The 575,238-nt window shown below is 44.7% G+C and overlaps 1 protein-coding gene across 1 annotated transcript; it reads right to left on the bottom strand.

Annotated features, from left to right (window-relative positions):
* Nucleotides 1-111,293: 111,293 nt before the first annotated feature.
* KLHL2 (kelch like family member 2) lies at nucleotides 111,294-570,660 on the bottom strand. The gene is made up of 15 exons (XM_086962394.1): nucleotides 570,077-570,660; nucleotides 520,113-520,238; nucleotides 456,401-456,507; nucleotides 424,909-425,030; nucleotides 372,693-372,855; nucleotides 277,090-277,199; nucleotides 236,246-236,362; nucleotides 235,449-235,598; nucleotides 216,620-216,737; nucleotides 193,175-193,372; nucleotides 192,518-192,619; nucleotides 164,983-165,111; nucleotides 163,430-163,570; nucleotides 151,432-151,575; nucleotides 111,294-112,336 (listed from the first exon to the last, which is right to left on the bottom strand). Exons 1-15 carry the CDS (start codon nucleotides 570,103-570,105, stop codon nucleotides 112,308-112,310), a joined length of 1,785 nt encoding a protein of 594 aa, XP_086818520.1. The 5' UTR covers nucleotides 570,106-570,660; the 3' UTR covers nucleotides 111,294-112,307.
* Nucleotides 570,661-575,238: the final 4,578 nt, after the last annotated feature.

Below are 575,238 nucleotides of genomic sequence, written 5' to 3'. Positions count from 1 at the left end.
TGTTGTAATTTGATTTTTAGGTCTGTTGCCTGGGCTTTGTACTTGCGTATATCTGTACAATTCCTCCGTAGGCGGAGGAATTGGCCATACAGGAGATTCTCCCGGAGATGTCGCGGATGGAAACTATTGAATCTCAAGAGGCAGTTTCTGGCAGTGGGCTTGAAATGAGTGGTGGTTTTCAATGTTCCGCCTTCGGCATAGATATTTAAATCCAGGAACACCAAGAACTCTTTAGAGACCGAACTGGTGAATTTCAAGAAGGCGTTTTGGGTATTGAGCCATGTCATAAATTCAGTCACAGATTGTAAGTCACCCTGCCAGATGACAAAAATGTCATCTATATACCTCTTCCAGGTTAGGATGTTACTTCTGAAAGGATTGTCTGCGTGTAGGATTTTATTTGTTTCGAGGTGATGGACATACAGGCCCGCCAGGCTGGGAGCAAATGTGCTGCCCATACTGGTCCCATGGCTTTCGAGGTACAGTGTTGTGCTGTACTCAAAAAATTCTTAGTGAGTGCTATAGAGATGCATTCAAGAACAACACCCCTGGGTGTTTGGTATTTCCAGGTGTTGGTGAATAGTACTTCCTCGATAATTGAAAGTGTTTCATCGTGGGGCAAACTCGTATACAGGCTCTCCACATCGAGGCTTAGCAATAACTGAGTCTGGGTCAAAAGGTAGATCGTTCAGTAACTGAAGAACCGCTTTGGTGTCTTTTAGATAAGTGTCCGTAGCTTGTACTAGAGGACGCAGAAAGGCATCTGCAAATCTAGACAAGGGTTCCAGAATGGAACCAATGCCAGAGACGATAGGTCTTCTTGGAGGCTTGTCCAGGTTCTTATGTATCTTTGGGATACTGTAAAAATAGGGGATTCTGGGTGTCTTTTGGATTAGGAAGTCCGCCTCTTTTTTCGACAGCCAGTCGTGGGCTAGTGCCTTTTCCACCATTCCTCCTATGGTGGTGCGTACTGACTCCGTGGGATCCTCTTGTAGGACTGTATAGTTTCTCCTGTCTGACAAAAGTCTTAGACATTCTTGATCATAGGCGGTCGTGGTTTGTACCACTATCGCACCGCCCTTATTTGCAGGTTTGATAGTGATATCTTTGTTTGCTGCCAGTTGTTTGATTGCTTCTAGTTCCATACTACTGGTATTATGGAAAACATTGGTATTTGATGAGTTTAACGTGCTCAGTTCACTCATCACTGCCTTCTCGAAAGCTAGTACTTCTACTGGTAACACTGCATCCGGTGGGGTGAAAGTGGATTTGGGTTTCAGCCCTGTGTCAGTGGTTGCCAAGGGGGTTTCCATATTCGGAAAGAAGGTCTGGGGTTTAATTTTTTGAACAAACTCCTGCATTTCTGCATGTAGTTTAAATGTGCCCAGTTTGTTAGTGGGGACAAATCCCAAACCTTAGTTGAGGACTGACTTCTGGAGGTCTGAGAGTGTCCATGGTGTTATATTGACCACTAGCCCCCCCTCTTGCCCTCGCCCTCCGCCTGGGACGACTCCTGGTGGCGCCCCGCCCTGGGCACCGCACCCAAACCGACGAACCACGCACGCAACCTGGGCTTCATCCTGGACTCCTCCCTCTCCATGACCAGGCAAGTCAACGCCGTCTCCTCGTCGTGCTTCAACATCCTGCGCATGCTTCGGAAGATCTTCTGGTGGATCCCCACGGAGACCAGGAAGACCCTCACCCAGGCCCTCGTCACCAGCCGACTAGACTACGGCAACGCCCTCTACGCCGGAACCACCGCCAAGCTCCAGAAGAGACTCCAGCGGATCCAGAACGCCTCAGCCAGACTCATCCTCGACATCCCACGAAACAGCCACATCTCCGGACACCTGAGAGACCTGCACTGGCTCCCCGTCAACAAAAGAATCACCTTCCGGCTCCTCACCCACGCACACAAAGCCCTACACGACCAAGGCCCGAGCTACCTCAACAACCGAATCAACTTCTACGCTCCCAAACGCCACCTCCGATCAGCCAGCCATGCCCTCGCCGCCGTTCCACGCATCCGTAGAGCGACAACAGGAGGAAGGTCCTTCTCCTACCTGGCCGCCAAGACCTGGAACTCCCTCCCGGCCGACCTGCGCCTGACCCAAGACCACCTCTCCTTCAGGAAGAAGCTCAAGACCTGGCTGTTCGAGCAGTAACGGCATCCCCCCCCCCAAGCGCCTTGAGACCCTACGGGTAGGTAGTGCGCTCTATAAATGTCTTTGATTGATTGATTGATGGTTGATTTTAGAAGGCACCTGTCATGCTCCTGGTGCTTACTCTGGGGTCTTCTTGCTCTGCTTCTTGCCACATTATGGTGTTCTTCCTCTTGTTCCTGCCCCGTCGTGGTCCAGGGCGTGACCCTAAAAAGGGTTGGGGACCGTAGAACCCACCCTCAAATTCTGGGGCTCATTGTGGGTAGTTATGTCCAGCTGGTGGTGGACCATATTGATATTGTGCGAATGGCGGACGGCCTTGGTATGGTTGGTATTGGGGAGGTGCTTGGTAGCCCCTCCATCCTCTTTGTCTGCGGTACTGTTGTCTCTGTTGCCTTTGGCCTCCTCTGGGGTATCAGTATTTTTGGTATCCGCTTGAGTTGGACCCTGTTGAGCTACAATCAGACCCATCGCTATCTGAGTCACTAGTGTTATCCTTAGAAAGGTAGCCATCTTTAATATAGGGGTAGGCTCTTTCTGGTGTGAAGCGATCCTTCTCTTTTTTTAGTTTATTAAATTTACTTTGTTTGAGAGTGAGGTCAAAGTCTGACATCTGTTGGTTTACTTCTTCAAAACGTTTTTTGAGGGCATTAGGTGATATGTACGATTTCAGCTGCACCTCTATTTTCTCAATGTCCACTTTCAGTTCTTGAGCGATCCTAGTGGTGGTTTTTATTATCAGGACGAGCCAGTCCCTCGTGCAATGCCACAATATGAGTGACCTATCCTTCTTAAACTGCATGTCGTTTTGGAAAATGAAAGGCTCATTTTTAACGATGAGTCTGTGAGGTGCTATTTTACTCCTTAGGTATTCTGTCATCAGCAACCCATGGAGTGCTGCCTTTATTTGCGTTCTCCTGAGATTTGTTAATTCATCCCAGACTGCCACACTAGGACCTGGGTCGGTAATAATTAAGACCTCGAAAGGATTCACTGCTGCCAGGAACCTGTCAATCTCCTCCTCTCCACAAGCGTGTTGGCACAGACGACCCACAGGGATCTCCACAGGCGCAAAGACACCGCGCTGCTCATACACTACCTAACATGAGCTGGGACCGGCAACTTTAACGAACATGTGGACCGGATTAATTATATATGGGCACCACTTTCCCGTCCGGTTTTTAGGACAATTAGTGCTTAAGTAGCCCGACACCCGGATATAAAAGGCGCAAATTCCAGTCTAGCCCTCATTCACAGCGGAGCCGTGTTGGGGCAGCAAGGCATAGATTTTTCCCTCGCAATCGTGAGTGCTATAGCGGGTAACAAGAAGCAGAAACTCCAACTCTGTAAGTAAGCAATCTGAGTTGTCTCTTAATTTACAGGATGCCGATTGGCACGATAATCCCCCAACGTTAGAAGGCTCATGAGGCACACCATATTGTGACAACAAGTATGCATTTAAAACACTTTTATTATCCTCCTCACAGTACCAGGTCACCAGAGCCACATAGGTTAAAGCAAAAAGAGCGTGTGTTTTATGTTTTGTGTTTTATATGTCTTGTCCTTGTCCCCTTTTTTACAGGGCGCACCTTCACTATTAGGATGACAATATTTGTCTAGTAGCTGCTGCCCACACACTTTTTTCCTAGGTCACTGAACCTGGAGTAATACAAATAGCGAATGGCTATAAGAATGAAATATTATTGTTTCTTTCCTTGTGATTTTTCCTAGGTTCGCTAATCGTAGAAACCTTCTTGATAATTGTTTTAGGTACATTGTTGTAATGGTTAATTCCCCTCTTCTTTCTTCATATCAATGCTCTCTCTGTTCAGCCTGCATGGCAGGAGAATGATGTATGATGTCATGGAATGTTGGTGTGTGGACTGGTGGAGAGCGTCAGTTGGAGGATGAGAGGCTGAGCAGAGGGAGAAGACTGCTCCTGGTGGGGCTGTACAACTATACTTCTATCTTCTTTACCATCCTACCTTCATCTTCAACAACTATAACTGAAACTAATAAAGGAACTACTTGGAACTACCACCTGGTCTACACTTTGGATTATTTATTTACAACATTTTGGCGACGAGGGTGGGATGGTGTGCGTGCCTTTAAGTTGCTTATATTTCATTGTGCATTCATTGCTGTCATGTTATTTCTTTTAATTTCATGTTATTGCATTACATTGCATTCTAGGTTATCGCATGATTTAATTGCACATTTGCATTTTCATTATTATTACATTGCATTTCATTGTTTTGCATTATTGCACTATGTTTCATTTTATATCATCGCATTACTGCATTCCATTATTGCAATCACTTTGTATTCCTTCTGTTTCTTTACTTCTTATTCTTCTATTGCCTTTTGTTTTGAAGAGAGAGGATATGTTGTAATGGTTAATTCCCCTTTTCTTTCTTCACATCAATGCTCTCTCTGTTCAGCCTGCATGGCAGGAAAATGATGTATGATGTCATGGAATGTTGGTGTGTGGACTGGTGGAGAGCGTCAGTTGGAGGATGAGAGGCTGAGCAGAGGGAGAAGACTGCTCCTGGTGGGGCTGTACAACTATACTTCTATCTTATTTACCATCCTACCTTCATCTTCTACAACTATAACTGAAACTAATAAAGGAACTACTTGGAACTACCGCCTGGTCTACACTTTGGATTATTTATTTACAACATACATATTAGCCTTTATTTAGATTTGAACTTTTCTGTAAAGTACAGACTTTGTGTAGGAAAACGTGAGTAAGGTGGGGATTTGTGCACCCCCTCCTGAAGAAGGGGTTCCACTCTGAAGCATGTTGACGCACACAAGAGGTGATGTACATTGCATTACATAGGAACCTCTAAATACACCCTTTTAACAGTATCAGCCCGGGGGCCCATTAAACACTTTTTGGAGTCCACCCCACGAGCCAGGTACTTTTTAACCATCACTAAAATCACTTCAAACCCCACCACTCACTCACTATCACAAATAACCTCACACACACCTCACATAGTCATTGCAAAAAGTGCTCCAGCGTAGACGTAGGTAGCAGCACGCCGCATCCCGTAGAGGGGTGCGAGGACCCCAATGATGAAGCAGGTCACCAAGGGTCCTTTTGGTGTGTGAGGGGTATTTAAAGAACACTACGTGCTCCCCACCATTGTAGGGACCACCCACACCCACTTGTGGATTCCATCTGTTTATAAAATTCTGGCTAGGAAGAACAAATCCACCCCGTCTCTCTCTTTATGTTATTTTCGGTGACGTCAGACAGCCACTGGGGTGTGTGCGCAGTGCATGTTCTCCTTGTGCCTTCCTGGGCCGTGCTTCTCGGTCCTATCACCTTCACTGGACCTTGCTTGTCCACTTGCTGCTTCTCTTCACTGTGGTATCTGTGCTTCTTGGGGAGTGTTTGCTGGGACTATCGGTCCCTCTCTCTCTTGCAGCGAACAGTGTATAGCTGGCCTGGAGCATGTCGTGCTTGCTTTGCTATTCAGTGGGGCTCAAGGTGTCCGGGTGGTGTCTCTCACCTTTGCTGGAGTTTTCCGCAGACCCTTTGGAGAGATATGATAGTCTCCTCTGCTTAGGGAGAACATTCAGTTGCAGTCTAGGCTACTGTCGAGTAGGTGTGGGACTGCTGCTTGCTGTTAGTTTCCTCTTAACATGTCAGTCTTTTTCTGTACAGTATTTTTGAAGGGCCACTAGGTGGCAGTGTAGCGCTTTTCACAGGCACCAGCAGTCTTTTCCTTAATTGTGGGCCTTTAACTTTGCTGCCGGTGCTGGACTTCGGTGCAGCTGGAAACTGAGGTGCAGAGCCTCTCTCAATGCGCCAGGGCTCAGGGCAGTGCTCTCCCTCGTAACACGACGACTCCTGCTGGTGCTCTTTTCACTCTCTCCTCGAGCAGACTTGCAGCTGCCCACGGTCACCAGGTGGTGCTGCAGGTGCTTTATGCCTGCCATGACAGTGATATGCGACGGCAGGACGGCCGTGCTTCAGAGCGCTTCCCGCCACACCATGCCATGGCGCCTTGTTGCTTGTGGACAGCGCATGGGAGAGTGCAGAGGTGAGTGCCGGTTTGTTCGCGGGGTCCTTTACTGACAAGCACTGTTCAGCGTCAGCTTGCCTGGCTGCGTTGGACATGAGCCTCACGCTGGCGCAGCCGGGTCTCTGTGTGCGGGCGGGGCACTGGCGGCCTCCAGCTGCTCTCGATGCAGGGAGAGAGAGTGTGCAACCATGCAGGCTTTAGGACCCGGATCCCCCAGCATAGCCCCGCCTCCCCCTAAGCTGACATGCAACCCCACATTTAAATCACCATGAGAGATTTGAGTGGGTTAAAAACTGCCATGTTTAATCACAACATTTCATAAACATGACAAAAGCAAATAACATGCATAATTAATATCCGCAACACACTTTTAATATTGACCTTCATGATTGTGAGATTATTATCATCACCTCAGCACCAAGGGGCCCTCTGGCTCGCATTTCGCAAACTGAGCCTCCCACGCAAAGTGCCGCGCACCTGCGCCCTAGAATAGTGGGCCCCAACCTCTGATTCTTGTCCGCCATTTCCAGGGCCCACCCCCGACCACCGGCTGCCCAGGGACCCAGGAGGCTCGTAATCTGTCGCCCTAGCCTCCCCAGCTGGTGGTCACTTTTTCCCAGTGGAGAGCTTACCGCCTCCCTCCTCAGTGCTGGCCTAGGGAGTACGCAAGGCGGACTTCCGTCCATTGTGTTAGTCAATGTCACTGTTCGCAGGTCTCTTTACCGCAACACGCCCCCTCTAACCACTAAGCAAAGGGACGGGTGGGTGGGAGTTAAAACAGGACTCTAGGAGGGGGGTGAGATCGCACGGCGCAAGTTCAGCCAGCTGGAGTGGCAGAGGAAAAAGAGACCGAGGCCACGGGAACTTGACCTTAAATAGGCCAAAGGTCTCCGCCCTCTGCCACTCCGGAAATGCGTCATCCTCGACCCGGAAGTAATTGGCAGCCGGTTGCCCATTGGGAAAGCCGGCCCCCGCTGACCACGTGACTGGGGGAGGGGCCGGGGGCCGGGTCCTAAGGGCGCGCTTCTTCTAGACTCGCGCTGGGCATAGGACTGGATCCCCCAGCATAGTCCCGCCTCCCCCTAAGCTGACATGCAACCCCACATTTAAATCACCAAGAGAGATTTGAGTGGGTTAAAAACGGCCATGTTTAATCACAACATTTCATAAACATGACAAAAGCAAATAACATGCATAATTAATATCCACAACACACTTTTAAAATTGACCTTGATGATTGTAAGATTATTATCATCCCCCTAGCACCAAGGGGCCCTCTAGCTCCCATCTCGCAAACTGAGCCTCCCACGCAAGGTGCCGCGCACCTGCGCCCTAGAGTGGTGGGCCCCAACCTCTGATCCTTGTCCGCCATTTCCAGGGCCCACCCCCGACCACCAGGCTGCCCAGGGGCCCAGGAGGCTCGTAATCTGTCGCCCTAGCCTCCCCAGCTGGTGGTCACTTTTTCCCAGCGGAGAGCTTACCGTCTCCACCCTCAGTGCTGGCCTAGGGAGTACGCAAGGCGGACTCCCGTCCATTGTGTTAGTCAATGTCACTGTTCGCAGGTCTCTTTACCGCCACAAGGGTGGCCAAGGCCCTGAGGTCTGACACCCTCCCCAACTGCGTTCTGCACAAAAGACTAAAGTCCCTTGATCCAAGTATCTGTGCCCAAGTCCGACAAATGCACTCCGTCGTGGTGATACATAGCGTCTTCTGAAATCATCCTGTGCGGGATATGACACAAGCGGCCCTTCACTGAGCACAACTTTGCCAATTCCCCATTGAGCCGCCTTACTGACACATTCAAGGACCTCGCCCGAACTCCAGGGCCCCATGTCCTGCGCGGTATCATGCCCGACCAAGCAATCCTGGCCAACGGAAAGACTCGCCCTAACCACGCAAATTCTGTAAGCAAAGCTTTTTTGACTGCCAGGCGTCCCTGGTTAACCATGTCTTTGCCTCCCAAGTGAATGATAATCCAATCTGGAGACTTGTGCCCCTCCTGTTCCTTTATCTCCTCCACGAGCCGCCTCAGGTGCCGAATTCGCATGCCCCCGACGCCTCGCCAAAGGAATTCTGTCCCGCTCAAGCCTGCCGGCTTCACCACTCGCCGTTGCTGTAAACACACAGTAGCGCGACGCACGAACGAGTGCCCCAATACCCACACCACCTTCGCGGTAATACTAATTAAGAGGATAGAAATGGAAAAGTCAAGCAGAATCCACAACGGGTTATCAACAGTCCATCATAACAATTCTGGCCTCACATATCTCTTGTAACAGTCTGAAGACCAGCGCCCAACTCTTTTAACCACGCTTTGGAGGACTGCTCCCGCCGCTAAAGTGGCCACACCAATTCTAAAAGAATGGGAAGAGTACCCTGACCCCCCTAACCCCAGCCCCGCTAGTGCCATCCCAAAGACTGCTTTAAACTGGTATTGTGACAGACAGTCCCCAGACTCGTGGATGAACAAGGCCTGCCCCCCCCAAGCTGGGCACAGGGCCAAGTACGCTCGCATTCGGGTTACTGGGCAGGCCGCCACCCCGGGCACAGGCCGTAGGCAAATGGTGGCCCCTTTTCCCCCATGATCAGTCTTGGATCTTCTCAAAATTACTTCCAGGCCTCCCGGGGATAAGATTGTGTCCCTGAATTGTAGGCCACCCTCATGGTCAGATCTGGATTCCCCTACCACTTCACCCAGTCGGAAGGCCCCATAGAAGGCTAGTGTAAACGCCGCCCCCAACAAGGCTCCCTCAAAAGGGGAACTACACACCGTGGGCAAGAACTCCACAATGTTAATCAGGGTAGAAATGTCTAAAGGCCTCCGGTGGTCCCGCCTAGGTCCCTCCAATTTGGCCCTCCCCGCCAGTGCCTTCCTGACTACAAAGGAGGATCCCGGGTCCCGGTCCCCTGCCAGTTTTGCGAAGAAGCCTATCGCTGACAAGTGCGCCCTTGCATAGGAAACTGCCCTGCCCTGATCCCTTAATGTCTGCAAGAAACCATATATCGCCTCAGGTGAAAACAACTGAGCTATCCCAGCCTCCTCTACGAAGGACCTGTAGGAATTAAAAATGCTGTTGGTACGATCTCTTGGTGCGATAGCTCAGAGAGGCACCTACCAGCCCTGCTAGCACGGGGCTCCAATTATCCACAGTGATGTAGGGAACACTGTCCTCCGCTCCTCTGCCTGCGGGTGGAACCTCCGGGAATCCTGCAACTTGGAACGAGACAAAGCATCAGCAGCGGTATTATCAACCCCTGGGATATGCGCCACCTTGAATGTTAAGTTCAGTGTCAAGCATGCCAGCACCAGATGCTTCAACAACCTCAATACATGCCTGCAAGTAGCCCCTGCCTGTTAATTGCCTGTTAATTGCCTCCACCACCGCCATGATGTCAGACCAAAAGACCATAGCCCTGTCCCTGAAACGGTCTGCCCAAACTGTGACTGCCACTACAATAGGAAAGAGTTCCAGGAAAGCTATGTTCTTAGTCAAGCTGGACTCATGCCACTCTGCTGGCCATTCTGCCCCACACCAGGAGGGCCCCAAAATTGCGCCAAAACCTATGCTGGCCGCCGAGTAAGTAAACAGGCCGAGCTCAGTGCTGGACACTGGGGGCGCTGGCCACACCACCCTTCCATTGAAATCACTCAGGAAGCTGCGCCACACCCTGAGGTCGTCCTTCACTTCCGCCCTCAGGCGCACACGGTGGTGCTTGTGGGTCAGGCCCACCATTGCCCTGGCTATAGACCTTGAAAATGGGCGCCCCATCGGAATGATTCTAAGGGCAAAGTTGAGCTGACCCACTAATACCTGTAACTGGTGCAGGGTATCCTTAGACCCTGCAAGGGTAGCGTCAATCGCTTGGGAGAACGCCTGCACCTTGTCCAGTGGCAACCTACATTCCCCCGCTACTGTGTCAATTTCAATACCCAGGAAAGACATGCATGTGTCTGGGCCCACTGTCTTGCTTGGTGCCAAGGGCATCCCAAATTCTTGAAACATTGCCACCAGATTGCTGAGGGCCCGGGCGCAAGCCTCTGAAGCAGCAGGCCCAATCACCATGAAATCATCTAAATAGCTCACCACCTTTTTATAACCAGTCCTGTGTGAAAAGACCCACTGCAGCATGGAACTGAAGGTCCCAAAATATTTGCAAGATACTGTGCACCCCATAGGCATACACCTGTCATAGTAGAACTGGTGATGCAGCTGAAAGCCCAAAAGGTGGTAATCATCAAGATGCACCGGTAATAAGTGAAAGGCTGACTCAATATCCGTTGTGGCTAGCATTGCTCCCCGCCCAAGGTCCCTCACCTTTTGTACTGCGGCATCAAAAGAAGAGTAAGTCACAGAACATAATGCCGGATCGATGGAATCGTTAACTGATGACCCCTTTGGGGCTGAGAGGTTATGTATCATTCTGAACTGCCCGGGTTCTTTCTTAGGTACCACACCCAGAGGGGAACATACATAGCCCACCATCGGGGGGACCGGGAAAGGGCCGGCAACCTGGCCCAAAGCCCGCTCTTTCTCTACTTTATTTGCCACTACTGTGGGATGCATTCTAGCTGAAAGGAGATTGTTGCACTGATCAATCGGGGGTACGCCCATGGCGGGAATGCGAAAACCAACAGAAAAACCTTCAAATAGTACCTTGGCAGCTGCTTTGTCTGGATACTGGTTGAGCCAATAAATCAGTCTCCCAATGTCTACTGGCGTGGGCAGCTTATGGTTGTGCTGGCTTGATGTCTCTGCCTCCTGCCCCCCCCCACGCTCCTTGGATTTCTTATTACATTTGAAGTCAGGATGGGAGGAGTGGCCACAGAATGAGCATGCGTGCCTAAATCTGCACTGCCCCGCGGGCCAAGTGCACACCTTTTTATTAAATGCCCAGCATGATCCCTTCTTCTTCCCTGGGCCTCCTTGGGAGGTCCGAAAGGGCTGCTTTGACTGATGCTCCTTACCATTAACGTTCTCCAACCATGCATTTATTTCCACCTGGTCCCACCCAATGTTAGGGTTCTCTTCCTTCGCCCACCGGAATTCCCTATCATAGTCTAACCATGCTGTCCCCCCATGTGTTGCATGCGCCTTCACAATCTTATTCGTGTAAAACACCAATGATATTGCCAACTCCGGTTTCTTCTCCAACAACACCGTTGTAAACACATGAAAACCTAACAGCCAATTAGTCAAAGATTCTTCCACTCTCGGCTTCCTGTCCCTGAAGGAGCCCTCTTTCCCTTCCCTCTCCTTGTATTCAACGTCCCTCCACTTGGGTCTGACGAGCGCAAATATGTCCACATAAGCCCCCTTCCAAATTTTTTCCCTCACCTCTTAGGTAACATGCGTGGCTAACATTCCTGGCTGGGACAAAACATTCCAGTGCACCCCCCTGGCATTACTCCCATCTCCAAGCCCTTGGTTGCTGCTTCGCATGCCTTACCTCCTATAGGTATTGTTACTACCGCTGGCGCGGGGAGATTCGCTCCTGATGCCACGCTGGGATTCGCACTCTGCGTTTCTACTAAGAGAGCCAACTGTTTCTGGATCTCATTTAGGGCACCCTGGTCTGCCGCCTGCGTGGGGACCCAAGGGGCCGCCGCTAAGGTACTGCTTTTATTGTTCCCCGCCGGGGACGCCAGCTGCCCCACCAGGGAGGCTACTGACGCCAACAGGCCAGTCCTAGGGTCCTGCGCACCCCCTGCTAAAACCCCCGGCTGCGGCGGGGGGCGGGGGTCAAGTATCGCCGTAGCCCCATTTGCAGGTGCCAACACCCTCAAAGCTTCCCTGATCTCTGCCAGTGCTGATCCCACTGGATCCGCTGGCGCGGGCGCCTCTTTTGCTGGACCTGCACCCAGATTAGAATCTACGCCTTGTGCGCCTGCCCCTGGTAACGCCGGTGTGGGTGGGGGGGCTGCTACCTCCTCAACTGGAGGGTGAACGGGACCTACTGATCTCGCATCCTCATTTCCTGAATCCCGACTGGCTCTGCTTCTCCTATGCTTTCCCCCCCCCTTTCCCTTTCCGTTGTACCCTGGGCTTCTTCACTAATGGGGGGAAGGCAGCCCTGGGTGGCACCCCCTCTCTGCGAGGACGCTCTCCTATGCCCCCCTGCGCCTGTTCCTCCTGCGAGGATTCACTCTCATCGCTGCTCTCTTCATGGTCTTTGCTCAATTTTGCCTGTACCAATTTCAGTAACTGGGAAATATCAGGGTCCTTCTCCTTCCTTTTATGGCTTACCTTTTTTGGAGCCATTGCTTATTTATGCCCCTGTCTAGCGTGTAAGGCGCTCCCTATTTACCGTTCGCCTAGCCACAGCAGCTGGTTCACCCCCTCTGTAGCGCTAGTAATCGCTCGCTTTTGATGACTCAACACAGCTTCCTGAATACCACCTGCCGCGTGTCAGTTTCTGTTATTTTCCGGTCACCTAGCAACTGAGGTAAATCAATCACAGCTAGTAATCGCGCACTCAACACGGCTCCTGAATACAGCCTGCCGCGTGTTCTTTGCCGTTATTGCCTCGCGCCTATCTGCTGCACTCAAAAGGCTGCTAGTGACTGCATGCTCCTAATTTCCCGGCACCCGGTACCCGCGAAGCACCGCCCACGTCGCACTTGAAAGAGCGTGCACCCACGGAGCCCCGCCGGCAGCTGCAGACCACCGGAAAAGACCCGCAACTCCTGCAGACCCACAGACCCCCCCGCAATCTACGGCTGCAAGCAGGCCCCCCCAGGCACCCGACTCCTCACCTGGCTAGATGGGCATTTCCTCGTCCCAGCCGCGCTCGTCTTTGCCGTCTCCTCTCTCGGCTGTGGAGCCTCGCCGCCGTGCTCCGGGTCCCCGACCTCCGCTTCCGCTCTCCCTCGACAATCCAACGGGAGTTAAGGAGCTCTCCCTTTACAATCCAGCGGGAGTTAAAACAGGACTCTAGGATGGAGGGGTGAGATCGCACGGCGCAAGTTCAGCCGGCTGGAGTGGCAGAGGGAAAAGAGACAGAGGCCACGGTAACTTAACCCTAAATAGGCCAAAGGTCTCCGCCCTCTGCCACTCCGTAAATGCATCATCCTTGACCCGGAAGTAATTGGCAGCCGGTTGCCCATTGGACAAGCCGGCCGCCGCTGACCACGTGACTGGGGGCGGGGCCGGGGGCCGGGTCCTAAGGGCGCGCTTATTCTAGACTCGCGCTGGGCAAAGTCCAGGCACTACCACCCCCTTGCAAAATTCTACAGACGGCTGGCCTCCACTCCTTCGCTGTAGCTTGCGCCTTCACCCCAGGACTGTGTGGGGCTTTTGCCTAATAGCGCCCGAACTGGGTGTGGATCCCCTGACTCCTGGCCTTGTTGCACACCGGCCGCTCTGATCGGCCGTGGGCTGCGTGCACTCTTCCTCACGAGGTGGTGGATGGGCACCGCTTGTCTTCCTCGCGGGGCCAGGGAGTGGTTAGCAACTCCACTCTCCATCCTCCCGCTTTCCGATCGTTTTCTGGCACTGATGCGGGGTGGCTCCTGCGGGTCTCTGGCATTCGGGACACCACTCCTCTTCACGCCATGAACCCCACGACACCTTTGCTTCTACGGGACTTGGAGGGCTTTGGAGCCGTTACCAGGTTCTAACTATAGGCATTGCTTCCTTCCTGGAGCGGCTGGCAGCGAGCGGGGAGTTCATTCGCGCCAGTGCAGGTACAAGGGACAGGACCTTCGCTCCACGCGGCCGCGCCGTGTCCGCTTCTTGGGGCGACCAACCATCCCACGGGGCAGGGTCACTCCTGATTCCCCTCACCTGTGCACTTGGTCAGTCAGACAGCGGGCGATGCCGGTGTGGGAATTTGCCTCTGTTAGCGCTGATCGCCTCACAGGCGGGCACCTTGGGCCTAGTGCGGGCACCTTGCCTTGACCTAACTTGGCTGGGCTGGTCAGAATGTCGGGCTGCAACCGCATCAGCTGCAGTCGAGCACAGGTGTAAACTGGAGGGTGCATGCCTCGGCGAGCCACATCCCCGGTGCATCGATCGCTGCAGCAGCAGGTCCACCAGGAGCATACTACACTTCTCCCACCAGGACCTGGTGAGCGGTCGCCACCCCACACGTGGGATAAGACCCACTCGTCGCCATTGTAAAGTTGCTGGACTCTAGGCCCAAATACTTGAAAATAACACACACTGACACAGTAGTGGGGTGCTGGTCACTGGCCTGGAACACGTGCACTCCGGCCCCTTTTATTAACAGGGTCACCAGACTGATGATGCCTGTGGTGGGTGGGTGTGAAGTGTGTCACATCACGGGCAGACCACTAGAATGTATCCAGCCAGATACTACACCCCCCACAAAAACATGATAGATCTTCCATGGGTGGACTTGAGTAGATTTTACAATCAAGAAGGAGGGTCCCCTGTGGTATATGACAGGGAGGGGGATCTAAACGTAGGAAAAAATATTAGAGACCCTGTCTTGACCGTGGCTGGTTTAGGTGCACTAAACCATGTCTCCTAAGTAGGGTTTACAGTTGGAAATTGGAGTGGTTCTTTGTTAACAAAGCACCGAAACGCCGCGTCGACTTTTTTCACTCTTGACTGTACATGATTGTTTCACTCTTGACTACACATAGATGCATTGTATGACCACTGTTGGTGTTTTTTTAAATTATTGTTTTTAATATGTTTTAGATTGTAACCCGTTCGGGAGGTGAATAAATGTTATACTTGATTTTTTGATAAATATTGTTTGCTTAGTGTTATTAATCCTAAGTGATTTGATGTTCTTTGTCTACTTTGCCCTGTTTGTGCTATTCATTTGCCTTTGGTATTCATTTGTCATAAGGTTAAAAAGAACCACTCCAATTTCCAACTGTAAACCCTACTTAGGAGACATGGTTTAGTGCACCTAAACCAGCCACGGTCAAGACAGGGTCTCTAATATTTTTTCCTGGACTTAAGCAGAACCTTATTAGAAGCAGAGAGATACCTCTAGGAACTCACTAACTTTGCAAGGTAACGGGCCACCTCGAAGGCCCTAACGACCCCTGCGACAATCACCGTGGCCGAGCATGATTCTTAGGCTCAGTGCAGCTCTGCACAGAAGTGAACTGGGCTGGTGGTGTGTTATCTGGGGTGCTGAGGAACCACTCCAACGGCCATCGCACTCTGTGGGGTTTACTCAGCCGCCGGTGGGACATCCAGTGCGGTCCTGGATCTACATTTTTTGATAATTTACTGTGGCACATGTGGTGCAAGCAGCGCTGCCATTGCCACTACAGCCTGTACCTTTATTCTCATGAACTGCAACCGCAGGTAGCAGCAGCAGGACATCCTAATAAAGTGTATTGGTATCGCTGCTGGTGTCAGGTGCGAGCTGCAGGCATGTGCTCCTCTGCCGCTCGCCCAGGTTTGCAAGGCGGGGGTTGTGAAATTGTAGGCACGTGTGATTGCGCCACTTTGCTGTCTCTTGCGATGCTCAAGACAGACGCTGCCGGGGAGAGGAAGGTTGTCAGGTCTATGTGTGTCGTCTGTAGGTGGCCTGCGGAGCCAGTAGCAATGTTGGCAAGCACGAACGCAGCTACCAGAGGTACCAGGTGCAAAGCAGCATTTGCCAGGCTCGTTTTGCCTCGTCGCCAGCAATGAAGTGATGGCGCGCAGGAACACTAGCTCAATTTACTATACTCACTTGGACCCATATACATTCACACTTTGAACTAGCAGTCCTGCTTACTACCATTACCAATCAGTACTTTGAGTCCTTTTAGGACTTATACCTGTAAACCATGACTTACCAATCCTTGTCACTTATGCTATAAGTCCTAGGGATCGAAAAGGGTGTTAGCATAATGAGTAGTTAGTCTAATAATTTACCTTTTTCTAAAATAACCACAGACTCGGGAAACGTTTAAACACTTTATCTATGCAAGGTTTTCTGAGTCAAGGGCCACAATACAGTGAGCATATTTTTTTACAAGCAAGAAAATGATTAATAAGACATGAAGTTTGCAAGAAATCACTGTAACACCTTTAGACATTGGTACCTGGGAAAGGAGAGAAATGGAAATAGCACAATGACATACCACATGGAATATATTTACCTAGAATGGTGCAAGGTCCAATCCTGGTCACGGGCTGGGGCAAAGAGAGGGGCTCCTGACTAATCAGGTGTCCACGGGACAGGACAGGTGCAGATCAGGATAGGTGACCTCAGCTCAGTGCAACACCAGCGTCGCACCCCTCCTCTCTCTTTAACCAATTCAATACCCCGATTGGGTAATCGATAACTGTCCTTCAGCAAATCTCGAATTTTCTGACAGAGTGCTCCGCCAGCACCTCTCATCTCGATCTCCTATAGAATGTTTTGGGTCAGTGACAGGTCAGCTACTCGGACAAGTCGGACAATTTCTCTAACTAAACCTAGCTTAGTTATATCATTTCCAGGGCAATATACCACCCCTAAATGTTGCAAATCTTTGTGTTCCCCTTCAGTGATTGATCAGAAAGACGAGGAGAGGTCATCATACCATACTGAGATGAGATCATTTCAATTCAATATAGTTGATCAAAGTTTACACCCACAATTTGTTTTTCCATGTCTTTATTCCACCCACCAATATTATTTCAATTTTAATATACAAAATGAATACAGTTGAAATTCTTCTTCCTTTCCCAGGTTAGGGTTGAAGTTTTCCCAGGCAAGTTGGCGGAAAGACAGTCACTGGCATCAGTTCAATGCCACTGTTTGAGGTTTCTCAGAGTTTGTACACATGCGCAGTTTGGGTTTCAATATGGCTGTTCATGTCACCCTCGGGCCCAAATACGAGCTATTAACAAAGCCAAAGAAAGACACACTAGAATACAAAAATAAATGAATGCACTGTATACCACTTATCTCTATTCTAACCCCATTGCTTTATTTATACTATAGCATTAATAGTTAAGCAGAACGAACAAAGTTCAGTACAAGCAGCAGCATGTGCATTAGTATGAATAAGCATGAAGCGGCCATTTTGGCACTAGTGCGCAGAAGCAAGAAGTTCCCACCAAAAGTAAAAGACGTCACACCACGTAGATGTGGCAGACGCATACGCAGAATAGTTCCTGCGTTTTCGGCGGCCATTTTTAAGAAACTCAGGTTATTTTTAGTAGAAGCACATAGGTAAGCTTCCCCTAGATACTAAATATGTCATGTAATGCAAATATTAATAGACAAAACATGTTGATTAAATGATTATAGGTTATTTCGAGAGTTCTGATTCCAAGCAAGTTTCTGTACATTTGGAACCTTGCTCCATCAATCCCTTCATTGATGATATTTTATATCATCACTAATTACGGAACCAGATGCCAACTTTAGCACTCTCCCAGTTCAATTTCTTCAAATACTTTGGGAGTTCTTTTTTTAATTTTTATTCTGGAAAACTTTCATTCTTTTATAAATATCCCTTTCAACTCTTCCATTTGAATTTTGTCAATCTTTCTTTTCATCCTTTTCTCATTTACTGTATATCGCTTTCTATTTCTACAACATTTGCACAAAATCATTATCACTAATATTATTAGTGACATCCCCACTATTGGCATCAGTACATTTCCCACAATACTTCCACCTACATTAGAAATCCAATTACCAACAGAGGAGAGACCATCAGTTAGTCTCTTCCATGCACTATCAACCTCCAGTGGTTTCAGTTCATCTTCCAAATGAGTAATGTTTCTTACATACCTTCCAATTTCAACACTTTTATCAGGTATGTAAGTGCAACAATGTTGCGCCTTCAGCATTCTACAGACTCCGCCCTCTTTGCCAATAATATATCAAGAGCAAGTCGATTTTGTAAGACCATTGATCTGATCGCAACCAATTCAGTATTGATCAATAAGAATCCTCCAGCAGTGTCAGTCGATAAGCGATCCACCACTATAGACAATTTACAAATTCTTTGAGTGTTCAGAATTACTCCCACTGAAGGTATCAACGCACTAAATATATCACCTACAATTTCTGAAAAACTAGCTCTTTTATATCGTTTTAGTTCATTTTCGTGTTCATTGCTTCCAGTGATTCTTTTTACATGGTATACTTTTGAGAATACTATTCCGAAATAGCAACTCCCATACCAATGATCAGGCAGATTAAAATAAGCTTTGTTCCCACAGATATAATAGACTCCAGGAAAGACTGGATCAGTTCCCCCTTTTAGTCCCCAACCCCCAATTATGAGGAAATTATGTTCACATTCACTGGAACCGATGACCACATTGTTATACTCAGCTTTCAACCTATGGAGACAGATTTTCCTCTTCTTTTAAAAAACCAGAGACATAGCAGCATGAGTCTTGCTAGTTTCCATACATTCTTCCCGTTCAGCCCATTTGGATATCTGGGGTTTCCATTCAGTGGCCTTTCTATGGAAATCTTGTCTCCTTCTCTACACTAAATTCAGAAATATCTTCTCTTCTTCATGTAATTTACATGTTAAATTGTCTTTGTGTGCATCAGCAATATCTATTGTTTTCATTGTTAGAAAATATTCACCCATGAACTGTGCATCTCTACTATTAAGGACAGGATTAATTTTTCTACATATAGGAATTTCAGAATAAATGACATCTAAGTTAGAATAAAAATACTGTAACCTTCCGGTTCTATAAAACAAACTAGTTAATATACTACAGGAAATACCATATGTCAGGGGTAAATGGCGGTAAGTAACTCCTTCAACTACTGATGTCGGTAATTTCATACAGACATAGCAATCACTAACTTCCATTGTCTCTACATAATGTACTAATAGGTTAGCAAATACATTCAAATCTGTTTCATTTTTGTTTCTACTGTGATGTAATTCTATCTCATCTGGTGCTTTTAAGTCTATCTTGCTTGTGGTGCGCTACCTTTCGGTGTATACTAGTTTCATTCCATTAGCAGCCATCAAATAAGGTATTGCTATTGCCAGTCCTAGCCATACTATAAGCACTATCAATACACTACATATGCATATCATACAGCATGTCTTTATACAATTACCTTTCGAGTTTCCAGTCTTGCATCAGCCATTTTTGGCTAAAGAGACTTATCCCCTCTTTGTAAACTTTACACAGAATAGAACCATGAATTTTCTCAAGTTGGTCTCATTTCTTCGAAAGACTGATCAACAATCAATTCTTCATCGCTTTCATCACTGATTTCCAGATTCTCAAAATCTTCAAGGATGGTGTAAGTCCATTCAGGACCTTTGAATTTATTGTTCAGTCTTTTCAACCATGGACTTCATCTTTGAGTGCTTGTTGACGGTTCAGTTGGACTTGGCACTTTGTCTCCTTGTTCAGGTTCTTCATTTATTGTGACTAGGCAATATTTCCGTCTTTTAACAAACCCAGGCCATTTATCGCCTTTTGTGAGTCTTTTAGCTGGCACTGTGCTTCCAGTTTCTTCAGATGTCCTTTTTTTTCTCTTTGAGTTGTGGCACAATTTGTTTTTCGTCAACTTCAGGTATCCTCTCTATCTGACCTTGTCCAGGGTTTATTATCATTGACATTTCTGCCTGGATGGATTCTTCTACGCTAATCTGACCTGGTTCAAGATATTGCTTTTCTGGGCCTGGAATTTTTTCTTTGTCATGAACTCGTTTGACTAATCCTGTCTGGTCCTGCAAGGGTCTTGCAGTTTCTGATTGTCTTCTGCCTGTGCGTTTTTTCAAGTACCTAACCGTCCCTCCTCAGACACAGGAGTTCTGGGGGGTGTTTTGTTTTGTCTGAGTATACTGCTCTTTCCTTATCTGGTCCTCCTCAAGATTACCATTAGATTTGATTTCTGTAATCTGAGTATGTTCTTCTATTCCTGTCTCATCCTCACTATCAGTCTGACTATCTAAATATGTCTGGCTTCTGGTTCTTCTTCTTATTTCAGGTATGTCGGCCACTGAAATCCATTCATCCTGACTGGTGCTCGGTTGTTCTTCGTCAACTACTTCAGGATCAACTTCTTGAGACCCTTCAGCTGCGCAACCTTCAACCCCAACTTCATCAGGTTCTGTCACCCTTTTGGTGTGACTGGCGTGGATCCAGTTTGGAATTCCCTGGCACTTTACAGCTGTGGTGGTAAACAGTTTTACTTGATGTGGCTTTCCCCACCTTGGTACTAAGCAAGATTCGCTGGTGTGATTTTTTATCACTACCCAATCTCCAGGCTTCAAATCATGCGGTTGAGTTGAATGTCTGGCTTCAGTGTCTTCCCCAACCTGGTAAGAGATAGAACGCACTTGGTCAGCCAACTTGTTGCAGTACTCCAACACTAAATCATCAGATATAGTTAACAGCTGGTGTCCTTGCACACATGAATATTTCATGGGGACTCAAGCCTGTTTTCTTGTTGGGAATGCTTTTGAGTCCCATCAGGACCAGAGGTAAAGCATCAGGCCATTCCAATTGGGTAGATTCACACTTCTTTACAATCTTGCTTTGATTGTGCCATTCAACTGTTCTACCACTCCAGAAGCCTCTGGGCGGTATGCACAGTGCGGCTTTTGCTCAATTTTGAATGCTTCACAAATTAGTCCAATTATCTCATTATTAAAATGTTTTCCTCGGTCTGATTTAATCGTCACTGAAAACCCGAACCGAGGGATGAGCTCTCTTAAAAAGAGCTTGGCCACAGTTAAGCTGTCATTCCTCCGGGTGGGGTATACTTCTACCCATTTGGAAAATAAACGAACAATGACCAAAACATATTTTAATCCTCGACAAGTAGGTAATTGAATGAAGTCAATTTGTAGTCTGAAAAATGGGTCTTCTGCCTTCCCAATTTTCCCGGGACAAACCACCGTTTTCCTACCAGGGTTTATTCGCTGACAGATCAAGCATCTCTGGCAAAGACTCTCTGCTATGTTCCTAAACCTTACATTAAACCAATCCTGTCTGAACAAACGGATCATTTCATCTCTGCCTATGTGTGAGACCCTGTGGTACATTCTGGCCATTGGTGGAAGCATACAATCAGGTAACACTGGTCTCCCATCTAAGTAAACTATCACACCATCTTCAGGTCTCATCTGACACCCTATTTTCTGCCAGTCTTCCTTTTCTTTTGGGTCTGCTTCGTTTTGTAAATCTTTCACTTCCTCCCATGTATTCACTCCTCTCAACAGCATAAGTTGGCAGCTGATTCCACATGCTTCGATTTTCTTGTTTACTGCCATTTTATATCTGGCACAATGTTGGGCCACTTGGACAGCATATCAATTACCAGCTGTCACTTTGTCATTTCCAGATTGGTGAGCAGCACACTTGACCACATCCAATTCTTTAGGCAATTGAATTGCTTCAAGTAATTTTTTTACAAATTTTCCATTTTTTTAAGGGGTTCTTGAAGAAGTTGTGAATTCTATGTCAGTCCACGGAGGCTCTGATTATGCTTCTCTATTCTTTACTGACATTAACAGCAGCCAATAAAAACTTTAAACTGGCATGACCCCGGAAGGACAACCCCCTCCCTTAGTCTGCACCAATCACTGTCCAGTCCATCACATAAGAGTCCATGTGAATCTTAAGACCTCCTCTTTCTTTGCTGCTGCAGCAGCGAGTTAAGTGAATTTCCCTTCTTACACTTAGATGTGTTTATGGGGATTATTCGTGGTGTATGGTGGTGTGGCGCGTGAACGCTTTATTGATTGTGTCTCCTGACATGTTGGCATTGGAATTTTAGCCCTGTGTGTGTGGAGTTTTGGCAGACGCTGTGGCGAATTTCGGCGGGGCGCGTTAGAACGAAATAGGGGGCGGTGGAGTAGGAGGAGGCAGACGCGAGTCTCTCGCCCACAGAGAGCAGTCAAGTTCGGACCCCATAAGTGGCGCGCATGCGAGGAGACCCGGGTTCCAACTGTGGTTACCGGCTCCTCGCGGGTAGCGCGTTGTGAGACTGCACCCATCTCTGGCCTCAAATTGAACGCACACCGGAGCGTGTCCGGATTAGAGCCTTGCTCTAGGGAAGTTTTGCTGTGCAAATAAGGGGTCTCCTTCCACATGAGATATTTCAGCCTCTATAGTGTGTTGGCAACTGGGGTTGCAGCGTGTGTGAGTCAGAGGCACCCCTGGGCTGCTCCCCCCCTTGTGAATCTCCTCCTCACCTCCCTGCCTTATAGCTATGGCCTACTACGCCGAAGAGGGCGACCAGTGGGTCGAGTTTAACGAGTATGAAGAGTATGAGCCAGAAGAAGATCAGTTGGAAGAGAATCTGGTTGAGGCCCTGAATACCCACGTCCAGGGGTCCACATTAATAAAGCCCTGATTAAGGCGTTAAAGCCTTTTACTAAACCCCTTCAGAACTATGGCAAGAGGAAGTTTAAATCTACCCACAAGGGTGATACCTCTACTCAGGCCTCAGCCCAAAAGCTAGCGCAGATGGCCAGGAATGTGATGAAGGATCATGGCTCTATGGCTAGTCGCACATCTGAGGAATCTTCCACGTCCCCACCTGGCACCTCGGACTCAGAGGTTGAATCGGTGGCTCCCAAGAAGAAACATAAGAAAGTGAAACACACAGAGTATAAGGCAGATGATAGTCAGGTACCCAGGAATCTATTGTTGGATCCCAATAGTATAGTGCACCCTAGATCTACAGAGTGGGTACCTTGCCCGGAGATTGCGCATTATGTTGCTAACAACTTGCGACAGGATTTTGAAAGCAGGTTGAGAGCCACGTTGCGATCAGAATGTCTCAGACCCTCCTTGACTGGGAAGGTGGCGGATACGCCGGAGTTGGACCCTACTATGGTGGCATTTATGAGAAAGTTTGCAAAGGATCCGAAAAAAGGACTAGACAGAGTATGGCGGGGTGTCAGGAGAAAATGTTGGATGTCTCTGGACCCCTTACGAAAATCCTAGAGGCCACGGTCAAGGCAAAAGAGCAGAATGTGTCGATGGATACATCAGATGTCATGGAATGGGCACAGCGTGCCATGTGTTTCTTGGGAAATGCCAATGTGGCCCTGTCCACGGAGCGGAGATGCTCTTTTCTCATGAGAATTGATTCCCAATTAGCGGAGATGGCCACCACGGAGCCAGGTTCCCTGGCTAATGGCATGCTATTTGGAGACAAATTTGTAAAGCAAATGGGCAAGTACGTGGCCACCTTCTCCGCTTTAGATAAAGCACAGGCTGTAGGAAGGTGGCTACCTGACTATGGTTACCGCAGATTTTTTGCCTTGTGTTTAGCTGGTTTTCGACTTAGTTGGCCTGGTTCCCTGCTAATCAGGGCCCCAGGCTATCTGCTCGCTCTGTAAAATGGATTCCATGTACCCTAGGTGCATAACTAGATTGGCTTGGGTCACCTTATCAGCCCCTGTACAGAGCACTATAGGTGCCCAGGGCATAGGTGCCTCCAAGGCCTACCAGGGGCTGCAGCATATCTTTTGCCACCCCTGGCTGGCTATCTAAAATTAACACAACTGGCTGATCACTCAGCTGGGGCAATGTGGTGTAATCACCCCTTGCTTAGATATAGTATGCCTATATCTAAACCTAACTGGACACATATATACCTATCAGTCACTCCTATGGCAGGCCTTAACAATCTTGGAGGCAGAGTGCGTGGTTTAATGTGAGATGGAGCTCTGGCATGAGCTGAGCCTGTCTGCAGCTGTCGGGAACAACTCCCTAAGCTGTTCCTGGATAATGCCATACCATATACTATTAAGTGCCTTATAATCCTCGCGGTTATATAGCAACTTTGGTTTGGCTTTATCAAAACATGTTGTGTAAGGTGTCATACGATTTGGAATACTATCCCCTCGACAGTTCTGTCGACGGGGATAGCATTCCACCCCTCTAGAGGGAGAAGACATGTTACTTTACTGAAACGCGGTTGATTTTTAAAAGAGCCTCAGATCCACAAAATGGATGCTTCTGCCACAGACACGAGTCTGACCTCCTGCTGCTGACCGAAACTCAGCAGAGGAGGCCTGGACAAAGGCTTTCCTGTCGCAGGGCGGTGTTACACCACCCCAGACAGGAGATAGTGGATTGTAGCAGGGAGGTTTGAAAGAAACCAGACACTGCCTGGGGAGCACAAGGCTGCCCCTTGCATAATCCGGCCAAACCGGTTCTGGGGCACACCAGCTCCAGTCCCAGCGAGGCCTGGATCAAAGGGAAAGGGGTGTATCCACCCCCTTCCTGGGTCCCACCCATATGAGGGGACCTTGCAGGTAATCCAGCTCCCTAGATTAGTATAAGAATGGGAGCAGTGCCAACGCACACAGATTATCCAGATGAAACATTTGAAATGAAACTCTGGACCCTTTGACATCCTACTCAATGTAGAAGACTGAAGAATCTCCCTTGTGGTCAAGGAGTGACCACCCTGTGCAAACAGGCACCATCCAGCACCTCGACGTCTGCTTTGTTGCAGTTCCCGCTGGAACTCAAGCGACAGAGATCGACGAGATTAAGCTTGCCTGCCTTCTTACAGCCCGATCCACTGTCCCTGCAGAGTTGAGACCCGTGGAGGTGACCGGAAGCGTGGGGCACGCCATCTTGAAAAGACCACGAGACGCTGACCGTGCAGCCCACGAGTGACCCTCGAAGCTGTACACCGGGGTTTGAGAAGCCCCAACCCTGAGCCACTCTTGCATCGAAGCTCACCCCTCTACACTCGACGAGTGCTGCGATGGGCCCTTCTGCTTTCTTTGGCTCAACGCGTTGGCCCGGTCACTTGCCAGCTGGCTTGTGGCCCCTGTGCCGACGAAAACCTAAAACCGACTTGCGATTCTGGTTGCTCCAGACTTGCACCAGCTCCTCTGAAAAGGAGCATCCGCTCTGACCCTCCTGGTCCGAGTGAGAAGCAATCTTCCAGTCCTGCGTGGATTGCTCTTGCCAAGTGTTGTTTGCTCCGATCTTGAAGCCGACAGCGCCGACGGTGAGAGCCTTTGTGGGACAGCTCGTGACCCGCTCCTGGACGTCGCAGATGCCCCAAAACTCACGTGGCAGCGGAGAGAAGCTCCTCGACAACCACCTGATTGCGCCCGACATTGCCTGGTTCTGTCCTGGTTCCACCCTGGTCACTGCTGAGTGACCCAGACTCTGTCCCCTCTGCTTTCAGGTACTTTACGACTCTGATCCACCCTTGGGTCACACCAGACACTTCTCCTTCACATCGCCTGCAGCATCTTCAGCTTCAAGCACCAAGAACCTGCATGACGAAACCCGACGCCACTTTGACCCTATGCACCCGTTTCCTGTGGGTGAGGTAACATTGCAACGCCGGTGTTCCCACACTAGAACACACCTCTAGGGCCTGTGTCTAAAGTTTTGTCCCTCTAGGTTCAGCGGAAGTATCCTAAAACTCTAACTGTGTAACTTTTACGCACCATTGACTTAACATTGGTGCATGCGTGTGCTTTAAGCGCTGCATCCCGAATCCCGCTGGCTTTTCCCGACTTCAGCATTGCTTGTCCCGACTGCTCCTAGCGATTTCCTAGGCCCTAGGCCTAACCACTGTTCGATTGGTATCTCTTATACCACTTTCTTAATATATGGTTTGAGTGGCCACCGCCCTCATCCATAATTGTGCAACTTTATATGTTATACTGTGCTTTTGATTTAACGCTTGTGCCCCTTTGCTCATAAAGAGTACTGGGGATTATTTTTAGTAATAAACACATATATACTTGTGTGGTGTCCTTTCATTTGATATTACAGGATTGTGATTGGTAAAACAGCTCGCTTAACACGACCTCTTGAGTTAAGCCTTTAAGGCTGCTTAGTCCATGCTACCCCTAGGATAGCTTGTCTAATAAGGTTGACACACAACCAGACACCATAAGGGATTGTTTGGACTGATACAAGGTGGTTCCAGAATTGGAAACATCATATATCAGGCCAACTTCTCACACAGGCAAATATAAAAAAGGTGTTCCACGCAGGTGTTTTTAACAGGTCGGGGGTCCGGCCGAGGTCAGGGGTCCGGCCGAGGTTTTAGTAAGACCTCGCGTAGAGCGGAGCAACGAGGCAGAGGTGCTCAACGGTCCAATTTCTACCCCTCCCGCAATTGGGGAGGTCGAGGCAGAGGGCAGAGAGGAGCCTATTGAGGACAACAGAATAATTCAGGAGACAACTCCTATTCAGGTACGAGTTCTATGTGCAACAGAACACATTGTGGGAGGCAGACTGGCTCTCTTTCTTCACAGGTGGCGAGAGCATACGACCGATCCCTGGGTCTTGCAGACAGTAGAGGGTTATCACATAGAGTTCTATGCCTCTCCCGCGCAGTGACAGGCGCCCAATCCCCTTCAATTTTCCCTACCAGAACAGAGTTTCATCGACGCAGAGATGCTTTCATTGCTCCAAAAGGGAGCAATGGTAGAGTCGGTTCCACACGCTCAAGGCTTTATAAGCACTGTCTTCTTGGTCCCCAAAAAGGACCAGGGCTTTCGGCTAGTTTTTGAATCTCAGGGAATTCAACGCCTGGGTCGTGTATCGGCACTTCAAAATGGAGGGCATACACTTACTGCGCGACATCCTGTTAGAACAGGATTGGATGGTGCGCTTGGACTTAAATGACGCTTATTTAGCGGTGCCCATTTTCCCTCCGCATCGGCGGTTTCTACAATTTCAATGGCGCAACCGGTGGTTTGAGTTTTCCGCCATGCCCTTTGGCCTGTCATCCGCTCCTTGGTGTTTCACCAAGATGATGAAACCAGTGGTCCAGAGGTTAAGGGATCGAGGGGTAAGACTGATTATTTACCTCGACGATATCCTGATCATTGGTCAGTCGCCGGAGACTGTATCGCTCCACCTTTCATGGACGATTCAACTCCTTCAGGAATTGGGCTTTATGTTGAATTTGAAGAAATCAATTTTGATACCTTCTCAGGTAATGGAGTTCCTGGGTTTCCAGGTCGACTCGGTGGCAACACAACTGCTCTTACCTCTCAAGAAGAGGGTAGCGATCAGGAAGGAATTGAGGAGAGCGCTTACCTCTCCGACAATCTCCTTGAGGACTTTAGCGCGTCTGATAGGTTTGTTAGCCTCCTCGATTCAGGCGATTTTTCCGGGTCCTTTACACTACCGGGCCCTTCAACGATTGAAGATAGTTCATCTACGCAAGGGCTTAACTTATGCTCAGCAGGTTTCCCTTTCACCTGAGGCTTGTACGAAGATGAACTGGTGGTTAGTTCATATGGATGCTTGGAATGGCAAAGCCATCTTTGCAGCCACCCCGGAGGTAGTGATAGAATCGGATGCCAGCCGGTGGGGCTGGGGAGCCCGATGCGGATCGGTGGAGACGGGGGGCCGTTGGTCTCGCGAGGAACTGAATCTCCACATCAACTGCTTGGATCTTCTGACAGGTTCCTTCGCGGTTCACACTTTATCCCCGCATAAGGTGACTTGCTGCATTCTCCTGCGCATGGACAATGTGTCCACGGTACGATATATAAATCGCCTCGGAAGCACCAGGTCCCGTCTCCTGGCGGAGATACCCAAGGACTTTTGGCATTATTGCCTGGACCATCACATATCGGTGATGGCGGAGTACATACCGGGGTCTGTCAACGTGACAGCGAATTGGAATTCTCGGTATTTGAGGGATGCCAGCGATTGGATGTTGCATCCCAGGATTTTCAGGGCATTGGACCACAAATGGGGTCCGTGTGTGATAGATCTGTTTGCCTCCCGGCTCAACAGACAGTTGCCCCAGTTTTACAGTAGTCGTCCGGATCCCTTAGCGATCAGCTCGGACGCCTTTCTTCAGTCATGGACGACGGGCATTCTATATGCGTTTCCGCCATTTGTCATGATCCCGAGGGTTCTGGCTCAAGTTCGGCGGCAGAAGGCGGAGATTGTTTTGATCTCCCCATGTTGGAAAGCGCAGGCGTGGTTTCCGGTCGCGATGAGTCTCACATGTGCGCCTCCGGTGCGAATCTTATAGTTCCCAGACATTCTCACAGACCCATTGGGCCTTCAACATCCGTTAGTCTTGCAGGATCGCTTGACTCTCATGGGATGGAGACTTTCCAGCGTTGCTGGCAAGTGCCGGGAGTTTCACAAGACACTGTCTTTTTCTTGTCACAAGCGTGGGCACCTTCCACTCACAAGCGTTATGAGTCAGCTTGGCGACGATGGGTTGGTTGGTGTAGCGAACGACAGGGAGATTTGATGGGATCCGATATACATATGATAGTGAATTTCTTGTTGGAGCTTGCTCGATCAGGTATGGCATATAGGTCGGTAAATAACTTTAGGTCAGCAATTTCGGCGGGACATTCACATGTGGATGGCAAACCTGTGGGGGAGCATCCACTGGTGTGCAAGGTGGTCAGGGGGATTTGGTTAATCAACCCCCCTCAGCCCAAGTATACAGAACTTTGGGACGTTTCGGTGGTCCTATGTTTTCTATCGGCGTGGCCGACTAATGAGGGCCTGTCACGAAAACAGCTTTCAGCAAAACTTACGATTTTACTCTGTTTGATTTCATGCAGGCGAGTGTCGGATATTCGGGCACTGGATTTGGCAGGTAGAGTATTTACTCCTACGGGAGTTTCTTTCACGATTTCCAAACAGACTAAAACATATTCAAAATGTATTTCTTATCCTGCATTTCCTCACCACAGTAAACTATGTGTGGTAAAATGTTTAAAAGTATATGAGGATTGTACTAGGGAATTTAGAAATGATGTGTTAGGTCAACTATTGATATCATTGCAGAGACCATTCCGCCCAGTCACTACTGCGACCCTGGTCAGGTGGGTTTCCTGGTTATTGAGTCTAGCAGGTGTTGATGCCTCCAAATTTGGGGCTCACTCGGTAAGGGGGTTATGGCCTCTAAATCTTTTGGTGCCGGTTCTCGGCTTCAGGACATCATGACTGCGGCAGATTGGTCGTCTGACTCCACATTTAAAACGTTTCATCATAAACCTATTGTGGATGTGGCCTCGGTGGTGGTGGAGAAACTTTAAACTAGCATAATCAGAGTCTCCGTGGACTGACATAGAATGAAAAATTGTCTAGCAGTCGCGACAAAGAATTTTCAATTCTATTAAGGACACAGAGGTGAGGATTATCCCACCCACGCTAGCAGAGAAATATGCTTGCAGTATTGTATGAATATATGATGTATTATACCCACCCGAAAGTTTATCAAGAAATTGATGTATTTCCTGGTTTCGGATGGCCATTACGGTTTATATTCTCGTTTCAGGTGACCGGCACAAGCAGACTGAGAAGAACAGCCTACGGTCTGGGGCAGTGTGAATTTCGTGGGAAGGAGTGGACTCGCTTCAGAAGTGGATGCAATAGTTGCCACGTTGGCTTCCAGTCATGGTTTGGACTGTTGTTGAGAATCGCAAAGAAAGAGAAGGTCTTAAGGTTCTCATGGACTCTTATGTGATGGACTGGACAGTGATTGGTGCAGACTAAGGGAGGGGGTTGTCCTTCCGGGATCCTGCCAGTTTAAAGTTTTTATTGTCTGCTGTTAATGTCAGTAAAGAGTAGAGAAGCATAATCCTAGCCTCCGTGTCCTTAATAGAATTGAACATTCTTTGTTGCGACTGCTAGACAATTTTTCACTCCCTTTACATCCATAACTGGCCAAAGTCATGCACAACCCCGTAACCATACTGTCTGTCAATGTGTACATGGTTGCTCTTCATTTTCTCCCAGTTTTGCAGGCTTTTATTAAAGCAATCAATTCAGCTACTTGTGCAGACGTGACTCCTGGTAAATAGGATGCTTCGACTATACCAGATAATGTACACACAGCATAAGCAGCTCCTTCCTCAGGGCGCATACACGAGCCATCTACAAATAGCTCATGTTCTGCGTTTTTTAAAGGTTCTTCCTGTATGTCTGCGCAAGGTTTAGTACTGAATTCAGTGAGGTCGATATAATCATGTTTGACTTCCTCCATTACTTCTTCGAAGTGTGAATTTGGTAACAGGGTTGCTGGATTTAAAACAGTACACCTGATTATTGTCACATTTTCTGAACCAACAAAAATCCTTTCATATTTAGTCATCCAACTAGGTGTTAAATACTGAGTCCGTGTTCTGGTTAACAGAATCACGACTGAATGTGGGACATACTCTGTTACAGGGTGTACCTATCTCGAGAGAAGATTTCCCTCGACCTCTGTGCACTATAGCAAGTGTGGTTCCTACTGGAACACCACTGATAATTTTAAACCCAAAAACTTCTTAAGTTTATGCTCATACTTTTGGTTGATCTCACCATAAAAACTTTTTTTTGAAACACATAAAATTAAATTAAATTAGACCACTACACAACATTCTTATAAGTTGCTAAAACCGTTCAAATTTACAGTTTGCAAACTTCAATGAATTTAATCATAAATCATGATACAGTTGCTTAATAACATTTTCATCAGTTCACAAAAAAATTCCAAAATGATGCCCGATGCATTTCGAGCCTGATGGCTCTTCCTCAGGGGCCTGTAGATTGAACAATATATTACAAAGTTTTAATGAATGTCCCATGACAATGGATTAACTTTGTTCAAGACTCATGAAAGTTGCAGCTACCGCTTTCAGACAACCTGGCAGTGCTGATGCCACTGGGACCAATGTGGCAGAAAAATATGCCACAGGATGTCATATTAACCCATGGGTCTGGGTTAGAAATCAGAGAGCACAATTGTTTCTTGTGTCACAGAATAGTGCAAACTCTTTGAATAGTCAGGCATGCCTAATGCTGCAGCTTCACACAGACTGTTACGTAGTTTTAAGAAAGCAGTCATGCTTTCATTGTCCCATTCGACTGGATCTTTTGCTCGTTTCTTTGTCAGCTGAATCAATGGTTTAGATAGCACTGCAAATCCCACAATCCACTGCCTGTAGTAACTTACAACTCAGAGGAACATTCTGATTTCTTTCTGCGTTTGGTGTAGTTTCATGTTTTGAATTATTTTGATTCTTTCAGATGTCACTCTTCTGACCTCTTTTTCTATCTGGTGTCCCAGATACTTGACTGAGGTTGTTCAGTATTGCAATTTTTCTGTGGACACCTTATGTCCACCCTTTGCTGAATTGGTTCAATAATGCAATGGAATCAATCATGCAGTCATTTCTGATTCTCAATGCTAATAATAGATCATCGATACACTGCACTAGAACAGATTGTCCAGGCAGCACCAGTGATTCAAGGCATTTTTTCAAAATCTGATTAAAGATGGATGGGCTTTCCGTGTACCCTTGTGGAACACGATTCCATACGTAAACATGCTCGTGAAATTTGAACGGAAATAAAAACTTGCTATCTGGATGCAATGGATTGGAAAATAAGGCATGGCATGAATCAATTACAGTGAACCATCCTGCCCTCCATGGTATTTGATACAGAATCACGACTGGATTTGGTACTACTAGGTAACAGGGGACGACAATTTTATTAATTTTACGGAGGTATTGGACCACCCTGTACTTTCCGTTTGGTTTCTTTATGCCAATTATAGGTGAATTGCAAGGGCTGCTCATTATTTCTTCTAGAATGCCTTGTTCAACCAAACACTATATTTCCTTTGCAACACCTGCTTTTATTTCAGGACTCATTTTTTACTGTAGAATATTTGGGTAAACTGCTCCTCCTTTTACTGTCAGTTGTATGGGATCAACATCTGCCATCAACCCTACTTCTTTTCCAGAAATATCCCACACATCAGGATTCACAAAGGATTTGAATTCTCCAGGTAAATCTTCTAGGCACATCTTTTTAACTTTTGTTTCTTGTCGGGCTAGCATAATTTTATACACTCCATCTTTATCTGGAGTCTAAATTTCACCACCATTTGGTGTGCAAAACATTGTGCAGTTCATCTTACACAGTAGATCCCTTCCTAGCAAGTTTACAGGACTAGAGTCGCACACTACACACTTGTGCATCTCTCTAAAACTACTGATACAGACTTCCATTGGTTCTGTGACAGGGGTCCTAATTTGTTTATTAGAAACGCCCTCTACTTGGATCGCTTCTCCCGAGAGGGGTAGGTTTGGGATGTCTGCTGTTCTCACAGTAGAACGGGTAGCACCAGTGTCCAACAAAAAGGTAACATCATTTCCCTCAATGTAAGGACGTGACTGATCTACCGGTAAGGATGCGCCAAGTACGCATTCCACATCCCCCCTCTCAGGCACCGTCAATAATCTTCTGATTCGAAAAATGTGTCCTGCAAATGAAACTGTAGTGTTACCATATTTTTCTTACCACTTCCCTCCGGAAATCCGGTGTCCACACTGTATTTGGCTTGACTCACAAAATCTGGCATAGGGACTTGAGGTAACTGCTTCTGTATTACCTGTTGCGGTTGTCTCATTGACACCTCATTCTGCGTCTGTGGTTTTAAATGTTGATTTTGAACAATTTTATTCTGTATTAACTTACATTCATTTTTCCAATGCCCCAATTTTCTGCAACCCATGACAGGGAAACTTTTTCTTTGCCTCTTCTTTACTCATCTTTCCTCTTGGTTTACCTCCACTTCCTTCGCCTTGGCCTTCCACTTTTTTCTGATTATTTGTTTTCTGACTTAACTGAAGTTCCTGTTGTTCTGCCATTTTTACTTGAGCCCACATTACTTTTTCTTCTAATCTCTTTCGCTTGTTATCAATTTCATCCGTACAGTATTTTGCATACTTGAGAATCTTGTCGACAGGTTTCACTTGCCAACATAATTTATGTTCTTTACTCATTTGGGAGATTTCTGGTTTTAGTCCGGACACAAAACGATATATAAAATGTGTCATGTCCTTATTATCAATGTTTTCTTAACAACTGTACTGTTTAAATACCTGCAATAGGCGTTCGTATTATGCATGTACAGATTCATCTTTATTTTGAGTGGTTCTGTCTATTTGAGTCCAGTCTCTTTCTTTTGGGGGAATCTTTCCCTTTAAATAGGTTATTACCTGATTATACTTTTTCATTACCTCTTCTGATGGGACTCCTGTCTTTGGATCTCTAGGGTAGTCATCATTTGGCCAATCTACTGTAATTTTACACTCGGTCCACAAATCAGCTGGAACAACAATATCAAATAAGCCATCTAAATATTTTAACAGTACCTTCAACACTTTTACAAACCTTTCAACTTGCTGGTACCATTCTACAGTTTTTTCTCTAAGGTTTGGGAAGTCATTAGTGAATGATAAAGATAAAATATCTTGTTGGGACCATGGGACATGTACATAGTCTCCTCCTGGCACTTCTCTCATTGGACACAACCTTTCGACTTTCACAGTTTCTTTTAGTAAATTCTCTGATGTCGTTTTATTTGCCTGTGCCCTTTCCTGTGCCTTTTCCTTTTTTGTTGTCCATCTAGCTTTCCATTTGTCTAGATCTCCCCATTTTTGCAACAACAACAACAATTCCTTTATTTGCAATTTACGTCCTGACACATTCATGTTTTCTGAATCTTTGTCAGAAAATTCAACTCTATACGGTTTCTGTAATACCTTTGGTTTGCCAATGTCAATTCCCATTCGGAAGCAAAATTCATTAAGTTTTCATGGTATAGTTTTGTATTTCGAGTAATACTTCTGCATATAAACAATAATTCATCTTCATTGAATTTAGCCTTTCCAATCCCACATTTCCTGCTACCATTTCTTCTAATTCTACCCTTAATTTAAAAATGTCCAATACCTTTGGCTGTGATTTTGGCTTTTCTATATCTCAGGTACATCTTTCTAATTCGTCAGTGCTTACTACGGTTGCACTTCTCGTTCCTGAATATGTCTCGATCTGTACTTCTTTTGAGCATCGGGGGAGTATTTTTCCTGATTGAGTCACTCACTGGTTCTCGTATAGGTAAATCCATTAAGGAAATTACTGACTCGCACTCACTTGCTTGGTTATCAACTATTAGAATTTCTTTCCTAGACTGTACTATGGTTGTAGTTAAAACAGGAGTTTTAGGACTAGTTAGCTTATCTCCATATAGAGGAATTACGAGATCTATAGTTACTGGTATTATCAGAGCTTCAAGACTTGTATTTAATTGAGTGATTTTCTGAATTAACTCACTACACTGTCTGTTTAATGCTTCTTTCTCTCTTTCCTGTAATACTTTTCCAATGAGGTTTCATTTATAATCTGCGGAACCAAAGGTGGTTGTAAAAATGGAGCACTATGAATAGCTCTATTAGTTTCTTCTTGATAATGGGGCGGATTTTTCATTAACAAATTATCGAAATAATCATCATCCGAATCACCACCACTAGTCATTAAACGTTTTCTTTTGTCAGTACATATACTTCCAGTCGGTTGTTCTGTGGTAGAAACAGGATATAATCCTTCCACTAGCATAGACTGCCACCATTGTTTCATCTGTTTATCTTGAGTATCTTTTGGAAATCTGGGGTAAAATCTGCTAAAACGTCTGTCACCTTGAGCTCTATCGCGCTCAAAAGCCTCTGTCTCTCACTCTTCTAAAGCTTGCGTTAATCTTGGTCTGGGATCTAATTCATTTATGCGAGTTCGCAGATTGTGCAATATTCTTCCATTAAAAGTATCATATTCAGGAAATGCTACTATGCCATTGTCTTTGGTATATTCTATCCAATTTTCTAACCCCACACAAGTGTGATAGCCTCTTTCTACCACCATGTATGATGCGGGCGTTTTCGGTGGTGGAATAGTAATTCCTTCTCTTGTTTTCACTGGTTTATCTTTTTTTAAAGTAATTCTTGATTTTCTGCATAAATAAAAAATTTTGTTTTTCTCTGTACATGTTATATGGTCTTCCTCAAAACCTAAATATTTTCTATCTGGACGATTTCTTACAATTGCTGGATCTAAATGCCACATATACTGCTATTTAATTTTCTACGAATTTCTATTATTTTGCAGAAATATTTTTCAAGTGCCAACGCGTCTCTTATTTTTCAATGACCAATGAGGTTTTGACTTACAAGTAGCGTCAACCAATGATTGCGCTGCTTTTCTGTGACGTGAATCTCACTCGCTACACTTACCCCTCCTTTACAACTTTTTTACGGTTACACACCCGCTGTTTTACCAATCCCAGCGCGGCTCTATGTGACGTCAGTGCAGCACCTGTGACTGACTCCCTCCTTTTCAAGGTAATACAACAATTCAATTCCTTTTCAATTTAAATGCACATGATATTATCAACAACATAGAAACATTCACTACTGTGCCTGATTGTCTAAATTCATAGAAAATATCAATTCTTTCCCAATGAGTAAACCCAGGTCCGTCTACTCTTCATGTACTGCGAGTAAAACAATCTTCTGCTTACTCTTCACTTAAGCAAAAAGAACCTGTTACTCCTTCAGTATTACCCTTTCTAGATGATATAAGACCAAAGTTTCACCAGCGAACTTCTTTGCTACCAGTCACTCTCACTTTTACACCAGAAAAATAATCCCTAACTAGTGCTTCAAGTTTTACCTAACTTTCCGCACCTATTCCATCAAGGCAAGTAACCTCACAGCAGTATGGCTTCCATAACTTTCAGTATCCCGGGATATTCCAAACAACATTTAACAATACAAGCGGTGGGGGAGGAGCCTAGCCTGCAGCCGCGATGGCCGCCTAGACCCTCGGCTCCGCCGACCTTCGCGTTTTACCTCACTATCCTGTCCTCCATCCTGCATTTCAACCCAGCGAGTGAACGGGGGAAACGATCCTGAACACAATGGTGTGTTCCCCATCTCATTCCGACCGGTAGTGGCGGCGAGGCGTCCTTTCTTCTTTCCCGGCTCTTCGTGGGGAAGACGCAGAGTCTTTGTCTGTGGGGACGGCCGGACGCGGCAGAAGAGGCGGGCTCGATCGACCGGCGGGAGACAGTCACGCTGTGCCTCTCGCTGCAGCGCCCCATCCCGCTCAGCGACTTTGGGTGCTTGGATACATTGTGCCCGGGGAGAATACACTGTATCCCTCCCGGCTTGGAAGTGGCCCGGACAGTTTCTTTGTTGCTCCTGTTTTGTGACGGTCGCCATTTTCTGCATCGCATATTGGGTGCCCGGCATTGGAGTCCTCAGATCGCGATTGGGGGTCCGAATGCTCGCTGGAATCGATTCGGCTGGTGCTGCAATGCGATCAGTTGCCCCTACGTCTCCGGCCCAGCGGTGCTTCCCAGTTCATCGGAGTGGTTCGTGGTCGGTGGGGGAACATGGCGACCTACGTCCAGAACTGCTAAACGTCCGTGAGCCCTGGGCGACGGACACTGCAGTATCCTCTTTTCCTGAGACACCGCTGGGAATCCGCGATGTCCTGGGCGCTTTGGATGCTATAAGAACTGCTTTTCGCGACAATGCCCGAGATCTGGGAAGCAGGCTCGATGTTATTTCTCCTGGTGGCCGTGAATGCCCCCAAGTGCTGCACACTACGCCACACTCTACTTCAGACCACAGTAAACTGCCTACCCAGGTACATATGGAGGCGTTGGCTGATCGCGCTCATGCTTCAGCTGAAGTGATGACCGCAGTGGATCGTAAGATGTCTGGTGTTCATGGTTCCACGCAATGGTTGGTGCATCGTCATTGGACGCCATGTTTGCCGTCTTCTTTGTGTTCTGGTGGCGTGACTCGTCAACCCTTCCAGGAGCTGGTGTTCTTGCTCTGGCCTGCTGCTTCCGATGGATTGTTGCTTTGTTTTGATCCTCTTTGTGCCATTCTCGGACATGCAGCAATGGTTTTCGTGGACTTTGGTGGACGACCCCTCATTCTGTGTTGGCCTTCCCGGGCGCCCCTATCATCCGTGGCGTCGGCTGGACTATTGGACTCCATTGACCAACTTGATCGCAGGGGGCAAGGTTAAGGTCGTTTCCTGGATTGCTGCTGCTTGTATTGCTGGGACTAAGTGGGATAAGCGGGACATTGCTTGAATTGACTGTTGGTGTCATATCGGTGGCGGAGTCCGGGGTGGGCGGCCGAGATTATATTCTTGATGGTCTTCCTCCTCCACTGTTTTCAATGTCTTCTTTTTCCTTTCCTTTTTCTCTTCTCTGAGTCTATATTTCGGGACTCGGTTTTTGGGCGACAGGCACACTGCTAGGGGGGGGTAGGCCGTAGCCTCTGCATGCGTGCTGGGTGGTGGGTTTGGGGGTGGGTCTTTTGTTTCGTCTTGGTTCTATGGGCCTTATTTTTCTCCTTTCTTTCTTGACTCTTCTTACTCTTTCCTTTCTCCTTTGGGTCAGTTTGGTGGTTAGGTGTAGCGCTGCTTATTGTGTCTGCTGTTTGCCTCTCCACTAACGTTAGTCAAGATGTTCCACGATCATGGGGCGGGTACTGTCCAGGGTGTATTGTACTGTTTGTTATTATCTTCAAGCTCTTATGATGATCCTCTAATTAATGCTTAGTTTGTTGCTAATCCGCTGGGATCATTGCCCGCCATGTGTTCTCAATGAAGTGACTGCGTCTGATCCTTCTTACCTATAACTTTTAAAAATTAACCTCATTTATCCTGTACTCAGTGGTCCTCCCTTTTTCCAGTATGTGATGTTTCGGATAATTGCTGCTCCTCGTCTCAGGGACTGCTGAGCTGTTTTGATTTTGCCTATTGTGCTATCACTTGATTTCGCGGCCGGCCTGAATGGTTGTGGGCCCGTACCTGTACGCTTTTGTTGCACAATAAAGGTTTCCAAAAATTAAAAAAAAAATACAATACAAGTGGTTTTGGTTAGTACATAAAATCAATAAACAATCAATAATCAATACGCAACTAACTACCTATCTTTAACTAAACCCTAACCATCATACTGCTACCAGAAAAGTATACTGATGGCGCGCGGGACCACTAGCTCAATTTACCATACTCACCTGGGCCCATATACATTCACACTTTGAACTAGCAGTCTTGCTTTCTACTATTGCCAATCAGTACTTTGAGTCCTTTTAGGACTTATACCTGTAAACCATGACTTACCAATCCTTGTCACTTATGAAATTAGTAAATGAGTCCTAACGAAGGAAAAGGGTGTTAGCATAATGAGTAGTTGGTCTAATGATTTAACTTTTTCTAAGATAACCACAGATTCGGGAGTAGTTTAAACACTTTATCTATGCAAGGGCCACAATACAGTGATCATAATATTTTACAAGCAAGAAAATGAGTAATAAGACATAAAGTTTGTTAGAAATCACGTAACACCTTTAGACATTGGTACCTGGGAAGGGTGAGAAAGGAAAATAGCACAATGACATACCACATGGAATATATTTACCTAGAATGGTGCAAGAACCAATCCTGGTCACGAGCTGGGGCAAAGACAGGGACTCCTGACTAATCAGGGGCCCACGGGACAGGACAGGTGCAGATCAGGACAGGTGACCTCAGCTCAGTGCAACGCCAGCGTCGCACCACTCTCTCTAGCCAATTCAAATACCCCAATTGGGTAATCAATAACTCTCCCTCAGCAAACCTCGAATTTTCTGACAGAGTGCTCTGCAAGCACCTCTGCTCTCGATCTCCTAAAGCATGTGACAGAAAAGAGAAGCAGGGTTAGTTGTTCTACCCTCTATTGTCACTGTTGTGGTAGGAAGACACCTGTAAAAGCACTTTAGCTCACCCACACACATAATTTTAATATAGGTCTGAGAGTTTAACAAAAGGGAGCATAAATGTTGACATGAGATACACAACCTTACCAAAAGTAGGGAACTCATAACTAGGAGATTGTACTACTAGTGAACAGTTGCACTCTTGAATATTTACACTGGTCATTGTGGAATAAAGACTAGATAGGTGGGTTTCATCATCATTATGAGTACCTAAATGTGTTGTGTCTTACTAGACATAGCCGAGTTGTCTTTCATGTATTAGTTTATTAACTTCTTAGTTGCAGGATGGTGAATAAGTGCATCAGTATATATGTCTGGCAATCCGTATACTCCGGCCACTTCAGTTTATACGCCAGCCCCACCAGGAGCAGCCTGCCTGCTGCTCAGCCCATTTCCAACTGTCACCGACACATCCACACAGACAGCCAAGCATTCCATGCATCATAATCACACCAACATTCCAATACCAACTCTCACTCTGGCTGAGCAGCAGGGAAACACAATACAATCAGGATATAACATTATCCTCCTCCTTTTAAAGGAAAAAAAAAAGTGTGATAAAACATGAGAGTAACTATAAACAAGAATATACATAAGCGGAGAAAAAGTTCAAGACTCAGAAAAAGCAAACATTAAATACAACTTCGCAGGAGTCTGAACACTAATGAATCAGAAAGGAAAGGTAAAAATATTGGCAAGCAATAAAAAAAAACATCCTCCCCCACAAAACATTTCAGAAAAACGTAAGTACAAAGGGTAGACCCACCCTTAGACAAACACCCATAAACACAACTATCGGGTAAAAACCAAAAGTGTAAGGGACAAGACCCAAAAGACCAACCCTGTGTAAGGGTGTGAAAATAATGTACAGGTATAGCACAAGGTGACTTAAACACAAAATGTACAAGAAGGGAAGCGCGAGGTGGCTTACACACCCACGAAGAGCATGTGAGGTGCAAGGCGGCTTACACACAAGACAAACCGAAAGAGTACTGCATGGCGACTTGCATACTTAACACGCAAGAGTTGAAGAGCAAGGCGACTTATACACTGACAAGACGAGGCGTGTAGCGCATGACGACTTACACAAAAAACACGCAAGAGGTGAAGCGCAAAGCGACATATACACAATCGCCAAACACAAAAAGAAACGTAGCTTAAGAACCACAGAGAAGTGGGGAACCACCCACCAAGACAAGAGCCACCCTTGCGTAAGGGAACCGGACTGTGATATCACAAAACCATAAGCAAAAGATGAACATTTGTCCACGCTCAACTCATAAGAAATTTAAAAATTCTTTGCCCATAAGCATGTACATTTTAAACCTGTAAATCCTCACCAGTGAGCGACTTCTCACCCAAGTAGGTCAACACCAGGAACACACTGGTACAGTGCCCCCCCCCCCCAGGTGAAACATGTTAAACAAATGTAAACACATGTGATGCATTGGCATCACATAATACCCATGCCAGTGGTGACTAAGACCACTAAACTCCCCAGGTGTACAACATTTCACGGCACATTAGTGATGTAATCTCTTCAGAACTCGACTAATGCCTGAAATGCGTGAAACAAACAGAATAAGACAGATTGTTGCAAGAAAACGGCAGTGTCATTAGACATAGAACTTTAACATAGAACTGTTACCTGAAAGCGTGTTCTGTGGGAGAAAGACAACCCAGAACATCTAGGTGAGCCACAAGGATCATCTACATTAACAATGTGAGTAACCTGCGTGTAGACGCAATCCAAAAGCAAGAAAGGAATTTGGCACACCATATTTAGAATGTACCTTTTGTGTGCACCTCACAATTTTAAGCTGCACTTAGCTCAAGACGTATCTTTGCCCCCAAAACATCTGTCCTTTGCTTTTGAGCTGGACATAAGTGACTTTGACACAGAAGATCCCTTTGTAGGTCCATGCGGCTTGAAACGTGATGTGCTCTGCACCACATGGCCAATGCGGGACAAACCTAGCCCCACTGCTTGCATGGTGTCACCAATCACAAGATGGCGGCATGCTGTGATGACTGCGCCGGGTGGCTTGTGGTCGCAGCGTGCTACAAAGCATTGCACAACAGCTGACTGTGCCGCGTACAAGAAAAGACAGCATTGTGGTGCAATGGAGACATATGCATGATTCCACAGGGAATGTAAGAATGCACGTGCACTTCTAGACTCGTACCAACGTTTAAAATGTCCATGCCGCGGTTGAACGGCTAATGTTGCCCCACTTCAACATGCCGCTGGAACCAAAACCAATTTGATAAAACAAAGCACAGTGTAATTTTTGAATGCGGAGATACGCCCCTGTAGGCAGTACAAAAATGTCAGACGTCACATTTCCTTTGCCGATAAAGAAATAAACAGATGTGCCATAAAAGTGCTGCAAGCTTGATCCCCAGCGTGAGGAGTAATGTTCCATACAAGTTGGTGGCAAAAAGGATCATCCTCTGATGCCACGCTGTCCAAACAATGTGAAGTCAGACTGGCTTCAATTTCAAAACGAGCAAAAATCATCACAGTTGGAACACTCCACAGATCTAGTGCTTGCCCTTTCCATGCATCTCAAAAGCACTAAATGAGCACAACTACACCGCATTGAGGTTCTGTAATTCTCGAGACTGACTCCATTTTATATTGTGCCACCATTTTGTGTTGCCCTCACGTAGGCCTGTGAAGGTAGCCTGGCGAATAAAGTGGCCTGGCCTTCTTAGTCCATGTATACATTAACTAAGGTTTCTTTTTGACTCTGAAATGAACTGTAAGAAACTGACCTCTTCACCTGAAACTGACCTCACAAAGCCAATTTCCCTGATCAATCTTTGTCTGAGATTGCCAATCAATGTTCAGGACATCGTTAACTTTTAGTTTCCTTGCACATGCCTTATCTTGTTCATCATCTGTTACTGTTTCTTTTTATGTTTCTTCATTACATGGGTTATGCTTTCAATTATAGGTTTGTCCGGCTTTTGGAGGTTGAATTTGGGACATTCTTAATGATTAACTTTTGGGTTGGGATACTGTACATGTAATCATGCCATGCCCTGCAGTGCCATCTAAATCAGTTTAACCTTTGTGAACTATGTAATTATAATGTTTTGCCCATATCCTGCTAAAACCCCAAAGGCTACTCACCTGCTGACCCGCCAGATTTTCCATTTGTTTTGGAATGTAATAAAAAGTTAACTGATACAACTCCCTTACATGCCTGGGCAGGATAAAGAGTATATAAAATGTGTAGTGAGACCATTCGGGCAGACTGCCTCATTCAGTTGCTGAGGCTTCTGTGTGACGTAGTCTCACTCATTTGAGTTTAACAAAGATGTTATTTTATATTCCAGCTTCTGTGTCAACTTCTTTGTATTAGTGGAACCCCTGAGAAGTGGATTTTTGATTTCACCAGCACCTGTGTGGCACCTGTGAAATCCTCTCACTGAAACAGTCTAAGCAAACTCAAAGCAATGAAAAAAGAAACAACCGTGCAGCCACTGATTTCTTTCATATCAGTTGCATCCAAGTGGCAGACGCATTAGGTTATAGAATTACTGAATATCCGACCGAACATCCACTAGCATAAAAGTCCTTATGTGAAGGTCAATGGAGCATGTCCAGGCAGGGGCTGTCAGTTGGCAAGGACACTGGTGGAGCTGGCTTACCTGTAGCTCAATTCTTGACGCTAGAATCTGTATTCCTTGAAGTTTCTTTTGGTTTTAGTTCATCATGTCTATACCATGTTCATGTTCTTGTAATCTTGTATCTTAAAGCATGCTTTAAGGTCGTCGCCAAAATATGTTGTGTCTTACTAGACGTAGCCGAGTTGTCTTTCATGTGTTCATTTATTAACTTCTTAGTTGCAGGATGGTAAATAAGTACATCAGTATCTATGTCTGGCAATCCTTATACTCCAGCCACCAGTTCATAAGCCAGCCCCACCAAGGAGCAGCCCGCCTGCTGCTCAGCCCATCTCCAACTGTCACCCAACATCCACGCAGGCACCCAAGCATTCCATGCATCACAGTCATACCAACATTCCAATACCAACTCTCAGTCCGGCTCAGCAGCAGGGAAACAGCTAGGCTGGAAAACATATACCAATACAATCAGGATATAACAAAATGTATAATTCATTATACAATTCAAATAGAGGTAATTTTATTAGAGGTTTGGTTCTTTATTCTGTGCCTGGTGTGTTTCTTGTATGTTTAAGTGTGTTTACAGGGAGTGTACAAATGTCTTTTAACTCCTCTCACTGCTCTTAGTGGTTTTGCTACTTGTTATGCTCCTTTCCTGTATGAGTGAGAGAAGGTTGTATGAAGGAACAACGCAGGGAAATACTGTGCATGCCTTTACATTGTTTTTTCTACCACGCATTTTTATTGAATGCATATGCTTTTACAACGCATGCTTTTACCACGCAATTTGTATATACGAGTGTCGACAGTTACACAAACTGGGGGAGACACGGCCATCTGACCGGCTCCCGCGCTAAGTGCTCTGAAATCCTGTGGTTTGACGAGGGGCCCTCCATAAGAGTCATCAAAGCAGCTTAACGAGGTATTTAGAATAATGAGTATATGTATCAAACTGGCGGCTTGGACAGGGAGGACTGCAGGTATTTACCAGCACAGGATGATACGGACTGTGGACTTTTGGGAAGTGTTTCCATGTAGCGGCATTATATTTGTATGTGTCATGCAGACGATAATAAAAAGATTCTGTGCTCCCCAAAAGTTACTATTGGACTTCATAATCCCTGTATGAGCTGGGTGTGAAAGGACATCTGTCCAAGATATAACAGTCCTCTTTCTCCCTTTACAGGCTGCATCCAATGAAATAACTTTACCTGTTTTAAAGACTGCCACAATAGTGCTGTTGTATTCATATGCAAGCTGGAAGAAGTGGAAGTGGCCCGTGAGTGCAGAGTGTTTCCTTTTGGAATTGCGCGTGATTTTAATGCATGATGAGAATAAAAGAGTGAACCCTCATAACTTATGTAAGCAGAGTTAACTTTTAGTTTTATGTGTGAAACCAGCACTTACATTTTGAAATGGACTAGATGACTTTGTAACATTTTTAAACCTACCTGATAAGTGGTTATGCATCATGTGTAACACCTTCAGCAAGTTTAGACATTTGTACCCAACATCACGTTGCCTTCTGAGACTTTGATTCCATACGAAAAAGTGTCAAGGCAAAAGTACAAGATTCACAATGCAATATGTTGAATGCAGCTATATCTTAGTCCACTTGACACATTTGTAAAGTGTAAAAAAAAAAAATATGCCAGACTTTCAGCTTTTGTCTTGTGAGTTAAAAAGCTCGGGGAGTGAGAGGATAGGCATAGCCTTTTAAATAATAATAATAATAATAATAAAGGGGCTTATAAAGCGCTTGGTGACGCCATCCCGGCGTGTCCCTGCGCTAATAAATACAAATAGGCACAGTTCACTGCTAATGGGCAAGCATTAACACTCCTTTGGGATAAAACGGGCAGATAAAAAATTGTTTCCCAGAACAATGCAAGCAACAGAGACACTATGAAATGAAAAATAATGTGCTGCACTTCTGCAAGTGCTGCCTCGCGAGGTCCGACTGATGCGTGACCAGTGCTTTAAATGGGCCGGTACTCACCGGTACTGAGTACCGGCACTTCTTCATTTTCTCCCCTTGAGTACCAGCACTTTTTTCTAGAAGAAAGAGAGTACCGGTACTCATGGGGATCTGACTTTAACCGAGGCAGCGCGCTCCCTTTATCCCTCAACTTATACTAAGGCAGCATCTTTCAAGCACTGCACGGAATCAATCAATGGAGCTCGTCACCAGGACCCAGCGTGAGCTGCTTTGTAAATCAGAGCAGGGGTGTGTCTGCTGAGTCATTTGCTTATCCAAAGATCTTTCACAGTGGGCGCTAAGTGGGGGCTGTAAAATCTAATGGGTGGTGGTGGGAGACACTATTTAGGACATAACAAAAGAATGTATGGGAAGGCTTTTACAGTCGCCACGCATCTGAATTGCTTTATTGCACACTTCCACTTCCACACTCGCTGATTCCTATTTCGTCGACCTTGGACAGACCTTAAGACCAATCAAAAATGTGGAGATTGGCACCTGGTTCTCCAGTACAGACGTTGTCAGCTCTGGCCCTAACTCCGGTTTACAAATGTTCCAGGAGAGACGTGTTTATTTATTTTATGTGTTTTTAAATAGCGCAGACTTTACCCGAAGGCGTCAGAGCGCTTCACAATAGGAACAGTAATGATACATGAGGAGAAAATTACAAGTGAACAAATTACAAAAGCAAACGTTAAGTTACATGAGGCAAAAGTGACAATTGTGAGCAAACAAAATACAAGAGGTAGCAAACGATACATTACAGGAGGAAAAAGTGATATGTGTACAGGTTACAAAAGCATACAAAGTACAAGTAGAGGTATAGTACTGCAATAAATGGCAGACACTCCAGCACAAGAACAAACGTTACATGAGGCAATGGTGGCACTTGTACAAGTATCTAAAGCAAACAAAATGTAAGAGGTAGCAAACAGTATGTTACAAGAGAAAAGTGACGTGTGCATGTTACAAAAGAGTATCAGTACTGGACAGATGGCTCGGTGGGCCGTAGGCCACCGGTTCGATTTAAGGCAGGCTGAAGCATCATGTAATCCTTAGGCGGTTGATAAAATGCATGCAGATTTCGTGCATACAACCTTGGCACGGTCAAAAAGCTAATCCCGCCCCTTGTTCCCCCTTATCCCCTCCCTAAACTCCGCCCACTGCTCATTTTGGTGAGTACCTGCACTTATTTTTTCCATTTAAAGCACTGTGCGTGATCCTATACTAAAATGCATTCTCACACATTTTTGGCTCCTCTGAGAATTGCTCAAGGTTCTTTGATTTCAGCATGCCTCATTTGTTTTACTCATTCTGCACTGCCACAAGCAGAGAGCTGTAAGCAGAGCAGAAGTGAAACCTGCTCTGGAGCTGTCCTTGTTACAATGAATGGCTAGCTAAAAGGAATGTGCCTGGCACGTCTTGAATCAACATCACTGTGTCTTGAGAGAGGCACACAGATTGAGGAACAGGTTCTAAGAGCAACTTTTGAAGGTGCGTGGTGCTATGCTCCTGGGATTGGTGTCCAGTCCAGTACCCTGTGCTACAAGGCCCGGCAATGTTGAGACTAATCGTGCTCTGCTCAGACCCTCTGTCCGAGACTGTGGGACTGATAGAGCAGTGACGTATCAACAACCCAGTGGGTGCACCCAGACTTCAGCTGGGACTGTTAGCCAGATCGACTTTTCAACACTTAAACCAGGTAAGTCATGTGAGCAATGCTGTCTCTTTACCTTTCACGTTTTACTTTGTCTTGCATTCCCTAAGTTTATATGCTTTTGCTGGATGTGTATCTATAGTTTATATCCATGCAACTTGTCACTCTTGTACAGGGCATGAACTGTGAACTGAGTCTCCCATATGTGTCTGGTAAGTTCAGTGTTTGAGTGGGTTTGCATAAAGGTGTTCGATTGACAGCTCTGGAGTAGAGAATTATGGAAGGGAGAGCATCTCACAGTGCCTGCTGGTGGTTAATAAATGTGTTCAGACCACATGCCCCACTAAACACTCATCTATTCATTGTCCTTTCTGTAGAGGACACAAAAAATGGTAAACCCTTCCCTTATGGTAATCCATGTCAGTGAATCAGTCCCTATTTACACTTTACTTTTTATTTAATTTAAGTACTTTAAGATGCTTCTCCCAGATTGTGTGTTTCTATATTTTTTTATGCACTGTGTGATTTTTGTATAGTGCATACTGTGAATGGAGTCGTTTCTAGATGTCTAGGTAAGTTAAGGTATGTGTGACAAGGCTCGACTGAGAGAGCTAAGGTTGAGACTGAAGTCTATTAACGTTTCTCAGACAGGCAGTCAATGGGTCAAAGTTGTTTCGACCAAACGCTCATGCAATCTATAGCCTCTCTGCAAAGCACAGTCACATATGTGACAATTGTAATTACTATTGTATGTGAAGGAATGTAAATGTGGTACACAACTGTTGAAATACTTACAGCACCAAACTAAGAAAAATAACATTTTTTGTACTGCAATAAATTGGGTTACTGGTTGAGTGGGGTAAAACCCCTCTTAAGCAGCAACCACAGGAAAACCCTAAATTAACCTGTGCTCACCCCTAGGGTAGCTTGGCACAGATCAGTCAGGCTTAACTCAGAGGCAGTGTGTAAATTATTTGTACAAAGCTTCAAACAGTAACACAGTGACAATACACCACAAAAGGGGGCCAGTCCACAATAGAATTCGAAAAATAGACAATTTTTTAAATAAATGAAACAAGACCAAAATGACAAAAAACGAATAAGTACAACTGGAGATACGGGATTGAAAGTTTTTAGAGAAAATAGCACCAAAAAGCACAAAGTGCCAATTGTGGTTATATGGTCGCTCCGGACCTGGACAAACTCACAAGCTCAGGCCAACTGTGACGGAACGCAGGCCAGCTATAGGGACCCAGTTAGGACTGCTGAACAAAGTACCATCAATGCTGCTTTAAGGAGCATTGTGTCGATCTGCGTCAGAGATGCGTCGCAGAGCCAAAGAGATGCTTTGGTTCCAAGATGCGGTGAGGCTCTGATGCAAGAGCCTGCGTCATCGAGAATATAGGATAGGGCACACAGTCAGGGAGATGCATTGGTTCTGAAGAGTTGCGGAGTTCGGCATTGTTGTCGAGGCTGCCTTCAACGAGAGATGTGAGGGCCTGCAGCAATGATTCATTGCGCAGTTGGGTCGGTGCAGCAGTTCCGGAGAGCTGCGATGCAAAGCAGGTCTTTGCAATGGGTCCAATCCAAGCAGGAGTGGCAATGCATCGTTTCTGCTCTGGTTTGCGCCACACAGCAGAGGAGATGCTTCAGTTCTGCTGGATCCACAGAGACTATTCAGAAAAGAGGGTGGTGATGAACAGAGTGTCTGAATTAAGCAGACCACTCTTACCCAGTCCAAAGATCAGGGCTTGATCCATCACCGTTATTTATCTCACTGCACCATCCCAGCTCAGAACCTGGCTATATGCAAATCAGTCTGTCCCTGGCCCAGTGCATCATGGGAACAGGGCAGACTAAACTACCAAGCCAATTCTTCACCAGAAAGGAGACAAGCTACCGGGGACCGGTTTCTGGCATTTCAGCCGTCTTCGGCCCGGCTTCCTTGAATACTGATGGCGCAGTGAGAAAGGGACTCATGTCTGAGTATATCCTGCCACACCTATAGTGGCCAAAAACGATTCAGAAAAGGGGGTGGTGATGAACAGAGTGTCTGAATTAAGCAGACCACTCTTACCCAGTCCAAAGATCAGGGCTTGATCCATCACCGTTATTTATCTCACTGCACCATCCCAGCTCAGAACCTGGCAATATGCAAATCAGTCTGTCCCTGGCCCAGTGCATCATTGGAACAGGGCAGACTAAACTACCAAGCCAATTCTTCACCAGAAAGGAGACAAGCTACCGGGGACCGGTTTCTGGCATTTCAGCCGTCTTCGGCCCGGCTTGCTTGAATCCTGATGGTGCAGTGAGAAAGGGACTCATGTCTGAGTATACCCTGTCACACCTATAGTGGCCAAAAACGATTCAGAAAAGGGGGTGGTGATGAACAGAGTGTCTGAATTAAGCAGACAACTCTTACCCAGTCCAAAGATCAGGGCTTGATCCATCACCGTTATTTATCTCACTGCACCATCCCAGCTCAGAACCTGGCCATATGCAAATCAGTCTGTCCCTGGCCCAGTGCATCATGGGAACAGGGCAGACTAAACTACCAAGCCAATTCTTCACCAGAAAGGAGACAAGCTACCGCGGACCGGTTTCTGGCATTTCAGCCGTCTTCGGCCCGGCTTGCTTGAATCCTGATGGTGCAGTGAGAAAGGGACTCATGTCTGAGTATACCCTGCCACGCCTATAGTGGCCAAAAACGATTCAGAAAAGGGGGTGCTGATGAACAGAGTGTCTGAATTAAGCAGACCACTCTTACCCAGTCCAAAGATCAGGGCTTGATCCATCACCGTTATTTATCTCACTGCACCATCCCAGCTCAGAACCTGGCTATATGCAAATCAGTCTGTCCCTGGCCCAGTGCATCATGGGGACAGGGCAGACTAAACTACCAAGCCAATTCTTCACCAGAAAGGAGACAAGCTACCGGGGACCGATTTCTGGCATTTCAGCCGTCTTCGGCCCGGCTTGCTTGAATCCTGATGGTGCAGTGAGAAAGGGACTCATGTCTGAGTATACCCTGCCACACCTATAGTGGCCAAAAACGATTCAGAAAAGGGGGTGGTGATGAACAGAGTGTCTGAATTAAGCAGACCACTCTTACCCAGTCCAAAGATCAGGGCTTGATCCATCACCGTTATTTATCTCACTGCACCATCCCAGCTCAGAACCTGGCTGTATGCAAATCAGTCTGTCCCTGGCCCAGTGCATCATGGGAACAGGGCAGACTAAACTACCAAGCCAATTCTTCACCAGAAAGGAGACAAGCTACCGGGGACCGGTTTCTGGCCTTTCAGCCATCTTCGGCCCGGCTTGCTTGAATCCTGATGGTGCAGTGAGAAAGGGACTCATGTCTGAGTATACCCTGCCACACCTATAGTGGCCAAAAACGATTCAGAAAAGGGGGTGGTGATGAACAGAGTGTCTGAATTAAGCAGACCACTCTTACCCAGTCCAAAGATCAGGGCTTGATCCATCACCGTTATTTATCTCACTGCACCATCCCAGCTCAGAACCTGGCTATATGCAAATCAGTCTGTCCCTGGCCCAGTGCATCATGGGAACAGGGCAGACTAAACTACCAAGCCAATTCTTCACCAGAAACTGGTCCCCGGAAGCTTGTTTCCTTCCAAGTATAAGAATTGGCTTGGTAGTTTGGTAGTTTGGTCTGCCCTGTTCCCATGATGCACTGGGCCAGGGACAGAATATTTTTGCATGTAGCCAGGTTCTGAGCTAGGATGGTGCAGTGAGCTAAAAAATGGTGATGGATTAAGCCCTGATCTGTTGACTGGGTATGAGTGTTCTGTTTAATTCAGATACTCTGTCCATCACCACCCCCTTTTCTGAATCGTTTTGTCCACCATAAGCGTGGAAGGGTATACTCAGATGTGAGTCCCTTGCTCATTGCACCATCAGGATTTAAGCAAGCCGGGCCGAAGACGGCTGAAATGCCAGAAACTCGTCCCCGGAAGCTTGTTTCCTTCCCAGTATAAGAATTGGCTTGGTAGTTTGGTCTGCCCTGTTCCCATGATGCACTGGGCCAGGGACAGACTAATTTGCATGTAGCCAGGTTCTGAGCTGGGATGGTGCAGTGAGCTAAAAAACGGTGATGGATCAAGCCCTGATCTGTTGACTGGGTATGAGTGTTCTGTTTAATTCAGATACTCTGTCCATCACCACCCCCTTTTCTGAATCGTTTTGTCCACCATAAGCGTGGAAGGGTATACTCAGATGTGAGTCCCTTGCTCATTGCACCATCAGGATTTAAGCAAGCCGGGCCGAAGACGGCTGAAATGCCAGAAACTGGTCCCCGGAAGCTTGTTTCCTTCCCAGTATAAGAATTGGCTTGGTAGTTTGGTCTGCCCTGTTCCCATGATGCACTGGGCCAGGGACAGACTAATTTGCATGTAGCCAGGTTCTGAGCTGGGATGGTGCAGTGAGCTAAAAAACAGTGATGGATCAAGCCCTGATCTGTTGACTGGGTATGACTGTTCTGTTTAATTCAGATACTCTGTCCATCACCACCCCCTTTTCTGAATCGTTTTGTCCACCATAAGCGTGGAAGGGTATACTCAGATGTGAGTCCCTTGCTCATTGCACCATCAGGATTTAAGCAAGCCGGGCCGAAGACGGCTGAAATGCCAGAAACTGGTCCCCGGAAGCTTGTTTCCTTCCCAGTATAAGAATTGGCTTGGTAGTTTGGTCTGCCCTGTTCCCATAATGCACTGGGCCAGGGACAGACTAATTTGCATGTAGCCAGGTTCTGAGCTGGGATGGTGCAGTGAGCTAAAAAACGGTGATGGATCAAGCCCTGATCTGTTGACTGGGTATGAGTGTTCTGTTTAATTCAGATACTCTGTCCATCACCACCCCCTTTTCTGAATCGTTTTGTCCACCATAAGCGTGGAAGGGTATACTCAGATGTGAGTCCCTTGCTCATTGCACCATCAGGATTTAAGCAAGCCGGGCCGAAGACGGCTGAAATGCCAGAAACTGGTCCCCGGAAGCTTGTTTCCTTCCCAGTATAAGAATTGGCTTGGTAGTTTGGTCTGCCCTGTTCCCATGATGCACTGGGCCAGGGACAGACTAATTTGCATGTAGCCAGATTCTGAGCTGGGATGGTGCAGTGAGCTAAAAAACGGTGATGGATCAAGCCCTGATCTGTTGACTGGGTATGAGTGTTCTGTTTAATTCAGATACTCTGTCCATCACCACCCCCTTTTCTGAATCGTTTTGTCCACCATAAGCGTGGAAGGGTATACTCAGATGTGAGTCCCTTGCTCAGTGCACCATCAGGATTTAAGCAAGCCGGGCCGAAGACGGCTGAAATGCCAGAAACTGGTCCCCGGAAGCTTGTTTCCTTCCCAGTATAAGAATTGGCTTGGTAGTTTGGTCTGCCCTGTTCCCATGATGCACTGGGCCAGGGACAGACTAATTTGCATGTAGCCAGGTTCTGAGCTGGGATGGTGCAGTGAGCTAAAAAACGGTGATGGATCAAGCCCTGATCTGTTGACTGGGTATGAGTGTTCTGTTTAATTCAGATACTCTGTCCATCACCACCCCCTTTTCTGAATCGTTTTGTCCACCATAAGCGTGGAAGGGTATACTCAGATGTGAGTCCCTTGCTCATTGCACCATCAGGATTTAAGCAAGCCGGGCCGAAGACGGCTGAAATGCCAGAAACTGGTCCCCGGAAGCTTGTTTCCTTCCCAGTATAAGAATTGGCTTGGTAGTTTGGTCTGCCCTGTTCCCATGATGCACTGGGCCAGGGACAGACTAATTTGCATGTAGCCAGGTTCTGAGCTGGGATGGTGCAGTGAGCTAAAAAACGGTGATGGATCAAGCCCTGATCTGTTGACTGGGTATGAGTGTTCTGTTTAATTCAGATACTCTGTCCATCACCACCCCCTTTTCTGAATCGTTTTGTCCACCATAAGCGTGGAAGGGTATACTCAGATGTGAGTCCCTGGCTCATTGAACCATCAGGATTTAAGCAAGCCGGGCCGAAGACGGCTGAAATGCCAGAAACTGGTCCCCGGAAGCTTGTTTCCTTCCCAGTATAAGAATTGGCTTGGTAGTTTGGTCTGCCCTGTTCCCATGATGCACTGGGCCAGGGACAGACTAATTTGCATGTAGCCAGGTTCTGAGCTGGGATGGTGCAGTGAGCTAAAAAACGGTGATGGATCAAGCCCTGATCTGTTGACTGGGTATGAGTGTTCTGTTTAATGCAGATACTCTGTCCATCACCACCCCCTTTTTCTGAATCGTTTTGTCCACCATAAGCGTGGAAAGGTATACTCAGATGTGAGTCCCTTGCTCATTGCACCATCAGGATTTAAGCAAGCCGGGCCGAAGACGGCTGAAATGCCAGAAACTTGTCCCCGGAAGCTTGTTTCCTTCCCAGTATAAGAATTGGCTTGGTAGTTTGGTCTGCCCTGTTCCCATGATGCACTGGGCCAGGGACAGACTAATTTGCATGTAGCCAGGTTCTGAGCTGGGATGGGGCAGTGAGCTAAAAAACGGTGATGGATCAAGCCCTGATCTGTTGACTGGGTATGAGTGTTCTGTTTAATTCAGATACTCTGTCCATCACCACCCCCTTTTCTGAATCGGATCCACAGAGACTGGCAGAGCACCTTAAACCCACTTCCAAGGGTACAGGAATGTGTTGATACCACTTTGCAGGATAGACTCACTGATGGCAGAGTCCAGGTGCAGAGGCAAGGTTATTGGAAGGCGGTTATGTCCCTGAGGCTTCAGATCAGGAGGCCAGCCAACTAGCCCTTAGAGTAACACTGGTTTCTGGGTTAAAGAGATACAGGTCCAGTCCTCCTCACCCAGGGATCAGGTTATCACAACAGGGCAGCTGTTTCTCTAGAGCAGCAGTCCAGCTGAGTGGCAGTCCTTTTGGTAGCATAGCAGTCCTTCTTCCTTGCAGAGTATCCACAGGTCCAGACTATAACTGATGTGGCTGTGTCTGAGGTCCAGTATATATACCCACTTTTGTCTTTGAATTGGGGGAGAAGCTTCTAGAGGGTTTTCTTTGAAGTCCCTAGCCATCCTGCCATCCCCACCCTGGCTCCAGCCTAACAACAGGGGGGCATGCAGCCCTTTGTGTGGAGGCAGAACACAGCCTATTCAGGTGTAAGTGGGGCTGTACCCAGCTCCCCCCATCCTGCGAGTGATGGCCCATCCAGACACACCTAAGCTCCCTATTGTCAGTGACTGTCTAAGAGGAATACAAAAATCCAAACTTTCAGTTACACCCAGTCATTTGACCAGAGACAGGCTGCAGGCACTAAATGTCAATGGCTAAGTCAAGAAAATGCCAACTTTCTAAAGGTGTCATCTTCAGGATTGCATTTTAAAATCTGACTACACCATAAGTTAGGATTTTAAAGTGTGATTCCAGAGACACCAACCATGAACGTGTTGTCTCTTCCCATTTGGAAATTACACTTACAAATTTTAAGACGGCAACTCCAATGTATCCTATGGGAGAGCTAGGCCTTGCAGTAGTGAAAAACGAATGTAAGAGTTTTTCACTACCAGAACATGAAAACGTTTAAAGCACATTTCCTACATTTTAAATACATTGCACCGTGCCCTCTGGGCTGTCCAGGGTCTACCATAGAGGTGGCTTATATGTATTAAAAAGGAAGGTTTGGGCCTGGCAAGAGGCTTATTTTGACAGGTCGAAATGGCAGTTTAAACTGCACACACAGACTCTGTTTAACTGACAGTTGAGCTTTGTGTATTACTCCTAGACAGTCACATACAATAGGGAGCTTAGGTGTGCCTGGATCTGCCATCACAGGCAGGATGGGAGGAATGAGCCAGGCACAGCCCCACTTACACCTGAATAGGCTGTGTCCTGCCTCCATACAGAGGGCTGCATACCACCAGTAGTTAGTCTGGAGCCAGGACATGGAAGGCAGGATGCCGGGGAACTTCCAAGGGAAAAATCTAGAAGCTTCTCCCCCACTTCAAAGGCACAACTGCATATAAATACTGGACCTCAGACAACACCACCTCAGTACACTTCTAGTCCTGTGGATACTCTGCCAGGAAGAAGGACTGCTGTGCTGCTGAAGGACTGCCACGCTGCAGGATTGCAATCTGCTGGACGCCTCCTTTGGTGTACTGATATCATAAGCCATTGTGAAGAGGTCTGAGAATACATAGTAGATGATTCAGCGAGGGTGACCTTTGACGAAAGTGTGACTATAAGGCTCCCTCTCCACTCCTCTGTAAAGTTGACATCCCATAATTAGGGAATTTATGTTAAAATGGGAGAATCCTGACTAAAAAAAAACAGAAAAATTAGTGATCTGGTATAGATGGATGTAAAAACACGAAGTAGAGTGTGCTGCAAATGTCAGGTGCACAGAGTGTAATACGCGTTACTTCAGCGGATACGCTGAGGTTGTTCCCGACGTTAATGAAGAGCGCACAGGCACTGCCGGAGGCGTGCTGTGACCTTCAAATGGCACCGAGAGTCATCCGTGTCTCTTCCAGCGGGTGCGCTGTAGTGGTGCACTGCCTGTGTGTGCGAGGAGTTTCCCTCTGTATACCTGACATTCGCAGCAGGCCCTACTTCATGTTTTTACGTCCATCGATACTGCTGTCTGATACCACAGTTTACTCGCTGTAGAATCTTGCCTACAGATCCATACGGCCTACGAGAAGTTTGCAGCCATTTTTCATGTTACTTTCTGACTGGTGTACCGTAGTTTTGGATATAACTGTACCGGTTATAATCATTGGACTCTTTTACTTATAAACAGAATGACAGAAGCCGGGTTGGAATTTTCACTGGTAGCTCGTGCATATGAAGATTACACTTCCACCTACAGGTCACGTATAGGATTTCAGATTTCGGTCACTCTCACCTTGAAACACCATCACCAGCTGAGTTGGAATTATCACCAGCAGAGCATTCATACTAAGACTAATATCGCTACTCAACAGCCCTGAGGAAGTCGCGGGATTACTCCCATTGGCAACGAAACACATGTTGGCTGGTTTTCGCTTGTTCATTTGAATAATAAACAAGAATCAATACACTGGAGATGAACATTGACAATTTTTGGGGATTACAAATGTCACTTGATTAACACCTTGTTTACATGTGCCCGGGACTTAAATTTTCTTCAACCACAAAGTGTTGGCAGCCATCTTGGTACTCCGCTTCACCAAGTCCAAAGAAAGAAAAAGTGAAAATAAAGAAAGGGGTAGGGTAGTAATACCCTGACCCCCAAGCCATGGTCCTAGGGTCCCCCTAGGACCCAGCCATGGCATAAAAGCCTTAAAAAAAATGTGCAGCAAAATCGCAATAAACGTGTATTTGTGGCAAAAAACAATTTAAAAAAAGTGTGGACTCTGGCGCTTGCTCTTAAATAGCCCCGGGTGGGCCAGGTCCTCCATACCCTTGATACCCCAACCCCCCGGGGCTTTTTATATTTGGCTTATGGAGCCTCACGGACCACTCTGTACCCTGTTGACCACCACTTCCCCGGGGCAGGCCCTAAAAGAATAAAGGAGGGGGCTACAAGGCATCCTCCTGGAGTCATATGTGGGCCTCAGCAAGCGAGGGCAGAAAATGCTCTCGCTTGCTAAACGCATAGCAGGTCTGGTTCCCTGCCCATTGTCAAGCAAGAAAAGAAACACACAAATTGCTTTGAGATCCAGGGAGCTGCATGTTAGCAGCTCCCTGGGTCTCAAAGCAATGCTGGTTCCCACAGGAGGTGGGGAGACGGCAGGGACTGCAGGGGCCTTCAAGCTCCTCCAAGAGTACACAGTGCTGAAAATGTGGGTGCTCAGGGTGGGACCAGGGCACCCACACTACAGCCCGGGCCCAGTGGGATGGGATCCCCGGGGCCAATATTGGACCGGGAGGGGAGCCACACAGCCCCCCTCCCTTGTTTAAAAAAACATTTCATAAAGGGGGGGCCTGGGGTATGGAGTCCTGGGGCCAAAAATAGCCCGGGAGGGAGGCCGGGCAGCCCTTCTCCATGTTTAAAAAAAAAAAGGGGGCAGGCCCTGGGGGATGGGGTCTCAGTGGCTGAAAATGGCCTGGGAGGAAGGTCGCTCAGCCCCCCCCCTTTCAATCATATTTAAAAAAAAGTCTGGTCTCATGGGATGGGGTCCCTGTGGGCAAAATCGGCCTGGGATGGGGGCCGTGCAGCTCCCCTCCCTTTTCTTTATAAAAAAATTAAAAAAGGTGGCGGGCCCCAGGGGATGAGGCCCGGGGCCCAAAATGCTCTTGGAAAGGGGGGCCACCTTCCTATAAAATAGAGAAAAAAAAGCTGGCAACTTGCTGGAGGCCCCGCTCCCTTTCTCCACCATACTGCAAACGTGCCTTCTGGCGAGCTGCTAGTTGGGGGAATCATGTCCCCTTTGCTGTTAAGGGTCCTTTGGGGCCAATAAGACCTCAAGTTACCTCCAGTAAGCCCCGTAGAGCGGGATTGCTGAGAGGTGGTCGGCAGCCATGCCCCCTTTCTTGGTGTACTGCTGGTGGACTTCTTCTCCAAGCAGCAGTGTGCCAGGAGGCGCATTTGCAGAGAGGTAGAGAAAGGGAGCGCGGCCTCTGACAACCTTTCAGCAATCCAGATGTGTGAGTCTTACTGGAGGTAAAAGGAGGGCTAGTTGGTCCCCAATGACCCTCAAGAGCCAAGGAGACTTCCTCCCCCAACTAGTATGGTGCCAGGAGGGGCATTCGCAAGGTGGCGGAGAAAGGGGGCGGGCCACCAAAAACACTCAGCAAACCCACTATGTGGGACTTGTTAGAGGTAACAGGAGGGGTCGTTGGCCCCCAAGGGGACTTCATCCCCCCTACTAGTAGTGTAGGCATTTATATAGCGCACTGCTACCCGTAGGCGTCCTGGCGCTTCGACCGCCGCGAAACCCTTCCTGGCTTCCCTGAGAGATGGTCCCTTAATGGGTATCTCCTACGAGGCGCATTTGCACAGTGGTGGAGGACATCCTTGGGGGTAAACTACTCCTCCTGTTATCTCCACTAAGTACCACACAGCAAGATTGCTAAGAGGTCTTCGGAGGTCATACCCCCTTTCTCCACACCACTCTGCAAACGCACCTCCTGGGGTCCTACGGGTTGGGGGATGTCATCTACTTTACTCCTGAGGGACCTTGGGGGCCAAGAAGCCCTCCTGGTACCTCTTATAAGTCCTACACAGCTGGACTCCTGAGAACAGGTCAGATGCTCAGCCCCTTTTCTCTACCACTCTGCAAACATGACTACTGGTTAACAAACCATAGAAATTCACTGAAAAAACATAGGTTACAGGGACGTTATAGTTAGGAATTAGCATTTAAAAAAACTTTGGAAATTCACAGACAAAAAGGTTAAAGGAACGTTTTAGTTGGTAAATGAAATTTAAAAAACCTTGGAAATTCACTGAATAAAACTAAGGTTACAGAGATGTTATAGTTAGGCTCAGGTTTTACTCATACAAAACCAGAGAAATTCAGAAGATATAGTTAGCTGAGCTAATTATAACTTATCCCCCCGCAATGCAGTGCTTATGACCACACATATTACTTCACTCATGACATGGTCAGTGACATCACTGATGACATCTCAAATGACAATCTGGACAATTATATCTGCAGATACAGGGGACTGCCATGGGCACATGATTTGCCCCCAGTTACGCTAATCTTTTTGAAGGCTGTTGGGAGAAGCATGTGGCCTGGGTAGGACCCAATGAGCAGTGGGTGGACAAGGTGTCCCTTTGGGCCAGATACATTGACAATCTTTGTATTATCTGGTGGGGTACACAGCGAGAAGCGGAAAGTTACATTTCCACCCTCAATGACAGTAAGTTAAATTTGAGAATTACCAGCCATGTTAGTAAGACAGAGGTACAGTTTCTTGGTCTGTTTGTATTTATTAATAACAACAAACTATGTACAAAGTTATATTGCAAACCCATAGCCAGCAATGCTGTATTACGAGTCAACATCCCTGCCAATAAATCAACAGCATTCGGTCTGGCGAACTGTTGTGGGTCAAACGCAATTGCTCCTACCCAACGATTATGGCAAGGCAGTGAAGGAGGCACTCAGCTGATTCAGGAAAACGAGGTATTCTAAGAATGTAGTGAGGGAAGCACCTAATAGGGTGCAGGAAAAAGACAGGCAGGATCTCCTTATTCCAGAGCAAAAGCAGAGTGGAGATGAAACTGTTGCTAAATTAGGCTGATATTACATTTTCCCACAGAGTCTAATCAAATTCGCTGGCTTATTCAAAAGCATAGGAGCATCTTGCAGACCGATGCCACATTAGGAGATATACTGCCGAACAGACCCAATATCACCCATAGGAAAAAAGGGGGTCCCTGAAAGATTTACTGGTCCATAGTCACTTTGTAGGCCAATGAGGAAGCAAGAAGTGACAGGATTTTATCACTCTGCTAGATGCAAAGCATGCAGGAGTAGTGTGAAAGTAAAAGATTACGAGATTGCAGGTAAAAGAGATCGAAAAAATATCAATAAACTTCTCAACTGCAACTTGAATTTTGTGATATATTGCCTTATATGCCCTTGTGATAAGAAATACATTGGCAGTACGGTCCATCAGCCTAAGTAACAGGTATTAGAGCATATCCAGGTTATCATGATCCAGGATGCCACATATCTGGTAGCCAGACATTTTGCTGAGATGCATCAAAGCAGGAGGGACAAGTTGTGTTTCTCCTGTATTGATCAGATGGCACAAAGATAGAGGGGTTGATTGAGTCAGACTCCTGAGGCAGTCAGAATCCACATATATTGTGGAACTGAGGACCAGGGTGCCATGTGCATTAATAGTGAAGAGGAACTGTTAATCTACATAGGATCAATACAGAATGGGTGAGTAACACTTCCATTTGTAGTTTGAATAGCAAACATTAGACAGCATAAACATAGGCGTATGTCTTTATAGTTTGAGGAATGATTATGGCAGGGTTTATCTAGGGCTGCCATGTTAAAGATGTACCATTTCCTTCATCCAGATATCCATGACGCTTACTGCACAGGCAATGGCCTATTTCTCAGGTACTAATGGGAGGAAACAGATATATCCAGGGCACCACTTTGTTCTAAGTTAGGCCCTGGTATATTTTGATGTCTGCCTTTTGATGGTCGTATATTGACATGTTGACTTGAAAGGACTTTTTACATTATTATCATTTGACAATTGCCTGCAGATGTATGCAGGAGAAAGTAAGCCCACCCAGAGCATCATTTTATTTATGTAAATGGGTGTCCTCTAATCAGCGCCAAAATGGGCTCTTTTTTGGATCATGTGATTATAAACCGTCACATCAGAGGGTGGTTGTGAGCCCATACAGGTAGTGTTTGAAACCCTTGTTGAAATTTTGTGATCACGTTCTCCAACCCCTAGTAAGGACCACCCCCTCGTTTGTAAAAGATACTACTGATGTCCTACGGCTACTTGAGGGGGTCCAGCATCCATAGGAAATCAATTTATTGCTGACCCTGAATGTTGAGGCCCTCTACACCAATATCCCTCAAAGAGCGACTTTAGAGGTGGTAGAGGATGCACTCAGCCATTAGAACTGGACTTACCCGACTCCGGTAGCATTCATACTGGAGTGTGACACCCTGGCACTTACAGAAAATTTCTTTGAATATAACAAACAACTATACCATTAAACACAGGGCACCTCGATGGGCAGTACGTTTGCACCGAGCCTGGCATGCATGTGCATGGCAGCATTGAGGAGAGGGAGATTCATCATCACAAGAATCCATATCTGGTGAACGTGCTTGTATGGAAAAGGTTCATTGACGACATTTTGGTCCTATGGAAAGGGGACCGCAGAACATGCAACACATTTTGTGTTTGGATCAATACTCTAAACCCCTTTCTGAAATTCACTAGCATCATCTCCGAAACTAGTGTACCTTTCCTTTACCTGTTGGTAAAACTGGGGGATGGCTGCATCACCACCACATTCTATTGTAAACCAATTGACAAAAACAGTTTGCTTTTATTTAGCAGTCACCATCCCAGAGCCCTGAAACAGAACCTACCTTTCGGTCAATTCCTTCGGATAAGAAGGAACTGTAGTTCATTGACTGACTACCTGAAGGAATCCGACACATTGGCTAAAGACCTGCGACTGAGGGATTGCACATTGTGTCACTCTATCGCAAAAGAGCCAGAAACAACAACCAGGAAAGTTTGCTAGAGAGCACACAAAAAGATCCTGACGCCACAATTACTTGTGTGACCACCTTCATTCCTGACTCAAACTGATTGAGGAGTATTATCAAGAAACACTGGGGTATTTTGAACACTGGAACACTTGACCTCCCTGTACCGAGATTCGCGTTTAAACGCACAAGCAATCTGAAAGACATGCTCATACATACACAACCAAGTCCCCAGAAAACCAATGTACAAAAGGGACTATGGAATTTACCTCCCGTTGTGGAACACTACCCATGTGGAACTGGTTCGGATGGATGCACAGCGGTGTTTTTGATCAAACTTAAACTTAAGTTGAAAAATGCTTTTTTGGGTGTTTTGTGGTGCTCCGCAAGGAGGCGTCGAGGGCCCACCGACGTCGGACTAAATACTTGAAAATGCGAGACTAGAGAGTCTCTAGTCTCATCCCTTCGCAGGCACACACTTGCTTGTCATTCCTTAGGTCAAGAAAACGACTTTCATTCAATGTTCTTTGTAGTTCATTAATTTATTTCATGATTCGTTGTATTAGAATTTAGCAGAATTAGTCAAATTTCTTCAAAATAATTTTCGACAATTTAATTCAGGCATTGTCTTTTTAAATGTGTCCAATGCATTTCGGGCATTAGTGATATGCCCTTCATCAGGGAATTGACACTGCTGTCCAGTGTTCTGTTTAGGTTTTTTTTTTTTTTTTTTCGGACCTAAACAGAACACTGGACAGCAGTGTCAATTCCCTGATGAAGGGCATATCACTAATGCCCGAAATGCATTGGACACATTTAAAAAGACAATGCCTGAATTAAATTGTCGAAAATGATTTTGAAGAAATTTGACTAATTCTGCTAAATTCTAATACAACGAATCATGAAATAAATTAATGAACTACAAAGAACATTGAATGAAAGTCGTTTTCTTGACCAAAGGAATGACAAGCAAGTGTGTGCCTGCGAAGGGATGAGACTAGAGACTCTCTAGTCTCGCATTTTCAAGTACACTACCCATGTGGGTCATGTTCGGTCTGCCCACTTACCAAGAATACAAAAGAAATAACATTCCCGAATGGGGTTAAATGGGTCCTAAGGAAACACACCAATTGTAACAATAACAACTGTATCTATGCATTGACCTGTCCGTGCGGACTCCTTTATGTAGGGATGACAAGACCGGTGAAAACCCGGATTACAGAACACAGGAGCAACTTCAGGTATCATAAAACCAACACCAAGATGACGACCCATTTTGAACATCACAAACACTCACCTGACTCTTTCCGCTGGGTGGTACTGGAAGCTCACCCCGGTATGAACAAAAATACCCTGTTCCGCATAGAATAGAGGTGGGTACTGAGGTTGTCCTTGGATAAAGAGGGATTAAAGGAAGAATTCCCATGGAGTTTGTTGACATAATACATCAGTGCTGTACCGTCTCTAATTCAAACTCCCTTATTATATTTTTTTATCTTGATTAGACTAGCACTGTTATGTCTCCACCTTCCATCCCTGACCCTTACTTGAGTGTCTCCTTGCTCAAGCCTGAGCATCATCAATAGGAGCTACACCATAAACCTTCAGTAGCACTCCCAATGATTCCAGGAACACTTAACTGAGAGGGGCCTACCTGATGTGACCATGTATGAACAGCGGTGCACACCCCCTCTGAGTGTCACCTCAAAGACCTTGAGTAATTTGGTGATCTATTTATCCTGCAGCGACCTCACCGGCATCTCGGTGATTAAGCATAATTCCTGAATCCCTACATCCGCACATTAGAAAAGGGACTTCGTCATTATTAGGAGGATAAGATGTGATTTTGTCATATACAGATGATAAATCAGTTTTTGATAGACAATGCATATCTCATGAGCGCGAGTCTATGTTGTTCTTTCTTTAAATAAATTAATTTGCAACACCATGTCTTGACCTTTTAAACTGGCCCGCAATGGGTTGAGTGAGGAGATCTATATTGACACACACAACGGGTATTCCAACATGGTGCCCGGAAGTGGTTAGTTGATGCTCTAGCCTTTGCCCCGACTTCGGTACCGGAAATCCCGCCTCCACCGCTGTCCGACCGGATGTTGTGTTCGATTTTAGATTCCGAATGAATTTCCCGATTCTGCCCTTATATAGGTACATTTCACATTGTCCTTATATAGGCATAACAGTCCAGTCCTTATTTAGACATAGTCCATGCTACCCAAATACAGGCATGGCTACTTCCATCCATTCATCTACGTCACAACAATTTCTTGGAAAACCAGACTCTTAAGCAGTAGGGACTTCCCCTAGCCTGGATATTGATCTCTCCAAGAAACTCATTATTATGCATGAACAACTATTCCTTAGGGGTTCATCCTTGACGTTCATATGCTCGACTTTACGTCAAAGCTGGCATTCCTAAACCCCTTCAAGGTATAAATATACCTTCACTTGCTATAGCAAAGCACAGTGTGGTTCGGTGCAGTTCGACTACCTGCTTGCATGACGCAGCTCACTACAGCAAGTGCAAAAGGAAGCCAACTCTCCAGCTGACCCACTGACCAGAAGCTGTCATGCTCTGCCGAGAATCCAGCTCCAGTGTTTCTGACTCCCCTTGCGGGGTGTTGGGAAATCGGGTCCGTGAAAGAGATACCAACCTTTCTCATTCTAAGGTATGGAGCTGATTAGAACCTAGAGAAACCTTTGGCAATCCTTGGCAAAACTAAACCTATGCTAAAAGACAGCACCTACTTCTTCCCTGGTACTAGACCTAGGTTAGGTACACTGGGGTAGGCGTAATTTAGAAGCACCAGTTGAGTATTTTAGCCTGTGTTATTTATGTATGTATTTTTACATGTCATAGCAACAAACAATGCTATTACAGTATTATTTTTTATTACTGTTTACGCTGTACGCATTATACTTTGCTTTCTCTCTACCAATTGTAGCAGTTCACCTCTCTTGCATGAGAAAGAATACTGTTCAATAAATCTCTTTTATTGATACGGCCGTCTCTCTATTTCTATGCAACTCTGTAGAACCGAAGCATGCACGATTGACTGAGTGAACTAGTTATCTATTGTTTCCACAACTCTGAAGACATGTTTAGATTCTTGGGGAAACAAAGTTGTCATGTTTATGCGGTTGTCAGAAACGAATCCCTTCTTGTTTATTCGAGAACGTTTCTAGTGACCTCTGAGCTAGCTGGCACTCACAATTAAGTTTAGTATACTCGATAGAGACATACTGACCTCAGTCCTATGTCAAATCTTTAGTGTATATTATTCCAACGCGCAGAGCCTATTGGGAATATAGGAACTACACTACATGGCGACCAATGGTTTTATAAGGCACTAATTTAACGCTAGATACTAAAGTAACTCAGTGGTGCTTTTCTCAGAGACCTCTTTTTCCCGTAATACTCCAATAGACGTCTGGAGTGGGTAAAAGGATCAAATCTGCCATAGCTTAGTAGGACCAAAATCCTATGTATTAGTTTTAGGTATGTTCAACGTTGAAGGATACAGTGTTCCAAAATGTTGTGCACCTTATCTTTGTTTCCTTGAAACTTGCTCTCTAATTTTCATTAAACAATGTCGAATAACGGCAACAACACCAAAACCAGTGGACCTGCGGCTGATCCAGCCGATGCAGCTTTTAACTTCACAGGTTTCCAAGAAACCAACAAGGATGCTATATGCATAAAACATATAAAACATGGCCTAACATCAATAGGTGGTAGGGCAGTTTTTGTGATAGAGGCACATGAATATCACCAGACAGAGGTATTCTATTCATGAATAGTCTTCCCTGAACCAAATCCGGTAACACATGTGTTTCACTTCTACAAAGAAGGTTATCCACCAGAGGAATACATTCCTTTCAAGGATATTGAAATTCCACTCACATACCAGGAGCATGAGCTCTGGTTTAAAGGCGCCCTAAAACATTTAAATAACATTACCAGGATCGGTCCACTAGGTAGACCAGGAGCAACATGGTCGGCCTTAGCCGGTTACACACCTGACCCTGACATAGAAGCAATGTCGGATGATGAATTACTTAGTAATATACAAAGATTAGTAGAAGTATACAGTTAAACCACAACTATCTGAAAGTCCTGAAAAGGTATTTACTAAAAACACTCCTACCTCTTCTAAAAAGAAGTGGGAAAATAGCAAACAAACTTCCAAAGAGAAGCGTTCTCAATCCCGAGGTAGATCTACTCAAAAGGAGCCCTCTGAAAGGAGGTATAACCTCAGGAATATGGATAATTTGAGAAAACCTGATAGATATCAAGAGACTGATACACATTCCTCTCGTGCCTTTCAGACTTCGTCACAGAAATCCGAAAGAAGAGGACGGTCAGAAAACAAAGAAGAAAGAGTAAAGTCCAAAGAAGATCAACACATTTAGAACAACAAGAAACCTCGATTCAGCAGGTCTATAAATCAGACATGCCGAGGATCTTGAGAACACAACTCAAGAATGGAGAATGAGCTCAGACATTGTTGGACAGCGCAGCAGTAGTCACAATAGCTCGCCAGAACCTGAAGGGTCTTCTGAAGACAGCGGACTTGAATGAAGACATTGAAGTTGAAACTGCAGATACCAGGGTTAGTTTTCACGTAGGTTATATGAAATAACACTCCGGATGGAGGGAGACATACCAAGGAAAATAAAAGCACTCTTTTGGGAGCGACTTTCTAAGGGTTATAACATTCTTCTAGCTGAAAATAGACTGTCCACCACAATTTTTCAGGGAGTGCCCACATGGCGAATACATCATTATGCCAGCCTTCTCTAATCATATTCCAATTCATTTAATATATACTTATGCCAGGAAATGGGCAGTAGCCCAAGCTCCTGCATTATACAAAAATCATGTAGGATGGGATGAGGACTCGCCTCACCATAAAATCCAGTTAAAAAAATCAACCAACTGCACATAGGCAGTATCCAGCTAAGCAAGAAGCTAAAACACAGGTCAGGTAGATCTTATATCAACTTGAATGCTAAGGGGTGATTGAAACATGCACCTCGTCAATGAACAATCCTTTGTTTCCTGCCTCCAAACCAGACAATACATTTCATCTAGTATTGGATTACAGACATCTAAACTCTTGTTGCAAAACATTTGCCGTGCAAAATGCACACAGTACAGCATTAATGAATAACATTGTGCATAAAAAATATAAAACTACATTAGATATTTCTAACGGTTTCTTTTGTCAAAACATTGCACCAGAAAGTAGGTATTTGACAGGTTTCTCAATTATGGGGACACAGCGTCACTTCTGTCGTCTCCCACAGGGTTTCAAGAATTGTCTGGGGTTCTTCTCAGCAAGGGTAACAGAGTTACTACAAACTTATGACGATGAAGCATTGTCATATGTCGATGACCTCTATCTGACAGACGAGGACTTGGATAGGCACTTGAATAGGGTGAATAGCATTATATTTGGATTCGCCTCTGAGGGTTATAAATTTAATTTGAAAAAATCTGGAATAGCCCATCTCAACGTCCTATTTCTAGGATATGAACTTTCGAGTGAAGGCAAAAGACTGGCAGCGAACTTTCTAGAAAAGTGTGCGCTGCTCCAACCACCAAAAATGTGGAAAAACTTACAGTCGATTCTAGGTTTCCTGAATTTCGGAAGAACTTACATTCTAAACTACGCAAAAAAAGTTAAACCTCTCTACAAATTAATAAAACCTGATTTTAAAACAGTAAATTGGACACAAAAACACACAGAAATTTTGCGTTCATTGCAAACAGACATGTTAGTAACTAAACATTTACAAACGCGCGTAAACCTACGTAACTTAGTGATCCGGATCATTCCAAGTCAATGCGGAATTACCTACTTAACTTTTACCGAAGGTGAAAAGTACCAATCGCATACAAATCACACTTGTACACACAAGCAGAAATGAAATTTACTTCCACAGAAAAAATTCTGACAGCTGTTCAAACTGCTGTAGCAAAAGAAAGAGCCCTCGCACAGGGTAAGAGCATTATGGTCATTACACCTGTACCTGCCTTAGAGGCAGAGACGAAAGCAAGCATTCCAATTGCTAAAGCATTACATCCACAATGGAAACAATGGGTCAATTCTCTTGCTGCAACTGATGTTGAATACGTTTTTGATCCTTATTTGAAAACACAAGCATTTTTACAATATGAACAAGAATGTCCTCTGCCTACTGAAATCCTGCCTCTAGAACAGTATGAATGTATAATTTATACTGACAGATCAGCTCAACCCACTACCGGGGATAAAACAAGCCTATAGTGCGGCATGTGCAATCGTTAAAGGTCGTTGGCACGATTGCAAATTTAGACCAATGGTCACTAAAACTCAATCCTTAGGAGATTGTACAGCTCAGCGAGCTGAGCTACAAGCCTTCAAGATGGCACTTGAGAGTACGGATCGCGAATTCCCCACACTCATAGTGTGCGATTCGTATTATTGTGTTCAATCTTACAATGAATGCTTGCAAAACTGGATTCAAAACAGTTACAAAGATGCAAAAGGTGGCACAATCAAGCATAAACTGCTTTGGGAACAAGTAGTTCAGTTACGACAAGGACTACAAAAGACTCACGTGATGCATAAGCTGAGTCATCAACGTGATGGCATTCACATTGCAGGGAATTCATTGGCTGATGAAGGCACGAAGGCAGCTGTGCAAACGGCTTCCGTAGCTCCAATCGCTCGTTCAAAAACGAAAATAGACAGCGAAATAATGCTAGCTGTCAATGCAACATGCAAAGGCAGCGGTGCAGCGTTACCTCAAAACTTTCCACTCAAATATTCATATATAATTGATGCAAACAGCGTTCCTTTTGCTTGAATCCCTGGAGTGGGGGATAGAGTAATTCCAAACAGGAAACATAGGGTAGCTTTAATTTACGAAGCACATTTGGGATAGGGTCTGCTACATCAGGGGATCTCTAAAACGATATTAGAAATAAAGGAGATGTACTGATGGCCAGGAATGAATGCACACATTCACACATTTCTAATTAACTGCATAGACTGCAATAGAGATTGCAGCACAGAACGCCGCCAGATACCTGACGATAGCATAGTCAACCCCGTACAGACACCATTGTTAGACAGCATTAGACTTTCTACATCCAGACGTCCTTGTGGACAAATGCGGTCCCACAACTATTAAGACAAGGTTCATTTGGATGTGGCCTCAGCGCTCGGATGACGCTCGAACTGTTATAAAAGATTTGCGAGTCTTTATCGGCATAAACGCAGTCGCCACGCTACATTCGGACCAGGGTCCTGCGTTTAGCTCTCGAGCTTACAAGGAGGCCATGGCCAAATTGGGCGTTGCATTGCAGTACTCTTGTCCATTCCATCCTGAGGGAAATTCGGTTGTGGAGAGAAAAAAACGGGACATAAAGCAATCTATAACAGCAAGGGTATTAGGTTCGGGTAATGGGTGGGTCAAACATCTAATAAGTGTCCAACGTAGTCTTAACAACTTGCCAAGAAGTTCTCTAGGGGATATCACTCCATATGAGGTCCTTTTTGAGACTAGGATGCTGGTTGCGGACCTTGATTGTCAGATATCAGTGGTGGACCAAAAGGATTTTGCTATCAAAGATGGTTTGGCTGTTTTTACAGGAAAAAACAGAAATAAGAACAAAACAAAGAAATGTGTTCCTGAAGCCAACCACCGCTGAAGAAAAACCGACCGTCCCAGCAAGGCCTGTCTGGATCCCGAAGCTTGGGGATCTAGTCAGTGAAAAGATTGCGGACAAGAAGGAATTTGGGCCTTCTAATAAACAAACAGTACCTGCCCTAGCAATCCACGGATCAAGAACAGTATTACTGCCGCCCCTTGCTGGTAAAAAGGAGAACAGGTTTGTGTCCATCGACCTGGTCAAACCACATCATGTGGCCGATAATAAGCCAAGTGGACTCCGCCAATGTAGCAGACGCCCATCTCTAGCTATTCTCTAAGAGGTTCAAACTGAGAGGCTCATCACCTTTGAAGAATCTGCAGTACAAAATGAAGGACTAAACAACAAAGCTATAGAATTTGTACCTCTTGAAACCCAAATAACAGTTCCTCTAACTACACAAATGTAACAAGAGATTCCAGCGATTTCAACGAAGCCTGATGCAATCACAACAATTGACAAAACTGCCTCTGGTTATTTCATTAACTTTGATACATTTTCTGAGGATCCCAGTGAGCCTGAAACGACGCCAGTAAAAAGAACTTTGAAAGAACAAACGGACCTCTTTCATCACATGGAAAAGACTTATCTGGTTTCACCATGGATTGAACTTTGGATTGTGTTGGGTTTATTTTTTCTTCTACTTTGGTTGACACTGGTAATAACTCCGGGAATGCTGATAAATGGAAGATATGTCAAATTGGACACAGCAAGTAAAAACATCAACTTACTCCTCAAGCCACACAATCATCGTGAACAAAGAGACCTGTCATCAGTGAACATCACAGCCGTTTCTGTACCTGATGGTATAGCTTGCGACAGAACACAATATGACATTTTTGGCTCGTCAGAGCTGTTGAAGATTCCTCACCAGTTCAAGATTTCATTAAGTGACTTTGTTTCATCTAGTACCTTCTCTGATGATTGGGACTTCGAGACTGTTAATAATATGATGTCAGACCTAGAAATGTCTGCAGTATTCACTAATCATGAATATCTAGAAGGTTCATCAGACTATGAACAAATGCATTGTTATAATCATTATGGTCATCACTGTTTGCACAAATCTGCAAATCCTATAAATGTATTAATGAATGGGAACATTGTCCTACGCCACCAAAGGGTAGCTCAAAAAAATTTCTATGAAATTCCCGTACTTTCCAAGGTTCAATGTATCCAATGCTGAATCATTTTACTTTAAAAATGTAAACAAAACAGGAATGAAAAGAATGTTGACCAATACAAAAGAGATTTATTCTGCAGCCTTTTATGCCCAACTGTCTAAACTAGGTTTCGACTTTTGGAAAGACAACATTGAGACGAAAATTGTCCGGGCACAAGAGATTGGCAGGTGCAGGGGATAGAAGCTATGTTTAGAGCAGGTATCATCCCTGAGCAAATTATGTTTTTGAATGACACTGTCCAACAGATGTCTTGTCTTGGGTTAGCCAAGATTAAGGACCTGAACAATGCGTCCATACCTACACCTACACCTAATAGCAGTAAGACTTCATAGGGGGAGGTCGACGAACATACTATTTTGCATCACAACAGAACTGATCCAGATTGGAATAAATGGTTAATCTGGCCCACAGACACAAACAACTGTCAAGATAGATTCCTGAACAAAACACAGGGTTTCACAATCAATAGGCCAGACCCAAGATATACTCAAAGACAGCATCCAGGAATAGTAACAACATACAGTGTAGGGAAGCTCTGCCTTGATATTGTAGTGTAGTTCCTAGTTTCCCACTAGGCCCTGCGCATTGGAATAACATAAACAGTAGTATCGACGTGGAACTGGCTATATTCCAGGCCTCCACTGACTATGCTAAACTTAATTGGGTTGTGTTACCAACTAGCTCAGAGGTCACTGGAAACTTTCTTCTCTGCATAGGAAGTGATCAGCTTCCTTGGCACAGACAAGAAGGGATTCAGCTTTCCAACAACCGTGCAACATGACAACTTTGCTCCTCAGATCAAGAGTCGATCTCTAGGGTCGTGTGAAACAATAGACATAGATTTCACTCAGTCAGTCTAGTGCAGTTTACTTTCACAGTATGTAGAGAATAGAGAGACGGGCGTTTGTCAATAAAGGGTTAACATTTATTGAACAGTCTTTCTTCTCATACAAGAGAAATGTATTGCCACAATTGCAATAACTGTTATTATAAAAAGTACGTACAGTAAGATAAGAATAGCGAAATAGAACTGTAAAAGCATTGATATGGTTTCTTAGCCATACAATGGTTTAAAAGTAATAAAACATATATACAGTCATATATACATTAGGCTAACATACTCAACTGGTGCTTCTAACTAAGCCTACCCCAGTGTGCCTGACCTAGGCCTAACACGTGAGAAGGGGGAGTAAGTAAGTAGCTTAAGTTAAGTTGGTTTTGCCAAGGTTTGTTTCAAGAATTCTCGTCTAAGGGTTTAGTCAACACCATACCTCTGAATAGAATGATGGAGGATTGGTATCTCCTTCAGGGGTCTCTCTCGATATCCCAGTCACCCGCGAGGGTAAACTGGAAGCGCCGGGACTGGATTTCTCTGCACGAGAAAGGCAGCGGCTTCTCTCAGCGCGTCTGGAGGAAGGAGGGGTGACAGCGTCCGCGGGCAGCTGGGCTGGATGTCTTCGCAGAGGACGGCTGCACGGCTCCTCAAGCGTACTGCACCATAGTTCGCGCTGTAGCGGCGATAATGGTAATCAGTAGCTTCACCACCACAGGATAGCAGGCTGCAGCGACAGGCAACGCTCAACAGCAGTTAGCTTCGCTCTCACAGCTCACAGCTTCGTATTGCTTAAGGCAACGTTGGTAATATTTATACCTGACAGGTGCCGGGTTTGACGCAAGTTTGCTGGACATAAGACGTCAATTAAAGATGTCACTAGGAAGTGGCAGCTATCAGTTGCTCATTAGAGTTCTATTACTAATCAAAACATAGCAAGCGGGGATTTCCAGGTTTGCTAAGTTTTTATCTTGTTGAAGAACTCGGAGTGTTATCTAGGAATATCAGATAGTGACTGCTGCTCTGTCATTGCACTAATTGGTCGCAAAGGAAGTAGCAGAGAGTCATGCTGGAATGTGGCTCTGTGGCTCTGCTCGTGTGAGGCCAGAGATGACTTTACAGAAAATCGCACTTGAACGGTTATGCCAATATAGGGAATAAATGGATTTATAGCCGAATAGGGGCATAAGGTCACAGTATCGATCAGGAACCTAGATAAGCACATGACACCCACTCCACGAATTCATGTCCATCAAAATTACTAAAACTAAGCAATTAGATGTATGTGTAACATTGTGTAACATAGCCCACCCCAAAATACATAAATGCATTCGAAATAGGCGTACTTGTAATACATGGAATTTAGGTACTGTACGTTTTTTAAAGCATAGTAATCATTCAAAAGGTATTGCATATGAAGTCAATGAACGATTATGCAAAAGAATTACACATGAAGTATCCCTGACAGAAGAAATGCGAGATAAATCATCACATAAAAATGCATTGTAATAATATGTGTGCTAGAGGCTGGTGTAATGTTATTATGTCTCTAGATGTGTTTAGAAATAGAAGTGTGAAGCTTCTGTTCTCTAAGAATAGTTTTTACGTTAAGCAAAGAATTGTTCGTGCCAAAAAGAGAGGGTCAATATTTTAAAAAATTGTCCAATTCAAAGAAAAATCAGTTTACCAAAGCTCCTGGCAGCTTTATGTTGATCAAAACTGAAGGCCGAATTCAGAGTTCATGGGAACGCCGTGTGTCGGAAAGCTTTTCAAAAGTTATTGTTTCTCTGTGGGTGAGAACATCGTATCAGACAGGCTCGCAAAGAATTGGTCTACAAAATCAGGTGATAGTTCAACCAAATTAGATAGCGCTGAAACTTGGCAGGTGTGAGAATGATTGCTGTCATCGAATGCAGGATCAGCAATGCTCACAGAACGTTGTACCTGGATGATGTTGCTTTTGTCATTCGCTCCACTGTTACCACTTGGCTGTAGTACAGGAGTCTCCACGAATGCCGTCATCAGGATTGGTAGCCGCTGGGGACAACACAATGCGTGAGCCGTTATTGGACTTAGCAAAGTATCGACGTCCATTGGTACTGCTGATGGAAGTGAAAGACAGATGTCCAACACGCATTCCTCGCCGCAAAGCATACACCGTAGCACAGGTAAAATGCAATTTTGCCATATCGGTCTGAATGAAAGGAACCAGGTCATGTTTAGATCTCTCAGCCTGGCCAATCCGAGGACGTTAGTTATCCTGTCCCTGTAGCGCATTGCTAGGATTGTTTCTTCCATTCCCATGGGAGCTATGTCTGAGCCGAGGCTTGCCATAACGTAGCAGAAGGGTCAAAAATAGAATCCCTGCGATGAGTCCAAAAAATAGTGGAATACCACCAAAGATGGAGTGCACAAAATTAGGAAAGATTCCCAAAATTGCCTGGAAGGGTGTTAGCAGTCCCGTAAAGACTGTCTTGAATATGCCTGGGATGCTTGTAGCACTAGACATGTTAAGGAGTTGGTCGAGTATTTGTACGAAATGCACGGGGCAATTTGTTGATAAAAGGTCATGGACCTCAGTAGTCGTCCTTGCGACTAGAAGATCATACGTCTCTTTAGATGACGTTATAGGCACTGTTGTCTGTAAAAGCACAGATTTCATTTTGCTTAATGTATCAATTCGTATAGAATAGAGATTCAGACGAGGCCAGATGGGAGTCACTAAGTCTGGAGGCCCGCTCGGGAACAATGCTTGCATACAACATTTGACCATGGACGTTACTTCTACTAGATAACTTAGTCCGGGCGCGAGGCCACAGCACCTGTGATCCGTTCTTAGAATGTAACTCCCGTTTGCGAGTTGCATAAAGAAGGGCTCTATCTGAGTTGCAGGTGTGACTAGCTGGTGGCATGAAAGGTTTTTTGAATTACCATCGCATGCTCCGTGTAAATTAATACCCTGACACAAAAGTATACCGCTTAGTGAGTGTTTACAGTTGTCACCACTAAGAAATACATTTTTGTCGCTGTCACTATAGCAAGAATGAGTGTATGGTAATTTCCATTCGGATTTAACATATCCCTTACCCAATTGTTCATACTGGCCAGCAGGTATGTATTCAAGGCATTTATGAAATCGGAAAGTTGTTATCGGAATTGTGATAATTCCGTGTATTATCCATTCAATGACAGGGCTCTCTGACATTGTCAATGGTAATCTCTCGAGTTTCTCGATGCTCAAAATTGTATAGTCTGCTCCTTTCTGTGCCAAACTGATCTGTTTATCAGTAAGGTTAAAAATGGAAAATAATGACGTTGTGTTTATCAGACGCCAAGGCACATAGCCTGAACGAAGATTTTGCAGCGTCCAGCCTAATTCTATAATAGAGCGTAATTGAGACTGGCCATGTTGTAACATTAGCAAATCTCTGTCTATCACATCAAAGGCAGAGGATACAATATTGTCCAAAGAATATATTCTGGAAGACAGAGTCATTAACCCATTGTCTACCACAGAAAGTGATTTTTCCAAATTAATACGATCAATTTCTCGTATCTTTTCAGCTGTTTCAATTTGCTTTACTTTCCAAGCCTCGTTGTAAGCTGCATAGATGCTGGTCGCTATGGAACGCTTTTGACGCTGTTTGCGTGGTCCAAGAATGAAATCGCGCAAATCAGCACCATCTTTTAACAAAGACAAGTGTTGCTTAATTTCAGCCAGTGTGGATGAAGTTAGCCATTCTAGGCAGAGTTTACCTACACTGTATGTGGTTATAATTCCTGGATGTTGTCTCTGGGAATATCTAGGGTCTAATCTGGTCATTTTTAAACCCTGTGTTTTATTCAGGAATCTATCTTGACAGCTATTTGTGTCTGTAGGCCAGATTAACCATTTTTTCCAATCAGGATTTGTTCTGTTGAAATGTAAAATGTGTGACACGTCTAACTCATTATCTGCAGTTGTATTCTCAGCTATTGGCTTTGGTATAGACGGTGTTTTCAGGTCTTTGTTCTTGGCTAGGCCAAGACAAGATGTTTGGTGTACAGTGTCATTTAAAAATAACATTTGTTCTGGTATCATGCAGGTTCTAAACAGTGCTTCTATGCCTTGCACCTGCCAATCTTTTGTACCCCAAATTGATTTTGTTTCAATATTATTTTTCCAATAATCAAAACCAAATGTCATCATTTTGTCATAAAATGCTTCTGAATATATCAATTTAGAATTTGTCAGCATTGTTTTCATGCCTGTTTTATCTAACAGTTTATAATAAAACGTTTCTGCATCACTGGTGTTAAACCCTGAAAAATATTTGAATTTCTCAAAAAATGCTTTAGAACTGCTTTTAGGTGGTGTAGAACAATGTTCCCATTGATTATACATAAAAACATTTCTAGGCTGTGCAGATTTATGCAAGTAATGATCCCCATAGTGGGTATAACAGAATAACTGCTCATAACTAGATGAACCTTGTAAATAATCATGATCTGTGAATCTAGCTGACATTACTAAATCAGACATCATGTCATTAATACTGTTAAAGTCCCAATCATCAGAGAATGTACTTGGTGTAACAAAGTCACTTAAGGAAACCTTTAGTTGATGAGGATACTTCAGGATTTCGACCGGACCATAGATCTCATAGTCTGTTTTCTCCCATACTACCCCACCAGGTATTGGAATTGCTGTGACATTTACTGTTGACAGTTCTCTTTTCTTCACGTGGGATGATCTGTGTGGTTTCAGGACTAGGTTGATGTTCTGACTTGCTGTGTCCATTGTAATATATTTTCCTTCAATGAATTTTCCCAAACACAGTACCATGATGAGCCAAAGCAGGAGGAAAAATACACCTAGACCGAACCAGAACTCTAGCCAAGGGGAAATAAGGTAGATTTCCTTCAGTTGATGAAAGAGTTCCGTTGCTTTTTCTTTAAAAGACTTTTTTGTTTCTGGCATCACTTCGGGGTTGTTAAAATCTTCAGAGAAGTTGTCGAAGTTGATGAAATAACCAGAGGCAGTTCTGTCAATTGATGGGATTGTTCTTTCAATCTGTCTCTCGGTAGCACTTTCTGATGCCACATTATTGTAGACTGGTGCTGTTTCTTGACGAACTGTTTCAATCTGTGTTTCAAGAGGCACGAGTTCCATGGCATTATTGCATAGTCCTTCATTGTGCACTGGAGGCTGATCGAATGTGATTAGTCTTTCAGTTTGAACCTCTTGGATTGTTGCAAGTTTGGGTATTCTGTTGTTTCTTGGGAGTCCACTGGGCCTACTGTTGATTATAGGCCACATGCTTGTGGTTTTACCAGATCGATAGACACGACTCTGTTCTCCTTTTTACCAGCAAGGGGCGGTAGCACAACTGATCTTGTTCCGGTGACTGCCAAGACAGGTACTGCTTTTCTGTAAGAAGGCCCAAATTCCTTCTTAACCGCGATCTTTTCTCTGACTAGATCCTCAATCTTTGGAATCCAGACAGGCCTTGCTGGGGCTGTTGCGGGTGGTGCCTCGTCAGTGGTACTTGGCTGTTGCTTTAACTTTATGTTGCTTAATTATTTTCTTGTTTCATTCAGTTCCTGTAAAACAGCCAAACGGTCTTTTACTTCAAACTGCTTTGTTTCTTCTTGTACCACTGACATCTGACTATCGAGGTCCTGAACGCGCATTCTTATTCCGAACAATAGTTCGTATGGGCTGAAACCTTTCAGAGAATTTCTTGGCATGTTGTTAAGACTAGTCTGGACACTTATTAAATGTTTGACCCACCCAGCGCCTGAACCTAATACCTTCGCTGTTATAGATTGCTTTATGTCCCGGCTTTTTCTTTCTACCACACTTGTGCGACAGACAAGAATACCGCAACCCAATTCCCACGCTGGCCATGGCCTCCTTATAAGCTTGAGAGCTGAAAGCAGGACCCTGGTCAGAATGGAACGTGGTAATTGCGTATGTGCCGATATGGACTCGCAAATCTTTTATAACCGTTCTAGCGTCAGCCGAGCGCTGGAGGCCTCATTTTTTTAAGTGTTTTTCGTCTAAACTGTGTACACTGGGACGCGCTTCTCTTCTTTGATTGCGCAGATAGACCGCCTTATGCTGTCTAGAAGGGATCCTGAAACTACCCTGGCCTGTTCATTTCTGCGATCTCTGTTGCAGTTTTCACAATTTTGAGCAAAACATTGAATATCTATACTCATTCCTGGCCACCAGTACTCTGATTGCAATTCTTTCAGAGAGGCTTTGATTGTTTGGTGTCTCAGACCCAACCCCATGTGCGCTTCCAGTAATAGGAAGCCCCTCCTGCTCCTGTTTGGAATTACTCTGTCCCCCACTCCAGGGATTCGAGCAAAAGGAACGGAGTTTGCATCGACTATGTATGCATAATTGAGTGGATAGTTTACGGGTAGTGCTGCACAGTCGCCTTTTACGGTCGTTCTTACTGCCAGCATGGTTTCCCCGTCTATATACTTATCTGTACGCTTTTCTGTGGCTACGGAAGCCGCGTTAGTTGCTTCCGCTTTGGCTGTATTAGCCAATGAATTCCCTGCAACGTGAACGCCATCACGCTGAAGACTCTGTGCGTGAATCACGTGAGTCTTTTGTAGTTCTTTGTGTAAAAGAGCTACCTCGTTCCAGAGCTTTTTATGCTTTATTGTGGCACCTGTGTCATCTTTGTAGTCGTTTTCGATCCAACTCTGCAGTTTGTTGTTGTAAGAATTGACGCAAAAATGAGAATCGCACACTATAAGTGTGGGGAATTCGCGTTCTGCATTTTCTAGCGCCATCTTTAAAGATCTGATTTCAGTTCTTTGAACCGAACAGTTTCTTACAGATTCAGTTTTTGTTACTTTCGGTCTGAATTTACCGCACAGCCAACGACCTTTAATGATCGCACATGCTGCATTGTAGGATTTACTCTCTACATTAAAATGCTGTACAAAGCTATCTGTATAGATTATACAGGCGTATTGTGGGAGAGGCAGGATTTCGATTGGCAGAGGATATTCTTCTTCATATTCTAAATCATTCAGTTCTTCGTATTGCGGGGCGAAATAGTATTTCACGTCTTCCGCTCCTAGAGAATCTATGCACTGTATCCATTTTGGATCCAGTGACACTGTAGGCAGGTTTACTGGGCTGAATAGCGCCTCGAAGGCGGATTCCGCTGTAAGGATATTAATCCGTTTGCCGTGTGCTAGTTCTCGTTCATTTGCTAATGCGATTTGCACTGCGTTCACAGTTCTTTCTGTGCGACTGAATGTTTTTTCTGCTTGTGTGTACAAGTGAGATTTAATTGAAATTGGTACCTTTTCTCCCTCATTAGAGGTCAGGTACGTGAATCCGCATCTTCCTGGGATGATTCGGATTACAAGATCGATCGTGTTGTCACGTGTATCTAATTTTGTTTTTGCTAACATGTCTGTTTGCAGTGATCTCAAAATTTCTGTGTGTTTTTGAGTCCAATTGATTTGTTTTAAATCAGGTTTTATTAGTTCGTAGAGAGGTTTAACCCTCTCTGCGTAATTTAGTATGTAAGTTCTTCCGAAATTCAGAAAACCTAGTATTGATTGTAAATTCTTCAGCGTTTTTGGAGCTTGGAGTACAGCGCACTTCTCTAAGAAGTTGTCCGCTAGGCTCTTCCCTTCACTTGATAATTCGTACCCTAAAAACAGTACTGTCAGATGGGCAATTCGAGACTTTTTAAAGTTGAATTTGTAACCCTCTGCTGCGAACCCAAGTATAATGGTGTTCACTCTTTTCAAGTGAGTATCCAAGTCGTCGTCTGTGAGATAAATATCATCTACGTAAGACAATGCTTCATCATCATAGATTTGTAGTAACTCTGTTACCCTAGCTGAGAATAGTCCTGGGCTGTTCTTGAACCCCTGTGGGAGTCGACAGAATTTTTTCTGTGACCCAAATGCGGAGAAAGCGGTCAAGTATCTGCTTTCTGGTGCAATGTTTTGACAAAAGAAACCATTAGAAATGTCTAATGTCGTTTTATATTTTTTCCTAACTATATTATTCATTAGGGCTGCACTATGCGAGTTTTGTACTGCAAAAGTTTTGCAACATGTATTAAGGTGTCTGTAGTCCAAAACTAGACGATATGAATTGTCTGGCTTGGAGACAGGAGACAAAGGATTGTTCATTTGAGAGGTGCATGTTTCAATCACCCCCTGGTACTCAAGTTGATCTAAGATCTCCCTGACCTGTTTTTTAGCTTCTTGCTTTATGGGATACTGCCGTTGGGCAGTTGGTTCACTTTTTAGTTGGATTTTGTGAGGCGGTGAATCCTCATCCCATCCTACATGATTTTTATATAATCCAGGTGCCTGGGCCACTGCCCATTTCCTTGCATATGTGTATTTTTTATGAATCGGTATGTGATTCGAGAAGGCAGGCATAATCACTTCTTCGCCACGAGGGCACTCCCTGACAAACTCTGGGGGCCAATCTTTTTCAGCTAACAGAATATCATAGCCTTTTGAGAGCTTATCCCAAAATAGACCCTTAATTTTCCTAGTCTTATCGCCCTCTATACGCAATGTTATTTCGTATATTTTATGGGGCTCGCTAAGTCTGGCGTCGGCAGTTTCAACCTGAATGTATTCATTCGTGTCCACTGTCTCCAGATGACTCATCAAGTTCTTGCGCGCTATACTGATTTCTGCTGCACTGTCCAACATTGTCAATGCCCACTCCCCGTTTTTCAACTGTGTCCTCAGTATTCTCGGCATGGTTGATTACTCTAATACTGGCTACCTTCTTTTTCTGAAATTGAGATTTCTTATTTTGAGCAGGTTCCTTGTCTTTGGACTTGGTGTGCTCTCCTGGGTCTGACCGTCCTCTTCTTTCCGAATTCTGTGGAAAAGATCGAGAGGGACGTGTATCAATACTTTGATATCTATCAGGTTTTTTTATATTATCCCTATTTCTAAGGTTATATCTTTTCTCAGAGGGCTCCCGTTGGGGAGACTGGCGTTCTCGAGTCGGAATTCTTTCCCTCCGTCGAGGAGACCTTCCTCTGGACTGGAAAACTTTTTCCTTGGGACTGGATTGTTTATTTCCATCCCAGCTCTTTTTAGGAGTGTTTGAATTATTTTTAATAAATAATTTTTCTGGATTTTCGAGCAGTTGGGGCTTAACTGGTTTTCCACCCAAGCTGTCTCTACCTAATTCTTCATAGCACTTTTCTATGATTTTTGCAAGCTCAACAGGATCTTTTATATCTGTTTCCCTCAACTTCTGGCGAATCGCCACAGATGCTGCTTCTCCCTTTACATTGGCTAATAATATAGCCGTGACCTGCTTGAAGTCTTTCAGTAATTTCATACCTAGATTTAAAGCTGGTTCTGGACCGAATTCATTTTGAATCTGTTTTAGCACGTCTGGTATTACCGCCATAGACGGAACACCGTGTGTTTTTGTGTAAATGGAAGCAAAGACTGTACCCCAAGTGTCGCAGTCCTCCACGTGTGGTGCGATTCCCATAGGAAGGCAGATGGTCAAGATTCTGTGTTTCTCAATAGGGGTAGTATCAGGAAATACTGCCTCTATTTGAGTGATTTTCTGGGCTAACCAGAAAGGAATTTGTTCCCGTTTTACGGGTGTTTTACCAAGACATGACTGTATGTTCTGTGGTGTAATTTTATTTGTGTTCCCCTGGTGAGGGGTCAGCTGGTGTGAATTAACAGCTGGCTGGACTGTTGCAGTCCGTATTACATATTGGACTAATTGCCTATGTATTTTTATTAATGTGTTTAGCTGTGCTAACAGCTCTTCTCTAGACATTTTTGCAATGTCAGGATGTGGTGTGTAGCTGGCTAGAACCGGCCACGTGGCTCCTGGTCTACCTAGTGGACCGAGCCTAGTTATGTGATCATTGTGTTTTAGGGCGCCATTAAACCAGAGCAGGTGCTCTTGAAATTTAAGTGGAATTTCAACCTCCTCGAAAGGGGCGTACTCTTCCGGAGGTTCCTCTATTTTGTAATAGTGAAACTCTTGTGTTATAGCGTTTACCGCTGGAAAGTTTATCCATGAATAGAATACCTCTGTCTGCCGATACTCGTGAGCCTCTATCACGAAAATTACTGTACCACCTTGAGGTGGCAGTCCGTTTTCTATAAGTTTTAAAGTTATAGATCTTCTTAAATGTGCCGGGATGATTATTGCATCCGGGTCTGTGTATTCGGGACCTTGCTGAGTCGCATCTACTGCGGCCCCAGTGGTGCCGTTGTTTTCTACTGACATTGTATAAATGCAGTTTTTGCAGAGTAGGTCTCCAGGGAGACAAAGATTAGATGCACAATATTTTGGAACACTGTATCCTTCAACGTTGAATAAACCAGAGCTTTACATAGGAATCTCTTCCTACTAAGGTCGGGCGGATTTTAACCTTTCACCCACTCCAGACGTCTATTGGAGTATTTACGGGAGAAAGGGGTGTGAAATATGCACGACTGAGTTACTCTACAAGTCTTACGTTAGTTTATCGCCTTACCAAACGTTAGGGCGCCATGTAGTGTAGTTCCTAGTTTCCCACTAGGCCCTGCGCATTGGAATAACATAAACAGTAGTATCGACGTGGAACTGGCTATATTCCAGGCCTCCACTGACTATGCTAAACTTAATTGGGTTGTGTTACCAACTAGCTCAGAGGTCACTGGAAACTTTCTTCTCTGCATAGGAAGTGATCAGCTTCCTTGGCACAGACAAGAAGGGATTCAGCTTTCCAACAACCGTGCAACATGACAACTTTGCTCCTCAGATCAAGAGTCGATCTCTAGGGTCGTGTGAAACAATAGACATAGATTTCACTCAGTCAGTCTAGTGCAGTTTACTTTCACAGTATGTAGAGAATAGAGAGACGGGCGTTTGTCAATAAAGGGTTAACATTTATTGAACAGTCTTTCTTCTCATACAAGAGAAATGTATTGCCACAATTGCAATAACTGTTATTATAAAAAGTACGTACAGTAAGATAAGAATAGCGAAATAGAACTGTAAAAGCATTGATATGGTTTCTTAGCCATACAATGGTTTAAAAGTAATAAAACATATATACAGTCATATATACATTAGGCTAACATACTCAACTGGTGCTTCTAACTAAGCCTACCCCAGTGTGCCTGACCTAGGCCTAACACGTGAGAAGGGGGAGTAAGTAAGTAGCTTAAGTTAAGTTGGTTTTGCCAAGGTTTGTTTCAAGAATTCTCGTCTAAGGGTTTAGTCAACACCATACCTCTGAATAGAATGATGGAGGATTGGTATCTCCTTCAGGGGTCTCTCTCGATATCCCAGTCACCCGCGAGGGTAAACTGGAAGCGCCGGGACTGGATTTCTCTGCACGAGAAAGGCAGCGGCTTCTCTCAGCGCGTCTGGAGGAAGGAGGGGTGACAGCGTCCGCGGGCAGCTGGGCTGGATGTCTTCGCAGAGGACGGCTGCACGGCTCCTCAAGCGTACTGCACCATAGTTCGCGCTGTAGCGGCGATAATGGTAATCAGTAGCTTCACCACCACAGGATAGCAGGCTGCAGCGACAGGCAACGCTCAACAGCAGTTAGCTTCGCTCTCACAGCTCACAGCTTCGTATTGCTTAAGGCAACGTTGGTAATATTTATACCTGACAGGTGCCGGGTTTGACGCAAGTTTGCTGGACATAAGACGTCAATTAAAGATGTCACTAGGAAGTGGCAGCTATCAGTTGCTCATTAGAGTTCTATTACTAATCAAAACATAGCAAGCGGGGATTTCCAGGTTTGCTAAGTTTTTATCTTGTTGAAGAACTCGGAGTGTTATCTAGGAATATCAGATAGTGACTGCTGCTCTGTCATTGCACTAATTGGTCGCAAAGGAAGTAGCAGAGAGTCATGCTGGAATGTGGCTCTGTGGCTCTGCTCGTGTGAGGCCAGAGATGACTTTACAGAAAATCGCACTTGAACGGTTATGCCAATATAGGGAATAAATGGATTTATAGCCGAATAGGGGCATAAGGTCACAGTATCGATCAGGAACCTAGATAAGCACATGACAATATGATCCATAGATCTACACTTAAGGATGTAAAGCAACACTTATCTTTACTTAAAGATGGCACTGATCTTAGAGAATTCATGCTAAGACTAAGAAAACTGTGTCATAAACGTTTTACGGATGCCGATATCTATGCTGCTTATAACGAAGCATGGAAGATTACGAAAGCAGAGACTGCAGAAAAAATACGATAAATTGATTGTATTAATTTAGAGAAAACTCTCTCTGTGGTTGACAATGGGTTAATGACTCTGTCGTCCAGGATATATTCATTGACAGCATAGTGTCTTCTGCCATAGACATCATGGAACAGGACTTGGTCATGCTGCAACATGGCCAGTCTCAACTACGTTCTATCATGCTATTAGGCTGGACGTTGCTAAACCTTTGTTCAGGCTATGTGCCTTGGCGTTTAATCAATACCACGTCACTGTTTTCAGAATTCAATCTCCCTGATAAACAGATCAAATTGGCACAAAGGGGAACAGACTATACGGTGCTGAGCATTGAAAAACTGGAAAGATTGCCATTTACGGTAGCAGAAAACCCAGCTACTGAATGGATAATACATGGAACAATCACTCTGCCTGTTACAATTTTCCATTTTCAATATTGCCTAAAACATTTACCAGCAGGCACATATGAAAGGTTGGGTAAAGAATACATCAAGACATCCTGGGAATTACCGTACACACATAGATGTTGGAGTGAGGGACGTGAAGTATTTCTTAGTGGAAAAACTGTGAAAACGCACTAAGCGGTTCTCTCCTTTGTCAGAGTATAAACTTACACGGGCCTGCGATGGTTCCTCTAACAATTTATCCTGCCACCTGCAAGGTTCACCAGCTGCAGTGATTGATCCAATTTTTGGACAGCTCTCGAATGGGAGTTACCTCATGTTGAATGATCACGGATGCTCTGGCATGTTGCCAGGCATACCATATCTAGTAACTGTGTCAACCAGGGTCACTTGCTGTATGCAAGTATTGTTTCCTAAAACTAAGACAGACAGGGAGTCGCCTTTATGGCCTTCACTGAACATCTCTTCTATACGAATTGGTACTCTAAGCAGAATGAAAGCCATTCCTTTGCAAAAAACGGTGCCACTGATCTCGGCCAAACAGACCAATGATCTGCGAGTTGCAAGGACTTCTGCCGAGATACATGCCCTATTCACTACAAACTGTCCTATACATTTTTCAAAAATGTTAAGTCATATCTTAAACATGTCTGATTCGAGCGGTATTGTACATTTATTTAAGAACGTATTTTCCGGACTGTTAGCACCTTTTCAAGCAGTCCTAGGAATATTTCCAAACTTCGTGCACTCTGTGTTTGCTGGACTACCCCTCCTTTTGGGACTCGTTGCATGGATACTATTTTTGCTCCTACTGCTACGATATGGCAAGCCAAATCACCAGCGCAACTCAAAGCACCATAGAGAGAGCTCTATTGGAGATGAAGTGCCGTGAGCGCATTGTACAACTTTTGGGATTAACTCGTCTACGAGAATTAAACACCACATGGTTTCTGTCATTCAGACCAATCTGGCAAGATTGCATCTTACCTGTTCTACGCTGCCTGCTATGCGGCGAAGAATGCATGCTAGACATCTGTCTAACACTCCCATCAGTCATGCCAACGGATGTTGATACTTTGCTGGACCCGGTAATGGCCCATGCGCAGTGTTGTCCCCAGTGGCTACCAATTCTGATGACGGCATTCATTGAGATCTCACAGACGTAAAATGCTGATTCTGAGGTACTAGAGGAAACTTCAGGCACACAGGTACCATCCAATTTGAACATTGCTAATGTGACCAATGCTGAAGGCGATGCTTCACATGTATGTGCGGTTAATCTTTTAAATGAGGTAATCCAACTATCACCTACAATGATAGATGATTTTTTCACAGACATAGAAGATTTCATGTTTTCTCCAAGCGCTAACACTGACTTTTGAATTTCGCACACAGTGTTCTGAGAGACTTTGAATTTGACCTTCATTTTTTGAAAACAAAGACCTTTTTCCTATGATAATTTTTTTTTTCTAAATTTGTATTTTTCCTTTTTTTGGCACTAAGTAATCTGCTTACAGTAGAACTATTCATAGAGAACAAGAATTCTTTGAATACTTCCAAGAGACAATATTTGGTCTTGTCCACATACAAACAGTTTTATGTAATTTGACATGAAATGGTTTCGGCCTTTTTTCTTCTGTATTTACGAGCCATTTCATAAATGTTTAATTTCATGATTCATTAATTTAGCATACAAATGTAATTATATGCTTAGAATGAAACAGTGCTTTAATGCGTACAGCATCAATGCATCTTTTATGTGTACAACCAGTTCAAATGCATTTTTATGTATTTCGGGGGGGGGGGGGTTTACACTTAGGGGCCGATTATGATCGCGGACGGACTTGCGTCCGTCCGCGATCACTGAGGAGGAGGGGACATCCGCATGGGCTGCGGAGTCCCCTCCTGTGTGATTAGGATGTGACCGCCACCCTGGCGGTCACATCCTCTATTTTTAACATTGCGGCGGGTGCGGCTTCAAGCTGCACCTGCGGCAATGTTAAAAATGCAGTCATTGCATTTGCATGCAGAAAGAGGCAGGCACCTCGCGGTGCCTGCCGCTTTCTGCATACAAATCAGGGGGGTACCACAGGTACCCCCCATGTGCACCCCCCACCTCTCCTTCACCTAGGGGGCCCGCAACGGGCCCCCGCAGTGAAGTTACACATGCTTTTCCACGGCGGAAAAGCCGCTGCGGAAAAGCATGTTTTACATCCCATCCTAATCTGCCTGACGGTGTCTGAGAGACACCGTCACCAGATTATAGCTTTTCCGCCGCGGTTGTAAGCCAACCGCAGTGGAAAAGCTGCGGACGGAAACCAGGACCCACCAGCCATCCTAATGTGGCGGTGGGTCTTTGGTCAGTCCGCTGCGGTTTTTCCGCATCCTCTGGGCCGGCGGTGGCTTCCGCCAGCCCCGAGGATGCGGAAAAACCGCAATCCTAATGAGCCCCTTAATGTGTAGCTATGTTTTAGATATATATAACATGTTTATCATTTAGTAACGTCGTACATAAGAAAGTGGACTGGGTGCTGTGTTTGATTTTAGATTCCAAATGAATTTCCCACTTCATGCCCTTACATAGGGACATTTCACCTTGCCCTTATAAAGGCATAAAAGGCCAGTCCTTATTTAGGTATAGTCCATGCTACCCAAATACATGCATGGTTCCATCCGTTCATCTACGTCATAACGATTTCTTGGAAAACCGGACTCTTAAACAGAAGGGACTTCCCCTAGCCTGGATATTGATTTCTCCAAGAAACTCATTATTATACATGAACAACTATTCCTTAGGGGTTCATCCATGATGTTCATATGCCCGACTTTTTCGTCAAAGATGGCATTCCTAAACACCTTCAAGGTATAAATATACCTTCACTTGCTATAGCAAAGCACAGTGTGGTTCAGTGCAGTTCGACTACCTACTTGCACTGCGCAGCTCCCTACAGCCAGTGCCGAAGGAAGTCAACTTTCCAGCTGACGCACTGACCAGAAGCTGACATCCTCTGCCGAGAATCCAGCTCCAGTGTTTTTGACTCCCCTTGCGGGGTGTTGGGAAATCGAGTCTGTGAAAGAGATACCAACCTCTATCATTCTAAGGTATGGAGCTGATTAGAACCTAGAAAAACCTTTGGCAATTATTGGCAAAACTAAACCTATGCTAAAAGACAGCACCTACTTCTTCCCTGGTACTAGACCTAGGTTAGGTACATTGGGGTAGGCATATTTTAGAAGCACCAGTTTAGTATTTTAGCCTGTGTTATTTATGTATGTATTTTTACATGTCATAGCAACAAACAATGATATTACAGTATTATTTTATATTACTGTTTACGCTGTACGCATTATAGTTTGCATTCTGTCTAACGATTGTAGCAGTTCACCTCTCTTGCATGAGAAAGAAGATTGTTCAATAAACCCCTTTTATTGAAACGCCTGTCTCTCTATTTCTATGCAACTCTGTAGAAACGAAGCATGCACGACTGACTGAGTGAATTAGTTATCTATTGTTTCCACGACTCTGAAGATATGTTTCGATTCTTGGGGAAACATAGTTGTCATGTTTGTGTGGTTGTCAGAAACTAATCCCTTCTTGTTTATTCGAGAAAGTTTCTAGTGACCTCTGAGCTAGCTGGTACTCACAATTAAGTTTAGTATACTCGATAGAGACATACTGACCTCAGTCCTATGTCAAATCTATACTGTATATTATTCCAATGCACAGAGCCTATTGGAAATATAGGAACTATACTACAAGGAGGTATATCCTTCGAATGCGGAAGAGAAGTGACACCGCCTGGGTACGTCAGAGTGAGGGGTAGGTCGGCCGTACATAAGAAAGTGGACTGGGTGCTGTGTTTGATTTTAGATTCCAAATGAATTTCCCACTTCATGCCCTTACATAGGGACATTTCACCTTGCCCTTATAAAGGCATAAAAGGCCAGTCCTTATTTAGGTATAGTCCATGCTACCCAAATACATGCATGGTTCCATCCGTTCATCTACGTCATAACGATTTCTTGGAAAACCGGACTCTTAAACAGAAGGGACTTCCCCTAGCCTGGATATTGATTTCTCCAAGAAACTCATTATTATACATGAACAACTATTCCTTAGGGGTTCATCCATGATGTTCATATGCCCGACTTTTTCGTCAAAGATGGCATTCCTAAACACCTTCAAGGTATAAATATACCTTCACTTGCTATAGCAAAGCACAGTGTGGTTCAGTGCAGTTCGACTACCTACTTGCACTGCGCAGCTCCCTACAGCCAGTGCCGAAGGAAGTCAACTTTCCAGCTGACGCACTGACCAGAAGCTGACATCCTCTGCCGAGAATCCAGCTCCAGTGTTTTTGACTCCCCTTGCGGGGTGTTGGGAAATCGAGTCTGTGAAAGAGATACCAACCTCTATCATTCTAAGGTATGGAGCTGATTAGAACCTAGAAAAACCTTTGGCAATTATTGGCAAAACTAAACCTATGCTAAAAGACAGCACCTACTTCTTCCCTGGTACTAGACCTAGGTTAGGTACATTGGGGTAGGCATATTTTAGAAGCACCAGTTGAGTATTTTAGCCTGTGTTATTTATGTATGTATTTTTACATGTCATAGCAACAAACAATGATATTACAGTATTATTTTATATTACTGTTTACGCTGTACGCATTATAGTTTGCATTCTGTCTAACGATTGTAGCAGTTCACCTCTCTTGCATGAGAAAGAAGATTGTTCAATAAACCCCTTTTATTGAAACGCCTGTCTCTCTATTTCTATGCAACTCTGTAGAAACGAAGCATGCACGACTGACTGAGTGAATTAGTTATCTATTGTTTCCACGACTCTGAAGATATGTTTCGATTCTTGGGGAAACATAGTTGTCATGTTTGTGTGGTTGTCAGAAACTAATCCCTTCTTGTTTATTCGAGAAAGTTTCTAGTGACCTCTGAGCTAGCTGGTACTCACAATTAAGTTTAGTATACTCGATAGAGACATACTGACCTCAGTCCTATGTCAAATCTATACTGTATATTATTCCAATGCACAGAGCCTATTGGAAATATAGGAACTATACTACAAGGAGGTATATCCTTCGAATGCGGAAGAGAAGTGACACCGCCTGGGTACGTCAGAGTGAGGGGTAGGTCGGCCGTAATCTGACGGATTGCAAAACATGAGTATCAAGGGGATGGGCTTTTACTTTGGAGTACCGGACCCTTGCTTTATGACTCTGAGGACAAACATGGAATTGGACGCTATGTTTTCAGTGATTACCTGGCCATACTAGCCTAATGTGTTCCGCCCCTACCAACGATTCAGCGTGGGTCCCGCCTGTGAGACGACCCCAGAGGGAGTTCCACAGCTACTAAAAGTATAGGAGGGAGAGGTGACACAACACGGCTCTGCCCCCTGACTGACGGGCTCACTTTTTAAACCGCGCTAACTTCTAGTGTGTCATTTCCTAAACTTTGGTGTATGGTAGCGATACCGGGGTGTACCGGCGGTGCGCAACAGCGTTCCACTCTAGATCACTTGTGGATACTGAGTGGTTGCTGGGATCACGCTGCATGGCAGACCCCCGTTTTACCACCGGCTACCTACGTTATTGGAATGCGATGTCATCAGAGTAAATCTTATCGGTGATGCATGGTGACCGACGCCTCGCGGGTCCCATGTTGGAAACTGTTACCTCGCTTTCTTAATTGACCTGCACAGAACTACTGCCAAGAGTTTAGCTTAAACATGCATACTGATGTTACATTCCTCCCCTTTTTAATCACTACAACCATTAGGACACTGAACCTTGCAGTGTCTACACCTGCCGGTACACGTTGATACATAGAGCAGACCTAGTCTGGGTGAGTGATGTAGCGTGCTTTGTAATTTTGTCTGCTACTTCTGATTTTAACTTTTCCTAAATCGCCTAATGCATGATCACATACACCCTCATGTGAAGCATGCTTATTTAACACGTTTGCTTTGCAGTGTCACACCGGCATGGTCATCTTATGGACTTATGCATTACGGTTGAACTGCAGACCACAGAAGATGATGCACTAACCATTATGATTCTTCTCTCCTACAGGCATTGTTGTTGATCAACAGGTACCACTTTTTAGGGTGCTGTATGGGTGGTCATTAGAATTGTTGCACTAACAGACCATCACCAAAAAGTGTAGATAGATCAATAATAGGTCCTGAAGAATTGCCGTCGAACTGACACTAGGCAAGAAACATCTTGGCCTGATTTTTAGCGCTCAACCCTGCTACCTTAGAGCAGGCCTGCGCGCCTTTTTGGTTTTAATCAGGATATTAACCACAGTCATTAAAGTAATTTTGGGTGGACCACTAATTCCTGTTTTATATTTCACACATCCTACATTCACACATCTACACTCATGAGGGCCCTTACACGCACCACGCCCAACAGCTAAGAAAAAAGATCTCCGCCAAGAAGGCCCCATTATGGGCGCCGATCGGGTATTGCAGCGCCGACACGATAAGGAGCAGACCCCGTTATAAAGCAAGACACTTAGCTCGCTGGCTGCGTGAGGGTCTTTTTCTGAAAGGAGAAAAGATTTTCTACGACCTTCATTAGCACTCTTGAGCTTTCTTTACACACATTAACCTGTAGGACCCATTAGGAACAACCAGTGGCGTAACGAACCTTGAGGGGGCCCCCCTGCAGGGTACGTGAAGGGGCCCCCTCCAGACTCAATCTAGAGCTCCCCAGCAGAAGTGCGGTGCTGGTGGGGCCCCCTGGATGGTGAGGGCCCCCCCACCCCCCGCACCACTGGGCTGCAGGGGCCTGTGTTACGCCCCTGGGAACAGCATACCTCTTCTTGTTTTAGTGATTGGAAAAGTCCAGAATTTTGGTTGTATGCAAATGCAAATAAATTTATTTGAATTAATATGATAATAACTGGAGTTTGAAGAACATTAGTACATAATATATGCAGTTGATATATATTCTATGGCTATGGATTGTTAACTTTTCACTTTATAAAAAGGCCGCCTTTGTTTGAGTTAGGCGAACATGCATTTTAGTCTTATATAGTTAGAAATTAGCGTTTTAAAAACCTTGCAAATTCACTTAAAAAACCAAAGGTTTCAGGCCTTATATAGTTAGGAATCCGCATTTAAAAAACCTTGCAAATTCACTTAAAAAACCATAGGTTTCAAGCCTTATATAGTTAGGAATTAGCACTTAAAAAAACATTGAAATTGCTCCTATATAGTTAGTTGTACTAACTATATTTCGCGCACTCGCAATCCACTGCTGATGATGTCACATATTACATCATTCATGACATGGTCAGTGACATCACTGATGACATCACTGATGACATCTCAAATGACATCACTGATGACATCACTGATGAGTCAATACTATTTTGCAAAGGAAAAGTAATAAGGGTTAGCTTATTGCTTGTCATTTACTCTGGTGCTATCAGAATATCTCTCAGTCAGAGGGAGGTGCATACACAATTTAAGTTATCAGGCATGTGGGGATAAGCTAGGCACTCTGGACAAAGGAGGGGGTGGGCGCCAGGGAGCCTTCAGGAGTGGGGTCCCGTGTGTCTGATTCCGGGTGCTTCAAGGAGTCCACTAACATCTCCCAACCTGTGCTACGTCAATGGACCGAATGCCCCTACTAGCTTCTCCAAGTAGCACTTCTTCATATCCCACCCATTTCTCTAGCTCTTTCTGCCACCTGGCCATTCTGGGCCCTCTAGCGGCTTTCCAATTTCTAGTTATCTCGCGCTGTGCAGGTATAAAGGCTAAGTCCTGGAATCTACTTGTGACCTTCGTTTTGGCTGTGTGAGGGAACCCGTCAGTATGCAGTGTCCCATAGTACAGGGTGTAGTGTAGTATATTCCCAATAGGCTCTCTGCATTGGAAAAATTATAAACTATAGTTTAGACATAGGACTGAGGTCGACTAGGTCTCTATCGAATATATTAAACTTAATTGTGAGTGCAAGCTAGCTCAGAGGTCACTAGATACTTTCTCAAATTCACAAGAAGGGATTTGTTTTTGACAACCGCATAAACATGAAAACTTTGTTTCCCAAGAATAAGAAATCAATCTCTAGAGTCGCGGAAACAATAGCTAGCTGTTTTACTCAGTCAATCGTGCATGCTTCGTTTCACCAGAGGTGCTGAGAAAATAGAGAGACCGGCGTTTTCAATAAAAAGTATTTATTAAACAGTCTTCTTTCTCAAGCATAAGAAATTTACTGCTACAATCGTAATACTGGTTATGAAGTACAAGGTATATAATATGATAAGTATTATAAAGTAGTACTGTAAAAGCATGATATGGTTTCTAAGCCATAAAATATATAAAATACATACAGTGATAAAATAATGACTAAAAGTACTCAACTGGTGCTTTCTAAAATACCCCTACCCCGGTGTACCTAACCGAAGTCTAGTACAAGGGAAAAAGTAAGTGAGGTGTAGCTTAAGTTTTGTATTCTTTGCCAAGAATCTATTCCAAGAATTCTCTAAGGGTCTAATCAGCTCCGTACCTTGGTTTAGAATGAAGGAGGTCTTGTATCTCTCTCTCAGGACTCGATTTCCCAGCAACCCGCAAGTGTAGCCTGGAAACACTAGAGCTGGATTTCTTGGCAAGAGAAAAGACAGCGTCTCTCAGTGTGTCAGCTGGAGGGTCGGCTTTCTTCGGGACTTGCTGCTGCAGGGCGCGTTCGGCAAGTAGATAGTCGAACGGCTCCAAACCACGGTGTGTTTGTCTGGGCAAATGTAGGCATATTTATACCTTGAAGGTGCCAATTTTGACGTATGATTGGAAGTAATAACGTCATCAAAGACTCAGTTCTTTGAAAACTCCATGATTTCCTAGATAAATTAGTATTCAGGCAAGGGGAAGTCCCTAGCTGCTGAAGGCGATTTTTTCCAAGAAATCATTGTGGATTCTCGGAACTTATTGGAAGTAGCCATGCCGTATTTGGGCTGCATAGGCTCAGTCTAAATAAGGGTATGATTTCTATGCCTATATAAGGATCGGGTGATTTATAACTATATATGGGCATGAATCGTGAAAATTACACTAGGGTCCTAGATTCGTACATAACACCCACTCCACGGTATGAAGTTCAATAAAACTAAATGTATAAGTACTGAACATATATAACGCTAGTGTTTACAATCCTACCAAAATACAAATTGCATTTGAAAAGCAGTTGTTCACATGAAATGAGTATAAATTGCATGAAAAGCAGGTCTTAATAGATATAAAGCATATTATGAGAGCAAACATTCTAACCTTTATCAAATATGAAATTACATTCATGAAATGTCTCTTAAGGTACAGACAAAATGTCGAGACCATCCCATAGCATGATATACAAACTTGTTCCATTTTTAGGACAAGGCCAAATATTGTCATTCAGGAAGTTTTTCAAAAGAAATCTTGTTCTCTAAGAATAGTTCTACTTTAAGCAGATTACTCTTTGCCAAAGTTCTATTTTGGAAAAAGTTCAAATTGTTAGACGGTTTGTTTAGAAAAAACGAAGGCCGAATTTCAGAGTTCTGGGAACGCTGTGTGCATGAATCAAAAGTTATTCTCGGTGTCAGGAGAAAACATCACATCGTCTAGGCTGGCAAAGAAACCGTCTACCATAGTAGGTGAAAGTGGAACCACTTCAGTTAGCAGTTCAAATGTGCATAGATTAGGATCATCGCCGTCAGCGTTTGATGCATTAGCAATGTCCGCAGTAGGTGGTACCTGTGTGCCTGTAGCGTCACATATCTCACCCTCAGTTAGACTTGCCGGTGAGACCTCAATGAACGCCGTCATCAGAATTGGCAGCCGTTGGGGGCAACACGATGCATGAGTCATTACCGAACCTAGCAAGGCGTCAACATCCGATGGCAGGACTGATGGAAGTGTAAGACAAATGTCCAACATGCATTTCTCTCCGCAAAGCAGGCATCGTAGAACAGGTAAGATGCAATCTTGCCAGATTGGTCTGAATGAAAGGAACCAAGTGGTGTTCAGATCTCTTAAACGAGTCAAGCCAAGAATCTGTGTAATGCGTTCACGATACCTCATGGCAAGGAGAGCTTGTTCCATGGTAGTCTCGGTATTGCTGGTGACTGGACTTGCCATATCGGAGCAGAAGGAATAAAAATAGAATTCCTGCTACGAGTCCCAAAATGAGAGGCAGGCCGCCGAACACAGAGTGCATGAAATTTGGAAAAATGCAGAGGACTGCCTCAAATGGTGTTAACAGTCCCGAAAAAATCATTTTAAATACATGTGCCACTGATTTCAGACATGTGTATGATTTGACCTAACATTTCCGCGAAATGTACTGGGCAATTTGTTGATAATAATGCATGTATCTCTGCAGAAGTCCTTGCAACCTGCAGATCATACGTTTCTCTGGACGAGGTCAGTGGCACAGTTTTTTGCAAAAGAATGGCTTTCATTCTGCTTAAAGTATCAATTTGTATAGACGAGATATTCAGTGAAGGCCATAACGCCTCTCCTTGTCTGTCTTTCTCTTTGGATACAATACTTGCATACAACAAGTGACCCTGGATGACACACTAACTAGATATGCTTTTCCTGGCAACATGCCACAACAGCTGTGGTCATTGAGCATAACGTAGCTGCCATTGGATAGCTGCCTGAAAATTGGTTCTATCACTGTGGAGGGTGTACCGTGCAGGTGGCAAGAGAGGTTATTTGCAGAACCTTCGCCGGCTCCATGTAAATGAATACCCTGGCACAAGAGTGTACCACTTAGTGAGTTCTTACAATTTTTTCCACTAAGGAATACCTATTTTCCCCCATTCCAACATTTGTGTGTGTCAGGTAAAGTCCAGGTTGACTTAATGTATCCTTTACCCAACCTTTCATACAGGCCTGCTGTTATATGCTATAGACAATACTAACATTGGAAAATCGTCACTGGTATCGTGTTGGTGCCATGTATTACCCATTCAACGACAGGCTTCCCAGAAACTGTCAATGGCAATCTTTCCAGTGTTTCAATGCTCAGCACCGTATAGTCTGCTCCTCTTTGTGCCAAAGAGATTTGTCTATCTGTAATGTTAAATACAGCAAACAATGACGTTGTGTTCATTAGACGCTATGGCACCTAGCCTGAACGAAAATTTTGTAACGTCCAGCCTAGCTGCATTATAGAACGTAATTGAGATTGGCCATGTTGTAACATTAGCATGTCCTGCTCTATTATGTCAATTGCAGAGGATACAATGCTGTCCAAGGAATATATTCTGGAGGACAGAGTTGTTACACTACAGAGAGATTCCAACATTTGTGTGTGTAAGGTAAAGTCCAGGTTGACTTAATGTATCCTTTACCCAACCTTTCATACAGGCCTGCTGTTATATGCTATAGACAATACTAACATTGGAAAATCGTCACTGGTATCGTGATGGTGCCATGTATTACCCATTCAACGACAGGCTTCCCAGAAACTGTCAATGGCAATCTTTCCAGTGTTTTAATGCTCAGCACCGTATAGTCTGCTCCTCTTTGTGCCAAAGAGATTTGTCTATCTGTAATGTTAAATACAGCAAACAATGACGTTGTGTTCATTAGACGCTATGGCACCTAGCCTGAACGAAAATTTTGTAACGTCCAGCCTAGCTGCATTATAGAACGTAATTGAGATTGGCCATGTTGTAACATTAGCATGTCCTGCTCTATTATGTCAATTGCAGAGGATACAATGCTGTCCAAGGAATATATTCTGGAGGACAGAGTTGTTACACTACAGAGAGAGCTTTCTCTAAATTAATACGATCAATTTCTAGTATTCTTTCTGCAGTTTCCATTTGCGTTATTTTCCAAGCTTTGTTGTACGCAGCGTATATACCGGCATATATGAAACGTTTTTGACGTTGTTTGCGAGGCCCCATTAAGAAATCTGACAAATCATTTCCTTCTTTAAGTAAAGATAAGTGTTGTTTTATTTCTGGAAGTTTAGATTTCTGTAGCCACTCAAGGCATAGCTTTCCTACACTGTAAGTAGTTACTATCCCTGGATGTTGTCTCTGGGAGTATCTTGGATCTGGCTTATTCACTGTGAACCCTTGTGTTTTGTTCAGGAATCTATCTCGATAGTTATTCGTGTCTGTGGGCCAGATTAACTATTTTTTCCAATCAGGATTAGTTCTGTTTTGTTTTAAAATATAGGGTACATCTATCTCCTCTTCTGTAGTATCATTACTTTCAGATGTGGGTTTAGGTATAGACGGTATATTTAAATCTTTTATCTAAGCCAGGCCAAGACAAGAGGTTTGTTGAACAGTGTCATTTAAAAACATTATTTGTTCTGGTATCATGCAGGCTCTGAACAGGGCTTTTAAACCTTGAACCTGCCAGTCTTTTGAGCCCCAGACAGTTTTTGTCTCAATGTTGTATTTCCAAAAGTTAAAACCTAATGTAGACAGCTGAGCATAAAAGTTTGCAGAATAAATTTGTTTTGTATTGGTCAACATTGTTTTCATTCCTGTTTTATTCATATTTCTATAATAAAACGTTTCTGTATTTGTAACATTAAACCCTGAGAAGTACGGAAACTTTTCATAAAATGTTTTTGAGCTACCCTTTGGTGGCGTTGGACAATGTTCCCATTATTTATAAGTAAAAACATTCCTATGGCTTGCAGATTTATGCAAATAATGGTGACCATAATGATTAAAACAATACATTTGTTCATAATCTGATGAACCTTCTAAGTATTCATGTTCTGTGAATTTAGCTGACATTTCTAAGTCTGTCATCATGTTGTTAACAGTTTCAAAGTCCCAATCATCACTAAGAGTGCTGGGTGATACAAAGTCACTCAAAGAAACCTGGAACTGTTGTGGAATCTTCAGCAATTCCACCGGGCCATATCTGTCATAATCCGTTCTATCCTATGCTATACCACCAGGTATAGGAATGGCTGTGATGTTTACTGATGACAGGTCTCTTCTTTCACAATGAGATAATTTGTGAGGCTTCAGGAGCAAGTTGATTTTCTTACTTGCTGTGTCCATTGTACTGTATTTTCCATCTATTATTTTTCCAAGTTGAAAGTTTTATTTGCTGCCGTATTTTCAGGTTCACTGGGATCCTCAGAAAAGTTATCAAAGTTGATGAAATAGCCAGAGGCAGTTCTGTCAATTGTTGCAATTGCATCAGGATTGTTATTAATCTTTGGAGCTGTTTCTTCCGTTGTCATATTTGTGTAGTCAGATGCTACATTGTTGTAGACAGGTGTTTCTTGACAAACTGTTATTTGGGTATCCAGAGGCACAAGTTCCATGGCTTTGTTGCATAGTCCTTCTTTTCTTACTGCAGGTTTATCAAAGGTGATAAGTCTTTCAGTTTAAACTCTTGGATTGGAGCAAGATTTGGTCGTCTGCTACATCTTGGGAGTCCACTGGGCCTACTACTTATTATCGGCCACATGATGTGGTTTGACCAGGTCGATGGGCACAACTCTGTTCTCCCTTTTACCAGTAAGGGGCGTTAGTACTACTGATCTTGTTCTGTGGATAGCTAAGACTGGTAATGCTTTTCTGTAAGAAGGCCCAAATTCCTTCTTCACCGCAATCTTTTCCCTGACTAGATCCCCAATCTTTGGAATCCAGACAGGTCTTGCTGGGACAGGTGGTTTCTCTTCAGTGGTTGTTGCCTTCTGTATCGTGTTACTCAGACTTCTTCTTGTTTCATTTAAGTCCTGTAAAACAGCCAAACGATCTTTGACATCAAAGGGTTTTTGTTCTACCACTGAAGTTTGACAATCGAGGTCTTCGATTATCATTCTAGTACCAAACAGTAATTCATATGGAGTGATTCCCCCCAGAGAATTTCATGGCAGATTGCTAGGTCTACGTTGGACACTTATTAGATGTTTGACCCACCCATCACCCGAACCTAATACCTTAGCTGTTATGGATTGCTTTATGTCACGTTTTTTTCTTTCCACTACCGCATTACCCTCAGGATGGAAGGGACTAGCATACCGCAATGCAACGCCCAAGCTAGCCATGGCCTCTTGGTAAGCCCGAGAGCTAAATACAGGACCCTGGTCAGAATGTAGCGTGCCGATTGCGAATGTGCAGATAAAGACTCGCAAATCCTTTATAACAGTTCTGGCGTCAGCCGAGCACTGGGGCCAGATCCAAATAAATCTTGTCCTAGTATTTGTGGGACCGCGTACGTCTATGGTGACGTCTGTGTGTAGAAAGCCTGATGCTGTCTAACAATGGTGTCTGGACTGGGCTAGCTATACTGTAGTCAGGTACCTGGTGGTTTTCGAAGCTATGATGTTTGTAACAGGTGTCACAGTTAATTCTGAATTTGTAAACTTCGACGCTCATTCCCGGCCACCAGTACATCTCTTCTAATTATATTAGAGATTCTAAGATTCCTCGATGTCTCAGACCCTCTCCCATATGTGCTTTGTGAACCAAAGCACCTCTCTTGTTCCTATTTGGAATTACTCTGTCCCCCACTCCAGGGATTCGAGCAAAAGGAACGGTGTTTGCATCAATTATGTATGTATTACCGGATGGATAGTTCACAGGTAATGCTGCATAGCTACCTTCCATTGAGGCTTTGACTGCTAGCATTGTTTCATCATCTATTACTCTTTTCGAGCGAGCAATTGTAGTTACGGAAGCCTTTTGCACAGCTGCCTTCGCGGCCTCGTCAGCCAATGAATTCCCTGCAACATGAACGCCATCACGCTGATGACTCAGTGTGTGAATCACATGAGTCTTTTGTAGTTCTTTCTGTAAAAGAACTATTTGTTCCCAAAGCATTTTGTGCTTTATTGTGCCACCTTTCGTGTTCTTCAAACCGTTTCGAAGCCAGTTCTGCAAGTTTCTCGTTGTATGATTCAACTCAGAAATACGAATCGCACACTATTAGTGTGGGGAATTCGCGATTGGTATTTTCAAGCGCCATCTTGAAAGCCTGTAGTTCAGCTCGCTGAGCTGTACAGTCTCCGAGTGATTGAGTTTTAGTGACCATCGGTCTAAATTTACCTTCGTGCCAACCACCTTTAACAATCGCGCACGCAGCACTATAGGCTTGTTTACCCTCAATTGCGGGCTGTGCTGATCCGTCTGTATAGATTATATATCCGTAATGTTCTAAAGGCAGAATTTTGGTCGGCAGGGGACATTCGTGTTCATATTGTAGGAATTCTTGTGTCTTCAAGTAGGGGTCAAAGACCTATTTAACGTCTGTTGCAGCAAGAGAGTTAACCCATTGAATCCATCTCGGATGTAAAGCTTTAGCATTGGGAATGCTTGGTTTCGTCACTGCCTCTAAGACAGGTACAGGTGTAACGATCGTTATGCGTTTTCCCTGTGCGAGAGCTCTCTCTTTTGCTACTGCAGTTTGAACCGCTGTCAGAATTTTTTCAGTTGAAGTGAATTTTATTTCAGCTTGTGTGCACAAGTGTGATTTGTATGCTATTGGTACCTTTTCACCTTCATTAAAAGTCAGGTACATGAATCCCCATCTCCCTGGGATGATTCGGATCACAAGATTGCGCATATTGTCACGTGTTTCTAACTGTCTTTTTGCTAACATGTCTGTTTGTACTGAACGCAGAATTTCTGTATGGTTTTGAGTCCAATTTGTTGGTTTGAAATCAGGTTTGATTAGTTCGTAGAGAGGTTTAACCCTTTCTGCGTAATTCAGAACATAAGTTCTTCCGAAATTCAGGAAACCTAGAATTGATTGTAAGTTTTCAGCGTTTTGGAGATTGGAGCAGACCACATTTCTCTAGAAAGTTAGCTGCCAGGCTTTTGCCTTCACTTGAAAGTTTGTATCCTAAGAATAGGACGTTGAGGCAGGCAATTCGTGTTTTCTTAAAATTGAATTTGTACCCTTCAGACGCGAACCCAAGTATAATGGTGTTCACTCTTTTCAAGTGCACGTCCAAATCATCATCTGAAAGATAGATGTCATCGACATAAGATAATGCCTCATCATCATACATTTGTAGTAACTCTGTTACACTAGCTGAAAATAACCCTGGACTATTCTTGAATCCTTGGGGGAGACGGCGAAATTGTCTCTGTGTCCCCAATATTGAGAAAGCAGTCAAATGCCTGCTTTCAGGTGCAATGTTTTGACAGAAAAAACCCATTTGAAATATCTAATGTGGTTATATATTTTTTCCACACAATGTTATTCATCAATGCTGCACTGTGTGCATTTTGTACTGCAAATGTTTTGCAACAGGAGTTTAAATGTCTGTAATCCAAAACTAGGTGATATGAATTGTCTGGTTTGGAGACAGGAAACAAAGGATTGTTTATTGACGAGGTGCATGTTTCAATCACCCCTTGGTATTCAAGTTGATTTAAAATCTCCCTGACTTGTTTTTTAGCTTCTTGCCTAACTGGTAGCTGCCTTTGTGCAGTAGGCTGATTTTGTAACTGGATTTTATGGTGAGGAGAGTCCTCATCCCATCCATGATTTTTATATAATGCTGGAGCTTGAGCTACTGCCCATTTCCCGGCATATGTGTATTTTTTATGAATTGGAATGTGATTTGAGAAGGCTGGCATAATTATCTCTTCTCCATGTGGGCACTCCCTGACAAATTCAGGTGGCCAGTCTGGTTCAGCTAGAAGAATGTCATAACCCTGACAGCTTCTCCCAAAAGAGTGCTTTTATTTTTCTAGGTATGTCTCCTCCATCCGGAGCGTTATCTCATATAACCCTGGTGTCGGCAGTTTCAACTTGAATGGATTCATTCAAGTCCATTGTCTCCAGATGATCCTTCAGGATCTTGCGAGCTATGGTCACTTCTGCTGCGCTGTCTAGCATTGTCTGGGCCCACTCCCCGTTCTTGAGTTGCGTCCTCAAGATCCTCGGCATGTCTAATTTTAACGCTTGCTACCTCCTTCTTGGTGAATTGAGTTTTCGTATTTTTGGAACGTGCTGTTCGTCTTTGGACTTCACGCGTTCTTCTGTTTGTTCTGATCTTCATCTCCTCTCGGATTTCTGCGAGGAAGTCTGAAAGGTACGAGAGGAACGTGTATCAGTATCTTGATATCGGTCAGGTTTTCTCAGATTATCCCTATTTCTAAGGTTATATCTTTTTTCAGAGGGTTCCTGTTGTGGAGACCTACCTCCCCTTTGGGGAGATCTTCCTCTGGACTGAGAACGTTTCTCTTTAGGAAGTGTCTGTTTAGTATTTTCCCACTTCTTTTTAGGAGTGGTAAGATTATTTTAAATAAAAACTTTTTCAGGATTTTCTGTTAGTTGGGGTTTTAATGGTTTCCCACCCAAACTATCCCTACCTAGTTCTTCATATGATTTTTCAATAATTCTTGCAAGCTCATATGGTTGGTTTGTTACATCTGTTTCTTTTAATTTTTGGCGGATTGCCACGGATGCTGCTTCACCTATAATGTTGGCTAATAGTATAGCCGAGACCTGTTTGAAATCTTTTAGTAATTTTATACCAAGATTTAAGGCAGGTTCTGGACCGTATTAATTTTGAATCTGTCTCAGAACGTCTGGTATTACCGCCATGGACGGTACACCATGTGTTTTTGTGTAGATAGAAGCAAACACTGTACCCCAAGTGTCACAGTCCTCCAAATGTGGTGCTATCCCCATTGGTAAACAGATTGTCAGAATTCTGTGTTTCTCATGAGGTGTACTATCAGGGAATACTGCCTCTATTTGAGTAATTTTCTGAGCTAACCAGAAAGGAATTTGTTTCCTTTTTGCGGGCAATTTACCAATGACTGATTGTATAGTCTGTGGTGTGATTTTGTTTGTATTCCCCTGGTGAGGGGTGTGCTGTGGAATCCTTATAGTGGGTTGGACTGTTAAGGTCCGCATGACATATTGAACCAATTGTCTATGTATTTTAATTAAATGTTTTAGCTGTACTAACAGTTCTGGACCTGTCATGTTTTCAATGTCAGGATGTGGTGTATAGCTGGCTAGCACCGGGCTTGTCGCTCCTGGTCTACCTAGTGGACTGAGCCTGGTTATGTGATTTTCATGTTGTAGGGTGCCTTTAAACCAGAGCTGATGCTCTTAGTAAGTTAACAGAATTTCAACGTCCTCGTAAGGAACGTATTCCGTTGGAGGTTCCTCTACTTTGTAGTAGTGGAACTCGTGTGTCCCTCCATCTGCTGGAGGAAAGTGAATCCATGAATAGGATACTTCTGTCTGCCGATATTCATGTGCCTCTATAACAAATATTACTTTACCACCTCTCGATGATACTCCATTATTTATTAGTTTGTAAGTTATAGTTTTTCTTACATTTGCCAGGATTATTATCGCATCCGGTTCATTCTGTAGGACGTTTCTGTCATCTAAAACTGCTTGAGCTGCAGCTGTAGCTAATTCTTCATCTGTAATCATTATTTTACTGACTGAAGAGTTTGCAGAACAAGTTTCAAGGAAACAAAGATTAGGTGCACAATATTTTGGAACACTGTATCCTTCAACGTTGAACAAACCAAAAACTAATACATAGGATTTTTGTCCTACTTAGTTTTGGCGGATATTATCCTTTTACCCACTCCAGACGTCTATTGGAGAATTTACGGGTAAAAAAGGGGTCTGTGTGAAAAGCACGACTGAGTTACTCTAGTATCTAGCGTTAAATTATCGCCTTACCAAATGTTGGGTGCCATGTAGTGTAGTTCATATATTCCCAATAGGCTCTGTGCATTGGAATAATATATACTATAGTTTAGACATAGGACTGAGGTCGACTAGGTCTCTATCGAATATATTAAACTTAATTGTGAGTGCCAGCTATCTCAGAGGTCACTAGAAACTTTCTCGAATTCACAAGAAGGGATTAGTTTCTGACAACCGCACAAACATGACAACTTTGTTTCCCAAGAATAAGAAATCAATCTCTAGAGTCGCGGAAACAATAGATAGCTATTTTACTCAGTCAATCGTGCATGCTTCGTTTCACCAGAGGTGCTGAGAAAATAGAGAGACGGGCATTTTCAATAAAAAGTATTTATTGAACAGTCTTCTTTCTCAAGCATAAGAAATGTACTACTACAATCGTAATACTGGTTATGAAGTACAAGTATATTATACGATAAGGATTATAAAGTAGTACTGTAAAAGCATGATATGGTTTCTAAGCCATAAAATACATAAAATACATACAGTGATAAAATAATGACTAAAAGTACTCAACTGGTGCTTTCTAAAATACGCCTACCCCTGTGTACCAAACCTAAGTCTAGTACAAGGGAAGAAGTAAGTGAGGTGTAGCTTAAGTTTGTATTCTTTGCCAAGAATCTATTCCAAGAATTCTCTAAGAGTCTAATCAGCTCCGTACCTTGGTTTAGAATGAAGAAGGTCTTGTATCTCTCTCTCAAGACTCGATTTCCCAGCAACCAGAAAGGGTAGCCTGGAAACACTGGAGCTGGATTTCTCGGCAAGAGAAAAGACAGCGTCTCTCAGTGCGTCAGCTGGAGGGTCGGCTTTCTTTGGCACTTGCTGCTGCAGGGCGCGTCGGGCAAGTAGATAGTCAAACTGCTCCAAACCATTGTGTGTTTGTCTGGGCAAATGTAGGCATATTTATACCTTGAAGGTGCCGAGCTTGACGTAGGATTGGACATAATAACATCATCAAAGGCTCCGTTCTTTGAAAACTCCATGATTTCCTAGATAAATTAGTATTCAGGCAAGGGGAAGTCCCCAGCTGCTGAAGGCGGTTTTTCAAAGTAATCGTTCTGGATTCTCGAACTTATTGGAAGTAGCCATGCTGTATTTGGGCTGCATAGGCTCAGTCTAAATAAGGGTAGGATTTCTATGCCTATATAAGGATCGGGTGATTTATACCTATATATGGGCATGAATCGGGAAAGTTACACTATGGTCCTAGATTCGTACATAACAAGGGGACCTAACTGGAAATAGTGTTTGCTACCACTGTTGTGACCTCCTGCCAGAAATGTACTAAAGGACTTTACCAGTTCATGTGCTTTAACTCCGCACCTATGACCCCACATCTTGGGCAGGCCCCTCCCTCCGTCTGAAAGTACTGGGTGATATGTCCTGGGATCAGGTATGCTCTTTGAAGGGAAACAGCTTGAATTGTGCATTTCTGGATACTTTTGATACTCTCACCAAGATATTGCCCAAGTCTTTTCTGGTATGGTGATTCCCAGGTCGGTCTCCCAACTGGCCTTCAGCATCTCCAGAGGTTGTATTGTGGCACCGCGTATCACTCTATAGAGTTAGGTGACCGCCTCAACTGTGTCCGCCACCCTTATCATTTAGTGACAAGTGGTGTGGAGGTGTGGTTTCGACATACTTGTTTTCTAATGTGCACGGAACACCGCTGTCACTGCTCTATGTAGGAGAAAATGCCCCTGGGGAGATCAAATTCTTCTCTGATTCTTCAGATGGGAGGAGCGTTCCCTAACGAAACATGTCCCCTACTTTTTCCACACCCGCTTCCACCCACTCAGTCAGGCCATCCCAATTTCCACTGTGTGGTAAGCAGGTCAACATCTTCAGAGGCATGGCTGGAGAGTAGGGGATCCATGTGTGTGTTTTTTGCAAGCAATGGGTCCAGCAGCTCTGTGTCACCCTAAATTCTGGCATTTCCCATTCCGAGGGCCACAGAGTTCTCAGTAATGCTCCCATCAACATGGGGAGGTTTGGGACAAACAACCCTACTGCTTGGGTTGGGGTTTGTAGACTTGTTAGCCACTGAGTGTACCACTGGAGTTGGGCTGCCAAATAAGGGGATTAACACTCTGGTACTGCCAGCTCTCCAACATCTGATGGGCGTTGTAGCTTAGTTAGTGTATCCCGTCTGTGTCCTGAGACCCAGAGGAACCACGTGACCAAAGATTCAAGCTCCTTTAAGATTGCTCTTGGATTCTAGATCGGCAATACTGTGAAGAAATAAAGTAGCCTGTGAAGGGCCACCATTTTAAATAGGGCCACTCTGCCTGCCATCGAGAGTGGGAGCATTTGCTGAAACTCGGTGCAGGCTCGTCAGGCTCTGATAGTTAGAATATGGTAGGCAGTCAGGTTCCCAGCGAAGGTCTCCAAGTCTGTCTTGCCCGGGAGTTTCAGCCTCTAGGGAAATAGTTGTGATTTCTGTCACTTCACTCTAAAGCCAATCCAAACTCCAAACTCTCATAACAAAGTCCAGGCTCCCATCAGGTCCATCTCTATGTCCCTGAAAAATAATATGAGGTCATCAGCATATAGGGCTATTTGGAGTTGGTGGTTGTCAAATTAGATGCACCTGTATCTGCATCATTCTCGTGCCAGGCAGGCCAGTGGCTCCATTGCCAAGGCAAACAACAGAGGAGACAGTGGGCACCCCTGTCGAGTTCTTCAGCCTACTTTGTAACTCTCTGATCCTTTCCGCCCTGTTCAAACTCTGGCTGTGGATTCTGTGTACAGCATTTTAGTCCATGCTAAAAAGCCCTGACCCAGTTTCATTTTCCTCATTACCCCTTAAAAGGAACCTCCATTCTAGGCCATTGAAGGCTTTTTTTTAAATCAACCGAAAAGGCTGCTCTCCACCATGGAAATAGGCCTCAGAATCTAATATTAAGAGGAGCCGTCTGATGTTCAGCGCTGTGTTTCTGCCAGGTCTGAGCCCTGCCTAGTCTGGGTGCACTAATTTTGGGCATGAGCTATTGCAATCTGGAGGTCAGGATTTTACTTAGAATTTTATAGTTAAGTTTAGCATTGACAGTGGTCTGTAAGACTTACAATCTTGCTCTGGCTTCCCAACTTCAGCAGTAGGATCAATAGTGCCTCTTGTGTGGTGTCTGGCAAGCAGGCCGGTGTCTCGCATCACATGATAAAGTGTGTGGTTTTTACGTGTGTCAAGCTTTTTAAGATGTTCCTAGTTTTAGACTGCTCTGCCAAAAAAACTCTTCTAAAGACTACATTGCAGCACCCATATACAAACGGTTGCCTACGTGCCTAAGTAATGAGGAAAAGTGCAGCCTGACAGGCTTACATTATAAAAGATATATAAAAGGCCTCCTACCCCTTTAAGATTCCAGTAGTGACCATTACCTATGATGCCTTGTGCTGTCAATTGCCCCCAGAGGGTCAATTCTCTTTGAAACGAAAAGGGGAGACTACGAATGTACTTCAGACATTTGTTTTCTGGAAGACCAAGGAAAGAAGCTGGAAAGGAGGGAAGGTCATTTATGTCCTCAGTAAAGATTCCTACAAAGCAGAACCACAACTATGTAAGTAACCATATCTTCTGGGTTGTAGAATCTTCAGACAGAGTTGTGCCTATTGGGCGTAATGAATAACAACTATATTCAATATGAGAAAAACAAGAAAAACATGTATATATTATCAACCAAAGCCCAAGAGTTTTTTCAAAAGCAGCTTCACCATCACTAAAGTCAACTTTCGTTTCGAATTCAAGGCAATCGTGCCTCATAAAAGTGTAGACTGATTTCCAAGTAGCCACTTTACATATGTCAGAAATGGGAATGCTTCTCAGCCAGGCTGTGATGGCTGCTTAACATCTAGTAGATCAGTCTCTGGTACTCCCTTGTGGAGACATTTTAGCCAAAGGGTCAAATAAGGATATGCAGGCTACAATCCAACGAGAAATAGAAAGTTTAGAGTTGAAAATAACTTCAGAAATGTGGGCATAGTTTTTTAAAAACGTTTGTTAGATTTGCATTATGACTTTCATCATGGTAGAATCAAAGAGCTCTTCTAACATACCAAGAATTTCAAGAATGCTCTTCTGGAAGGGATGGATTGGCAAAGAAAGCTGTACGAGTGATGGCCTGGTTAACATGAAATTTTGATAGAAAAGGAAGGACCTATTTGCAATAAACACTATTAGACAGCCATCCATGACAGATGTTGCAATTAAACCTAAAATAAGTTTAATGGGTAGATCCATTAACAATGAAGATCAGAAAAATGTGGTTGACCACGGTTAGGCACTTTAGTTTCCAAATAGGTTTGTCGGTACTATGTTTGTGCACAAAACACCCAGAGCTTGCCACTCGAAGGCTCCACTGTTGCAACAGATACCAAATCTTGAAAATACGGGTGGTGCACCAAAAGTAGAAGTCCAGAGAGTAGCAATATTATGAAAAATTCTTTATTGATTCAATCTTTAAAAGGCCTCAGCCAACGCGTTTCGTTCCTTGCGGAACTTCGTCAGGGCTTAGTAATCTCTTGATAGTCCCAAGAAGCAGTCAAATGCTAAAGAGTAAAAAGCATCCACAATACGGCTAGTTCACCTTCTGTGGTGTAATATAGAATTTCTAGTCATAAAGGCAGAGAAGATCGGCGACCAGTTGTCTTCAGAGTCACAACACTTGTGAACCACAAGGATAGTTGTGGATCTATAGTTTTAAGGGACGACCCTCTGTCATATAAGGGTAAATCTATCGACCTAAATAGCAGTCGTTCAGCTTAAATAAACAAGTAGACGGGAGAAAGGGCAAATATAACCCCAGTTTTCATAGATGTGATCCTCCACCTGTCTACATACGCTCCACCTGGTCACGCTACACGAGTATCCAAAAGTCAGCCAATGAGCCCGCTGACTTTTGGATACTCGTGTAGCGTGACCAGGCCTTTTAAAGATTGAATCAATAAAGAATGTTTCATAATATTGCTACTCTCTGGACTCTACTTTTGGTGCACCACCGGTAGATCCATTAACTAATGGTAAGACCAAATTGAGCTCCCTAGGGGAAGGTAGTATCCTAACAGGAGGAAAGACTTTCTTTGGGCCCTCTAATAAGTCTTTAATGACAGCAATTTTGAAGAAAGATGAACGATATTGAGCCTTTTCGGCATTATGGACTTTAATGGAAGATAACTGCACCTTTGACTGAAACAGATGAAATAGTTATGGGAGAAAGATATTTTCATGGCAGATAGCAGGACTGTAGTCTCTCTGTTGGTATCATAATCAAAGATTCTTCTATTTGAATAAATATCAAGTCCTACTTAAAGGATGCTTGGCCTCCTTTAGAATGTCCATGATCTTTGGGTATTAAGGTATTGCAGCATGTTTATTACATTGTCCATTTGTTTTTTGTGAGAGATGGTGGAAAACCCTTGAGAGATGGATGGACTGCCTGAAGTTCTAGGTAATTGATGTGTTAAAAGTGCTTCTTTTCTGACCAATGGCCTTGCAGGGACAGTGCTCGCAGATGATCTAACCATCCTGAATGAGTTTCATCTAAAGATTCCTGATGGAAAGGGACTCTTTGCTGTCTTGCACCATCAAGAGAGTGATTGCTATTCTGACATCGACATGTGGAGTTTGTTTTGCTAGTTGCTATTTTTCTAAAACCACTGATCTTCAAGTCATTGCTGAAGATGTCTTGCATGTAGTCTTTAATTCATAACAATGTAAATGCAGGATGCAACAGACCCTAGTACGGAGGTGATTTGACATGCTCTTGAATGGGAAGTCCTCTGTAGAGGATGACATCTCATAAACATTGATGACAATCTCTCCTCTGATGGAAGCACTTTTCCTTTCACTGTCTAGTGTTGCTACCAGATAAGACAGAGCCTGAATGGGAAATGTGATTGATTGTGGAACTTTACTTGTGGACCGAAAATGAGCCAAAAAAAAGTCTGTCTGAATGTCCTGTTCCACTTTCTGTGAGCTGTGCACCCTTATCAGTCATTCGTCTTGGTAAGGGTAAATTAAGATTCCTTGACATTGAAAGGGGTTGGTACTACTGTAATATATTTCAAAGAAGTTCAAGGGGCAGGATTCAGACCAAAGAAGGCACCACTTACAGGTTGTGTGTTGTTCCTACTAGAAACTTTCTTTTTTGACGTAGATTTAGAGCACACATTAAATTTTATTTTCTGAGGTGAGACAAAAGTCATGAAGGGTTAACTCTTGTTTCCTTTGCATAGATCCAATGTTGGTCTGAACTAGATCTTCTGAACTTTTTGTCTTAACCAGAAAATATCTTTAATAGATCCCTTTTCTCCTGTGTTGTGCAGGGATTCATTTGATTAAAAGCTTTTTTGAGCAGTATGGAAGTTTCACTTTTAAGGGGTTCCCATTCGAACCTAGAGGTTGGCGTTGGAGGATTAGGCGATGATATTGCATTGAAGCGTAGAGAGTAACCATGCTTTACGAGAGTTAGCACCCACTTGCTTTTTGTGATTTTTTTACCCACTCTGCCAGGTGCGGTTTCAAAGAGGAGGTTATTCAGGCTAAACTGGCAGATATTGCAGGGCAGGCTCCCCAAAGTATTGGATGGCACAGGTTTAGCAGTCTTGCTTTTATTGCCTTTCCATTAATAGGTATATCTCTGGTCCTATTGCTGCGTATTTTCATGCTGCTGGTAGGACCAGTGATAGGACAGCACCCTCCAAGTACCCTCCAAGTACTTGAAGAATTTTCTCTTTGAGGACTACCACCATGACTCTCTCTGCCTCAGTCTTCGTTCTGACTGTCTCTTTTTCAGTATGCGATCTAAACAAAGGAAACCCCGAATATGGAGGGTTCAGAATTTTTGGTTGTGCACGCGGATTCGGCATAGAGAGGCGCACCTTGAAGATCACTGCAAAGTGACTCCATGGCAATATCCACAAAATGCCAATGTGGCTGAATCTATTGCCACAATGATCATTTGGTTGGAAACCAATGATCCTTCGTACACCATTTCCTCAAATATGTCAATACTATGTCCGAGCATGTCTTCAGAAAAAGGCTTCAAACCATCCGAAATTTCTTCACCCTGGTCTCTAAGAAGGGCAGTGGCCCTGAAAGACTTTAAAGCTGTAGCTACTGTTCCACACATTCTTCGCACATCATCTTGATCTCCGAGTGTAGAGGTGTGGAAGTTTCAGGAGCGGTAATGGAGGTCACACTAGTGAGTCCTTATTGGTAGTGCAGTTGGAATTTTATGGCGTTGAACACTTACTAGAGTGATGGTGGTGATGGTGTCTTCTAGTCATGCTGGGTTTTGATAGAAGTTCACCATATAAGGAGCCTGTGTTTTTAATCCACAAGCTCGTGTAATGTTTCACAATTAGAAATTGTTTGTGTTTGTAATGTCAAATTATTGAAATTTTGTTCTTTTCATGATATGGTATTTAATGTACATATTCGTTTTTAAAAAATATGAGTATAACTGTAAAATGAATCACGAGCTTGTGGATTAAAAACACAGGCTTGTTATATGTTGAATTGTGTATTTAACTTATTATGCCACTAGAAATCTTTTGTGTAAAAAAAAGTACTTTGGTCCTTTCTAGTGTGCTTTTTGGACCCAAACCTTCCATAGGTTTACGGTTTTTGATAGAAAGCATGTTGGGTCGATGCTTTCAATTGCAATGCAGTATCAGTTTTTCAGATTTCTCGCATTTTCCTGTCCCTCTGTTCCTGGATATCTCTCTGTCAGGGTTCTTTGGAGTTGTCTGCATTGTCCCAGTGGAAGTAGGCCATTATCTTGGAGAACTTGTCAGGTATTTCCTTCTCCTTTGACCCTCCGATCTTCCAGCTTGCCTCAGAGTCTAATTCCTTTTTTATACTTTAGGGTCCTTTTCACATTTTCTTATACAACTCACAATCTTTTATTGAATGAGGGGAAGGCAGACCCACTAAACACCCATGGAGTGGGTCTAAGGCAGCTTTCTGTCTTCCATCTGAGGAGCAGTTAATACATTGGGAAGGCTCTCTGACAGGGAAAAAAACATCAATTTTCTTTAAAAAAAAGATTAGCTTTCCCGCTCTTGCCAGATATAAAAGATGGTCATAGAAAGCAATAAAAGTAGAGTTCTGGAAGAAAATGCTCAGAAAAACACAGCTTTGAAAGCACCCATTGTGTTCCAGGATCCCACCAAAAGAGCCAGAAAAAGGAACTGATTCTGAGAGGCAACTGCCAAGACAAGGTATCCTGGGTATTGGAAGTTCTTATAATGTAACTATTTTCTACATCTTATAATGTAAGTCAATCAGGCTGCACTTTTTCTCAGTACTTAAAGATGTAGTGAACAGTTTGTGCATAGGGGCTGTAATGCAGCCTTGAGAAGAAATGTGTTTATTATTACAGACTTTATAACATTTGGAAAACCTTGCCTGTGATATGTTTGGAGGGTGTTCCTCAGGATATGGACATGTTGGACTCCTCACTATTGCTCAGAAATATAGACAATATATATGTTCCGTGAAAAAAAACCAAAGGTTAACGTTACATTATAGTTAGTTGAAAATGTCAGTGACAACGTTCTAAACATACAAAACCACTGAAATTCACCAGTTATAGTGGCCCCTGCCCCAGGCCAAAAGATATTTAAGGGGCAGTGGATGCCTTGCCCCCATTCCCTGAGCCACAAGAAGCCCCAGGGACCCCATCCTCCAGGGCCTTAAGGGGAGGGGGCTCACAGCCCTCTCCCATAGCCAATAGTGGCCCCAGAGTTCCCCTCCCGATGGGCTCAAACATATTTAAGGGGAGGGGTCATGTGACCCCCCTCCCCGAGCCTTACTGGGCCCCGGGTACCTCATCCCCCCATAGGGCCGAATTGCATTGAAAAGGGGAGTGGGGCCATGTGGCCCATCTCGCTAAGCCTTAGTATGCCCCCTGGACCCTATGCTATGGGGCCAAACTTAACTTGAAGGGGAGGGGGGAATGCGGCCCGCTCCCTGAGTCTATAGTGGCACCAGGGGCCCCACTCCCTGGGGCCTGTGGAGCTTGTGGGTGGGTGCCTCAGTGCCCACCCCCGCCACCCACCAATGTTGAGGCCGGCTGGATAGCCCCAGGGACCAGTAGCTCTAGCCGGCTCCACACATGCACCCATCCTAAGTTTTGCAGGAGCCAGCATTGCTTCAGCCAGGCTGGAGTAGCTGCTTTTATCCATTTTTCCAAGCACGAAAGGCATGTCTGCCCTTACCCGGTGGGAGCAGACATTTGTTTCCCTGCCCTCACTATTGCGGGCAGGGAATCTACTGTGTCCCAAGGGTGGGCTCCCTGGCATACAGTAATTGAGCCGGTACCAGGGGATGGGGACCCTGGGCCCTTTACAGGGTCGAGGACGGGGACTATTCGTCCCCATCCCCCTGAAGTTAAGTTCAACCCCAATCCCTTTTTTAATAATGTTGGCCACGGGGGATGGGTTACCCAGGACCAGTCGAGGGTCAGAGATGTGGGCTACATGCCCCCTCCACTTAAGTTAGATTTGGCCTACAGGGACTATGTTTCTGGGCCTGTTAAGGCTCGGGAGGGGGGCCTGCGCCCCCTACCCTTTTTAATGAGATTCGTCCCTCGGGGATGAATTCTCTGGGGCCTATTGAGGCTCGTAGAGGGGGGTGCTATGCGTCCCCCTACCCCTCCTTTACAGGAAAGCCCAGGGTGATGGGGTCCCCGGCCCCTACTAAGGCTTAGGGATGGGGGCCACGTACCCCCTCCCCTTTTAAAGATGTTGACTTCGGGGAATGGGGTCTACGGGGCCCGCAAAGGGCCTGGGAGTGGGGGCAAATTATTCTGGTGTTTATAATTATTAATGAAGATCCCATGATGAAGAACAGGACCTTTTTACAGCTGAGACTAATTTCCAGAATGTATTATATTTCAAATGTAAAGCATCATAACATACTGGAAGATTGAAAAGCAAATGTTAGGTACGTTCTGTCCCACAAACACTTATTTGGAACAGATCTTCCTTGCATTGAAACCGCCTCAAGATGGAAGAAACACTATACAAATAAACAAACAGGCTTCATTCTGTGTTAGATAAGACAACAGGATCAGATAAGATCAAATGTTTTATTTAGAGAAAACAGCTAACAAATGAGAGCCATCTCCAAAAGGAGGCTTTTCTTTGCCCAGAAAGTCCACAAAAACGATTTTCGCTTGCAGAAATATGGGAAAATACAGAAGATATTTTCATTTTTGTTAAAAGAGCATCTAAACGTTCACATACTGAAATACTTCATAAAACCATGCATGTTGGATGGAAAATGTCCATGCCGAAGAGTAATGCAATGCACAACATGTTCAAGATAAAAATTAAGAAAAATTATAAAATTACTCGTGCAATGACAACTAATAATTTACATAGGAAAACATTTTGGCATCAGGTCTTCAAATGTCTCTTGCCTTTTCTCTCCTTCAGAAATGTCATGTTTGTACCATTAAGCAATTTTCAAATATCAAAATATACAACTCTAGCACTGGCATAATTCAAAGTACTCTGCTGTTTATAAATAGTATAATAAAATTCCAATTAACTTTTACATATACAATATATACACAAACATTGGATCACATTCATATAACGAAAGATGCAGTTCTTCCTATAAAAATTCCCATCAGTTGTAGTCAACTGAGGCAAAATTGAACAGTTAACCAAGAGACTAACAGTTCACAGCAGCACGTTCTCCCTGAAAAAGAACAAAGTTACTTCACGTTGGCACGCCATTTTTTTCTGTCACAAAACGTTCGGAGTTCACCTAGTTTTGGCATTAAATTGGTCCTTTTGAAAGCAAACTTTCTTTCATTCAGAACATTGCAAATAAAAAAGTCCCCAAGTCACATTCAACATTCGGAGGCCACTTCTGCGTCCAAGCAGAACAACCCTAAACATTGCTTCTGTCGAGAATAATCTTCAGTCTGCCGTCCTCCATCGCAGATGCGGATGTCATTTCCGCCCTGCCTCAAAGTGCAGTCACAAGCAGAGAAGTAGAAGCTCAGCTACCTCGTAAATATACTTGTTGAAGCCTGCCGCTGGCGTTTTCAGAAATCGGACTCCTTACCCGGTCTCATAAGGGTTTATCAATAACTGTAACACCTATTACAAGGAAAAAAGGAAACAAGAGTTAAATATCATGGTTATCTTCAGTGAACTACAGTGCATGGCATGTATTGTGGTTCAAGAAAATGAAGTTCCTGAAAAGTCTTACAGAATATAACACCATACGTTTAGGCGGAGTCTTTCTCACAAGGGAAAGAAAGCAAATATCTTCATCCAATCCTGTTTATCCTGCACAGTAAATAAGAAAATGGGTGGGATTCTTTCTAAAGAGAGAGCCATTATAAGTCCTTGACTTGTCGTAATCAGGCAGGGACATTAGTGTAAGACCTTAGGAAGCAGTCCTATCTGACAAACCACTTTCAGGCGCTGAAGGGAGGCCAGTGAGGCAAATGTACAACAGGGATCTGAGGGATGCCTTTGGGGTTCTGGAGTTGAGGGTGGGTGTTAAATTGTGAATCCAGAATACAAGGGGAAGGAGGAGCACTCAACTACTAGTCATTGTAATCTATAAATCCAATTTATCTAAAGGATGCATCACCACTCATTGTGTTGGCTACACAATCTGTGAATACTAAGCGAGAATGTAGACTAAGGCCTACATGCAGTGAGCACTGTTCCTGGAGAATAAAATTCTCAATAAATGAGCTGTACTCTTTAAATCAGACTAAGTAACAAACAAACAAAAGTGTGTGTTTTCAAATTCTTTTTTTGTGATAGAACAACCTATTTGTTTTGTATCACAATTCGGTGGTGTTCTTAAACACGATCATTAATTTTATGATTAACAAATCAATGCAAGTATCACTATACATTCAACTTCATAACATGATACTGTAAACATTGGTTTTTGATCCTGTATGTAGTTCATAACATACTATACATCACATTTTATCTCATATGTATACAACACATCAAACTTTGGAGAAGCGCCGCTCAATGCATTTCGGGAACCAACGTTCCCTTCTTCAGGGGAAAAGAACCTAAAAGACAGATAAATAAAAATAACCATCTGTAGTTTATGCGTAGTTTTACCTCATAGATAAACACAAGGGGTGTAATCCTATGTGGCAAACTCAATCAACTTCCATGTTACAACCCCTAGGGGGAATCAGTCTTAAAAATAACATATCTCCCACATGAGAATTACTGTTATCGTGTGCCACAATGTAACTCAAATATACATTATTACATGTGCCGATTCATCATCACCTGGGGTACACTGATAAAAATTCTAACATTGTTGAGATAAAAATTCTAACATTGTTATATGTTCAATCAGGTATATTAACCATTAATGTTCACAGTGTGCATCCCTATGGTACAACTACATACTCACTATGCCACATGGCATGCTTAAAACTATTGTGTTAATCGTCTTTGCTATGTTCATTAAATGTTGAACTATGTCACAATGAGCATAGAGATAGTCTTGCATACTGGCACTAACCTGCAGCGTAATAATGTCTCAATGGCCGGATGATATTCCGCACGATGAAGTGTACTTAGCAGTTCTGCAGCAATTCAACCTATTGAATATTAATGTATATAACTACACCAGACCGATTGCAATAGATGCTTAGAATATAAATAGCGGGTAAGTATCTCAACCTACCTACTAACGTGCAAACAACCCGAAATTCGTCTCTCTATGTCTTAGTCGATGTTCGAAGTCTCTGTTTATTTCTACAATAAACACATATGGCAAAAATAAGAATGTTTTGTTTATGGCGCCTTTGTCAGGCATTCTAATTATTCTACTGCGCGTACCTTGTGGGTTTCTTGTTTCCAACATAAACTTCTCTTATTTTCAAGTGGGTCGATTATCACGCTGATATTGTCTAGAATAAACAAAAAGGACTAATAAATTATACTGTCCTTTCATGTCATTAGTTGCTGTGCTGACGTTAATTTCACCGAAACCTTTAGGATAATTAATGTGGCAGGCTTACCTAATTCCCTTCTGTTTTCTTGTTCTACGTGTCTTCCGTGGCTCTCCCAAAGGAACCGCGGCAAGTTACCATACAACTTTTAAAGAGTTCCTACCTTCATTGTCATCACATGTTAATACCGGGATAGATGGGACTTGTAGTCATACGCAACTACCTCTCACTGAAAACACGTCAAAGTTTTAGAATTCCCTGTAACCTTTATCTAAGAGTGTTAATCTCTGCAAAAGAACTGCGTAGCCGCCTACACCCGCAGCGAAAACGCCGTGGTGGTACTTAATTAATGTGTCCCTTGACTGTTTAACCTCATTGACAGACCCCACATCTATCAGACCTGGAATAACCTTGTATACGGATTATTCATGCTCGGGGACAGATTTGATCATTATACTCATTGCTACGAGCTTTTGATGGACGCTATGACTTTCCGCATTACAATGTTTCAGGTGTGCTTGGTATCTCAAACCTCTCATATCTAGTCCTCTGCTATATAATCGTTGTCGGTGATGTATTCAATGAATAATCACTCGGTGGTACATAATAGTAATAGAATGCCATATAATCACTAGCTTCCTTATATCATCACAGCTACTTAATTATAACTAAAAATATTAAACTGGTTCAATATAGATCAGTTTTTACAGTTAATGGTTTGGCCTAGGCTACAGTATAACACACTGTTGGAAACCTGCAGCATTAATAACTAGTGCCACTATTGTGTAACACAAATATCTTGTATAACCATGAACCGAACAATGATGTACCTATAGTTATGCTGACACTCTCTACTTATAATCATAATATACATGACATATAAACATGCACATAATGCTTCGATAAACTCCATTAGTCTCACAAATAAAGTCTGAAGCTGGTATCGTCTATCCTATATTTACATTCATGATAACCACATGTAAATACATACATTAACATACAATGTACAGGCGCTATATCATATGATATATGACAATAATAAATGCTGATAATCAAAAATTCAACAGCTACCTATGGTTGTATGTTCATGGTCTGTAAGAGTAGTAGTGCATGCCATTTCTTACTCATAAAAAGCAACTAAAATCTACTCTTTCATTCAGACCTCGTGGTATCAATGTACACAAATAATCAATCCAGAATACCTTCCTTTGGAGTAGTTTGGCACTATTATCCTGTCCCTCTTTTCCCGCTGCAGGTTAGTGCCAGTATGCAAGACTATCTCTATGCTCATTGTGACATAGTTCAACATTTAATGAACATAGCAAAGACGATTAACATGATAGTTTTAAGTATGCCATGTGGCATAGTGAGTATGTAGATGTACCATAGGGATGCACACTGTGAACATTAATGGTTAATATACCCAATTGAACACATAACAATGTTAGACTTTTTATCTCAACAATGTTAGAATTTCTATCAGTGTACCCCAGGTGATGATGAATCGGCACATGTAATAATGTATATTTGAGTTACATTGTGGCACATGATAACAGTAATTCTCATGTGGGAGATATGTTATTTTTAAGACTGATTCACCCTAGGGGTTGTAACATGGAAGTTGATTGAGTATGCCACATAGGATTACACTCCTTGTGTTTATCTACGAGGTAAAACTACGCATAAACTACAGATGGTTATTTTTATTTATCTGTCTTTTTGGTTCTTTTCCCCTGAAGAAGGGAACGTTGGTTCCCGAAATGCATTGGGGGGCGCTTCTCCAAAGTTTGATGTGTTGTATACATATGAGATAAAATGTGATGTATAGTATGTTATGAACAACATACAGGATCAAAAACCAATGTTTACAGTATTATGTTATGAAGTTGAATGTATAGTGATACTTGTATTGATTTGTTAATCATAAAATTAATGATCGTGTTTAAGAACACCACCGAATTGTGATACAAAAGAAATAGGTTGTGCTATCACAAAAAAAGAATTTGAAAACACACACTTTTGTTTGTTTGTTACTTAGTCTGATTTAAAGAGTACAGCTCATTTATTGAGAATTTTATTCTCCAGGAACAGTGCTCACTGCATGTAGGCCTTAGTCTACATTCTCGCTTGTTAAATTGTGAAAACATATAGCTGACCAAGCAGTGGAGTAGCAAGGTCAGGTGATACACCTTGCATCTTCGGCGGAGCGGGTTGCTCTGAGCAGCGCTGACATTGCCTTCTCACTACCAGCCATACCGGGTGTTCTACCTTCCTGCTGCTCCTGCTGTCCTCTCCCCCCGCTGCCTCCTGTGACCAGGTGCGGCCGCCGAGTGGGGGTAACAAAAACTACTTTTCCCAGGAGCCTCCACCATGCCACGACCAGAACCCGGAGGCGCTTAAAAACACCTTGCATCTTCGGCGGAGCAGTTGCTCCGAACAGCGCTGACATTCCCTTCTCACTACCAGCCATACCGGGTGTCCTACCTTCATGCTGCTCCTTCGGTCCTCGCCCCCCGCTGCCGCTGCCTGCTGTGACCAGGCACGGCCGCCGAGTGGGGGTAACAAAAACTACTTTTCCAAGGAGCCTCCACCACGCCCACGACCAGAACGCGCCCGGAGGTGCTTAAAAACACATTGCATCTCCCGCATTGCGGGACAAGCCGGGCTAAGCCCGGGCGAAGGACGGGCCGTCTGTGGCCGTCCGGGGCCAGAGGAGGCCGGGCTGGGCCATTACTCTTGGTCTGCATCATTAGGGTCTGTTGACTTTATGGTACCTAACTTGTAATATTGTCCATGCTATGTCTTTGCCCCCGTAGTACGATTCTAGCTGAAGAGTTATATAGCCCAAGGAGTTTGTTGTTCTTGTTATTGTGTCATCTTTAACGAACAGTGTGGTTAATTTGGGGTTGATTAGGGAAATGTTTTTGACCGGATAAATATCTGGGTGCTCTTGAGTTTGTATTTGAGGATTGTTACTCGTGCATATCACCTTTTCTTTGCTAGAAAGGCTATAAAGGCAACTATTAAGCACTCAAAAAGTTAACTGGGCTGTCTTCATAGCATAATCTGATGGCCAGCCAATTAACTAAGGACTGTCCAACTCCAGGATCCCAGGTAACTAAGATTAATAATCAGAAATACCTGAATGGAAGTTTGGATGGGTTCCTTCTACATGCAGAGTCGCTCATTAGTCATGAGATTGCTCTAGTCCCCGCCGATGGTAACAAGGCAGAGTGGGGCTCGTAGGGGGTTACAGGAAAAAACTAAAACTAAAGCTAAACCTTTAATGCAAAGGAAAAGGATATATAAAAACAAGGGTGCATTGGGGACAAATTCAAATCCAGTAATTGCACAGGCGGTGCAAACAGATAATATAAGCCCTAAAATAGATCGTTCAGTACCCAAACCAAGGCAGTCTATTTTTCTCCTAACATTGGAGCTGATGATGCGGCAGAATCATTGGAATCTGTAGTTGCTGATATTTTTAAATCTACCCTCCATTCTATACAAGAGCAAGTAAATGACCTCATGGTTTCTCGAGCAAAGGATCTAGATGATAAAATAAAAGGTCTAAATCAGGGGCTATTGAAAATGGAAGTTATGATTAAAAAGGGAAATGATATTTTTTAGGAATGTACCAAGGCCCAAATGGAAAACATTATGTGTGAAGCGAGAAATAAAGACGTGGTCACTAGGCCGAACAATATACCTCACCCAGCTTTAGCCGCTCCCATTGAAGTGGCAGTTCCAAGCGCAAGCCTTCAATCATTAGTTGTGACTGACTTGAGGCCTAATAAAATGGGCCAAGTTGTTGAAAGGTTGGATAAAGCACCAGGGAATCTGGTGCATCCTAGTAACAGCAAATTGCCAATACCCAATATAAAGATAAGTGAAGCTAACATTGCCCCCAATTGTGGTAACTTGAGATTACCTCCTGCAGCGTGTCCCTATGTTTTAGTTCTATCAGGAGTACCAGCGCTCAGGAGTTACCAAAATGAAACTTGGTATACACTTAGGAACAAGGTTGTGGACTGGCTGAAAAGATTTAAAAGTTTTAGCCCCTTGAAAACGAATGAGATTATTATGGTCCGTAGGGTGGGTTGGGTTGGTGATCAAAGGAAAGACATCGAGGGGGACTGTATTGTCATTAATTTTAAATGCCCGAATACTGTACGTCACCTTTTGAGAGTTTGCAATGAAACCCAGAAGGCCCAATACTAATATTCATGCCCTCCCCTTGGGCTACTTCTATCGCTCATCTACCCAGGTTGTAGGTTTAAGGGCGGACTTACCTTTGCCCCTCCATATTTCTAACAGATACTGGGACCTTCCATCTTTGGAGATGGTTGACTAACTAACTGAACCTATGCCCCTGGCTTCTGATATAGAGGAAATCGGGGCAAGAAGTAGGGGAAATGAGGACAGCGATTATCAACCCAAAATAGCCACTCACGAGTTGACTAAGGAGGTACCAGGTGTGGGTATTGAGGCGAGATTGGCTATTGCTCCTTTTTTGGGTGCTGTAAGAGAAACAATAGGTCCTACTTCTGTTTTGAAGAAGGGCATCCAAGAACAAACTCTGGAGGGGTTAGGTCTGGGAAAGCTGGATACTCAAGTTGGATGAGAAAGGATTTTTAGTCTGGAGGATGTACGAGAACAACCTCCAGGACCAATTACTATCCCAAGAGCAGGCACCCAAGGGGTTTCGCTGGCAGGAGCACATGCAGAAAGAATGGGGTATTGTCCATTAAAACTAACAGTGATATCATGGAATATTGCGGGGCTGCTGAAAAATCTTTGTGACCCGGATTGGTCTAATTTTATAGACTCTGGTGATATTTGTTTCCTACAATAAACATGGGCCCTAGAAATACCACATAGAGTCGGATATAGGACTTTTAATATAGAAGCTGTACCATCAGTTAGAGGCAGGCCATCTGGATGACTAACAGTATGGGTAAAAGTATCCTTGGAAATTAGCATTACGCCATTAAATATTGACTCAGTTGATATACTCGGGTTGAAAGTTAAGATGAAAGATGGGAGGTGTCTCCTTTTATTTAACCGCATCGCTGCTGCGGCGATTTTTGCGCTGTGCGGCAATTATAAAATTACCGCGATACATGACGAGCTCAGCTCGTCATCAGCACACGCCACCCGTGGGTGATGACGAGCTGAGCTCGTCATCAGCATCGAAGGGGTTATTGTATATAACCGACCCGGTAGTTCATCGAAAGAGTCCCGGATCCTGGAAAAATTGGAAAATTTCATAGCCAAATAGAATGAATTACCAAGTATGATAATAGGTGGGGATTTGAACTGCAATTTTGAGCCAATCTCGGGGTTTGGTGATATTTTTGGAGATGAGGACAGGGCTAATAACATTCCAAGCCTATCTCATAGTGAAACAGTGCGTTGTACTGCCCTAGCAGTTAAAATAATGAGGTTGATAACCACGTATGCGCTGAGGTCCTAAAACGGACGTCTCCCATCTGATTCTCGCAAGGCTGCAACTTTTGTTAAAAACAACTCCAAAAGTCAAATTGACTATATTTTAGTATCCTTTGATGTCTGGCCTTACCTGATAGATCTTGAGATCAAGCCTCGATTCGAAAGTGATCATCGTCCACTATAATTATTAATAGATCATCAACTATTTTTTAGTGATCGTCTGGAGAAGGAATATTATCCTTTAGACATTAGCAATAATGATCCACCACTAGTAAGTAACAACAGACATTCACTTAAATGGGCCCTTTTACTAGATAATGGAGAAGCGTTAGCAGGTATTTATTTGCTGTTTGCTGACACATTTGGCAGTGTCTTAAATCATCCGGTAGGGGATAATGATTTCATTGATCTGCGCAATGGGTTTTTTACATCATTATTACCCTATGTGTCTAAATGTCTAAAAAAAGTGCCAAAAGAAAATTAGTTCAGTAGGCACTCAACCTTGGTACAACAAAGATTGTCGCTCAGGCAAGGCTTTACTTATATATTGCCACCATCATCATCCGCTGTTCACCGATAGCCTTCTACAATATCCTTTTATGGTTCAGGCTTTTAATAAAGTCTAGTTCTCTTTTTATTTACTATCATTGCTTTCCATATGCAGGGTGCTGTCCTGACGAGACCACTGTCCTTTTTCTATCTCCACAGACCTGTCTGTGCAGGACCACGCCTCTGGAGCCTCTACTGCATGACACTCATCTCCAGGAAAAGTCAAACCTTCGAGGCACCAGATGGATCTGCTCTTTTGAGGTTAGTTATTAGTACATTGTGTGCCAATGTCGAATGCAACGCAGGCAATACTGAATGCTCGCTGCCACCTTCCAGTTACTCGCATACGTGCTTATTCAGCTGCTCATATCTGCGCACTCTGCTCTGCGCACACCTCGCACCTCTTGCAGGCACCGTGATCCAGGACCGGTTTTAGGGGGGTGCTGACCTGGGGAGTGGGGTGCTGAACTCAGGGTGGCGCTGTGCTTAGCAATAACATGATTTAAAAACACCTGCTGCAGAGTTACTTGTGTGTCCAGTTTTCAGGCAGAAATAAAAATGGCTGGATAACTCTTGTTGTGATAATGCTCCTGATACAGAGAGAGATCAGAGTTTTGTCTAGTGGCAGGTTTTGCTTGCCATAAAGTAGCGCAGAGGGTTAATATGTCTGCTGCAAAGAACTCATACCATGCAGATCACAGAAATGTAGTTTATGTGGATAGCTGACTGGATTACTGCTTTTACTACGAAGATCCCCTTGTTACCGCAGTTCATAAGATAGAACCCTAACAGTGACTGTTATGAACTGTAATCAAATAGCTGCATGCAAACTGCATAAAATGTGGTTAGAACGTTTTTTCCCCAAGTCTTTCATTATTTATTTCTAATGTTGCTGAATAGGGTTTGTTTGGGTAGATACACATTCTTATTAGTAAAGTCAGCATTTACCAGTGCTTTATAACTAATTACATGTATGTGAGAGAGTGTATGTGGAGAGAAGAGGGACACTTTTGCCTGGTGGTCATGAGGGGATCTGAGGAGGAGGTCATGGGGGCAGTGGCGGCTCCTCCACTAAGGCAGAGGAGTGTTGCCCCACTGCTTTTAAGCAGTGTAAATAAAGGAAAAATAAAATGATAATTACTCAATGTTAATATAATTTTATTATTTCCTGCTGCGGCAGTGCAGCAGCTCGGCAGACGGGGCTGCTCCGTTTTTTAGAGCAGAGGAGGAGTAGTGGGCGCCCTGTAAAGTGTGCATGAATGTTTGGCTGGCCGTCTACATTTACACATTTTCTGTATGCAAAGCCATGCATTCATGAAATGATTGGTACTTTGACAACTTTTCAATGCAGGAAAACCTAGGGGTCTTGAATATGAGGAGCAAAAACAACCTCTGTTGAAAGGTAATGATAACTGTTAAGTTTATCGAAGTACCAAGGTAAACTACCTACTGATTTAAGCATTCAAACAATGCACACAGGACCCAAATGGTGATTGTGGGTGAAACCAATAAACAAATATTGGATTCCCATCAAAGTCTTGTTGTGATCAATACTATCATCTGGTCATCCTTCGGGGATGGTGTGTCTCTAGATCATTGAGACGTTTCTACCAAACCCACAGTCGGAGTTGGGTTCCGACCCACAATCACTCCAGGACTATGTAGTCATTGATAATGATGGGAATAAGTGCAGTGCAAAACCAATAAGAGAGTGTTGGAGAGGTGATTTAAAATAGGATAGAGGACAAAAGGAAGAAAACTTTAATGAAGATTGGCCTCTTCCTAATTAAAACCAGGAACAGTGCATGAAAAAACAGTTTTAAACAAATAACTGTATAGGGGCCCCTATATAGACTTTGATGGGAATCCAATATTTGTTTATTGGTTTCACCCCCAATCACCATTTGGGTCCTGTGTGCATTGTTTGAATGCTTAAATCAGTAGGTAGTTTACCTTGGTACTTCGATAAACTTAACAGTTATCATTACCTTTCAACAGAGGTTGTTTTTGCTCCTCATATTCAAGACCCCTCGGTTTTCTTGTAGTGAACAGTAGTATTGGGGATTGTAACCTAGGCTGGTCTCTAAACTTCCCTTAGACCCTCCTCAAAGTATTGGTTTTCAACTTTTCAATGCAAACATGCAGTGGCATCAACTCCAACACAAATAATTTTCATGGCCGCCAATTCATTATTGTTTCTACACTGGTAATATCATATTTGAAAATGTACGGCCCAAATCACAAACTTCATTGTAAAAGATGGAAGTCTACTCGTTCTGCGGTTTCACCTACGTTTTGAGTGGATTCTAGATTTTGTTGATTCACAAAACTTCCTAGGACTACTCATGGGAATCAACTTAAGATATAGATTTCCATTAGCACTCCTGCCTCCGTACACTTCACTTCTGCAGATTGTTCACCATGCAGACTATCACCAAGTCTAAGATTAGGATTTGTTCATTTGCACATCCAACCTTTCTTCCTACGAAAATATTTTTCCTGGTGGGGATACTCTTTGTTATCTATGTCCATGAGTTTTGGCATACTTCCTCACTTACCCCACCTTTTTTAGATTAGATTTCTGTGTGTGTTGATGCAAACTCTATGTGAATACCAACACATTTATGACTTCAAGAGTGTCATATGCTTTTTGCATAACACGGACATTCCTGTTTTTTGGACTGCAGAAAATTCCTCACACCAGAGTATGTTCCCTAGCTGGGAGTTCCATAAAGATGTGTTAAATCTTAAAATATTTGTCTGAAGCACAGCAAACGAGTTATTAATACAAAAGTAATGCAAAATGTATTAGCTTTTGATCATATGAATAGTCTCCTTTATTGTAAAGTATCAGACCACCAGTTACATAGTATCGGATTGAATTTCAGCTTTTTTCCAGTCAAGTCTCCGATCATTTCCCCAATAAGGGTCGATTAGGATCGCGGACGGACTTGCGTCCGTCCGCGACCCCAGAGCAGGAGGGAACCTCCGCATGGCATGCAGAGTTCCCTCCTGTGCAATTAGGATGTGACCGCCACCCTGGCGGTCACATCCTCTATTTTTAACATTGCAGCGGGTGCAGCTTCAAGCTGCACCCGCGGCAATGTTAAAAATGCACGCATTGCATTTGCATGCAGAAAGAGGCAGGCACCGCGCGGTGCCTGCCTCTTTCTGCATGCAAATGCAGGGGGGTACCATAGGCACCCCCCATGTGCACCCCCCACCCCCCCTTCACCTAGGTGGCCCGCAACGGGCCCCCGCAGTGAAGATCCGTATGCTTTTCCACGGCGGAAAACCCGCCGCGGAAAAGCACTTTTTAAAGCCCATCCTGATATGGGGGACGGTGTCTGAGAGACACCGTCACCATATCAGAGCTTTTCCGCCGCGGTTGTAAGCCGACCGCGGCGGAAAAGCTGCGGACGGAAATCAGGACCCACCAGCCATCCTAATGTGGCGGTGGGTCCTTGGTCAGTCCGCTGCGGTTTTTCCGCATCCTCTGGGCCGGCGGTGGCTTCCGCCGGCCCCGAGGATGCGGAAAAACCGCAATCATAATCGGCCCCATAGTCCCATTTTGCATTGGAACTTACAACATTTTCAGCGAGAATGGATTCTGCACAGGGTTTTGGGGTAGCAGTTAAGTGGTGCTCAGGCAGGTAACCTTAACAGGAACTTACTAAAAAGTGGAGAACAAAAGCTTGTGGTGCCGCCAGGACAGGGGACGACCCGAAACCCCTGAATGAGCGAGGAGCTAAAAGCCCATCTCCCAGCAAATATGAGCAAAACCTGGGCACAAGTATTACATTCAACAGTTGATACAATATTGCAAATATGATACAGTAGACACCGGTGGTTTTCTTATTGGTTGTTTATGTGAAGATGTTCATGAGAAAAACAACGCCAGCCGACATGTGTTTCGTCAACAGGTCAATGTCTGTGACTCTTCAGGGCTTAAGAAGCGTAGAGGCGGTATTGAAAATCCGGTGATACTTCCAACCCGGAGTGCGGGTATCAAGACAGCCGTGGAATGACCGTCGGGCTTAAAAATAGTCAAACGGGCGGGTATGTCCGTGACAAATGCGGAGCCTGAGAGAGCAGGAACCAGCCGATGCTTGTCTCGCCGAAGGAGTAAATCAGAGAAATCTCCAATGCTCTGGAGATCTAATGGGACCAACCTGCTTCAAGTATCTGGCCTTTCGTCCCACAGCAGTGGCCACATTATAAGTGGTGGCCCACTCAGCAAGGATCTTTTTCCTCAAACAGTGCGCTGCGAAGCACAGTTTTTGGAATAGTACTCCATTCGGAGAAGATTGGACAGTTTGTTCCTTGAGAATCGATAATAGTAGCAAATCCATACAACCGTGTAAGTAGAGTGGACAGATGTAATGTTCCTTCTCATCAGCCTCAATTGGTATATTGGGCAAAGAGTGCGATTATCAGTAATAGATAACCTGATTACTAAGAAATTGTTGTCGCTAATGCCATTCCTCTCCCTGCGGTCACCAGGGAATTAGCCAACAGCAGCTTCAGGCAGTGTAAAGGTAACCTTTTAGAAGTTACATTTCCCATTTATAGAAATAGAAATCTGACTTTACCATTAGATTGGATTTGTATTAAATATAAAAATAAGTCTTTGAATGGAGTCTATAACTGGTACAGGTCAAATAATATAGATTAAACTGTATAATATATCATTTGACTTTTCCTGTGTACCAATTACATCCTGACAAGTGGCAATGTCGTTTTTGGCCAAGTCACTGGGGAAACCTATGATTTATAATGTCATGCACATTTCCACTCTTTAATATTATGCTTCTTACCTTGTGGACTGCAAGGTGTCATTGAAAATCTGGTTATTTTACCTGTCAAATGTGTAATTTGGACATGTGTAGGCAGCAGAGATAACGCTGACGTTATCAGGTTTTAAATCAATTTCAACAAGTTTTACGGGCCTTGCACATACACTAGGTAGCAGCGTCCCAGTATTAGAGTTCAAGATTATCACCAGATGAGTCCCAAAAAATATTACAAACTGGGAGTGACCATCCAAAAAGGTGTCACTGCCAACCCATATAAACAATGCCTTCTGCATGGCAGGCATAGGATTTGGTGAGTATCAAATTATAGATGCTAAATATCATCAACAGTAAGCGTCTGTTCAGTTCATAATATTCAAATATATTTTCATCTGTTAACAATAGAAGAACATTTTTTAACCAGAGATAGTGATTTGAAATTTGAATTCTGATTATACAACGTTTAGCTATGAAAATATTTTGTATAATTGTGGAATATTCAATTGAGGGCATATATACTACCTAAAAATATATACTATCCAAAATCAAAACCATCATCTCGCACCCCTCCAGGTTATCCCAACCTAAGACTAGGTCTATATACAAATCAAACCTCACCCCAGCTCTTCTCTCTCACACGCCCTCTAACACAGTTTCCTCTAATTCACTCCTGAAATGTGCACTACTAAACTGCTATTCTGCGGTGAAGCATGCGACTGATATAGCTGCTCTTATCCTCGACAAGGACCTTGAAATCCTCATGCTCACAGAAACCTGGTTAAATTACCACTCTTTGGATATCTTGGTCCCTTCCAGGTATGGCATCATTAGGTTAGACTGCCCAAGGCGCACTGGGGATGCCTAGCCTGTATTTACAGAGTTACACTCTCTGTGAAACAATCTTCCACTTCTTCTCTGTGTATGAGTATCTTAAGATTGACATATTTACCACCAGCAATTCCAAATGCTCCATTCACACATTCTATCACCACCTTGTGGGTAATCGCTCATTCACTGTACAGATCATGGAGGTTATCGCCTCCAACAGTGACGATCCCACCAACCAGATCTTCCTTGGTGACTTCAACATCCATTGGAACAATATCAATGACCCGATCGTGATTTGCCTTCCTCCAGGACCTCAACCTCATCCAAGCCTTCAATGATCCGGCCCATGAGAAAGGAGCCACCCTTAATCTTAGCTAATGAGATCACCTTACTTGTTGACTTTATTCTCCCTTGCGATTGGACCGACCATCATTGCGTCACCTTCTCCCTAAATATAAAAGCAATCACCTCCATGGGCCAACCTAAAAAAGCCAAACAATGGACCCATAACATCCATACCATTAACCCACTCTCTATGTCTACTACAAATTGTGAAACCTCCGCTTCCACCTCCCACCAGGACAGAAGCCCAAGAACTCACTGATCACTACTTCAATTCTATGTCAATCATTATTTAGGTCTACCGAAAAATCTGACCAATAGATTGCAGGTTGTTCTGAACGATGCTGCACGACTCATCTTCAGACTCCCAAGAAGATCCCAGGCTTCTCCTCTGCTACAGAGCCTCCATTGGCTTCCTATCAGGCAAAGGGCAGAGTTTAAAAGCCTTTGCACGGCCCATAAGGCAATTTATGGGCAAGCATCTGGCTACATCAAAGATCGATTGGAGATCTATAAACCTGAACGAAGACTGAGGTAATCTGACGCTCAGTTGCTAGTTTGCCCACGGTTTAAACTGGCAACGAAGGGCGGGAGATCTTTCTCAGTTTTAGTTCCTCAAATCTGGAATAGACTACCCGAGGCCCTTCACAAAGAAGGTAGCCTCCTACACTTCAGGAAATCATTAAAAACACTTCTATTCAGGGAGGCTCTGGGTTCACATTAATCTGCACACGCTACTGATTCCTTGATCTGTTAAAGAGTTGTTTTGTCCTTCGGTCATGAGCGCCTTGAGACCTGGCGCTATAGAAACCGAAGCTAACAATAACAATAACAATACCATTGCCCCTGAACAACAAAAAAGAATACCGCCCAAACGATCCAACACCTGGTTCATCAATGATCTTAACAAAAAAATGGCATCTCCTTAGGCTTGCTAAAAGACTAGAGCATGGAGACGTACCCCCTCCTTGGCCAACCTCATGCTCCTGCATCAAAGACGCCATGTCTACAATAGGCACATTAAAAACTCCAAAGCAATGTTCCTTCTAAATCAACTCAACACAGCTACTAATAGACCTAAAAACTGTTCGAAATCATCAGAAATCAATCCACCAGCAAAAGCAATCCTGCTTCCTCAAACAACAAAGCACCCCCTAATTGTGAAACTTTTGCCTCCTTTTTAACTGAGAAAACGTCATTAATCACCAACAACATCCGCACTCAGTCTTCTACAGCCCCAACCCCTCCGACTCACCTCCCGCCATGGACCCGAAGCTCACTTGTATAACCACCTCTTCTCACACGAAATGATGCCTCCTGGTCTGGCTTCATAACCCTTGATGAGATTGGCACTTTGATAACCACTTTATTGATCCGCTCCCCTCTGAAGTCCTAAATGAGTCCATTCACCTCCTACTCCCTCTGTGGACTAAGATAATCAATGCCTCTCTCTCCCTGGGCTTCCTTCCTGGCTGCCTCAAAATTGGTCAGGTTACCCCTATTCTAAAAAACCCAAATTCCGACCAGTCCAATTCCAACAACTAACACCCCATCTCCAACACCCCTACTCTGCGCCTAGGGCATCCTTGACAATATGGACCATAGTCGTTTCAATGCTGTGGCCCGATCTGAAGCCAGATAGGCATTGGTCGAGGAGTTGGAATTGTTCAATGTGATTGAGGAGCTGGAATGAATGTTGCCTCTTGATCATATTGGATCTGTCAGTAGCCTTTGACACCATCAACCATGCTACCCTGCTCAATATTCTAGAACAGAGGATGGGCCTCTCTAGTACTGTGCTAAGCTGGTTCTCCTCCTTTCTACACAACAGGTCACAATACTTCCCAATTGATTACACCCTTTCCGAGCAGGCCCCACTATCTCTCGGCGTCATCCAGGGCTCTAACTTCTCCCTGCCCCTGTTCAACCTCTACACAAAGTACCTAACCAATAGCCTCAAATGCTCCTGCATCTCCTACCATATCTCTACATGAGAATAATCTCAGTTGAGGACATCCACACCCTCATTAACACCCTAATGTTAACACAAAAATGGCTACGTTGGAATCACCTCAAACTCAATGCCCTTAAAACTGAATTCTTACTGATCGCTCCACCCACCTCCACCTCTAACGTCAAAGAATGGAGGCCTGTTCCTTCAGCCTTTGATTTCACCCCACACATCATCGACTCTGGCAAATCCCTAGGTATCACTCTAGACAAAGACCTCTCCATGCATGAACACATGAGTGCCATCACCAGAGGAGCCAACCATTAGCTGCAGATCCTTAGAAAACTAAAACTTTTTTCCCCGCAGCTGACCTTATAACAGCTACTCAGGCACTTGTGCTTCCGAAACTAGACTATGGTAGTGCTACCCTTGAGGGCTTCCCGAAAACCTCACTTGTCCTCTTAAGGCCACTCTCAATTGAACACGGGCTCTAAAAAAAGTGATCACATCACCCCTCACTTACGTGGACTGACTTGGCTGCCACTTGAGGCCAGGATGCATCTTAAAATTGACTGCATGACCCATAAAGCGTTGCACTACAACACTCGTTCCGACCTGTTGCAGAAACTGACTCTTTCGGGTGGGAACAGATCCTCCAGAAGATTGAGTTCCTTACTGCTCAGAACACAAAAATTCAAGAAAAAGAAAACCTACTACTGTTTTTTCTCGGGGAATGGCCGCTATTATCTGGAACTTTCTCCCCACTGAGACCGGATGTGACCCATCCTCATCCCTCTTCAAGAAAGAAGTAAAAAAATTCATATGCAAAAATGTCCTCTCTTGGCCACCCCCTGCTCCCTGTCTGACCCCGCCCCCATTCAATTTGCTGCCTTCCGTCACTCCGTAACTTGCCTGAGTCTTGGACCTATGTTTCACTTCATTCCCCTCCCTCGTTACGCTACACATCGCTACCTCAGGGAGAACTGTGCCACTAGTCCTCCCACCTGGCATCCTCCCTCATAAATACCTTAGTACTTTTATGTTCACAAGTAATCATACTCTTTTTTGTTTTACTGTCTATCTGTAAGGCGGTTTACTCTTCTATGCAACTCCCGTACCGCTGCTGTTGTGCTTATATATCTCACTATTCCTGTTGTACTATACATTTGAATTTTTCACTCTCTGTGTTACTGATTTCGTTCCGACTTTATAAAGTGCCAAATTGCCTTGACATTACTGCTAAATTACCTTGTGCCTTCACTACCTTGGGCAAATGTATGCATCTACTCTCCCTTCCCTGTCTACTCCCTTTCATATCTACCTCAGGACTTTCGGAGCTCATGTATCCTACTGTCTTTAGGACTTTGCTTTTACACAATTGTTGCTGTGTATTTTTATTGGGGCTTTATGTAACCCCGGTAAGTGCTGCTATGTCGTTCCATATCCCGTTGTATACCGTTTGCATTTTTGCCATTACTATATATATTTTTATATGTACCCTTTATGTACTTCATGTTATTATTGGTGTGCATACTTATACATAACTATATATCTCTATGCACCGGTTATGTACCTCATGTAATTATTGGTTGTGCTTACTCTGTAAAACGCTCTGATACCTTTGGGGCAAGTTTGCGCTATATAAAACTCACAAATTAAAAGAATAAATAAGGATCACAAACAATTTAAACATTTCCAACAAAGTCCATCTAAAATACTACAATGTCCTCTGACAGACTTTCATAAAATACATCTTAATATATTGGGAAAGTGCATCACCTCAACCAGTGAAACAAGGTTTTTACAGAGTTTTCCCCTTCTCAAAGCAATACACCATACTGCACATATGGCCGTCTTCACTATAACGAGGCAATCTAACACTAGACAGCTAGACCTCATACACAAATGGAAACCACACTTTCAGCCATATTGGCATAACATCGTGATGCCTGAACTATTCTCTAACAGGCACATGCATCAAGCGATTTTGGAATCGCAAACGGTGCGAATCGCAAAATTCGGCCGTTTGCGATTCCTAAATCACTATTTGGGATGCATTATCCTAAAAGTGAAGAAATCGCTATTTTTGCGATCTTTTAAAGTGCGATTGCTTTTAAGGAATCGCAATTTTGCGATTCCTTAAAAGCAATGAATGAAACAGAAAAAAATTGCGATTTCGCAATTAGAGAGAAAAAATTACCATGAGGTTGGACCTCATGGTAATTTTGCGAAATGTTAGAAATATGCAATTTTGTGCATTTTTTTAACTTTCATGTTGTGCACACACATGCCCTTAGGGCATGTGTGTACACAACATATGTGCTTTGTTTGATTTCAGGGGTGCAACAGGGTGTCCTTTGGACACCCCTGCACCCTTGAAATCGCAATCTCAATTTGCGATTAGCTAATTGCGAATCGCAAATTGAGATTGTCTTCCCATTCATTCCTATGGGCCTCTAGGCCCATAGGAATGAATGGGAAGGGATTCCTTAATTGCGATTCGCAAAATGCTAATCGCAATTAAGGAATTTTAAGAAATCGCAATTTATTTAGCGATTTCTTAATGCATAGGCATTTGCAATTCCTTAATTGCGATTCCTTAAAAATCGCAATTAAGGAATCGCAAATGCCGAGATTGATGCATGTGCCTGTAAAAAACTAAAAACTGTTGAAAATTCGCAGTTTCAATCCCATCCCTGCTGAACCCATACCTCTATACCAGCACAATGCCAACGCACAGTGAATGTATGCTGAAACTTAATTTTGTCACTTGAGTGCCTATACTGCATGGATTATAGTAGCATGCAAATTAAAATGTCTTAGCATAATCACATTGTGTGTTCCTTTTGCATTTCCTACATTTATTACTTGAGCCAATGATAATGAAACAAGCAAAGGATGCTCTCATATTTCAAGCGTACTTTCAAGTATAATGCTCAACCACCTAGTCTGAAGTTCTGGAACCGGGAGTCGTGACACCACCAATCTGGAGAGGCTCCTGTTGCACAGAAACTGCCTGCCCAAGACTGGGTCCATGAAATATGTTCAAGTTATTAGGAATTGTGCACCAACAGGGAAGAATCCTTATGATCCACTGTGTCCACAACATGGGCAATGGCTTAGCTGGACTGATGGATTCTTCAGACCAGATTCACTCTTTGTTGTAATTCTCTCTGCATAGAAGAGTCACATTATATGTCTAGATGCCTTCACCCCTTTGAATTTGGCTTGCAACAGAGTAGATCTCTTAACTTCTCTTAGTAAATCGAAATATATCCCGCATTTTTGTATCCTGTAAAATTGAGCCCATGTATATATGGGCTCAATTGTGCAGGACACAAACTAATGTAGTTTGTATACAAACTAACTCTAGTCCAAATTATGTGGTTTTATATATGCAAAGTTCTTATGAAAGGTACTTTGACACCTCGAAAAAAAAGAAAGCACTTCATGCAGTACTACTAAGCCAGTAGTGCTAAAAGAGAAACTAATAAATAGCTTAAGCATTTTTAGTAGAAAGGTCCACAATTTTGTGCCACACATCAATCCTATTTGTTGGAATATAATGAGCAATTTAATGTATTCACACTCAGTTATAAGGGTATTAACAATTATAGCTTCACTGGTACTATTTGTGCAATTAGAGGATAACCTCTTTGTACTTGGACTTAAAGTTTTCAGTGTCTCCATTTGACACCAGAAATTGTTTAGGCGAGAGGTCGGGGGATCACTGTTAGGACAGTTCATGCTTCCAGGTAATGGTAGGCGGGTCATATAAAGTGACTTCGGGGGCTTCAAATTTCCTTTGTGGAGATTTATAAGGTTTGGTCATCCCACAAACAAGACCCACCGACACCCTTGTTTAACCCTTTTCCCTTTGTTAGGACTGCGACTGATAAAAGGTAAAAGGATGCACAATCATGTCACTTATGGTGTATAGTCTTTGTGTATAGAAAACTTGACTGTCCTTAGCCCAAAGTGGTGAAGACAGCATAGTTAATTACATTGACTAGTTCAGTTATGCCTATGGTGGTAAAGGAATTCAGTTAGGTGCCTTTGCTTTAAAGACCTTAGAGCAAGACAGTACCATTTTCACAGAAGATTGAAAGTGGACAGGTTCTTACTCAGAGCCACAAACTATGGGTTAGTTATTTCTCTGCAGTCCAAAGTGAGGCAGTACATAAAATCGCTGTACCCCAGTGGCTGTCATGAGGCCTGTTACACCCCAGCCATTCTTGGAATGAGGGCATAACAGCTGCCTACCCTTTGGTAAGCTTTCGACTGGACATGTTTATCGGAATGAAGCTTTGATGGATCGCATGATTAAGGCTGCAGTTCCTTACTGCTGGCATGTGAGTTGTCCTCTTGAAAGCAGGAACAGTGAGACCAATAGGGTCACTTTGTTCTATTGCCCCTCAATTTCCGTCGAGCCCCTTCATTATTGAAATTCTGCATCCTACTTTCATCTGCATAGCCTTTTGGATGGGATGAATGGGGGAACCAACTTTAAAGAAGGGCCAAATGATATTGCTAGTTCATCTGGGGACACACACTAAGGGGCCGATTATGATTGCGTTTTTTCTGCATCCTCGGGGCCGGCGGAAGCCACCGCCGGCCCAGAGCATGCAGAAAAACCGCAGCGGACTGACCAAGGACCCACCGCCACATTAGGATGGCTGGTGGGTCCTGGTTTCCATCCGCAGCTTTTCCGCCGCGGTCGGCTTACAACCGCGGCGGAAAAGCTCTGATATGGTGACGGTGTCTCTCAGACACCGTCCCCCATATCAGGATGGGCTTTAAAAAGTGCTTTTCCGCGGTGGGTTTTCCGCCGTGGAAAAGCATACGGATCTTCACTGCGGGGGCCCGTTGCGGGCCCCCTAGGTGAAGGGGGGGTGGGGGGTGCACATGGGGGGTACCTATGGTACCCCCCTGCATTTGCATGCAGAAAGAGGCAGGCACCGCGCGGTGCCTGCCTCTTTCTGCATGCAAATGCAATGCGTGCATTTTTAAAATTGCCGCGGGTGCAGCTTGAAGCTGCACCCGCTGCAATGTTAAAAATAGAAGATGTGACCGCCAGGGTGGCGGTCACATCCTAATTGCACAGGAGGGAACTCCGCATGCCATGCGGAGGTTCCCTCCTGCTCTGGGGTCGCGGACGGACGCAAGTCCGTCCGCGATCCTAATCGACCCCTTAGAGTTCTCTTCCAAGAGTGATCTCTTGTGCTCTTAAGCTTATCTCAACACACAACACATAAGACTAAAGTATTTGATAGTAGCTATGTCTTTATCAGTGATTCTGGGATGCTAACTCAACACTTTCTTAGACTCTGAGCCTTATTTAGTGCCTAAGCTTCTTTTGGGATGCTATGGCAAGATCTTCATGCCTTACCGGAGGAACTGTTGGCTGATCAACACATTTGCTCTCATCGTCTTGGGGGGCCTTGTTACCACAAGTGTGTTTTGATAGTTTCTTTTGAGTAATTGGTACCATATATGTTACATTTCACATTTCCTTTTCTTCTGATGCCCTGCAGAGGACTTGCAGTGATGGTTGGGGGTAGCAGGCTGCTCCTCTCTTCCATAACATTTCTGGTTGGCCTTTCCATAGAGGACACCTGATCTTTCTTCACTGCCTCCTGTTTAGGAACCCTTTAAGCTGAACCCAGGAGAATTTGTTGCCTCTGATATGCCTGTGGGGACAGTAGCACTGGAAAGGTGTTGAGGGTGGGCTATATGTAGTAATTTTGCTACCTGGGCTGTTCTCATGATCATTGCTGGTATTTCCTATGACCTAGGGCCTGGGCTCAGACTCAAGGGTGATCTGTTAAGTGCATAACTTCATCCACCAATTGATTTGACCATGGAATTTAAATTAGAAATTGTGAACATCTGTGAGCAAGATTATTTTAATGAGAACACCGATGTGTACTATAAAAGTGAAATACAGAAGGCATTTGGACAAGTGCAGTGGGCCGGACATTTAAGGTTACATTTACAATTCTCTGAAACTCCCACTATCAAGGAATCAATGTGCCACAACAAATTAAGTTTTTTTTTTTTTTAAACCTTTATTATGTAAAGAAAAAGGCAGTTACAGACCCACAACCACGGAGGCTGGTCAGTCAAACACAATAACATCAACATCAAAATACACAGCTCATCAGCCGACAACCCGGGGGTACGGCAGCGATGTTTCATGATTATGTACAAGCAGGTGGTATGGCAAGGATCCATGAAAGGTTTCACATTTTATCTTTTATTTAAATAAAACCACAAACAAAAACTCAAAAAAGAAAAATCGAGGCACGGCTATGTATAAACTGGCTGTCCCTTATGGCAGTGGGAGGCGCGTGAAAAACGTAGTTCAATAGGAATGAGGAGAAATATCGGGGAGGGTATGTGGGGGGGGGGGAAACTCGGTAGCAAACCAATACAGTGTGATCAACAAGAACCGAGTATAAGGAACGCACGATCAAGGGAGAAGAAGCGGATCCGGAAGGTCGGTGAATGGGGGGGTACAAATCTCACCATGGTATGCGTTCCATTGACCCCATATCTTACCCCATTTCTTGGGTCTGCCGCGGGAGACATACACAACTTTCTCTCTGAACATGGACCAGTCCATATTTTCTGTCCACCGCAGGAGCGTCGGTGGCCTTGGGGAACCCCATAACTAGGCTATGTCCCGTTTAGCAACCATATTACCCAATGTAACCCATTGAGTCTGAGCAACAGTGCAGTCATTCGGCTCCCAGACATTCAACAGACAACGCCTGGCCTCAGGCAACAACACTACCCCCGTCACTTCACCCATAACCGCAAGCACTCGGCGCCAAAACGCCGCCACCTCCGGACATTCCCAGAGGATATGCAAAAAGGTAGCCAGCATACCACAACCGCGCCTACACAATCCATCCACAGAAAAACCCATATGTATCAGTCGTGGGCCCGTGACATACACCCGATGCAGTATTTTAAGTTGCACCAGCCTAAGACGTGCCGGGATCGCAACCTCCTTAGGGGAGGATATCGCCGCCTGCCAGTCTTCATCGTCCAGTTCTAATCCGTCACTGGTCCAAACAGTCCGCAATTGCAGAAGGAGATCCGAGCGGTCATTGATAAGTTTCTTGTAAATGAGAGATATAGTGCTATTGGGGTCGTATCCATCAAGCACCCTATCCTCAAGAGGGGGGGCCTCCGGGATAGAAGCGTCAGCCGGGAAAACCGAGTGAATCGCATGACGGACCTGGAGGTACCGGAAATATTCCTTGTCGCTCAATTTATATTCTCGCTGAAGTGCCTCGAAGGTCTTGACTGCACCCTTGGCCCAGAGGTCACCCACCCTACTGATACCAATGAGATCCCATCTGTCGAAACCCCTCGACGTCCACAGGCCACCTAGCGCTTCCGCAGCATATAATGGGGTAGATTTCGTCAACCTATCCGTCCAGCCCGTGGCGGCGGTCCCGCTTCCCCAAACTCGCACAGCCACTGCCCTAGGGCCCGTGAGGTGCTTCCGGTCAGCTCTGGAATAGAGCGCCCGATTATAATCCCCCCCAGGGAGTTGCCATCTATCCATCTCAAACGCGGGGTTAGGGACAGGGCCATACATAGCGTGGTTCACAGCACTCAACTGGGAGGCCCAATAGTAGCACCTGATGTCGGGCAACGCGATACCTCCATCGTACCAAGGCAAAGTCAATTTTGCCAGTGCGATGCATGGTCGCCCACCCCATACCAACCGCCTCTGCAAGCCCTCGATCTCTCGGAAGTAGCTGGCAGGTACCAAATCAAGTGTGTTTTGAATGGCATATAAAAAGCGGGGGAGAGACATCATTTTGAACAGGGCCGCCCTTCCCAAAGGGGATAGTGGCAGGCCGCACCACGCTGTAACATCCGAACGGAGCCGGGAAAGCGGAGGCAGCAAATTCCGCTCATAGCGGGCTTTGGGATCCAGTAAAATGTAGATCCCCAAGTATTTGAAACCATCTCTAGAAACCGGTATCGGACAATGGCGGGGAAGAAGGAGCTCATCGTCCGTGAGTGGATAAATACAGGATTTGGCCCAATTAATAACCAGACCGGAATTCCTCCCAAAGGAGCGTAGTACGTCAAACAGGACGCCCAACGACTTACGAGGAGAGGTAAGGTACAACAATATATCATCGGCATAAAGTGATATACGGTCCTCGAAATCAGGCGACCAGCGGATGCCCTTAAGCGATGGTTCCCACTGCAACCATGCAGCCAGGGGCTCAAGGGCAAGCGCGAAGAGGAGCGGCGACAAGGGGCATCCCTGTCTCGTTCCCCGCCCAAGGGTAAAGGGCTCCTAAGCCCTACCATTAACCACCACCTGTGCCAGTGGTTGCTCATACAAGAGTCTTACCCACCCAATGAATTTGGGTCCGAATCCAAACTTAGCGAGAACAGCCCACAAATACGGCCACTCAACCGTTTCGAAGGCCATCGAGGCATCAAGGGAAACCAAAATGGCCGGTTCTCGAAGAGACCCCGCCCTCGCCAAGACGCCATGGAGGCGACGTAGATTGAGCGCGGTGTTTCGGTGGGGTATAAATCCAGATTGGTCCGGATGGATCAAGTCCACTATCACCGTAACCAACCGATTCGCCAGAAGTTTAGCGAGAATTTTGGGCTCAACATTCAAAAGCGAAATCGGCCGATATGATGAGCAACGATCACGGGGCTTGCCATCTTTATGAATGACGACAATGGACGCCAGTCTCTGATCCCGAGGAAGAGAGCCGAGATCTCGCGATGATAAAAACATCTTACGGAGATACGGTGCCATTTTGTCTGGGCAGAGTTTATACAATTCCACCGGAATACCGTTGGAGCCCGAAGCCTTCCCGGACCTAAGTGAACGGATGGTGAGTGCTATTTCATCGGTGGAAAAATCCGCCTCCATAAGCTCCTTGTCAGGGTCCGACAGGCCAGGCAGGGTGATATCTCGAAGCAAAAGATGCGAATCCTCTTCCGGCCTATCAGAGACCGGCGCATAAACCGCCTGAAAGTGACGGGCAAATGTTTGGACTATGTCAATCGGGTCCACGACTCGAATACCATCCACGCGCTCAACAACAGGCACCACTCGGTTCAATCTATCCCTTTTGTCCAGCCATGCAATCAACTTTCCCACTTTATCACCCCACATCATACAAGCGCCCCTGTTGCTCACGGTGCATCGCCTTAGCGGCATCAGTGACCAGCGTCTTATAGTCAAATTGTTTCAGGGCCAGGGATTGCAACACCTCCGGAGTGCCCCAGTCCCAACCTGTCCCTCCAAGTCAGTGATCTCATTTTCCAGTTCCACCACCGCGGCATTTCTACGCCTCCTTTCGCTGGCAATGAGAGACAAGGCCTGACCACGAATCACCGGTTTGTAGGCCTCCCACAGTGTAACCGGGGAGGAAACCGATCCCTCATTCTCAGCGAAATAGTAATCCATACTTTTCACTATCTCTGACCTGATTTTAGGATTACGAAGGTGCCAGGGGTTAATCGGGGCGACCCGGCCCTCGGCACCCAGTTGCACATCAATTGCAAGCCAAAGCGGAGAGTGATCAGAGATCCCCCTGGCCAAATGCCGAACCTCCCGCACCGAGACCATCTGTGCTGCTGGCATAAGAATATAATCTAATCTCGAGAGGCTCCTGTGTGCATCTGAGTAAAAAGTGTATTGGAGCTGACCAGGGTGTAGCTGCCTCCAACAGTCAGCCAATCCCAGCATGTCCAGTAGCCTCCCGAGCCAGAGCTGTGCCGCAGGCAAAGTCCTGGGGGGACTACGATCTTCATCCCCACTAACCACAGAATTAAAATCGCCGCCCACCACCAACATATCGCCAGGGAGCCCCAGGATCACCTCACCCAGATCAGCAAACGTTGTAGACTGCAGGCCAGGGGGAACATACACAGACAAGAAAGAGACTGTTTTCCCTTCCCACCGCTCCGTAATAGCCGCATAGCGGCCCCTGTCGTTCAACACTACATCATCGATCTCCAAGGGGAGGGAAGTACGTACCATGACCCCCACCCCTCTCGAGCCAGAAGTGAACCCCGAGTGTGCTACCATTCGGTAGCCGCGTCTGTTCAGTGCACGGCATGCATTGCCCACCAAGTGTGTCTCCTGAAGCAAAATCACATCTGGAGTACAACGTTTCAAATATTGCAATACAATACCCCGCTTTATTCTATCTCCAAGACCGTTAACGTTCCAACTCAGCACCCTAAGCTCCCCCCCCCCCCCCCCCCATCCCGGCATTGAGCACCCAGCCCCCCTCGCCTGGGAAGACGCACACAGAATTGACAACAGGAAATGTAGCAGCCTCGAACAAAACAAAAAGAAAAAGACCCCCCCACCACCCCCAAGGAACCCTGAAAAACACCCCCCCCCACCCTGCACCCCTGCATTAGACCAGAAAGCCACCCCAACTTGCAGTGTGCCTGTCGCCCCATGAAACTAACCTACAAGAAGAGAGAGACAGCTCCCAGAGGAGGAAGAGGAAGACCGATTCCCCCCACCCCCGGGTACCCATAGTAGTAGCAAGTCTATTAAAAAGCCACTGCTAAAAGTCCAAAGTAACCAGTTCGCCGCTGCAGACTCACTACTCCTGTTCGGCCGGGCCACCCTCGGCACCTTCCGAGTTCTCGCCGCCCATACAATGCGACGGCAAAGTGTCCAACCAGTCACTGGCCACATCGGGCGATCGAAGAAAAACGCCCGCTCCTCATACTCGATCCTCAGCCGGGCAGGAAAGAGCATGGCATATTTCAGACCAATATGCCTAAGACGTCTCTTCACTCCGGTGAAACACATGCGCTGTTTCTGCACCGCCTGGGTGAAGTCTGGGTAAAAACTGACCGAGGCATTGTCAAATTTGGTAGGGCCCGTGATTCTTGAAGCTTGCAGAATAGCATCCCGGTCCCGGAAATTAAAAATCCTGGCGATGATGGGTCTCGGTGCGGCTCCCAGCTTCGGCTTCCCGCCGGGAACTCTATGTGCTCGTTCCACAGTGAAAAAGTTACTGAGGCCTTTAGGCGCAAGATGTTTTAGGACCAGATCCTCCACCAGAAGGTCTGTGGAGACGTCCGGTGAGGTCTCCGGAACCCCCACGATGCGAACGTTGTTGCGCCTGGCCCGGCTCCCGAAATCCTCCAGCCGGCGGGCAAACTGGTCGTTGGAAGTACGGAGAGTGCGAATCTCAGCCTGAAGGTCCGAGACATCAGTGATCAAGCTCGCAGTTTTAATATCCAGAGACTTGACCCGTTCATTCGTCTTACCCAGGTCAGCGGCAATAAGATTTACCTCGATCGCCACCGTATCGATCTTGGCAGCAAAAGTCCCGTATTGATGGCCCATGTCCGTCCGAACACTAGTAATGGCGCCCATGATGTCCGTTAGTGTCGGCTCCTCCGACGATGGAGTACCATCCACGGTCCCTTCAAGAGCCTTGCTCGCTCCACCCGGGGACCCTTTCGGGCGAGTGTAGCGCTCTATAGTCTGGGTTTGGATGAAACCCCCACGATGCGTGCCCTTGGTGTTCCGCTTCTCGGCATCCGCCTTGCCCGCCATAGTGGGCTTTGATCTCCCACGGAGTCGTTGTGATCTGGTCAAAATGATAACGCTCTCGATGGACCTCAAGGGCAGGAGGGCTAAGAACCAGAGCAGAGTCAGGATCCGTAGCTGGAACGAGGGGACGAATAGGGTAGCTGTAGAGCGTCGTCAACAATGACCCAAATCGAAACCGAAAGTGCCCCAGGGGCTGTGGGCGTGCCCAACTGGCCGCTGTTGTTGACTTGCCACCTGGGTACTTCGGAGACTCAAGGACGGGGACGGTCTACGATGTAGGCCACAAACTTCAGGATGTAGCAAGTCCGGTTTGCGGCGTCCGATTTAAGTTCCGAAAAAGTCCTCAGATTCAGCAGGGCATAGTCAACAAGTACCCGGTGATCAAATCAGGATTTGTGGCAGGATAGATGCGGGAGGCGAAGAGGGTCTCAGGAGCCCTGTGCTCACGCGTCCATCTTGGATCCGCGCGAAGCTCCTCCCCCAACAACAAATTAAGTTTTAATAAAACTTACATGGCGGGGGAATAAGTCAGTACTCTAATGATGAAAAAGTACTGACATCTGCTAACTTTCCGTTTTACCACTCTCCCGCCTAACAGGGTTAGCAACATCCAAAATCTCAATCCAGCAATTTTCTAGCATTATCTCAGCGTTGTGCAACACAACAAATCATGCATCTATCTCACTGTGGCTAGCAAGTTTTAATAAAATGTCAAGTCTTCTATCACACACCAGGAGTAAACAGCCGACGAGCTGACCTGCACACGATTTCACACTATTGTGTACTAATAAGAAACATCTTCCGATAAATATGACATAGAATTAAAATATTGCTTTTCGTTTGCTTCATTAAACAACAAAGGGAAACTAGCTACATTAATATCTACAGATGATGCAACAGCATTCCGAGGCAATTAAAGACTGAAAATAAGAGCAAAAGACTGACATTATAATCATTTAAAAAAAATCCAGAAAATAGAGTATCTTCCCAATTAAAATAATAAATTGAAGCTAAGAACTTCCAGGTCATGAACCATGTGAGCAGTCCTTGCTCATTGGCAAACAGAGAGGCACTCCTTAGGGCGTTGCTACGTAAAGGAGAAGTGTGGCTCAGGGGTTAGAGGCGGCAGACCCGGAAGCTGAGATCAGCCCTGGACCAGGGTTCAATTCCCCGCCTCGGCAGGTCTTGGGCTCAAAAATTCCTCGGACTCGATAATTCTCGCTTCGGTGCCTTCTCGACTCACGGGTTCACACTCTGCGACTCTGGGCAATAGCTTGCTTAATCTCCACAACGGCCCCTCGTGGCGGGATGCCTGGCTTTCACCTTGTGCATACCCTGCCGGGGTTATCTCACAGGGGAATACCAGGACGGGTTCCCTAAGCAAGCGCCGGGAAACCCTTTGTGGGTAGCTGTGCGCTATATAAGCTCAAATACATTTACATTTACAACGTGGTTAGACATGGGAAACAGAAACCAGTGCCTAGTGCACTTATAATCTAAATTAAAATAGAACATAACCTAGAAATTCACAAATGTCTGTAAAGAGAATACAAAATTGAATAGATCAAATAAAAGCAATAATTGTGTCAAATCAGCTAGAATAGTTCTTAATTATTTAGTGATATGTATCTGTAAAACGGATTTTAAAGTTCAAATTGTTGTTGCAGTATATTTTTTTTTACATGAACTATTGTATTAATTGATGCTGCTTTTTATGTCTCGCATGAGCCAGCACGCATGTGCTGCTCTGCAAGGTTTTTAGTAAGAGCTTTAAACTCAAGACCACATGCTCATGCGTGTGCTTTTTTTTAAAATCACAGCTATTGGCCTTTGCGTGTGTCTTTCTAAGAAAGACAGCACACAAATGGCCGAAGGCGGGTGCATGTCCCGCCTTCTCTCTTCCCTGGCCTAGGGAGCTCGGGAGCTGGCAGCAGCGTGGCCAGGTGCCAGCTGCATACATCGCATTGCTTGCAGTGCGCACGCTCTGCGCTTGTTTTCTTTTAGTAACAGAAACACGTTTAGTTTCACACACAGCGCGTCATCTTTGTGTAGTATTGTAAAGAATTAACATAATCTCTCTTGCTACTTAAAAGACTTTGAAGCATGAACTAAGATATGTGGCTCTTCAGTATCAATTGCAGGTCTCTTCGCGGGGTGGCCAGACTTGTAATCCCATGTCCGGTGCTTGCGGTGGCTGCGATTCCAGTGCTTGGGGTGACTCAGCTCCAGAGGGTACCAGTTGGACAGGGGCTCGTGGCAGCAGCCCTCCTTCTCGGGTGAGTGTGGGTGCTGTGTGTCTGATCCGAGCCCGAGAAGTGAGGGGAAAACCACCCAGCATTTTTTGGCTGCGAGCTCTGACAGCCCTTGTGGATATATCAATCTGCTGTCGGTGCCGGTGGTGGAGGGGTGCTGGCACGGAGGAGAGGAGGTCTCAGCCTCGCACACCCCCTTTTCTCCACGTTAATGAAAAAAATAAGGAGCCCGGGGTCCAGCACCAAGTGAGTCACTGAGATTAGCGCCCTCCCTTGCTCCCGCCTCCTCCTAGCTGCTGCTTTTAGTAGATGCACTCTGAGGAGGTGTACCCCACAGAATGAGAAATTCCCTGGGTACCTCATACTCCGCGCTTCAGCACCCTGTAACCAGCACTTGTGTGGGGGTGGTGTGCAGTGCACCAGTGGTGTGTAAACGTCATATGAAACGTGGCTGCGAGTGATGGGCGCACGTGAAGATAGTACGCCCAACATCGCAAGTTTGGGAACTCAAGGGGCACCTGAAATCCAGTCTTTGATGGAGGTTTGCGAACGTAACGGTTTTCACAACATAGCAACACAGCCAGCTCTAGAGTTTTGTTTTTCCTCATTGCCGCCTGGTTACAGAAAACTACTTGCATCACCCTGTTTGGGAAAATGAGGAACTGGGGATATATTGTGACAGAGTTTTTTTCAATTCACTTTCATTGTTTTCAGTGGCACGTCTTTTACTGTAAACCAACCGATTATACCTACACTTCAATGGTTACTCACTCAAACACGCACACAAACTCCACCGCAGCTGAGTGCTGTTTGTGTGGAGGGGCGAGGCTCCGCCCCCCAACACCATTCATTTCCGGTTGGGGGTTGCATTAAACCGGAGGGGTGCTCGGGCGCACAGCGACTTGTGGCAGCACGCTGACAGGCATAGTTTTCCGTGTTCTAGACTCGGAGCTACTGCAGAGGGGCTCCTGCTATTTTTAACTTTATTTTTACACTCAAACCTGTAATCTTTGTAGACATTGTTTTAATTTCACTACTGTTTAGTGTACTTTGTGAACTTTGGGTGCTTACCTTACTCCCGCACTTTGTACCGGGCCGGTCCCCGTTCCACCGCAGCTGAGTGCTGTTTGTGTGGAGGGACGAGGCTCCGCCCCCAACATCATTCATTTCCGGTTGGGGGTTGTCTTAAGTCAGCATGTGTGTCCGGCCGCGCAGCGGCCGCGCGCAGCAGTGCGCCGCTGCCGCGCCGAAGGCGTGCCAAAGGCAAGCCCATCTGCGCCCGTCCATGACCGGACCGCGCCAAGCGCCAGCCATGCTGCCCGGGTGTCCAGCCAAATAAATGTAACTCAATGATCCAGACAAAGGCTGATGGCTTTGAGGGCTAAACCTTGCTCTACAACTCACAAATGCAACATGCTTCTTGATCAGGCTTTAACCCCGTGTCTGGAGTGCAATTGGGGGCCTGAGAAGATCTGTAAGACCAGAGCCCCTAGCGAGTTAACAACTAGTACTCAAGCGCAGAGAGATTCTTGGGACAGGTCAGCCATTAGGGCAGGACAAATAAACTGCAGATCCCTGTCCAAACACGCGGAAGACCTTTGGTTACTCCTGGCTGAGGGGGAGTTTGAGATCCTTTTTCTCACAGAAATATGGTTGAAAGATGAAGCTCTCACAGTCGTGGCACTCGCTATTCCTGCGGGTTTTAAAATTTGTTGTGCTAATAGACAAGGAGTAAAAAGAGGTGGCGGAGTAGCGATTATCTTACAAGACACCTGGGAGATTGCATGCTCTGCACTAACCAATATGGGTAGGGTGGAAGGTCTTAATTTCTGCATTAAAACGCACCCTACTATCTCCTTCGCAGGCCTATATATATACAGTCCTCCCAATTGCTTAACCCCTATCCACGAAGATCTTTGTAATTACATCGCACAGAAATCTCTTTTATTCTCCTATTTCTTGGTACTGGGGGATTTTAATCTTCATGCTGATGACCCCTCTTGTACTCTAGCCAGGCAAGTAGTGTCCCTCCTCGAGGGGGCCAACCTCTCCCTATCTGCGAATCTTCCTACACACATAGCAGGGCATAGTTTGGACCTTGTTTTCTCTAATATACCGTCGCTAAAAAGCAAAACTCTGAGACAGCTGTTGTGGTCCGATCACTTCCTTGTTCCTTTCTTTTTTCATTTGGCTAAATCCCATCCCCCTGATAGCTCTTGTTATTTCGTGAAAAGAAATTGGGAAAAACTGACTGCTGAATTCTTGCACCCTGCGCTGCTGGCCAGCCAACCTGCTCTCTCTGGGGACCCTAACATCGACTGTCGCCCCTGCAAAAATAATGAAATCTCTCAGGAAATCGCCCTCCGCTCCTTGGTTTTCAGAGATGCTGAGAAGCATGAAGAGCAGATGTAAGCAACTGGAGAGACACTGGAGAGTGAACTACGATTGCGCTGCTAAAGTTGCATACAAAAAATCTCTAAATGAGTTACATAAGTCCATGAAGAAAGCCAGGAAAGATTATATAGCTAACTGTATTGAGGAGGCCGATAAACCTGATAAAGTTATTTTTAAAGTTGTCAACTCCCTCCTTAAACCCCGTGAGTTGGTGACCGATGTTCAACCCTCAGCGGCTCTATGTGAGGAATTATCAGTTTTTTTATAATAAAATCCGGAAGATTTACAACTCATTTTCGGCCGAAGTTGAAACGGCTAAACCTGACCTATTGACAAGAAAAAATCTTGGCCCTCTTCTCTCTAATTTTACCCAGATAACGCTGAAGGAAGCCTTGGTGGCAATTCAGAACTGTGAGTCAGGATCCCCGGAGGACCCTTGCCCCCCAAAATTGTGGAAGGAGCTAGCTAACGCATCTTCGGAGGTTATGTCAGAAATTTGGAATACCTCCTTGTCCGTAGGCATCTTTCCGGACTTATGAAAGCATGCAACGCTTTTACCCCTTAAGAAGAAATCCAATATTGACTCAGGTGAGCTCAACAACTACAGACCAATTTCTCTTCTGGCTGCTCCTGCAAAAATGCTGGAAAAAATAGTGCAGAAACAGCTGGCCAGTTTTATTGAGAGACACAATATCCTGCATGATACACAATCAGGGTTCCGTGTGGGATTCAGCACGGAAACCGCGCTAATAGAAGTGGTGGACTCAGTCAGGATGGAGTTGGATTCAGGAAAAGGGGGTGGTGATGGACAGAGTATCTGAATTAAGCAGAACACTCGTACCCAGTCAAGAGATCAGGGCTTGATCCATTTGCATGTAGCCAGGTTCTGAGCTGGGATGGTGCAGTGAGCTAAAAAACGGTGATGGATCAAGCCCTGATCTGTTGACTGGGTAGTAGTATTCTGCTTAATTCAGATACTCTGTCCATCACCACCCCCTTTTCTGAATCGTTTTGTCCACCATATGCGTGGAAGGGTATACTCAGATGTGAGTCCCTTGCTCACTGCACCATCAGGATTCAAGCAAGCCGGGCCGAAGACGGCTGTAATGCCAGAAACCGGTCCCCGGAAGCTTGTTTCCTTTCCAGTTAAAGAATTGGCTTGGTAGTTTGGTCTGCCCTGTTCCCATGATGCACTGGGCCAGGGACAGACTAATTTGCATGTAGCCAGGTTCTGAGCTGGGATGGTGCAGTGAGCTAAAAAACGGTGATGGATCAAGCCCTGATCTGTTGACTGGGTAGTAGTATTCTGCTTAATTCAGATACTCTGTCCATCACCACCCCCTTTTCTGAATCGGAGTTGGATTCAGGGGCATCAGCTATGCTGGTGCTCCTGGTTCTCTCTGCAGCATTTGATACGGTGGACCACTCCATATTGATGCAGCGCCTTCAGGACCTGGGGATTGAGAACACAGCCCTGTGGTGGCTTAAATCTTTCCTCTCTGGACGTACACAGAGGGTGGCGCTTCAACCCTATCAGTCCAAACGCAAGCCCCTATGGTGCGGGGTCCCTCAAGGGTCAGCCTTGAGCCCATTTTGCTTTAACATTTATTTGGCGCCTTTATTTTCTGTGATTGCCAACTGGGGAGTGAAGGCGATCTCGTACGCTGACGATAATCAGCTGGTATTTCCTTTTAAAGATGTATCTAGTGCCTCTTTCTTGAATTTCAAGAGCTGCCTAAAACACATAGCAGAATGGATGAATAACAACAAACTCAAGTTAAATGCCGAAAAAACAGAGGTGCTGTTCTTCGGCATCAACCAACCCCCCTTCGCAGATCTTTGGTGGCCAGAGGAAATGGGATGCCCCCCCGTCCCCACAGACTGCGCAAAAAACCTAGGTGTAAAGTGGCAGTCGGATCTATCTCTCTCGAGCCAAATTCAACAGGTGACAGGTACTTGCTTTGCTAGTTTGAAAAACCTGCGTAAAATCTTGCACCTTTTTCCAGAAAACTGTTGTCGCTCTATACTTCATGCCAAAGTAACTTCCCGCCTAGACTATGCGAAAGCCCTTTATCTAGGACTTCCTGCGTACCAGATAAAGAAACTGCAGCTGGTCCAAAACGCGGCCGCTAGATTGCTTAAACATGTTCCATTCAAGCAACATATTTCTCCGCACCTCAAAGAGTTGCATTGGTTGCCGGTCACCAACAGAATAAAATTCAAAGCCCTCACCTTAGCTTTCCGGGCATTCTTTGGAACCTGCCCCAACTATCTGAAGCAGAGGCTTGGGGCACCTGCTATGCATCCCCCGACACCTGCTATGCATCCCCCGAGTTAGGAAAGCTCGACTGGGTGGCAGATCCATTACGGTTAGGGCTGCCATGCTTTGGAATTCTCTGCCCAATGCCATACGACAAATCACCTCTGAAACTATTTTCAGGAAGCCAATTACAACTTGCCTGTTTAATCTGGACTAACCGGCTGTACTCTCGGCGGCTAGTTAGTTTTCCTGCAGGCCACCTGTCGCTGCAACGCCGGGACAACTCCTAGGAGGAAGCTGTTCGCGCTTTATAAATCACAGTATTATTATTAGTATTATACATACCCTCACACACGAACCAACCTACACCAGACACGCACATTTAGCCACTCACCCAATGACGTAGTGACTGTCACTAAGACACAGTAGATCCGCACGGAGACACACAGTGACACATGCACAGACACTGCCTTACCTACTAGGTCAGGGGTCTCCAAACCGGTCCTGGAGGGCCGGATCCATGCCAGATTTTTTGGATATCCCCATTGAGATACATGTAGTAAGTTTAAAAATCTGGCATGGATCCGGCCCTCCAGGACCGGTTTAGAGACCCCTGTACTAGGTAGTCACTCAAATCACCCCCTCCCCAGCAGAAACAAGAACGATTCACACCCTGAAGCGGCACTGCTGTCGTGCCTTACTGCTCTTTGTCAAGGCATTACAAGATGAGCCCGAGAAGCTGATCCGGTGCATTCCATCTGAAGGCGATTACAGTGCCTGTTACAGCCTGCTTCCTCCGAATAAGAGCATCTTGCATTAGACAGCTCTGGATCTGGGATGAAGAGGAAGGAAGGTGGAGCAAAATATAACCAGCCCAGCTAGTGATACTGGTATCCGGTGTCCTTGCTACATCGGGTGCAAGGGAAGACCGTTCACTGACAGAGCGCGGTGGAGCTCAGTCCCTCATCCCACCTCCCCTGCTGCTGATACTGCGATGCCTGAATGATGCACGGAAAACTAGGCTTTCGGTGTAATGGTTTCTGAGAAACTGCAGCTTTCATGGTGAGTGGGCATCGTACAGTGTGAATAGAATGTTATCACCGCTTACGTTTTGGCTCTGAAACATATGCCATTACATTTCTTCTACTTCAAGAACACACCGGTAGCTGCATGGCATATTCTCTTAAGCTGAGAAAGGAATAGAATCATACTTCAAATGGAGAAAGTATTGCAAGAACCTACTGACATTACTGTCTTAAGAAATAGGATAAGGGAACGCTCCGCTTTCCCTTTGAAATCTTGCTTCCACTCTAGTGGGGGTTTTCATATTGTATTTCAAGCCGGCGTAAATGGCATTGTGGGTTCATAAAAACATGAAAGCATGTCTGGGACATTTAAAAATACTATCTGGGACAATATGTGAGTGGTATATAAAAGACCTACCTCCAGTAAATCGGACTAATAAAGCACACTACAGACCAATGAGGCTTGTGGTCTAAAATCCGTCAGAAAATCAAAGCTACCTGATTCGCTCTTTAAGATTCAATCAAACCCATATTTAGTACAGTCGTAAACGGGGTAGTTGCCGTGGAAGGCAGAATAGTAAAATGCTTACGTTTTAGGTGCTGAACTCGGGTTTAGTTTAGCCAACTAGGGAAAAACACACGGCAATCGCTCTAAAATCCCCATTGTGGGAGTTCAGTTCATTTGCAGATGTTTGTTAAGTACGAGGGGGAAAAAGCTGAGGCATGAGTCATGATGCAGTTGATACACTTTGCCACACCCATCGTGATGGAATGTGACTTTCTAATCCTCTTTTATTCTACCTTTGCTGCGTTGTTACAGTTTGGCTCAAAAATCTGTGTTATTGGTTATTGAAAGTTAATTTCCTCCGATTGCCCTCTAGACCGCTGGCTGGAGTCTGTTCATTAAACAGCACATCTCTCACAATTCACTACCTTTCTAATTGTCATCAAAAACTTCAGGCCTGCGTGCCATGACTTTCTCTATAGTGGTAAATGCCACTGTCTAAAGCTAACCAGCGATTTTAGTTAGAACTTGTGATTGCTTAATTTAGCAGAAACTTTTCAGATGTGCAAAACATGGGCTTAAGTGTAACCATTCACCCTCTAAATCAAATTTACCCTACCGAATGTGAGGTTACGAACTAATTTTTTTTAGTATAGTTTAATTTCACAAAATTAAAAATACAAGGCTTGATTGGGTCACCGGAATGTCTGCGCTGTGGGGCTGCAGTGGGCACGCTGCTGCATACGGTATGGTCGTGCCCTAGACTAATTGGTTTCTGGAGGGGTGTATGGAGCTGCCTGTCTGAAGTACTGGGATGGGACCTTCCCCGCACTCATCGCCTAGGACTGCTCCACATCCTTGAGGGAGTTGGTGGGAACATATATAAACGTCATTTGTTGTTGTTGGGGCTAGTGGTTGCCAAAAGGGATCTGGTCCGAGCATGGAAAGATGAGAGGGCCCCCCCCTGAGTGCGTGGAGGGCCGGACTGGACTTTTGTATGGGTCTAGAACGACCAGTATTTGAAGCACGAGGATGCCCCTGTAAGCACTTCAAGATATGGAAGAGGTGGGCAGATTATAGGGGGTTGACACTAGATCCCCCAGCAGAACCTGAGGAAGATCTCTAGGCGTACGATATCCAGCGGGCCTGTGAACTGCGTCATGCCTGCCATACCACGACCGAGCACTGAAGCTCTCTATACACACGTGCACAGGGTTAGGGAGGGATAACGGAGGTTGGCAGGGGGGTTGGGTAATGGGAGTTGGTGGGGGTAGGGGCAGGGGTGGGAGTTCCTTTCATTTTTGTTCTCTACTATTCTTGATTGGACACTGGTCCTGTGATGTAAACTGTACCAAGATGCTTGGTGGCGTTCTCCTGACTGTGGGGAGCCACGTCTATTATTCTGCCTAATTCATTTAATAAAATTTGTTGAGAAAATACAAGGCTGTTTGTGGACCGATTCAAAACCGACATATAGGCAGCTTTTTATCATCCCAACTTCCCTTGATAAAGCAGTGTTCATAGTCCTCTTGTACATCGGCTTCTTACTAACTAGTTTCTTGGTTAATCGTATTCTGAGAAACCTCAGTGAAAAAAGTTATAAAAATAGGGACATGATGATTAAATCGTGTAATACTCATATCTCGTGTCCTGCTTCTCAGGTGACCGTTCTGTCTTGCAATGTAAGGCAAGCTCTGAGGTGTGAAGCTCATGCAATATGAATTGCAGTTTTGTCACTAGAAGCTCATGACTTCGCTATTCTTTTGTCGCCCGCTGAGCCTTCATATTTCATACCTCTTTCAGTGGTCTGCTGAGCTTTCTTATTTGACTTATTCATGAAATGGTTTTACCGGATGTATGACATTACAACGCATGCTTTTACCACGCATGCCTTTACAGCGCGGTTTTTACAACGAAAACCTTTACAACGCATAGCGCTTTGGGGGTGCTGGATAGTGAATAGTTTAATTTACTATTCCAATTCCAGTCCCCGTGGACACTAGGGAAGGTGTTGGATAGTAAATTAAACTTATACCCTATCCTAGAGCGCCCCCCAGCGCAATGCGTTGTAATGGTTTGCGTTGTAAAAGTTGCGTCGTAAAGGCACTGCGTGGTAAAAGTTGCGTTGTAAAGGATGTTTCCCGGTTTTACCTGGTTGTCTCTAGCGGCACAGCACCCAGGATAATGTGTAGCATGGCTAAACACTAATAAGGTCCTAAAGGCAAGACATTTTGGCAATGCCAATGCTTGTTAATGCATGCTGCTTTAGAAAACGTAAGAATTATTAGCTTTTTCACACCCATTCGTCCAAAATTATTCAGAAATAGAAAGCTCATAACTTGTCAATTCATATTTCCTTTCAATGTTTTTACAAGAAACGTAATATACAGTTAGACTCCATTTTTCATGTGGGGGCAAAAGGCACTCAGACCCTCGGCAGGTCCTCTTTATTTACTATTATCATGGAGAAGATTTCCTTTAATGTGACTAATTTCGATACAAAGGTTAATGACTTTAAATTATTGCCCCAGCATGACTGCCCTATAACAATAGGCTCTTCATTGCCTTGAATTTGGGTGCTAAAACTGATGTAAACCTGCGGCATAAATTGCCGCCACCTCTGATGAAAGGCTTGCTGTAGACCACAGACAATGATGCAGAGGGCTAGCCACAGGAGGGGATCCACTATCCTCGGCTTAGCCCTCAATAAAAGGAGTGATACATATCCATCAGTGTTCCTTGAGGCAGGCAAAACGCTTCTAGCTGGATGTTACCTTTTCCTGAATTTTTTAATTTAGCTTTTATCAGTGGGAACGCCACCCACAAAAGAGAAAAATGGTCAGTAAAATAACCGACCACTACTGTACCATAAATCAAGTATATTACCACGTGTCTGGCCACCTCTAAAAGCTGTAACATATCATTTTGATCCAGCAACCAATCACAACAGGTTCTTAGTTACTTCTTCTTTATGAAAAGAATTGTCTCTACACATGCCACAGACATTGAGCTCAATTTAGGCAGGGCATCACCTGATACAATTTCTTGCCTTTATATATAAACCCCCAGCACCCGAAAAGGGTAATTTGGAATATTGAAAAAGCAGAGGATAACGATGACACCAAACTGTACAGCAACCAAAACTTTTTAAATCCCATTTCTTTGTTTAAAAAATATTTCCTGAACCCAAGATTCAATAAATGATTCTCAAACTTTAATACAGGCATAATGTGCAAAAAAAGGCTGCTTACAATTCCAAGCTTTTGAAGTAAAGAAGAATACTCTACTCCTGTAAGAAATATGAAGAGCCTTACCTGCATAGCTCCTTCCTGTACTCATACAAGATGGCAGCAGTGTCCATTTATCAGTTGCTGGGTTATAATATTCCGCTGAGGCCAAATTACAGGATCCGTCATCACCTCCGACCACATACAAAACGCCGTTGACAGCACACACACCTACACAGGACGAAACAGCAGTCCTATGAATTGTAACATTAGCTTATTTTGCTAATGAGCTGCTGAATTGTTATTCATGTAACAGCTTTTTGGCAGTTTGATCAAAAATCAATCTACGTCATTATCATAGTCTCTTAATTATGTAAATAATGCTTGGTGCTAAAATTCAACACACATCTTTATGAAAACCTACAAAGTTATGACTTTGAGACTATTTATCACAATAATTAAGGCACACCTGTCCCTTCCTTTAGAACACGTATTTTCCCAACACTAATCATAAATCACATACGAGTTTTAAAAGTCATCCATAGCAGTGCATTTTCACTGCAAATTTCGGTTTGTCAAATACCTCAAATCTGTGACTAAAGAAGTGTCGTATAGGATTGTAAAGTATTCTCAATTTCAACAAGAAAGCTTTTGAAAAAAGAGATGATAACTGCTATCCATTTTCAGACACATGTACTTTAAAAAAATAACCTTACCACAGTCAAAAAGTGTGCACAGATTGGGGGCGTGGCCAACAACATGGCCGGGTAGCCGCGTTCTTAGCGAGCTCCGCTGGCCCCGACTTTAATCCTGTGAGAATCCTGTTCCTCCCCGCCGCAAGACCCATGTACCTGTGCATGAAGAGGTCGAGCGGGCAGAGGGGTGCCCGATCTGCAGTTTAGTGGTGCCTCAGCAGTGGAATCCGGAGCTTTTGCCAGTGCGACAGCCGACGTGCAGCTTCCAAGATGGTGGCCGGAACAGAGCGTGCCGGGCCCCGGGGGAAGCACAGTCGCAGACTAGTCTTTCCCCGGGGTCATCCGCGCATGATAGGGCAGGCAGGGGAAGGGGAGGAGCTAGGGGGTGGGTATAAGGCACAGGGGAGAAAGGGAACTTCCTCTTCCGGCGCCTGGCACCATCGGGAGGGTTAGCAAAAGGGAGTCGAGGTATTTGGAGTAGGCGAGGGTTTGTTGTGAATGGTGGCCGTCGTGAGCTGTCTGCCGGCAGCTGAGGATTTGTATTTTGCTCAATTACGGCCGTTTTGAGCATGTCTGGCGTGTCGTCGTCGGAGGTGCGGGCGGCGCTTCTGCTGCTGGCCCGCGCGGGCAGGGAGGACCTTTTGCAACCGGGGGTTTTAGGGCAGGCGTGGGTGGGGGCTGCGAGGGCCACGCGCGCGGCCTCGGCCGGGGTTAAGGCGGCGGTCCTGGCATGCCAGAACGCCGATCCAGTCACACGCGGGCAGGCGACAGAGCGGAGGGGGGGCGGAGTGCCCAGAGACTCGGCGAGGGGCGGGAAGCGCAAGAGCCTGCCCCCGCGAGTGTTCCCTCCGCTCGAGTTCCTGCCCGGGGCCTCTGGAGCAGTGTCGAGGGGCGTGGAGCCTTGGGAGCTGGTGGGGAGGAATTGGCAACTGGGGAGGGGGAGCATGTGGAGGACCTGACCACTGGGCAGGACAAGAGAGAGGGAGCAGCGATAGGGGACCTGGAGCAATGGGACGATGCCCCAATTGATTTGTCCACCAGCTCCAGGGCGCCCACTCCTGCCCCGGTGGGGCGGGAGTCGGCCCGAGGGATCTGCAGGTCAGGGGGAGTTAGCTGTTCCTGGGCCCCTGGGTGCTGGGGGGGTGGGTCCCAGGGCCGGTGCAAGGGGGTTTCTTTCTCCCTGGGGCTGATTTTATGGGCTACTGCCCGCCCCGCCTCCACAGATCTGGGGTTCCATGTCATGGGAGGACAGGGCTAGGGAGCAGCGGATCCTGGAGCAGATTCGTGAGGTCAGGTGGGCGGAGCAGACCATGGCCAGAGTGGGGGCAGTGTGGGGGTCTGAGTTAGAAGGGCCGCCTACCCCGACCTCGGAGGAGGAGCGGGAGGCAGAGTTAGAGGAGGCGCAGAGGCGCGTGAGGGCCAGGAAGGTGGTGGATGAGTCCCCTAGGAGAGTGATGGCAGGTGTAGGGACGGCCAAGACGGATTTGAGGCCCGATGGTGCTGGGGCCCGCTCAGGCTGGAGCGACCTGAGGGGCGGGAGGGGAACCAAGCCGGCGGCGTCGGCAGAACCCGGGGGTGCCTGGCGGGGCGCAAGACGGCCCGAAACGCAGGACTGAAGCAGCAGGGCAGTCTGTGGCGGCTGTCCCTCCTCCGCGGGCTCGGGCTCTGGCGGCGCGTGTTGAGTCTGGAACTCGTGCGTCTGTGAGTGTGCAGAAGGGTGTGAAGAGGGCAATGAAAGCGGTGAGTGCGCATGTGGATGTGGAACCGGTGCTTGAATTGGATTATGGTGACGAGAGTGAGGAGCTGGAAGAAGGGGAGTTGCGGGATGACGTAGATGGCTCAAGGGGCGCAGCGGACAACGGCGCACTTGGTGTCTTGCAGGCCCCGACGGCGACGAAGAGCAAGGCCAAGGCGGTGGCGGTCCAGGTAGCGGCGCCCAGAGGAGCGGATCACGGAAGTCGCAGGTGAGGGATCCTGGTGGGCAGCCTGGGATGACGGTCCCCGAGGGGGGAGAAAGAGGACGTGCAGGTCGGTGGGTGTGGGGGATGGTTCAGTTCGGGAGCTGGAGAAGCCATCGGGCAGTCCACCTGTGGAAGGTGAGAAGGTGGACGGTAAGTCGGTGACTACGGGGGTACAGACAGACAAAGGGGTCGGTAAGGACGAGAAAGGGTTAAAGCTGCCGAAGAAACTCCCCTCTATGGGTTTGGCGATGCCCTTGGGTTCGCATCTTTCGGAAAAGGTCAGGGCGCGGATTTGGAGGCACGAACTCGTGGATGTGTTCAAGTTGCTGCATAGGGAGGTACAGGCCAAGGAGGGCTCGAAAGAGGAAGAGTGGGAGCTGACTAGGCGACCCAGGGTGCCAGTGACAATGGAGAACTTGACTTCTGCATTTTTGATTTATGCCAGTATTTACTGTGAGAGGTATCTGGATCGGATCGGGCGATTGCATTGGGTTAGTGCGGATCCAGAGAAGAGTTGGGGGGAGGTAGACCAGGAACTCTGGGTACAGCGGATGGCGTCCACGCACTCCACTGCATACACACACACAGCCAGCGGTTTGCCGGTAGTGTATCGGTCCTTTCCGCCGCGTCCCGCCCAAGGTGGGGCGGGGGGAGGTGCGGTGCCCAACACCCTCATCTCTGGTCAGCCGAACAAGCCAGGGGGATATTCGACGAGGGCTTGCTGGAGCTACAACAGGGGGTACTGCTCCAGATATCTCTAAGTTTAAGCACGAATGCTCAAAATGCGGCGGGAAACATGCCCTCAACCAGTGCCTCACGCTTGTCACTCCCTCAGAGCAATGGAGGAACGCCAAAGGACGGGGCCACCCTGGACAGAAGGGCGCCTACACCGGTTAGGGTGGAGGCGTTGGCCCCATGGCTCTCGTGCTACCCGGACCAGGAAGCGGCATCGCAGCTTTTAAGGGGTTTCACGGAGGGCTTTAGGGTAGGCTATCAAGGCCCCAGGGTGCGTCGGTAGGCGGACAATTTGAGATCAGCTAAGGAGTTGCCTGGCGTGGTGTCTGCCAAGTTGAGGAAAGAGGTTGAGGAAGGAAGGGTAGCCGGCCCGTTTACTGATTGGCCTTTGGAAGATCTGATCATTTCTCCATTGGGGGTGGTGCCGAAGAAGGAGGAAGGAGAGTTTCGGATGAACCACCATCTCTCGTGGCCGGAGGGCCAGTCAGTGAACGATTTTATTGCAGAGGAGGATTCAAGGGTGGTCTACGCTTCTGTGGACGATGCGATCCGTTTGGTGAGGTTGTGCGGGTCGTGGGCTGAATTGGCGAAATGCGACATCAAGTCAGCCTTCCGTCTGCTGCCCATACATCCGGCGGATTTCTCACTCTTAGGAATGCAGTTTGGGGGGGGCCGTCTACGTGGACAAGGTTTTGCCAATGGGGTGCGCCATCTCTTGTACATTGTTTGAGCTCTTTAGCACTTTTCTGCAATGGGCCATGGTGAGAATCAGTGGGCGCCGTGAGGTCACCCACTATTTAGATGATTTCCTCTTCCAGGGTAGGGCGAATTCTGGAGATTGCGGCAGGGCCCTGTCGCGGTTCCAGGAGATGGCCTCCCATTTTGCTGTACCTCTGGCGTCGGAGAAAACGGCTGGTCCCAGCTGTTGCCTGATGTTTCTGGGGATTGAGCTGGACTTGGTACAGTGGCTGGCGCGCCTTCCTGGGGCTAAGGTGGCGGAAATTCTGTCATGTTTGAGGTGAGCGATTGAAGAAAAGCGAATCCCTTTGAGAGCGGTGCAGAAACTCTTCGGCTTCTTGAACTTTGCGTGTAGGGTGGTGAGAGCAGGGCGGACGTTCTGTAGGCGGGTCGGCATGATCATGTCGGGGGCGGTACTCCCACACCACAAAGTCAGGATTTCCATGGGGGTGCGGGCGGATTTGAGGACCTGGATAGCATTTCTGACTGATTTCAACGGTGTGTCCCTGGATTTTGATGAGGAGAGGGCGGTCTGGCAATGCCAAATTTTCTCTGATGCAGCCGGGTCAGCGGGGTTTGGTATTTTCTGTGACGGGAGGTGGTGCGCTGAGAGCTGGCCTGCTCACTGGCTCAAACAAGGGAGGAGCATTGCTTTCTTGGAATTCTTCCCTTTATTGGTGGTGCTAGAGGTATGGGGGACTGAATTTCGGAACAGGTCAGTGCTCTTCCACGTTGACAACATGATGGTGTTGGACCTGGTGAATCGACAGAGAGCTAGGGACCTGAGAGTGCTGCGACTGTTGCGGAGATTCATGTTGGCTTGTCTGCGGCTGAATGTGGTGTTTCGGGCGAAGCATGTCCTTGGGGCGAATAATGACATTGCGGATGCTTTGTCTCGTTCGCAGAGGCAGCGGTTCCGGCACCTGGCACCGGGAGCGGATATATGCAAGACCGAGCTGCCGGATGGCATCTGGGCCTTGGGGGAGTGAGGATGATTGGCCTTGTTGAGCGTTCAGTAGCAGAGACCACGAGGAGGACGTATCGACTGGCATGGTCAGAATTTGGTGCATTCATGGGTTGGAGTCAGGAATCTTGTATGGGTGACAGGTCTGTGGTGGAACACGGAGTGAAGAGTTTTGTGCTGTGTTGCATTGATAAGGGATTGACTGTGGCTACGATTTCCGGTAAATTGGCAGGGATCTCCTTTTACTGTGCTTTGTTTCTGGGATTTGATCCGACCAAGGATGTGATTGTGAGCAGGATGCTCCGGGGTTGGGGTAGGGAATGTAGGAATGGGGGGGGTAGACTGCGGGAGGCAGTTACGTTCGAACTGTTGGTCGGGCTGGTTGGGGTGTTGCCGGAATTTTGCTACGACCTTTTTGAGGCAGGACTTTTTCGTTTGTGTATGGTGTGGATGTTTTTTGGTGCGTTTCGGGTGTCTGAATTGCTGGGTACCAGGAAGATGGCTGGCAGGTTGTTTGAGGAGATTCGGGTGGATGGGGGGCGCCTGGGGATTTGGTTGCAGTGCTCAAAGACTGATCAATTGGGTAGGGGTAAATGGTTGTGGTTGAATGAGACGGATGATGGGGCAGTCTGCCAGGTGGCTGAGTGGCGGACCTTCCTGGGGATGGCGCGGGTGTCGGAAGGTGAGATTTTCTGTCATGCATCGGATGCGCAAATGATGGCTGGCCAGTTGTTGACGGTGTTGCGCAAGGCTGTGGGTCGATTGGGTTTGGATGCGTTTGGCTTCGGGACTCACTCCTTTCGTATTGAGGCCGCGACAGTTGCGGCCCGTTTGAGGTGGTCCTGGGACAGGATTAGGCGGATTGGACGGTGGAAGTCACGTTGTTGTGAGCGTTATGTGAGAAAGTGAGACGGTCCTAGGTAGTCAGTTGGTTGGGACGTGGGGTTTGTGTTTCTGTGCTAACATATTTCTCTTCGTAAGTTGCGTGGGTGGACCGGGGACTAAGACGGTGACCTGGATTGTGGGGCACTCCTTCGTGCACTGGGCGTCTAAATATGCGGAACAACAGGTGTACGGCCGTAACCTGGGACTGAAAGGACATTTACATGAGGTACAATGGTGGGGAAAAGGGGGCATGCGATGGGGGGCACTACTGCCCTGGCTCGCGAAAATGATCCCGCAAAAAGGATGCCCGGATTTGTTGATTATCCATCTGGGAGAAAATGACTTGGTACAGCAGTCCGGTTTGGCGCTTTTACAGCTGATGCAGAGGGATCTGGAGGTATTGAAGTCTAGGCTTGCAGGGACCTGCTTTGCCTGGACGGAGCTGGTCCCCAGGAGAGTATGGAGGGGGGCAATTAAGCATGGGGCAATTGAGAAAGCATGAAGGAAACTCAACAGGGCAATGAGACTTTTTTGCGTGGACAAGGACATCAAAGTGATCTCGCACAGAGGAATTTGACTGGAGGAGCCTTTCGTTTTTAGGGATGACGGAGTGCACCTGTCACGTTTGGGAAACGCATATTACATGATGGAAATGAGAGGTGGTGAGCAAGTTGTGGAATGAGGCGATATGGTGTTGCAGGGAGTGAGTGCGGACGGTGTGCCAGGCGTGTGGGACAGCAGAACCGGGGGTGTGGGGGTGAGGCAGGGAACCGCCCTACAGGGGGTTCCCTGGTTGGCGGTACTTTGAAGGGACAGGGGGGTCAAGAGCGGGCACACCCATCCCTTGGGGGGGAGTTCGAATGGCGGAGAGAGGCATGACTGGAAGGACACAAGGATCGGGCAGGATGACAGGTGATTGGTGGATATGAATGAGGTACGGTATGGGGCATGTAGTGGTTTGTGATGAGGTGGAATGGGTGAAGCGTATGAGAAGTGAAGTGTGAGTTGGGGGTTTGATGTTATTTATCTGTTGATATTTATTGTTATGTAAGATTACGCAGCCTGGTCTAATAAAATGGCCTTTTACGCTTACACGCTGCGTGGTCTGTTTATTGCGCGAAGGGCAGCTCTGAGCCACCGAGATGGAGCTTTCGCCCGGCGGGCTGCAGTGGGTCCCAGAAGGCTGACGATTGTGGGATCAGAGGGAGGCAACTCCTGAGCTTCGTCATGCCTGCCGCCCCCCGACGGAGACGGTGCTTTTGAAGGCCGAGGCTGTGGGGATCCGAGGTGCTCATGGAGGCAGAGACCGGGGAGCGAAGCGCGCCCCAAGAGGACAGTGCAGTGCGGCCTGGTGATACAGAGGGCTGCCGAAATAACCGGCGAGTGCGGACCCGGGTGTCTGCGAAGCATCGCCTGCATCCCGGTGTGCCGGCACGAGACCCTGAGGGCATCAGCGATGAGTGATGCAATCTCGGTCTGCGCATACCACCTGGGGCACCGGGAACTAGAAACTTTACATGTCCCTTGGCCCTGTCTACGTAGAGGCATGCTCAGAGGACTGGGGCACCCTCATTGAACTTTGGCGAGGTGGTGAAGACGTGCTGCAGAGGACAGACAATTATGGTGCATAATAGAGCCCCCTGCCCTCCCAGACTGCCCATGCTGTCTCCTGACATCGGCGGATGGGAGCCCCTGCAGATGAACTTCCAGCTTTTTGGGGTCCTTTGCCTGCAGCTCGACTTCACTGTAGAGGCCCGTGTTCCCCCATTGCCCATTGGAACTAGCCCAAGGTCACAGCATCTAGTGAGCTGAACTGAGAGCTCCCTGGATCGCAGATCGGAGAGGTGTCCCTGGGCAGCCTTTCGGCACATGGGGTCCTGGGTGAGTGTTGGCTTGCTCTCTTGACCTCAGGGTTGAACCGTATGAGACAGGGAGACATCAGTGGTCCAGCTCGCTAGGGATTCCTCACTTGCGAGGTCCTGCATTCTTCCTTCCTCTCTGGGTTGCCTGTTGTGCTGGAAGTAGGAGGGTGACCTGACCGGTGCCTACTGCAACATCGTGGTCCTGACATTTGTACGCGGCTGATTGGAGACCCCATTTCTTTCCTGTTGTCCACGTTTTTTAGTGATCACACCTACAGGGTGCAGGCGCTGGAGTGCACATGGTTCGGACACGATGACGAAGGATAAAGACCCCAAGACGCCCAGACAGGGCAAGATGGACCGGTACACAAAGGTTCTTCCCATGCCCGCTGGGGTGGAAGGGGGTCCTGCTCCCCATCCGGACACAGAAGAGATCCTACACGCGACCCGCGCCTCTCAGGAGAGTCTAGATGGCAAATTGGCAGAGGTACAGGCGAAGGTCTCTTTCCTCCGACAAGACTTGCTCAAAGTCTCCGAGAGAGTAACCCGATATTAGGGCCTAATATTGGGCAGCACATCATATTATAGTCAATGAATGGGGTCCAAATCTAGACAGTACCTGTTGCAGATATGGCCAGTGGATCTATCAAAGGCCTTCTTGGCATCCACCACCAGGAGCAGGGCGGGCTGCCAGGTGCATTGGATCTTATCCAAGAGCTACAAGAGGTGGCGCATTTGCCATGTCCCATCGCTACACTGTGCTCCGGTATGAAGCCAGATTGGTCTGGGTCCACCAGATATTGCATATAAGGGACCAGACGAGCAGCAAGGATGCTAGTAAATATTTTCAGATCATCGTTCAGTAGGGATATGAGGTGGTATGAAGCACAATTTAACGGGTCCTTCCCCGGCTTAGGTATCAAAACCAACTCCGCCATAGACATGGTAGGAGCTAAAGACTCTTTGGCGCTACATGAATTAAAAAGACTGGTAAGCAGTGGAGTGAGACTGGAGGCAAAGGCTTTGTAGAAATCAGCCGAAAAGCATAATCCCCTGGTGGATTCCCTGAGGTGAGCTCCTGTATAGCTCTCAAGACTTCGTCCTGGGTTGATATTCACATCTAGCCTAGTTGCTTCTGAAGCCGGGAGAGAGGCCACTGTTGAGTTGCTCACATATGCCCCAGCTGCCACTGGGTCAAACGAGTCTGCTGAGTAGAGGGTGGTGTGAAATTTCTCAAATTCAGCAGCAATGGCACTATCTGTTCGAAGGATATCCCCTTGAGAGCCTTTGATCTCTGTAATGTAGAGCACATTTATCTGGGAGCCTAGCTGATGTGCCAAAAGCGTCCCTGCTTTATTCCCTCCTTCATAGTAGCGTTGTTTAGTGCATAAGAGGGCATACTCAGCCCTGGCCATAATCCAGGGCCTTCAGTTGCTTTCACCCACTGGTGAGTAGGCGCCTGGTTAAGACCGAGCCTGTGCGATGATGCACCTCTTCCAATCCCTTAATTTGTGATTCCAAGTGATCCCTTTTATCTCTCTTATCCTTACTCAGTCTGGCTGCTGTGGCTAAGAACTGCCCCTTATAACTGCCTTCAGTGTGTTTCAGAGCAAGGAAGAGGGGATAGAAATGTCATCATTAATCATTAAGAAGATTGTATGGCCTCCGAATCTCTTTAATGTTTGTGTCATATATGAACAGTTTGCGGTTTAGCCTCCATGTTTTCTGACGTGTGGGTTCCCCAGATAGCTGTAACACAAGGGAAATCGAGAGTGGTCTTAGAGAGCCGCCACCCCTGTTATGACCTCCCGTGTGGGGAAGTCAAGAAGCGGTCTATGCTTTCATAGGTTTGATGAGTCGCTGAGAAGAAAGTGTATTCCTAAGCGGTGGGATAGCATCGCTCCAGGCGTCTACTAAACCGATTTCTGTTAGCCTTTGCTTCATAGAGTCCGAAAGCGACCTGGAGTGTCACACCAGTTGTATAGATCAATCTAGTTGGGGGTCAGGCACTCTGTTGAGATCGCCTCCCACTATAAGGTCTTCATCCGGATATTCGAGATTCGAGAATGGTAGTCAGCACTTCCCCAAGGAATGTTTCCTGCTGTTCATTTGGACTGCATATGGAGGCGATATTATAGATGCAACCCCCCACTGGCATCCATAGCACTATCATTCTACCTGGTGTTTCTGCATGTGTACTTAGCACCGTCCCCGGAAAGTGTGTTGCTAAGACAATGGCCACTCCTGCCCTCTTCCCAGCCATAGAGAAGAAGTATTGTCGGTCGAACCACTTCGGAGGTGTTTCCAGTCAGATCCAGTTCCAGTCAGTTCGCATGAGGTAAGTCTCCTGCAGTAGGCAGATGTCGCAGTGGGTATCTCTAAGCAGAGCAAGAAGCGCAAGTCTTTTGGTAATTGAGTTCAGGCCCCGGATATTAAAACTCAGTATCACTCAGTTATGCTTTTGATGTCAGAAGATGGGGCATTGCTTTCAAAGTTCATTTGTTTTTTGAAAATTTCGAACATTTTTTTTTGGTTGATTAATTGCTGTATTAAGTTGTTTTCAAAAGAATGCTGTTTTGGAGTTTCGAATGTGCCTGTTGGAGGAGCTTTGTCTTTTTCGTAGAAGTTTAAGGTTAAACAGAGATGGAGTGGAGTTCCATGCTTGTAGGTACTAATAGCCGATATGGTGAATGTGTTGATGTTGCGTGTGTCTCTTACCCATTGTTTGGCTTTCATAGGTTGGCCCTTAGAGATAATTGCTTTTTTGGAGATGACAAAGGGGATGCAGTGGTGGTCGGTCCAGTCACAGGGTAGGCTAGATTTGAATAGTGATTTCTTTTGCAATGATTAGATCTAAGGAGACCCCTTTGTTACAGGTGGGTCTGTTGCTGGCTTGGATAAGTTGAGGTCCTAGAGGGAGGATTTAAAACTGTTCACAAGAGGGTCATTGGTGTTGTTCCATTTTATGTTAAAGTCACCAAGAAAAATCTGGTTGTTATGCTCTACATTATTGGAGGAGATGATTTTCATGATCTGTTCGATGAATGTGTGATTGTCGCTGGGTGGGTGCTAGATCGCGTGGAGAGAGCACATAGAGTTGTCATTGGTGGTAAGGTTGATCTTAAGGTATTTGTAGGAGGGAAGAGATAGAGAGTGTGTTTGTTTCATAGTTAACGAAGACCTGTGTATACAGGCTAGGTCACCTCAGGAGCGACTTGATCGGTCTAGTCTGATGATGTCATGACTGGGAGGAAGTTGTATTTCCAGAATTGTGGATGCAGACTCGTTCAACCAGATTTCAGTAAGTATAAGGATATCAAGGTCAAGGTTAAGTATAAGATCAGCTATGTCTGCCACATGTTTCACCACTGAGCAACAGTTGATTACCCTGAATTTAAGAGAGGTTTGGTGGTGATAGTAGAGGTATGTAAGATGGATAACTACTTGAAGTTCTTGTTATTGATGAACCTGGAATTGAGGTGGGATTCCCAGAGAGGTTAGGGAATAATGGTCGGAATTTTTCCAGCAGGTATCTCTTGGTCAGTTGAAACAAGAATGTAAGAGGTAAGGAGGGCGAGGATATCATTATTCTATAATTGTCTAACTAGCCTATTGGGTCAGTGGACAAGCTAGGTAGTGTAGTCTCTCTATTGGCAGGTCTAGGGGCAGTGTGGCTTTTGGAAAGTGGAATGTTGAGATTATGGAGGTGAGTTGTATGTAGGGACTAGTTATGCTCCAGGTTGGAGGCACTAGTTAAAGGATATTGGTCCTAAACATTTGTAATTCAGATTTTATGCTATAAAGGGTAAAGTGTGTATGGCGATTCCTGATTGGTTGCTGGTAGGTGGTCGCACTGCGATATGGAGATCTGGGCGAGTCCCAAAAGATAGGAGGGCAGCCGTAAGAATGATCCACAGGCAACGTCAATAAAAACATTAAAAAAAAAAAAAAAAAAAGAATAAATCTGAGTTGTTGCTTTCAACAACCATGAATGACACATGTCAGATGATGTTGCCTCGTGAGTAATGCTGCTCTGCTCTTATACCTGTAGTAATGCTATGCTCTCATAAAGCACTCTGCTATTCCTTGAGGTGTAGTTGGGGTTTTATTTAAATAAATAAACCCCAAGTCAGCATTGTGCCATCACAAAAGCACATCTAGTGTCATTTTTAGAATTTTCCAACATTTGCAACTTGAACATTTAAGGAACTGTAAAGAGCTTCCACAGTAAGAACTGTTACACACCTGCATTTCTTCGGCACATGTTCATATCCGCAGCCTGTTTCCATTCCCCCGCCACAGGGTCGTATACTTCAACACTTTTTCTAACCAATGGACCATCATGACCTCCTACTGCATACAGTAAACCATTGAGCGCTCCGACGCCTACAAGAAATACATAAATTAGAGTGTGTGTGGAGTGGTTAAGATGTCAATCTTTCCAAAAAGTCTGAGCAGTGACAAACAGACTTCCAGTTAGTTTTCGAAATCTGTTTATTCATAACGTCCCTGAATTTTTATGGTATCAAAAAAAATGTTTCTCCTGAATGTAGCATGGGTGGCAGAATATAATACAGTTTTACTATACTTTAAAACACCCTTACAGAGCAAGCAATAAGAGCTAGTCTGTTAAATGCTTCAGTATTTGGTTTTATATTTTTAGCATTGCATCATGCATTTCAAGGTGCCTCACATCACCATGACCTTGCCACTACTATTTCCATATATAATTTCTCCATAGCCCTACGTCTGTGGCATCCCCAACCCTAGTCTATCTAGTCTCCCTCGGAGGCTGCCAGATAATATCCCTTTGGCTATATCGCACTCCAAGTCACTAAGCATATTTCGGCAGCCACAATTTTTTGGCTGGTCAAATCATCCAAGAAGAGCATTCTCAAGTGGGAACCCCATGCCTTCTGGATATTTTCACACAAATCAGAGGTAATGGGGAAGATGAAGTGCGAGAAAAGATGGGCTGGAATAGTGTGGCTGAAGACAATTACAGGAAGAATTATAAGCTCAGACGTCCCTCAAGCAATGTCAATATAAAAAATGTAGCTTCTTCTTCAGCAATCGATCATGGGAGTATATGATATGTGCTTAAATGATGTCCAACTCAAATACAATTAGGGTTTCAGAGAAGAAAACAAGAAGACTGCAGGTATCTTTGCTGCAATGGACTGGATACTCTTGCTTTGGATTCAAGACTCTTGCATAGTCCAAATGCACTTACGGGCTCCCCAATTTTTATGGAGAAATAGGCCCTTTATAGACTTGAGACAATTTATTCTCTTACTGTAACCTCAACAAAGAAAATTGCAAGACTGGGGTTCACCTGTGGGTATGCACAATAGTATACCATTCGGAAAGGAATTACATGAGCACCTGGTGCGGGCAGATCTCCTCAGAGACACTGGGCATGCACTGTCCTCCTGTCCGTGATCCAAGGTGGTCAGATGTCCATAATGTAGTTGTCCCCTTTATAATAGCCTTGGTGATCTCGCTGGTGTCAACTCGTATATATCAATGAGGGGCAAATTGAAATTCTGTAGATGATTCTGCTCAGACTTTTTGAAAACTATACAACAGCAGATTATTCATTGTGTAGCGTTAATACATGCATGCAATTTCAAAACATTCTTCTTAAATACAATACATTCTGTCATTTAAGAAGCTGTGCATATGAAATCACAGATGGCCAATGGTTCCTTAGGCTATAACCACAAACTGAGGTAACACATTCTATAATAATTCATATTTGTAGATGATGAAATGGTTTTTACATGTGCTTTAATCACCTGCTCCGCTGCGTCTCGTACTCATTTCCACAATGTAAGTCCATTCATTTGCACTTGGGTTGTAACATTCAACTGTGCTAAGACACTGACGTGAGGCTCCATCATAACCACCCACAGCATACAGCATTCCTGTGTGTAAGAAGAAAGACATGTCAGTGGGCTATGGGTCTGCATAAAATTCAGCATAGCATTTCTTGTCGATTTAAGACCCATCATTAATATCCTTAAATATGTAAAGATAGTTGAGTGTATCCTTGTATGACATTGATCTATGAATAATTATTTGGCATTAGAAATATTGATAATATAAGAGATAAAGTACCCCCTACCATACTTTATAAGGATATTACAAGAAACTGAGGAGTTCCATAACCATATGGAGGAACAAGGCCAAGTTCCTTTAAAAGGTTATTGAATTTCAAGGTGACTTGCAATATCCTTATAATGTATGCAAGGAGGTACTTTTTCCCATAAAATACATGGTCAAACCATCACCTTTGCCAAAAAACACTTAAAACCTTAGTGCATAGCTCTTTCATATGAAAGAATGAGTATGCTTAAAAACATGAAGAATAAAAATTAAACCTCTAGTGCAAAATTAAACACATAAAAAACCTGTTGGATATTTGTGGAAAAGAGATATTAGAAAGTCAGCTTTTTATAAAAAAAAAAGCTGAAGTAACTCAGAATGAGAAAAAACATGCAGTAAGATTCTAGCTTTTCTCTATCTAAAGAGTGCAAAAAAAACATATTCTCTCTGCTTGTCATTGTAAGCTATTATAATAGAGCAGAAGAAAGAAAAGTAACATTCCGTTTTCGTTGCTTTAAACAGCTGCTTCAATTATGCTTTGTGACCTGACCTGCCTTCCACTTGGGCTGCTGGCTCTGGTAGCAGGCATTGTGAAACCAGAACTCAACTGTAATAAGTTATTATAGTTATTATAGTTGAGTGCTGACGTTTTGTTTTTGTAATCGCCGCTGATTATAAAGAAATCAGAGACTGCAGATTATACAGGGTTTCCAGAATCCCATGTATTATATGAGTATTCTCACTGGAGTCATCTTGTGTGGATTATTCACTTGCACATGTTTTGACCTGGATGACCTGTAAAGAAACTGGCAATGTAAACCCATTGGAGCAAATGTTTTAAAAGAGAAAAAGCACAGACACTAGCGACTGGAAAGAAAAATGATTCCTTGCTCGATGTAATACTATCGAAGAAAAAATCAGTAAAAAGCAGTAGATTAGAGTAAAATCTTATTTTCACAGATAAGACCACATTGCGCACACTTTTGGGAATAAAGTGACACTCCATTACCGTAAGGAATTCTCCCATTAGATGCTGAGAAAGCTTTTGATAAAATTCACTGGCAATTCCTATTCCATACATTATTATCATTTAATTTTGGTGATACATTTATACGCATTATCTCTGCTTTATATTCTGCTCCTGCTACTTGTTTATTTATCAATGGCCAAATTTCAAACCAATTCTCCCTTTTTAGAGGTACAAGACAAGGTTGCCCCCTCTCCAGCTTTTATTTCTTATAGGTATTGAACCTTTACTTACCTCTATAAGAAACTGTGATAATATTAAAGGCATCAGTATTAAGGATGTCATTATAAAAATCTTAGCTTATGCTGATGATGTACTTTTATTTATTAATGACCCTTTATCCTCATTCCCTTCCCTATTAGAGATTATTTCGAAGTATTCCACGGTGTCTGGATATAAATTGAATACTAATAAAACTGAATTTTTTCCTTTAAATAATTATTGTACTCCTGATATGTTACCTATGAATGAAATTATTTGGCAAAAGGATAAATTGAAGTATCTTGGTATTCTGTCCTCTTCTTCCATAAAATCAACAATATCATTGAACTGTGACGTTATCCTAAAATATATTAAAGATAAAACATCCACATGGTCTTCACTTCACCTTTCATGGTGGGGGAGAATGGATTCTATTAAAATGACTATTGCTCCTAAAATCTTCTACACCCTTGCCATGATCACTACACAATTTTCATGACAATTTTACAAAGACGTTGACAAACTTCTTTCCAAATTTCTTTGACATAACAAATCACCTTGTATTAGCTATATAAAATTAAAAATGCCCAAACGTAATGCAGGTTTTGGTTTACCTGACTTTTTTCTTTACCATAAAGCTTTTATTTTAAAACAAAGTTCAATATGGTTTAACCATTCTTTTTTAATTAATTCACCTAAGTGGCTTCTTATCGAGAAATCAATGGTTAAACCATTTCCATTGCCCACTTTGTTTACCATGTCTAATAAATCACCAATGTTTCATAAATCTGTTATTCTTAAATCTACTAAATTGATTTTTAATGATTTAGATTCAATTTTTCAATCCCTCATGTTTAATACAGAAGACATGTCACTATGGCATAGCACAGTCATTAAATTAAATAGAAATACAAGTTTCTGGTATTCTTGGATTAATGCTGGTATTTTTTATCTTAAACATATATATTATAACAATGCTTTCATATCATTAGAGGATCTCCAAACACAATTTAGTCTGCCTCAGTCTAACCTTACCAAAGATAAATATTTGTGTAATTCAATTTTAGATTATTTTCCTCATGTTATTCCTTCTAATGTGAAAGCTGATTTATCAATTTATATTCAAACTGTTTCCACATCATCTCATGGAGCTTCTATTTTGTATAAAAATGTATCTAATTCTCTAGGTTCCAACATTAATATGATTTCAGTATTTTGAAAAACCTGTTTTTGGAAACCTGTTGATATATATTTATCTTTAATTATAAATCTATATCTAATTATTTGTTTTTTGCAATTATAATTAATAATTATCCATGTTATAGTAGCTCTATTTTATAGTTAATGCAATAGTTTTGAAAGCTGTTTTCCTTCCCTTCCCCTTTTTATTTTCCTATTAATATTTGCACTGTTGTTACCTAATGTAATTCAGTGGATGTTTTTGTATCTCTACATTGTAGTTAGGTACTTTCGCTCAATAAGATTTTTTCTGTATTGTCTTTGTTTATTGCTTAAAATGAAAACTCAATAAAATCTTTGAACACAAAAAATGACACTCCAAAACTGAAACAGGAATGCAGGAAATTAAAGACAATTAAATGTGCAGAGTTTTAGGAACTTTCCTGCCCAGAGCATGAATGGTAGGCCACGAAGGTCCATTGAGTAATTTGATAGCAAGGTAGGCAGGGATAGAATCTCAGATCTAAGTGCATGCACTTTCCCCTTTTTGTCCCACTGCAAGCACATGACCAGTTATAGGCTTCATCATCTATCACCGTCAATCATCCATCACCATCATCTATCACTTCGCTTGTTTAGATTTATGTATAAGTAGCTGTTGTTCTATTGCTTATGATCTGCATGTTCATTGAGTCCCTGCAAGATCTCGTGTGTTACTGACTCTTTCGCTGACCATTGTCCACCCTCGGGTTATGTTATACTTAAATGCCAATAAACATAAGTAAAAAAAAAAAATCTATTGCTTTGTTTGTAGTACGTTCTTACTTTACTAAAGCTACACACAACACAGGAGATAAGGGTCTGGCCCACTCACCCTTGCTGAGGTAGGAGACCGCGCACACTATTCGCAGGACTCGGCCACGAGATTCATCAACATTACTTTCATAAGAACATCAGCGCAAAATTACAGAAATGGCCATGCAACAAACTGTAAAAATAAAATAAAAGTCTCATCATTCAATACTGAGTGATGTTATATAATATTTATTTTTGCAAATAACATCTGTTTAACTTGGTCTCCTTAGGGGGAATTACCCGAAAACCTTTTGCTTTTTCCTCCTAGTGTTTGCAGACTCTCTCTACATAGCCTAAGGATACTGGGTACCTTCTCCCTGTACGGCAGAAGGAAGTTGCGTGTGCCTCACCTCTCCCAAATTGTGCTGGGGGTGTGTATACAATAGGGTTTAGGGACCATACCTCTGTGTGCCCTGTAAACAGGTATAACACATACCAGTGGTGGGTACGGCACTAGCTAGTAGTGGGATGTAGCACTGCGTATGCCACCCATTGGATAGCTGTCAACCCTATATTGGGTCTGCCATGACAGGTCTGTGAGGAGCAATTGTGCCCCAGCTTAGGCTGGCATTGTTTCCACCCCAGCAACCCAGGGTGGGTCATCCGATACCATGAGGGCACCCGCACTAGGGAAGCCCTAATGGGCACAGGAAGGGGAGTAGGCTGAAGGCCGGGCAGGCACACATGGGCAGTGAGGAACCCCTAAAATGGGACTTTCCCAGCTTTAGAATACTGCTCTACCCAAGGGTACCCCTGGAGTGATGCTGATTCTCTGGAGTGGCCTCAAGGCCCTGCGCATGTCCTCACTGTCAAAGTGGATGCACTTTCCTACGCATTCCTATGCAGATTAGGTAGAGGCGCTGACATGCTGTTCTGGAACATGGACTGGTCTGCCAACGCAGACCAAGGTGTGCGCACCGGCCCTGATGCTGTTTCCGATGTGCTTTCCGCCTGCCGTGGCAAGATGGAGGATGCCCCATAGCACCATAGCACCTACGTCCTTGTTGATAGGTGCCCAGCCTGCCAACGCAGGTTGATGAGCAAATACTTGCATCCCCAGTGTTCTATTATCCGGGTCAGGCCGGCCGGTACAAGCCTGAGTCCACTTGCTAGCATCTTGGTGCAAGTGGTAAGGTGCCCAGTCCGCTATTGCTGACCGGGAGGGCACAATCACATCCGTAAGGGGGTCAACCCATGTCCAGCTGGACTGGGCTAAGTGGTGTGTGCGCACTTGCAGCAAAGGTGTTAGGGCCTTGGTAAGCCATGTACCCGGCCCGTCCTTGCAGTGGGAAAGTGCAAGTGTTGCCTGTGATTGCATGTGCCATCTGCCAACGCAGGCTTCTGTATGTGCACAGACACACATATTTGTTAAACCTATGTCCCATCTGCTGTGCAGACTCAGGCGGGCACACATGCACCACTGGTGTTGGGAACTGTGTGCCCATGAGGAAGTGGTTGACATTACTTCGGACTGCCATAGGGAATTGCAATGGAGAAGTCTTGTGATGTTTCATATTAATGGATTCGCAGTGTCAAACCCTTTCCATTGATAAAGAGGGGTTTGGGATAAGAAATGCCACTAATAGCATATGGATATTTCTATGCTCCAAGAGTCTTGGGAGCAATGGTGTCTGGCTTCAGTGGACACCATGGGTCGGGGGAGCACATCTGTGCATTCCCCAATCAATAGCCATAAACCATGGGCATTCCAAGGGAACGGCAAACCTCTGCCCTTTGAGGGCCGAATGGGAAAGATTGAAGATAGAGTTTGGCACACTTAGTCTCTAGGGGCTGGATCACGGCCCCACTAAAGATTAAGATCTGCATTCTAAGGTCTTATGGCAGACAGGCCTACAATGTAGGGTAGACATATGTGGTTCGAAAGGAAAACCCCCTAAACCATCTCATTTGAAAGACACATAACAGTATAACTATATGTGTCATCCTTCAACAAAGACTGAAATACGCTTCTGGGGATGTGGGACTGGAGAACCAGGACTGTGGGGTGCACATTGTCAGACGACTCTATTGTGCACATGGAGGATGACTGTCTGAATAGAGGCTGCCCTGGGCCGAGGACTTGCTGAAGTGTGGTGCCCTGTAGTGTGCTCTCTAGCAGCCCGATTGCAGGCCTCCTGTTCTCTCGAAGATTACAAGAAAATCCAAGATCTACTGCGAGGGACTATCACCATCTACCTGTGACTAGTGGTCCCCTCTCAAGTGCCCACCTCGACTACTGAATCCCAACAGGTAGCACGGTGCGAGCGTGGAACTAAGACTTGAGTCTGGTGACCAAATTTTCAACTGCAGAGCCAACAAAATCGGGCTTGCATCCAAGACGGATGGTTCCCATACTGCGATGACCCCGAAACCCATAAGCGTCTAGTAAGGGTGAACAGATGCACCGGCTGCAGGACCCTGCGTGACCCATTTTGTCGATTGTGCCGCATTTCTCTCTAGTGTCATGCCAACTGCTGGCTCATTGCAGTCAGTGTCCGATTCACAGGGTGCAACCCTTGGAAGTAGGTGTGTACCCAGAGTAGCGCCTCATTCAACCTTGTGTGGCTCTGCTGAACTTGTGCCTGTGTGTGTGTGTGACTGGACTGGTCTGTTGCAACCTGTATATCGGGCTCCGGACGTTGTGCCTCATTTCCAGGGAAGTACAGAATTGCACCTCTTCCCTGTGTAACTGGAATTCCCTGGAGCAACTCAATGTGCACCGGTCATTATGACTCATTTCCAGGGAGGTGCCGAATGTGCAACTCATCGTGTTTGAAATCTGAAGTGCCTCGTGCAACCCATCCGTATGTGCAACAGACACTGTGCCCGGATAGCCTGGGTTCGACCCGGATCATCGCGCACCAATTGGGGCATCTCTTCCTTTCAAAAGGTACCCTTGCTTTACTACCCGTCTGTTGTTCCCTTGCGGACCCTCATCACAACAGACTAACTGCCCTCTCCACACCTGGCTACTCCCGAAGATATCTTGGTTCCAGGTAGCAGCCAGCGAGTTTCACAGGGTTGAAGAAACACTTCCAAAACAGTTCAGAAGCGTGTCAAGAGAATGCGTGACTTCTTTGTGTTTTGAGACCTGTGGGTGAACTTCCCAATTGACTGCTAACCTCTCCCTTGTTTACGTCTACCTCCTAATTTAACTGCTACATATTCCAACCTGCTTTCCGGGTACCCAGACTAAGTGTGACTTTGGCCGTGTGCGGCCTAGTGTCCGGGCGGTGGGGTTATTATTTTCCATCCAGGGGTATAGAAAATCAAGGTGAAGTGAGGCTGGGGTCACAGAGTATGCAGAGGGTGAATCATTGACCTGCTGGGTACCAGTGGCACTGCATTAGGGTGCTGAGTGCATATGTGTGTTTAAGAGCGTGCCGTATGGGATGGCTGATAACTGTCGCAACTGCGGAGTGAGTGTGTATGAGTGGGAGTGATCATGTATGGACTGCCTGTGATTCACAACACTGGCCGGTGGTGTTGCATTATACGATGATTGTTGCCAAAAGCACAATACCCTTTGAAATTGTGGTTTACCGCGTGGTTCCAGCCTGCAGTGCTACTAAAAAGTGTTCTTTTTTCATGTATGTGCATAATTCTGATATTGCGCTCAGCGTAAGAGTGCTCTCTCTCAATTGAGGGGAGTTTAAATTAGGAATTGTCCACAGTGTGCATAATATTGATATTATAACAATACGAGTGGTCCTAGTACAGCTAGTAATATTTCCGAATGTGTTTTAAGCCCAAAAGTATATGATGGTCATGTTATAATGACTGTGGTAAATATCAAAATTTTTACATAATACTGTGTGAAGTCTCTTTTGGGATGCTCAGTGTATTTATCGCAAGTGGCTACTGTGCCTTTGCTTTACACATTGCCTCTGTAGTGAGCCTAACTGCTTAGTGCCACGCTACCCTAGTGGGAGCACTGGTTATACAGCAAGTGTAATCACTTGCCCTTGACGGGAGCGGTAGTTCTGCCTGGCTGGGGGGATCCCTTCAGTCAACCAGACACTGCCGGTTACAACAACAACTCACTTTAATGTTCTGTGCAAGGTTTCAAAACATTCAACACTAAGGGGCAATATATGACTCTTCAATATTATACATCAATTTTGGGAAAACCAATTCAATTTTAAGACCAACAGCTGTTGCATGTACCACTGATATAAATGTTATCTGCCATCAGAAGGTACAGAAACATACATAATTTAGCTTAAATGCATGCCAGGTCAGCAGGCCTTCTTATGTAGTTTTTACGTAGTTTGGTGACTATCTCAGCAGAGAAACAACTAAAGGTGGTGGGGAAAAAGGTGGAAATATTTTCTCATGCTAGCTTTAAAGACTGAAGTGATCAGTGGCTGTTCATCAAATTTTTCATAAAAGTATAACCTCGAGTAAAACACTAAGTTAATTAATGTTCATTTTACATTGTGGCTGTAACTAGGTTAAGCGTAATTCATTACAGTAGAACCACATGAGGAATAGGTTATAAGAGACAGGCACAAATCCATATGACCCATGTCTATCCTTGACTTTCAGTTGACCACCATTGAAAGTCTTACTGCTACAGAAACAACAGCCTCCACTTTATATGCTGTGGAATATGGTGCAAGGCTGCAGGATCGACAGTTTGCCGGCTGCATTCCTGCAACAGCTAGAAAGACTCAACCATCTCATTGTTGCAGAAACTGCTCTAAGCAATAAAGAAGCAGGAGAGTAGATGTTACTGTCCCCAGTGTCCATCTCAGGTAGCCCTGTGTTTTCCTACTTGTTTAATGTTGTATCATGTAAAATTGAAGTATTGGGAAATTTACTGATGTGGAGCTGCTGTAACATTCACCTTTCAATGGCTGTACATGGACACATACCTTCCATTGGCCCCTACTTCACTAGGTAACTAGCCGTACAAATGTTTTTTCTCTACTTGACGAGATCATAAGAGTTACTTATGACCTGTGAGAGGCCGTTATCTGCTGTCAGCATGTGGTAGGTGTTCTCTTCGCCAAATGGCAAGTGCATTAGAGTCACCACACTGCACTAAACAATGGACACAACATAGGCCAAGTTGTCACCGAGTACCCTGTGTGGCAAAAATATACAGTCTTCAGTAAGTTTTGAAGTTCTCTTTAGGGAACTTAGGCAGTCTTCCCCTCCATGTATGCCTTAGTTTCAAAGGTAGATTTGTTCACTAAGTTCAGGGACTGTGGGCCTTGCATGGCAGTCTTGGACAATCCCAACTTGCATCCACAAACTGGAAGAGGCTGGATTTAACACGGTGAGTGTGCTGAACGTACATGAAGGACATGTTTTCTTTAGCTTGAGGTAGCTAGCACTCAAAGGCAGTAGTACAGGTTCACTTGGCAAGCTACAGAAATGGATCAAACCAAGGTCAATGGGAGACCTCGGGAGAGGACTCCCACTGACCTCCAATTGATCGGTTCCTGTCGTCAGCATTAGGCCCTGCCACACAAGTGGTGCAGCGTTTTTACCGGCAAAAGTGGGGTAACACTGGGTGGTAAGAATTTTGGGGATTCCTGTGGATTTCAGAAGTTTCACCAAATGTAAGGAAAATGTTTGATTTCAGGCAAAGATTGAGGCTTGTAGAGCATTGTGGGTAAGAAAATCTCATGAGCTCCATGTGAGGCACATCACCCTGAAATCCCCTGGTTGTCTGGAGTTTAAAAATGTCTGTGGTTCATAGGTTTGCATGGCTGGCGCCACAGCGTAGCATCAAATACTGCAGCTACTGCTATTGTTCATCTTTCAAAGTATTGCTTTAGGGCCCTTTATTTTGTGGTCTCTTGGCCTACTCACATCGTTCTTATCAGGAGATGTGTGGAGACTCAGAGTGGTAGGAAATTTATGGTTCCCCACATATTCCATAAATTTCCTTCTTCAAAATGTGACGAAAATGTGTTTTTTACCCAAGTTTAACGTTTTCAAGGGCCTCTAGTTAATGTAATGTAATGTAAATTGGTATTTGTAAAGCGCTAACTGCCACTCCGTAAGGAGTATCCTAGCGCTGGTTGGTTGGAGGTGAGAGGGGGCCCTAGAAGTGCTAAATGAGTGAAAAGGTAAATTCGTCTTGGGTACCATATATCCAAGTCTTCAGAGCCTTTCTGAATTGAGTTTCTATTTTTAGAAGTCTTAGATGGGTTGCTAGTACGTTCCAGGCTTTGGTCCCCAGGGCGGCCACTGTTTTTCCTCCTTTTGTTTTACATCTAACAATGGGTGGTTTAAGGAGGTTGGCTGATGAGTTGTTAGAGTCCTGGTTGTGATGTAGGGGGAGAACCGTGCCGAAAGGTACTTAGGTCCTAATTTAAGCATGGCTCTATAGGTGATTAGAAGGATTTTAAAGAGTATTCTCTTATGCAGCGGTAGCCAGTGAAGGACTTTTAATGCAGCCGATGCTGAAGATCTTCATGGGAGTTTTAAAACTAGATGCGTACGGCGTTTTGGACAACTTGTAGCTTTTTAGTGTTGATTTGTTGGCTCCTGCCAAAAGGCTGTTGCAGTAGTCCAGGCGCGAGAGAATCAAGGCTACTGCCACTGATTTCCTTGCAGAGAGTGGAATTAGATCAAATAATTTTTTTAGCAATTTCATGAGACTAAAGCAGGTCCCCACCACAGCCATAGCGTGTGGAAGAAAGTAAAGCGCAGTATTGGTTACCTTGACCACATTGGGGAAGTGTGGTTCCCTCTGGCCACCATTTACCAGGCTGGAATGATACATCTTTCCCAATGGAAAGGATTTCAGTTTTATCAGTGTTACATCTGAGGTGGTTATCCTTCATCCACTTGATGACTTCAGATAGGCAGCATTTGTAATTAAGTTCAGCGTCTATAGAATTGTTATCCAGAGATAGGATCATCTGGGTATCTCTGCATAGGACGTAACTTCAATCCCGAAGGATCCTATTAAGGAGATGAGCGGGGTCATCTAAATGTTGAACAACATGGGTTCAATGATGAGCCTTGTGGGACTCCTGTTGTTATGTTTCGTTCTGCCGAGAGGAAAGTACCAAGGGTCACTGCTTGTCTGCGGTTGGTAAGAAATGATTGTATCCATCCCCAGAGCAGTACATGAGATGCCGCCGCGTTCAAGTCTCTTCAGAAGAATACTATGCGAGATGGTATTGAACGCGGCATAAAGGTCGTGTAAAATCAGGACTGCTTTCCTGCCTATAGTTTTTAGTGCGTCGGTAATTTCCAGGAGGGCCGATTCTGTGGAGACCTGTGGACGAAAGCCAGATTATTGAGGGTGAAGAATATTAGCGGCTTCAATGAACTTGGTTAGCTTTGTGAACGAACTTCTCTGTGATTTTGCCTAACAGGGGGAGTAGTGTAATGGGATGGATAGCAATATGGATGCTAAAAGTTGATGGGTGCTCCACAATTAATACACGGGATAGTAGACTCAAAACACAAAATCAACGGTTGGTGCTTCTAGTGGGAGGGCGCGCGTCCTACACCCTAAACTTCTGAAAGATTCAGAAACCAAATGTATCAATACCCTCTGAGCACACTAATACTAATAACAATGTAAGTCTCAACTGTATTATAATTCCACAATTTGTAAATGACTGGCAAGTCACACTGTGTCCAATGAATTCAAGTCCATTCATAAGTCGTAGTAGTCACTCGTATCTTCAAAATGTATTCCAATCCAATGTAACTGTACATTCTGTACAACAGTCCAGTGTATAGATGGTACATCAGCCAACACGTGTTTCGTCGTGTATTTATACAACACTTAGACTTCCTCAGGGCTGTAACCAAAACATAAACAATGCCCATATTTTAAAATAAGAACTCTATATGTCTGAGAAATGAAGGAAGATTATAGCGACCTCTACCAAGAAAATAATATGTCATGCATAACTTGTAGTAGGGTAGGTACTCTTCGTGAGAAAGACAGAGATTAGATAACCCTTTAGATATTTACAAAAGAGGTTTACGTTCCAAACATCGTGGATACCTTATAACCCAGGTGCTATCAACAATTTGTTAGTAAACTTATATTTACCTCGAACTAAATCCAGTATCATGGAATATAAGATATCCTTGTCTTTTTCTAGATTAACCACTATATAACAGAATGAACGTAAATCAAAATCACCAAAAACATCTTATATGTTACTGACATCACATTAACTCAGTAACCCCAGAGATACTTTATCAGAAGCCTAACACCCCTACTTAGGATGCCCTCAGTATCAAACGAACATTAGAGCCTATCCCTGAAGAACATTATGTGACTATCATTGAATATATTATTTCATATGATTGGTAAACTAGTAGATCCCCTCGTATCTGCAAGGCCATATTGAAACGCACTCTACTGGTTGATATTCATGACTTTATATATAGAGTGACACTCACCAATATAAACAAAGCACGAGTCAAAAATCTTCACTCTGAATCCAATCTCTCCTAAACAGTATCTATAAAGACAAGACAGCTTGTGAACCCTATTCTTACTCGTTACTAGTTCACTATTTAAACATAAATTATAAAAAATCGACTCACTTAGAGTAATAGATCACACGAAGTTCGTCTCCAACTGTGTGATAGACGGTGATTCTCTAATGTTGCTAAAAACGCAGAGTAGGCATTAGCAACACATAACAGGAGCTACACAATACTTAAACGTACATTACATTGCTTACCACCATATCTGGTTACACTTGTATTCGGAGGACATATGCTGTAAAGTGAAAAATTATCTGTATTATAATTTCTCAACATCCCCTTTATGGTAAAATCGCAAGTCTGCCTGTCAAACTAGTAGTTCAAGATCTTACCGAGTATATGTAACACTCCGATATTATACTCATTCAATTTATCACTTCACAATCTAGAATATTATTCCTGAGTACTATTATGGTGAAACTGGAGGGCTATATTATCCGAAAGTCTCTGTAACAATTGGAAACCAATAATCACTATAATGGTTCTCAAAAAACTCGATCCGTAAATACAAAGTAATCTCAACTATTCTTACCGAATCTCAGTATCATTAAATCCTGACGTTTCTCCACCAAAGCGTCTCCCTCCTGAAAAAGAGGAGACTAATATTTGTGTACACCCTCAATATAAGCTTTAAAGACACGAACCAGAATTAAACTTACACTTACGCATACCTTTGAGTCGGCAGCGAGTATCCACGCTGCTCTGTGGCGTTCTGTGTGGGCGCCATATTGGGAAACCTATTTATCGTAAACGATAATCAGCGTCATCTTGTAGTGGTAAAAACTACGGTATTGAGTTATAGTATCCTATTATCTCTAAAGTCACAAGCATTAACTAGATTTCTATTTTGGTCAAAACATCGTACTGTCTCATTAGTCATACTTGTGACAACATATTATACATAGCGGATCCGATCGCTCGAAAAGTATGACTAACCGTGTACACTTAATATACACCAATTGTACCGTCCTAAGTCGAAGTAAGGTCGAAGACAACATAACCCCTCATCTATCATCATTATCTACACTATGAGAGTAGCGCGCGAACCAAAGGTCTAACAGTTCACTAAGGGATACTACAATATGTTATGCCTACTGGGTATTAGTAAAAGTCTAGGTAAAGGGTGAAGAAAAAAGAAGAGTGTCCGTGTGTGCCATATAGCCTCGGTACACATACAGTACTAACAAACATATTGCAAATGATAAATAATAAAAGCTACTACAATCGGTTCTAATATGACATTTACCCTTTGTATTGCCACATTATTTTCAAATGTTCGACAATCAAACAGTCATAAGAGATAGCATTCAATTTCCATTGGTAACACATGGAAGAAGTGTACATATTATGATAAAAAATAAAAAATTGTTAATCAATAGATCAACCAATATTTCATACAAATATTCAGAATAATCCACTCAAATCATACTACAGTTCAATGAAACCATATCGTTTGAATAATGAAACAAAACATAACACTAATACATATTAGTCATACAATCGTTGTCTAATCGTGCCCTCACTCTTGTCCCAGATAATATTGATATTCATTATCTATATTGAGACCCCTCTCCACAGCTTTCAATTTCATGATCCAGATCACTTCTCTCCGTCTCAGTCTCAATTGTCTGTAACCCCCTCTGGGGTCTTGTGTAACATGGTCAATCCCATGATAGCTAAATTGATGCTGGTGCTGGTTGTCATGGTTTTGCACACTATGGGCAGCAATTGTATATCTAGTATCTCCAATCTTCCAAGCTCAGAAGTGCTCCATCATCCTGTCTCTCAACCTCCTTATTGTGCTGCCCACGTATATTTGTCCACAGTACATGAGATCACATAAACCACATCAGTGGTTTCACAGTTGATAAATGAGTCTATTCAAATGTATCGGAACCATTATAACTGAAGCTTTGGACTTTTCTCCTTGCCCATCTACATGAGTTACATCGTCCACATTTGTGGAAACCTCTTGTAGAGGATGTCAACCAAATTTTCTTTTTTTGGGGTGGGTAACTTGGGCTTAAGTCATTGGCTAGAGTTCTACCTTTTCTAAAAGTGATTGAGGGTCTCTCACTAATAAAGGGCATCAAATCCTTATCTGCTCTAAGTAAGTGCCAGTGTTTATTAATAATGGAGTATAACCGTTTAGACTCAGTATTAAATTGTGTGATGAGCCTAACTTTCTCTGTGCTTCTTACATCATTATTCTTCTGTACCAAGGTATGTGCCCTCTGTAGATTCAATGCTCTCTTTTTAGCCTTATTAATCACACTCCACTCATAACCTCTAGATGCAAATCTGCGTGACATATCCATTTGAACAGTAAGGAGCAGCCCCGTCAGGGATTTTCATATACACTATGAATAGAGATCAAGAAGCGCAGGATTTATTTAACAACCTACAGACAAGTGGTAAAACAGGCAAGTCCACAAATGCCAAAACCGAGCAAGAATGTAGGACTTAAGGAGAAATTCAAGAGGTTAGAGTACTTGAAAAAACAAGAACTAAATAAGTGGTGGGATGCAGCAACCTTAAAACAATATCTGACCCTTAATAGAATACCTAGAGGTCTTAGATCTCAGAATATGTCCACATATGAGGATTTGGAATCAGACCTATTAGATAAGTGGGAAAAAGAATTAACAGCATCCTCAAGAAACCTTATGAACATATTATTGAAAATGCTGAACGTAAAATAAAAAACTATTAGATGAGATTCAGAAAATTGAGGATGAAATAAAGGACCTTAATATGCCTGAGGCTACGGTCAAGAATTATACTATTCTTGATGATTACTTAAATGACCTACAGGCAGACATTAAGCGTAGGAAGGCCAGGAAATTACAACGTGATGAAAAGGACTATAAAACAGGTCGCATTTTCACGTTCGCCAAGCGCTTTGACTATTTAGTTCAGCAATCCCGGGGTTCTAAGCAGAAGTCTACTACCACACCCAGTAACAGTGCTAGTGAAACTGAATTATCCTCTATTGTGAGTAGTGAAAATGAAGAGGTAGATGGTGTACCATTGGCCGGGGGAAACATACAGGAAAACACTAACAATTTTTTAGATGAAGTGAAACGTCTCAGAATAGGGAATCGAGACAATACATACAAAGGCAGAGGCGTGGCCATGTCAAGACAAGGAGAGGATCCAGGGGCAAGGGGTCAACAGGTAACAAGAAGGGGAATGAGACTCAGATCGTGGAAAGAATAGATGATACTCATAGCATGTTAAATTGTGAATTAGAAATCATTAATATGTCACATGTTGAATTAACAGAAGATATGTTTACTTTGTTAAAGAAAGGTCTTGGATTTTGTCCTAATGTTGTACTGGATTGGTATATGACCAAGATTGACATCTACAAATTTGTTAGACTTCTGAAAATTAAGAAGCACTTTGTACATGCACCCATTAAAGGCAAAGGATGTGAACCATTACGGACTATTAGTGACTTGAGCATTGAGGGGGCTAATGCTACTAAGCTTTTGCTATCATTAACGGAGACTGAACAAGATCCTATTACTATGGCGAAATTATTAGATGACCTAGAAATCAACAGGTATTTGAGTGAAAGCAGTGGCTTGAAACTCAAATCAAAGTGGACACCACAACTTGGAACATAGAATACTATTGATGCATTTCACAGGATGGTAGAATTGGATATCAACAGTATTAGTGATAATAAGTCTAAGAGATGCCACTACAGGAAACCAGATAACTTAACTTTAGCCGAAAGAACAGCTCTTAGAACACTTAGAGAACATGATAGTATTACCATCCGGATGGCAGACAAGGGTGGTAATATTGTCATCATGGATACTGAGAAATATAAAGCTGAGATTCTGTCACAACTTGCTGATACTAGGTATTATGAATTGTTGAGAGGTAATCCACTTGAAATTTAAAAAAACAGCATCAATATTAGACTCAAAGAGTGGTATGATCTTACATTATTGGACATTGATGAGTATAACTACATGACTGTACTGGCACAGAGGGCACCCTGTTTATATACTTTGCCCAAAGTACATAAGAATAGAAATAATCCACCTGGAAGACCGATAATTTCAGGGATAGGTGGACCCACAGAGAGGATCTCACAGTATATTGATATATTTTTGAGGACTTATGTTCAGTCTTTACCCTCATACATACAAGATACCAAGCATGTACTTAATATTATGTCTGATGTCAACTGGGAGGAAGGAATGTAGTTGGTGACTTTAGATGTAGTCTCATTGTATTCTAATATTGACCACTCCCTAGGGATAAAAGCAATAGAGACCTTCCTTAACAAGAGATCAGTAGAACTTTTTGAACACACTAAAATGTTGTTAGATATGACCGAGATTGTGTTAAAGAACAATGTTTTCATTTTTGATCAGAGATGGTACAAGCAGTGCTTCGGGACTGCGATGGGCTCTAGATTCGCTCCGTCTTTTGCCAACCTTTTCATGGGGTGGTTCGAGGCGGAGTGGATCTGGGGCCGTCGTGGACAGAGATGGATTGACAACATACAATACTGGGGCAGATTTATTGATGATTGTCTCATGATCTGGACTGGTACCCTGGATGATTTACTTAGCTTCTTTGAGTACCTAAACAGCAATGATGTGAACCTACTATTCACTACTCAATATGACACCAGGAGAATAGTATTCTTGGATGTAGAGTTATTTGTGAAGGACAATAGGCTGTGTTCTAAAATGTACAGAAAAGAAACGAGTTGTAATGCAGTCCTTTACGGAACAAGTTGCCACCCTAATTGCCAGAAGAATTCAATTCCCTATTCAGAAATGGTAAGAGCTAGAAGAAATTGCTCTGAGGATGAGGATTTTCAATTTAATATACTGGATATGTCACGCAGATTTGCATCTAGAGGTTATGAGTGGAGTGTGATTAATAAGGCTAAAAAGAGAGCATTGAATCTACAGAGGGCACATACCTTGGTACAGAAGAATAATGCTGTAAGAAGCACAGAGAAAGTTAGGCTCATCACACAATTTAATACTGAGTCTAAACGGTTATACTCCATTATTAATAAACACTGGCACTTACTTAGAGCAGATAAGGATTTGATGCCCTTTATTAGTGAGAGACCCTCAATCACTTTTAGAAAAGGTAGAACACTAGCCAATGACTTAAGCCCAAGTTACCCACCCCAAAAAAAGAAAATTTGGTTGACATCCTCTACCAGAGGTTTCCACAAATGTGGACGATGTAACTCATGTAGATGGGCAAGGAGAAAAGTCCCAACGCTTCAGTTATAATGGTTCCGATACATTTGAAATAGACTCATTTATCAACTGTGAAACCACTGATGTGGTTTATGTGATCTCATGTACGTGTGGACAAATATACGTGGGCAGCACAATAAGGAGGTTGAGAGACAGGATGATGGAGCACTTTCGAGCTTGGAAGATTGGAGATACTAGATATCCAATTGCTGCCCATAGTGTGCAAAACCATGACAACCAGCACCAGCATCAATTTAGCTATCATGGGATTGACCATGTTACACAAGACCCCAGAGGGGGTAACAGACAATTGAGACTGAGACGGAGAGAAGTGATCTGGATCATGAAATTGAAAGCTGTGGAGAGGGGTCTCAATATAGATAATGAATATCAATATTATCTGGGACAAGAGTGAGGGCACGATTAGACAACGATTGTATGACTAATATGTATTAGTGTTATGTTTTGTTTCATTATTCAAACGATATGGCTTCATTGAACTGTAGTATGATTTGAGTGGATTATTCTGAATATTTGTATGAAATATTGGTTGATCTATTGATTAACAATTTTTTATTTTTTATCATAATATGTACACTTCTTCCATGTGTTACCAATGGAAATTGAATGCTATCTCTTATGACTGTTTGATTGTCGAACATTTGAAAATAATGTGGCAATACAAAGGGTAAATTTCATATTAGAACTGATTGTAGTAGCTTTTATTATTTATCATTTGCAATATGTTTGTTAGTACTGTATGTATACCGAGGCTATATGGCACACACGGACACTCTTCTTTTTTCTTCACTCTTTACCTAGACTTTTACTAATGCCTAGTAGGCATAACATATTGTAGTATCCCTTAGTAAATTGTTGGACCTTTGGTTAGTGTGCTACTCTCATAGTGTAGATAATGATGATAGATGAGGGGTTATGTTGTCTTCGACCTTACTTCGACTTAGGACGGTACAATTGGTGTATATTAAGTGTACACGGTTAGTCATACTTTTCGAGCGATCGGATCCGCTATGTATAATATGTTGTCACAAGTATGAGTAAAGAGACAGTACAATATTTTGACCAAAATAGAAATCTAGTTAATGCTTGTGACTTTAGAGATAATAGGATACTATAACTTGATACCGTAGTTTTTACCACTACAAGATGGCGCCGATTATCGTTTACGATAAATAGGCGTTCCAATATGGCGCCCACACAGAACGCCACAGAGCAGCGTGGATACTCGCAGCCGACTCGAAGGTATGCGTAAGTGTAAGTTTAATTCTGGTTCGTGTCTTTGAAGCTTATATTGAGGGTGTACACAAATATTAGTCTCCTCTTTTTCAGGAGGGAGACGCTTTGGTGGAGAAACGTCAGGATTTAATGATACTGAGATTGGGTAAGAATAGTTGAGATTACTTTGTATTCTCAATACATCGAGTTTTTTGAGAACCATTATAGTGATTATTGGTTTCCAATTGTTACAGAGACTTTCGGATAATATAGCCCTCCAGTTTCACCATAATAGTACTCAGGAATAATATTCTACATTGTGAAGCGATAAACTGAATGAGGATAATATCGAAGTGTTACATATACTTGTTAAGATCTTGAACTACTAGTTTGACAGGCAGACTTGCGATTTTACCGTTAAGGGGATGTTGAGAAATTATAATACAGATAATTTTTCACTTTACAGCATATGTCCTCCGAATACAAGTGTAACCAGATATGGTGGTAAGCAATTTAATGTACGTTTAAGTATTGTGTAGCTCCTGTTATGTGTTGCTAATGCCTACTCTGCGTTTTTAGCAACATTAGAGAATCACCGTCTATCACACAGTTGGAGACGCACTTCGTGTGATCTGTTACTCTAAGTGAGTCGGTTTTTTATAATTTATGTTTAAATAGTGAACTAGTAACGAGTAAGAATAGGGTTCACAAGCTGTCTTGTCTTTATAGATACTGTTTAGGAGAGATTGGATTCAGAGTGAAGATTTCTGACTCGTGCTTTGTTTATATTGGTGAGTGTCACTCTATATATAAAGTCATGAATATCAACCAGTAGAGTGCGTTTCAATATGGCCTTGCAGATACGAGGGGATCTACAAGTTTACCAATCATATGAATTAATATATTCAATGATAGTCACATAATGTTCTTCAGGGGTATGCTCTAATGTTCGCTTGATACTGAGGGCATCCTAAGTAGGGGTGTTAGGCTTCTGATAAAGTATCTCTGAGGTTACTGAGTTCATGTGATGTCAGTAACATATAAGATGTGTTTGGTGATTTTGATTCATGTTCATTCTGTTATATAGTAGTTAACCTGGAAAAAGACAAGGATATCTTATATTCCAGGATACTGGATTTAGTTCGAGGTAAATATAAGTTTATTAACAAATTGTTGATAGCACCTGGGTTACAAGGTATCCACGATGTTTGGAACGTAAACCTCTTTTGTAAATATCTAAAGGGTTATCTAATCTCTGTCTTTCTCACGAAGAGTACCTACCCTACTACTAGTTATGCATGACATATTATTTTCTTGTTGGAGGTCGCTATAATCTTCCTTCATTTCTCAGACATATAGAGTTCTTATTTTAAAATATGGGCGTTGTTTATGTCTTGGTTACAGCCCTGAGGAAGTATAAGTGTTGTATAAATACACGACGAAAAACGTGTTGGCTGATGTACCATCTATACACTGGACTGTTGTACAGAATGTACAGTTACATTGGATTGGAATAAATTTTGAAGATACGAGTGACTACTAGGACTTATGAATGGACTTGAATTCATTGGACACAGTGTGACTTGCCAGTCATTTACAATTTGTGGAATTATAATACAGTTGAGACTTACATTGTTATTAATATTAGTGTGCTCAGAGGGTATTGATACTGTTGTAAATAAGGCCAGGTAGTCCATATGCTTTCTTGATGCTCCTTTATTCAGGTAAGTTGGTAGGTAAGATATATATAATGGGAAACCCCACCAGGAGTGGCCTCCTGCCACTCAGCCCACAATCAACTCCCAGACATCCACACAGAACATTCTAGCAGGCTCTTGCATCACACATTCTAAGCTGGGCAGCAGGGACAAGTATAACACATCTCCCTTCTTTGATTTGATGAATGAGAGAGATGAATAGAAATTGCGGATGTTCTGTGTGGATGTCTGGCAGTTGATTGTGGGCTGAGTGGCAGGAGGCCACTTCTGGTGGGGTTTCATCCTTTATATATCTTACCTAACATCTTACCTAAATAAAGGAGCATCAAGAAAGTACCTGGACTACCTGGCTTTATTTACAACAGATACAAATGAAATGGGATGGAGGTTCGAAAGCACAGAGCAGTCAAATGACCTAATGAGACCCATGCAACTCATGCCCCTCTGGACTCCCCTAGTTGTCTAGTTTTCAAAACGGTGCAGGTTTTATAGGTTTCCTAAGGTGCCGGCTGAGCTAGGGCCCAAAATCCACAGCTACCCACATTTCAAAACAAGCACTGGTGTAGCCAATTGGTCTCGCCTTTGGGACTTACAAGTGTATAGCCATGCAGCACATTATCGTGGGTGGGTCCATTTTAGCTTAATTCCTGAATATGTTTAAGGTTATATCAAGCCTAACTTGGAACGTGTGGAAGCTTGTGGCACTGCGAGCAGTCTCGGATATCTTGCAGTGGCGTATGAGCAGCCAAGGGAAGCTTGCGGAAGTGATGAATGTGTTGAAGCTCGCAGCTTTGGGAACAGTGTTTGGTAGCTTGCAGAGGTGTAGGGGCAGCCAAGGGAAGCTTCCAGGAGTGATGAACATGTGGAAGCTTGTGGCACTGGGAGCAGTGTCAGGTAGCTTGAAGTGGTGTACGAGTAGCTAAGGGAAGCTTGCAGGCAGAGAAATAAATTGCTTTAACCAGTGCTTTAAATGTTAATAAGATGTATCTTTCTATTCACTTATGTTTTGATGTGCAAATAGATATTGTCTTCTCAACGTTTTCTTTAGTAAAGCACTAACATCCCAGGGGTTAATATCTGTGCTACAAAAGAAGAGGGGCACAAGATGTCTGCAATAGTCCAAGTGGGAAGGCCTGATAGAGGGCAGTGCTGATATATATAATAATAAGAAAACACCACACACGTCTGTCACTCGTACACCTCTTTCCCGTACTGTCTGAGCTAAGCTGTCACTTCCCCAGCAGCCGACAAATGAAGTATAAAACCAGTGGCCCCATTTGCTAGACAATGAAAAGTTTTTTAAAAACCTGAGCTTAACTCTGAAAAGTTTGAGCCAGAAATTAAAACTATCTCCCATGTGGATGACTGGAGCCCAAGAGAAGCGGCATGACGTAAATTGCTGCCACTTCCTTATATTCTAGAACACAGCTTCGAAAAAGTACAGTCTGCATTACTGGAGCTGGGCTTTCAGGAAAATAGATCCAGTAGCCTTAGCGGAATTAACAAACTGAGCAGAGGCCATTTGTAAACTGTTGTCTCGAGTTCTGCTGGAAACCTCTTGTTCTTTAAGGTGATTACTAAAATAAATGGTTTAATTCCTGACAGGATAGGGGACATCCATCTGCAGTGAAAATCAAACAGTGGCAAAGCCAAAATGTTTGGCTTTAATGTGATAACATATGGTGGCATTAGTTCATGTCTGTATTTGCATGTGTGAGCTTTTTAAAGCCATGCCTATTGGCTTTACTGAAGCTTTTTACATAACAACATTGATGAGTAGGAACTATGGGTAAAAGACAGATGGAGAAAACAATTGGAAAAGTCATACAAGGGAAAACAACAAGAAATAACCATCCAAGCACTGTCGGTAGGAAAGGCACAGATGTTGAAAACATAAACGATAAAACAAACAAGGGAAAACATGTACTGTATCCTGAATAAAACATGAAAAAAACGAAACTAAAATGGTTTCTGTGTACACTGCATATACGAGATGACTTAAAGTCTGATGGCTAGTGTACCCTTGAGATGTAAAATGTTACCCCATGCAACCACAGTAGACGGAAGGATGGATCAAGCAACCAATAGCATGAGGTGAGAGAGTCCTGCTGTTCCTGTTGGAGCCAAAGCCCTTTAATGCGTTTTTAAACAACAACTCTCCCAGACAGATGTGCTGTCCAGCTAAACCTAATTAGAGTAAGACGAATTTTATTAGCTCTGAGTTCTAGAACCCTAAGTTTAATGTAAGTAAATTGGCATTGTGGGTGTTTCCCATCAATACATGATTGCCAATAACATGGAATAGATAACACACAAATATCGATTCGTCTATGTAACCACTATGTTACTAAAATAGCCCCAAAGATTTTAAATATAGAAGTTCATCAATTTTGAAAAGAGGCCACTAGGTGACGCTCAATGCTCATAAATAAACAACATCGTGACGCCTTGCATTTTTCTTTCTACAAAGCCATTTGCATTTTGCACAAATATTTTTTAATTGATAAGTGAATCATAAAGAAAGTTTTGCATGAGGATGTTTCCCTTACTCCTGAAGAAACTTCACAAACCAGCAGATTTTCAACATTCGTACGTAGTGCATGTGAAGGTAGTTGGTGTAGTTCAGAACAAGCGACTACGTGCACACGTGGCTGAACAGTTGGATACATTTGAAAATAACTACACAGATTGATCATTTTCTTTGATGAAGATAACAGAAGATTAGCATTCTCCACTTCCTGATGCAGCACTTTATATTGACTATAAACCGAACAAGCATGCTACGCCCCAACAAAGAAATGCGATCCAGGGAATAGCTTAGAAAGACAAGACAAAGACACGCAAGCAGTGTGCACGTCACTGCTCATTCCCACAGCAATACTCTATGGGAGTTAACTTGTAAGAAAAGGTGGGGCATGCACCAACCATTAGCCATTTGCAGGCTACAATTTTTGAATGACAGAGATAAAAGCCTATTCAAAGCGGTGGGAGGAGTCAGATCCCATAAAGTGCCTTCAACAGATCACCCGACAGCTCAAGCACTGTCTAGGCTCAACCTAAAAAGGGTCAGTTTTCAGTGCAAAAATATGATGTGTCTATGGTGCATTTGGGACCCATTCCTGTCGCGGACCATAGGTCTTGCCACACAAGTGAGGTACCATTTTTATTAGGACACTTTCTGGTAGGAAATTTGAGGCTCCACATAGATGCCAGACGTTTTCCTCACAGAAATGTGTGCCAAATGTGTTTTTTTAGTCAAAGTTCGAGGTTTGCAAGGGATTCTGAGTAGGAAAACCTGGTGAGAGCCACAGAAGTCACCCTACCAGGGATTCCCTCAGATGTCTAGATTTTGAAAATGCACAGGTTTGCTTGGTTTCCCTATGCGTCGCATGAATTTTGGCCAAAAATCCACAGCTACCAACAGTGCAAAAAAGGGTTATTTTTTCAGTTGAATAATGTGATGTGTCCATGCTGTGTTTTGGGCTGTTTCCTGTAGCGGGCACTAGAGCTACCCACATAAGTAGGGTTTATCGTGATACTTGAGGTAATGCTAGAGGGTAGGAGGTTTTTGGCTCCCCACAGAGTTTAGAACTTTCCATCATAGAAATGTGAGGAAAATGTGTGTTTTTAGTCAAAGTTTGAGGTTTGCAAGGGTTTCTGGGTAGGAAAACCAGGTAAGAGGCATGCAAGTCACCCCACCTGGGATTTTCCTAGCTGTCTAGTTTTCACAAATGTACAGGTTTGCTAGGTTTCCCTAAGTGCCAGCTAAGCTAGGGCCTAAAATCTACAGCTACCCAAATTGAGTAAAAAATAGTTTTCTGTGATGTGCCTATGTTGAGTTTTGGGCCATTTCCTCTCATAGGCACTAGGCTTACTCACACAAGTGAGGTATAATATTTAGAGGGAGACTTGTTGCAATGCTAGCTGAAATGAAGTTTGGGATTCCCTGCAAATTTCAGAACTGTCCATCACAGACATGTGAGGAAAATTTATTTTTTAATCAAAGTTGGAGGGTTTGGGTAAATAAAACCTGGTGACAGTCATGCAAGCCTTCCCACCCTGGATTTCCCTAGGTGTCTCCTTTAAAAAATGTACAGGTTTGCGAGGTTTCCATAGGTGCTGCCGGAGGTAGGTGTAAAGTCTACAGCTAACCACATTGCAAAGAAGGGTCATTTTTCAGTGGAAAATGTAATGTGTCCATTTTGAATTTTGTACCGTTTACTGTTGCAAGCCTTAGGCCTACCCACACAAGTGAGGTACCATTTTTATTGCAAGACTAAAGGGAATACTAGGTGGAAGGAAATATTTGGGTCCCCACAGAGTCCAGAACTTTTCATAACAGAAATGTGAAGAAAATGTGTTTTTAGTCAAAGATCACAGTTTTAAGGGACTCTGGCTAAATAACCTGGTGAGGGCCATGCAAGTCACCCCACACTGGATTCCCCTTGGGGCCTAGTGTTTAAAAATGTACAGGTATGCTAGGTTCCCCAATGTTCCGGCTGAGGTAGGGCGAAATATCCACAGCTACCATCATTGTAAAAACGGGTTCACTTTTCCGAGGAAAAAGGTGGTGTCTATGATGTGTTTTGGCCCATTTCCTCTAACGAGCAGGCTTCCCTAAGTGCAGCCTGAGCTAGGGCCCAAAATACACAGCTACCCACATTAGAAAAATAGGGTCAGTTTTCAGTGGAAAAAATGTAATGCATTAATGTTGCATTCCCTGTAACGGACATTAGGCCTATTCACACAAATGAAGTACCATTTGTATCGGGAAACTTGGAGGACTGCTAGGTGGAAGAAGGTTTGTGGCTCACAACAAATTCCAGAACTGTCCATCAAAGAAATATGAGGGAAATGTGTTTTTTAAGTCAAAGTTTGAGGTTTGCAAGGGATTCTGGGTATTACATTGGACGAGAGCCATGGAAGTCACCCCACCCTGTATTTCATCTAGGTGTTTTGTTTTAACAAATGTGCAGGTTTGCTAGGTTTCCTTAGGCGCAGCCTAAGCTAAGGTCCAAAATACACAGCTACCCACATTGGAAGAAATGGTCAATTTTCAGTGGAAAAATGTAAATGTGATGAGTTAATTTAGCATTTCCTGTCATGGGTGCAAGGCCTACTCACACAAGTGAGGTTCCATTTATATGGATAGACATGTCAGAACATAAACTAGTAAAAAACTTGTTTTACCAATCGGATGTAACTCCATTTGTGCCTTCCAAATGTAAGCCACTGAGTAAGAAAGTGGACTTTTTGAAAAATTACTTCTGAATCACATGCTACTATGGGTGCCCACAAATTCAGAGACATACAAATAGCACTGCTCCTAAACTTCATCTTTAGTGTCATTTCAAAAATACATAGGTTTCCATGAGATCCATTTTTGACTCCACATATTTCACCATATGAATTGGTCTATAATTGGTGCACAATGAAAACCATTGATTGGTAAAGCTCAGTTGCTGTCTCGGGCACCCTGGGTTCTTGGAGAAAATACAAACCATATATATCCGCGCAACCAGAAGGTTATAGTGGACCTAATAGTATATTGGTTTTGTAAATTGGACATTGTGACAAAAAGTTACAGATGAAAACGTCAGAAATGGCAGTTTTTTTCAAACTCATTTTCAATATTTCTTTATTTTAACAGTTAGTTTCTTTTGAAAACCTTGAGGAATCTACACATATGACTCTTTGCTGAATTCAGAATTCTTCCTACGTTTTAGAAATCTATAGGTTTCCTGGATGGCCCATGCATTTGGTAGGTTGACAGCACAAAAATAGGAACAATGTGCTACTTCTTTAAAAAAGACCATAAGTTTGATAAAAAAAAATGTTTTGCATTTACCTCTGCATATTCCTGAAAGCTGGGAAGATAGTGACTTTGGCACAGAAAACCTTTTGTTGATTCCATTTTTAGGAGGAAAAAAAACAGACACTTTTTTGCATATTACTTTTTTCCTATTTCACCCAAAAAACTAAAAATGCATTTTACCTGCTTCGTTGGTCTCCTCCAGGGGTTTCCAGAAACCTTGTGTCCCTTAAGAATCCCCTGGATGTTGGGAAAAAAACGCAAATTTGGTATGGATACCTTATTTGGACAAAAGGTAATTGGGGCCTAAGTGTGAACTAACCCAAAAAGCCAACAAAGGGCTCAGCACTGGGTGGAAAAGCACCAGCAGTTAAGGAGTTAGTCAGGTGTACTAATTTCAATAGCAGTTGCAAGCCTTCTGAGACCCTAAGTATGTTGGTTTGTAACCACTAACCAGGTATTTCAGATATTCTAAACCCATTTTGGGAGTTGTCAAAGTTTTAACAACTGCTAAATGGGGATAAAGTTTACATCAATTCGGTATTTGGAAGGGGTATGTTTTGGGTGTCTGTTCCAAATACCAAATCGATACCCTATGTATCAATGGCATGCAACTATAATACTATTGATAAGTTACCAAAGGCTTGAGGCCCTTCTACTGATCTGGTACCAGAGATATATTATTGTCCTCAGAAAGCAACAGCTTTTATCATCTGCTCCTGTTAGGTCCTCCTGGTGGGGCTTTGCTAGTCATGGATGTTCGTGTGCCCCAAGTCCACTAGCAGTTTAAATGCTCTTGTGTGAATTGTTATTGACCCGACTCACACCCTATTGGCTTCTCAGAGCCATCAGGTTGTCATTTTATCAGCTCTGACATTCATAGAGACCAGCTAGTCAGACTTACTCTGTCCCATCCACGGCGACTTCTCACAAGTGAAACGCACATTTGCATGTCAATTGGACTGCATGGAATCCATGCATTGGAATGGCATGTGATAGCTACTCAGAGGTGGACAGGGACCCAAACCTAGTAGCCTTTCAAAGGAGAGTCCAAAAGCGCCTCATTGGGAGCTAAACATAACTTGTCTAACCCTGTGTCTCAAGATGCTTGCAAATTACACAGGGAAACTAAGTTAACGCTGCGGCCATGCAGCCTTTTTAGGATCCAGAATGTATGAAATTGACAATGTTTCCTTTGGGCTGGCCAATGCTGAGTCGTCAACAGGAAGCGGGCTGTAAGGAGAATGCCTCCATCCGATGTGTAAAATTACATCACACCTGAAATTTCACCCTTTCAATCAAAGGGATGATGCAAAGCAGAAGTTTTTTTTTACAATACAAGCTACATGTGGTTTTGTTGAAAGCCTCATTAGTAGCTTGAAAAGCGTTCTGTTGGTAACGAAAGATTGCAATTTAATTATTTTACTAACCTAAATAATTAAGTTATGGATAATAATTAGTCATACTTACCGCCAACGACACCGACTCCAACACTGCTTCTCCTGGTGTTCATTGGAGCGACATGAAACCATTCATTGGCCTTGGCATTGTAGACTTCAACAGTTGCCAAACCTGAAATAAAATATGTTAAGTGTCGGTTCTTTATACCAGTACAATAAAGCCTTGCCTTTTTTATTTTCTTACGATTACATATTTATTCCTATTAGGCATTCTGTAGAGCTCCAAGGTCAATTTTTCTAGAACTCATGGGACAAGAAGCTTGGCTTAGCCTTTGCCTGTGAATGCTTGAGACCCCAAAAATCAGTCAGTCTGGTATATATAATAATTACACGTCTGTAAGCTACTTCCCTGCTAAATAATTTAGGAACAAAAATACCAACATCATTTGCGTACTGTACTGTTCTTAATTAGGGGAACAACAAAGCATTATTGGGAGAGGTGGATCATGGAAATGCCAGAAATTCTACTACTTCAAGGGGGTGGAGCAATTTTTTGGAAACATTTCCTCAATCAATTTTCATTAATGTTTGTTGGAATGTCCATCTTAAATCGGACAAATTACAAAATCGAAAATTAATCTACATAACACAAACCCTACTGGCTCTGTTATCAGTACTTGCCTGTAGTACGTAAATATGCAAACAGCAACAGAATGTACACAATTACCTGAACTTCCATCAAAACCCCCCACGGCATAGAGGAGTCCATTCATCACCGCCGCGCCCAGGGTGCTCCTTCTGTCTTGCATGTTAGCAACGTTTGTCCACTGGTCCTTCACCGGGTCATAGGCATCTACTGTGCGAACTCTCAATGAGCCATTAAAGCCGCCCACTGCATACACTGCGCCATGGAGGTACACCACACCTGCAAGATGAGTGACATCATTTGCATCTCTCTGAACATGATGTTACCCAGTATCCTCTGCATCCCCTTATTAACATTGAGACAATTACATTTAGACTTTTCGCATGTTACCTATACCTCGTTTAGTCAGTTAATAATTACCAACACATTAAGTCGCCCCAAGGAAATTTCTGTAAGCCTACAGAAACTCTAAATTGGAAAGAAATGGTTTGCATGAGCTACACTTGGCCGCCAGAACTTGACACTTAGTCTTCCCCGGCTGTGATTTTTGTATTCCTAATCTCAGGATTCATGAAGTAAGCACCAAGTTCAGAATGCTCCAAGTTTAGTTTCCTTAGTTTCCACTCTTTACCCTTCCCATAGTCTGCTGGCAGCACACAAGAGACAGCAAAGAGGCAAAGGGTTCAGAGGATCAACACCGTGATGTCATCAGGGAATGTCAAAGAATGTGGGATGTCAGTTCTACTGGCATGTTTATTTTTTATTTATTTTATTTTAGAGGTTTTATATAGCGCTGGCTGGACCCGGGGGTATCAGAGCGCTTTACATTTTAGAGACAAGAAAGGTCAATAAGATAGGGGACATACATAGCATCAATGTATATAAACAACATATAAGTCTCAGCCTGAACAGATTTCAAAATGATAAATATGGGAAATAAGCACATTAAAATGTGAAAGATGTGAATAAATCAAAAATATCAACAACAAAAAATTGCAGAGCCAGGATAGGGAGGTTAATGGTCCGTTAGGTTGGTAAGGAAGGGAAGCAGGAGGGGCAGAAGTGGGGGGGGGGGTTGGAGGGGATGCGGGTTGAGGGTGGACAAGGGAGGGGGGAGCAAGGAGGAGTGAAGGTGGTAAACAGGGAGGGGGAAGTGACGAGGAGGAAGGGCGAGTGGGGCTAAAAAAGGGAGGGCGAATACATCTAGGGTCGGACAGATGTAACCAGTGGAAGAGAACAGATATGGATTAGGGTCCCCAGTATTTATTGAGGAGATGTAGTTAGAGTTCTTTTTTGAAACTAGAGTAGGAAGGGTTGCAGCGAAGGTCAGTTGGAAGGGCATTCCAAATGCAAGGAGCGTTGCCGGTAAAAGGATCGAGACTGGGTGGTTTTCTTTTTTAGAAGGGGGGGATAAGAAGGAAGGTGTTAGTACCTCTCAAAGAACGGGAGCAACCGGCTTTAGTGAGTTTGCTAGCGAGGTACGTCGGCGTATTCTGATGGAGAATTTTGTGTGTAATGCAGGCTGTTTTGTAAGTGGATCTACCTTCAATGGTTGATGAATGTTGATGAATAAACGTCTGTGGGTGCAAGTGGAGTGCGGGGAGGCAAAGGGATGATGGCCAACATGCACCAAGAGTTAGATGTTGTCTAGCAGGTGGCAGGATAAATCCTCTCACATATGGGTTATCATGGGGACAACAGGCATACCTAGAATGAATCAATGGTTGAGAGAGTAGTAATAGCTGGAAGCCGATGAGAAAGATTTACTGTGATTGCAAAAGGTCTAGGGGTGCTAACTCTCTAACTTTTATCCAATGTCTATGTTCTAGCAATGTTTTATAACAGCTTTTTGTAGCATCTTTCTCTTCTTTCAGTCCTTCACAATCAAATCACAGGCTCCAAAGGCTAATCTGTATTCAGCAGCTACATGTGCTGCACACTGGACTGCCTACTACGGCTCTCTGCCTCTGAGAAAGCAACCGGGCATGAGGAGGAATAAAAGCTGTAGCATTTTTAATAGATTCATTGAATGAGGCACGAGGTTATAATCAGTCATGCAAGAAAAGCTTATTTTGCTATGTTTTGTACACATGCACATCGTTAACAAGTGACAGCAGCTACAACTTCTCAGGAACATTGTAATTGGTGATGTCATTCCAGATAGACATGTGACTGAACACTATCTGTAATTCCACTCTAACGTTTCTGTGACCCTGATGAGGTTAGAACTAAATGCAATGACCATTTCCTTTGCATATGTACTTTACCAGTGGCCAGGCGTCTCAAACACATGGTGTCATGTCGTCATGCCTGACCCCTATCCAGGGACAGGGCAGGCGAGTAGGAAGGGGAGGGACAGGAAACGGGAACCGGAACAAGAGTTAGTCTGTTAGCCAGTTGAATGCTGGCAGGCATTAAAGCAAGGTGCATTCATGAAAGCTCCAACTCCCGTGTCTCATTACTAGGGGCAGATGCGACAATGGCGACGAGGGTGGGATCCACACACTCCTACAGATATAGACACGCAGCCCAGCCGTTTACACCCGGCCCGACCAGCGAGTCTGCAGTCCATCCCACAGGCAGCGCAAGGAGAGCGCGAAACGAAGACCGGCGTTGGGAACTGCCAAGAGCGAGCACCTCAGAGGATACAGCGCCGCTTGCCCAAGAACAGCTGCAAACAAAACAGGTGATGGACCGAATGTGGATCAATGTCACACATTCACCCCAGTCCGAAGATCTGGGCCCAAATCCATCGTTTTTTTGCACTCCACACCACCCTGGGTTAGACAATGGCGATATGCAAATCAGCTCTGACCCTGTGCCCCATGGGAACAGTCCAGTCCGAACTACAAAAGCCATGTCCTTCCCAGAACGGAATCAAGCATCCGAGGACCGGACCGGTTTCGAGGTAACACCTCTCATCAGCCCGGCTAGCTTGACTCCAGTGGTCCAGATCTTCGGACTGGGGTGAGTGTGTGACATTGATCCACATTCGGTCCATCACCTGTTTTGTTTGCATATTCCGCCCTAAGTGCGCTGGGGATGCCCAGACGTGGGTCCCAGGCACTCCACACCACTGGAGTCAAGCTAGCCGGGCTGATGAGAGGTGTTACCTCGAAACCGGTCCGGTCCTCGGATGCGTGATTCCATTCTGGGAAGGACATGGCTTTTGTAGTTCGGACTGGACTGTTCCCATGGGGCACAGGGTCAGAGCTGATTTGCATATCGCCATTGTCTAACCCAGGGTGGTGTGGAGTGCAAAAAAACGATGGATTTGGGCCCAGATCTTCGGACTGGGGTGAGTGTGTGACATTGATCCACATTCGGTCCATCACCTGTTTTGTTTGCATGCCCAAGAACAGCGGCGCAGGCAAGAAGCTCGTGCCCCGCCGTGAAGATAATCACGAGGGAGCCCCAGACACCGAGCAGCGCCGCAGCGGACGTGAGAGACACGTCAGCCTGCGAAGACGCGAAGGAGCCGACAAAGCAGGGGTGAGTCCCGCTCCCATAACGGAGAGAGAGAGCGTGATTGTGGCAGCCGGTCAGAGTGAGAGCAAGCAAGCAAGAGTCTGGAGCAGCCAAGGCCCGAAAATACAGCGTCCCACACGGCGGCCATCTTGAGGTCAGGCGCTGGCCATTGGATAACCCACGACCTGAACACGGCGGCCATCTTGAAGTCAGGCGCCCTCCACTATAACTCACAAACTGCAACACTAAAAAGAGCGGGAAGCTCCTATTTGGCCAAATCAAGTCACTGAGGCCCACAAATGTCCGATACTGAACCCAACAGCACTTCTGGAGGAACCATTACAGCAGGCCCAGCAACACAAGCCAACGCAGCCATGATGCCTCACGCGCCCATGGGGGCACCCTTCTTGCGACAGCCAGAGCCGCTGGCGCTGACGCCAGGCAACAGCATGGGGCCTGCGTGGAAGAGCTGGAGCGAAGACTTCGAGGACTACATGGCTGGGTCCCTGGTACAAGAACCCAAACAGAAACTCGTAGCTTTAAGAAACCTAATAGGCAAAGAGATAGCACAGATCATCAAGGAACTGCCAAATGCATCGACTGCTACATATGAGGAGATAAAAGATACCCTCGACAGACGATTCCTCCACAAGGGCAACGTGGACTACGAACGGTACACGTTTAATCTAGCCTCCCAAGAAAAGGAAGAGTGCATGAGTGACTTCATCATGCGTATCAAAAGGATGGCACGTCACTGCGAATTCGACAACTTCAAGACAGAGGACGCGCTGCGACTCCGCATTATTGATGGATGCCAATCCGAATCCTTACGCCGGCGACTCCTGAAGAAACAATACACTCTTGAAGAAATCGAGGAACTCACAAGAATCAACGACCAGGCAGAGGAACATGCAAAACGGATGGAGACCCACAAGTCCGACCGGAAAGAACACGCCCTCCGGATGCAGGCACACAAAGTCACCAGACACGCAACAAACTCCCACAGATCGAGTAAGCCAACCCACACCTCCCGAAGAACACCCTCCAGACGAGAATCGCGACACAACCGATCCAGCAAATCAGCACCCGCATGCTACAGGTGTGGACAGGACTACCCACACTCAGGACAATGTCCAGCGATTGGTCAGCGATGTCACCGCTGTGGAAGGGACAATCACTTCGAGATAGCGTGTCAGGCCAAACAGTCAACGCGCAGGTCATCAATCTCTCGGCATGGCGCACGACACCATGCACGTGCTATAAAGGGGAGAGAAGGACGCTCATCCAGCTCATCGAAATCCAGCACTCGATCAACAAGCCCATATCAATCACGAGGCCGATCTACGAGTGCCCACCGCTCCCGACATCAAATTGTCAGGTTTCTGCATCACCGCGCCTACCTAACAGTTAGGTACTACAACTCCCATGAACCTTTGCTGGGGGAAGTATATGGTTGGTGGTGACAGGAAGGAAGTTGCACGTAATTCTGAGTCCGTTTTTGTTTTTGCTTTGTGTTGTGGAAGACCGGGCTGTTAGCGTCGTGCTGCTGCTGCTCGCTGTTGGGAACTTTCCAAGACTGCACGCCCGCTGTTTATGAGGTACTGTACAAAAGAGAAAGCCGCTGGGAGTATCATACTCGCGCGCTCTCTCGCTTTATATTTTGAGTCTTTGTTCGGAGGAAACGCATCGGCTGATGCGTGCCGATATTGGGACCAGCTGAGCTGGGTTTCGGTTTACACGGAACTACGCGGCGGCTGCTGCTAGTTGCCGTTTAGGTCTTCGTTAGATCTAGAAACATTCAACTGCAGAGAACGGGGATAAAGAAATACCCCCGTGTGTTCTTTCTGTAGCTGCAACGACCGGAGTAGTGTGGTGGTCACATCTACCTATTACCGGCGAAAGGAATTGATTAATACATAATTAGGTAGCGGAACGTAGTGGTGGTCGCAACCACACGTTACCGTTACTTCAGTAGCAAGTATAAGTATATGTGTACACCAACGTTGTTTCTTCTCGGTTTTGAGCAGATGAATTACTATTAGTAACTGTGAAAGGAACAGTACCTGATCGAGTGCCAACAGAGCTATTATTCTACAAACTCTTTTAAGGTTTTTTGAGCTAATGATAAGTGAAATTACTTAAAGAATATTTAAGAGGAACTTGTCATTCGTTAGGGGTCAAATTACAACGTCCAACTCCACATTATATGGTGTGTATCCTAAAAGGGTTTTCTTTCTGAGTTTATAAGACTGTTGGGTGTTCTTGTGATAACCTGTGTGTATCTTTGCAGGAAATTGGACTGGTATTCTTTTATGCAAGTTGGAGGAATGTGTACAGCCTCTTAAGGTATTCAGTCTTCTAGCGAGAATAATTGAGAGAGCAGTAGTTTTGATTGTTGTTATAAATCTTATGCTCTGTCATTTCAGATCCCTTGTCCCTGCTGACCCCTACCCGTCCCCGGTCTCTTTTCATTATTTATCCCTCACCTGATGGTTCGAACCCCCTGTGTACTATTTCAGGGCGTTGGTAACATCAGGAGGTGGACCCCTTCATTCATCAATCGGATCCTGTGGAGCGGGCCCTGACACAAATAGTGGACTCCTATCGATCACGCAGACCCACCTCCAGCGAATCATCATCACTCACGCCTGTGTCACAAGACAGTGACGAATACATCTGCATGGTGTCGGACCCTGACCGTTTGAAACAATACCCTAAACTAGACATCAAGATTGGAGACCACCCGGCAAAGTTTGTCCTTGACTCAGGAGCGTCACTGAACTATATCTGCGCACTTGAATACTACAACATGAAACAGCGACCCAAACTAGAGCCAGCAGCGGTTCGCATATTTACATGGATGTCACGAAAGCCTTTACCATGCCTGGGTTGTTTTCACACAACACTTGCATTTAAAGACAGAAAAATCCCGGCCTACATCCACGTGGTAGAAGGACCAGATGTGGCTGATTGTCTGCTCAGCCTACCGACAGCAGAAAGACTAAAACTAGTGGAACTCCTCTATATGACTGAAGATGCCCTTGACATCGTGGCAAAATTTCCGAACCTCTTCAAGGGCCTGGGGAAACTGAATCACTTCAAGGTGAAACTGCACATTGACGAACGTGTGACACCCATCGCTCAACACCACAGGAAGGTGCCCTTCCACTTACAGCAAGCCGTCGACGATGAGCTCCAGGATCTTTTACAAACGGATATCATTGAGCGCACGTCAGGACCCACACCGTGGGTATCACCGGTCGTGGTAGTCCCCAAAAAAGGGCAAGATAACAAGGTCAGGCTGTGCGTGGACATGCGCACACCCAACACTGCCATCGAGCGAGAACGCCACCCGGGCCCCCACATAAGTGATATGATCACGAGACTCAATGGTGCCACAGTGTTCTCCAAACTCGACCTTAACAAAGGTTACCACCAGTTGGAGCTTCATGACAAGTCGAGATATATCACGAAATTCACCACGCACCAAGGCCTCTTCCGCTACAAGCGCTTGAACTTCGGCATTTCATCAGCTGCCGAAATTTTCCAGGAGGCCATCCGGCGAGTTATACAAGGAATTCCCAACGCATTCACTTACAGTGACGATTTACTATTCTTCGGAAAAGACCAGACGGAACACGACAACGCTCTCGACAGAGTATGTCACGCTCTGCTGAATGCCAACCTGACGCTTAATGCCAACAAATGTGAATTTCACAAGGACACCCTGAAATTCTATGGATACATTTTCTCCAGGGAGGGAATGAAGCCTGACCCGGAAAAGGTAGCCGCACTTGCCGACACCCCGACACCCCGCGATGTGAGTGATCTCCGCTCGTTCCTTGGAATGGCGAGCTACTGCGCGCGCTACATCCGCGACTACGCTACTATCAGCTACCCGCTACGAGAACTCACATGTCAGGGCCAGCCCTTTGAATGGTCCAACGCATGCGAACAGGCATTCGCTGAAATCAAACAGGCTGTTGGCTCGGCCATCAATCTCGCCTACTTCGACACGAAAAAAAGAACAGAAATCACGGTTGACGCCAGCCCGGTGGGCTTGGGCGCTATCCTGGCTCAGTACCGCGAGGACTCTGACCAGCGCCACATCATTGCGTATGCGAGCCGCAGCCTCACGGACACTGAAAATGCGTACTCCCAGCCGGAGAAGGAAAGCCTGGCTGTGGTGTGGGCATGCGAGCATTTCCACCTGTTCGTATATGGCAAGCATTTTACAATTGTCACAGACCACCAGGCACTCATCACCATCTTCGTCAATCCCAACGCCAAGATGCCGCCGCGCATTGAGCGGTGGGGATTGCGTCTCCAGGACTACATATATACCATCGTCCACAAGCCAGGGAAAGCTGAAAATCCAGATGACTATATGTCTCGACATCCTCTGATCGTCACTAATGTCGCTCACTCCCTGGCCGATGACTACATCCACTTTGTCATCGATGCGGCCTGCCCTCCTACAGTCCCACTGGAAGCCATTCAAGAGGCATCGGCAGATGACCCGCTCGTGCAAGCTGTCATGACCCGCATCCGCACAAATTCCTGGCGCCACGTGAAAGACACGCCTCAGGACTCGGAACAACACCTCCACGAACTCATAGCCTTCCAACACGTACAAGATGAACTCTCCATCAGTGACAACGGACTACTTCTGAGAGGGGGGAGGATTGTAATCCCGCACAAGCTACGCCAAGGGGTCATCAACCTGGCCCATGAAGGCCATAGAGGCATAAACGCTACAAAGAAGACCTTAAGAGAACGCGTCTGGTTCCCCACGCTAGATCAGATGGTGGAGTCAACCTTAAAAGACTGCATGACGTGGCAGCTGGTAAGTCGTGAGGAACCACCCGCCCCGCTTCAAATGTCAGAACTACCAGACGGGGTGTGGCAGAAGGTCGCAGTCGACTTCTTTGGACCACTGAAATCAGGACAATATATCATAGTCGTCATGGACGAGTATTCACGGTTCCCATTTGCACACATGGTGCCATCTACCAGAGCAACGGCGGTCATTCCAATACTGGACGAGATCTTCGCAGCCTGGGGCATCCCCCTACGAGTCAAATCTGATAATGGACCCCCATTCAACGGCCGCAAATTCACATACTTTGCGGAACACCTCAACTTTAAACACCAGAAAATCACACCACTATGGCCACAGGCCAACGGCATGGTGGAACGCTTTATGGGGACACTAAAAAAGGCGATTCAGCAAGCTGAGTCAACACACCGAGACATTCAGCAAACCTTGAATGAAGTACTGAGAGCGTACCGTACCACCCCGCATAACACCACAAATCAGTGCCCGGCCACTGTAATGCTAGGGAGAGCGCCCCGCACTCGACTACCCATGATGAGCAACACACCTCAACCACGGACCATAAACGTTGATCATAGCACCCTAGTCGAGATTGATCACGAGAAGAAACTCAAGATGAAAACATACGCTGACCGGCGCAGGCGCGCCAAGGACGTTGACATTCAGCAAGGAGACTGGGTGATAGTCCGGGGCGACCGACGAGCAAAGGCGGACAGCCGATATCTTGACCACCCTCTCCAAGTTAGCAAACGGAAAGGAACCATGATCACGGCAAAGGCTGACCACAAGCAGATAACAAGAAATATATCACACTTCAAGAAATGCAATCCCCGCAATCACCGTGGAGCCTCCTCGAGTCAAACTTCAAGTGACTCAGCAAGCCACAGCGACATTGGTGACCAAGATCATCACAGCCCTCTGAGACTCAACAATGACGCGAGCCATCACGTCCAAACACCAGAACAAGAGAGCCGTCCGAAGCGCCAGATAAGAAAGCCCAGGCGACTCGTTGAAGAGATGTGAGAGACGGTGAGACTTTTGTACAAAAGGGGGAGATGTCATGTCGTCATGCCTGACCCCTATCCAGGGACAGGGCAGGCGAGTAGGAAAGGGAGGGACAGGAAACGGGAACCGGAACAAGAGTTAGTCTGTTAGCCAGTTGAATGCTGGCAGGCATTAAAGCAAGGTGCATTCATGAAAGCTCCGACTCCCGTGTCTCATTACTAGGGGCAGATGCGACACATGGGTTAGGCATGTTTTGTTTTTTTTAACTTAAAAAATAGTGCGTATTTGAAAAATAAAGAACACTGAACATCACGGTAAACCTCCCTAAAAGTTCTGCATTGGTGTCTTGTTAAGTGACTTGCTTATTCTAAATCATGCTTCATACATACCGAACATTGTAGGAATAACTGATGTTAACAATATAGTCAATCACATCACAACCTCACTCTGCGGGTATGCTGATATCTCTGGATGCGACGAGCATTTATAGCTAAGAGTGTGAAACTGATATTAGGAGGGAGATGCTTACAACCATTCAGCCCCTGACTTCCTTGCCTCCCATTCTGCCTCTCATAAATGATATGGGGTGGACAGAACCCACGGAATTTGACTCCGCAGAGTTACAATAAAACTCCAAGAATCTGTGGAGTTCCGCAAACAGGCGGAAATAGGCAGGTTGTGCTGTTTGCGCTGTGATTTAGCACTGTTAGCGTGTTCCACCCTGAAACATTTGCACGAATGGCACCACGGGGTGCCCCAGAGGGCACAGCTACTCGAGTAAATTTTGCGGCTGCTTGAGTAGATTTTCTACTCGAGCTGCAGCCTTCTGACTGTGAGCGGTCGTGACCGCCGGTGTTAGAAAAATCTCACCAGATGTCCTCATAGCGACCGAATTCGCATTAGGAGATGCCAAATCTCACTCACGCTCGCCAACTTACTGTTCTGTAGCCACACATGGGAAAATATTCCACCATGTGGCGATGGATGAAATTTGCCCGGAACTCCTCGTTACAAGAGTAATGCAAAGTCGACAATATTCTATCAATTCTGCAGCAGGAACTAAATATAAGTGTAGCTAAAAGAGTGTCCTGACTTGGCCGCGAATTACAGACTCAAATACTCAAATACTTATACTTTTAACACGCCTTGGATATTTGTTAGTATGATGACACATTGGTGACGTTCCATATCTTGTGATGATCTTCCTCTTGTCCTTTCCATGTTCTATCTTCTGAAGGAAATGGTATCCATCAGGCTACAAAGCTCATACAGGTTCAGGCACCTGATGATAGCAAAGATATGTCCCTGGTCTTACAGAATTCTCAAGCTTATGACACCAGAGCTAGAAGATTTCAAAGCTCCTACAGGCCAGGGCATATAATAGCAACACTGCACTTGACTTGCCAACACCTTATAGGTACAGCTTCAGTCAACAAACCTACACTACCATATGGTGTACAAAGATCTCATATGGTAAGGTATCAGTCAAAAAAATACCTAGAAGTTAATAATGAATGAACAGGGCCCGTCTTTAAACAGCATTTCTATCTTTTTACTTATGAGTATCTTACAAGATCAAACAGGAGGATAGAAATGAGAATACCTGACACATTTTGAAATCCTGTTGCATTATTACAGAAGGCAATCAAGGCTTACCACCAGGAGAGCTAGGAAGTGAGGATCTTCCGAGAAGTAGATTTTGAAATACCAAGCCAATCACTACATTTTATTCCAGTTTGTGTTAACCTGAACCCAGTGGCAAAAGTGAAGGGGGACCTCCCACCTTACCTATGTCTAAGTCCAGCCCAACCTAACAGCACAGCTGTCACTCTGAAACACTGATCTTGCAGATCTATGCATAATATAGCAGGACTACCTCTCAGGTTACAAAGATATAATAGGTTAAAACATTTGGCAGAACAGATATAATTCTCAGGTTCAAGTCTCTGACATAGAGCTATTACTCAAATTACCGAGATATTATACGCTTATGCATTGGACTTCAGAATTTCCAGGCTTCCGCTATCACATAATAACATAAAACAATCTTACAGACTAAGGTCTAAGATGAAAAAACTATCTTTGAGGTTACTAAACAGTTTCAGGCCAAGACATTGGACAGGGAAATTCTCTATTACGTTTATGGCATTTATAAAGTATCAACTGTCACTCTGAAAGCCATATCCTGGTGCCACAAAAACCAAAAGAGTATATAAACAATAAGAGAACTAGGAAGATGGCTATCAAGCATCAATGAAAATATTTACGGATTTAACCAATGTTTTAGGGATTTTCTAAGCCCGAGGAGATAGATATCTTTCCTAAAATACACTAGTGATTTGTTCCATCTTTGTGCTGCAGCGATGGACAATGCTCAACTTACAAAAGAAGAAAGGTGAAGCCTAGCGACCGTTAGTAAAGTTTGATCTCTAGATCACAAAGAGCAAGAAGGGTGGTAGTATTTTTCATAACGGAGTCACTTGTGGAATAAACTCCTTTGTGCACAAGACGTAAGGTAGGAACAAAATGCTCCTTGGCTGGCAGGCAGTAGGGAGAATCCATGGTGCGTAAAATATGGTTTCTGGCTCTTGGGCCTAACTCTAACCTCGCAGCATAGTTTTGAACTGACTGAAGCATATAAATTAGTCAGACAACTCAAGATAAACGGCATTACACTGACCTAGCCAAGCCAATATGAATGTGTTTAAGAAAACACATGTAGGACGGTATTCCGCATGCATTTAGCACGCATGCCTTCTGAACGCCGTCATTAGTACGAACACGTCTTTAGCACGCATTTGTTCACGGCACAAGTCATTATAATGACTTGCCTTAGGGGGGCGCTGGATTTTGAAATAGTTTTCTTTACTATTCCAACTCCAGTCTGTGCAACAGTAGGGAAGGTGGTAGACTTTAATTCCAACACTACTCTACCAATGCGCTCCCCTAAAGCAAGTCATGGTCAAAACGTTTTCGTTCTATTGCTGATGCTGTGAAAGCACAGCGTGATTCCGGCTCCGTCCTAAAACACTTTTCCCAAGATAAACACCTTGTGTGAAAAGAGAACAGATGCAGAATTCTCTTTAATGTTCGAAAAAGAAAGCAACATTTGGAGACCACGGATTTAACCTGCTTGCAAAGAGTGCAAGCCAAACCAAATTTCACCACTAGATTTTTCACACAGGATAGGTTTTGGGCTCAATGAGGTAGCCTAAAATGGAAGATCCAGAATAGTATGTCAAGCCAGAAGCAGTGGTTTCGATCAATGGTGAAAACTCAGCTACTATTAAAATATCTAGAGGAACAAGGCAGCGGTGTCCGTGCTCCCCTTTGCTTTTTGCTATATTTATCGACCCGTTTATCCACAGGTTAGAGACGAATATATCTATCATTCCAATAAAGACCCTTAATGGTGAAACTAAGTGCCTTGCATACGCCGATGACATCGCTATAGTCACTGCTGATCCAAATAATTCCTTAGATGCAATGGAACAAGAGGCAAAAAAATTTGGAGAAATCTCCGGATATAAACTGAACCGGAATAAAACTCAAATCATAATCAATAGTAAATGTAATTATGCGGATGAAAGAGTGACGGAGAATGCGATATATCTCGGCGTTAATCTTACTGCTAACTTAAATAATCTTGTAAAACTCAACATGGGCCCCCTAATGAAACTAACGGAAAAAAGCCTAAAAAAACTCCATAATCTGCACTTAACAATTATCGGAAGATGTAATTTAATTAAAATGTTATTTTTTCCAAAATTCTTATATTTTTTTCGTACAATCTGCTTAAACTTTGAACCACTGTTATTTAAGGAAATTGACGGTATTTTTGCCCGCTTTATATGGGGATATGGAAGAACTCGTAGAGCTAATAGATTTATCACCTTGCCGACAGACAGAGGAGGTCTCGCACTCCCTAATCTTAAAGTTTATTGGTGGGCGACAGTCCTTAAATATAGTAGACTGCTGTTAACTTCACATCAGGATAATACCCCAGAGCGGTTAGTTCCAACTCCTCAGGAACTTATTCTAGGTGAGCAAGCAAGCGCACATTTGTGGCGACTGACTTACGATTGTCACTTCAAGAAAGTGCGCTTCAAAACTCTTAAAGGCATTTATGCCGCCTGGAATTATGTTCAGAAACATCTGGGGCTAGGTAGGTTCTCGTATTACACGACCCTTATCAGTAATAGAAACCTCCCAGAGATTTTTTTTGGATTCTTGTATGACCAGGTGGATCAGTTCAGGTATATACCAAATTGGCTCCTTGTACGAGCCAAATGGCTTTACTTCATTTGAATCTTTAAAACGTAAATTTGGCCTCCTACATCGGGACTTTTTTAAATACTTACAGGTTAGGGATTTCATTATGAAGAAGGGGGGTGGTCGGGTTGGATTCAAGAAAATTGAGTTAATCGAAACTGTTATTCAGTGTAATAGAGTGAAAATTGGAGAAATATATAGCAATTTAATTATTGATCTTCCCGATGACCTGGATAAACATACTCAGAACTGGCAGATCAAACTTGGAACTTCAGTTAGCTCCATACAGAAAGCACTTCAATTTTCTCAGTCACTTTTAATGTCCTCTAAATTGCAAGCTCAATTCTATAAAACTTTTTTCCACTTATATCACACCCCCTATAGGCTTGCAAAATGGAGCACTGGCAAAGGGACTTCATGCCCCAGATGCGCGATGCCAGAAGCGGATCTAATACACATGTTTGCTACATGTGGGGCACTCCGTACCATTAGATGCGAGATTTCTAATTTTCTTTCGGAAATATTTGCGACTAAAATGGAGATAACTACGTCAGAAATAATATTGGGGGTAGACAGTGACATCCGAGCGGACAATAGAAAGGGACTTCTGTTCGTCTCTATGGCCGTGCTTAGAATCTGTCTGGCTTCGGCTTGGCTGGACACTGTTCCTCCATCTTTTCAACAATGGCGGGCACGATTATTATCGACATATAGTCTGGAAAAAGCAATATACAGCAGGAAGGGTATGAAAAAGAAAAAGAAGGGACTAGATATCTGGTTCCCACTCGCACATTGGATTGAATGTGTAGAACTGTAACGACTTTAATTATTTTATTGAAAACTTCAGTAGTTTTGTGTTTATGTAATTGGTCTATTTCTATATGTCTAGTATATGTAGTGGATGATGCTTTAGTTATTAGCTTTGTGGAAAATTGCCTGTATTGGGGTGGGTGGGGGGAGGAGGGGTGATATAAAATGTTAAGAAAATGTTCTGCAATAAAGATTTTTTAAAAAAAAGGAAGATCCAGAATAGGGTAGCTCTTAAAGAGCAAAGAATACCCATCTTACTGACATTCAGCTTTAATGCTGGTTATACATCCAATGTTCAACATGCGATAGGCAAGAGAAAGCTTTTTTTGCAATGCCACTCACATTTTTTGAAATCTTTAAAATAATTTGGGTGTAGTTGCGTACAAAAAAAGATGTTAACCCTTGTGACAGAATTGGCTCCACCAGTGCAGCCATCAATGTCTGAATAGTAGTGAGGACAATATCGATCGCTGTGGGACCCCCACAGCTAATTGTGCAAACTGTTGAAGAGTGAGCACCTTTGTTATTTTAAATTACGGGTCGGGTAAAAAAGTACAAAACCAATCCCAAGCATGGCCCTTGATACCAAAGGCGTCAGGTGATCTAAAAAAACGGATGATTCATACCCTGAAGGTTGCTGACAGGTTTAACAGTATCATTGCTTCAGGAATGTTCCCATTCACACACCCCTGTAAATCATGGATACAAAGACCTCAACCAATTCAGTTCTGCTCCCAGAACGGAACCTTTTTTGAAGGTAGTACAGTACGTTTTTTTCCATAACAAAGGCCGGCTGATAAAAACTGCTGTTTCCAACAGCTTTGACAGATAAGGCAGTTGTAAAATCCACAATAGTTTGACAAATTGTTGGGGTCTAATGATGGTTTCTTTACCAACAGAAGCAGCTTTGGAACTTTTAGGAAATACTTTGAAAGAAGCCCTGGGGATGGGCCTAGCACAGATGACATCAAACTGTAACAGCTCTTTGAACATTCAAGCAGGTATGGGATCTTTAGATGAATGAGAGGGTTTGTTATCCTCACAAGTTTAAGAAAGTTTGCATCAGAAAATGGAGGTAGATTGTTGCAGATGACCACAAGTGTTCATTTTTTAATCAGAAAAATGAGGAGTCTAATAAGAGATGCTATATACATTGTACAAGATCAGGTGTCTGAATACAAACCTTAACGTCTGGTTATATAGATCTCACAGTTCCAATTTGCACTTCAAAGTCACCCCTGGGGTTACAGAGAACTTGCATGCCCATATCTAAAAAAAGGGGTGCTTATTTTTTCAACAATCTCTGCAATAGTCGATGGTCTTCTCCAGCTTGAATTGCTGCTGTCTCTCATGAACCTTGTAGACATCCTCAACACCCTCACAAGCACTGCCTATGAACATGATGTCTGACCCTCATCATTCATCAAAGCCTTCTCTGGGGAAGCTTGCCTACCCCTCCTCATCATCGGCATCACCTCCCTCACTCAACCACCTTACCACAAGCTCATAAGGCAGGCCAAATTGTTCTATTCCTGAAAAAACCAACCATAGATCCTGATCGCCTCATCATTCACCAGTCCATCATCCACCTCCTCTTCATCAGGAAAATTATTGAAAAAGCAGTCTACATGCAACTTTAAAATCAGATTAGCGCCAACCATCTCTTGTATGACTACCAATCTGGTTTGAGAACATGCTCCAGCACAGAAACCTACATCACAAATAATGGCAAAATGCCCTCCTGACCACAAGCAAAGTTGACTGCTGCCTCTTGACATTGCTACAGCTCTTAGATGCCTTCAGCATAATCCCACCGCCATGCAGATGCAGAAGTCTTGAACTGGATTCACTGGCAACATCCTTCACTGATTCTTCTTCAACGTACCCAACCACCACCAGTTCATTCACATGGGCACCTCCAGGTCCCAGGAGATCACTATCACATACGGAATCCCCCAGGGCTCCATCTTATCCTTTTATCTTCCACCTTTACATAGAGCTCTTGGGGCTCTAATCACCAAACTTATCAAAATTCGCCAACATGCTGATAAAACACAACTCTACTTGAAAGTCTCCTCCACCCCAAGCAACCAGCATCTCGCACACTTGCTGCACCTCATTGAGACCTGAATGTCAAGCACCTTTGTGAAGTGCAACCACCTGCCCCTACATCCTCAAGAGAACCTTTCTGCTATTCGCCAAGAAGAACAATCAACTACTAATCCACCAACATTAACTTGGATGGATTTGAAGCCCACGTTAAACTTAATTCCTTTCCAAGCAGATTCACCCTAACCACCAAACTCAGGCTCAAGTAAAACACTTCTCATAAAAACCAAGGGAACATGGTACCAGCTCTATCTATTAAAGAAAGTGAAACAATTCCTCTCAGAAAGTAGCTTCAGAACTGCTGTTCAAAGCCTCATACTGTTGCTTCTGGATGGTTGTAAAGCTTTACTCCATGACCTCCAAATCCACACTAGGTCAAATAATTCATCCTCATGCAGCAACATGTCTTATCAAGGGCCTCGAGAAATATGACCACATCACCCCGACTCTGATGGAACGCCACTGGCTCCCTTTGCCGGACCATACAATCTTCAAAACCAACTACATAATCAATAAAAGCCATCACTCATGATGTGCAGAGAATACATCTGTGAGCTGTGCATGACAATGGTACAACTTGGTATCCCAACTAGTAGATCTGAACATCACAATGATAACCATCAAGGTGCTGAATATGTAATAACTGTAAACTATAAAAATGATTACTTGAAAATCCAATATGTGTTTAAAAAAAGCTATACGAGAAAGTACAAAAAATGCAACATACCATTTTGCACCCAAGGTCTGTAGCAACATCCCTGGTCTATCATTACCTCCTCCAACCCTACTCCAATTTATGAAAGAGCTTAAGACACACCACTTCGAAGTACACTACAGTACGGCAAAGTAACAGTCCACCTTTACTCTGTGTACCCAGATTCCCCCACAAACACGAATTTACTCCATCTTTGCTTTGACCGCAAACAGTGCTCTGCTGCCTTTGGCTAGGTTTGTGCAATGCTCATACTGCATATATACATGCTCACCTACAAATGCGTCCATGGTTTTAGTATTGGGACCATGGGAATCAATTTCTATGCAGTCTCAGCAGTCCTGAAAAAAAGCCCACTGACTATCGACACATTTGGGAGGCATTTAAAATGGCATAAGATTCAACTTTACAGTGGTGTTCTTGGTAAATTCATCATTAAAAAAAATTAACTCAGTCAGAAGTGTGAAATATGGGTCTGGTGACCTGTCATGACTAGCAATGAGGCAGGGCTTCCTCTACAGGTCTCAGACCCGTAGTAGTGTCAAACTTTTTGACATTTTAAAAGACATTTATTGGCTGATAGTTCAGGTAGCTTTCCACCACATTGGAAAATGCAATATCTATTATTACCAGAGGGCGGAGCAGTTGCTACTCTGGAAAACAGCTGGATTTTAGCACCATGTCTGGCGCTGCTGAATAGTAGATTGCATGACCATCTGCTTCTCCGCAAATTGATGAGTACATCATCCGTAGAGTGCCGGTTGTGGAGGCTGAGAAGGCCATCCAAGACACCATAGTGTGAGAGCTCTGCAGCCATATCCCGGGAGAGATTAAAAGCCCAAATAGTGATGTAAAAAATGTGCAGCACAAAACTCAGTAGAGGGCAAAGATGATTATTTGCCTTCAGTACATCACCATGTGCAAGAACCTCGAGGCCAAGAGTGAGAAGGAGTTTATAAGAGGTATACAAAAATAGCGCCAGTAGAATAGCAAACACAGGGACACAAAAAACTGCCCTTGTCGAGGTGGAGAGGACCTTCTACCGCATGCAGAGCAAAATCAGCGTTTGGTGTGGTGAATAAAATCCAGGATTGGGAAGGAGAAAATCAAAGCACACTACTAAAATTTCCACCAATGAAGTTTTAAAATAACTGTTTTACAACCAGTGTTATAACATATTTCTGAAAAACAGCAAAGATTTAAAGAATACAAAAATAAATTAGTTTTTTTTGGAAACCATCAAATCAATCAATAAAGCTGCACCTTTGAGACTAAGATACATGTTTTAATGGAAATCCTACAGCCTAGACAAGTAAAATCTGAGCTCATGCTTCCATATAATGATGCCCTCACAGATACTCTGCAGTTACCTGGTCGAAACCATGTTCTTGACCTCGGTGAACAAGCAGGTGCCGGAAGTCAGAGTGGCACCTGGTGACCTGAATTGTCTCATCAAACACTTCACAACAGACTGCTTTATTGTAAAGGCCTCAACCAGAAAGTGAACCCTAACTCAATTCCAACCAATCCCCCAGACAGATGACGCCTTTTCATACATATGCTTTCCTCTGCCAGCTTGGCATTGCGTTACAATATTTCAGTTTGCCAGTTGGCCCAATACACACGTCTTTGGCATATGATCAGCACGATCTTGTCAGCCGTCCCAGAGGATCTTAGTACCCCTCTCTAGCTTAGACAATACATAAAAGGCAGGACATGGTCAAGTATCATACCTATGCCAATCTGCACAGTTTGCATTGGGAGGATAGTTGGTACTAGTACTGTCCTTTATAAACATGCCTGGATAAGGTCGAGTAGTTTTTCTGGCACTGTACAGGCTCCACTAATGGACAAGCACCTTGATTGTTCTTGCTTCTTTGAGAAAAATGTGCAATCCGCTTTGGAGCGCTCTAAAGACAGTACAACTACAGCACATTCCTCTGGGTTATTGACTCCTACTAAACAGTGTCTGCACCACCTCAGGAAAATTCCAAGGAGCTGGCATATATAGGCAGAGACAGCCTTTGCAGCAAGTGATGCAGCAAAAATCCCACTCCTTTTGGGGCCGTGGACATGGAAATGATACACAACATGCAGGCCAGCAGGGGCATCAGTCTTCTAACTCCTCTTTCTCTGCTATAACCGCCACCAATCCACTTTTTGTTGGCCCTTACTGGTACATGTCCACCTGGTGGGAAGTTAGATCCTGTATTTCTTCCCAGCTAGTGATGCATCATGTCGGACAGATGGGTCATACAAATTATACTAGCAGGTCACGTCCTACCTTTTCTGTCTCCCCACACAATATTACTACCAGTCCAGAACGAATATCAGCAGAACATCTGTCCATCCTGCTACAGAGGGTATGCCAGTTGGTCGCCAAGGATGCCATGAAGAGGATACCAGATTCAGAAAAAGGGGGTTGTTACTCTTATATTTTCTCCTTCCGAAAAAAGATAGGGGTCTCAGGCCTATCTTGGACGTCTGCACCCTGTACCTCTTCTTTGCGGGTTGACAAATTCAAAATGCTCACATTGGCTCAGATCCAATCTGCTGAGGTCCCTGGAGACGGGATTATGTCCTAGGGCTTTCAGGATGCATATCTTCATATAGCCATCATCAGTGCCACAGACATTATCTGTGTTGAAGGTAGCCTAGGAGCATTTCCAGTTTGTTGTGCTCCCCTTTAGCCTTATCAGCCCCCCTCGTGTGTACATGAAAGTGATGGCGATAGTTGCCGCCCATCAGCAGAGGCCGGACGTTCTTGTACTCCAGTACCTTGGTGACTGGCTGCTGAAGGCAGGCTCGACCGCAGTCAGTCGTGGACCACCTCTGAACTATGGCAGTACTTTCTACAGTGTTTAACTTCACCATGAACAAGCTGAAGCCCCTCCTGAATCCCTCACAGAGGCTTCTTTTCATTGGGGAGAGCCTGGATTCGGTGGAGTTCAGGGTCCTTCCCCTACAGCAATGATCTAGGTCATTTGGGCTATGATGTCAATGGTTCAGCCTCAGTATCCAGGTGAGAGTGGCTGGCTCTGAGGTTTCTTCGACTCCCATCTCTGTGCATCCTCCTTGCAAAACACACCAGGTGGCACATGCAAGCCCTGCAGTGGCACCTGAAATTCCAGTGGGCTCAGCATCAGGGTTGCCTGTCTGACACCATTCAGAGTAGACTGCTCAAGATCTGCAGAACTGTCTGACCAATCACACTTTACCCTGTGGCAGACCACTCGTCCTTCCCTACCGAGCTGACAGTGGTGACAGACGCATTACTGCTTGGTTGGGGGTCACCTAGGGAAGGTGGGAATGAGAGGACTGTGGTCTTCAGTAGAGGGCCTGTTCTACAACAACCTACTGGAGCCACAAGCCATTCAGGGCCACTTCCATTGACTGGTGGTGTTTTTACAGACATCACCGCTGCCATGTGATACAGAAACAAACAATGCAGAGTGGGGTCCTGGAATCTCTGCCAGTTAGGGCCTCCACCTCTGGTGGTGTCTAGAGCACCTGGGCATCTTTCAGGTCACCAGTCACCTAGCAGAGTCCTTGAATGTCAGTTCAGAAGAATTGAGCACACATCATATGGCAGATCACAAATGGTGTCTATATCTCAATGTGGCACAGGGCATTTTCAACCAGTGAGGGAACTCAGGCAGGATCCCTTTTCACCATTGAGAATGCGCAGAGTCAAGGAATTCACAATTTGGAGTTTCAGCAAGAACACGCATGAGAATCATTTCGGCTCGAATGGAACAACGGACTTCTATAAGGCTCCCTGCCGCTATCTCTCCTGCCTCAAGTTCTGAGAAAGATTAAGAACAACTGGGCCCAAGTAATCCTGGTGGCTCTGGTATGGGCCATGAGAGTGTAGTACTCAGGGCTGTTGAGTAAAACCATCTGACCGGGAGTCTGTGCCAGCAGCAGGGCACAGACTCCCGGTCGAATTTGCTCAACTAGAACCTTCATGCGTGGAGATTGAGAGGTGGAAATTAACACTTTCGATCTGCCCCCAGTGTGGTAGAAGCCCTACTTGCATCCAGGCGCCGCTCCTAGAAATTCTTCTAGAGGGGAGCTGGGATGTTTTTAACTTGGTGCGGCGTCCGTGACACTGACCCCATACAGGCGAAGCTGACAAATGTCTTTTTATTTGTTTTGTCTTTAGCGCAAAAGGTTATTCTTAGCCCTTTCAGACCTTTTACATCTGGTGAAGTTTATTAAAGATTTCACACGTGTTCCCTCCCAAACTCTTTGTGATACCACAGTGAGAACTTAATTTGGGCATAACATTCCTCATGTGTACACTTTTCGAACCTATGCAAAGTCGCTTGCTGTGACTCCTGAAGTTGAAGATTATTTTCCTCATTACAGCTATGTTAGCTCATTGCATGATTGAACTGCAGGCACTGTCAGTGCAACCACCCTACCCTACGTTTTACCAGACGAGTTGATGCTGAGGACTTGGGAGTCCTATTTACTAAAAGTTGTGACTCCTTTAATCTTTTGGCAATTGATCACTCTACTGCTGCTTCCTATTCCCATTCACACTTCAAAAAAGGAGGGAGGGTTCAGTCAGTTGGATCCAAAAGGGCTTGCTTTTAAATTGATCGAAAGAAGGACCATAGAGGGGACAATCAACTATTTGTGTGATTCTCTGGAGCAAAGAAAGACAAAGCTGCGCAAAAAGGACCTTGTTATGGTAGATGGTCCTCTGCATTATGACCTGCTAAGCACAGGCCTAGAAGCAGCCCATGAAAGGCCTGAGAGCCCAGTCTACCAGAGCCAAGGATGCTAACATTGTGTTGATGTATCAGTGCATACATTCATGAACACTACAGCTTTGACAGCCAGGTCCCGGACGGCCCACGCGGTTCTGCAAGACTTTTTTGTCTGCGCCTTCACCACAGACCCTCCAGCAGGTACTGCTTTGGTTTCTATTCTAAGGTGAGAATTCCGATGTTAGAAGTATCATTCAGATCGGGTGAATACTCTATCCAATCACAGATTCCTCACTGCCCTCCCCGTGCCCATTCTGTGGAGTGGTCCCAAACTAGTGTTCAGAACACTGTTACCCACAATTGTTCATGCTGAAAAGTAACAGAAAAGAAACTGATGACAGTAAGTTGGGGTGGCGTCTAAATGGACCTCATCTCTGTTACTTCTGCAGTAGAGTGGAGCCAGCATGGAGCCAAACAATATCACTTAGAAGTGCACAGGAGCAATACTACAAAACAAATCTCCACATTCTACTATCTGCCATTAGTTGTGAACTAGTTAATCTTGGTCAAATTCTCCCATGCTCTAATACGTAAATGAGTTTTGTGCGCATGTAGAATTTGGAAGTGATGCATAACCGCCCCAAGCTTCCAGAAAAGAACGAGAACATTAGGAAATCAAATAAAAACAAATCAAATTACTGCTGTTTACTATAAAGAGTTGTCATTTGCTGTTCATCTCATAGGGAAACGTCCTTTCGGACGAAGCCAGAATCACGCTGTGCCAACACAGTGTCGGCAGTAGAACAAACGCGGCATTAGCACGCATTCGTTCAGCACGCAAATTGTAGCGACTTGCTTTTAGGGGCGCATTGGTGGAATGGTGTTGGATTAAAAGTCCAACACCTTTCCTACTGTTGCGCAGACTGGAGTTGGAATAGTAAATTAAACTATTCCAACATCCAGCACCCCCTAAGGCAAGTCATTAAAACAACTTGCGCGGTGAACACATGCGTCCTAAAGACGCATTCGTACAAAAGACAGCGTTCAGAACGCATGCGTTCTAAACACATGCAGAATACCGTCATACATTCCATTTCATCACATCATTCGAAGCTGGTGAGAGTAAATCAGTGAACACATCCCACAGCTGCCCTCCTTTGTGAGCATTTCAATTCAAGGGAGGCAGATTGGCATTAGGATGGCTTTTGGCACCATTCAGAGCAGAGATGAAATGCTTGTCTTTGACCACGTACAGCGATCCACTACCTTTTGACTAGGTTCGAGCTACAGAAATACCATATATATATCTATACATACATTAAAGGGTGAACAGGATGACCAAATGGTTGCCATATACCGTTCAAGTAAGTACCTTCACACCAAGACCACAGACCAAATTTCAAAATAGTTGTAGGAAGGTCTTTAGGAATGGGGAAACGGACTGCAAACATATTAGCAGTAGGCTCTTTAAAAACATACATTATTTTTCATATCCTATTTCAGAAAAATTCGAAAAATGTTAATGAGTGTCAGCAGTGACACAACAGAAAAAATTATGTACTTTTACATGAGGTCTGGAGCACATTTCTACATACCTGCTCGGCATCTCCTCGTAGGTAACTCTGCCACCTGATACCAGCTCTCTTCTTTGAAATCGTAGCACTCAACACTGCGGATGGCCTTTGGTGCTTGGCCTCCAACAACAACCATTAACTTCAAACAAAGGAAAGCAAAGTTAACTTTTCAGCGTCATGTCTAAAGGAACAGGTAGTCGTTTTTATTTGCATATACCATTTTATTTACCAAATAGTTTGGTACACCAGAGGGACAATCGCACAGCAGTTGCAGATCGCAAGCGACTGTGTGAACTGAATAGTCTTATATATACAGCATGTGTCATCAATTTTTTTTTTTTTTGTAGGCAACATTAGCTGTGCTTTTCTGAATTTGGCTGAAATACATATTTCCAGCGCCAGGAATACTGGATCTCCTAAGCCCCGCTGATATGACTCCGCCACCCTCCACGCACTCAATCCCGGAAGACACACCGATTGCCAAAGGTCCACACCGAACACCACCCATGGCCATTTCTCCTGCAAACACTGCCGAAGATCCTTTACCATCGACAACGCCCCCTCGACCGGCGAAGCCCCACCGGATGCACACACCACGGGAGCCCGGACATGCATCCTCCTCAACGTGCACTCCCTACTCAAACACGCTGTAGAGATCTGGGACCTGATCAACACCCTTGCGCCCGACACCACCTTCTTCACGGAAACCTGGACCAACGCCACCTCTGACCCCAACATCGCCACCGCCCTCACCGATGGTTACAAGATTCAGAGGAAGGACTGCCCCCACCGCCCAGTAGGAGAACTCGCCATCGCACACAAGACCTCCCTCCGACTCTCCACCTCCAGCACGAGCGACCCCCACTCCAACACAGAACACCTCCACTTCCAGATCCAGACCAGCCCCTGGACCCTCACCTGCAGACCCCGGGACCTCGCACCCAGGCCACAACTACCATTGCCGAGCTTGTCGCACCCTACGCCATCACCTCCACGGACTACATCCTACTTGGGGACCTGAACTTCCACTTTGACACACGCAGCGACCCCGAATACACCACCTCCTTGACAACCTCGGACTGAAGCCGCTTCTCAACACTCCCATGCACAGAGCAGGACACACCCTTGACCACATCTTTGCAGGAGGGACAAACATCTGCTTCAGCCTCACCACCAAGCCCCTCTGGATGGACCACCACTGCGTACACTTCACCTTCAACACCACCACCGCACCTAAGCCAGTCCCGCGCCCGCTCCGAAGGAACTGAAGCAAGATCACAGAGGATCACCTCAATACCACCCTTCTCCTAGACCCCCCCGTGCCAAGACCAACGTCAACTCCGCAGCCAAAGAACTTAACCCCTGGATCTCCTGCTGCGCACACAAGCTCGCACCCCTCCGCTAACCCACCAAGCAACGCCCCCTAAAGGCTGCCTGGTTCACCACAGAACTACAAGAAGCCAGACGCTCATGTAGATGCCTCGAGAAAACCTGGCAAAACCGGAAAACCACGGAAGCCCTGAACAACCACAGGAGTGCCCTGAAGGAATACCACCAGCGTATAAGAGACACCAATGGACCTTCATCAGGAACATTATCCACACCATCGCAACCAATGCCAAAGAAGTGTTCAACGTCATACAGCATTTCGCCAAACCCCCAGTGAAGCCACAGACGTCACACCATCCCAGGAACTCTGCAACAAGCTCAGCTCCTACTTCCATCTGAAGATAAAGGCCCTCTACGACAACTTCAGCGAACACACGCCGGACACCACCCCTCTCCCCACCGCTGTTAACAAGCCAACAGTCATGATCTGGAATCCCGCCAGCGTCTAACACATCACGAAACCTTGAAAAACACCCACTCTGGAGCCCCCACAGACCACTGACTACCGCACATCTACCAAAGGGCCGCCGGGGCCATCGCACCCGAACTAGGACGGACCATCAATGCTTCCTTCAAGTCCGATTGGAAAGACGATTGGAAGCAGGCAGAGGTTAAACCCCTCCTGAAGAAACCCACAGCCGACCCGACGGACCTGAAAAACTACCAGACCATCTCTCTCCTCCCCTTCGCGGCCAAAGTCACAGAGAGACTCGTAAACACACAGCTGACAGCCTTCATCAAAGAGAACTCCATCCTAGACCCCTTGCAGTCTGGATTTCGCAGCAACCACAGCACTGAGACCGCCCTCTTTGCCGCCACTGATGACATTCACATGCTATTCGACCAGGGACACACTGTGGCCCTCATCCTGCTAGACCTCTCCGCAGCCTTTGACACCATCTCACATCGCACTCTCACAGCCAGACTTCACAACGCGGGAATACAAGGAACCGTCCTTAACTGGATCCAATCCTTTATCTCCAGCAGAACCCACAGGATCAGACTCCCCCCTTCCTCTCCGAACCCACGGAGATCAACTACAGAGTAACTCAAGCATCATCGCTCAGCCCCACGCTCATCCTTTCCCTCACGAAAAACCCAGAAGACACCACACTCTGCTTCCAGGAAGGAATGAAGAACGTCGCAGCCTGGATGAAAGATAGCTGCCTGAAGCTCAACTCGGAGAAGACTGGGATCCTCATCCTCGGACCCTCCACCTCCGGCTGGGACAACATATGGTGGCCCTCCGCCCTCGGAAGCCCACCCACCCCTACAGACTACGCACAAAACCTCAGCATCATCCTCAACTCTACGCACAAAACCTCAGCATCATCCTCAACTCCTCCGTCACCATGACCCGCAAGATCAACTCTGTCACCTCCACCAGTTTCAACTGCCGCAAGACCTTCAAATGAATACCCCCCGAATGCAGGAGGACCGTCACCCATGCACTCATAACCAGCAGGACTACGGCAACACCCTCAACGCCGGAATAAACAGAACTCTTCTACACAAGCTCTAAACAATCCAGAACGCAGCAGCCAGACTTGTCCTCGAGACTCCACGGCACGAACACATGACCCAACACCTACGAGACCTCCACTGGCTCCCCGTCGAGAGGAGAGTCACCATCAAACTCCTCACCCACACCTACAAATCCCTCCACAAAATCGGACCCAAATACCTCAACGAGAGAGTCTCCTTCCACGTACAAAAGAGGAACCTCCGCTCCGCCGACCTCGTCCTGGTAGAAACCCCACAAATCTGCAGAAACAGGGCAGGCGGAATAGCCTTCTCCTACATCGCAGGCAAGACCTGAAACGAGCTCCCGGTGAACATCAGACGCTCCCCTACCCTGCACACGTTTAGGAAGAACCTCAAGACCTGGCTCTTCACCTGAACCGGAGCTGCACCCTCCCCCCTCAGCCCCTTGAGACCCTCACGGGTGAGTAGCACACTGTATAAACCCCTGATTGATTGATTGATTGAAGCTTACTACACCTGAAAAACGACTTTAATCTTTCATTGACAAATGTATGAAACCCAGGAAAAATTATGACTTCACTTGACAGAGGATTTCATGTGCAAGTAATGAATTCTGAATGAGGAGAGGAAACAAGGTAAGTCTGTCACAGTGTTTTTGAAGTGAGTGATCTCTGAGCTCCAGAGTCAAACTAACTATGCAGCTTCGTATTTAATTATAATCTGCACTCAGTTGGTAGTTCATACATTTCAAAGTGCTCCTTTACATATGGCTTGTGATCCCTCAGGCCGTTGCACTATGCTTTATTTATATCCAAGAGTTTGCTTTCTTGGTGCGGCGCACACTGGATCTAAAAGGAAGATTAACTCTGTTCCGTAACATTTTCTTTGTGAGTTTTTATTACTACAAAATGTATTGTATATATGAATGATTAACAATTAGTTTTTCCCTATGCGTTCTTTCATTTCTTTGCTATCATCTGTGTTTTGTAAATTAAAAGACTGATCATTGCTTACATACCGCGCTGTATGCATCACATATGGCATTCTTTGTTCTCTGTCATTAATGTGCTGAACTCTTGAGCACATGTGCGTTTTCGTTTTAAGTGTGAAACCAGTTGGGTATTTACAAACCTTCTGTTTATTGTAGTCCTAAATACAGGTTTCAATATTCAGTTGTATGTTTTTTATATAATTGAATGAGATGAATGACAGCTCTCTTACATTCCGTATGGATTTTACTATATATTTCAAAAAGCTCAAGCACTTCGAAGAATGTTCGTGGCATGTGTAGCTGTATTCTGCATACTTCATTCTGCATACTTCTACCATCTAGTGTTTGGCTATGATGTGTGCAACTTTTATTTCTTTGAAGTCTTTCAAGCAATAATTTGTAGTGACTCCGCCTATGACTGGTAATACGCAGGGGCTTCGACTCCATTGTTAGATTAATTTTTTTCCACAATCAGGTTTGGACGTGTTACCAATCGAGCTCCAATTCAATATCTCACGCAGCATTGGAACTAAAACGTTCAATGTTCAGGTTCTCCTGAGTGCAGAGTTGTGGAATTCCTAAAGTCCGAGGACCAGGACATATTGTTTAGGGTCAAGGACAACAAGTTTTCATGTTTATTTTGTCCTTGGGACAAGTAGGCCCAACCACCTGCAGCATCAACCCTTTAGCTGCAGGATTACAGTACCACGTTATGGACCAGGGAGGGCATTGTCTGCAGCTAAGTTAAGATTTGTGCCCATATGTTAATGCTGCTCAAACTTGTATTTATGATTAATACAAAGCCTTTATTATTAGAGTGAGTGCTGTAAGGAAATGTAAATTCAGACAGCACTACTGACAGCGGTTCCAGTATAAAAATGTCTACACCAATTTGCAAAGTTTAACAATATGAGGCTACGTATAATGCTTCCAGGATGCTTTCTGATTAGATGCAAAAAATATGCAAACGCTTGAAAGTAAGACTGATGATTCTTTGCTTTAAATAAAAATGTTCATTAAAAAATGCAACTGATTTCTGTTTGGCTTTGCTTTTAGTATTATGTTTGCCAGCGCTTACATGGGTGCCTTATGCCTAGTAATGTGAAATCAATAAGGACTAGCCTATTTGTGAATTTGCATAGACTCAAGACTGTAAGACAGGGTACAAACCCTTTTGTTTGTTCATGAAGCCCTTACCCACCAACCTGGTTGGTGGCATGCTTCATCGGGCCCACCCAGTGACACTGAGTGTGTCCTGGGTGTGATTCAACGCCTAAATACAGCGGAGCAGGTATGTTTCTGAGTGTGCAGTGTAGTGATGTGAAGGTGAAAGTTTAAAAGCTATACAGGGATCCAAGTACTTGAGGGTAAATTATATTTTAATAACTGGGTCGCTGTTAGCATTAAAAAAAGGCTGATGGATGTTATAGGAGTGTTAATTAGGGTCTCCTACATCCAGGTGTGGTCTACATGTTTCAGCCAGGCCTTTATGATTAAAACTGGCTTTCCTCAGGACCAAAGCGTGTAGGTGCAGATAGCTTAATTTTAAGTGATTGTGTAATTTTGAAAATGTGTAGCACTCGCTAAGGTGCTTTACATGTGTGAGGGGGATTCCCTCTTAGAGCATTAGTTGGCTTGTTGCCAAATTAGCTCCATGGAGTAGTCCGGCAGAGGAGTGGACCGAAAATTTCGGTCAGTGTCTGTGTAGAACCTCTAGTTGTCTCTGCGGCCTCCGTATGCCTAGTAATGTCATGCCTTAAGTTTGTTACCCTGTAAGCTCATTCTGATGGGTTTTTTTTATGCACCCCAACAAGAAAACAGGAAGGGGTTTCCCGTTTTACCAGGTACAGTGCGCTAGGAACACTAGAAACTACAATTCCCAGATCTTGGAGTGCGGTGGCCATGTTGGGAGGGGCTTGCGTATAAATGAGCCCCGCTCTTGCCACGCTCCCACTACTTCTCCATCTGACAGCAGATGCAGTCACAGTCATGTTCTGGCTCGTGCACTCTCTTGGGCGTGTCCTGGCCCAGGAGATGCTTTGCATCCGAGAAATCCCAGCGTTCTGATCAGTACAATAATATTGGAACAGGCGCCTTGAGGAGAATCGATTTACAATCCAGTCAGGGTTTGAGATTGGCCCAATCTCGGGGGTAAGAGCGCTTTGCCCTAAGTTCTAACACTTAGGAGTGTAATTATTGGACACTTGGAACTGTACTTACGTAACGAAGCAGGTTCCACCTGTTCATATTTAGAAATTTGTGCATCCATATTTAGAAACTCGTGCATTGAACAGTGCGGAGTTGTAGGGAATATCTTGAGACTGTTATCAGCCAGCAGGACTGAGCATACCCTGCAGCTTAACAACCTGAATTCCTGTCTTGCAGAACGTCCACGGTCCGCTCAAGGCATCTAAAGACCTATTATGTATAGGGTGCCCTTCCCCTATTTGCACCCTGGCGCACTTTAAAAATGGTGCGCTGGGTGCAAACAGAGAAAGTGCGCCCTATTACATGGAATGCACTGCCCCCAGGGCACCCGCAAACTCGTGCTGCCCTGAGGGCAGTGCTTTCAAGTGAAATACGGAGCGGCTTTGAAGCAGCCACACTGTGTTTCACTGTGCAGGTGGCAACCCGCCTGAACTTTTAAAGGGGATTGGAGATCCCCTTGCAAGGCAGGTGCAGTGAACGACTGCACCCACCTGCAAGGGGATATTTGGGGGGTCTATAGGTTCCCCTTTCCCCTCTCCAGAGGGCTTCTATCAGGGGGCACACTGACAGTCCGCCTCCTGAAAGCTTCTTTGCCTCTGCACCCACGTCTGTAATACGGTGCGGGTGCAGAGGCAAAGGGATTCCCTCATTTGCATGGGGCACAAGCATCTGCTGCCCCTTCTGTATTACCAAAGTGCCCCGGGGTGCACAAAGAGTGGGCAAACACCTGTTGCTCCCCCTGGGCACTTAGTGTAATACGGTCCCTGGTAGGTAAACAATAAGACTACATATTATGATTGTGCTTTCTGTTTATCAAATATGCATTGCTCATCATAGTTGTATTATTATATTTGTAGATATCATATCACCTTCACAAATCATCTAGGGGGCTGTGAGACGGGGCGCAGGTACCTATTTTAAGGATACAAAGGTATAGATGATGTAGAGGGAGGTCAAGAGAAGCAGTCACGTTTTACTGCTTTTCCCTTTCAGGTCTCCCTCCCCGTAGTTCCTTCCCCAACACGGTTCCCTCGCCTGCCCACTCCAATTATCTGTGCCATCACGGCATTCAGACCTGGTGGTGCCTGGAGGTGGAACATTCTGGCAATGAGCAAACTCCAAGGAATGACGGTTTGACACCTATACTGGTCAAAATAACAACAGTGGTGATTCAACCTCTATAAACACAAGGAGATGATGGACGGAGTGCTGAAACGTTTCAAACACTCACTTTGCCACTGGTTTCAAGCTAGCCTGACTGATGAAGGGTGTTACCCAGAAACCGGTCCGAGGATGCTTGTTTCCGGTTCTGGGAAGACCTGGCTTGGCAGTTCAGGCTGTACTGTTCCCATAAGGCAGAGGGTCAAGACTGATTTGCATATGGCTGAGTCTGAACTGAGGTGGCGAAGTGAGCTAAAGAATGATGATGGATTCAACCCAGATCTGCGACTTGGGGTGAGTGTCTGAAACGTTTCAGCACTCCGTCCATCATCTCCTTGTGTTTGCTTTGATTCAACGTCTATACACATAACTGTGGAGAGACACTGCCTAACCAGTGCATTTGCGTATTATCTCTTAGTAGATGTCCCACATTGGATACTAAATCACTTAGTACTGCAACATCTCCCTTCTATGTCGATGGTTTACTCATGTTTAATGTTGCATTTCTCTCAGGTACTCAGGCCTGCATCTATGGTGGAAAATCATCCAATGTGGCGTTCACCCCAGCCAAGAGAGTTTCTCACCCGTTTGATAATTCTGGGCTACATCCCGCCCCATAGTCGCACGTAGTGCACTCTTCTCTGCATGCATCCATTTTCACAGATCTCTCAGCCAGGATGTGCAAGAGGGAGATAAGTGACCCTTCCAGCCCATCGCATGTTCCTCCTGGCAAGTCTCCTAGGCAAGAGAAGCGTGTTACACTCTTAAACCTTTAATGTCTCTTCATCAGACCTAGCAGATACACTAGTAGATCAGGGGACACAGCCTTCTCTCCTATCTCCCCAATCATTCCTATCACCTGTGACCAATGGGCTGTATTTGTGCACACGACCACACGATGTGACAAAAGTGCACTTGTGTGTGCTGACATTTAGGGCAAAGAGTGGAGGATGTTCCGGGAAACATTATTGTAAATTCTTTTTTATCACAGGTCTGCTTATCTGAGTAAACTTAGACCACTGATTTCTCATAATAAACTTGGAATATCCTAGGATACTAGACATTCCCTTTTGCCGAGCCCAGAGACGCTGTGGGAGATTGCCGTCCCTTTTGACTTGAATCCAGCAGCTCGCCGCTCCCGCTGTGCGGGAGCCGCTTCGCTTCGTGGGTGGACCCACCAACCTAACAACGCTGACCGCCCCTGCCTGATTGCCGTGACTGCCGAGAGGGAGGAACATCTGAGGAGGCTGCAGGGGTAGCGCGGCAGGGACTCACTATCCCAGGAGTCCCTGCTTGACCACGTGACATCCGGTCAGCGCCCCCCTGAGTGCCCCGCCCACCAACGGCAGACCGGTAAATGGAAGCTGAAGCACTTGCCTTGTGTGTCCCTTTTGCCGAGCCCAGAGACGCTGTGGGAGATTGCCGTCCCTTTTGACTTGAATCCAGCAGCTCGCCGCTCCCGCTGCGCGGGAGCCGCTTCGCTTCGTGGGTGGACCCACCAACCTAACAACGCTGACCGCCCCTGCCTGATTGCCGTGACTGCCGAGAGGGAGGAACATCTGAGGAGGCTGCAGGGGTAGCGCGGCAGGGACTCACTATCCCAGGAGTCCCTGCTTGACCACGTGACATCCGGTCAGCGCCCCCCTGAGTGCCCCGCCCACCACCGGCAGACCGGTAAAAGGAAGCTGAAGCACTTGCCTTGTGTGTCCCTTTTGCCGAGCCCAGAGACACTGTGGGAGATTGCCGTCCCTTTTGACTTGAATCCAGCAGCTCGCCGCTCCCGCTGCGCGGGAGCCGCTTCTCTTCGTGGGTGGACCCACCAACCTAACAACGCTGACCGCCCCTGCCTGATTGCCGTGACTGCCGAGAGGGAGGAACATCTGAGGAGGCTGCAGGGGTAGCGCGGCAGGGACTCACTATCCCAGGAGTCCCTGCTTGACCACGTGACATCCGGTCAGCGCCCCCCTGAGTGCCCCGCCCACCACCGGCAGACCGGTAAAAGGAAGCTGAAGCACTTGCCTTGTGTGTCCCTTTTGCCGAGCCCAGAGACGCTGTGGGAGATTGCCGTCCCTTTTGACTTGAATCCAGCAGCTCGCCGCTCCACCAGGGTGCCAACCATATGTGGTAGTGCTCACCGGCGTCCCCCCTCTAAAACCTAATAGAAGGGAATCGTATGACGAACTAAAAACAAGACCTTATACTGGTTGAGAGAAAACAGACCTTTACCATATACTGTTAACTGCCAGGTCATCCAAGTGCGAAGAGTCAGTTGGTTGGGTACTAGGCCAAAAGACATTGAAGGGGATTGTATCCTAGTGAATTTCAAAGACCCCTCAATTGCACAGCTTGTATACAGCCAACAACCAAGAAGAGGTAATTTAAGAATCGGAACTTGCGATCTAAGTTATTTCTATCCAATGCAATGGATTCAAGACAACAGAGTACCACCAAAGCTGGGGTTCACGAATGACAATAGATTCTCATTCTTTGATCCCCAACTCCCGCTGGCTTAATAAATCCACATAATATGGACATGGACAAAAACTGGTCATGGTGGGGCCATTGACAAATAAAAGACTATGGACCAAGTGGAACCCTTCCCCCTATATCTAGAGTGCATTCACTGGAATCATATGCAACATTGAACGCATGGACCTGTGTAACGCCCTTGGCAACTAAGACAGCAGAATTGATACGGGCTGAGAAATCACCAAATAACATCTTGGTTGATTACCAAGGGAGGGACCCAGCTGTTCTTTGTACTATTCAGGACCAAGATATGTTGTTAACGTTAAATAACGACGCTCTAGATTTGGCAAGTGGGAATGAGCCATCGGAGGTCTCCAATGAAGGGGTAAACCCAAATCTATGCATTAATGATCCTGGCAACCCAGTACAATGCAACCTAAAACGAGATATAAAAATCCTGTCATGGAACATTGCGGGGTTGTCAAGGAATCTCCGAGACAGGAATTGGAGTTCTTTCTTAGAGGAGCATGATATCATCCTTCTTCAAGAAACTTGGGCAATCAATATGGTACATAGGCTTGGTTACAAGGTGTTTCATTGTGGGGCAATTGCATCAGTAAGAGGTCGACCCTCAGGTGGTCTATTAATCTGGATAAGGATATCCCTGAAAGTTGTGGTTTCACCCTTGTATTTTGCTTCTAATGATTTGCTTGGGGTTATGATAACCACGAAAGACATGGGAGATGTTTACTTGATAAATATTTATAATAGACCAAATCCTCGAAATAAGGAATCAATGGTTGTAGAGCAGCTTAGTTCATATCTGTGTAATTTAGAGCCTGATTCCAAAATAATCATAGGTGGGGACTTCAACTGTCAATTCGAGCCCGTATGTGGGCTGGAAAATTTGTTAGAAAATGAAGACAGGGCTAATGATATCCCTCCCTTAGACAGCGTAAAATCTGTAAAAAGTACAGTGGCAGCCATGCAGATTTACGAATTAACTGTATCTAATAATCTAAGGGCATGTAATGGGCGATTAGCTTCTGACAAGCCAGCAAATTTTACATACTGTAAGGGGTCGTCCAAATCATTGATCGATTTTATGCTGATTACAATCAACCTATGGTATTTGTTGTCAGACTTCAAGGTTGTGACCAGACCAGAGAGCGATCATTTTCCCTTGCAATTGGGGATGTCATCGGAACTATATTCTATATCAAGTGATGAGCCCGAATCTAGCAGGGAGGTGGCCGATGTTGCCGTCTCTAACAATAGGAAAGCAATAAAGTGGCCATATATCCTAGGAAAAGAAGATACGCTTCTGGGTATTTATAACACCTTCTCAGATATCATCCCCTTATATGATTACGCGAGGTTGGGATCTCATGACGTCCTCAAAATGCATTATCACTTAGTAGAGTCACTAATCCCCCTTCTGAGTAAAACTTGTAGCAAAAAAAAAAAAGATAATGTAAGACGGCAGCTGGAATTAGAGACACCTTGGTTTAATAAACAGTGTCGCTTAGCCAAAAATAATTTAATCATTGCTGTGAAAACCAAGGACCAGTTGAGGGTTAGAGAGTGTAGACATGAATATAAAAGACTCCTGAATAATGCAAAAAGGGAATGGGATGATTCAATCTGGGAGGACCTTCTAAATGCTGTCAGGAAACATGATCAATGTACCTTTTGGAGCCTGATAGCTAAAAATAACAAAACAGGTAGCTCCAATAGGGATTTTTTCCTAGATAAAAAAACTTGGTTTGACCATTTTGTAAAATTATATGATTCGGCCGAGGTGATCCCAGAGTGTAACTATTTTGGATTGACCCCCCAGTGTACTAATCCACTTAAATTTAGCATGGAGGAAACTTTGTGTGCTATAAAGGCAATCAAGGCGGACAAGGCACCAGGCCCGGACAAATTACCCGGGGACTTATTTACTCACAATATTGACGTATGGTGCCCTTACATAAACTTTTTGTGTAATTCTATCTTGTTGGGAACCCCGATCCCCGAATCATGGAAGGGGGCAGAAATAGTAACTATTTACAAAAAAGGGGATCGCTATAACCCAGGTAATTACAGACCAATTAGTTTAATCGATATTTTACAAAAAAATTTTGCCAGACATATTTTAAATCGACTTTTAACTTGGATAGAGGAATCCAAAATCCTCTCAAAATATCAAGCAGGATTTAGAGTTAAGACAAGCACTGTGGACCAGGTGTATAGGTTTATGTGTATCTGCTGGAAATACATTCAACTAAAGAAGTGCAGCATATACGTAGCGTTTGTAGATTTACGCTCAGCGTTTGATCTTGTCCCTCGTTCCCTACTATGGGATACTTTAATGAAGATGGGCGTCCCTGAAGAATTATTAGTTAACCTTATAAAGCTTCATACTGATAATTTTACTAAAGTAAGGTGGGGAAGAAATGGCGAACTTACTCAAGCCATACCAGTGAAACGAGGTGTAAGACAAGGGTGCGTGTTGGCCCCGACCCTTTTCTCACTTTTTGTAAATGATATCCCCCCATATTTGGCTCAATGTAATCATGATTCCCCTAAATTGGGAAATGAGGCCTTCACAGCATTGTTATTTGCGGATGACACCATCTTAATATCACAAACACCGAAAGGCTTGCAAAATCTAATAAATCAATTTCATAGTTATTGCGAGTTAAAGGGGTTAGAGATCAACTCATCTAAAACCAAGTATATGGCCATTAACCCCCCTAAAACTTTTAAAAAGAATCTGGCTCTAAATAATACCAAGTTGGAGTATGTGGAATTTTTTGATTATTTGGGCATCAGACTTGACAGTAAAATGTCTTGGATACACCAAATAGAAAAAAGTAGGCTAACACTCAAGCATAACTCTCTCCCCATTTTAAAAACTCATGGAGGGAGTACTTCAAAAGCTATAACTCCCGCGATTGAAGTGTTTAAATCCAAAGCGCAATCTGCAGCCTTGTATGGGGCCGAGATTTGAGGGCCTCATTCAAATCAAAAATTTTCCATTGAGGAGAATGCGTTCTTTAGACGCCTACTAAAACTATCAGTAAGAACGCCTCTAGTGCCTGTCTACATAGACATTAATTTAAAACGCACAGACCAATTGTGTTGGTTGAGGCCATTGATCTATTGGGTAAGAATATGGTCTACCCCTGAACTCGTTGACTATCGAGCAGGCCTGCTGGAAATCAGGGAACTGGACACTTTTAATTCAATTAAGTGGTTGAAGCATATATCTACTTGGTTTACAAAAATAGGCCTATCAAACTTCTGGAACACCCCGACTATGTCAATTACCTCGTTAGTTACCTGCAAAGAACTAGTAAAATCTGCTTATTGGAACTATGTGAATATTAATGTATACGAACGTGCTACTGGTTCCTTAACTCACAAGTTTCTGCAATTTAAGGATACCCCTCTATTTGAACAATTTATGGATGACGTCGAACCACCCTTGGCTAAAACCGTATATCTACACTACAGATATGGGGTTTTACAGATAAACGCAAATACTTGTCGATGGGGAAATTCCAAAAGAACCGACCCCCTTTGTAAATTGTGTGACTTAAACCAAAAAGAAGACGAGGCTCATATCCTTTTTTTTTGCCCGTTGTATAAACTACAGCGCATGAAATGGATCAGACCCCTTTGCAATAATTTGGGCACACGCTCGTATAAAGAAGCAGAAAGGATACTTAGATCTTCAACCACTAGACTGATAACATTCGGAGTGAGCAGGTACCTTCTTAGCGTCTGCTTGATTAGAAAGAAAATAGGAATGAAAACCTAGAATTTTAGTGTTTTTTTAAACCTGGCATTTTTAATTCTTGATTATTTATAACTGTATTAACTTGTTTTTAACAATTGGTCTTGTATTATATGGAAGAAAGGTTGATCGTATTTGAACAAGTAATGTACCGCCCCAAAAACTGTAATTGATTTGTGATGATGTTCAGGGTCCTGCACATATTGCACTTTTTTTGCACCTATTTGTATTGTGAATGTTTTGTTCAGATTTTAATATATGACTATGTATGTATTTTTATTTGATGGCTTAATGACAAATTGTCGAATAAAAAGCTTTACTACTACTACTACTAGACATTCATTATCATTATCTGTAAGCTCTTTCCCAAGACACCTTTCCCGACAAACCGTTAGTGGAGCCAGCTCAGCATAAAAGGCAGGTGCTACGGATACATGAAGAGTGGTCACCGCATGACAACACAATCCATTTCTGTACTAAGGGTCTTGGATCAATTCGGTTCTATTTCCTACATCACCTACGTGTGCCTGGTAGCCCTAAGTAGAGAAGCGTGAGCCATAAACTGTCCTGCAGATATATCCATTTCTATCTGTATCTCCTCAAATCCTGCCAGCAAATCATAATGATATAAGCATCTCACCGACCGAATCCCAGCCTCTCCTCAAAGTCTGCAATGATAAATAGGCCACACTGTAGTGACACTTGCACCATAATAGGATTTCGTGTGTTTGTGTGGTGCCCCTTCACCCAATTTTCTAACATATATCTGCAAACAAAAGGAGGCTTTGTGGACTGCTCCAGTATAGCCCCTTTTACCTACTGCATGTCTCAAGAGCAGCAATTTCTGTGGCCTTGAACACGCTGGCGTCCGCCATCCTCCTCATGAGCTTTATCAATTGGGCAGCACAATAGTGTTGCTTCCATACTGACAACCCCCATACCTCTGTCCTCAAAGAGTCTAGGCATACCTCATTTTTCTACTAGCCCAGATCATGTCAGTAAGAAAACCATTGGCCTCCCAAAAGAAGGTACCCCTCAAAATCACTGGGAAGGACACAAAGAGGGATAAGAGACGTGGTAGGATAATCATTTTGGGTATCACCATCTGCCTCATGAGTGAGAGAGGCAGCCTAGTCCAAAGGGGGTTGGTAACTCTAATACTGGAGATTGCCCTCCCAAAGTTCCAGCAGCCAGGATATCCTCAAAATGATGCACCTGTATAACTAAGAATCTAAAGCAATCCGGCTTCCAGGTCAAGGGTAAGTTACAAACAGTGGGGCCGATGAGCCACGAGCCAGGAAGATCAGAAACATACAGTGCTTCGACCAGTTTACCCTCAGGTCAGGACACAATCTTAACGTATCAAGCATCTCCTTAATAGCTGATGGGTTCTACTAGGGTCCCCTTCAAAAACAATAGGGTGTTGTCAGCAAACCAAGATATTATGTGCATACCTGGTGTCATTAAAATGCATAGGTCCCCCACTCGCTGCCGCAGAGCACCCACCAGGGTTTCCGCCACTAGTCGAAATAGCAAGGGGGAGAGTAGACCCCCTGCCGGGTACCCTATTTGAAAAGATCTGGCCTATACTGACTCTGGCCATGGGGTTTCCATACAGCAGCAATAACCACTTAATGATAGCTGTTCCCAGACCCATCCTACGGAGCACAGCAAACAAGAAAGGCCATTCCACAGTATCAAAGGGTACTTGTAAAAGGGGAAATTCGTGGGGCACCCTATCTAATATCATGAGATGTCTCTGATTTCATTGAGAGTTCTGGTCTGGGATAAATCCATTTTGCTATTCCTTTTGCTAGGATTTGTATTCCGAATTTAGCAATGAGATTGGTCTATAGGATTTAACGACCGAAGGGTCTCTTCGTTCTTCAGGGAGCACTACTATTGTTGCCATGCAAGTAGATTCCGGTAAGGCATACGTGTCTAAGGAATATTCCTACAAACTCAGTAGCCTAGGGACCTGCTGCTCCTTCTAAATACTATAAAATTCAGGAGGTTAACCTTCCACACTTTGTGTCCTCCCCCTAACTGTTCAATTATTGTTATTTTCTCTTCCAGTGATAGAGGGGCGAACAGGCTCATCCTGTATCTCCCAACAGCATTGACAGCAGGATGCCCCCAAGGTACGGCTCTAGGCCCACTGGTTTACTGTCCTTTCGGATGGAGTATAACTTTCTTTAATAGGTCTCAAAAGCATTGTTTATTGTTTATTACCAAGTGCATGTACAGTAGGGTTTCATAGGGGGATCGGATTGCACATATTGGTTTGCGTTCTTCTTCAGTGTGGAGTAACCAGAAAGCAAGTGAACCGCCCTATTTCCCTCCTCTTGCTGGCTAGCCATGTATTCCCTTTACCTTAATGTTCTGAGCCCATCCAAAAGTACCTGGTGTTCACCATCCTTCTTGCTGCATGCTATATAGGCTATAGTCCAGTAACCCCGTTCTCTCCAATTCCCGAATGCTGCTCTCGAAATCTGACATCTACCTAGTCACCACCAACTTCACCATCTTCACTCCATAAGTGTATTTGAGACATTACCATTTGCAGCCAAGGAGGTTATGGTCAGATCATGTTTAGCTCTAGTATTCTACATCTGTGGGGTCACCTCCGTCCTAAATGTAATAAAGAACACATCCAACTGCTGTCAGGCATGCCAGAGTAGTACAAGTACTCTTGTGTACCTGGTGCAGTTCCCCACCTTTCTCTGCAACCTAACAGTGTGGATACAGTTCTCTGGTTAATTTGCAAATCACTAGTTGATTTTGCTAGGAACACAAATAATCCTTTCTGAAGTATGTCCATTAACTGCTTCTATATTGCTCTTTTAGAGATGTCAAAGACTATGGGCTTGATTATAAGTTTGACGGTCTGTGAACCACCAAACTCTTGGTGGCGCAACAGTGGTTCACCGGCGATCTGACTCCCGTATTATAACATTGGTGAGTGGACCACCATTGGACCGCTTCAACTGCTGGGGATCTGCGATCCCTTGGCGGTGGTGCAGTGGTCTGGGGCAGCAACACTGTGTCAGTGCCGCTGCAGCACCACCAAGCATATTATGACTTTTCAGACCTCCACACTTTTCATGGCAGTGAGCCTGTCATGAAAAGTGTGGCGGACAGGAAACAGGTGCCCCTGGTGCCCCTGTGCATGGGGGCATGGGGGTGCATGCAGCAGGGCTCATGTCGTGCCACCCTGTGTGCATGCACCCCTGTTCCTGTACGGCATGGACTGCACAGTCCTTGTCACGCAGGAACGGGCTTTGGTGCTCTTTTGGCGCTGCAGGTCTAAGGCTCACATATGGCCCTTAGAACTGCACTACTGCAGGACCGCCAAAGCACCGTCTACCGGATGAGAAGGGAACTCGTGATTGGGTGGGCGGTGGTCAACCTTGGGGGATGCAGCGTGGCAGCCCGCTCCCACAACGCCAAAGTCGTAATTAGGCCCTATGTTTTCTTGGTGTGTCTGCTCATTCGCTGTGCAGTGTTGCCCCCAAATCAGTCAATGACAGCCCTTGGAGGAGAGGAGGCGACTGTAGTTACTCGTTTTACCAGGCTGTAGGAGGATCTTTGCCCCTCTCTTAAAATGAGGCCGCTCGCTGCCTACAGTTAAAGGTGGACCAGCGGCTTCAACCAGTCAGACAGGTTCATGTCTGCACCGGCGAACCGCACAATTGCTTTGATATGGCGCACTGTGCCCAGCGCCCACACTTAATGCAGGGCCGCGCGACAGGACACTTCATCGGTATTGTGGCTCCAGGTGGGTAGATGTTCATTTCACTTGCAACGCAACCGGACATGCCTAAGACATCATTATACTATGGCTCATCGTAAAATTGTCCTGACAGCAACATGGCGTATGAGTGCCTCAGATGACGTTTAATGCTGTTAGGGCCTTGCTCAATAGCTAAATATTTCACCTTTAGAAAAGAACATAAGCAATCCATTTTCGTACACTCAGGATGTTAGTGACTCGTATGAAAGGAGAACATGGATGTCAATTAAATGACAGGCATGGATCTTTGAAGAATCAATAAATATGACTGGAGCAATCATCTGCTGTGCTTCTGTATCTGCCAGCATTGCTGTGCCTGACGCATAAATATCACACTAGCACTGGAGTCTGTTCTGCTGGAAGATGAGTCACTCCGACCAGTGCCAGAGGTCCGAGTGGATCATCAGCAGTGCTGGTCATTGAGATGCTCGAATCCTCCTGGGTCTGTCTCTCTCACGCCCACTCGTGTCACAGCCGTGTGTCCCTGTGAATCACTCGCTGCTCACAACTCCCGAGGTGGACTCTGCGAAGATCAAACTATTGCCTGGCACTTCTCAAAGTTAAACAATGAATACAGGGAAACCTCACTCAAACCTTCTCTTCTTCGATCAAAATTAGACCCAGATGCGAATCTCATGAAACTCAAATTTGCCAGGCTTGCTTGGTGACAGCAAGCTTCATAATGTACACATAGACAGTGCTTGAAATGGAAAAATAAAAGTGCAGATACTCTGTACCAGAGTTCCCGCTTGTTTCTGAGGAGTGTCAGTGCTCTCAAATTTAAAGTATTACATTTTCTTGAGAAATGCTGATACTCTCCCTCTCAAAATAAGAAAGTGCCGGTACTCAGTACCAGACAGTACCACCTCATTTAAAGCACTGTACATAGATAAATATTATTTTCAGAAAGTTGGTTGCACCACTGGTGAAAAAATAGCGTGTTTTTTCTAGTAGGAAACTTGCTTCGTCTAAGGTTTAGAAAAAACTCAGATACAATGGAAAAATGCAAGGTCTGAGGCATAGCCTTCTGTGTAAATATTTTATCAATAGGTGTAATGTGGAAGTCTGAATTGAAATGTGGAATTCTGAAATTAAAACACAACATTCTAACTCAAAGAATGATTTTTTCCCTCTGCTAATAGGGTGAGTATATGGATTATTTTGTAGCCTTTTACAACATTGTGTAAAAAGGCAAAGGCTTTATGGGCCTGGTGGGGCAACGTTTAGGCACCAGATAAGGAGTTTTATATGTGAATGAAGGCAGTTTTCTTCCGTATTGTATTATGATTTTTTTTTTAAATCACTAAAAAGTATTTCCAAAAATAAAAGCCTGCCGCTAGTAACTGTGTGTTCCTAGGTATAGCCAACAGTCCTAAACCTGACTTCAGTCTCGGGTTACGATTTCAATGAGGGTTTGCCAATGACACCCATTTATTGTGCAGCTGTTGCCAGAGTACACTCGTGCGGCCGAGAGAGGTGTTAGCGTTCAGATCTCTTCTGATGTTCAGTGGAGATGCATAGAAACGTGATACCCGGAGGAACACAAACATGGAGGTGCATGACGTACCTTGGGGTGGCTGACAGGAGTCCTCTGCCTCGTCCGCGCGCTCTTCATTAATGTGCGCTGGTCATTTGGAAGCAAGTGGTATTTCATGGCCTCGATGAGGTAATCTTTGCAGGCACTGCTGTTTTTGACAAGGGTTTCTTCCTCCACCCGCTGCATAACGAGGGCATTAATAGAAGTTTTAACATTCTTCAGACTTTTCTTAAGGAGCAGGACAGCGGTGGCATACCATCAACCATACCTGGAGGGCTGACACACATCATGGTCTCCGAGCAATGCTTGTTTACTCAACACACACACAATGGGAACCATCTGCGCTCATCCATCCCGGACTCATCTGACTGAGACTAACTCTGCGATCCTTCTCTCCACCCACGATATTGCAACACGCAAGACAAGAAAATGCATCAGGTCGCCTCAATCAAAGCAACAAATTACCACAGGAGTCGAGAAGGGTGAGCACTTTTAACACTGAAGATAACAGAAGCATCAATCCGCCGACACAGAGAACAGCAAACGACAATAGAGAACCAACCAAGCAAATGACATGTATTCTTTCCAACAGCCAGGCAAACCCTTTATGAACATAGACAACAAACCTTTGCAGCGACTGTCCCAAGTGCCTCACACTTATTTTCAGAGCTGTGTTGTCCAGAACACTTTATTACAGTCTCAACCCCTATTAACATGGTATTGGTTTGAAATGAGATGCGATGAAGAAGGCAGCGTCTCTCTAATATCCTATAGATTAAAGGATGGGTATTGTGTGAGCTGACACAGTTCTCCAGCGTTCTTCTTACCTGCACTAAGTATTCTCGGGTGAGTAAAGGCAGGCGAACGTGTTCCATTAGCTGAGCCATGTGTTCCTGCCGAACATCTTTGTTATGGTTGACCCAAGCGATCACTGCTTCAAATACCTTAAAAAACAACAGACGTTGACGTTACTGGGGGAACAGCAGTAGCACTGACATTCAGCAGCTAAAAGACACGTGAAAGCAAAGGGACAGTCAGTGGGTTTAGGGTAGACACAAATGTTGGTAGAGCAGATGAACTTAGCACCCCTTATCTACTGTCAAATTCTGAGATTTGACCTAACTTGAACAATGGCAAAGTGATCACTTTAGGCTCTATAAAACATAACTAGATACTTCACCAGTAAAAATTGTATTTACCTGGGAACGTAACTCTCTTGTATTGTTGTTTTATTAAGGCTCTAGTGCTTTGAATATTCACCCACGTGAGGCCTTAAATCCTCAAGTAAAATAAATGCACAATTGCATGTGATTGTTTTACTCCTACCAAAGAACGATTTTTTCTACAGTTCATAGAAACTGTTTCACCAACACTACCTGGCCTCTACAGGCATACTGACTCAACCCAGAGCAATCATTTTAGTCATAATATGAATATCTGGCACCTTACTACATCAACTCCATGGCGAGGTGCAAAGGGTGTATAAGCATCTTTAAAAGACAATAAAGCTTCATAAATATTTGTTCAATAGCATGTGTGGCTGTAGATACACATGTTCTGCATAATTCCGCCACTGGGTTCAGATGTGTGCATGTTGTTTTTTTTCGAAGAAGTATTTTTCGAGTCACAAGACAAAGTGACTCCTCCTCTTGGTGATAGTGCACATGGGCATCGATTTAATTATTAAATTGTTTTCGCCGTCAGGTTCAGAGGCACTCTGGTTCAAGACCTTTTCCGATTCCTCTTGGTTCGCTATTTATTTCCACCTACGTCGGTATTGTTTCAGTCGCGTTTTCCATCCTTGCATCTGGAAAATCAGAGAACTTTCGCACGTCGACTCGACATGCTCCTATGGTGGCCCTTGGGCCTCACCCGTTCAGGCCTACCCTTTGTTTCAGGCAGCTTCAACCGAGAATGCGTTGCTAATGGAATTAACTCCATTACGATTTGACCAGGCTGCCATGCAACATACCCGAGAACCGACCTCCATCAGGTATGCAACCTATGTCTGTCTCCTGATCATCGTGAGGCGGACTGTGAAGTGTATCAATCTTTTCAATCGAAAAAGACATTGCAGGACCGTCGGGAGCGTCGCAGAGAAATGCAGCACAAAGAGATTGAAGAGACACCAGACATCTTCGGCCAAGATGTCGAAAAGGAACAAGAAGAGCCTCACGAGGCCTCTGCAGCAGAGGAGGATGCCTTTTCCATCCATGACTCTGAGTCAGGTTCTGCTTCCGATCCAACCTCGACTCTAGACTCCAAATACAAGATCTTTCTTTGGGCCAGCCAACAGTGGGTACACCTGCCCCTCTTCCCCCTTCCAAAAATGATTCCGTTTCGACTGACTCTTCGACTACTGGGCCACCACTGCCACCAGACCATGGTAAGCACCAATCATCTGCTTTGGACTTCCAGCCCTTGTGCTCGGCACTGAAATCCAAGGCGAAACAGATGGCGCCCTCACTGAGTGGATCAAACTCGGCACTGAGTCGACCATTAGATTCTTTGGCTCTGAGCAAGCAGCCACCACTGCCTTCAGCTCTGCCCTCTTTGGATCTGAAAAAAAAGCTTGCTTTAGCACCAAAAACCTCGGCTTCTACATCAAACTTGCCTCTAGAACCCATCCTCCAGGTCATGCTGGAAAGGGTCGATCCAAAGCAGAAAAAGCTGCATATACAGCCTCGAACCGGCCGTATTTTAACCCAGCCTCTGAACTCAGAGTCTAAATCATCTAAGCACCAGCTTTCCTTTGCGAAGCCCATAGAAGGTCCAGAACCTGATAAAAAGCAGAAGAACATTGCAACAAGTACCTTGCATCCTCCTTTTCCTACTTCTCCACCACCTCCACTCTCTTCTTCACAACCACCATCACCACATGATTCACATCGTGAGCCAGAAGGCTTCACACCACAGGGGACTCAACAGTCTCTTAGTCAGGATCAGGGGGGTAGGAGAAAATCCATATTCACAGCCCACAGACCCCTGGGATAATTATAAGGTTGATCCCTGTGGGAAACTGACCCAGATCTCTACCAGGCCAGACCTTCATCCCCACCTGATGCTTCGTCTTTCCAAGACCTCATCACTAGGACAACAGCCTAATACCAGGTTCCTCTACACAAAGACCCTATTGAGGATGATTTCCTCTTCGAAATCTTGTTTATTACACATAGAGCATGTCAATATCTGCCTATGCTTAAAGGTATTCTTAGACATTCAGATGACATTTTCAAAGACCCAGTGCACGCATGTATAATCCCATCTAGGGTTGAAAAAAAGTATACACCTCTCCCTCAGTCTATTTACATTAGGGTCAGCTCTTTATATACTCATTAGTTGTCTCTAAGCCCCGTAAAAGAGCTAATTCTCAATCTTCAGCAGATGGTTTGCCACCTGCTAAGGAATCCAAACTTATTGATGCTTCAGGGAAGCGGGTAGCAGCTCAATCCTCCAATCAATGGAGGATTGCTAACACTCAAGCCCGTTCAGCAAGATAAGACAGGGCACATTGGATTAAAAAGGGGTCATGAAATTGTACATAAGGAAAAGTTAGTTTCTAAAAATTTCATTAAATGTGCTTTAGACTCAGCCACCAGAGGCGCCAGATGGGTCAACACAAGTGGTTTATTGTGTAGACATGCTTGGCAACATATCGCTGGTTTCAAGCCAGAAGTGCAACAAAAATGATTAAAGGTACCTTTTGATAAATAACACCCATTTGGTCCCCAAGTGGACCAAGCATTGGAAAATATGAAAAAAGGACACAAAAGTAGCTAAATCGATTGGGGTGTTACAAACCCCTGCTTCGCGTGGCTCCTTTCAGCGTCCCTTCTACAAACAGGGTGCCAAAGCAACATCACCTGATGCCTCTGCCTTCTCCTGCAGACAACAACAAACATCTCTCTCCAGGGGATACTACAGGGGTAATTACAGAGGTAAAAATTCAAAAGGTTGAGGTAGGGGTGCCTCACAATCCTCTGCCCCCTCCACCTCCAGACAGTGACTCTCTGCTCATCCCCGATCACTTAACACCTGTCGGGGGACGACTGCAACATTTCTTCCCCGTCTGGAAAACCATAAACTCAGATCAATGGGTGTTGGACATTATCCAACATGGTTATTGTCTGGAGCTCATAAATACACCTCCAAACATTCCATTTCACAGAGACAATCTTTCCACAGAACATCAAAATCTGCTCAAACAGGAAGTGGAGGCTCTTTTCCTCAAAGAAGCCAAATAGCAAGTACCTCTTCAACATCAAGATACAGGAGTTTACTCCCTGCACTTTCTAATTCCCCCAAAAGACAGCTCACTACAGCCTATATCAGGTCTCAGGCCCTTAAATCACTACATACTATCAGAACCCTTCCACATTGTTACTCTTCAAGATGTAATTCCACTGTTTCAGGTAGGCAACTTTATGTCAGCACTAGAGGATGCTTACTTACACATTCAAATCCATTCAGCTCATTGCAAATACTTCCGATTTGTTATAGCTGTAAAGCATCATCAGTTCAAAGTACTTCTATTCGGTGTCACTACTGCATCAAGGGTGTTCCCCAAATGTCTAGCAGATGTAGCAGAACACCTGAGCAGACAAAACATTCAAGTCTTCCCATACCTAGACAACTGGCTCATCAAAACCAGTACTCCTCTCCTGTATCAACAACATACTCAAAATACTCTCCATCTGTTACATCAACTAAGATTTACAGTAAACCTACAGAAATCACACCTTCAACCCTTACAGATTCAATCATATCTAGGTGCCTTCCTGAACACACAGTTGGGGTTAGCATATCCAAATTTGGCCAGAATCCAAAACATAAAGACGCTGCTACAGCAGTTTCAACCCAATCAACACATAACAGCCAAAACAGTTATGATACTCTTTGGCATGATCGCATATTGCATAACCATAGTACCAAATGCTCGACTACATATGCGACGCTGCAAGAATGCCTGCTGCGCCAATGGTCTCAATCACAGGGTCAGTGAAAAAATCTAGTGTTGGTGGACAGCCACACTCTTCGCTCACTGCAGTGGTGGAACACACAAAATTTGTCAAAAGGACGGCCATTCCTCAACCCTGTACCCCAGATAATTCTCACAGCGGATGTATCCCTTACAGGATGGGGTGCTCCCTTTCAAGATGTCACAGTTCAGGGTCTCTGGGATTCCAGTAACCTCAACTACCTCAAGCTTCTAGCTGTTCACCTAGCACTGAAAGCCTTTTTAACTCATCTGACAGGAAAGGTTGTCTTGGTCAGGAACGGACAACATGGCAACAATGTACTATTTACAAAAGCAAAGGGGGGGGGACTCTCTCTACACTTATCACACCTATCTCCAACGATTTGGCGTTGGGCAATACCTCAAAACATCCATCTGCTGGCAGGACACCTCCCAGGGATAGGCAACCACTTTTCCGAACTTTGCAGGATGCAGCAATAAGCTCAGGAGTAGGAACTCCATCTACAATTCTTTCTCCCATACTTTTGCAAGCGAGGCTTTCCACAAATAGACCTATTCACAACTGCAGACAACACAAAATGTCCAGACTTCGCCTCCAGGTTCCACACCCACTATCCAAAGACAATACTCTATGGATGAACTGGTCAGGGATATCTGCCTTCGCTTTTACGCCTCTCCCTCTTTTTCTGTTTGTGGTACAGGAGCTCAGGCAAATGTCTCTCACCCTCATTCTAATAGCTCCTACTTCTTCTCGCCAACCATGCATGGTTAACTACACTACTCAAACTCTCAGTAGATCCCCATCAGAAGCTTCCCCTCAACCCGGAACTTCTCACTCAGAATCATGTAAAAATCAGGCACCCAAATCCAAAAGAACTAAACCATGCGATTGGGCTCCTGAGGTCATAGAAGTTAGATACCTTAATCTTCCCCATGAATGTATGACCTTTATTAAAGAAGCACATAGACCTACTACTAGAGCATATTAGACAGCAAAGTGGAAGAGATTTTTTTCTAGTGTTACAATAAACAAGTTAATCCATTTGATGCAACTGTGGTACCTTCTTCATTGGCAAACCTCGGTCCTTGCTTACACTTCCACACGTCTACATCTATCTGCAGTTGCTGCCATTCTACAAAACAGATTGCATTTGTCCTTGTTCATGGAAGGCCTTAAAAGAGTGACTCCACCTAGAGTTCCACCTGCAACAACATGGAATCTCAATAGAGTGCATACCAGACTTATGGGCCCACCATTTGAACCACTACACAACTGTTCCCTGCAAATATTGCTTTGGAAGGTTGCTTTTTTAGTAGCCATTACATACTTAGATATTTAGACGTGTTAGTGAGCTCCAGGCACTAAACTTGGAAGAACCTTTCTTCTAACTATACAGAGATAAGGTAGTCCTTAGAACCAACCCAAAAGTTCTTCCAAAAGTGGTTTCAGGTTTCCACCTCAATCAGTTAATTTTCATATTTTCTTTCCACAATCACATTCAGTAGTGGAAAGCGCTCTTCATACCCTAGATGTCAAAAGAGTTCTAATGTACTATATTGACAGAACTAAAGAGATTCGTAAAGCAAAACAACTCTTTGCTGCTTTTGCACCCCCTCACATTGGAAAGCCCATTTCTAAACCAAGCGGTACAAAAGGGGGTGGTGATGGGTGGAGCATCTGAACCAATCAAACACTCACACCCAGTCAACCGATCTGAGTTAATCCATCACCGTTCTTTAGCCCACTCTGCCACCTCAGTTCAGACATGGCCATATGCAAATCAGTCTGACCCTGTGCCTCATGGGAACAGTCCAGCCCGAACTGCCAAGCCATGCCTTCCCTGGACCGGAAACATGCTTCCTAGGACCGTTTTCTGGCATTACAGCCGTCTTCAGCCAGTCTTGCTTGAATCCAGTGGCAAAGTGAGCAAGGGACTCACATCTGAGCATACCCTGCCAACTTATGGCGAACAAAGCGGTACAAAAGGGGGTGGTGATGGACGAAGCATTTGAACCAATCAAACACTCACACCCAGTCAACCGATATGAGTTAATCCATCACCGTTCTTTAGCCCACTCTGCCACCCCAGTTCAGACATGGCCATATGCAAATCAGTCTGACCCTGTGCCTCATGGGAACAGTCCAGCCCGAACTGCCAAGCCATGCCTTCCATGGACCGGAAACAAGCTGGGGCTAATGCCTTGACTAACTGGAATTTCCTCAAAAGGGAATATTTGACAAAGGGTTGTGAACACTAAGTATCTTAACCTTCTCTCATTCTCTGTTGAGAATTCTCTGCTAGGTGCACATTTGTTAAATTTCTTTTACAAGGTATGTTATTTGTTTGTAGTATTGAAAGCTGAATACTTTTATTCACTATACTATACACAGACGTATGCAGGCGGAGTTATATTGTAATTTGCAAACATCCTAGCAGTAGTGTGAATACGTACTCCATAGACTCCACAACCTTTTGTTTGCTATGAATAAGTCCAACATAACCATTGTGCCCTATACTGTAGACTGCCGATGTTCCTAACTGGCATCACATGGTACACTGCACCACCATCTAGGCAACAGATTTAAATTGAGCATCAACACGAACATCTATTCAAGAATCACATATTTCTTTTGCGTCTCGTAGGACCAAGACACGGGGTACTGTGCACCCAGATAGAAAGTATGACTGAAGGTCATCAAGGCTGATAAAATACCAAGTGAAAGCTCCATTCGTAATACTGTGAGAGGTTTCTGCCTTTCGAAGGCTGTTCAAGCAAACTTGCTGACAGTCTAGCTGAGTATCCTCCTCTGCCTTCTGATGAACATGTGAAGACAGGCAGATCTCAAGGACAGGTACCCCTTGCACAACCGCAGTGGTAAGAGCCTCCACCCTGGTAGAGTGGGCTCTCGGACCTTCTAGGGGCTGCTTCTCAGCCAGTTAGTAGCAGATCTTAATTCAGGCAGTTGTCCAGTTATACTCTTCTGTACAATCTTTACTTTCTCTGCTCCAGAAAAGTTTATGTGGACCTCAGGAGTCCAACCAATGGAGTCTCTCCTCCTCATTCGAGGGGTGAGGGAAAGCAAAGCACACTAGTAGACTGATGCATTACCCAACATGGAAGGGAATCATGTCTTTAGGCAATAAGGTTGCCCTAGTCCTCAACATAAATTTGTCTGGGGAAAAAAGTTGTTTAGTGCAGTTGCACTGAGAGTGCCTGTAGTTCATTCATGTTATCAAGCTTACATAATAGCAATAAAAAAGTCAGTCTTCAAGGTAAGGAGATGCAGTGAGTAGCCGCGCGTCGACTCAAAGTGCGTACACATGAGGAATGTTAAGAACACGTTAAGGTAACAGATGGTTTGGAAGGAAATATGTATGCTATACCGAAACATATATGTTACACCTTTAATAAATCAAAATCAAGTGTAATCAATGAGCCATTGATGACATCCCTGAGGCACTCTATGTGGTGTATTCTTCCAAGCAATTCACAAAGAAAATAATTACTGCTTTACATTATATATTTTTTAATTGTATTCCAAAGTTGATATTAGTTTCATATCCATTTGTGGAAAGATTTCAAGAACATTCAAGATTCAAAAATGCAGATTGGTAAATTCCGCTCCAATGCATTTCGGGCCACCGCCCTTCATCGGGGAGCATTTTGTTTGAAAGTTCACGAAGTTCCGGACGCCGAAGGCGGCATTGTTTAACCGGATGGTTTCCACAGCGTTTGGAAATAGGCCGCCCTTCATCGGTGAGCATTTTGTTTGAAAGTTCACGAAGTTCCGGACGCCGAAGGCGGCTTTGTTTAACCGGATGGTTTCCACGGCGTTTGGAAATTTGGTATTTCCAAACGCCGTGGAAACCATCCGGTTAAACAAAGCCGCCTTCGGCGTCCGGAACTTCGTGAACTTTCAAACAAAATGCTCCCCGATGAAGGGCGGTGGCCCGAAATGCATTGGGGCGGAATTTAACAATCTGCATTTTTGAATCTTGAATGTTCTTGAAATCTTTCCACAAATGGATATGAAACTAATATCAACTTTGGAATACAATTAAAAAATATATACTGAAAAGCAGTAATTATTTTCTTTGTGAATTGCTTGGAAGAATACACCACATAGAGTGCCTCAGGGATGTCATCAATGGCTCATTGATTACACTTGATTTGGATTGTTAATTACTTGCTCGAGAGTGATGGGCGACACCTAAGAGCACCTAACATTTTTTTACTTTTTTCTTGAAGCATTATCAACAGCTGTGCACGGCTCTATATACTTTTATACACCTTTAATAAATCTCATAACAACAGGTGATTTGAAAGGATGGTTGGTGTGGTAAATGTAAAAAGGCTAAAAGGGCCAAGAAATACCTTTAATAGTGCCCAATGCAAGGCATTACTGAGCTAAAGACAGAACAAACAAAAAAGGCCATCCGAAAGCTTTTCTTGTAAAGGGTCTGTATTCCAGGGAGCGCAATACATCACAAATTTGTCCCAGTGTCCGACATAAATGTTTTTCTTGGAATTGTGCCTGGCGACAAGGCTGACATCCATCACCTCAGTTGACAAATACATGCAATCAGTCTAGTGAGTTTCCATGCATTGGGGATTCAAGTAGAGGCAGGAAGTCATCCCATAGAGGCAACCTGACCGGAGGACAGATGCTCATGCTCAGTAGTTCAAGGTACCACACTCTTCTGGACAGGGCCCCAGGATGACATGGGCACAATTGCTCTTGATCTTTTTCAGAACTTGGGGCAGGAGAGGAAGAGGCTTGAAGGAGTACAGGAGACAGTTGTTCCATTCCAGCTACAATGCACCTCATAAGGCGCATTCCTACAGAAGCTCTAATGTGCAAAATTGTAGAGACTGCATGTTCTCAACAGTGGTGAAGAGACCTTGGGAGACTTCTACCCACTGGTGCACGACACCACAGGATGCAAACGTCACTTGTGACCCACCAGACAACACATGTTAAGTTAATACCCTATGGAGTGCATAGACCCCCTCAGGTGATTGGTGACCAGAAAGATGCTGTGGAACTCTCACCACATCCAGTGTTTGTGAGAAAGTGGTTCTGACCCTCTCAGCCGCCCAGCTTTTTTGCATTTTGAACACCTTATTGTTGAGCTTTTACTGTGGGAGAGCATCATAAGCTGGGACTCACCCACAGTGAACTCATGATAAAACAGACTGCATGTGGATTGAATTGATGTCCCCCTTGTGAGAGAAGGTTGCTGCGCTGCAGCCGGGGTAAGGGGCACCAAACTGGTTACATGGAGACAAGTGTGCACACACGTGTACAACCGTGTAAGGGCTGCTTTGGGGAGATTCCTGTCGCGCATAGCCCAGGAGCAGGTACAGATAAAATGGTGTGGCAGGAATTATGCAGAGTTGGGTGGTGACATGGAATAGGCTTTATAATGAGGGGAGTCACATGTTAGGGAAAGTCAGTGTGCTTTACTGTTTTCCCTGTAGGAACACTCCAGTACTCTCCTATGAAGATGGGAACCACATGGGTAAGTTTCACTTCCCTAGGGCCTACATAGAGGGGATGTGTCACTGCAGGATAGGGCAGATGAGCCTATCTGCCAGCCACTTCCAAATTCTTTTAAAAGGTCTTGCACAAGAAGAGGAGCTCTCTCTGGGGTGTGGTCTGCTGAGGAAGACTAAAGTTGGAGCTTGGTGCCATGGGCAGTTGGAAAGAGGAACCCCCTGACTGTTCCAGGACCTTGGACGGCACCTGTGAGGGAGTGCCAGACCAGTGAGGATAAGCCTGGGCCTCTGCGCAAGGAGAGGAGAGCCAAGTGAAAGGCTGGCGCAGGCAGGCAGTGAAGATAGCTCCCTGTTGAGTTCACCCTCTTGGAAGCTAGGAGGGTGAAGGAAAGTGCTCCAGATGGCTAGGGCTGGCCATCAAGAGCAAGAAGAGGCCGAAATGGTGAAAATTGGCCACCTGGGGGCTGAGATACGCCCCCCAGAAGGTAGTCGACCTTTGTCCTCCAATGGGACTGATGAAGTGCATGGGGCTCCGCCGCCAGTCTTAGATGTGCCCCCAGTTGTCCAGGTCCCGGGGGCTGCCCCCAGAAGAAGAAAAAGTCAGGTAGCGTGTCTCGCTCCCCGTGAAACTGTACCCAAGGGGGTGTCAGGAGCCGACCCTGGCCCCCAAAGACACTGGAGGGAGGGGTGCGCCGTCACACCCACTACGAAGAGATTTCTGGGCCCTGGGACCTCCAACTCCACACCCTGCCAAATTCGAAGAGGGGATCACAGTCACGCTCCCCGTGAAGATCTTGAGGGCCTGGGATTCCCAACTCCAGGCCCCGGTATCTGCGGCAAGAAGCAGGAGGAGTGCCGTCGCACTATCCCCCCTGGAGGGAGAAGCCAAGCCGGAGAGCGCCATCGCGCTCCCCCTAAAGAAAACCCCCGCAGAACAGGCAGAAGTTGGAGAGCGCCATTGTGCTCCCGTGAAGATGTCCCTAGGGCCCGGGACCCCAACTCCGGGCCCGGTGTGTGGAAGGAAGAGGGGGGAGTGCCGCCGTACTTCAACCGCCGGTGAAGGAACAGCCTCCGTGTCTGACCGCAGGAGCGTGCAAACCAAAAAGGGCATGCCGGCTCCCGATGCAGCACACAAGGGTGTGGGCAAGATGAGGAGCGGGCAGGTGTGGCCGGGGGTGGGCTCCCTGAGCTGCCAGGAAGACCTCACCTGAGAGGAACGGGATCCGGGTGGGACCGGGCCCCCACCTAAGAACAGTTGCGGCGTGAGGCTGCCCACGATTGCAGTGCGGCTCTCCCCGCTCTCTTCACGGGCAGGAGCAAATTTCCCCATAATGCCTTGCAGGAAAAGCAGATTGTCCTCTATGTGTGGTGACCCCAGGAGGGCGGGGTCACCACTAAGTGGATGTAAAGGTGCAGTGGGAGATGCAGGAGCATGTAGACTCCTCCAGCACGAAGTTTGGAAGTCCCACACTAAGTCCCAGGGGACTCAACGGAAATAGCCTCTCAAGGTCTCAGCCATGCTCCAACAGCAACCTGAGGCTGAAACTTTTGTTCTTCAGCTGGGGGTGTGTTTGGGACTGCATCAAGGCGTGAAGGGCTGAACTGGGGATGTCTGGAGATGAGCATCTTCTGGAGGTGAAGAGGTGCAATTGCACCAGAGGTGCAGTTACCTGATGTTGTTTCTTTTGAGGGACTGGAAGTCACATGTGTAATGTGAAATCATAAGCAAAGTGGGGTTACGTTGCTGGACATTCCTGCTAGGGTGTCTGGCTGTACATGCTTAATCCTGTGATTATAATGGTGATGCCTTTTAGGGGCTTTAATTGCCATGCTTTATAAATGTTATCAGATATGAAAAATACTGTCCATCTAAGTGATGGTTAAACATGTATTCTTGCTCTGCATTAGGTGAAGAACAACCCAGACTGTTAGCCACTAAGATGTAGAGGTGTATACTGTATGGTCAGTATGAGATGCTCAGTCAGAAGTCACCATGGCAGGTGTGCCCATTTTAAATGATTGTTGAGATAATGGGGTGGGTCGCCAATGGGATGTGCCAGTGGGCAAAGCCCTCACTCCAAGTTATTGTCAACCTACTGCATTAGGGGGCAAGATGATGTGCATACATGGGAGTGGTGGTACTAGACCCCACCCCGCCTGCGGGAGGGATGGGAATGTTATGCAATGTCACACAGTAATTCCAACAGCTTATGTACAATTGTAAATTGATGCATATTATTGAGTAGTGTGTGTGTGTAATAAGTATACTCTTTCTTTTTATAAAGAAAGTGTAGACTGGACAATCAATTATTGAGTGTTATTTCTGCTTACTTGTAAATGGTGATTACTAGCCCACACCACCTCCCTTGAGTAATCCTTAGACTGTTCTGCAACGCTACCCTCTGAGAGTCAAGCGCAACGATGGAGTGTTTGGTTCCCAGTGAAGGACAAATGTAGTCGTGTTATTTCTGCAGGCCTCACAGATACTGCCTGGTTTTCCAACAGTGGTGCAAAGCCTCCTGGCACTGGACTCAAGTCCTCACCCTACCCTGCCTGTTGCAGTACCACATGGCAAAGGTGTTGTCTGTGAGAAACTGCACCAGTCTCCCCTTGATAGATTGCAGTGAGACCGTCCGGTCCAGACAAATGGCCCACACCTCCAGTAAACTGAAGTGGAGCTAGCCATGTACTGGAGATTAGAGCCCTCTGATCTCCATCTCCCCTCAGTGACCTCCCGCTCCCAACCCAGAAGTGATGTGTCCATCACCACTATTGGCTCTGGATAGGAAGGGCCTACCGCAGGACGACCTGCGGTTAGTTGGTCAGCTACCACTGCAGTTCTTGAGATGCTTCTGAGAGATCTTGATGGTGTCAGAAAGGTGGCCTTGATGCTGAGGCCACAGGAACTTCAAGTTAAACTGTTGAGCTTGCATGTGCTACCTAGAGTGGTTGACAAGGAGGGCGCACAAGGCTAATAGGCAAAGAGGCCTCAGAGCCAATTTCACATGGATCCAGGATGGAGCCTTAAACATAAAAATCATTGCTCAAATATTTTGGCCTTGTCACTATGGAGAGAAAGCCCAGAATTCCACCATATCCAGGATTGCCCTAATGAACATAAACCTGAGATAAGGAATCAGATGAGACTTTGGCTTGTTACAGGTGAAACCCAACAATGTTATTGGTTCCGCGTTTGTCCACAGCCAGTCGCTGATGTATGGGACTGCAGCAATTTTCAACCTCCAATGATGGGCCGCAACCACTGCCATTACTTTTGTTAATACCAAAGGGGCACAGGATAGGCCGAAGTGAACTACAAGCAAATTGACAATGCTCCAGCCCACATTGAACCACAAGTAATGCCAATGGGACTGTGGGACAGCTATATGAACATATGGGTCCTGCAATTCCAAGGACACCATTCATTCACCCAGGTCCAGAGCAGATAGGATCTGGGCCAATGTGAGCATTTTGAATCTGTCCTTCTGTAGGAAGGAGACGAGGGTACAGCGGTTCAAGATAGGCCTGGGGCCCCCAATCTTTTTTAAGATGAGTAGATAGCAAGAGTAGCAATTTCCGTCTTTCTCTGCATTTAGTGCCCGCTCTATGGTACCTATGGAGAGCAACAGATGTACTTTCTGTAGCAGTACAGACAGACACTCTTCTGAAATCCATTTTTATGCAGGAGGGATACTGCACGGAGAAGAAAGAAAAGGTATGGCATAACCTTTTTGAATCATTTGACAAGAGCTATCTGTTAGATGTGATGGATTGTTAACTTAGAAGGATGTGCCAGATCCTGCCTCCCACTTGTAGGGCATTTAGCACTGAGTGAAAACTAAAGCAGATTATTGGTGGCTGCAGCAGGGGATGAGGAGTTGGAAGGCCGATAACCCTGCTGGCCTACACATTGACTGCCCTACTCACCATATGCAGGCCTGAAAGGGATCTGCTTTTATATATGTAGTTGGGAACGATGCCTCTGTCTATAAGCCAGCCCTCTGGAATAGTCCCTAAATTTCTAGAACTTGTGGTGGAATTGATTGGTAGGGGCTTACAGCCCCAAGGAACATACAGCAGCTCTACTGTCTTTAAAGCATTCCAAAGCAGAGTATGCTTTCTTACCAAAGTTGCAGTATCCATCGGCGAAGACTGCATATTGCCTGAGAACACAGTGGACGTCATTCAAGCATGTTGATGAAGGACCACACTGGGACCAACCGCACTGCCAAGGCAATCTAAGGAATCCAAACCTGCATGGATTGCATATTTCTCCACTTCTTGCACATCATTTATCATCTGGGCCAAAGAGGCCCTACTTCTTTATAGTCCTGAAAGCGTCTTTTAATGTGCTTGAAATGGTACCCCTTATTGCCTCATAAGGAGAAGATGGAGATTGTCTCTTATTGAGTCACTTTGTTCCAACAGTCCCACGTACACCATCCGTATTCCTTTTCATACAAATGGATGGGTTGGAGCTACACAACCTTGGGCTTTCCCTTTATTTAACTTTCCTTGTAACAACTCTGAGAATTGTCCTAGTTTTAAGCAATCTATGCGGAAAGTTCTTGAGTTTTGATTGGCATGTGACTTTGTGTGAATGCAGCAACAAGTCAAACAACAATAACCACTGACCTCCCATTTCTTTGTTGTTTCAGGTGACAATTTGATGGGTGCTTTTTTTAGTCAACAAAGGGAGAGACAGGGTTCAAGGGCACTCTCAATCCCCAATTAGTAGATATATCAACAAAGGAAGAGTGTCCGACAGTGTGGCGTAAAAATAGAGATAGCACGTAGAAATATACAGCCAGCTGTGGTTGTTCAAAAAGCTGGCCTAGCTTTCAAGAAAAAAAATCATGGTTTTTTCAAGAAACCCTCACTCACCCTAGTGGTGACATGCTTCATCATCGGGTCCACTGGGGAGATCGAGTACCTCCCCAGTGTGCTACGACGCCAGGAGACTGCGGAGCAGGTTTTGTGAGAGTGAAGAGTGAAAAAAGGGTGTGATTAAAAATGTCAGAGGTTGTCCCAAAAAATCATTTATTTGCTGGTCAACTTGACATATTAAAATTAAGAACTATGTGCAGGGAAACTATCCAAACGAAATATAGGTGTTTCCCTGTTAGGGGAAGGTCAACATGTTTCTGCCCTTTAAGTGTTTGAATTTACAGGGCTTTCGTCAGGACCAGTAAGCGAGTGTTGCCTCAACAGGTATAGGCGCGCTAAGGCCTACCCTGCCGTAGGCAGTGAAAGTTAAAAAGTTGTTCTATGTGTAAAAATTGGTGCGTGAGATACAAACCAAAAGGCTAGGGGATTTTCCTCTATTGCGAGGAGCCCAGAAGTCTGCAGGTGGGTGGAAGACAGACAAACAAACAATACACACAACATAGAAAGAATAGACAGTCATTACTGATCTAGCATTGTTGCCATGCAACTCATAGTGCGGCGTGGTACGTGCTAACAAACCTATCAAAGGCCGTGGCCGTGATGGAATGCATTCTGGAATAGAGGTTGTGCCCAGGAACCACTGTGATGGGCCTCAACTAGAACCAGTATAAAATGCTCTGGCTCAAGACGTTGCACAATTGGTGAGGTAATGTAAATGGAGGCTTGCTGTGCTAAGTCCATCCGTGGGGGAAGCCAGGCGGCTGCCCATAAATATAACATTACCTAGAGTAAGGAAACGGAGGAATGTTCCCCGAAGTGTAAAATGCTGAGCCACGTATTGATAATGTGTAGCCCAGCTGGCCGTGAAATTAGAGAGCTTAAATAGGCACGCTAAATGAGAATATACGTGAAACACTCCTCACTTGTATTCAATATGAGCCACGCCCCATAGATTCAGGGGGGGGGGGGGTGGGAGCGACAATGGCACACCCTGTCAGGGTAAAACAAACAAAAACCGGAGGGGTCAATAAGTCTGGCAAAGACTCACACACACAAAACTTAGCTTGTATTGATGTAAAAGTGGATGGTTGGCCTTACGCCCGCAACGCTCAGCACCCTCTCGGCACCTAGCTGTCCCCCGCTGGATCTCGTGGATCACGAGCGAGGGGCAAGCCCGGCGCTAAGAGTGGGTGGCGTCGGGGCGTTATCCAATAGGAGGCTTTGGTTGACACTGAGGCTTGGAACGCAAGCCCGCGTTACTGAGAACAACGCGCTCGCGTGTCACAACGAGGCTTGAAACGCACGCGTAATGCGCATGCGCGCTAGCAGAGAAAGATTCAGTCTTAGTGAGAATGAGGCTTGGAGCGCAAGCCTACAAGGAGAAAATAATCGGACTGGGGGCTTAAGTCCGCATTATCTCAGACAGGAATTATTCACAAGCCAAAGTATAGGCTTTGAAAAGTCATCATTTAAGGCAATGAGATGGAAAATGATAATACCAGTATAAAGCAGCATTTGGGATGGATAAAGATACAGGAAAAGAGTATATTCATGATGTTGTACCAATATAACACAGCAATTTTGAATGGTAAGAGATGCAGAGAAAGAGTGTATTAACAGGTTCTGCCCTCATATGAGAAAGGATCATTATTGTTCAGAGTTAATGTTTGAGGACGCTGGCCCAAGGTATTTGGTCATTTAAGCCTTGAATATGTGTATTCAATCTATACACCCAGCGCTGTTCCTTTTCAAACAGGATGTTTTCTCTGTTCCTGGGGTTGTTGACCTGCTCTATTACTGTCCAGGTCATATCATTGGGAGTGTGGTTTGCCTGCAGAAAGTGCTCGCTTAGTTTGGTAGTTACTTTCTTGCAGCGAACATTACTGCGATGTTCGCCAATGCGTGTCTTGACTTTCCTGGTTGTCATGCCCACATATCTCTTGGCACACGGGCAGGTAATCAGATATATAACGTTTGTCGAGTTACAATTAGTATGGGATCTTTGGGTCCATACTTTGCCTGGTTCCAAGTTTAGCTGTTTTGTGTGGGTGGTTAGGTGACAGACACTGCAATCAGTACATGGAAAATGTCCAGTGATAGGGGGTAAGTGCCAAGTTTCAGTCACGGACCTAGTGAGTGATGAAGGACATGTTAAAGGTCTCGTATGGACCAGGGTGTCCTTAAGACTTCTGCCCTTCTTAAAGGAAAAGAGTGGTTTTTCCCAATCGCTCATGCTGCTAGTGATAATTCTCCAGTGCCTATTGATAGATTTTTTTACATTATCTGAAAGTGTGCTATATGTGGTAACACAAGTTAATGGGACACGAGTGTCAATTTTCTCATTCTCTTCCAGGAGGGCTTCCCGAGGTTGATTACGGGCCCTGTTCTGTCCTTTATTGAGGATGTCTTGAGGGTAGCCTCTTTGTCTCAGTTTAACCGTCAGGTCCTTTGCCTGTGTTTTATAGTCTGTTGTGCTGCTACAATTTCTTCTTAGACGAAGGTATTGCCCGTAGGGCAAGTTTTCACGGAGCGGCCTTGGATGGAAACTGCTGAATTGTAGAAGGTTATTCTTTGCCGTAGGTTTGTGGTGGGTCACTGTAGTCAGAGATGTGCCCTCGATCCTTATCACCACATCCAAGAAAACTATGGATTCTTTGCTGTAATTGCTGGTGAATTTAAGAAAGGGGTCAAGGGTATTAACCCAGCTCAAGAATTCAATGAGACTGTTTTCAGTGCCCGTCCATAGTATCAGGATATCATCAATGTACCTCCTCCATAATCCTATGGAGGAGGCAAAAGGGTTGGATATAGGCAGGATGTACTTGGTCTCAAAATCGTATACGTACAACCCCGCTATGCTGGGAGCGAAGGTGCTGCCCATTGATGTCCCTGTACATTGAAGGTACAATTGTCCTTTGTACTCGAAATAGTTTTCTTTCAACGCCATCCTAGCACATTGTAAGATGAATGATTTTGGAGTAACGTATTCCCAAGTCACAGTGTCCAGTGCCTGTGCCAGTACTCGTAATGTTTCTTCCTGGGGGATGCTGGTGTACAGACTCTCTATGTCCATAGTGACTAAGAAGACAGAGTTTGGTTCAAAAGAGATGTCATTTAATAGCCTGAGAAGGCTTTTGGTGTCCTTGAGGTAGGTGCTGGACTTCTGGACTATTGGCTTTAGATAATGGTCGCAGAAAGTGGAAAGGGGTTCCAATATTGAACCAATGCCAGACACTATCGGACGTCCTGGAGGCGGTAAAACATTCTTATGTGTTTTTGGCAATGTATAGAAATATGGGATTGTTGGGCCCCCTGCCATAAGGTATGCCGCCTCGTGAGGTGAGACATGTTCATTCAGCTCAGCCTCCCTTACAAATGTTGATATTCGTGCTTTCATTCCAGCAGTTGGGTCTGTGGTTAGAAGGGTATAGTTGGTTCTGTCATTGAGGAGAGTTAGGCAAACTTTGTCATACTCCTCAGTATCCTGGATGACAATACCTCCCCCCTTGTCAGCGGGTTTTATGACAATATTTTTGTCATTCTTCAGGTTCTCAAGGGCTTTGTGTTCTGCCGCCGAGAAATTGTTGAACCGTTTGGGGTTTTCAAGGGCTTCCAGATCTTTTGTTACCGCCTGCTCAAAGGCTGTGATTGCTGCTGGTATGGTATGTGGTGGTGGCATGAAAGTTGATTTCGGTCTGAACGTTGTGTCAAACTCCTGTTCATTGGTTTCAGACTGCTCTTTAGATTCAAGTAATGCCTTGAGTTTGAGTTTCCTAAAGAATTGGGCTAACTCACAATGAAGTCGAAACTTGTCCGGACGGGAAGTCGGGACAAAACCCAGGCCTCTCTCAAGGACCGTTATTTCTTCTGGTGTAAGAATTTTCTTTGAGAGGTTTGTTACAAGACTTAGACCGCACTCGTGCTGGCTGTTGCTGTCCGGCTGCGAGTGTGTTTCCCCACTGAGTCTTCGTCCTCCCAGGTCACTTGTGTATTCCCTCTGCTCCGTCCCCGTCCCCGCCCGCCTCTCCCTAAAAAAGGCATAGGTGGGTGGTTTTGGGGAAATAGGGGTTGCATGTAGGGGTTCCAGTTCATCATTGGGAACTGGGGTTGTTGGTAAAACAAGGGTGGGGGACCATTGTTTGGTTGTCCATAATTCTGCCATCTTGGTTGTTGTGTAGGGTAATTAAATCTGCCCCTACCCCCTCTGCGTCCTCTTTGTTTTGGGCTCTGGTTGCTGGCGGTGCTACCGCTGGACGAGTGACTATCTGAGTCGTCAGATTTGTTGGTGTCCTTTTTTGGTGCACTATAGTTTGGATCAGAGTAGGGGTATATAGCTTCAAATTTAAATTTTTTCAAATCTTTTTGGAATTTCGTTAATTTTGCTTGCATCAGATTGTCTTTGTATTCCGTAAGGTCTCTATTGATTTCATCCAACTTTTTTTTTAAACCCGTTATTGTTGTTTTGAACTGAGCTTCTGTCTGTTGGATCTCGACCTGTAGGGTTTCTGATAGGCGGAGTGCTGTTTTTATAATCAGCACTAGCCAGTCCCTTGTGCAATGCCATGCAATCATGGCCCAATCCCTTCTAAAGGTGGCATCATTTAGGAAGATCCTTGGAGCATTAGTGACCAATAACCCTTTTGGGGCTGAGTTGGAGGTCAAGTATTGTTTAAGAATTGTGCCATGTAAAATGGTTCTAATTCTGTCACGTTTTAGTTCTGTCAATTGTTCCCATTCTGCTGTGTGTGACACTGCTTGTGCTATTGCTGGGTCTGCAAATATGTTAGGGTCTGCCAGTAGTTCATCTATTTCCTCCGTAGTAAATGTTAAACCCCAATTTGATGGGTGCAACAGCACTGCAATGAGAAGACAATGGTGCCAAGAGCGCAGAGCACAATGGAATCTGAAGTCAGTTAAGTCTCTAGCTTGTGCACCGGAGGTCCTTTCTGGTTGCGAGCCAGAAAGCCAAGCACTGGAGCGTGTGCAGGACATGGCTTAAATACTAGGGAAAAACAACAAGATGGCCGCGGAGTCGCATCACACCAGGAAATCCCACTAGACATCTCGCAAAGACTCCTGAGTCACACGCTAGGAGTAGACAACTGCACCTGTGGGTCACTGTGCTGGGAGGGGCCAAGAGCCAGAAGTCGCCGTGGGCAAAGTCACAGAGGGGCTGCGTTCTGACACATGCTCATTGATTTGACAGGATTCTGGACAAGGTAGACAGAACATACAGAGGAATCCTAGGAGAAGCACAAACACATGGAGGGGTGAGAGTAGATGCCAGTAAGCACGCCTGTTCTACATTCTGTCCATCAACTGTGTTTTTGCAATTTTCACCCCGAGTGTGCTGGGTATACTCAGACGTGAGTCCCAGGCTCTCCACACCACTGGAGTCAAGCTATCCAGGCTGATGAAGGCTGATAGCCAGAAACTGGTCCTTGGATGCTTGATTCCGGTCTGGGAAAGACATGGCTTGGTAGTTCGGACTGGACTGTTCCCATGAGGCACAGGGTCAGAGCTGATTTGCATATAGCCAGTGTCTAACCCAGGGTGATGAGGAGTGCAAAAAAACGATGGATTTAGGCCCAGATCCTTGTACTGGGGTGAATGTATGACATTGTTCTACATTCTGTCCATCAACTGTGTTTTTGCAGTAAGCACGCCTGGAGCGCCTGGCAACATGCAGCACCGGTTTGCGACAAAAGGAATGGGTGTATTGGCCCAAGAGATAGATTACATTTCAAGATCTCAATGTTAGACTGGCTGAAGAAAAGATTAATTTGCCAATGATGTCAATCATCTTACATTCTTTACATGCAGGAATATTGGAACATTAATAAGGATTTACTTTACAGGTCGAGGCCTTCACAATAAGGCTCTCTGGAGTGAGGTGCTTGCTGAGAAAGTCCATTTCACCAGAAGCCTATGACGTCTGGCCACCTGCCTGCTCAAAGGCGGGCAAGAATGTGGTTTCTATCAGGCAGCCAGTAAAGTATCTGAAAGGCCATACTTAAATTGAATTAAGGGATCAGATGTTGCTGGCCACAGCTCAGAATTTCTGTTGAAACATTTGTTTTAGTTTCAATGGAGCACAGCTTTAACTCTAGTGCCTCGTCTGCACTCAAAACTACCACCGTGAAGGAGGCACTCTCTTCCCTTAGTGGCCAAATGGTGTGTAAAAGTCTATCCCAGAAGAGGTGCCAAGCTCACTGGCATTGTGCAAACCAATGTATAAGGCATCATCAGTGTAATGTGGGGGGAAGCAAGCCATCCTACTCACCATTATCATCAACATTCTGGGGTGCACCCAGCTCCTGCATATGGTCAGAGTTAGAATCAAAAAGATAATGGAGACTCTGCTAAGAGCTGCAACATGAAAAGGCACAGAATTTGAGGACAAATTGCATAACAACCGGTTGTGCTTCTGTAATTTCATAGCGCAACTATAGTGGAGCTCTGGTTGATGTCGGCTCGGGTCCAATATGGACTTCGACACTGGCATCGGGATGGTGGGAACTGGCATGGACAGTAGTCGGTACTAGCCATTTATAGGCCTAATAATGGGCCTCAAGGGGACAGGTGGTGCTGGGGAGGAACACACCGGTGTTACCCTGAATGAAGGCTCCTGCAGTTCTGTGGGGCCTGGCAGCATGCCTGTGAGAGCTGGAAGCGCAAAGAATATTAGCAACATGGCTTCTTTCCAGACTTTGATATGTTGCGGGGTCAATGATGACCTGCAACTTGGGGTGTGTCAGGACCAGCCGAGGAATCAGCTCAGTGACTGATGACCTTGACAGAATGCGACTTACATCTTGACACCTGTGTGCCTTAGAATTGGAGTTGAGAGTAGCAGGATGCGAAAGTGTCCCGCTTCATTTTTAATGTTTGTGTTTGGACATGGACTTACCGAAAGAGAAGTGATATGGTTGTGGGACCTACCTTGTGACATGGACAAAGTCGGGGCCCCTCACTTGGAGAGGGATCTATGTGAAGGCAGTAACTTCTTCTTGTGCTGAGTGACATATAGCTTCACCTCCTCCTCGCTAATCATGTTGAGGTGCAAGAGGGCGCTCTTATCACATGACTTAGAGTTGTGTCCTGAACCCAGGCACTAAAGACACATCTCATGCAGATCAGTGGACATCTACTTTCTGCAGACACGGCTTGCATCCTGTCATTTTCAATGGGGACATAACTCCCTAGAACACTCTGAAAAGTTTGGGAGTATTCAGAAAATCCAACAAATTCAGGAGCGGAGCTCCATATTTGTTTCTGAAGGCACAGAAAGAAAGAAACTGACTTTAACTCACAGTATCGGCGCTTATATGGAGCTCCACTCTGTCACTTCCAGGACGGTGTAGAGTCAATGTTGAGCCACATGACTCCCCTAGAGGCACGCAAGAGCACTGCTATGAAAATCTCCAGATCTAGTCTGGCTCCTGGGGAATATTCAAAGGTGTGGAATCTGGGGTAAGACGCCTTCATCAGAAAAACCACAGCACAACAGACCAAAGAGTGATTTCCATACAATAAAAACACTGAAATTCAGAAGAAGGGGCAGTATAAAAGACTCTGCTGATGTTATGTTATGTCTTCTTATATAGCGCTCGAATCGCCGTGAGGCATCTCAGCACTTGCTTTGGGAACCCGTCCTGGCTTTTTTCCCTGTGAGATAACCCGTACTGGGCATCCCCAAGGTGAAAGCCAGGCATCCCGCCGTGGGGGGGCCATAGTGGAGATTAAGCAAGCTAATGCCCAGAGTTGCAGAGTGTGAACCCGTGATTCGAGTAGGCACCGAAGCGAGAATTATCGAGTCCGTGGACATTTGGGCTCAAGACCCTGCTGCGTCGGGAATTGAACCCTGGTCCCGGGCCTGACCTCTGCTTCAGGGTCTGCCTCCTCTAACCAGTGAGCCATACTTCTCCACTACTACAAAACAAAAAGATAAGCAACAAAATAAGAAAGAGCAATAAACAGTCAAACTCTCTGTATTCACTTATGCATTCCCCCTCCTCCTGCATTTTAGCGTTCATCAGTATCCTTTCTTGCAATAGCCTGATCACGCTTTAAGTATGCAAAATGTTTGTGAAGAAAGAAACTAAAATGCAACCTGCCAACTCTTGTTAATTAGTTTGGAAAATGTCTCACGGTGGGAAGAATCGCATACATAGAATATGCACACCATTGATAAGGATGCCAGGTACATACTGGGCCTTCCGTGTGATTGGTCCTGTAATAAAAAAAAAATCATTGTACCTATAGTTCACCCACTTTGTTATCTTTCGAAGAATAATATGTCCAGAAAGCCTCATATCCAGGAGGTAGGCAGATCACATGTGAATATATATGAAAGATACCAAAGTTGAAGAACTGTAGTTACTGGTAAGTACATTTCTCTTTTTAAAACATTCGAAGAATGGATAATACTGGCTTCGTCCCAACTATTCTAGATGTAATTGCTATTGGAATAGCAGTTTTCCATGACGACTCATTTTCAGAATGAACTTGTGAATGGGCAAAAGGGTTTTCCCTGAGGGCCCCAGCATGGTATTCTGTTCCCAGACAGGTAGATGTTTAATGATTGGTGAAAAAGTACGGAACAAACCCCTCAAAAACCTTCCTCACTCTCATAAAAAGTGAGTCTGTGGGAATTCCTGATCAGGGAATCAACACAGCCTCCTCTTGGGTTCCTGAGTACCACCACCTGCCTATGTAATGTGGGCATTTTGCACTATCTGTAATTGCAAAAGGCAAGAGGGAGAGTGCACCCCATTTGCTGAAGATCAGCTGTAGTTGATTCATGTTTAACTCCTACTCCTGGCCTCTTTAGAACATCTGCCTTAGTTTTGATTATTGCTTGCATTATAACTTCCTTTGCCGTTATCTTTTGTAACATGATTATATTGTTATACCTTTTCTCTTTCTCCTTTCCCCTTCCCCCTCCTCTCTCCCCTTTCCCCTTCAAAATCTCATAAAATGCTTTTAGTTCACTAGTTTGACATCGGCAATGCTGTTCTTTCATCTGACTTGTATGTTTTATATTCTCCTTTGCTAGTGTCAATTGTTATTATTATTCTTAATAAAGATTTTCAAACTGGAAGAACATCTGCCTTTGTGTTTTACAAGCCTGGAACATGCTTCACTATTATTTTTACATTGTGAAGCAACAACCAATGACAAAGAGTTTGCGCTTCCTTTGAGAAGATTTGTGACTTTGTTCTACCTTGCTATATTATGTAATTTAGAGTTGTGATGTTGTCTGTCCTTGTAAGTACTCGCTTATTGGTGATGCAAGGAAGAAAGGTGTTTTAAAGATAATCTCACCACCCTTAATGCCAAAACATTGATATGGAATTGTGTCTTCTTTACTGAACGCAAACTGAAATTGAAATATTTTGGAGATGTGCTACCTATCCATGGACAGATGCTTCCATTGAGGATCTTCCAAATATAGATCCCGCCCCACAAGGAAGTTGGCTGATTGGTCCACCATGTAAGGTCTTGTTTGGCATTGGGAGTCAGAGAGACTTCATCTTCCCAGTGCCCTATTGCTTGTCGCTGTTGAAGATCCAGCTGCTCCTGTAGTAGACACATTCAGAGGTGGCACTAAGTTACAACTGGGATGCAAGATGACATCATTACCAACATGGCCTTGTATCTGTGAACTGAGAGTCATGTGTTGTTCCTATTTTTTCTTGCCAACAACATCAGCATCTTGACTCTTCCGAGCAATGGGCGGGCATTGACTGTGACTGCACAAATGCAATATCCTAGAAATATGATCTGCCTTCTTAGTTCCAGAATCCACTTTTTTCTGTTTAAGGTTAGACTCAGCTAACTTAGCAGTAGAGTGGTGGTAATTACTGCTTGAATTGTGCGCTTGCTTGATTTACCATTATATTGGTCTGTAAGGAAGCAGTAAACTTTCATCTCATTACTTCGTGGATGTGCAGTGACTGGGGCCAGACATTTGGCAAATGTTCTGGGCGCTGAAGGCAGAACAGAAAGCAGAGCCTTGAGATTAAAGAGCTGACTAATAACAATGAATCATAGGAACATTTGGTGCTTGGGGTCAATGAGAATATGAAAGTAAGCTCCCTCTAGGCCCTCTGTTGATTGGCTGCAGCACATTGAGGACAGAGAGCATTCTGAACGCTTCATCTTTATGTAGTTGTCGAGAGGCCTCAGTCTAGAATAGACTCTCTCATTAGTCCGATTTCAGAAAGAATCTCAAATAAAATCCCTGATTGCACTGGGCAGTAGCTCTTTTGGTATTTTCTGAAGAAGTTTTAATATTCCACCAGCATACCTTACAGATGTAGAAGGCACTCCTTGTTTGTTGCTTTTGTAGGCAGCCTGGGAACTTATTCTATGATGTGAAAATGCTGAATAATATCCATCCCAAAGTTATAGCACACCAGGCTATAAAATGTGCCCCAATCCTCCCTTCCCCTGGCTTGGAAACTGGGAGGGATTATCGGCCTTAGATATCAGGATGGTCAACCATGGTTCTTTGACTTGCAATATGAGGAGCCTTTACCTCTACTTTGGGCTATGCAACCACACTGTCTTTGAGATGCATATTGAGAAGAGGATTGTGAATGTTGAAAATATTTTGGCTGATGACTTGAAAGAAAAATAGCAGATGTGAATATCCATGTTGGCAATACCACTGATGTCTCGGTTGGTAGGTTTGTCTCAGTTGCAAGGATCCAAACGAATGGGCAATATCAATCTCCTACTTTATGGCCCAGAATTGTTATCCACATGCTTTAAAAAAGCTGTTGACATCAAAAAGCATATCTAACACCTTGAATTGTACTTTCAGGAGGGAAGACGTGCTTTTTAGCAGACCGCAGCACCTCTACAACGCTCCAGTAGCCATCTGAAGGAGGTCATAGTTAGATGGAACAAGATAAGTATCAATAAAAGCAGAGGAGATCAGCTCTCCTTCACAAAGAAAGGCTTGAGCTTGGTTACTGCTGTCTACTGGCAACATATCTAGAAAAACGGAAATATTATGGCATAATTGTCTATCATACTATGCTAAATAGCACAAAAGTTCAAGATTTTACCTGCCACTGAGACAAAGGTCTACCTCTCTTCGTCACAACGTCAAGGCAGCAGCTCTCTCTATTTGGTAGTGGCAAGCGGATTTAAGACAGGGTTCGAGATATTTTTTGTGCAGCCTTCACGACGATTGACTCCATATTTATTTGATCTAGGAGACAGACTTGAGCCAAGTCTGTGGGCTTGTCCTTCAAGTTTTTGAATGGATGTGGTTCTGGTTTCCAAGTTTTTCAATACAAGATAATCCTTCCTCCCATGAGTAGTCACATAAAGGGATGAGTCTGAAAGTTTTTCTTGATTTATCCATGAAGTCGAAGAGGAAGTATGCCTTTTTTACAGCTGATATTGACAGGTTGAACTTCAACTCCCTATGAATGTGGTTGCGACAACTGTCCTGACCATCATCTTTTATTTTTATATAAGTTTTTTTATTTTAATGTCACAAACAAAAACAAAAAAAGGAAACAATCAAACATACATAACACAAGCAATGATAGAACCAACAAAAGCATTACAAATTAATCAACCACTAGAAAAAAAATTCCACATATCTCGAATAGGACAGTCAAAAAAGTAATAATCCGAATAAGTAAAAATCTAAGTCAAAATCTAAATCAGAATCACAGCAACTTGGAATGAAAAGAAATGTATGTACAAATGGAATAATAAATGAGACCAACGCAGATTAAAAACCCAGAAAATATGGAGAGAAAACGAAAAAAGAAAATACTTAGAACAATCGACAGCAAATAAACCCATTGCAAACTTGCCCACACCTTCCCGAATTTGACCCTTGAGCGTACACCCCAGGCTTTTGCTAACGCTAGTTCCTTTTTATAAACTCCCCTGAGCAGCAACCAGAAATCACTAATCTTAGGACTCGCTGCCTCAATCCAGGCCCTGGTAATGCAGAGCCGCGCAGCAATAATAACAATTGAGACTAGTGATTTAGGTAGATTACCTGACTCGGTGACCACACCCAGAATTATTTCTCTTTCCATTAGCTGCATTGATGTACCTGACAACCTTCTCAACACCAAGGCAATCTCTAACCAGAATGTATTTAAGCGTGGGCATGAAATAAACATGTGTCTAAGATCCGCAGCATACAAGCTGCACTTTGGGCAGAAAGATTTCGAAGAGCCCTGGGAGTTTGCCCATTTTGAAATAATCTGCGGAGTATAATATAGCATAAACATAATATGATGCTGGTGCAACTTTAGATTGATTGAGGAAACAGCAGAATTAATTGTAGCCAAGGACTCATGAAATTCTTCCATAGTAATTTGAGTTAATAACATATGGTTAATCTTAGTTACCTTCGTCACGCCATCATCCATCGTTTCTTGCATAAAACACTGATAGGCTTTACCAATCTGGTCCCGGGCAGAGGTGTGAAAAATAGCCCGAAGTACAGCAATAGTATGGGGGAGAGCATACAAACCCTTCCCTTGCAAAAAATAGTTTCTAATTTGCAGATACTTAAAAAATGAGTTCTGTAATATCCCAAACTCACCCTTTAAGGAAGCGAATGCCCTAAAGCCCCCTTCATCATAAATCTGCCCCAGGCGAATTATTCCAGCCTGTTTTCACTTTCTGCAGACAGCGTCCGAGAAAATTCCCAGGAACCTAGGGTCATCCCATAAATAAGTATATTCATGCAAGTCAGGCAAAGAATAAGTTTTACAGATATCTTGCCAAATATTATAGATATGCCTGGGTACCTTGAAGCGAACTCTCTTGAAATAGTTTGGGTCCGACATACAGTATAACAAAAAACCACTGTTAAGACCAAATGTAAGCTGATACGCTAACCAGGTTTTACCCACCGTTGATCCAAAGAGTACACTCGGAATACGATTAAGAAAGGCGGCCCAAAAGTAGGTTTTGAAATCGGGAAGCCGAAAACCACCTTGTTCATAAGTCAGCTTAATATATCTGAGGGCTCTCCTTGCTTTACGATAGCCCCATCTAAAACTACCAATAACAGAGTCAAGTCGCTTAAAAAAATAATTTGGGACCCTTAAAGGAATTGAACGGAATAAATAAAGAAATTTGGGCAGGATATTCATTTTTACTATGTTGCATCTCCCAATTATAGTCAGCGGCAGCCTATGCCATCTACGCAAATCTACAGTGATTTGTCCAAGTAGACGTTCATAGTTCAGTGACATGAAGTCATTTATACATCCACTGAGACGAATTCCGAGATAAGTAGCTGCAGTAGTAACACCAAGCTGCGCTACAGGAGATGCAGGAACGTAGTTAAGAATGGTCTGCGTTTTGTTGAGATTAAGCTTATAGCCAGAAAGGGAGCCAAAACATTGCGCCTCTTGTATAATTGCATCAATCGCAGCTTCAGGTCCAGAAGTAAATACTGCAATGTTGTCTGCATAGGCCGTAATTTTTAGGGTGATACCATTAAAGCAGACAGGAGAGATAGAATTGTTATATAGAAGGTGCCTAATATAGAGCTCGATGTAAAGGGAAAAATAATAATGGGGAAAGAGGGCAGCCCTGGCGGGTGCCCCGCTGAATGTTGACTACCCCGGATGTACAGCCATTCAACTTGATAGCTGCCACCGGATCACGATACAATTGCTGGACCGCCGAGATGAACCTCCGACCAAGGCCAAATGATTGCATAGTGCTCCATAAAAACCCCCAAGCGACCTGGTCGAAGGCCTTCTCGGCGTCAAGCATTAACATGCCAATCCGCTCCTTTAGTTGACCAGCTATATCAAAAGCCGCGTAGGATGTATTTATATGCACCACCGTGTCCCTACCTGGAACAAAACCATGTTGTTCTTCTGAAACCAATAAGTGCATACATGGGGCTAGACGAGAAGCAAGCAATTTCGAAAATATTTTAGCATCAGAATTAATAAGTGAAATAGGTCGGTATGACCCCATCTCCTCCACCGGTTTACCATCCAATATGTCGTTAAACAATTCAAGTAGAACTGGTGACAATAATTTTTTTTTAACCACATCGATGCTAGTGTTATTTTCCTCCTGTGCTGAACATTATTTATTCCCATTGTTCATGACGAGCTCAGCTCGTCATGAGTGTATGGAGGTGTACATCATGACGAGCTGAGCTCGTCATGAGCGTCCAAGGAGTTAATTTTGTAAAACTCTAGCGGTATGGTGTCCTCTCCGACCGCCTTACCACTGGGGAGGGCCCCCAGGGCCAACTCAAGTTCCTCAATGTCAGTCAAGGTCTCTAGACACTCTGATTGAAATATATCCAAAATAGGAAGAACACTCTCTTGAAAATACCGCTCTACAGCTTGTTGATTGTATATTCTAGTTTCCTCATATAAGATGGCATAACATTTCCCAAATTCCTCTGCTATGTCTTCAGATTTTGTATAGTTATTAGAGTCCACACCCAGTCCAAGAATTTGCCCGCTGATCAGCAAGTTTGTAGGCCAGCACTCTTCCTACCCTTTCTCCATATTAATACTGCTTTATTCTGTATTTTAGGAAGTTATTAGCAACTTTATCTTTAAGTTTCCTCTGAAGTTTGGCTTTGGTCTCAATAATCTGGGCATGGATCTCTTGCTCCCCACTATCTTTAGATGCTAATGCAGATGCATGTTGCTGCTCTAATTGCATAAGCTGATTCTGTTCATTTTCACTTTGGGTGTTATATTGTCTATTCTGTTTTACTATATACTGGAGAGTTGCCCCTCTCACACCTGCTTTTAAACAGTCCCATACCATAGCCATGGACGAAGAGTGTAGGTTGATCAGAATGAATTCCTCTAAAACCTTATGCATATAAACGGCGTAGTCCAGATTATTTAGCAAATGTCGTGGGAATGAAAACTCCTTTGCTTGGTGTGACCTAGACCCTGCCAGAGTTACATTGATCATAATAGGGTTGTGGTCCGAGGTTATCTTTGGACAGATGACCATTGTTGGGTTGACCAACAACCCGTAATGCATGCAAATCATATCGATCCTAGAATATTGTTTATGGGGATGGGAGTAGAATGTAAACCCCGGTAGTAAGGGGTATAAGGTTCGCCAGGCTTCGTCTAATTGATGAATATGCATTAAATCAAGCATACTGGCCCTTACCTGGACCATTCTGGCCCTTGCGTGTGCATTAGTAGTATCAATTTTTTTATCCATAATAAAATTAAAATCACCCATTACAATACGTTCGCCCTCCCAATCCAATTCACAATTCAAGAAAGACACGACCTCAGGACAATCAGTAGTAGGACCATATACCATACAGACTGTAATCTTTTTTCCCAGAACCAGAAACTGCGCGATTGCCCACCTCCCCCGACTATCTGCTAAAGTTCTAAGTACGGTCATTTTCGAGTACTTATCTGTCAATAGCGTGACACCCCTTAAAAATACTGTCTGTGAGGAACAAATAACCAAATCATAACCTAGTTGTTTAAATAACTTTCTATCCTTATGTGCGAGATGGGTTTCAGCCAGCCCCAGTATTTCAGGCTTGAATCCTTTAAGTTCTTCCGCGACCAAATGCCTTTTACCGGCTGTGTTGAGCACACAGACATTCCAACTCATAATCTTGACTCTAGACATTATTAGGAATCAAATTGGCCACTTGATATTCTAACCAAAACCAAATATCCATTTTCCTAGGTGAAAAGAGCAAATTTTTATTTCCCGAAATTACCTGTGCTATTATTTGCAAAATGTGACTATTTAACCCCCCCTTGCACCCGACCCCTCGAAGGCCACCCCCAGGCCCCCATCCCGTTTCTTGAAAAAGGAATCACCCCCCTGGAAGCTGTTCTGGATGACAGCAAATGAAGGACTGCCCAACCGCCCCTCCCCAGAAGCCCCCGGACACACCCACGCACAATACTCCCCCCAGCCACCGCCCCAGCAACTAAACTGCATTTATCCTCTAACATCTTTGCAGTTTAGGACTGACAGGATAAGCCTTTAACTTATTACAAAATTATAGCTTTACTACAATGCTTCTTCCCCCCTTACCTCTGACCCCCCCCCCCCAATTCAAAATAAGCCAAGACCTTAGGCTAATCATTAGTCACGAGACGTTTGCCAACTGGCCAAAGCTTTTTTGGCCTCCTGCTCATTAACAAAAAAATAGGAGCGGCCATCCTTAACAACTTTAAGCCGGACAGGTTCCTGCAAAAAAACCTGAGAACAGACAGACTTAAACGAATCCATAAGTTGGCGTAATTGCCATCTCTTGTCCATTGATAATTTGCACGGGTCAGATCTGATGAAAATCGCCATAGCATCTACTTGAACAGGGGCCGTTGGACGAGCTTTAAAAAAAATAGCCTGACGAAGCAGAAAGTTACCAAAATAGACCAGAATTGGGCGGGAGTAATTTTTTTAAACTTGCATATTAGGTGACAAAAAAAGTGGGAGCCGATGTGCTCTTTGGACCTCCGTGTCCATGTCCCAATCCTCCAGGTCTGGAAATGCCTTCTGTAAAATATCCACAACAAAAGCACGAGGATCGGTGCCTTCTTTCCCCTCTGGTATCCCAAAAATCCTCAAATTATGGCGCCGCTGGCGATTTTCCAGGTCGTCAGTTTTGAGTTGCATTGAAGCGAGTTGTGACTCCTGTGCGGTAACCACCTTGACAGTATGGGAGTTGATCTGTTCCGCACCTGCCACTCGCTCCTGTAGCTCAGAGACCTCCACCGACAAATGCTGGACCTTGCTAGTAACTTCAGACAGAGCTCTTTTGATTTCACTAGAGTCCGCCCTTGCCTGTTGGTAATATGCCTGCGCTTCCGCTCTGTGAGCAACGAGAGCATGCATGATGCCAGAGAGAGAGGGCTCACCCCCATCGTCCCCCTCACCCCCCTACTTGGGTAGTTCTGACCAACATTAGGTCTTATTTCCACTGCACTAGAGTCATGCAACATGGGGGGGGGGGTGGAAGAGGAGCCGAACACTGTTGAAGAGTAGTTGAGTCTGGCCTCCTTTGAGTAAGAGGGTATCCCACCAACCTCCTTTTTGGCCATGGCAGTACACGGCGTCTATTGCTGAAGATATTGGCAGATCCAAATTTTTTGGCCTAGTATCTCTAGGCGGAAGATAATAAGTGCCTTGCTGTGCCGCGGTAGCTGTAATTTTCAAACTAACATGTGAATCAGCGCCTCCCTTTGAGGGGGTAGGGGCAACACCATCTCCCTGTGACCCTGCGGATGAAAGCCTTGATATAATGGATCGTACTTCTCCCTTAGATGAGACCCATTTGAGCAGAGGGCTTATTCCTGTCATGGTTTTAGAAGAGCTGGCTGCACCCTTTAGTCGACCAAGTACTTTGTGGATCTGCACAGTATTGCCAGTCCCTCCACGCCCTCTTCCACCTTTCACATTCCGAATGATCTTGGGCCCTTTTTCCTTTCCTTTCAGAGTTATCCCTCCCACCGGGGCATTGCCTCCCTGGCTGAAGCTGACAGGATCCGGATTTGCTGGGGAGTGGGCTTTTACCACCTCCACATTAGTAAAGCTCCCGACCCCTGCCGTATCGCTTATCTGTTCCTCGATTTCACTGGCTCCGTCTCCAAGGCTTTGTGCGAGGCAAAGATCATTCCTGCTTGGACTATTGTCCTGTGCTATATCGCTCGACAGGCAGCGGGGGCCTTTGGCATTTGAACTTTCAACTTGTGGATTTACCAAACCAGGGGAAATATTACCAGTCTTGCTAGCAGCTACTACTACTCATGTACCCCCTGGAGAGAGGGGAGAGGCGAGAGTGGTAGGAGAAATATCCACTCTGCGATCACAGTCCTCCATATTCCCCATCCCTCATTAACTGCTGCATTTAAGACTTCTGCCACATGAGTGAGGGGAATAACAGATTCAGCCCCGCAGAACCGGAGAAGCGCTGTCGCTTTTCCAGAGCGCAGAAGTTTAAGAATGGGCTTCCCCACCTGCGTGTCTACCTGAGAGCTGCAAGCGCTAATAAAGTTTTTTCCAACATTAATACGTTATCTGCAGAAGAATTATCTTGCAACACAGTCTCTCCATTCATACCTTCAGTTCCTGCTCCTGCTCCTGTGATTATCAAATTTTCAGCTTGAGCCTCAGCGCGCCCTCTCCAGGTTGCGCGTGGTGGAGCCATCTCCCCCTGTGTTTTCTTATACTTTTTCCCTGCTTCAAACGATGCCTCCGGCGTAGATGCCACTTTATATGACTTCGCTGCTCACCCCTAAATCCAAAAAGACAGCTATTACTTCGGACAGTAGATTTTGGCTGGTTGCACCAGGCCAGCTTTCGAAACTCCCACCTAATTGTAGTCCACCTAGCCATTCGAGCAGAACGAAGCAAAGAACTAACACCAGTAAAACGGCACATCCGTATAAATGGGCAAAAGAACCAGCCAGAAAATGATAATGTCACTGAAGGTCCGAAAGCCCCAAACGCACCATCAAACTGCTAGATGATGTTACTGTTACTTCCAACACTCAGCCACCGCCGCCACCCGGCACACACAAAATGCGGAAAAGTGGAGCCGGGAGTCAAAGGAGTCAGAGCAGGGGAAATAACTACTGTATTCCACCAGTCCTTATCAAAAGCGGCGTCAATGGAGAGGGAGAAACAGCTTCATATCCTTTCCTCGTTTTTTTTTTCCAGCCGCTATGAGCCGGGTACCGGGGAGCTGGGGAGAAGCATGAAGCCAGAAGCCAGGAGCCAGAAACCGGCGCCGATGCAGGGGCGAGACAGCTGATCTCCACCGATCATTTGTCTGAAGTGGCATCTGAAGAAAAGAAACCACCTCCGCCACTTTTCCTCGTGTTTTTGTTTGACCACCGCAGAGGTGTTCAAAGATTTAATCCAGCCGCGCTGGGAGCGGGGTTCTCAGGAGAGCATCACGGCAGGCAGCCGAGACTCTGGAGAGGAGCAGCCGAGCGTCCTTCAGTGGCGGCACACATCCGCCATCTTCCTTTTTCCAACACCACTCCTGACCATCATCATAATCATTATCAGCATGGTATTCCCCAAGCTTGCCATGCTGCAAGGCTTCAGCACTACAAGCTATGGAAATAAAAGTAGCAGCACTTCACTCTTTGGAGAATAAAAGTAGGACTCAGACATAGGAGGCACATAAAGATGGCTGGAGCACTGTACCCTTGTTTTATTAAAGTTCAGTCTTTGGCCAAGTAGGTCAAATTTCGTGTGGCACAAACTTGCAAACATGGGTAGAGATCCAGCTTTATTAAACCTGATCAAAGAGCTCCATGTGAATGAATGTGCAGAACAATACTTTGGCTCTATCTTAAGTAAGATAGGCTAAATGGGCTTAAATAAGGCTGCATCTCAGCCGCCTCCATGTTCAATATGTATGTAGCCGATACAACATCCTATCAGGGTGAAAACTGTTTAATTTGAAGATGATCCAATTATATTATTAGATCTGACACTGGTGAGTCTATTACACTAGTCAGCCTCAGCCTCTAGTACCTATTAAATGAATTGGCCATTTATAATAGAGCGGTAAAGCTTTAAATTAAACTAATTGAGCTAAAAAGCTGTAAATTGATGTTACTAAAATCAAGTTAATGGTATTTGACAGAGGTAGAGGGAATTATTCCTGGTATGCACAAGAGAAAAAACTAGACCAAGTGACAAAGAATAAATAGATTTATCATCAAACGAGTTGGAAACTGCATTTAACTGATTTAGCACTTAGGACTACATGCTTCTGTACAGGTCTGTGATGATTTCATTGAATCTTTGGAGGAGCCAATTGCATTCCCTTATAAAAGTATTTACTTACAAACCAATTATTCTCTGGAGTTTGATAATCCTTGTGTTAACTCTCTACCTGCATTTGAATGTAAACTGTTACCATGTAATTTCCGCTTCCCATGAATGGACCCCACTTAGAGATAGGCTGGTCAGCTATTTCTAAGTTGGTGACTCAAGCAGTAATTTAGTATTGCAATCAGATGAAATGCAAATCTTGGAATGCTGGATGGTATAACAGCAAAGCTACATAGTTAGTTCATTTATTAGACTGATAGAAATTTAGGTTGTCTGGAGCAGTCTTTCACCATATAACCTGAAATTTAGATCAATGTTCATCAGGTCGGTGAAAAACATCACTTTTAAAGATGGATGTACTTATAATAAGTACATTTTACATTGGAAGCACATTGGTTAGATTATTTTGCTTTACTAACAACTCTTTCACTTGTCATCTTTCCGTCCCCCAGCCAGCTAAAATTTCCTGAAATTTCGCACCAACCTAATTAATAATCTTGTCGTAGATGTGAATCAGCAAAATAAAGCCATCCCAGGTAGAATGCGCCACTTATGTCAGTTCACCATATTATAACACTATGGGCCAATTGTACAAAATCATTTTTGTGGGCACAAACGGTCCTACTGCAAAAATTATTTTTCCTATGTTCAAAACACAAGTAGCAATTCGGTAATGTTACTGAATTACAATTTGTGTTTAGCTATTCAGTATTAGGAAGGGGCGTGTTTAGGACGTTTTTTCCTAATACTGAATTTTAGTGCTATGTATGGATGCTTTGCAACCAAATTAGGATCACAAAATATAAATTTTTTCACAACTGCGTTTATTGACTGATTAGGCATAGCATAAGTACAGTTCTCCACAATCAGGAGGACACTGTCAAATAACAAACATATAGCAGGATGTATACATAGCCTAAACGCTTAAATCGCCCCCCTCCCACACCCCCTTACCCCACCAACCACCCAAAACCCCGGCTACCCACCCCTTATCCCACCCTAACCCAACGCACGTGTTCACTTTCAACCGCAGTATACAATTAGAGCACAGTAGGCATCGAATACCCTCCTAGGCCCCGTGGTCACCATCTGCAGGCAGTCCATCATCTAAGTCAATTGGGGGCTCCAAGGTCAACCCTCTGTAATCCGCCCACCGCTTCCAGATCTTGTAATGTTTCCGGGGGCATCCCCTGGCTTCAAACACTGGTAATTCTAACCCCATGAGAAAGTCCAGGCCCGCTTTCCAGGCGCTAAGTGGAGGAGCACGGTCGCTTTTCCATGCCCTCGCCAAATCCTGCTTGGCTACAACTAGGCCCAGCAACAGGAGGTGACGTTTGTAGATGTTCCCACCCACATTCTCCAGGACATGCAGAAGACCCAACCTGGGCGTACGAGGAAGGTCCCACCCCAGTACCTCTGACAAACAGTTCCACACCCCATTCCAGAATCGGGTCAGACCCACACAGGACCACACAGTATGTAACAGCGTGCCCCTCTCAGTCCCACAGCGCAGGCATTCCAGAGTAGCAATGAGGCCAGCCTTCCACAGTCTCTCTCTGGTGTAATAGGCCCTATGTAGGTATTTGAACTGTATGAACCGGAGTCGTACGGCTATGGCAGCCCCACAGGGGGACTCCAGGGCCTCCCTCCAGTCATCCTCATCCAGAGGGCCAATGTCCGTCTCTCAGGAGGCCTTCAGCGACAGGAGAGAAGAGGAGCAATGAGTGACAAGCGTTTGGTATAATTTGGAGACTTTCTTATCCCCCAGATCTCACATGAAGAGCTTAGCTTCCACCGGGCTAAATTCGGGAAGTTGGTCTAGCCCCACCAGACTAGGTGCAAGCGCATGGCGGAATTGTAGGTATTTAAAGAATTGGGTCTTGGGCATGTTGAACTCGGAGCTGAGGTCTTGAAAGGATTTGAGGGTAGTCCCAGTAAGGACATGACCAAGTGACGAAATCCCAATAGAGTCCCAGCCACCAAACCCTGACAGCGAGGCTAGTGCGGGGAGCTGTCCATTGTTCCATAGTGGGGTTTCCGCTGTCAGCCTACCCCACCAGCCCATGCGGCGCAGCACCTGTCTCCAGATCATGAAGATCACCTGAGTGACCTGCGGCAATTTCTTCCGCCGCCCGGCCGAGTACAACAGTGTATGTAGCGTGGCATCGCCCATCAAGAAGCGTTCCAGTGCGTATGCTGGGTCGTTGTGATCGCCGTACCACCACTCGTTCAGAACCAATAAGTGGGAGGCCTGATAGTAGGACAGAAGGTCCGATGTAGCCAGACCTCCACAATACGTGGATAAGAAGCAAGTCCGCAGCGCCACCCTGGAAGCACCTCCCGCCCACAGAAAGTGGCCCAGTACCGAATTTACTCGACGGAACCACTGTGGGTCGATCCTATGTGGATGGTTCTGCAGTTGGTACAGGAGCCGCGGGAGGGCGACCATTTTAAAGATTGCGGACCTACCATAGATATTGAGAGGCATGCGAGACCAGGTTTGATGTCCGATTGGACTCTATCCCACACCGGCAGCACGTTGTGCTCCCATGCAATTGTGGCAGACTCAGACAGAAAGACGCCTAAGTATTTTAGACCACCGACCACCACCTGTAGGGCCGATGCCCAGGGGTATGTCTCCGACTCTCCACCCAACACCCACAGGGTCGATTTGCGCGGGTTGAGGAAGAGTCCCGACACCTCTCCAAAGATACGCATTATTTCCAGTATTCGAGGGCCAGAGCGGTTAAGATCACTCATAAAGAAGAGGACATCATCGGCGTATAGCGCGATTCTATCCGAGAGCTCCGCCCCCCACACAAAGCCACAAAGCTGTGCATCGATGCGCACCCACGCGGCCAAGGGTTCCATGGCCAGTGCAAAGAGGTAAGGGGAGAGGGGTCATCCCTGTCGGGTCCCCCTGGCAACTGAGAATTTCTCCGAAATTGCCCCCGAGATACGCACCGAAGCGGTGATGTCCGTATATAGCAGCCTGACATATGAAACAAACACCGGGCCCAGGTTGAGGCATGGCAAAAGGGCGGAGAGGTACGTCCAGCTGACCGAGTCGAACGCCCTGTCGATGTCTGCCAGCAGTAGCGCTGCCCGTTCTCCAGTCGCCCCCATAGCGTCCACCGCCGCCTGTGCGCGTCTGATGTTGTGTCGCGTCGCCCTATGCGGCATGAAGCCCGCCTGATCCGGGTGGACCAAGTCTGCGATATATGGGAGAAGGCGGTTCGCCAACGCTTTGGCCAATAATTTGGCTTCAAAGTTGAGCAAAGATATGGGGCGATATGACTTATGTCGGTCGGGGGGCCTACCCGGCTTCTGAAAAACTACAATTTCAGCCTGACGCCAGTCCGCCGGCAAGCTACCACGTTCCCGTGCTGCCTCCAACGCCCGCCTATAGTGCGGTCCCAGTTGCAGGTGGAATTTCTTGTAAAATTCACTGGGGAATCCACTCGGTCCGGGCGCCTTACCTGTGTTAAGTTGCCCCAGCACATCTCCCAGTTCCTCCGCCGTCAAGGGGAGGTCCAGGGCTTTCCACGCATCGTCTGATATTGCACGGGTGGGAAGGTCAGCGATGAACTTGTCAATCGCATCCGGTGGGAGACTGTCCCGGTGAGCATATTGCTCCGCATAGTAGCTGGCGAAGCTCGCCGCAAGAGTCGCAGAGTCCGTTATGGCAGTCCCCTCCCCATCGGTGAGGCCCGGAAGAGTGATCGGCTGCAGAGTTTGTTGACACAGCCTATGGAGCATGGTGCAGGACTTATCGCCCCACTGGTAAACCCTGCTCCGTGTGGCCAGCCACGCTTGTCTAGCCTCATCCATTAAGACCGAGGCATAGGATTGCTGCGCCTGCAGGAGCAGTCGTATCGCCACGTCGTCACCGTCCCCCTGGCACCGCCTTTCCAACACCTCCACCCGTGCCGCAGCCGCGACAGTGGCCTCTCGATGACTACGACGGGCAGCGGCACACCATGCAATGTCAATGCCTCTCAAGGTGGGCTTCATGGCCTCCCAGACCGTCACTCCATCCACCCCCTCAGCCAGATTCTCCTGCCAGTAGTGGGCAATTGCGCTGCGCATATGTTGTGTATAGTCCGCCTGTTGGAGGTGCCACGAGGACATCCGCCACCGGAATGGCTGACGTGTCTTGCGCAATTCGATCCGTATTACGACAGGGGAGTGGTCAGATAGCCCCTGAGGCTGAATTACGGCCTGCTTCACCCTGTCAAGGAAGGCTCCCGGTACAAACACACAGTCCAGCCGTGAGAAGGAGCCATGCACAGCAGACACATACGTGTATTCACGCGTCGTGGCATGCAAGTGTCTCCAGGCATCCACCCAGCCCAACCCGTCAATCATCGCTTTTAACCGTGTAGGGGAGGTCGCCGCCACGGTCCCTTGTGACCTCCTACGGTCCAGGCACACATCCACAACATCGTTCCAGTCACCACCTATCACGGCCAAGGAGTCTGGGATCTCGGCCCACAGTTCAAACAGCCTGTCTGCTAAGGACCATTGTAGAGGGGGGAGGGCATACACACTGCCAAACACCACCGGCTCCGTACCAATCATGCCCTTAACAAACACATACCGACCCTGGGGATCAAGCCAGTGACGCTCGTGGGTGTAAGACAACCTCCGATGGATAACAATGGCCACCCCCTTCGAGCCCCTGGAAAACCCTGCATGAAATACTTGATGGTAACCAAATCGCTGTAGGCTCAGCACCTTTGTCCCCAGCATGTGTGTCTCTTGTAATAGCATCACATCAGCTGAGTCCCTTTTACCCCAGCGCAAGACTGCCCCACGCTTAATTTTGTCCAGCATACCCCTGACATTCCAACTTAATATTCGCATAGAATCTCCAGCGAGTTCCTGCCTTGAGCTGTCAGCCATTGTCCCGATGGAAAAGTCTCTGAGAACCCCAGGACCCAACCCAGGCACCCAACAACATATACGTCAATGCAGTAGAGATCACGTGCACCCCTCTCAAAACACCCTCCACCCCCCCCCGTCCCTTCCCTCCAACACTGCTCCCCCAACTGCCAACACCCTTCCCCACCCCCCACCCCTATACCTCATGAAACACTGAAGTACCTGTCGCGGCATGGGGAAAAATATAATTTTTTTTAATTGACACCTCAAGGGTGGTGGTAACCATTCGGAAGGGGTCCCAACTGGACTTTTTTTCCCTTTATGAAGCTTTAAAGTTTATTTTCTATTTTTAAACACATCCCGTTTTCCTTGAAAATGGGCTGCATTTTTTAAAAAAAAGATATAAAAAAGCAATCACTGACATGGACCTGGTAGTCTGCTGACCTCAGAAGGCCACCATCCCTGTGATGGCTGCGATTCCTACTCCGTCGCAAATTGCAACCTACCTTATTATTATTCATGAGGTAGGTCTATTTGAAACCCATTAGGAATCGCTACCTAGGAAATCTTTATTTTGTACATTGGTAATTGTGATTTCCTAATTGCAATTCGGTAAGAATCACAATTAGGTCATCGCAATTTTTAAATTCTGTTCATATGCCCCTATGTTCTGGCTTCTTCGAGTTGAGGAAAACTGAGCCATAGCCACTACGAGTTTTTGCTACAGTGTCAAGATTTCTGAGAGTTGGATTGCTACTTTTGAATCAAATTGATTTTTTACAGATATTGTGTCGATGGTTTTACATAAGCGGATTCTATCACTACTTTTGATGCTTGCATGTGATTTTAGGTGATGTACAAGTCGGTTTTCATAGCAGCTGACAATATACTTATGCTATTGCTTGCAATGTACTAAAATGCAACTATAATTTTCTCAATGTTTTCTTTGGTGGCGAATGCACACTTATGAAGGTCAGGGACAGTTTGCAGAATACTGAAAGATTTCATGAGTGCCCGGCACCTATTTTTTTTTAGTTCATTTCTTCCAAAAACTGTAATAAAATGACCTACTTGGCTACAGTATAAGCCTCAAAAATATTTCTTGGAGGAAGAATCCTTTAATCTACCTGAGTTACGGTAGTGGTTGGGCTTGCTTACATCAGTTATTCGCTCTGTGCAATTTGGCTAAGGGATTGACACTATACCTGCTTAAAAGTAACTAGCCTACAACCGAACTGAATGAAGCTTGACTTTTACATTCTTTATACAAAGAAAATCAGACAAGTGAAGGTTTTGATCCAATTTTACTAGGTCCCACGCCACTTACACCGACCTTCTCTCTTACCTCAACAGAAGCGCTATTGTCTATGACACCATCTTCCAAATCACATTGCCCTCATAAGTGTGCGCACTAATCATAGTTTGGGGATACCTTCCTGACGCAATAAAACAGCAGATGTACAAGGAGTGGATGATGAAGGACTTTTTAAAAGACTGTTATGTATCCATGGTTTACCAATCACAAAAAAGGTTCATCGACAATAACAGTAGATATGAGAAACAATATTGGAAAAAATTCATTGTGCTTGCACATCTTACCCTCTCCTCTGATGAAATGGTAAGTTTATCGCTGGATATTAAGCTGCACACCTGTTCTATTCCAAGGTTGAGAAATTCATCACCAGGAACAATATCAGAAAAATGCTGTTCTGTTCATAGAGAAGATAAAAAACATTGTTACTAACATCAGGTTACATAACTAAGTTGCTAATCAGTGCAGAAATGTAGTTATCAAATGCTAATTATTAGTACGTTAAGAGAAGAACAGTCAAACGGTTTCTCCCTTTTCACATGCATGATTCCAACAAAACTCAAATGTACAGCCCAGGAAAAAGTGAGACAGACTTTGATGAATGAGTTTCTCTTTCTATTTCAACTTAAACTCTTAGCCCCAATTGGTGTGGAGTGGATGTCAATGTCTGCATGTGTCTCTTGAACATATGCTGATGGGTCACTCACTTTGCAGTAACCTGGTAGTACTTCCATATTTGTATACAAGTGATTGAAACAACACTTCTTTGCTAGGAATTTAATGTACACTTGTGTCTGTGGGTTGGTTGTAGAATGGCTGACTGGTCTACTGGCTCCTCAGGGCAGTAAAGGGATGTATTCCACTGGCCTGGTGGAAGACAGACCTCCGTAGTTGGAAATTGCTTCCGTGTTGGACTTGGCCCTTTTTGCAGGGTCATCCCAGAACTTTTTGCCTTCCTCCTGTATTTTTTCTAACTTTTTGTTGGTGGTTTTATGACTCTGGGCACTTTATCAACGCCGATCAGTGCTAAAGTGCATGTGCTCTCTATGGTAGATTTGGTAAGATTGGTCTACACCTGTTTGGCATATTTAATTTACCTGTTAGTCTCTTGTACAATGGTGTCCCATATACCCAGGGCCAGTAAATTAAATGGTACTGATGGACTTGCAGCACTGTTTACGCCACCCACTAAAGTAGCTTTTCAAACCTGTCTCAGGCCTCTGCCACTGCAGGGCCTGCGCACGCAGTTTACTGCCACTATGACATGGCACATAAAGAGGTTGCCACGTCTGCAACTCCCCTTTAACTACATATAAGTCACCCCTAAGGTATGCCCTAGCTAACACTATGGGCAGGGTGCTGTGTAGGGAAAAAGAAGGACATGTGCCTTAACTGAGTGGCATGTCCTGGAAGTGACAAACAGCTTATTTTGGTTTCTCACTTTGGGAGGCTGTTCTCTCATGGGGATGCATTGGGGATTCCCTGATATATGCTTCAATGGTTAATTCCTGATCTGAGAGCAGTAGCGTGACCATGTTTGGTATGTTTAGGATGGTGGAGATAAATCCTGCTTATTGGTGAAAGCAAATTTATTATTACTATTTTAGAAATGCCACTTTTAGAACTGGGCATTTCTGTGTGCTTATGTGTCTCTGCGCCTCTGCTGGTTCGTGAATTGACTGTCTGGTTTTGGAGTGTCAGGGATAGGGGATGTGGATTCCCTTCGGACAGCCACTGGGGGTGCGGGGGAGGGGGTAGGGGTTGAGGTGTACCCTACCTTTCCCGGGATGAGTCAGAGCTGGGCTAAATAGACCTGGGCTGCAAAGAGAGTAGTGGGAGGAGATTTGCCTTGCACCTGAATAGGCCTTGTCTACCCTGAACAATGCTGTCTGCCAGAAACCTACACCAGTGAGGACATAACTGGTTTGGACTGGGCTCAGAGCCCTCTGCCAGCACAGAACAAAGACTTTGTGGACTATAAGAGAAGGGGCTGTGACCCCATGTTGGTAGTTGGAGCTTAGCGTGGGCTGGGAAGAAGACACTGCCTGGGACCAGGAGGAACCGTCATTGAACTGGACTGCAGAAAGTGCTGACCTACTGCCTTTTGGGTTAGGGGTGGGACTACCACTCTGCCTAAAGAATCATTGTGCTGGCCTCCCTGGTGACACTTTGCTGGTGTGCCCCTGTGATCTCCCATGGCTATGTGGCTTGCCCTATCTGATTTGTGATAGCGCATGGTGAGCCCTGTGTTATTCACCTCTTGGCCTTTTTAAACGAAGCATGTGCGGAGTGCTTTTGATTTTCACCCAACGTGGTGAGAACTGGGGCTCTGAGATCACTCTTGACCCCGTGGCTAGTGTTTCCGAAAGTGCCCCCTGTGGGACAAAGAAAGCACGTGGTGAGTGTTCCCTTGTGTTGGCCCCTGAGCCGAGAGAGTTCCAAGTGGGCTGCTCCTGCGTTGTCCGGGCTTGCCGCAACTGTGGTCTCCATGCTGGATCTACCCCCGTTCCTGTGGGCAAGCCCAATGTTGCCAGGGCAACCACTGCACCAAGAAGGAGAAGGAGCCCAGCGCCCAGAGCAACGTGAGGGAGTCCAGAAGTCGGGCAGAGGAAACAGGCTGCGTGCCTGAGCCTAGTGGTGGGCAGGGCGAAGCGGGAAATGCGCACCTGACCACAAAGGGAGGAAAAGAGAACGGAGACGGCGCCCCGTGTCTACCCGGTCCTGGAGGGCCAGACGGAGCACCTCCATTGGTCGCCTCCCACCAGGAGCACCGTGCCATTTGTGTTGACTGCAGCGGACGGCCGCACCTAACGCTCTCAGCCCCCCAGGGACTGGTGAGCGGGGCTGAGCTTTGCTGTGGTAAGCCCCGGGGCTGCGCACTCGCGGGGGTTCCAAGTGAGGTATCCAGCACTCCCTGTAGTAGATGCGCTCCCCCTACCCTTGTGACATACCGGGGTGGAGCTGAAAAGCAGTAACTGCCTTTCCAGTTCTGAAGGGCCAGGTCTGGTTTTCCCGTGCTGTTACACATAGACCTCCCTTCCTGTCTCGGGCCCGAGGGGCCACCATTTACTGGCACTCGAGTGTTCGTGTTCGATGAAAATTACTGTATTCCCTTTTGTAGGTGGGCAGGCAGCCCAGGAGCCTACATGGAGAGAATAGGGGCACCAGATACCATATAATAGCAGCGCAGGTGTAGCCCTTTATGCTGGTGATGTGCCTCTGTTGGCACTGCTATGATGATGGACCCTGTGTTGGTTATGGTATATCCGGTTGCAGCCAGGATTGATGTATGATCTAACCTGTCTGTTATGCCCTGATGTGGTGCTCGGGGTCATTTCATGCCCGGTGCTGGAATAACATGAGTGTGGTATTACATTGCCAAGGTTAGCACCCTATGCACCATAATGGTGATCTACATATGCCTAAGGTGGGCATGATGTATTTACGATGTGTGCCTTGTTGCAAGTGTTTACTAAGATACACTACTGATTATATGTATGCCTAATGTGCTATGCTGAGTACAGTTCCTACCAGTAGTTACTGGGTGGGGACAACTGTGATGTTTATGACTGTGGCCCGATTGGCCAGCGATTTATGTAATCCCTGTGAAGTCATGACGAGTGCCTTGTGGCACAGTGTAATATATGTGATTGTGATCTAATGTAATTTTATGGATAATACAAAGGATATTTGTATATAACCTTGTGTTGAGTTTTTTTTGTGGTGTGCCTAGTGTGTCATTGCTGTGTGAGTGTGTTGCGCAAACGCTTTACATATTGCCTCTGGGATAAGCCTGACTGCTCTGCCAAGCTACCAAGGGGGTGAGTAGGGGTTACCTTAGTGTGTAACTCCTTTGTCCTGACTAGAGTGGTGGGTTCTGTCTGGCTTAGGTGCATACCCAAGATAGGGCAAGCCCTTAGAGACCCGGGTTCACCAGTCTTTCAAATAGCATGGTATGTGAAACAGCATTGAAGGCTGCGCTAAGGTTGAGTAGAATCAGTGCAGTCCATGAAGGCAGTCAGTGGCACATTAACATGTTTCTCCACGATTTCGGCAAGAATGGGAAGCACTGAGGTCGGTCTGAAGTTAGACTAATTGGAGGGATCCAAATTGGGCTTTTTTAAGAGGGGCAGCAGCATGGCATGCTGCTATGCCTGAGGAATGTGTCCCTCTTGTAAGGAGGAATTGTGGAGAACTGTCAGATGTTGTATTAGGTCTGGACCCACTGTACAAACTTTGGCCAGAGAAAGAGGGTCTCGAGGAGAACCAGACTTTATGGACTGTAAGAAGAACTGAATGAGAGTTGTCCAGAGGTGCAAATTAGTTCCTTTTTGGAGTGGCTTGCAAAATGCTGATGTTGTCTGCTATGCCAACTGGCAACTCCACCATGAGCTGGTGTTGGAGATGTTACCATCTATCTGAGATTCGGTCGTCACAGCAGTCATGGGAGAGTTTTGCGAATGACACTTAGTACATCGAAACGAGAATCCTCACTGCAAATGGTCCAAGCTGACTGATCCCCCTCGGTCAAATGGGAAATCTTTGTTTAAAAGAGATTTGCCAACAGTGACAGCTCATGAACCATACCAATGTCAGAAAGAGGTATATCCAGGGTGTTAAAATCATATATACTATTGTGTGTTTGTATTGATCTAACACAGGAAGTTACAGGCAAAGAGCGAAAATAATGAGAAGCAGGAACATTCTGAGATGCATCACAACAGGGCCACAGACTTCACGGCATTAGTAAAATGCAGCACACCCCAACAGCTACTGTGGGATCACTACAGAAAATACATCAACATGTGTGGATCAATGTCATCAGAGTGGTACCAGAAAAAAGTAAAACAATCAACCAAAAGGAGGAGCCATACCACCAGGTCTGGAGCCTGAGCAGAAACACGCAAACAGCCCTGCTCCCTTTTGCCTCCTTGCACATTCTGGTTCCTTCCATCCATTCTCTCTCGCTCCTTATCTCTCTCTAACTTTCTCGTCTCTTTAAGTCTCCCCGTGCCTGCTGCAATGAAACTCGGGGAGCTGTGGAAAATGACCGAGGCACAAGAGTGGCCATGGTTTCAAAGCCGGCCACTAAGAACTAAAGCCCACCGGGGAAATGCCTGTGGAATAAAAGACCTGTCCGGCCCTGCATACCACACTGCAAGTACTTGAGACACCCTCAGCTATATAGTCTGCTATATAAATGTTCTAAGTGACATTCTGATTTCAGTAGCGTCCTGGAGCAACTGCACAAGTACACAACCTTCTCTACTGCAAGAATGTATTGTACATGAAATGGTGAAACCCATTGCAAGTGAGTGACGTGTGCTACAATTTTAGGAAGAACCTAAGGGTAAAGCCCCTTAAGCAGACAATTGACACACAACTACACAGTTGCTACCCTATAATAGCAAGAGGCTGGATGTGCTAAGACAGCAGCGTGCATGCTAATCACTATAGGACAACATGAGTTCATTTTTATTAAAGAAGCGAATAAATATGTGCATTGTGGTCCCTTCCAACTTATTGAAAAAGTGCATGATTTAAAGAGTAATAACTCCACATGAAACCTCAACCAGATAGTCGTATTCCCATGTGCAGCCCAAATCGAGCAGATTTGGGTTATTACCTTAGGGTTTAGGTTCTGCTATCTCTTCAGGTTTACTTGCATTTATTGTTTGCAACAGTGCCAGGTTGTGCTTCTCAAACTTCTATAAAAAGAACCTTATATATCACAATCCTCAGGTGTGACTTTCCTCATGTTCACAGATCTCTGCAGCTGGAATGAGGTAAGTGCAATTAGCTTGAACTAGACACAGGCATCAGTCTTGCACATCAGCGGAAGTGGGGGCGCTAGCAGGTTAATAATAGCTCCATTCCTTATTCCTTGTCACTCTGTGTGGATGTGAAAGGGTGTTAATCTAAAGTGTGCTTGTTAAGCCCTAACACATTATAATGAGCCGTGCACGATCCAAGGCGCCAGGAGAATGTTAGTCACACAGAGACTGTTTTACCAGGGTACATTTATTTCAAGAAAGTGTGTGCAAGTTGTAAAACGTCGTGTTGCCAAAAAGGTATGCATTTGAAAAACATGCACATGACATGCTAGTACCCAGCACAAGAATTCCTTAATATGATCTAGCGGCAGAGATCAACTTTCGGATCTGGCATTCTGGTCAACATAACAATTTTGCATATGTTATTTAGTTGAGGGTTTTGAGGAGCGCCGCAGGCTGCTGCGTGGCCACATCAGTGTGCTGATGTGAGGGGATGCAGGCACATATAAAGATATGATTGAATTAATGACTGACAAAAAATCAGGTGTGACAATGTCAATATTTAATACATCCACTGGGGTTAACCCCCCCCCCCCCCCCATCCCCATCCCCTCCCCGTTTATAGGTGCTTTCGGGTATGGTGATGTTTCTGTCGGATTTCACTAGGAATTTTTATATACATAGACAAAAGAACGGACACACACTCCCTTCCTCACTGTTTGGACAGTCTTCAAACATGTTGATTATTTCACAAAATATTGTGTTTTCTCTCACTTGGTGCCCCTACCAATCCGCATTCGCCTCCCTTTCTGCAGCCCCTTTAGCCCCTCTCTTACATATACTGTTTTTTAACATTACATGCCAGCATAATTGCTGGGAAATCAGAAGCTCACACACCCTAATCTTATTGACGAAGCTACGTCCCTGTACAACCCCACTATGCAACTCCAGAGTTGATAGCTTTATAAACGGAGAGCTTACTATGGTTCCCATGAAAACCTCATCCGAAGCACTTGCCCAGAAAGATGAAGGTAGGGCAAGACGAGCCATGAGGCGGATATGGCGGACCCTAGTGAACGAGACGCAGGGTCTTAACTTGTATCTGAAGCAGGTGTACCCCCTTTCAGCCCGAGATGCATCCTTCCTTTCATTCTGGGTAAACACACATCAGGCTTTCATGATAACTGTACATAATGCCTAGACGAGGCTCTGAATCCTCTATGTTGTGTGATGTTTGGATTTTTGTAATGTGTAAGATGGCCTGCTAGTACTATTTTTTTTTTCAGGGGTTTATATAGCACAAGCTATTTACCCAGAACGAGTCTCAAAGCGTTGAGGGAGGGGGAGGCACGGCAGGGGGGGTCTGCAGATTCTGGAGGTTCACTGAGAGCCAGGTCTTGAGGTCCTTTAAGAACTTGGGGAACAATGCCATCTGTCGGAGGTGAAGAGGGAGGGAGTTCCATGCCTTGGCCGTGAGGAGGGAGAAGGAGGGCGCTCCTGTTCTGCTTTTGTTGATCAGAGGTACTGTTGCGAGCTAGAGCTGGGCCAAGCGGAGAGAGCGCTGGGGAGCGTGGAACACGAGGCTTTGGTTCAGGTTGGCGGGCCCGGTGTTGTGGAGGGCCTTGTGTGCGTGGGTGAGAAGCTTGAAGGTGATTCTCTTTTCGACAGGGAGCCAGTGTAGGGTCCATAGGTGTTGGCTGATGTGGCAGTGGCGCGGTAGGTTGAAAACTAGTCTGGTGGCGGCGTTCTTGACATTCTGGAGTTTGAGGGTGAGGTTTTTGTTGATTCCGGCATAGAGTGTATTGCTGTAGTTCAGTCTGCTACTGATGAGGGCGTGTGTGACAGTTTTCCTGTGTTTGGTGGGGATCCACTTGAAGGTCTTGCAGATTGTTATGTAAATTGGAATACATTTTCATATAGGAGTTTCTACATTGGTTTAAACCTGCGTGCCCCCAGGCTAGAATGATGTTACATTTCATAAAGCCAGTCTTGGCGCTCTTTCAACGCTTTTGCTGCCTTTTCTGCTTTTCAATTTTTCCTGCATTTGGGACGCATGAAAATCAGCAGCTCTGCATTGTCCGAGGCTAAATATTTGTGCAGCTCCAAATTTAGAGTCGGCTTCCATGCAAAAAAGAAAAAGAAAACGAAACAGCATTTGCAATGTGATGAGTGTTTCACCACTGTGCAAAGGTGAGCAAGCAGTGTGCTATGCGAAAATTGTACTTGAAGGACACTCCCTTGCAGTACAAAATACTATGTGCAAGCAACTCTCCGAGGGCAAATCATGTCATATGTGAAATTGTGTATGTACTAAACATAGTGCACATGAGAAAATTCCAGTTTTCCTATCGCCCGCTCTTGCGCCTCCTTTTATTGCCACTAGTGATTATGGGACACCAGATCACTCTATGTTTTTATCTCGGGGGGAGTCCACGAAGTGTTTGCACTTTTCAGCCCGATTATGCCCCCTTTGCATACATTAACAGTGGGTTTAGACCTGCAGGGAATCCTCTCTCCAAAAGCTCAAGAATACAGTTACATTCAGCTCCAAAGAGAAGCGTGATCGCTGCCATGTTCAGTTCACACGCAGGGGCGGCTGGTGACATTTGAAAGTGGTGAGCCGTAAACTAATTTGCATATTGCACCGCAGCGATCGAGCGCAGCGAGCGAGCCCGAACCACCTTGCATCCATCCATACATCATTCATGCATCCACCCATCTATCCACCCACCCACCCTGCATCCATACATCATTCATTCATGCATCCACCCATCCATCCATCATGCATCCACCCATCATGCATGCATGCATCCATACATCATTCATACATCCACCCATACATCCACCCACCCATCCTGCATCCATACATCATTCATTCATGCACCCACCCATCCACCCATCCATCCATCATGCATCCACCCATCATGCATGCATCCATGCATCCACCCATCCATCCACCCACCCACCCTGCATACATCATTCATTCATGCATCCACCCATCCATCCATCATGCATCCGCCCATCATGCATGCATGCATCCATACATCATTCATGCATCCACCCATCCATCCACCCAACCATCCTGCATCCATACATTATTCATGCATCCACCCATCTATCCACCCACCCACCCTGCATCCATACATCATTCATTCATGCATCCACCCATCCATCCATCATGCATCCACCCATCATGCATGCATGCATCCATACACCATTCATACATCCACCCATACATCCACCCACCCATCCTGCATCCATACATCATTCATTCATGCACCCACCCATCCACCCATCCATCCATCATGCATCCACCCATCATGCATGCATCCATGCATCCACCCATCCATCCACCCACCCACCCTGCATACATCATTCATTCATGCATCCACCCATCCATCCATCATGCATCCACCCATCATGCATGCATCCACCCATCCATCTACCCATCCTGCATCCATACATCATTCATTCATGCATCCACCCATCCACCCACCCATCCATCCTGCATCCATCATTCATGCATCCATCCACCCATCATGCATGCATCCATCCATGCACCCATCCACCCACCCATCCACCGAACAATCATTAATGCACCCACCCTGCATCCATCCATCATTCATGTATTTTTATGACCATATAAAAATAAATTATGGACTCTAACAAGCCTTTAGGATCGATGTTGAAGGATGTGCCAGTTTACATATTACATCACCCCTACCTTTTTATGCTGGAAACCTTCTACCGCCCATGTATTTGCCATCCTGTAAGCCCTAGGTATGTACTATACAAATTCACATACAAACATACACCAACATGCATGCAATAATAAATGCATATATCATGCTATTCCGCCTCTACCGTTTGTTAACATTTTGAAATGTTATAACCTTAGTTCAAAGAGTACATTATATTTGTGGTGACAGTTGTTAACTCATTTTCTGGAAAATGTTTATAAAATGAAATCTGTTGAAGGCTGTTGTTGCAACTATCAAAAAAGAAATTCTGAGAATTTTTACATTTCCAAAACCCCATGCCATGAAATAAACGGGTGACCTGGAATAGACGCACACATTTCTGCAGCAGATGCTTTAACACACTGAACTATCTCAAGTCATTTGTGCAAGCTAGTTTACTGGAACACCGAAAAACACACACTCTTACCTTGCTGCTGGTCCCGCACACGTCACAGGCTCACAGCGCCCCTGGCCAATCCTGGCGCCAGGGGCACAGGTACCCTCTCGCCCGCAGCACGCCCATTAGGGCTCCTGATTGGCATGCGCAACGCCGGGTAAAAATTCACCCTCCGTCCCCACGCATGCGTACTTGTGTTGCCGTCTGTACAATCATGTCAATGAATCAGCATGACGCCCGCCCGGCGGTCTGACGTCATGTTGATTCATTGACATGATTGTCATGAGGGAGCTGCGGGCGGCGTCGGGCAGGGAGGGCTACGCCCCCACGCCCCAATGGACGAACCGCGCCTGCTAATTAGGTACATAGCAGGACTGCATAGCCAGCTGTATGCATAGAGCATGCTTCTGTTTCTGTTTGACACTGATACTGAAGCAACCTGGAGTGCTCCGCCTATTCTCACGTGTAAACTCTGGATTCATGTTATACACCCTCCATCTGCTGCTCTACGTAGCATCTAGTGAGACTGCTATTAAACGTTCCTAATAGTTGTTCCTTTTAAGCAAATACATTGTAGTAATATTCCAGGCCTCCGCCCAAGAGCTTTAAAATGATGTAGGTGCAATGCCCTTCCTGATGGCTTAAATAGGTTACTATGAACAAAATAACCTATTACAGATCCCAAAGTTTTAAAAACTCCACTTAGAGGGACCAGATGGCCAACTGCCCGTACCCCCGAGGACGCTGCGGAGCCGCCTGCTGAAACAGACGCTCCAATATTGCGGAATCCTGGCTCGAAGGGACACTGTGAAGCAGACAGAGCTCCCGGGAGTTTTAGGATTCGACGCCCGCCACAAAACACAAACAAGCAAGGTTTACACTACAACACAACAGTGGTGGGATGTTTTAAAAACGCAGCTCCAACATTACAGATAGAGGTCTCTGGCAGGCTAATGCATCAGTATATGTTAATGCATAAAAACAAACTACAATTCTGTGAACTATGGACAACCGAGGATGAATCAACATCCGCCAGCAACCCGAAGCGTCTATTTATACTTATTCCTCTTCTTTTTATGAGTCACCGAATTCATGTTTTATTTGTCATGCCTAGCTAGCCTCAGCCTCTTACCAATGATTCAGTTTCCTAATGGCAGCATTCACGAGCACAAACATTTCCAAGTGCTCCCCACCGTGTGGCTTGGAAGAGCGGTGACAACAGCACAGAGACAACCGATGCTTCGACAAACACGGGGAAAGACAACTTTTGAATGGGCACTAATTCTACACAAGTGAATGCAAACAATTAAGACAAAGGTTATTGGGTTGAGGGGAGGGGGGAGTGGAAGCCTCACTCGGGCACCAGTCACAATCCTTGTCATGGAGAACGACAAAGTCACTAAATTAGACTGTACTTAACACAAAGTAACCATCTTTCACATTTGGTGTTTCAAAGACAGAGGTCAAATGACAGGCTATAGGTCTTCTGACAAATTGCTACTTATGACATAGGTGTTTACTTTTCTTTCTCCTGCAAAGTGAGAGGAGTTTTCAATGGAATTATGTGACCATCTAGCTGGAATACAGCAAAGTGTGATGTTTTTTTGCAACACACAAGAGCATGTAGATACCTGTAAATCAACTGTATTCATTCAACAGTCGGAAATCTGCTGGAAACTGAGATTTAAATACGAAGAAACAAATGAACACACTTTACTTGTGTTGTGTGGCGTTTTAGGCTCCGAGTGAATTTTCCCGATTCATGCCCTTATTCAATTCACATTGCCCTAATATAGGTATATAAATCATTCCCTTATTTAGACATATCCCATGCACACCAAATACAGGCATGGCTACTTCCACCCGTACCAAACGTCACATCAATTTCTAGGAAAATCGGCTTAAGCAGTTAGGGAACTTCCCCTAGCTTGAATATTGATTTGTCCTAGAACTCATGTGCTTTGCAAAGAACTACTATTCCCTATGGGTTCCTTCCTGACGTAATTATGCCCGACTTTATGTCAAACTACACACCTTCAAGGTATAAATAGGCCTTCACTTACTCTAGCAAAGACACAGTGGTTCGGAGCAGTTCGACTAGCTACTTTCCCAACGAAGCTCACTACAGCAAGTGCTGAAGGAAGCCGACCCTCCAGCTGACGCACTGATCGAGAAGCTGTCCTTTCTCTCACTGAGAATCCAGCTCCAGTGTTTCCAAGCTCCCCTTGCGGGGTGTTGGGAAATCGAGTCCCGAGACAGAGATACCAGACCTCCTTCATTCTAAACAAAGGTATGGAGCTGATTAGAACCTAAAAGAAATCTTGGATAGATTCTTGGCAAAGAAAACGAAACCTAGGCTACACAATACTCACTTCTTCCCGCGTACTAGGTTAGGTACATTGGGGTAGGCGTACTTTAGAAGCACCAGTTGAGTACTTTTAGTCATTATTATTTATGTATGTATTTTTATATGGCTTAGAAACCATACAATGCTCTTACAGTATTATTTTATAATATTGTTCTCGCTGTACTCAATATACTTTGCAGCCTGCATTACGATTGTAGCAGTTCACTTTACTTGCATGAGAAAGAAGACTGTTCAATAAATCCTTTTATTGAAAATGCCTGTCTCTCTATTTCTCTGCACCTCTGTTGAAACGAAGCATGCACAATTGACTGAGTGAAATACTTATCTATTGTTTCCGCGACTCTAGAGATACATTTCTTATTCTTGGGAAACAAAGTTGTCATGTTTATTCGGTTGTCAGAAACTAATCCCTTCTTGTGATTTGCGAAAGTTTCTAGTGACCTCTGAGCTAGCTGGCACTCACTATTAAGTTTAATATATTCAATAGAGACCTAGTCGACTTCAGTCCTACGTCAAATCTATAGGATATATTATTCCAATGCATAGAGCCTATTGAGAATATAGGAACTACACTACATGGCGCCCAAAGTTTGGTAAGGCACTAATTGAACGCTAGATACTAAAGTAACTCAGTCGTGCTTTTCTCAGAGACCCCTTTTTCCCATAAAATACTCCAATAGACGTCTGGAGTGGGTAAAAGGATAAAATATCCGCCATAACTGAGTAGGACGAAAATTCTATGTATTAGTTTTTGGTTTTGTTCAACGTTGAAGGATACAGTGTTCCAAAATATTGTGCACCTTATCTTTGTTTCCTTGAAACTTGCTCTGCAAATTTTCGGTCAACAAAAATGTCGGATAGCGAAACCGAGAATGGTAAAGCTACAGGAGGCAATAACGCAACCGGTAGAGCTGCAGCAGCTGCAGCCCTACCAGGCTTAGACGTTACAGGTTTCCAAGAAACCTACCCGGATGCTATAATCATCCCGGAAAATTTAAGGAAAACCATCACTATAAAACGTATACCAAATGGCCTATCATCAAGACGTGGTAGGGTAATTTTTGTAATAGAGGCACATAAATATCGGCAGACAGAGGTATTCTATTCATGGATTATCTTCCCTGAAGGAAATCCAGTAACACATGTGTTTCACTTCTACAAAGAAGAGTAACATCCAACGGAATGCACTCCTTTCAAGGATGTTGAAATTCCACTAACATACCAAGAGCATGCGCTCTGGTTTAAAGGCCCCCTACAACATCAAAATCATATTACCAGGCTCGGTCCACTAGATGGACCAGGAGCAACATGGCCGATTTTAGCCAGCTATACACCACATCCTGCCATTGAGGAAATGTCAGGTGTGGACCTATTAGTTCAACTGAAACAACTAATCAAAATCCATAGACAATTGGTTCAATATGTCATGCGGACTCTAACAGTCCAACCTTCTATAAGGATTCCACAACACACCCATTACCCGGGGAACACAAATAAAATCACACCGCACCGATGACTATACAATCAGTCATACCGATGACTATACAATCAGTCATTGGTAAATTGCCCGCAAAACGGGAACAAATTCCATTCTGGATAGCTCAGAAAATGACTCAAATAGAGGCAGTATTTCCTAATACTACCCCTCATGAGAAACACAGGATTTTAACAATCTGTTTACCAATGGGGATCGCACCACACCAGGAGGACTGTGACACTAGGGGTACAGTCTTTGCTGCAATCTACACAAAAACATATGGTGTTCCGTCCTGATGTCCTGAAACAGATTCAAAATGAATAAGGGGCAGAGCCTGCTTTGAATCTAGGTATGAAACTACAGAAAGATTTCAAACAGGTCTCAACAATAATATTAGCTAATATTAAAGGTGAGGCAGCATCGCGGCGATCCGCCAAAAATTAAGAGAATTTGATGTAACTGAGCAACCATATGAACTGACCAGAATAATTAAAAAATACTATGAAGAACTAGATAGAGATAGTTTGGGTGGGAAACTAGTTAAACCCCAACTAACTGAAAGTCCTGAAAAGGTCTTTAATAAAAACACTCTCACTGTTCCTAAAAAGAAGTGGGAGAACACTAAACAAACTTCTTAAGAGAAGCGTTCTCAATACCAAGGTAGGTCTTCTCAAAAGGAGCCCTCTGAAAGGAGGTATAACCTTAGGAATAGGGATAATTTGAGAAAACCTGATAGATATCAAGATACTGAGACACGTTCCTCTCCTACCTTTTAGACTTCCTCACAGAATCAGAAAGAAGAGGATGGTCAGAACAGAAAGAAGAACGCGTGAAGTCCAAAGACGATCAACACGTTTAAAAAAATATGAAAACCCAATTCACCAAAAAGAAGGTAGCAGGTCTGTAAATCAGACATGCCAAGGATCTTGAGGACATAACTCAAGAACGGGGAGTGGGCTCAGACAATGTTGGACAGCGCAGCAGAAGTAACCGTAGCTCTCAAGATCTTGAAGGATCATCTGGAGACAGTGGACTTGAATGAGTACATCCAAGTTGAAACTGCAGATACTAGGGTTAGTGTACCCCATATATATGAAGTAACACTCCGGATGGAGGGGATATAACTAGAAAAATAAGAGCACTCTTTTGGGAGAAGCTCTCTAAGGGTTATGACATTCTTCTAGCTGAAAAAGACTGGCCATCTGAATTTGTCAGGGAGTGCCCACATGGCGAAAACATCATTATGCCAGCCTTCTACAATCTTATTCTAATTCATTTAAAATATGCCTATGCCAGAAAATGGGCTGTAGCCCAGACTCCTGCATTATACAAAAATCATGTAGGATGGGATTAGGATTCCCCTCACCCAAAAATACAATTAAAAACTCAACCAACAGTTTATTGTATTTGGTACATGTTATCGTTCAGTATGGATATGGTTATGCGGTAACTCGCGTTCAATTTTAAAACAAGTCACTAGCATTAATAGGTCTGTTGGCTATAGCAATGGGAGACGAAGCACAGAATGACACAACGGGAGATTCCAACACCATGATACCATCCCTCTCAGTGCTCACATGGAATGTGCGCGGGCTGGGTGATAAAATTAAGCGCAGCCTGGTTTTACAATGTATTAAGAAAGAAGGCCCGAGGAGGAGCCAAGATGGAGTCCAAAATGGCAGCTTAGGAGCCCGGCTCCGCCGCTCACCCTCTCCCTCCCTAGCATCCTGACATTGATCCTGCATCTAAACCATACCCCCACACAGCTAAGGTGGCGCGGTGCCCGACCGTGTAACTCAGAGTTCGCGGTCGCCTCGGATGACCGAGAAACGTCGACGCGAAGATTGTGGCGTGTGCCAGCTGTAATCCGGGACCTCGAGTTGTGACGTGGCCAGAGAGGAGTCGAACAACAGCGGCCGCGACCGGGCAAGAAGGGCCGGTGGACCCCGACGGACATCGCAGTTCGCCGATTTTTACTGGCGGACATAGGCGGAGTATAATGCAAGTTCCCCGAGCCTCACAACACGCATTTGGCTGATCTCTCTGCAGTGGGCGTCCCGGGAACTGACGACAGTTCTGCCGCCCGCATCGGACTTCTTTGGTGGACTGCCCGGGGTGACCTGGCCCTCAGTGGGACCGTCCGCCGGCCGTGGCCGGTGTCGGAATATGGATCTTTCTCCTAGGCATGGTTTGTAGCTGTTGGTGGTACTGTACTACTGAGGGCTTTGAAGTGTTCCGCTCCAACCCCAACATATGCTACTAGGAGACAATAAGACCCCGGATGCCTGATACGATGTGCACTATCCTGTCCGGGGGGTCCCCAGAGGCGAGGAGCATTGCAACCGCCGACAGCGTAGAAAGGGAGTACACACTAGGAGATGTCCTTCTGGCTATCAATGATGTTCACTCCTTCCTGAGCCGTAGACTGTTGGCCCTCCATGATTCACTGGCGTCTCTTGCTCCTGAAATGGGACCTGGGGGCGCAGATGGGAGTATGATAGGTTAGGCACCCGACTACGCTCAGTCATTGGACACCAAGGAATCCCTGGGTCGTAAAGTACTGGATTTCGAGGACAGTGAGCTCGCCGACCGGATTTGCACGACTGACATTCTTTTTGTTCTCCCGACTCATGTGCTAGCCACCAAACAACAACGCCGGGTACTCTTAATATTGGCAAGCGACTACTGGAGAAGCGGTGCCATCACTGTTCTGCTGCCTCCGCCGACCACTTGGGTGGCTTTTAAGAAACAGGTTTGGTTACCAGGATCGTCTGCCTGTGGAACTGCTAGGTTGGGGAGTTTGCTTACTCCTGCTCGATCTGGCCAAGGATGAACATTGCCTGATTGTGTTACTGCGTTGGTTATTCCGGTGGCGATGAAGGACTCGGCTCGTTATTGTAATTGTGGGGGGGTGAGATGGACATATGAAGATGGCCGCTTCCTTTTTGGGGAGCCTACATACTCTTCTGGGATGCGGTGGGGTGGGGTGGGGGGGTGGGGATTGGGGCGGGTGCGAGGGCCCTCCTCCTTTTTCTCGTAATCGGGGTTTCAGTTGTTGGGGCGACAGGCATGCCTATAGGGGGGGGGGGCCGTAGCCTTCTGCTGGTATGCAGGGTGGGGGGGTCAGGGGGATTGGGTTGTTTTCGTTTCTCTTTTGTTTCTATGGCCCTTTTTTCTCTCTTTTTGCTCGTACTTTCTTTCTTTATTTCTTATATATCTTTGATCAGATGGGGGGACAAGTCTTGTTCTTTTTGGAAAGAATCTTGCAATGTGTGCTTAGTTTTCTCACAGTGTTTGTTGATCCTACGGGTAGGACACTGAGTTAGCGCATGGTTATTGTATGCTTGCATATTCTGATTTTCACGCTCTTAAGTCAACTTCCTAATCATGCTTACAATGAAGGCGAATATCCTTTTGCACGACTTGCTCCGAGTAAGACTTTGCTAGACTGTATGTCATTGGATCCTTATTCCCATATTATAAAATGGAATTCTCTCAAATCCTGATATTTCGTGGACACGCTTCAATATAAATCCTGCTTTTACGATTTGCTATGCCTCTGGACGAGAGCTGTTGAGCTGTGCTATTTTTGCTTTGCAAGGTATTGATTCTGTCTAGCGGCCGGCCCTAGGGGTTGTAGGCCCATGCCTGTATTTATCTGAAGCAATGTATATAAGGTTTCCAAATAAAAAAAAAAAAGAAAGAAGGCCCGGCAGTGATACTACTGCAAGACACACATCTCACAGGCACGTCCACCAAAGCAATGGACAGGTGGGGATATAGAATGGTGGTACATTCCGAATTTACATCTAGCTCCAGAGGGGTAGGAATATTAGTGAAGAAGCAGTTTGCCCTGATAATAAAAGAAGTTAAGTCTGAAGTATTGGGGAGATTTGCTGCCATACACGCACAGTGGGAGGGGAGGCCCTTAAATATAGTTTCGGTTTACATTCCCCTGGCATTACACGCAGTGGCTTTCCCAGATCTGAGTGCGTTCTTGCTTGGGCTACCAGTGGGGGAACTGCTTCTTGGTGGAGACTTTAACTCGGTCGCAAGCGACTCCATCAACAGATTCCCTCTGAGGGCAGGTACAGCCGGCACATCATGCCTTGTAAGTTTCATGGAGGCAATGGGACTGATAGATGTATGGAGGAGGCACCACCCCAAAGAACGTCAATTCACATATCATTCCAGTGTCCATAATAGCCTCACAAGAATAGATTACTTCCTGGGTTCGATGGGTAGCCTTCAACATGTGGACAATATAGAAATTAGGCCACGGGGCATCTCTGACCATTCCCCACTGCTGCTCAGATACACCAGTCACCAGCAGAAGCGGCACCGGATCTATCCGATACGCCCTGATTATCTCCAAATTCGCAAGATCAGAAGGGAACTCTAGAAAGCGACGAGACATTACTTTCAGGACAATGTGGGGTCTGTTGCTTCCTCCACCTCTCTATGGGAAACGGTTAAGACAGTCATCAGGGGACAGGCTATAGCTTCCATCACAGCTCACAAACGGGAAGGACAGCTGGAATTGCAGACTCTAGAGTCCGAATTGACCATTGCAGAGGCACAACACACTAGAGACCCAACCCCCGACGCAGCACACAACTTACACCTTGCGCAGCGAAGTCATAAAGAACACCTGAAGGAAATGACCAGACAACAGCTAGCGAACACGCGACACAAAATATACGACATCGGCGACAAGGCAGGGAAGTTACTGGCGTGGCTAGATAAACGGGAGAAGAGTGACAGGTGGATACCGCAGCTCAACACAGGGGGGGAACGACCCTCAATGGACCCGCGACCAATAGTACGGACACTGGCACGACACTTCCCGACAGTATACTCCTCAGACTCCGCAATATCAATAGATGAGGCACTGACTTATATAAAAGACCTTGACATGCCCAAATTGATCCCTGAAGAAGCGCAGGAATTAGAGGCCGACTTCACGGCGGAGAAGGTACAAGCAGCAATTAGGACACTGCAATTGGGTAAGGCGGTAGGACCAAATGGCATACCAATCGAAGAATCGAAGAAGATGGCTGATTCCGTTACGCCCCACCGTTGAGTATGTTCACTGAAAGTCTACAGGCGGGAGAGCTCCCGCCGGACCAACTCACGGCCACCATAGTGGCTATTTTAAAACCTGGGAAACCTGCGGATATCTGTGCCTCATATCGACCTATTTCCCTCATAAATACAGAGGCTAAAATCCTCGCAATACTGCTGGTGCTCCGGCTCACGCCACACCTGACAAAGCTCATACATCAGGACCAGTCGGGCTTTATGCCTGGCAGGAACACAGCGCTCAACCTAAGGAGGTTGCATGGGGTGCTTGCACGCTCAGTGTACGTGCAGGAACCGGCGGTGGTGCGATCACTGGATGCACATATGGCGTTCGACATGATCCACTGGCCCTTTCTCTTCGCAGCACTGCGCCATTTAGGGTTCGGTCCAAAGTTCTGTTTGTGGGTTCAACTGCTCTACACCAAACCAATGGCGCATGTTGCCGCTAATGGCCACATCTCTGATGACTTTCCCTTGGCAAGAGGCACGCGCCAGGGCTGTTCTTTGTCGCAGCTACTGTTCACGCTGGTACCAGAACCACTGGCGGCGTGGATCCACTGGGATCCAATGGTGCGAGCCCTCAAATGGACAGATACTTGGGAAGATCGAATCTACCTATACGCCGACGATATCCTGTTATATTTGACCTCCCCTAGGCACTCCATAATCAGTCTCCTGGATATCTGCACAGCTTATGGTCGGGCATCCGGGTACAACCTTAACTGGTCTGAATCCATCATGTACGTGCTGCACGGCCCGCCACCGCATCTTCCTGACAATTTCCCGCTTAAAATAGCGGACCATACGTTTATTTATTTATTTATTTATTTATTGACATTTGTAGAGCGGGGCGAATACCCGTGGGCGTCTCGGCGCTAATTAAGGGATGGATCAGCAACTGGGGTAAAGAGGATATACAAGGCTATTGGTCAAATAACCACGTCTTTAGCTGTTTGCGGAATGTGAACAGGGAGGGACTTGTTTAAATACATAGGGGTCTATATCACAACTGACTCAGGAGAATTCTACAATAAGAATCTGCAGCCACCGCTAGATCGTCTCAAAAGAGACATACGTCACTGGGAAACACTACAGCTGACCTTGCTGGGGAAGGCAGCACTTTTTAAAATGATGGCCCTACCTTGGTTTCTATATATTTTGGAAAATACACCATACCCAGTGGCATCCTCCTATTTCAAAGCTATTGCAGCACAAGTCTCTAATCTGGTGTGGGGCAATAAACCGGCACCTATTGCGCAGGCCAAGCTAGTGTGCGGTTGGTATGATGGTGGAATAGCGCTTCCTGATATACAACTTTATTATTGGGCAGCACAACTGAAAATGATTAATCAGTGGGTACATCTCCCACACTCAGACCCGGTCTTTTCAGTCAGCTAGAGCGCAATTAGGCGTTAGGGGTATGTTAGCTCCCCTTTATGGAAAAAAATTAGCACTGGCACTGTTTGGACCACTGCGTCATACCCTTGGAATGTGGCATACGGCTCAGACAAGATTAGGGTGGCGGGGGGTAATAACCCAGCTCACTCTACCGTGGGATTCGAAACGGCTAGGAAAACTCAGACATAGTAGGTGATTTGACCTTTGGGATGACATTGTGATATCAACGGTCGGAGATATGTGGCAGAAGGGGGAAGTGGTTTCCTTTGGGAGTTTACAGCAGCAATACGAATTGGCCCTCTCGGAACTGTTCAGGTACACACAGATACAACATGCTCTGATGACGGCACTGCAGACTGGTTCAGAAGTCCCAGAGGCATCCCATATGGAGGATAGACTGTTAACTGATTACATGCCAAAGAAGGCAACCTCTCTAACCTACAGCAAACTTGTAAACAACCTGCCTGACCCGACGGGACCCCTGAGGGATAAATGGGCCCATGATATTGGTGAAATTGATGATTCAGAGTGGCAGGAAGCATTAGCATCCCAAAGGGAGGTGGGTATACCCGCACGACTTAGGTTGGTGCAGTTACACAATTTACACCGCTCCTACTACACTAGACACACCTTGCATAAGATAGGACGGGTGGAACATCCCTACTGCCTGAGAGGCTGCGGAGAAGAAGGGGCCTTTTATCACACCATATGCGATTGTCCCAGAATAGCGGAATATTGGACCAAGTGCTGAGAACAATCTCGCAAGCGGAAGGGGTCTCGCTGCTACCTGAGCCCAGGCGTTGCTTGTTAAACATATGGGAGCCAAACGACCTCACACGCTCAGGGCAAAGTTGAGTTACATTGGGCATGATGGTGGCCAAGAGGAATATAGCACAAAAATGGGGAGGAGTGGAGGTGCCTACCCTAGAAGCATGGGGTAAAGATGTGGATGCAGCCATGATAGCTGAGAGGGCTGGTGTTCAGTAGCAGAGGCTGTTCTACAAAGTGGATAAAATATGGGGGGCGTGGAATACGTACAGAGGTGAGATTTGTGATCCACCATCGGACCGAGAGGACAGTGACTCAGACTCTGAGGAGGTCTGATGAACCAGGAATGAATAAAGGAAGTTGGGTCTCAGGTGTTATAAAAATGCATACTTGTGACTTTGTAATAATTCAAGATGTTTCTGACACTGATGTGCTGGGCTGTGCTGCATGTTTATGCTCCAGATTGTTTTACTGTGTTATCAGAATGAAAACAAATAAAAAATAAAAAAAATAAAAAAACTCAACCAACTGCACAAAGGCAGTACCCAGGTAAGCAAGAAGCTAAAAAACAGGTCAGGAAGATCTTAGATCAACTTGAATACCATGGGGTGATTGAAACATGCACCTCGTCAATGAACAATCCTTTGTTTCCTGTGTCCAAACCAGACAATACATATCGTCTAGTTTTGGATTACAGACATTTGAACTCTTGTTGCATATCTTTTGCAGTACAAAATGCACACAGTGCAGCACTAATGAATAACATTGTGTGTAACAAATATAAAACCACATTAGATATTTCTAACGGTTTCTTCTGTCAAAATATTGCACCAGAAAGTAGGTACTTGACCGCTTTCTCAATTATGGGGACACAGCGTCAATTCTGTTGTCTCTCTCAGGGATTCAAGAATAGGCCAGAGTTATTTTCAGCAAGAGTAACAGAGTTACTACAAATCTATGATGATGAGTCATTATCATATGTCGATGACATCTATCTAACGGACGATGACTTGGATAGGCACTTGAACAGGGTGAACACCATAATACTTGGCTTCGCATCTGAAGGGTATAAATTAAATTTTAAGAAATTGAGGATTGCCCACCTCAACGTCCTGTTTGTAGGATATGAATTACCAAGTGGAGGCAAAAGCCTGGCAGCAAACTTCCTAAAGAAATGTGCGCTGCTCCAACCTCCAAAAACACTGAAAAACTTACAGTCAATTCTAGGTTTCCTAAATTTCGGAAGAACTTACATTCTAAATTACGCAGAAAGGGTTAAACCTCTCTACGAATTAATCAAACCTGATTTTAAACAAAACAATTGGACTCAAAAACACACAGAAATTTTGCGTTCAGTGCAAACAGACATGTTAGCAACAACACATTTACAAACACGCGTAAACGTACTCAACCTTGTAATTCGAAGCATTCCAGGAAGATGCCAATTCACGTACTTAACCTTTAAGGAAGGAGAAAAAGTACCAATAGCTTATAAATCACACTTGTACACACAAGCTGAAATGAAATTCACTTCTACAGAAAAAATTCTGACAGCGGTTCAAACTGCAGTAGCAAAAGAGAGAGCCCTTGCACAGGGAAAACGCATTATGGTTGTTACTCCTGTACCTGCCTTAGAGGCAGCGACAAAAGCGAGCATTCCAAATGCAAAGGTTTTACATCCGAGATAGATACAATGGGTTAATTCTCTTGCTGCAACAGACGTTGAATACGTTTTTGACCCCTATTTGACAACACAAGAATTTCTACAATACGAACAAGAATGTCCTCTGCCGACTGAGATTCTGCCTCTAGAACAGTACGGATGTATCATTTATAAAGACGGATCAGCACAGCCCGCAATTGGGGGTAAACAAGATTATAGTGCTGTGTGCATGATCGTTAAAGGTCACTGGCGCAATGGTAAATTCCGACCTATGGTCTCAAAAACGCAATCTCTCGGAGATTGTACAGCTCCAGGAGCTGAACTACAAGCATTCAAGATGGCGCTTGAAAGTACTGGTTGCGAATTCTCCACACTCATAGTGTGCGATTCTTATTACTGCGTTCAATCTTACAATGAATACTTGCAGAACTGGTTTCAAAGATGCAAAAGGTAGCACAATCAAGCATAAGTTGCTTTGGGAACAAGTAGTTCAGTTACAAAAAGAACTACATAAAACTCACGTGATCCATACACTGAGTCATCAACGTGATGGCGTTCACGTTGCAGGGAATTCATTGGCAGATGAAGCCGTGAAGGCAGCTGTGCAAACGGCTTCTGTAGCTGCAATCAGTCGTTCAAAAACGAAAATAGACAGCGAAATAATACAAGCTGTCAATGCTTCAATAAAAGACAGTGGTATAACACTTCAGAAAGGCCTTCCACTCAAATACTCATACATAACTGATGCAAGCAATGTTCCTTTTGCTCGAATCCCTGGAGTGGGGATAGGGTAATTCCAAACATGGAACATGGATTAGGACTAATCTTAGCAGCACACGAAGGGCTTGCCTCTGCACATGCAGGTGTTTCTGCCACAGTATCATTATTAAAACAGAAATACTGGTGGCCGGGCATGAGGAAACAAACAAGAAACTATGTTTTGGAATGTGAAATCTGCCAAAAGATGAAAGTCTCTACAGTGAAACGTCCTGCGCAGATGCCCCTTTTAATTTCAGATAAACCATTAGCATGCGTTTACCATGACCACTGCGGTCCCTTACAGCGGGATGGGAACTACAAATATATCATGGTCACAGTAGATTTGTGCTCAAGATTCATTTGGATGTGGCCTCAGCGCTCGGTTGACGCCTGAACTGTTATAAAAGATTTGCGAGTCTTTATCGGCACATACGCAATCTGCATGCTACATTCTGACCAGGGTCCTGCGTTTAGCTCAAAGGCTTACAAAGAGGCTATGGCCAATCTGGGCATTGCATTGCGGTATTCTAGTCCCTTCCATCCTGAGGGAAATTCGGTAGTGGAGAGAAAAAACCGGGACATAAAGCAATCTATAACAGCTAGGGTATTAGGCTCGGGTGACGGGTGGGTCAAACATCTAATAAGTGTCCAACGTAGTCTTAACAATCTGCCAAGAAGTTCTCAGGGAGGAATCCCTCCATATGAAATCCTTTATGGAACTAGAATGATTGTCCAGGACCTTGATCATCACACTTCAGTGGTAGAACAAAAACCTTTTGATATCAAAGACCGTTTGGCTGTTTTGCAGGACTTAAATGAAAAAAGGAAAAGTCAAAACAACACATTGCAGAAGCCAACGACCACTGAAGGGGAACCACCCGTACCAGCAAGGCCTGCATGGATTCCAAAGATTGGGGACCTAGTCAGAGAAAAGATTGCAGATAAGAAGGAATTTGGGCCTGCTTACAGACAACCAGTACCTGTGCAAGCAATCCACGGATCGAGAACAGTGTTACTACCGCCCCTTGCTAGAAGAAAGGAGAACAGGTTTGTATCCATCGACCTGTTAAAACCACATCATGTGGCCGATCATAAGTAGTAGGCCAAGTGGGCTCCAAAGATGTAGGAGAAAACCAAATCTGGCTACTATCCAAGAGGTTCAAACTGAGAGACTCATCACCTTTGAAGAATCTGCAGTGCGAAAAGAAGGACTATGCAACAAAGCCATGGAACTTGTACCTCTTGAGACCAAAATAACAGTTTGCCAAGAAACGCCTGTCTTCAATGATATAGCATCTGACTATACTAATATGACAAGGGATCAAGTAGCTCCAGCGATTTCAAATCATCCTGATGCAATACCTACAATTGACAGAACTGCTTCTGGCTATTTCATTAACTCTGATACGTTTTCCGAGGATCCCAGTGAACCAGAAACGACGCCCGCAAAGAAAACTTTTAAAGAAAAAGCTACAGAACTTTTTCATCAACTGGAAAAGACTTATCTGGTTTCACCATAGGTTGAACTTTGGATTGTGTTGGGTGTACCTTTTCTTCTACTTTGGTTGACTCTTGTATTTACTTTGGGAATGCTGATAAATGGGATATATAGTAAAAAGGACACAGCAAGTAAGAACATAAACTTACTCCTGAAGCCACACAAATCATCTCATCATGAAGAAAGAGACTTCTCATCAGTGAACATCACAGCCATTCCTATACCTGGTGGTTTAACTTGGGACAGAAATGATTATAACATCTTTGGCCCTGCGGAGCTGTTGAAAATTCCACACCAATTCAAGGTTTCCTTGAGTGACTTTGTTTCACCCAGTACATTTTCTGATGATTGGGACTTAGAGACTGTTAATAATATGATGTCAGACTTAGAAATGTCTGCAAAATTTACAAATCATGAATACTTAGAAGGTTCATCAGATTATGAACAAATGTACTGTTATAATCACTATGGTCATCATTTCTTGCATAAATCTGCAAACCCTAGAAATGTACTAAAATGTAATCTAAGGGAACATTGTCCAACGCAACCGAAGGGTAGCTCACAAACATTTTATGACAAATTTAGATACTTTTCAGGTTTAATGTCTCAAATCCAGAAACATTTTACTTTAAAAATTTTAATAAGACAGGAATGAAAAGTATGTTAACGAATACTAAGCAAATTTATTCTGTGGACTTTTATGCTCAGCTGTCCACATTAGGTTTTGACTTCTTGAAAGACAATATTGAGACAAAAACTGTCTGGGGCACAAAAGACTGGCAGGTGCAGGGATTAGAAGCTTTATTTAGAGCCTGCATCATCCCTGAACAAATAATATTTTTGAATGACACTGTTCAACAAACATCTTGTCTTGGCTTAGCTAAGATAAAAGATTTAGAAAAACCGTCCATACCTACACCTACACCTGATAGTAAGAACACTACAGAGGGGGTGGTCAACATAAATACTATTTCACTTGAAAACAGAACAGATTCTGATTGGAAAAAATGGTTAATCTAGACCACAGACACAAAAAACTGTCAAAATAGATTCCTGAATACGACACAAGGGTTCACATTCACTAGGCCAGATCAAAGATAAGTCCAGAGACAACATCCAGGGATAGTAACATCGGTGTAGGAAAACTGTGCCTTGAGTGGCTACAAAAATCCACACTAAAAGAGGTAAAACAATACTTATCTTTACTTAAAGATGGCGTTGATTTAAGGGACTACTTAAAAGGACCTAGGACACCGTGTCATAAACGTTTTATAACCTTGGAAAGCAACACAAGCAGAGACTGCAGAACGAATACGAGAAATTGATCGTATTCATTTAGAGAAATCTCTCTCTGTAGTTGACAATGGGTTAACAACTCTGTCATCCAGATTATATTCTTTGGACAGCATAGTATACTCTGCCATAGACATAATGGAACAGGACCTGGTCATGTTGCAACATGGTCAGTCACAATTGCGTTCTATAATGCTTTTAGGCTGGACGTTACAAAATCTTTGTTCTGGCTATGTGCCATGGCGTCTAATCAACACCACGTCATTGTTTTCTGAATTTAACCTCACAGATGCACAAATCACTTTGGCACAGAGGGGAGCAGACTATACGGTGCTGAGCACTGAAAAACTGGAAAGATTACCATTACCTGTTTCTGAAAAGCTAGCGACAGAATGGATAATACACGGGACAATCACTCTGCCTGTGACGATGTTCCATTTTCAGTATTGTTTGAAACATATACCAGCATGTGTATATGAAATGTGGGTAAAGAATACATCTAGACATCCTGGGATTTACCATATGCACACAGATGTTGGAGTGGGGGAAAATAAGTGTTTATTAGTGGTACAAACTGCGAAAACGCACTAAGCGGTACACTTTTATGTCAGAGTATTAACTTACATGGGGCCTGCGATGGTTCTTCGACCAACTTATCCTGACACCTGCAAGGTTCTTCAGCTGCAGTGATAGATCCAATTTTTAGGCAGCTTTCTAATGGTAGTAATATTATGTTGAATGATCACAGCTGCTGTGGCATGTTGCCAGGAATACCCTATCTCGTAAGCATGTCAGCGCCAGGGTCCCTTGCTGTATGCAAGTATTGTTTCCTAAAACCAAGACAGACGAGGAGTCGCCATTATGGCCTTCACTGAACATCTCTTCTATATGAATTGATACCTTAAGCAGAATGAAAGCCATTCTTTTACAAAAAACTGTCCCACTGACCTCGTCCAAAGAAACGTATGATCTGCAAGTTGCAAGGACTTCTGCAGAGATAAATGCCCTTTTATCCACAAACTGCCCTATATATTTCTCAGAAATGTTAGGTCGTATCTTAAACATGCCTGATACCAGTGGTATTGTACATGTATTTAAGACAGTTTTTTCGGGACTGTTAGCACCCTTTGAAGCAGTCCTAGGTACTTTTACAAACTTCGTGCACTCAGTGTTTGGCGACTGCCTCTCATTTTGGGACTCGTTGCAGGAATACTATTTTTATTCATTCTGCTCCAATATGGCAAGTCAAGTCACCATCGACACCCAGATCACCTTGGAAAACACCCTCTTGGCAATGAAGTGTCGTGAGCGCATGATACAGATTCTGAGACTTACTCATTTAAGAGATTTGAATACCACATGGTTTCTATCATTCAGACCAATCTGGCAAGATTGCATCTTACCTGTTCTGCGATGCCTGCTATGTGGGGAAGAATGCGTGCTAGACATCTGTCTGACACTCTTATCAGTCCTGCCAACGGAATTTGATACTTTGCTTGGACCAGTAAAGGCTCATGCAATGTGTTGTTCCCAGCGGCTACCAATCCTGATGACGGCATTCGTTGACATCTCACATACACAACATGCTGACGGTGAGATACGTGATGCAACAGACGCACGCACAGGTACCATCTACTTCGAACATAGCTAATGCGACTGACGCTGACGGCGATGCTTCGCATCTATGAGCTATTGATCTGCTTAACGAGGTAGTCCAACTTTCACCTACAATTGTAGACAAGTTCTTTACCAGCTTAGAAGATCTGATGTTTTCTCCAAACAATAACACTGACTTTTGAAATTGGCACACAGTGTTCTGGGAGACTCTGAATTCGACCTTCATTTTTTCAAAACAAGCTTCTAACTTTGGAACTCTATTCTATTTTTTTCCTTTCTTCTCTATGATCAGACCTTTTTCCAATTTTTTTTTGTTTTTTTTTGGACAAAGTAAATCTGCTTAAAGTAGAACTATTCATAGAGAACAAGAATTCTTTGAAATACTTCCATGAAACAATATTTGACCTTGTCCACATTTAACCAGTTTATATAATCTGCCAGGAAATGGTCTTGACTTTTTCTTCTGTATTTGAGAGCCATTTTATAAATGTATTTTTCGTGATTCATTCGGATAGCATTTCCAATGTCATACTATATGCTTTGAATGAAACATTGCTTTTAAAATGCGTACAGCACAAATGCTCTTTTCGTGTACATCCAGTACCAATGCATTTTTATGTATTTTGGTGGGTTTTAACACATCATGTTTTTGATATGTTTTAATGTGTTTAGAACTTAGTAATGTTGTACATAATAAAGTGGAGTGGGTGTTGTGTGGCGTTTTAGGCTCCGAGTGAATTTTCCCGATTCATGCCCCTATATAGGTACAATTCACATTGCCCTAATATAAGCATTAAAATCATTCCCTTATTTAGACATAACCCATGCACACCAAATCCAGGCATGGCTACTTCCACCCGTACCAAACGTCACAACGATTTCTAGGAAAATCAGCCTAAGCAGTTAGGGAACTTCCCCTTGCTTGAATATTGATTTGTCCTCGAACTCATGTACTTTGAAAAGAACTACTATTAGCTAGGGGTTCTTTCCTGATGTCATTATGCCCGACTGTACATCAAACTAGACACCTTCAAGGTATAAATATGCCTTTACTTGCTCTAGCAAAGACACCGTGGTTCGGAGCAGTTCGACTATCTACTTGCCCGACGCAGCTCGCTACAGCAAGTGCCGAAGGAAGCCGACCCTCCAGCTGACGCACTGATCGAGAAGCTGTCCTTTCTCTCGCTGAGAATCCAGCTCCAGTGTTTCCAAGCTACCCTTGCGGGGTGTTGGGAAATCGAGTCCCGAGACAGAGATACCAGACCTCCTTCATTCTAAACAAAGGTATGGAGCTGATTAGAACCTAAGAGAAATCTTGGATATATTCTTGGCAAAGAAAACTAAACCCAGGCTACACAATACTTACTTCTTCCCGCGTACTAGACTTAGGCTAGGTACATTGGGGTAGGCGTACTTTAGAAACACCAGTTGAGTACTTTTAGTCATTATTATTTATGTATGTATTTTTATATGGATTAGAAACCATACAATGCTCTTACAGTATTATTTTATAATATTGTTCTCGCTGTATGCTTTATATTTTGCAGCCTGCATTATGATTGTAGCAGTTCATTTTACTTGCATGAGAAAGAAGACTGTTCAATAAATCCTTTTATTGAAAACGTCCGTCTATGTATTTCTCTGCACCTCTGTTGAAACGAAGCATGCATGATTGACTGAGTGAAATACTTATCTATTGTCTCCGCGACTCTAGAGATACATTTCTTATCTTGGGAAACAAAGCTGTCATGTTTATGCGGTTGTCAGAAACTAATCCTTTCTTGTGAATTCGAGAAAGTTTCTAGTGACCTCTGATCTAGCTGGCACTCACTATTAGTTTAATATATTCGAAAGAGACCTAGTCGACCTCAGTCCTACGTCAAATCTATAGGATATATTATTCCAAAGCGCAGAGCCTATTGGGAATATAGGAACTACACTACACTTGGTGATGCACAAATTATAAATGTCCACAGAAACCCGATTTCAACATATTATCATTTGTGCCCTATATAGTTTTATCAGAAAAAACAGTAATCTGTGCAAACTTAGAGACCACTTCAATAGAAAGTGTGGTGTCTGTAAATAACAGTGCGTTTTTAGATACATGCGCTCATGTCCATTAAAGTAAGATTGTTCCAGAAAGTTTATTGTTCTAAAAAGTGGATTGAAGTTCTAAAAAGTTTGGGAACTACTAGTGTAAAGTATTTATGTAGCACACACAGTAATAAAGTGAAAAACAAAGTCCAAGAAAAATCCAAAACCAATTTAGGAAAACAGGGTAAATGGTAATAAATACAACGGTACAACAATGGAAAAAATCTAATCAGTAGACCCGGATATATTGAATTCTAAAGTTAAAATTGTAGACAATAGCACCAAGAAGTCCACGGCACAACAAGTTCAGTCCTATCTCAATGGAGTGTGGGTCAGATACCGGGGCCAGGTAAATCCTGCTGAGTGTTGTAACTCAAGTCCTTGTTGCAGGGCTTTGCGTTGCTCTGAGTCAGTTCCAATCAAGAGCTGCTCAGTGCTGCAATGCGAAGTCCTGCATCGCATTGTGTCATGCTGCATTGGTTCCGATCAGGAACTGTGAAGGCTGCGATGCGAGGTCCTGCTTCGAGATGTGTCATTCCAGTTCTGATGAGCCGCCAATCAGAAGCTGTGAGGATTGCCATGCGAGGTCCAGCTCCGAGTTGTGTCACGATGCAACAGATTCAAATGGAACCCACAGTCAGGCAGGGAGGAGTACACTCTGATGCCAGCCAGGCATGCAGGACCTGGGGTGCACCTCATGAGAATCAGGGACTAACTCCAGCATTTCCAGCAGTGTTCAGACAGACCCAGTTGCAGGTCCAGGCAGGTTTAGTAGCTCACACAGGAGGTCAGCCAACTGACGTTTGGAGTCACTCTGGGATGAAGGTAAGCAAGGCATTACTCTGTCAGCAGGGCAGTCCTGTAACTTCCACAGGTACATGAGTGTTCTGATGATAGGCTCTGGAGGGCAATTATGTAAACCTGGTGAAAGCCTTTGAATGGGGGCACTCCCTGTCCTACCCCAACATCTGCTTCTGGAAAGTTCCTTCCCTATCAAGGCTCCACACTGCCTGAGGAGACAAAAGGCAGGGCAGGCCTGGTGTCAGATTTCCTTGTGTGTGCAGAAGGCAAAGCCTTTTGAAAGGTAAGTGGGGCTGGGCACAGCTTCTCCTAGTCATTCTGACAGTATGGCCCATGTGATCAACTCCTTATCCCCATTTGTAATATTGTCTAGAAGCAATACACAAACCTCACAGCCGTGTGTCACAGGACACTGGCAAAAGGCGCAAATGGTTAGGACAAGAAAATGCCAATTTGCTAAAAGTGACATTTTCAGATCTGGGCCTTAAATTCCAGCTTTACCATTAAAGAGGATTTTAAAGTACAATTAGTTTGAGTGTAAACAGTACATTTTTACCTGCTCCCAATCTGAAGTTCCCACTTAATAAATGTAATAAGGTAATCCAGTATTACTCAATGGGCGAGATAGGCATTGCCACAGTGAAAAACGACGTTAGGATTTTTTCACTGCCAGTACATGTAAAACTTACAACACACGTCCTACTTTTTAAATACCATACAACCTACCCTATGAGCCCTTACTGTGTACAATTAGGGTGATTTATAAGTAATAAAAAAGGAAGATGAAAATTTAGGCCTGGCAAAAGATTTCTTTTGCCAGGTCGAATTGGCAGTTTAAAACTGTACTGCAGGTTGCAGTGGCAGGCCGGAGATATGTTTTAAAGAGCTACTTCTAGTGGGTGGCACAATGAGTGCTGCAGGTCCTCTAGTAGCATTTAGCTTATAGGTCCTGTGTGCATGTAGTACCATTTACTAGTAGCTTACCAGTACATTAAATGTGACAATTAGACGCATGCCAATTTTACCATGTTTGAGGAAAGCACACAAACACTGAACCATTGATTAGTAGTGGTAAAGTGAACAGTCATAAAGCCAACAAAAACAAACTCTGCAAAACAGGAGAGGTGAAATCAAAAGGTTTGGGGAAATACCACGCCAAGATGTCAGGTTTAAAAAAACAGATGTAGCACTACCATCGTTATTGTTTTAAAATGTGCTTGTAAAGGAAGTCTCAACATGTTGACATAGAGTAAGTCTACTCATCCAATTAGGCTGTCCTAAAAATAACAGGTGTCTACGGACTTTCCGGGGCTTGTCATGCCTCCGGCGTTCACATCAACTCTATGTCCTGCTGCTGCTGGACTTCAACATTTTGGGAATTAACTACCTTCCCGAACACACTGTTGACCACTTACATATTTTTGTGCACTGCATCATTTACCAAGGTCTTCGTTTTAGGAAGGCTATGCCTTGCTCAACAATTTCATTTTGGCGGAATCTGCTTCCATCCCAACTATGGATTTGTGTGGAATTTAAAGCCCTGCCTGAGAATACATGCCCTACATGTACAGTGTATTGTGTATAACAATATAAGGTCCTACAATGCAATGTAACTAAAGCTGAGTATCATTGAAAACAACCAAACATAGATTCAAGAGCAATTCTTGTCACTCGCGAGTGTATCCAGGCAGGGTCCAGTTGATTAGCTGAATAGCCAGATCTTCAGGGACCTTCAGAACCCTGCTAGAGACATGGAGGTTCGGAGATGAAAAGGTAGCTTGTTCCATGCCTTCGCTGCTAGGTAGGAGAAGGAGCGATAAATGGATTGGTGGATAACTTATATTAGTTTGTCTTTCTTTGAGGGGCTTTCAATTGCCACTGATGTAGCTAGAAAAAGATGATTCATGAAAGGGCAAGACAGATTAGAATTATCAGGATATGTCCATGAGCTGCCCACGTCTAGCACATACATTCTTCTTTAAGTAAGGACTGGTAATTAGTGTTTCTCCTCTGAGCAGATATTTAAAAGTGTCCTCTGCTATTCATGATCTGTTGGTGGGATCTGCTGATATTTCGACCTGGTCACACATTTTAAGCGTATGGTAATGATTACTATCTCTCTTCTGAGCTTGTAGTAATGAGCTGGTTTTATATCATAAACTCTATTGGTGTATGCACTTCTGACCTTAGCATGCCCAAGTATACAGGAAGAAGGCAGCCAGGCTCCCTCCCCAAAGTCAATCACAAGGCTGCAAGCAGTGTTGCGATTAGTAGGGACGCCAACCAGCCAGGGGCTTATGGGGAGGCCATGTTCTACATGCAGGCTGCATTGCAGCTTGCATGGAGAAGGGCTGAGTGTACATGACTGGTTTGGGCGGCCCCAGAGGGCCGACCAAACAGTCTTTACGCACTCAGTAGTGGGCAAGCCACTCCTCTCCTGCCCTAGAGCAGGACCGCCCACCCGCAACCAAACATAAAATAGTAATAACTAAAAGTTATTACCATTTTATGTTTCTGCTTCTCGCACTGCGAGAAAACAGTGGGGCGACGCTCCTCCGCCCTAGTGGAGGAGCCGCCCTTGAAAGTATAGTGATAGAAACAGTGATAGAAATGTGTAATTAGTAAACATACATTGATTAAAGTCTCAACTGCAAAGACAGAATTAAGTTCACAACGTGCAAGCCCCAGAGAGCATGCACAGATGTGTGCTATTGTCCCAGAAAGGCGGATTTTAACTCAAACTGAACCACACTTGTAAGCATGTGCAGGTTAGTGATATACTGGAGAGGTTGCAATTGGTACACAATAAGCAGATGTTAGTATGCAGTGTCTTTGAGCAGTAAAGGCTTGTTTCTTATACGTGTTTCATACGTCTTTAGTTCTAGTGAAGCAGGAGCTTTTGTTTTTACCATAAGTAAAACACACATTGGAAGAGCCTGTAGGTGAGGATCTTTATTAGTGAAGGTGCTGTATAATTGATAAATAAGATTGTGTTTGTGGGTTTGTGTAGGATGCATCACTAAATGTGGGGGTTATGCGAATGGTTGAATGTTCGGAATGGACCATACATTAACACGTGATTGGGTGAATGGCTGAGTGTGTTGCACTGGCCACATGCGATCAATGCAATTCTTGTTGTACATGTGCCCGCTCATTGCCCTACACATACATCCTTCCCCACTCTCCTCTAGCATATCTGTTCATGTATGCAGTCACCTCAATATATATATCTATTCAATCACTTACCCATCTACTCATCTGAACTTTGACTCATTTTCGCTTTCACCCATTTAACAATTTGCAGAACTTCACTAACAAAACCGCCAATAAGTGAAGAAGCACTTAAAAAAAATGTTTGACTTTGTCAATGCTTTTTTAATGTATGACCACTCTCTTTCCTATCCAAGTAACTGGTGGACAACTTGTTGTTGCAAAACAACTGTGTTATTGTCTACTCAGCATTAGGACCAGAAATGGCTAATACCTCTTGATATTGTTAGCCACTTAACTGTTTTGACATGAGAACAGACTGTATCCATGATTAAAAAATAGGGTAATTGGAAGTAGCTTGAAGAAGATTTAAATACAATATTTTTCTCTGGTGATGAATGTTAAGACAAGAACTTGAAATGGCCTGTCACATTGTGTGCCCTCATCTGTGAACTGCAGGGTCCAAGAAGGCTCTCTCCCAAGCAGCCAATGAGGTTCCAACTAAACCTTGTTGGATGGTCAGGAAGAGTTCCAGAGCAGCCAAATAAAGTTGTACGATTGCATCAAGATGTTGCATTTTGCCTCACGGACAAGGAATAATACCCTATGGAGAGGAGTCAAGGCCACTAGCATTTTGGATGTCTAAGAAAAGGCCAGCATCTGTGTGCTATGGAAGGAGAAAGACATGTAATTCTGAGTCATCTTCCTTTATGCACCCGTAATCTCTGCTGCGTATTTCGAAGGAATTGGAATTGATGTTGAAGATTTCCTCCAGAGGAGTAAATCTCTGATTTAGGGAGACACTTCCTAGTCCTCAAATGGGGCTCAAACGTTTGTTCTCATGGTTACAATGATGTCAGCTAACTCTAACAGCTGAAGCTACAGTGCGGGTGTCATGCCTGGCACTAACGACAAATGAGTCTGTGCCTCGGTGTGCAGGGATTTCCTTGGAAGTAGTGAGGCTGGATCCAGTTGTGGCACAGAGTCAGGAGGTATCAGGACCAGAGTCACCAGAGTCATCAACCTTACAGGAGCACAGCTAACCTTGGAAGTTTGTCAAGAGTAATTAAAGCCCATCATGGAGGTATGTATAATGGCCTATCGAAAGTCTACGACCTCTGGAGGATTGGCAGAAGGAGAGAGAACTCTGGTTACATTTGTAAGATCTAGGACTGGCTTGAATATGAGAAAGTCACTGGCACTTGGAAATGGCGGTTTTGACTCTCAGAATCTTCTCAAAAGTGTGAATGTTTCCTACAGAAAGAAGAGGATTTTGCCTTCCAGTTGTGTTTTTGATGCCATAACCTTTGAAAGATTGTTATCTATCAGCCTCCTACTTGTTGATGACCTTCTTAAGCATGGTCAAAAAGAAGATACAAGCTTATGGTCAGGGCCCAGAAAACACATGCAGATTTAGTGTGAATCCAATAAAGACATCTTCTTATGACACTGGCCTTGGAATGTGACATTAGACATAATTACTATTGAATTCATAAGCAATTTTAACAAGTACATACTGAAGGAAAGCTCCGGACTCACGTCTGAAAACTGAAGAATAACAGGAACTGATTCCAGCACAGCAGAGAGAACCATATATAGTATGATCTCGTAACATCCTTTGCAGACAAAGCTGCGACTGGAAATGTGTGATGCCACCTGGCAGTGCTAGAGAGCTATTACGAGGGAAAGATCCAGTCTGACACCTGATGCATATTCGTAAAATGAGGAATTTGCTGGGTGAAACATCCATCAGGGAACCACTAAATGGGGAGAAGGTCCCCCAAAGTCGTTAGACAGAACTCCAAATTGGCAGCCTTGGAAAGTGGTGTAAACATCTAAAAATGGTGAAACCAGGCTAGTGGAATTACTATTCAAAATAGTAGCAATTATGCTTAGTAAACAGATCTTAAGGAGGCATGGTATGCATTGGCCAGTGGTGTACCATGTGCCACTTTTACTGTGACATTATTTAATGGATAGTAAGAGTTTTGCACTATGGATGATATGAGATGACATGTACATAATTTAATGGGATTTATTGAGGATTACGTAAAGGTTTGGTGTAGCCTCGCTAGGACAGGACCCTGCCAATTGCAGGTTGAACATATTTTGTGCAGCAGATCCATTAACATATTTATCGTACAGATAAGACAGCGAAACAATAGCTAGCACTTTCTACCATTGGTAGTGCTGTGTTTCACATTATGCAGGACAAGCAAAGTTGTGCCAAGTCTGTTGGAAAAGGCCCTTTTTGCAGGGTTACCCCAAACTTTTTGCCTTTTTCCTCCTCTGTTTTTTACTTCGTGTTTGATAGCTTTAGGACTCTGAGCACTTTACCACTGTTGACCAGTGCTAAAGTCCATGTAATCTTATCTAAAATGTGATGACAATTGTTTTTTCCATCATTGGTATATTTGGTTCACCTGTAAGTTTCTGGTGAGGTGGTATACCACATACCCAGGGCATGTAAACCAAAAGTTACTAGTGAGCCTGCAGCACTGATTGTGCCACCCACAGAAGTAGCCTTTCAAACCTGACTCAGTCCTGCCACTGTGGTCGCAGTTTACTACCAGCTCAACGTGGCACTTCCAACTACTTGGGAAGCCTTAAATTACCCTTTTATTACATATCAGTCACCCATAAAGTAGGTCATAGGAAGCCCAGGGTGCTGTGTTAGTAAAAGGTAGGACATGTACCTTTCTGTTTTACATGTCCTGGTAGTGACAAACACCAAGTCCGTTTGAACTACCTTGAGGCCTGCTTCTCTCATAGGCTAACATTGGGAATTCCTTAAAAACCTTTTTAAGTGCTGATTGCAGCTGCTTTATGTTTTATATCATTGGATGGTAATGACAAATCCTATTTAGTGGTAAAGTTGGATCTGGTATTACTAATCTAGAAATGCCACTTTTAGAAAGTAGACATGTCTCGGCTCTGTGCATTACAGCCTGTCTCCAATACAAGTCTGGGGTTAGGTGACAGCGACACTTTATGCATTTGCTCTAGACAGCCAAAAGTACAGGACACTCAGCCGTATTTGCATTCATCTGCATACTGATGGGTCTTCCTGGGCAAGAGGGAGGGGAGGAACTGACACATACACCTGAATAGGTGGTGGCCTGGCCAAACACTGATTTACCCCCCACAGATCAGCTGGCAGACAGAGCTAGACTGAAAAGAGACTTGTGCACCGCAAAGGCTTTGTTTTGTAGTTACCTCCACTTCAAGCACCTCCACTTCAAGGACACATTTGGGTATAAGTATTGGGCCTATGACCCCCTCTAACTACTTCACTTGGGGTCCTTATGAGACTCGGCCAAGAAGGAGCTGTGCTACAGGAGAGACTACCACCTTGATAACTGCTTTTCAGTGTTGGCTTGCTGCCTAATGATTGCTGGGCTATAGGAGGGAATATCACTTTGCTATGTACTCTGCAGTGTTGGCCTGCTGCCTCTGACGTGGCTGAAAGAAGGACTGAACCCATTCTTTACAACCTTTTGCAATCTAAGTACTCCAATGGCTTGTTGGCTTACCCCTTGTTTAGGAAATCTTAGGGTCATCAAAGATTTCCTTTGCACAAATGACCACTGCTATACTCTGCTAATCTGGAGTCTGACTTTGCCTGACTTGCCCTCAACCAGTCCTGGGCCTTCGCAGAGTGTCGGTATCTGCTTTTGGGCATCCACACGCGTCAGTGTGATGCATCGACCAAGAACCGCCATTTCTGCCTGGTCGAGCGCAGACCTTTGTGTTTGTCGACTTTGCTGAAGCTGCAACGCCCCAAAGCAGCCCAGTGAGTCTCGGCACACTGCATGCATAAAGGAAAAACGGATGCCTGCCCATGACTCCAATGACCGCATCATATCCAACAAGGGTAGACTCCAGCAATGCGAGTCCTCATCCTGAAGCAGACGGAACTGCTGCAATCCCGCTAGACATATACTAGCCGGTCTGGTGGCTCGTTGGACTAATGCGTCCACTGCAGGGGCCTGTGTTCGACCTCATGGTCACAGGTTCAAATCCCGGCGTGTCCACTTAGCCTTTCATCCATCTGAGTACCATTGACTTGGTTAAGAAAACAAGTTACTTACCTGTAACTTTAGTTCCCCAGTATTGGTAACTTTCATAGATTCCCATGCTTTTGTATCATTCCCCGTCGTCGGAATGGGAGTATCGGTAACAAAAATACCATAGCTGTAGGTACAAAAGACAAAGGAAAAAAGGCCTAGGCCTCATTCCCTTTTGTAGCATATCACCCTCTTTGTGTAAAAGAGACCAAACTTAGGCATCAGCCAATCAGAAGTGCCTCACCCCTTAGAACCTTCCTGAAGGAACCTCAGAGCCTCAGATTTTCGTAGCTGTTGTGTACTTAGACACCATATCTGTTGTAGGCTGAGCTTTCCTCGGGGAGGTGGGTGGGCGCATGGGAATCTATGAAAGTTACCAATACTGGAGAACTAAAGTTACAGGTAAGTAACTTGTTTTCTTACCCCAGTATTGGAACTTTCATAGATTCCCATGCTTTTGTATCAGAGTAGCAAGTAGTTAGCAAGAAAATCACATTTTGCATCATTAAATTATAGCAATAGGCAACATGACATAAGATACAAAATGTGCAATACGGAAGGTGGGATAGAAAGGAAAGCTCACCATCATTGGAAGAGGTTCCTCAGGACAGCCTGTCCTACTGCTGCATCATCTTGTTGTAAGGATTCTAAGCAGTAATGCTTGGTAAAGGTGTGAACGCTGCTCCAGGTAGCAGCTCTGCAAATGTCCTTAATCTGTACCCGCGCGAAGAGGGCTGTTGAAGAAGCCACAGATCTTGTGGAATGTGCTCGGATCTTTCCAGTTAGAGGTTTTCCTGCAGCATTGTGACAATGCAGAATGGCACTCGAGATCCATCTTGAAACACCCTGTTTGGATAGCGGAAGGCCCTTGCTTGGACCTCCGAAGGCAACAAATAGCTGTGAGGATTTTAGAAAACCCTTAGTACGTTCCAAATAGAATTTCAAGCACCGTTGTACATCCGGTGAATGCAATGCTCTTTCTGCTGGCGTAGCTGGTTGAGGAAAGAGCGTCTTCAGAATGACCGGCTCATTCAAGTAGAAATACGAGGGAACCTTAGGCATAAACCTAGGATTAGTTCTCATGATTACAGTGTTTCTCTTGAATTGAAGGAAAGGTTCTTGGATGGTCAAAGCCTGCAATTCTCCAACACGCCTAGCCGACGTGTGAGCGAGGAGGAGAGCCAATTTCCACGAAAGGTATTTCATGTCAGAACAAAGGATTGGTTCAAATGGGCCCTTCATGAGTTGAAAAAAGGACTAGATTTAGATGCCATGTAGGAGGGGGCGGTCTCACTGGTGGATAGACTCTGAACAAGCCCTTAAGAAATTGCTTGATAATTCTGGAAGAACACAAGGAAGGACCAGACCCTGTCCTTCTGAACCTTGATAATGCAGCCAAATGGACCTTAATCGATGAATGGGCTAGTCCCGACTTAGCCAAGGACAGCAGATAAGGTAGGATCTGATGAGGCTTGGAAGTGAAAGGATCAATGCTTTCTTTCCTACACCAGCAACAAAATCTTTTCCACTTAAGACGGTAAGTCCTGTTCGTTGAAGGAGCCCTTGCCTGGGACAGAACCTCCTTAATCTCACTTGATAAGGGTAGGTTCATAAACTCTTGCTGCTCAGGAGCCATGCAGTCAGGTGTAATGACTGTGGATCTGGGTGCCAAACTTGTCCGTCGGACATTGTGAGAAGATCCGGCAGAACCCTCAAAGAAAGAGGAGGAGCTATCGACAACAGATGGAGCTCCGTGTACAAGAACTGCCTCGGCCAACTGGGGCTATCAGGATCATCCTGCAAGGCTCCACCTTGATCTTCCTGATAAGCCGTGGGATCAGAGGTATGGAAGGAAAGGCGTAGACAAATGTCCTCGACCATGCTATCGAAAGCGCACTCCCCAGAGAACCTCGATGGTGAAGCCTGCTTGCATAAGACCGGCATTTCTTGTTGGTCGGAGTGGCAAAAAGATCGATCTCCGGTCTGCCCCACTGGCTGAAGACCTCCTCCAAAACTCTCTGATTCAATTCCCATTCGTGGCTGACTGAGGATGACCTGCTCAGTCTGTTGGCGTTTTTGTTTAGGACCCCTGGTAAGTGTTCTGCCTTCAGCGATATCCTCTTAAGGATCGCCCATTCCCAGATCTGTTGAGCTTCTTGCGACAATGGACGAGATCAGGTTCCTCCTTCCTTGTTCACATAGTGCATGGCTGTGCTGTTGTCCGTCCTGATAAGCACTTGCGAACCTTCCAGGCGAGGAAGAAAAGCTTGCAGAGCCAGTCTTATCGCCCTTAGCTCTAAAAGGTTGATGTGGAGACGTTTCTCCTGAGGCGACCAATGACAGCTGACATACAGGTCTTGCATCACTGCTCCCCAAACCTCCAATGATGCGTCCGTTGTCACTACTTGTGGGGATGGGTCGCATATGAAGGATAGACCTTGGGACAAGTTGTTTTGATCTGTCCACCATAAGGTTGCTTCTTTCATCCTTGGAGTGACCGTCACCTTGTCCTCGAATGAACCGTGGACTTGTTGCCACTGGTTGTCTAGTTCCTCCTGCAGTGGACGCATTCTTAGTCTGCAATGGGGAATCAGGGGAATACACGATGAAATCACCCCCAGTAGAGATTTGTAGCGGCGTACGGAAAGACACCTTCTTGCCCGTAAGTCCCAAGCCAAGGTCTGTAATTTTTCCCTCCTTTCCAGAGTAGGGAAGGCTCTTGAGAGTTTTGAATCCAAGAGGGCCCCCAGGAAGCAAGCCATTTTGGACGGGACCAGAGAGGACTTCTCGTTGTTCAGAGTGAGGCCCAGATTCTGAAACAAATTCGTACAAGCTTGAACAGCCTCCAGCGCTGCCTCCCTGGACGGAGCTTTCAGCAACCAGTCGTCCAGGTAGGGGAAGACTTGGAAATGGTTCATACGCAGGAAAGCTGCTACTGACGCCAGCACCTTTGCAAAAATTCTCGGGGTTGAGCGGAGTCCAAAAGGTAAAACCCTGAACTGAAAATGGCTCTTGGCTATTGTGAATCGCAGAAACCTTCTGTGTGCTGGGTGAATCGGAACGTGGAAATACGCATCCTCGAGATCGAGCGTGGCCATGAAATCCCCCGGATTGATGAACTTCAAGATGTCCTGGAGAGAGACCATCCGGAAGGACAGGGAGATGAGATGGGTGTTTAGCTCCCTGAGGTCTAAAATGGGGTGCCATTTCTCTAGCGTCTTCCTCACCAGGAAGAACCTGGAATAGAATCCTTGTCCCTTTTGGTTTGAGGGAACTGGCTCTATCGGTCCCTTCCGGAGCATCTGTTGGACCTCGAGCCGCAGGAGACAATGGTGTTTCGACGGAATGGCTGCCGGGGGCTTGGGTTGAGGGACTTGCGTGAATTCCCTTTCCGAATGATGTTGAGCACCCAACGGTCCGATGTTATCCTGGACCAGTTTTGAAGGTATTTGGTGACCCTGCCTCCAACTGATGATATCTTGAAGGAGGGTCCAGTAGGAAGAGCCAGGAGGCCGGTATTGGCGCTTGGACGAGTCTCGTCCTCGTCCAGCCTGTTTCCCCTTATTGTAAGGCCTGGAGTAGTTTGTAGACTGACCCTGCCGCTGTTGATAAGGCTGACGGTATTGCTGGGAACCTGAGCCCGTGGAGGAAAAGCGCTGCTGTTGGAAGGATCCCCTATAGGTACTACCTCTGCCTCTGGATCCCTTAAAAGGAGACTTGCGGTATTGAAGGGTCCCCAAGGACCTGGCAGTCTCTGTGTCCTTTTTAATTTCTTGAAGTGTATCGTCCATGAGTTTCCTGAATAATGCCTCCCCATCAAACGGGAGATCAAGGACCTTGTTCTGGATCTCAGGCCGGAACCAAGTAGCCTTGAGCCATCCTTGGCGACAGAGGACTGCCGCCCCAGCCAGGGACCGAAACGCTGTGGTTGCAATGTCCATTGCACAGTCAATGATTTCCATTGAAGTTGCTTCTCCCTCTTGAAAGATCTTTTTTGCTTCAGATGTTGACTCCGGAGGCAGCTGGTCAAGGTACGGGGCGATATCACACCAAAGCTGGTGGTCATATCTCCCCAAGATCGGCAGGGCATTAGCAGCAAATACTAGCAAACTCGCCATCGATGAGAATCTCTTCCCCGTATTGTCCAATCTCCGCCCTTCCTTGTCCGGAAGAGTTGTTAAGGGAGCAGAGGGGTTACAGGATTTTCTCTGCGCTGCCTGCGAGATAACGGAGTCTGGTCTTGGATGACAGGTTAAGGCCGCTGGACCCTCGTCGGGTGCCCTGTATTTCTTGTCCAGACGCGGTGGCACAGGGACCACCGTCGCCGGGTTCTTCATAGCCTTAAGGCCCTCCTTCCACAGATGATCCACGATAGGAATGGATCTTGTCGATTTCCTAAAAGGTTCTTTGAAATCATATACGAAACAATCAGTAGTAACCTTAGGCATGGCCAATTTGAATATGCCAGCTGCTCTCTCCATCAACTGATGGAAGCCCCCAATGTCCGCTGGCGGGGAATCCGCCGGATCCGGGACTGGTGAAGCGGGATCAGGAATGATATATTCATCATATTCAGTATTAGGAATAGAGTCATGATCCGACTGCTGATCCTCATCCGAGGAATCATCATGGGCCTCTTGCAGCCCGGAGGAATCCTGTTGGAAGGATGCTTGAGGCTGAGGAGAAAACTGAGCCGGTAAAGTTGGCATCACTGGCGAGGCCGAAATCACTGTAGGCGCAGCAGGTGCTGTCGGGACCTGAACTGGCCTATTCGCCTTAGATTTGTAGTCCTGCAGCATGTTATGCAGATCTTGGAGAAAAGAAGATGGTACCGTCACCATATCCTGCCCAGAATGATGTTGTGACTGGGCCGTCTGATGATGACCAATCTCCTCGTGGTCGTATTCACCCTCAGAGTCCGTCTCCTGGCACTTGACTAGAAGTTGGGAGGGACTATTGGCATAGCTGTAAGCGTCCTGGTCCTCCTCCTCTGACTCCCCTTCTTGAAAAAGCATGGTTGGCAGTAGGGGGGACAAACTCCTCTGAGAAGTCATCTCTGGCGTGATTCTTGTCACAGAAATGGTAATCCTTTTTTCAGAGGATAATATCGTCGACGGTTCCGTCGTCGACGGCTGTACACGCGTCGACGAGATTGGGGTCGTCGAAGTCGTCGATGAGGAAACTGTGGACACTCCAGCTGTCGTCATCGTCAGAGTCGTCGTTGTCGATGCCCTCGTCGACGAGACCGTCGTCGACGACGACGTCGTCACCGTCGACGTCGTCACCATCGTCGTCGGCGACACTGTAACCTTTGTCGTCAGCGCCTTCGTCGTCGGCGCCGTCTTCGTCGTCGACGCCGTCTTCGACGCCTTCGTCGTCGGCACGTCCTCCGTCGACGCTGATGTACCTGGCGTCGACGGTACCTTTGTCGACGAAACTTCAGTCGACATCATAGTCGACGATATCAACCTCGATGTCGATTTCTTCGTTGACGGAACCTTTGCCGTCGACGTCTTCGTCGTCGAGGACTTAGAACTCCTCTCAGAAGACTGGGAAGAAGTTTTTTGAAGGCTGAGGCAGTCTTCTCACCTTTTGAAGGCGTAACAGGTCCTACCCTCTCTTTTTCACCTCGGTGAGGAGATTTGCTGGGGTCTTTTTGGAGGCCTTAGAAGATCTTTCCACGGAAGGAGAAGGGGAACCCCTACCCCTCTTCACTGACCTTCTTGAGGAAGACATCGACGCTGCATCCTCACTGTCACTAGAGACAGTCTCCTTCCTGGATTTCAGCTTCTGGAGCCATGTTAAAAGTCTACCCTCACGGTCCCGGAGGGTCTTGGTCGAAAAGGTGCGACAGATCTTGCAGTCCGCAGCCTGGTGGTCAGGATAGAGGCAATAGATGCAGTCTTTGTGCTTATCCTCCACAAAAAGCCTTTTCTTGCCACAGGTGGAACATGGCTTGAAAAGGGCTTTTTTTCTTCTCCATTTCAGGCATCCTGGAAGGCAGTCAACAATCCTGAAGTGAATCTGAAAGATTCTGAAGAAAAAATCCTAAAGAAATTCCTTTGAAGAGTGGAAGTTGAGCAGAGTTCAAAGGAGTCTCCCTAAGCACAACGTGCGATAGAAAATCTGAGGCTCTGAGGTTCCTTCAGGAAGGTTCTAAGGGGTGAGGCACTTCTGATTGGCTGATGCCTAAGTTTGGTCTCTTTTACACAAAGAGGGTGATAGGCTACAAAAGGGAATGAGGCCTAGGCCTTTTTTCCTTTGTCTTTTGTACCTACAGCTATGGAATTTTTGTTACCGAGATACAAAAGCATGGGAATCTATGAAAGTTCCAATACTGGGGTAACAATACATATCTGTTATTCAGAGCCATGATACTTACGGGTGAATGTGCGCTTTACAAAATACACATGTTATGTTATGCACTTCGGACTTACGAGGTCCCTGCCACCCACCAGTGCTTTTGCGGGTGGCCTGAACGGGCGAGTAGATTAGTCTCCTGCAAACTTGACATTATATTTTAACTGTAATAACTTTGGAAGCATTGCTTCACGCTGACCTAGGGAGAAAGTCTGTTCTTGATCCACAGTGTGGATCGATGTCATTTCCCCAGCATAACTGTAAAGAACTACTTTCAGCTTTGTACATTCTTTAAGTATTCGCAACTTGAGATTATTTAATTGGATTCTTATTATTTGTATCTTGTTTTAAAGAGTAAGAGAGATTCTATTTTCATACCTCATTGTGGATTCTTTTTTGTGATGTTTTCACTGCATTACTGAATACACTTATGCACAACTGATTTACGCATTGCCTCTTATGTTAAGCCTGACTGCTCTGTGCCAAGCTACCAGAGGGTGAGCACGGGCTGATTTAAGTGTGTGCCTGACTTACACTGACTAGAATTATGCACCCTACTTGGACAGGGTGCATACCTCTGCCTACTAGAGACCCAAAATCTAACACTGCCAAATATCAATCAGGTACACATGACCCCTAACTTACCTCTTAGTTCACTAATTGCATTGTCATCAGGGAGTGGGTGGGAATGTTTCTCAGTTCAAGTTTAAAAACTCTTACTTTAAATAAAAATATTACTAAGGAATGATGTGTTATTACCAGAGAGCACATTTTCTATTAAAATGGCCACAAAATTTCCATGTGACAACCAGTTTTCTGATTAAACTATATAGTGTACAAATGATAATGTGTGTAAATTGGATTTCAGCAAATGTATTTGATTAGCGCATCAGCAGGTAAAGTGTTCTGATTTGTTTTGATCCTAATAAAATCTTTGTTTCCATCTTACTGAAGAATTACAAATACATTGCTTTCCTAACATGCAATATTTTAAAATATTTGTAAAGTTCATTTACAAGCTATTTAAATATTGTGTGTTGCATTACATCTTCAAATTTCACACTCCTGATACCCAATTACAGCTCACTTTACAAAATCCTTTAACTTTGCAGCTAGACAAAGGAATGTAAACATTAATCTCCAGAATAAAATAAGCAGCAAGTTGTAAGAAGAAAAAATGTACATCTGACCTTTGAACGGACAGCATATTGACAAGCTAAAAACAAGATTTAATGGCATCTTTATTGCTCGTTCACTTGCTGAATTACAAAACACTTGTACTTTGACAGCTCGAGCTCTCTCACCAGAACTGGCCAGTTAGCCCATAAAATAGCTTGCCCTGATAAAAATGACTCACCATAGCGAGTGGATTTTCTCGAGGACCATTCGGGGGATGGGGAGCACTGATTCAGCTGCTGACACAAAGAAGCCCTGCAAGATGGCAACAGTCATAGGGCTTTGGAAGTGCAGCAGAGGCAGCATTCTGTCTTGGGGGTGCTAAAAAAAACCCGGGCCAATGAGAGGTACCGCATGAAGAAGGCCCAATAGAAAAAAATAGGAGGGGCTTGCGTGGGCCCCTTTCCCCAAAAATATTTTCATCCATTGGGACCCAATCCCCAAAGGAATTATGCATTCAGTATGTCCAAGGGCCCCTATGTCCACGGAACAGAGGAAATTGAGCAACGCCGCACTTCTGCAGCATTTTGCTCCCGGGAAAGTCAGCCCCAAAGAGCATTGCAGTGTGTCTACCCCGGGTTCTCTTTCTGGGTGGACTTACCAGCCACTCTAACCTAAAGAATTCAGCAAAACTATTGCTTCAGCTGTTATTAGTTACTTTGGAGCCTATTAAGTTGCACGAAAATAACCTCAATTCTTGGTGGTTAAGCAACTGTCCTTGCAATAAGCTACCCGAGTAGGAATTATCGTTCTACTACAAGGTGTCCTGAAAGTGAATGATCTCATATACAGAGAAATAACCAGTTAATAAGTGAAGTTGAAATCCAACCATAATAGTATAATATAAAGTCTATCACTTTCACTTTTGAGACAAAGAAAAGTATCTGCATCTTCCCAGATTCATGTTATCTACGTAAGCAATATTGTTAATGGGGATAGCACACCAAGGCAGTTATTGAAGCGAAGGAGCCAGACCACTGGGCCCCGATGGACAACAGAAAAATAGACAAAACCTTGAAGTTAAAATCCAGCATGAGTGCATGTCACAAAAAATCTACCATTTTGTTGGCCAAAAGAACAGACCCTAGCTCTTTGTCTTTCGATTTCTGTGGTTTCATGTACAACGATGAAGCGCTTTCTGTAACACTGTGAATGATGTTTATTTAGCTCATGCTCTGTGTACTTTACAGCACAGTACTGACCGCGTATATGGACATTTACACACAATAAACATTGTACTAGCTCCAGATAAATATGTTTCTAGTTCAAGTACTAACACATTGTCACTTTCCAAATTTGTAACATGTTTAGACCAGCAAAAGCAGAGACTGCCTAAAAAACCCACATAATAAACAAGAATTGACATAGCCAAAAGATCTCGCCTTTTAGAACTTATAAGTGTTTAGACATACAGCACGTTATCCTGGGCACTAGCAAACCTGCATATTTTATTTATTTAATTAATTATTTTTACAAACACGTAATAGCCAATAAACTTTTAAACACAATAAAAAATGATTGCCATCTAAGGGTCCTGCTGCCATTCAAATGCCAAAGAAAGCACGAGAAACAAAAAACAGTGAAGCTTGCACAAACATAAGCTAGCATTTTATGCTTTTATTGGAGCCCCTCAGCCAGTGAAAGATGATTACTATTATAAGATTTAAGCCAGTTTGCATCATAACTGGCAGAACCAGGGGACGCTATGATTACTTTAGGAGAACAGTTGAAAGAGGCTGAAACAGCACACAAACTGAAGCTTTTACCAGTTGACAGCCTGGTAGACATACAACATTACTGCTGGTTTAATAATCATCTAATAATACTTTAAACAGCTCCCAAATATTTTGAAAGTGATTTCTTCATCTGTTTGTTGTTTAAAATTTATATTTCAAAAGAGAAAATTCTGTACTGATTTACTGTCCTACAAAGTGAAAAGGTGCCCACCCTACTAACCATAACCAGTATTCTACCCCAACACTTGCTGTCTACGGCCGTTTATTAAAATACTAAACTATTTTATAAAGTTTTAGGGTTTTCCTGAAGGTAAGCCAGGCACCTGTTTCTTTTCCGTATTGACAATTTTTTGGGGGACATATGAACAAATACGCTTTGGCAAAGTCGCTGCCACTAACTCGGCTCATGATTCCAGCTCCAAATCCTGCCCTCTTCCTCCCTAATTTTCTCAGAGTCATTTGTTTTCTGCTCCCAGCACTAGCCCATGCATTGTGCGTAGTGTTTCTCTATGTAGTGAGTAGTATTTTTGCCACTGTGTTTAATGTATTGTTCACCATGCAACGCGCAGGTTGTCTCTGTGCGCTGTCTTTGGGGTAGGTTTATTATCTCTCTTTAATGTGTGATGTGTCCCTCGTTACACTATTGTATTGTATTGTATTGTAATTGCATTTACATAGTGCTTACTACCCCTGACGATGCATCAAAACGCTTTTTCGGCGAGTAGCAAGCTACTCCTGACCCCATAAAGGATTACTGTTGAATTAGTATAATGAAATATGAAAATAATTCAGTGGTGGCTAGGTTAGTCAGTAATTTGGATTCAGAATGATAGCAAGGAATAGAAGAGGGAAAAAGGTTTGCGCTGATTAAGAAGCTGGTGCATTAAATGCTTAAGATGCAAACGAAAGATAGAGTTACCAGTGATGTGGCCATCTTAGACAGGAAACCGCTTGTGGTAATTTTAATTTAATAGGTAAAAGAAGAATAAAGCTGTGCCAAGGGACAAGCTGGAGCTCTAACCAGAAGTGGGTGCATTAAACGCTTAGGATGCAAATGAAAGAGAGAGCTACCAGTACAGTGGGCATCTTCGATAGGAAACATCTTGTGGCAGATTTAATTTAATAGGTAAAAGAAGAATTAAAGGCGTGCTCTTCAGCGCAGTTCCAAGAGACAAGCTGGAGCTCTGAACCGGTAATGGGTGCATTAAATTCTTAGGATGCAAACGAAAGAGAGACCTACCAGTGCAGTGGCCTTCTTAGGAAACTGCTCATGGTATTTTTCTCTTAATAGGTGAAAGAAGAATAAAATGTATAACAAAAAAACACTGTTATGAAATCATATTACCACCGCCAATCCATGTGTGCTGCACAGAACTGGGACGTGCCTATTGGCTGTCAAGTCCCCATGTGTCTCTGTAGTATATAAACACTCAGAAAGCTAAACGAGTTAGCATCTGAGAGGGTGCAGAGTAACATACAGAGCTGTCCACTTTGGGACATGGGAACCAGATTTGAGTCTTGACATCGACTCTTCCCTTGCCTACAAAAAATATGCTGATCGGAACAAATTAAATGATACAATGGTGAATCAAAACAATGGAAACAAAATTACGAATGATGATCCCTTTTGGCAATGGTTGAACTTTCTTCGACTTAACGCATACAGGGAAAAAAAGCCCACAGGGAAAAAAAAGCCCACATCAAATGAAAAAAGAGTGCACCGAACAAACCATAAATAAACAAAAGAACAGGGGGAAAAGTAACAGGGACAGTAGCCATAAAAGTGAAAAACAAACACAAAGACAGGGCAAAAAGCAACATTTCACCAAAGAAAAGAAAGGAATTTACAAAGGCACATGAAGGAAAGAAATGAAAAGGGAAGGGTGTGGTGAAAGCCCATAGAGTAGATACAGCATGTCTCTAGGCGCATGTGCTGTCTAGGCGAGACCAAAAAGCTATTTATTACAATCCCAATCTATTCCACCACATTCTTATAAGGATATTATAACTATTTTAAAAATACACAGGTAAAACTGTCCTGATTTACATAGTTTAACAAATGATAGACTCAGAACACTATGATAAACGACAAACACATGTCAAGAAAATACATATTTTCGGGGATTCATTGTATTGTAGACATGCAATATTAGAAATAAGGCAACATTTCAGTTACAGATTCAGCCGCTTGTATATTAAAGTAAAAGATTCTAAAGCTCTCAAGCAGCTTTTTTCGCACTGCTGACACATTCTCTGAGCTCAGTTAAAACTCTAGTTCCAGTGATCTTCACAGGAAGCTGTGGGAGAACACGGCCTAATGATATGTGATTAGTGACTTTAATGAGGATTGACTCAGATTGCGATTATGAATCTTTTGGCTAGATATCGAATAGCTGGCAGCCAACCAAACTACAGGATTTGGTATTGTCATCTCTCTGATTTACAATTACGCTACAATCACTTGATGCAAGTATCTGAACATAAGACCTTCGGCTCTAGGCCCTGCAAGCACATGAAAAGCAGGTTACTGAACAGCTCCAACTACCAGAGGCTAGTCTGAAAACTGTACAAAGAAAAAATACCCCAGAAAAAAAGCAAAGTATAAAACTGAAAAAACAAGAATAAACCCGAGCAATAATAAATATAAGTAAAAAATAAAATTATTTTTACTAGAAACAATGCAACGTCATGAGATGTTCAAATGAGGCATTAGTTAGTTATTACTAATCTTTATCAATGTGGTGGCATTTCCTAGAGGATTCCACACTCCCATTAAATGCTGGCCTCATTATTCTCCAGAAGGAGTAAGAGGAACACTTCACTTAATTGACTAATTAGCATTTTGACACAATTGAAGGTGGACTTTGGGAGGTGTGCAGACGTTCACCCACTTCTATTGTAGGCACTAGATTCTTTATAATACTTGCACAAAACAATTTTAAGAAGGTATATTTTTTACTTAATTTTCTAAAAAATATTAGTATGTCTACATGTGTGCTTCACTCCTTTTCTTTCTAATACTTCTTAACACAGAAACCTTGAGAAACCACCCCTCTGATAAAGCTTTAAGAAGTCCGTAAAATGACCACTTGTTTGAAGGAAGAAGAATGCTGACTTTTTAGGAATCAATTACTGCTGTGTTAAATCTAGTGGTTCAACATTCAGTTTTGTCTGTGAAAATGAATCTGATTCACTAAGAAAAGTGCTACTTTATGAATTGTAGGTTGTGTAATGGCACCACTAATAACACAGGGGAAACTACATGTATCTCAAGCTGGAAACAATATAAATACGGAGGGTAACCTATAGTACTAGGTTCCAAACCAAATCTAGCTTCTAGGGAGATCTCTGTGGAAGGCAGATAGACTTTTAATGGTAAAGTAGAAGGCTGCCTCCCTTCATTTCACTGGTGGCCTGCTCGAAATTAGACAATACAAACACACAGCGGTACTTAAAATATATATCATAACCAATACCCAAAGTTTCAAGGGAAAGCCAGACTTTCCTGTCCAAATACTATGCCCCACTGAAGGGCACTGCCTCAACCTGCCATCTGCTGCATAACAGAAGACCGATCAAGAAGACGGGAGGGACAATGCTTCTCAGAGAGGGTGAACCAACAAATATTCTGACCAATTTCCCAGGATGGAAATGGGGTCAGAATGCAGTTGGATAACAGGACTCACTGCTAACCATGTTTAGAAAATACCTCCCCATTGTATGAGAGGCTGTTTGCAGATCCCCAACAAAGAGGGTAAAATCCTACTGACACCTTCTATCCATCTCTTTTTAGGATATGCAAAAGGAGAGAACAAACCAAAAAAGACATTACAGCATTTAATGGAAAAATCCAGAGAACTAGATTACAGAGGCTGTGTATGGAATTATTCTAAAGGAGACAGTGATAGGAGAGACTCCATTTTGTTTTCCTATATTTATAATACCTGTTAAGTATTCTGAAGGGACTACAATATCACACCTTTTTAAAAGAATAAAGGTTGAGAAGGATAATATGTAGATAAATGGGTGAAATATTTTGCTCAACTAATTTCAATACATTCTATTGGCGTTTTCTTAGGAGTCACCAAATTTCCAAACACTATTCATACAAATGTATAAAAATCATAAATCCTCCTGCATCGGCCTTAACCCATCACCATAGCAAGTTCTGCTAGTAGAAAATCCACCAAATTATAAACACAGTTGCAAAATATCTTAAAATGTTTTTCTTTTTTCCCCACCTAGAAACAATTCTACTAAGCCCCTCTTTCCACAAACAAAAACATTTCCATGAATTGTGGGTGGTCTTTATGGAACAAAGGTCCTCATTCTTTACAGACCAGCAGTTTGCTGTGGTAATACAGCTCACACTAAGTGCTGATACCAGTATTACTGCATCATCCCATGCTCTACACCTTGGAACTGGGGTGCAAACTCAAAATGCTGGTATTTTTTACTATACGATCTCTGGCAGGATTTATCTGGTGAAAATCATATGGTGAAAATTGATGACTAGTAACTATTAGACTTCTTGGAAGAAGATACAGGTGTAAATGACCATTTCAGCCTGAATTTGGACATCCATCCCACTTAGTGCAGGTGTCCTGAGTGTCTAAAGCCAGTGGGAAAGACTGGGTACTAGCACAATCGAGCAAATACTTTGACAGTCGTTAGTTGCTTTCTAATGGTGACAAACGTGTACATTACCAAAAGAGGAAAATCTAATACAATATCAAGTTTTTACACAGTTGGAAGTGAACATTGTAGGCATAACAATACCTGTGAACCTTGACTGTACGACTCAGGAGGCTTTATGATGTAGGCCCATAAAAAAGGCAGTGTGACATATAGGGTCCAAACAGTGTACAGAGCAACATAGCCATATCACAGTGGTAATTGAAGGGCTACTGTAGGGCAATTGACTGGACTGCAGTAGAGCACAATGTTTGCACAGTGCCTGTGCTGTGGCCAGGCTCAGTAGTTGTACTCTACCAGATGTATTAAACCAGAACAAGCACAAATCAGTTGGACGCATGGGTTCCCAAACATTCTGCTCATCAATATTTGTGAGGCAAGACTCGTCCTGCAAATTGTTGCAACATACTGCTAAAGAAGACAAGGAGGCCTGCAATGGGTGGCGGATTTACATATCTGCATATGCTTCCGCAAAGTGCTGGCATAGCAACTACTGGGCCTTACAAGGACAGAGGCTGTAATATCAACAAGCATTTGCAATGTAATAGGTCTCACATTTTTTAGAGTTAGAGCTATTGGTGTTGCAAATGTAAATGCTTTTCACCTATATGTGTGGGAGTGGAGTGGTTGTATGTGATGGCAATTGTGTGTTTTACAATTAATCTAAAAGGAAGCGCATTGATCGTAGGATGTGGTGTTTGGCGTATGTCACTGGGATACAGTCTAAAGCAATCCTGGATTTCCTTTGCAAATCAATACTATGCAGTCATCAAGGACACAATATAAAAATGTCTTTTATATAAAGGGAAATGCCGGGTATGGACATATTTAGTGCAAGAGAACAGGAGTCATTAGATCATTTTACAAATGGGTATTTTATAACATTAAGCAGTATTATGGTGCTAATCTCACCTGGTTTCTAACACCACGTTGGGCGGTTACCATGAATCTGGTGGAATAGCCGCCATGGATCCACGACGAGCAGAATAACACAGAGAAAACCACGCTTATAACATGTAGGTCTGTGATTGGTGCTAAGAGTGCAGGCAAAACACCTCCAGTTTGCTGTTAGGCCCCGGATGTATGGCGGTCCATCCTAATGAAGATTTAGCAAGTGTGAAGGCATACGTTTCCGAATTTAAGGGAGTCCATCCTAATGAAGATGCACCAAGTTAGTTTGAGGGTGTAAACGTGCTCTGATGTATGATAGCCCACCATAATAGGGATGTAGCAAGTGTGAGGATGTAAGTACCAGGATGTAAGCGGGCCCATCCTAATGGATATGTAGACAGTGTCGGAGCGTCCCCGTTGGAAGGCCGTTCATCCTAATAACTATGCACCAAGCCTGAGGTCGTGAGTGTGGTCCTCTACCATCACACCATCTCTTTAAATGTGAGGGTAATGGGAATAATGTGCCTTGATCCCACCGCCTACAAGGTGGTCTTAATGCTACCCTGCCCCACACCTCCAGCTCCTAAACCTGCACTTTCTCGCCCACAGTCACCACACTTTGCGCTCCGTTCCTGAGGACTACGTGGGATGATTACACTAATGAATTAACAGTTTGTCGCCGCTGGGGGTGCTGGCAATTATGGCAGCCCTGTCTCGGGAGCCCTCGGACAGCTGGCGTGTGGGCCACTTAGCTGGCAGCCAGAGCTGGGAAGCCTGCAAATGACGAGCAGCTGCTGAGTGGGTGAGGGTTGAATACAGGCCGGACAGTGAGACTTGAGCTTCTCATCACAGGGAGGAGAGAGACATGCAACTGTGAGGGTGTAAGGAGAGGCGGAGAAGGCTGGAAAGGGGGGACAACAGTAGGAAAGAGAGAGAGAGAGTGAAAGAACGATTGGCCAATAATGATAGAGGCAGCGTTAAAGAGAGGAAAGATGGAGAAACATTAGAAGAATAACAAAAAGTGAGGGAAACATGGAACTTGAGAGATAGAGCCTGCCCGTCTCCAGATGGAGAGAGAGGGAACAAGAGAACATTCGAGAAAGAGATGGGGGAGTTAGTGAAAGAGATAAAGAGTAGACGAGGCAAACAGGAGATAAAAGAGATAAAGACAGTGCGAGGCAGGAGAAACGGCATACAGTATAAAGTGAGAACCGTAGAGACCGAGAGAAGAAGAGAGAAGAGGGGGGAGAGAAAGAGGGAATAGGAGAACAGAAAGGAGGATACAAAGAAAAATGAGACATTGTACTGCATGTTACACACAGTCACCACAGCAGCTTTATTCGCCCACTAATTTAGAGAACCAGCCCTACTTTCGCGCGATGCTTTGTTGCACTGCTTGTAACTGTAATGCAATATACGGATATAACCCTTAGTGTCAACTGGTTAGATAGACGGTATGTGACGTAACGGCCAGAGCTGCCAATATGTTGCTGGGGAACCAGGTTTGAGTCTCGGTGTCGGCTCCACATTCTGTGATTCTGAAATGCACCCTTGAGTAACGGAGCTGGTACTTATGTTAAGGGCTCCAGTACCTTCAGTCAAGTTTGCGCTATATACAAAACTGCGAAAAAAACAAGAAAGATGAGAAAACTAAAGTAGCACTTCATTGGCAAACCCTGTAAAGTGGCGCTAACATGTAACGTGTAACGTGACACAGAGTAGTTTGCCTTAAGAGGGGTGTCGGAAATGGTTCTTAAGGAAATGAGAAGTGGAGTGAACATTAGCAGGAAGGACATAAAGGTTTACAGCAAACATTTTAAAATTTAGATCAGCTAATCTGACGCAGTGAAGTGGGAACACTGGAATGAAGTGACGAAAGCAGCAGGCAGCAATAATGGGATGGAAGGAGTGAGTGCGTGCTTCTGTGAGAGAGGCAGCAGATGACCAGAGATGGCCAACCAAAAGAAACAATCAGTGATGTCGCAGAAGATGAAAACCAAGCCCCCAAAGGCAGGACTGATAGACACTATTGACCAACCACAGTATAGGAATTTCCAAAAGGCAAACCAACCAACCAACCAGAAGTGCTGGACGGAACATAAATCCCATATTCTGACAACAACATATCTCGAAGAGACAGCGCAAGTGCTGCGTAGGCGAGACCTAAAAATTAGCCACATTGTGAAAGATACATTGGGTAAGCATGCAACTGTCCAGGGGCCTGTTTGCTTCCCAGTATGCCCACAGTTGTTACTTGTACAGTGGAACATGTTCCACATAGAGCTTCCACAATAAATATGGCTGCTGGTTGACAGTTGGTAATGAATAAATGTTCAGTGACTATCTGAGACCATTGATACATGATCCTTTCAAGTCATAAGAAAGGGAGGAATAAATACTTGATGCCCCATTTGCCTTGCAATTTGCAAAGACTTGCAACATGTAAAGTGTAAGTCACAATTCCAATTATGCATCACAATGGATTATGAAAGACTACATTTATTTTTCCTTCCATGAAGCCTTGCATAGTACAGGCTTTGCAAAGGAAAAAAACTTAACACATTGGGGTACGGTTCGTAAACGTTCAGTTTCACTTGAACATTTTTTCCAGTTCTGTGCACTTCACTGTCCCCTTGTCTCCCTGTGTACAGTTTCCTAACGAGACAAACTTGGAAAGTGTTTGCCTCCTACCCATTATATGCTTTTTTTTTTTTTTAAATGTGCATTTTCTTTCTATGATTTAAACTGCCTGGCCTTTTGCTCTGTTACCCTTCTACTGGTCTCTGGCTCTGGTACTTTGCTTGACAACAGTGCAGATACGTTTTTTACCTGAAAAAACGTAATATTGTGTTATTTTCATTCTAGACTTAAGCATATTGACATCTATGAGTCAGAGCTGACTAAGGCTAAACAGACGAAGGAATCTTGTTGCTGTCACAAGCGAGGAGCTAAATTCCTCTGCAAAAGTCACCCAGATCGTGTATTGTCATGTATCACCATCCTCCAAACCTCTCCAAGCTTAAGTATACATTTTCTGGCTTTAGCAAGTTTGGTTAAATTCGTCCTTCTTCAGATAAGGTTTAGAGTTTGGAGGAAAGAACTACCGTAAATCGCTAGAGAGCAGAGATCACAGCCTACACTGTACTGGTGAGCAGGAGGTCTGCCCGCAAAGGGTCGAAATGAAGCCCAGAGTTCGCTTTCAATTACAGCATCAAAAGAGTTTTACAAACAGAAGAATGTAAAATTAGGATGCTCTGCCGAGTAAAATAAATTGTGGTGGAAATGCAAAAACGTCAACATTTTGATGCAAAAGTGGTATAGATACTCAGTTAGTCGGTGCTATTGGGCAAGAGGAGAATACAAAGTGAAACCTAGTTCCAGGAGTCTAGTCCAATCAGAATAAGACAGACAACAAGCCCAATCACATTGTGGGATTATCAGTAAGATGCATCTTGAGTGCGCAGGACAAACAGACCATGTTGGGATGTGCAGAATTACAGCACTTAAGGGGTCAAAAGAGAAAAGGGAAATATTATGCAGCTGCTATACCTAACATTTCAGATCCATGGACTGAAGTTTCATAATCTTTTTTAACTCCTCCGTGTCAATGCACCTGAACGGGTAACGTAGCACAAACCAGCTAAACCCCCCACAAAAGCAAATGTCTGACCCCAAAATCGTTGACCTCAACTATGAGGTGTAACAGCAGTGTCTCAATCCGCATAAAGAAGGTCGCATTGAGGAACACTAAAACGTGCTGGGTGGATTGCTCAAATTAATTTAAGCCTCTGGTCAATACTCAGGGAGGCAAGCTAGTCTATCATTGTTTTCCCGCCATGCAATAACCAGCACATGTAAACCAGCCTTGGTCCTCCTCCAATAGGAACAATCCATTTCATACTGATAGGCAACCCCTCGCCCCTACATGAGTAAACCCAAACTAGTTTGGATTTACTTGGGCCTCATCATTGTGGTTGTAGAGTAAGTCCTATGGCACAGTGAGTATGGTACCCAAATCAGGGCATACCCATTGCACCCAGGGTGTCACACTGACGAAAAGAAAAACGGGATGGGTGGATATATTGAAATAATCTCAGTCATTGATATTTACTCTGTGCCACAATGCAGCCCATCCTTTTTTGAAGCCCACCATGCCTCCTCAGAGAGATTCTAGCTATATGAAACTCAGCATTGGCCCTGCTCCTAGACCAAACTGAACTGCAAGCCAAGGTCCCCTTTGAACAAGAACACAAGCAACTCCAAAATGGACCCTGCTGGAGTAGGACCAAGAATGATTTGCATGAGGCAGATCTCAGTCTAGACTGGTATAGTGGGTGAAAAACAATTGTTTGGAATGTGTCTCACAGCGATCGCCAGTGGCTGAGATTAATTCAAGCATTCATTCCATCACCTAGCTACCTGTTGCAGTAGACATCCTAGTTGAGATGGGTATGAACAGACCTGGGTCCTATGATCTCTATGAAAAAGAACTCAACCTATATCTCCCTGATTAAACCTAACTATGTTGAAGCCGGTATAGTCATAGTCATAGTCATCCATTCTTATATAGCGCACAATTCACTGCAAGGTCTCAAGGAGCTAGCAGCTAAAGAATGGAGGACAGGGACAAACACTGCGGCTAGTTGGTGGGGTTGCTTGTACTCCTTTCTAGAGAGGAATTGACTTGGCAGTTCAGGCTTCACTTTTCCTATTGGAGGAGGGCCAGGACAGGGTTGCATGTTGATGGTCTCTGCCTAGAGTGGCATGTTGGGTGAAAAACGATGGTTTGGACTGCAGCCCATCACCTTGTTTGTTTGTTGCATATAGAAAGAGGGTCATAACTGGGCATGATTACTCCACCTATGGAAATCCTTGGGCTAATTCTGAAAAGCAACTGACATGAACCTCTTGTGATGCGCTCACAAATGTATAAACCGCTCAGCTGCAGAAAACTCAATATTTTAAGCCCAGTGTAATGCGGCATGGTGCAGGTATAGTACAGATAGCTTAAACAGCAGAGGAAGGCCAATGTACACGAGGAGAGCGCAGGTTACACAGGCCACCCAGGGACCCGGCAATGAGGACACTTCAATTGATACTTGGCATAGACCCATGCTAATCTGTATGCTTGTTATATGAATATGAACATAGAGATCTGTTTGGCTACATGTGAAAGCATTGTGGATTTCACATAATGATGTGCAAACATAATGTATACTCTAAGGATAGGAGGGATCTCCTTGCAGACACTTATTCACCTCAGGGTGCAGAAATCTTGAATAATATCTCCTTCTCTCGTAGCATGTTAGATGCCATAAGGGTTCACTTCCTAGTTGCAGGTGTCATTGATTATTGATCCCCTACTGAAACTTTAAACAGGTTGTGGCAGAGCTCAGGCTGAGATTTTATGACACATTTCAAAATGTTTTATGGCCACAATGTACCTACTTTTGTAAAAATACTAAACCCCACCACCTTTCCTCCGTCCTGATCAGAATTTCTGCTGGGAACCACGTCCCTCCCCTTCAGTTCAAAGCACACATTTGCCTTGTGTACCTACCTACATTCAACAATAGTAACAGATGCAAACATTTCTTTATCTTGTGTTAACTACTAGTGGGGTTATATGAATGGATGGATGAATGTGGCTGTTGTAAACACACAAAGCCTTTATGTAGCTTTTGGGGTGATCCTGCCCCCCCTGCATGAATAACAGGAGTGGTCCCCTACCCTGGGAGTTCAACTGCATATGAAAGCAGTATCCTGAAATTATTTTGACACTGGCATGAAGCTAAATCAAACCCAGAATGTGCAAAGGTATTCCTTGACAATGAGAGATCCAGGATCTCCCTTGCAACATGGAGAGGCACACCAAGCCTGCCCTCATAGTAGACGGTGGACTGCTGTCTATGCCCTGGGTGTATGACATCAAGGGCTTGTGGTAAAGTCCCTGTTGAGTGAATTTGTAATAAAACTAGATCATTTTCTCTGTGTCAGTGACAGTGTGGCCTACTAACCACTCTTGTGTAAAGTTCTACTGTTATGTGTAGCTCAAAAACGTGCACTGACATATTTTGTCATGCAGTGTACATGTAGCACATGCATGGTAGGACTTTGCATGTGTGAGTCTGAGGACATGGTCAGTAGGCTCCATTTTGGATGACTCTAGCTTAACATACCGCAAAATAGAGAATGAGGACGGTTTCCTCAGACAATGGAAGGGCATTGCCTGCCCCCCAGTGGCTAGAGGGTGGAGACCCAGTCACTGTAGGGAGGAGGATGCATTGTTCTCTTTAGAAATTCCACGAGGGCTTTCTTAACAAGGACTACTGATCAGTTCTACCTGAGCGCTGTCAATTGGCAGATGGTTGGAAAGGGGTGAGTCTTTAGTTTCTGTTGTTCTAGGCATGGCCTCGCTTTCTGTATGTTCCTCATTATTGCTTCATGTAGGTGAGGACAATGAGGTGCAGAGAATTCACATTTCATTGTGCCCCTGTTTTGCAAACTCCTGCTTGGACAGGTCCCTCTTCCACGTGCTGTGGGAACCATCACTTTGCACAAAGGAGGTGTCTAGAGAGCAGCCTGAAAGGGGCATTTGGAAGAAAACCAACCAGCATCAGTTCTGAAACCCTTCCCTGGAAGATGTGTATAAAAAAGGATCCAAACCACCCCACTTTGTTCCGTGTTCCAAGTTCTTCATGATAAAGAAAAACAGTGCTCTGCAGAGTACTCAAATGATTGCTGTATGACCTAGACTGATATCTCAATGACAGCCAGTGACCCAGAGATTAGGGGACATTACCTGAATTCTGCACTTCGCACTAGAAGAGCCGGGAAGGGTGCTTGCTTGCTGAGGGAGGAAACAAGTATGGCTGGTATTGTAGGAAAACAGACAGTCCAGGAGGAGAAGTGAACAATAGCAATACACGTGGTCGATCCAATTACCCTAAGAACCAGGGTTCTCTCAGGAGAAGCAAAAAAAAAATAAAGATTAGAAAAACAACCCAAGGTTAGCCAAAAAAGTGTAGGTATACAAAGAATAATATTCCCTTGTGAAATGACTTCAAACACACTGTAACAAATTTAAAAAAAGAAAAAGATTATTTTAAGATACAAAAGGATAAATAATCAAACAGTCCTTCACCAAATGCTGGCTTACATTCTAGATGAAACAAAAATGATAATAAAAGTCATAAGACAAGGATTGGTCCTACAACGATTTATCAAAAAATTGTATCACTTGACTTGCGGCCCACTCTTGTTTGTGATACTGTGTTTTTGATTTATACAATTGTAGGACCAAGCTGACACTTGGTGATGGCTTCCTTCAAGTTTTTTTCCTTATACGCACATTTTTGATGAATTCGTTTTCTCAACTCTTTTCTTTTTGTTTAGGGTGCTTTCTACTAAATGCCCTTGTGACACAATGTCCTGATGATGGCCCTGGTCAAGTTTATCTTTGGGCTGAAAAGTTGACTTTCTTTCACATAATATGGACTGTTTGAATTGGTTTAAGCTACAACCGCACATCTTCAATAGAATATGTAATATTGTCAATTGATCATTGGCCATCATTTTGCTTTCGTCTGTCACTGTAGCTTATTAGTCTGTATTGTATATCAGTCTGTTTTGATTGCTCCAGAATTTCTTGATTATCTGGATTACTGTTTTATTCTTTTGCTTTAAATTTTGAAACACTTTGACATTTTGAATAATTATCCTTTAGTCTATTCAAATAATCTCTTTTTCTTTTTTTATATCTGTTAGTGTGTGTGAAGTCATTGTGCAAGGAAACATTATTCTTTGTATTCGTACACTTTTTTGGCTTACCTTGTGTTGTTTTTCTAATCTTTAATATTTTTTGTTTTTCCCGAATGAACATCTGCTTTTGATACAGGGGAAGGAAAGCATGTTACCAGCATGGGGAATAGCCAGAGAAAGCAAGAGACTGTCATGGCGCACAGCCAAGAACAACCCAAACATGGTTGTCGGTTCCCGGTCTCACTATATGGTTCTCAGAATGAATTACATCAAGTATCCTTCAGAAACCAAGTTTCAAGCAAGATTGGTATTCCAGCTGCGGCTGAAAGACTGGTGCTGTTGCTGTCACAATCAATGTCCAGATACTTCAGCAATGCCAAGGTGTGCACCCTGATCAGCCCGAGGCCCCAACTGCTGTAGTCATAATTGAGATCATCCCAGATACCAAGCCTGGGGCGCCTGCATCCCTTCTGATCAGATGCCAGGGACCACGGGCACTAGGAAACTCAGTTGACAGGAGTGTGGGCACTGAAGAGTGTAACACCTAGAATCACAAGCAACATAAATCTGTATTGCATTTCCATAATTGTTTTGCATAATGTTATTACCGTTGTGTGAATAAAATGCTTGTTTTTACTGAAAGGACAAGCTCTAGACTGAATAATACTTATTATGTTGTAGTAAAAGATATCAGGAGACTTCTTATAGCAAGTAGCTTGAAGTTTATTTCTGTTTGATGAAGCACACACGACCAGACGCTCCCGCTGCGCACCAGGACTCTAGGCAACTGAATAACATTGCCAGAACCCTGGAACGCCACAACAGCATCCGATCATGGAACCATATTTGAACAAACACAATCATGACATGAAGTGTCCTTGCGCTGAGGTGCAGCACAAGAATAATAAATACAATACACTACAACTTCTCCCCCTTCACAAATGAGAAAAAGAAAGACATCTAAATAATAAAACAATTTAAACTATAACAGGAATGAATATATAAATATGTAGTAAACGTAACAAGTGATTAAAATAGATGAAACATCAGATCAACAAAACACATAATCATTAAGTTTTGCAGGCAATTTTCTGCATTGAACTTCTAATTCTGGAGGAGAGGAGTAAGTATTATCATTCATAACATTAGTGATAGAAGTGGATGGACAAGAATAATCAGATGGCACAATAGGAAAACAGGATGTGGAAGTACTACCAACATCTGATGTTGGGGTCTTTAACCAAAAAGACCAGTCACAGTGTTCAAACTCCTCTTTGGTCAAATTGAGTAATGAACGTGCCTGCGAAACAGAAAGATGTACAAGAGATCTTTTGTTCCACCATCCTTTGGCACCAAGTAAGGCTGAACCTCTGCTGACACCGGTGATTTGTACTGGAGGGGAAAATTTCGACAAACCCTTAGTGACTTTTGGGGGATTTTTGATGAGAACCCAATCACTGATTTTCCATTCAAGTAAACCAACATTTTTTACAGAATTCATTAGATTTTGTTTTTGCAAAACTTTAGCTACCAATTTTCCATTGTCAACACTGCTCTTATAGTTCTTGTGAATTAACCAATTAGGTCAGAAACTTGTGTGAACAGTTCTATTTCTTAATAAGGAAAACGGAGAAACACCTGTGGTGCAATGAGGAGAAATGTTATAGGACCACAACTTAGCTTCAAGAAAATTTTGTACATCTTGATGAGAGGAAATGGCTGCTTGAATGGCATCTTTAACCAATCTGTTCGCTCTTTCCACCAAACCATTCAATGTTGGCGAATATAGAGCAACTTTATAATGAATAACATCATGTTCAGCTAAAAATTAAGTAATCTTCTCGGAAATTAAATGGGTGCCATTGTCTGTAACAACAATAGAAGGTGAACCTTCAACCAAAAATATATATTTTTTTAACTTATCATTAATGGAATTAGCTGAATCACAGAACATATGGTAAACCCATTTAGAATGATAATCAATTAGCAAAATGAGATATTTCATATCATGAGAAAGAACATCATAAGGGCAAGAAAAATCTAACCTAACTTTTTCCCAAGGTTTTTCGGGAAAAGGAACAGGATGTAAAGGAGTGTTCATAACTTTCCATTTTTTGTCAGATAAAAGACATTCAGGACATGAGTCAATATGGAACTTCACTTCAGATTCAAGAGATGGCCACCAATAGTGAGACTTATTGAGCTGTGAAGTTTTAGAAATTCCAAGATGACCTTGGTGTGCAAATTGAATAATGTAATTTCTGATACTGGAAGGAGGTACAAAAGAATCGTGTCTCATAACCAAGCCATTGACTAAGGATAACTCCGAAGAAACCATGGCGAATGCTTTTAACTCATTAGAAAGTTTTCTACTTTCTGGCCAACCCTTGACAATATATCCAGCTACTAGTTTCAAACTTTCATCCTTATTATGTGCTGCAAACCAAGACTGTTCAGAAATACAAGGGCACAATTTATTAGCATCAAGAGCAGCGACCACACATTCAATGTCTTCAACATCCTCAATTTCAGAAGGATCCTGAAATGCCATGTGTCAAAGACAGTCTGCCCTGAAATTCTTTCCCCCAGAAATGTGTTTTATACAAAAATGAAATTCATGTAATTTACACAAGAGTCTGACAAGCCTGGCTGAGGCTTTACCAAGCCCGTCACCATTGAGCAGTTGAGTGAGCGGTTTATGATCTGTGAATAAATCAAACTCACGTCCCCAAATGTAATTTTTGAATTTATCAATAGCCCATACGCGGGTGAGGGACTCACGTTCAATGGTGCTATAATGTGTTTCTGAAGCTTTTAAGCATTCTTGAGGAAAAAGCTATGGTGTGCCCTTTTCCTGAAACCCATTGGCCCAAAAATAGCTCCTAAGCCCGTCAGACTGGCATCCACCATTATAAAACACCTAGAAGAGTCATGAAAGGGATGTTGAGCCGGTGCTTCAATAATCAGTTTTTTTACTTGATCAAATGATAAAGCAGTTTCTCCTGACCAATCAAACTTAGACCCTTTACGTAAAAGAGTATGTAATGGCTCCACCGTTTGGGCATATCCTTTGACAAAGAAAGAACGAAGTGCATCTTTGTCTTTGGGCGGAGTGGCATGACTGATAGCTTTAATAAGAGAAACTTTGGGTTTGATGCCCTCTGGGGACAAAGTATGACCCAAATACTCCAATGACTGAGTGACAAATTTACATTTGTCAGCTCTGATTGTCATGCCTGCCTTATCAAGTTTAGCTAAAACTGAAGATAGATTCAATAAATGTGACTCCCAATCGTCAGAAAAAAACAAAATGTCATCTTGGTAGGCCTGGACTCCGGGCATGTTTTGAAAAAGATTATCCATGATCTTTTGAAAAACACTGGCCGGGGAGGCCAGGCCAAAGGGAAGTTTTAGGTACTTGTAAACCCCAAAAGGTGTAATGAACGTGGTGAGTTCTTGTGAATCTTTAGTAAAAGGTACCTGGTGGTAAGCTGACAGTAAGTCAATGATTGAAAAATATTTTGCTCCCCCCAAGTTAGCAAGAAGTTCGTGAATTTTGGGGAGGGGGTGACGGTCAATCAAAATATTCTTATTTAATGTGCGCAAGTCGGCCCATAACCTGACCTCACCAGATTTTTTACGGACACTAACGATAGGAGAAACCCACTCTAAAGTGTCATAAGGTGCAATAACACCATCGTCACATAAAGATTTGAGAACAGATTTGAGTTCATCCTTCGCACTAAGGGGCAAAAGTCGCACCTTGTGAACAATGGGTTGGGCTTGAGGCTTGAGTCTGATTTGGTATTGAAACCCTTTGACAGTACCCAGTTTATCTGAAAACAATTTTGGAAACTTATCCAAGATTTTTTTGATGTCGGACATGTGATCAGTGAGACATAAACAGTCAGTTTTAGATAGCGGAATAGGGGTATAACCTTGAAGAGGTTCACCCACAGCAAATGGATTTTCAGACCCTGGAATCAAATATAGACTCATTTTTGCATGGTCTTGCCATCCAATGATGTTGCGTCCTTTGACAGCAACATATACCTTCGTATCAATAGAGCTTTCCAAACATTCTAACCTAGAATTAAAATAACCCAGCATGACAATATCAAACATCGCCAAAAGCTTTTGGATTGATGCCAGTTTGGAATAAAGAAATTGATCCTTGCCATTTTTCATAAAACATAACATCTGATAAAATAGTTATTAGAGATCCAGAATCAGCCATGATAGGAATCTCAACATCCCTAATGAGTGAAGTACCTAAAGGGCCTTTGACCAACTTTGGAGTAAAAATAGAGTTACATTCTATTGATACAACCATATTCTGTAAATTATCTACACAATCGTCAACAGGTTCAGAATATTCAATACTGTTGATTCTGATAGGTCTTTTAAAAGATCTACATGAACCTTGAAAATGTTCTAATTTCTTACACAAAACAAATTTTTTTCTAACAGCAGGGCACATGGGATTATTTCCTAGGTGTGATTTGGATCCGCATCTGTAACAAATAGTATTAGTTTTTTTAAACATTTGTTTAAGAGGTTTGTTAGCATTCACAACATTGACAGAATTTGTACCATTCTGTAATGGAGTTTGAAAAGAATTAGGAGGTTGATCGTTCTGAAGAACTTTGGAAGTGGTAATAGACCTCTCGATACTCTTGGCGATATCAATAGTCTCTTGAAGTGTAGGTTTTCTACAACTATGTAAGCGTTCCTGAATTTTCTTTGAGTGGCAAGCAAAAACAAATTGTTCGCGAATGTATATTTCAGGATTCGCTTCAAATTCACAAGTTGAAGCCAAAACTCTCAATTGAGCAATATACTCTCCTACTGTCTCATCTTCACGTTGTCTTCTTTTTAAAAAATGATGCCTTTCTAGCATTATATTTGACTACTCATCATAATGCAGTGCAAGACGAGATAAAGCTTCTTTATAGGAATTCCAATGATCTGCATCACCAGCCTCTCCAGCAGGAGTTGGGAATTTAGGTAAGTTCTCAAAAACATGTTGTGCTGCAATACCTAGGCAACCATACAAAATTGCTACTTTTTGTTCAGGGGTAAACTTGACAGCATCAATAGAGACAATATGATTCTCAAATGCCTTTACCCATTGACGCCATGGGATACTTGGTTTTCCAGGATGCTGTAAGAAGGGAGGAGGTTGTGCAAACTGTTTTGAAGAAGCCATGACTGCGATTCAAATATATAGGTTCAATTGTTGACGTGAAGAAAAATGTATGCAAAATTACATAAATATTAAATAAAATATTTACACATGTCAACCTATTTAAATTATAAAGTGAAGTAGGTAAAAACTGTCTGAACAATGGAAACCTTAAAAATTAAAATATACAGGCTTAAAATATCTTGTGGCAGGAAGGTAAAAGTTTATTTGTAATAAATAAAATTTAAGGTATGCAGGCTTAATAAAATGAAAGGTATGCCTGTTAAATTGTAAGCAAGAAATGTCAAAATACCTTTACAGTATATTTTAAAAGGTGTGCTGTCACCGGAGAAGAGTGCAGGCCAAAATGAAAGGTGTGCCTGTCACCGTTAAATTGTAAGTAATAAGTAGAGTTGAAGGGGTGCAGGCTTAATAAAGTTAAGGTTGACTGGTAAAAAGCCTGAATAACTTTAAAACGGTGTGCCTGTCACCGGAGAAGAGTGCAGGCCAGATCCTACCTTGAACGAAATGAAGACGCGTGAACACATGTGTCTTCAAGCGCAGCTAAACCTTTGACAAAGCTTCGGTAAAACGCTTGCAGGCATTGCTAGGTAACCAGAATGGTTAAAATGGTCGCCCGACGCTTACGCAGTGACTCTGGTAGCATTCCCTCGACGTTCAGAGGCTTTCCGATGACGAGTGCTCCTGTTGCCAGGTTACGGAACAGCTGACATCAATCGTGAGCCGATGGGAACCGATGGGAAGTCCAAAAAGAGAGGAAACACTGCACGATGAGGAGAGTCGGATGAACAGACTTCAGCCGTCGAAAGGAAAGCAGCAAGGCAGATTCAATGAAACCGGGCAGGAGGAAATTCAAATGAGGAGGTGCCGAGGTGAAAAGAGATTTGCCGGTGGGTGCTTTAAGTGGATTCTTGACCCGCTTGTTGCCAATTGTAGTAAAAGATATCAGGAGACTTCTTATACCAAGTAGCTTGAAGTTTATTTCTGTTTGATGAAGCACCAACGACCAGATGCTCCCGCTGCGCACCAGGACTCTAGGCAACTGAATAAAGTTGCCAGAACCCTGGAACGCCACAGCACAATCATGACATGAAGTGTCCTCGCGCTGAGGTGCAGCGTGAGGATAAAAAATTGTATTGTATTGTATTGTATTGTATATAGATTTGTATAGCGCGATTGCTGCCCAAGGGGCGTCCAAGCGCTGAGTAAGTAGACAGAGGTGGGCAGTGCAGAGGAGGTTAGAATTCGGTGGGTTGTGCAAACAGTAGGGTTTTCAGTTGTTTGCGGAATGAGAGCAGGTTCGAGTTGGACCGGAGTTGTAGAGGAAGTGAGTTTCACAATTTCGAGGCGTTCAGGGAGAACATCCTGCCTCTGGTCCTAGCTCTCCTGACTCTGGGTACCACTGCCAAGAAAGCCTCCGTGGAGCGAAGGTTTCTAGTTGGGTGGTAGCGAATGACTAAGTTGTCATTGATTGCTGGGCCTGTCTTCCAGAAGGCCCGGTGGGCAATACATAGTGCCTTAAATGCCACTCTCTGCCTCACTGGCAACCAATGCAGACTTTTTAATCCGGATCTGACTGACTGAGTGTGTGGGATCTGTAGCAGGGTACGGGCTGCACAGTTCTGTACCACCTGCAACTTTCGTAAGGTCATCTCGGGGGCTCCCACGTACAGGGCGTTGTTCGAATCTAGCCGGGACTGAATCAGGCCTTGTACTGCCACTTGTTTGGCTTCCATTGGCAAAAGGGGTAGAACTTTCCTCAGAGTTCTGAGTAGGCCAAAACATGTGGCAGATAACTTTGTGGCCTGAGTGGTGAAGGAGAGACTTTTGTCCAGCCATACTCCTAGGCTTTTTACACTTTCCTTAGGAGTAGGAGGGGTGCCCAGACAGGGGGGCCATAGGGAGATGAGTGGCACTGGTGATACTGGGCCCAGGAGCATGAGCTCAGTTTTATCTCCATTAAGTTTTAGAGAGGAGATTGTCATCCACTCTTTGACATCCTCTAAACATTTCAACAGGCCTTCCGGAGTTTGTCTGTTGCTCTCTTGTGCCAGAGAAACCACTAGCTGGGTATCGTCGGCATATGATATGATTTTAATACCGTGCGGTTCGACGATCCCAGCCAGTGGTTTCATATATATGTTACAGCGCAGGGCTTAAAGAGGAGCCCTGCGGAACCCCACAACTCAGTGATTTGCTGGCTGACACTATTTCCCCGTCAAAGATCTGGAAAGATCTGTTGGTCAGGAAGGAGTCAAACCACCTCAGTGCTTCACCTGATACTCCGATATTGTGTAGACGGTTCAGCAAGGTGGCGTAGCTGACCGTATCGAAGGCTGCGCTTAAGTCAAGGAGGATCACTGCCACTGATCCTCCTTGATCTAGTATTCTGCGTGATTCTTCAGTAACCGCTAGCAAGGCGGTTTCAGTACCGTGCTTAGGTCTGAAGCCTGTCTGAGTCGTATCCAGTAGTAAGTTGTTCTCAAGGAATTGAACTAACTGGGCGTTAATATACTTCTCCAGGACCTTACTTGCCCAGGGGAGAAGTGAGATGGGGCGGTAACTGGAGTGGTCATCTGGATCAAGGTTGGGCTTTTTTAGCAGTGCCCGTACCATGGCTCTCTTCCATACAGTGGGCACTGTACAGGAGGAAATGGAGGAGTTTAATAGATCCAGGATTACGGGCAAAATGGCTTGGCTTGCCTGGAGCAAGATCTCCGGTGGAGCTGGATCACGGGGAGAGCCAGATTTGACTTGGCGTGCCAATTTGTCGAGGGTATCAAGGTCTAATGGGGGGAAATATTCAAGATTTGGCTGGTCTGGGGGAGAGGGGTGTCTCGAAAAAGTTTGGTCGGTTGCTCCTGGATTTGTAGCTGCTATCGGGAAAAATACAATACACTTCATATGTCTACGTTGATTTTCAAGTGCTGAGCTCTTGTCCCCCGCTCTACCTCCCAAAGAAGCTGGTGACTGCTAGTTCTTCTTGCTGCCCTAACAGTCAAGTATAGAAAGGATTGCTCTTGGCACAGTTTGCTGAGCCATAGTATGATGTATACTAGGACACCAGTGGCAAAGGACCTAAACCACCACAGCTGGGGCCAAGTAGACCTTGTTGGCCCTGCAGCTCCCTAAAGAGGCCAGATAGCAGGTGTGTGGATTATCATTCAAGACCAGAGATGGCTGCCAATTCCATAGCGCATAGACAGTCTAATAACTTACCCTCACAGTTGTGTTTTACTCAGTGCAGAGTTAACCAGTACAGCCATCACATCATTGTACACAGTGGTGGTAACATTTCAACCAAATAAGCCTTGTACAATAGGAAAAATATGGACAAAATCTGTCTCTCTACAAATCATCAATGAAGAGACTATATTTTGTTAGGTGGGCAGACAGATATAAGAGAGATGGGGAACTCTCTTAAATGATTCTAGGTCAGACATTGTAAAAAATAATGGAAGGGAATTATAGAATATATTGGGACACAGAGAGGAGGGTGGCTTATGTTTTCTTTTTTTTAACAAACAATAAATTACTATGTTTTGTGTTTAAGTCAAAGGATACAGTCAATTGAGTTCACCAAGTAACCAAGTGAGACTTGGTGGATAGCCAATAGTTGCATGGACTACCTTAAAGAGGACTCATGCTACATGGTGGAAACAAGCCTGAGGTAGCCTGCCCACTGTGGCAGGCACCTGAGATTATTTAAGTGTTATGAGGATAGATTGAAGATGCTCATCAATAATGTGTTTCCTAATCAACGGATGGAGAGTGCGAGGAGATGGAAGTTAAAATGCAGTTATTGAGAAGTTATCTGTTGCTTCTAAGAAATGTATAGCTTCAAGGTGTTTGACTGAGGTCACTTCCAAACACAGATGTGTATCATTAGCATGTTAGTTGCTGTGTACCAGCCTGTACTTCATATCTAATTGAGGCTGTCCGTACAGACTGAATTGCATAGGTAATATATTAATTCAATGGGGCACTCCGTATTGCATCATGACAGGGGTGGACCTAGAGTTGTGATTTTGCTCAACTGGAAGAGAGGATGAGTTGAACTAGGCAAATAATCTACTTTTAGGATCAATAATGTTCTAGAGGATGTTGACAGAAGCTATTTGGTCAATCATGCTGAAGGTTACCAATCACTCAACCAGTTCTGGTAGAAATACACCTTCATTGTAACATCAAATTACCCTGCTTTTTCCCACCTGCATCCTGGTAGAATCACAATTGGTTTAGCAATGCAACTATATGTACAAACTTCAAGCTGTATTGTTGTATGGCCATGGTGTAAAGGCAAATCATGATACTAGTTTTGATGGGAGGTTTTTGTGTGTTATTATTATGAAAGATGCCCATTTTATATGCTGTTTTGTGAATTTTACTGAGAAAAGACGTTCACAACTTGTAAGCATTTCTCTGGAAAGTGAAATCTCTAAGCAGCATGTTAGAGAGAGTTAGAAAACAAATCCTAGATAGTTTTTACAAAAATGTGGTCAGTTCCCTATTTTATGCATCTGGGGCTTTTTGTAGCTTGATATGGCTTAGCAAAGATGTTACTTTTTCTATTATTTCCTCAGCATTTAACCTCTTCGCCGCTAATGACAAGGGTAACTCGTCATGGAGTTTCCATTGATTTCAATGGAAATTACATGGAAGATCCAGAGGAGCCATAGCATCCAAGTGGTTAATATCTGTGTAGAGCTATATATTTGCTTTAATTCTACCAAACTATCATGGTGCAACTTTATTCATGAACATAATTCACAGCAACCTGTGTTATGGGAAGCACTATTCACTGACTCACTACACGTGATAATTTCTTCTTTCGTCTTAGTACATTAATAGTCAAATTTCAACATATGAAATCTATCCCAAAGCAAATTCATGCGAATCTTCTATCCGCAGTCTCAGAAATCAGACTGCTGATGTGACCATCATACAAAACATACAAAGCAAAGTGTGAAAATAACATATGAATAACTCTCATCAAACCAATGGGTGTACTTCTTTTCTTCAGAATTGCTTTTATTCTTCTTAATTATCAGAAGAAGTGCCAATCAGAATTCTTCAATCAACTCTCCATCATTACACAAGTGAAGTCATATCCCAATTAGGCATGGGCGGAAAATCCGTTCCGCTCGCGGATTTTGCGGATTTTCGGGAAATCCGCAATCCGCGAGATTTGCGAATTTCCTGCAAAATCCGCAAATCCGCGAGCAGCGGATTTTGCTCGCACTGCTCGCACTGTTCGCGTGAGTTCGCGCCCCGCGAATAAGTGCGAAATTGCAGAAATACGTTCTAAGCAAAACTGAAAGTAACTACTTACCAGGTTCAAAAGTTCAGGCACATCATTAGTAGCCATTTCCTGTAGTGCTTCCTGAGTGGCCCCTCCAGAGTTCAGTTGCCAGTTGAAACTATTATGTGACCCTGCTCTGAACCTCAGAATAGTTACACATATGCCACAAAGGTCATGAATTACAGCTAAGGGAGACAAGCAGGAGCCAGGCTGGAAGTTAAAATCCATTAATCAGCCCCTAATTCATTATTGTCAGTTGGGGCAGGGCAGGTGTTGTAACTAATTTTGCAACAATGAAAGCACTTAGCAAGTGCAAAAGATCACTAATCAGGGCGCACTAAGGAAGCAGGTGCCAGCTAAAAAAATATTCTGTGACACATTAATCAGCCCCAAATTAATTCAGGTCACTTGAGGCAGGGAAGGTGTGCTTTGCTTTGCCGAAAATAATGTACACTGGACAACCAGAGGGTGTGGTGATGAAACAGAGGGTGGCATGGGTGGGCCAGAGGGTGGCATGAGTAGTCAGAGAGTGGCAGTGGTGACAGAGAGTGGCAGTGATGAAGAAGAGTGTCCCAAACAGGTTGGACACGTAGAAACAACAAGTTCGCAAAACTTGCGACCCGACAGGTAAGTTCGCAAATTGCGAAATTGTAAAAACCCTCGCGAACTGGCAGAAACACGGGCGAACACAAAAAAAAAAAAAATCCGCAAATTCGCGGGAATTCGCGGATTTTGCGGATTGCGAGTTCGCAAATCCGCAAATTCGCGGATTGCCAATCCGCAAAATCCGCTCATGGTTAATCCCAATGCATTTCGGTATGCACCTTCATCAGGGGAATGTACTACAAATAACAAAGAATTCATCAAATCATAACCACTAGATATATTACTATTTACAATCACAATTATGTTTGATTAAAGTATTACACAGAAACAAAAGATCTCATGATATTTAAAACACACTCTGTGCGTGATTGACCCTCATGCTCTCAAAAGTCCATCAAATATTCTCCATTAACCTTATAATCCAAACAAAAAACCGAGTGAGCAACCCCATGTGACCTACACCTCTTACTAGGTGCCTGCATGCAAACCCAAACCATCAGGCTATACATAATCTGCCTTATGTCTAAGAATACCATGTCCATGTCCGCTTACCTTCATAAACTACAATAGAAGCGGCATTAATCACAGTTCATGTTCTTCTTTTCTGTAACAACATGCAAACCAAACACTGAACTTGCTGCTAAGGTAGGATAATTGATAGAGCAAGATATATCTCAGCACGACTCCACTTACTTATATATATCTCTCTCCTGCTCACCCTCTCAACACGGTGCTACTCATCCGCTGTTAATAGGTCTGTGCGATGAAGGAGGAAAAACCTCCTCAACACGAAGCCACTTTATCGCTGCTAATCTGTAAAACGAAAGAGGAAAACCTCCTCAGTCTCCTCGTGTGTGACATACAAATAGCCACAATTACTTTGTTAAACAGAGATTCTTTCTTACCTCGCTCGAACTTGGTAATAGCTTCTCCACCCGTGTATTGCTCTCCCGCTCTATCATTAGACCGGCTCGTTTACACGGAGCTGGTATATGGCGTCTGACGTCAACGTCAATAGACATAGAGAACGGACCCTAACCTGCGCCTACCTATCCAAGATGGCGGGCGCAAATATGCCGGTAAACCACCAAAAGTGATAAAGAACTCGAATTAGATAGTGTTAGCCCACCTTTAAAAGGGAAAATACCTAATTATACAAAATGAGTGTAACTACCACTAAATTATGCGTTAAAAAAATATATGCCTTAAAAAAAATATATGTGATACACAAAAGTGCTACTAACGTAATCCACAAGATTATTTAATGAGATTTTGGGAGCACAAATATCACTAGCACTTACATGCTATGAAACATAAAATACAATACCAATACCATTAATGTCAGTTTAACCAGAATCTCTCATAGAAAACACATCATTTCAATCTTATCATTAAGACCATAGGGGGTCAGTGTCCTGAGGGACTTTATCCAGTAGGTTTCCCTTTGTGCTAGCAATCTAGTTGTATCAACATGTGATTTTTCCACCAATCTCTCTAGCACAGTGAATTTGAGTTGAGGAATTGTATGCCCTCTTTCATGCCAGTGTACAGCCAAACAAGATTTCATATTCATAGTGCGAATCATACTCTTGTGTTCGGTCATACGAACTTTCACCTTTCTTGTAGTGCGTCCAACATATACAAGTCCACATGGACATTTTATTGCATAGATTAAAAGACTTGAATTACAGTCTGATGTGTGTCTCAAGGTTATGTGTTTGCCTGTCTGGGGATGGGCAAATGAATTACCCACTAGTACATTGCCACAATGGCCACAGTTTTGACATTTCATCATTCCTTTCTTGCCCAAATCTGTATTCTCATGTCTACGACCTTTTAGTATCTCTTTAATATTTCTTGATCTGGAATGAGCAAATAGAGGTTTGTCTAAGAATACCTGTTGGAAATCTGGTTCCTGCTCAATAATTTCCCATCTTTTCTTTATGCATTTTTTAATAGCCGCTGCGGCTGTAGAGAATTTGAGAACAAAAACCTCCCTCTTGTTTTCACTCTTTGCTCTTTTTTCTAACAGAGATTGTCTGGGCATAACTTTTACTCTGTTCTCAGCTTGGTCTAGAACTGTATCAGGGTACCCCCTCACTTTATATTCTTTTCGCATTCTCTCAATAGTCTCAAACCCTTTTGCTTCATCTGAACATATTCTCCTAGCTCTGATGAATTGTGACAATGGTAGATGTCTTTTTAATGAGTCTGCATGAAAACTATCAAAATGTAAGGCATTGTTTCTGTCCGTTTCCTTTTTAAATACACTCGTCACCAGTGTATTCCTGTCTTTAACAATCAAAATGTCCAGGTAGTTTATTTGCTCTGTACTCATAGTGTGTGTGAATTTGATGGAAGCATGACAATTATTCAACTCATACAGTTGCATTCGTAACAGTTCTTCTGACCCTCTCCACACCATTAGTATATCATCGATATACCTCAGGTATAACGCCAAGTGTGTTTGCCATATTTCATTTTGTAGTATATGTTGGTCTTCAAATTTGGACATGAACATATTTGCATAGGTGGGTGCCCCAGTAAACCCCATAGAGGTACCCGTCTTTTGTAGGAAAAAACAATCTTGCCACTGAAAATAACCATGATACAAACAAAATTGAAGAAGTTCGAGCAGAAAAATATTATGACTCTCCTCATAATCATGTTTCAGTAACATCCACTCTGCTGCCTCAAGACCTTCCATATGTGGGATCGAGGTGTACAGGGCTGAAACATCAACCGTGCACAACCACAATTCCTCATTCTCATTAATTGACACATTTTGTAATTTCCTTAGGCAATCTGTGGTATCTTGTACAAAAGTCGACCATTGTTGTACTAGGGGTTGCAAAAAATGGTCTAGGTATCTACCTAATGGTTCATGTAACGACCCACATCCCGCTACAATGGGTCGGAATGGTGGGTCTTTCGGATCTTTATGCATTTTAGGCAGCATATATATATACGGCCTACTGGGATATTCTGTGGTCAAATATCTGCTTGTTTTCTCATCGATCCTGCCTAACTCAACAGCTCTTTTCAAAATGTCAGTCAAAAACCTCTGAAACTCCATAGTGGGATCCATCTCTAACTGTAAGTAGGTGTTGGTGTCCTTCACATGCTGATCAACCTTCAAGTGATAATAGGCGGAATTGAGCACCACTAGTGCTCCGCCTTTGTCTGCAGAAACTATGGTTATTGATTCATTGGAAGCCAATTCATTAAGTGCCACTGTCTCTTGTCTCGTCAAATTCCTGCTCATTTTTCCATGATGTTTTATATCTGAAAAGTCCTTTTTTACCAGTGTCTCAAACAGATCTAAAGCCTTATGTGTCATTGGTGACATGAATGTGCTTTTAGGTTTAAACACCTTGGTTGCGGTAGTGTCTGCCAAAGGTTCTGGATTCTCTGTATGTATTTGATGAAAGAACCATCTCAGTCTCAACTTCCTCATGAATTTAAAGAAAGAGACTTCAGTCTCAAGATCGTTGCTCTGATATGTAGGTACAAACGACATTCCTTTGCTCAAGACTGCTGTTTGCGTGGATGTCAGCACAGTGTCTGAGATGTTCATAATTAATTCCTCTTTGGGTTGCGTCTTAAGTCTGGCTTTTTTACCTTGTCCCCTCCTTGTTCGTTTATTTTGCCTAATGTGTGTTGTGCCTGTGTGTCCGGAGGATGATTGGAACTGTGGCCCCCTTCTAAAAAAGGCTGTGGGCTCTGGTTGCTTGTTACGCTTTCAGCACAAGCACCTTGTGCTGTTGTCTCTACAGGAGGACGTGTAGGTAACGTGTCTTGGTCTGTGGCCAAACTTTCTTCAGAGGTATTTTCCGTCGGTTTTCTAAAAACCCTTCTCTGTGCATATTTGTCAGCCCAGCTGTATACCTCATCCAGTTTATAATCTAACGTGTCGCGCTTAAATTTTCGCAACTTTCTTTCATGGACTTCTTTGGTATGTTCATCTAATTTGTCATTAATTTCTTGTAAAGTTTTATCCATTTCCTCAGCAGACATGCGGGTAGATAATTCAGTTTTCATGTCAATGATTTCTGTCTCTAGTTCCTTCAAAACGTTCGACAATTCTTCAACTATGAGCAATACTAAGTCAAGCGAACATTTATTCAATATCGCGAACCATCTTGCTAAAAATGGTTTATTAAATTTGAATAGCATTGGTCTTAATGATATTCGCAGTCCCCTAGGAATACGTTTTACCCTATGATACTGTATCAAAGTGGTGGCATGAAGCCTCTGGTTAATTTCCTTGCGCAAAGTGTATTGTAACTGTTTTATTAATTGTGCGGTGTTGCCTGGTTTTGTTTTGAGATCTTTTGTTTCCTTGATGAGAGTGTAAATATTCTCCGCTTCCTCAGCTGTGTAACCCTTTACCTCTGCTTGGTTTTTTGTCATTTGGGCTATGTCATCGAAATCCATCTTAACAGGTGGGTGCAATTTACAAGTGGAGCTAAATCCGTATACTATGCAAACAATAATATGTAATATGCACTCCTTATTTAAACAAGTTTGTGTCCTTTTTTCATTATTTAAAACCGGTGCTTACCCATATCTTGACTAGCCCCAGTCAAGTTAGTACAAAATGAACATAATTCACAGCAACCTGTGTTATGGGAAGCACTATTCACTGACTCACTACACGTGATAATTTCTTCTTTCGTCTTAGTACATTAATAGTCAAATTTCAACATATGAAATCTATCCCAAAGCAAATTCATGCGAATCTTCTATCCGCAGTCTCAGAAATCAGACTGCTGATGTGACCATTATACAAAACATACAAAGCAAAGTGTGAAAATAACATATGAATAACTCTCATCAAACCAATGGGTGTACTTCTTTTCTTCAGAATTGCTTTTATTCTTCTTAATTATCAGAAGAAGTGCCAATCAGAATTCTTCAATCAACTCTCCATCATTACACAAGTGAAGTCATATCCCAATGCATTTCGGTATGCACCTTCATCAGGGGAATGTACTACAAATAACAAAGAATTCATCAAATCATAACCACTAGATATATTACTATTTACAATCACAATTATGTTTGATTAAAGTATTACACAGAAACAAAAGATCTCATGATATTTAAAACACACTCTGTGCGTGATTGACCCTCATGCTCTCAAAAGTCCATCAAATATTCTCCATTAACCTTATAATCCAAACAAAAAACCGAGTGAGCAACCCCATGTGACCTACACCTCTTACTAGGTGCCTGCATGCAAACCCAAACCATCAGGCTATACATAATCTGCCTTATGTCTAAGAATACCATGTCCATGTCCGCTTACCTTCATAAACTACAATAGAAGCGGCATTAATCAAAGTTCATGTTCTTCTTTTCTGTAACAACATGCAAACCAAACACTGAACTTGCTGCTAAGGTAGGATAATTGATAGAGCAAGATATATCTCAGCACGACTCCACTTACTTATATATATCTCTCTCCTGCTCACCCTCTCAACACGGTGCTACTCATCCGCTGTTAATAGGTCTGTGCGATGAAGGAGGAAAAACCTCCTCAACACGAAGCCACTTTATCGCTGCTAATCTGTAAAACGAAAGAGGAAAACCTCCTCAGTCTCCTCGTGTGTGACATACAAATAGCCACAATTACTTTGTTAAACAGAGATTCTTTCTTACCTCGCTCGAACTTGGTAATAGCTTCTCCACCCGTGTATTGCTCTCCCGCTCTATCATTAGACCGGCTCGTTTACACGGAGCTGGTATATGGCGTCTGACGTCAACGTCAATAGACATAGAGAACGGACCCTAACCTGCGCCTACCTATCCAAGATGGCGGGCGCAAATATGCCGGTAAACCACCAAAAGTGATAAAGAACTCGAATTAGATAGTGTTAGCCCACCTTTAAAAGGGAAAATACCTAATTATACAAAATGAGTGTAACTACCACTAAATTATGCGTTAAAAAAATATATGCCTTAAAAAAAATATATGTGATACACAAAAGTGCTACTAACGTAATCCACAAGATTATTTAATGAGATTTTGGGAGCACAAATATCACTAGCACTTACATGCTATGAAACATAAAATACAATACCAATACCATTAATGTCAGTTTAACCAGAATCTCTCATAGAAAACACATCATTTCAATCTTATCATTAAGACCATAGGGGGTCAGTGTCCTGAGGGACTTTATCCAGTAGGTTTCCCTTTGTGCTAGCAATCTAGTTGTATCAACATGTGATTTTTCCACCAATCTCTCTAGCACAGTGAATTTGAGTTGAGGAATTGTATGCCCTCTTTCATGCCAGTGTACAGCCAAACAAGATTTCATATTCATAGTGCGAATCATACTCTTGTGTTCGGTCATACGAACTTTCACCTTTCTTGTAGTGCGTCCAACATATACAAGTCCACATGGACATTTTATTGCATAGATTAAAAGACTTGAATTACAAGAAGGGAGGTTTTTGTTCTCAAATTCTCTACAGCCGCAGCGGCTATTAAAAAATGCATAAAGAAAAGATGGGAAATTATTGAGCAGGAACCAGATTTCCAACAGGTATTCTTAGACAAACCTCTATTTGCTCATTCCAGATCAAGAAATATTAAAGAGATACTAAAAGGTCGTAGACATGAGAATACAGATTTGGGCAAGAAAGGAATGATGAAATGTCAAAACTGTGGCCATTGTGGCAATGTACTAGTGGGTAATTCATTTGCCCATCCCCAGACAGGTAAACACATAACCTTGAGACACACATCAGACTGTAATTCAAGTCTTTTAATCTATGCAATAAAATGTCCATGTGGACTTGTATATGTTGGACGCACTACAAGAAAGGTGAAAGTTCGTATGACCGAACACAAGAGTATGATTCGCACTATGAATATGAAATCTTGTTTGGCTGTACACTGGCATGAAAGAGGGCATACAATTCCTCAACTCAAATTCACTGTGCTAGAGAGATTGGTGGAAAAATCACATGTTGATACAACTAGATTGCTAGCACAAAGGGAAACCTACTGGATAAAGTCCCTCAGGACACTGACCCCCTATGGTCTTAATGATAAGATTGAAATGATGTGTTTTCTATGAGAGATTCTGGTTAAACTGACATTAATGGTATTGGTATTGTATTTTATGTTTCATAGCATGTAAGTGCTAGTGATATTTGTGCTCCCAAAATCTCATTAAATAATCTTGTGGATTACGTTAGTAGCACTTTTGTGTATCACATATATTTTTTTTAAGGCATATTTTTTTTAACGCATAATTTAGTGGTAGTTACACTCATTTTGTATAATTAGGTATTTTCCCTTTTAAAGGTGGGCTAACACTATCTAATTCGAGTTCTTTATCACTTTTGGTGGTTTACCGGCATATTTGCGCCCGCCATCTTGGATAGGTAGGCGCAGGTTAGGGTCCGTTCTCTATGTCTATTGACGTTGACGTCAGACGCCATATACCAGCTCCGTGTAAACGAGCCGGTCTAATGATAGAGCGGGAGAGCAATACACGGGTGGAGAAGCTATTACCAAGTTCGAGCGAGGTAAGAAAGAATCTCTGTTTAACAAAGTAATTGTGGCTATTTGTATGTCACACACGAGGAGACTGAGGAGGTTTTCCTCTTTCGTTTTACAGATTAGCAGCGATAAAGTGGCTTCGTGTTGAGGAGGTTTTTCCTCCTTCATCGCACAGACCTATTAACAGCGGATGAGTAGCACCGTGTTGAGAGGGTGAGCAGGAGAGAGATATATATAAGTAAGTGGAGTCGTGCTGAGATATATCTTGCTCTATCAATTATCCTACCTTAGCAGCAAGTTCAGTGTTTGGTTTGCATGTTGTTACAGAAAAGAAGAACATGAACTTTGATTAATGCCGCTTCTATTGTAGTTTATGAAGGTAAGCGGACATGGACATGGTATTCTTAGACATAAGGCAGATTATGTATAGCCTGATGGTTTGGGTTTGCATGCAGGCACCTAGTAAGAGGTGTAGGTCACATGGGGTTGCTCACTCGGTTTTTTGTTTGGATTATAAGGTTAATGGAGAATATTTGATGGACTTTTGAGAGCATGAGGGTCAATCACGCACAGAGTGTGTTTTAAATATCATGAGATCTTTTGTTTCTGTGTAATACTTTAATCAAACATAATTGTGATTGTAAATAGTAATATATCTAGTGGTTATGATTTGATGAATTCTTTGTTATTTGTAGTACATTCCCCTGATGAAGGTGCATACCGAAATGCATTGGGATATGACTTCACTTGTGTAATGATGGAGAGTTGATTGAAGAATTCTGATTGGCACTTCTTCTGATAATTAAGAAGAATAAAAGCAATTCTGAAGAAAAGAAGTACACCCATTGGTTTGATGAGAGTTATTCATATGTTATTTTCACACTTTGCTTTGTATGTTTTGTATGATGGTCACATCAGCAGTCTGATTTCTGAGACTGCGGATAGAAGATTCGCATGAATTTGCTTTGGGATAGATTTCATAAGTTGAAATTTGACTATTAATGTACTAAGACGAAAGAAGAAATTATCACGTGTAGTGAGTCAGTGAATAGTGCTTCCCATAACACAGGTTGCTGTGAATTATGTTCATTTTGTACTAACTTGACTGGGGCTAGTCAAGATATGGGTAAGCACCGGTTTTAAATAATGAAAAAAGGACACAAACTTGTTTAAATAAGGAGTGCATATTACATATTATTGTTTGCATAGTATACGGATTTAGCTCCACTTGTAAATTGCACCCACCTGTTAAGATGGATTTCGATGACATAGCCCAAATGACAAAAAACCAAGCAGAGGTAAAGGGTTACACAGCTGAGGAAGCGGAGAATATTTACACTCTCATCAAGGAAACAAAAGATCTCAAAACAAAACCAGGCAACACCGCACAATTAATAAAACAGTTACAATACACTTTGCGCAAGGAAATTAACCAGAGGCTTCATGCCACCACTTTGATACAGTATCATAGGGTAAAACGTATTCCTAGGGGACTGCGAATATCATTAAGACCAATGCTATTCAAATGTAATAAACCATTTTTAGCAAGATGGTTCGCGATATTGAATAAATGTTCGCTTGACTTAGTATTGCTCATAGTTGAAGAATTGTCGAACGTTTTGAAGGAACTAGAGACAGAAATCATTGACATGAAAACTGAATTATCTACCCGCATGTCTGCTGAGGAAATGGATAAAACTTTACAAGAAATTAATGACAAATTAGATGAACATACCAAAGAAGTCCATGAAAGAAAGTTGCGAAAATTTAAGCGCGACACGTTAGATTATAAACTGGATGAGGTATACAGCTGGGCTGACAAATATGCACAGAGAAGGGTTTTTAGAAAACCGACGGAAAATACCTCTGAAGAAAGTTTGGCCACAGACCAAGACACGTTACCTACACGTCCTCCTGTAGAGACAACAGCACAAGGTGCTTGTGCTGAAAGCGTAACAAGCAACCAGAGCCCACAGCCTTTTTTAGAAGGGGGCCACAGTTCCAATCATCCTCCGGACACACAGGCACAACACACATTAGGCAAAATAAACGAACAAGGAGGGGACAAGGTAAAAAAGCCAGACTTAAGACGCAACCCAAAGAGGAATTAATTATGAACATCTCAGACACTGTGCTGACATCCACGCAAACAGCAGTCTTGAGCAAAGGAATGTCGTTTGTACCTACATATCAGAGCAACGATCTTGAGACTGAAGTCTCTTTCTTTAAATTCATGAGGAAGTTGAGACTGAGATGGTTCTTTCATCAAATACATACAGAGAATCCAGAACCTTTGGCAGACACTACCGCAACCAAGGTGTTTAAACCTAAAAGCACATTCATGTCACCAATGACACATAAGGCTTTAGATCTGTTTGAGACACTGGTAAAAAAGGACTTTTCAGATATAAAACATCATGGAAAAATGAGCAGGAATTTGACGAGACAAGAGACAGTGGCACTTAATGAATTGGCTTCCAATGAATCAATAACCATAGTTTCTGCAGACAAAGGCGGAGCACTAGTGGTGCTCAATTCCGCCTATTATCACTTGAAGGTTGATCAGCATGTGAAGGACACCAACACCTACTTACAGTTAGAGATGGATCCCACTATGGAGTTTCAGAGGTTTTTGACTGACATTTTGAAAAGAGCCGTTGAGTTAGGCAGGATCGATGAGAAAACAAGCAGATATTTGACCACAGAATATCCCAGTAGGCCGTATATATATATGCTGCCTAAAATGTATAAAGATCCGAAAGACCCACCATTCCGACCCATTGTAGCGGGATGTGGGTCGTTACATGAACCATTAGGTAGATACCTAGACCATTTTTTGCAACCCCTAGTACAACAATGGTCGACTTTTGTACAAGATACCACAGATTGCCTAAGGAAATTACAAAATGTGTCAATTAATGAGAATGAGGAATTGTGGTTGTGCACGGTTGATGTTTCAGCCCTGTACACCTCGATCCCACATATGGAAGGTCTTGAGGCAGCAGAGTGGATGTTACTGAAACATGATTATGAGGAGAGTCATAATATTTTTCTGCTCGAACTTCTTCAATTTTGTTTGTATCATGGTTATTTTCAGTGGCAAGATTGTTTTTTCCTACAAAAGACGGGTACCTCTATGGGGTTTACTGGGGCACCCACCTATGCAAATATGTTCATGTCCAAATTTGAAGACCAACATATACTACAAAATGAAATATGGCAAACACACTTGGCGTTATACCTGAGGTATATCGATGATATACTAATGGTGTGGAGAGGGTCAGAAGAACTGTTACGAATGCAACTGTATGAGTTGAATAATTGTCATGCTTCCATCAAATTCACACACACTATGAGTACAGAGCAAATAAACTACCTGGACATTTTGATTGTTAAAGACAGGAATACACTGGTGACGAGTGTATTTAAAAAGGAAACGGACAGAAACAATGCCTTACATTTTGATAGTTTTCATGCAGACTCATTAAAAAGACATCTACCATTGTCACAATTCATCAGAGCTAGGAGAATATGTTCAGATGAAGCAAAAGGGTTTGAGACTATTGAGAGAATGCGAAAAGAATATAAAGTGAGGGGGTACCCTGATACAGTTCTAGACCAAGCTGAGAACAGAGTAAAAGTTATGCCCAGACAATCTCTGTTAGAAAAAAAAGCAAAGAGTGAAAACAAGAGGGAGGTTTTTGTTCTCAAATTCTCTACAGCCGCAGCGGCTATTAAAAAATGCATAAAGAAAAGATGGGAAATTATTGAGCAGGAACCAGATTTCCAACAGGTATTCTTAGACAAACCTCTATTTGCTCATTCCAGATCAAGAAATATTAAAGAGATACTAAAAGGTCGTAGACATGAGAATACAGATTTGGGCAAGAAAGGAATGATGAAATGTCAAAACTGTGGCCATTGTGGCAATGTACTAGTGGGTAATTCATTTGCCCATCCCCAGACAGGTAAACACATAACCTTGAGACACACATCAGACTGTAATTCAAGTCTTTTAATCTATGCAATAAAATGTCCATGTGGACTTGTATATGTTGGACGCACTACAAGAAAGGTGAAAGTTCGTATGACCGAACACAAGAGTATGATTCGCACTATGAATATGAAATCTTGTTTGGCTGTACACTGGCATGAAAGAGGGCATACAATTCCTCAACTCAAATTCACTGTGCTAGAGAGATTGGTGGAAAAATCACATGTTGATACAACTAGATTGCTAGCACAAAGGGAAACCTACTGGATAAAGTCCCTCAGGACACTGACCCCCTATGGTCTTAATGATAAGATTGAAATGATGTGTTTTCTATGAGAGATTCTGGTTAAACTGACATTAATGGTATTGGTATTGTATTTTATGTTTCATAGCATGTAAGTGCTAGTGATATTTGTGCTCCCAAAATCTCATTAAATAATCTTGTGGATTACGTTAGTAGCACTTTTGTGTATCACATATATTTTTTTTAAGGCATATATTTTTTTAACGCATAATTTAGTGGTAGTTACACTCATTTTGTATAATTAGGTATTTTCCCTTTTAAAGGTGGGCTAACACTATCTAATTCGAGTTCTTTATCACTTTTGGTGGTTTACCGGCATATTTGCGCCCGCCATCTTGGATAGGTAGGCGCAGGTTAGGGTCCGTTCTCTATGTCTATTGACGTTGACGTCAGACGCCATATACCAGCTCCGTGTAAACGAGCCGGTCTAATGATAGAGCGGGAGAGCAATACACGGGTGGAGAAGCTATTACCAAGTTCGAGCGAGGTAAGAAAGAATCTCTGTTTAACAAAGTAATTGTGGCTATTTGTATGTCACACACGAGGAGACTGAGGAGGTTTTCCTCTTTCGTTTTACAGATTAGCAGCGATAAAGTGGCTTCGTGTTGAGGAGGTTTTTCCTCCTTCATCGCACAGACCTATTAACAGCGGATGAGTAGCACCGTGTTGAGAGGGTGAGCAGGAGAGAGATATATATAAGTAAGTGGAGTCGTGCTGAGATATATCTTGCTCTATCAATTATCCTACCTTAGCAGCAAGTTCAGTGTTTGGTTTGCATGTTGTTACAGAAAAGAAGAACATGAACTTTGATTAATGCCGCTTCTATTGTAGTTTATGAAGGTAAGCGGACATGGACATGGTATTCTTAGACATAAGGCAGATTATGTATAGCCTGATGGTTTGGGTTTGCATGCAGGCACCTAGTAAGAGGTGTAGGTCACATGGGGTTGCTCACTCGGTTTTTTGTTTGGATTATAAGGTTAATGGAGAATATTTGATGGACTTTTGAGAGCATGAGGGTCAATCACGCACAGAGTGTGTTTTAAATATCATGAGATCTTTTGTTTCTGTGTAATACTTTAATCAAACATAATTGTGATTGTAAATAGTAATATATCTAGTGGTTATGATTTGATGAATTCTTTGTTATTTGTAGTACATTCCCCTGATGAAGGTGCATACCGAAATGCATTGGGATATGACTTCACTTGTGTAATGATGGAGAGTTGATTGAAGAATTCTGATTGGCACTTCTTCTGATAATTAAGAAGAATAAAAGCAATTCTGAAGAAAAGAAGTACACCCATTGGTTTGATGAGAGTTATTCATATGTTATTTTCACACTTTGCTTTGTATGTTTTGTATGATGGTCACATCAGCAGTCTGATTTCTGAGACTGCGGATAGAAGATTCGCATGAATTTGCTTTGGGATAGATTTCATATGTTGAAATTTGACTATTAATGTACTAAGACGAAAGAAGAAATTATCACGTGTAGTGAGTCAGTGAATAGTGCTTCCCATAACACAGGTTGCTGTGAATTATGTTCATTTTGTACTAACTTGACTGGGGCTAGTCAAGATATGGGTAAGCACCGGTTTTAAATAATGAAAAAAGGACACAAACTTGTTTAAATAAGGAGTGCATATTACATATTATTGTTTGCAACTTTATTCATAACATCAGGACAATGGACTTGCTTACTGCTCTATCCATATTGACAGTTGTCCAGTTTAATCAGCCAGATATTTATTTTCCATTTTTTAGGTTAAAGATTATTAGAAAGCCATCTGAAAGATCAACAGAATGGATCTTTGGCTTGCTTTCTTCGAGATAATAAGATGAAGTATGGCTGGAGATTGGCAATACTAGGATGTCTTGAGTGTAGTCTGAAATTCCCAGAGAAATATGTTTTGGGTAGATTCTGTAAATTGAATGAATTGTCACGAACAGTGATACTGAGGCCTGTTGAGTGGCAAACTGAATTTTAGCTGCCTGGACACAGTACACTGTAGCACTAGCAATTAAAAACATAATGTGAATATGCTGAGGGGTTATTTTCTTATTTTGTTTTAAGCTTAATCCCAAAGTTACCTTTTGATACAGAATGGAGTAGGCTTAGGGAAGGAGAGATCCAAGAATGATTTGCTGTGTGGCATTAATTATGCCTTTACCAAGATCAGGAGAGGGTACAGATTACATTCCTGCACAGTGGCTATGTAGATATCTACATAAAGACGCGGAGAGTGCAAAAATTCACCCAAAAGGAGGTCTGTCTCTGTCCGCTATGCTGCTGAACAGATCGAAACAGGTATCTGGAATGAAGGACTGAGGCTGATTATGTAAAAAAAAGTCAGGTTTTAAGCTGTTTACTGAATCCTAAAAGATGACTTCATGTTTGATCACTAGGGAGTTTATTCCACAGAAATGTATCTAGAACTCTAAACAAGTTCTTACAAGAAGAAGAGAGGTTAAACCTAGCAGCCACTAAAGCCTTTGAGAGGCTGAGTGGGGAAAGCAACTGGGCCCATAGTAGGTACAAGTTGATGCTAAGCAGCCAGGAGGACCAAGGTTAACGATTTTGTGGACTAATCAAAGGGCTTTGAAAGCAAAACCTTTTTTAGTGGTAGCTGAGTAGTAAACCAAAGTTTTGATCAAATTTGTGCAGGATTAAAATTGCACTGGATCCTGGATATATTGCAGCTTGTTATGGTTTCTAAAATTGGTGGCAAGAAAAATATGGTTGCAATATTCAGAGTGCAAAATCATGAAAGCATTTTTTAATGAAATTCTATGATTGAAGGGCAAAATGGAAAAATACAGCAGGGAGACCATCAGCAAGTTCTGTGTGATGTGTGAGGGTGGAAGGCAGCTGTATGATAGGCAATTGATGAAATGATGTGCTGTACCATGCAAGTGATAGGAAGGCACTTTATGGATATGAAGGACGTAACATTTGGGATCTGATATTCCAGCTAGATCCTAAGATTATAAATAGAGTACAGGCCAGGGCCAACCAAATAAGAAAGGTTGTATAGACATATTCAACACCAAGAGCACATTTCCAACTTCTTCATGGCACTGGAGAACCACATAATGTTCAGTTCACAGCATGCTGCACAAAGATAATGCCAGTACAATATATATATATAAGAGGCTTCTGAAACAGACACCCTTCCATGGATCACATGGCGAAGGAGGTAGCTCAAAGTTACCAAATTGTCCATCCATCTGAATGGTTGCCCAATAGTTCTTCCACAATCATTCTTGAAATGGGTAGCCTAGTCTAATAGATAGGTAATTAGAAATTGTAAAAATTAAGGCCAGATTCATCAAGAAAGACTTGATCCGCTTAAAGACAGAATACAAAATATGTTAAGCAACAATTTCACTGTGTCAAACATCATACGTTTGATCTAATTTTAGGAAGAAATAAGAGATGTCTTCTATGACATGGCTCAAAGAAGGTACATTGGTAGTAATACCACGCCACACAGGTAAGTGGAAGAAGGTAAGTACTTTACTGATGAACAAGCAGGTATGTGCAGCCACAAGCTGCACTCCCTTCAACTACCAACCTCCCACCTAACATTCTGGAACTTGTGGTATCCTGTTACCAGGGAATCAGTATCCCGGATACCACACCTCCCTTCTTCACAATTAACAAAAAAGCAATTATGTTTATAGGTCAAAATCACCAGAACTAATGAGAGAATAATGGAAACAATTGAAAATATTCCACTAAATCACAATGCACATGACATGTTTGACAATCCTATCAACAAACAATGCACAAGGTGTTTAACATCCTAAACCCAATTAATGAAACACAAATGGCAGGATATCCTACATATAGACTGATAACGTGAACAGGAGGATATCTTTAATATGGTAGATCCCATACCATCCCCTTTCCTGACAAGAGAAAAACAATATTTTACATGACATTTTTTAACCTCTTAGGTAAAACAATTTGTCTGCCCTTGCATGTGGCCGTCACTCTACCATCCTGACTTGACGGAAGTGACGAAGATACCTTATTGTGTCCTCCTCAGACGAAGGGTGATTCACCCTGACTCCTGTATCAGTAACTTCCTCCCACATCCACTCCATAGAAGTATTTGTGTCACTACCATGGACCTTTTCCCAATCTAGAATTCTATTGCATCTCACCATCCTGCCAAAATGCCACACTTTCCCATCACTCAATTTTACATATTTAAAATACACTTCCTTAACTTGCATGGGATTAGAAAACTTACTTTTTCCCTACCCAATTTCATTGTATTCCAGTCTCCAGGACTTAAATGAATGAACTTTGTGCCATGTCTTTGATTAAATTAAGTCCAGTAAACATCCTGTATTTTCTTTAAGTTTGAGCTCACCACTGCAGGTGACCATTTACTACAATTTTTCTGTCATTCCAAGCCATACTATCCTTAGTGCACGGCTCTCTCCCTCTCAAATTCCTAAAGGGCTGTAGCTAGTCCCGGTGGGTGTTATCCTGAATGCCCGTATTGTTCTAATTAGTTCCTTTCTCAATCCTTACCAGCATTAATAGAAGCTTGTATGCTTCCCATCACCACTCTGTCAGCTGTGTCCACTACTTCCACTTCCGGCCACTTATAAAAGTTATCAATAACTACAATCACATGCTTACACTCCCCTTTAACAATTAACACAGGACCTAACAAATCAATACTTAGATCTTGGCAAGATCAACAGTGTATGGTCCACGGTATCAAATGCCATGGACAGGTCGAGTAGAACAAGGAACGCCAATCCTCCACCATCCAGCGCCATACAGATTTCGTCCATGGTCTTTATCAGAGCCGTCTCGGTGCTATCGGTGCTATGACTAGTTCTGAACCCAAACTGGCTGTGGTCTAGGATTTGATTTTCTGCGATGTATGTCGAGAGTTCAACATTTATAAGTTTCTCAGCGATTTTTGAGGGAAGTGAAAGCCTCGCAATAGGATGGTAGTTGGTCGGGTGCATTATGTCCAAATTAGGTTTTTTTAGGAGTGGCAGACTACAAGCCTGTTTCCGTATAGAAGGGAAGAGCCCTTGTGAGAGCTTCTGATTGAACATGATTGATAGCTCGGAGCTAATAGGATGGCTAACGTTTAGGAGGATCTTGGGAGGGCAAGGATCATCTGGTGTCATATAGCTACTTCTTTTTCTATATACTGTGTTAAATTAGCATGAGCTTATTAAATGTTTAAACTCAATTTTTCCTTTTGCTTCATTTTGCACACGACACATAATTGTTATTTCAGCTTTCAACCTAGAAGAGCGTTGTGATTTACTTGAGAATAATATGTTATTACTCTGATATCAGTTTTGTTTGGTACACTGTCTGCACAGTGAGTGCTGAAGCCTCCGACACAGTGTTGTTGTGAGGTCTGATCTTCGCACCTTCCTAGACATAACACATATGCAGCTGCTGCCAAAATCTGGCTTTCAGCGGGTTTTATATGGCTTTGCTGAAAACACACGTAACACACTTGATGGTGCTTCGCATGCAGAGAGCTGGTGGAAGATGATGTGATCCTCTGTCACTGAGATTTTGAGGTATGGGCCTGCCCTGCTAAAACCCAAAAGAGACCTTGATAGATATAAAATACTATGCTAAATAGGGAGGGTGAGAAATAGGTTTTGTTAATTCCTATTCATTTCAGCATCTTAGTATGCTGTCACCGTTCACTTTTTATGGACTAGTAACTATGCTGATAACTTTGTTTCTTATAATATGTTTGTGTATTATATAAGATACTGCGTTTGAGAACCCTGCATTAGTAATTAAATATTTCAAATATGCATGTGTCCTCATTTACTCCACGTTCTGGTTTGAAATGATTATACAGCGAAAGAGTGTTCATGTGTTCCACGATACCTGAGGTATTCTAAGTTCATGTTCTGGTTTGTCTAAACATTGGGAGTTTGTTATGACCAATGAGACACTGTAGCTAGCTCGGTAAGGGGATTTTGGGTACTGAGGTGAGTTTTGGGCCATCCTAATTCACTGAGGTTCCAAATCTATATGCACAGTTCTGTAGGAGAACGGAATTCCCGCTACACTGGGGATCCTGATTTGATCATTGAAAGGAGTGTCGCTATTTGGGTTGGCGAAGTAGGAGTAAAGTTAAGAAAGGGCCCTTTGACTGTGGCTTCTTGTTTATACGGCTAGTGTTTATTTTATAGTTGGCAAACTGATCATAAATTTGGTATACCTTAGATTTAAAAGATTGGGCAAGTGTGTTACAGAACTCTTGGCTCTAATTGGCAGGATCATCCTTTGTAGCTGTTATCAGATTTTGTTATGGTCTTAAACAGTTCCTTGTAAGAGTTACCTGCCCTTTCTATTTGAGAGGTAAAGTATTGGCTCTTCTGAGCAATTAGCTTTTTCTTGTAATCTGCCAACATAGCTTTATACAGATCTTTTTCTAGTGTTTCATAGTTTTTTCGCCAACTTCTTTCTTGCCTTCTGGATGCTTGTTTATCTCATCTTAAGGCTTCAGAGAATCACGGGGCAGTTTTTATTTATCACCGATATGGAGGCTACTTTGGCTAAGTTTGACTCCAACCAAGTTGTGTAATTTTTAACTGAAGTTACAGCTTGCAATTCCCGGACGGGTTGGCTTTGTATTAGCTGGCTCTCCAGTAAGTTCTGGTCGATTTTATGCCAAGCTATCAATGTGGACTTGGTGCTAGCCATATTGGTGATATTGGATCGAGGCAGATTATATCTGAGAACCATGGCATGTGATCAGTCCATGTATATGGGAGAACAGATGTAATGGAGATGGCAGGGTTATTCGTGAATAAACCATCCAAGGTGTGTCCTGCTTGATGTGTGGGGTGTTTTACAAGTTGTTGAAGTCCTACTTCTGATGTAATGTCAATAAGCTCCTGTGTATCTCTGTCTGCTGATGATTCAAGATGGAAGTTCATATCGCCTAAGATAGTGAAGCATTTAGATTGAAGACCTAATTCTAAAAGAGGAAGCTACTTTTGGGGCCAGGTGGATGGTAAATCAGTATTCCCTTCAATGTTTCTTGTTCATAAGTAGTGATTTTAAAGAGAATTGCCTCATAGTCCAAGGAGGGTAGAATTGAGCAGTGTGATATAACTTCGCTTCTATGAATTAGAGCGAGCAGCCCACCTTTTATTAATTGCCTATTGTGTCTAAACATGTTATACCTGTGAGGTACTGCAATATTAAAATCAGGGTCCGATGTTGCTTCACCCCAGGTTTCAGTCACAAACAAGACAACCAATTTATTATCAGTGATGAAATCAGCAACGTCATACTTATGTTTAATCAATGACCTAGCATTGATTAACGCTAAATAGAGCTCACTTTGACACCCTCTAGCACCCCAATTCCGGACTTGTGTGCCATGTGGCACACAGACATGCCCTAAGGGCACATTGCACAGGTGTGCATGCACACCTGTATACGGTGTTTTACCACCCAATAGGATTGGGTGGTAAAATACCGATTCTAAAGGGCCTTTGGGACTCAGAAGAGTCCCACCTACATGTAGATTTACTGAGTCGGTAAATATACCGATTCGGTATTTTACCGATTCTGTAAATTTACAGATTCAGTAAATTTACAGAATCGGTAAAATATAGGCCACCTACATCTGGAAACCCTAATACCGGTCGGTAACGGCCGAATTCGGCAGTTACCGACCGGTATTAGGGCTCCTACATCTGGCCCTAAGTCATTAAAGTGCTGGACATCTAATGAAATGTTAAGGACTATCCTTATACACCACCAGGTGTCAGTGAATGCTTCATCATTGGCAGTCCTCACTCTCTAAAAACCATGTTTGAAAGAGAGCGGCCTACACCTGGAGACAGGGATGCACTTCTAATAATCTAAGTGGGGGCCTGTGAATAAGTGATTTTTAAAAACCAATGTATTACCCCAAAAATTCCAGGCTTGTGTGCCATGTGGCACACATACATGCCCTAAGGGCATGTCTGTGTGTTACATGGCACAGGTGTACATGCACAGATGTGCATGTACACCTGAATTCGGTATTTTACCACCCAATTGTATTGGGTGATAAAATACCGAATTTTGAAGGCCTGTAGCACTGTAAACAGTGCTACCTACATCTGGGATTTACCGAATCGGTAAAATTACCGATTCGGCATTTTACAGAATCGGTAAAATTACCGATTCTGGATTTTACAGAATCGGTAAATTTACCGATTCTGTAAAATAATGGCCCCTACATCTCAAAAACCAATTACAGGTCGGTAACGGCCGAAATCGGCCGTTACCGACCGGTAATTGGCGACCTACATCTGGCCCTAAGTGAGGAACCCAAGCCAGCAGTGAAATATGCAAGACAAATGCAGGAAGTATGAGTTTTTAAAATATTTATTTAGTTTTTCATATGGATTATAAAAACTAATTGTTAAATTGCCATATCGTAAAAAGTCAGCACCAACTTCTTATCAATGACACTCACAGTTGTCCAATTTTCTTGGGTTCCGCAGATTTTTAAACTATATGCAAGAAGTGGTACAGTCGAAATCATGCAACCTTGCATAATTTCTAATATGCACAGAGAATGTTTGCATTCTTAAAAAGTCTTTTGATCCCCAAGAAGAAACACTGGAAGTAGAGATTGGGTTACACCTGCCAACCGTCTACATGTCTTTTAGAATAATTACTTATTCCATGATGGCTATACCTTGACATCTCAAAAACTACTTTACGCAGGAGGTAGCCCTTGCTAAGAGTTCCCTGTACTTGCATTAAATACATATTACCTCAACATTTGTAATTTTCTGTATTGCAGTTTTTCTGAACACTGACCATCGGACCAATGCAGTGCTGTTATTATGCCTGTAAATCCTACCATCCTGGTGCTGCTGGATTAACCCCCAGCTTTTGACCCCGTTTCCCACCACAGATTGCTCCAAAGTCCTGAAATGGTTCAGTGATTTCTTAAATATTAGAACTTAGACCATCTCTCTGTCCAGCTATAAATCACGTACCATGATGATTGAAACCAGAGTTCCACAAGGCTCATGTTTGAGCCCCACACTGTTCAAAATGTAACCTGCCCGCTTGCCAAAGTCATCAGATCCTTTGGTTCCGAACTGCTGTCCTATGAGGACAACACGCAGTTAGTCATCTCCTATGACGAAGATACGGCTAAAGTAAAAGAACGATTTCTAACCGGGATGACTGCGATCAGAAAAGCCTGAACGTAGGACGGTCCTTTTCCTACTTAGCCCCTATGTACTGGAACAAGTTACCTCACCACATGTACATATGCTCTGACCACCTGAAATTCAGAAAACAGCTTGTGGTGTCTTGTACTTGGTGCCATGCATCTTTCCTACTTCCCTGCCTTGCTGCTCAGCCAGAGTGAATGTGTTGTGGAATGCTGGTGATTGAGATGTAATGGAATGTTTGGGAATGCCTGGTGGATGAGTGTCAGTTGGGAGTATGGAGGACTCTTCTTCGTTATTATTACCATCTTTAATAAATCACCATCTTCATCTACACCTCGGCATTTATGGACTTATTTACATTACAACACAGCTCAAGACAGAATTGTTTTACATGAGAAAATATGGAACAAATGGGGCACATACAGGGATTCATGAGAGCTGGGTCCCGGGATTAGGGCGGGGAGGAGGGTAAAGGGATTGTGTAGTGATAGACGTCATTAAGGCCATAGGAACTTCCATCCATACCCATTAATCCAGGTATTGTCTACTAAACTGTACAACTGCTGTTAGGCTGGCCTCCACGTCCGAAGGCGCCATATTGTTATCAGTAAACATATGTTTGGAATGAGCAACTGTTTAATAAAAAGATGTATTTAAAAAAAAGACGAAATTGTTTGGAGTTAGTGCTTCCCTGCCTGCAATCTTTCTGAGCACCCAGATGATTTGTGTGCTATATAAGCTACTGTAACATAACATAACAAATTCAAATTGCAGTCTCTAAATGTTGCTTGAGATTGCTCTACATAGAACTCTGTGAAATGTGTAAACAATCATACACAATACATTAACAGCACAGCAATCCAATGTCTAAATATACAATATCTACAATACCTGTTCAAAACAAAATCAGATCCACATGGAAGAGGAAATAAAAGTGGTACATATGACATGTACAATATAATCAGCAATACAACGCTACAAATGCGCTACACGTGCATGCTTAGCTTAGTAAATAAGTGCCAAAATCCAAGCACCAAGAAGAGACCAGGAACTTGAAAGGGCTGAAAGGGAAGTGACAGCTTAGCAGTGACTATTTTATTTGGCTCCTTTTTTTTTTAAAGAAGGTAATTTACAGTAGAAGAGTAATAAGATCAGAGTGGCCTACCCCCAGAAAAAGATGGGGTTTAGAAACTGACAGGTCATTTACTGATCCTGGAGCTAGTTCTCTAATCTTACTACACTTGATGGTTGTATATGACGCTATCATAAGCATATCTCATGCTGGCTTGCCTATCGTAGACAAGGGGAGGGGGATTAGAATGAGGGTGTGTGATAACTGGCCATTACCTAGACACATACAAATCATTCTTTTCAGATAGAGACCAGCATATTAAGCTGGAATCCTTTCTTTTTGATTCCACCAAAGTAGTTTACCTCAGTGTTTACATTGCTCCTCCTTCACTTCACTTTTTCCAGACTGCCAATTTTGATGTTGCAAAGTGAGCCTTGCCATTCATTTCCTCCTATAAGACACTCACACTTGGGAGTCTTTTGCACTCTTTTTCAAAAGTGGTAGAGCTTGTATCTACTGAAGGTGTGGATGTAGCAGGCCTGAGCAAGTCTATAAAATGTAGGATTTTGTTACTTAGGCCCCTGAAGGATACTTAGGTATCCTATCTGCACACTTTGAAAATGTCTTCACATTTGCTAAATAAGGCATGAAAGTGGGCATTCTCATTTGAAGCCTTTAATTGCTTAGCTGAATTTACGTATGTCAATTGAGACCTATCTCCCCTTTTATGCTCCTATGGCTTCACTCTGTTGGCCTACGCTAGGGTGCTACCGGTGCATACAGCAAAGTACCAAATTGAGAAATTACAGACATTTTAAAATCCAGCTACTAGGCAGGTTATAGTAGTGGAGAAATGTCAACATACTAATGGTGGCTAACAACCCAAGCATTGGCCGCCCACAAGGTAGATCATTAAATAAAAATGTTAACAACCACCAACAACAGAACCATCCACCATTTGTCTAATCAGGTGCACTGGAACCCTTTGTGTGCACAGATGATTATCCACTTGGTTTTATTTCTATTTCCATATCAGCTGTCAATAATGTAGCTGGGTCATGCTTTCTAGTCCCAGAGATACAGCCTCAGAGTGTTTCTTAATTTTCAGAATACATCTTGATGCTTTGTTATAGGAGTAACAGACCATGGTGTATTTTTGGGAGTATTTGGAGTATTTAGGAAGTAGACTGAACTCTGAGGGGAAATATCTATTTCTAAACTTCACTGTGTGTCAGTCTCCCTTGGTAGAATCACAGTCACTATTTTCCTATCAGGGAGGCCTCAGTTTATGTTTCAAAACTATACATTGGTGTGAGTTGTTATTTAACACTGTTTCTTACTTTTGCATATAGAGATACACTGTGCTCCTAACAATGCACTTTTTTAGTACTATAAGTATGTTACTCGCAGAATTTCCCCAAAGATTATCACTGTTCATCTAAAATAGTTAAGAAGTTATTAGAGTTCTTTATTATTTCTATTTAAAATGTCATTACTTTGATTTGTTTTGTGTTTCTGACACACAGCTACTGCCAATCCCTCTTATGAAATGTACTGATAGCCTTACTGTCATTATTTATTCCAAGGAATAGATGCCATATTAAATTTAGTTTTGACTTAGAAATTTTTCCGTCCTCATTGCTGATTTCCTTTCAAAAATGTGGATCAACAAGGCAGTGCTCAAGACCTTTTTTATCCCAAGAATGACCAAATCACGATGTGAAGGATGCAAACCGTATGTCTCAATGATCCGAGTATACTGGACGATCATCTACCTTATCAAGGGTTTCCGTTCACAGCAAGAATACCAGTCAGAAACAATGTCAATCCTCAAGAAGGAGTTGAGATTTTGGATGGATTACTCTCTTATTGATGAATATACTCCACATTGTAGATTGTACATTTTGTTTTAAAGATACCCTGTGCTCAAATCGTAACTGCGTCGAAAGAGATCCTAGTGATGCTAAAAGGTCTGAATCTCTGCACCTGTTAAAACATTAAAAAAAAAACACTTCCATTTGAGATATTCCTCCTTTACAGTGTTTTACTTGCCTGCAAATTTGTTGGCTTGATTGAGCAGCTCGGTGCATGCATGCATGTCTGCAAAAGCACGGATTCCTAGGCAGTTGGTGGCATGCAGCTGGGATTCCAAGAAGTCACAGCAGGTCTTCTTCACATCCTGTAACTGCAGCAGGCCAGCTGCTGGCAGAAGTACCTGAAACAAAGATGTACCAAATGTAAAATCTGTAGCTACTTCTGGACATACAAAGTAGCTTTTTTAACACCTTGTGTGCTCATGACGACCTCAGCTCGTCATGAGACACGGTAGCGCTGTGCTCATGACGAGCTGAGCTCGTCATGACCACCGCGGCGCTCACACACGGGGCTAATTCCGCTGCTGTGCTGAGCGTTCCACGGAAACGGGCGTGGTCATGACCAGCTCAGCTCGTCATGAGCCCAGCACCACCGTGCAGCCTGACGAACCGAGCTCATCACAAGCACCGTGGCACTGCGCGCGTCCCCCCCTGCCCCCAGCGCCGCGGGGAATAAGCCCCGCGGCGAAGGGGTTAAAGACTTGGAAGTAAAAAGGCACATTTCTTCTACATGACTCAAAGCTCGAGTCTCCAGAGGGGTGAAGGAGAGCCTTACTCAGCTGCTTGACGCAAGACAAATTCATCAATACAAATTGACTAATGTCCCATTATTGTATAGGTCTTCCATTAGAAGCCTTTGGCATGAATAACCAGATCAGAATATGGTTAGTAACTGCTGTGAACTCACAACAGTGGTTCAGCAAATGCATTCTCATTCAACCTTCTCCTGCCTCTTCCAGGTCTCCACAGATCAGAGAGCGAGATGGAAAACCACCAGAGCACAGTGGCTGTGCTAACTGCCTTCTCTGTGAGCGCAAGTTTCTCCCCATGCTGAGAAGGAAATGCAGCCATGCAGACAAGGGTTCTAACAGAGCTTTGATGAGCTCAGTGCTGGCTCTCTGCTCTCACTGTGAGAGCAGAGAGCTTGGCTTTTGAGATGGGAGGATGTTGATTTGCGCAAAGTATAGTATAGGTCACCGCTAGGAGGCCAGGTTAACCTTTCCAGACGGGGGAGCAGGGGGGGTTGCAGAGGTGCATATGGTGGTTTGGGAAGCAAGAGCGATACAAAAGGGGATGATGGACGGAGCGGTTGAGCAAATCAAACACTCACCCCCAGTCAACTGATCTGGGTTTAATCTATCACCATTCTTTAGCTCACTCAGCCACCCCAGTTCAGACATGGCCATATGCAAATCAGTCTGACCCTGTGCCTCATGGGAACAGTCCAGCCCGAACTGCCAAGCCATGCCTTCCCTGGACCGGAAACAAGCATCCTGGGACCAGTTTCGGATTCATAATCCTCATCAGCCAGGCTATCTTGAATCCAGTGGCCAAGTGAGCAAGGGACTCATGTCTGAGCATACCCTGCCAACTTGGGAAGCCAGGCATTGTTTTGGATACAATTTGTCTGAAAGGACCGGGATGAGGGTATAGGCAGAGGGTGGTGTTAGCAGGTGCAAAGAGGCTCAGTATTTTTTTATATCCAGAGGCGAGCAGAGTGGGGTTTTTCAGGGGGTCGTAGCGGTGGGTGGCAGGAGGCCATGTATTTATATGGAAGGGGATAAGGGTGGTTAGTGTAAGTGGCAGGATACCAGTTTTCTAATACATTTGTTCTGAAAACTCCACCATTATTTCTCCACCCAAACGTATAAGTCGGAAGAGGGGTGGATGATTTGTGGGTCGGGCCTATACAACATAAAATTATAAATGGGTAAAATTGAATTACAGGGATGTCTTTCACCTCGGAGGTCTGAGCGACATCATTGACAACTCAAGCTTTGCTCACTTTGTCTATTTGGCATCACGTAGAACTCATCAGTGAAAAACATTCCTATAATTCAAAGATAACCATCTTTCATTATATAGAAATATGTGTGTGTATATATATATATATATATATATATATATTTTTTAATAGATGACCACTGCTCAAATGCCACACTTTCCCAAAAAACAGCCAGTAAATCTGCAACAAACAGCCTCTTTGTCCTAACACTCCTTTCCACCAGCACTCAGGATTATGTGTTACAGAAAGGTTCTAAATAAGAACTATTGGCAAAGATGAAGTTGTGATTTAGGCTGAAAGAGATCTATAGTAAATAAAAGCCTCACTTGATATGGTACCAATTAAATGCATAGGCATTAGCATATTTGACGCAGGCATATATGTCCAAGCTATTAGTTCCCTTTTGCGCTTAATTTGAGCCCGTGTCTAACTTTTCAGGATCAGCACTTATTTTTCCACAACAGTCTTTGAGCAAGAGAGAAAAAAAGACAACAGATGAAGAGAAAGATAGAAAATGTGACAGAGGATGAAAGCAGGCATATAATATAATATAATAGTGATACCCAAGGAAGGGAAAGACACAACAGAGGCGAAGAACTTCAGACCGATCTCCCTCATCAATGTAGACTGCAAGATCTACGCAAAAATACTAGCCAACAGACTCAACGCATACCTTCCGAAACTCATACACAACTCGCAAGTAGGCTATCTTAAAAACCGTATGTCACATGACAACACGAGACTTCTATGCCACGTAATTAACCACTCCTCCCGTAGCGACAACGCAGCAGTCATGATAGCCTTAGACGCTGAGAAAGCCTTTGATAGAGTCTCATGGCCCTTCTTAGATGAGTGTATGGGGAAATTCAGGCTAGGTCCAAACTATAGGAAGATGGTGATGGCCCTATATGAGAACCCCAAAGCAAGGGTGGTGATCAACGGAGGCACATCAAACATACTCAACTTGGGAAGGGGAACTAGACAAGGATGCCCCCTGTCACCAGCCCTATTCCTGCTAGCCATAGAACCGCTCCTCACGATGATCAGAACCAATGTGGACATTGTAGGGATACCAATGGGGGGAGAGACTTTCAAGCTAGCGGCGTACGCAGATGACGTGCTAATAGTCACAGAAGACCCAGAGAGATCCATAAAAGCACTGACTGACACCATTGACAACTACGCCCAGGTCTCGGGGTACAAACTTAACAGAGACAAATCTGAATGCAAACCTTTAAACATCCACGCAACAAGAACAGTATTAGGAACATCAGGACTAACATGGCAACCAAAACCTATAAAATATCTGGGTATCCTCTTCGAGAGGGACCTAAGAATGACACTGGAACACAACGAGCACGCAACGATACAGAAAATCAAGGACAAAGTAGAAGGGTGGTCCCCCAAGTTCACAACATGGTGGGGGAGGATAGAAGCAATTAAAATGATGCTGTCACCGATGGTCAACTATATGCTAACAATGCTCCCACTGACTAACACAGAGAGCTTCCACAAGACACTTGACAAGATACTAAACAGCTTCCTTTGGAGGGGAAAGAAACCAAGAATAAGCCTACACAAGCTAAGGCTATCAAAAGATCAGGGCGGCCTGAACATAACGAATTTCAAGCGATTCCAGACAGCATGCGTAGCTAGACAGGGACTACACTGGCTAGACCCAAGACAGGAATACACCCCAGCTTGGCTATCATTTGAGCGCGGACTACTAAAAGGCATGAACCCTATAACCCTCCTGACAGCCACACGACACCCAGCAGTGAAGGAGTACCCCGTCCTCAAGAACACAAAGACAGCTCTCCTGAGCGTCGACAAAACACTGTCAACAAGCATCAGGGGAGGCCAATTTGAATCCCTCTGGCACAACCCCACCTTAAAATACAGAGATAAGGTTCTAGACATGCCTGAGTGGTACGGACATGGCATATCCACGGCCCATGACCTTCAAAGACATGGCGAGAACACAACGTTTGATACACTCAAGGAAGCGCACAACCTACAAAACATAGAACTATACAACTTCCTGAAAATAAAAGTAGCAATTAGGAAGGCAAACCTTACAAGCCAGACACCTTCGCTCTTACAGCTTGCAGCCAATCTCAACATAATAGGACACCAAATAGCACACCTTTACAGAGCCCTACGCCCCAAAAACACCAAACTCAATGACAAGGTCACAAACTTTTGGGGGACTGTAGCAGGGAAGGAACTAAGCGAGACAGAAAAGGCCGAAATGTGGAGATCGACCACTAGGAAAAAGATAACCGCTTCACTAAATCAGACCAAATACTGGTTAGTGCACAAGGCATACTGGACACCGGCCCGCCTATCCACCCTGGGGATCCGAGAGAGCGACACATGCTGGAATTGTAACACAGGAAGGGGGGACTTAGAGCATCTCTTACTCAGCTGTCCTCAGATCAAGGATTTCTGGAAAAGAACGGGGAAGCTTATCAATGACATCACTGGTGCAGCCATACACATAGATTTTCCAAGTCTAGTCCTGGGCTTTGCATCCCCGTCCATCACAACAACAGAAGACCGCGACCTCATTGACCTACTGTTGACGGCTGCAGTCAAAATAATCCTAAGCAACTGGAAAGACACCACAAAAGCTACACTACAGGCGTGGCTCAACTGGGTCACTTTCCTAAGAGGGGCAGATAACATTACAGCGAAATATTCACCGAAAACACACAGGCAATCAAACATGTGGAGGCCCTTAGACCTCTACCTTTCATCACAATAACCCCCCTAGGCGCAGACACTAGATAGCCATCAAGGGACACACTATAGGGACCCACACTCCAACAAAAGAAACCTGCTAGGAAGAACACTCTCCTATCTCCATTCCTACCTCTATCCCTCTCTATCCTCTCTATCGTCCGGGGTGCTATACCCACCAGGCAGCGCAAAGGGGGGAAAGAAGACAACGCCAAGCAAGACTCGGATAACGGACTTCTTCTTGTTTTTTGGACTAGTAGAACTATCCGACCCCACGCACCATGGCAAGGAACGAACTATTGCAGGACAATATTACTATACCCCCCCCCCCCCCCCCCCCCCGGCGCCTTCTTTTTTTCTCTTTTCTTTTTTTTCTCTTTTCTTTTTCTCCTCTTTCTTTCCGCCACTCATGTATGCTCCATGTAAATATATATTTTTTTATATACAATAAAAAATTACAGAAATTAAAAAAAAAAGACACAAGAGGTGGAATCCAGACTGTCTTCATATTCAGTCCCCCAACCTTTGATCGCATCGGTCATGGGCTTTTGATCAACATTTGCAAATTAAGCTCTGCCTTCGCCTCAATTCAGTTAATCAGACATGGGAATGCCTCTTTGACCCAACATGATTTTGTCCAGAATAGTTTTAGGTGGCTGGATCCTTGATATGGTGAATACATTTATGTTATGTTTGTTTTACCAGTAAGAAAAAGAACAAGCATTTGCAATGCAATAGGTCTCGAAGTATTTAAGTTAGAGCTTTTGGTATTGCTTTTGATATTTTTTTCACAATCTATTGTAGTACTTCTAAATAATTTTTCCGTGTAGGCTGTTAGTGATAAGGCTATATAGTATATTTTTGCAGGCAATATGTAGTAGGAATACCTTCAACTGGTTTTGCTAGTTATTAATACAATTTTTATTTACAATACAAAGTACATTTTTCCTGGTAAATATTGATGTAAACGTTTTGATTTGTATTTGAAACTTTATTTTTGTTTTTGTAAATACCTGAACGGACACCTTTGAATTAAGGTGAAGCGTACACAATTAAACATGAGTAATGTATTCCATTTAATACTAGTATGGATGGGACAGGCTTCATGTACAAACAAGGACAAAAATTCATGTGAAAGTTACAATGGAAGGGGAATGCTTAAAAATTAGACAGATAACCAGAAAGACAGCACCAGAAAAAGTATGTTTTTAGAAATGTACAGAACAACTGATCCATGATCAGTGCAGTGTGTTAATTTTGCAAAAATAAAAATTTACGAAATGCACACTATCATGGCTTACTTACCAGCAAACAAATGCCCACATGCATCAAACTCCCGTTTTGCGATTCCAAATTTGCGATTTTTACCGAATCGCAAATATGGAATCGCAAAACGGGATGCATTATTGAAAGTGGATAATATTTGCAATTCGGTAAAAATCGCAATTTTTACCCAATCGCAAATATTATGCGAATTCCAATTTGCGATTTCGCAATTCCCATTGATTCCTATGGGCCAAAAGGCCCATAGAAATCAATGGTAATTGCGAATTCGCAAAATGTTGATGCATTCCATGGGTGCAGGGGGGGGTCCAAAGGACCCCCCCCTGCACCCCTGAAATGTATTTTTAAATGGATGTTTCACACACACATGTCCTAAGGACATGTGTGTCTGTAACATGAAAGTGTTTAAAATGCTAATTTGAGCATTTTAAACATTTTTCGCAAATTACCACGAGGTTCAACCTCGTGGTAATTTGCACTTGCAATCTTCAAGATCGCAATTTTTTAAAGAATGATGCATTGCATTTAAGGAATCGCAAAATTGCGATTCCTTAAATGCAATCGCATTTTAGAAAATCGCAAAATTAGCGATTTTCAACAAAAAGCAATGATGCATCCCAAAAAGCATTTTTGGAATCGCAAACGGCCGATTTTAAGGAATCGCACTGTTTGCGACTCCAAAAATGCTTGATGCATGTGGGCAAAAGTTCCTTATTCCACCTGGTGGAAACGGAGGCCCAAATGTCTTTGCCTGGCTTGCCCTCCGTTAGATGAAGCGTAGCCTGGCATTTCCACAGAATGTTCTGCTGAGAACACTGGTCTCAGAGTAGGGACACTGCATGCAGTTCTCATCCACAAACTAGATACAGGCGAACGCCCGGCCCCCCTCCTCACCCTCCGCCAGTTCCAGCCAACAGCCGAAAATGAAGCTCTCACACCAGAGAGATCCCCCAATGCCTTAATTCGCTAATCATGCAACTCAGCAGGTGCCTGAACACCTCAGTCAGCAGCAGTGCATCTGACAAAGCTGCTGCTGCACAGAGGCAAATAAAGTGGTAATCATAAAGGCAGGGGAAAAAATGCTGTCGGCCCCCTAGAAACACCCAATCTACTGTCTTGCGGTCTGCCATGGTTTGTGTGCGCGCAGAGGCATGCCAAAAGAGGTACGTAACCCTGCAACGATGCAGGTGGGAAATGTAGTTTACTGGCCACACGAAGGCCAAGTCCTCTGCAGCCTCTGGTGTGAGCAGGCAGGGAGTAGCTTCAAAATAAGAATTTAGGGTTTAGTCTGCAAATACCCTGTAGATGCAAAATTTGGGGCCATCACCTGTTAACATCTTTAAAGATACCCTGCAGAGACAATGTGGGGAAATGCCTACCTGGTGGCCAGCACTACCAACGTGTTCGACAACCCTTCCCTCCCAGCGGGGCTTAAATACTAGCAGTGATTAAGCACCATCAGGAGAGTGTCACTGCAGATGGTAGCCCGATGTCCCCCTACCCCGCACCTCCAGCACCAGGTTTAATTTTACAACAAACCTGTGCAAACCGGGAGACTGACGGAGCGACAAGGCGGCACTGATCATGCACAGACTAAACATTTACTAACTATTTGCGAAGGAGCAAACAAAAAAAACACAAGTTTAATAATGTCAGAATAGGGGCAAAAGAAATAACATCATGGACAACGGGAGGGCGGGCGGAGAAGGCATGGACAACGGGAGGGAGGATGATAGAGGTGGGCAGAGAGACAGCACAGACGACGGAAGGAAGGGCGCGTAGGTGGAGAAGGCACGGACAATGGGAGGGAGAATGAGGGGGTATTTTGAAGGCACAGACAAGAGGGTGGGAGGAGGTGGCCGGAGAGACGACACGGATAACAGGAGGGTGGGCGGGCGGGGAAGGCACAGACAACAGGTGGGGGTAGGGAGGAAGGTAGGCAGGTAGAGAGAATTCAAAAGTGGCTTTGTAAGTTCAAACACTGGGTTACTCACTCTTGAAGATGGCTCAGAGCGTTTTCAAGATGATCAATCACACGGAAAGAGATAAACGAAACTGAAACCTAAGAGGCGTGCAACGTGAGCTGTCTCGGTAGAAGCTCACGCGCGCGACGCACAACGCCCCCTCCCGCGGCTCCGTTTCGGGTCCAGTAGAGTGCACGTAAACCTTGGCCGAAAAAATGCCGGCCGGAGTGCGCCCCGTGGGTTGCAAGCGTCCGGCGGGGACCCTACAGATGCCCCGCTGTCCTCTCTTTCTGTTAGGTGGAGGAGGATTTCAGCCCGTGATCCCGCAAGACGGACGTCGAGCTCAGGAACTCAACACCGAGGACTGCGCCGGAGGTCAGGCTCTCACGGGAAGGTAAGAAGCAGTGGCACAAGCGAGTCTGCTGTGCCCGGAGAAGCGTGTGGCTAGGGGGAGCACTGAATTGTGGTTGATGGTTGAAGAGCGATTGGTGCGACAGGGGGGAGCAGACAGTGGGGACTGGGTCTCTGTGTATGCACATGCCCTGGAGCTTTCCAGAAGACAGCCACAGCGAGCACGTTCGCGCGCGTGTGGCCTGCGCCGATCGCCTTTTTGGAGATTCGCGCGGCCAGGTGCTGTCTCCTGGGAAGCAGACCCAGCAACAATAGATCTCTGGCGAGACAGCGCTTACGCGCTGTTCAACGCCACGAGACCTAAAAACGGCTTTAAAATAGCAGCATTTTATTACTTTATTTGCAAAAATCATTTTGAGTAAACGCATCAGCCAGTACTGTTTGTATAGTCTTTTTTTATGCAAGTTTTTATTAAATTTTGTTCTTCACAACATATTGTGATAGTTGCATTACATTGTCAGGTGATACGTACACTCCGAGTACCACCTTCCCACTGCAAAAAGCTTGCATCCAATAATCATTTACACAGACAAAAAAGAACAACAAGGTAAACTTCACCCCAACTTGAAGTACAGTGCAGTCATACTCCCCCATGGAGCGCCCTTCGGGACATTTGTTAGCGGTATATTTTCCCAATTGATCCTAGCGTCTGGTCCGTTACTAATGGTTCCCATCCAGCCAGGCTTCTAAACATATTATTAGCAAAGTACCAGTCAGAGTATGCTGGGATACTCCTCTTGTGTATCCCTTTCCTGCAAGCTTTCTTCCCTCTTCACCTCGGCTCCAACTTCCTGAGACATACTAACCATAAGAGATGCCCATTCCATCAAATCCTCTTCCAGCCTATCATCTCTACGGGGCTTTTTCATAAACACTTTCTCTGCCCGGCGCATTCCAGTTTGTATGATATTTTTGATTGGATTGTAACAGGGTCAAACTTCTTAAGGAGAAAGTTTGCTTATTGCCACGGGAACATAGTCCCATAGCTGGTATGCATCTAACAAATGGGGCAATCTCATTTGAGATCTTGGCAATTGGATTAATTGTGGTGCGATGCTGCTTGCTCCATTCTTATCCTCTCAGCAGCCTCTCAACATCGAAGGGTGGTTGCTGTGTTCTGCATCTTACACGTCTAAATGTATGTGTTTGTTGTTGTGGAGGGCGATTTTGAGATCTGTTCCTTCTATGTCCTTTACGGTCTGATGCTTTCCAGACTGGAAATGTTGCAGTATTAGTCTAGTCCTGCTTATATGGTTCTCCTTATGGTTCCTTCCTTGGCAGCCCTTTGAAAGTAGAATCAATATTACAGTTGTCTTCTGTGCTCTCTTCTGTGTTCTACGTTGATGCTTTCAAACATAATTCTCATCAGTTTGCTGTACCTGCCAACAACCTTATGTTAAGGATGAAATGATGACACCGAACAGTATCTCCGTAGACTTCATTTGTAGATACATATACAGAAGACCACAACTGCACCTCCTGCTCTGCCGGCATCCAGGAACAACTCACCTAACAGTCATCCAACACACTAGCAGGGCAAGAAACAGAACAAGGAATCAACATCGAGCATGAACATGCAGCGAGCCAAATGTGACATGTGCCATAAAAGCAAACAGCATACTACTACAAACTTTCACCAATCAATAAAGCTTCTTCAACTTGTGATCGCCAATTCCTTATTTATCAAAGATGTTCTATATGGAATGCTAGGAATTTCATGTGAAGATCAGCTATTGGGGGTTGAGCAGGACAGTGAAGCTTCCTCCGCTGAGGTGGAGGAGAGTCGCACCATTTCCTTGAAGCAGCAAAAGAAAGGAAAAAATAAAATAATACCTAATGTTAACATCATTCTATTTTGCGCTCCTGATGTGGCAGCTTGCATGAGGGGGCGGGGCTGAAGAGCAGGGGAGGAGTGGTACATCCCTTTTAAGTGCACAAAACAGTAAAGCAGACTTTCCCTGTCTTTCTTGCATGCTGCATTACAACCTACATGGAGAACATGCCCACCCCTCCAGGCCCTGGTTGAGCACTGTCTCACGGAGCTCAGACCAATCACAAAGCTGCATTGCAACGCTGTGATTCGCTGCGGGGAGCGTGGGAACCCTGGTGCTTCCTGTTTATCACAAGAAGCCAGGAAGAGGACGCAGGAGAGGTGGCAGAAGCGGCCAGCCGGCCGGCCGCGAGGTAAGAGATTTTTTTTTTAACCTGATTCACCCTCCCCTCTACCCTCCTACCAGCCCCACTGCTGCTTCTGAGTAGCTGTCGTGACTGGAGAAGGGAACTACCCAGCCCCTGGTGGGAAATCTTGTCATATGCTTATCAACATCTCTACCTAGCGTATTAGTAAATCCTAGCAGGCAGATGTAGTTTGAGCAGTTATAGCACCCTTTTTTCAGTTGTAATGCACATCACAACAAAACATAGTTCTTACTAGTGCAAAGACAAAGGCATTGTGATTTTTAAATCAATGCAACCGTAAGATATAATATAAGAACGAAGGATGACAAAAAAAAAGAAAAAACAGTATAAAGAGTTGAAAGAGAAACCATTGCCAAATTAGAGTGTTCGCCCACCAGTCCTGGTACTGAAGTTCACTTCTTAGGCGGATGTATACACGTAATCAGCCAGATGCCACCACTCACGGTGCATGAGACAGTGGCTGAAATGGGCTGACCCACTGCCTCATGCTGTGTGATGGGTAGACCGAAACATCGTGTGAATGACAGTGATGGTGAGGGCTGACCCAAAGCCTGTAATAAGTTAGCAGTGCAGTGTTAAACCTGGCGTGGGCCGGATATGTCGCACCCATGTGCCCAGACCAGGCGTGGTCTGGGCGTGATTAATAAACGGGGGTGTGGTCGCACTAGGCAGTCGCCACCCACCAGAGACACGGTGTAAAAGTGTATTGTATGAGTGCCTGCTATATGCATTTAGGTTTTAGCCGACCCACAGTGCAGCGCATCACACTGGCGACCAGTGCGGAGCCGGATCCACGCTACCGCAAGGCCGCCGCGAGCAGGAAATACACCCCTGACATTGCGTACGCCATCCAGGCATTGGAGAGGGGCGGGAGAGCTCTCTGCGTTCCCCAGCCAACGCCAATCCTGTTTCCAGCAGGGGAGGTGCCTGCATGAGAAACAACACGCGCAGTAAGGTGCCTGAGGCCGGTAAGAGGGCGGCCCCCGCAGAGGACAGAAGCCTGCCCTGGCCTGCGCAAGATGCGCTACAAAGCCCCAGGCAGCCACCTTTGGGCCAGACACACGCCCACACAAGTGGGGAACCATCCACAGACACCATTACCCCTAGAAAGGAGAGCATAGCAGGACCCCCACAGCGAGGTGCACCAAAGGGCAGTCACCTCGGAGGAAAACAGGGGACCCTGCTCCACACCAGGCCTGGGACACTCGCCCTGGCGAGGCTGAGAAGAAGGCACACACCTACATCGCAGTCGTGTACCCCAGCAGCAAGGACAAGGACGTCACACTAGGAGAAGGGAGTACAAAATGAAAGGCACATATAGACCAGCAGTACTCCAGGAAGCAAAGATGGGTCACTATGATCCAGACGCTAACCAGCCACCTGCCCGCATGATCACACACCATGGCCCCACAGGGGTGTTACCTCAGTTCATTGAGGCAGCCCGCCTGACTACCGCATCCCCACGATGGAAGATGTGGTTGGGGCGGTTGGAAAACTACTTTGTGGCAATGAGAGAGACAGACAGGGCTGTGAAACGGCCACTGTTACTCCATTAAGCAGGAGAAGAAGTATACCTCCTGTTTAAACACCTCCTGAATACAGACCCACCCTCCGACTATGATGCCGCAGTGACGGCGCACAATGCACACTTCGACTCGCATCTGAACCCAGATTTCAAGAGGTTTAAGCTATGCCAGGCCCGGCAAAGGGAAGGAGAATCAATCAATGCGTTCTGCGTATGACTGAGAGAACTGGCAGGAACAGACATCACAGATGACGGGGCCACAGAAGAGATTCGTGCATAAATAACCCAAAGGGTCCACAGCAGGATACTACGAGGGTTGATCCTGAGGCAGCCAAACATACCCGTAAATTACATACTGGTCCTAGCTAGAACACATGACCTCCAGAGCCAGAGCTGATGAAATGGACCTAGCCCTGACGCGACTAACAGAGAAAAACATAACTGTCAGGACGGAGAGGGCTGACGCCGTGAGGACGCAAGACAGAGGGAGCGGGCAGAGGGGCGGTCCACCCCAAACCCCACAGGGCCAGTGTGGGTACTGCAGACATGAAGAGCACCCTGTCCAAGCATGCCCCGTCCAGTGTTGGACATGCTCCCACTGCGGGATCTCAAACCATTTTGCATCAGTGTGCCAGAAGAGAAACCAATGCAAAGACAGCAGAGGGGGGAAACCGATGCGGAGAATAGTGTACCAACTGTCGAGCACCTCCCTGGAAACGTCGAGCAGCACAAAGCAGACCGAACAAGCCACATACAGAGTGGAAGACACATCCACAGAAGACGACGAAGTCGAGACATACCTGGTCTCTTTCACCCAAGAGTTACAAAAACAGAGAAGCCCACAGCCCACATGCACGTGGTGATAGCCAGAACAGATGTAAAAGCGGTCATTGACACCGGCGCCTCCGTGAACGTCATGGGAATCCAGCAATATAATCGTCTGCGACCGAAGCCTGGACTGACACCATCTAAGACGAAGATATTTGCGTATGGAAGTACCTCACCCCTACCGCTACGAGGCCAATCCGGTTGGAAGATAACTAAATCATCACAGTCATCCATGTGATCGCCCAAGAGGCTGACACGCCGCTCAGCACTCATGCCGCTGAGGATCTAGGCCTGATAATGTTTGCGAGAAGCGTGTGAGTGAACCAAACAGAATAAATGCTGAGCCTATTTGCTTACCTCTTTAAAGGGGTAGAATGCATCAAGAGGGCCCCCCAATACAACTTCACATAGACCAAGCAGTCGCCCCGACGGCTCTACGCAACAGGCGGATCCCCTTTCACCTTCGGCCACAAGTAGAGCAAGAACTACAAAAAATTGAAGATCAAGGAATCATCGAGAAGGTGTCTGGACCAACCCTCTGGGTGTCACCCATGGTCAAAGCAGAGAAACCATAGCAGCCGGTAAAGATCAGGGTATGCATCGACATGCGCATCCCCAACAAAGCAATCCAGCGGGAACGCCATATCATGCCAACGATGGATCACATACTAGCCCTCGTCAACGGGTCCCGGTGGTTTTGAAAACAAGACCTGAAAGCAGGATATCAACAGTTGGTTCTGGCTAAAGAAAGCAGATACATCACTACGTTCAGCGCCCATTTGGGGCTGCGATGATATAAGCGCCTCAATTTTGGAATATCCTGCGCAGCGGAAGTGTTCCAAGACACAGTACGGGAGATCCTGACGGGAGTACCCAGGGTGCTAAACGTAAGTGATGATATCCTTATCCATTCCACGCCAGTGGATGAGCACTATCAGCATCTAAGAGCTATGTTGAAGTGGCTCCAGGAGTATGGCGTCACCCTACATGGGGAAAAGTGTCTCTTCTTTCAGAGGGGGATATCATTCTTTGGCTACCTCTTCAACCAGGAGGGAATCCAGGTGGACCCGCAGAAGTCCCAAGCCATTAAGGACGCACCACCCCCCTTGACAGTGTCGGAAGTGCAAAGCTTTCTTGGGATCGAACCTCACTCGCTCTGAAGCCACGTGGAGGTGGGGACAGCAAGTGGAGGTGGCATTCCAGAAAGTCAAGAGTGCCCTTCTCGACCACACCACGTTGGTGTACTTCGACCCTGCCAAGCTTCCGGTCCTCATTGTAGATGCCAGCCCAGTGTGCTCCGGGCAGTGCTCACACAGGAGCAAGAACCTGGAAGATGGGTTGCGTTAGCCTACGCCCGCAAGTCCCTACCAACCACCGAAAAACGCTATGCACAGATTGAGCGAGAGGCCCTGGCCATTCGGTGGGCATGCCGATATTTCCACCGGTTGTATGTCGTTACAACTAATTCCGTTGCAACACATGCCTTTACCACGCATGCGTTACAATGGAATTCGTTTTCCACGCATCACCTTTACCACGAATATTCCTTTACCACGCGTAGATCAGGCTCGCAACACCCATTGGACTCACCGGGCTTCAGCCCCCCCCCGTCGTGTGTGGCAGCCCGGGATGAGACAGATCCCGGGCACACACAGAGCGGCACCCGAAAAAGGTCTTTAAAAGACCATTTGAGTGTTAATTAGGCCCTGCAGTTGTTTCACCCCTTCTTAGAGCCCCTGCAGCTCCACTCTGCCTACGTATTAAAGGTTCAGCACCCCCCCCCCCCCGAAATTTTTTCTTAGCCCCCCCCCCCTCGAAATTTGGCTCTAGTTGCGCCTCTGGCGTAGATTTACAACGATTTTCGTTGTAAATTTATGCATGGTGAGGGCATACTCGTGTTAAAGGTTATACCTCTCCCCTTACATGACCCCTGGCCCCCACTCCTTATAATTACCCCTGCCCTTGACCCTTAATTTTTTTTTAAACTAAAATTCCCCTTATCTTTTAAATTCGTCTCCTCTTCATCTTCGTTGGTTACGTCGGTCGTACGTCGTAAAGAGGAAGCAGAAGTTTATTTCAGCTTCCTCTCTAACAACGCTGATTGCTTCAGCTTCGGCACTTCAGGTTCGGTTTTTTTTGGGGGGAGACCCCCCTGAACCCCCTTTTTAATCACACGCTTTATTTTTTATTTTTGGGGGGGAGACCCCCACCCCCCCTTTTTTTTTTGCATTTACCACACATGCCTTTACTACATATCTCGTAGTAAAGGTATGTGTGGTAAAGGCTGTCGTTGTAACCACGCATGCGTTGTAATGCATGAGTGGTAAAGGTTTTTGTGGAAACGGCCGTGTTGTGGTGGCCGTTTCCCATTTCCACCTGTACGTCTGCTTCCAACCATTTAAGGTCATCACTGACCACCACCCGCTAGTGCTCCTGTTCAAAGGATCAGCGCTTCACCCGCCCGCGAGTATCAAACGGTGGGCCATCGGACTCCAGCAGTACGAGATGGAGGTGGTGTACCAGCCTGGCGCAAAGAATCCAGACGACTTTCTTTCTCAACACCCAGCCCCACGAGAATGCCAAGAAGTGTCGTAGGAAAGCGAAGCACTGGAGGCCCATCTCACCATGATCTCGACAATCACCTGGCCCAAAGCACTAACTCTGGCTGATATCACGGCGTCAACTGAGAGGGACCTGGTCATCATCAGAGTGGCAGTACCGTCCAAGGGGGCAACTGAAATCGGTTCCTGCAGGTGGCCAACGACTGGTCAGGGCCCGAAAGGGAATACGTCACAAAAATCAAAAACGAACTGAGCGTGACCTAAAACGGAGTCCTGCTGCGGGGGTCTCGCATAGTCATCCCTGCAGCTCTACAACATCACGCAACTCACTTTGCCCCCGGAGGACACCAAGGGTTTGAAAAGATGAAGGCCCGGATGATGGAAAAGTTCCGGTCTCCAGGGATAGAAAGTCGAGTGGAGGAGATCGTGAAGAGGTGCCCAGCGTGTCAGGTGAACAGTGCGCCGGAACGACCCGCACCCGTTCAGATGGAAGAGCATAGGAAGACTTTGTGTGAGAAAGTGAGCATCATTGACTTTGGGAGTTTCCCCGATGGCCAAGTGACCCTGGTCATGGTGGATAGCTATTCCAAATACCCAATAGTGGAAGTCGTCAGCTCTACCGCATGCTCCCAAATTGCCCCGGTGCTTAAGAAGATATTTGCGATGTTCGGATGTCAGGGGGAAATCAAAAGCGACAATGGGGAATTCCGTGAATTCATGCAGCACCATGGAGTACAGCATTGTCGCATCACCCCTCAATGGCCCAACAAGGTCCTGTGCATTGCTATGGCCGAAAACGCAGACCCTGAGTGCCACCTACAATTGTTTCTACGGGAGTATAAAAGCACGTCACACAGCACCACATGCCAAGCCCCGTGGGCGCAGATGTTTTGTGGCCCACATTGTGATAACATCCCTACTTGCCCCAGGTGGATCCCACCATACTACAACGAAGACGTCCTAGAAAAGAGAGAAAAGCAGAACCTAGCAGCCAGTCACAGGAGAAGAGCCAGACCTCATGACCTGCTACCCGGAGATCGAGTGATAATGTACGATCGGAGGCCAGAAGGAAAATTCAGGACCCCGTATGAACCAGGATACTAGACCGTAATCGGCGTCAAGGGGACCATGATCTCTTTGGAAAAGGAAGGAGAAAGAGTAACTAGGAATATCTTGTGGTTCAAGGAAGTGGAAGGGACCTTGCCAGCCACAGGTGAAGAAGGTGACTCTGCCACCGGAGGACTAGGAGATGAGTATTCTGAGATGGAAGCCTTGGGTACCCCGTCAAGCAATCACCGGGGAGGGTTGAGCGAAGACAATCAGGAGGCCAACGTGGCTCCCGAAAGATCAGAGGGACCACCTGGAGCGCCTGTGACATCAGAGGCTCGGCCCCTGGACCGAGGTCATCATCCCGGATATGGACTGAAGGGAAATCCTGTCCCGAGCTCCCGCCTAAATGACTTTGCATGCCAAGTGGAGGGTCAGGAGCCCACCTGTGAAGAAAAGAAAAAGAGACTGAGTTAAGATGGGATGTAATAAGTTAGCGTTGCAGTGTTAAACCCGGCGTGGGCCGGATATGTCGCACCCAAGCGCCCAGACCAGGCGTGGTTTGGGCGTGATTATTAAAATGGGCGTGGTCGCACGAGGCCAGTCGCACCCAACAGAGACACAATGTCGAAGTGTATTTTATGAGTGCCTGCCATATGCATTTAGGTTTTATCCGACCCACAGTGCAGCAAATAAAAAACCCATCTATCTATATATGAAAGTCTGTATTTTTAATATGGTACTGGTCAGACGGCAACCTATCTGTGGGCCAAACCTAAAATGCTGAAAATATACAACAGAAAAGAAAACACACCTTTCATAGAGAAACCGAAATGTACAAGGAATCCTTTGTGCCCAGCTAAAGCCCGGTCCCACTAATTATTCCCTCTTTGAGGCAGAATATCTTCCCCGCAAATGTAGGCTGTGGCTGTGACAGCCTTGTTGTTAGTCGTCACTGATGCAAACAAATATATATTACACACAGTGGAAACTAACAACTTTTTCCCAGGATTTTCACTCAGCTCTTTTGTGTCATACAAACATAAATAATTACTGAAAGTGTACATTCAACTATCCACGAAATGATGCTTTTGAGCAATATTAATTATCTGCCACTATATCTGTAGTGCAAGATTGGTCTCAACCAGAACTTTCAGGGTGAGGCAGTTTATAATGCTTCTCTGACGACACCAACAATGTGACACACCACACTTACCACTCAGAAGCAACTGTTGTAAGACGCCTTGCAGCTAACAACGCTGAGGGAGGCTAATTTGGGAGAATGTTTAAATTAGTTAAATAAATTGCACACCAGAGTCTGGTATATTTCACACTTATCTTGTTATGTTAGAGGATTGGAAATAGACGTGTACTTCCAGTTTTTCTCCTACCCTTTTGGGGAGAATGTGTTAGAGTGATAAAAGTAACAGATGGTTGTAAGCATGAGGCTATTGCAGCAGCCGCGTGCTCCCTACAGTAGACGTGCAGAAGGAAGGAACAGAGTGTTCTGAGCAGTGACGTTATGTCCCTGGAAAGAACCAGCTTTTCATTCAGTGAATTTTACTTTGCAAAATTATTTCTTAAACTACGCTGGTACATTCGCTTTCGCAAAGTATCATGTACAGCACAATGTTGGTAATAGGGCTATTTACAGCTATATCAAGGAGATTGCAATACTTTGAGTCAGGACTTTAAGGGAGCTGCATTCCTCCAGGTCTCAAGCCTGGTAGTAATTAACAATAATTGACAAAGCCAATAGGTCTAGCCTATGCAAGAGATATTGGCTTGGTTGTATACATCAGCATGGCTGCGGTAAAAAGTTTGAGACATAGAGGAGAGTAGCATGGAGCGGAGTGGTGTGGAGTGGCATAAAGTGAAGTAGAGTGGCATAAAGTGAAGTAGAGTGGTACAGAGTGGAGTCGTGTAAAGTGTTGTGGAGGGGAGTGTAGAAGAGTGGAGTGTCATGGATTAGTGTGGAATGTCATGGGTTAGAATGGAGTGTCGTAGAGTGGAGTGAAGAAGAGAAGCATAGAGGGAGTAGAGGGGTAGAGAATGTCATGACATAGGGCGTTGGAGAGTGTTATAGAGTGTTAGAGTGGAGGGTCATAGAGTGGCATAGCATGGAGTGGAGTAAAGAGATGTATACTGGAGTAAAGTATTGTAGGGTGTCATAGAGGGGAGAAGCAAAGAGTGGAGTGGAGTGGGATAGAGTGGAGTGGCATAAAGTTATGTAGAGTGGAGTGCTGTGGAGGGTCGTAGAGTGTCGTGGAGAGTCGAAGAGTAGAGGGTAATACAGTGGAATGGCATGGCATAGAATGGAGTAAAGTGACTTAGAGTGGAGTGGTGTAGAGTGGAGCACAGTGTCGTAGAGTGGAGTAAAGTGAAGTAGCATAGAGTGGAGAAATGTGTGGTAGAATGGAGAGGGTAGAGTCGAGGGGCATAGACTGAAGTGTGCTGTCATACAGTGGAGGGCCGTAGAGTTGCATGGACTGGAGTAGTGTTGAGTGGGGTACAGTGGAGTACAGTGTCACAGAGTTGAGGGGCATAGCATAGAGTGGAGTAAAGTGTTGTAGCGTAAAGTGTCAGAGTGTAGTGGAGTAGAATGGAATGGCATAGCGTAGAGTCGAGTGGCATAGAGTGGCATAATGTTGCAGAATGGAGTGCAGTAGAGTGGAGTGGTGTAGAGTGTTGCGGAGTGAAGTGTTGTAGAGTAGAGTGGAGTGTAGTAGAGTGTCGTGGAGGGTTGTAGAGTAGAGCTGCCTAGAGTGTCCTAGACTGCTTTAGAGTAGAGTAGAGTGCTAAAGAGTGAAGTGGATTGAAGCAGAGTAGAGTGACCTAAAGGGAAGTGGCATAGACTGGCCTAGAGTGTCATTGAGTGGCGCTGAGCGGAGTGGAATAGAGTGGAGCAGAGTGGAGTAAAATGTCATAAAGTGTTTACGAGTGCAGTATCTTAAGAGTGGAGTGTCTTAGAGTGGCATAGAGTGGCGTGGCGGGAAAGTGGAATAGAGTGCAATAAATGGAGTGACAGAGTGGAGGGGTTTAAAGTGGTGTGGCATAGAGTGGAGTAAAGTTTTGTATCATGTAGTAAAATGTCATAGAGCGGAGTGGAGTGGAGTACCACAGATTGGAATAGAGTGTCATAGTGGAGTGCCATGGCATGGAATGGAATAGAGTGTCATAGATTGAGTGGCACAGAGCGGCATATAGTGTAGTAGATTAGAGTGTCATAGAGTAGAGAGGTGTAGACTGTCATGGAGTGTCGTAAAGTAGACTGTTGTAAAACCGAGTAGGGTGTCATGGAGGGTCACAGAGTGGGGTATTGTAGAGTATCATAGAATGGAGTAGAGTGGCCTAGAGCGAAGTGGCATAGAGTATTGTAGACTGCCATAGAGTTGAGTAGAATGGAATGGAGTAGAGAATCAGAGAGTGGACCTTCGTGGAGTGGTGTAGAGTGGCGTGATGTAGAGTCATGTGATGTAGAGTGGAGAGTCAAAGAGTGGAGGGTCATAGAGTGGCGTGGAGTGGTGAAGAATGGAGCAGTGTGGCTTAGAGTGGAGTGGTGTAGAGTGGAGTACAGTGGAGTGGAAAAGAGTGAAGTTGCATAGAGTGACGTAGAATGGAGTGGAGTGATGTGTCGTAGAATGGAGGGGCGCAGAATGGAGGGGCGCAGAGTGGAGGGCCATAGAGTGAAGTGGGGTGGCAAAGAGTGGAGTGGTGTCGAGTGTTGTGGAGTGTCATACAGTGGACTGTCATAGAGTAGACTGTCGTAGAGTGGAGTAGAAGTGTCCTGGGGGTTGTTGAGTGGAGTGGCGTACATTGGAATAGAGCGGCTCAGTGAAGTGGCATAGAGTGTCCTAGACTGTTGCAGAGTGGAGTGGTGTAGAGTGGAGTAGAGTGTCATAGGGTGGAGTGGAGTGGAGCAGAGTGGCCTAGAGTGAAGTGGCATAGACTGGCGTAGAGTGTCATTGAGTGGAGCATTGTGGAGTGGCATATCGTAGGGTGGAGTGTCATAGAGTAAAGTAGAGCGGCACAGAGCTTGATAGACAGGGGTAGAGGGCAATAGAGTTGAGCGACAGAGTGAGGGACATAGTGTGGTGTACCATAGGGTGGAATAAAACGTTCTAGACTGGAGTAAAGTGTCATAGAATAGAGTAAAGTGGAGTGCCGTAGAGTGTCATAGAGTGGAGTGGCATAGAGTGTCATAGACTGAGTGGCACAGAATGGCATTGAGTGTCGTAGAGTAGAGCGCCATAAAGTGGAGTGCAGTAGAGGGTCGTGGAGTGTCACAGAGTGTAGTGTCATAAAGTACACTGTTGTAAAGTGGAGCAGCGGGTCGTAAAGGATCACAGAGTGGAGAGTTGTAGAGTGTCACAGAGTGAAGTTGCTTAGAGTGGAGTAGTAGCCTAGAGTGAATGGGCATAGTGTTGCAGTCTGTCATAGAGTGGAGTAGAGTGGAATGGAATGGAGTGGAGAATCAGAGAGTGGAGTGTCGTAGAGTGGAGTGACATAGAATGGAATAGATTGGCCTAGAGTGAAGTGGCATAAAGTTGCATAGAGTGAAGTGCCATAGAGTGGCGTAGAGTATCATGATGTAAATTACAGTGGAGTTTGGTAGTGTTGAGTGGCATGCAGTGAAGTGGCATAGAGTGGAGTAGCTTAGAGTGGAGTGGTGCATAGTGTAGTGGCGAAGAGTGGAGTGGTGTAGACAGGAGTAGAATGCCATAGAGTGTCATGTCGTAGAGTGGCGGGGTGTAGAGTGTCGTGGAGTAGAGTGGCATGTTGTAGAGTGGAGGAGTAAGGTAGAGCAGCATAACGGAGTAGAGCCGGGCAGAGTGGAGTGGCATAGAGTTGATTGGAGTGTCATGGAGCAGAGTGATGACTGGTGGGGCATACAGTGGTGCAGCATACAGTGGAGTAAAGTGTCATAGAGTAGAGTGGTTTAGCGTAGAGTGGAGCAAAGTGTCATGGATTGGAGTAGAGCGGAGTGGGGTAGAGTGTTATAGAGTGTCGTAGTGTGGCGCGTCATAGAGTGGAGTGTTGTAGACAGTTATAGAGTGTTGTAGTGTGGAGTTGAGTGGCGTAGAGTGGAGTGTCGTTGAATGGAGTAGTTTTAAAAAGTTAAGTATTGTAGAGTGTCATGGAGCAGAGCGGAGTAGATGGTCTTAGAGTGAAGTGGCATACAGTAGGGTAGAGTAGAGTGGAGTAGAGTGGAGTAGAATGTAGTATTGGCATAGAGGGAAGCCGAGTATCGTAGTGTATCAGAGTAGAGCACTGTAGATTGTAAAGGCGTAGAGTGGAGTAGAGTGAAGTATGCATGGTGTGGTAGCGCACTGCCATTACAGACAACATATTTTCAATTGAAATGACCATTACATTTGGACAGACATACAGTTTTACTGATAAAACAATACAGCTCACAAACAATGGTATCATTAAGTCAATTGATTTAATTTGATCGTATTAAAATATTTGTTCCCTTCACACTTAACAATTTTTTCAAAAAATATGCTTCATTTGTGATTTCCTAATTATGATATATTCTGAAATATTTGCACAGTTCATTTTCAGACATTTACATTTCCTCTCACATCGGTACCCAGCATTATTGTCACATAAATCCTCTAAAAAAAAAAAAATCATTTGTTGCATGTCTGCATGTACACACATCACACATTATTGTTATATGTAACAATTGCAGTTGGTCACAGGTGGTTCAGTGTTGGCAGCAATATATTTATTGAACATATTAAAAAACAAGAGCAACTGCAAATATGGAAAAAAGTCGGGAGAACATTTCCATTCAGAGAATCAACAGAGGGGAAGTTCCTTGTCGTTACTGGTCTAATGTGGAGAAAATTATGAACTCCGGTACAGTGGGGTAGGTAATCGAGTTGGATTAATAATAGTGTTTTTAGTCAAGGTGGAGCATGCTCAGGGGGAGGTAACAGGTGGTGTAGGTGGATGGTGGAGAGTCACAGGTATTGGTGGCATAGATGCTGGAGTTGCTCTGCAATTCGGGAGATGTGAAAGTGGGTGGTGAGTCTGTCTGGCAGCAGTCACATAAATCCTCTCATTTGGAAGTCGGAGAAAAACAGTAAACACCTACCCCCAGATGCATCAAGCATCCATTTTGCGATTCCTTATTAGCGAAAAATAGGGAATCGCTAATAAAGAATAGCAAAATGCTATGCAACAAGAAATCACTTTAAAAATAGCGATTTCTTAAAATTCCTTAATTGCGACTCGCAAATTGCGATTCGCAATTAAGGAATGCCTCCCCATTCATTCCATAGGAATGAATGGGAAGATATTCTCAATTTGCAAATCGCAATTAGCGAATCACAAAATGAGAATGCGATTTCAAGGGTGCACCCCTGAAATTGATCTATTTATTTTATTTTACTTAATGCATTTTTATAAATCGCGGACTTTACCAGAAGGTGTCAGAGCACTGTACGTTACATGAGAGAACTGTTGCAGGAATAGAAAAAACAAAAATAGCATGCCATAGAGTCGAAGCAACGCAGGCAAAAGGCACACAATCTCAAGCACAGCAAGAACAGACTGTACAAGCAAAAGTAAGAATAAATATGACAAATTTTACAATGACTAAAGAACTTCCTGGCGAACAATAGCAGGCCATAGAATCAAAACAACGCAGGCATAAGGAACACAATTTTTAAACGCAGCAAGCACAGAATGTACAAGCAAAAAAAAGAACTTCCTGGCGGGGTCTGAGAAGGAGGGAATTTGTTCTGAAAGTGTCTTTGGAATAAAAGAGATTTGAGGTCCGCTTTGAAGATCTGGATTGAGGTGATGGCACGGAGCGAAGGAGGAAGCGAGTTCCACGTTCTCACCGCATTACCTGAGAACGATTGTGCCAACAATTTTTCTCTTTTGAAGGAGGGGGTTCAAGAAGGAACTTTTCCGCATTCCGAGAAGGTCTTGAGTCTCCAGACAGTTTGAGTTTATTCGCCAGATAGCGAGTGGAGGAAGCGTGCAAAGCTTTGTGGGTAATGCACGCTGTTTTGTAGATAGCTCTAGCCTCGATGGGAAGCCATCGGAGAGAAAACAGGATAGGAGTGATGTAGTCACTTCGTTTAGACCCTGAAATGAAGCGAGCTGCTGAATGAAGGACGGATTTGAGGGGGGAGAGGTGAGATTTGGGAAGGCCAGTCAGAAGAGAATTACAATAGTCAAGTCTAGAGAGAACTAGCGATTGGACCAAGGTTTTTAGGTCATTCTCCGGGCATGTGTGTGCGCAACATGAAACTTTGAAAAATGCACTTTAGGAGGCCCCGAGAGCGGGGCACGACCAGTGTGGGGGAGCGTCAGGCGACAAGAAGGGCCACTTGAGCGCTCCCCCCATCTTTATTCCCGGGGACGCGGGGAGAAGGCGGGCCGCCCTTCGCCGCCCGCCCCTCTGACCCGGAAGTCTGCACCACGCCTTCCGGGTCAGGGATCGGGCGCCGGACAACCGATGGTGTGGCGCACACGTCCCGCGTAGTTATTGAACGCCGGGAGATCACGCACCCCCCACCACCGGGAGGCAAGGGCAGAGGGGATCGCCGCACCGCCATTCGGGCGGGGGGGCTGAGGGCCCCCCCTTTTCATATACAGTAACCGTGACAAGATAAGAAGAAAATGTACAGGCCTGCTTACAGAAAGCGAGCACTCATGGAAGAATACAAGGAGCGATGCTGAACAGGCTATATATACTCCATGGACATGCTGGGCAGTCTAAAACAAGGAACGCTAGCAAATAGAAGGCAAGGAAACGGGGATTACAAACCACAGTTGTTAAAATATTGACAAGGCGAAAGTAAAAGAAAATGCACTTATAGGAGAGTTGGTACGCTGGGTGTTTGGGGGTGGAAAAGCGAAGGAGATGCATGGAAGTGCATTCAGAAAAGAGGGTACTAAAGAGGAAAGCAATAAAGTGAAGATGTGCAGATGGACGAGAGGTGGAGAGAAAACTTCCATATATGTTTAACATGGAGCAAATAGAACAGGAGTGATTGAGACACTCTAAAGACCACTACTCTTCAACAGACCTCAGTAATGTTTAATTCATAGTCTCATAATTTCAGGATTAAAATATTTTCAATATGAATTACAACAAAATAACTTTTACTTGTTTATATAAAACAAAGTCAATAGTTGTGGCTGGCTTTCGGGGTATGTATGTTGTGTTATATAGCTAGATGCAATAACTGAAAGCTCAGAGAGGAACTAAAATACAGGTGGGGTGGCACCTTATCCAAATCAAAGAGAATAAGTTTACATGTTTAGGTCACATCCTTAATTACATAGGCCACAGTCCGTTTAGAGACTCCCTCACTTTTTTGAGTGCACTTAAAGCCCTGCTTTCAGTGTTATATTTATTAGAACACTGCAGATGATTCCAGTGCCTTCAAGATACACCGGCACATTAAAATGTATTCTTCTGAAAATAATTTAGTCATTAACAAATCTTCTATGATTTCACATCTACCTTTAATCTGAGTCCCTTTGCTGCAGGAAAAGATAGCGTATTTATAGACAACTGAAACAAATCAAATGGTACATAAGTGACAATGACAGTAAACAAAAAAATACCTTAACATCAAAACCCTATCTCACCAGTACAGCGTCTAAGATCGGCTCACCCTTCACAATTGGTCACTGGGTTTCCGCACACTAAAGACTATGACTTCAATGTGAGCTCTTTAGAGGAATTATTATATGACTTTGACAAATACAACAACCTGCTATGATCACCTATGTACTTCCACTGTTTGAGCGTGCTGAGGCCACTAACTGGGTGAATAGTAGTGTGTAGCCAAAAATAAATTCTGATCAATCAAAAGTTGATTTAACCAAATAATAAAAAAGTATATATATTTTCAAATGGTACTTGGGAAATCAGCATAAAGTCAGTTTAGCATCGGTGGGTGTACCAGGAAACACAACAGTATTAAGTTACAGTACTAAAATGTATCAGACAAGGGGATTTCTCATTGTCATAATGTATATCTATGTTTCTGAATCCGAATCCAAGAGCAACTGCCTGGAGTCAGGCGGTTAAAGAACTAACTGTAGCACCACTTTTCTGGAAGAAGTGGGGAAAACATTTAAAAAAATGTAACTTTGTTGACACCTTATAACTATTTAAACAAACAACACCTTGTACATAGCATTCTTTTTTGGAAGACTGGTAGTCATACTAATCGGCTGTCTGAAGTACTTTAATGTAGTCTAGACACAGACCGAAAAAAACGAATTGGCAAAAGACTACAGGAACATGCAACCAAACCAAGAATCAACCTCTAGTCTTGGTAGCCTTTCCACTGGCTCCCAGTAGAATCATCACTACAATTAAAAATCTACCCGACCTACTGTAACAAAGGGCTTTGTTACTTTCGTCGCCCAAACCCATTTTAGTGATCAGCTAGGAAGATTGGATTGACAAACATTTGAACGACAAAACATGGAGGCAGGTTACAGGGTGTTGAAGGTACTAGGCACTGGAATGTCATGGACCCAATATAAGAGGAGAGCTTAATGACCCCCTCTTTAGACAATGTGTGATGAGAGAACCATTTAACCTCTTATCTGCTGAGGAATTTGAACCCATGTTCAGCCACCACCCAGATAAAACATACCAAACCTAGAAATTTCTGAAACGTAGTGAACCAGGGGAATCCGGGGTGGTGTGACTTGTGTGGATCTCACTACGATTTCTTACTCAGAATGACGTTCAAACCTCAATCATGCATTTACCTCACAATTCACTTAGCAAAGAAATATTCTCCAATCTGTGGGGATCCACAAAATTCCTACTACCAAACGTTCAACAATTTGACCCAGCACTCCCTTTAGTAGAACATGAAAGCACTTGTATTTAAATCACAAAACTATTTTTTTCATATATAAAACACAACATGTATACAGCAGATGAGTTTCAGTCTCTTTATTCTTAAGTTCTCCTTGACATTAGATAAAATCGTAGAGAGTGCATTTCATCCACAAGGACTTCTTCAGGGCAACACAAATATGGCTGTGCTCCTATCTTGAAATTTAAATATATTGTTGTTGGACAGTTTACTTTAGCACGTTTTATGATAATTAGGAGGATGATCTCACATGATGGTGTACTTCCTCTCTGGGAAGGGCACAGCGGTAGGCCCTCCCGAGACGGAACCCACGCTCACCCGGCACAACCCCTGCGGTGGGGGGAAACCAAATGGCAGTACCTCCCTGGGCTGTTACCAACCCCCCCTCGAAAGGCCCTGCCTTCCCGGACCCTCCAGTGCCGAGTCCCAGGCCAACCGGGCTTCGGGCGAACGAGGAGCAGCCCTTCTCGCGCTGCAGGGCGGCCTGGTAGAGAAGGAGCTGAGGGTCTGCGAGGGGACCCCAACTGCTCTTGGTGTTGGTTGATATAGACAGCAGGACGGTGGTCATGGAAGTCAGAATCCGCTAAGGGGTGTGTAACAACTCACCCGCCGAATCAACTAGCCCTGAAAATGGATGTGCTGGACCGACGGGCACATACCGGGCCGTCACCTGCGCTGAGAGCCGCAGGGGCTAAGCCGCGACAAGTAGGAGGGCTGCTGCGGTGCGCATAGAAGTCCTGGGTGAAGGCCCGGGTGGAGCCGCCGCAGGTGCAGATCTTGGTGGTAGTAGCAAATATTCAAATGAGAACTTTGAAGACCAAAGTGAAGAAGGGTTCCATGTGAACAGCAGTTGAACATGGGTCAGTCGGTCCTAAGATATGGGCTCGCGTCGTTCGGATGGGACGGGCAATGGCCTTCGGTGCCCTCGGCAGATCGAAAGGGAGTGTGGCCAGATCCCCGAACTTGGAGTGGTGGCAACGGGCGCCCTCCGGCGTCCAGTGCGGTAACACTAATGATCCCAGAGAAGCTCTTCCCGGCCTGGCTAGGATTCGGAAGATGGGACCGGGTCCAGGGCTTGAGCTCTGTCCAGAGGGCCCCGGGGTGTAGAGCCCCCCATCCTGCAAGCCGGCCGAAGGTCTGAATGCTGGGGATGGGGTCTATCGAGGCCCAGGGAGGCTCTCCCCGGCCTGGCTACGTTTTGGAAGCTGGGACTGGGCCTGGGGCTTGAGCTCCGTACGGCGGGCCCCAGGGTGCAGGAGCCCCCTGTCCTGCAAGCCAGGCGAGGGTCTGGGTACTGGGGACCTGGGTCCATCGGGCGCCGGGGAGGCTCTCCCTAGCCTGGCTAGGGTGCGGATCTGGGACCGGACCTGGGTCTTGAGCTCCGTCCGGCAGTAGCAAGGGGTGTGGGAGCCCCATGTCCAGCAAGCCAGTCGAGGGTCGGGGCGCTGGGGACTGGGGTCCATCAGGGTCCAGGGAGGCTCTCCCCAGCCTGGCTAGGGTTCCGAAGCTGGGACCAGGCCCGGGGTTTGAGTTCCATCCGGCGCGCCCCATCGGGGCCCGGGGAGGCTCTCCCTGGCCTCCCCTACTTCTCACATCCTTTTCATGACAGTAATATTTGGCACCACACTACTACTTCTCTAGATTAAACACCTGCAAGGAAGCAACGCCCAGAAGGCAAAGCAATCCTCGCACACTCACACCTACAGAAATAAAAACAGACTGACAACTTAACTTCCTTTCTCAACACTACTCACACTTCCGCAGAATTGATAACCAGTAATTGAAGGATTAAGGCAGAAGAGAGCAGACTTAAAAACACAAAATTGTGGTTTAAATATATATCGGAGTGAAGGGAAACCCAACCAAGCAAGCAATGTTTGCACACTATACAAGTTTCAGAATAAATCAGAGTCAGAGCGAGAACACGCAGCGTGCAGAACACTGCAAACGGGGCTCCTCCCAGCCGCTGTGGCACCCGAGTGACTACTGCAGCATTCATGATACCGGATATGAGAACAGACAATTCCTGTTCTACCAATGTACAATCGCGCACGTGTGAGGTCTTTTCAACCCAGTGAGATATTTATATTCTAATTGTATCGTCTGGGTCCGCCCACATGTCACTGACTCATCCCTAAAACACTCAATATTTGTGGATTAACAACTGGCTCTGAGGTCCTGGACGATTGTGTTGCCCTGGTCGATATCAGTAAAAATTCTTATTGATTTTATTTGGTTTAGTCTTCAGCCCTTCTTAATCTGACCTGTCAGTTCTCTACAAATAACTCCCTCTGCACTGGGTAATGTGGACGAATTTAAGAAAATACTCACTAAACATTTATAATAACAAGTAATTTCCTGGCCATACAAGCACCCTCCCCCTGACCTTAACTGCTCTTATGCAGAATAAGCACAATTATATTTTCTTTGCAAGAAAGGGTTACAAAAGAAAGGGCACCTGAATTAAAGCATCCACCATACACGAAAAGACTAATGCAAACGCCACAGTACTCATGGAGCCCACTGAAAACGTCTGCAGGGCCTTTAAACATAGTGAGGAAATCTTCTAATGGTAATTGTATTATTACATATTCCACGTTCTCTTTCAACTTGCAGGAACCTGTCTCTCAAGAAAAGGCTTTTCAAAAACTAGTAAAATTAACCACCAGCACTTTTTGTAGTGGGCACGCATTACCCCTTTCTACATAGGATGTAGGCACAACTTGATTTTCCTTTAAGAACAGTCAGTAATGTGACTATGCACCAATGTTTAGTGAGAATGGTTAATGGATGTTGCCATTCCAAGATAGCCTAGAACCTTTGAGAACTGGAATTCCAAAACGGTACTGTTCCCTACTTTCCCCCTTAAACGTTGGATTGGGAGAGATTGAAGTTGGTGATGGCTCTCTGCATGTACAGGAGATCTGTGATGGTGGCAGTAGTACAGTTTTGGCAGGACGTAGTCCCCTTCAGAAACATCAGATCTTGTAAATAAGACTGTTTATAATCCTGTTTCTGGAAGACCTAGAAGAAGAAGAAGAATAGCAAGATTGTCGCAAGCTAACAAGTTACTTATCTTCGGTAACGCCTTATCGGTAGACTATCTAGCCGCAGATTCCTTACCTTGGTATTATCCCCAGGTGTCAGACTTGATCCCAATTTCTTTTTGTGAGCAGTACCCCTGTGCGCCAGTAGGTGATGTCGTTCAGCTCCGAGTTGCATTGTGGCCTCAACCATGCCGGAAATGGTGTCCGCTGTGGCTATATTGGTGCCACCCAGGCACCCTGACATCAGTTACGTTTCACGACTTTCCACACAAGAAGCGCTGAGCCATGAAGTATACTGACCACTTGAGTGGAAAACTAAGGCCCTGAAAGGGGAGAGCCCTATCCCTAGAAATCCGTTCGCAGAGCGGGGAGGATGGGTGGGTTGGTAAGGACTCTGTGTAAGAAACTGGCTCTATATATACTGCACCAAAGTGAGGTACAGTGTGTACAGAGTCCAAGGGTCTCCAGAGGTTTGGCAGAGGTTAAAATTAGATAGAACCTTACTTTCTAAAGTGGTAGCTTGGTCGAGCAGTAAGGCACTATCAGAGGACAGTGTTAATTGATGTACACACTCAGTCAGCAAATGAATTCACACACTCAAGAACTGAACTCTAGGCCAATTGCTTTAGTATAAAAAAATATACTGTTGTTTTATTTCTAGAACCAAGCATTCCTGTCACAGGTAAGCATAAAAATACTTTGCACTAATAGATTACTTGTATGAACACAGTTAAAAATTGCAGTATATCTTGTACTGGTTTTGGTTACAGTTTAAGTAAGCAGTTTGCAACACTTAGCAGGTATAGTACATTCGAATGAATGGACTTTTTAAGTAAAAATGCTATTAATTACTTTTCAGATTACTTTTGGTAACACAGGGCTGGATCCTAGATTCAGCACTGGGACATTTCCTGAAAACAGTAGAGTAAATTTGTTTTAGTAAGAGGTACAATTTTTAAAGAATATTATTGTATTTCAAAAGTTGACACTTAGAAACTTTTTCACATAGAATCACCAATGTTATCTTATGGGAGGAAATTCACTTCGCAGGTAAGTTTCTTTAACGCTACTTTTCTTACTCAGTGCTGGATACCTAGATTCAGCACTGGGACATTTCCTGAAAACAGTTGAGAAAATGCGTTTTGGTTAATCGGGTGATTTTTAAGGAATATTCTGTTTTCAAAAGTCGACACTTCGAAACTTTTCGGGAGAAAAAGTGTCAATGTTATTCTACAAGGAAAAAGAGGTTATCGGGTTCCAGGTAGGTAATCGGACTTGGGAGTTACGGTCCTGGCGTTAGACTCAGGGATCTACCGGGGTCAGTGATGCACTGTTGTTGCACACTCAGCGGCACTCGGGCGGCAGGGTGCAGAGTGCTGAGGCCCAATGTTATCCTATGGAGGATAGTGGGACTCCGGTTGGTGGCTGCTGCAAGCAAGTCACAGGGTTGTGAGAGCAAAGTTCCTAGGGTTAAGCTCAGGGCAAGTTGGGGACCAAGTTAGAATAAAAGGGGCACCCTCAGGGACACTAGGGCGGGCAGGTGCAGGGTGTTATTTTGAGGTCGGGTGCCCTGTTGATTTCAATGGCGATTCTCTGGGACAAAGAAATACTGCAGGCTCGGGGACGAGGATCTTCCATGAGCAACCACCACTTCGAGGAGTAAGTAGGGATGTAGAGGGTTGGTTAGGCACCACTGGGTTGGACACACAAGGCCGTGTGGCGTTGAGTGCAGTGGTGCTTTGGCGTGTCAGATCTTACCCACTCTGGTCCCAGTAGGGGGGGTCCTCTGGATTGAGGCTGCAGGCGTCATCTGGACGCTTGAGGTAGGCCAGGGGTCGCCGGATCTCGGGTCAGGATCACCGGGGGGGCCTCCTCGTGGTGTTTATATACTCAAGCTCGGGCCAGGTTCGTCAGGTGCAGTGGGCTGGAGTTGCAGTTCCTGGCTGGCACCAGAAGCTACAGTTCAAACATGTCCCGTGTTCACTGGAGAAACAGCTTGGAAAGTGAAAGTAGGCAGGTCTTCCAGGGTTTTTGAGGTTGCTGGCTGCTGGAGACGCTGGGATTTTGCAGGAGCAGGTTCGAGTGGAGACAGGCCTGTAGGGCTGGGGCCAAGTCAGTGGGCGTCGTCCTCTTGTTAGCTCTGCACGGCTTCTTGTCCTTCTTCTCTTCTTTTCTTATGGTTGCTGGATCTGAGGAAGGAAGGTTCTGGGTGCCCCTAAATACTACATTTAGGGGTGTTACTGGTAGGTAAAGGGCAGGGACCAATGGGTCCCTTCCCTGGGGTGGGAACACCCCATATTCTGCCACTCTCCAGTGGGAGGGGGACAGGAGCCTATCCCTGGTGGGCTGGGTCCCCCATCCTCAAAAGTGCGGGACTCGAGGTTGTGCTTCACCTCGCCTCCCCTAACTTAGGGGTGGAGTTGGCAGAGGTGGGCACACCTCTCTTCCTCACTTGTTTTTCCCGGCGGTTCTCCTGCTCAAAGTGGGGGTAGAACCAGTGGGGACCAGTTGCTGAGAGCAGCAAGTGGTCTGGAGAGGCTCATAAAGACGGCATTGCCTTTGAAGCTTCTCCTTCGTGAACCCTGCCCATCCTGGGGGAGGAAGCTTGGCACCTCGTCCCAGGATGTGCATTGTTTCAGGCCACCGAGAGGTGCTATTGGAGATGGGTGTGCAGGAGGCGCCTGCTGAGGTACCCGCTGGTGCACATAGACTTTAGTCTACTGTGAACTGGTGGGTCTGCAGCAGGAAGGACAAATATACAACAGAGTCCTTCCTGCTGCAGATCCACCAGTTCACTGTAGACTAAAGTCCAGAGAGGGACAATGGATGTCCCACTATCCATACTGGGAGTGGACAAAGGGTGTCCCAGGACCAGGAGAGTCCACAACCAAGATTCGTGACGGACAACAGTTCCAGTACCACGTCAGGAAAAGTTGTGATCCGCACCACCAAGAAGACAGTATTCAAAGAACGACTGGACAACAACGCCCACAACAGCAAGGAACTCTTCAGCATCGTCAAAGAGTTCTCCAACCCCAGCGCCGGAAACGACGACATCACTCCCTCGCAAGACCTCTGCGACTCACTCGCCTCGTTCTTCCACCGCAAGATCGCCGATATACACAACAGCTTCGGCGCACCAACCACGCACCCAACCACCGACCCAATGCCCCCCACCACCACCCTCTGCGCCTGGACCCCGGTCAGCACCGAAGGCACCACCCGCACGATGAACACCATCCACTCCGGATCGCCAACCGACCCCTGCTCCCACCACGTCTTCAACAAGGCTGACTCCATCATCGCACCCAATCTCTGGGACATCATCAACACCTCCTTCAACACCGCCACCTTCCCGGAGATCAGGAAGCACGCCGAACTCAGCGCCCTCCTGAAGAAACCAACAGCGGACCCCACCGACCTCAAGAACTACCGCCCCATCTCGCTCCTCCCTTTTCCTGCCAAAGTCATCGAGAAGACCGTCAACAGACAGCTCGCCGCCTTTCTCGAGACGAACGGATCCCTTGACCCCTCGCAGTCCGGTTTCCGAGCCAACCACAGCAGCGAGACCGCCCTCATCGCAGCCACTGACGACATCAGATCCCTGCTCGACAACGGGGAAACAGCGGCCCTCATCCTCCTGGACCTCTCCGCAGCATTCGACACTGTCTGCCACCGCACCCTAGTACAGCGACTCAGCAACATCGGAATCCAAGAGAAGGCACTGGAGTGGATCATCTTGTTCCTCGCCGGTAGAACCCAGAGAGTCCGCCTCCCCCCTTTCAGATCCGAGGCCACTGAAGTCATCTGCGGCGTACCACAAGGATCATCTCTCAGCCCAACCCTGTTCAACATCTACATGAGCCCTCTCGCAGCCATTGCACGCAATAACAACCTCAACATCATCTCCTACGCCGACGACACCTAGCTAATCCACTCGCTCACCAACGACCCTGCCACCGCCAGATCCAGCCTACACGAAGGGATAAAAGACGTCTCCGAATGGATGAAGAACAGCCGCCTGAAACTGAACTCAGACAAGACGGAAATCCTCATCCTGGGATCATCACCCTCTGCCTGGGATGACTCCTGGTGGCCCCCTGCCCTGGGCACCACTCCCAAACCAACGGACCACGCACGCAACCTGGGTTTCATCCTGGACTCCTCCCTCTCGATGACCAGACAAGTCAACGCCGTCTCTTCATCATGCTTCAACACCCTGCGCATGCTCTGTAAGATCTTCAGATGGATCCCCACCGAAACCAGGAAGACGATCATCCAGGCACTCGTCACCAGCCGACTGGACTACGGAAACACCCTCTATGCCGGAACCACAGCCAAACTTCAGAAAAGACTCCAGCGCATTCAGAACGCCTCCGCACGACTCGTCCTGGACATCCCCCGACACAGCCACATCTCCGGCCACCTGAGAGATCTGCACTGGCTCCCCGTCAGCAAGAGGATCACCTTCAGGCTCCTCACCCACACACACAAGGCCCTCCACGACCGGGGCCCCAAGTACCTCAACAACCGCCAGACCTTCTACGCGTCCACCTGCCAGCCGCAATCAACCTGCCTCGCCCTCGCCGCCGTACCACGCATCCACAGAGCCACAGCCGGGGGAAGATCCTTCTCCTACCTGGCAGCCAAGACATGGACCTCCCTCCCGATCCACCACTGGCTGACCCAGGATCATCTCTACTTCAGGAAGCTCCTCAAGACCTGGCTCTTCGAGCAGTAGTGGACCCCTCCCCCCCTCTTTGTCAATTTAAGGGGAGAAGGTGGTCATCATGATCTTCATGTTGATCCTTGTTTTGATCCTGTCCCTTTGCCTTTGTGATCTGGAAGTCCAAGAGGTCGCTGACCTCCTACGTGTTACATGTTTTCTTCTTCATGATTTCTCGTGCTTTAACAATTACTACGTTTTTGAGTCTTCCATTTTTGTTTATCTGTAAAGGGAGAAGATATGTTGCATTGTTGTACTTCATTCAATATGGCTACTTGGTGTCAGTAGTCCTTTCTTAGTGTTTCTATCTTCCTAACCTCCCATAGTACTTAAGAGTGTTCTATCTAGTATGGGAGGATTCCAGCCTTGGCAGTTGATGGTCAGCTATGAGGTTTACTGCTCTGCTGTGAATCTTAATAAATCTATCTTAATAACCTGAAGATGTGTCCTGCTACCTACCTTATCTACTTCCAACAGATTCTTTGGTGCTTTGGCCTCTCTACCGCTTCATCTTCAGCAATCAAACACATGCTTTATCTGCAGAGCAGGATATTCCTTAGCCCTGTGTAAAATATCACAGAATTATTTTTAAATAAAATGTTGGCACATCTGCCAACCCTCTTGAAAGGGTACTTTACAAATAACATAGATTACACTTTTGTCTATTGAGATTTACATCAACTGGCACAGTTGGAAACATGACTCATTGTTTGATTGCTTGTCACACCCTCTATGCAACTTCTCCTCTGTTTGCCTCTATCTTCAAACGGCTGGCACAGGCACAGTGTGGGCTGTACACCTGGCACGCTGCTTGTGGTCTTTCGAGGACGCCTCCCTGCCCTTCACAAGAAACCCAGCCATGCTGCCTACTCTCTGTACGTACAGTCATGGAGTACCAAGGCTTACCACAGGCACTATATGCGCACAGAAAACACTACATGCAGTTGTAAAGACTGGCCGTGTCCAACTTGGAGTACCAGGCTAGAACCAAGGTACAGCAAACCAATGCCAAGGGCCATTTTTATTTCTGTCATTAGTAATATTTGTATCATCATCATGCATGTATTGATTGGCATACCCAATTAAAAGCATTGCAGTCCTCCTCACAACGCTTATGCACCTATAAAATGATAGTTATTGTTCACACTCTTCTAGCATAACTCCAGATCACTATTTTCAGTCACCCATTTTCAAGGATTCTAGGGTTTCCTTAAATAATGTACAACATGCGATTGGAGAACAGGGTTTGCCAAGAACCACCATTAAAAACTAGCATATTAAAGTACAGGCAAGTGACCAGAAATTGCAATGCTACTCTGAGACTCAAATGGTTGCAAATAGGGCGACATTTACTAAACAAGATGCCCCAGTATAGTCCCACGAAGGCACTGGCAATCTTGGTTAGGTTGGATGCTCTGGGCTGAACCTGATTGGTTCTAAGATATTGGAGGGTAAGACAGACATTTCAATAAGTTTATTCTTCTTGTAGTCTAGGTCGTAGAGTAATAGGACAGTTACTTTTTACCATCTCAAGCAGTTAACCCAGTACATTTCCCTAGTCAGTGTTTTTCGCAATCAAATGATTCTGTGTCATGTAAGATACCTAGTTTTTGGGGCTCGGGCACCCTCTTTCGACTCAATAAGCTTTGCACATTGTCTAGATAAGTCCATACCCCACAGGGTAAGTAGGGACATGGATAACTAATTCACTGTTTTGAAATACATACTTCTCAATGTATTAGAGGTGGAGTTGATTTGTTGGATACATCAACCAGGGAGCCACTTAGCTTGATCCAAAAGCCACTTGGACCTACACTGGGAGATCAGGAGGTTTCTAAAATGTGCATGATCAATGGGAGCGCTACCCATCTACTCACAGTTGAAATAACCATGGGTCATTCGGTTCCATGTTTGAATATCAATGTAAAAAATATACTTTATAAAAATATCGATGTAAAAATATTGAATACAAAAATATCGACTACTTATACTTAAACAGGTAAGTACAATAATATTGAATCAAAAATATCGAAATAAAAAATATAGATGTAAAAAATATTGACTTAAAAAATATATATAACTTAAACATAATGTATTAAATAATATTAATATTTTTAACAAAATAAATTCCATTTAATATATATTTAACTAAATATAACATGTAAACTTAATTTAACAAATATAAACACAGAAAAATGTGTACATATACATATATTTACTTTAAGACCATTAATTAACTATCTTTATTTAATTTATAAACGTTTTAAATTATATAAAAATAAAATATATACATCTATCAATAATTTAACCCCTTCAGTGCTGATGACAAAGCCAGCTCGTCATGGGTGTTACCTGCCCTGTGCTTATGACGAGCTGGCTTTGTCATGTAAAGTGCGATTCATAGTATTTCAGCACCCAGCGGGAAAACCCCTAGCAGCCAAGGTGTTAAAAAAACGAAAATCCTAAAATTAATTAACACATTAAACTATAAAAAAACATATATTTCACAACACAATAATTGCAATAGCAGGAAAAATGTTGGATGGCGGAGGGGTAAAAATTACTATTCCCACTCCAGTGAGTGCAACGGCAGGGAAAGTGCTGGATAGCGGAGGGGTAAAAATTACTATTCCCAATCCAGTGAGTGCAAAAGCAGGGAAAGTGTTGGATAGCGGAGGGGTAAAAATTGCTATTCCCAATCCAGTGAGTGCAACAGCAGGGAAAGTGTTGGATAGCGCAGGGGTAAAAATTACTATTCCCACTCCAGTGAGTGCAGCAGTAGGGAAAGTGTTGGATAGCAGAGGAGTAAGAATTACTATTCCCACTCCAGTGAGTGCAACAGTATGGAAAGTGTTGGATAGCGGAGGGGTACACATTACTATTTCCACTCCAGTGAGTGCAACAGTAGGGAATGTGTTGGATAGCAGGGGGGTAAGAATAACTATTCCCACTCCAGTGAGTGCAACAGTAGGGAAAGTGTTGGATAGCGGAGGGGTAAAAATTACTATTCCCATTCCAGTGAGTGCAACAGTAGGGAAAGTGTTGGATAGCAGAGGGGTAAGAATAACTATTCCAACTCCAGTGAGTGCAGCGGTAGGGAAAGTGTTGGATAGCCGAGGGGTAAAAATTACTATTCCCACTCCAGGAAGTGCAACCGTAGGGAAAGTGTTGGATAGCCGAGGGGTAAAAATTACTATACCCACTCCAGTGAGTGCAACAGTAGGGAAAGTGTTGGATAGCCGAGGGGTAAAAATTACTATTCCCACTCCAGTGAGTGCAACAGTAGGGAAAGTGTTGGATAGCAGAAGGGTAAAAATTACTATTCCCACTACAGTGAGTGCAACAATAGGGAAAGTGTTAAGTAGTGCAGGAGTAAAAATTACTATTCCCACTCCAGTGAGTGCAACAGCAGGGAAAGTGTTGGATAGCGAAGGGGTACAAATTACTATTTCCACTCCAGTGAGTGCAACAGTAGGGAAAGTATTGGATAGCAGAGGGGTAAGAATTACTATTCCATTCCAGTGAGTGCAACAGTAGGGAACGTATTGGATAGCGGAGGGGTAAAAATTACTATTCCCACTCCACTGAGTGCAAAAGGAGGGAAAGTGTTGGATAGCGCAGGAGTAAAAATTACTATTCCCACTACAGTGAGTGCAACAGTAGGGAAAGTGTTGGATAGTGCAGGAGTAAAAATTACTATTCCCACTCCAGTGAGTGCAACAGTAGTGAAAGTGTTGGATGTTGGAGGGGTAAAAATTACTATTCCCACTCCAGTGAGTGCAACAGTAGGGAAAGTGCTGGATACCACACCAATAAAAAAAATACATTTTTATTAAATTTAATTTCCATTGTTAACATACATAATATTGAAATTTAAATATATTATTATTAAAAAATATAATAAACCAAGTACAGAGAGACTGGAGTCATCGTGGATGGGTAGGAAAGTGGGAGATGGATTTTTGTCCTTGTTGTTCCCTCTTGAAGACAACGATGTCAATTTTTGCAAATGTGTTCCAATGTATGCTACGGTAATTGTTTGGTGCTGTATGGTCTCATGAGCATTGTTAATAAAAAAGAATTAAAACAATATATATGTATAATAAACATTCATCAATTACACATTAACACTATAATATCCAAACACACACCTAAATTGAATTACACAATTACAATTAATAATTAATTAATACAAATTAATTGACAAATAATTAATAATTCACCAATAAAAAATAAATTACTTCCCACCCTTCCCATCATTTACACCTATAAACACCACAACACACACCTAAAATAATTAAACAATTACCATAATTAATTAATAATTAACTAATTTAAATGAATTAACAACGAATTATCAAACAATTATTAATAAATTAATGCACAAATATAACTCAATCCCATCACAATTATAAAGTTATGAATAAATATAAATGATTGAATAAATGTCAAATAATTAAATTACTTCCCACCCTATTCCCCTATAAACCCACAAACCGCTACAGAACTAAAAACGCAAAATTCAATTTAACATTTTTAATTAACTACCATACATTATAAATAAATCTATATAATTAAATTACTTCCCAGTCTATTCCCCTAAAAACCTGCACCCCGCTACGGAACTAAATATGCAAAATTGTATTTAAATAAAAAAAATGATTAACTTCTAAAATTTTAACAAATATACTAAAAATACAAACAGTTCTCATACAAAATACTAAAATACATAACAATTATAATAAATCGATATTTTAATAACTACATTTTTTTTGTAAACTATATTTAACACGTTGATATTTTTGCAATCGATATTCTTGACCACAATATTTTTTCCATCGATATTTCTATCCCATGATATTTTTACCTCAATTTTTCTGTACATCGATTTTTATACATCGATATTGTTGCTCTGTACCGGGTCATTCGCCTCTGTAGTTCAACTGAGACTCTGGGACAGTTAGAGACTGCTAAAAGGGCACAATACTGGAATACTGGAATGTGTCCCTCAGAGAAATGTCAAGGAAGAGCTGCTTAGCAGCAGGTGTATTTACAAAATTTCTAGGGCAATCTTAACAACAGCATCAAAGCAACAGGACATAATCGTACCATTTCTTCAATAGGTAAAGTTAAAAATGTGTGACTTGCCATTTTAACTAGCATGGATCTACAAAGCAAACAGGAATCTGTAATTGAAACAGATGCTTGAGTCGAGCCTTTGTAAAACATTGAAGACTACGGCCCACCTGAACTGGGTACAGTTTCTACAAAAGGAGATGTGACAGAATGGATCACGACCATCAGAATGAATGCACGATCGAACACAATTTTGACATGTGGCTTCAGGAAAAAGTTAAGATCCAGTGATAAAGTTGGTCAGAAGACTAACACTTTATTTTACTGTGGTAAGATCTGAAAAAAATCTTCATTTCTGATCCATTCATTAGGAGCTTTTTGGTGGCTACCTTAACATTGTTCAGAAAAAAGGGAACCTATAAACTCACCCTATCGAATACTCAGGCAGCTTACTGTGTTATCTGCGGTCATGAGTTTGGATCCGGTTAAAGCCAACTCAGACCTTCATCTTTCTAAGTTCTACAGATTCAATACTAATTAAAACGGTTAACAACGACACCTGGGCCCTTATAAGGATGGACTCTGCTGCCTCGGTGCAGGTTCGAGCTCCTATTTAGCTCACCCAATATTTCCCCGAGTAGGCGCTTTATTTTCAGACAGTACAGCTCGAAAACAGTGAGCAGGGTTTGCCTCTTTGCTTTTCTGTGCTGTCTAAAATAATGCACTAACATGGAAACACTTCAGGTTAAATGAATTGACTTTACACTCTGCAGGCGCTTAAAAACAGGCCCTTGCTCTGCGCTAAGGCAGCAGAGCGCATCATAACAGGGCCCCTTTTATTCACAGTCACTTAAAATGCTAAATCTACGGTATGAAGCACTATTCAAAAACAAATTATCTGGGTTCCATAGGCATAGATATGAGACGGTGTCTGATGTAACAGAACTAGGGGAACACAAACATAGCTGAAGAGAAGCAGAGCAGCAGGATTCCGCTGAAGAATGAAAATAGCATTTAAAAAGCATTGGGGACAGGGACAATCCCAGGCAGATTCACAAATTAAAAAGGTCCTAGTCTGTCTTGTTTGATAACCAATTAAACAAGCATTTACAATGCAACGGTCTCGCCTTTGCAAAAGTTAGAGCTATTGACATTGTAAATGACAAATTTTGTATTTATGTGTTGGTTTTGAAAACAGATAAATAAATGGCATTGTCGTTTACAATGCCAATAGCTTAATCTCTCGCAAATGCGAGACCTATTGCATTTGCACCCACACTGACAGAGAGCCACACACACACAGAGCCACACACACAGAATCACACACACACAGAGCCACACACACACACAGAGCCACACACACAGAGCCACACACACACAGAGCCACACAGAGCCACACACACACACAGAGCCACACACACAGAGCCACACACACAGAGCCACACACACACATGGTGGTGGTGGATGTGGTGGTGGTGGATGTGGTGGTGGTGGATGTGGCAGTGGTGGATGTGGAGGTGGATGTGGTGCAGGTGGATGTGGTGGTGGATGTGGTGGTGGATGTGGTGGATGTGGTGGTGGTGGATGTGGTGGTGGTGGATGTGGTGGTGGTGGATGTGGATGTGGTGGATGTGGTGGTGGTGGATGTGGTGGTGGTGGTGGTGGCGGTGGTTGAGGTGGTGGTGGATGTGGTGGTGGTGGTCGATGTGGATGTGGATGTGGTGGTGGATGTGGTGGTGGTGGATGTGGTGGTGGTGGATGTGGTGGTGGTGTCTGTGGGGGTGGTGGATGTGGATGTGGTGGTGGTGGTGGTGGATGTGGTGGATGAGGTGGTGGTGGATGTGGTGGTGGTGGATGTGGTGGTGGTGGGTGTGGTGGTGGTGAGGTGGATGTGGTGGTGGTGGATGTGGTGGTGGTGGATGTGGTGGTGGATGTGGTGGATGTGGTTAATGTGGTGGTGGTGGATGTGGTGGTGGTGGATGTGGTGGCAGTGGTGGCGGTGGATGTGGTGGTGGTGGATGTGGTGGTGGTGGATGTGGTGGTGGTGGATGTGGTGGTGGTGGTGGATGTGGTGGTGGTGGTGGTGGTGGTTGAGGTGGTGGTGGATGTGGTGGTGGTGGATGTGGTGGTGGTGGATGTGGGGGTGGTGGATGTGGGGGTGGTGGTGGTGGTGGTGTATGTGGTGGTGTATGTGGTGGTGGATGTGGTGGTGGATGTGGTGGTGGTGGATGTGGTGGTGGTGGATGACGTGGTAGTGGTGGTTGACGTGGTGGTGGTGGATGACGTGGTGGTGGATGTGGTGGTGGTGGATGTGGTGGTGGATGTGGTGGTGGATGTGGTTGTGGTGGATGTGGTGGTGGTGAATGTGTTTGTGGTGGATGTGGTGGTGGATGTGGTGGTGGATGAGGTGGTGGATGAGGTGGTGGATGAGGTGGTGGATGAGGTAGTGGTGGATGTGGTGGTGGATGTGGATGTGGTGGTGGATGTGGTGGATGTGGTGGTGGTGGATGTGGTGGTGGTGGATGTGGTGGTGGATGTGGTGGTGGTGGGTGTGGTGGTGGTGAGGTGGATGTGGTGGTGGATGTGGTGGGGGTAAATGTGGTTGTGGTGGATGTGGTGGATGTGGTGGTGGATGTGGTGGTGGATGAGGTAGTGGTGGATGATGTGGTGGTGGATGTGGTGGATGTGGTGGATGTGGTTGATGTGGAGGTGGATGTGGTGGTGGATGTGGTGGTGGTGGTGGTGGATGTGGTGGGTGTGGATGTGGTGGTGCTGGGTGCGGTGGTGGTGGATCTGGTAGTGGTGGGTGTGGATGTGGTGGATGTGGATGTGGTGGTGGATGTGGTGGTGATGTGGTGGTGGTGGATGTGGATCTGGATGTGGTGGCTGTGGATGTGGATGTGGTGGTGGTGGATGTGTTGGTGGTGGATGTAGTGGTGGATGTGGTGGTGGTGGATGAGGTGGTGGTGGATGTGGTGGTGGTGGATGTGTTGGTGGATTAAAATATATATTTTTCAATAAATGATACTCAATTCGGGGATACATTCGTACATACTTAATCAAAACACTGAAATATGTTGAAAAATAAAGGTTTCCATTGTAAAGTCTTTATCACTTGTTTTCAAAACATTTACTGCCGGATTTGCATATGGCTCGGCACATACTCTGCTCTAAGAGCCAATCCAGATCTCTGCTTTTGCCACTGAACTAATACCGTATCTTGGACTTCCTCCAAATTGCATGATAACCTTACGCATTGAATTCGCTGGGTAAGCAGGATAAAACATGAACAACAACCTGCGTGGGAATACAAACTAAAAATATGTTTGCATTTGTTGGAGCAAATGTTACCCAAAACTGTCAGAGTATCCTGACATAGACACTAAGAGGGCAGAATGTATTAATGAAGGACATTTGTTAGGAACAATGATGAGCAAACACTCGCAGTTTGGATGTGGTTCACTGAGATTTTAAGCACAAGTCCTCAAGAGCCATCAAATCAATTAGACTGGAAGTGCTGATAAACTAGCTATGCTTGGAGTTCGTTTTACATATGCCGGGTGGAAAAAATAAATTAGCGGCGATTCTGTTCTAGCTTTTGTCGTATTGCTGTACAGCAAACTACGCCATAGAAAATATTATTGTGTGGGTGTTTTTTTTCTCCAAATCACACCATAAGAAATAATAATTATCATGTTGCGACAATCCCAGCTCCGTAACAATACTCCCACCCCCATAGCTGAAGAAATACTTCGCCATGGCGTCAAGACTTTCGTCCTAACCCGTCTTCAAACTCACATTTGTCGCAGACAATGACTGGTGTTGGAGAACTACTTCTGCTACTCAGCCCGATAGATGCCCACAATAGAAGCACTAGATCGGTACCTAACGACAAGAACGGGCCAAAACGTAAACAGGAAGTGACCACTATCCAAAAACGACAACTTCCGCTATCAATTTAATTCACCAACCAACGGCACCCTTATGAACTTCCACCAATCACAACGAAGTTCTGCGTGACTGTTATTTCCCCCACGTTCTGCCTATCATCACTTTATTGATGCATTTGAAACAATTATTGCAACACGAAGTGAGCGTTTATATTTAACTATTATCATATAAAAATCCTCTACCCCGCATCCTCCAGTAGTGATAGTCTCCCTTGCACCAGGCCGGGTTTATCTCCGCCTTTCCCGGGCCACCTTCTCCCCGTGCCGCCAGGCCTCTCTCTATCTACCCTTAGGCCGGTAGCTCCTCACCTCTCCGTGAACTGCGACGCTCGCCCCCTGGGCTTCGCTGCCGTTTCCGGGGTGCTGTCATGGCTTCCCAGCCCCACGCGCCCCGCACAATAAGGCAACTTTATGGGGAAGAACATCAGCGTCCAGTGCAAGGAAAGGCGGGGGAGGGACGGCAGGACCGGAAGTGGGAGGAAAGAGTTGAAGGGGCGGGCGAAAGACATGGCAGTTGGAGGGCTGGGCTAGGGGGAGGAAAAGCGACAAAGACAGAAACAGGGCGGGAGTCAAAGACACGAGATAACGAAAGCTTGGACTGAAGGGGAAGGCGAGGTGAGGAGCAGAGGTAGCGACCATTGCAGTGAAACAAAACCAACTGAGTGCGACCCGAACCGAAAGTGGGAGGTGTTCGTGGCAAGCGGAGGAGAAAGGGCGGTCGAAATAAATAATGGACAACTTTGCGACTGAGAGCAGCACACTGTAAAATGAGAGGAATAAAGCACAAGAGTTTAGAATGGCGGTAAGTGGGGCTGGGGGGGGGCGCTTGTATGTAGGCGGCGGCAGCCGGGGGGTGGGCGCATGTATGTATGCGGTGGTGGCGGCGGGGGGTTTCTGTATGTGTGTGTGTGCGGGTAGGTGCGCTCCTGCGTGTGTGCGGCGGGGGGGGGGGTGCCAGTGAGTGGGGGGAAGAAGGGGGGGTGCGAGTGTCTGTGTGTGTGTGCCTTCCTGCCTGCGTGTGCATGTGTGTGTTTAGGGAATCTGTGGCAGGGGACGTGCACGGCGCCGGGCTGGGCGTGCGCGCTCACGAGGTCAAATCTCGGCCAGAATAAGCGCGTGGCACTTTGCTGTCCACATTCCCCCAAAAGTAACAACATAAGTTGTCTCGCCCTAGACAGCAAAAGCTTCTCTTTTGCTTTCGTCTAGGCGAGACCTAAAAACATTAGCGTGATCCATTTCCATAGCGTTTCTGCCACAGATCTCAGTCTAATGCAGAGGAAAAGATGAATCTCACGTGTTCATGTTTGAGAAGGTGCTGGTACTCCGGGTTGGCACAGTCAGTAATGGGATCACTTGTGCTAATACTAAAGAAGTTGAATGGGGACAAGGGTGTCCAAGCGCGGAAGTTATTGTGCCCCATCTGCCTCACTTATATACACAGCTCTTTTCCTGCTGGTGCTTTTAAAAGCATTCCCTCAGTTATCTTACCTCTCCTCCTACGGTCTAATAACTCTTGCTTGGTGCCTGATGTTTCTACGCAGCTGATAAGGGAAGTGAGATTGTATCACAAAAAAACAAACAACCCAAAACCAAGCGATGGGGATAACTTTTGTTGGTTACTGATGTATCATTTTGTGCCAAGTGCCATGAGATGCGTAGCTTCCAAACTTCAGTCACGTCATTCATCGTTCATACTCCTCAAATCTTTTGATTCATGCTTTTTAGGTCAAGCCTAGAGTCAGCACGCATGCGTTGCCCGGCAAACACTTGTTGCACCCAAATTTGTCATTGGCTTGTGTTATTGTCATCCGTAAATGCTGGCTTCTGATTCGTAAATATGCTTGTTAGTCCCTCCTTAGTACTGCCTTGCCTTCATTTGTAACCTCCCAAGGCGACTGGCCCTTTTACTTCGGTTGTTACATGGTACATCTTATTTAGTCTGTGTGCACTATTTTCTTCAAATGGGTTTCTCCTGCTTCAGACACAACATGATTTGCTTACATTCAGCGCGCCATGCGCACTTTCACTTTTAAAGAGACTGGTGGCGAATGTTCGGAGACCTTTCTGCTTAACGTGGAAGCAAAAACCTATGCATGTCCCCCTTGAGCCCGCACCTAAATACCTAGCATGTGCGAAGGGGTGAGTGCTCACATACAATGCGCAGGGACTAGTGGTTTCTGCAGGTGTCCAATCAAAGCATCATACACCTCTCTGCGCACACGAATGCTCCCACAACTCTATTGCGCTTTGGTTGCCTGTCCTCTCAGGGACTGTAAACCCGCCCTCACCCTCACATGATCTGTGCATACATGCTATATGGGCCTCAATCCTGGTGGGTGGTTGCCCTGGCTGTTTCCTTCTCCCCACATAAGACATGACTCCAGATTCCTTCAATGCAGACTCCTGAGATTGCTTGCTCCATTACTATGTTTTGACTTGGTGTACTTGTGCTTATTATTGCCAGTTTCAACATGGGTACATTTGTACCGCCAGCTATGTTGTACGGCAAGTGACTATTGCATATACTGCAATATTATGTCTGATGATATGTCTGAAGCGGTTGTTTCATTCTATGCAAAAAAATATAATAAACACATTTTTTTAAATGTTCAGCTTCGATTCCAACCATGCTTCAAATATTTTTAGCAATTTGTCCCATCCCTCAAACAGTTCCTCTACATACACACGGTTACATCATCCATAGGTGAACTGCTTTGATTCCAATGTATAATGTCGTTGCAAAGGTACATCCTAGAGAATCTGCATGAACTAGACAATATTGTATTTCAAGTTCAAAACCTGTTATATCTTACAAAGCATCACTGCCCTAACTCATGTCTCTTTATTTCAGAATGGCAATAACTATTATTCTGCAATGGAGAACTTCCATTCGGCATAGTTGTAATGACTGATAACATGGTATTGATGCATTCTCAGTCTACCTGGATTTAACACATCAGTCTAGTTAGTAATTAATAATTACATTTGAAACTAGTAAAAAGAGCAAGCTTTAGGGTATAACAAGGCGGTACATTACAGATGCCCCTACTGAACCATGGCAACATACCATCCCACTTCCTCTAAAGGCAAGATAACAAGCATTGGGAATGCAATAGGTCTCGCCTGTGTTTAAGTTAAAGCCATTTGCTTTGCTAATGGTATTGTATTATAGTTTTGTATTATTTAGTGTTTGTGTTATGTTGTGGGTGTATGTTGTTAGAATTTTCTTTTGTTAGCTGTGTAGTGGTTTAGAGCACAGCAATAGTAGGAGAATATATTTGTGAAGGAGAATGATAAGAAGAATAGCACAAGAGTTAATGAAGTATAGTGAGGAGTAGAATATAATGAGGGCGGGGGAGACTATCTAAGGAGAAGGAAGAAAGCGTGGAGGAGATTAGCGTTATTTTGAATAAAGGAAAGCGTGGAAAGCAGTATAATGCATAATGAAGGATAGAAAGGGAACCACCCATGTTTACAGGATTGGCATCTTCCGGCAAAAGGGCGTACCATACCTAATTCCAGTGGAAGGAAAACCAACCAACCTGAAGCACCCCAATGACTAAATGACTACAAACCACCTAAATCTCCACCTAAATCTAGAACTTGTAGCTCAATCGGTTGCACTAGCAGGAACCAAACTACGTGTTCCATAATGCATCAGTCAAGTAAATAATACAAAAGGACGGGACGGGAAATATAGCGTCATTCAAATCTGTGGAAAGAATTAACACTCCTTTAGTATTCCAGAACATCGTAAAAGCCTATATTTAGGCTCCTCGTTCAACCGTAGTGCTTTAAGGCGACTGCACGGGGCATACAATAGTATAGAAATAATGAACTTAACATGACTTCTGGGCCAGGAGAAGTTAAACTTACTAGGAAGTCGAATCATTTGGCTTCTGGCAGAAAGAGAGCAATGTCCCCGTGGCTTAGCAGTACAAGGGCAAATCCGTCCCCTCCCCAGGCTCCTACACAAAAGCTAACATCAATATTTTGGTCTGGGCTTTACTTCTTGTAGGATTAACTTGCTGAGGTGCAGACAAGCTGTCAAAAAGAATCCTGCAAATGGATCGACAGAGGGAAAGAAGTGACCATACAGCTGTTCTCATATATGGCACGTCGTCCATGGGAGGCACCAGGGCTAGCTGGAGATCACACTGCTGTTGGTGGCAATGACCCACACCCTTCCAGCCGTTTAGAAGGAGCAGTCCGCGAAAAATTTCCAGTTTTCCACTGGTGCTGCCCCAGCCTCGCTAGTCCCTCAGACTGACTCCTAACCGATGAACAATCGACCAGACAGCTAAACTTAGTTCCTCTCAGCCCTTCGATCTCTTATCTTTATGGGGCCATGTGTTTCTAATTAGCGTGCAATGCAATAGGTCTCACATTTACACGAGTATAAGCTATTGGCATTGTAAATGACAATGCCTTTTATTTATATTTTATAAACCAAAACATAAATAAAAATTATTGTGATTTACAATGCCAATAGCTAAAACTCATGTAAAAGCAAGACCTATTGCATTGCAAATGTTTGCTCTACAATGTATATACGTGGTGCAGTCCCAGAAGCACAGCCAGGCCTGCGGGAGGTGCCCTTCATGCCATGCGAACCCAACTTTGTAGCACTAATTTTATCACCCTTGAACTGAATGCGGCCGCTCTTGGAAGGTATTCGTACCCGCTACCTGATAGTTTCTGTTGGGTCTGAACCCACTGAGCATCCTTGCTTTCACAGAGACACGAGTAGAAATTAGCCTTTAAGGTTGGATGTGGTTCTTCACAGCTGAAAGGATGTGGGAGGGGCTCTCTATGCATTGTTGCTGTTAATTTATTATTAGTAAGAATTACTATTGTTGATCCATCTTGTATTTTCCGCTCGTGTCAATGGTGGAAAATGATATATAAAAGCTAAAAGGAGCAACAAAGGGAATTCACGGGAGGGACTAGTCACTTCCGACCCCCCCTTGTCCAGTAACCAGTCCAGTGGTGGAAGACGAGACCCGTGTGGTGGATTCTTTAGCCAAAGTGAACTCGGAGATTCACTTCAACGCTTACTTGTACATTGTGTGATCCTGGGCAAATCAAGTGATCTCCCTCTGCTGTCCTACAATTACATTACCTGCCACTTTTGGGGGCGGTTACAAACAGAGGAATCTCCAGTCTTCCTTAACGCGTCACAAAATGTATGTTTACAAAAGAACGTGACATGTGCGTTGACCTCGCCATCCCTGTATTCTGTTATCTTTAGTGCCCACAACGGCCCCCAGGCAGCTTATTATATATTAGAAATAAATGAAAAATAAAATAAAATGATTCCTTTCTTTTCATTGAAATGACCCATTTACAGCGCGTCACTGTGACCCGCTAGCACTCACAACTCACACGTGCATCAAGCCTGGGTCATGACTCATGTTGTCATAAACATACACACTCATACAGATTATAAAGTTACGCTACAAGCAAGAGGTATTGAAACAGCACACTGTAATACACACCGAAGTACCTACGTATGACACACAACTCCTCTCCCAAGCACAGGCACCAGCAACATAGAAGGGGCATTGCCCCGCCGGAGTCCCGAGCGCACAATGCCAGCAGGCAGCAGCACTTAATGCAGTCACAGGGCAGCAGGTCTGGTCGTGACAGACCCACCTCTTGTGTCCTGTGTAGGGGGAGGAGCGGCCGCCCCCTCCTACTGCATTTGAATGGAAATGCCCTGGGGAAGCCCTTTCCCCTCAGGCTGGAGAGGAGGGGCGGCCCACAGTGCAGAGGAGCAGGTGCTCTTCACAACCTTTTGCTAAGCTTCTTTCGGGTTCTCCGCCCCTCGCTCCATGGCAGGTGAGAACTGTGCCTACTCCTAAACCTCCGCACCCCGCTCTATCTATGTGGAGGGCCGCACTTCCAGTTCCATTTCGGCGCACATTAAGCTTTAACTATAACAAAATAATGTAGGATTGTATCACTTCCTCATGCATTTGGAAAAAAAGGATCACAAGGCAAAACGTTCACATGTTCGCGCACGCAGGCTCCTTATTAGTGTGGAGTGCGCACTGCCCCCGACCTCTTGAGGAAACTAAGATTTTCTACCTTTGAGAATCCAGGGGCAGTGCACTCATCCATGATAATTAGAAACACATGGCCCCATAAAGATAAGAAAATGTTTAAAGACAGCCGTGAAGCAGACCAGCCTGTCCAGATGGGCAGTCTGAAAAACGGAAAGGGCAGCGGCTACAAAACCCCATTTCCAATGGCAGGTCACCGTTTAGCATAAACCGTGCTGCTAGCCAATGGAAATGAGGGGCGGGGCTTCAACCCCCTTTCTTAAAACTTCTCTCTAACTATAAGTCTCTCCGAGCTCGCTAGGCGAGACCTAAAAATAGGCCAGACAAGAACTGGTAAAATACCGCTGATTAGAGCCTCTGTCTCTCTCACAGAATCAATACATGAAAAGCTCAGCATATTTCAGTATCAAGGCAAAGTACATACTTCCTTGCACATTGCTTATACACACCTTAGAAACACCTCAACTAAAATCCCTGAAAACAATCAAGGTCGATAGGAGGCAGGCACTTTTTAGTCGAGATACACCCGCTCCTATCTACCAACCACAAGAGAGCTAGAAAGATCTCTTTTACAACAAAACTCAAAGAAAATTCTGAATTAAAATAGGGAGGGGTGCACATGCCACCCATTGGTAACAACAAATGTGTATGACCATGAAAACTTCAGAAAAACGTCATACCTATCAATGATTCTGGATGCCTTCTGGATCAAGCAAAATGGCTTCCATGTTCTGGCCTTTATGTGCACTCTTCCCTTGAAACCAGGAAGTCAATTGAATATATTCAGTTTACAAAGCAATATTATGCAAAAATATAACATACATGTATTCATTTGAACAAGAAAAATAACACTGAAGTTGCAGCCTGATAGAATGTAGCCAACTGCAGTATTCCCAGTTGATTGAAACAAGAAAGGGTAGATCTGCTGGTCACTAGAACGCCAGTGGAACCACAGGAAACACAAGTGGGTAACTAAGTGCTTTCTGTAGAAAACCACCTGGAAATTTATTTAAGGTCCTGAATACACCAATGTTTTCTAAGATAGCTATCTTTGCCATGAAGACTATTTGAGTGGGTGTCGAGTAGAGGTGATACTCTTAGTATCTTGCACTCACAGTGCAAGCCAAGGGACCCCGGTACTCATTACAAAGAAACTATTTTAATCACTTGTTGCTCCACAACTTCAACACGCATAGTTCTACAGAACTTGACTTTATCTTGGTATTGGTTTACAAAGGAGCCTAAATGAAAAAACAGAACAACCCATAATGTTGGTTATTAAACACCATTTAATATATTGTTTTTATTATTTCGAGTATTTCTTGCATTTTGTTGGGAACAACTATTCATTCTTATTTTGGCTAGTCTGTGTAACTGTACTGTCTGTGGAAAGCAATTACACATTGACAGTACCTTGGAACTATGTACCATTCTACATTTCAAAGAATAACTTGACAAGACAAATAGAGCTTGTGTTCATTACCTTAGAGGGTTCAAATCACAACATATCTCTCAGTAATTCTGGCCTATTCCTGACATAGGGGAAACTTGCATCTCAATTTCTGATAATCGCTTAGAAAATGAGTCACCAAACACCATGATAAATATTGTGGGTAGAAGGGTAAAGTCACAGTATTGTATATGGAAGTGAGGAAAATTGCCACTATGATACAGGGCTTTTTGTTTTTTCTTTGTTCGCCCTAAGTTGGCAGAGTATGCTCAGACGTGAGTCCCTTGCTCACTTTGCCACTGGATTCAAGCAAGCCTGGGTGAAGACGGCTGGAATGACCAATGAGGTCTTGGATGAGTCTAAGGAGGGATACATGAAAAAAATGAGGTTGGGGTCATGCAATGAGGGATAGAGGAGAAAAGAGTCTAGAAAGGGTATTATTGGAGATCATAATAGCAGAATGAAGTTTGGGATGAGTCAGAGAGATGGGTTAGAGGATATATTGAGAAAAGTATATAGGGTAGTGCACTGGAGAAAGTCAAAACCTTTTTTGTTGTTTTATTTTGTTTACAGTAGGAGTAAAGTAATAAATATATAGATACAGAAGTAAGGTAACATATCAAGATTTAAGTTGTATTTAATAAACTGAGACATTTAAGTGTTGCTGTACTTTAAACTAATTTATTTGTGCGTTGTATTTTTTTTATTCTTTTCTTTCAGTAGTGTAGCAATTGTAGATAAATAGTTATGATAAAATGTACATATTGTGATTGATAAATAAATGGAGTAGCATAAGCATCTAATGAAATAACTTATATGAAAACTATGCAGTGACCTATATACAAGTTATGCATAGAATAATATAACCATAAGTAATATGTACATTACGCTTAATTAAAGAGTAAATATTTCAAAAAACATATGTATTATACCCATTTACACACTGGAGTACACATATTCAAAATAAATGTGAATATACATAGGGATATGCTGTACATTTATGTTTGAGTATGGTGGGTATATAGGGAATAGCCAACTCTTGAGTAGCCTTCTGAAGATAAGATAACATTAGGGGGTGCCAATCTTGACAGAAGATATGCCCTTAAATAAAAGTCTAATTTAAGATACATTAAATTGAGTGAGACCTTATATGTACAATGGTTGATACAGGGTTTAATTGAAGTAAATTAACTCAGCATGTTGCTATTCTCAAAAGAAAATTGGCAGCATTCATAACTCTACTGGAACGACCCACATAAAGTCAGGTTTATCCTTCGGCTCTAAATCAGTATTTAAATCCAATGCATTTCAATGGAAAGTTTAGACTGAACCAGTATTTCTTAGTCAAAGGACAAGAACAACACCTTCCTACGTAAAGTGCTATCCAATACTAGGCAGCTGAAAAATGTACTGGAAAAGGCAGGAATGTTCCAAATTGGCAATCACACAAAACACCCTCAGAAGTGGTGCCAATGTGTCCGGCAATATCATGGCCATTCATCTTACGAGGCAATATCGTTGATGCAATCTGCCACAAAACAAATGTGTTTTCACACCACATATCCAAAGCATTAGTGGAACCATGAACAAACGTCAGGAATGGACACTAAGTGGTATTAAGCGAACTTCTCCCTCTTACCTGAACATTTTCTTCAGTGACCTGGATCTCTGCTGTGTAAACATAGTCAATAAGTAACTTTAGCGTCCAGCCGTCAACTTCCTTAATTCGCACTCTTTTGGCTCGACTCTCACTCATCTCACCTGTAATATGAACATAGAGATTTATTTTAGAATATAGAGAATGGGCAAACAGACAGCATGAAAATTACTATTGGCCGGATTACGACTTTGGTGGTGTGGGAGCAGGTCCACCATGGTGCTGCCCCGCTCCCACACTGCCAAAGCCATGTGAGCACCACCCACCAGATGACGAGATTTCTCGTGTCTGGCAGGCGTTTCTTTGGTGGTTCCTCTGAAAATGGGCACTGCAGTGGAAGCGTCCAGTAAGTCCATGCCACACTGGAACTGGGGTTCCATGCACACAGGTGGGCACAATGTGTGAATCTAGCATGCACCAACATGCATGGACCGCCAAACTCATAATCAGGCCATTTGTGTTTTGATCGGGTTATTTTTGTGCTTTGTGCTATAACCTCAATAATTAAAAAAAGACTTAAAGATACTTTGAGAGTTATAAATAGGTACTAAGGCGAAGGGCTACTAGGGTTAAAGACTGCCACACAATCAGAAGTTGCAAGACAAAGATCACTACGTAGAAGTGGGTACTTCAGTCAAGGTTGAAAGAACCTTATTTTTTTCACTTGCATTACAGATGGAAATACAGAGCATACTAAGTTCACTTCATAGTGTATCAGTTGCATTTACTTCAGCCGCGGCCTGTGCAGGTAAGAGAGGTGGGGCCGAGTGGGGGAGGGAAAATTAATTATTTATTTAATTCCCCCTCATCCTTGTCTGACGAAATCCCTCGCCGCCCGGCCCCATCGCACCACTGCTCTTACCTGCACGGGCCGCGGCTGATCTACTTAACACCACTCCTCACAGACCTAAATGTCGTAGCAATTGTTATTGCCCATCATACACAATGATGCTGCCTAAATACTGTTGCGCTTCATAGATAGTTACTGCACGTTGCAGATACTACTACCTCAGAAGAATTTGCAATTTAAAAACATACTTTATCTTGGAGCTATAAGTAACATGTCACAGACATCACTGCATCGAACAGCCTGTATCATACACAGTAGGCAGGTAAGTTGTTTTTTTTGGAACAATTCTTTATTGGATTTTCAAAACAAAATACATTGTTCTATCCCTTGGACACCAAATAGGTACATACGGCACTACAATGCGAACCTTTGAAGAAGGTCTAATATAAGGAGTATGAATCACCAAAGTGAAAAGAAGAACAAAAGAACAGTAGAATACTCGGTTCTCAGTCACCTCTGTGGATATTAGCAATTCCCACAATTCCACACCATACAGATTTCAAATATCCTAAAAGGATTCACAACTTCCTCCCACCTCAAGGTCAGAATAATTTTTAAGGATGAAGAAAAGACTAAAACAATAAATGGGATGCAGCAATCAGCCAACTATCGTCTTTCAGGGTTATCCAGTTTAATCACCTGCCACCAATAGACAAAGACGGGTGTCCCCACATAGGATCCTGTATACCATCCTCCCCGTGTAATCGTGAGAGATTGGGGTGGTGTCCTCTCTCGTTCTATCTCTCTACGATTCTTGCAGCTGTATAAAGGGACGCTGTACCTGTTCAAACTGGGGCATTTGATCCTGGATTTTGTATACATGCCTTTCGTAGGTGGCTAAGCAGTAAATTTCAGTAATCCATTCCAGTTGTGTTAGCACTTGTGTGGAGTGCCATTGTCATAGAATACATATCTTGGCAATCATGAGAAAGGTCGCCGTCCACATCCGCCAACGGTGGGCAGATTAGTTTACACAAACATGATTGAGCTTCACAGACACGATTGGACCTCACAGACAGTACTGAACCTCTGACTTTAGAGCTTCTTGCAGACAAGACTTCACCTTATGTAAGCTACCCTGGCTAAATGATCCCACTTTAGAGTTGTGATGCAGCTTCATGACCAAAACTCCACTACACAAGCTGCACTTCTACAACTTTACTGGTACAACTAGATGCCCATATCAGGATGTCAATTGGAATGACCTAAACACTGTCACATGAACCATCACATTTTCAAATGTTGAAATGTCTGAATGACGAATACAACCACATATCATTCCACTAATGAAACTTAATTGGCTCCCACTTGTAGCCCTGATTAATTTCAAAACATGCTGCTTAATTTTCAGAGTATTCAAACTAGTTCAACTTCCATGACCAAAAGATAACCTCATTATTGGAGAGATTCCAGGATAAATCACAGCACACCCAGCTTAACTTTTAAAGTCCCTAAAGACAAGAAAAAAGCGGAAGCAGGTCTTGTGCTTCACATCAAGACTGACCTGTAGCTATTTACCTGTTTACCTAATTCCAGTCCATACCCCTGGACTGGACCAACCACTTTGACATCCCTATCTCCCTACTCAGCATCCTAGCAACAAACCAAGATCTATACAAAAGAAAAGACCATACCTTCAGATCCCTCACAGACGTCTCCATAGACAACATAATGTTTGACCTCATCTCTCCCCCTACTAAATGTACGTCAGAAGCCAACATCCGAAACAACTCCAAAGCTTTTTTTGGAAAGCTATGTGAAGATCCACACTACAATTACAAAACACAAGCCAAAGCCTTTGGCTCCCTGGCACTCTAAAGACCTTGCTAAAAATTAACAATCCATCCACAGACAGCAAAGAAAATGGAAAAAAACAGAAGTCCCAAGAACCTCTTGATTCTGAAGTCCATCTGTGCAACATGCTGGAAGCTCATCACATCTGCTAAAGCAAGTACTATTTCAGCACCATCAATGAAGCCACCAACGGAAAAAATGCTGTTGAAGATAATCAAAAACCACAGTTGATGGACAGAATGCAGAACAATGTCATACATTCACCCCAGTACAGAGAACTGGGCCTAAATTAGGGGTGGGCGGCCAGCTACGCTCCGTGCACGGAGTGTGCGTAGTGTCGCCTACTCCGCATTTTGCGGAGCGGGCGTAGCCAGGCGGCACTACGCACGCTCCGCAGACGGAGTGTAGCTGGCCGCCACCCGCCTCCCTCCCGCCCTCCCTAAATACTTTCAATGAAACGAGTAAAATAATTAAAACGCACTTACCTTGCCCGCCGCTGCCCGCCGCGTCCCCGGGGCTCGCTATCTGCATTCTTCCGTCTTGTTTACTAATGCGCATGCGCGGGCGGCCGCGCATGCGCATTTTCTCGTGAGAAATGCGCATGCGCGGCCGCCCGCGTATGCGCATTAGTAAACAAGACGGAAGACTGCAGATAGCGAGCCCCGGGGACGCGGCGGGCAGCGGCGGGCAAGGTAAGTGCGTTTTAATTATTTTACTCGTTTCATTGAAAGTATTTAGGGAGGGCGGGAGGGCGGGAGGGAGGCGGGTGGCGGGGCTGGCGGCCAGTCGTGTTTGCGTAGTGGGGCTACGCGGAGTGCGGAGGTGGGCGTAGTTTCTCGCCCACTTTGCGTAGCTCTGCGAAGCCCCACTACGCCCAGGGCTAGCCTAAATCCATCGTTATTTTGCACTCCACACCACCCCAGTTCAGACATGGCCATATGAAAATCAGTCTGACCCTGTGCCTCATGGGAACAGTCCAGCCCGAACTGCCAAGCCATGCCTTCCCTGGACCGGAAACAAGCTTCCGAGGACCGGTTTCTGGCATTCCAGCCGTCTTCAGCCCGGCTTGCTTGAATCCAGTGGTATGGAGAGCATGGGACTCACGTCTGAGCATACCTATCCCACTCGGGGTGACAAATGCAAAAACCACAGTTGATGGACAGAATGCAGAACAATGTCATACATTCACCCCAGTACAGAGTCTGGGCCTAAATCCATCGTTTTTTTGCACTCCACACCACTCCAGTTCAGACATGGCCATATGCAAATCAGTCTGACCCTGTGCCTCATGGGAACAGTCCAGCCCGAACTGCCAAGTCATGCCTTCCCTGGACCGGAAACAAGCTTCCGAGGACCGGTTTCTGGCAATCCAGCCGTCTTCAGCCCGGCTTGCTTCCGGGTTCGGAAGAGGAGGCAGGCGGAGTGAAAGCGTCTCGCGGCCTGGAGCTCCTGTGAGAGGTGGAGAGCCCCGGGGCCGCCAGAAGGAGGTTGCGCAAGTGTTGCACATGCCCGGTGCCTGCCGCCTGCGGAGAGCGGAGTCCCCCGAGATTGGCCCGGTAAGTTGAAAAGGGCTGGGGGGGGGGTCTAGGTTCACTCGTGTGTGTGTGTGTGCGACGGGGGGGGCTCGGTGCACTTGTGTGTGTGTGCCACGTGTGTGTATGCGTGGGGGGAGTGTGTGTCTCTGTATGTATGTGCGTGCGTGCATGGGCGCCCGTGTGTGTGTCTCTGTGTGTGCGCATGCGTGGGTCTTGGAGCTTTCCAGGAGAGGAGACAGGAGCTGGCCACAGCGAGAGCGTTCGCGTGTGCGTGGCCCGCTCAATTCCCTGCGCGTGGCCAGCTCCTGTCCCCTCTCCTGGGAAGCAGTGTCGGTCACAATAGGTCTCTGGCGAGACCGCGCTTTGCGCGGTTAACGCCAGAGACCTAAAAACCACAGTTGATGGACAGAATGCAGAACAATGTCATACATTCACCCCAGTACAGAGATCTGGGCAGACGGCTGGAATGCCAGAAACCGGTCCTCGGAAGTTTATTTCCGGTCCAGAGAAGGCATGGCTTGGCAGTTCAGGCTGGACTGTTCCCATGAGGCACAGGGTCAGACTGATTTGCATATGGCCATGTCTGAACTGGGGTGGTGTGGAGTGCAAAAAAACAATGGATTTAGGCCCAGATCTCTGTACTGGGGTGAATGTATGACATTGTTCTGCATTCTGTCCATCAACTGTGGTTGTTGAAGATAATCAAGCACTGCATCAACCCCTGCCTGACCCACCTATTCCTCAATCCACAGAAAAGTGCAATGGCATCAACCCTTTATTCATTGAAGAAAGGCAGAAAATCCTGCAGCACATCGACATTAACTAGCCTGCTTCATCTCTTACATCCAACTCCCTTCCCGTATGATCTTGCAATGGTCAGCCTTCAAAGCCCTATCTCTCCCAGCTCTCGCTTTCATACTCAACTCCCTCAAAGCCACTATTAATGAATATGATGTCTTATCATCGCCATTAGTCAAAGCTCTCTCTGAAGATGCTCTCTTACCCCTACTTACCATTGTCAATTATTCCCTCTCTCAAGGCATCTTTCCAGAGGATCTCTAGACAGGTCAGATCCTCCCACTCCTAAAGAAACCTACAGTAGACTCTGATGACCTTGCAGCTACTGGCCCATCAGTCACCTATCGTTCATCAGCAATATCATTGATAAAACAATCTATGTTCAACTCCATAATCACATCAGTCCTAACTATCTCCTGAACAACTACCTACCTAGCTTCAGATCAAGCTGCAGCACAGAAACTGCTACCTTACACATCAAAGACGATGCCCTCTCGACCGTAGATGAAGAGGACACCTGCTTCCTAATACCGATAGACATCTCAGCTGCCTCCACTCTACGTTACTCCACTCGACTCTAAACTACACTCTGACAGTCTAAGCCACTCCACTCTTGACACTCTATGCCACGCCACTCTTCAACACTCTACTCCACTCTGATATTCCACTCTCCTACACTACTCACTCTATGCCACTCCACTCTATGACAATCTACTCCTCTCTATGTCACTCTACTCTACAAAACTCTACGCAATACACTCAACGCCACTTCACTCTGCTCTACACTGCTCCACTCCACTCTATGCCACTCCACACTACAACAATCTGCCCCATTTTACGTCATTCAATTCTACTCCACTCTATGTCCTTTCGTTCTACAACACTCTACACTCCACAACACTCTACACCACTCCAATCTATGCCACTCCAAGACACTCTATTCAACTCTACTCTACTCTACTCTACACTACTCTACGCCACTCCACCACTCTCTACGCCACTCCATAACACTCCACTCCACTCTACTCCATTTTATGATACTCCACTCTTCTTTACTCTACTAACATTTAGCCATGCTGAACAGTAGTCACGCTGGTGTACATGGCTAAAGCATATTGGCAAAGGCAATAGCTCTTGCATAAGCCAGACCTGTTCTGTTATAGTGGTTCACTTCTGCGAGGAACAGCGTATTACATTATATGGCCTAAGCAGTGATGTCCTTCGCTATCTTCATGGTACCACTGTAAGCCTATGAAGAAGGAACTTTTAACACTTTAGAAGGATTTCTTTAAAAACAGAACTGGTAGGAAATGACTTTTTAAAATGTAAGATTTGTGATTTTATGCTTCCAAAAAACACCAAGGATCAGGGCTTGATCCATCACCGGTTTTTAGCGCACTGCACCATCTCAGCTCAGAACTTGGCTATATGCAAATTAGTCTGACCCTGGCCCAGTGCATCATGGGAACAGGGCAGACCAAACTACCAAGCCAATTCTTATACTGGGAAGGAAACAAGCTACCGGGGACCGGTTTCTGGCATTTCAGCCGTCTTCGGCCCGGCTTGCTTGAATCCTGATGGTGCAATGAGCTAGGGACTCACATCTGAGTATACCCTTCCACGCTTATGGTGGACAAAAATGATTAAGAAAAGGGGGTGGTGATGAACAGAGTGTCTGAATTAAGCAGACCACTCTTACCCAGTCCAAGGATCAGGGCTTGATCCATCACCGTTTTTTAGCTCACTGCACCATCCCAGCTCAGAACTTGGCTATATGCAAATTAGTCTGACCCTGGCCCAGTGCATCATGGGAACAGGGCAGACCAAACTACCAAGCCAATTCTTATACTGGGAAGGAAACAAGCTACCGGGGACCGGTTTCTGGCATTTCAGCCGTCTTCGGCCCGGCTTGCTTGAATCCTGATGGTGTAATGAGCTAGGGACTCACATCTGAGTATACCCTTCCACGCTTATAGTGGACAAAAATGATTCAGAAAAGGGGGTGGTGATGAACAGAGTGTCTGAATTAAGCACCACCCCCTTTTCTGAATCGATTTTGGCCACTATAGGTGTGGCAGGGTATACTCAGACATGAGTCCCTTTCTCACTGCACCATCAGGATTCAAGCAAGCCGGGCCGAAGACGGCTGAAATGCCAGAAACCGGTCCCCGGTAGCTTGTCTCCTTTTTGGTGAAGAATTGGCTTGGTAGTTTAGTCTGCCCTGTTCCCATGATGCACTGGGCCAGGGACAGACTGATTTGCATATAGCCAGGTTCTGAGCTGGGATGGTGCAGTGAGATAAATAACGGTGATGGATCAAGCCCTGATCTTTGGACTGGGTAAGAGTGGTCTGCTTTATTCAGACACTCTGTTCATCACCACCCCCTTTTCTGAATCGTTTTTGGCCACTATAGGTGTGGCAGGGTATACTCAGACATGAGTCCCTTTCTCACTGCACCATCAGGATTCAAGCAAGCCGGGCCGACGACGGCTGAAATGCCAGAAACCGGTCCCCGGTAGCTTGTCTCCTTTCTGGTGAAGAATTGGCTTGGTAGTTTAGTCTGCCCTGTTCCCAGGATGCACTGGGCCAGGGACAGACTGATTTGCATATAGCCAGGTTCTGAGCTGGGATGGTGCAGTGAGATAAATAACGGTGATGGATCAAGCCCTGATCTTTGGTCTGGGTAAGAGTGGTCTGCTTAATTCAGACACTCTGTTCATCACCACCCCCTTTTCTGAATCGTTTTTGGCCACTATAGGTGTGGCAGGGTATACTCAGACATGAGTCCCTTTCTCACTGCACCATCAGGATTCAAGCAAGCCGGGCCGACCACGGCTGAAATGCCAGAAACCGGTCCTCGGTAGCTTGTCTCCTTTCTGGTGAAGAATTGGCTTGGTAGTTTAGTCTGCCCTGTTCCCAGGATGCACTGGGCCAGGGACAGACTGATTTGCATATAGCCAGGTTCTGAGCTGGGATGGTGCAGTGAGATAAATAACGGTGATGGATCAAGCCCTGATCTTTGGACTGGGTAAGAGTGGTCTGCTTAATTCAGACACTCTGTTCATCACCACCCCCTTTTCTGAATCGTTTTTGGCCACTATAGGTGTGGCAGGGTATACTCAGACATGAGTCCCTTTCTCACTGCACCATCAGGATTCAAGCAAGCCGGGCCGACGACGGCTGAAATGCCAGAAACCGGTCCCCGGTAGCTTGTCTCCTTTCTGGTGAAGAATTGGCTTGGTAGTTTAGTCTGCCCTGTTCCCAGGATGCACTGGGCCAGGGACAGACTGATTTGCATATAGCCAGGTTCTGAGCTGGGATGGTGCAGTGAGATAAATAACGGTGATGGATCAAGCCCTGATCTTTGGACTGGGTAAGAGTGGTCTGCTTAATTCAGACACTCTGTTCATCACCACCCCCTTTTCTGAATCGTCCAAAAAACACGTCACCAAAACTCCATAGAAAAATAGTGTCACAAAATTGCCTTTTAAGTTAAGGTTTTGAGATATTCTCCTAAAATACCTACTAAAACGTGCTAGTTTTAAAAGACAGATATCTATGAATCAATGACGCAATGAGGAAGTGTGGTTTATCTGCTAAAGTAAAAAAAATGAAACCTGTTGGATACAGGTGAAACCTGACATATGGAGTGCAAGAAAGCTCAAACCTGTGACTTGAGGAACCACATAGAAACAGTGTGTGCACCGAAATTCAGTTCATATTTCATACTGCCCTGCAATCCATAAAACATGTTATTTTTATAGACGAGACTTCTCTCTCCAGATCCCTGAAATAATAAAAAATGAGACAGATGTTTTAAATAGGAGCTGGAATAGAAGTAAATCACATAATAAGAGTTTATTGTATTCGTTTCAGACCAGGAGCCAGTCCAAAGGAGCCCAACAGTAGGTTCTTCGGCTCACTGCCAGTAAAGTTGTGTTATTTCACGGTGTGCTGCTGGAGCCCACGGGTTGGGGGAACGTGCCATCAAACAACTTGGACAAAAGTCTGACAGACATTCAGAGCAAAGTCAAATAAAGCACGAGCTCTGATTCCTATTGAGACTCATCCCAAAATAGAAACACCACGTTCTCTGACGCAGATATCGCGTGCACGTAATCATTCCCATATGTTTGCTCTTCCTTTCGACTTTGTGATAGCAGCTGATGGTTCTGGAAGGCGAGGTGTTTTTTTTTTTAATTCTGAAAGTATGATTTCCGTTCAGTTTTCTGTTTTTTTTTTCCTTTCCTATGTACCTTGTACGTTTACCGTAGTCCAGTGCCCCAGGTCACGTTAAACACTCATGTTTCAACGCGGGCCAATATCTTGAGAAAAGCATTCGGCTGAAGCAGCATGCGTGGTTAAGTACAGCGTGGAAACGGCCTCGTTGTAGTGGCTGTTTCCCGCAGCAGAATTGCCTCGGTTAGCTCACTGAGTGCACCGGCGGCTGCAAGTATGGGAGTGAAGCCTCGTGGGGGTAGTTCGCCTCATCCCGCCACTGCTGATTAAAAGGCAGCTAGCCCGCGTCCTACCGGAACTCGAAGGGGTCACCTTTATTGATTATCACTCTATTCGAGTTATAGTAAAACCATGTATTTCCTCTAAACTGATGTCATATCTCCCTGGCACACAGTGAAATGTGAAACCCCAGTTGAACCCAAGGTACATACATACAAGGACAAATGTATGCACGTAATTCCAATTCACGGGGCAGGGAACGGCACAACCGTACCTATGGAAATTGTGGCTTTGGCAGAACAATATAATTCATATTCAAGTGGTAATTTGTATCCACGTTTCTAAAAGGCATATGTTCTGTAGAATTTGGAATACACTGACTCACGTTGGCCTTAGAAGATTTCCTTATCCATGATCTAACGTGTATCAGCCGCCTGCACCCAAAACACCTGCATGTGTATTTATTCAACATTCCACGACTAACGTACAAAGGTAGCGCAGTAACCAACTTACGAAATATTCCTATGCCATATCACAATTTATTATTATTCTGTAGGAGTCGCGTGCCTTACAACTTCTATATACTTTTCTGTACACATCCAAGTCATGTACACGGGATATAAAAACACCAACTCCACTGTACACTAGGACAAGAGGAAGAAGAAAATAGGTAAATGGTGAAACCCTCAAAAGTAGTTGAAATCAAGGCAGGAACCAGGATACTTAACTTCCTTTATTTCCAAACACGTTCATGTTTATCGAGAGTCACATTGTGCAGAACTTCTTCAAAAGCCACAGTCCCACTCTGGTGCGTTGCCAATGTCCCAATACTATTTTAATATTAGCTACTGTCATTGCCCTCTCTCAATCATATCTCAAGTTCATGTACACTCACATCATATCTCAGGCAAACAAGCATCTCGCTACTAGGGATAGTGAAACAGATCATAGACTGAATACTTTATAACACTCTACTTAAGAAGCTTCTGAAGAATACTTATCCAAAGCATATGAGAAATTGGCTTGGAGGTTGTAAATCCGCATTTTGCAGTCTCAGGCTTTACAACTTCACAACCAGAAGTCACAATGACCAAAAGCACAGAGAATGGAGCAAGAAAAGATGGTGCACATCCATTCCAATTACAATACAAAGTATCAACGATTTGCAGCCGTAATTGCGGTCACAAGACATACATTGAGTATTGACGCTCAAAGGGGGTGGTATCCATTTACAAAGTGGAAGCCATCCCGGAGGGTCGTCTTCCACTTTGTACATGTGGGCTTTTGGCACTAAGGAGGAGACAGTCTAAGAGCCGGCAAAATTCCCTCCAATTGCAGCTCCATTCGCTCGATGTAAAAGAGCCAGCATTAAAAAAAAATCTGCATTTTTCAAATGCAAATGCATGAATTGAGGTCTGTTGTCTCTTATAGACCTTCATTCCTGCGTTCACAGTCAGTCAGTAGTATTCGCACACAGAATCTGACAGCCACAGCTTTGCGACCTGAACTTGGTAGGTGGGGTCCATTGTTCCTTCTTCTCAGCTATACGCCAAGGTATGTCAATATAGGAATCTGAAGTAAAGTGAATAATAGAACTCCCAAAAATAAATGTCATTGTTTCAATAGCAAAGTCTACTTGGAAGAATGATGCCCAAAGAACAATCTTCCCTAACATGTGAGTGGGAGCAATTGTGAAAGAGCAAGCCATGAGATTATATAACAAGCACTGGCGTTGCTAATAGGTTTTGCATTTGGAAAGTTGGAGCTATTGGTTTTGTAAATGACAGTTTCTCCCTCAACTTTGTTGTCACTTAATTCTCAACAACCCCGCGTCATCATTTTACAAAAGATTTCGGGAAGGATGTGGTAGGTTCTAGGGCTGTGCGAGCCAAGTCTTTTGAAAATACGGAATTGACTAAAAAGCAAAGACAAAGCATAACATTGTTACAGAAAGCAATGTGTCAGGAAGTGGCATACGTATCACAAGTGAAAATCCTCTATTTTGTTGCTCAAGTCTGGGTACAATCTTCACAAGTTAAAACATTAGTTTGTATGTGCACACAACACAAGCATAGTCTAGTTAAAAGAACACTATATATTTGAAAAAACATCCTAATGTCGAATAAAACCAATACATGACTGTAGATTTAAATGCACATTAAGGAGAGCAGACATCGCATTGGGAAGCCCAGCTGATTTCCTTCAGACATGGAACTAATTTGGAACGGGCAGCATTTGCTACGAGTGGTTTTAGTTAGTCTTTTGGCCGGAGGGAAGCCGGATGGGGGCAGGAGAGCCTGGTGGGGGGGCGGGAATGCGAGCGAGGGGAGGAGAAGTGTGGCAGGCGGATTAGGGAGATGTGCGGAGGAAAGCCGGATGGGGGCGGGAGAGCCTGGTGGTGGGGGGGCGGGAATGCGAGTGAGGGGAGGAGAAGTGTGGCAGGCGGATTAGGGAGATGCGCGTGCTTGTGTGGTCACGTGACTCACATGCACTGTGAAAAAACCGCAGTGGTTTGACGAGTCGATGGAGCACTTGAATTCTCACCTATTACATTCGCAAGCGAATGATAATAGGCGAAACCTAAAAAGTCCATTTGGTAGTTTCACTGAATCAGGGCCACATGGTTTTAGTGAGAAGAAGGGAGTTAGGTTTGAAGGATGGGCATTTCTATAAAGGAGACACCAGGCCTCATTACAAGTGTGCCCGTACATCAGGACGGGGTCGCTGCCTGAGCGAGTCATGTTTTTTGCACATGTGCATTTCACCTGCTATCAGTCCCGGTGAACACTAATTCACGCCTGCAATCCCCCAATTATATCTTTCTAATACGAAACACAACTTGACAGTGAAATGCAAATTCTATTGTGAAAATTGTCCATCATTTTGTTTTGCTGTCCAGGGGTCTGTAGTGTAGTGGACCATCAGTTTCTTTTAACCATTAAATGATTATTCACATGGCATCCACGTCATATAGACTTTGCCATAAATGTAATGGGCTCATCTTCATGCCTTAGGATTGAAGTACCGCTCATATTATGCAGAGGGAGTGCCTGGATACAGCATTTCTCAGAATGTATGGGGTTACTATATATTGCACGAGGAACCCTGGTTAAACATGAAGAGCAACGGGGCGTGGCCAGCTGCATGGCTGAGTGAGACGTGCCTAGGCGCAGCTCCCGGCAAGACTGTGTGTGATCCGACGTAATAACTACCTGGCAGCTAAGAAACTTACAGAAATCGATTGGGGAGGCGGCGGAGGACGTGCGGCACCCGGGGGGAACACCGGACCCGTCCTACATCCGAGCGGAGGCGAGATAACGGGCGGCATGCCCCTGGAGACGGCGGCCCTGGCTACGTAAAATGGCGGTGCCCGGAGACACTGAGGCCCGTGCCTGCGGTGCAGGTTAGGCGGTGGAGCGGAAAACCCAGGGCCTCGCCTCGCCTCGCTGCTGGGGACTCCCCCCCCCCCGACTCCCTAGAAGCCCCGGGAGCGGAGACGGGCTGGGGCCTGTGAAGCCGGGGCCTGGATTTGCTGCTCCCTGCCCGGATTGTGAGGCCTGCGCAGGGTGGCCCCCCCTGGGCCCGACGCAACTCTGTGGAGACCGAGGAAGGATCGGAACTCCTGCGGTGATCTCCGAGGCCAGAGCGTGGTGGGCGTCCTGCCTCCCCCCTCCCGCCCCCGCTAATGACGGCGCCGCGGGCCTGCGGAGCACCGGCCTGCACACGGAGGTGACGGGAGGATCTGAGGCCCTGCACTGTGAACTTGGGCTCCCTGCTTGCCCCCCCCTCCTCACCTCCAGTATGCGCTGGGGCCCCCCGGAGAGCTCACATCGCGACGGAGTCCCGAGTACAGCGTGAGCAGGGCCTGGCCCACCAGGCTGGATCTGGTTGCCCCACTGCGGAGGGCCCACTGCATCAGAAATAGTGTTGGAGAGGCCCGCGGGGCGGTGGGGACGTGAGGCTCGTACCAAACCCTGTGCTGATACCACATTGGGAACGCTGAGACCACTGCCCCCTCCCCACGCCAGCTCCAGGACACCAACAGCGGGGGGACCTTTGGGAGACAGCATGGGCAAGAGAGACCCGGCGCCAAGGCCTGCCAGGCAGGAATCCATTGAGAACTATACTACTACGCAAGCACAGAGAGACGCAAATGTGGGGGCCCGGGACGCACAAACGGACACCGCTATGCTCCTAGAAGCGATACAGGCCTCGAGAACTGACATACAGAACTCTAGAGCAGCCCTGGAGACCAAGATAGGGGAGGTGGGTTCGGAGGGCCTCTTGCTGCGCCAAGACTTCAGAAACTTATCTGACAGAGTGGGCACAGCGGAGACCAGAATTTCGGAAACAGAAGACTCCATTACCTCCCTAAAAAAAGATATGGCGGAATTACAGGCCTCGCATAGACAGCTGCTGTGGCGGGTGGACGATGCGGAGAACAAAGCACGCAGAAACAACCTGCGCTTTGTGGGCCTGAGGGAAGGAATTGAGAAGACCGACACTGCGGCATTCCTACACTCATGGCTTACGTCTATGTTCCCGCAGGCTCGCTTCTCTAACTGTTTTGTGATCGAGAGAGCACATAGAGCACTCCTAGCCAGACCACCAGAGGGAGCGAGACCACGCCCGATCATCGCAAGATTCCTCAATTATGCGGACAGGGACCTCATCCTTAGAGAAGCTCGGAAAATGGGAGAAATCAAGTTTGAAAACACTGTCATCATGATCTTTCCTGACTATAGCAAAGATGTGCAAAAGCAAAGGCGCTCCTACGACACTGTCAAGGCTAAACTGCGAGAACTGAACATATCCTATATGCTACTCTTCCCTGCGAAACTGAAGGTCCTGTTTAAGGGCAAGTCACACTTCTTCAATCGCCCAGAGGAGGCCTGGCACTGGCTGGAGGAGAGACCGTTGCTACGAGAGGCGGAGGAGGAGGGACGAAGAATCCGTGATGAGCAGGCGGCGGCCAACTTCAGGATAAGCCCGACCGGGTCACAGAGAACAAGACACCATCGGACAGGCAGACAATCGCAACGGACGCCATACCCACCCCAACAAGTAGCGCCTGGAGGGAACCGGGGGGGTGGCGTCGCTGCCAACACTGGGGATCCCACTCAGGGGTCCAGATTTAGGTGCCTGCTCCCAACGTCAGGAAATGTGACGGACCACGAGGATGATATGAATATCTCGGACGTGGAGGAACAGACGGAGCAATCCATACACCCACTAGCCGTTGCCATCCGAGATCTGGAGCAAGGAGAGTCGGGCAACGCGGAGGCTACTGAACCTGATACGCAGGACTCCCATTCCTGAGAAGCTGAGGGACTGAGATCCAACATAGCAGTTCTTTGCTTTGGGACACGCAAGTAACACTTTTTGTCCTTTGGGGTGGGCATATACCACTCCAGAACTTGAGATTGGACAGCTAGACATTTCTTAGCTGGGGTTATTTGAGGGGTGGGCGACAGACCTTGCTGCCTGGTAGTCCGTGCCGTCGATGGTTGTACGGGCGGGATGGCCGGGGGGTACAGGTGGGGTGGGGGCGGGGGGAGCAGGGGTTGTTCATTTAGTTTGGTTGTTTGAGGGGGGAGGGGGGAGAAGTACGTGGTTGGGTGCACACAGTCATGAAGGTTGACGCATTCTGTGGTTCTTTGGTACGGGCGACCGCCCGCCTTGTTTGACACCACCGCCTGGATTACAAATAAATTGTCGCTATACTTATGGCCTCTGAAAAACTACACGTCCTGACGTGGAACGTGAATGGTCTGGGTAACAAGATTAAGCGTGGACTGGTGAACAACTATCTCAAGAGAGTAGGCCCGGACATCATTTTTCTGCAAGAGACACTTTTGAGGGGCACTGCCTGTGCATTCATAGCAAGGGGTCGATATAAGGTGCTGGGACATGCGGGATACACAACTGACTCTAGGGGAGTAGCGATTATTGTTAAGAATACCTTCCCCTTCCGTGTCACACGTACGTGGGGGGACCCGATGGGAACATGTATAGGCGTACAGGGGTCCTGGCGTAGGCGCACCTACACTCTTGTTTCAGTATATGCTCCACCCAAATTGCAAGCAAATGCGCTAAAGATGCTTGCGACCATACTCTTAGACACCTCAGATACCATACAGATAGTGGGGGGTGATTTCAATGATGTGATGGACAGGGGTCTTGATAGATCAGGAGCGACTAGCAATCGAGGAACTCGGACTCCCCTAGCTCAAATGATGTTGGAGATAGGCCTGACCGATGTCTGGAGACTGCTGCACCCGAACACTGTGGCCTACTCATTTTACTCGGCCGCACACAAGGTGTTTTCCAGGCTGGATTATGTCTTTATGCCTAGACAGGAAATAACTATGGAGGGCACGGCGGAATATTTGGCTAGAGGTCTCTCAGACCACTCGCCGCTACTAGTATCGATGGGCCGGACTGGACACAGGGAGGAGGCCATGTGGCGCCTTGCCGCCTGAGACTTGACGAACAAGACAATACTTAAAGGCATTAGAGCGGATGCACAGGTGTACCTGGCTGAAAATGATGGGTCGGTGGACTCGGCAGTGACCTTGTGGGAGGCGCTGAAGCCGGTGATGAGAGACAGAATAAATGGCAGATTAAGGGAGGAGAGGAGGAGACTACAGGAGGAGGTGGGGACTGTGGAACAGAATATAGTGGAGCTGGAAAGGGAACACTTGCTTACTAAATGCACGACAACCTTGCGTAAACTGCTGGATAACCAGAGACGATATCCAGAATTAGTGTCGGAAGAGGAGAAAACGCAAAACCTGGCCACACTCCACCGCCTCTATGACGTGGGAGATAAGTCGGGTAAACTTCTGGCCTGGCTTAGTCGTAAGGAAAGGACGGCGCGATGGGTAGAGGAAATGATTGATGAGAAAGGGAAGACTGTGTGCTCAGACCCCCACATTGTGGATGCGTTCGCGGCTTATTACGAACGCTTTTACGAAGCCAGACAACTGGGCACGTTCGAGGACTCACTCCTCAATATGTCACAGGTCGATCTCCCTGTGGTGGATGCTGAGGTCCTACCGGCGTTGGAGGCCGACATTTCCCTAGAAGAGGTCAAAGCTGCCATTGCCGGACTAAAACCGGGCAAAGTGCCGGGACCAAACGGTTTCCCCCGGAATTCTTTAAGTGCACGGCCGACATATTAGCTCCACACCTGAAAAATCTATTTCTTGCAGCATATGAGGAAGGGAGTCTGCCCACTGACCTCACCATGGCGACCATAGTCCCTATCTACAAAGAGGGCAAGCCACGGGGAGACTGCGCCTCCTACCGTCCCATCTCCTTGCTGATTACGGAAGTGAAACTCCTTGCCACGGTCCTGGCGCGACGCCTGAGACCAGTACTACCCGATCTCATACATTTAGACCAAACCGGCTTCCTACCAGACAGGGCCACGAAATTCAACCTCCGTCGCACGCATAACTGGCTGCAGGAGGTGAGAGACAGGGAACCGCCGCATTGGTTCCTTTCATTGGATGCCGAAAAGGCCTTTGACTCCGTGCACTGGCCGTTCCTGGAGGCTGCCTTACAAAAATTTGGTTTCGGCCCCAAATTTCGCTCATGGGTACATCTGCTCTATACCAACCCTCGGGCTAAGGTGAGGGTAAACGGAAGGCTCTCTTGCGAAATTTTGATCCAAAGAGGTACCCGACAGGGGTGTCCTCTATCGCCGCTTCTCTTCACATTGACAATTGAGATACTGGCGGCCAAGATTAGGCAAAACCAGCAGATCTCAGGTTTTCAAGGTACGGACGCAGACGAGACGCAGGAGAAACTGTCCCTATACGCGGACGATGTACTCCTCTACATCACTAACCCGCAGACCACAGTACCTGAATTGTTCCGGGAGTTGGACTGCTATGGCAGCTACTCCGGATACGCTATAAACTGGCACAAGTCCGTCCTTTTTGATCCCAAAGGAGACTCGAGTGTGGGAGCTCTTCCGGACAGGTTGGTGGTGTCCACGGAGGGCTTCCAATATCTGGGTATATTCATTACGCTGGACAGGCAACTGTCGCGCCAAAGAAATGTTGAAAGAATACTCGTGCACTCCGTCTCTGATATGGACCACTGGCGCCAGCTCCCTTTGAAACTCCTGGATAGAGCTGCAATGTATAAAATGATAATACTACCCAAATATTTATATGCCCTACAAAATTAATATTATCTGATCCCGGACGGCCTCCTCGCACGCAGACCTCCAATCTTTTATATGGCTAGGTAAGCAGCCGAGGATAGCACTGACCACCCTCCAGCGCCATCAATATAGTGGTGGAATCTCGCTCCCGAACCTTGAGGCTTATTATTGGGCGGAGCACTTGACCCCCATTAATGACTGGCTCCACGCCCCGGCGGACCACCCTACATATGCGCTGGAACGTTCTAAACTGTCCCCACATAGTTTTCTCTCGTACTTATACGGTAGATCGACAAAGAAATCCTTGCTCCCGGCCACGTGCATCACACTCCGGGCCTGGAGAGTGGCCAGGATACACACGGGATGGGATAAGAAACCCACCCGACAGACTCCACTCAGGCACTGCACATGGCTTCCCGAGCTGCATAAACTCACAGGCTTTAAGCAGTGGGATGATATCGGAATTTCCACAGTGGGAGATGTCATCGCCAGAGGAGAACTAAAATCCTTTGCGACCCTGAGGACAGAATATGGGCTCCATCGTTCGCAGTTTTTTAAATACATTCAATTACGACATGCGTGGAGGGCGCAGGCTTTGACTCTAGAGGGTCTCCCAGAATATGCGCCGCTGGAAGGCAGGCTACTTCAGGAGCAGATTCCAAGCAAGGCCGTATCACTCACATATAAAACACTCACAAACAACATGCTGGGGGATCTGGCGAAGCTTAGGGGCACTTGGGAGCAAGAAATAGGAACACTTGAAGATATCGACTGGGACCTAATACTAATGCACCCGAGGGAGGTGGCTATTAAAACCCGGCTCCGTCTTATCCAGTACAACGTGCTCCACAGGACATACTTTGATAGGGTGAGATTATTTAGAATGGGGAAAACATCAGATGATAGGTGCCTACCATGCCAGCATGAGGGAGGGGATTTCTTCCATATATTATGGGCGTGTGATAAAATACGATCCTACTGGACACTCATCTTTACTGAATTGAGAGCAGTTCTGTCTGTACCGCTTACACAGGAGCCCAAACTGGCCATCTTGGGAATGACTAATGATTTTGCCATCCCCCGCCCCTTACTGGTGTTCCTGACACTGGCCCTGGTGGTAGCGAAACGAGACATTGCAAAATACTGGGGGGCTGTAACCATCCCCACGGTGGAAGAGTGGAGAAGAGGGTTGGACCTTTACATGGCGGCAGAGCGAGTGACGTATAAATCAAGAGGCTGCCCGAAAAAGTTTAAAAGGGTCTGGTCGAAGTGGAGACAGTATCATGGGTTGGATGGTGGGTTGGGGGTGGGAGGCTCGTGACTGAGCCCCAGGTTAGGAGGAAGGGCGGGCTGGTGGCGGAGATACACGTACGGAGTGAAACTCGATGCGACAGTCACGCCACGCTTAATGCAATGTCCCTGTACCATTTGTTTACCAGGGCGGGAGGGAGGGATGGGGGTTGCGGGAAATATATAATGCCACTGCCATGACTGTACAGTTAAGTTTTGAACAAGGGGATGTTATGCTGATTTTTCATTCACAGAAATGCTTGTTGTGGGGGGGGAGAGAGAGGGGGTTAAAAAACTGAAAAAGCAGATGCTTAGATGACTAACGTGGATACCCCCTATGCTACGGTGAGGATACACCGGGAACGATTCAAAGATACTGTCAGATTGACTTTTGGGCTATGCACCGGAGAGACACTTGGGCTTCCATGATCTGAAATCTACTATGTAACACTGTCTTACTTAAATAACGATGCCAATGTTGTTCTTATGTCTGAGTATCTGCAATAAAAATTACCTTAAAACAAACAAAAAAATACATGAAGAGCAACATTGTTCACACAGAAAATATTGAACATTTGCATTCCCAAAATATTTGTGGATATCTAGGACTCGTGCAAGCCATCTAATCAGTGGATATAATCCAAAGCCTGATACAGTTTTCTTTAGAGGAGAAAAGGGGGGTTACATATTCTGAAGTGAACAGATATGTACTGCTATATGCGGATTACAATAAACAACAAATCATAGATTTAATATTGAGAGAATAGTGGTGGTAAATTTATTGCAATGAAGAGTTCATTGTGGTAGTGTTGTGTAAACATTGTGAGGTTATTGTGTAAAAACACATTTTTAAGAACTGGGTCCAACAGTAGTTGTCTATTCAAAAGCTTACAACACATAATACTTAAAGACTACACTTTTGTATATTTCTTTAACATAGAACACTCTGTAAGAACATAATGCTGATGTTTTGATCCTCTATGATACGTTTTCGGGAACTTCCTCAGGATATTTCCAGTTGTATATGTTCTCCATTCTCGTTTACAGAGAATTAGACATTGATTTATCATTTATCAATGAATTATCAAAGCCGTCTGTAGTCTGACGAAAGGACCACCCTCCTAGCCTGACACCTCTGAAACCCTAAGAAAATGAAAGGGGAGATTTAACTATTAAACATAAGGGTTTATTATTACTGAATTCCACTGCAGTTGTTTGGCCTGCAGGTAAATGCACAAGTCAGACCCTGTCAGAGATGGACAAATGTTCAAAGTCTTCTATCTGATTAGGCTTTTCTTCAGACTAGTTTCCCCCAAGTATACAACCATGGCTTTGTACTGTCACACACACACACACACACACACACACACCCTCACACGCACATTGTATGTATCTCAACAAGACAACCACCAACGACAGACCTGATACCACTCAAAGGCACTGCAACTCATCCCACATTTTATTTCCTACCCCGTCCACTCCTTCCTACTTTGCTCCCTGCGACCCATGGCTCTTCAGCACCTGCCCTGCGCTGTCCGCTTTTAATTTCCTCTACAGTAGACCAAAAACCTAAGGTTGACTACACACAACGCACTGCCTTTCTGCCAATAGTTTCAATCTTAGATAGCTTCTAGTCTCCATTACAATTGAGATTCCTTACTCTTCTAGTTTCTGGCCTGCTGTCCCAGCGAATATCTGTTCATCATAGAGCACCTGCCTCTTTCGTTCTCCTTTACTTTCTTTCCTCTCTCCATTATTCCTGGCTAATGTCTCTGTTGTGATTCCATGAAGATTTGAAGCCACGCCCAGTGTTCATAACGATCCTAGGAACTTCTCAGTTCACTCGCATGCCATTTGGCCGCAAGCGTTTTTCTGAAGTTTTTAAAGGGCTAGAAAATATTCTGTATTTCTAGACAACATTCGTTTTTGGCAAGACCGTTGAGGGAACACAACACGGTCTGAAACAAGCTTTACAAAGAGTTGCTGAAGAGGGTCACTATGCGCAAAGACAAATGTTATTTCATGACAGAACAAGTGGGATATTTGGGGTATAGGTTGTCAGCTGATGGAGTTAATCCAAAAAGGAAATTATTGAAAGCGATTGAACTTGCTCTGAGACCCCTGGACAAGGAACAGTTGAGGTCCATTATGGGCCTCATAGAATATTATGCAAAGTTTGCACAGAGGTTTGCAGATAAAACTGAAGCTTTGAGATTGTTATTGAGGAAAATTCAAAGTTTAACGTGGGTACAGGAAAAGGAATAATGTTTTAATTTGACAAAGAAAGATGCTTGAATCAGATTTCCTGGTGCCTTTTGATATGGGCTTAGGTCAATCATAATGGTGGATGCGAGTGCAAAAAGTGTGGTTGCCATTCTCTCACAAAAACATAGAAGTGGTGAGAAGGCGGTTGCTTTTGCATTGAGGACTTTAATGCGGAAAGAAAAAACTACTGTGTTAGTGAGCGAGAGGCTTTGGCCGCAGCATGGGTATAGAGTATTACAGGACGTACATTTGGGGTACATAATTCTTGTTAAGATATGATCATACGCCCCTCAAAGTTCTTTCGGTTGGTGCTGGCAAGGGCACAGCAAAGTTGCAGAGATTGGCTGCTAGACTTCAGGAATATCCTTACGTCCTGGAACATATATATGTCTGGAGGAATACACAAGCCGACTGTGTCCAGATTGTCCATTGACTGGAAACTGATGGATAGATCAAATGGGTTGGAAGGTAATATTGAGGATGGCATAGCCTCTGTGCAGGATACTGTGTTGGAAGGAGCTGGTGCTATTACGATGGCTGAGTGGTGCCAAGAAATTAATTCCGTTGGTACCCTTAAGGAAGTTATGCGCATGGTGTTTGCTGGAAAGAGGAGAGAGAGTTGTGTGGCGATATCAGATCATTGCAAATAACAATGCCTTTTATTTTTTTTAAGCTTTTAAAACATAAATTGTCATTTACAATACCAATAGCTTAAACTTGTGTAAATGCGAGACCTATTACATTGGAAATGCTTGTTTTAATTCCGTATAATCGACAGCGGCCTCTTCCTTCCCTTCCTCTATGCTAAAGGCCTTAATAACTGTACTTCCCAAGCCTGGGAAGGATCATCCCCTCTGCTGCTCGTACTGCCCAATATCCCTTCTTAACATGGACTTAAAGATCTTTACTAGCATCCTGGTGGCCTGGCATTCCAAACATCTCCCTGGCCTGATAGACCCGGATCAATCAGGCTTTGTCCCCGGACGACAGTGCTCGGATAACACTAAAAGACTTCTCCATCTGATGGACCGCTGAGCGCATGATCCTTTCGATCGATGCCAAAAAGGCGTTCGACAGAGTTCACTGGCAATATCTCCGGGCAACCTTGGCTCATTTTGGCCTACCCAAACACTTCATAACCTGGATCTTCCAGTGTTATGCGAATCCTATAGCTATGGTGCGGGTGAATACGGTGGCATCAGCGGCCCTCCCAATACATAGAGGGACTAGACAGGGCTGTCCACTGTCGCCGCTTCTTTTTGCCCTCTATATTGAGCCACTAGCCCAACGTATACGGGACAACCCATCCATACAAGGGATGTTTTTCGGAGAGTCCGAGCACAAACTCTGTCTCTATGCTGACGATGTGGTAGCGACCCTGGAACGTTCTCGAGACCCCTTACCGGCCTTTCTGGATGAATTAGCCCAATTCGCCCTGGCCTCGGGCTTTCAGATAAATGTGCATAAGTTGCAAGCTCTTATCCTGTCCCTAGAGCCAGAGAAGCTGGAATTCCTTCAGCGGAATTTTCAGATCCAATGGGTCCATGACGCCATCACTTATCTAGGCCTCCGGGTGACCCTCACTGTTTCTCTCACTAACAGATGAACCACTCGCTCCTTTTGAAACTAGTGCAAGACTCACTCCGCAAATGAAGTCCTCACTCCCTCTTGTGGCTAGGTCGGATAGCAGCGGTGAAGTTGATGGTGTTGCCTTAAATTCTCTATTTCTTTCACACCCTCCGTGGATGCCCCCCGCCGGGGTCCTAAGTGCCCTGCAGAGGGACATAGAGCTCTTTATATGGCGGGACCATAGAGCTCTGATGCGCCGCGATCTTACATACAGAGACCCATGGAGGGAGGATTAGGATACCAGACTTATTGGCGTACTGGCGGGCTGCCCAGTTGCGGGCATTGGTGGAGTGGTCTTGCCCCGAGTCCGAGAAGCATTGGTTATTTATGGACAGAGCTCTTGCTGTCCGTACTCTGTGGGGGTCCACTTTCTCCCTCGTCAGAGTCAACATCGCAATTAATACTTATCAGAGGTGACCTGGCCCATTAAGGCATACTGGGACAGGACGGCGACCGCTAGAGGACTTACGACCTTCCCATCCCCCATCATGCCTATTGTAAAGAACCCAGACTTTACACCTGACCTTGACTATGGGAAATTTCATCACTGGACGACAGAAGCTACTCGTTCCATTGGGCATTTATTTGATCTTTCCGGCCTCCGTCCGTTTGTGGAGTTCCACACTGATCTCGAGCTTCCCGATTCGGAACAATACGGCTATCTCCAGATCAGACATTGGGTGCTGCAGGAAGGGGTGCAGGAGGGTGCAGAGAGGCTGCTTACGCCATTCGAGAGGTGGGTAATCTCGAGACACAGAGACGCACATCTGACATTAAATCTGTATAAATTGATGAGGACCCTCCCAGAAACGGAGAAATCCCCGGGGCAATTGCTTTGGGAGGGCGAACTGGGAAGAGAACTTTCACCAAAGGAATGGAAGGACATCTACCATTGGGCTAGTCGCACGGCTCGCAATGTCGCTTCCTTTGAAACAGCCTCTAAATTGGCCACCTATTGGTATTTTCACCCCTGTACGGCTCCATAGTGGCAATCCCTCACGTAGCCTGTTGTGCTGGAGAGGCTGCTGTGCACCGGGTACTCTCACTCACTTGCTCTGGGACTGCCCTTCCATAGGGATATACTGGCCACAAATATTAGATGAAATCGACTCCCATTTCGATACACAGATCCTGAGATTCCCAGCATATATCCCCCAACGCCATCACCTTCCTGCTTCAATCCCGGAGAGGCAAACAAATGGCCCTGACTCTAGGAGCGGCAGTGTAGAACGTCCTAACACACTGGGGCTCCAAGACAATGTCCACTCGACTAGGCTGGTTACATAAACTGTGGTCCATTCTAGGGATGGAAAAGATTGCTCTCTCCTTGACCAACCCCGGGGCCTCATTCCACGAACTTTGGGCCCCCCTTTTAGCACTTTTGACATCGGAATTTACAGAACGCATGTGTCCCAAATATCTCAGACTATTACGCTTGACAGACCCTCCACCAGGGGCCACGCCTACCACATCTGATATTTAGTTGCTTTTGGGACCTACCTATTGAGCAACACTCTTCCTATTGCGCAAGTTCACCTTTTTCTTTGAGGAGGAGGAGGAGGAGGAAGGGGGAGGGGGTTTGGTATTCACGTTTGTTGTTCTTTCTGCCAAAACCGCACAATAGGAACATGCCGGGTTGTTACCCGATGATTGTGGAGCACTCTGGCTCATTTGTTTCTCTGTGGATAAAATCAATAAAAGAAATTTTAAACCAAAAAGATATTTGCTAATGCTTTTGGTATTATTTTGCTTTAAATTATTTCTATATTCTATCTTTAGAATGTTTTGTTTAAACAATGACCTGCCTGTTATTGTATTAGGGTTTCTCTTTATTTGTTAATTTGTATTCATCCCTGTAACGCTGTCATTTCATAGAACGGGTATGTGTTGTAGTGAGCTTTGTGGCATTGTCTCTCATGCCCGGAATAATCTACATCTTGTGCTGCTTGTTCAGTGGAATCTTACAGTTGTAAGATTCCACATTATAGTTTGAAGGCGAACGTTCCTTGAGGGTCAGTTAGCTACTGGCCAGCAAGGGAGAGTCCACTCCTTTTTGTTGGTATGAATAAAACCACTTACCTACACAACTCCTGTGTCTTCTGAGCATCCTTCACAACAGTCACCCCTTTTCATACACATTCCTCCTATATTCCTGGCTCGCTCCCTCGTGCAGCTGCACATGTTTTGTGAACATATTTCTCCTTTAATGTATTTTTCTCCCCTTATTTTAATCCAGATTAAGCCCCTGCAGGTGCAGCTCAACTTATTTTTCCTTAAGTGTTGCCTTACTTTTTATGCTTGTTCTCCTTCTGCCGTCTTCCATTATTGCCCTTCAGCTGGGCTGAACTGTCTCCTTAGTTGTCTCCTGCTTCAAACCAAGCCTCACCTTTCTGCACCCCTCAATAAAAATCTGTTCATTTAAACCCCCCCACCGGTGCAGATCTAATAACTCTCACAGTGCCTGTCTCCTTTATTTCTGTCTTCGCCCTTTGACAGGTGCCCTTGCAGACTGTCTGACATTTCATTTTAGCAGCAAGTCCAACTATCGCTTACCTATTATGACTGCCCCCCCCCCCATCCCTTTTCTACTACCTGGGATAGACTACTGGGGTCATGCATGCGTGACCTGGGATGAACCCTTAATTGCACTGGACATGGACTGATGGGTGATTAGGCCAGAACCCCTGCCTCTTCAATGTCCTTCAAGAGTCATCTGATACCAAAACCACTGGAACATTCGTCATCAGGACTAGTAGGAAATCCCCTCATCTGCCACTAACTAATGTGAAGGGACTGGTAACATACTTTTCTTTTTACAATCATCTCACACCTTATAACTGTATGGTTTCTCTCTCGTAAACAATGGGACATAGCCTTAAATGTATCTACATAAATGCACATAAATGCAACCAACTATGCACTCTTCTCCTTTGATCAAACATTACTTCTGACAGACTTACTCACACTTTCTCAGAATTACCTTTCCACAAACTGAGTAACACACTGTGTTCCTTCATGAAGCACAGCTGGCTACCCTTTGTAGTCACTTCCTTTGGAAATGTGTAACTCTCTATGAGCCATATGTATGAACACATTTTCCCATAGACACAGAATGGGTAAAACCATTTGAAACATCTGGCCCTACATTCCTTATAAATCGCATGTGGGTTGATCTCACAAATAATTTCCTAGAGTCCGAGGAGTCCAATATGTTCAACGTAAATCACACCAGAGTAGAACTTACAAATACCTACTGGATTAGAGGCATACTGATTCCAACACATTTTTTTAGCTCATTATCACACTATCCTATGGGTTGACACCTGATGGTGATCGCTTAATGAATTCACACCTGTGCTGTTGTTGCCTAGATCCTGCTATCCCCTTGAGATATTTCAGACCTACGGAAGATTTACAGGAATGGAGAAGGGAATACTAGAGGTGATGGGTCGTCTAGTGGGTACCCCTAGTCGGAAGCACTGAAACTTGTATTTATCCTAATAATGTGTGCGGTATTTCGGTTTGCCACAATATTAAAAGTACTTCTTTGTTCTTAAGGACAAGCACTGGGCTGGACAGTGAGCTATTGTGCTTGTTGGCTAACTGTGATTGTTGAGTTCTGAGTCTTTGGGCCCACACTACCTCCCTGGTAAGACAGAGACTGCTCGCCCTCACTACCTTGAGGATCACGTGCAGAAACGGTATACTTGGCCCAGTTTTCAAAGGACATTAGAGGCAAACAACCCCAAAAAACACAGTTGTGCCCAATTAACTGCTGTCTGCCCTGGGGCTCCCCTAAAAAACTCTGACAGTTTCATAGACCACAATTTATAAAACTGCTTTTCCAATTAGACCAAAACTAACGAGTCTCCCGCAATAACTAAAACCTATTGGCAATTAATATGGCCCATCACTTTACCTAAAAATGGAATACTCTCTCCTGAAATATTAATGTAATTTGTTCCCTTGTGCCCGTCATTCTTATTCCTATACACCAGTGCTCCTGCCAGGCCAGTTCTGTATTGTTAATGCGATTGATAATAAGCACTTGAAATGCCCGAAATCTCCCATTAGCATGTTAGGGCGACTTTTGTACTATTTCTTTGATGTTTGAACAGGGACTCATTTTGGAGTTATGTGCACTGTTGCAGTGTGCTTACTCACTGCATGGTAAAGGAAACGTTTAATCATATTCAAAATACACCCTGTGTCAGTAAATGTGCTACTCCATTTCATTAACATTACCCCTGGATTTAGCTGAGCTTTATGCTTTCTGGAGCTACACACAAAGTTTGTAGCATTTGCACAGATAATATATAACTGCCATTTTTGGCCCTTGCAGCAAATCTAAACGAAGATATACTTTCACTGCAGAATCTGAGAAATCCACGGTATGCCTCTAGTCACCAGTCACTGACTGTTTAGTAGATTAGTTAAAATAGCTCATGCAACTCTCCCGACAAACATTGTTTTATAAGCCTGATGAGCAGTCAGATATAAAGTAAAGTTAAGTTCCTTATTACTGAACTCGACAAAAGCATTAAGTCACAACATAATTAATTTTAGCCATTGAACCCGATATTAAAAAATCTAAAGCCAGCAGTTTTTAGGTACCACGGCCTCATGCCTAAAAAAAAAAAAAAAGGAATTAAAATACATACATATATCCTGGTATACACGGCCTTTGACCATCCCTCTTCATCCACTGGTTTGTTCAACTGTCATTCACATTTTGCTTCTCCAATCACAGTATAAAGCAAGGCCCAATAGGTCAGCGACACTTCAGCTATTGGCCTTCTTGCACTGTGAGTGACAGGCTTTTGCCTTTTAACCAGTGGACATCCACCTCGTAAGAAGTGCACTTCTTTGACATGGCTGGTGTGCAAATACTATACTTCTTTATCTTTTTATATTTTTTTAGTACTCATTGTGTATTATTGAAAGCATGTGCTTGGGTACAGTAATTCAAAGCTAATATTACTTTTTGTATGCATCAATAAAAATCATATCTTTTTCTGATATGCATTGAAACTAGAGAGGTTAACTACACCTGTTCTCGGTATACTTGCCTGCTAGGAGGCACTCTTACTTTTCTATTAAAATTATATGTGATTGTTACTTAATGTTCAATATTAACAATATTATAGCAAGCACATTGCTACTATGGTTAAATGGATTCATTTTATTGTTGACATATTGTTGCATATCACACACAGATACCTAAACGTTTTGATCAGAGATAACACTATATATTTATACATTTATGCTCCTCGCTTCTGCTTAGTTGATCCTCCTCTAGATACACACCATGTTTAATCAGCAGCATGTCTTTCCTTTTATTTTTGTGGCATGTACTTGCAAACAAAAATTAAATAACCATCAAACCAGTTTGCTAAGGCTTGTTTTAATCACTACTACTTTACCTTGTGACCACACCTTTGCCATTTTGAGACTTTTGAAAGGCTTACAAATGTTTTACTTCTTTGAGTAATGTATTCACAAGACTTCATAACCAAAGCTAAACTTTGCCTATGAGACCTGACATTCTTGGCGTGGAATCCCCCAAACCTTTTGCCTTCACTCACTTGCTGAAAATGTTTTTGTTGGCATTCGGACTTTGTACACTTTACCCCTGCTAACCAGTGATAATGCACTTGTACCCTCTCCTTTAAACCTTGATAACATTGGCCTACACATAATTGGTACATTTAATGTAATTCTAAGTCACTAGTAAATGGTACTACATGTACCCAGGGCCTGTAAATTAAATGCTACTAGTGGGCATCAGAACGTATTGTGTCACCTGCTAAAGTAGCACTGTAAAACATGTTTCAGGCCTGCCACTGCAGCCTGTAGTGCAATTTAAAGCTGCCATTTCGACCTGGCAAAATAAACCTTTTGCTAGGCCTAAACCGTCCTTTCTAATACTTATGAGTCATCCCTAAGTAGCCCCTAAAGGTTCAAATGACAGGGTTCCTGGTATTTAAAACATAGGGCATGCGTGTTTACGTTTTACATGTTTTGGTAGTGGAAAATTCCAAAAGTCGTTTTTCACAGTTGTAAGGCCTATCTCTCCCATAAACTAACACTGGGTTACCATACTACACTTAATACATTCTACTGTTAGTTTGGGACCGGATAGAGACATGCAGTTTCCACTCAAATGAATTACAATTTAAAATCCTGATTAATGGTAAAGTTGCATTCTAATTTGGGGTGGGCGATAATTACGCTCCGCCAGCAGAGTTTTGCCCACTCCATGTTCCGCTTGCAACGCGGAGTTCAGAAAAGTCTGCAAACCGCAATTTGGTGAATTTTTTTTATGCACGTAGCTCGCCACTGTTAAGTTGGCAGGCTCAAGCGAGAACTTGTGTCCCCTAACACGATTTTCGGGCGCTAGAAAGCTTCCCAGCAAGGTTTCCAAACAGCAGCTGTTGTGGCATGCCGCGACTGCTCGCGTTGAGAAAGCTGCTACTCGATTAGGAAATCTACTCAGGTGCTAAAAATCAGCACGAGGAGCACAACGTGCGGAATTCCGCCTGCTCACGGAACTGCATGGAATCTCACCGTTTTTAAGAAACTCCACTGAATTTCGTGGAGTGAAACGCTGCGAGTTCTGCCCACTCCTAATTTTAAGTTACAATTTTGGAAATTCAACTTTTAGAAACTTGCCATTTTTCTGCCTAAACCAACTATGCCTTTCTGCCACCGTACTGGGTCACATGACTGTGCATAGCTCAACTGTTGTGGATTGTGTATTACTTCCAGACAGGGAGACAAAGGAAGCCTAGGTGAGAGAGGAGAGGGACTTCCTGACAGGATGGCTGGGGAGGAGTTGTGCCCTCCTCTGATTACACTTCAAAGGGCCCTGCCTCAGCAAACACAAAGAAATCTGACACCAGGCTGCCCTTGCCATTGTCACCTTAGACAGTTTCGGGTCAGGCCCAGGGGAGGAGGAAGAATTGGCCAGATCCAGTTTTGAGGGTAGGTCAGAGAATTCCCCCACAGAAAGTCCAGCACCAGGTATAAAAGTGGGACCTTCAGAACCTCTCATCAGAATACTCCTGGGCCTGTGGAAGATTCGGTGGAGGGACTGCCCTGCTGACTGAAGAAAGGATTGGGCCTGCTTGCCTTGAACCCAGGATACCTGGAGTGCCTCCAAGGGTCCGTTTGCTGACCTCTGTTTGAGCTACAGGGACATAACAAGCTTCCTTAGCCCTCCCAGCAACTGCCCAGCTGACCAGCAGGATCCGCATCTGCCTGAGCCCTGCTGCTGGCCTCCGTTGGAGTGAGTCCTGAACCCCAAGAGGTGACCCGCAGGTTCTGGACCCTTGGCTGGCGCCAGTGAGAACTCCTCCAGAAGAAGAAGTGAAGGTACAGAAGTTTTGGGCTCATCGCAACCACAAAGTGACCTCTTTGTGACAAGGACTGAGCACCAAATACGAAGCTCCAGCGGGACCTGCTCTTCATGCCAACAGCGACCATTTGCAAGGATCAACCAATGACAAGCACCACAGATGGCTTATCGCTATGGCAACAACTGTCCACGTTGCTATACCTGCTTCTCGCGCCGACAGCCTCCTACTCACGACTCCCACCCACATGAACAGCAGCCTTCTCGCAGGACTTGAGAAGGTAACTCTTCAGCGGCCCTAACCTGGGGCTTGTATCCAATCGGCGCTCTATCATGGTAGGCCTAAACGTGTGACTTTCCCCTGGTCTAGAGCAATCAAATTACCCCAAGTGGTGATTTGAGCTGTTTCGCACTATTTTTATATTAAACCTAAAAAAACTCATATTTCCGGTTCTAGAGACAGGATTTTTATTGTTTTGGTGTTTTGGTTTGGGATTTTTCTTGTGTTCTGTTTTCACTCCATTGTTGTTTGTGTGCTGCATGATACTTTACACACTGCCTCTAAGCTAGACCTGGCAGCTTTTGTGCTAAGCTACCAAGGAAAGCACAGTTAAATCAGTGACTTTAGTGGTTAGACCAGACGAGGATTATGTTTATTTGAGTGTGGATCCACTCCTCTTAACTAATAATTCAGTTTCTCACACCTGCCATTTTAGGTAAGTTGCAGTAAGGCCAATCGTTGTTTACCTTCAACATCTGTCTCCATTTGACGTAGAGCAAAGCAAAATAATCATACTAAATGTTTTCAAGCCTATTTTATGAACCTCACTAATGTTGCAGAAATGGCTTCGGAGCTAAAAGCTGTTTTATGTGTCCTGAAAATGATCTTTTAAAATAATGCGTCTTTGCCCAGTTATTTTCTAGCCTCTAGTGCTGTCTGCCAAGTGAATTCTCGTTTTCGAACAACCAATCACCCCTTCCAACCTCCCCTTGAACAACCCACTCAGACTGGGGGAACTGTTACGACCTCTGCCATTAATTTCTGAAACACAACCAAAATGCATAAAAAAGAAAAACTAGACGGCCATGTGTGTATGTATGATATTTTAAGTTTTTCACAATAATATTTCTATACCACTGAATGGTATTTGTAAAATAGCAATGGGTGCAACTGCAAGGAGCGAGCATTTGGCTTTTTTTGGCAGATTGCCTCCATCACTGTTTGTACAGCTTCACTGTTTGTACAGCTTCATATGCACACCCTGTGTTTATTATGCCTTTGCAGGGTAAACAGAGGGACGTGTCACAGAAAAGCGAATGTTACCTGTAAACATGGCATGGAAGTAAGGACTGCAGGCAGCCAGGACAACTTTATGAGCTGTAATCTCCACATCCTCTGCTACAATGGTCACATCGCACAGCAAGTTTTGACTGGGGAGAAGAAAAAAAGGTATGGTAAATAGGAGCCGCCGATTTGGGTTATGGGGAGACAAACACTTTTTTCAACTTTGATTATTATTAATGTAAAAAAAGAAGGAATATCTATGAAACAATCCTCTTGGCACGTGAAGTCTGGCTACATTTCATGCTTTCTTCAGATTTATTTTAGTAGTAAAACGGTGGAAAAGGGGATCCTAACTTTATCACTTACCACCTGTTCACTCCTCAGGTTTGTTACCAGCTTACAAGGCACCTCTTTTAGAAAAATGAATACAGCTTCCTGTGTCCATGGGATTTAAGATGGCATTAATGCACTCTTTTCACAATTCCCTTAATTGTATATTAATTTTTGTTCTTTAGATATTTATGGGGATTTTGCCAATTTATTGAATTTCTGAGGACAGTGGAATCAAATGCTAACTTAAACTAGCAGGACATCCTGTGACCTGTATCGAAATCACTCTTTTTGATGCCTGATCAACCCCAACGTCAGAAACACCTACTAACATTACTGTAAATATACATCTGTATAAAACTGATTGCTATCTAACTGTATCTGTTGTAATCAATTTTGCCGAGATCGACCATTAATTAAATCTTTGATTTTGTATAACGTGTATGCTACTTGACAATTGAACTTCTGTAAAGATCTGTACCCATGAGGTCTGGTCCTTGATTACTTCATCTGTTTTAGATCATGGACCACATGGGTTTGTGCAGCAATTTCATTAACTGATTCAGGCGCCTTATGAAAATCCCACAGTACGTATTTGGTAGAATTGATTGATTTCAGATCACAAGTATCAAGGGGGACCAGACAGGGATGTCCACTCTCCCCTATACTATTTGCAAATCATAGTGTCACTTTATGCTGATGATGTCACTCTGTTTGTTAGAGATCCTACTGTAGCAATCCCACCAATAATCCAGAAATACACCTCTTCATTATCTGAGTTCCCCTTGAAATATCATTTGAAATGCTGCAGCTCATTTGTTAACTATCTTGGGATGTGAATTAGCAGACAAACCATTGTGCATTCAAACTTTAAAAATTCATATATATGGAACCCGCAGGTGAATTTTTGTTTTAGAGTTGTCTATTTAAACATAAAAGTACAATCTATTTTCATAAATTGGAATCGGATTTATATTGTGTTGCATCTTCTTCTTATTCAACTGTTTTGGTAATTCTTAATGCTTTACACTTGTTTCTTTCATAAAGCCTGACTGCTCAGAGCTACAAGTACCCAGGGTTGAACTAAGGGTTTTCAACCAAACCTGACAGGACCCAATGCAGGGTTGCGAGTTTGTTACAGAGTGAAGTCGCACAATCGCAGCATATAATAAGTTGCATTCCCCACACTCATCAAAAAAACCACCAGCTACAAATCCTGATTTCATGCCCGCTCTGACACCCTTATCTTATCTTCAATCGGAGGAGGGAGATGGCAGAACCCGAGAGACCTGTTTTACAGGTTCATCAAATAATTTGACCAAATTAAACAAGATTTTCGGTGTCTGAAAAGTTTTGCATTAAATACGGTCACATCAGATACTGGGTGCTACAACTGCCTGCTTCACATGCCTAACACCTTAACAGCCTTAACATAATTCAAAAAACTGCTTTGTACCTTCACTGGCACGAAGGGCCTAATCTCCAGAACCTACCGAGATAATCAAGACTCTAAGCTCTCCTCCAGACACCGATACAAATCTCGCTGGGAAAGGGATTTGGATTGGTATATCTAGATTAAAAATTAGGAACAACTGTGGCAGGATATACCCAAAAGTTTCCGAAATATTCCCAAAAATCTCAGAAATATTCCCTACGAGAAACAGCATACAAAGTTGTGTACCAGTGGCGCTTAACTACTGCGAGGCTTACATGTAGGGTGGTCCTGTGCACTCATCCCGATGTTTTCAAAGGAAATACTGGGCCACATTAAAGGGACCTTGATTACCCACTCTCTCTGGATCCCATCATCCCGATATTGGGACTGAGACCACTAAACATAGAAGGAATGATTGGAGCTCATTGGATTCTCATTCTTCACATGAAGGGAGCTGCTAAGTAGCTCACCACCCTCTTCTGGGAGAGGAGGGACCCTCCAACTGGGCCTCTCTGGCTTCATATGCTATGGCATACACTGGCTATGGAGAACATAAGACACAAAATAGCCCTTTCTGAAAAACAGCTTGTGGACAGAAGGCAACCCCTCATAGATTATGTGACTAGATTGAAATTCCAGCTTCCCACCACAGAGACTTAGGGCTCAACATCTCAATGAATGATCCTAGATCCAAATAAGGTGAACCCCACTCTTCTGAGTGACCAGGTCTCCCTTTTCTGCTCCTTCTTCCTTCTTTCTTTCCTCTCATGATATAAATTGAACTTTTCCTCCCTTTGTGTGTTTTCGCTCTTTCCCTTCCCTTACACCTTGGCATTCTTGCTCAAATGATCGGAGGGCTGGGGGTGGGGGAGGGGCTATTTGTTATTATTCTTTCTCAGGTTTTACATGATTGAGGTTTATATATAAAAAATGGAAGTCATTCTCTTTGCCCCTAAAAACAACCGCCTCCCCATTCAACATTAGATCTTGGACCTTAAAGCTCTCAACTGCTCCTTGTCCACCTCCAGCTCAGTCAAATCTATCGGAATAAGCCTTGACCAAAACATCAGCCTTTCTTCCCACATAAAAAAATGCAGCTAAAGGCGTGCTCTTTTCCCTACATCACCTCAAGAAAATCAAACCCTTTATTCCTGTTGATGACTTCAAATCTGTTGTTCAATCACTAGTACTCTCCAGATTGGACTATGGCAACACCTTACTTTTCGGAACACCTAAAATCCACCTTGCCCCAATCAAGTCAGTCCTCAACCTCGTGGCTAGGCTTATATCGATTGCAAGAGATTCGATCACATCTCCCCCATCCTCAAAGATCTCCAATGGCTTCCCATTGAAGGCAGATCCACCTACAAGTACGTGTGAATTACGCATAAAGCCTTGCATCTTCAAACACCTCTGTATTTCTCACAAAAACTTCACAAAGCGGGCTGCTCCAGAGAATTGTTACCCTCATCCTGGTACCTCCCTTAGTATACAAGAAATTCACCCAATCACGCTCTTTCTCCGGTTCTGCGCCCACTATCTGGAACTCACTCCCCAAAGAGTTACAGTGCACCCCCTCATACGTTAGCTTAAAAAAGATCTCAAGCGACACCTTCTCTACAAATACTGGGGTCCTAAATCTGGACACCTTACAGGGTCTCACTACATGCCCAGGATGGTGCGATGTTTCACAACACATTATACCCGACTTACTACCCCATCATATATCATATCGTATATCATACGTTCTTATATAGCGCCTTTCACCGTAAGGTCTCAAGGCACTTGCTTTGGGAACCCGTCCCGGCCTTTCCCTGCGAGATTACCACTACTGGGCATCCCCAAGGTGAAGACCAGGCATCCCATCGCGGTGGGGCCGTAATGGAGATTAGGCAAGCTATTGCCCAGAGTTGCAGAGTGTGAACCCACGATTCGAGTAGGCGCCGAGGCGAGAATTATCAAGTCCGTGGACATTTTGAGCTCAAGGCCCTGCCGCATCGGGGATTGAACCCTGGTCCCGGGTCTGACCTCTGCATCATGGACTGCCTCCTCTAACCGGTGAGCCACACTTCTCCACCTCCTATCTCCTAGCTCTCATAAAATCACTGTCTACTCCTACATGCTATCTACTCTCCCTTCTCCCTCCTCGGTCTCACCCTACCTCCAAACTTTCTCCCCTACACCCATGGCCACCCACGCTTGCACATCTATCCAAATCCTGTTATGGACTAAATGTACTGCTTATTTTTCTGTTTATGTATTTTTTGATCTTCACATTTTGCTCATATTTTCTAATGCTTTTCCTTTTTGTGCGAATGTGTAATTTTGTAACTGGTTTCCACTTCTAACCCCTGTAAAGTGCTCTGATACACCTGGGTTATAAAACTGTTAAATAAATAAATAAATAAATAATATTCTGTATGGGCAAGTGATCACTGAAATTAATATTTTAAGATTGGACTTAAGCATTTGTACAATGCATATGACCATAACTGGCAGCATTGCACTTTGTTATAATTTAAACAAACACACATTATGGAAGCATAGACCTTGGCCCTTGTTTTGATTTGGGCGGAGGCACCACCTCCTCCCATGTTTTGATATCACTACCACTCCTTCACCCCCCTGCAACTGCTACCGGTATTACCTTCCCTTGATTAGAGCAGTGGCGGGCATTAGAAAGGTGGTGGATGCACCCAGGCAGGTCTGCTGGGGCACCTGTCGGAAACGGCCACGGGGCCTCGTGGAACCCCCAGGTTCAAGAATCCCTGGTGTTTCATTTACTTGAAATGGACATACATGTTGTCTGTAGGGTATCCCCAGGCCTTACAGAGGGCCCCAAGGCACACTGATAATCCCCAAGGATTACCATCCCTGGTTTACTTGTGCACCCCCTGACGAAAGTGAATTCCTGGAGATTCCGTTGCTGAAAGCAGCTAAATATATGAAGTTTGATATCGGAAGATGAATGTTCTTTAAAAGGATGTGACATTCGTAGAGGCCAAGGCAAAGGCATACATACACATTATAGAAGAGTCCGAGATACATTTATTGAGCATTCTTGCATTATGGCTAATTACACGTACAGCAACAGAGATGTGGGAATGTACCTGACACCCTGAGAATGCAGGGATAATTCAAGTAATTTTAACTGGAACAAGGACTACACCCAGCATCAGGTATATATATCCACTCCCCAGCCCTTAGATCTGAGGGGGCAAGGGCTTGTAGACATGACAAAGCAGAGAGTCAGTTGGAAAGCAGATGTAGGTACCCACACAAAGCAGGCCTGTAATGTGGAAAGATATGTGAACATACAAGCGTAGACTAGGAATGTGATATTCAAACTCAATCAATTTAAATATTTACTTAGGATTGACGAGGCTGCTTCCATTTTTGCCAGGCCTGATCCTCAGCGATCAAAACAGGTTTATACCCAATAGGTCGACTTCGAGCAATCTTCGCAGATTTTTCCACATTTTATACCACCACGACATTGGCGACAACCCAGATGCGTTGGTAGTGACAATTGATCTGGAGAAAGCTTTTGACTCCCTGAGGTGGCACTTTCTTTGAGCGGTCATGAAGCTGATGGGGCTGGGGAAAGGGTGGATTAGATAGGTGCAATTATTGTATGTGTGCCCCACAGCATGAGTGAAGACGGGCAGCATCTTCTCAGCCACATATGAAGTACAAAGGGGTACCAGGCAAGGATGCCCCCTGTCCCCACTTGTATTTGCCTTGGCCATTGAGCCATTGGCAGAGAGCTTCAGACAACAAGGAACACGATATGGCCTCATATTCGAGGATAGAGAACACATAATTTCATTATACGCTGACGATCTACTTTTGTATTTGAGAGACAGAACCTGGGGAGTCCTGCATGCATTGACTATTCTAGAAGAGTACTCGGCTCAAATGGGCCTATGGGTGAACAAATTCAAGATTATCGTCTTCCCTATCACGTCTGGGCAGCAGCGGCCGACAAATCTGCCTCCCGACCTGAATTGGTCCCCCCGATCGTTCCGATATTTGGGCATACAAGTGTTTCACGCCTAAGACAACCTCATGGAGGGTAATTTGGGCCCGGTGATGCGCTCTCTTAGGTCTTGCGTACAGTTCTGGCGCTCTCTACAGCTACCAGTCATGGCCCGAATTGCTCTATCTAAAATGATTATGCTCCCAAGGCTTTTGTACTTCTTACTGAACCTTCCCATATTAATGCCACACAGGTGGTTCAAAGACATGGACACTGCTCCGGGACCTGATCTGAGTTCGGAAAAGGAATAGGGCCTCCCTGGAGGTGCTGCGAAGTACCTCGGACACTGGAGGAATGGGAGCCCCAGACTTCGAAATATATTACCTGGTGGCTTCAATGGCTAGCTGGGAAGTTGGGCGGCCGGGGGCTGGAGACCACAGGCACCACAGTACTGACACAGTACTGATAGACAACCCAGGGTTGCTGATAGCGAAACTCCTACACCCGAAAGTGGTCATTCCTAAACTGGGGGTGCTACTGCAGGTGGCATTGAGGTGCTGGCTCAGGATCCCATGGCTTACCTCTGGAGCCACCCTATATGCCCCGGACCTTCCCTTGGTGGGGCTCCTGCACGATGGCGATCATTCTCCTTTCACGAAGCTCAAGATGAGCGACTGTATGGCAGTGGGTGCGACAACGGTGGGAAACTGCTTCCTACAGGGGGAGCTGATCCCGCTGGAAGGCTTTTTAGTGCATTACATCCTCTCTCGTTGAGATAGTCCTTGTTTTATCACGCACTCACGCACTGGCAAGGACGTTTAGTGATTTGTGGCCTGGGGATGGGCAAGAACCAGAGACCATATACTGCTCCAGGCGATGGTGACTCGGGGGTCAGCGTGCCGCCTAGTGAAATGGCTATACGGGGTGCTTATAGAGATGACTGTGAAACCGCTGACCAGCACACAGGAGTGGTGGGGAGCAGTATTCGACAAGGAGCTATCTGACATAGATTGGTATATGGTGTAACTTCCTTCATATGACCTACTTAACCCCACATAGAGGACAACTGATACTCGGAACTGTCCCACAACACTGTACACAATGCAAGACTGCAGATGCTAGGTTCGCTCATGTTGTATGGAACTGTCTGACACTGAGTGGATACTGGCTCACCGTCCTGTCTGTGAATAATGACGTACTGGCCCATACACTCCCTTGGACAGTGGAGGTGTGCCTGCTGGCTTTGTTTCCCTGATCCAGGGCCAATAAGGCGGGCTCCAGGTTCGCGGACCTGTCGCTAGTACTGGCGTGCCGGCGCATTGCACTGAAGTGGAAAGTAGAGGCGAGACCCCCGGTAGTGGCCTGAGAAAAATGAGTTAGAGGTTTGGCCCAAAGTGGAAGAGAGGGCACTGGTGGGGGTGGAAGCCAGAGGGCTACGTCATCGCCCAATTACAGGACTGTGGGCAGAAATACTGCATGCATGGGATATTAGACAGGCAGTGGCCACAGGACGGTCCGGAATCCCCAATAGGGGAGCAACATGGGCCGACCTTCTGAGGTTAACCCCTAGAAATATAAGACACTAAACGTGGATTGTACCAATTAATGGAGGAAACATACAACACTCCCCCTCTGAAGTTCAGAATATTATCTAAACCCCTACGTAACACACACCTCCCTCACCGGAATAGTCTAGAACCTGAAGAATTACCTTCCATGTAATTTAGCTCGGTGCCATAATTGTTTATATGTTTATGACTGCTTGTTGCATGTTTTTTGTTTTATTCAAGTCACTACAACCATGTTTGTAATCTGGCAACTACAGTAACTCTCCATGAACCATAATCTGGTTAGAGCTCTGGGCTATGTTACTCTTGAATTATGCGGAGAACTGATGAAGAGCTATTTGGAACAGATATGTTCTGCTTGCGGGTGGAATGCAATTTGCTTCTTAAAACCCCAGGGGCTCTTGCATAGATGTACATGTAAGTATACTAAAATGGCAAGAAATATTAAAAAAAGTATATACATTTACATTCGATTGGGGGAGCTGCACAAGAAGAATAGTTTGTTGCCCCATACTAGGGAGGTGTTTTACCACATGGTGTTTTGGATTGGTCTACCAGGCAGATACTCTAATCACAGCTATGTGAGGGTTTGCAAGTGATAGCAGCCCTTTTGGGTTACATATCCCCTTAGCTATGTAAAAAAGGTGAAATAAAAAAAGAAAGTGGGGCACAACTACTTACTAGATTTGCAGGTATGGTCTTTTTCTTGGATAAGAGATGATTGGTAATAGCCTAAAAAGACAACAACAATTGCATATTCTTCTGGATGAGCACTGCAGAACATGACCCTGGAAGTAAACCTAAGGTAGACCTCATTTATGATCGCCCACAAATGTCAAAGAGCACAATCAAGTTTAAAACCTTTCTTAAAGGCTCAAAAATGTACCACATCATAGGCTACACTTATCTGGGGCTCAGAATAAGCACAGCAGATAGACTTAAGCAGTCAATAAAGATACTTTAAGTAAGAGCCTTATATGCTGTATATTTCATCATATTTGTTCTCGTATATATCAAATAACCAGCAAGATTAAGGCTAATACTATCTGACAACATCACCTCCTCAGTATCAGGACTGGGAATCAGAGAAGGCAATGGCATGGAAGAGACAGGTCCATTGAATGCCTAAGAGAACCATTCTGCCCAGATATTATAAGCAAAGACAAGGAAGTTGAGGGTAGGGAGGGTGCTCATCCTTCAAGATGCGCAAGTGCTAACATGCACAGGACCATATTGGGGGCCATCTTTCAGTGGGCTATCTTTGATAGAAAACTCATTGCAAAACTGATGACCATGCACGCACATGCATCCATTTGAATGGAACTACGATTCAAATAAGCATCAGCAAAGACAATAGCTTAGCTTTTTAGAGCGGAGATCGTTTACCTGTGATGTATCAGCTTTACAGCTTTAGAAAAGCTTCTAAGCTGTAGAAATGTATGGAATGAATGAATTAATGAAACAACACTTGAAAAGCACATGGCTACCCAAAGGCATCCCAGAGCTAAGCGGTGAATTGAAGCTTCATAGAGATCACTTGCGGAAGAGCCATGTTTTCAACAGCTTAGGAAAGACCATATGATTGGGCTCCTTTTGTAACTGAAGAGGGAGAGAGTTCCAAAGTTTTGAGGCATTATACAAGAAAAGACGGCCACAGCTTCTGGCCCTCTTAATTCTAGAAACTTCGGCCAAATGTTCATTAGAGCCCAACTGCCTGATTGCTTGATAGGGCTGGACCAAAGAGGAAATAATAGCTGGCCCTTTCCCACCAATCACCATATGAGTAATGCATAAGGTCTTAAATAGAAGGAGCCAAATGACTTAATTCCAGAACTCTATTGGATGTCTAAAAAGGACATAAATCTACCTTCAGTCAATATCTGATCCAATTGCCAATTCTCTTCATTATCCCATTATCTTACAACTCTTAATTTCACCAGCTAGGAAGAAATTCCTCAAGAGAGGCACACATCTGGGTTCTCCCCTACTTTTAACCATTTCAATCACTTGATCATACCCTTAACATAGCATCTGTAAGGTCTTTTCAAACAAATTCCTAGTCTACTCCAAAGTGATTACAAGACCATAAAAAAGATTAATTTAATATGCAAGACAGACATCAAAACAGAAAAAGAAATTTGTACAAATTTTTTGCTGTCTCAATTTCCCTTTTGAGTTTATTCAATACACGCTTGTTGTTGCAAGTGATTAGTTGCCTGAATTGTCCCTGTAACTTGTATCCCCTAACTCAAACAACACGGTTTAAAACCATGTGTCAGAGACCTTGGACTATGATGGAAGCCTACAACAAAGCCTCAGGCTTCCAGGGAATACCAATACTTAGATTGGCTATGTGTAAGAAGAGTGAGAAGGTAAATGAGAAATACTACTCCTGGCTAAAGGCCCCCTGAATACTCCAACCCTCCACAGGCAATACGAACACCTAAAACATAACATGAAATACAGAAAATACACATCTTGAAACAACTGCTACAGTAAAGCCCACAAAACAGGCACGCACTATTGTAGGATTAAGTAGCTTGTGGCCCACAGCCTACTGGAAATCCAAAGTGCCAATTGGCCAGAAGGAACGCAGGGCAGGAGGTACAACTTTCTAAGAATTAGCTCAAGACATGTCACTGATAAAACTTTGTTAAGTAAGGAAATCCACAGAAATGGCACAATATGTAAAACCTGAAAGGAGTTTTTGTTTTCGAAGGGGGGTTATGGTCTAAATTGGAATGCCTAGAGAAGAACACTGCAAGACTCACAATCCTTGGCACAGACAGCAGTCTTGTAGACTTGTAGAGCTTCCCCTTCTCACACAGCACGTCTAGCTGTTTGGCAGATGACAAATATTTGGAAACTCAATCTCCCCTTCTTATAGTCCTTTTCCAGACATCAAAAGTAATTTAGGGTCTTTGAAGTTTTTGGTTGGGGTTATGCTTCTTTTGAAGTGGGTACTTCTCCATTTGATCTTCCTTCATGAAAGAGGTCTGCCATAGCAGGGCGGACTACGAAGCTGGTTGTTCACAACACAATTTTTGTGAGTGCACACCTGGATGTCAGCCAATGCAATATGTGAAACAAAATGTTAATTCCAGACCCCAAGCCCTACTCTTTACGATCCTCTTATCAGCCTCATTTCCATTCCTGAGATGTGTCCAGGACCCTTCCTTGAGATTTAATTAAAGAGCAGTCCTTTGAAATGTGAAGGGAATCGCGCCCTTTTCACTCTAGTCTGTCGCCAACCATCTCACAGGAATACAGCAATATACAAATCTGTCCAGGAAATTCCTCCTTATGTCTTCACCAGGTAGACCTGGGCTTTCCCAAATGGAACCCAGGGTCCTCTATGCAATGCACCATTGCAGACACACTCACTCAGTGTTTTCAAAGCACACTCTCAGTCCAGCACTAACGCCTCTCTATGCATTGTACATTTACCTGCACACATGCATTCAGTATACACACTCAATCTGTGCATACTGTTCATTACTGAACTTTTCTAGATTCAACAGGGCTGAGGTAATTTTGAATCCTCTGAGTTAGTCACATTCTTTAAAAAAAATGGCATAGAGCATGTTAAATTCTCCTTCTATCACCCACAGGGCAATGGCCAAGTGGAACGGGCCAATCGCCTGATTAAAGAAACCATCCAAAAGCCATGAAGTCTCATATTCCTGTTGGGACAGCACTACGCACTGGGTTGTAGTCATACCGTACCACCCCCACAGTACCACTGGTAGAATGTGTAATGTATGTGTACGTGTAAAGCGCACTATCACCTGACAGGCATCTTGGCGCTGTATACCGCTGTGGAACCCATCCTGGCTTTCCCTGTGAGATTCTCCCTACTGGGCACCCCCAAGGTGAAACCAGGCATCCCAGCGCTTTAGGTCATTTGTGGAGATTAAGCAAGCTATTGCCCAGAGTTGCTGAGTGGGGACCCATGATTAGAGTAGGCACCGAGGCGAGAATTATCGAGTCCGTGGACATTGAGCCCAAGACCCTGCCGCGCCGGGAATTGAACGCTGGTCCAGGCCAGACCTCTGCATCAGGGTCTGCAGCTCTAACCATTGAGTCACACTTCTCAGAACCCCATTTGAACTCATTAGGGGTAAGGCAGCGATCACACGTTTGCAACCACATTGGTCATTGTCTTGGAAAAAATGGGAAAATGAAAACTATAAAGAAAATAAGAGTAAGATGAGAAGTCTGGTGGATGAGTGCCAGAAGCGCATGCACACAAATTATGACGCAAGGAATAATGTACAAAAGATGTCCGTGAAAGAAGGTGAAGTATTCCAGGAAGGGGGCCAACATGAGCAAGTAAAGTGAACCAAGGCGCGTGGGCAAAACTAAAGGGTACTGCCGTTCTTCTTGACAATGGTCAATGGTGGAATGGGTCGAAAGTTGCTAGAAGCAGGATCTCTGAACCTGAGAGAAGGCCTAGTGGCTGGCAGAACGATGATCTGGTGTCCTCTGCTGAGTAGCGCATGGGTGGAGCATGTGGGGATAAAACTACTCCTGTGTAAATTGATGATATTCCCAGAGTATCTCTTCCTGGTGTGGCCACTGGTCCTGTTGATACCATTCATGATAGGAGAACAATTGCTCCGCCCATAAGACTCAAGGATTATGCAATGTATTAGCTCATTTTAGGGAATGCATAAAAGTATGGATTTCCTTTGCTTGTTTTGAAACTATGTATTCCAGCTGTTTTTAAAAAACGGGAGAAGATGTAACATGCTGTCACCCTGCCCTATCTTGTCCCTTCCCCGTTCCCATCCTACCTGCTGTGTCTGTGCGCATGACTCCAGGTGCGCGTTTAGAATGTTCAAAGGACTTTTGTTAAAGCTGTTATTCTAACGGCATTCCGTATCACTGAAGAATAAAGATGGTCGCTTTCTTGATCCCATCCTGTCGCCTTGTCATTAAAAGTGCCAAGAAAGGCCGCGTGGGCGCACCACTGCTCGAAACTGCCCCTTCAGAGAAAGTAAACTGTCAGCATGAATCACCACCACCAAAGACACAACCGCGGCCCGACCAGGCGTGACGATGTGGAGCCTGTGTAGCGCATACAATCACTGCTGCTCCCTGATCCACATGTGTGAGCGCGGGCATCATCAGCGTCGTCTGGGCTCGTCATCAGTGTCGTCTGGCGCGTCATCAGCTTCCTCTGGCCGAGGCTCTCAGCGAGCAGGGTGCTGGACAGTGACAGCGCAGGGCAGTGGTTTGCCAGTGTCACCTGCTGCCCTTGGGCCTTGCTTGGAGCTGACCGCTGTCATCATACCTAACCTGCGCAGAGTACTGCATGCACCCCATTATTGCGACTAATAAATTTAGTCTAGTACCATTGACCGACCAGCCACAGGCCTGTCTACTCGACCAGTCTGGAGGGATCGGGTTATCAGAGCTCCGGGCAAGGACATGGCAGGAGATAAGCGAGGGAGGGCATGTGTCCAGTCTGCTTACTGCTGCCCTGCCAGGCAACTACAAGATGGAGCAAGGAGGGATGGCCCGGTGCGATTGTTGAGACGTTTTCAGCACTAGCATACTTAATATAGCCGTAAAAGTGGAACATTGGGCCCTTCACATTACTGGGCCTCAGGGCCACTCCATCTGCTGCACTCCAGTAGCTATGCACCTGGTGTTCTGTGTGCGTTTTAATAGCATATAACTCCCAGTCACGGCGCAAAGCTGCTGCAGGCCTAGACGTGGCAGGGTCTGTGTCCTTGTGTTAATCACTGAACCATGCCGGCCTGCTTGTGACATGCCACATGCAGCACTCTCTCGCACCGAGACCCGATTTCCTATGCCCATAGGGGACATGTATAGCTGGCACGATAGCACAGTAGGTTTAATGCATGTAATCAAAAACGAAAGGCAACCTGCAGGTCACTAGTGCTGAAGAAGCCTTTCACCCTTCTAAGGAACATAAAGTGACTACAAATACCATATAAAAAGGTTCTTGATGTTGGGAGGTAGTATTTCTTTAGCTGAACACATCCACACCTTACCACCCTAGTCGCCTAGTGACCACCCCACATGTAGCTCTCACTGTGACATGAGTGCTTCCCTGTGTTTCCTACATACAATGACACAACAGGCCTTAGGAGCTCCATTTGTGGCCTTCATCACTTCTCACTCTTTCTTGCCATTACTAATCAATGTGTTTACAGAGAGTGTTCAATCCTCCCTTTTCTCCATGCGTGGGCCTAGCATGTCTGATTAATCAGAGACAGACACTGTTTATTTCCGATTTTGTTTTCTCCATCTCTTTTCCAAAAGACAGGTTAGAAGACTGTGTGCCAATATGTTTTGTATAAAGGAAGAAGAGCGACGGATCATTTAGAGAGCTTGGAGCTACAGTAGTGTGCACATTCAACCCCACTGAGTAGGCGAGCTCTGGAGACACCCTGCCCAGTCCTCCTGTGTAAGGTCACCAGATGACTCCATGTCATGTTATGTTAAAAGTAATTTGTAGAGCGCACGTTCACCAGGCGGTTTCTTGGCTCTCATCATGGACACCTGTTCCAGTTTCTGTTTTTCAGATCAATGTTTTCAGGTGTTTTAGTCCAACTGGTATATGTGACGTCTACCATGACGAAACAAACACAGAAGAGGTATACATGCAAATAAGTAGATAGGGCAAATTGCCTGCAGATCTCCTTGCTCACATAGAGTGGGGTTGAATATTTCATGTTGTGCTTTGCAAAGTAGTTGTTTCGACTCTTTGTTTGCACTTGCTTCTCTTTTTTGCAGCTTTTCACTGTTTCTTGATTTTTTTATCTTTTATTTATTGTTTATGCTCTCTTTTGTTTATATTGTTTATTCACACCAAATCTGTCTCTGGAAGGAAAGGAGATGTGTTATGTTTTATCTCCGGCCTGTGGGCGGCTTTGCTCTGCCTGCTGGGCTCGTGGTGTCTTGGTTACTGCGCTCGTGGCATATGACATGCTTTTGGTTGTATGTCTCGAGCCCAGTATTCCACAGAACGGCCGTTGTTGTGAAGCGGTTCCCCTGGCTTAGGTGGTTGGGTTATTGTTGTATTTAGCCTGTCTCTTTTCTACCTGGGGGATTTCACTGTCATTCACATGATGTCACCACTAGACCCTTTGGTGACATCATGGAGTGTTTGGGGCTTAGCCTGGTGACAACTGGCAGTTGGAACCAGGCAGGCTGAGTGGCAAGCTGGTCACTCCTGGTGGGTCTTCTCTGTATCTTATTATTAACATCTTGAAGACTTGACTAACCTTGAATAAAGCAACCTAAATGATACCAGGCTCCCAGCTTCTATTTACAACATTTTTGGCGATGAGGGTGGGAAGAGACAGGCAAAATACAACTGTTATTAATGCTATCTTGAACCAATAAATATTGCCAATCCCTTTGGAAGACTCCTCTTTTATTTAAAATAGATACCAATAACAATCCATTTGCAAAGAACAGCAGACACACATGCACAGAGACCAAAAGGCTCCTTACATCTACACCACCTTGGCATCCAGTCACAATACACATGGAATGCTATGTTTGTTGCTTGTATATGCATTTGATGATGTGGAAAGGTTCTATATATGAGCTGGGTGTCACTGGCGTGTAGAAAGGAGAGAATACGAGAATCTGAGGGCAATGAACCAACAGAAATATCACAATCACCTATACTAAAATATATTAAAAAATGGAGTTCTTATATGGGAATGGAATTAGTAATATATAGGATACTTATAGATCAAACATTTTTAAATTATACATTGCAAGAACTTAAGACATGGCAGAAGGAAAGACTAGCAGTCAAAATATACCGGAGAAGACTGGGATGAATTGCTCCATGTTATTGATGGCGGTCCCATCGGATGCTTTTTGAACGAGCTCCATGCTGGGCCCCATCTAAATCAATGGGGTGGCCTGTACCTCTGGGTTCGGGCCACTGAACAAACAGCTGAGGACTGCCTAAAATCTGTCTGGGGCAATGCCGGTGAGAGTAGTCTGTGGTGATCCTCAACCTTAACTCGGGTTTTGGGGGCTGTCAAGCGTACTGGAGACCTTTGGTGGAGGGCAGCAGCATCGTCTTGACCCAGCCTTTACATACACATAAATGCCCTACAGCATCCACTGACTCATGGCGGTATTAGTGCGCCTAACTTTGAGTTACATTATACAGCAGCGCAACTACAATGGCATATGGCCTGGCTGTGCATACCCACATGCCCTGAACTGGTGTCCATTTGAGCAGTCTTAGACATCCTAAACGTTTATACATCGCTGTCTGACCGGAAGATCTGCCCCCATTGAGAGACTCGCCGGAAGACTGTGGCCAGCATCTGCTGGCATAGATTTGTGGATGCCAAGGGGCCTCATCTTTCATACTCATCGTCCATTCTGATTTGGGACTTGCGTCAATTTCGTGACGCAATGGCATGATGCGGTTCCCTGGAAGGAAGCAGGAGTCGATCAAATGGGGGAACTCTACCACGAGGGCTCCATCATGTCCATTCAGGACATCATGGACAGATACGGAATAAAAGCTTGCCAGTTCTAAACATTTCATACCTTACAACATGCTTTATGTGCCACATGATGTGCTGGCAATTGGAGCCGCTCAAGTCTGCTACGTTGCATGTGCTCCTGACTTCTGATAGCACGCTTTGCGTGATTACCACCCTCTACACGTCCCTCAACTCAGCCCCACCGGAGTACACTGCAGGGGGGTGTGCCAAATGGGACGGCATGTTGCCACAGCCCTTGTCGATACGTCTTGGTCCTGGGCATCACAATTGCTGAAGGATGAATCTCGTTACCCTAGATTTCGCTTCACACAATATAATCATGTGCATCACGCTTACCTTTCCCCTCAGCGCATCAAGTGCATGTACCTAGCCATGACTCAATGGTGTCCTCGATGTAAACTACAGGATGCTGGATTCTACCACATGGTATGGGATTTCCCAACGCTATACCGGTATGGCAAACAGACTCTGTCACGGTGGCTGAACTAGCAGAACACACTCTTGAACCCACACCCGAATCCTGTCTGTTGGGCCTACGCACCTGAGCGAAAAGTGATAGACATCTTTACAAGTTGATTGACTTTGCCCTTGTTGTATTTAAAGACAGATGGCGATGGCGTGAGAGACGCCCAGCCCTCCATAACTCCAGCGCTGGCTGGCTACACTAAAGACATGGACGCGAGTGGTGGCCGCCACCCTTAGGCTCCTCCGCATTTGGGGGAATTCATGAATGGGGGGGGGGGGTGCTGGTAAACCTTTTTACTTTACGTAGAAGCTAAAAATGATGCACGTCCACCGTGAGATATGCCACCACACTGAGCAGATAGATTCACATTCAAGCCACCGTCGGCGGACTTATTGTGCTGTGGGGTGCTGGTGCACAACAACATCTGCATACGATACACCAACAACCACACACACTTTGTTAGGGCTGCCACAGGGCCTGGGCTCCACCGCTCCAAGCACATGCCACCATTGTCTGCATAGAGGTACTCTCTCTGGTGCCGACTGTCTACACATGCCGTCCCCGCGTCACCTTCACTGAGCGACCCACACTGGTGGCAGATTCTCCCCATCCAGCACATGCTGCACATTCCGACATATCCCTACCCTAAGCAGACTCCTCTGAAGGGAAGGCAGAAAGACTTTATTGCTCCTTCTGGAATGGTGGCTCACACTGCTACCCTTTTTGCTCTATGTAGAAATCCCTGTGGCCTTATTTATGAAGGACTTGCGCCGCCGGTGCGTCACTTTTAACATGGGAAAAAGTGCCGCACCGGCGGCGCAAGTCCTTCATAAATAAGGCCCCTGGGGTCTAGTGGGATTACTCAGCCCCACATGAGCGGAATGGGAGGGAAAAATCCAAATATTACTAGAAGATGGTGCTGAAAAACTGTATTGCCACTTTTGGGATGGGGTATGGTCTGATTCCTCTGAAACCATTTTACTTTGCACCAGTGAGAAATCCTTGGCATCTAGTGGTCTTTTTTCTCTCCCTGGGGGGGCAGATTGAATGTAAACATCCCCTATCCACCCCCCAGGGTTGCAGAAAGACTGAGGCAAGGCTCCCCCCACAAAGTTGAAAATACCGTGTGTGTAGTGTCCGAGTAGGGATACACTACAGAGAGACAGCATTAGAAAGGGGACATAGACCCCTTTCCACTGCTGCCTCTCCCAAATAGGTCGATGTTCGGGGGCAGAGTTATGCCCTGGCATCGAACAAAAGTGAAAGTAGACTGTGCCGTGCAGTCTACTTTCACTTTGTTTTGATTAAACCCGAAACAAAAAATCTAAATCAAACTCGGGATATGAGGAAGATTCCTCCCTCGAGTCCATCAAATAAAATGCTTATGTCGTTTTCAGCAGAAGCATATTCTTTTCATGTGCTGCTGTTTATACATTGCTGTTGTCTGCCTTACATTGGTAGAACCACAAAGCTGCTCCTAACATTGTATTAGTCCTATTGTCATAGCTGCCAAGGTTTCAGATTGCATATGTTGACATTTTCATAATTTCAGTGTAATTATGAGTGACATTTCAACAACTATGAGTGACCAGCAAAATCAAGCAAAGAGGAGAAGGGAAACATTTAAATATCAGAAATTACACCCATTTAAGCAATGAGAAACTGTAAGAACATCTTAAAACTGGTGCAAAGCACCAGAAATGGAAGGGCAATAGTTCGCTGATTTTGGGACTCAACAATCAGCCCACCGCAGACAGCATGGCACTGGGCAAGCCTCAGAAGAGTGAAGCATAGATGCCAAGTTTTCAGATTGCTTATATGTGACACTTTCATGTTTTCAGTGTACTTGTGACATTCTACTACTAAATTTGTGATACTGAGTGACACTTTCTCACAAGTAAAACTAAGGAATTAAGTCCAAGTAAAGAGCTAAAGTGTCATATGTGTGTGAACATCTGATCAGTACCCTTCACATGCATGTCTACCTTGGAAACACTCATATAAGAAGGGGGATAATAAATGTGCAAGCAAGTTCAATTTATGAACTTGGAAGTGACATCTACAGAATGTAAACATTCTCCTCTTTTTAATTCGGGTTGAAATTGTGTGTGTTCAGTGCCCAGTTTTTATGTACATAAATCACACGTGATAAGGGTTGGGTAAAGGTCATGTGCGATATTACCACCCTCTGTGCCATTAAACATACTGCAACCAAAGCATCATCTTGCTGCCCCCACTCCTCAATGCGACTTGCGCCTGCGCTGCCTCTACTGTACCACTGCTCGTGGTGCTGCTCTGGCTGAATGGTGCAAGTGGGCTCAGATTCCTTGATTTCTCAACCCTCGGCCGGCCCGAGCTCAGGTTCGGAAATAATTATTAGCCAGCGGGGGGCAGGGTGCCAGATAATTTTACCTCACAGCTCAGACGGCCCGGCAGCACCAGGTGCGATCACAGTAGTGCTGTCAGCCAGAGCACCATGATTCCGGTGCCGCCCATGAGCTCAGTCGTGGTCACAACAGTTCTTGGAGCAACCGGGCATGCATATTAACGGTGTGCTCTGGGTTCCAGCGGCCGCTGTGGTCCCTGGGATTGGTTTGGGGTTGGTTTGGTAGGTCAGAACTCCTGAATTAAGAGCTGCCAGGAACTGCAGCCACCCGCTCACAGTCGAATCGGGCGGGAGCAGGACTTTACGTCCTGCGCCGTTGCGCTGTGTCCGGAATAGAATGATTGATACATTGTCGCAAAATCTCCAAAGCCTGCCAGGATCAGCTCTAGGGCGCGCTGCCCCTGCAGCTTCACTTTGCCATTCCAATGCTGCGTGATTAGCAGTGTTTGGATGGGGCTTGAAGTCCTAGGAGGCACTATGTCAATTATGCAAGACTTTGCATTTCAGTGCGGTGATGCGGATCACCACGCTGAAATGCGTTAGAGTCACTTCCGATGCGTGATACTTTGCAGGCCTGTATTCTATTGCAAAACGGATATCACGCTTACTACCCCTATGTGGGGAGCTGAGGCCCCTGTCTATGTAAAAAGCATGCTATACTGTGTATGGCATGTCGTTGGAACTGTGTTGTCTTTGTTTTGATCCTGTGTGGGAAATGTTTCCATGTCATGCATGATGATCACCAAGGTGTCATTTTCATGTTATAGAAATGCAGTGCACATCAGTGTGATGGAGAAAGAAGTGTGAGAGAGAGGTAGCCATTATGGCTTTCAGTAAGCTGGTAGCTTTGAATAGCTTTGCAGGTCCCTTTATTGCATTTCTTATGATCATAGTTCACTAATCGGGTTACTGCACTGTGAAGATTATTCAGAGATATTTTATTCAAACTTTATTCAGTTTTCACTTTTGCTACTAATTTATTTACACATTACTTAGAGGTAAATCTCCAAATGCACTAATTGTCAAATATTTCTTCAAAAAATGAAAGCTGTGGAGATTAATAAATAGCATGGATAAAAAAATGCAAAAGAAAATGCATTGTGGGCTTTATAATGCCACTAATAGTGCATCATGTTTCAAATGTTGTAAGAATATAGTCTACTCCCAGGGGCACCCAACCAAAACCTTTTCTTTCAGCCATTCCTGGGGGACATAGCCCCTAAAACAAATATTTCTGTCTATGGGACTGGACAGTGTGAACATTCCAAATTCATGACTTTTGGGTATTCAAAAAAACTTTCTGGGCACTTTCCACTTTGAAAGCACAGAGAAAACTTCTGCAAAATACAGCCGTAAGTGTGTTTAGAGGCTGGGGAAGTAAAGGCATACTTCAATTTTTAATTAGGATAATGAGGAAGACGTTTCTTCACAGCTGAATCAATTTCCTACTGGAACAACACAGAGAACACAGAAAGAGCAAAGCACGTTGTACACTGGTTCCTGAAACTGGTTAGGGGTAGAGATGAGGCAACTGGATTTACAAGGTTAAAAGGTTATGACTGGAAAGCCACAAATGTCATGGTCTAACCTTCTTAAAGTATGCGTACTACTATATAAAATCTGTAGTAAATATACACCTGAGTTAGTACTCCTATGATAACCTTTTGTTTCTGAATGTAAACAAGGAGCAGCAATTCAGTGGCGCACATCCCCAAGGAATCGGAGTCAGCCAAAATAGACCCAGTATGCAACCTCTGACCAACAGTAGCTAACTTGATATACTGTTTTCCTAATCATGCTTTTAAGATGACTAGAGATATCTATGGGTTTCTTATAGGAACACTTTTAGGTGAAGTGGAAGGCAGTAGTGTCAATTAGGCGGAAAGTAGTAGGCAAGATGTGATAGCAACCAGTAGGAAAGCCATACGCAGTCATTCATTTAGATCATGAAATTAACCTTAAAATACCATAGTGGTTTCCTATAATATTTCTGTTTACCTTTCTTAGACCTACTGGATGATTTTGTGTGGGCTGTGTAAGATTAAATGGTGTATCGGATTGATTCATTAAAGTAGAGAATTGGCCTTCTAACCATACTACTAGAGCGTGTGGATTTCCACGAGTTTATAGTGATGTACAAATGAGCAAATCAATCAAATCAAATCACTACTTTCCCAGGGCTACACACAGAACTGCAGAGAACTACCTTCCATGGGCGAGTGCATAACAGGGAAAAACTTGACCTCAGTGAGATAATGTGCAAACATTATCCCCAGTAGGGCTCGGCTTGGAATGAAGGCTCTTCCGAGATGCTACATTTACTGTTATGTCTGTCTGCCAGCTGAACGATAATTTGTGCCTCATCACTGTAGATCCTCATTACTTGGGGGAGAAACATATGTCAAGCCTCCTGATACCCAGATCATTCATTAAAATCATTAAAAAAATACAATTTCAGATATCCTACCTTATCCATCCTCCATGTAATCAGTTATAAATATAAAAATACCATTGTGGAACTTTAATTAAAGAAACACAGACAATTGTCAAGTTTCATAACCAGCTTTATACGCGAGTCACAGGAACATGAGCTAAGCAGCAGCATGTGCTATTTACGGAACTTTCCCCAGGTGTTTTTTACACAAAAGGCATGATAATACAGTCCAGATCCAATGATTTTACAGAAAAAGGGATTTCTTCATCATACAAGTTGTTGACCCAAGGAGACAAAACGTTACACAAGCATTAGGCATAAAACCAATCACTGTGGAATACCATTTTGTGATACAAGTGTAATACAAGATGGTGGCAGGTGTCATGTCCACATGCTGACCGGGGACCATCCAGTGCGTCACCAGAGAGCATTTGCACAATACCTGTCCAATCAAATGCATGCACTTGTGACTTGGCCATTTCTGAAGGCCTTGCGGTTACAGCTAACATATAGACAGTTCAAGTTCACTGAAAGGCTAACTGCTTGTGCACCTTCTGTAGGCTTGCTCCTATTGAGCGTCATAAAATGGAACCTGAAAACAAATGGATCCCACACCTGACCTAGACAGTAGCTTACATGTACAAACCTTGTTTGATGCCTTCAAACGCATCACACATGTCTAGCAGCTGTAAAGACGGGGGAAACAACTTCCTTAGATTTTCTGCTCCTTTCTAGAAATAATTAAAATTGACGATTTTATTATGTTGAGTGATGCTTTAGAAATAAGTGAGAGACCACTGAAGAGTATAATGAGAGAAATGGGGATGAGCAACACTAGATTGAACTGCATCAGGGCTACAATAGGGAACAAGTGAGACCACATTTAACTGAATATTGACAATGACTGTGAATGAGTGAGACTCCACGGAGAGTACAGAGATACTTAGTCGGAACGTGTCAAACTCCATTGAAGTGCTTATGGATAGTGATGGGGTGTAACCAAGACTTCAATCTTCTTTAACCCCTTCCACACTCATGACGAGCTGGGCTCGTCATGGCGTAGCCTCCTCGCACGCTGATGCCGAGCCCAGCTCGTCATGTATAGTGTGATTCCCTAAATCCCAGCATGCGAGCAAAATAACGCTAGCACCCATGAGGTTAACAAGGACAATGATATAAAATCAGTGGAAATGCATAATAACCAGGAACAGCTGTTCCAGCAGTGAGACTGCACCAAATGAGCGGGAAACTGCTGTGTGCGAGGCAGCAGCAAGTTACAATCAAAGCCGTGACATTCAGCCCAGGCCACAGGATATGCTGCTGGCCATGGAGTCCTGCGACCAGTGAGGTGTTGCTTTGGTTCACAACTTTACTGGAGTATAGGGAAAACTGGACATCTCCTAATGGGTCAGTGTGTGAGAATAAAGAGGGGTATCAAAAGGGTGTGGTAGTTATGAGACATGGCCAATTATATCTTAAGAGTCTAGTCTGCCTTTTATCTACAGCCCTAGCCCCATATTCCAGCCCTTTCATAGGATTTTCTGGAATTCCCCAAAAATTCACACATGCCAATCTGTCTCAGCCCATGGCAAGGGCGGAGTCGTCCATACAGATGGGAGAAAAATCATGGTGGAGCAATTAAGATTAAATCACTTTACTTGTCGTACTATTATGTAAATGTTCTAAGGGGAAAATGTACCTTCCGCACCACTGGGATCCCCTTAAAGAACCCCAGGGAAAGGTGTGGTTCATGTCAACGCTTGAATGTCTTCAGTATTGCAAGAGGAAATCCATGGTGCATGACCCATGTCTTTATTCCCTTCTTCACAACCCATTCAACTCAAAACTGAATCATCTCCTCTAATGCTCAAGGAAATCATTTTCGTTCTCTACCCCATGTTCAGAATTAACAGGCTGAACATCCTCCACCATGGGGGTAGAGGATTTTACGCTCTATCCAAACTCTAAATGTGGCCTTATGTCTCTAGTTTTTGTTGGATACTTTTTAGGTGTAGTGAGGCAGGGTTTAAAAGCATGCCTGGCAGCCCGATTTAAAACACCTAAACATAAATGACTTGTTTCTTCCTCCAAGCTCTCTTTTAGTTTGGTCTCTGACCAATTCAACTTAAATCAGCAACAGTGAATAAAAATCACCACCTTACAATAACATCTTGAATATCATTGGAGGTCCCTTTGCTGCCCAGTTGCAAAGTTAAGACCTGCAAACTGAACTAAATATGTATCAGATACATATTCAAGCTCTCTAGTCTGATTCAGGTATGACTCTTGCCTAAGTAAGGGCTTAGGCCTCAAGTTCAGTAAAGTTGTTGAAATTAGACCAGTCCGTACAAGATTCTAAGAACCAAAGTAAATTCTATGGCTACACTCTGTGTCTTGTTTCATACAAACTTTCATCTGATTTATATGAAAAAAGGGCCTCTCAATCAAGTTCCTATGGAATTCCACTTGCCCTCATGTGTTCAAAATAGACATCAGATGTGGAAAATAAACGGCATTTCGAAGAATAAACCAGACATTTACGCTTATTTCAAACTAATAACTATATTTACTTGTTCACACTGTCATGTTTTCATCCATCTCTGAAAATGCTCAACAAAGAACAAAGGCGACATTGAAACATCTGTGTGAATAAGATTCTTCCAATTAATGGCTGAAGCAAAAAGCATTTGCAATTCAATAGGTCTCGCATTCACACGAGTTTGTGCTATTGGCATTGTAAATGACAATGCCTTTTATTTATGTATTGGGTTTTAAAACATAAATAAAAGGCATTTCATTTTACAATACTAATAGCTTAAACTCTCGCAAATGGGAGACTTATTGCATTGCAATAAAGGGACTTCTCGACCGCTTGTTAAATTGTAAATATCAGAGGAATAGACAGGCCTGCGACGTCTCCAAAGTAGTGATAAATAGTGCAATGAAGAAGATGTGTAAGTGTTGTAAGTTACACAGACAGAAAGTGCGAAGTGAGAATTACATATGATACGAGCTATAAACACTAACAAAGCGCTCCAACACCTTTAGCTCTGTGATTACACTGTCGCGGCTCAGGAGGAAGAGTAGCAAGGGGGGGCTATTTCCTGCCCTCTTCGTGATTTGAGTGCGCAGTGTGGCACAGCGTGATGTCATTGCTATCTTTGACCTAATACAAACACTCCAGCTGTAGTAGGGCCCTGGCTTCATGTCCTGGTGCAGGGTGGGCTGTGTTTTATGGCTGGCATGGAGGGAGGGAGGGCTAGGGTATTCACCCGTTACAACGCATCTTTTACTCCGCACTACCACTACAACGCGGGCATTACAACGCATACCGTTACAATGCATTGCGCTGGGGGGCACTCTAGGATAAGAGGTAAGTTTAATTTACTATCCAACACCTTCCCTAGGGTCCACGAGGACTGGAGTTAGAATAGTAAATTATACTTACCACTATCCAGCACCCCAAAGCGCTATGCGTTGTAGCGGTATGCGTTGTAAATACCGCGTTGTAATGGTACGCGGAGTAAAAGTATGCGTTGTAACGACATACATCCGAGGGCTAGTCACAGCTGCAGCTCCGGCCTTGTACAGTGCCCCCCACTATTACTAGTGAGCAAGAGGCGCTGAGGTGGTGGTAATGGTATGGTGGTGGTGGTGGTAGTGGTATTGGTGGTGGTGGCAATGGTGATATTGGTGGTGTTGGTATTGGTGGCCGTATTGGTATTTGTGGTGGTATTGGTGATGGTGGTGATATTGGTGGTGTAGGTATTGGTAGTATTGGTGGTATTGTTGGAGGTGGAGGTATTGGTGGTGGTGGTGGTATTGGTGATGGTATTGGTGGTGGGGTTTTTGTTAATAAAACAGCCTTTTGAAAACAACTCGTCAGGTGGCTTAGGGCAGATGACATGTAACACTGATGTGCTGTTGTCAGCTTCATCCCATTAGCACACAATTATATGCTACCTGGAATTCACATGACTTAATTCTCTAATCATTTCTAAATCCATTTGACTTGGGGGGCTGAAACAGACAAAAGATAATGACGGGATAAAGTGATTGAAAGCGGGCGCCCGTGTTATGTGGGCAGTCATGCTGCTTAAAAAAACACAAGCGGTTTCAGCTCAAGCAGCACTAGTCTGGCCTGCAGTTAGAGAAACTCAATAAAGTAAATAGTGCTTACAGATTAAATAATATACCCCGTGTAACAACTGAAGTAAAGGTGCCAGTAGCCATGGGAGGTTCCAAATGAAGATAAGGCCATACTAAGGAGGGACTAACAAGCCTATTAACGAATCCGAAGGCAGCATTTAAGAAAGACAATGACACAAGCCAATGGAAAATATGGGCGGAGAATGGGTGCTGCTTCTCTCCCATACTCTACAACAGCAGTCTTGCAGTGCGAGCAGAGCATGCGAGCTGCCGCTAGGCCGGACCTAAAATTAATAGGTGTAATAAATATATAGTATGCAGATTAAATGGCATGGGTTTTTGCATATATCCTCACAGGGTGCCAGTTTTCCATGCTCCTGTTATGGAATGAACGCTTGTTTCAACCGAAGACCACAATCATCGGGAGCAGCGACCTGCGGCGTGAGGTATTTACCGAAATGTGTGAATATCCACATGGCTAGCGGAGGTACTTCGCAAGTGTTATAACCAACGCATACTTTGAATTCAAACTTTGAAACAGGGCAAACATGGCGAAATTCGATGCCTATCACTCCAAATTCCACATGCCCTGATCTTTTTGTATGGTAAATTACAAGAGAGGGGAGTTAATGGCACCTGGTAATTACCGGATGCAGCTAACTCCATATTACTTGGCGGTCCCATTGCTGCGCAAACAGGGATCAGATGTTTACGCAGGGGCGGCTCCTTCACGTGGGCAGAGGAGCGTCGCACCACTGCTTTCTCGCGGTAAACAGTCATAATATCGATTCCAAAATATAGAATGGACATAATATCGAAGTAAAAATATAGAATGGACAAAATATCGAATGGACACAATATAGTGGTTAAATATCGAATTTAAGGTAAGTAATATCGATTTTCAAAATATAGAAGTCAAAATATCGAAGTATACAATATAAGCATTAAATATATCGATTTTTTAATAATATAAATTTTTTTAAAGTGTTTTGTATGTTAGTATATGTGTGAAAAGTGTATATTAATTTTTGTAATGTATGTTTAATGTATTTTAAGTAATTAATTTTATGTTATTTAATTTTTGCGTAATTTAATTCTGTAGCGGATTGTGGGTTTATAGGGGAATAGGGTGGGAAGTAATTTAATTGTAATTAATTAAATACTTTTATTTATTTATTGGTATTCATTTTGAATTTATTGTTATTTTTTAATTGGTAATTACATTTTATTAATTGCCAATTATTTTGTTTTAATTGATTAATTGTTAATTATGTTAATTTTCTAAATTTATTTTCTGTAGCGGGTTGTGGGTTTATAGGGGAATAGAGTGGGCAGTAATTTAATTGTAATTAAGTAAATAATTGTTTTCATTTATTGGTATTGATTTTAAATTTATTGTTAATTAATTTTTAATTGGTAAATAATTTCTATTAATTGGCAATTAATTTTTATTAATTGGTAATTATTTTGTATTAATTAAATATTTGATAATTATGATAATTGTATTAATGTATTTTCTGTAGTGGGATGTGGGTTTATAGGGGAATAGGGTGGGAAGTATTGTAATTGTAATTAATTACATATTAACAATAAAAAACTACAGAAATACACTTTTTGTGTATTGATAATTAATTTACTGTTAATTTTTATTTGGTATTAATTTTTATTATTAATTCGTTTTTGTTATTGAAAATTAATTAGTTGTTAAATAATTATGAATAGGTTATTAATTTTTAATAACTAATATGTAGTTGTATTTTTAATTAATTATTACATAATATTACATTGGTTATTAATTTCAATTAATGTTTTATTGGTATTGATATTTAATGTATTTTTAATAATATATTAAATCATTACTTTCCCTACTGTTAAACTCACTGGAGTGGGAATAGTAATTTTCGCCCTCCCGCTATCCAACGCTTTCCCTACTGTTGCACTCTCTGGAGTGGGAATAGTATTTTTTACCCCTACGCTATCCAACGCTTTCCCTACTGTTGCACACTCTGGAGTGGGAATAGTGATTTTTACCCCTACGCTATCCAAAGCTTTCCCTACTGTTGCACTATCTGGAGTGGGAATAGTAATTTTCACACTCCCGCTATCCAACGCTTTCCCTACTGTTGCACTCTCTGGAGTGGGAATAGTATTTTTTACCCCTACGCTATCCAACGCTTTCCCTACTGTTGCACTCTCTGGAGTGGGAATAGTAATTTTTACCCCTACACTATCCAATGCTTTCCCTACTGTTGTACTCTCTGGAGTGGAAATAGTAATTTTTACCCTTCCAATATCCAACGCTTTCCCTACTGTTGCACTCTCTGGAGTGGGAATAGTAATTCTTACCCTTATGCTATCCAACGCTTTCCCTACTGTTGCACTCTCTGGAGTGGGAATAGTAATTTTTACCCCTACGCTATCCAACGCTTTCCCTACTGTTGCACTCTCTGGAGTGGGAATAGTATTTTTTACCCTTATGCTATCCAACGCTTTCCCTACTGTTGCACTCACTGGAGTGGGAATAGTATTTTTTACCCTCCTGCTATCCAACGCTTTCCCTACTGTTGCACTCTCTGGAGTGGGAATAGTAATTTTTACCCTTACGCTATCCAACGCTTTCCCTACTGTTGCACTCTCTGGAGTGGGAATAGTAATTTTTACCCCTACGCTATCCAACGCTTTCCCTACTGTTGCACTCTGGAGTGGGAATAGTATTTTTTACCCCTAGGCTATCCAACGCTTTCCCTACTGTTGCACTCACTGGAGTGGGAATAGTATTTTTTACCCCTACGCTATCCAACGCTTTCCCTACTGTTGCACTCACTGGAGTGGTAATATTAAATGTTACCCTCCTGCTATCCTACAGTAAAATATTGTACATTTTTTATTAATAACTTAAATTAATTATATCTTAATTTTAAGGTTATTTGAGTATTTTTAAGTATGTTTTAGTTAATTATATTTATTATTCCATTAATTTTAAATTACTTTTAAGACATTTAAAAAAAATCGATATTTTGACTGACTATATTTTTTACAGACTATATTTTGGATTCAATATTTTTGTACTTACCTGTTTGTAGATAGGATTTCGATATTTTGGCATTCTATATTTTGGTGACTATATTTTGGTAAGTCTATATTTTGTCATTCTATATTATGTCAGTGATCCCTTTCTCACAGTGTGAGAAGCAGATACATAAAATGGTATTTTAAATACCATTTTATGTTTCTGCGTCTCGCACTACGAGAAAGCAGAAGAGTATGCCTGGTTGGGGGCGGACAGGTGGGCGTTTCTGCTCCAGGCAGGGGAGGAGTGGCTTGCCCACTGTTGTGTGGGCTGGCTGTTTGGTCTGCCCCATGGCCGACCAAACCAGTCATGCACATTCTGCATTTTCTCTATATAGGCTGCCTGCTTCCTGTAAGGCGTCAGGTGCAGAGAGGAGAAGCAACGCTGGACCAGAGGCAGAGGTTTAAATGTAATATTTTTTTTTAATCAACACCCTCCCACCCGCAAGTCATACCGGCTGCAACTGCTGTTTGTACGTTTAGGTCTTTTTGGGATGTCTTCCGCCCACCACAAATTAATAAATCGGAGTAAAATCTCCAACTCGGCCCGATGGATGGCCTTGCGTGAGCAGGTGACACCGCTGGCCCACACGCACTTCTCTTCACGTATTTATTTTTGTGCTTTGTCAAGGTGACGGTCGTGCGGTCTTGGCGTGTCCACCCTGTCCCCACAGCATGTGATCCTGAACTCACAGGCCCCTCGGCCGGAGGCGGTCACTGTGGTCTTGCCAGGCTTAGACTGCTCTCTGTTCACCATCTATGCTTTTAGGGCCTGGGCGAGCAGCCCACAGATCAGAGCTAGGCCTCGAACAGGATGTGAGCTGTGGAGCCGCCTGGGTAAGTCTGCCAGATGTTCTGTGCACGAGTACCGAGCAAGAGGTGAAGTGAGGGCCTCAGTGCACACACACGAGGCAGAGACAGTGCACGCACCAGGGGGTTCTTAGTCTTACAATGTACACAGGGCTACAGAGCACACCGACAAATGGAAGGGGTGGGGGCCTGGGCTGAACACCAGTGCTCTTCTGTCCCTCCCTCTTTTCCGTTTTCAGACTCCTCGTTGGAGCCTTGACACATCAAAGATGACCACCCAACACTATTTGTTTTTTGCCAATGCTCGTGCAACAACTTTAAAACCATTGGCAAAGCTGTCGCTGGCAGCGGTGAGTGGTGGACAATAGCACTGGCAAACCTCGACAAGCTGGCTTTGCTAGTGCTTGTTTTTGCAGGCAACGTTTTTCCTTAAATTCCCACTGCTCCTTTGTTGGACTTGGCCCTTTTCCCGGAAATTTTTCGCTTTTTGCTACCCCTAATTCCAGATGTCCCCCCTTGTACTATAATTGTATAGGCCCTGTGAGGTTAAAATGCCCTGGGTTATATTAAAACCCATGCTAGATGCAGGTGCTTGACTACCCTCAACATGGCTGCCACTGCTACTGCAGCGGGGTTTGATTAGGAGCACTCTAGTAGCCAGGAGCTGGCTGGAACCCTTAAACAATGTTGCCATACCAGCCTGCCAGCCTGCCCATAGCTAGAATGAGGGAAGCTCCTGGAACCTTCCAGAATAGGGGAGGCACCAACTGCCACTGCCAACTGCCAACTGGCACTATATAAAGAAAGGGAGGGAAACTTTCTAGTCAGTAGGGGCATCACTGACCTGGGGAACCCACGCAGGAGTTTTAGGCGGGAGGGCCTAGTGAGGAACCTATGCTACTGGGAGTGACAGGATTTAGGTGCTGCCTCTAAAGCTGGGTGAGGTGTCCTAAGCTAGACTGGAAGGAAGAAGGTTTTTGAATCAGTAAGAGGGTGCATTGCCTGTTCATACGCATACAGTTTCAAGCAACATGAATTTTCCAGGTGCTATTCGGCGAGTGGACAAACCTAAACCACTCCTGTGAGTAAAGAACTACTACTATCAAGTAAACGGTTTGCCGAAGCACTCTGTTAAGTAACGACGTTTGTACAATGACAATATACAAGCACATTCAAGAACACCAATTTGACAGAAGTGACCAAAGTTCCACAAGATGAGTAAATCTTGGAGTCTTTAATGAAGATTACAGCCAGCCGACACGTGTTTCATCGCCTTCGCGATTCCTCAGGGCTGAAACAAACAAATAAGTAGCATCTAGCATATTCTTTGAACAGATAAATTTCCATACCAGACCATGCTGTCTGGTCATTATAGACATACAGTAAATGCTTCCTCCAGCAGTGAACATACAGTGATTTGTTCAGGCTCGTTTTGCTAGTGCCACCACAACACATCCGTGTCGAATAGGGTGTCTACGGTCGATGTTCTATAAAGACGTGAGTATACGTGATAGTGATTGTGATGGGTTTGTGTGGGAGGAACAAATTGCTCAATATATGTGTTCGACGATCCCCAACGACACATAGTGACAAAATCCTGCTGCGCAGCGAGAGTGTCCTAACCGTGTGCGGCTCTTACATCCTTCATGCCAAACTTGTGATATAGTGCAAACTTGTGTCATTGGGAAGACATACCTAGATGGCCGTTTCAACATCGGAAGGTCTGTAAAATTGTTGAGAGGAAAATAAAATCGGAAAAATCTCATCACTAACCGCACTTGAGTGATATTTGGGCAAGATATCACCACAATGGGACTGTCCGAAAATAAGTATACGTCGACTCACCGCTTAGCTGGTGATAATTCCGACCCAGCCGGGCCTTCCACTAGTAGCACTGGTTTGAGTGCGTCCAGAAGCGGTGGAAGTCTTTATATCTGTGACACAATCAGGGTAAAATATGTCACTTCAGATATGTAGTGTTAAAATCTTCAAATAGGGGAACTAGGCAGGACATGCCTATGCAATAAAATGTCACAAAGATTCTCTCACTAGAGTCCTATTATTATGAAAACATGCGGTGGAATTCCCTATCTTTCATCCTTGCCGAGATATTATTGTTAGCTACAAATTCTGTTACATGCGTAGCGTATCATGTATTACCCTATAAAAGGTAAATCTATTCTACTTACATATATCTAAAGGGCATACGAGTTTAAGTCGGGCTCGGAAATCACTCGATATCTTTCATCAGAATTTCGGAACTTCCGTTATCAGAAAGAGTGCTGTTTAAAGAAAATAATGCTCTCGTCAGTAACTAATATGGTTAGTTACAAATAAGTGGGAATAAATGTCAGAAGGTGTTCGCTATCTTACCAATTTCATTTCTTTTGCAAGGAAACCTGATGCGGTTCCAAATAGATTGTGTATCAAGCTACAGAAAGGGAGTAAAAGCGGGATTTAGATATCTGCTCGTTACTTACGAATCCAAAAATTAAGCGTCCACATTCGTATCAGTGCACGTATTTAATCCGCTTACCCGTGTGCGGCTTCTCCAAAGGTAACAGACGAGTGCACCTCTTCCGGGCCCGGTTCCGTGTTTGGACACGTGACTGTGTTCCAGCCCACATATATGCGCGTCGCAAACGTGAGGCGTTCCCTCCACTTAGAGCGCATTAGAGAGTAACTAGGTCGGCCATGTTTGAGAGGATAATATATATTTTATCTCCACATGATATATGGGGTTTATTGATAAGATTGTAATTTATCGTAGAAATGAACACTGTGAAACGGAGATATGATTAGAGACCCATATGTACATTCGAAGCGAATGTATTAATGCCGATATGTGATCAGTAGATCGCAATATTATCGTTCGAGGTGCTCTAGTTGACGCACACAGAATTGAATGTATACCGTCCTTCATAGGGAACTCCGGTCATTATCATAGCGAATTCATGCTCCCAAGTGCAGCGTGACATTCAGACTCTAATATTGTGTCCCATAGTGCAGTGCGCACCGTGATTTAAGAAAGGTAACCTCTATGTGTGGATGGCCCAATCATACTGTGACTGCCTATCACAATACAACGAGTACATTATCATAGTCCATGTTTAGGTTATTCATATCAGTACTTGTCCGTACGGGAGACTCATCCCAGCGTTAGGAAAGATCTTGATATCAAAACATTTCCACATGCATTTCCACATATACAGCTCTGCAATATTACTGATTCTTATGACCATCATAAATAAATGCAACGTAATAGTGTCTATATTCAGTCACCCAAAAAGTATTGCATTTCCTGGTCATAATTCAACCCTAACTCCACAGATTTCAAGCGCATAATCCAGGTCGCTTCAGTGCGTCTTAGTCTTAATTCGCGATTCCCACCTCTTAATGCCAGAGGTACAGTTTCTATGCCAAAAAATTGCACATTTTTGCTTTTCTGGCCTTGTTGGCAGGAGGCTACGTGCAAGGCCACAGGATATTTGGGGTCACAGTTTACAATGGCTCTCACATGTTCCATCATTCTTTCTTTCAATGATCTGATCGTGCTCCCCACATAACGCTTACCACGTTCACATTCAATAATATAAATGACAAATTTAGTTGTGCAATTGATATTACTTTTGATGTTATAACATACTCCATCAGGGCCCATAAAATTGATTGTTCCGTGTTTCGCCCATTTACACATACTGCAGAATCCGCATTTGTGGAAACCCAGACCACGTTGTGTCAACCAGTCTGCACTCCTAATATCCCGGGGTACTGTGGGACTCAACTTATTCCGTAACGTGTTCCCTCTTCTGAAGGAGATTTGTGGTCGTTCTGTGATGCAGTTGGTCAAAGCTTTTTCGGATTTCAGTAAACTCCAGTGTTTGGTTAGACTTTTTCGTAAATCAGAATGGAGTGAATTGAAGTCCGTGACCATTCTTATATGGTCTTTACCATCAGTATTTGGTTTTTGTCTAGTGATTAGAGTGTCTATTCTCTTCACTTTTTTGATTCTTTTCTCAGCTTTTACAATAGAATTTTTTGCATAGCCCCTGGTGTGAAATCTTTCTTTCATGTTGGTAAGACATCTCCCGAACTCACAGTCCTCACTACAGTTTCTTCTTGCCCGAATAAATTCACCAAATGGTATGGCGTTGATCTGGTGTAGGGGGTGAGAGCTAGAGGCATGCAAAATTGCATTGCATGCTGTTGACTTCCTGAACAGTCTACTGTGCAAGCAATTAGATGAAATATAGAACTCGATGTCTAAGAATTCTATATTCGTTTTGCTCCACTTCATAGTGAAGCTGATTTTCCACGTATTGCCATTTAGATATTGAAAGAAACTCTGTAGTTGCTCCTCTGAGCCCGACCAAATGAGGATGCAATCATCAATATATCGACCCCAAAAAATTATGGAGTCGATATACTGACTACCCTTATCGCCCCAAATTAGATCTGCCTCCAGTGCGCCCATAAACAGGTTCGCAAACGAGGGTGATATTTTTGAGCCCATGGCTACACCTTGCTTTTGTCCTAAGCTAGCCCCCTGATCTGGCCCAGTGGTAGGGAACCCCAGGGTCCATCTGCAGTGACTGAGGAAACTCCCCAGGCCTTCAACTCATCATCACCCCCCCCCCCCTAGTACCTTCAAGAAACAAGCAACCAAGGGCGCAGAGCCATCCAAGCGCCAAGAAAACTGCTTTTTGGGATCAGGTACTGGACTGTGCTGCCCTGCGCATCCCCTGCCTACAATTGGGCTGACCTGTATGCCCCTTGTCAAGCGCTGTGAAGTAATTGACTCTGCCAAGCGCTGTGAAGTACTTGACTCTGTCAAGCGCTGTGAAGTAATTGACTCTGCCAAGCGCTGTGAAGTAACTGACTCTGTGAAGTGCTGAGAAGTAATTGCCCTTGTCAAGCGCTGTGTAGTAATTGACTCTGCCAAGCGCTGTGAAGTACTTGACTCTGTCAAGCACTGTGAAGTAATTGACTCTGCCAAGCGCTGTGAAGTAACTGACTCTGTGAAGCGCTGTGAAGTAATTGCCCTTGTCAAGCGCTGTGAAGTAATTGACTCTGCCAAGCGCTGTGAAGTAACTGACTCTGTGAAGCGCTGTGAAGTAATTGCCCTTGTCAAGCGCTGTGAAGTAATTGACCCTGCCAAGCGCTGTGAAGTACTTGACTCTGCCAAGCGCTGTGAAGTACTTGGCTCTGCCAAGCGTTGTGAAGTTATTGCCCCTGCAAAGCGCTGTGAAGTAATTGCCCCCGTGAAGCGCTGTGAAGTAATTGACTCTGTGAATTGCTGCGAAGTAATTGACCGAGTGAAGCGCTGCCCGCCGTCATCGTGCTGTGGCCGGAAGCGCTAATTCCCAAACCAACTCACCACTGCACTGAGTTCACCAGGCCGCGCTAGGCCCAAAGTCAGCCTCCCCTCATCACGTGACGGGGGACGCGAGCCGCCTCATCGGCCGCGCCCCCGCCTGAGCCTGCGCAGCAATTGGCTGCCGTCCCCGTGCCTCTGTTTCAATCGGGGAAGCCCGGGATCGTCGCGGAGGGGGGGGGGCCGTGGAGCCTGAGAGCCCCCCTCCAGTTTGCCCCGCATCACGGATCCGCCTTGCCCCAGCGCCGGTGCCTGCATCCCCTGAGCACCGGGCCGGGCGGCAAGAGGTCCCCCGAGCCGGCAGAAGCTTCTCCCGCCGACTTCAGCCGACGCGAGGGCCCCGGAGGGCTGAAGGTACCAGGTAACCCCCGGGGAGTAGGGCGGTAGGCCGAGTGTGGCCCGAGGTCGCCTCTCCCCCGGGGTGGATTGAGACTGGGCCCCGTTGGCCCCTTTCTGAATGTGCCTCCCGAGTTTGGAGGTTGGAGGGTTAAACACGTTCCCCTCTACCAAATTTACAAGCCTGAAATGTTCCTAGTGCACCATATTTACAAGCCTGAAATGTTCCTAGTGTACCATATTTACAAGCTGAAATGTTCATAGTGCACCATATTTACAAGCCTGAAATGAGAGGGAGTTTCACTACACTGTACTGAATTTTCTTGCAGAGGTGGGCTTCCCTAGTATTCTGAGGATCTGTCTTAGGTTGCAAGCCGACCCGCTTTCACAAAGAGGAAAGGCTTGTCGCAAATGACTAAAGGCTGTGTTCTTTGGAGTTCTTTGTTAGACTGATAAGTACTTGCTGATATGTTGTATTATCTTCTAGGAAAAGCGTCCATGAGAGATTTGAGGTGTTACTCCAACGCATTACTATAGTCGCTTCTTGTAGGGTCCTCCAGGTTAATACAAGTACCCCTTTGCCTGTCAAAGAGTCTGATGCAACAGGCGGGGTTAGTTAGCGTTTCACTGCTAAATGAGCTGGTTATTATTTTAATGAAATGGTCACCTATTCATGGGAAATGCATCCTGAATATGATTCATGAAATGTCTTAATGAAAATACTTACCTGAAATGTTGATGAATTAATACTGCATTGCTCTATCTGAAAGCTTATATAAAAGATCTTGATTCTTTCAAATACAACTACTGGTGTGGTCTCCATTATTGCGCCACTGTGTGTTTCATTGGATGTGTGCGTCAAGTAGCTGCTTTACACGCAAGCCCCTGGCTGCCTTGCTGCTCGTGCCATGCTACCCCCTTGAGAGCTGGTGACCCCAGGTCTCACATTGCTGGCGAGCGGTGGGATCCAGGACCTGTAGCTACATGACACCCTCCAGTGGGACAGGGTGTGCTGCAATTAATTGGACACCTATCGTGCTTCAAGCAAACCCAATTGCTCACCACTGTTTAGCCTTCAACAAAGTGTGTTGAACCAGGATTGTTGCCCGCATTCTAGAATTTTTTCTTCCAGGATATCTAGGTCCTCACCTGACAAATGGAGTTCCAGCTGGCTGACCTTGATAAGTACGCAGTAGTGCAGTTAAGGGAGTTTTGTCAGGGGATGGGGTGCCTGTGGGGACGAGAGCTGTTAAAGAAGAGCTCCGTGCCGCCTTGAGGGCATGGGTAAGGACCCACCCAGAAGAGGAGGAAGAGGATGGGGAACAGGTCACACACAGGGAGGCGGACACTCAGGAAGACCCAGGCCTACTCAACATTGACATGTCAGACAATGTATTGCCAGGAAGACGTTCCGGGGCGGGGAGTAGTGTATCTAGGGGGAGTGTATCGTCGCAGGAGTACGAGGACAGGAAGGAGGAGAGGCAATTAAGGTGGGAGCTTGCCAAGTTAGAGCACGAGAGGGAAAGAGAAAGGGAAGATAGAGAGTTTGCTTTGGAGAGAGAAAAGTTAGCATTGGAAGAGAAGACGTTGGCGCACGAGCTTCATCTTAAAAAGTTGGAGCTGGAGCCTTACAATTAGGTGCGCCAAGAACTTCTAATGGTGGCAGCGTACCTGAGGTTCGGGGGAGTGATCCTGAAGGGAGTGGTGCAGGGATCTTTCGACCCAGTGAGGCGGGAGAGGTGAGGAGAAGCCCAGCTAGGTCCCAGGATAGTGTGAGGGTTGTAGGGCCTCACATCCCATCTACAGGAGGGAGTGAGACGGGGAGGTGTCCCGAGGTTCCCAAACTACAGTCACAGGGCCTGGAGAGTTTGGTAAGTGAACCCCAGGTAGGGAGCCTAGGCTGTCCTGTTGTGCCTTCCAGTAAAAGGGATCCCCTCGCGCCAGAAGAACCCAGAGCATCAGTAACCGGAGCTCCAGTGGTTCAGGGTTCTGACCAGTCTCAGGGTTTAGATCCTGGACTGGGGTTTCAGGTTCAGGAGTTGCCTGACCTGGAGGGTGGGGTACCTGTAATCCTGGTCCCTACCAGTTTGACTTCCAGGGGTACTTCTCCCGGTGGGAGGGTGCAGAACTCTCGGAGGGGGTACGTAGGGAGGAAGGACTATCCTCTGTCACCGGTTCAACCTAAGTGTCTAGACTCTAGGTTGGGGAGAGAGTGGTCTTCTGAGGGTGTCCCACTTAGGAGGAAAGGGTGGAACCCCAGAAGGGAAGTTAGGGGGAGGAGAGCCTCGCCCCTGGTGGCTGGTCAGCCTGAGGGTTCGAACTCCAGGTGGGATGACCAGTGGCCGTGTGGAGCTGCAAGGAGGAGAAGGAGAGTGGTCAAATGGTACTACGGGCCTGGGGCTACTGCCCCCCACTCTGTGAGAGAGCTAGGGCCAGAGACTTTTGGACTGTCTAGAGGCCAGTCCTGGCCACATCCCACTAGGGAACACCAGTGGGGTGGTTTGAATGGTGAAGAGCTGGCAGATGCCATGGAAGGTACGGTCCTGCGTCCACCTTTTTCCGCCCCAAGCAGGGAAGCCCATCACTGTGATGATTGGTCTACCCTGGCTTTTGGCTGGGGGGGAGTTGTGTTGGACTTGGCCCTTTTCCCGGAAATTTTTCGCTTTTTGCTTCCCCTAATTCCAGATGTCCCCCCTTGTACTATAATTGTATAGGCCCTGTGAGGTTAAAATGCCCTGGGTTATATTAAAACCCATGCTAGATGCAGGTGCTTGACTACCCTCAACATGGCTGCCACTGACCCCTGCTACTGCAGCGTGGTTTGATTAGGCGCACTCTAGTAGCCAGGAGCTGGCTGGAACCCTTAAACAATGTTGCCATACCAGCCTGCCAGCCTGCCCATAGCTAGAATGAGGGAAGCTCCTGGAACCTTCCAGAATAGGGGAGGGACCAACTGCCACTGCCAACTGACACTATATAAAGAAAGGGAGGGAAACTTTCTAGTCAGTTGGGGCATCACTGACCTGGGGAACCCACGCAGGAGTTTTAGGTGGGAGGGCCTAGTGAGGAACCTATGCTACTGGGAGTGACAGGATTTAGGTGCTGCCTCTTAAGCTGGGTGAGGTGTCCTAAGCTAGCCCCCTGATCTGGCCCAGTGGTAGGGAACCCCAGGGTCCATCTGCAGTGACTGAGGACACTCCTCAGGCCTTCCACTCATCATCAACCCCCCCCCCCCCAGTAACTTCAAGAAACAAGCAACCAAGGGCGCAGAGCCATCCAAGCGCCAAGAAGACTGCTTTCTGGGATCAGGTACTGGACTGTGCTGCCCTGCGCATCCCCTGCCTACAATTGGGCTGACCTGTATGCCCCTTGTCAAGCGCTGTGAAGTAATTGACTCTGCCAAGCGCTGTGAAGTAACTGACTCTGTGAAGCGCTGTGAAGTAATTGCCCTTGTCAAGCGCTGTGAAGTAATTGACTCTGCCAAGCGCTGTGAAGTACTTGACTCTGTCAAGCGCTGTGAAGTAATTGACTCTGCCAAGCACAGTGAAGTAACTGACTCTGTGAAGCGCTGTGAAGTAATTGCCCTTGTCAAGCGCTGTGAAGTAATTGACTCTGCCAAGCGCTGTGAAGTAACTGACTCTGTGAAGCGCTGTGAAGTAATTGCCCTTGTCAAGCGCTGTGAAGTAATTGACCCTGCCAAGCGCTGTGAAGTACTTGACTCTGTCAAGCGCTGAGAAGTACTTGACTCTGCCAAGCGCTGTGAAGTAATTGCCCCTGCGAAGCGCTGTGAAGTAATTGGCCCCGTGAAGCGCTGTGAAGTAATTGACTCTGTGAATTGCTGCGAAGTAATTGACCCTGTGAAGCGCTGCCCGCCGTCATCGTGCTGTGGCCGGAAGCGCTAATTCCCAGGCCAACTCACCGCTGCACCGAGTTCACCAGGCCGCGCTAGGCCCCAAGTCAGCCTCCCCTCATCACGTGACGGGGGACGCGAGCCGCCTCATCGGCCGCGCCCCCGCCTGAGCCGCGCAGCAATTGGCTTACGTCCCCGTGCCTCCGTTTCAATCGGGGAAGCCCGGGATCGTCGCGGAGGGGGGGCCGTGGAGCCTGAGAGCCCCCCTCCCGTTTGCCCCGCATCACGGATCCGCCTTGCCCCAGCGACGGTGCCTGCATCCCCTGAGCACCGCGCCGGGCGGCGAGAGGTCCCCCCAGACGGCGGAATCTTCTCCCGCCGACTTCAGCCGACGCAAGGGCCCCGGAGGGCTGAAGGTACCAGGTAACCCCCGGGGAGGAGGGCGGTAGGCCGAGTGTGGCCCGAGGTCGCCTCTCCCGGGGTGGATTGAGACTGGGCCCCGTTGGCCCCTTTCTGAATGTGCCTCCCGAGTTTGGAGGTTGGAGGGTTAAACACATTCCCCTCTACCACATTTACAAGCCTGAAATGTTCCTAGTGCACCATATTTACAAGCCTGAAATGTTCCTAGTGTACCATATTTACAAGCTGAAATGTTCATAGTGCACCATATTTACAAGCCTGAAATGAGAGGGAGTTTCACTACACTGTACTGAATTTTCTTGCAGAGGTGGGCTTCCCTAGTATTCTGAGGATCTGTCTTAGGTTGCAAGCCGACCCGCTTTCACAAGAAGAAAGGCTTGTCACAAATGACTAAAGGCTGTGTTCTTTGGAGTTCTTTGTTAGACTGATAAGTACTTGCTGATATGTTGTATTATCTTCTAGGAAAAGCGTCCATGAGAGATTTGAGGTGTTACTCCAACGCATTACTATAGTCGCTTCTTGTAGGATCCTCCAGGTTAATACAAGTACCCCTTTGCCTGTCAAAGAGTCTGATGCAACTGGCGAGGTTAGTTAGCGTTTCACTGCTAAATGAGCTGGTTATTATTTTAAGGAAATGCTCACCTATTCATGGGAAATGCATCCTGAATATGATTCATGAAATGTCTTAATGAAAATACTTACCTGAAATGTTGATGAATTAATACTGCATCACTATATCTGAAAGCTTATATAAAAGATCTTGATTCTTTCAAATACAACTACTGGTGTGTTCTCCATTATTGCGCCACTGTGTGTTTCATTGGATGTGTGCGTCAAGTAGCTGCTTTACACACAAGCCCCTGGCTGCCTTGCTGCTCGCGTCATGCTACCCCCTTGAGCTGGTGACCCCAGGTCTCACATCCTTCTACTGATTGTGCAGCGCCACAAGGCAGCTTATCTTGTAGTGTGCGCTGCATACATTATGTCACCACTTTTTCTCCCCAAAATCGAATCATTTCCCCTATAGTGGAAAAGAAAAATGAGAGGCCAGTAAGTTAGGAGGGGAGGTTGACGATAGGTGAAAGAATGAGGAATGCTGTTCTGCCCTCCGATGAAATGAAACTCTCATGGTTTGTTGTGGGGGTGGGGAATTTATATATTGCGGATGTTGAGGTTAGGACTGGGCAAAAATATTTTTTATAATTTTCACAGAAGTGTAAAACTGTCTTCAGTGAATACAGATAAAAAGGGACTGGAGCAGTGTGTTTCTGTGAAAATTGCATTGTTTCGCCACTGTTCAATTTTTCACAATTGGTTTGTTTTCAAGAACGATTCGTTTTTCTACAAATCAATTCATTTGAGACATAATTTGATCAATTTGTGAAAGCTTGTTTTCTTATTTTATGTATTTTCAGGATAAATTTTCAATGCAGATTAGTGGTGAGCATGTTGCCTTACGGCAGGGAGATATTAGCCATGATTGATAACAATGGTAATTAATTGATCAAATGTAAACAACTAACCGATTTGTCTATCACACATTGTTTCAGCCTGTGGTCAGCAGGCGACTGCCGTGCTTTGCACCACATGCATATACCCACTCAGTTAACCTACAGGGCATTTCCTGTGGCATGCATGTTATCACAGCTGCAGTCATCAGAAGTTGGTGCAGACACGCAGAGGGCTATCCTAATCCTGCTGAGATATTCCATCGTGTGTAGCACAGACGTCTTTATGGGGTACAGGCAGGACAAACTGTACTTCCCCGGGAGGCTGGAAGGGTGGGCGGTTTTGTAGCAGTACAGTAGTTTTGAAAGCACCCACCACAGAGTTCCCAGTCAGAACTCATACTATCCTGGACTGGATAAGGCACCTAACAGCTCTCAATGGACAACTGCTCATAGTAGACTCAGCAAAATCTCTAGGGGTAACACTAGACAGTAAATTAAAGATGCAGAAACACAATAGCGCCTCAACAAAAGGAGCCAACTTCCACCTTAAGACCCTACGAAAACTGAAACCCTTTCTGCCCGCACACGATTTCAAACTAGCAGTTCAAGTCCTAGTAATTCCCCGCGTGGAATATGGAGCAGTAACACTATGCGGCCTCCCTAGGTCATCGACAGCCCCGCTAGGAGCTACGATCAACTCTGCTGCAAGACTCAACACAGGTTCCAAGAGAAACGCTCACATTTCCCCCGTACCTGAGAGCCCTCAACTGGCTACCATTCGAAACCAGAATTTAGCTAAATATCGCTTGTATGACACACAAGGCCCTGTACCACAATGCTCCACAATACATAGCTCAGAAACTGGTGCTCTCAGTGGGCAGCAGAGCCTCTAGGAGTACCGAGACTCTTCTCCTACAACCTCAACGATTCACCAAGAAAAAAACGTATAACCGGTCCTTTTCTGGTATGGCTTCGAGGATTTGGAACGCCTTACCCACTGAAACAAGAATGATCCCTTCACTGCCTCCTTCAAAAGAGAAATGAAAGCTATCCTCATGGCTAAATTCACTTGAACTATATATATATTCATTGTATTTGTTTTCTTTATTGTTGTTCTTTGTATACTGTCTCTTGCCTTCAAATTATGACCTGATACTCACAAGAGTCTTGTTCGTGCTATATAAAAGCTTCAAAATAAAAAAATTAAAAAATTCAGGAGGTTTTAGGCAACAATAAACGTGTCACAATAACTCTGGTGATTAATGTTCTTCCTGGAGAGAGATCACAGTTTTGTGAAGTGGCAGTTTTGTCTCATCTAAGGTCGCACAGAGCGTTAACCCCTTCCACGCTCATGACGAGCTGGGCTCGTCATGGTGTAGCCTCCTCGTACACTCATGACGAGCCCAGCTCGTCATGAACAATGGGTATTTTGGTTCTTCAGCACAGGGGGGGAAAACGCATAGCAGCCATGGAGTTAAAATGCCTGCTGCAAAGAACATGAACTATGCAGATCACAGAACTACAATTTATGTGCATAGCTTAGTGGGTTACTGCTTTTGTCACAGAAGCCTTTTTGTTACTGTGCAGTTCATAAGTTACAATCGTATCTAACACAGTGACCTATGAAATGCCATAAAAGAGCTACATGCAAGCTACATGGTACAGGTTGGAAAGTTAGTTTATTTTCCAAGTCTTTCATTATCCTAATGTTTCTAAAAAGGATTTGTTTGCATAGAAATAAATTCTTATTAGCAAAGCTAACACTAACCACTGTGTTATATTCTGAACCATGAGTTTGTGCTTCTCGATACCAAGCACTCTTAAAAATGCCTACCAGTATGGATGACATGAATCCTACACCTTGTAGTCCCCTTTGTCTTATGTAATATTTTCTATACAGTGATTACTATGTTATCTCAAAGTCTTTTATGAAGTTCTATGGTTATACTGATTAAGCTGCTACCTACATCATTATCGTATGAAATCTCTTTATTGATGTCAAAACTGCACTTTCAGAATTGCTTTAACCTTTTTGCTTCCTCAAATGTGCTTTAAAATGCACCATTTGCCCACCCTTGTTAAAAAATTCCTTGAGGGGGAGAAGCCCCCCGAACCACCCTTATAGGGGTCAGGCTAGCTCGCTACGCTCACTCGCTACAGGCACTCATACAGAACTTTTATGCCTCAACACTTTCAAATGTCACCCACCGCCACTGTGTTTACGGTCCACTTGTGATGGGAGATCAAGTTACACAACCTACAACATGAGCAGTTGGCCAGGTTCTATAAAACAAGGCCAGAGCCTTTGTGCTCAGGTACAGAAGTAACAGAGTGCTTAGACAGAGTCAGACCCACCCTCCTGCTGGCAGGTGCTATAAAACGATGTCAAAACACACAAAAGAGCACCGAAGGATTTCGCTCGAGTCAGCAAACCGCCTTCCATCAACACCAATCAGCTGTATTTTTAGCACCCTTTATAATTACCCTTGTGTAATGTTACTCTAAATAAGCACCAGGCTTAACTGTCTGATGTGCGAAGTTGTGAGGGTACACACCTGTGTCCTAGATTGTGTCAATACTGAGTAGCTGCTTCCCATGTCCTTTCATAGCTTAAATTAAAAAACACCTAAGTAGTTTGAAAATGCGTCCTAGAGAGCCGAAAACCCTAAGTACCTTCAGGTTATGGACTTTGTACAGTGCTAATGGAAATTGCCACCCTGTCATTACAAAAACAATTCAATTTATTTACCATGTGAACAGGTGGAACCTGGCTGATTGCAGTGCTGCCAAATGGGGCGTAAATGTCTGCATGTTCTGTTCAAGCACAATGATTAGTGACGTTCAGCCCAACAGCAGCAGTTGAGCGCAAAGATGTTAACAACACTTCATTCAATCTAGTCCGCCTTTAATACCTCTGTCTTTGAGGAGGCATTTCTTCCTGGGCTAATATATCATACTTAAAAGTAATGCATGCATCATGATTTCTTGGCTAGAAAGTGTTTTCCATGCATTGAATCTACTTGGTTTCAATTCACCCTTGCTGGTTTGTTCCTAATAGGTTCGCTGGATTAGGTTAGCTGGAGGAAATTGTTTAAAATTTAGTTTAGCTGAAACCGGAACCATTTCTACATCTGGTTCATGTTTATATATTATGCCTCTACCAGAAAAAGCCCAACTTTCTCTGGTCTCGTGACTACAGTACTGCATGCTCAAGAGGATTTAAAATGATGGGCCACATGTACGACTATTTCATTTTGAGAGTCGCTTATTGCGATTTTTTGTGACTTGCAAAATGAAATGTACTACTGTGTCTCAGACACTTTTAGCGATTCCCAGTAGAGTTGCAAATGACCTACCTCATCAATATTCATGAGGTAGGTCGTAATTTGCAACGCAGCCTTTTTTCCTTGAAGGAAAACGGGATGCATTTAAAAAAGAACAATAGAAAGTTTCCTTTTCATTTTTTAAAAGTAGGCAGTGGTCTGTGAGTCGACTGACTTCTCTTAAAAAAAATGTAGGCGCCCACATTCACAAACGGGAAGGGGTCCCTTCAGGACCCCTTCCCATTTGAGAATGGGTTACCAGCTCTTTCATGGAGTAGGTAAAATATTAATGTTCCGGTCGCAAAACATTCATACATGCCCCTGCTACACGCTATTATGAAGGGGCTCCCTTGGCACGTCCCTTCCTAATACTGACTCACAAATTCTATATACTCATTGTGTTTTAATTAAAAGGGTTAACTCAACAGCCAGTTAAATGGATGAAGATGTAAAAATATAAAAGAAAGACATTCGGAGTGAAACTGAAGAAAAACAAGCATTGACAATGCCAGGCGGTCTGGTTTTAGAGGAATGTTGCATGGTAATGCAAAGCAGTACTAGTAACTAGCATGGCAATCAATAGGTATTTGTGTGGAAGCAAAGCACTGTAGAATAATATTGGTGTAGGTTAACACCTTCGATGCTCATGACGGAATGGTTCCGTCATGAGCATCGGTTGAGCTGTGCTCATGACGGAACCATTCCGTCATGACCACACCCATTAACATTAGGGGTCAGCACTGGTGATACATCTGGGCAGCAGTCAAGGTGTTAAAAGGTCAGGCGACAGTTGCACAGTTAGGCCAGACCTAAACATCCATGCAGGTTAATGACTGCCCTCCTCCCATCTGTATTGCTGCCAAGGAAAAACAACATCATTTCTCTAGTTATCTAAGACACTTCACTAGCATTCCAATGTCATGTGTGTGCCCCTGAAAGTTGAAGCTGAGGCAGCTTGATATATAAACAAAATACTCACAGCTTTGTCGGGGCAAGCACAAATCTTCTGCCTAATCAAAACATGCATTCTTGACTCCCAACTTGTGGGGAGCCAAAGCCCTTCTCTATTGTTCCTCACATAATTGTCTAGCGACACCTGTGCTGTCAAGTCAGGTCATAAAAAGGGCAGTCATAAACTCTTACTACCAAGAAGACCCATCCATAGAAAGCCAGGGAAAATTCAGAATCTGTAGTAGAATTCATGGATATACTAAAATGAACCGATGGGCAGTAAATACCAGTAGAAGTGAGTTTATTAATTCACAAATAAGAGAATAATGGCATTTGAGCAGAACAACTTTAAACTCGTTCAAATGTTAGTAGAAAAATTAACAACATTGTCACAATGACAATAAAGAGGAGCGAGATTAGACACATAAAATCAAACAAACAGTGGTGGTCTAGCTAGGGCAGTAGTCCTAATTGAACAAAGAAGAAATTAAATATTTGAGAAATGTATAGGACTAAAAATTACATCTAAAGTATGCGTTTGGTAGGCTTTTTGAGGGCAAAGTTGAGTTTTGTGTCAAACAAAGATGAACTCCAAAAATTGATAACATGAAAATAAAACGGATATGTAGGCAGATATAAAGATGAGCAAAGATATGAAATGAGACAGGTCAACTTCAAAGCTTCTAATGGAAGAATTGGGCAAAGGCAAAACTGTGTGCTAATTTAGGTGGATAATAATTTAAAATAGAATGTTTATATACCTTTTTAAGAAAATAAATGACATAAGTACGGGGTTAGGTTTAACATATTTCATGATATAAACTGCATGCTATACAAAATCACCATTTAACTTGGTTGTTGCAGGAAATTTTTAACTTTTCAATATTTTTCATTCACATTTATGACTTTCTAGACTGAAATACAAAAACTCTGCGCAGCATATTTAATCTACCCATCTATTGGTGAGTAGTATGAAGGAGAACAGCTATTATCAGTCAGACCCACAGCTTAAAAATTGAGAACTGAAAGTGTGAGAAGCTAACAAGTATGTTTTCTGAAGGTAAAAAAAGAAGCAATTCACACATGGTTTAAAATAGTTTTAGCATAAATTATAGAAGCGCTAATCATATTTGCACAAATCGCAGTGAAACACGAATGCATAAATTCCTGATTCCTAAAAATAATTTGCTGGCTGAGGGCATGTGGAGCCTCCCATGGCACAGCACCCTTACATCTACCTTTCTGAGAAAGTGGTGACATTTCATCATAATACTATCAATAGTGGAGATTTCATCAAAGTCGACTGCTGTCCTGATCATAACATCATAAATCACAGGAAGTGACATCACCTATCTTAATCCCTGAAGATATTCCAAAAATCCGCCTTCATGACATTTAAATCACCAGCCAAACAAGGAGTGCCACCATCCACCACACAGAATGCTAGGAACTTGGGATCAGAATCAACTCTAACTCTTCTTCATACCTCAGGCCAAAGCAGTGATTCCCTGTCTACACCAGGGTTTTTAAGAGGTTTGAAAGGCATCAGAAGCAAGCAGAAACAGCCTGCCTAAATGTGTAGCGTTGTGACCACATACAACTAGTCTTGAAAACACTCTAGTGGCTGCCAAGTATATACAAGCATAACATTCAAAGTATTCTGCACCGTGTGAAGGCTTACGGGGCACAGTACAGAGGGCCATGATACTACATGAGGAGTCTAGCTATGAACAATGTACCAAACCCCAACACAAACCTCCAATCAGCATCATCAGATATTAGCTCTCAAGGAGGCTTCAGGCGTAATAAACGGGGAGAGGTATGCCACAAGAGCTAGTGACCCTGAATGCAAAAGTCACGTGTTCCAAGCATCAAGCAGAACCAAAATGGAACCTTTTCAGGAGAGGTACTCAAACTGAACTGTTGCATTGTGCATTCAACCAAATTACTCAAAGAAACCAGACTGTGATGCTTCCTTCACTAATTACACTGTAGCTCCCTCCTTCCGTCCTTCACCTAAAACTCTGAAGTAACCAGTGGGAGGTACACAGTACAGAATATGTAAACAAATAACTAATGCCTTAGCAGAAGGGACCTCATACAACCATTGACTCTGCAAGCAACACAAAAAATGAAATAATCGAAGGAGAATACAATCCTACATCTGCTTCAAATTAATACAATTATTTCAAAAAGTTGTTGAAGAACATAAAAGGCAGCGTTATTTATTAAGTGCTCGAATTTCACTAGCACTGCGTTGGTGGATCAGAACCAAGAACTATATGCCTCTGTTCATTGTCTGAAATCTCCTTTATTGCTAGTCGTACCTTTGTCCACTCTTACATGACACTGACTAGTCATGCATGGAATTACTAGTTAGTGAACTCAGTATAGCTCCATTACCCTATGATTCTCTTTCTTGTTACAGTCTTTGCTAATCAGAAACACAAAGGCATACATATTAACATAGTTTTATAGTAACAAAATGTATTTATTTATTTTTGCAGTTTTATACAGCCCAAAAGTAGTTCAAGAGCAATAGAATACTTGACATGAGACACAGACATTCTACATGAGACCCAGACGATACACATTTTTATGTCGTTTGAGGTTAAGTGATTTATTCAGAATTACAGGATATAGAGCAAAGACCAGGTTCCAAACCTGCTTCCCCGCATCTGCAGCTCTTGCTGCTAGGCCACATCTGCTCCCTCAGTCTTTCCCAAAATGCTGCATCACTGATGAATTTTACTTTTCAAGTATTTCATGTATATACAGAACAAAGGATACCTATACCAAATGTAGAGCTGGCACTTCCTCCACATGAAGCCTTTAATGAGAGATATGGAGAGACAGAGATGTATGAGTGTGTGTCTGTCTGTCCCCACCACCCATGGAGCTATAAGGGCTGCGCGAATTGTATTGTATGGTGAAGCGCTTTGTGGTAAAACGAATCTCTGCTGTGTGACTGAATAATAATTGCACTGCTTAGCCCCTGACTCTTAATGCTACCTGTTTGGACCTGCGCTGTATAACGATCTATGTTAGAGCGCGAAAATAATTTTTAGATACACTGCGGCGATTGATTTTAAAATTGCACTGTGTGTTGGCCTTTTAATTATATTTGCACCCACTCACCATTGAGGCACTCGTCACCCCTGTAGCCCCGTTTCCACCGCAAGCGCTAGGCTTGTTTGTGTGGAGGGTGCAGGGCGGGACCTTCTTCCGGCTTCAAGGCCAGGGCAGGCACTGATTGGGCGAGCGTGTAGAGGCGGAGCTGATGACTAGCCCGCCCTCTACATAAGCCAGATGCCCTCTATAACGCACAGCGAGTACGCTTAGCGCCCGCGCCAAACCCGCCCCGAAGACGAGCCTAAGACCATAGGAACTATGCTACATCAGCCCCATCAAATACAGGTATGATGACCTCTGAGCAGCTAAGGGCCCTTCGTTCAAGGGAAAATGTTGAATGCACTACACTCATGCCTTCTCACACTGGTAACCTTTCCTGTCCTAAATGCGCGCTCACTCTCACTGATTTCCAACCCTATCCAGTGATAAGCGACGGTACTATCAAACAGGGCCACCCCCCAAAACCGAAAACGCTTGAGTTTATGTTCTACAGTGTAAACTGCCGATCTTTACCGCGACATAAACTCGATATTTTCAACTTACTACTGGACAATAAACCCAATGCAATCTTCTTGACAGAAACCTGGCTCCATGATGGCGCAGAGCCTGATGTGGCTAACGCTCTCCCTCCTAACTATGCCATTGTTAGAAAGGACAGATTTGGGCAAGTTGGCGGGGGCATCGCAATCATTTACTGTAGGGATCTCACGTGTAGCCTCAAATCGGTTGACATCCCTGACTGTGAAGCCGCGTTTTTTAAAATCTCCCTTAACCCCAATTTTACATTCTCCGGTCTTTTGATCTATCGGCCACCGGGGAACGCTACCTCGTGGGCCGCAAATTTAGCAAGCCATATTACACCTTTTCATTTCACCTCCAAAAACTTCTCATTGATAGGAGATCTTAATTTACACCTCGACGACCTAGCCAATGTCTCCTGTGTGAACCTTTTAGACGACCTCACAGCACTGAATAGGACATTGCTTAATACAGGCCCCACACACAAAGCAGGCCACCTTTTAGACCCAATTTTTTCGAACATGCTAGAACTAAAATGGCAAAACACGACCCCTATTTGTTGGTCTGATCACCATCTAATTATTTTCAACCTCACATTAGCAGCATCCTCCCAACCATACCCCATTCGTCCAGTTACCTTCATGAGAAACTGGAAAATGCTGAACATTGAAGAAATGAATATTACCCTGGCCAAAAACCCCCCTGTCCATGGTCACGACATGGAAAGTATTGCCTACGCAACTCACACTTGGCTTGGGAACGCAGCAGATGTTTGTCTGCCTCCTTTCCACTTTAAAGGCAATATTCATCGCCCCCCAGCTCCGTGGTTTAACGAGTCTCTGACAATGGAAAAATCTAAGTGTAAAGCGCTTGAAAGGCAATGGCGGAAAAACTATAACCCCATAAAGAAAGAGTTATACCGAAAGGCTAGGAATATTTACCACACTGCCTGCATCAAGGCCAAAGCCCTCTACGTAGCAAATACTATCAACTCAGCTCCCAATATGGCCCGGACGCTTTTTAATACCGTTAAGGAATTGGCGGTTGAAAAATCTATTGCTGCGGCCTGCCCACTAAATACCCAACAATGCCAAGATCTGGCCTTCTTTTTCACAGAAAAAATTGAGAAAATCATTACTGACGTTAATAAGAATATCCCAGTCAATGACCCACAAGAAGAAGATACCACTCCTGTGATAACAGAAGGGTGCATGTTAGAACACTGGCCTTCTATTACCCTCGAGACTCTGAGGTCCCTCCCCAAATCCATCAAGTCAGGCTCCCCTCGTGATCCGATTCCTATTAGTGTCATAAATCAACTGGACAATCCTTCCTTAAACATCATTGCCGACACGCTTAATTCTTCCCTCCAACTCTCTATGGTTCCCTCACTGTGGAAACACGCCATGGTCAGCCCAGTATTTAAAAAAAACAACTGCCAATCCCGAGATTTTAGCTAACTATCGGCCCATATCCCTTCTCCCGGTTTTCTCGAAAATCATTGAAAGACACATCGATTCTGCCCTCGCCACATTTACTGAAGACAATTCCCTCCTACACCCCTCTCAATCCGGTTTCAGGGCAGGTTACTCCACCGAAACTGCTCTTCTTGGAGTAACTGAGAGGATTAGGAAACTCCTAGATGATGGCCAAACGGTCGCACTCATTCTGTTAGATCTGAGTGCGGCCTTTGATACCATTTCTCACAATAAACTACTAGCCACGCTCAGGAGAAATGGTATAGGTGGTGCAGCACTGGAATGGATCAGGTCCTTCCTTTCACAACGCACGTTTCAGATCGCTTCTTCCCTCGCCTGTTCTGATACGTTTAGTGCCCCACATGGAGTGCCCCAGGGCTGGATCTTGAGCCCTTTGTTTTTTTAACCTTTACCTTTGTCCATTAGCTGATTTAGCAGAAAGGTCTGGACTCACCCTTATGACTTATGCCGATGATTTGCAAATATTTTTTTCATTATAACAGTCCGATCCCCTTGCCCCTTCTCTACTTAAACAAGGTCTCCAAGAGGTCTTCTGCTGGATGTCTAACAACCAGCTGAAGCTAAATGGGGAAAAAACTGAGATTCTCCTTTTAGGGAAAAACAAAGATTTAAGGAGTTCTTCCCACTGGCCGCCTATTTTAGGCAACCTCCCCACACCAGCCACTCAAGTTAGAGATTTGGGGGTTACAAACGACAATGCACTTTCCATGAAGCAACAAGCAAAGAAAGTCGTTGGCCTATGCTTTACCATCATGAAATGGCTGCGTAAAATCTTGTGGATGCTGCCCCCTGCTACCCTGAAGACCGTAGTCAATGCACTCATTACATCTCGGCTTGACTACGGCAACATCCTTTACCTGGGATCAAATCAGGCGGTCCTGAGACGGCTTCAACTTGTCCACAATTGCGCCGCAAGATTGCTGTGTAAAATCCTGAAAACCGCCAGGGTATCGAAATACCTTAGGGAACTACACTGGCTCAGGGTCGAGAACCGGGTCAGGTTCAAAGCCCTGAGCTACATGTTTAGGATCAAAGCCGGCACGGCACCTACATATTTGCAAGAGCTAGCCAGTCCCTACCTTCCTACACGAAATCTGCGCTCCCTATCAGCAGCCAGCTTTGTGGTGCCCAGATTTAAACTGGCAAGAATGGGAGGGAGGTCCTTCTCCCATCTAGGGCCCACCCTATGGAACTCACTCCCTTCTCACATCCGTAAAGAGGACAACTATGCAAAGATTCAGGAGAAACATTAAGACCTGGCATTTTGAGAAATGATTTGTCCACTCTTCCGCTTTCCATACCTTTTGCTCAGCTATAATGTCTCGGCGCCGGGAAACCCTTTGTGGGTAGCTGCGCGCCTTATAAATGCAAAAAATAAAATAAAATAATAAATGCAATGTCCAAATGGCTCAGATACCTGATGCTGACTCTTGGATCTCCAAAGGCACTGTTACACCTGCTTAAAGAGAGTGGAAACAGACCTTCTTTCACAGTCCTGAAGCCCCAAACCACCAATTGAATTGACAGATTTACAAAAAGATGCTGACCCATCAAAAAAGTTAAAAGCTGCCCTTCTTACACCGTAACGGTGTAATTTACTCTTTCTCCAAAGAAGCAAGTGAGAGAAAAATGAGAAGAATCACTTTTTGAGAACACTGAATCTTGTGATCGGATCTCAGCACTACTGCTGTAGGGCAAACACTTCTATCTCCACAAACGGGAGACCCTGTTTCACTCGGTATCCTAGCAGATGTAACTACCAGCAAGAAGGGATGTGATTGTACCATTTCAGAACTTAATTGATGGCTGGTGCCTAGAGATTATCACAGTTTTCTAAAACAGAAACAATGCAGTATATTAAAAAATACATTTTATGTCTCAAAAGAGATCTGACAGTTTGGTCGTCGCTCATTTAGACCACAAGGAGGATATTATAAGAGCCAACACTAGCCTGCAAGAATTGGAGAACAAGTCAAACCCCCCATGATAAAGGTTGAAGTGCCCTGCAGTAATCCCCAAAATACTTCCAGTCCTGAAGATAGGATTTTAACATTGAAGAATTTATAATTTGCTTATTCTGCAATACTGCCCATTTAGAAAGAATTATCTTTGATCAGCTGGTTTGCTTAAACCAATCCACTGAACTCCAAGATAGATGGTCCTTGAACAGAACCAGAGGTATATGCATGGATGACAAGCAACTAAGACAATACACATTCGTACTAACAAACTACCACCTATTTCCCGACTTCCTCAATTACTCACACTAATGGAACAATTAGAGAAAACTGAAACAGTGGGCTTGCAGGTCAGATTGTGAACGCTATATCTATAGCTAAATCCAAGGACCAGGCAATTGAGAAGAGAAACTGAGCACCAGTTCCATAAAAGGCTGCAAATAAGCCCAGACTCGGAAACCAGTGGTAGAACTTCTGAATCACCTTCGGGGGGGATGGGGAAGGGATGTTTGGGGTATTACACCACCCCTAATAAACAATGCCTTTAGTAAATAGTTGGGTGCAGGTGCTTTACGTTGGGTATCGTGAGGTGTTTGTCGGATTTCACTTGGGATTTTCACATACACATGCATACAAAAACACATCTACACACACTCGTCTCACTTTCAAAAGTCTTAAAAAAATGTATTTTACAAAACAGTGATGTATAAGTAACCCTTACAATCTGCCCGACTCGCCTCCGCTTGTTGCTTAACGACAACCCCTGCCCTGCTTCTCATATAATGTATTTTAACCAGCATGATTGTTGGGAAATCTGAAGCTCACTCCCTCCAATCTTACTGACCAATCTACACCCCAGCCTTCCCCATCTTCACAAAGATAAACACAAGGTGTGTAGTGCAAATGTTGATTTTGAAATGTTTGGCTGAAAAATTGCCTTAATGCTTAAAACTCGCAATGCTGAATAAGAAAATGTCATATGTAATATATTTTCTGAAATATAGTCCAATAAAAATGTTTTAATTCTAAAGGAGTTATACATATGTGAGCCACTAAAATAAAGGTTAAGCAAATAATTAAAGATGACTACGGAGTTTGTCCATATCAGCAGGTTGTGCAGTGATATTGATTGAGACCGACTTATCCTATCTTTCCCTTCATGAATGGCCTCAGTGAAAAGTAAGCCTCACCTGGCAAGAGGTGGAGATTCTTTGGCATAGTGGGATGGCTAATACAATAAAAAGATGCCCCAGGAACAAGTAGAAAGGACAATGCAGGGGGCAGACCTTTGATAGCAAAGAGGCATAGGCTCAAGGCAAGTTTATTCAAAAGAGTATTTACTGATTGGCTGTGAAACTTGTGAGCGCTTCATCCATACACGAAGAAGCCCAATCAGTAGCCTGAGATGTTTCCATGCCCACGCATCACACATGTGGTCGTTTTATTTCTTTTCGTATTTATATATTTATTTAACAGCTTAATATAGTGCAGCATTAGTGTGCGCTACAATTAGCAAAAGGAATCACAATACATAGGGAACGGGTCTTGCAGTATAAAAACAGCAGACGTGAAAGTTACGTTAAGGAACTAGGGGCCAGATGTAGGTCACCAAATACCAGTCGGTAACGACTGATTTCGGCCGTTATCGACCGGTATTTGGAGATTGAGATGTAGGGGGCCTAACATTTACCTATTCGGTAAATTTACCGATTCGGTAAAGTTACCGAATCGGTAAAATACCGAATCGGTAAATTTACAGAATCGGTAAATTTACAGAATCGGTAAATTTACCGAATCGATAAATCTAGATGTAGGTGGCACTGAAAACAGTGCCCCAGGCCCTTCAGAAGTCGTTATTTACCATGAAATACTATTTCATGGTAAATAACGAATTTTGTGTACATGCACATCTGTGCATGTACACCTGTGCCATGTGACACACATACATGCCCTTAGGGCACACACAAGTCAGAATCAGGGGTGCAACAGGGTGTCAAAGTGACACCCAGTCCCCCTTGACAAATCGGTGATTTTGCTGAATCGGTATTTACCGATTCGGTAATTGACATTGATTCCTTTGGGCCTCAAGGCCCATTGGTATCAATGGCATTTACCGAATCGGTAAATATCGATTTGGTAATTACCGAATAATACCGATTCGGTAAAAATTACAGATTTATTACCTACATCTCATTTACCGAATCTAGAATACCGAATCAGTAAAATTCTGTATTCTAGAGTCGGTAAATGAGATTTACCTACATCGGGCCCTAGATGTTATGAGAGAACTGTCAAAATGTAATTCTTAGTCACCAGTCTTATTCCAAAAAGAGGTGGGGTTTTCAATATTTTCTGAACGAGATGAGAGGGCTGAATTTATACGATAAATTATAGAGTTCCATAAGCTTGATGCAACATGTGGAAAGGACTGGTATAATCCATGGGAAGGTTTGCATTTAAGGTATTCCAGTGTGAGTTTTTGCTCCCCAGGATATTACAGAGGTCTATAGCAAAAGCTGCACACCAAAATGGACAACTGGACACTGGCACCATCTAGTTACGCCCCTGCAAATTTGAATACAAGTTATGGGTTTGTTAATAAGGCCTTAAAACATCAAGATAAATCTGGGCTAGGAACAGGCAATTTTAGTACTCTAACTCTCAGGACCTCCAACAGATCTCTGGTTATTGCAGCCTATTCCACTCCTCTCCCTCCAATACAGAGTGAATTATGGAGCACTATGCCTTGCACAAAGCCAGCATAGCTTTCTCTACATTGGCCAGAGACTGTGTTTATGAAGCTGTTGACCATCTTTTTTCAGGGGAGGTCAAGCTCTTGGGGACAGGGAAATCCACTTTCCACGAGCACATGACTGTGAGCTAGTCATCTTAATTGTGTATCAAAGATAGGAACCACGCCTTGTGTTTACTTCTCATCCTAGACATCTAAACTTAAGGGTGTGTTCCAGTCTTGCACAGCCAGAACAGAAAACACATTTCTTTATGCTGATTCCAGCCTGAGTCATCATTTGGAAGGAAGAACATTTTATTGCAATGGGTGGAAAATTAACCAGTTCCAGCAATTCACAGAGTGACCTGACAAGGCCATAGCAACAACTGAACAATGGCTGTGGCCTGGAAGCATGGTCAAAGTGCACAATGCCACATCCTGTGCTTTGATGCAGACTGTCTGACTGGAATACACAACTTGAGAGAAACAGTTTTACCTTGGCGGCTCCATGGAGCCGTGGCCTGTTAAAAAGAAAAAGCACTAATCTGCGGTTTGTTTCTCCAAGACTTAGGGCCTTATTTCAGATATGATTGGACTGCTGGTTTGGAACAACTGACCCACGAAATGGAGGTTGGATAGACATTCAATCACATCCACCATTTGCTTGAAGAACCACTGCACACTAAAATAGAAAACGGTGAGGGCCAGAGATAGAAATTCTATCCACCATTTAAGGGATAAGGACAATATCTCTAGGAGTGTGGAGATTATCTAGGCAGCTGTGCCCTGATGAGAAGGAAGAAGCCTGACCATTTGCAGTTAGATGTCTTGCACCCAAAGAGACCTACATCCACAATCTGCCTTGCTCCCAAAGAGCCTTAGATCCAGGGTGACCGTAACGCTGTTGGGTTATTAATGTTGCTCAGCTGAAAAAAGACCAGGGTCAATACTTACCTTTCCTATGCAACTTGCACCAACTAATAATAATATACATTTGTAAAGCACCAACCATCACCCGTTAGGGTCTCTAGGCGCTGGGGGCCGTCGAGAAGACTAAGCAAGCTATTGCCCAGGGTCACATGGTGCTGGGCTAATCTGCCGCCGGCCCCGGGGATCGAACCGTGATCCCCAGATTCCAAAGTCAGTCACCCTGGTTGCGGCGCAACACCTCTCCCATGTAGGAGCATGTTCAAAAAATCAACTTTGCACGTGTAAACTGATAGGTTGCTGCAGAACAGCACCCCAAGTTGGTGGCCCGTCAACGCCATGAGCCCAAATATCCATTGTCCTTGCAGTCATTGTGTTATTTCCTGAAGAATAATGCATTCTCTCCCTAGTTTTATTGATACGTGCTGCTCAACCTGTGTGTGTGTGCGAGGTCATAAAATGTTTATGTATGCTTGAGAGATCAGTTGGAGAGAGCAGGCAGAGACGCAGGAGGCTACTCCTGCTGAGGCACTGATATTACATTTATAATACATTTGTAACCTGCAACCAAGACTTAGCTTCTAAAATAAACTTCATCATAAAACCTACATGACCTTCGTGCAAAGGATCTTTTATTGATTGCAACAATGGCGACAAGGATGGGATCCGAACCGAAGCGTGAAGAAGTCGGAAGAGGAAGATCAAGTCTACATGAAACAAGTGGGAGAAGATGAAGATATATTGAACTTACTAAAGAAATTAAGAGAATTGAAATTGAAACCTGTAGAAAAAGTAACGCCCTGGAAGCCAAACCAGTGTCTGTTACAGCCTACAGCCTGCAAGAGGGCATTTAAGCATTTAACCTGTTTAAATTTGAAGGTGCATTGGTAAGCCCCTTACTGAGGTATGGGTAACTGGAGCCAACAAGGTGTGGAGTTGTTATGAGACATAATGGTTAGGAGTGGATTTCCACCAAGTGAAGTACCCCGGGTGCAAGATTGAAGTAACGTGATCATTAGGACAATGAGCCAAAACTGAGGTACTTTGTGGAGCATTCGTTGTATGTTGCCTTAACTATTTGAGCTCTTCGTGTAATCGTTAATGGGAGAGGAGGAGCTGTAATCTGGAGTGTAAGGGTGATTTTGTACATGTGTTTTTGTGCGGGTATTCACAAGCGTGTGACTTACTGCCGGATTCCTTGCATTGGCAAGTACAAGGGCATTATTCAAGCTGGAAGGTGGAATGGAAGGTGCGCGTGGAATTTGCCAGATTCACTGATGTGGCCTAGCAAAAAGTGCACTGCCAGGGAGACGTGCATGTTGTTGATGTGCTACGGAACTAAGTCCTGTTTCACCGGCTTACCGTTAGTGCTTCCCTGGATCTGTTGATACCTTAGTGCAAGGACTTATGTATTCTGCAAATACGTATCCTGTGGCTCGCATGGTTTGTTTTGGACAGCGTTGTACGCTGTTTTTTCAAATTAAAGGAATTTTGAGACTGCATCAAGTGCACTAAGCACCAGGAGGTTTCATGTGACATCACATCAGGTAGTGGAGGGACATGAAAAACAGTAGACACATTTGTGTGAACTTTTAAACAGTTCACAAGGTGGTTGGTCCTTACTGCTTAACTGTAATAATTTAGAATGACTTATATTGGAGTTAATGCTGGTACCGAGTAGTTTGCTGCATGTTCGGGTGAGGAGTTGCTCACTGGGGGATAGGATGAGTTGCCTGCCAGTGGGAGAATTTGTTTTCTTTAGACGTGCTGTTGAGTATTGATACTATTCTGAATTCTATGCTTATGTCCTATTTTCAATGTTATATGGGAAGTTATGCATGAGGTCGGAGATGCTATGCTGTACAGATACTATTCTGAATTCTAAGCTTATGTCTCATTTTCAGTATTATGAGAGAAGTTATCCCAATGTTATGTGGGAGGTTATGCATGTGTCTGTATTGCCATGTTGGAGGTTTGGGTTTATTGTTGTTTTTTCCTGTGCTTGCTAGGATGAGTGAGTGTTAAGTATATCCTTGGCCTACTGCTGCAATTAGAGTTGATGAGTGTAATGGCCATTTATTTTAAGTTAATGTAGTGGCCTGTGGTTTAGCGATGAATGAGGGATGAGAGATACTATTGCCTACTGCCTGAGTTCTTGAAGGAGAGTTGAAAAAGACCCATATTTCTGAATGTATGTAGTGTCCTGTACAAGGATGAACAAGGGTTGAAAGACTATGTTTGCATACTGCCTGAGGGAGGGCTGAAAGAGACCCATTTTCCTGTACTTATGTAGTGTCCTGTGTAAGGATGAGCGAGGGCATGAAGATACTCTACTGCCTACTGTTGTTAAGTGTGAGTGTGGTTGAAAGGGACCTTTTTATGAGTTCAGTTTATGTAGTATTCTGTGGTGCGAGGGTTGGAGCATACCCTTTGCCTATTGTTATGTGTGAGTGTGGTTGGAAGAGACCCTTTTATAATTCTACTTGGTTGTAAAGAAATCATGATTCAGGGATAAGGGTGGGTTGAGAGATACCCTTGACTTTGCCTACGATGTTACAAGATGCCCTGGTTGGGATGAGTGTGGGTTGGAAGATACCCATTGACGAATTTTTGGACTGGGGATGAAAGACACCCATTTTGTATGTTTATTATTTCTAATGGGGAAATGTGTTACATCCTGAATTAAGTATAATACACTATCTCTCAAGTTTCCATGATACCTGCTGCTCAGAATCTGTGTGTGATGGCATAGAATGTTAATGTATGCCTGAGAGATCAATTGGAGAGAGCGGGCTGAGCAGCAGGAGGCTGCTCCTGGTGGAGCATTGATATTGTATTTATATTAAATGTGTAACCTGCAACCAAGACTTATCTTGTAAAATAAACATTATCATAAAACCTATATGACCTGCCTACAAAGGATATTTTATTGATTGCAACAAATGGGGCCATGATGTGACTATAACACAGCATCCCAAGTTGGTACCCGTTAGACCTGTCAGCCTTAGGGTGGTCTTCCACCAAACTTTTTGCCGTCATCCTCCATTTTTGTTCTGTTCTCGTTTTTGTTGGCATTAGGACTCTGCACACTTTACCGCTGCTATCCAACGCTAAAGTGTTTGTGCTCTCTCCTCTAAACATAGTGATATTGGCTTATCCCAAATTGGCATATTTAATTTACTTCTAAGTCCCTAGTAAAGTGGTAGCACATGAACCCAGGGCCTGTAAATTAAATGGTACTAGTGGGTCTGCAGCACTGATTGTGCCACCCACTTAAGTAGCCCTTTAAACAGGTCTCAGGCCTGCCACTTGCAGAGCCTGTGTTTGCAGTTTTAAGCTGCCATATTGAGCTGGCCAAATAAACCCTTTGCCATGCCTAAACCTTCCTTTTTAAGACATATAAGTCACCCCTAGGGTAGACTCTTGACATCCCAGAGGCCAGGGTGCAACATATTTAAAAAGTAGGTCATGTACGTTCAAGTTTTACATGTCATGGAAGTTAAAAACTCTCAAATTCATTTTTCACTACTGCTAGGCCTATCTCTCCCATGGGATAACATTGGAGTTTCCTTATCACACGTTATATGTGTAATTTCCAAATGGGAAAGGATAACCAGTTCATGTTTGGTGTCTCTTCAATCACAATGTAAAATCCTAACCTATGGTGCAGATGGATTTTAAATTGCAATTCTGAAAATGGTACTTTTAGAAAGTAGGCATTGTCTTGTCTTAGCCCTTTGGTCCCTGCAGCCTTTTTATGGTACAATGACTTGGTGTAGTTGGCAGTTGGGCTTAATGAACTCATCTTAGACAGCCACACACAATGGGAACTAGATGGGTCATCACTGGCAGGATGAGAGGGCCCAAGCCTCACTTAGACCCGAATAGGCTGTGTCCTCTCTCCACACAAAGGGCTGCGTACCCCCTGTAGTAAGTCTGAAGTCAGGGCCAGGAAGGCAGGGCATCTGTGCACTTCAAAGGCACACCTCTAGAAGCTTCTCCCCACTTCAAAGGCTCAAATGGACATAATTCTAGACCTGTGTATACTCTGCCCGGAAGAAGGACTGCTGTGCTGCTGAAGGACTGCCACTCTGCTGGTCTGCACTCTGATGGACTCCGACTTTGCTGTGCTGACCTGCTGCCCTCTTGCCTGGGTGAGAAGGACTGGACCTGCATCCCTTGAACCCAGAGTGACTCCAATAGCTAGCTAGCTAGCCTCCTGATCTGAAGCCTTAGGACCATAAAAAGCTTTCAACAACCTTGCATCTGCTTCTGGACTCTGTCATCTGCGAGTCTGTCCTGCAAAGTGGCGCCACCCCAGTCTTGGACCCTTGGATGTGGACTTAAGGTGCTTTGCCAGCCTCTGTGGATCCAGCAGAACCAAAGCATCTCCTCTGCTGCCCAGCGCAACCTCTGCTGCTGCGTAGATTGGACTAGTCGCAAAGACTCGCATCGTCGCCACAGCCCTCATCACATCCTCACCGCCCCCCAAACTCTACATCGCAGCTCCTCTTACACGGTGCATCGCCCTACCTGCATGATGCATCCCCAACCCTGGACGTTGCATCGCAAGCCCTTGTCGTCTGGATCCTCATTGTTGAAGCAACATAGCCTTGTACCGCATCCTCGCCGCATCTCGGAACCGAGACATCACTTTGGCTGCGCCAAGCATCTTTGACGCTAAAGATATATGGGAACCATTTGTGTCATGGGCTCGAGAGCAACAAGGGGAGAGAGAGGTGGAACAGGAGACAGCAGTGGCTACGCAGACAGATATTAAAGAGTCAGAAGAACACAGTAGTCATGGTGATGGGGATTAGTGCATGAGGGTAAGTTGGACAAAAGCAGCGTACCTGTTGGCTGGGGTAGGTTGAGACAGGTGGGGTGTGGTTGACCTCAAGCTGTGGTGGTTTATGTATATTGTGGTACCACATTGTATCAAACTCTAAGGCCTTATTCTGTATTGATGTCATCTTCTGTATTGATGTCATGTTATCTCTTTACAGTATATGGGGACAAGGGCGTGTATGTATATATTATCAACTGTTATGATGGACATATCTGGATATACGGATGTACAACAACGGAAGTATTGATGAGCAACTGGCATGCTGGTTGTATTGTTTTTGATATGTTTGAAAACTTCAATAAATAAAAACAATTTTTAAGAAAAGCATCTTTGACACGAATCCATGCAACGCTCCACAAACCAGGATTTAAGGTACTCAGGGGCATATGTATCATCCGTTTTTTAGTCGCGAACGCTGTGATTTGCAAAAAAGCAGCGTTTACGACTAAAAATTCGGAAAATGCGATGTACGAGTAAAATCGCATCGCAAAATTAGGGAATCACAAAATGTGCGATTCCTTAATTTTGCGTCAGCATGTAAGGAATCGCAAATTGCGATTCCTTAAATGCTATGTATGAAGCACCCAAGTTATGCGATTTCTCATTAAGAAATTGCAAATTACCACCAACTTGAAGTTGGTGGTAATTTGCGATTTCTTTAACAAATACACTTTATGCCATTTGTGAAGGTGCCATGTGGCGCACATTCATGCCCTTAGGGCATGTATGTGCGCACACATGTAAATTTCAGCGGTGCATCAGGGTGTCCTTATGACACCCTTGCACCCTTGAAATTATTCTCAATTTGCAATTCTCAAATTGCCAATTGCAAATTGAGAATAACTTCTCATTCATTCCTATGGGCCTCCTGGCCCATAGAAATAAATGGGAAAGTATTCCTTAATTTTGATTTTGCAATTTGCTAATCGCAATTAAGGAATATTAAGAAATCGCTAAAAAATTGCAATTTTTTACATACATCCCTTTTTGCAATTCTCAAATAGCGATTTCTAAAAAATCGCTATTTGAGAATCTCAAATGAGGGTGTTGATACATATGGCCCTCAGTTCAGTGGGCCTAACTAGCTCCCTGTAGCCAGCCCATGCTCTATCGCTGTCAGCCTGAACTTGTGACTTGACCCGGTCAAACGTGACCAGACACCAATGGTTGGCTCTTTACGCCTTTGGGCGTTATTTTATCTAAAAACTTTAAAATTCAATATCTGCTTCTACTAATTGGATTTTAGTCATTTTGGTCGTTTTATTTATTAAAATCACTCTATTTTTCTAATACGGTTTTGGGCTCCTTTTGTGGTGCGTTTTCACTGCTTTACCACTGGGCCTGTTGCACAAAAACCTTACACATTGCCTTTAAGTTAAGCCTGACTGCTCTGTGCCAACCTACCAGGGGGTTGAGCACAGGTTAATTTGGGGATTGCTTGTGCCTTGCCAAGACAAGTGTTAATATTGAAGTCAATGTATGTAATGATACAGGTGTATATAAAAACAGGTTTGAATCATAGTTATCGAAATCCCCAGATATGACCTCTCTATCAACCCTGAGTCAGAAATAAGTGGTTAGGTAGGCCCTGCAACCCAGGCCTGAGGCTACTGATTGACAGTTCACAAGTGGGGTGGCACGTAACCAGCAGGACAAATGCCCGAACCGGAAAAACTCAGATTAGTCCCACAGATAGGCAGTGATACCACAATGGTCCGAGGAAATTGTCCCCAATAAACATACATAGTTGTAGGTGAGCTCGTTCCCAAAACACCATAACGATAGATGCCACATTCAGTTAGAAACACTCGGCGAATCAGGACACAGCACACACAGTAATCACGTGCTCTCCATGTCGAACATCTGGACACGTTACCCACTGGCCCTCATTATGTCCACACAAGGTCGAGACCCACCTGCATTTGTTATCAGGTGGAAATCATTTATGACTCCATGACTAGGTCTGCATTCCTCACCCTAAACTGGATCTATGAATTGTTTTATGATACTTCTAGAAATGTATAAAAAGACGATCGAAAAGATTGTATTTCCAGTCAGTTCTCAGACCTGATTCTGTAAGCTGTACTCCCAGCCTCAAAGTGTAATTAAACCAACTGTTCCTGTTTTGCCAAACACCTCTTATCTTTGTTTTTTCCAAGGTAAATAGATACACGAGCAACACAAGGATTGTGGTTCCTGCTTGACCCAGTTCTCGCACCCCAGTCAACCAACAACCCAATTTCTTACAGTACCCCATTACAAAAGGGAGATCCTGTATTTGGCGTGTGACGGCTCCGCTGCCAGTATGCCAGCAGAGAAGAGTAGAGCTTGTGAGACCTCCTAGCAGCACCCAGATTGGTGACCTGCTGCTGCTTTGAGCCCGACCACCCAGTCCTGTGGGCTGACTGACATCCCAAAGACTACTAGCTATGAAGAAGCAATGGCATCTCCCCAACACCCCAGCAATCATGCACAAGACCCATGTGCATCCAACACAGCTGCTTTCTTCGCCCATGACCTTCCAGTGTATACGGTTCTAGGAGCCAGTCAACCTCCAACATCCAACCAAACTAAGCAAAAGAGTGAGGGTCGGATAAAAGAGAAACTAGAACCAAAGGGCAGAGGACAGCAATCTGAATAAAGTGTAACTAAGCAGTGTGCAGGGTGGCCTGGAGGTACAGGATCTTTCTGGGCCCAGTGGCATGGAGGGGCACATTATCAGGAAGGGAATAAACCACATCAGAACCAACACCCGAGCTAACTATATTCAGTGTTACTGGATTGAATAGTAAGAGAACGATTCGTGTTGTCTGGATGGCTTGGTTGTAAGGGATAACATCACAAAGGCACCAAAAATTAACACTGAAAAAGATACAGAAATAAAGCAGAGAAGCCACCTCTTCAAGCAGCTATTGTTATTCTTTTACAATTCGGCGAGAAAATAATGGCTATCTTTCTGTCCCACTGCTAAGTGTTACTAAAGGGAAAAAACTTTGTACACTGGAAAGAATGAGGCTGACGTCTTTAGAAGCTATGTTAATACATGATTTGGCAGAAAAGCAAATTCGTCCCCTCCCCCCACATAAACAAAGTTTCAATTGGAACCATGTGTGCGTCTGCTGGATTCATTTCTGTGTTTTTTTTTTTATTATTTTGCTTCGCTTTCAGCAAGTTTATTTTTTCATCGACTCTTTGGCTTCAAAACAAACCATCTCCTGTTCATCTGAACAACTGCTGAGAAAGAGAGCACGAAAACGAGGCAAGCGCCGAAGAACAGCCAGCACTCTACCTTCGCAGCTCGTTCATGGCTCTGAAGGCTCTCTTCGCGTGCCGAGGGTTCAGCGTGACTGGGCCGTGCTTCTCGGCGCTGTCATCTTTCCAGTCGTGAGGCTTCTTGTGGAAGAGCTTCGTACATCTGTAGACACACAGGACAAAACAAAGAGCGCGCGTTAACGTTCAGCGTCACCGAGTCACTGATTACAGCCTGTCACTCTGGGACAAAGATCTACTGTTCGCTAATAGTTAGAGCTGCCGCTTCTATGGCATTTATTTATTCTTTAACATGCGTGACTGCGTTTATCCAGGTTTACTTTTTGTCGTCTTATAGGCATTGATTCATATTTATTTATTTTCCGTGAAAAAATGAAGCTACAGCTAGTATGGTTTTACATTTATATAATAAAATGTGAACTCAGACGTTATCGTCTGTCCAGTTTTAGTATTAATTATATAATACAAAAATACACTCAAAGGAAAATATTAGAACTATAGTACAATATGTGCAAATGTGAGTGTATTTGAGGTAATCCCTTTTCTGTTTTAGCTCCCTATGCTGTCAGTCTACATAGATATTGTCCTGCACAGTCATAAAATACAACTTGGAGGGTCACTCAAAATACTTACTTTCTGTATTTTTCAGTAAAAAAATAAAATAAAGATTTGCATATAAAAACATGTAAAAATAGAAAACTGTTAGCCCTGCTTCTGATGAAGCGATTGGTTCAATTTAAATTAATTGGTGTGAGAGTCTTCTCTGCAGCCCAGAAGATAACAACAACGTACCCAAGTCAAGACAAAGCATATATTTATAGCAACCAGCTGGAAGCTTCTAGAAAAGTGGTTCTTAACCTTTTGACTTCTGAGTACTCCCACTTAATCATTATTCAAATCCAGGGACCCGCCATTGAATCATTATAGGAATTCCGGGACCCCCCACTGAGTCAAAACGGAAGCGTGGCATCCTGGTAGAAAAGTTTTTGATGATTTGAACCACAAAACAATACCCCAAAAATACAGAAACGCTCATTCATTACACAAATGAATACAATTTAATTTAATGGACACACAAATGTATATATTTTTTTTATTCTAATAGGAAGGTTAAGTTCGTCCGACTATATTGTGTTTGATGCACTTGCACTGACCACACGAATTACTATGAGAATTCTAACTTAATGTTTAGCCTCCGATTTCTAATTCCTTCACATTTGTAGAACGTTTTATATGTATCAGTTGTACGTTTTACTTCTTTATTTATATACACTTTATTAATCTGTTAATATTATTTAATTTTCTTAGCAGCCGGAGACCCCTTGAGTAGGCATCTGGATCCCCAGGGACCACAGGTCAGGAACCACTGTTCTTGGATAAGGTCAAAGGGCCATAGGTGCTTGTTTGACCAGTCACTCTGGGCTGGTCTTCCCCTACATTTTTTTTGCCCTCTTTGCCTTCTACTGGACCCATATTTTTGTTGGACATTAGGACTCTGGGCCCCTTACCATTGCTAAACAGTGCTGAGGTGCAGGTGCTCTCCTTTAAAATCATAGTGACCCTAGAGTATGAGCTACAGGCCCTGCTACTGCAGTGAGGCCTACCCTTCATTTACATACTGGTAGTCTGTATGTACTGGGACTTTTTTGCTACTGTAGCCTTTTGTCCCCGGATGAAAGACAGGTAGGAAAGGGAACACCCCAGAGCCTCCTGGATTTTTCCAGTGTTTTCCAACCCATAGATCCTTCCAGAAGGTGCCACCCGGTCACCTGACCTTACTTAGGGAATATTAGGAAGGGTCCTGGCCACACATCCCTGTTACACTACTGGACCTGGGGACTCTCTGCTGGAGTGAAGACTGCTGTGCTGAGAGGACTGCTACACTACTGAGGCTGACTGCTCCTAGGAACTGCTGCCGCAAGTTGACTGAGCTGCGCCTGCCTGCCTGCTGATCGTGCCCTGCCAGATTGAAACCATGAATACCATCTCCAGAGTGTCTCCACAACTGGCCGCTGACTGTCCCTCTGCTTACTGAACTGTAAAGAATTCATAGGACTGCCACAACTTAGTCCCGTTTGCAAGACTGCTTCTGCAGCTCTGGGTGTGCCAAACTGAGAATGCTGTGAGGTGAAGCGCTGCCTGTACAACCTTGGCTGCCAGCCTGGGACCGAAAATCAACTGCGACCTGACTTGTAAGGCGCTGTGAGCCTGTAAGCACCCCTGCTACATGGGGACTCTGGAGGTACTGTAAAGTGCAGTGTCCCGGGGTTTTCCAGAAACCCATTGTCAGCATCCAAAAGGGGCTTGGGCTCATAAGTGCAACAAGCAGTATGTAACCGACTGCGCTTAAGAAACTGCTTTATTCTATATACAAAGAACTGATCTGCCAAGGTGGTGCAGGCTCATCAGGACTGTAGGCAGTGTCTAATCTACTGCAGGTGGAAACTGTGTTTGTTTCCCCACTACTTCCCAAATAGGAGACATTACAGATTAGAAGCCTTTTCCTCTGCATGGAATGTTCTACTATTTTTTAACCTTACATAAGAATAGATAAAGACCTTTATATGTTCATGAAAACTGGTGTGGTGTCCTTTCATGAGTGCCTTTACTGTGTCACTGTCGGTGTATGTTGCACAGGAACTTTACACATCACCTCTTGAGTTACGCCTTCCTGCTTTGCGCCAAGCTACCCTGCCGGAAGGGGTGTTCCCTACTTGGACTAGGGTGCATACCCCTGCTAACTAGAGAACCCGGTTCTAACAGTGCTGTTTCTCTAGCAGGCAGGCTGAAGAAGGCTGATAGCCAGAAACCGGTCCTTGGATGCTTGATTCCGGTCTAGGAAAGATATGGCTTGGTAGTTCGGGCTGGACTGTTCCCATGAGGCACAGGGTCAAGGCTGATTTGCATATAGCCATTGTCTGACCTAGGGTGGTGTGGAGTGCAAAAAAACGATGGATTGAGGCCCAGATCTTTGTACTGGGGTGAATGTAAGACATTGTTCTACATTCTGTCCATCAACTGTTGTTTTTGCAATTTCCCCCCCGAGTGGGCTGGGTATGCTCAGATGTGAGTCCCAGGCTCTCCACATCACTGGAGTCAAGCTATCCAGGCTGAAGAAGGCTGATAGCCAGAAACCGGTGCTTGGATGCTTGATTCCGGTCTAGGAAAGACATGGCTTGGTAGTTCGGGCTGGACTGTTCCCATGAGGCACAGGGTCAAGGCTGATTTGCATATAGCCATTGTCTGACCTAGGGTGGTGTGGAGTGCAAAAAACGATGGATTTAGGCCCAGATCTTTGTACTGGGGTGAATGTAATACATTGTTCTACATTCTGTCCATCAACTGTGGTTTTTGCATAAGTGCAACAAGCAGTATGTAACCGACTGCGCTTAAGGAACTGCTCTATTCTATATACAAAGAACTGATTTGCCAAGGTGGTGCAGGCTCATCAAGACTGTAGGCAGTGTCTAATCTACAGCAGGTGGAAACTGTGTTTGTTTCCCCACTACTTCCCACATAAGAGACATTACAGATTGAAAGCCTTTTCCTCTGCATGGAATGTTCTACTATTTTTTAACCTGACATAAGAATAGATAAAGACCTTTATATTTTCATGAAAACTGGTGTGGTGTCCTTTCATGAGTGCCTTTACTGTGTCACTGTCGGTGTTTGTTGCACAGGAACTTTTGCACATCGCCTCTTGAGTTACGCCTTCCTGCTTTGCGCCAAGCTACCCTGCCGGAAGGGGTGTTCCCTACTTGGACTAGGGTGCATACCCCAGCTAACTAGAGAACCCGGTTCTAACAGTGCTGTTTCTCTAGCAGGCAGGTATCTGACTAAATCAGGAGACGAGTGAAACCAAGAGCATGTGTTCCTCAAATGTATCTAAACATCGAGCTTGGCACTTAGTTGTTCTATAAAAACATATATGTGAAGTTTCATGTCACAGGTGCCAAATTCAATGCCCTGCGGCGCAACCAAACTTGCAGGGGCCACTCTGCAAAGTGCATAGAGGGGACCCCCCACGCTCCGGACCCAGTCAGGAGTTCTCAGGCCCACCTGTGCGTAGTGCCAGTGGGGGACCCCTGGAGCATGCCCTCCCCCCCCCCCCCCCCACACACACACACACACACCACAGGGGCTGCGAGGGCTATTGTTACGCCACTGACAATCCCTATATTCACTACAGGCCATAATTTCTGCTAAGTTCCATAATAAGTCCAAACAAAAGATGGCTGCTGTAGGTCCCATGATTAGAATTCGCATGATTAAGTTTCACAGTTAGGAGGCTGCTGCTCAAAGGCACCACCACAAGGGGATGCCATGGTGTAAATAAAAGCCTAATATATGACCCAGTTGCTGAAGGGGGAGGTGAGAGGGGTGAGTGCCGCAGTGATGTAATGGACTTTTGCCTGGGGTTCCGTAAAATCATTGCACCACCACGGTCTGAACTGGTGTTCTGCTGTCAAATCTATTTGTTGTGTTATTTATTTGGTCTCAGATAGAAACTACTCATTATGACCACAGCCAATACAGAGCACCAGGTCGCAAACAATACTAACGTGATTTAAAGGGCTGGGGTTGCATTTAAATTGCAAGCAGCAAATAGCAAGATAAGAAAATATTAACACATTTTCAGATTTATGGATTTATTTTGAAATAAGAATACATACCCCCTCCTTTTATAATACTAAACAGAATATGTATCTACTGGGAGTGGGCCCTTGTGAAAGATCCTGGTCACAATTAATTTCCGCATACCAGTTATGACAATGAGTACCATCCTTTTGGGAAACAGCAACGCCTGCTATTTACAGTGCTGCTAAATGCGTAAATTGCACTATTCAAACCCGTTGTAAAAATAATATCTTATGATGTGTAACTATCCTTGTCTGATCTGGGTATTGTGCAGTCAATCTTCTCCGATTGGGTAACACGGTCATGTTCAATAAGCTGTGAGAGTAAGAGAGGTCCGCATTAGGGCTTTTACTAATTGCTTGCACATCTCTTAGGAGAGTTACATAGTCTTTTCTCTGGGATTAAAGATTATCCATGCATAGTAAGGCTGCCTGTGGGTAATGTGTGTGCCACAGCGACCTTTCACATTGCAATCCCCCTTTTCACTCTAGGGTTATTTCTGCCATTGGGCACTTCGCCTTTGACATTTGCAGCACCATTGTTACTAAGGGTGTGATGCACAAAGGTGTACTTACTAAAAACCAACTGATGGTATAATCTTGGTTACTTGACCATTTGGTGATTAGTTGGCATTGTGTATTAAAGCAAAGTTCATGGGATATGGCATTTAACAGAAGTATGTAAAGTAACCTAAAGAAACGGATACTAATACTTAAATGAAAGCTAATATCATCTTAACCACCGCAACTTAACGGCACTCCTTGACAGACGCAATCCCCGCACTGTAGACAAGCCATGTTGGATCACAGTCCTGCCATCGTAATAAAGGGACTAGCCATAATCATCAAGCCAAAAGGGGTGGTCAGTGTTTACTTATTTCGAAGCAAACATTCTTGTATTTTTTTAGGTTTTAGAAAACGCAGAGACATAGCTTTATGGGGTTACGGAGCGCTTCACAGAAAACATTTCAGTTGAAGAGTGATCATAGGGTGATCCTCTCAGCCATGTTACTCATATTTCACCAGGGTTTATGGTACAAATGACATCAAATTACAAATAGCAGCTTGTGAAAGGGATAGAGGACTCCACAGAAATTTGAGACAGTACTAGATAACACAACACAAATTTGACTATTAAATATTAAACATAGTTACAAATTCAGATTTGGGGATAAAGTAATTTGCCAAGATTTACCAAATCTCTAAGCATTCTCAGAATGTCTAAGGTACTGTGTGGTGGCAATTGATTGCCTGAGGGCAGTTGAGGGTCCGGGAATCGTCTGTCCGCCGAGCAATGTATTTTGAATGTTTGGGGTGAGACGGATGCCACAAGGACATATAGAATATGAGTTGACAGTGGGTCTAATGGTGACCAAAAGGAACACTGCTGAACCCTGGGAGTCCGCTCAGTTACCAGATATAGATGCATGGAAATGTGATTCAGATTGGTGTATTTTGGCAGAACGCGTGTTTTATGAAAGTACAGGATGCCCCAGGAAATGGGAGAAAACTTGGGTGAGCAGGCTTACATATAGGGGCAATGTATGTACCAACGATCATAATCAACGAGATATGGGTTCCGACTGAGACCAAGGCAACTTTGGAACAGGTATTGGATGTGTGAAGCCAGAGGAGGTGGGGGAGACATGAGGTGGCAATTAATGCAATGTTTAACAGTGTTATCTCTTCAGACGGTAACTGTATTTAATATTTTAATAGGAAAATATTTTTTTTAATACTCTTTAGACATATGCCACTGTGTTAAACCCTTAAAAATACGAAAACAAAACGTTTAAAAATGGGAGAAATGCTTGAATAAATCTCAGCCCTCTAGTAAACAATCAAGCTGTATTCCATCCCATCTGTATGTTATGCACCATGCCACTCACTCCATACAGTGATCAGCCTGATGAGTATTAGTCTTTCTCCAGTTCTAATAGGAACAGACAGCGGAAACTGCCAGACTAGAGCACCCTCAGACACAAATACAAGCAACTGCAGACCGGTTTTGACCATGTGGGACCTCATTAGTTGTGTGTAGCTTAAGTCCAATGGCAGGGTGAGCCAAAAACCTTGGTCTACGTCCTTACTCCTACCTAGCTATTAGAATACTCCCTTCCTAGATGAGGAAAGCAAACATTTAGCCTCCCATGTTTTATCTAGGACTAGGCCACTTTCCAGTACCTAGCAGTATTACTGAAAAGAGCATTTGTTAGTCAGATGCAAGCAAAATCATCTGCTGAATTCTTCTCAAGCTGAATTTCCTCCAGATAAAACAGAATCTGTCTTAATGGCCCTTCTCAATTAAGTAGTCTAGCATTGTTATCCATTATCAACCACGACATCTTCACCAGCCAGGTGTTTGTGAGTGCAATGAATTAGATGTTTGGGAAAACTATCATAATCCCTACAGCCACTGGTCTCTATGCTTCAACCACAAACAAGGAGCACAAACTGGGATCCCTAAACGGTGTGGAATGGTGACAATGTGTGGAGTGCAGGTCATACCAATCTACCTAGAAATCATAAGAAAAGCATAAGAAACAATAATTTCGGCTTGTCGTCCCACCAAACTACAGCTCGTAAATTGCTCCTCAATAAAGGAGTGAAGATTTACCCAATATCAAGCCATAAAACCAACTGGGCACTCACATCCCCAACCTTCGCTATCTTCCACCCTGGGACCTCGGAATTGTATGTGTGTACCACCAGAGAGGGAATTTAATTTCAACCTCACCCCAAGTACCTCCCTTCAAATGTTGACATATATATATGTGCCAGGGGGCACTTGCAACCCTAACAACATTGAAGAGATTTAAAGGCCCTTCCAGAGAGAAGAGGAAATCGAGTTCTGTTACCCAAGCTGGCATCACACAGAATCACCAAAAACAAGGGCTCCAGAACGCCCCTTTGTTTGATTGTGGGGTTGAGTAGGAAGACCTATTATGAAAGCATTCAATAGATAAACTCTTGCATAAAATGAAACCACACCTATAGTTAAAAAAAAAATGTTTTTTATAGATTACCATTGCAAAATATTTCTAATTATTTCTTCTAAAAGAATCTGGGCGGATTATAGTCTGTTTCTCAAAGGCACTGGTACCCTGTCATGAGACAGGGGGTGTTGTACCTTTCCGTGCATCAGTCGCCTCTGTTGTAGGAATCATAAACCCCACAAAAGTATTCGGCCAGTGCTTTATTTGTAAACTAGTTTTACTGAGAAGCCCATGGCCAGTGCTGTGGACTGTTTAGGCTTGGGGCTTGGGATTTGGGATGCTGCATGTCAGTTTGCCGAATCCCAAATTTACATAGTCCTGATTCCACCTCATGCTTCTTTAATCCACCACGTGACACTCCCTGCCCCGTCATCTGACTGCTGCAGGCTCCTGTTTTTTTCCGATTCTCACGTTTTTGTTCCTCGTTGTCTTCCTCCCTCATTTCCCCTTTTGTGTTTTGAACTCTTTCGCTCTTGGTCAAAGTGTGATGAGAAATAATAAGTGTCGGTCCCTCTAAATGAGTGCCGGTGTGCCCCACCTGCTACCACCGGCTCAAATTAAGCACTGCATTCTGCTGCCTGAGAACTATTCATACATGGGTGTTTTATTTATCCCCTCTCTACAATTTTTTTAAATCATTTTCAGGAAAGTGTGACACCCATGTATTGTCAAATGTGTTACCACACACCGTTTTTTGAATAATTTGATGCTTGCATTAGTCATAACAGATACTGGAACAAATCAGAATTCACATCTGTTCGTGTGTGTCTGTATCCTTTTCTGTTTCCATTTAAAAGTGGCTGAAGATAAAATGATTGCTCTGATTCAGATTTGGCAGGGAACGGGGCATCGTTTGCTCTGCTTCCAGCATTGATACTCATCAGCAATAGACAGCAGTAGCTCCAAATGAAATGCGCGGAGTAAAGGGGTAGTTTACAAAAAGTAGCCCATATTCACGAGACCTCAAATGTCTGCGTGCATTTCTCTGCTCTAAAGGGCCTGCCGGCCGGGCAGGGAGCAAGCGGCCCTAGGGGCAATAAAGCTGTGGGTTCACTCACTTTTAGTAGTCTCTGGCTTCCAGGAGCAGGTGACTGGAGGACTGGGGCTAGCTCCATTCAGGGCGTCTCTGTGCCAGCACTCATGGGGACAGAGCGCAGGAGGGAGGGGACTGTTAGGGAAATTAAAATTGTTTCATTTCTACGACTGGAATGAGAACAAACGAAAAAAGTAATGTTAGCGATCAAGTCTCGCATTACTGTTATCGTACGGGGCGGCGGAGTGATAGAGGAAGCGATTGTGCATTACTTTAGATATTTATTCAGAGACCCTAAATCTCCAGTTCGGCTTTCTCAGACTCGTAGGGAGGAGCATCAGCATGGGGGCGATTCATTCCTACCGCCCCATGTTCATAAAGCCAAAGGACAACAGAATGTCACAGTAGTGAAAAGAAATGTAAGATCTTGGAATGATTTTTTTCAGGTGGTTCATATTGTCTGAGCGCTTAGTCCACAGTGCACCACCTCCCTCCGAAACCCGCTCCCTGGGATGACTTCAGTAATCCGACTTAATTTGCAACCACATGTGGAGAATTGTTTCCCTTAATTACCATAAACGAAGACTAAAGGTTACTGTGGTCCGGAGAAACACTTAATGGGTTCTCAAGCAAAACTCTTCGGCACATTCAGGGAACGATCTTCCGAAACGTTATTATTACAAGGAAATTCTGACTTCAAACAGTTGAAATGCTGCAGAAAGAAAGCACCTGCAAGAGTCATGGGACATCCCTAGTTCTAGCGACGCAGTCTGATGGCAAGGTCATTGGACGTTTCACTGGGGCAGCCAGAACCTACACTGAGTGGAAGTTTTGCTTTGCTCTAGAGAAATTAATTAAGTTGGACCTATGTCTGTTGAAATTCTCATAATATTATGCATAGCTGCATATTTATAAGATTCATAAGGGAGATTGGGAAAGAAACCGCATTCCCACTATTTTTTAAAACAATTTGTGTGATAAAATGTTCTATTAATATTGGACTGTAAGTTGTGGCAAGTGCCTTCACATCTACTAGCCATTCTTAAGTGTACGCAAAATTGATAAAATTCCTTATAAAGGCAGATATTGTCAGTTTGCATGATCTAAAGAGCACTGATATTTTTTCTCCTTTGGGGGACTTTTTATTGTTTAGAGACACCCATAGTACGGAGTTTCAGCACCACGGACAGACGCAAAACTGCCCAAAGTGCTGAATTAATTTAACGTAGGAGCCTACAGAGATGTTCCTGAAAAACCTAAGGAGAATACACCCTTATTGTGTTTATGAACAACCACCATGGGGCAAGGTATGGATCCTCATCCCAATTCGTAAGGCACTCATGGGTGACTTTTGTGAAAAAAGCCCAATGATTATAATAAGCATTATAAGTAACATGGCTTAAACTTAATAAAAATGAAATAAAAGGTCTAAATCTCAAATCTTTTAATGTTCATGTCTGAATTTTCATGGTGCCACCAGACAGAGTCCCCTTAAGAATTTTTGGTGACTTGGGCAAAGCATTTTTGGGGCCGCTGTATGAAAACTAATTTTCATTTTAATACCAATGTTATGCTAATTCAAGCACGCACAATGACAAACAACATTGAATCATATATTACATGTTAAGACAAGAGGTCACAAAAAGAAATGAAATATGCCTTGCCTGGTGCACCAAAATCCTTAAGATGGCCCTAGATATGAAGAATCACACTCTAAAGTAGAGGCAGACAGAGAGAGGGAAATAAGTTGAGACAGAGACATAAAAGTGATACAGAGAGAAAAAACCCTTTCCCAAGGATTCCTTGGCAGATGGGGGCACTGCACAATGGCCCACTTTGCCCATGACGTAAAACATCTTTTCCTTTGGGGATGTGAATGTCTGGTACAATATCTCAGGAGCAACTGACCACCATCAATCACTTTGAAGGCATTGACTTACATATGATCTTCCTTTGTAAGCAAAGGCGTTAAAGGACTAGAACTCTTAAACTATGCCATAATTACAGATTCCAATCCCAGAATGACCTGGAAGACAAAAGCTGTCTTCTTGGTTATGGTTAGGACATTCTGGGGACGTAAAACACGGATATGGCAGACTGCATTATTGGCAATGACACCGAGACAGCGACTCCAGAGCCAGTAGGGATTCACCTTGCAAGTGAAGGGGCTAGGATAAGCACCAACTCTCAAATGCATTTATGGTTTGGACCTACACATGGCCAAGAGTAAACAAGCGACCCTCATAAAGTTCTGATATTTCTAACTTTTAGTCAAAAGGATGCTGGACCTCTGCACAGCTAGACAGGATCGGATGGACCTATAACTGGTTCGGAGACACTACTTCTGGCACCTGAGTATAATCATGGGGGTTGAACTATTACTCATGCCACACTGGGTGATGTACATTGGTGATGGTAATGGGAAATCATTGAAATAATTCTTGGACCCTCTTTTTTCCCTGGTTGAGAGCTGGGGGAGGGGGGTCTCTTGAACCTGTGTGTCAGCAGTGTAGAAGACCCTTGACATTCCAGGAGCACTCAGCACAGCTGGTTCCGCTGGTTCCTGGACAGGCGGCTGTGTGATAAGCAGAGCTCAGAGCTGGGCTTTTCTTGCTGCTTCGGACCTCTCACAGCTCAATGTCCAACAAAGCATCAGGAAGGCCAAGTAGTTCAGGTAGTGAAGATCTGTGAACTACGCACTGGTCTGCAGCTTATCCTTCCAGTCTGTGGCAGCACATCCACAGCATACTGACAAACAGAGGAATTCTATAAGTTAAACATCTAAGTTAACCTCAATGAGGCTGGGATCGTGGACAGTTTTCATGCTTCCAGGAGGAGAGGTGGTGTTACTGAGTGCAGTAAGCCACTAAGAGTATGCACATTTTAACAGGTAATCCTCAATGGGATGTTGCTTTGGTGAGATATGATCTGTTTCCCATCCATAAAGTCCCTGGTGAAGGAAAAGAAAGAACTGGGGGCAGGTTCACAGAGTGGGTTTTTAGTGACAGTCTCCATCCTCCCTTTTGACTCTCACATTCACATAAAGGGGTGGTTCCGACCATAAACTGGATACAAACAAAAATGGATCCTCAATACGTTTTGCAAAACAAAAAACACTCACAAGCACTCTCTCGATGGCAGACACATGCTCTCATAGGCACTGGCTTCAAAGTAGAGAACAAAATGAGATCCCATGTATTGGAATAGGCGACTACCTGGATTTTACTAAGTTGGACCAGTTGACATCTCTTTCCCATGGGTGCAGGGGAACTCCACCCTCAAAACTATCAAAACTGACACTCAGTGCAGAAAATGAGGGGAATCCAGTTGAATCTCGGATATGGCAACTAATATTGAACCTAATCTGAGATCCAATTGGCCCTAGTAAAATATGCAGAATTTTTCCCTGTGTAATTTCCCCACACTGGGACACATTCAGTAGAGCTCTCGCTTTGTCTGCTTTCCATTCTGAGCAGAACCCTGGAAGCAGTTTAGGGGCTTTCTTATATTCACTTCCATCTAGGCCCAAAACAAAGGCCTGCTCTAAGGGGCCATCGGCCCTCCTTTTGTTCAACATCATCCTGGCTGGGAGCTAGATGGACTCTAAAACCAAGATGCAAGTGCAATAAAGGCACAAAGCTTGTTATCAAGTCAGAAGTACTTCTGTGATTTGAAGGCTGTTTTTTTACTTTGTTGAAGCCCTGCATATGAGAGGGAGATGCATACACTCCACGAAATGTGAGATATATCTTTCTGTATGAGTAATCACTTAAACAGCAATTTAAATAGCCCATACCAATTTATTTTTTATTTAATTATTTTATAATGCTACTCATCCCAATGCAAGGAGACTGAGCGCTTAACACCACACACACACATACATTACACAGAGACAATAAATCATATCCCTGTGTGAATCAATGTACTGGAAATGTTACGTAAGATAAAGAGAGTTACAAGTTGTAAGAGTTACTTAACACACTTACTGGTTGGTATTATACGTTAAGAGTGCATGGTCAGGAGGAACACAAAGTCAAAATTAAAATGTAAGTCAGGAGTTGAGGTTTTCCGTACTGACAACACTTTATTACTACCCAAAGGAACCATTTTTACCAAACTGTAGATAAAGACAGATTGAGAAAAAGAACAATACAGTTCTAAACCCATGCCTTGCAGTTTGCAATCAGCTCTCGATGCTGGTTTATAGCTCAGCGTGACATATTAAAAGTACTGCAACTTGGGAACTGCAAGTAACAAAATAATCTCTGTGTCAAAAGTGGTAAACCATTTACCTATCTACATAAAATACAAATCTGTACTCTACATGCTACACAGTATGTTTTGCAGCAGGCACATTAACCCTTCATTGTACTTTATGAGTCAAACAGTGACCATACAAAATACGAATCTACCCAGAAAGTACATCAACCACCATAGTTATAATACTAATATTATTATCCCCTAAAAATTGCTGGACACACAAATATCTTTGCAGCAGATGTCCTGACCCTGTAAGCTTTTTTAATATGAAGCCTCTTTGTGATTAATTAAGTAAGCCAGAACAGATTTATTGTCACATTTTTCCTTGTTGGCAATTTCTTTGCTATAGAGTTTTTTGTAATGTATATGTTTACTGTGTGACTCCACACCCCTTTCCGCTAACACATCTGACCCGCAATTTATGGGTTCCCATATTTTTTTTCCAATTCCAGCACTGCTATCACCAAACAGATTCAAGCAGTATGTTGCTCAGGGATACAGAAGTTGTATTCCCTTGAGACTTACAGGCTGGGGAGACTGGTTTGTGGGCTCCCATGTTCCATGGGACTTCAACCTTAAACATTTTTTTTTTTTAAATAAACGACTTGTAGCTATTGATTTTAAACAAGCATTGCCAAAGCCAATAGGTCTCATCTATGCAAGAGCTATTGGCTTTGCAAATGTGTAATAGTAATGTTGTACACAAGCGTGGCTGCTGTTCAGCATGACTAAAAGTTAGTGGCGTAGAGAAGACTTGAGTGGAATTTTGCAGATTGGAATGGCGAAGAATGGAGTAGAGTGTTGTGGAGTGGCAGAGAGTGTTGTGTATAAGAGTGCCGTAGTATGGAGTCACGTAGAGTGGCCTTCCGCCTTGCTTGTCGGGGTTGGCCAAAGCGCTTGGCCAACAGCAAACACCACAGAGGCAGCCAACCTCTAGCTGGGAACAGCCTTTGCTCATGTGTGGTGTGGAGTTAGCCGCAGGGCCTGTGTTACAGCCAAGCCCTGCTTCCAACTCCCCACGGGCAGTCAACCACACGCTACGCACAGCATTTGGCAATGCACAGCAGGGGGTTGATCACAGAGCTTGGCCTGCTGTCAGGCTCTGTATCCAAACCACCAGCAAGCTACCAACCCCACACCGTACACAGCCTTTGCCGTCTACAGTGTAGGGTTAACATTCGGGCCCCTAGGACTTCATCCCCTGGAGCCAAAACATATACATTAAGAGAAAGGGTGCGTGCAGCCCCTCACTGACCCTTAATTGACCCGGGGACCCATCCCCCAGGGCCTAATACAATTAAACAGGGGAGGAGGGCGTGCTGTCCTCATGCCGAGCCTGGGCTGTGCCCCAGGGGACCACATCCCAGAGAAAAATAAAGTAAAACAATTGGAGTGGGGTCCCCAGACACCCTTCCAAAGTCTTCTTAGCCCCCGGAGAACCCATCCCAGGGGCCAAAAGGAGCGGGAGGCATGCAGCCCCATCCCCCAGCCTTAGTAGGCCCCAGGAATCCCACCCTCCCAGGCCAAACCATTAAAAAGGAGAAGGGGTCCTGTGGCCCCCTCCCCGAGCTTCATTATTTAGGACCTGGGACTCTCTCCCATAGCCTTATGTATTTTAACTTGGAGGGCACGTGTCCTCCTTCGCAAGCTTTATTAGGCCCCGAGGACACCATTTCCAGAGCCTTTTTATTTTTTGAATGGAAAGAGGCCTCTTGCCCCCCCCCACCCCACCCTCCCTATGCCGAGTCTCATTAGGCCCTGGGACACATCCTCCAGGGCCCTATGTATTTTAAAGAGGATGGAGGCTACATGGCCCCTCTCCATGAGCTTCAGTTGAGTAATCTATGGATCTGTTTCCGAAACAGATCTCAAGTCTGCTGGGAGCATTTTTTAAGTTCCAGCCAGCTGGAAAGCGGCTTGTTTCAAACATGCGCCTGCCAGGTGAGAGCAAACAAGTTTCCCTTCCCGGAATGGGACACTGCAAATGAGTCCCCCTCTAGGCATGGAGTCCCTGGGGCCAATAATGGCCCAGGGATCCCTTACAAAATGTTTATGGGCCCTGGGGATGGTTTCCAGGAGCCCCCCACCTCCCTTTTTAGGAAGATTGAGCCCCGAGGATGGGCTCCCCGGGGCCTTCTATGGCTCGGAGAGGGGGGCGCACGCCCTCCTCCCCTAATAAAATGCAGACTCGGGGTGGGCTCCCGGGGGTCTATAATGGCCCAGGGAGAAAGGCTGTGCACCCACTCGCCTTGATCAAACAGGGCGGCCCCCGGGCCCTATTTTTTTGTTTTACAATTCCGCTGGACTCCGGTGGGATCGCAAGAAAAATTGTTGGGTTTTTACATTTTGGCCCCTGGGTGGGTGGTCCCTCAGGGTCTCCACATGATGCTTAGGGGTGCAGGGTATCCCTACTCTGCCCCATTAAATGTTTTCTTTTTCAAACTTCATGACAGAGGAATAGGTCCCCAAGTTCCATAATGGCTGGCAGCAACATTTTTCGTTGCTGGCAGCCAATCAAAGTGCTTGCTCCCGCAGGAGTCTGACTTCAGCGGGAGCGAATTGGCCCAAGAGGAAAAAAGCTCCCTGGGCCAATCAGAAGGCCCTATTTTGTAATTGGCGCTCTCGTGAAAGTCTTGTGCAGACTCTCGCGGACCCAACCGTCCAGATAGCCATACCCATAACTTAAAAAATAAATACGGAACAGATTTACAACAAATCATAAACAACACAATCAGCAGATCAAGATCTAGCTTCCTGTCAAATTTGGTGTGATTCCATTGACCAGCTTTTGAGGTACTGCTTCTTAAAGAAGTCTATGGAAAATGCATGAAGATTTCTCAAGGTTTGGGACTCCCGTTTTTTCTTGGCCCCTGCTTGACGGATCACTCCGGAACTTTCCAAGCACAAATTAGTGAAAATGTAGCTCCATTCTGGAAAGTTTCATGCAGATTTATCAAACGGAACTAAAGTTATTAGCAACACAATAAACACTTTTCCTATGATATAGCTGACATAATTATAACTACCCAGTAGCAACCGCCACTGGGTAAATATGTATATATATTCACTGAAAAAAACAAAGGTTACAAAGACATTATAGTTAACAAAACAGAATTTTTAAAAACATAGAAATTGACTGGGAAAACCCAAAGGTTACAGAGACATTTTAGTTAGGCTCGGATTTCACTCAAACAATTCCAGTGAAATTCAGAAGTTATAGTTAGCTAAGTTAACTATAACTTATGCCCTGCAATGCACTGCTTATGACCTCACATATTACATCATTCATGACAGGGTCAGGGAGATCACTGATGACATCAGTGATAACATCTCAAATGACATAACTGATGACATCATCCACAGAAGCACTCACACACCCACTCTCACCCACATACAACCTCTCATACATCTACTCACACACCGATAAAATCACTCACATACCCATTCAAGGACCCATACAAGTGCTCACACAACCACTGACTCATCCATAGAACCACCCACACACCCACTCACTAACTCATACAACCACTCATACAGTCACTCACACAGCCACACACTCACCCATACAGCAACTCACACACCTACATTTTCACCCATACAGCCACTCACACACCCGCTCACTCACCGATACACCCTCGCAACACAGCCACTCAATCACCCATACAAGCACTCATGCACTAACTCACATAAACACACAACCACTTCATGCCCATTCACACATCCATACAAGCACTCTCATGTCCGCTCACTCTCCCATATACAGTGGTCCTCTACCTTATTTTGATATAGATACAAATCATGAATCAATCCTATCTGGTTTAGACAGTTGTATGGGTGAAGGTCAAGAGCATTTCAATTACCAGTGGTTCACAATACTCAATATCCAAGTTGTACAGTCAATGAAAAAGGAGGTGCAAACAAACCAAAGGACCGCGTTCACCATTCAATTTATTTCTTTAAAAGGTGAAACATGTTAATTAATTATGGTACTCCAAAATATCTATAGATAAGAAAGGTTGTCCCAGAGGGGGAAACGTGCGTGAAATAGATAGTGCTCAGTGCGATTGGTGGATAGAGAGATAAACATAAGGAATGGTAGGAAAAAATTATTTCACATATTTATATACAGCGCAACAGGTTGTAAATCACCTTCCGAGTTAGCCTAGCCACAAACATGTATGGTGGGGTACAAACTAGTCGATTCAAGTACATATCAATGGGTTTGGCACAATATAAAGTACAAGGAGACAAAAGGTTCTAGGCTGTTCAGGAGGGGGGGGACGTCGACATTTCGACCCGACTTAGGGCTCATGGATAGTTGAGGGCATCGGCCATGCGGGTCTTCATCAGGACCAGGGTGGGGTGTGGGCGAACAACCTTGAGCAGGAGGGGCTTGGTCACCTATGGTATAGAGGTTGCGGTCAGGTTTGTGCAAGGAAAAGGAGATTAAAATAAGGCACCAGATAGGGGTCTTTGCTTACCCTTGTGTAGTCAATAATGAACTTGGAATTCTGCACACCAGGAGGTGTGTACTCAAAACGCAATCTCAGCCGATGATTGCAGGATATCTGGAGAAATTTCCAGAGGGTAAAATGAGTAATGGTACAGTTAATAGCAGTGAATTCAGCCTCAATGCTCATGGTTAGAAGTAAAAAGTACCTCTGATTCAATCAGTTTGTGCTCAGATGGTGAAACATAGTTGCCAGCTCGAAAATCCAGTTACGATTAATTCTGTAGCTGAAAAATTTAAGAAAACGGGGAGAGGCATTAATCACTCTCCAACAGGTTAACAAGGGATGGGGGCAGGGGGAGGCCAGGGTCTCAGTTCCTTTTACCTTCAGGGAAAACAGAGCTGCATGCGCTTCCGTCGCTTGCGATGGCAATCTGACGGGCGCCGCTTGCGGATGCTCGGTAATTATAGCCGTCAACCACCTGTACGTGCGGACGTGCTTGCCGGTATTGAAGGACACGGGTAAAAGAAAGACTAAAAAACGGGGCCATGCCGAGTGAATTCCTGTGATGTAGTAATTGAATTGCTCTTGACGTTCACCCATACAACTGTCTAAACCAGATAGGATTGATTCATGATTTGTATCTATATCAAAATGAGGTCGAGGACCACTGTATTTTGTATCGAACTATACCGCAGTCCAGGACCATTTTGGGTAAATCCCATTTTTTGAAATGGCCACTCTCCCATATAGCCATTCACACTAACAGTCAATCTCCAGTACAGCCACTCACTTACCAACTCACCAAACCAAACACCCACGCAAACAGCCACTCACTCACTCATATAGCCATGTACACACCCAGTCACTCACTCACACAGTCACTCACACTGCAGCTCACTCACAAAACTCTTAGAAAACACTTGCACTCACTAAATGATATCATCAGTGATGTCATTTGAGATGTCATCAGTGATATCATCAGTGATATCATCAGTGATGTCACATAAAATGTCTTGAGTGATGAAATATGTGAGGTCATAACCAGTGCATTGCTGAGGCATGAATTATAGTTAGCTCAGCTAACTATAACTGCTGAAGTACACTGGTTTTGTAAGAGTGAAATCTGAGCCTAACTTTAACATCCCTGTAATCTATGTTTTTTTCAGTGAATTTCTAAGGCTTTTTAAATTCTATTTCCTAACTAAAATGTCACTGTAACCTTTGTTTTTTTTCAGTGAATTTCAACTTAAAAAAAATGTTATTTCCTAATTGTAACCTGTAACCTTTTCAGTGGGTGTGTGAGTGGCGGCATAGGAAGGTGAGTGGGTGTGTGAATAGCTGTATGGGTCTTTGAGTGGGTGAGTGAATGGGTTTGTGAGTGTGTGAAGGGCTGTATTACATCTGTGAGTGACTGTATGGGTGTGTACATGGCTATGTAAGCGGATGTAGAAATGCCTGTGTAAATCTGAATGAATGCGTGAGTGTCTAAATGGGTCTGTGAGTGGGTGCATGAGTGTTGGACTGGGACTGTGAGTGGGTGCAGGAGTGTCTTCGTAAGTCTGTGAGTGGATGGATGAGTCTCCAAGTGGGTGCATGGTAAAAAAAAAGTAGGGGGAACACGGAGCAGGTCCTCATTCCAGCTCCCCCTTTGACCGTTCTCCTGTCCAGCTTGCCCGCAGTCTGCTACCCTCTGCTGCCTCTGGTTTTGTGCCTCCTCTGGTCATTTACAACTCATTTTTCTGCCACTTCTTTTGCCTCATGTGCTCAATGTGTCCTTTATTTTGCCTTTCTGCTAATTTCTGACTTTAATTCTGCCTCTTACTGCTGGTTTCTGACTTCTTACCTCTATTGTACCTCTTTCTGCTCATTTCTGACCTTTATTCTATCTCTTTCTGCTCCCTTCTGACCTTTATTCTGCCTCTTGCTGCTCGTTTCTGACCTTTATTTTGTTTCTATCTGCTCGTTTCTCACCTGTGTTTGGCATCTTTCTGCTCGCCCCTGACCTTTATTTTGCATCTTTCCACTCATTTCTGACCTTAATTCTGCCTCTTGCTGTTGGTTTCTGACCTCTATTGTGCCTCTTTCTGCTCATTTCTGACCTTTAATCTGCCTCTATCCTCTCCCTTCTGACCTTTATTCTGCGTCTTTCTGCTCCATTCTAACCTTCATTCTACTTCTTTCTGCTCCCTTCTGACCTTTAGTCTGCTCTTTTCTGCTTGCGTATCACCTTTATTTTGCCTCTTTCTTCTAGTTTCTCACCTTTACTCTGCCTCTTTCTGCTCATTTCTCACCTTCATTCTGTCTCTTTCTGCTCCCTTCTGCCTCAATTTTGCCTCTTTCTGCACGTTTCGCACTGTTATTTTGCTTCTTTCTACTTGTTTCTCACCTTTATTTTTCCTCTTGCTGCACGTACACTTTTTGCCAACCCTATTCATCCACTGATCCATTGTTGTATCATTCACATTTTTCTTCCGCCCACAACAGCATACAGCACTAGCAGTAATCCACCTATTGGTTGTGTGTGATAGTCTGCTCTTTCACAAGGAGCACATTGGCACACAAAATAGTTCCTTTCAGTTCCATGAACTACTAGGACATTGTGTACTTTTTGAGAACTAAAATATTTGTGGTTTTAGAGAACGTTTATTTTTAATGTATCTGGGGGCCCAATAGTTTACCCAACAAGTGAAAAAAAACATTGGAAAACAAAACAAGCATTGGCAAAGCCTAATTGGCAGGCATACAGTTCAGACCTTTTCGCTTTGCCAAGGCCTGTTGCTCCAGCATTTAGTGGTTTATTTAAATTTTGGGTTTTCAGTGCATTCCGATTTTTGAGGAAGGAAAGGAAGAAAGGAAAGAGAGAGAGGAAGAAAGGAAAGAGGAAGAAAGGAAAGAGGAAGGAAGGAAGGGAGTGAGGGAGGGAGGAAGGGAAGGGAAGAAGGAAGGAAGGAAAGTGACAGGAGAAGCAAGGGATGAAGGAAAGAGAGAGGAAGGACGGAAGGAAAGAGAGGCAGGAAGGAAGGAAAGAGAGAGGAAGGAAGGAAAGAGAGAGAGAGAGGAAGGAAGGGAGGAAGGAAAGCAAGAGAGGAAGGGAGGAAAGAGATAGAAGAAGGAAAGAAGGAAGGAAGGAAAGAGAGATAGGAGGGAAGGAAGGAGGGAGAAAGGACGGAAGGAAAAAAGGAGAGAGGAAGGAACTTGTTAGTATTGGACAGCGGGGGGTCTCTTAATGGGAGAAAATATTTTAACAGGTGCAATTGTCCTCATTTGCACTCATTTTTCCATTAAAAAATCACAATATGCAATTTGCAATATGAAAATGGCTTTTCATAGACATAATAAACAAGTTATAACGGTTAGAGCTGTCCAGATATACTCTTCACAAATGTCTAGATCTAGAACGAAATGTATATCTAGGCCTAAGTTTCTAATGTTTTGATTTTTCTAAAGAATCGGGCCATACGTTCTCCGTTGGTCGTTGCCGCTTAACTGGATATGAGCAGCCCTTTGCCACAACCACTGGAAGAATTATAATGAAAGAACAATGAAACCTATTCACCAGTTCGCCCCTGCCTTGGGTGCAAAAAGAATACTTTTTGCGACCACTGTACATATGTAGTAGCCCCTCTCAAGGGGGGCACGAGAAGCACTATGTACTTCAGCCAAAATGTCCAATGGCACATAATGCTGCAGGGGAGTTGTAATGTAGAGAGAAAACACGCACTGAGCAGATAACCGCAGAGATTTGGAGGTTCACAACTGAGTCTGTGTTTCTGAAACTTAAAAGGACAATACTCTCTACTCATTTGTTTTGTTTGTATTTTGTGCTGTCTACATAGCGTGAACCTAATCCCAAACATCCTTTAATGTTGATGTGTACAGGTTACAGGGCACAGACAGACATGTCCAAATGCAGATGAGGCATCCGAGGTACAAGCAGATCAAGGGTACATGGAGTTATTTACACATACTGCACAATTCACAAAATGTACATTACTAATGCTAGGGGTTGTGTAAACAGAAGGGATGAGATGAGGGCGATACTGAAAGAAATATGGTGGTGAGTTAAGGCTAGAAGTTACGAAGCTAATGTTTTGGTGGGAAGTTGCTCCAGAAGAGGAAGCTCAGGAACAAGAGTGTTTGTTGTTTTGTTTCTTGTTTTCGATACATCCAGGATCCCTTAGTTGGTTCTGCAGGTGCACAGGCTCAGCCAGAAAACAACAGGGGCGTAACACGGGCCATGCAGCCCCAGGGGGCGCGGGTGAGGCATCACTTTGGAAGACCCCAAACCCTTCAGAGGGGACCCATACTGCCCACGGCCAATGAACATTTATGAGATATGGGAGACTCAAGAGTACATCTTCATTCCCAATCTGCATGCGGGTCCCATTATTGTACGTTACACCACTGTGAATCAAGGGTACTACATGACATAGAAGAATTTCAATTTGACAAATGCTTGTTTTTGGCGTCAAAGGAGGTTTTAGAGAATGCAGGGTTATGCAGTCAAATATTCATTCGGTAGTATCCTGCTCATGTTAATGTTCTGCCATTTTAACCACCGCTCAGCCAGTGTGAATGTGCTGTGTGCTGCATGGAATGTTGGAGTAATGATGCGCATTGCAATGTTGAGTGCACAGTTGAATGTTGAAGTGGGACAGTTGAGAATCGGCTGAGCAGCAGGCAGGCTGCTCCTGGTGGGGCTACTTCACAAGAACATATCTACTTGTAACCTACTTCAATAAATCTTCATAATCTACTTCCTACCTGCGTGGACCTTCATAACTACACATTCTTCATCCAGTTAGTCAGACGGCTGGATGAAAGGCAGCTTTGAGCAGGATGAATGTGGATTTAGAGAGCCTGGTGAGGAGGGCACTTCCTGTTCAATGGGGAACAGGATGATGGCATGTACTGTCAAGAGCCCATGATGCCAGGAGCACGGAAGTCTGACCTGGGACAAAGCTATCTGGGTTTTTACTGATGTATGTTGTGTTTATCGGCTAATGGCACGAATGACACATTTTGATTTATTGATAAGCTAATGGGTTCTCACAAACATTTGGAAGGTTGTTTCTCGACTTCTATTCAAAGTAAATGACTCCTACAAAAGTTAGGATTAAGTAGGAATCCAGAGTGGGGGGTGTGGCTAGCCGCCTAAGATGGCGGACGTGATCTGGTGAGGCTCCAGGCCCCCGGGGGGGAATTATCCTGTAGAATCACTGAGCTGAGAGTCATCCACACCGCCTAAAAGGTCCTGGGCACTGCCGTTAACGGACAGGGAGGGGTCCTGGTGTATCTGCTCCGGTGGTGCTGCGACGGAACAACGATCCACGGCGCTTGACTGAGGCTGCGGGGTGTGTGGCCTACCTGCAGCGATATGTTGGGTATGGCGTACTGTGACCCTTGCCGGCTCCTGACGGTCAGTGTTCCGGGTGGCCCTGTCACGGCCGGTGGCAGTCCCTGGTCGATCAGGAAACAACGCCGACGGCACCTGCAGAGCCGGGATAGCATCTGTGGGACTGTTCGGCCCACGACGCGACCTGCCGCACTCGGACGGTGATGGCGGGCGCCTTGCAGAGGGGGCTGGGCCAAGTACGGCCCTTCTTTCCCTCCCGTCCATTAGTTTTGTAGCGATGCTTGCTGATTGAGGGGAGCAGTCCGGACAGTTGAGTGCTCCGGCTGGACACAAAAGGAGACTGGTGGCATCGGGCGGGCGGCAGTGTCTGGCTGGTTGGGCCCCATTCTGAGTGGTGCTATGCGAACCCCCCCTCTCCCTCCCTGCAGAGCCGTTGAGACACCGGGGGAGGCACTGTTGAGGGCCCCCAACGAGTTGGATTGGTGGGCGGTGGTGGGCCCCGCGCGCACCAGTGACAACAGCGGGTTCCCTGGAATTGGCCCCTCCCGAGGGCGGTGGACATCAGAGCGCAGTGGCAGTGGAGCAGGATGGTGGCTGCAGGGTGTAACAGTTAATAACACACCCCACAGACCTGGAACCTGCCTACACTCTGAGAAGAGATGCCGATTGGGGGGTGTTCAGTAGGGATCAGTGTGGTGCGGCTGTGCCCTGCTGTGAGGGACACGGAGCTGGGTTACCGTTCCCCTTCCCCCCAGTCCTACTTCCTAATAAATCATCTGGAACAGTGAGCGAAGTTGGCATCTTGATGTACTACACATCTGCCCATATTAAATCAATTACTGGGGTGTGAGCGCGGAGGCTGTGTCTCAGTGACATGTGGGGTTATCTAGTTGGACTCTGTTGTAAATAGGTGGAGATAGATGACAGGATACTTCTAGTTGATTACATGTAGATTTATTGTAGGACACAGCTGAGTACAAAACCTTGCCAGCTGACCAGACCATCAACTGACACTGGTAGAACACTCTGGTACAGATTAGAACACACACAGGTATTCTGGGAAGCAGAGAAGGTGAAAACACTGAGGAAGGGCTAATGACTACTGTCAGCCATATTACAAGAAGAATCAATATACAACACATCTTCCTTCTTTACAACAAGAAATGAAACAAACATAAAAATAAAGCTTAAAGTATGGGAGACAGCAACAATAAAAATAAAGACAGAAAGAGGTCTAAGACGACTTGAACTAATTTTAAATCATGAAGGCAAAAGAGCATTTTGGAGCAAGAGTGTAAAAGTGAAATGTGAGGTGAAACACAACACTCAAAACAACTAATAGGCATCACCACTACCTACTCCCCTTAGATTGACCAAACAAGAAAGGTAGTCCACTCTCTCCAACCCGCCCTTGACCAGCAAGACAGGAAGAGACAGTCAACTCCCTCAAATCTGTTTCCGTCCACCAACACGAAGATAGACAGTTCAACATACGCCTTCGTGCTTTGTAGATACCACATTCTTAGATAAACTTTGAAGATTCCCAACATAGGTACTCCTGAAGATTACTGAGTGCAGTATAACAAGCGATGTTAAAAGATTCATTTTTCTTGATGGAAACATAGTCCTAGATGTGACTAGCTTAGGCGCAATCTGGACCACTGTGCATCCTCTGTGTTGATCATGGAACTTTTGTCCCAAATACAGGCTTTCCGACTTAGCCTCCGTTGTGGACATACTGTCCAAACACTGACCAGGAACCTTTGTCCCCACTGCCGACTTTCTGTCCAGACTCTCACCTGGGACCTTTGTCCCCATTGTGGACATACTGTCTAGAGTCTCACCTGGGACCTTTGTCCCCTTTGTGGACTTACTGTCCAGACTCTCACCTGGGACTTTTGTCCCCATTGTGGACATACTGTCTAGAGTCTCACCTGGAACCTGTGTCCCCGTTGTGGACTTACTGTCCAATGTTGTAAATAGGTGGAGATAGATGGCAGGATACTTCTAGTTGATTACATGTAGATTTATTGTAGGACACAGCTGAGTACAAAACCTCGCCAGCTGACCAGACCATCAACTGACACTGGTAGAACACTCTGGTACAGATTAGAACACACACAGGTATTCTGGGAAGCAGAGAAGGTGAAAACACTGAGGAAGGGCTAATGACTACTGTCAGCCATATTACAAGAAGAATCAATATACAACAGACTGCCTTCCCTCGCACTGTGGGATGGTGCTGCTGGGCCTGCACTGTGTTAGGTGGCAACAGTATACCTATATCGCGATTAAGGCAATTCTCTTGACGATCTGTTCAGATAGATATGTTAAAATACCGCCCCCCTGCGGGCTCTCTGTAGAGCTACAGGAGCTCTGAAGCTATGCGACCCCCCATAAAGCGAATGCACCGTTTTATGGAATTTGTATGTTATAGTTATTTGTTTGGCACAGCAACGTTTAATGGCTGCACCGAGGTTGTTTAGTTTTCTAGGGGAGGGAAATTCCTGGTCTGTGCCTCCTTAGTGGCTCTGAACTGTATGGAGCATAGTTCATAATATACTCCTATGCCACGCACTAACGCCACCTTAGGATCATATAACTTGCTGACCTGGAATGTTAGAGGGCCTGGGCAGTACATAAGGAACACAGAGTCCATGCTTACCTCCTTAGGCGGAAGGCACACATCGTCTTCCTCCAGGAATCACACCTGATGGAGTAAGAGGCAATGAAGACCCGTAAAAAATGCAGAGGCCACATATTTACTACTAACTATTCAGCCTTTGCTAGAGGGACAACTATATGGATTCGCCACGGGGTTCCGTTTATGGAATTAGATTGCCGTACAGATGACCAGGGCCGATATGTTCTGTTATGGGGCACCCTAGATGGCCTACCTTTAGTCCTGGGTAGTATCTACGCTCCGAATTCTGATCAGGACACATTTTTTCACAGCTTGGGTGGAGCCCTGGCGGGGTGGGACACTATTGCCTGGATCCTGGGTGGTGACTGCAATACTGTCCTCGATGTGGACTTAGATAGATCCCACCCTCCATTGCACAGCGCCATAGCCCACAAACAGGCTGAGCTTCTAAACACATGGATACAGGGATGGAGGCTACAGGATCCATAGCTCAGGTTGCACCCCATACATAGGGAATATTCCTTTTACTCACCAGTCCATCAGCTCCACACCAGAATCGAAAGGTTCCTATGCTCCCACAACATTACCACACATATGCACCAGCCCACCTACTTGGCCAAAACCTTCTCTGACCACAACCCCCTGGAACTTACAATTACATGGGGTAGAGTCCCAACCCCAGTCCCGACCTGGAAACTATGGCCCCAACTCTTGGAAGATGCCCCGTTCCGGGCCAATATATCTAACACCATCAGCAATTATCTAACTGAAAATTGGAACACAGCTTCCTCCAATCATATTATTGGGATGTACTTAAAGTCGTGGTGCGGGGTTCTGCAATTTGTGCCATGATAGGGGCTAGACAAGAAACACATAAAAGTCTTATTAATAAAGAAAACCTGATGACAGATTTAGAACAAGCCGTGGTGACTGACCCAGACAAACAGGAATCCCTACGAGAGGCTCGCATTAAACATGCAGAGACCCTAGAAATCCTCTTACTTATAGACCATCAGGCTTACACACAACAGAAACATACAGAGGCCGATAAGTCTGGTACACTACTGGCCCGGTTACTGAGGGACAGCCCGGAAGCACCTATTAGTACTAGTGTATGTTCAACTCAAAATCGCACCCAACTGGAGATTAATGAGGCATTCTGTATTTTTCTTAGCGACCTCTATGGGGCACCCACACACACTAATGATGGACTAGTAGACGATATCTTTAAAGACCTGCTATTCCCTGAAATCACAGAGGATACACGAAAAAGTCTCTCAGGACCTATCACCCAACATGAAATAAGAGCTGCAATCAATGGTCTAAACCGTAACAAGGCCCCTGGTCTTGATGGCCTGCCCATTGAATTCTATGCAACATACAGACATCCTACAGACATCCTAGTCCCTAAACTGGAGGAACCCTATAAGACAGCCTGGGACACTGGCCGCTTGCCACAAGCCACTATACAAGCCCTAGTAGTGTCCCTCCCCAAGCCTGGATCTGATGTCACCGACTTATCTAACTACAGACCTTTGTCCTTAGTAGCAATTGAATATAAAATCCTAAGCAAGGCCCTCGCTAATCGATTATTATCTGCCCTCATCACCCTTATTCATCGGGACCAATGCGGGTTTCTCCCTGCATGCAGCACTTCTCTAAACACTAGGAGACTTCATCATATCATGATGGCCACCCCTACAGAAGACGATAATGCGGGATACCTGGCGCTGGACTTGCGTCAGGCCTTTGACTCTATAACATGGGGATACATGTTTGCGGCCTGCAGCGTTTCGGCCTCCCCCCGGATTATCTCCAATAGATATGTCTCCTATACATTAATCCCATTTCCAAGGCACGTACTGGAGGCCACATCTCCTGCGAATATGCTATACACAGGGGTGCCCACTCTCCCGCCTTTTCTTTGTTCTGGTGTTGGAGCCGCTTGCCATAGCCCTGAGACAGTCGTCCGAACTTCTGGGGATACCAATCGATGGCACCACACACTTAACCTCAATATACGCGGATGACATCCTCATATACCTGTGGAATTTGACGGCTAGGGCGGAACCCCTTACCGATGTTTTCAACACCTTTAAGAGAATATCGTGCTTAGCAATTAACGCAGGAAAATCTAATGCTTTTTATTTCCGGGAGGAACCGTGCCCGGATATGCTCCAATTCTGCACATAAAAGCTATCTGTAGCACATACTACATTCAAATATTTGGGAATTCACATATATAGGACACAGGTGGATTAACTGGAGGGTAATCTAATGAAGGCCATTTCTTCTATACATTCCAGCATATCTTTCTGGACATCTTTGCCATTATCAGTAATCGGGCGGATTGCCATCTCTAAGATGATAATGTTACCTCACCTTCTATATTTCTTTTTTAATCTGCCCCTGCTGGTGCCGCAATCGACCTTTCGCACCCTTGACATGCTCCTGCTGGAGCTTATTTGGGGGAAGGGAAGAAAAAGGGTTAGCCTCAGGAAGCTGCAATTGGCGTCACACAGGGGACGACTGGGGGTTCCGGATTTCCGGGCATATTACTATGCGTGTCAGCTCCAGTGGCTGTCTTACTGGATGGCAGGTAGGAACCTACCAGAAATATGATATACCGCTCGTGACCTGGAACGCAAAACCCTACACAATCTATTGCTCCCTAAAATAAAAATACCTCTGGATGGGGGGCGTGGCTTAGCTGGCGAGCATGGCGGACGTGGCTGCCTAAGAGCTCCCGCCGGCCCGCCGATTATCCTGCGTTTATCCTGGCCCTGAACCCTGCAAAGTGCACCACACTTACGGGAGTGTTAGCGGAGGGCACCGGGAGCCGTCCGGTGCTGGAGCTGCCGCGCCGAGACCATCGGAGGCTGTGAGACGAGTTGGTGCAGCGAGCGGCCTGGTGCCCGCCGGCCGAGCAGGGGCCTCGATTTTGACGTCCCCGACCGGGGACCTGACCCGGAGCCGGCGCTGCCGCTCCCTGGCCGTGCTCTGGGGCTCCCTGCTGTCGGCGACTCACAGCGGGGTGCCCTGTCTGTCCTTGCGTTGCCGGCGGTGGGGGCCTGGGCCAGTAGGGAGGCCCTTGGGGGGCTGCGGCCTACCTGGACTTGCCGGAGCCGGGGCCTCGAGTTTGGCGGCCCCCGCCCGAGGGCATTCGCTCTGCTGTGGCTGTCTGCGCCGCCCTCCGCCTTCCGGGGGCGCGGCGCCCCTCGCCGCCGGCGGACGCGGTGCCCTCTGCTGGGACTGGCGGCGGCTCCATTGCTGGTGAGGGCTGCATCCTCCGCTCTTGTTGACCGGCGCTGTGGAGTGATGTGCTGGAGGGGGTCGCTGCGGACATTGGACATCTGAATACCGATTGTCCCCCCCAGGGCCTGGCTGGACCTGCAGGTGGTGTGGAGGCGGCGAAGGGGCCGGAGCGGCCGGGGCGGCCTGGTGTGTCCGAGCGCGGCCGGGACATTGATCCTTACGGCCGGGACCGGCCACGTTCCGGGGCTGCCTGCTCCTGACACTCTGCGGTGGGATCCCCTGCTTTCCTCACCGTGTGAGCGGCGGGGCCCGCGACTGGAAGGGATATCGGAAGATCTACGGCCTACCGGGCCCTGGTGCAGTCGGACCTCTGAGTTGGCGATCCCGGCCCAGATCCATTGCCCCGGTGGGTGGACACGGCAGGGGGCCCCCCGGGTACTGAGGGGTCAGGCGGGCGCCTGACCCGGAGAATTGCCCTATCCTGCTCCTGTGGTGCCTGGGGCGGCGGCTGGAGAACTTGTGGTTTGCGCTGGGTTGGCCCATAACCGCGCCGTGCCAGGAGTACCGGTGGGCACGTCGACGTATCCTACACATTTGCGGAGCGGCTTTGCCTGGGGTGTACCTGATCTGTGGACCGGTGGCGAGGGACTCTCACGCGACCTGGTGTGTTCGGGACGCCTCGATCGGGGCCTAGCTGGGGGACTATTGCAAGAAGCGGCCCAACTGCAGGTGCGTGTCATCGTTCTACCCTCTGGGCGGCCGCCATGACGAGGGGCTCGGCCGCCGCTAAGACAGGACCCATTGACAAGTACACGGGCCACGGTGGAGGAGCCGGTGGGGCTGGGGGTAGTCATCCTGCTGGACCTGACAATGCGGCTTTGATGGCGGCCATTACACAGTCCCGCGACATGCTGGATGCGAAAATTGGCGCGGTGGGGGCCGATGTGATGCTGCTGCGTCAAGATCTTCGCAATGCAGTCGCCCGCATTGCTGAGACTGAGACCAGGGTCACGACGGTGGAGGGAGATGTTGGCACCCTCAAGAAGAAGATTGCCGATATGGAGCAGGTACAACGGGGCCTGGCGCTACGTGTGGAGGATGCCGAGGGGCGGGCGAGGCGGAACAACCTGCGCTTCGTTGGCTTTCCGGAGGACTGCGAGAAGGGGCCTATGGAGGCTTTTCTGTCCCAGTGGCTGGAGAGCTGGCTACCACCGGACTCCCTGTCGCGATGCTTCATAGTGGAGCGTGCCCATCGCGCCCTAACTCAGAAGCCGCCAGTCGGGGAGCGGCCCCGCCCGATCATCGCCAGGCTCCTTAATTTCCACGACAGGGACGTCATTCTCCGGGAGGCGCGGATGAAGGACACTCTGTTGTATGACAATCATAAAATAATGATCTTCCCGGACTATACCAAGCTGGTCCACCAACAGAGACACTCCTTCCTGGATGCCAAGGCCAAGCTCCGTGGTCTGAAAATTCAGTACTCGCTGCTCTATCCGGCCCGCCTCCGAGTGATCTTCAACTCCAAGACCCTCTTCTTTGATACACCGGAGGCCGTCTTCGCCTGGACCGATGAAACAGTCAGAATCCGACCTCACGTCCAACCGGGGCTGCACTCTGAATCATCGCGCAGCTCGTCTCAGGACGGGAGCAGCTCGTCTGCCAAGGGGAAACGTCATCGCAAATCCCGCTCCCGGAGGAGGTCCCTGTCCCGGGACCCCCTCTTGGGGGACACACAGCCTGAGGCGGATGGATCTGATGGAGGCTCCTGATCGCCTATCGTGGGAGCTGCCTGCTGGTTGCCTTCTATATGGGACTACACCTGGCAGAAGCTGAACCGTGGTTGGTGGGATGTACTTTGGCTGGTGCAGTATTGACTCCTTTTTGGCAACTGCCGTGGCCTTTATGGGCTATAACCTTCTTGTGGTACTCTGCCTATAACTCTACTGTATGTTTGTTGGGGTTCAGGACACGTACTTTGGGCTGCCTCCTTCTGTTGGGACCGGGGGGTGGTTCTGGTAGTGTGTCTGATTAGTTCGGGGGGGGACTAGTTGGGATCCATTGGTATGGCTGGCTTTAGGCGCTGTGTTTTGGGCCTGAAGTACCGTATGCCGCGACAGATACTTCATTGTTCCTTGAGGTATAGGGGTGGGGGAGGGGGGGACCTGGGTGTTTGGTTGCTTGAGGGTTGGGTAAGGGTCGGAGGGGTAGTAGGGGTTGGGGTCATTGGGTTTGTGGGGTCTGGGGTTCTGGTTCTGGGGGTGCACGTGGTCTGGGGGTTTTTTGCAACTGTGGGGTCTGAGACATGGGCCGGGGGCCGGGGTGAGTGGGACTGGGAGAATTATGATCATGGTTGATGTTCCTCACTTGGCGCCTAATGGCGCTTCCATACGTGTCCTTAGCTGGAATGTACGAGGACTATTGGACAAGATTAAACGGGGGGCAGTGCTTCGCTGGGCTAAGAGGGACTTGGCAGATGTGCTCCTCCTTCAAGAGACACACATGCTAGGTACGAAAGCCCTGAGTTTGCAGCGCTTTGGCTTCCATCAAGTGTTCCATGCCGGTTTTACCAGGGGTTCCAGGGGTGTGGCCATTCTTATTCATAGACGGCTGGCATATGTACATGAGCGTCAGTGGCTTGACCCCCAGGGACGTTTTGTTTTTGTGCAAGGGAAGGTCGGGGTGGAGCAGGTTGTGTTTGGCTGTGTGTATGCCCCCCCCCCCTTGCAGTGGGCCTTAGCTGAACGTTTGTTTGCCCTATGGGCTGAGTTCCCCCGCTCCATGGCTGTGATTGGCGGAGACTGGAATGATGTGATGGATGTGGCTTTGGACCGGCAGAGGAGGCCGGGAGTGGCACTTGTATCCTCCCCTACACGGTTGGGGGCTATGGCTGATGGGCTGGACTGGGTGGATGTGTGGAGACATATGCATGCGGAACGGCGAGAGTACACCTTTGTCTCAGCGGTCCATGGCTCCCTGTCCCGTTTGGATTATGTGTTTGTCCCGAGGGCCTTCCTGGCCAGGGTGACGGGGGCCGCGATTCGGCCTCGCGGGCTTTCTGATCATTCCCCAGTGGCGGTACAAATAGACCTGTGCAGGGCGCGATCCCCCTTCCGATGGCGAATGTCAGCGTGGCATCTGCAGCGCCCTGACTATTCCCAGCATCTGCGTAGCGCGATCGCCCATTATTGGCAGGACAACCTTACCGGGGGGATGGATGTAGTGACAGTCTGGGAGGCTATGAAACCCACTCTGCGGGGCATTGATATTGCTTGGTGTGCGTCTGCTCGCCGGACTAGGCTGGGAGGCATTGCTGCGGCCGCGGAGCGGGTGGAGGAGCTCGAGGCTCGGCACAGCGAGGCACCCGATGATGTGGCACTGCGCCTACTCCTGCAGGCGCAACAATCTTATTCCTCGGTCCTGCTGGATGAGGCTCGTCAGGCGTGGCTGGCCACTCGTAGTCGGGTCTACCAGTGGGGCGATAAGTCCTGCGCCATGCTCCATAGGCTGTGTCAACAGAACCTACAGCCTCTTACTCTGCCGGGCCTTGTTGATGGTGCCGGAGTGGCGATTACAGACCCGGCAACTCTCGCAACGAGTTTTGCGCGCTACTATGAGCGCCAGTATGCCTCACGGGAGACTCTCTCCCCTGCCACTATCACAGATTATATTGCATCGGTTCCCCCATCGGCTGTGTCCGATGAGGTGCGCGAGGCCCTGGACCTCCCCATGTCGGTTGAGGAGTTAGGGGATGCACTGGGTCAGTTGAATGTAGGCAAGGCGCCGGGGCCAAGTGGTTTCCCCAACGAATTTTATAAGAAGTACTTTCTACAGCTCGGACCGCATTACTTGCGGGCTCTGGAACAGGCACGAGAGTGTGGTCACCTTCCACCGGACTGGCGTCATGCCGAAATAGTAGTGTTTTCGAAGCCGGGTAGGCCCCCCGATCGCCATGACTCTTATCGCCCCATATCCCTCATCAACTTCGAGGCCAAGCTCCTGGCAAAGGCGCTAGCGAACCGCTTACTTCCGCACATTTCGGCCCTTGTCCACCCGGATCAGGCCGGTTTTATGCCGCGCAGGGCAACGAGACACAATATACGACGGGCGCAGGCTGCGATACAAGCGATCGAGTCTTCGGAGGACCCGCCGGCGCTCCTGCTGGCTGATATTGATAGTGCCTTCGATTCGGTCAGCTGGACCTTTCTTTTTGCTCTGTTGCCGCTGCTGAATCTTGGCCCGGTATTCCTATCCTATGTCAGGCTGCTCTACACTGAGATCACGGCCTCGGTACGTATTTCGGGAACGGCATCTGCTCGCTTTCCGGTGTCCAGGGGCACGCGTCAGGGGTGTCCACTTTCCCCCTACCTTTTTGCGCTGGCCATGGAGCCGCTGGCCGCCAGGGTGCGCCGCGATGAGCTCTACCGTGGCTTCGTCTGGGGTGCGGATCACTCCGACCGCATAGCATTATACGCGGATGATGTGCTGTTTTTCATGACTGACCTGCAGCGTACGGGTCCTCGTGTCCTGGAGTTGATGCACGAGTTTGGCCGGGCATCGGGACTCTTCCTCAACCCGCGCAAATCGACCCTGTGGGTGCTGGGGAGTGCCACGGTGGACTGCCCTTGGGCTGCATCCCTTCGGATGGCTGTAGAGGGTGTGAGGTACCTGGGTGTCTACCTCTCCACCTCGTCGGTAGTGGCTTGGGACCGGAACATCCTGCCGGTGTGGGACCGGGTCCAGCTGGACGTTAAGACTTGGACACGCATGCCACTTAATATCTACGGCCGATCGGCCATCTTCAAGATGGTGGCTTTGCCTCGTCTGCTATATCAACTGCAGAACCATCCCTTCCAGATTGACCCGCAGTGGTTCCGTACGGTTAATTCTGTGCTGGGCCGGTTTCTGTGGGCTGGCGGTGCCGCCAGGGTAGCGCTGCGCACGTGCTTCCTCTCAACCTACTGCGGCGGTTTGGCGGCCGCGGATATTTTATCCTACTATCAGGCCTCTCATCTCCTTGTGCTCAACGAGTGGTGGTATGGAGACCGTAGTGATCCGGCTTATGCTCTTGAGCATTCACTGATGGGTGGTGCCTCCCTTCACACCCTGCTGTATTCGGCTAGGCGGAGACGACTGCTTCCGCAGGTCACCCAGGTGGTTTTCGCTGTCTGGCGGCGGGCTCTGCATCGGGTGGGCTGGTGGGGTCGGCTTACAGCTGAGACCCCGCTGTGGCGCAATGGCTTGTTACCGGCGCTGGCATCTCTATCCGGATTTGACGGTTGGGATGCGATTGGGATCTCGTCCCTAGGCCATGTCCTCTCTGGTGTTACCCTAAAGTCCTTTCAGGAACTTAGCTCCGAATTTAGCATGCCCAAGACACAATTTTTCCGCTATCTTCAGTTTCGCCACGCCCTTACCCCTAGTCTGGTGGGCCTGGACCAGCTCCCTGACTTTAGTCCTATCGAGGCTAAACTGTTTATGGGAGACCTGGGTGACAAGAAGGTCTCGCAGATATATCGCACTCTGGTCACACACTGTTCCCCTTCACTCGCAGCGCTGAGGGCCTCCTGGGAGGGTGATATTGGTCCATTGGATGATGATGACTGGCGTGAGGCGTTGGAATCTCCCCGAGGTGCTGCTATCGCTGTCCGCCTTCGCTTCATCCAGTTCAAATACCTCCACCGGGCGTATTATACTAGACGCCGCCTATGGCGGGCAGGCCTTATTGCGTCCCCGGAATGCCTGAGGTGTGGTTCTGAAGAGGGTACCCTGTTTCACACGATATGGTCCTGTGAGAGACTGACTCGATTCTGGGCTGGGGTTTGGGACTGCCTGTCAGAAGTGTTGGGCTGGGACCTGCCCCGTACCCCCAAGCTGGGCCTTCTCCATGTTCTCGAGAACGTTGGGGGCAATATTTACAAACGCCATTTGCTGTTGTTGGGGCTAGTGGTGGCGAAGAGGGACCTGGCACAGGCCTGGAAGAGCGAGCGCGCCCCCCCACTCGGGGCTTGGAGGGCGGGCCTGGATTTCCTCATGGGTCTAGAGCAACCTGTTTTTGAAGCCCGGGGATGTCCCCGCAAACACTACAAAATCTGGAAACGGTGGGCGGATTACCGGGGCCTGCTCCTTGACCCCCCTATGGACATTGATGATGCATTACGGCTGGATGGGGATCCCGCACCCTAGGCCAATGGCTGGCTCCACCTTGGTAGGCTTTTTCATGTTGCTAGACTGTGATCACGTGCACTGGGTTAGGGTGGGATAAGGGGTGGGTAGTTGTGGGGTTGGGGGGGGGGGGGGTAGTTTGATGTCATTTTCTATATAACGCTGAGTTCGATGCTATATTGATGATGTATCTCTTTCTATCTGTTGTTGGCAGTCTCCTCCTGACTGTGGAGGGCTGTGCTGAACTTTGCCTGAACTCATAATAAAATTGGTTATGAAAAAAAAATACCTCTGGATGGACCCCTTTATTAAAAACTACACTACACTGTTGGAAAAAGGCCCTACACTATACTTCAGGCACGATCCCATTACTAGGAATACCGATCACGTGGGAAAAGCTCACGATGACTAGACTGCATGATTGGGTAGAGGCTGGGGTGGAGGAGGTTGGATCCCTGTTCAGGGATGGCACGCTATTAGACCATGACTTATTTGTGCGAGTTACGGGCCCACCAGACCGCCTTTATTTGCTACATGCAACGATTGCACACTACATTAGGGCGACATGGGCGCCTCAACGCAACGAACCTCCGCAACACGAACTAGTCCATCTGCTTTACTATATGGGGTGGGGTGGCCACCTTTTCAAATGGCTATATACAGGCATTCGAGCACAAGCTTTCGTGGTCCACACGGACCTCCGCACGAAATAGGCAGAGACCACAGACACAGAACTCACTGATAAAGCATGGGAGAGTATCTTAGAGCACCCAAACCAAGTCTCACGTAATGCTAAACTTAAGTGTATTCAAACTATGATTCTACATAGATCTTACTTAACCCCAAAGAGAATACAGTGCATGTTCCCTGAAGCCCAAAACTGCTGTCCAAGATGCAAGGCGGAGGAGGCGGGCTTCATCCATATGATATGGGCTTGCCCAAATCTATGTGATTATTGGGGATAGATCCAGAATACCCTTGGGGAGATTGCACATCTCACAATTACAGACAATATACTGGAATGTTTATTGGGTCTGAGGAAGCGTACTAGAGCCCTGAAGGTCCAATTACGTTTCTTGGACCTTGCATTTATTTTGGCCATTAGAGCAATTACTGTGCAATGGAAAAACCTAGGAGCTCTTCACCAGAAGCATGATAAGATGAGGTAGTTCAGTGAGCCAGCGCCGCAAGCGCGGCACTCAGATGCGAAGAGGCGCGATGGCTACGGAAGCACCTCATTTCAATGGAATGGGATATTATGGTGGAAGAAATCTAACGGCTAGATCTCCTACCCACACTAGTCAATCCTACCCCATGAACAACCCTGACGAACATGGGATACAAGAGTCAAAGCCTAAATAGACTCTATTGATTTGATTATTGCCCACCAGCAACAACGGACAGGAAAAGATAATAGACGTGGCGTACTAGGCTAGACAGATGGCAGAAGACTGGCAGACCAGGAAGAGGGTGGAGGGAGGGAGGGGGGATGGTTTAGTTTATGGCATACTTTTAAAGTACAATATGCAATCATCTTTGGTGATTATACATTATATTGTGGATTTATCAAATGGCTTCAATATGTAACAACTGTATTACGGTATACTACAGGATGTAAATTATATATAATGCTGTTATTGGTAAAGGTTGGATAACAAACAACACAAACAAAAATGCCACAAGTACTTGCTATGTTATACTATATCCAAACTGAGGTTTTTCAATAAAGTTTGTTTAAAAAAAAAAGTATCAATCCAGAGTTGATTCTGGAAGAAAACAGTTGTTGGGGAGTGTCAGAAATTGAGATGCAAATTCGGTAACCACTATTAACTTTATAAACACAATCTGGTTAGAACACAGTACTGAGGAAATCGATGCTGAACCTACTGATAGCATGGCACAAGCAGCAGGCAATCCTCATAAAGTGTGTGTTAAGTTCAAACGGGACCAACAATTTTAAAGATACGAAAACAAAATAACATTCCAAAACCAATTTAGAAAAATATATAAACATTTAATGAGCTAGGGCAGAGACAAGTCTAGTAAAGCTAACACTATAAAAAAGCTTTTTGTTGAGAGCACACTAACCCCAGCATGTGGTGTGCCCTGTTTTTATACACTAGCACACTGCCATTTGGCTTAAAAGGCACCCTTAAGGGGTGACTTATGAATATACATTAATGGGATTTGCCTACAGGCCAAAGGCACTTTTCCCTACCAAGGTTTCACTGCAAAGCATTTAAACTGCTGTCAAACCAGAGCACAGTGGTGCTTTTAGCCGACATATATTCTGTTATATATGTTGGTGGTGTAAATACACACGACAGCCAACATATGACATGTAACTTCCACGTCATGGGTGCTTTTCCCTTGCCATCTACAATGGTCTTATAAAACAATCGCATTTTAGGGCGAGTGCACACACACTGCGACAGTGAACAGCACTGTCACTGTGCACATAATCCTAATACCTAAATACAAAAATATCCTAATACAAACATATGGCCTCATAAACGGTTGGAAATCTAGGGTGACCATGCTGAAAAGGCAAATTTGCTACAGGAAGGTTTTTATTTTGCTACATATATAATATGTTTTCTCTGAGTAGGAAAATAGTGTAACATACAACAGCGCAATCTCTGTATATACATATACAGATTATGCATCCTGTCGTAAGTGAAGAAGAGAAGGAATATGTATTAAAATGTCTGATTTGTATAGTTATAAGCTTCTACTCCTACAGAATCTTGTGAAAAAGACAGAAATCGTAGACTCGAATCTGCAATGCATAGATAGCGGACATTCATTTTTCTATGAAACTGGCCAGAGAATTTTAAAAGTTTGAAATGGTATTTAATGTAATCAAGCATACATTGCAAGGCATCTAGGATGCAGTTTTATGCTTAATCTGAACGTAAAAGAGCCGTCTTTGTTGTCATAATCACAGCGCAACGTGCAGTCATTTTTCAGTAATGTGCTCGCTATCATTGCTCCTAAACTAAAATGAGGTAATGTTCACCTGAGCCTCACCATCAAACTAAATAATTTACTTTCTTAAGTCTGACATCAGTAGGCTGTAGATGCTATGGTGTCATACTTAACTATTTAATGGTTCCATCCATTAGAAAAAGAGCCTTTGCTGTCTTCAGGTAGTGTCTATACTCAGAAAGACACCGTCCCTATTCAATTCACAGATCCTACTGGAAACATTAAGAATAATAAATTTAATAAAATAGCCAGACGTATGCCGAACCTTTATAAACTAAATGAAAAAAATATTCAATTAGGGCCTTATAAATGACACATTTAATCTAGGAGTTAGAGTTGGACCAGGCTAAGTATTCACAGGGAAAACCGAGCGACAGCCTAGAGCGGCTTGACCAAAAGAGCTAGATTTGAGCTCAGCCATCTTAAGACCAAGCAAGTGAAGCATGCAGAAATATAATGTGAGTATTCAAAACACTAAAATAGTTTATTATGTTTTGCCATATCTAAGTGTTTTATAGATTCAAAGAGTGGCAAAGTGGCAAATCTATAAAAATTTAATGAAGAATGGCTTCAACAATCTCATTATCGATATAATTTGTGAATATTATCAGTAGAAGTCTGGAGCAACTTAGTATCAGACAATCAGGGCACATCCGCCTGTGGGCGTAAAGGTACCGAAGCAGTGAAATCAGTACTGAAGTGTATTCCATCTACTTTTCCTCTATTGATGGTAGTCCCGATCATGACACCGGAGACAGTGTGCTCATAAAATTGATGCAAACCAGAAAATATAATTTAGAGTGCAGAATGGCATAAACCCTTCCATGAGTGAAAAATGCCTGTGACTTTCTCCCAAGAGGTTTTTGTTGTAAATGAGGAAACTGGATTTCCTCAGGGTCAGTATCCTTTATAGAAAGTGGGTAGCAAAAGTTTAGGCAATAGATCATTATAGCAGGTGGTGCCTACATCCAGTAATACTACCTGATAGAGGACCTACCAATCAATGCTACTCAAAGAAACAAATCCCCGAAGGGAGGTAGAAATGCATCTTAGTTTAATGTCAACGCAATATGAAAGATCGATCGCTTAGGTTTGACCCTATTATTTAGTCAAATCTGCACACGAGGTGTAAGCGTCCTACCATCTATTGATGTATTTCACTGCCACTTTAATGTTTTAATGCATTATAAAGAGGATGCAGTTGATAATGCAGTAACACAATCCGTGTTACAAGGCCTTAATTGCTTCTTGCAACATTTTGCAGAAAAATGGCATGCAGTTAAATGTTGCAAAATTAAATATGATGATTGTTCAATGCCGATGAAACTGAAGATTTGGGAATGCCATATTCCAGGTGTGAACTTTCAAATACTTGGCAGCTGTCTTCTTGGCAAGTGGGGATAGAGAGCTTTATACCCTAGGAAGAATGTTGTTTTATCCATATTTGAATAAAAACATTGGCAAGTACCATTTTGTGTACTTTTAAAAATACACTTCAACAGTGAGGTCCAAGGGTGGTCAGGCAGCCGACTACCAAGCATGCCTAAAGGTGGAGCTTGAACGTGCAGCTAACAACAGAGTCAGACTGGTCTATAGGGCACTCAAGTAGTGCCTGATGGTGTGGTCTGACAGGCCAGTGTGTGTGCCATTTTGTTTTATGAACCGGTTTTATGGCCAGTTTTTACTGTTGATATCCCCGATATTACACCTTGTTTAGCCATCTGCTTTGTTATGGCACCATTTTTATTTTGGTACCCGGGCCAATTTCTTTTCCAGCTCGACCCTGGCTAAAAATCTGACACAATCCTCACCTGAACACGTCTACCCAAGGTTACACTGTTGAGCAGAGACAAGTTACTAGTGCAGGATCAGATAAATGGACAACTCTTCTCCTGAAAAGTGCTGCACTCAAAGTCATATCTGCTGGAGGCCAGTGATAACATAAGGTCTATTGGGCCTGGCAGGGGAAGGGGCCTTTTGGTGAACTCGGTGCGGTGATAACACCATTGCTGGTTGAACACCTATGGGCACCAAGGGAGGGCAAATGGAACATATTTACTTAGAGAGTGTTTCCTGCCATTGGATTAATTTCCCACGAGTTGGGTACCGCAATACTTACATCATACACTGGCAGATGGGTTTGCAAGTTATATAACATGATCACAACAGCCTTTATAAATGTAATACACCCTGCCCAATAATCACTGGAGAATGATCTGCTGCGTCATAATAGCTCTGTAAGGAAGCCACATATTTTTCAGGCTCTACACATAGTGCTAAAGTAAAAAAGAGGAAGGTATACTTTAAACATTCACATCTGCCTTTTTATTTGCCATCATGGGGGGGAGGGATTGGTCTAAATATGTATCTATTCTACAGAATTCCCAGGAGACCGAGGCAGTAAAAGAACTGAGGCCCATTTCTCAAAACTGCCCTTCTGAGGGATATTTTGCAATATGTAATTTGGCATCGGTGATTTGTGTGCTGATTAAATGCACATAGTGAATGGTCCTGATAATCAAGTTAGGCTGCACAGCTTTTTGCTTCCAATCAGCTGAAACGTATACTATTGCCGAGAGATAGCTGTTGCCGTTCCTTATTACGGTATAAGTATACAGCTTCTCATGCAGCCCGTGTTTGTTGGTGGTCAACTATCATCTATGGTCTAATTTTTCCCTTTTTGTAGGTGTTGAAGTTTGCCAACATCCATCTGACAGTAAGCCGTGAGGATTCCTTTTTACCCAAATTATAACCGAGGCAGCAAGTACAATTTGGTTAAGGTTCTTTTTTGATCATTAAGTGGAGGGGACATGTTGCAGATTATCATTTTGTTAATCGGATTCCCTGAATGTTCATTATGAATGTTCCTAGGTGGACTCCATCAAGTGGCTTAAGGGTGATTTAACAATACCTCTTTGTTATAGGCCTCCTCTTGTTCCTAGGAAGGACCCATAAGGTAGATTTTGGGGGGTTCTGACTGAGCCTCCAGAAACTGCGCTCCAATTACTCCTTGGTGGACTGCATTAATGGCCCAACTGTTCCATCGTAATTTGGGTTCCTATCACTCCTAATTAGACTCCATAAAGTAGTTTACTAGCGGTATAAAAGTGCCTCCAGAGGCTGGGCTCCTATATCTTCCCAGAGGCTTCACTAGTGCCTCCGAGGTCAGACTCAAACCATAGTCTCATGGGGGAGCACCTTCCCTTGGCTTGCCACGCAAACCTTGAAACTGTCCCCCGTAAAGTACTATGATTGTCAAACCCACAGGTATTCATCAGTAGACAAAAACTGGTCACAAAAGACCTTAACTGAACTAGTTTATATATATTGCCTGCAAAGCTATCCCTCACTGTCTCTCTCATGCCACGACATGTGTAGAACGCTGCTACATGCTGTTGTGGCACGTTCGGAGCACACTATCTGGGCATCACGGACAACATGTAAACTCTACACTTTAGTTGAGAATGAAACCAACACTCTTCCCACTTGGAGAGCGCGTGAGGCATTGACAAGACACTCAGAAAGATCTACAATAAAATTCAATACGACTGTATTCTATTTGTGTGTATATGGCGCCTTCCATCCTGCTTGTGAGGCTTAATGCGATTTTCAAGGAAGTAGTTTCTCCATAGGTATCATTTATTTAGCACATTAAGGATGAAACTTGTCTAAAAACGACTAAAAACAGGCAGCAATGGTAGAAATGTTAAAGACCAGACGATGAAATTATGAATACATCGAGAAAAGTATATATCACACTCAAAAATGTAAATAGGGCAACATTAGGAATTAAAACAGCAAAGTGAAAAAAAGATCCAATGTCATCGTTTATGAGTGACACGTTTTAAGAATGAGTGGCTCTGATTAAAGGGCCTGCACCCATGACATATCTCTAAATACAACAGGGCCACAGGCAAGCTACTTCAAAAAGAAAGAAAGCTTCTCGTCTAAATCAAGAAATAGTCCAGGTAATAATGTACTTGGTCCAGATATTAACAATGACCACTTTTTACACAGTAGGTATTTTATTTGTGCGGGGTAGATATAAACTTCCACCGTTTTACTGTCCTTGAAAAGTAAGTAAGCGTGGAAAAACAAGTTAGTAATTATAGACACAAAGAAAGAAAAATGCAAAACCTGTTTGGTCTTTGTTTTGCCTAGGCTGAGGCCCTAACTACAAGAGGTCCTGCTAAATTAGCTCTGTAGATTTCAGTCCTCCTCAATTCAGTGTCCTTTTGTTTCACAAACCTTGTACCTTGCTGTCCAGTCTGTAGTTCTAATTAGTTTGTTGTTTTTTTTGTCCAGGTGGCTGTGAGCATGAGTGCAAATGCACATTCAAATAACTTTTAAACTGAACTCTAAAGTTTCAGAACTTCTCCGAACAACATAACCCTAACTCTGTGGCCAACATCATCAGATTCCACAGTCTCAACATAATTTCCTGGACAAGCAAAACTCAATTCATCCTCTCACCCACCGAAGACCCGACCACCACCAGCAGCAACTTCCACAGATGCATAACAAACGTCACTAACTGGATGGAGAACTGCCTGCAGCTGAACACAGACAAGATAGAGGTACTGCTCTTTGGCAACAGCAGCAACACATGGAACAATTCCTGGCAGCCATCAAACCTAGGACCCGCACTCAATCCCTCCAATCACGCGAGAAACCTCAGAATCATCATTGACAACAAGCTCACTATGAAATCACAGATCAACGCCTTCTCCTCTGCATGCTACCTAAGATCTTCAAGTGGCTACCCCCACACACAAGATGCAATGTGACACAAGCCATCATAACCAGCCGACTGGACTATGGCAGTGACCTCTACGTAGCAATCACTGCACACACCTTCTACAGAGACTTCAGACCATACAGAACGCCGAAGCCAGACTCATCCTCGGCCTTCCCAATGAACCCACATCACACCCCACCTCAGGAAACTTCACTGGCTCCTCATACAGAAGAGATGCCAAATCAAGCTGCTGACCCACAGACACATGGCTCTACACCTCAAAGGACCCGCCGACATTAACTATCGCCTGAACGCCCACCAACCATCGAGAAGACTACACTCTGCCTCCCTTTCACAGGCCCATACTCCCCGCATCTACAGAAGCAGAAGTGGGGGACACTCCTCCCACATCGCAGCAAAGACCTGGAACAGCCCCCCCATGCACCTCCGGATCATCATCTCATCTCCAGAATTCCGAAAAGCCTTCAGGACCTGGCTGATCGAATAAGCCTCCGGGGCCTGCAAGCACCTGGATACCCTATCGGGTGATTAGCCAAGCTTTTAACTCCTGATTGATTTAAGTAAATTAAAGTTCTTACACTTTCAGAAATCCATGTGTACAAAATCCAGATAGTTTAGCAGAGACTACTTCATCTTTAGTGATCATATAAAAAGAATACCATAATCCCATTTTAAAATCCCCTATTATTACAAATATACCTTGAGAACCTACTCAGTGCTCATTACCAGCAGTGACTAGACAGAGCTCGCCTAGCAGGGGTAAATATTTATATCTGTTTCTACCACTTAATTCCCTTTAATTGTAGGAAAGCACTATATTCTGCGTCTTCTTCTTGATCACCCATAACACAAATGTTACCAAATCCGTACAATATAAGCACATTTCTTAAATATGTAAAATTTCTAAACGCCTCTTTGATTTTCTTATTGTCTTGATTGCAGTTGTACACAGACAGGAGTCTTTGCCTGCAAACCTATTTTTAAACATATCACTTACATGTTTTGTATCTCCGCAACATCAAACCACGGAGGCACTTCTGAAGAACCACGATGTGGTTTGGGATGCCTCTTCTCTACCAATAATAGAGACACTCCAGATTGTTTTATGTCAGTTTAAATAGCGAGCAAAGACAGATTAGCATTGCTTGACTGGACTAGGTACATCCAAAGGATCATCTTCTTTGATCATTTATCTCTTCCAGTTTCTCTATACTCAAAGGCCAGGTGTACAAGGTTCCTGTCCTCCTGGTTTTTGGTAACCACAGCCTGGCTCAGTCAACTCAAAAAGAGGCCTTGCGGTTTAACCTTACATTCCAATTTTGCTAGAAATGTAAGGCTTCACTTGGTGTATCTTCCTGCTGGATATAAACGCAGAGTACATTCACTAAAAATTAGTTCATCCTGTTCTTGATGCAAAGTCTAGTCTATTGTCATTCACACGGTTAATTACAAATCTTAGGATCTTGCGCTCTAGTACTTATCAATCCACGCCCTCCCATTTTTACCAGAGAATATCACTTCTGGAATTAATCAGGTCTGTCCAAAGACCTCAATTTGCTCATCTTCCACCTCTGTGCCACTAAATCTAGTGGTTAAATCACCACGGACAGTAAAACTGTCCCGCCATAGAGCTCAATAAGACCAGCAATTGCCTTTTCCATCTCGCTGATTGGCCTTTGTCCAAAATAGACCAGGAAGTGCAGCAGATGGGCTAAGTGCCATTCACTTGATTTATATTCTTAATTGAAATGACATTTTCCAGCACAGGACCCATCAGTTCTTCTCTCCAATACAACTAAATTGCAAATGAAATCAGCATATGTCTGTTTTTTTAGGTTGGAAGTCTAGTATCATAACCACAGAAAGTACCTCAAACATAATTTACTGTTTCATTTTATGTTTCCGGGCGAATGATGATTTGAAATGTATTTAATCTCTTAGTATTCCCCTCTCTAAACTCCTTACAAGTCCTTCTATGTTTCAGTATGAAACGATCACCCCTTGGGACTAGGGAGAATTTACCCAACAACTATTCAGGCTCATAGCGAGCCCTGTGATCTCTAGTAGGCACACAGTGGCTTGTCCAGTGCATCTCCAGTGCATCGTGTTCTCTAGTAGGCACACAGTGGCTCGTCCAGCGCCTCGTGTTCTCTAGTAGGCACACAGTGGCTCGTCCAGCGCCTCGTGTTCTCTAGTCTGTGGAGTATCCTTCTCACACCACTGCAATTTTCCAAATGTGATTTCTGTGAGTCAGTTTGGCTGATACTAGTGAATTCTGAAGTATTAATCTCTACCTAGTGGTTCCAAAATCTTGAAGTTGTTATAATTGTATACCTCCGTATTGTTTTGTGACTCATTTCGCTGTCTTTAATCCTGCCAAGCTTCCCCCTGGGATCCATCAAGTTCTTTCGGGAGAAAGGATTCCTTCTACCTCTCCAACAGCAACTCAGTAATTGGCCAATGCATGTGAAGTGCAGTAACCAGACATTGGAGTCTAGAGTCAGGCGAAACTCCACAAGACAGGCTACACTTCGACAGCTCACTTGGGTTTAGAAAGGGGATAAGACGAACCACCCCCACAAAGAGGTACTCCCTGCACAGACAACCTAAGTACTTCCAAATACAGGCAGATTTGCAAGACCCCTTCCCCCCCCCTCCCCCCCCACACACACACACACTGGTGAGGAAAAGTTGATGGACATTGCCTCTGCCTGTGCCTCCCTCAAAGCACCTATCTCTGTGGACATGCATACAACTCTGCACAAAAGCGCTTAGAGGCCAAGTAACTGGCGATCATGCACTAAACTAAAACTGTGTAACATACCAGAACAATCATAGCACACTTAAGTAAGAAGTGTAAGTTGAAAAGGGGGACCCCATGGGCTTCCATAGGAAGATCAGACACAGAGAGGGATCAGTAATTATAAGAAACGCAGACGGTAAGTACTCTGCAGAATAGGTCAAAAGAAAGTAAAATAATGAGGAAGAAAGGAAGAGCAGGCTAGCAGCTGAGAAATGCAATTGGGGATTTAATGCGGCATCTAAACCCAGCCAGTGGTGAAATGAATGCTGAAAAGAGTGAAAAGAGCACAACTGCACGCACTGTATGTCCAGGTTTAAGCTACAGCCCAAAAATAAATATGTGGCATAAGGGGGCACTCTGAGACCCTGGATCTCACCCTACCTACAAACGAATGGCTTAAATTACCGTTCTGGGGGGGGGGGGAATTCAAAGTGATATAGCCGACGCAAACGACACAGGTTGATGTAGAGATGCCAGGTGACACCCGCCACCTGCAACTGCTTAGGTGCAGTTGAGTAAACCTGTCCTAAATAGATGCAGGCTTTCGATTTACAGCATTCTGCACCCTGGGGTTGTAGTACTGACTCTCACAAGCCTCTCTTAGTAGTAGGACTGGACCAGTACACCCCTGAGACAGGAGTCACTTGGTTTACTCACGTGGCGCCCACCAGTGCACATGTGGACCACTTTACTCGACAGAAAGAGGTGAAAAACACACATTTACCTGCTGAGGACCAGCTGCTCAATGTGATCCTCGATACAATACACCTGTACAACGTATCCTAGCGCAAAATGTGCACTTTTTGAAACTAAAATGGATACTATGATTGTAACTCAAAGAGCCCCAGAAGCATTATTTGTGCACAGTGCTCATTTGATATGTGCATTGGCGCCTGAGGTTCCATTTAAACTAAGTCTGAGCATGGGTCAAAGAGACCTCGTGTCTGAGCACTATCACTGCACTCAGTAACAGAGACCAGACCCACAAGAGGAAGCGATGCCCACTGGCTGATATATACATCAAAGATTTCAAGGGCACAGTTAACGTGAATTCTCATGTTGTTGCTTCCCAAAGCAATGCAGGAGCGGCTTCCGTTGCAATTTTGTTTGCAAAAGAAAATGTGTGCTACTATTTGGAGAATTCAATTTTTTAATCAAGAATTGAACCATTTCCTTAGTTACACTACAAGATAGTACATTTCTAAGCACTTTTTGTTTCAAATGCAGACATCCAGTGTTAACTATGTTAATGAGTTAAGTTTGTAGTCACAATCAGAATATTTGTATAGTACATTTATTCTGCACGAATGAATTTCGAAACTGATGATTCTGCTTCCACAAGCAAACATCGAGGGCAAACTCGTGGCGTTATTAAAAGTCTGTGTAAGTATTAGGAGGGCGAGAGAGTGGCCTTGGATTCAGACAGGCATCATAAAGGGTTTCAGAGGCTGCTGGTAAGAAAATATTACTGGCGGTGGTGTGTAGAGACTAGATACACAAGGTAGGTTTTGGAACTGCCAGAAGACATCCCAGTGGGTGGAATTTGGTGAATTTCTTGATAATGCCGAGACTGGGAAGAAACTCACCAGAATATTAGTCAAAATTCTGCAAAAAAAGGAAAATGCTTTGAGAGTGGAGCAGTCGCTGACTTTAATAAATAATGGGTAACTTTCAGAGCCATTTGAGAGCCCATGAAACCTGGTAAATCTGCACATAGCTGAGAACTTGAGGCCTGTGTCCACAAGATGAGGGATATGAAAGTGAAGGGGGGGCTGGGAGCCAAGAAAAACTGCAAGGAAGTTGCGTGGTGACTGGGGCAAAAGCAACATGAGAAGGAAACAGAGAAATAATGGCTGAAATATTTTTGAAGTAAAATAATAAACAAACTAAAAGGTACTTTTTTGGGGCTGTTATCCGCAGGTACATTATGAAGAGCGACACAGAAATGGAGTAAATCTATTTACACTTCGGTGCGGCTTATACACATGCATGCCTACAAAATTCGGGTGGTGACATTTTTTTATTTACTGATCTGAGATGGATCGGTAAATATTAAAATAAAGAAAGAAGTAGAGTGAAACCACTTTTTCTGTTTTCAAGGCAGAGGGGCCAGCAGCAAGTTGCTGCCTGGTCACTCCCATACAAAAAGTAAATACATTTTTCGGAGAAAAAAAGACAGTGGGCCTTGGGGGTAATGCAGGAAGAAGTGATGGAAGCAACAGGCAGTGGGCAGATAAGAAGAATAGTTGCATATGAGGGTGAGCAACACAGTTAAGTGAAGAAGCACACAAGCGAGAAAACAACATAGATCGCTGAGGAGGCAGGAAGTTTGCTGGGTGAAAGAAGCACACAAAATTGAGCTTGAAACACAAGTGACACACTTAGGCCCCCATTACGGGTTTGGAAGTCCGACTCCCGTTTCGGTAGATGGGAGAACGCCGCCAAGTTGGCAGCATCCTGACTGCTGTATTAAGATAACAAGGCCAGGCTGGCAGTGTTCTGTCAGTTGTGCCATGGCAGCGGCATGCTTCGGCTCATAAAATGAGCCTGAAGCCTATGCTGGTGCCATGGCAGTGCTGCTTGCAAGCCGGTGAACAACAGCCCATGGGCAAATTCGCCCTGACGCCCTGTTTGGGTCCCCTTCCCTACCTTTCCGCTTACCTTTTCATGGCGGGGTCCCCGCCATGAACAGGTCTGGGGAAAGGCAAGTAATAATCAGCACAGCGGTGCCAGCATTGACACCGCCACCATTGATCCCCACTTTCCCCACCGCCGCCCCGGTGGGCTCCATGATCCTGCCTGTGGTGGCGGTTATGCATTAGGCTTGTGGCGGTACGACTTTCAACCTCGTAATCAGGCAGTCAGACCGCCGGAAAGGTGCAGTTGGACCACCACCGTGGATTTGTTGTTCTTGGGACTGCTGTATTTGTAATTGGGCCCTTAGCATGGGGAGCAGGAATATGACAAGGTGAGAAACATACAAGGGAGAGAACTGTAAAACACAAGCACTCTCATAGAATGTTTAATCAAAAAGAAAAAAGTAGTTCTCTAAAGTGAGCAGTGGAAGGATAGAAACCAGCCAATCAGAGAGATAAACAAGCTGTGGGACAACAAAATAGACAGGCTGGGAAAAGGAAAGTCACTGAATAAGAAACAAGCAAATGAGAGTGACAATAAAGCCAACCAATGGTAAAAAAAAATGGACAGGCTGTAAACCCCTGTAAGGTTTTGGTAAGTCTACAATAGGTATTCTGCAAAAAGACAGCTTGTGCAGCCAGGTAGGCTCGACCTAAAAAGAAAGCTTTTGGGAGTTCGGTCCAAGAGGAAGCAAACCACACCTTAATATGAAGTAAGACACGACAACTCACAGAAAAACATATGCTGATGAGGACTGGGAACTAAAGAGTAATTCGTACCTGATACAGGAGTAACAGACTCATATGAGCAGCCCTGTGACTCAGACCCACGATTCTTGTATTACCAAGTAAAACAGGTATGTCGGAGAGCAAGTGGTATCTCTGTGCTCGTACTTACTCCATTGTGTCATACCTGAAAATAATCCACTCCTTAAGTGTATGTGGATTCATTTCCTTTCACGTGGAGTTAGCATAAAATGTCCTTATTTGTATTCTAAAGTGCCTTCCATCATACTCTCACCTGTCCCACCTGCCATTGTTTAGGCACATGTGAGTGACCCTCTGGAAGCACTTGCTACTTTAAGGGTGACCTCGGTGAAAGCCTGACAGGAAGAGACTGCAATGGGGCCCCACGTGCACCAGCACCAGGGGCGCATCCTTTGAGAAGTCAATCCCGAACGGAACGACTGTGCCTGCTTCGTGTTATCTCCCGTGAACGCCTGAAGACTGTATCACAACCCTTTGAGACCACTTTACAATAAAAATGATAACAATCCTGCCGGGGAAGGTGGGGGGATGCCCGTCATCGCGACAGGCTCTTCATAAGTGCTATCCATCGATCCGAGAGGCACTCGCGAACACCCAGAGGAAAAATTAAACTGTCAGATGGACACACACAAAGAAAACACGGGTGACGTACTGCGTGCAGCGCAGCTGTACCGGATCACAACACAGGCAGCTCTGAGCAGCCAGCCGCAGCTGTCAGGCATGCCGCCGGCACGGGGGCTTTCGTTCGGGACAGTAGGGTGGTTTGTTTTGGTGCTTTTCCATTTTTGCTTTCGAGAAAAAGCAGCGCGCGCAGAGCCTGTGATGAGGAAGTTGGCGTCTGTCACTCAATGTTGCCTCATATGTCCCTAATGTGGACTCGTGCTGGCTGCCCTGATCCATCTTCAGATATAGCGGCACCAGAGGCGCCCTGAGCAGGAACATGTGGAGATCAGAGGGGCTGAGCCGCCTACACACCATCCCTGCGCTGCAGGGTGTGCTTGTTGTGGTCTGATGTGGGGGAGGAGAGTGAGCAAATGACACATGGTGCATGTAAGAGGCATTGAGGCATTATGTCAACGGCTCGCCTAGAAACCGGTCTGTGTCCTCAAGTCTCGCTATTTTCAGGCGTGTGCATGGACGCTGTGGACAGAGCACTCAGTCACACGTTAATAAACACATCATGGATGCACGCGCGGTAGCCGCCCCCCGCACTGCCCCCCGTGCCTTACGTGCTGACGGGCGGCATCTTCATCTCCATTCTGGGCTCCGCTGGTGGCAGGGCGGCGGGGAGCGCTGGGTGCCTCCAGCACCATGCCAGCAGCGGCCGCCCCCTGCTCCTGCGGCTGCCTCTCCAGCTCCTCACTCCATCCCCGCCGCGGTGGCACTCCCGGGCCCGTGCGTCTCAATCCCGTCCCCGCGCTGTCACCGCAGAAACCCGCTCCGCCGCGGCCGGAACACGGCGCTCCAGCACTGGGCTTTCCTCCTTCCTGCGTTCTCAGAGCCTGATTCCTCGCTCTCTGCCTCCGCCTCCTCCCGAGCTGGTGCCTCTCTCGCTGCCTCCTCCTCGGTGCGGTGCAGTGCAGTGCAGAGGTGGGGAAGGAAGTGCAGAGGGGGGACACCGGGACTTCCCTCAGGAAGGGGGAGGGGGCGCTGAGGCGGAGAGCGGCTTCGCGGGAAGCTACCTGCGCGCCCCTTGCACGGATCCGCCGCCTGTGGCCTTTTGTAGTACAAGCCTTCTTATTACCAGCGACAAGGCGTGTGTGCTGCCGCATCTCGCGTTACATGTCCACACCGGGAGCGGCTTGCTGAAGACGGTGGCTCCCTCTGCTTGTGGAAGGTTTTAAACCATTTCTGACTGGCGCAAAGTGGGACATACTTTGGAGAGGATAATAACATGGCCATTGTGACGGGGAGTCGTGTGCTCTGTCATTCCCAATAACATTGTCCTGGTGAGGTCAGTGGGAAATCGAACCCTTTCATTCTTTTCTGTCATAAAAAATACCCTTTTTGGCTTTTGTGTCAAGTCTATTCATTTTGTTGAGCTTCACACGATACTCCTGATCTTATGTAGCTTTTTCCAGTTTGCCTCCCCTCGTGACGTATTCATTCATCCAGTCTCCACAGCACTTGACGCCAAAGGAAGATCTTCAAAGTTCCAATGAAACCATCTCTCAAATGGTATCAAATATGATCTTCAGCACTCTATGAAGCTAGGAAATGTATGTTGTGGTGAGTTACGATCGGTTTCAGCCGCGTCCCGAAAATACAGGAAGTAAACGATAATGTAGTGGTTTAACTGCAGGAGAATGTCCTATTGCTCTACCCACCGGCTTCAGGCTCAAGGAACAGCTTGCAAAAACTGTGATTACTCTCCCAATCAAATGCAGAGCACTCAATACGCTTTCAAAAAGGGGTTAATGAAAACTGTAAGAAATACTCCCGGGAAACACAGAGAATCAGATTGTAACGTATACTCTTACTCCAGACTCATTACAACGTTCTTTATTGGCAACTCTGCTTAACATATCACAGACGATGAGTATCCATGTCTTCGTTCCCTCATAAACTGTCCCACCATGGAACCCCACATACACCTTCCTATTCTAAGAATCTACCCCACATTCCTAACTAAGAATACTACAACACAACACATCTTCCCCATTTACAATAATGAACAAGCTAAGGAAAACAATATACAACACAAAGGAAAGAAGGAAAAGGGAAAATAAATAAATAAATAAATAAATAAAACTAAACTAACATATAATCTTTAAGTCTGTGAGGAGTATGAATGACTCTTCCAAATCTTCCCAATGTCATTGTATCTGTACAAGTTTTTTCACACAACTCTTCATTTTCTATGCAATTGTCTTCTTCAACTTCTACTTCATCTTCCACTTCATCTTCCCACAACCACTCCTCGAACATAGCTGTAGCTTCCCCAACATCCTCCTCTTCTGCTTTTTTACACTTAGCTATACGACTCATATGCCATACCCGACCATCACTAAGTCTAGCCGAGTTTTTTAGACATTCCACAACTCTACAAGGCTTTGAAAAAACACTTTCTCCCTTAGCCACTTTTCCCCACTTCTTAGTTTTTACCCAATCTCCTACTACAAGTTCTTCCACCATTGTGTCATTCTTCTTATCATAGTTCTTTTTGTACACTTGTTGTGCTCTTATGATATTCTCCTTAACTTTTTCCGGTGACCATTCAATATGTTTTGTACTATCCATCCAACCAGTATTATCCTTTGTGATTGGTTCCCTACCTCTCATCATCACAAATGGACTCAAACCAGTGAGAGAAGGTGTGAGACGATAACCCCACAACAATTTTTTAAGCTCAGCTTCCCAATTCATTTTATTCTCGCATGCAATTTGGATTGTCCCTTTAATGACGCGATTAAACCGCTCTACAGCTCCATTACCAGAGGGATGATACACAGACGTCAATGCATGTGTTATGCCATTCCTTTAAAAAAAATCTTCTACCTTTACTGCTGTGAAATGTGTACCATTATCACTGATAATTCTTTTAGGCAACCCCTCTCTCAAAAATACACCATTAAGAAAATCAATCACTGTCTCTGCATCAGCTTTTTTGACAATTTCTAATTCAACCCATTTGCTAAAGTAGTCTATTAAAACTATAATAAACGTACCCTCGCCATTCCTGTTCTGGACGGGACCAACAAAATCAATTGCAATCAAATCCCAAACCATTTCAGGACATTTTACAGGTGACAACGGTGGCTTTAACGTCGTCAAGCTTTTATCTGAATCAGCACACTCCTTGCACTCCCTCACCACTCTTTCCACCTCAATATCTACACCTGGCCACCAATATGAACTCTTAACTCTTTTTTTTGTCCTAACAGTGCCAAAATGCCCTTCATGACATAAATCAACTATTCTTTTTCTCAAAGTTCTCGGTGGTATAACCTTTCCTCCTCTGAAAACAAATCCTGACTCTACACTCAACTCACTTCTCACTTCCCAAAAACTTCTTTCTTCTTCTACATCTGGTTTCCTTACACCCCAACCTTCTAAAACCTTCTCTTTTATTTTCTCCATCAACTCATCTTTTCCATAATGCTCAAGCCATTCTTTTTTTCCAATCGATTTCTCGAACTCTTCCTCCACTACAGCAATTTGATATTCATCCCACTCACTCCTAGGTACTTCTTTAATCGGTAAGGGCATTCTACTCAAACAGTCTGCAATTTTATTTTGTACTCCAGGAACATATTTACTCCTCTAATTGTAATCCTGCAATCTCATTGAAAGTCTTGCTATTCTCGCCAATGCCCTAATCATACGGTGTGTAGTCAACAAATTCACCAGTGGTTTATGGTCTGTTCTTACATCAAACTCATTTACCCATAAATACACTCTGAAATGTTCCATCCCCCACACACAACCAAGGGTCTCCCTTTCTATTACAGAATATAGTTCTTCTGCTGGTGTCAAACTCCTTGATGCAAATCCAATAACAACTTCTTTCTCCCCACCTTCATTTTGTGTCAAAACCGCACCCAAGCCTTTCCCACTAGCATCCACTGTTAACACACTCCTTAATTCTGGATCAAATCCCTTAATTGGTGTGGCACTGCATACTTCCCTTTTCAGAACTTCAAAACTTTGTTTACACTTCTCACTCCATTCAAATTTACTCTTTTGTTTCAACAACTCCCTCAAATCCTAAGATTTCTCTGAAAAATTCTTCACAAATTTCGAATAAAACTCCATCAGCCCTAAAAATGAACGGAGTTCATCCTTATTTTTAGGCTCCGGAGCCTCACTCACCGCCTGTAACAATTCTTTTTTTGGAGAAATACCATCAACACCAATATTATGACCTAAATAAGCCACTTTTTGCTTAGCAAACTTACACTTCCCATATTCCGCCGTCAGCCCCTTATTCCTCAAAACATTGAATACATCCTTCAATCTTTGGTCATGAGTCCTCCTGTTCTCTACCATTACTAATATGTCGTCTTGGACTCATTACAACGTTCTTTATTGGCAACTCTGCTTAACATATCACAGACGATGAGTATCCATGTCTTCGTTCCCTCATAAACTGTCCCACCCTGGAACCCCACATACACGTTCCTATTCTAAGAATCTACCCCACATTCCTAACTAAGAATACTAAGAATACTACAACACAACACACATACATGTGAGAAATGGCTAAACTGCCATGACAACATTAGGAGGCAAACCCAACATTCCCTGAAAGTATCCTTCGCTTACCCTTTGATAGCTACGGACAAGCCCAATGCATATCATCAGCGAGTGTTGGAGAATGATGTACACAGAAACAGTAATGAAGCAAAAAAGCTAAAAGTATGAAAAATGTAAGGTAAAAATGAATCTATGGAAATAAAAAAGTATGAGCCATTATAAACAAACACAAAAATCTAGGAAAAAAATTAAGTGAAAAAGAGGAAAAATTGAAGATTGCTTTCTCTTAACTGTTTTAGATACACTTAGGTTAACTATCTTACGAAAATGCCCAAAAACAACAACGTAAGATGAATTTGTAGGAGGATAAAACAAATTGTAGTAGTACACCAAAATTATTCAAGAGGGCCTTGCACCTTAAGTGATCCCAGAGGCTATTAGTGACGGGAAACAATTTATCACCTTGGCAGGCGTACACCGATTCTCTCCGGTGGCATTACCAACTTTCACATCAATGAGAGTTCATTTTAGGATTGAGAATTCTTTAACATTAGAAAATAAGCATACCACGCTTGCTGTTGGGAGTTCTCTGCCCAGGTGGAGTTGGCACGGTGAGTGAAGACTAGGCAGAATTCTGGCTTTATGCTTTCTCACTCTAGTTGCCAATGCCTAGTGCAGGCAAAACACTCACACTCCAGACGTACACAGTTTAGCTCAGGAATGAGGTTACACATCTCTAAAGCACATTGCAGTGTCTGCTTGTAATCTCAGGCTTTACTTTTCTATTTGGATCAACTAACTATGAAGTCTTGCAGAGCGCTCTGCAGCTGAGTCTCAGGCATTATGGAAGGAGTTTAAAGAAAAAGCATGATTGGTTCGTGTTGAATGAGGGATATCCGGACAAAGTAGGTGTAAAAGAGAAGGTTTATTGTAGTGAGCAGAGAGCCCACAACCGCTCTTCTGGTGCCCTCGGTGTAACTGCTATAACCTCAACAGTTCGAGCAGAACACCCAGGGACACAGATTAACTTTAAAGTACACACACCACCCGCGCTGGAGCACGGTACAATAACAAGTTGACCTTAAAGAGACAAAAGACAACTTTTTACCACAACATCACCCCCTTTTTATAAATAAAAGAAAGTTGAACAAATATTGACAATAAACAAAAGTAATATAAGCATGCACAATAACAC

This window comes from Lissotriton vulgaris, chromosome 3_1 (genome assembly GCF_964263255.1).
Source record: "Lissotriton vulgaris chromosome 3_1, aLisVul1.2, whole genome shotgun sequence".
In the NCBI taxonomy this organism is placed as follows: domain Eukaryota; kingdom Metazoa; phylum Chordata; class Amphibia; order Caudata; family Salamandridae; genus Lissotriton; species Lissotriton vulgaris.
The sequence above is the reverse complement of the archived record's forward strand: the minus strand, read 5'-3'. Positions and strand labels throughout refer to the sequence as shown.

What these genes read in the sequence shown, in the direction of transcription:
- KLHL2 (XM_086962394.1), bottom strand. Translation starts at nt 570,105, where the DNA reads ATGGAGATGAAGATGCCGCCCGTCAGCAC. An exon ending in TCAAGCCAACAAATTTGCAG is followed by an intron (nt 277,200 to 372,692) that starts GCAAGTAAAACA and finishes CTCTATGAACAG; the next exon opens with AACAGCATTTTTCTGATATT. An exon ending in CCCGAGAATACTTAGTGCAG is followed by an intron (nt 235,599 to 236,245) that starts GTAAGAAGAACG and finishes CTCGTTATGCAG; the next exon opens with CGGGTGGAGGAAGAAACCCT.